Genomic DNA, 576,716 nt, shown 5'->3' on the forward strand with positions numbered 1-576,716 from the left:
TGCGGTCGTATAAAGCTACGCCCTGCGAAGCATCTGGTTAGCCATGTTGTTGTCAGTTTAGTTTCGATTGATGAGTTGAACAAGTACTGTCCCTCTGGTATCTGTCGTCCCTCTTTTACAGATCAGCTGAAATATCTATTGTAAAGTATCCTACAAATAAATGCAAGATAGATCCAAATACAACACAAACAACATTTTCTAAAAGATTAAGGAGTGCAAAAATATATCTTAACAAAACGCATTTGACTAACAGGTCGGACAACTGATGTTCTTAAACCCTGCTGACTGCCATTGACGATTGCCAAATAAATTGATCACAAGGTGTAATAAAATGGATCTCTATATTTAAAATTTAATCCCAAGTAGATAGCAATCAACTTGCGGCAAAGCTGGTAAACCACAACATGAGGTGCTAAATTGTTTACACCATATCTGGATTACTACAATTAATGTCTCTTCAGTGATGTTAGGGATAGAAGTATATGGAAGGCCATTTGATTTACCTAAATCAAGGATAGACTCTTGAATTCTAAAGAGTCGAAATAGGACGAACGGATTATATCAATCGGAGATAAAATATAATACAAGCCCAAACGAAATACATATAAACATTTAACAAGTCTAAATTGAAAACAACGTTCAAACCTATGAATCCGTTGGATAAAAACCGCAATTTTTATACATTTTCATGTAACAAATTTCGTTGTAGAGGGATATAAATACAGCACAAACAACAGTTTCTAAAAGATTAAGGAGTGTAAAAGTATATCTTAACAAAACGCATTTGACTAACAGGTCGGACAACTGATGTTCTTAAACCCTGCTGACTGCCATTGACGATTGCCAAATAAATTGATCACAAGGTGTAATAAATAGATTTTTATATTAATTTATTTCCAAGGAGAAAATAATAAGCTTGCAGCTAAGATGATAAAACCACAATACGAGGTGCCTACTTTTTTATACGACCGCAAAAATTGAAAAAATTTTGGTCGTATATTGGTATCACGTTGGCGGCGTCGTCGTCTGTGTCGTCCGAATACTTTTAGTTTTCGCTTTCTAACTTATGACCACAAAAGGAAGGTTGGGATTGTTTTTAGGAGTTTTGGTCCCAACAGTTTAGGAATTAGGGGCCAAAAAGGGCCCAAATAAGCATTTTCTTGGTTTTCGCACTATAAATCTATGAAATTTTGACATAAGGTTTATGACAACAAAAGGAAGGTTGGGATTGATTTTGAGAGTTTTGGTTCCAACAGTTTAGGAATTAAGGACCAAAAAGGGGCCCAAAAAAGCATTTTTCCTGGTTTTCGGACAATAACTTAAGTATAAGTAAATAGAAATCTATGAAATTTAAACACAAGGTTTATGACCACAAAAGGAAGGTTGGGATTGATTTTGGGAGTTGAGGTCCGAGCAGTTTAGGAATTAAGGACCAAAAAGGGGCCCAAAAAGCATTTTTCTTGGTTTTCGGACAATAACTTTAGTATAAGTGAATAGAAATCTATTAAATTTATAAACACAAGGTTAATGACCATAAAAGGAAGGTTGGGATCGATTTTGGGAGTTTTGGTCCTAACAGTTAAGAAATAAAGGGTCCAAAATTAAACTTTGTTTGATTTCATCAAAAATTAAATGATTGGGGTTCTTTCATGTGCCGAATCTTACTGTGTATGTAGATTCTTAATTTTTGGTCCTGTTTTCAAATTGGTCTACATTAAGGTCCAAATTGTCCAAAATTAAACTTAGTTTGATTTTAACAAAAATTGAATCCTTTGGGTTCTTTGATATGCTGAATCTAAAAATGTACTTAGATTTTTTTTATTATTGGCCTAGTTTTCAAGTTGGCCCAAATCGGGGTCCAAAATAAACTTAGTTCGATTTCATCAAAAATTGAATAATTGTGGTTCTTTGATATGCCGAAGCTTACTGTGTATGTAGATTCTTAATTTTTGGTCCCGTTTTCAAATTGGTCTTCATTAAAGTCCAAAGGGTCCAAAATTAAATTTAAGTTTGATTTTAACAAAAATTGAATTCTTGGGCTTCTTTGATATGCTGAATCTAAACATATTCTTAGATTTTTGTTTATGGGCCCAGTTTTTAAGTTGATCCAAATCAGGATCCAAAATAATCATATTGTGTATTGTGTAATAACAAGAAATTTTCAATTGCATAGTTTTCAGCAATAACAAGAAATCTTCAATTGCACAGTATTGTGCAATAGCAAGAAATTTTCAATTGCACAGTATTGTGCAATGGCAAGTATTTTACAGTATTGCGCAATGGCATGAAATATCTAATTGCACAATATTGCGCAATAGCAAGAGATTTTCAATATTCTTTGAAAATTTGAGTTATCTTTCTTTGTCCAGAATAGTAGTTGAATCAACTTAAATCATTGTTTTATACAATATACAATGTATATTCACTTTTACTTTCAACTGATTAATTAAAACAATCTTTACCATTCAGTGATAACAAGCACTTTTTTAACGTTTTAATATTTTATTTTGTATTTAAATGAGTAGTTATTGTTAGGGGCCATTAGAAATTTGAATTGAGATCAGTTTTGGAATAAGGGAAAGGGGGATGGAAAACAGATTGGGGGGGGGGGGTCAATTTTTCTCATTTCAGATTTCGTAAATAAAAAGAAAATTTCTTCAAACATTTGAGATTTGAGAACATTTTGAGAGGATTAATATTCAACAGCATAGTGAATTGCTCAAAGGCAAAACAAAATATTTTAAGTTAATTAGACCACGTTTATTCTGTGTCAGAAACCTATGCTGTGTCAACTATTTAATCACAATCCAAATTTAGAGCTGAATCCAGCTTGAATGTTGTGTCCATACTTGTCCCAACCGTTCAGGGTTCAACCTCTGAGGTCGTATAAAGATGCGCCCTGCGGAGCATCTGGTTACACCATATCCGGATTCGACAATTTATGTCATTTCAGTGATGTTAGGGATCGAAAGTATTTGGAAGGCCATTTTACTTACCTCAATTAATGATAAACTCTTCAATTCTAAAGAGTCAAAATATGATGAACGGATTATATAAACCGGAGGGAAAATATAATACAAGCCCAAACGAAATAAATATAAACAAGTCTAAATTGAAAACAACGTTTATACCTAAGATTGCGTTGGATATAAACCACAATTTTTATACGAGTGCATGTAACAAATTTCGCTGTAGAGGGTTAAAATACAGCACATTATGTTCTAATTCGTAACCTCAACCGAACATAAAGCATTTATCAATATAATACAAAACTCTCAAGTGGGAGTAGCCACTTGCAAAAGTCAAGTGCATTTTATTCAGATAATAATATACACGTAATTCACTTAATACCAATGAGTATTATGAAAATTTAATTGTCTGTCAATGACTAGCACATCAATGTTTGCAACCCATCCTGGACTATCAACCTGTAAATACATATTTTTTTTATAATTATTTATTTAGAAAAAATCCTCTGGAACACTTGACTGCAATGACTCGAATGACTTGAACGACCTTAAAAACACCCGTGCATGAAATGCTACCCACATTCCTGATATATCCAATCATACAGACCTATCTATAAATAGCATACACATGTATACCTTACCAAACAAAACAAACTTGCATCGATAATTGTACAACTTTGATAAATATAAAAGTTAAACAACATTTTCCAAAAAGAAAGCGAAAGAGTGAAAACATATTTTTAACTGAATGCATTTGACTAACAACTGATGTTCTTAAATCCTGGTGACTGCCATTGACGATTACCAAGTAAATTGATTATATGGTGCAATAAAATGGATCTCTATATTAATTTTATTCCAAGTAGAAAAACAATAAACTTGCGGCAAACTTTTAACCGGGGTAATAGTCTTTGAAACTATTGACTGGCAAATAGTCTTTGGAATGAAATAGCATGTATTTCATTATTTTTTATATAGAAAAAACATACTGAGGTATAATAACAACAACTATATTGCTTCAAAGACTTTAGAAAGTACAAAACACTACATTTATACGTCATATCCACGTGTCCTATCACAAATATTTCCGACGAAAATTTCTATGGTTGCAGAGGAGTTTCGGCTAAAAATTAAATCGGTCTCTCAAGTTTTATACTTGTAAAGATTTCCAGTGCCCCAGAAATTATCTACTGAAGATATGTAGGTCCTGATTTAATGTCATCACAATAAAATGGGAAGTTCACATATAAAAATAGCGTCATCCCTGTTGTCATCAAATCGACCCTCATTAAGTTGTCCCTTTCAATATGGCACGTCAAGATTCCGGTATCGGATGCTAACTATATATCTGTGGTATCCCTTGTTCAGTTGATTTCTTACCTTCTTATGCTCTATGAAGTTTTGGTTTTTAGAAGTAATAAGATTTTAACTGGAACTAATTTTTTTACAAGAATTGCATGTTGTGAAATACTCCTCAAAGAAGAAAATCAACTTGAAATTAATCAAAAGAAATAGAACTCTTGGTTAGAGAAGGTTAAACAAGGCCAAGTTAGCGTATTTGGACTGGTTACATCCTGTTTCTATGGGCTGTAAAAGTTATAGGATTGTGCAGTTCGAATCTTGTATTATGCATCTTACATGTTTGTTTCAATTAATTTTTGCATGACCCCCCCCCCCCTTTTTGAGGGGTTCATGCTTATATATTAGCGAGGTTTGGATGTGTTGTTGTATTATATGTCTCTGATTCTGGTTAAAATATTAATATTAGATCGGAAAACAGAAAGATAATATTCAGTGTATGTAAAGTGCGGATCCTAAAATATCATTTTCACTGTATATGCCAGAAATTTCTGATGTGGAATGATAAATAAACAGACGACTTTTTTTTTTATTTTTGAAGAAAATAAGTTAAAATGTATATGGTAAGAAACACATAATACTAAAAAAACAAAGTAAGAGATGCGAACGGGGTTTTTTTTCGCGCCTAAATATATGCTGTGAAATATATACTAAAATAGGTGAATATTTAGGACATTTCACGAACAGATCGTGCAGGTGTTTTATAACTAACAGGTAAGATGTTGTTGCAGAAAAAATATTCATTTCAACACAATTATTAAAGTTGTATAACGTAGAATAGGTTTTGTCATTCAGTTTCTTCATATTGAACTGAATTCCACTATGATACTATTCTTTCATTTTCACTGTAGAGCGAGTCATTAGTATTGTATATGCGGAGCATTTTCACTGTATGATTTTTTTTTATCTATCACAGCGTATTTTTTTAAGCATGTAAAGCAAGACTTTAGTTACCGTGCTTGCTTTTTTTTTTTATTGTACAATCATTATGATAACACCCAATTTAATTCAAATATAATAATTATATAAATACAGGTTAAACTATGCCGATACATATTGTTTAAAGATGTCAATCTTATTTACAAAGTTACCTTGGAGTTCTTTGCCATGCTGAATTTAACCGTGTATCCAGTTTGGGGATTGTTTGCCAAGTTACCGAAATAACCCACATAGAGGTCCAAAGGGTCTAAGATCATCAAACATGAATTGTAGCATGCATGTCTTGTACAATTACCCAAATGTGCATTGTTTGACCTCTGTGGTAGTATCCACTCGCGAATCTAGAAATTCTCATAAGTAGGGCCCAATAACTGCCTAAGAGGGGGCCCGCTCCAGTGATTCCATATAAAAGTAGCCAAATGTTTTACCAAAAAGGGGGCAACCCCCGGTTCCCCCTAAATCCTCCTCTGGTATCGAGCTGTGTATTACGGATCATTTTTTTTGTATCAAGGGTGGTCTACGTCACGTACCAATGCAAACAAAAAAGTTCGCCCACACACCTTTACATTTCATGTTTTAATGACTGTGGATAATTTATGTCACATACCGTTTCACCTTATACAGTAAAAATCATGCAAGCAACAATCGAGTCAAAAACATTTAGTCTACCAAAACTGTCTTTTTCAGAATATGGAAATTGAAGCAGTTGGGAAAATTAATCTTTTAGAGCTTTTCTATCACCATTGCGTTTCAAGATGCATATTTCTCTGTTCGCAAGTGTATGTATTGCGTGGAAGATAACGTCCTCAAATGTACTCGTTTCTATTTTACACAGACTGCACTTAAACTCCGCCATATTAATCTTTGACTTAAAAAAAAATACAGAAATATCTTTTAATTTTTTTTTTAATCAAGGAAAACGTAATTTGAAGAATACAATATGACATTTTGAGAAGCGTGAAAAGCTATATATTTGATATTGAATGAATGAGGAGTTTGTATTTCAATTTGAAAATACATTTATCATAAATTCTAAATTCTAAAGTCATCAACTAAGTTTTTTCATTTGTTTCAAATGCATTTATCACATAATTCTACAATAAAAATTCCTCGCATCTTCGAAAATTCCACATCAGAAATGACTGCACTAACAGTGATAATTCATCGCATCTATAGTTAAAATGGATTACTTTCAATAATCGATATGCTATATTATGTTGCTTTTATAACACTTATTTGAACTTTAATGCTGTGTTTGTACATAATCACTGGTATTAAATAGATAATAGTAACTGCAATTACGATTATCCCAATATGGCGACGGCAGATATAGGTAAAATATTTACTCAAATGTAGCATGTTTTTGTCACTAGTCATCGCTCATTCCCATATTTTGTGACATTCCTAGTTTCTGTGAGTTTTCTGTATTTTAACATAGTTCGTGTTTTTCCAATATCCAAATTTCTTAAAGCTTGTTCACCCTTCCAATTTTATGATAGTATGTAGCTGTTTTCATTAGAACCATTAATAATATATGCACAAAAAGATATGTCATAAGATGTTGAAACGTGATTAATTCATCACCATAATTTCATCATGTGCTATCAGATATACGTTTTTAGTGTCAATATCAATAAAATACTATCCAGTTACGATAATCTTCGCATTTTTTAATACCATAATTACGATTATCTTTTTTTCCGAGTTACGATTATCATCCCGAATTTTTCAACGGCAATTTTCAAAGCGCTTAGACAATTCCAGTGCACCGTTACGATTCAAATATGATGTAATGGTATAGAAAAACCTTGCAGCTGAGTAACTATTGACAAAAACATGCTACATTTAAGTAAATTGACTGTAAAGATTTTACCTATCTCTGCCGTCGCCATATTGGGATAATCGTAATTGCAGTTACTATTATCTCTTTAATACCAGTGATAATATAGACATATCACAATGAAAATATGTAAAAACTTTCCTTCAAATCAATTAATTTGGTATTTTCAAAACGTAAACAAATACAGTTTTCCCATGATCCTTTATTCTACAATAGACATACCCGCATATAACAGTGAAAATGAACTAGCTGGATTCGCACTTTATATACAATTAAATAAATAAAGCAGAGTATATTGTCATATAAAATACTTATTTCTGTATGTAATAATTGCAACTCTTAAAACATTTTGATTCCAATCATTATTAGTTTCTTTAGAAACACAAATACAGTATTGCTTTGGTATTTTAAATATTTATTTGTACAGGAAACATTAAAATTGAATCTTAATAAATTCTTGCATCCTACAAAAAACTGTTTATACACAATAATCCTACATAAAAATGGCGGCAGGGGTAGGAGTCATGAAATATTGTGTAGAGACTAAAAGTATTGTAAAGAAGTTATAAGTGGTGTTATAACACAATGATCAGTTATTTTGTGAGAAACATTGATCGAACTAATTATCCGACTATATTATGAAGAACTTTATCGGGTATGAATCATAATAAACGAAAAACAACAGATACTCCTTCCCCAAACAAACCAAACAAGATGGCTGACCTGAACGACTCAGGTTCAAAACAGTACTCTTTACCTCCAACACTAATGCAAGCATGTACTAATCAATACTCAACACCGAACTTAAATGATACTCCGCTATCTAGTAATATCATTTCCTCATCTAGACAAATACTTTATGGAGCAGACAATGGATATAAGTGATATGGAGTGAATGTATATCCATTGTCTGCTCCATAAAGTATTTGTCTAGATGAGGAAATGCCAATCCCTATGCACCCTATATCAACTCCACCTCATCCTGATTTAGTAATGTTTATGCATGAAGTTAGAGAAAAATGGCAAAAACTTGACATTTTGGAAGATATACTATCAAGGCTAGTAGATATGGAAGAACATTGTAATAAGCTGGACAGTGAAATTTGTGGTATCAAAACTGATTTAAAAGCCCAAACATCAAATATTGTGTCATTAGACAAGGGTCTTGGTGGTCTACATTCAAAACTACAAGAAATTGAAACACAAAATATAACATTAACTGATGAAAATTATAAACTACAGGAAAAAAAACATTGATCAGCAAAAAAGGTCTATGAGAGACAATCTTATATTTAAAGGCATTTATGATGATTATGATCCAACAGAAAACACAGAAGAAACAGTAAAAGACTTTATTAAAACAGAACTGGGACTTGAAATTAAAGATATAAATTTCCATGTTGTGCACAGGGTTAGGCCCAGACAGGACAGAGGTCCACGCAATATACTTGCAAAATTTGAAAGGAGAAAAGGCAGAAATAGAGTTTTGGAAGCAGCAAAAAAGAACTTAAACAAAAACCCCAATATTATGTACATGAACAATTTCCAGTAGTTCTGAAATAATAGAAAGGAGGCGTGAACTCATACCAATTCTGAAAGATGCTCGTGAAAAGAGACATGAAGCAGTATTAGTAGAGGATAAATTGTTTATCAATAAAAGGCGTTTCGATCCACGTCAATGTGTGCCTCAGATAAATCTACAACATCAACAAGGACCCCGAAAACCACCAACTGATCATGGATCTCAACAGCCACCATCTGACCAACACACTCCGATGTCTGTACCTGGGAACAACAACAGGACCATGCCGAAGAATCCTATAGAGTCTATACCACCACAGAACACCAAAGGACACTAGGACAGGCGTACAAGAGGACAAAGGAAACGAAACAATATTGTACTGAATCAAAATAAACACTTATTATCTTAATGTATGTGGTTTACAGTCTAAACTAAAATTTACTGAATTTTCAAACATCTTTCAAACATATGATGTATTAGTTTTTGTTGAAACTAAATTAGATGATTTAGATATAATTGATCTTCCTGATGGTTTTTCATATGTAACAAAGAATAGAAAGGGTGCAACTAAAAAGTCAGGTGGAATTGTAATTATATACAAAAATATTTTGAAACAGTTCATCAGTATATTGAAAGTGAAAGTCAATATGTACAGTGGTTTAAATTCCAAAAATGTCTACTAAACTGTGAAAAAGATGTTTTATTTGGTGCTGTTTATATACCACCGGAAAATTCTAAATATGCAAATACTGATGCATTTGAAGAAATTGAAATTGAATTATTGACATTTGCTGATAAAGATTCATATGTCTCTCTTATTGGAGATTTTAATGCAAAAACAGGGACACGAGATGATTTCATTGTTCCTGATGAGTCATTGATTGGTATTTTTGAGTTAGAAAGTGATGATGAAATTTTGTCATACATGTTAGATTATGAACAATTGAAGCTTCAAAATATACCGTTATCCCGAATGTCAGAGTGTCATTGCAATATTAATAATTATGGTCATAAACTGTTGGATATGTGGAAAAAAACTCAATGTCTATATAGCTAACTCCAGACTTGATTCTGATAAAGGTATTGGACGTACTACTTGTAAAGATATCAGTGTTATTGATTATTTGCTTTTATCATCCAAATTGTTCTCTTTAGTAGATGAATTTGAGATACTTGATTTTGTACCACTTTTTTTTCTGATGTTCACAATGCAATACACATTGTTTTTAAATCAGTATTACCACATGATGAAAGTACACATAATACATCACAAAATTCAACTTCAATCAAGTGGAACGACAATAACAGAAACAAATTTGTAAATACATTTCACAATTGTCAAGATCAGCTGATCAATATAATGAATGACCTTGAAAATATACACACACGTGATATATGCACTCAACAAGACATAGACAACATCACCGGAGAAATAAATGAGCTTTTCCAAAATACTGCAAAGGCGACACTTTCAAAACCGCACTACAAATCACAAAAGAAACCGAACTCAAAACCCTGGTACACAAATAAATGTCTCACTTCGAGAAAAAAAATTCATAAAGCCAGAAAACGTTATGATTAACATTCATAAAAATGAAGTAACACGCAAACAACTACTAGAGACAAGTAAATCATACAAGATGGTTACAAACCAAGCATACAAAAACTATCAATTTGACTTTGAACACAAATTGAGAAATACGTCAAAAAACCAAGGGAAAGAGTTTTGGAAAATTTGAATAAATTTGTTAAAAATAAAGATGAGAAATCTGAAATATCTGTAGAAACATTACATGATTATTTTAAATCAATGATTGAAAATAATGTACATGATGAAATTGATATAGATATTGATGTTAATAATTTACCACCAGATATAGAAGAATTGATACATTCTCCAATAACAGTAGAAGAAATAAAATGTGCTGTAAAAAAAAAAAGAATAATAAATCTGCTGGATATGATGATATATTAAATGAATATATTAAATGTACATTAGATGATATGATGAATGTGTATGTAATGTTATTTAACATTGTGTTAGATACAGGTATTATACCAGAATGTTGGACCAAAGGAATAATTGTTCCAATTTTCCAGAACAAGGGTTCCAAATCTGACCCGAATTCTTACAGAGGTATTACTCTCAATTCATGTCTTAGTAAAACATTCACTGCTGTGCTCAATAAATTAATAGATTATAAATTGTCAGATGAAATAGGCTTAATTACAGGAGCACAGGCTGGGTTCAGAAAAGGGTTTTCTACTATGGATAATATTTTTATTTTACATTCACTTATTTCTCTATATTTTTCATTTGGTAAAAAAATATTTTGTTCGTTCATTGATTTCAAAAGTGCATTTGATACAGTTTGGAGAGCTGGACTTTGGCAAAAGATGCTACAATATAATATTCAAGGCAAAATATTGAAAGTTATACATAATATGTATCAGAATATTCAGACATGTATTAGAATGGGAAAGGATATTTCTGCATTTTTTAGTTGTAATATAGGAGTGAAACAAGGGGAGAATTTATCCCCCTTTCTGTTTTCTCTCTTTTTGAATGATTTGGAGAAATTTTTACTAGATAATGATGTTAAAGACCTTAAAAATATATCTGATAAATTCAAAGAAACCTTATTATGTTATGTAAAAATATTTATAATATTATATGCAGATGACACAGTTATTTTATCTGAGTCAGAGGAGGATCTGCAACATGCATTGAAAGTTTTTGAGCAATATTGTAATGAGTGGAAACTCACAGTTAATACAAGTAAAACTAAAATTGTAATTTTCATCAAAAAGAAATTCAAGGTTAAAGCAGATTTTGAAATCTATGGTAAAAATATTGATGTACTAGACTCATATACTTATCTGGGTATTGTATTTAATTATAACAGCTCTTTTTGTTCAGCTAGAAAGAAATTATTGGAACAGTCCAATAAAGCATTTTATGCACTATATAGAAAGATAAGAAATATTGCAATACCTGTAGATATACAGCTAAAGCTTTTTGATTGTCTTATTTTACCTATAATGATTTACTCTAGTGAAGTTTGGGGATTTGAAAATAAACAGGGATTGGAACGGATGCACCTGCAGTTTTGTAAAAAATATTCTGCACGTGAGGAAAAGTACGCCAAATTTTATGGTTTACGGGGAACTGGGTCGTTATCCCAATGATATTACTATTAAGCTACGTATGGTTATGTATTGGAATGATATGCTCTCAAGTGAGAATAAATTATCTAACACATTATAAAGACTTAAGGCCGTACTTTAACCTATAATGGTTTACTTTTTAAATTGTTATTTGGATGGAGAGTTGTCTCATTGGCACTCACACCACATCTTCCTATATAAATTTGAAAACGGACCAAAAATTAAAAATCTAACTTATTAGATTTGGCTTATCAAAGAACCCCAATAATTCAAATTTTGAGGAAATCAAACAAAATATAATTTGAACCCTTTGGACATCAATGTGGACCAATTTAAAACGGGGCACAAAACTCAAAAACTTAATACACGGTTAGATTCAGCATATGAAAGAACCCAGTGTATTCATTTTTTGATGAAATCAACAAAGTTTAATTTTGGACCCCGATTTGGACCAACTTGAAAACTGGTCCCAAAATCGAAAATTTTAATGCATGTTTAGATTCAGCATTTCAAAGTACCGCAAGAATTCATTTTTTATAAAAATCAAACTAAGTTTAATTCTGACCTCAATGTGGACCAATTCAAATACTTGGCCTAAAATCCAAAAACTTCATACACGGTTAGATTCATATCATAAAACACCCCATCTTTTCAATTTTTGTTGAAATCAAACAAAGTTTAATTTTGGACCCTTTGGACCTCAATGTGAACCAATTTAAAAACTGGGCCCAAAATCCAAAAACCTTTATTCAAGGTTAGATTCTGCATATCATAAAACCCCATCCATTCATTTTTGTTGAAATCAACCAAAGTTTAATTTTGGACCCCGATTATTTACTTGAAAACTGAGCCCATAATCAAAAATCTTAATGCATGTTTAATTTCAGCATATCAAAGAACCCCATGAGTTCAGTTTTTGATGAAATCATTTAAAGTTTAATTTTGAACCCTTTAGACCTAAAAATGTATTTACCAATTTGAAAACGGTATCAAAAATTAAAAATCTAAATATACTGCTAGATTCGGCATATCGAAGAACCCCAATAATTCAACTTTTGATGAAATTAAACCAAGTTAAAGTTTGGACCATTATGACCTCAATGTGGAATAAATTAAAAACTGGGCCTAAAATCCAAAAACTTCATACATGATTAGATTCAGCATATCATACATGTAGAACCTTATTTACTCATTTTTTGTTGAAATCAAACAAAAGTTTAATTTTGGACCCCGATTTGGACCAACTTGAAAACTATTCAATTTTTGATGAAAACAATCCCAATCTTCTTTTTTAGGTATGGAACCTTGTGGTGCAATTTCAGAAAGATCCATACACTTACACACAAGTTATTATCTGGAAACTAGAAAAATGCTTATTTGGACCCCTTTTAAGGCCATTAATTCTTAAACTGTTGGGACCATAACCTCCTTAATCATTCCCAACTTTCCTTTTGTGGTTTCACTAAAGTTATTGTCCGGAAAATAAGTGTTTTCGGACGACGCCGACGACGACGTGATACCAATATACGATCGCACAATTATTTACGGTCGTATAAAAATAAGAGCGATAGACTCTATAAAAACAGTGATGTATACAGACTAGGAAAATATAGTTTTTATTTATAGATATCATATGTACAAATCAATGTTTCAAATGAATGTCTTAAAACGACAGTTGAATGAATTATAATGACAAAATAATGAATTGGTTATATTAACATTCCCACAATATCTCCAAAGAAACAAATAGCTGTAATCCAATGACGAAAGACATATTTATTTGGTTTTCTTCTGCTTGCATTCACTCTTAAGATGTTGATGTTTCGTTGAAAAACAAATGAAACGCTTATTTCTTTGTCCCCGATTAACTTTGTCCGTTGTTAATCACGTAATTAGGCGGCGTTCGGACATTTTATCTTCGTACAGGTTGCCTGAAAAAAGAAGATGTATAATCTTATGTATATCTTTCGGACAAACATCAACCATGTAATTATTTACTTTCTTTGTCTCGTTGATATTTTCGACACATTTCTCTTTTTCGTCCTTTTAATATTAAGCTATTTGATTTCCGTTCTCTAACTTTAAGTTGCCTCTATAAAATGTTATGAAACTTATAAACAATGCTCAACAAAACACAGATAAAGTGTGTTTTTTTGTGGCTTCACTTTAACAATTCTAGAGTTATGCCCCTTTTCATGTCGACCAGTTGCTGAATTTTTCATTTCTGTTCTCATGCCTGAGTTAAACTCAACAAAATGTTTTTAAACTTATACACAATGCTTATTACCACAAAATAATGATAAATCTTGAATTATGGTGGTGTGACTTTAACTGTTCTAGAGTTATGTCTCTTTACAAATGGAAAAAGTGCCGAAGTCTCTGTTCTATAGCTTGAGTTAGCCTCAACCATTGAAATGTTATACAACTTATACGCAATGCTCATGACCACATAATACAGATCAAGTTTTAATTTTTGGGATGTCACTTTTACTATTCTAGAGTTATTCCCCTTTACAACAGGAATAAAATGCTTCGTCGAGCTCAGTCTGATACGACTACAGAGGTCGAACTCTAAACAATCGACCAGTGCAAGTTTGGACAAAGTATTCAAGCTTGAATTTGGAGTGTGATCAAATTTTTTGACATCGCATAGGTTTTTGACATAAAATAAATGTGGTGTAACAACTGAAATATTTTAAATGGGTTTGTGTTTATATAAATTTTCAATTGAACATTTCTTCCTATTATACAATGCTGTGATATTGTGCAATACTTTGCTATTGCGCAATACTGTGATGTTGTGTAATTATTTCCCATTATATTACATTTTTTTTAACAATTTCATTTTATTTCAAATACACTATTTTTGTTTCATAATATTTTTAAAGGATTGTTTTTTTTTCTAATAACTTACCAATAAGTTAACTACCCAGATAGAATTTCACGGCAAAGGCAAAAATATCCCAGGGAAATATTTTCCTCCGGATAAAAAAAATAACAACAACTACTGTGACATTTTGTCCTCCGGATCAAATTTCACCCGGATATAATTTTGCTTTACATATCTCATGCAATATCATTTTATATATAAATCAGAAATAATCTATGTAAAAATGGATAATTTTAAGAAAAAATACTACCAAAATAGGGGGGAAAAATACCCCAATTCCAATTATTTTAACCCCCTTGCAGTAATTACTCCCAAACTCAAAAACTTTATATGATATGCAAGCGAGAGCGTCATCTGTGTCCCATGGACACATTCACCATTTATGTCTTTTTTATATAATATTTTCCATTGTTTAATAATTTCTCTTTTTGTTACATTAAATTATTTTCCCCTACAACTTTTTTTCCTTTTTCGTTTTTATGTAAACTTTTATTCCATGAATGGAAATCAGTTATTCTAGAAATAGTGCTCTGGTAAGGGAACGACAATTTAACGGTAGGGTGTTATTGTTTTTTCCTTAAAAAAAATCTGTTAGTTTGATAAAAAAAAATTATTGTAGCCAAACAGATGACAAAGTATTGCCCGAGTACATCGGAGTCTACCCGCAAAGGTCGTCATTAGTCCAAAGGGTCATATCTTTTACCAAGAATTTCAAGGAAAATATGGAATATTATAAATTTAGTTGACTCACCACGCCATCATCTCTTTCACAAGCACAGTGATTGCCACACCTGTCAACTGGTATCACAAAATTTTTACGTATGAACCAGTCGTTATACATACATCCTGTAAAAAATATATATGATGTTCTTACGCATTAAAATAGCTTTTGTAGTTTATGTAAAATGAGTCAAAGTATATGGATACGTTGTTGAACTAATGTATCCTAAAGTTTATTAATTTTACTTACTTATTGTTTGATAAATATATGTTCTCCAAGAAAGCATGACTTTCTATGACAAACACAAATTTCCGTTTAACAGTTAACACAGCTATGAAATGACAATAAATAAAATGAACTTTTGATAGGTCTCCTAGTGATTCCTTAGAGGGTTATCAAATAGGGTTCTTTTATACGTGTGTCACACTTTAAAAATAAAGAATCATATTAAACGCCCCTATTTCGACAGGTCACAGCTGAAATTCAATATTGACATATCAATAATTAATGCGTGTTTATTTGCTTTGTTAACGTGCACAATTTGTTTTGCTTAAGGTTTATGTACCCTTCTGTGGCCATTTTTGTACGAACTTTTCAAACTTCAATTGTATCAAAACTACAGATATAATGAATAATAGAGATAGGTCATTTTGTACATATTCCAAGGGAAAACGTGATGCAAAGCATTATTTTTTACTGTTCCATTGCGAAAAGAGGACTTTGTGGCAAATAAATCAAGATTTTTATAGAAAATCCACAGCCTTTATCCTTGTACTCTTATATTTGGCAATTTGATGACTGATAGATATAGGATTATTGCATGCAGTGCTAGCATTGATTTCCTTAAAACAAGTTTATAAATGTAGTTATTGGATAAAACAAATATAAATATGGCCAAAATCAAGTACACCTTTAAGGGTGCGCTCGACTTTAGTGACTCAGCACGAGGTGTTTTGGAATTTACAGGTTTCTTAGAACTTTTTGTAAAAAATAAACACTAGCATATCATAGAAAATCAAGTGAGTAATATATGTTTCAAATTTTATAACAAAAATCTCTGTATTAAAGGCTGTGGATTTTCTATAAAAATCTTGATTTATTTGCCACAAAGTCCTCTTTTTCTATCAAATGCAATGAAACAGTAAAAAATAATGCTTTGCATCAAGAATATGTACAAAATGGCCTATCTCTATTATTCATTATTTCTGTAGTTTTGATACACTTGAGTTTTGAAAAATTCGTACAAAAATGGCTACAGAAGGGTTCATAAACCTTAAGCAAAACAAATTGTGCACGTTAACAAAGCAAATAAACACGCATTAATTATTGATATGTCAATATTGAATTTCAGTGTGCAATATATGCGTAGTAAAACGACATGAAATAATGATAGTTGATCGGAAATGTTATACACAAAGTTAAAGTCATAAGAAACGAGTGACCGGTGAAAAATAATGTTCTTCCAATTCATGAACCAATGCATACAAACATCATAAACTTAGTCTTCTGTGCACGAATTTATAATTTTTTTCGTGTAAATTTCGTATAATCGTCAATTCTTTTTTCAATCGGTCTGTGTTGTTGTGAAAATATGGCAGGTAATTAAAGTTCATGTTTTGAAGCCGAACTTTAACGATTGTCACCTGTTTGTCAACAATCGACAAAAAAATCAACAAAAAGCATGGAAAATGAGCACGTGTTTAACATTTAAATTCAGATAATAGTTTATTTTAAGTACATCCATGCGTATTGTGATCACCGGATTTTTACGAGATGAGTCACACTGAGGTTACTTTGCTCACGGAAAATATGTCGGGGAAATTACTTCCTGGAAGGAAGCAATAAAAATAAAGTAAACTTCTTCTAAATATGAATAAATTAAAGAATTTTCTTCAGAAAAAAGTATATGTTCATAAGTTTTATAACGAAAACTATCCATTGAGTTATAAAAAAACATATGCATTTTTTTTTTATTTGAGGTTTCTTATGTCTTATCCTGAGAATAGAAAAGTCTGTAATTCTTTATCTGATTTAAGCCAATAGTTGTTGCTGTATCTCAGCCGCATCATAAAGCAACCAATCAGAATATGTTTGTAATAAGTAATTATTTCAAGATGGCGTGTATGTCGACTGAAACTGAAAGCTCCGCACCGTGATGCGAAGCAAAAGTTTGAAAGATTATCAGCCTGTAAAACGAATGATTATCAGACGCGTATTAGTTAGATGAAAAAGGCTCTGTTTTACGGAACATCAGTTTACTTAAAAATCTTTTTTTTACAATTGTTAATTATAATTTACTTTTTAATATCGACGGCAACAAATTGGTTATAACTTGAAATAAGGTCAAAAGTACATTTAAGAACTACGAACGAATATAGTCAGTTCATTTAGACCAGTTAGTTTGATTTATATGTTTCGTCAAACTCCTACAAAGATGGGAGTATATGAACTGTCAGGTCAAATGTTATGGCCGGTTGCGACAATTAAACTGTCAGTTAAAGATTCTGATGACCATATTTATTAAGTATATTTAGCTACCATGGTCATTAACTTCACAAATTCCTATAGGTTAATGGCTTCTAACTTCTAACAATGTGGTAATAAGAAAGAAAAAAAAAAAGTCATAAGAGAAACACCTTTTTTTCGCGCGAAGGGATATTTTTTTGGTATAATTATTCTTTGCCTAGTTTTTACGCGGGAACGATGTCAAACAAGCCAGTATTAAAACTAGTAAACATTTTTCTAAATTTTTCGATTTAAACTCATAGCTTTGTGAAGATTTGTAAGTAAAACATAATGTTAATAGACATTTGCGGAAACTGTCACACACCTACGATTAGGATGACAATTACACTTACAGGTAGCATCTAAATCTTGGGCTTTCTCAGAGTGTAAAAATAAACCGTTGATCCAAAACAATGTAACGATAGAGAAGTTTTCCTGTAGTTAAATACTTTTCTTTTAAATATATTTTCATGCAATCTGTTAACATTAATTATTGCATATGGTGTTATCCAAGGTTGAAAATGCTGCCAGTGTACGAAGTATGATAGAATAAACTTACATTATTTTAGAAATAAATTTAACATGACAGACACACAAAATATCGCAATTGTCGTCGCAGTTGATAGATTGTGACAATTGTTGAAAAAAAGTCAGCAATACTTTGTGTAAGCTTGTTTATGCTAAGACATACTTTCTCTCTTTTATTTTGTTTTAAAGAAATGATGAAATACAGCAACGGGTGTTTTTGAGCTATTTATTCCTCATGAAAGTTCACTTGCCGTTCGGTATAATTTTGAAATATTTTATTCTTCCTGAATAGGACAAAAAAAAACCACAACTATTCAAGAGAAAAAACAGTTATCGACGAACTTTTCTGTGTCGGAAGTATATTTTATACTGTTCGCCAGACTCCGTTGAAATGTAAAATAGTTGTATTCAAAAAGCTAAATCTTTGCTATCTATGTTATCAACAGCAACACACAGAAAATGACAAACGAGTTCCAATGCAAATTGTTGTTTTTTTGCATGCAATTATTACAACAAGATCCCTGGAATCATTAAGTATGGAGTTTTTTTTCGCGGTGTCGATAACTATCCTCCATGAACATTGGTTGAACTAGTATGCTCGAAACATGAGATAAACCTAACCCTGTTCCGAGACTGGTACTATTTTTATGGAATTGTAATATAGAGTGCACTGACGACGCAGGGGTCGATCCAGCCATTTCTCGAGGAGGATTCCAACCCAAGGTAAAAGGGTGCGACCAAATGTCTTTAATCAAAAGCATAGATCGGCAAGAAAAGGGGTGTTCCAACCCCCAAAACAGTCCGTGATCTCTCACTGCGACGTTATTTATTTCAACACAAAGTTTATACTCAAATCTATTCAATTGATTGTTAGGAATAAAACAAATGAAAAGAGTAGCAGTCGAGAAGAAATTGTTAACAAAATCACAATCTATTTAAATCGACAACGCAACAGTTGCGAATACAAAGTTGTAATCGTGCAGTAGAGTATCATCTGAACAATATTTTTGCTGGTTTTCGTATTCTAACCATTGCATTAAAAGAACCCATTTTCGCGGGGAAATATAAAAAAGAAGATGTGGTATGATTGCCAATGAGACAACTATCCACAAAAGACCAAAATGACACAAACATAAACAACTACAGGTCACCGTACGGCCTTCATCAATGAACAAAGTCCATACCGCATAGTCAGCTATAAAAGGCCCCGATAAGACAATGTAAAACAATTCAAACGAGAAAACTAACGGCCTTATTTAAGTAAAAAAATGAACGAAAAACAAATACTAGTATGTAACACATAAACAAACAACAACCACTGAATTACAGGCTCCTGACTTTGGACAGGCACATACATAAATAATGTGGCGGGGTTAAACATGTTAGCGGGATCAAAACACTCCCCCTACGTCTATTTCACTTGCTGATCATATCATACATGTCCATCTACACATTCGGTCCTTAAAAATCCTTGTCTTCAAGTATTCGGCCTTGAGTGGTAAATGCAGAAAACCGCTTCGAACATATGATTTTTTTTCATAGAAAATTCAATTTGCTATTTTGTATATGTATTGTTGGTTTGTTTTTGTATTTTGATATGACCCCTTGTTTTTGTTACCTGTAATCGTAAGTCTAAAGTGTAATCCTAGAGTTTCCGCAAATGTCTAATAATGCGTAAAAAGTTAATTTCAGTATAAAACAGGATGATAGCAAACCGTGATATAAGTATTCAGTTTGGTGGTTTGCTTTACCCGGAAGAAAGAGTTATAGTTTGTATCAACAGCTCTTTTAGAATGTTTTCATCATTTAATTTAGTCTTTGGGGAGAGATATAAGGCGGTTTTTTTGAGGTACGAAAGTGGACTCCACGGAATGACACAAAATTTACGAAATGTAATCGATGAAATTGTTTACAACAAATTAATTTTATAACACATTATTAATTTACATGCAAATTCCTCTTATGTCGTATTTTATACGTTCTCAAATTAAGATCGGTCAGACAATTTTTTTCGTTGATTATTGCCTAATGACAGAGTGTTATTATACTGTCGATTCAAGTTTAAAGGTATAATATATAAATTATCTTCCATTATCTCTTTGAAATAGGATTTAATATTTGTTTAGATATGTTTAACAATTAAATGATCTGTTATTACCTGCTAAACATTTACACTGTAATAGAGGAATCCATTTGGGACATCTGTATTTCTCATCATAGACACAAGCCTGTCCTTTGCCACATTTACTGAAAAAAGAAAAAAAATATTCAGTTAAGAGCAATTTTGCTTTACTTCTATATAAGAAAATACCTGTACCAAGTCACGAATGTGACAGTTGTTAATCATGCATTTGTTTGATGTGTTTGAGCTTTTGATTTTGCCATTTGATTAGGGACTTTCCGTTTTAAATTCCCCAGAGTTCGGTATGTTTTTTATTTTACTTTTTTTATTTTTTTTCAATTTAAAGAATCGTTTTCTGTTTTTACCATTTCATATGAATTATTTCGGAAGTCCTTTTTAAAGTTACCACATCATTACACTTTTCTTAAAATGCATATAAGATGAATTTACCAAGTATTCTAATGCTGAGTTCACACGTAATTTCTAATTATGACGTCGCGTACGGTGTTGGTGTTAGTTTTGGTAACGTTTAGTTCAAGACGTTATTTTTCATGCATTGTATAAATAACGTCGTACTTTTTTCATTTCGTGCAGCTCAATCATACAGCATAAGTTATATGAGCGGTTTGCTTGACTTGCTACGTATAGAACCGAAATGCAAAAACGGCACATATGTTTTTAAGTACAGTTAAATTTAAACAGAAAAATAATATTCATTTAAATTAGTATCCCCTTGGGGCAAAGATATGTTCTCTTTCTTTTGATTAAAACAAGATATTTAAAAAAAAAGTTTATACCACTGCCTTTTCTGCTGCTTTTTCTTTCAGTTTAAACATATTTATTTATAGTGGATTAAGAAACAAGTTATTACAACTTATATTAATTCGTTTCGACTTTATGGGTGCGAGTGCTTCCTTGTAGCCTTAGCCTGCTCCTTTCGAAATCTAAAAGGGTGTCTTTTACGTGCAAGAGATATTGCTCTCTCTTAACACTGGTCTTCCGATGCACCACAATCTAGACAAGATAAAATAGAAAAATCAGTTCCTACTCAACTTTATGAACAGTATTGTACAGTGGGTACACCCAGAGCCCATTACGTTCTCTGGAATATAAATTCCAGGCTAGAACGGACTTTTAAAATTTTAGTGTTATATTTTAATGGGCATGATATTTTTTAAATTGTGCTTCTATTAAAACAAATTATTGATCTTTAATCATTTAATGGATTATAACATTCTCTAAAATGGGCATTGATAATTTCCATTTTCGGTCGAATGGGTTAATAAATCTTGGGCTAAAGTGGGCTTTACTTTGGCGCTAAAACATCAGATTTTTTTCTCTCTAAAATGTCCTATCAATGCGCTAAAATGTCCTATCAATGCGATAAAATATCTTCCGCCGAAACAGGTACAGATATCAATTTTAATTAGATTCGATAAAAATCTGTTAAAATATTGTATCAAAAAAAATATATATAAAAAAGTTATGGTTTTGCATAAGATATTTGCTACAAAAGTCTTTGAGGGCCACGCAAATTTACTTTTTTTCAATTTGATATAACAAATAAATAGTAATATAATAGATTATCAATTTGATATAACAAATAAATAGTAATATTTATAGATTATCAATTTGATATAACAAGTAAATAGTGATATATTATAGATTATCAATTTGATATAACAAATTATGACTAGTAATTTGAAATAAAAATTTATAAATTTGATATATCTGATCCCTTTTGCACTGATTGTGCATGGGTTTTCTCTTCTAGATCTCGCGCATGGGTCTTTGATTTTAATAAAAAGTGTCCAAACAAAATAAATATTGAATCAAATATATAAAGAAAAATGCAAGAATGAACTTAAGGATGTTTCATTAATCCTTGCATGTGCCCATCGAAATTAATAAAGAAGCATGTCATAATATATATAACATTATAATCGTTTGTTCTAAGACACCAGATCCCATGTACTGAATAAAGAACGTCCAACATAGTCCCCCAAACTGCCTCATTCATATGATAAAAGAGGAGGGAGAGGGTATCAGAAACATTAAACCTGTTAAGGAAGTTTTTAATAAGCATTCAATGACATAGTTGTCGCTGGACGTCAGATAAACAATCAATCAATAAACAAAAAAATGCGTCAATTTGGGTCACGCAATGTTTCAATCAATATTATCATTATAATAAAATCATACTATTGGTAGAGAAATTCACAATTTATTATATCAAATTGACAATTTGTTATTTGTAACTGATAATTTGTTATATCAAATTGATAATCTGTTATATCAAATTGATAATCTGTTAAATCAAATTGATAATTTGTTATATCAAATTCATAATATGTTATATCTATTATTTGGAAAAAGTTCATTAGCATGGCATGTATTTAGACTTCCGTAATTTGCGACGTTAGGCACTACATGTCAAGTTTAACAGAATGTAACGTCAAAGCAAGTAAATAAGCATGGTGTGACATTATGACTAGACAAAAGAAGTCGCTGACTGTGCCGTTAATACTTTCGACATGTGATCGAAAATAGGTTAAAAAAAATCCCTGAACAATAGATTTTAATGTTATATATTATTTTTTGTGCTATTACAATTTCAAATATTCCCCCTCCAAAATTGTATAATATGACTTATCTTACTTGTAACAAAAATGTAAAACAAGAGTGCACACACTGAAATGTCTCGCCTTCTTTACTAATCATTGATATATCAACGTTACATTAACCAAAATAACTAAAAAAAGACCAATGAACCATGAAAATGGGGTCAAGGTCAGATGAACCATGCCAGACTGATATGTACAGCTAACAATGCTTCCATAAAACAAATATAGTTGACCTAATACTTAGAGTTTAATAAAAATAGACCAAAAACACAAAAACTTAACACTGAGCAATGAACTGTGAAAATGAGGCCAAGGTCAAATAAAACCTGTGCGACTAATATATAGATCATAAAATATTTCCATACACTTAATATAGTTGACCTATGGCGTATAGTATTTGATAAAAAGACCAAAACTGAAAAAAATAACTTTGACCACTGAACCATGAAAATGAGGTAAAGGTCAAATGACATCTGTCCGCTAGACATGTTCACCTTACAATCATTCCATACAACAAATATAGTAGACCTATTGCTTAAAGTATGAGAAAAACAGACCAAAACACAATAACATAACTATAACCACTGAACCATGAAAATGAGGACAAGGTCAGATGACACCTGCCAGTTGGACATGTACACCTTCCAGTCCTTCCATACACCGAATATACTAGCCCTATTGCTTATAGTATCTGAGATATGGACTTGACCACCAAAACTTAACCTTGTTCACTGAGCCATGAAATGAGGTCGAGGTCAAGTGAAAACTGTCTGACGGGCATACCAAATATAGTAATCCTATTACTTATAAAAAGAGAGAATTCAACATTACAAAAAATCTTAACTTTTTTTCAAGTGGTCACTGAACCATGAAAATGAGGTCGACATTGGACATGTGACTGACGGAAACTTCGTAACATGAGGCATCTATATATACAGTAAGAAGCATCCAAGTCTTCCACCTTCTAAAATATAAAGCTTTTAAAAACTGAGCTAACACCACCGCCGCCGCCGCCGCCGGATCACTATCCCTATGTCGAGCTTTCTGCAACAAAAGTTGCAGGCTCGAGAAAAAACGGCGTTTTGTGACATTTTGACTAGACAAAAACAAACAGATCTCGTTTAATTTTTTTTAATATTTTTCTCCTAAAACTTCGACACAATTTTTTTTCATACTCTTAAAGAAAAAAGTTTTCATGTTTGAATAAAATTTCATATCGTAGAAAAGACTGCAACTGCCTTTTGCTTTTCATAAGACCCTTAACAAATACGTCAAAACGTCAGAAAACGGCGAGTGTGACATTTCAACGGATTTAATAAAATGAACAATTTAGGACATAATTTAAAAAATACTTACTAGTAAGTAAAGTAAGTAAGTAAATGTTTATTATTACTCATTGAAGACATAGAAAGTTGTATATTTATTGTATAATTTTGACACAGGAAGGGTGGATATGTAAATTATGGTTTGGATCTGCAGCATTCGTTTCGAAATTTGAAGAGTTTCAAAATATATGCGAGATTTGAATTGGGTTTTGTGACAGAAATACAAATTTTAAAAAAATCATTTAATTCTGCCACGATCTTTTGAAATGTTGTAATAACACTTTTTATTTGTTTTCCTTATTATATACGGAATAAAATGAAATATCATTTTCGGAATAATCAATTTAAATAACCTTTTAAAATCACTCTTAACTTCATATTTTTTCCCCAATTTTCGACTTGACCACAAAACAAAGTTTACTTTTCGTCCTGGTCAGACGCTTCCAGTTAACGATGACGTCATAAATAAAACATACACCATTAACACCAAAGACTACTCTTGCTAGGAGGACAACTTTTTTTTAAATAAGTTTAAAAAATGACATGGATAACTTCAAAGCAACGCTGATCATATGTCGCAGTGTTACTTGTCTATCCGCTCAAAATCAGTGTTATAACTGATCATTCGAGTAACAAAATGAATAAAAGTATTGATTTTAAGGCATATTCCATTTCTATTTTTAATTACGCACATGTTGATCATGTTGATATATACATTTATATGGTTATCAATTCCAAAACTTCTAACAAATGCAATAAAGGCGAGCTGGAAGGAAAAATCCGAATTATCACCAACCCCGTAACCGTTAATTCAATTCGAATTAAAAAAGAAAAGTGTGTGAACGCGATAAGCGAATTCGATTCGCATTCGATTCGATTTCAATTCGAATTAAATGTCCAGGTGAACGAGGCATTATGTTGAGATCACACGTAATTCGAATTAAGTAAGGGCATACGATACAGTTACACAGAAGGTAATGACGTTGCTAACGTAATTTGTTATTTTCGCGACGTCAAACTGTGACATATCGGGAAGAGATGCATTTTCGACTGATTTTTATCATTCAAACTGATTTAAAGGGAAATCACACTATTGTTTATACGCATCGCTCTCGGCGCCGCTATAGTGTCGTAACTGTATTATGACGTCGTCGTTTTCGTGTCCGTCGTAAAGGTTGCTAATTTTTAAAAAAAATAGCGAGCCGCTCGAAGTGACGTTCCTCTAAAGCAGGAGAAATGACAATGAACATATCATATTTTTTTAGAACTGTTATAATTAAATAAAAAATACGTGTCCACAAAAAAAGGTCTGATTGTATTGGGGTAAATTTACGGAATACAGAATAATGGGCAAATACTGCAGAATAAAAGGCAAAAAAAAAAACCCAGATGAATAGAGAATGAAGCTTAAATATAAAGAATAAAAAATATTGGTAACACAAAATAAATATTAATAAGCGAATGACCCTCTATCCAGACCCTTATGATAAAAAGAACATATCAATACAAAACACCTAATAATCATGATTAATCAAACGATGGAAATTCATAGCATATTCAATATAATTTAGTATCCTCTCGGACCATTTTCTCGAAAACGAAGTTGGTGACAAATACTTTTCTTTGTCAGCGTATCGTCGCGATGCGGTATGTCGAGTTCATGGTATATTTTCGAGAGGAGGGGGAGGGGTACCAATAGACCAAGAGTAGCAGCATGTAAGCATACACCTTCCGGAATCTGTAGTTTTCAGTCGAACAGAGAGTTGTAAATAGGAACAATGAGTTTCTACAGTTTTCTCATATCACATGCATGACACGTCATAACTGTAGTTTTTTATACTACATGTATAAATGTTTCATCAAAAATCTCATTTCATATTTATATTTATCCGGCGCAGCCTGTCGGGTCAATACAAAGCAGGGTCTAAATTAATATGTAGTAGTTCTAAATACTTGTATGAACTAAACTTGCCACTGGACGTAAATAGTGTTTGAAGTGCTATTTGATCTGTTTTTTTTATTTCACGTGTGACGACAGAAATTATTCAAGTGTTGTCTATCTTTCCCGAATGTTTCTATGGCATCTAGTGCCTCTCACTTTTTCATTTATTTAAAAAAAAAATTGGGGGGGGGGGGGGCATGAAAACGAGTGATTTGTAGAGTATTCATATTTATTGAAATTTTCAATTAAAAACGTTAACAAAATAACGAAAGTCATCCAAAATTTTACCTCGGTTGCTGGCTGTCGAAATTAAAGAAAATTTAGCACCGTATTGTATGGTACATGATACTCAATCTCTCTTAAATGCTTTGTTCATGCTAACATTTGGGCACACAAAAATCTTCTTCTTCTTCTTTCATTACAGAGTCGGACTCTTCTTTAGTTTATAAATGACTCTTGCTCGTGAAATCATGAGCAAGCATTCATAGTTTGTAGTATTTGTTTGCGAACTGTATAGATCCAGCAAGTTAGAAATAAGGCCGCTAGACGTCAAATAATCTGGGAATATCAAACACTATGCATAGTTATATATTTTGGTACTATTGATGACCTACACCAACACCAATAAAATGCTACGCTGAGCAGGCCTGATACGCCCACAGAGGTTGAACAGTTTTGGCACGTTTGGCCACAATATCCAAGCTTGATATATATATACTGAATTTGGACTGTGATTTTTGACATAATATAGGTTTCTGACACAAAAAAAGATATAGTCGAAGGTCTTAAAAAACTATTGTGCAATTGGAGATTTCTTCTTAATATATTTCAAAAAATTTGAAAATTTCAAAAATTTGCAGAAACAAATTATTACCCCCACCCCCCCACGCCCCATTCCTTTTGTTGTAATTACCCCAAAACTGAATCCCATCTTTCCCTTTTTGGTGTGGAACCTTGTAGTAAAATTTTAGATAGATCCATACACTCAAACACAGGTTAGTGTAAAATAGTAAAACTAGTAAAATGCTTGTTTTTGAAACCTAATTCCTGAACGTTTAGAGCAATTACATGTACCCCCAACTTCAATTTGTGATATGAAACCTTGTGGTACAATTTCAGAGAGATTCAATACTTCTCAATGTCATATAAGAAATTAATGAAAATCAAAACGGAATTTACATCAACAAATTAAAAAAAATAATTAAAGTTGTATGAAAATTGGAAAAAGCATCTTAGAGTTAGGCGTACGAAAATTAGAAAAGCCCCCCTCGTTAATGAATAAAAACCCATATCTCAGAATCGTACATTCGAAAATCTATAAAATTGAGCCTACACCAATCGATATGAACAATGCACTAAAGTTTCATGAGAACTGCTGAAAGCACGTATTGAGTTATTTTCCGAAAACTTAAAAAAAGACCTTTTTTGATAGTAAAACCGTATAACTCTGACACGTAAAATCTAAAATTTATAATAGACGAAAGGAAGCTCACGCCAATAGATACAAAAATTTCACCAAAGTTTTTTGCCAATTGGTTGCAGATGATTGGTTGAAGCGTCCGACATGTTGACAGACAACGGTAAACCATAGTACATGTATGTCCCGTAAACGGGCGTCTAAAATTTTCATAACACGCACTATACATTTGGCTTTAAAAGTCTCCATCTAGAGAAATATTCAACACACACACACATGTATTTATGTAGAGTTACATGTCTCACAGAGTACTGCTTATCGTAACCAACACATTAATCGTCCGTCTGGAGAAGGAATATTCCACTCATACAGATAAAAGTTTTGTGCTGATGATCATGAAATATTCGCCACTGAAGATTTTGCAAAATTCATGAAAACAATAAAAAAAAACAACAACTTGTAATGCTACATGTAGTTCAAATAACTTGCCTGTCGACAGTGGTACAGTCAGATTGTCGGATTTCGACCATGATTGAAAATGACAACCAGTTTTTTTAATACAAAGGTAGCTAATTAACCTCTCATTCTTTGGCTCTTTTTAAAAAAGAAGGCCAATATGATATAGCAGAGAGTGCGTAAATTGACACACCGATTCAATCAGTTATTTTCAAATTAACTATCATTAATCAGTATTGGCAAACAAAACGTACATATACCATCATAAAAGATGTGATAAAAGAATATACAATCAAAGAAAGAGAGTTGCACCAATAGAAATAGAAACTGCAATATTTCTTACTCTTAATTTCATCGGAGTTCAAAATATGTATGTATTCTTTCCAAAATTTTTACTCTATCTTACAGTATAACTCGAAAGTTTCTAAGTGTAACTCTAGCTTTGACTAGAAATCTTACTCGAATAAATGTTCGAAATCAAAATAAAACTCGAACTCAAAATTTACCTGGAAGTCGAACTAAAGCGTGGTGTAATTACGGAAATGCCGGTTAACCAATTTCAAATTTCAAATTTCTTCCGAAAATGGTGTCATTAAGAACTTTTTTTTTCAAATGCCCAGTTTGTGGATTTTTAAACACGGCATATCAGGTTTTATCTTCCCGGTGCAGTGAATTTATTCTGTTTGTAGTCTACTGGAACGTGTTACTTTTCAGTCCGGATACCATCGGTCTTCCGAAGTAGAAGATTCTTTATCTGCAAGCTGTAAATCATTTCTTTAATACGGCATGAGGCAGACAATCGTTTACCTTATACAATGAATGCAATTAAAAAATGCAGATGATTTCAACTTTGACAATAATTACTTTATAATAACTGTTACTGTATTTAATGTTTAACGTTTCGATAGATTGATAAAAATATCAATAAATAATCAAAATACCCTGTAAATTTTTTATTATATATTTTGTAGTGACAAGATTTAGTCCAACCCGATAGTTCCAAGCATTGCCAGAAATGCTCCTATGCTAGCAACGTCGTTCTATAACGTTAGCTATAAATAATTCCCGCCAAAAATCGATATTAAGATTGTTTCCGTTTTAGCGGATTAAAAACATCGGTGACCCCCCATTTTTATTTATGGTTTTAAAATCTTCCCTGAAGCTGCAACTTATGCAGAAGTTTGAAGGAAAAAACAATAGTAGATTTTTTTTATTTCAAGAAAAATCTATAATAAATCGAAATTAAAAACGGCGGGAAATGTTTAAAGGCCTTGAAAAATAAGGAAACTGCGAAAAATAAATGTGTATAAGGTAAAAGTTACAATTGACTGTTATAGTTTTACCAATAAAACATTGTTTTTCAATAATTTTGCCTTCAATTAGCAATTTAGAGCGCTATTTCTATATTTCGGTATAACGCGATTCTTTACTTTTTGATGACGTCATATCTCGAAAATAACATCGGTGACCCTAATTTTTTTTTCGCCTAAAATATTGTAAAAAGTATGATCTGTCTACATGGAAAATTTCAATGAATTATTATTAGTAGTTTAAATAGTGTGATTTCCCTTTAACTTGAAAATGAGTTCATGGACCCCTTTTTTTCAAAACAGCAATTTGTTTCATTTTGCAGGGAGATCATGTGACCCAAAATTTATAAAACTGTAAATAGAGATTTTTTTTTAATTTTGATAAACATGCAGTAAAAAATTACGTTTTTTTCTTAGTTCATGAACATTAGATAGATATAAGTTATTTCTGAATAAAAAAAATGCATATTTTTTTAGAATATGTATAAAATACAGAAATTACTGATTATAAACATAATTAAATATAGTACTGTTTGATGTATGGTTAGTAAATTAGTGTACACTTTCAGATACTTCTTTTACAGTCTCAATTGAGAGTTTAACTGTGATGATTCGTGTTCATACTCAGTTGTACACGTTTAAGAATCAATTAAGTGTAGTTAAATTATCTTTTCTTTTTTTTTTAATCTAAATTCTCTGAAAAAGTTTAGTTAGTTTCTAAGTTAGTTTGAGCACCTTACCTATGTTGACAACTATATTCGGCAACTGTGGTCGTTGAAGGTGGAGCCATTGTTGTAAATCGAGTAGACATAGTTAAACCTGGAGCTAGTGTATTGATAATATCGGGTATTGATGTCGGTTGAGGCTGACCCGGAAAAATGTCTGTAAAACCTTGTTGGCCAAAATCTCTGAAAATTGTGTTAGCTCTTTGAGGAAGAGTATTTAATAAAACATCTGTTAAAAACAATCCAACAGTAGGGTCCATAGGATGTGTCAATGTAACGTTTAAATCATTCGCCTGTAGAATGGCACGCGTATTTGAGCTTCGAATATCATTATCATTAGCAAATTCAGACCTTGGAACATTGTTAAATTGATTGCCGATAAATTGTGGAGGAGGTGAATCAAACCGGCTCAACTGTGAGTTTTGTTCAGGAAACCCGACATTAGCTCCTCTAAATTGATTGTTCATATTTCCTGTAACCTGTCCTTGATTTTGAAACTGATTCTGTTGTGGAAATATACTGTTTTGAGTTGGTAGCTGAAAATTTTGATTGACTTGAAATTGTCCTTGTTGATTCTGCACACCGGGATTAGATACATCCTGAACCGCATTATTAGTAGTTGGGTCTATCAAATTGAAACGCTCGTCAAAAGTATTTGATCCACTTATAGAATTTACTGCATTTACAACTCCGTCTTGTGTGTTTGGTGTTCCTGTTGGAAGTGCTCTCTGAAATTGTTGGTTTCCTTGAATTTGTTGAAACTGATTTCCTTGATTTTGCTGAAACTGATTTCCTTGATTTTGCTGAAACTGGTTTCTTTGAGTTTGCTGAAACTGGTTTCCTTGATTTTGCTGAAAAGTATTACCTTGTAACACCTGATTTCCTTGCATTTGAAACTGATTTGCAGACATGGGTAGATTTCCTTGAATGTTTCCCATAGGTAATCGCTGGCCTATATTGACTTGGTTTCTAGGTATAGCTGTTGGTAAGGGATTTCCAGAAATTCCTGATATGATATCATTCACTAATCGACCTGACGGTGAATTAGGCGGGCCAAGAAATGGATTTGTATTTGGAATTGGAGCCATAAGAGTTGCAACAGGAAGTTGTATACCAGAAAACGGATTCCCGAATCCACCCCCTGTCTGAACAAATCGTACCTCTTGATTTTGGTTATTAAATAATCCACCTGGTCGGGTAATAAATGCTTGTTGTCCAACTCCTTGTAGATTAGGTAGGAAACCCTGCTGTCCACCTCTTTGCAGATTAGGCAAAAATACTTGTTGCCCAAAATTTTGTCTCTGCCCTCCTTGTTCATTTTGCTGTCCTCCTTCTTGAAGTATTATTCTGTTTCCATCTCTAACTGTTGTTTCTAATAACTGCACTCCTGCAGAACCGTCTGGAGAACTTAACGTGAAAGATCCCGTTTGTTCTAAATCTATTGTTTGGTCCACTGGTCGAGGGAAATTTTGAGGGACGAAAATGTTTCCCCCTCCAAATGGCGATGGCGGCTGTGCTCCAAATCCTAACCTTTGACCTAGCACTCCAAATAATTTCAAAAAACATAGAACACATAGAAATATCAATTTAACAGATCTCATTTTAAAGATTTTTGATTCCAAACAATCGAAATGAATACGGAGATCTGAAAAGTGTGTATTGTATCAGAACGGTCGTACGCTCTACTGACCATATCTATCAAAGGTATGGAACGACAAACAAGATGTTTACGATGACAGGGTGTCAGATATGACAACTTTTATTGCTTCATTAATAGTTATCATGTCTATACAACGCGAACACATAAACAAGAGGTGGGAAGAAAACGCTTAATTAAAATAAAGTCGTATTTCATTTTTAACATCAATAGAAGTTGTTTTAATAGCCTAATCAAGTGAGACAATGTTTTGATTGGCTTTATTTTGATAAATTATAACCGTAATATAGGCTACAAAGAAGGTGATAGATCATATAAATGCGAATATTTTTATGTCGTGCTATCTAATAGTAATAATTAAGACGAAGAATTAATATTATTTGGAAAATTATGGATATTTAAAAACCACTCTTTAAAATTGAATACATAACACGAGGATCTATAAAAATTCAACAAAAAACATTAATGATTACAAATACACATTTATATCAAATCTTTGCTAACTTGAAAAAAGATCTGGTTACCTTTTTTCCAGGTATTGGATATACGGTCCTTCCGACGGTTAACCGATTACTGTCGTTTATAACAAATTAGTGTCATGGATACACCAAACATGAAATGATATTGTTTTAGCAGGTTTTGATGTTACGACGGCGTGCACAAAGTTGACGGCAACTGTAAACTACGCTTTTTCAATAGCTTTTAACATAAAATATTTACATGTATTCATAATATCTTTTGAAGAAGAATTGTTTATCATGATAAAATGATGAATGCATGCCATAAGAATCCACATTACTAGTAAGGTAAATTAATATTTAATCCATAAAGCACGAAACGGACATATAGAAAACGTCAAAAAATCGGTGTAACTTGTAACATTAAATTAGCATAAAATAGAGTTTGTGACCTAAAACTTATACAAATTTAACATTGTATCCCACATTTTCGTATTATAGAATTGTTCAGATTCGGACTGTGACATTATATGAAATTTACCGCAAAAAAATTAAAAACGACCATGGTATATATGCTTGGAATGATCTTCGTTATGTGTAAGAAATAGTAATTTGGAAGGTTTGTAATCAAATTGGAAGAATCGGTTAGAAAAAATGTGTAATTGCTATCTTTTTATTTTTAAATAACTTGGTATTCGAAATGTGCAAAACCAGAGGTTTATTAAAATCTGCAACATATGAATGATTCGGTAAAACCTGATTTTTCTAAATGTCCTGCTATTATGTTACATTCTAAAGAAATGGCGTTTTGACGCTGTTTTCTGAAAAGGATTCACGGCATCGTCTCTAATTATTTCCATTTTACTGCTCGTAGCAAATATTTATTTATATTTTCAAAATGTGCATTTGCTGCACTTTTTTGTTCGAAAAAAAAAGAAATATGTTGAACGTGAATGTTTAGAATTATGTGGTAAACTAAGTGTCCAGTATTTTTGTTACGCTTACGTTTTCTGAGGGAAAATACCGACGTCGTAAATGTTTTTTGTAATTTGAAGACGTTACATTTGTAGACTCAGCTTTGTGCACGCCGTCTAGTACATGCTTGCAAGAATTAAATCTGAAGTTTAAGCCTCTGTTTGAAATGTTTCCCTTTTTGCAAATTTCCTAGTTAACAAAGACTTTATTTGCTATTCACAACAACAATGACATAAACTAATTATAACAGAAGTTTTCTTATGTATTTATATAATTGATTTTGATCTCGGGAGGTGATGTCAGATCTTTGATAGTTTAATTTATTTTGTTTTGTCAGACACAGAACGAATTAGAACTAAATTTAGTGTATACTGAACTGTTCATCAAAGAGCTTTCCGTCTTAGAATAAATGACGAAGATATAAACAACGACATGCCTTCAACAGTAAGCAAAACATATACTGTATGATGTCTTCAACAGTAAGCAAAACCTTTACCGTATAATGCCTTCAACAGTTAACAAAACCTATAAAATTATAATTCCTTCAACAGTAAGCAAAACCTATACCGTATAATGCCTTCAACAGTAAGCAAAACCTCTACCGTATAATGTATTCAACAGTTAGCAAAACCTTTACCGTATAATGCCTTGAACAGTAAGCAAAACCTATTTCGTATAATGCCCTTAACAGTAAGCAAAACATTATAATACATATATCGTATAATGCCTTGAACAGTAAGAAAAACCTTTACCGTAAAATGCCTTCAACAGTCAGCAAAACCTATACCGTATAATGCCTTCAACAGTATACCGTACAATGCCTTCAACAGTAAGCAAAACCAATACCGTATAATGCCTTCAACAGTAAGAAAAACCTTTACCGTAAAATGCCTTCAACAGTAAGCAAAACCTATACCGTATAATGCCTTCAACAGTATGCCGTACAATGCCTTCAACAGTAAGCAAAACCCGTACCGTATAATGCCTTCATTAGTAAGCAAAACCTATACCGTATAATACATTCAACAGTAAGCAAAACTTCTACCGTATTATGTCTTCAACAGTAAGCAAAATATATATCGTATAATGCATTGAACAGTAAGGAAAACCTTTACCGTATATTGCCTTCAACAGTAAGCAAAACCTATACCGTATAATGCCTTCAACAGTAAGCAAAACCCATACCGTATAATGCCTTCAACAGTAAGCAAAACCTATACCGTATAATGCCTTTAACAGTTAGCAAAACCTATACCGTATAATGTCTTTAAATGTGAGCAAAACCTATACCGTATAGTAAGCTAAAAAAAAAAACAGATGTTAATAGAGAAAACCAATGACCTGATTTATGCTAAACACAGTTCACGCAAAGAAAAACAATTACGACAAACAGCAAGCAAGCAACGGTAAATATTGAAATACAGGATTTAGACAGGCATGTAATAAACTTTATTAATGTGGAATCAGCACTCGTGTTAGATCAGGTATAATTGACAATAATTACATATGTAAGTCCTTGCTAAATATCATTTATTTGGTAATAAATAAGGTCATATACAGTTCACTTATAAAGATACAGAATTCTTATATACATGTACTCCTTATTTGTCACATATATCTCAGCATGGTGACAATTAATTAACTTATTAATGTGTCTTTAGATATATTTTTGGGACATAAATCATGCAAGCACAATTTTACAAATCGCATTACAAATTAATATATTACATATCTAGGAAAGATGATATAATGAAGGATGGGATGAGATTACTTTAAGATCAAAACAAGTATGAACAATAATTTAAATCTTTAAATGACTAGAGAAATTGAAAAACAAATAAATACTAGTTATTATTTTATTTTGTAGTTAGTATTGCTTAATGTCTAATAATAAAACGTACAAATTAGAAAGAAATTTTAAAGACATTATATTTAGGTATGGTACATCGTGTTCCTATCTGAGTATATTACATATTTTGTATTCTTGAGTATTGAATTTGTCATATAATTTAGCCATCCATTCTGAGTGTTCAAAGACAGATTTAATGTACAAAAAATTAAAACAAAGTGGAATATTATTGTAAGACTTCTGACTGATTTTAAATCTTGATTTGACATTTGATATCGAAAATGAGTTGTTTCGGGCCAATAGAAGTGCCCCGCCAGCCGCCTAATTGTTAAGCGTACTTTAACTGTATGTAAAAAAAAATCCGGATAACCACAATTTTTTAAATAAACTAATTTGATAGTTATTTTGGTGTCAAGGCCATCTGAAACGGAACGCAGGAGTATACATTGCAGGTAAAAACAAATCAAGAAAGTTTTTTTATTGATCTAACTGTCAAAATGTAAAATATAAATGGAAAATCTTGCTTGTATATTCAATAATACAAGTATACCACTATGACACGGAAGGAAACTAACATTTTCCTCTACTTGCAGTTTATTTTCTTGTTCCTTGCGTTGGAGTATTATGACTTATTTATGATTAATCTGTTGAATACTGCTTTGAATGTTTACAAATATGAAATGAGAAGAACCATTTATTAATGATATCAAATGATGGATAATTTCCTAGATGAGAGGAAGTCGCATTGTTTATGATACATGTATGTGGTATATTGCTAGTTCTATAAGAATGAAAGCTTTGTTTATAAGATTAATGTGCAGGGAACATTCTTGTATACTCTAAGTTATGACCTATCAAATAACATTTTAATTTCCGATCTTGAATTTGTCGAGATAACACGATAGTTTATTGATCTTTAAAGTATTGCTAGGAGGAAGGATAGTTCAACTAAAATGGAACATAAGTATATAGAGGAAGACATGGGATATTCATCAATAGAAAAAAGGTGTAAAAATATACAACATGTAAAGCTCTTAACGTTCATTTGTCTCGAAAATACAACAAAAACTATGAAAATCTGCCATCAATTCCGAATTCCCAAAGTAAAATCCATTCGTTCTAAAGACAGGCAAATACATATGCGACAAGTTTCGTGTCAGCATTCATCCTTCTGTATTCTCAATAACAATCAGGGGGTTGAAATTAGCGGTGGTCCGGTGGTCCGGGACCAGTAGAATTTGAGTCGGAACAGTATATTTTGCATCTGGTGATCCGGCGGACCAGTAGAAATTCGTCGCAATTTATGTTGTCAAACGAACGTGTCGGATCACCAGATGCAAAATATACTGTTCCGACTCAAATTCTACTGGTCCCGGACCACCGGACCAGCGCTAATTTCGACCCCCTGATTTTTAATTTTTGTTTTGCAGTCACTTACTGCATAACAGTTTTAATTTCATTTGTTTTATATCCCTTCTTGATAAGGCGTTTAGAAATTAACACATGGCAAATCTACTGGATCGTTCGGACATCTCTCAACGTCGGGAGAAAGTAGAGGTTGGATGGCACGAGGATCTCTCTAAATACTGATAAGTTTGAAACGTGACACTTGAAAGATAAATCATATACCGGTAGGAGAGAAATTGAAATCCAAACGACAATGTGCAACGTAAAACATTTCAAGCAACTACTAGTAACATAAAAGGGAAAGCATTGACAAGGTTCCCAACAAACATTGAAAAATTTGTAAAAAACATCAAAACAAAAAACATCTTGCTTTGAGTTAAAAAAAAAAAGAAGCTCAATATGTTTAGACCATCAGATAGGAACAGAAATGACAGATGTTTTATTATAAATAAAGTGAACATCTGTTGAAGTCTCTTGATTTTCCGGAGTTACTTTACTGCCTCTCTGCATCTCTGTCTTTTATGAATTTTATGTCGTTGTTCTCCTCTTATATTTAATGCGTTTCCCTCGGTTTTAGTTTGTTACCCCGATTTTGTTTTTTGTCCATGGATTTATGAGTTTTGAACAGCGGTATACTACTGTTGCCTTTATTTATTAGTTAAAGACGGCGTTTCATATGTCAATGATGGCAGCGTAGTGACACGTGATACTGCGTAGAACAAACATGTAAAACCGTAGGAAAACGTACTTCAACCGTAGTGAACCGAATAAGAACGTACTGAACCCTTGTAATACGTACCGAAACGTTATAAAACGTAGCTTCTAAATACGTAATGAAACGTTATAAAACGAAGTTTATACGTAATGAAACGTATTAAAATCAAGAAGAACGCGTGACCTGTGTATTTATCGAAAAACCTAACCAAACGTAATAAAATGTAGAAGAACGTACCAAAACGTGGCATAAACCTAGTAAAACGTACAGACCGTTAAAAAATTACAAAAAGTGACATAAAAACGTAGCATTTCTAAACTTACTAAAACCTAGCTGTCGAAACGTGAAAGTGTGACTGGGGCTTAAAGACCGTTAGTTTCTCGTTTGAATTATTTTATATTGGTGATTCCTGGGCCTTTTGAAAGCCGTACGGTGACCTATAATCGTTAATTTCTGTGTTAGTTAGTCTCTTGTGGAGAATTGTCTCATTCGCAACCATACCACATCTTCTATTTTTTTTTATCACTCTCTGTTAATAGTTGAAAAATTCGATAGCCCTACGGTACATATTTGATTTTAAATTAAAATGTCGAGCAATGCTACGAGTATTATAGACTGATATGATCACATGTAGAAATAAAAAGATAATATAAAAAGAAGTATAAAATAATTACCTAAGTTTCGAGATCAAAAGGAAGACATATTTGTTGTTGTATTGTTAGGATTATTAGATTTTTTTTATATATCTAATGCACAGGAAACATGTCAAAATAGAAACTAAGGATAATGTAATAAACATGTCAAGTTGTATGTATACTATACACTTTATTAATAACAAATATAAAGTCCGTCTAATCGTTAAACAAATTGTGGGTTTGATGATGAAAGAATCAAATTTGGCATGGTAATAGTTCTGGGTGTTCCAAAATAAATATTAGCTATGGACCCACCTTGCAATTTTAATATGGCGGCTTTTTCGAAGATGGCCGCCATACGATATCAAAATCAACACATTAACTTTATATTTGGTTAAACAGTGTTTTGTTTTGACGTACCATTGGTAACACTTAGTGCCCTTTTATACTTATAACAAGTTTCTGCAACTTTTTAATAATTAAGCCAAACAACATTAAAAGATTTGTGTAGAAATTATAGAAAATTATAACTGAAACACCATTCTTGCAGAAATGTAGTCAACAACAAGGGATGACATGTAGACAGTGGAGTTATTGCAGTACTTTAAGGTAGACTTAACTAGAAGAAAAACTTCTCGACTCGAGCAGGTCCTTTACAATTAGGTGCAACAGGACATTGTCATTATCTATCAAACAAAATTGCAGTATAAATCTGATACTTGGTATGCCATTACTACTTGTGTTTAATGATTATTTGTTGGTGCAATTAAACAGGCAACTGCAACATATTTGTAAGACAACGATACGCGAAAAAGCTACGCACACGGATAGTTAAAAAAATAAATACGGGTGGTTTAACAACAGTAGCCATGGACAATATTGACAACAACTACGGCTTAAGAATCATCACATAGGAAAAGAGTTCAATATTCAGCATTTTTCAGTCTAACTTGGATAATTCGTCATAACCAAAATGCTTTGAAATATATGCATTCCTCTTACACATGTTATATTCTGTGATATTTCAACCAATATATAAGACTCCAGCACAATTGTTCGAATTATTGCTATAATAGGCTATTTGCCAATTCCCGTAATTGACTCTGTAATTAGAGATCCCTAAAAAAGTTGTCTTCCTTATGAGGGACATTAATTTTTATTTACAACGGAGAGCAAGTAGTTAGTGCAAATCTACTTGTGCGTAATGTGAGAAAGGTTTTCAAATCTTTTAATAACACTCATTTGTTGTTTAAATAAATAATTTTGACATCTGAAATTATTTATCTTGAAAAATTAGTTTAACCGCCGAAACGTCACTTTCAATTCGTTATGGTTTGCATTGGCTAAATTTTGTCCGGTATGGAACCAGTCTACGATTGACAAAGGGAAGTAATTTGTTTAAAACGTGTGTAATAACATAATCAAATTGGTAATTGGCAAATGGACTATTTAGTAACTAATAACGTTTAAGTAAAGACTACGAAATACACTATCACTAACCAAATATAACAATGTGTTTTATACATGCATCTAGTTAAACCGTTTTATGGACATGCACTCTGTCAATTGTCATGCCAGAAATACATGCATGCGAACCTGATAAAACTTTACATGGTAAACACAAGTCAACAAAATAGATGGGTCGAAGCAGATAACAATCAAAATAAATATTATAAAAAAGAAGATGTAGTATAATTTCCAATTAGATAACTCTCCACAAGAGACCAACATGACACAGAAATTAACAACTATAGGTCACCGTACTGCCTTCAACAATGAGAAAAGCCCATACCGCATAGTAAGCTATAAAAAGCCCCGAAATAACAATGTAAATCAAATTCAAACGAAAACAACTAACGGGCTTAATCATGTTAAAAAAATGAACGAAAAACAAATATGTTACACATAAAAAAAAGACAAAACACTGAATAACAGGCTCGTGACTTGAGGCGGTCACATATAGTGAATGTGGTGGGGTTGAACATAATTATGTTAGCGGGATCTCAACCCTCCCCCTTACCTGGGAAAGTGGTGAAACAGTACAACATGAGAACGAACTCTAAAAATCAGTTGAGGAGGACTAAACTCATCAGATGGATTACAAGAATGTGTCCATAGTACACGGATAACCCATTTGCACTTTCATTTTCCATGTTAGTAGATGAGGCATTCAAATACTACATATACAAGTTGACGTGGCCGGGTACTTGTAAGTATGTCTAGACATTCTTCCACGCTTTAAAGCAATGACAAATGGCCATCTGCCTTTATATACCAGTCCGCATTTAGCAATGTTTCAGGAAGGAATCTGTCACTACGATTCGACATACTCTGAATACAATCCAACAATGTGTTAATGTTTGCCTAGACATGGACCAATAATAACTTAATCTTCTCAAAATTCTTGTGCAAAATCGGGACAGTTCAACATGGTTATCATATTTTAGCTCAAGAAAGAGGAGTTTTGCTCTAGATATTCATATTGTTGATCATGAGACCCTTACGTGATTGGTTAAAAAGCTGTAATTGAATTAGTGTTCAATTGAGAAAACATAGTTCTTCGTGTACAGCAGATTATGGCAATAGTCAAAGAATGAAGTAATAAGGATAAATTGAGTCGTGTATTTTTGTGAACCCACCCCCGAACCTTTTTGTGCCAATTACAGTTTGAAAAAGGTATCGATTGCACCAATCTCTATTTTTCTGAGGATATTAATTAACATAGTTTCAAAAACGAGGTTGTGCATTGGTATACTTAAGTTATAGCGGAAATGATTTCTGTTTTAGACGATTCAATCTGAAGTTTTGTGATTTATGTCGACCCATAGAAATTATTTTATGAATTCCAGGTGTAATCAATAGTTGTCCTGTTCAACGTTGAAAATTGACAACTTTAACTTTACACATACACTTATTTCGCCCGTTTTAGTATATGTACAAACACGATAAATATGTTTCTCCAAACTTAATCTCAATAAAGAGGATTATCATTGACTTACAAACTTGGAACAAAAAAAAAATAATCATATAGTTGAATTAAAATTGATTTTTTTATATGTAGAAATAAATTATGTTCTTTGTCTAATTGAAAATATTTCTGATTGTATATTTAACTTTTCAGCAATACTATTGTAAGATGATATTGCAAAAATTGACAGCTGAATAATCAGTAATAACTATTGTATTGACAACACTCACATATTTTCAATCAAACGATCATATTTGTTGGTAGTTTGACATTTAATGATTATTTATAGACAAAGGAAATCATATAGGTAACACTTTATCGAACCTACCACAAAATAAGTTGTTTTACTTAGTTTTTGTCGAGTTTTGGCTCTGAATTTGACATTTCAAAATCCAGTCTTTAAATGGCCTGAAATGCTTACGCCCTACGAGTGTAGTTAACAGTTGTTTCGGTTTACAGTGAAACATTAAGAAAATTGACATAGGCGTAAACATCCGATCAGCACAGGAATACTTTTGAAATTTCAAAAGATATTTTTTATAAATGACTATTTCTTTCTAACACTAGGCATTAATTTAGTACAATCATTCGTTGAATTTCATTGTAAACTTATCATAGATGCCAGGATTAAAAAAAATGTTTGTACGCCAGACGCGCGTTTCGTCTACAAAAGATTCATCAGTGACGCTGATTTTTCTTTCTTCAAATTTAGACGAACTCCGAAGTTGTTTCTTGCAGTCACAGTATGTAGGCCTTTTATAATTATACAGTGACTGAGCGGAGCAATTAGTAGGTCCAATTTAAATAAGATCGTACATTGTTTAGCTTTTTTTCTTTAGTATAACTTTTATATCATATGCACTGAATGTAACTTTTTAATGTAAATATTATTAAGTAAACATGATTAAGTTTGCTTTATTTTCAATATATTAAATGTACTGAGTATGAAGCATTACTAAGAATTGTCTGAGCCTATATTCATAAAACTACTTAAGTTAAGATTTCCATTTCGAGTGCTAGTAGATGTCCATTGCTTTGGAAGAACAACTTTCCCTTTACGAACAAATATAACCGTAAGATGTTTTATGCATACAGTTGAACGGCAAACGATTTAATGGCTTCTAAGGTCAAGACATTGGTCACGTGATAAAAGGTCAGAGTTTACGATTTTTGGTAAACGTGCACGCCTCGTGGTTTTTGGACTCGTATTGTCTTATTTGAACTCGTACATTGATAAAAACCAAAGAGTTCAATTCTAGATTGAATAAGCTTCCTTATTTTATATAATTATCATTAAAAAGTGTTGTAAAAATGTTATAAATTCACGAGTGAAGTGAAACTTTTTTTCTGAAAATTTGCGTAGGTCTACGGAAAATCCTTTATAATTCCTCAAATAGGTTTGGTAACGTGTTGAGGGGTATAAAATATGAAGTAAAACCATTTTTTGCTTCTTATGGTACTTTATCAGATCACAAAAACCCCGGATACGCAATTGTGTCAGATTATTCGTTGCGAAGCGGAGATCAAAGGGAGATAACTCGGTACGCGCATCGTAGGATATTGCAAGTTCACAACAGTAAATTCGAGTAAAATTAATGATTGCAGATATATTTCGACAATTTCTTCAGTAAATTTTCAATATTCCATGTTCCTCTACTGTTGTAACATTAAAATAGTCATGGGAAGGTTGAATATGACATTTTTTTTCAAGTACTTACAGGTTATTGAACACTTCCAAAGAAGAAAATTCTGAACTTGGACTTATTGTATTTTCTCAAACACCCTTTTGGTAGATAGAAGGATACAAGAGGGGTTTATCAGTTGTCAGTAGAACCTGTGTTACAATAGAATTGAACTTTTCATTGCATGAAAGCAAACTGAATATGGAAACAAAGGAAATATAGTCTTTAAAATTGTGAACATTTATACTTTTGAATGAAAATAATATGAATTTGCAGTGGACAGAAGTACATGTACAATGCTTGTTTTATTGTACCTGCTTTAAGATACAGTGGTGGATCCCAGGGGTTCTGGTGACCTCCTCTTTTATGGAAGATTAATGCATTTGAATTCAGGGATCATATAGTTAACTCTCCTTTTTATCCTTGGTTGAGAATACCACCACTTATGTTTAAAATTGTCTGGATTCACCCTGAGATAAGAACCTTTATAAGATGTACAAGTTATGTTGCTTGCCTTAATCAAGAGAAAATATCTGAACCCAAAGAACCAGAAAGGGATTTAGAACATAATAATCAACACAAAGATAACTGAGCAAAAGCTGTATTGCAACCTGATATCATGCAGTTCTCATCATAATTCCTATTATATGTATTATTTCAAATTTTGCTTTATTTTTCTTCTTCTTATATTTGAATTCAATAGTCCTGCAACCAACTGTTGAGTGCATTCAATTAAATTATTGATTGAATAATAAGCTATAAAGCTGACCAGTAAATAAAGTTTGAAAATGCTTTGTTGAAATACAATAGTGGTATTACATCATAAAATATACTGAATCAACTTCAAATTTAATCCAAATTCATACTTACCTGCTCTAAAATGCATAATCAATTGAAAAACAAAAACCTGAGAACACTACAATGTATAACATAGAGATTGCACCGCCACTTCCCATGTTATAGTAGTCATAGACAAAAATAAAACTGACTTAAATTAAGTATGTTAATGTTTTTTTGTAAAAAGGACAACAATAAGATATTTATTATTCTGATATCAGAAATAATCTCATAGTATCAAATAAGAATGTCAGTTCTTTTAATTGAGATAATCAATTTAATCACATTATTTACTTTTATAAAAAAAACTCATGATATTATCTGTATTTACAATCATGGACTATATAAAAGCTTGCCAACATCTCACTTACTTCAAATGCTTTTAAAATTAACCTGTTAGTACTGAAATAAAAGAGATGTGGTATAAGATAAGATAAGATATTTTATTCCAATTAAAAAAGGCCATGAAGAGCAAAGTAATGTGTTACAATGATTTATATAATTGACACAATAATGTTGATATAAATCAGATAAACATGAATATAACCAACTCCATTCTTAGATTTTAAACCACAGCCAGACCAGGGCCACACATATATTAGTAAAAAAGGGTATAACAATTATATCTTCTATTATCATGATTATTAAACAGGCAAATATTCTCAAAGTCTTAATTAAAACAATATCTGTACTGTATTTATAGTTTTCTGAGTGCAAAACATTTATTTTAAATTGCAACATTTTTCAATATCTCTAGATTTTCTTGAATATGCCAATTAAATTTTGCACTTGTGCTAAACATTTCAAATTTTTTACAACTTATTATACTGTCATTTAATTCTTTTCTTTAAAAGTTATAAAGGGGAAACTGACATTTAAATATGGTATAATTGCCAATAAGATAACAGTCTAGAAACTTATCACCAGAGTCCAAGTACCTGTTAGCAGTGACAGTTAAATTACAAGTCACTTTACATACATCAACAATGAATACATTCCATTGTTTTCAGGCAAATGAGGAAAATAAGAGTACCAATAGCTTAAAATTGTCTTACTACATGTACAAGAGAATAATATAAATAAGGAATAATCAGAGACAAAAAAGACAGGACTTAGCCATTGGACTATATGTAAAGTATTCCCTTACTAATCCTTGGAGGAGCTGCTGTATACTTTATAGAAAAAAATATGTTGAGGATTTGGCCCCATCAATCAGGATTTTAGACATTTAATACATAATATTGTCAATTGCAATCTGCTCTATTTGTTCCAATGTATAATGAGTATAAAATTTTATACCTAGGGTGGGAATTAAATGTCTTAAATCCATGCATGTTTATTTACTCTATTGTTCTTTGTGTACATAAAATGTACATGTATATGAAATATATCAAATGCAAAAAAAAATGCTGTAATGTAAATATGGTAATTTGTAAACATCACATTACACCCACCCTCACTATTTAAAGACCTAGTAAAGGAAGTCCCTGCACCTCGCTAGACCAGTTTCTTAGACAAGATGTTTTATATAACTCTTGAAAGTATAACACGATAAAGGTTATTGCTAAGTATATATGTAACATCGACGTGCAATTAAGGTAAAGCAAACTGTCAAACATAAACAATCTACCACGTGTTTGTCGGCTGTACTTGAATTCAAAACGACCCATCAGGCCTTATTTACACGAATTTTTGCTAAAGCAGACAGCTAAATATGTCTGTTTACCTTATGAGGTCTGTAAAGAATGGATTTGGTGGTATGACTTGTGTATGCATGGAAATATAATGAAGAAAACATTGATTTTTACCGTAACTTTTGAATACACAACATTCCCAAGGTATCCCCACAAAACACATGGCTACTTTGTAACGATGGCTGGTAACGTATAGCCACTTTCTAACGGCAAATCTAATTGGATGATCTCCAAAGATCAATAATAAAATTGCTAATAAATGATTGGATATGAAATTGTGTCAGATTATAAATAGAGGAAAAAATGTAAACATTGAAATCCGCCATTTTGACGTAGGAAACAAACTAATTTTCAATCTTCGATTAAAGGACATTGCGCACATTGCCAGCGTATCATGCATAACCAGTCATCTGCAAATATATCTTTCAATATGTTTTTTACACTTACTTTTATATGTTTTAGTTAATTTAATGTTTTAATTTACTACAGAACGGGACATCGTTCTCAAAGATGCCGTAGACAAAATTATAGGTGGCGCTGTTTGTGGGCGTAAACCTTTTACATACGGGTCCTTTTTTTGTCGACAAATTGACCTTTATCTGTCAGATTTAGGCGTTTGCCTTCCAACTGATACGGGCTCATATTTTTCAGCTTTATATGATTTGTCAGTTTTGTTGATAAAAAAAAGATATTGAAGGAGATTTCATGATATTTATTTTTAGCTTAGTATACCTAGCCGAAGACCATTTGCGCTTTTGCTTTCCATCGTGTGTCGCCCGATGTTAACATTCCGAAAAATATTCTTAAAAAACACTGAAGGAATTTACTTTGAACCATGCGTTTTTGCTCATTTCAAAATATCTCAACATTTATGAAACGGTTTACATATAAGTTATTATTAAGATCTGAACCAGTATTGATATTCTGATCACAATTGAACTTAAGTTGTTATAGTTAAAAACATCCCTGTGAACAGCGCACATTCCAAACTGATTGAATTTGGTTGTTTTTTTAGTTTTCAAAAATAAAAAATGTTAAAAAGGCCAAATAAAATACGAGGTTGAAGAGCATTGAAGGCCAAAAATTCCTATAAGTTTTGCCAAATACAGCTACGGTAAATTATTCATCAGGTAAAAAAGCCTTAATATTTTAGAAATTCAATGTTTTGTTAACAGTTAATTTATAATTATTATTATTAATGTAAGCAAGTGTAATGATCAAGAGTGTTTGGAGTAGTAATTGTGATTGAAACTGCTAAATAGTTCTAGTTGATAACGATTGTACATTAATAGAAATTAAAACATCAAACAGATCATTACAGGCAACCACATTCAAAGTGATGTTAGCTGTAACTGACATGTTTTGGTAACCACATTCAAAGTGATGTTAGCTGTAACTGACATGTTTTGGTAACCACATTCAAAGTGATGTTAGCTGTAACTGACATGTTTTGGTAACCACATTCAAAGTGATGTTAGCTGTAACTGACATGTTTTGGTAACCACATTCAAAGTGATGTTAGCTGTAACTGACATGTTTTGGTAACCACATTCAAAGTGATGTTAGCTGTAACTGACATGTTTTGGTAACCACATTCAAAGTGATGTTAGCTCTAACTGACATGTTTTGGTAACCACATTCAAAGTGATGTTAGCTGTAACTGACATGTTTTGGTAACCACATTCAAAGTGGTGTTAGCTGTAACTGACATGTTTTGGTAACCACATTCAAAGTGATGTTAGCTGTAACTGACATGTTTTGGTAACCATACAAATGTTGTGTGGTAATCAAAGAGAATATTTTTATAATCAAATTGAAAAAAAATAACAATGACAAGCCGTATATTACAGTTAATGAATAAGTTTGTCAAATATTAAGTTTCTTTTAGACAATACATAATGATTAATTAAAGATAATAGATTTTTTTGACATTCTTAAAAAAAGAAGACAGACATGTTCAGTTAAAATAAATTTATTTCATATTAAAGGATGCAAGGCTTTGAAATTTACAAATGATTTTTATAGAACGTACTGTTTGTTTGTATCTGAAAAAAAAATGCAGAACCTGTTTCCAACACCAAGCATCCACTCACTTCATTATATAGTTTTGGACAACTGTCTTATTATGTTTATTTAAATTTCATGATGTGATTTTTCAATTATATGGTGTGACAATCTCTATATGAGGTGTAAACGACATTATTTGAGGTGCACTTGTCAATATATGATATGCAACTGTCATTAATTGTCATTATATGATGTGCAACTGTCATTAAACGTCATTATATGATGTGCAACTGTCATTAATTGGTTATCAAAGGTACCAGGATTATAATTTAGTACGCATGACGCGCGTTTCGTCTACATAAGACTCATCAGTGACGCTCATATCGAAATAGTTATAAACCAAACAAATACAAAGTTCATTAAACGTCATTATATGATGTGCAACTGTCATTACATGTCATTATATGATGTGCAATTGTCATTAAATGTCATTATATGATGTGCAATAGTCATTAAATATCACTATATGAAGTGCAACTGTCATTAAATGTCATTTTATGATGTGCAATTATACTTTTTTACACTATTTTTTCTTGAGTGGTTCTTTTTGTTAAGTGGTGCGAGTTTGATACCGGGATGCAAGTTGTAATAATTAATGAGAGTGTTTTAATGGTGCGAATTAGCCGCGGGACGAGTTGTCTTAGATTCAAGACACATTCAATACAAAACTCTTTCCACCTGTTACAAAATGTAGGAGGTATATAACCAGTTACGGATCTTTATTTGTGTTTAATTAATTATTATTTAAAGCAACTACTATATGGAGTTATAAGGTACATTACATACAATTACTATTTATTATAATATAATGTAGACGATTGCCTGCTCAGAGACAAACCATATAAAACATGGTCTTCAGTACAGAATATATAACGCCCGTTTGACAGACATCATGTTACTGCCAAATTACCCAAAATTATGTCTACATTTCAGTATATGATGAGCTTTTATGTTGCACAACAATATTAAATAAACGGATTAATTTTAAAGATTTGAATACCGAACTCTTATAATAGCCAATGATAGTCGTTTGAGGACTAATCTTTACGACAGAAGTGACACTTTCAGTTTTCCAATTGCGAACATTTCATTTGTTTATAATAGCATTCTACCATTCAAGTAACATCTGCATATGAAGTATATATATCTCACAGTTTATATGATATTTTAAGGCTAATGGTTTGCTATGAAAGTATTTAAACACTCAGAAGAATGATAGTCTTTATTTCTATTTGAGAATTTTATGAAATCTCTGTATTTCAGTAAATGCATTTACAAATAAACTCGTGAAAACTGTAAGTTCCTATCGTTGCCATGAATACCAAAAGTGTAAGAGCTTCACACTAGCATGAATTTCATATGAGGTCAACCTGAACATTTAGGCTACGCTTCATCAAAATCAAACAACCTTGCATGGATAAACATCTGCATGCTTTTCTCATAGATATCCATTCAAAAATAGAAACAACTTGATAGTAATTTCCAATGAAAACAGTAGAATGCTACACCAAATGTAATAAAACTAAATATACCACAGTATTTAATTCAAACCAACAACATATAAAATAATGGAATCACGCCTTTTAATAATAGAACCACTGCATATATAATTACATACCATATAATAACAGAACTGTACTATTTAATTGAATATCACATACAAGTGAGAGGTTTAGCTAGCTATAAAACCAGGTTCAATCCACCATTTTCTACATTAGAAAATGCCTGTACCAAGTCAGGAATATGACAGTTGTTATCCATTCGTTTGATGTGTTTGGACTTTTGATTTTGCCTTTTGATTTTTGATTTTCCTTTTTGAATTTTTCTCGGAGTTCAGTATTTTCGTGTTTTTACTTTTTATATAAGTAATCGTATACATACCTATACCAAGTTCCAAGGCATAAGATTTGACCTGAGTAAAATAATTATTTACTCTGAATAAAAATCCAAACTACAGTGTACTAAAACATCTAATTCATTATAAAATATAAAAGCACATTAAACATTGCTAACAAGAAATATCAGCAAACCATTACAGACGATCTTTGGAATCTTTCTAAAAGTGAAAGCAAATCTTTAGCCAAAGTGCTGACATGAATTGTCATTGATATGGTTATAGTTATAAATTAACTGTTTACCAAATTTAGAATTTTTTGAAATACTAAGGCTTTTCTACCTCAGGCATAGATTAACTTAGCTGTATTTAGTAACACTTTTAGGAATTTTGGTCCTCAAAGCTCTCCAACTTCGTACTTTTTTTTACTTTTTTTTTTTTTTTTTACTTTTTTTGATTCGAGCTTAACTGATGAGTCTTTTGTAGACGAAACGCGCGTCTGGCGTAGAAACAAATTTTAGTCCTGGTATCTATGATGATTTTATTTGGAAGATTTTAAATAATGTTTGCAATTCCAAAACAGATAACATAAATGATATTTCAATTGAAAATCTTGGTGATTATGTTTTTGATAATGATACTATACCACAAAACATCAAAACATCAATAATATAATACTAGTACTTAATGGTATTGCTAATGAATCTCGAGGAATATGAAAGGGTTTTCCTTGCTAAATAGATGTGCAAATATTAGATTGCCTATAGAAACTGGAAGATGGCCCGGGATACATGAATTTCAATATTTGTTCAAGTGTGTTTTTCTATCATTTGTAAAACTTAGAAAAAACATGTGTACCTTGTTACTATAGCACAATTCCATGTGAGATAAAAATGAAACATATGTTATTTTTAAGTCTTGTTCGACTATAAAACATCTTGTAATTGTTCCTTTAAAAAATCTAAAGTATTTTTAGAAAAAAACTATGTATCAGATTGTGTAAATAAATGATTAAATTTCAATAGTGTGTTGAAGCATGATACGATGTGTTCAATTTTACTTTATTTTCTGTGTATTTTGTCACTCTCGCATGCCATCATTTATGTATATATTTAGTTTATTGTCATCTGCAAATAGAGAATTTGAATCTAGAATATTGAAACTAAAATTTTAATGTTCATATGATCGGGCCCGTCAATAACCAAACGAGTTTAATACTTATATGGTCGGGATAATTAACTAATGATTGCTAGGTGTCGTATGGAACGTAGTAACTGCCTTATGGTACTTCATTCTTTATCATGATGAGGGTTTTCTCTATTATGATGAGGGTTTTCTTTATTATGATGAGTTTTTCTTTATTATGATGAGCTTTTTTTTTCATGATGAGTTTTTCTTTATTATGATGAGCTTTTTCTCTATTATAATGAGCTTTTGTCTTTATTATAATGAGCTTTTTCTTTATTATGATGAGTTTTTCTTTATTATGATGAGCTTTTTCTTTATTATGATGAGCTTTTTCTCTATTATGAGCTTTTTCTTTATTATGATGAGCTTTTTCTTTATTATTATGAGCTTTTTCTTTATTAGATAAAGAAAACATAACTCCGAATTTTGTCAGCATGCTTTCAAAACATGAACTGAAATATCTAGGAGTTACCATTCTAGCGCATATGATGACACTCGTGTACTGAATGTATCAAGTATGTAAACATGAAACCTAAGAAAACTGATAGTTTGGAAGGCCATCCAAAATACCATGTCGACAAAAATGTACTAGAATTGTTGTTGGATTGTGACTAAAAGATATGGGACATTGGAAATCTCTTACAACTCTCACAGAGAACAATATATTGACGGATTGCTCATTTTGAACTACAGAAAAAAGATTTTTCTGATATTGAAGATGACAACCTAGACATCATAATTACCTCGTTGTGGCGAATGCATGTTGTGTGAAATAATGAAGGGAAAAGGAATTAAAGTACAAAGATTCAGGTTAAGAGATGCCATTCTTAGAATATACTGGTACCCAAGAGAGAAAGACAGTTCGACTGCAGAGACGTGTATACAAAGTTACGGCACCGAATCACTTATGGCACATAGACACTAACCATAAATTAGTAAGATGGAGATTCATTATACTGGGTGGAGTTGATGGGTTCAGCAGGCTTATAATGTTTCTACATTGTCGTGAAAACACTTCCGCCACCGTACTGAGTAGCTTCCTCTCTGGAGTAGATGATTTTGAAAAGGTTGTGTCATCAGTGGTGAATCCAGAAATTTTCATAAGTGGATCTCACTGACTGCCTAAGAGGGGACCAGCTCCGGTCATGCTACAGTTATTCCCTATACAATCAACCAAATGCTTCACAGAAAAAGGGGTTCGGGTCCCCTCAATCCGCCTCTTGTCAGATAAGGGACAAGAAAATGTTTCTGTGCCGGATTTTATATTGACAAAACATGGTGACGGCAGTATGTTTATACAGGCCAAAGCACGTACAATCAGAGAATAGAGAGATTGTAGAGGGACGTTACCGAGGGTGTTTTGTGCTATTTCTACAACTTATTCTATCCTTTGGGAGACCAGGGAATTTCCGATCCACTAAATGCAGCTAATAGCCCTGCACTACATTTACAGGGACGAAATTACCAGAAGACTTGATATTTAAACTCAAGCCTGGGCAAGTCATAGAATGAGAACAACAAAATCATCTCCTGTCAATATTTGGATCGCCGGTCAAATACAGAAACCAGTTGGTACACAACTCAGTGAACGAGATTTAGTTTATAATGGATAAGGGGTAAACATTGATGCGGCTAATCTTATGGACGACGAAAGACCATTTTTTGGGCCAATGAACATTGCAATTAATGACCAACGAATAATGAGAGCAGATTTCAATAGGACAGGTACCAAGTTTGGCATTGATTACTTTGTGAATTGTGTCGAAATTATTTCTGCACAAGCCCTATTGAAATTTCAGTATTTTTTGGCGTGCAATAACAATGTCATAAATTATCATTATCTATTTCTTGACCTATTCCCCCCCCCCCCTTCCCCCAGTTTTAGTCTTGTTTTTTTAATATTCATCATGGTACACCTATATAAAAAGAAAATGTTGTATGACTGCCAATTGGATAACTCTCCACAAGAGACCAAATGACACATATGACTAAGTATAGGTCACCTTACGGTCTTCAACAATAAGTAAATCCTATACCGCATAGTCCGCTATAAAAGGCCCCGAAATGAAAATGTTAAACAATTCAGACAAGAATACTAACGGCATAACTTATGTACAAAAAATGAAAATAAAAAAAAACAAATGTGTAACACATAAAGAAATGACAACAACTGAATTACTGGTCCTGTTTTGGGACAGACACATACATACAGAATGTTGCGCTGTTAAACATGTTAGCGGGATCCCAATCGTCCCCCTAACCTGGAACACTGGTACAACATAATAACGAACTATAAAAAAGCAGTTGAAAAGGTCATTAAAGATTGCATATTTTGGCGTTAATAGTGATTCACTTATAGGGTCTTTGCATCGGAACTAAACAAATTTATTAAAATACCAGTTGTTGGCATGACACGGGTTATGTTCTTCTCATATATGTAATGATGGTATGATACTTAACCCATAACGGGAAGGAGTGTGCCTGATATTCATATGATGAAATCATAATCTTTCAATCAGTTTCATTGAAGTCTGGAGCTGGAGCTGGAGCTGGCATGTCAGTTAACTGCTAGTAGTCTGTTGTTATTTATGTATAATTGTCATTTTGTTTATTTTCTTTGGTTACATCTTCTGACATCAGACTCGGACTTCTCTTGAATTGAATTTTAAATGTACGTATTGTTATGCGTTTACTTTGGCTAGAGGTATAGGGGAGGGTTGAGATCTCATAAACATGTTTAACCCCGCCGCATTTTTGCGCCTGTCCCAAGTCAGGAGCCTCTGGTCTTTGTTAGTCTTGTATTATTTGAATTTTAGTTTCTTGTGTACAATTTGGAAATAAGTGTGGCGTTCATTATCACTGAACTAGTATATATTTGTTTAGGGGCCAGTTGAAGGACGCCTACGGGTGCGGGAATTTCTCGTTACATTGAAGACCTGTTGGTGACCTTCTACTGTTTTTTCTATGGTCGGGTTGTTGTCTCTTAGATACATTCCCCATTTCCATTCTCAATTTTAAATACAACAAATACAAGCAGACATGGTCGGATACTTGTACATCCTAACAACAAAAAGACAAAAAACAAAACTCATGAATAAGTCATGCATTTAGGACTAAATTATCAATCAGTACACATCAAACATCCAATGGATTTAGTACAAAGACGGCAATATAAAGTTGGAGAAAAACCTGACCCTGTACTTTGCTAAGATACAGGATTCGACATATTGCAGATCGATGAATGTGCTATGTATATAAAATTATTTTGCTTTAAATTTGACTGATAACAACATTAATTAAAAACCTATTGTTCAGAGAACAATTGAAGGTCTTTCCACTAGTCAGGATCTATTTTGGTATAAAAATAATAAAATTCATTTGAAAATGTCTGTTCCTATTGCTTTATGATGTATAAATATGGATTTTAAGCAAAGGTTAGAATTTATAACGTTAAATTTACAGATGACCTTGACCTCAATTTCGCCTTTAGAAGCAGTGTCATCAAATGCACTGGAATGGTAACTCCTCCTAGACATTCCAGTTCATGTTTTGAAAGAATGCTGAAAATATTTGGTGTTATTTTTTCTTTATTGAACATTTCCCGCACACAGAGCAAGCCAACATTCCAAAGAACTTTCAACGTTTCTGATTCTGTCATTTTTCTTTGAGTTTGATCTTAAATCTCTTAATTTCCCATGATTCCCTTCTAACAGCTCATCATTATAGAGAAAAAAAAAACTCATCATAAAGAAAAACCTCATCATAATAAAGAAAAAGCTCATCATAATAGAGAAAACCCTCATCATAATAAAGAAAAAGCTTATCATAATAGAGAAAAACCTCATAATAATAGAGAAAAACCTCATAATAATAGAGAAAAACCTCATAATAATAGAGAAAAACCTCATCTTGATAAAGAATGAAGTACCATAAGGCAGTTACGGCGTTCAATAGTGACGCATAATAAAGAGTTCCGTAAGAGTTACCATTATACGGTTATCAATGCTACATGATTGATCAAACCATGGAAGTATTATATTGACATGGTCAATATGTCTACTTATATTTTCTATAGACAAAATAATACTTCCATGATCAAACAAAGGGAAGTTTACCTAAAAGTAAGAATTATTATGCTTTTCAGAATAGAATTTCTTGTATATTTAAAATGGTATTTACATATTTGTTTTTGCTCCTACTGATACGATCTTACATTATAATAGGTGGAAGAAGACATGATCATGTTTTTCTGTTTGTCGTTTTCATTTTGAGCCATGGCGTTGTCAGTTTGTTTTAGATTTACGAGTTTGACTGTCCCTTTTGTATCTTTCGTCCCTCTTTTAAGTGGAAACATAAGTAGAAATAAAAAAATCTTATCTGGAATAATAGATTAAACACACAAAAAAAATTCGATACATGTTTCAAACGACTGTGATTTCACGTATTGACGAGAAAGTCGACAGACAGGAAAAATGAGCTTCAAATTGACACTTGGCAAGTTCAAATATCCAATTCATCAAAATATATCAAAATTCAGACAATATATGTTAAAGTTGAAGAAATTTAATACTGAATAACCTGTGCCGTTTTCGGTTCGAAGAATGAGCTGTGTGCTCCTGTGAAGCTAGAATTGATTCGAATAATTCCTAAATAGTCTCAATACACTCACATGGTCTGGCCCGTCAAACGAGTATACGCCTATGGTTATGACCATACGAGTATGGTCCAAATACTCACATGGTCCGGAACATAGATACAGCAAAAAGTTGTGGTTCATTCTTTGGTTCATGTGTTACTTTCCAATTAATTTTAACCCTACAGATGTTTTCTATATTCAATTTCAATTTGAAGTCCATGATTATCTATGAAACTAAGTTTTCATCATTCATTTAATGTATTTATTTTGCTGAATCTAAAGAGTCTATACATATAACTTATAAAGTTGTACTATTATAATGCTATTCATTACGGTTTGTTACCACGAAAAAACATGGTAATTTTGAATTTTCGAAAAGATATATAACTGCTTAATATTCTGGTTTAAACATATTTTATTTGCAAAAGTAGCAAAAGGGATTGGACACAAGTTATAACAAGATTAGAGACGTCCTCTCCAAATATTCTAAAAAGTAATAAAAGCATATGATTATGAGCGTTTACATCCGGCAACTAAAGAGTCCAATTTTCTAAGTAAAAGATTGACACCAGAAGAATATTCCATTCTTTAATCTGCAAATGTGTTACGGTTAGAAACCGCCATTTAGTAGCCAACACACACCGAACTCTCATCAATATTTGTATACCATCTCATACAACAGTTTGATATAACGAATTAAACAGAACTTTCAATACATTTAAATAATCAAATAGTGCCAAAGTAGTAACTCCACTACTAAGCGTGAATTGAAATAAGCCCCGCCTCTCTACTAACCTAATAACCTCCACGAGGACGCTTTTAACCAATCATATTTAGAGAAATGTATAGGAGGCAAGATAAATAGTTTTACAAGGATTGTTTCTAAAGCTCGGTTAGCAACAACACCGTGAAAATTTGGGTTTCATATGCAATCTCGTTTGTTATATGTTTTCTACAGGTACCTTTAATGAGTTTTTATCTTCAATGTAATACTTAATTTTTTTTCATAGCCAACATTATGCTCAGTGTGTTGTCATTTGAACGGTTTGCATTAAAAATATTGATAGCACCAACATATTCTTCAAATTTAGCATCGTTAAATTTAGATGTGTTAGTTTCAGACATGAATGAAAATTTCAGGGAAAATATGGTTTTGATATTGATGTGTGCAAGGTAAGCACAATTTCTAAAGCAGAATTACCATATTGAATAACGTGCTTTTCTATATCTACCAAACTAGGCAAAAACTAAGATACACTTACATAAAAGTCGTATTAAATAGTAAATAAAATGTGTCATTATTTATATCTATAATAATGATAATTTATTTTATTATAATACATAAGCTTCGGTAATGATACATGGTCATCATTTTGACATAAGCTATATATTTTAATCACTAAACAGAACATGGACGTCAAACATAAAAGTATGGATGCCACAAAAATACATTCTTCATTTCATTTTGTACAACGGTATGTTTGAGCATTTGTCCCTTGATATACTTAAGAATGGTAGAGTTTGTACAACGGTATGTTTGAGCATTTGTCCCTTGATATACTTAAGAATGGTAGAGTTTGTACAACGGTATGTTTGAGCATTTGTCCCTTGATATACTTAAGAATGGTAGAGTTTGTACAACGGTATGTTTGAGCATTTGTCCCTTGATATACTTAAGAATGGTAGAGTTTGTACAACGGTATGTTTGAGCATTTGTCCCTTGATATACTTAAGAATGGTAGAGTTTGTACAACGGTATGTTTGAGCATTTGTCCCTTGATATACTTAAGAATGGTAGAGTTTGTACAACGGTATGTTTGAGCATTTGTCCCTTGATATACTTAAGAATGGTAGAGTTTGTACAACGGTATGTTTGAGCATTTGTCCCTTGATATACTTAAGAATGGTAGAGTTTGTACAACGGTATGTTTGAGCATTTGTCCCTTGATATACTTAAGAATGGTAGAGTTTGTACAACGGTATGTTTGAGCATTTGTCCCTTGATATACTTAAGAATGGTAGAGTTTTTACAACGGTATGTTTGAGCATTTGTCCCTTGATATACTTATGAATGGTAGAGTTTGTACAACGGTATGTTTGAGCATTTGTCCCTTGATATACTTAAGAATGGTAGAGTTTGTACTACGGTATGTGTGAGCATTTGTCCCTTGGTATACTTAAGAATGGTAGAGTTTGTACAACGGTATGTTTGAGCATTTGTCCCTTGATATACTTAAGAATGGTAGAGTTTGTACAACGGTATGTTTGAGCATTTGTCCCTTGGTATACTTAAGAATGGTAGAGTTTGTACAACGATATGTTTGAGCATTTGTCCCTTGATATACTTAAGAATGGTAGAGTTTGTACAAACAATGACTTTACATCTGTTGTTGATTATTGTGTTACAAGCTATGAAAATCTTTTTTCAAGACTTTGAAGTTATTAGAGCTTCGGACTTAATAATACAGTCCACGCTTTACATGACTGGTCAGTGGGTTTGATGCAAGACCTATACCCGACCACTCTTTGTTGCATTGAGAGTTGAACATCAGCGCCCATTTATCGTCGTGTCACACCTCATGAATTCGTAATTCTAAAGGAGTAGAACTTTAGAAGGTCCGGTAAGGTCCGATTTTGGCCACAAATTTCATGTTTATCTAACGAAATATTGTGGACACTTTTTAAACACTTTAGTGTCTGTTTCAATTGATACAGTGAGTTTATGTAAAATATTTTAACGGATTAAGTCGTTAAAAACGCTCCGATTCAAGCTTAGAAATGAAAAATCTATCAAATATGCAAAAAATCGTCACTGATAATCGTCATATATGATATGTATTATCCTCAAATACAACTTACATTGCAATATTATGAATGAACACGAATGAGGCCACTTTCATTTAAGACGGAAACCGTCTAAAATTAAACTAAAATGCTAAAATTGTGAAAATTTCAGTAATTTATCATGACTTAATGATAGTAGTACACGATATATGTGCATTGTGTTGTCAAAAACATTTGTGAAGCAGAAGCATTCTGCTTTCTAATAAATAGCTAGAAGATTACATTTTCACAATTTTGTTATACTGCTATATGTTGGGGCCAAAAAGGGTTCTTACTGAACCTACTTCTTTGTTAAATTTAATGTCAAAAACATTCCTTTTTATTTTTGTCACGGCGATGATATACATTTATGACTTATAGAAACTATCAATGGTCTCGAAACAAATGAAGTATCCCAATGTAATATTGATCAAGTTTATAATGATTTCTGTTATATTGTCAACGAAGAATTGAATCGGAAATTCAGTTCAAAAGTTAGTGTCATTAAACTACATATACTTGCTATAGTAAGAGAAAAAAAATAAAAAACCCTTGGTTGAATGATAATTTAAGTGTATTTCAACGATATGTGTTGTGCAGAAAAGTTATGGAAAAGAGGTAAATTGTCTCGTGTGTCTTGTGATGAGCTAAAATTAAAGTCCAGTTTTGTGTCAAAACGAAGTGTTTTCGATTGTGAGATTCTAAAAGGAAAACGTAAGTACTGGTACACATTGCACCAAGAACTATTAGTGGAATCAGAAACTGATCAACAAACTATTTGGAAGAATATAGGTAATATAGGAATTGTTTTTTAATGAACGCAAAACTCTAATATCAATGGAAGTTACAGACACAAATGGTAATGTATCTTCAAATATTGTTGATATTTTGTTTCAGTGGATATCGGACTATAAAAGTATACTTTAACAGGTAACAAGGTAACTACGGACAAGAATATTCCAGTCGATCATGACCCTGCCGTTTTGACAAAAAGCGACTTTCTGTAAACAGAAGAAATTTCATTTTTAGAGGTTTTTAATACAATAAATAAAAGCAAAAGAGGCAAAGCCTCAGGTGTAGATAATATTCCATCTGATGTTTTATGTAACCAGAATTGTATTATATTTCTACATAGACTGTTTAATTGGCGTTTTAAAACTGGTAAAGTCACAGAGATGTCGAATAATATAATTGTTAATCGGATATCCAAAAATAACATCACAGTTAAAAGATACCCCTTGAAATATATGTGTATTGCGTTAGCCCCAGCTTCATATAAACTAAATTGTAACATATTAAACATAGGGCTGTCACAAAAGGCTGAAGATAATAAGTCCCTAGTTGATGATAAAAATGGGTTCCGGAAGGGATGGAATACCATAGATCAAATATCTTCACTTACTAGTTTAGTAGATGTTCGTAAAAGACTACGACAATCAACCTTTTGTGCATTTATTGATTTTTCGAAGGCGTATGATACGATTAATAGGACAATGTTATGGGGGAAACTCGCATCTCTGTTGACGGATGTAAAACAAATTATGACTAGTAAGTCCCTTTATAATCATGATAATGGCATCAAGTGCTCAACCAGAGTCAATAGTTTCAACACAAATTGGCTCACTGTCAACTGTTGTCCACTTTCTCCTTTATTATTCAACATTTTCATAAATGAATTAGCTATGTACTTAAACTCTTTCAATTTTGGTATTGAAATTGGGGGAGAAAAAGTTTGTATTTTGTTGTATGGTGATGATTTCGTACTGTTAGATGAGTTATATCATAGGTCTAATGACAATAAACTGACTTAATTAATATAAGAGTAATGGTGTCCCCTTCCGATCGACCTCATTTGAACTCCTTTAATGGTTTGCTACTAGCAGTGAATGCGCTTATTTGAATTTCTTGACTTTAGTATTACTGCAAAAGCAGTTGCTAGATCAGCAAACAGAGCTTTAGGTCTGGAAATAGCTAAGTGAAAAGCTATTGGTGGCATTTCATATAACGTCTATAAAACTAACTATTTGATTCACTTGCAAGTCCAATTGTTGAATATGGTGCCGTGACTTGGGGTTGCAACATTTTTTTCATTTATTAATGCGATTTAGTTGAAAGCTTGGTGTTGGTAAATAAACACCAAATATACTTATCATGGGAGACATGGGATAGATTCCAATTTAACATATACAAAAGAAAGTTATTGCAAGACACTGCCATGCATAGATTAGTAAATATGAAGCCAGATCCTATTAACATAACAATATTTATATGGGCAGATGAGGTCAGTCTGTAACATAAAATTAAAAAAAAAAATGGAATTTCATGGTTTAAAAAAACTTGAATTGTTTGACTTTTGTAATACAAACACTTATATCAATAAAATATGTTTGGTGATACAGTCATGTCAAGAATGTTCAATTTATAATAATATTGATGAATGGAAATACATTGTTTAGTATTCCCCTCCAAGACGGGGAAATGGGCGTAACAAGTTGAGAACAGATAATATTTACAAGCAGGATTATGTTGTTGAAAACTACTGCAAACTGTTGATGTCTTGTAGTTAAGGCATCGCCTTTGCAAAATTTAGATGTGGAGTGGCTCCTATTAGGCTTGAAACAGAAAGGTATGAATATTTGCCGCTGGAATGTGGTTTAATTGTTTTAAAACTGTCGATGATGAATATCATGTTATTATACATTGTCACTGTTTTAATGATCTTAACGAAGTTCTTTTTACATTATCTCTTGAAATTGGTGAACATTTTAATAGTTTTATAGATTGTAAGAAAATGGTATTTTTATTTTCGAATCAAGATATTATAAGATTATGTGCCAAAATCTGTAATTTTATTCTGAAATAAACGCCGAGAAGTTTCATATTGTCAATATTAATTAAATAATTATTTTATATAATTTTACCTTTCATGTTTAATTTTTATTATGTACATACCTATGGCACGCCGTTTTTATATTTATTCAAATTTGAAGATATCTTATTTATTTAACAAGATATCTTATTAAGTATTAAGATATCTTTAATTTTTATAAGATATCTTATTTAATTTGAAAGTATATAAGATATCTCTATTAGTTTATAAGATATATCTATAAGTTTATAAGATATCTCTATAAGTTAATAAGAAATCTCTATTAATTAATAAGATATCTTATAAAGTATATAATATATCTAACTTCTTTGTAAAGATATCTTTGAAATACATACTTTATAAGATATCTTATTAATTAATAGAGATATCTTATAAAATAAACTAATAGAGATATCTTATAAACTTATGGAGATATCTTATATATTAAATAAGATATCTTTATAACCAATTAAATAAGATAGTTCTATAAGTCAATAAGATATCCCTTAAAGTTTATAAGATATCTCTATTAGTTTATATAAGATATCTCTAAAAGTTTATAAGATATCTCTATTAGTTTATAAGATATCTCTATAAGTTTATGAGATATCTCTATAAGTTAATAAGATATCTCTATAAGTTAATAAGATATCTCTATTAATTAACAAGATATCTTATTAAGTATTAAGATATCTTTAATTTTTATAAGATATCTTATTTAATTTGAAAGTAAAGAAGATATCTCTATTAGTTTATAAGATATCTCTAATAGTTTATAAGATATCTCTTTTAGTTTATAAGATATCTCTATTATTTTTTAAGACATCTTATTAAGTAAATAAGATATCTCTATTATTAACTATATAAAAGATATCTCATATAGTTAATAAGATATCTTATAAATTAATAGAGATATCTTATATTTTAATTAAGATATCTTATATATTTAATAAGATATCTTTATAAACATTTTAATAAGATATCTTATTTAAAATATAAGATATCTTATTTAATAAATCAGATATCTCAATTAATATATAAGATATCTCATTTTGTTATTAAGATATCTCAATTAGTTTTTAAGATATCTTATTTAACTAAATAAGATATCTCGAAATTGAATAAATATAATAACGGCGTGCCATACATACCTATTGTTTTAGTTGATTATCGTCTCTCATAAATCTGTACAGATTGGCTCATGTATACAAAATGTGTCTTTTATAAATGTATTGTGTATTTTTATGCATAAAGTGACACGTAAACAACATATTGAATTGAATTGAATATATAATTACTATTTTCAGGGATAATGATAATGAATTTTATCTAAAAATAAAACAAAATTGAATAATTTATTCTATAGTATCATAAATTAGCATCATTATACACATAAATTGTTAAATTTTAAGCACAATATATTAAAATGATAACGTTAATATATTTAAATGTTAGGCACAATACATTAAAATGTTCATCACTTGTATTAAAATGATAAGCACAATGTAATAATATGTTAAAATAGACTATAAACTGATTTTAAAATGTTAAACACAATATTTCGAAATAGAACATACTAAATTTGGATGGCATCGACTAATGCACATCTATTTGATTCACATCTGTTTTTACCACAACCTCCACATAAAAAAAAACCTTGTCCTTCGCATATATTATTGAATCAGATTTTACGGCACGTTTAAGGAAAATATTTTTTTCAGTATAAACATCTGAATGTACCAAAAAAGAGAAAATCAGCAATCTCAAACTGGTTTCTAAAATAAGATCCCAGCAGGATACCATGTTGTGTAGTCAAGCGATATTATTTTCAGTCTTTTCATGAACAATTGCCATTATGCTTTTTGGGTCTCCCTTTCCTTTATCAGTATGTGGAATTGGTAAAAGAACATAACAATCATTGTTGGCCTCTTAAATTGTATACGATCTGACGATCATTCGTTCTGCCTGTTTTAGAACATAAAGTTGTATTAGTTATCTCAATATTGTATTTCTTGTTCATTTGAAAACCAAAATACATAAAATATGTTCGAAAGCCTTCTTCGCTATTTGATTTAACACAAATAAAATGTGCATTTGACGCTGGCATTTGACAAACAATACATGTAAAAGCCCAGTCCCACTTAGATCACGACCGCATTACGCTCACCACGATCTAAAATAAATTCAGATCGTGGTGAGCTCGCAGTATGAGCGGCATAAAAATGTAAATTTTCGTTTCAATCACGTGCTATGTCCTCACCTAGCTTATTCTGCGACCTCACTACGATTATCACGATATTTCTACGCTCATCAAGTCATCACTACGACCATACCACGATTTATCCGATTGCAATACGATCTTACCACTCTTCTATTATAGCGCGCTCTTACCACGACCATAAATAGAGACATCAGTAGTATATCGCTGTTCAAAACTCATAAATCCATGGACAAAAAACTAAATCGTGGTAGCAAACTAAAACTGAGGGAAACACATTAAATATAAGAGGAGAACAACGGCACAACATTAAAATATAACACACACAGAAACGGACTAAGCGTTAGACAAAATCCAATGAGAATAACAATTATAACATCAGAACCAAATACATGAATTTGGGAAAGATAAGTACCGTGACACGTCTTATAGTAATGTGAATTAACACTCAAAAATTAGAAAAAAACAAACGATACAACGGAAACACAACGTTAAAATGTAACACACACAGAAACGAACTGTAATATAACAATGGCCATATTCCTGACTTGGTACAGGACATTTTTAAAGGAAAAAATGGCATGTCAAACCTCCCTCATTTATGGCCATGTGAAATATAACATTAAAATGACAACACAACATTACAGGACTACAATATAAATAAATAGGAGAACACAATTGACAAAGAAACACACGAATAACAGCTAACAAAAGGCAACAAGTATAAAATTTTAATACGCCAGAAGTGTATTTTGTCCACACAAGACTTACTTGTGACGCCCAGATACAAAAGTTTGAAAGCCGAAACAAGTACAAAGCTGAACAGCATCAAGGACCAAAAGTTCAAAAAAGTTGTCCCAAAAACGGCCAGGATATTCTGTTAGGTACCATAACATCCCTATACTACACTCATACCATGTTCATACTGCGATCTTAATACGTTCCCAGAAATAACGTCAACATCGTGTTCCATATAAATACTGTATCATTCCTTCTATTTCTCATTGATACGTATAGTTTCTCGGAACATCGCAGTAATACAACCAAAATATACGTAAGGGTAAGGATAGAGGTAACTATATAGAGGCAGATGAAATCTGATAGTAGAGAATCAAGATCCAGAAGATATATTTCGAACCGACCAATCCAATCTGAATCTAAATTTATTGCTGTTTCATTAATATCAAATGACAATGCTTTAGTGAACGATAGTAGTGATGGCACAGATGTGTCGTGAATGATTGAGCCGTTTGAGATAAAGGACAAGAGGTCCAAATTACATACAGACAAACAAGATCTGGATAGCTTTTATAAATTTTATAGGACAATGACAATGAGTATGATGATCGTAGTCGGGTCGTAAGTTCAACGTGATGAGGACGGCATGTGCGTGCAAAAATTGTAGTAAGTATGGTCTTGGAAAGCGTGGTATAAACGTGCTATAGTATTTGTCGTAGTGGAAGCGTGTTTGGGTCTCAGTAAGAAAGTGATGGTCGCAGTAAGGTCGTAGTAAAGTCGCTGTGAGATGGTAGCACAGTCTCCCCGACTGAAATTGCGTGTTTTCGCTAGTACGCTGTTGGTACGATAGTACAACGACCTTTGCGATCTTACCACGACCTTACTGTGCTCTCACTTTGCTTCTACTACGACCTGATTTTTCCACGACCGCACCACAATTGTTTTGAACATCACATAGGAAAGTGTTATGGTTTCCTAAACGCAGCTGACACCAGGGAGCGTTAGCTTATGGACCATAGGCATATAAAATGTGTGTAAATGTCTCTTTCCTACCTGTATCAAAGGCAAACAAGGAAGCATCATAAGTAACTTGAGTGCAGTTGATACCAGGGGCGATGACTCAAGGCTATAAGAGAACATTTGAATAAATTTGAACATTGAATTAATTCTTTTTTTCTTTTAATCGGCTAGAATGTTTGTGATATTCATTTGAATATATTTTCTATGTCCAATCAAATGTATATATAGATTTCCTTTAACTAATCTTCACTATTAAGGAATATGTTTGTATATAAAATTACATATTATTTCAAGTAAATCAACATTATCAACACCAAACAACCAGATAATTTGTTTTAACTGCTCGTATGATTAAAATAAGAATTGTATTTTCCAATACTAGCTAACATACAATTTCTATCATCTTCAAATTTGTTGCAATCAAATAGAAAATGAGCCTCATCTTCGATAGTATTTGAAGAACATTTATTACATATTCTGTTTATTCGGGGAATACCATAATATCTACCTTACAGACAACTTTCGAGTTCGATGATTTCCGTCAAAAACTCTGGTCTTCAGTGAACGTCATTTGTGCGTTTAGGGGGGTCGTCACTTCCATTCCAATGTTTAGCGAGTGGTTGGAAAACTATAATTCTATATTGAACGAATTATTCGGCAAATAGAATTCTCAAAATTGACAATCAGCACTGCTGTCATTAGGGAATTGTCATTCAGGACCTACAGAACAACCATTACTTCTGGTTTATCCTGTACAATGATGATCACTAAGACGCTTGATGAACGTTAGTAATGCAGGGATACAGGCGATTCCCTCTATCTGTTATGACTTCATAGATACCAGGACTAAATTTTGTATATACGCCAGACGCGCGTTTCGTCTACAAATGACTCATCAGTGACGCTCGAATCCAAAACAAGTTAAAAATGCCAAATAAAGTACGAAGTTGAAGAGCATTGAGGACCAAAATTCCTAAAAGTTTTGCCAAATACAGCTAAGGTAACTATAGATATAGGAAGATGTGGTGTGAGTGCCAATGTGACAACTCTCCATCCAAAGAACAATTTAAAAAGAAAACCATTATAGGTTAAAGTACGGCCTTCAACACGGAGCCTTGGCTCACTATGTCTGAGGTAGAAAAGCCTTAGTATTTCAAAAATTCTAAATTTTGTTAAAAGCCTTAGTATTTCAAAAATTCTAAATTTTGTTAAAAGCCTTAGTATTTCAAAAATTCTAAATTTTGTTAACAGTTAATTTATAAATATAACCATATCAATGATAATTCATGTCAGCACAAAAGTGCCGACTACTGGGCTGGTGATACCCTCGGGGAAATAAATCTCCACCAGCAGTGGCATCGACCCAGTAGTAGTAAATAAACTCATCATAGATACCAGGACTAATCTTTGTATATACGCCAGACGCGTGTTTCGTCTACAAAGACTCATCAGTGACGCTCGAATCCAAAAAACATTAAAAATGCCAAATAAAGTACGCTAACCTATTTCTTTTAAAAGTAGGTCTGGGGAACCACATCAAAACAATCAGTACTTTTGAAAGGATATATATACTTACCGTCATTAGATAACTTGTTCGGATTTCGGAATGTTTTAATGACTATTTACGAAAATTCGAATGATCACATTCCATTTAAATATCCGCGCTCTCACGATAAATATGTATAACCCAAGCTATTTGTCTCAAATGAACCTTTTAACTGCACAAACTTTGGAAAAGAAAAACTTATCGCTGGAGTTGTCCCCAATTTTTGGCTAACCGTAATTTTACGTTACGACCATCCGCTTACCACCAGTGATTATGCCAATTTTCCTTATAATTTTTAAATAAAATATCTTCTAACTGCGTAATAAGAGTAATCAAAAGTACCAGGATTATAATTTTATACGCCAGACGCGCGTTTCGTCTACATAAGACTCATCAGTGACGCTCAGATCAAAATAGTTAAAAAGCCAAATAAATACAAAGTTGAAGAGCATTGAGGATTCCAAAAAGTTGTGCCAAATGTGGCTAAGGTAATCTACTCCTGGGGTAAGAAAATCCTTAGTTTTTGTTCTGCAACACATTATAGTCATTATATCTAAATTAGTGTATAAATCTACATTACATTCTCTAAATTTTGTCATAATTCTATAACACCAGATTTTTTTCTTTTTATCAATGGCATTTCCAAACGCCCAGATGGTCCGAGACCACGAATATAGTCCCTAGTGTTAACAGTGGGTTACTTGCCAATAATTTTTATACCCCTTCCAAATTTATTTCTCCATGTTTAATGCCTCAAATTTTAAGTAGGGGGGTGAAATTACACTGTAAAAAAATTTGGGTCCAGAATTTTACAGGAAAGTAGTGATTTGGTCCAGCTGAAAAAGGTTAAAAATTAGCACTTCGGAAGCTGTCAAAAGATTTCAAGACACCCTAAACACAAAATTGTCCATATTTTGAGTTAGAGGCGATGAAGTTTTCTATAATTTTGATATAATTTGTCCCAAAAGTAGTACAACACACTGTAAAAATTTCATTGAGAAAGCGCAGGTGGGATTTTTTTAATTTTCCTTTATGTTCTAAAAGAAATGCACTACGAATTAATTGTGTTCTCGGACCAGATACTTTATAATTCACCCTATCTGTTGACAAAGTATTACATCTAGCCCAATGTCAAAAAGATGGTAAAGAGCTTTTATTATGTATTCTGAAGCCAACAAGTTTGATTATTCTTTCGTCTAAATGGGCCACAGTACGTGAAACACTCTGAATTCCATAATTAGGAACACTTGATAGATTTTAAGGAATCGTTTATATGCAAGTAGGAATTTGAGTAAGCACACGTTTTCATTTAACTGCAAATGATAATTATTATGTTAAATTAACAATTTCTTGTATGTGCTAGGTCATAGCAGATCATAGCATATGTTAATAGTGATGCAAAAAATCTTTGTTTGAAGATTTACATCTGAACAAGTGTAATTTTGTTAAAGAGAAAACATCACTTACATTTCAAATAACTTTGATTTATAAAATACAAGATAAAGTGTTCGTTATGTTTTCTCTGGTAATTCAATAATTGATGATAATTGACAGAACTATTGACTATTTTGACAATGATTCAAATGGGTTTCGCAGTTTTGCATTGAATTCTTTTAAAACAACACAGTGACTATAGAACGTTCACGCCCACCATTATTCGCTGGGAACTTTGTGCTATTATTAAGCCAATGATAGGATTAGACTTAAGTCAAGTATCAATTTGGTACGTGTCAGTAACCAGATATCTCTTTTTTTACGTTTGGTTCTAGGATTTTGTTTGGGATTAAACTAAAATTCTTAATGAAGGTAATACCCTTTTATTATTTAGTTTATATTTAAATTACTAGGTCGGACCTATATAAATTACTAGAAAAAAAGAAAAAAACTTAATAATTACCAATTGTAATTAGAGCATAAGTTAGCTGTATATTCATGTAACATGACACTAAAAGAAGTTCATATTTACTGATTATCAGTCACTGCGATTACTAAGATGGTTTTCAAAATATTTACTTGATTGGTTTTTTTCTTAGAAGGAAATTTTAAGGTATCTAAAGCATAGCATACATGTAGTTTAAATTAATAGTCAGAAGCGTCCGGTGTTTATTAAAATAATATAGTTTATTGAATGAATGCACATGTCAAGTTTACTCATATGAGTTGAAGGCATACATGATAAATCAACATAATAATTTTACAATACATCATACAGAAAAAAAGAAAAAACAAAACATTATATACATAATTTATATGTACATGTATCTATCATGCAGTTGTTGAGTCCACCCTCCTCAGTGACCATGATTTTTAAACAAATGGAGCAGCATGGTTCATGAAATCTAAAATCAATTCTTTGATTTCCAGCTGTAAGCGGAAAACATATTCATCACCTCAACTGCATTGAATTTTAAATAACACAAGTCGCTCTCATCGGCTCGGGGGATTGGGTGGGAGTAGGGTGGTAGCTTCTATAACACATACATCGCTCTCTGGTCTTTTAACCATGATTTATAGGAAAAATACAGTTAATTTCAACCCTTGGTATGTTTCATGACCCTTTAATTACAAAAAATACATATATAGCCACGCCTTAATCATTAACATCTTAAATCCAATCAAAGCTACGCTTTCGGTGAATAAAATACGTCAATTCGTAAAAGTTGGGCTGTATATATATATATTATTTAATTTTGGATGTAACGCGTCTCCTGATTGGCTGACGTTATTTTGTTATGAGCCCATAAACATAATTTAGTCATGTGACCGTGACGTCATCAACGTTTTTTCATGGTTTTCTATGGTGAACAATGAGTAAAGCCCATACCGCATAGTCAGTTACAAAATGTATAAACAGTCCCGACATGACAAATGTAAAACTAACAGCCTAATTTATGTGCAAAAAATTACGAAAAACAAATATGTAACATATCAACAAAGTTAACGACAACCACTGAAATGCAGGTTACTGACTTTGGACAGGCACATACACACGGAATGTGGCGGGGCTAAACATGTAATGGAGATCCCAACCCTCCCCTAACCTGTGACGGTGGTGGAACAGAATAACAGAAGAATGAATTATACAAATCAGTTGAAAAAGGCATCAGATGGATACAAATAGAAAAAGTACACAGAGTGGACGTGGCCGGGTACTTGTATATCCTAACAATAAAAAGACACAAAGTACAGATCTGAGAGAACTTGCAGTTACTGCCAGCTAGTTCAAAGCCACTAACAACTAATAATGAAAATGCAAGCCTCTTTGTCTGTGTGGCCATTTACAGAATATAAACATATGCTACAATTGGATAGTTCGGAAGAACATTTACAGTAGCCATATTACAAAATTCCACTAAACCATCATTGAACATAGAATTACCAATGAAGTGCAATGTTAAGATCGTGAATGGATTTCAGCAACTTCTAGTACTTTCAAATATGAACTTTGATTTCTTTTATTAGTTATTTTTGTGCTTTGTATTTATCTGAGCCCTTTTAACTGATTTTTATAATTTGTTCTTATGTTGTAACAGAACACAACTTTTCCAGGTTCGGTTGAGGGTTAGCGCGCTCTCAAACATGTTTAAACTCGCCACACACTGTACGCGCCTGTCCCAATTAAGAAGCCCGTAATCGAAAGGTTATCGTTTCAGCAACGGTTGCTGTTTATCATATTTAGGTGGGTTTTTTTCGTTTATAGTTTTGCTCATCATTCCAGTGGTTTGCTTTCTTGTTTTTTTTGTTTTAAAGTTGTTAATTCTAGCACTTTTATGCGGTATCGGTTTCGCTTATTCTTAAACGCTGTATGGTGACAAATAATTTTTAATATACTACACAGCTACTTTTGCATAGGTACTATTTCTGTACTAAAAATCTGTAGGACTGGAAATTTACTTTTAATATTCAGTACTATTTTGTTACTTTAAAATTATTGTAATATTTAGGTACCTGTATTTTATAGTACTTTATTTGTACTTGAAATTTAGGTACTACAGATTTTTGGTTACTGCCGATACATTTTCAGCATTTTATAAGTTTTTCTATTTCAAACCTCTTAAAATTATGATTTTTAAACATGGAATATTGTATTATTTCTGTACCAAAATATTTAGTACAAATCAAGTACTAGTACTGTAAAATTCAAGTACCTAAATATTACAATAATTTTAAAGTAAAGAAATAGAATATCTCCTCATTTTTATATTGAATGGGGATATATATTGTACAATATGGAAAGGGGAAATCAAATTTATCGATTTTTTTTATACCCTATTGTTAATTTTTCTTTTTTGAATCGTGGTGTTCCTTTATAACACATATAATATACTTTTACCTTATTTATTGAATTCTTAATGAAACTGCTGTTGAATGTTGTGCATAGTTTTCTTGTTATAGAAATCTACCCAAAAATAATTCTGTCAATCAGTACACATGGTGCTTTTTTAAATGAATTTTAAATAAAAAAATCAGAATTTTGATGTATAACGAAAAAGAATAAAGTAATATGTCAGTTGTTTTCATTCGTTCGAGGGACTTTCCGTCTTGAATTTTTCTTGGAGTTTGTTATTTTTGTTATTATTATTCTTACGGACATTTTAAACAGAATATCAGTTGTACATGTACTACATATTGATAGTTGGTACATTAAGGGTATAAATTAGGTTTTTTATAAGAAAGGGTGGGGGTGAAACTGTTAAACCTTTTCATTGAGTCACTAAAATATATGACACAAAATTATAGATTTTTTTTAATCAAAAATGTCATTTCCAACTTTACCTTATATTCAAGCAAAAAGTCTTTCAATTTTTTGTGGATAATTTAAACTGATACGACTTGGTTACAAAATGCTTTAAACATATGATGTACGCATTCAACTACGTTATATTAACTAGTCATCTGTTATATAAAGATAAAAGACTTGATTAAATTAGAATACAGCAATAAAATAAGAAGGAACCTCGTGGGTAGAAGAATCTTTTTCTTTAGTTAAATTTTATTTGAGGACCTCCCGCTGATCTGCTTAGTGAACTTATATATAAACATCTGTAGGTATATAAAATAGTTTGAAGCAGATTGTACATCATACGTGTTGTTATCAATGAAGATTGATTTGCAGATTCCAATCAATATGATATTTGTCGAAGATGCGTAAATTTATAGAATATGTGAATAAATAAACAATTTATGTACATGTATATGTTGTCGGAATACATTTCATTTCCAAAGCTCTATTTCGTATCTAAGTAATACGTGAACATGCCATCATTGAATATTGAAACTGCAGTAAAACCTCTTTCCTTACATTAACCAATCTCAATCCATCTTATAACAATTTATTACTGTTGCATACAAGTAAAGCTTTATTTAAGAATCAATCTAATTAAAATATTGATCTCTGATTACGTTATACTACATATGAGTATGACATTTAAAGGTCATCTTAGGGAGCTACCATTTGATTTATATTGGGGGGGGGGGGGGGGGGGGGCTAGGATGAAATTTGAAAAAAATAGGCAGGACAGGAGTTTTGAGTTAAAAAAAAAAAAAGGCAGGATGAGACACTTTCCAAAAAAAAAAGTCAGGATGACAATTTATGTAAATAAAGTCAGAATAAACTAAAAAAACAAAACAGGAAGGACCGGATAGAATGAAAATAAAAATGCCGGACAGAGATTACAACTAAAAAAAACAGATGCTCCGCAGGGGCGTAGCTTTATACGACCGCAGAGGTTGAACCCTGAACGGTTGGGGCAAGTATGGACACAACATTCAAGCTAGATTCAGATCTAAATTTGGATTGTGATTAAATAGTTGACACAGCATAGGTTTCTGACACAGAATGAATGTGTTCTAATGAACTTATAATTTTTGTTTTCTCTTAGAGCAATTCACTATGCTGTTGAAAATTAATCCTCTCAAAAAATGTTTGAAGAAATTTCATTTTATTTATGAAATTTCATTTCAAATGAGAAAATTGAACCCATTTTTTTTAATCACACCCCCTTTCCCTTATTCCAAATTTATCTCAATTAAATTTCTAATGGAGTTTGCAACAATAACTACTAATTTAAATACATCATAAGATATTAAGATGTAAAAAAATTGCTTGTTATCACTGAATGGTAAAGATTATTTTAATTTATCAGTTGGTAGTAAAAAGTGAATATACATTGTATATAACAAAGATTTGAGTTGATTCTGGACAAAGAAAGATAACTCCAATTAAAAAAAATATTACTATTTCACAATATTGTGCAATTGTATATTTCTTGCTTACTATTCTGGACAAAGAAAGATAACTCTAATTAAAAAAAAATATTGCTATTTCACAATATTGTGCAATTATATATTTCTTGCCATTGTGCAATACTGTGCAATTGAAAAGACTTGCTATTGCACAATACTTAATATAATATTTTAGATCCTGATTTGGACCAACTTGAAAACTGGGCCCATAATCAAAAATCTAAATACATGTTTGGATTCAGCATATCAAAGAACCCCAAGATTTCAATTTTTGTTAAAATCAAACTAAGTTTAATTTTGGACCCTTTGGACTTTAATGTAGACCAATTTGAAAACAGGACCAAAAATGAAGAATCTACATACACAGTTATATTTGGCATATCAAAGAACCCCATTTATTCAATTTTTAATGAAATCAAACAAAGTTTAATTTTGGACCCCGATTTGGACCAACTTGAAAACTGGGCCAATAATCAAGAATCTAAATACATTTTTAGATTCAGCATATCGAAGAACCCAACCGATTAATTTTTTGAAAAAATCAAACTAAGTTTAATTTTGGACCCTTTGGACCTTAATGTAGGCCAATTTGAAAATAGGACCAAAAATTAAGAATCTACATACACAGTTCCGCATATCAAAGAACCCCAATTATTCAATTCTTGATGAAATCAAACAAAGTTTAATTTTGGACCCTTTGGGCCCCTTTTTCCTAAACTGTTAGGACCAAAACTCCCAAAATCAATACCAACCTTCCTTTTATGGTCATAAACCTTGTGTTTAAATTTCATAGATTTCTATTTACTTATACTAAAGTTATGGTGCGAAAACCAAGAACAATGCTTATTTGGGTCCCTTTTTGGCCCCTAATTCCTAAACTGTTGGGACCTTAACTCCCAAAATCCATACCAACATTTCTTTTATGGTCATAAACATTGTGTTTCAATTTCATTGATTTCTATTAACTTAAACTAAAGTTATTGTGCGAAAACCAAGAATAATTCTTATTTGGGCCCTTTTTTGGCCCCTAATTCCTAAACTGTTGAAACCAAAACTCCCAAAATCAATCCTAACCTTTCTTTTGTGGTCATAAACCTTGTGTCAAAATTTCATAGATTTCCATTAACTTAAACTAAAGTTATAGCGCGAAAACCAAGAAAATGCTTATTTGGGCCCTTGTTGGCCCCTTATTCCTGAAATGTTGGGACCAAAACTTCCAAAATCAATACCAACCTTCCTTTTGTGCTCATAAACCTTGCATTAAAATTTCATAGATTTCTATTCACTTTTACTAAAGTTAGAGTGCGAAAACTAAAAGTATTCGGACGACGACGACGACGACGACAACGACAACGACGACGACGACGCAGACGACGACGCCAACGTGATAGCAATATACGACGAATTTTTTTTGAAAATTTGCGGTCGTATTAAAATGCAAGGCAGGACAAAAAATTTCATCCTCAGACCCCCCCCCCCCCCCCCCCCCCCCCCCCATAAAAATCAAATGGTAGCTCCCTTAATACTGAAACTTGATGACAATTTAATCGTAGGCTCTAGTAAAAATACATTAGATCTTTCGCAATCGGTCCTTGTAAAAGGGAAAGTGTTTTTTTTAAGTCAGATTGAAGATCGTTTTTTTTTTTTTTAGATAGATCTAATGAAAGATCGATCACTTTTACAAGTGTAAATGGGGTACCCTTTTACATGTACAAATTGAACCGATCTTTATTTGAATTGATCAAATAATTGATGAAGTTGGTGCAAAGAGTTCTTATCAAAAGATAAAAAAATAAGATGTTTTCGAGTTACACGAATAGATAAGTTTATGGTACTAAGGGGATGCAAGGAAGTCCCGGAATTCCTTAATAAATTCAAATGTCTTAAGGGCTGTCAATCATTCTACGATTGATACACGATTGCTTCTTGTTAAAATCTTAGCCACAAATACATAAAATAAAGTTTCTACCGAATTGTAACTAAGGTAAATGTAATGGCCTGATCATTAAGTTTAACCGACGATTGGGCTCAAGCAACAAGACTACCAGGTGCTGATAATTTATTATCAAACCAATCAAACAAATGGTAAAAAGCTGAAAAACAAATAAAATACAATTTTACAATGTTTAATGTTTCTAGTGTATGAAATGTCCAAAATAGCACAGTCCGTTGAATCCGAGAAAATGTTGTACTTTCAAGAAAGGTTACATTTCCAGTATTACTCGGAGAAAAAGATTCAATTATACGAAAGGCAATTTGAAGGCTTTAAGGTGGTACCTAACACTACAGGGAGATAACTCTGTAAAGTCAGCTAAATGTTTGAATTACGTTGTGTTGTAAAAGGAATATTAAGCTTCTCAATGATCAAAATTGGTGTTTGTCAAACTGCTATATAACCAGTGTAATTTTTCTGACAAAACGGTTGGTTCAAAATTTTTGACATTTCTATATTTTTGTTAAAGGGTCAGAGTAAATACTTTGTCAAAATTTTATGAAAATTAAACGAGCCAAATTAATTTTAGTGAAAGTGTTGGGTACCACCTTAAATTCGATGTTATATAATTAATTCACTCTGTGGTTAGCCACGAATTGTGTCCAAGATGGCGTCTCGACGAAAAGTTCCTCGTGATCGTAATGACCTTGCAGTTTTCCTGTAACGGATACGTGTGAGAGAGGGAAAGATAGCGATGATACGATGTTTTAACGTTCTTATAAGGTTAAAGATGATAATCCTCCCAGACTGGAACACATAAAGTTATTAAGAATATAATCAAACGAACTATATAAATTGAGGAACGGCGTAACAGAATAGTAAATGATCTAACCTAGAATACAAACTGATCACAGAATTTCATAACAGCGCAAATCCGTAGACATGGATACATTATATTTCATTTCAATTTAATAGTTTGTTTTAGTCTCATTACATCTCTTAATATTATATAATACATTAGCTTAAGTGTAAAAATATATAGATATAAAAAGAGAGCCATTCTGAACAGAATTATAAAAAATAAAACAATGTGAAAAATCCTTTTTTTAAAATACGTATTTATAAGAACATTATTTCAACAGTATAAAACAGTTCTCTGTCTTTTCAAAATAAGATAACAGGCTTCGGCACAGCTAAGAATCATATTAATATCTTTTAAAAAAAACCCACTTATTTCCGTTTATCATCAAAAGGCATAAAATCAATATTAGAACGTGGTTCTACATCGACTTTTTTTTCTAAAATCTTCATATAAAGGATTTAATATTAACATGTGTTGCTTCATCAAATATTTTACTAAGTTCTAAAATCCTCATATGAAGGACATGATCAAATAACATAGGCTTCATCTTCCTAAACATCATTTCAATTATTACAGACCCGATCCTCTAAAAGTAATTTTTCAAATCTCCCGTTGTTACACCACATTAGTTAATCTTTTTATCGTTAAAAACTCCGCAAAAATTCCTCCGTGTTGTACTTTTGCATTAGGGTCTAGTTTGATTACCATTTCAAATTAGCATAATATGTACTGTTTTCACAAAAACGATGAAAAAATACAGAATTTATGCATTTTTCTATCTTTATTACAGTTGTAGAAACATCCTGCGCAGCCACGAAACAACAAAATATTTTAACAGAAGCTTTATTATTACTATTGACATAATTTCACCAAATGCAAAGTTGTTTCTTGGGTGCGTACATACTTCTTCAATCTAAAATATACTTAAAATTTTATGAAAAAACAAGCAAAATCACGAAATTTAACATAATATGCAAATTAAGTCATGATTTGTTGGCATGGTAACTTTTTCGTTGTCAAATTTGTTTTGTTCTTCTTAGTACCTTATAACTAAGTCAAGCTTTCAGTTATTTAAGAATATGTAAAATAACTTTTAAATTTGCAGTAATTTTGGGCCAAATAAGGGCCTTATCGCCCATACTCTTTCAAATAAAAATGCCAAATATACCAAAGAAACAATCAAGCCCCCCCCCCCCCCCCCCCCCCCCCATGTATTATGATTGCCAAGAGACTAAATGACACAAAAATTAACAGCTATATGTTATCATAATGCCAGATGACAGATGTTTAACAATTTAATTTAAACGAGAAAAAAAACGATTTCAATAATGTACCAAAAAAATGAATTTGTTTGCGCTTCAAACTTTACCTTTACTGGCGACCATTTTGAAATTTCTATCGCTTCAAAAAGTGAAAAGTCAAACTATATATATTATCACATATCGGTCGGGAGTCTGTAATGCAGTGGTTGTCATTTTTTGCTGAGTTACATATTCGTTTTACGGTCTTCGTTTGTACATTATTAAAACCGTTATTTTAACTCGTTTGAATTACATTGTTAAAGCTTTCATTTTGAGGACTCTCCCTCTGGTATCTTTCGTCCCTCTTTTATAGCTGACTATTGTCATTAAGTCTCTTGGTAATCATAATACATATTCCTTTATATATATAGCGATGTCGTTAAATTACAATATAGTGATGTCATTATTACGACATGCAATGTCGAAATTACGACATGTTATGTCGAAATTACAACACAGCGATGTCGATATAATGACATGTTATGTCGAAATTACGACTTATAGATGTCGTTTTAACGACATTTGAATAGCGGATGTCGTAGAAAACAGCAGTTCACATAACACAATTCAAACTTTGCAACAACAAAAACAACAAATACACGTTTTTTTAGACTAATTTTGTTAGACCAAATATTGTATAACACACGAGAACAAGATGACATACTTAAACATCTGTAGTTCAAAGTTTTACTATGAAACTACAAGTAGCTAAATATCACCGGCGAACAAAAACATACTCTCTTGCCACTCAACTTAACCTGCTGGATAATTTTAATAGCGCTTAAGATAGTCAAGGGTTGGTAACTTCTAAAATATGGCTTCATGCAGATTCTCAATTGGAATGCATCCTTTTCAATCAGGAGATATGAGTGTTCTTCTTATCGCTTTGCAATTAGTGTTTTCCTCAATCAAAGTCCTCAGTTCAATATTGTTGAAAAGTTGAACGTTGGACGCACTTCTACAAACAGTGACCCAGTAGTGTGATTGAGAAAAATCATTAGTAGTTGAGTGTAACAGAGTCCTTTGGGCAATGCAGGTGCTTGCCATCAATTACTCCACATTCATTAGGAAAGTTCCACTTAGCTTGGAAGTCATAGGCAACTGTTGCCACTGTTCGGATGTCCCGACAGATGTTGTAATCTCTTTGGAGTACTCATGTATTACAGCTTCAAAAACTTTCGGAATTAACAAGATGGTGGTGTTTTAGCTACGACAAATTAATACTTGGTCAGCTCTGCATAAAAGACGCCATTTGTGAAGGGTGACAGCCAATTTCAGTCCAGGCGCTAAGCATCCTCTGATAAATGCAATAGTTGAAAAAATTATAAATGTCATTCCTGCAATATATGATACTATAATTTTACCTCGCTTTCATTCAGATGAATCATTTCAATTTAGCTTGCTTTCATTTAGGTGAAATTATAGTCGTGCGTAAATAGATACACGGTTTGAAAACTTCCATAACAATTATGTATCAGCGTTCATTTCAATGAAGATATTATAACCATTTTGTTTTTATGAGTGTAGATTCTGTAACAGTTTCTCATACTGCTTATAGTGATCGCCGTATCCATCAGTCACTGCCTTATCTATATTTCTCGGCGCATGTTGCTGTCTACGTTTTCTTGGTTGCCTTTTACGTTCAACCTCCGTCACAAATATCTCAGGAGAATTTATCACCTTGCCCACTACGCTATTTCTATGAAGATATCTTGAATGTATGATTTTTCTTACAAACCTTCTGTGAACTACTGAATGGTAACCAAATAAATGGAGAATATGTTCATGGGACACTGATATTAAAAATATACTCGCGACTGCATATTACGTTACTATAATAGTTTAAACAATATTGTGTTCTGAATCAGATAAATCAAGGCATAGTATACAACTCTGATACATAAAATAAATAGGATTCAATAACAAACAAAATTTGCTTATATTAATCCGTCTCATTTGCCGTTTTAAAGGGCCTTCACCCAAGAACGGTAAAAATAACGCCATGCAAGTTCGAATTTTATATATTATTAAGAAGTTTGTATAAGTTTCCTAACATTTGGTTGAGGCAAACCAAAGTAAGAGTTTGGAAACTATCTTTTGGGACTGATTTGCGTACGAATGGACATGGGTAAGACTAAATGCCACCATCCGCTAGCGGTCGGGTAAAAGTCATTTACAGGCTCAATCGAGATTTTAGTTAAGCTTGGACGTGGAAATTTGAGCAATCGGTGTAATCGAGTTGATCTGATCGGCAGTAGGAACATAGCTTTACGGCGTACTGTTTAGATCGATTCAAAGACAGATCGGTTTAATTTTGTGCAAATGTAAACTTGATCTTATTCTTAGCCGTAATTTGACCGTACTATATTTCAAATAGTATTGCTTCCGGTTCAGTATAATTTGTTTTATAGAAATATTGTTTACCACACTGGCTTAAAAATAAATACTATTCATTACTATTATTAACAACAAGTAATATATATATATAATAAAAAGGACAAGATAGTACTCATGTACAACACGTTTAGGATATATGGCTCCTTGAAAACCTTTTAAAGAGTCATTCGAATTTAAAATAAAAATCAATTTTGTTTTAAATCGAATTGAAATGTTGTTTAGTTCATCGACCCAATAGTGAGAATGACATTGAACACAAAAAGGTAATTGTTGTGTCCTTATTATCAACTGGAATCAACAGATAGTTTCTTTTTACGCATAGGTTAGAAAATATGAAGATTTTCGACTATGCATTGGTTTCATATTTAGCTTTTTTTGGCGAAGAAACAATAATAAGAAATCTCTTACTATATTCAATGAACTATTCGGTGATAGGAATACTACGAAAGCCTATAAGGGTCACCAAAAAATATATGTATCTTGTAATTACGAGACAAATATCTCGTAATTACGAGAAAACTATTGCGAAAATGTGAGAAAACTAACGCGTAGTTCCGAAAAAAACTATCTCATAATTACACGATATTTATCATATTTATTATGAGATAAAACAATGATTATCGCATAATTAAAGGTTTTCTGTTAATTACACGATAATTTTCTCGTGTTAACGCGATGATTATTTCGTAATTACGAGATACAAATCTGATCTCGTAATTAATTGATATTTTTTTCGTAATGACTTGATAGTTTTCTCGTAATTACGCGATGGTTATCGCATAACTACGAGATACAAATCTGATCTCGTAGTAACTTGATAGTTTTCTCGTAATTACGCTATCATTTTCTCGTAATTACGCGCTAGGTTTTACGAGAAAGTTAAGTTTTCTTGAAAATATGGGATGATTATCTCGTAATTACGAGATACAAATTTGATCTCGTAATTACTTGATAGTTTCCTCGTAATGAATTCATAGTTTTCTCGTAATTACGCGATGATTATCCCGTAATTACGCGATTGTTTTCTGGCTATTACGCGATAATTACCTCGTTATTACGCGATTATTATCACGTAATTACGCGATAGTTTTATCATAATTACGAGATAGTACGAGATAAATGGATGTTTTGTGTGACCCTAATAGGCTTTCGTACAATACACACTGTTGATACATTTCCCCTAATCATTTTTAATATAATAAAGTTATCTAAATAGATGACATTATACATTAACCGAATAAGAGACAGTAACATAAATCTTCAAAACTGTCTACTGTCTTTTTGAGTGATATGCTGTAGAGTTGAGCATTAGTTTCCTTTTAAAATCCATTGTTAATGAGTAATTAAATTCCAGCAAAACATGATAATTAAATAAAAAGATTGTTTAAAAAAATGACCTAGCGTTTAATGCGAGAATTGCATGTAACAGCTCGTTAAGTGTGTAACGATTAATTTCATTGAAAGTGGAAAACCTGAACAACTATGATCAGTAACATAATTTATCAATATGCCGGAGTCTTGAACACAAATACACAAGTTAAGCTTAACTTTAGTATGAAATGCAAGAAGTAAAAGAATTAGCGTTTATACGATAACATATTCAAATATAGAAATATTACTGCAGACTACAATTTCCATTATAATGTTATAACACAGTCTTTTTAACTTGTAACATACTTGATGCATCCTGCTTTTGATAGCTCTGAGAATTGAATATGTTCACCCCATATGAGTATTTTATGAGTATTAAGACCATATATATTATTTATTTAGAATAATTATTACTTTCTTTGAAGGAACGACCAGCTCATTATCTGAACAAAAATAAAACGGCACGAGTTAAACTATCTGAAGATCTTTATATTTTTCATGTATTTGATGAGTGACTCTTATCCACAAAATACAAAAATAGTTCTGTATAATTTGTTTGAGCATGTTAGTGAGTTATGGCATCGGAAATTTGACAGCACCTTTTGCTATTTACATTAACAGTTATAATGGCAACACACAAACCATCAATTTGCATTTATAGGAAAAAACTTCCTGACCTCCAATTTTCGAAAGATTATAAACTGTTTCATGTAACGAAAATTGAAGCATATACACCGTTGCTTCGAATAAAGCTGTGTCTTTAACAGCTATAACTTTATTTCTCGACTCATATCCTGTAAAAATCCCTACAGGTTTTCCAATGCAATACCTAGTTATGAGCATTATGTTTTCTGGTCTGTGCAGTCGTCTGTCCGTTCGTTCGTTTGTCGGTCTGTCCAGCTTCAGGTTAAAGTTTTTAAAGAAGTTAAAGTTGAAGTCCAATCAATTTAAAACCAAGTACACATGCTTCCACTGAACATAGAAAATGATGGTGCGAATTGGGCATCCGCGTTCTATGGACATAGTTTAGATAAAAAAAATATTTAAACAACTTTAAAGTCCTCATCAAATGATTAACATTCAGAATTATATTGGTTAAAATAAATCTAAAGTAAATATAGTGTAAAATAGATATTTAAAAATTGTTTAAACTAATGCACAACTCTGAAATTTGAAAATTTTAGTATCCTATTCTCCTACAAAGGTGGTACCTAACACTATATGGCGATTTTTTACATCAGCTACACGTTTTAATCACGTTGTATTGTTAAGGAAACATTAAGCTTCTCAATGATATGTGACACACTTAACTGTATCCGTCGTATGCTTTAATTCAAGTTAGATGGGATAGATGCGTTCATCACAGGCACTAAACTTTTAATTATTTAGTACGAAAAAATAATTTATATAGCAAAAAGTGAAGTTAAAGAATTCTACTGGTTGCCTTTAAAGGCGTATACCTGACTTAGTTAAGACAGTTATGTGTCAATTGATGTCTTATGCACACCTTTCAAACAATGCATCTTAAATTTAAAATCTTAAGTTCGTGGATAGGTTTTTGTGTCCTGTTAAATTGTTCCTTTTAAAAGTTTTGGATTCTCATAAATTCTATGTATAACTTTTGGACTAGTTTGATTTCTGTAATTTATTCTTACATACTTTTGATTTTTTAACCCTGTCTGCGCTCATTGCCTATGTAAAATTTAAAATTGTTTATAATCCAGGTACTTTGGATAACTATTGTATGCACATTGAACGACAAATTTATGTGACGTATATAATTTTTCTGACGTCAGACACTCAAATCAATCCATGTGTTCGTAGATAGTAGATGTTGTTGTGTCCTGTTAAATTGTTATACGATGATGACTGATGTTCCCATATTTTGACTATTTTATTGATTGTGACTGTTTATTTAACGCATCATGTAAATGTAACGGAATTTGATGAGACTGTTATTAAAGTGAGAGGGTTAGCGCTATAGAACCAGGTTTAATCCACCATTTTCTACATTTGAAAATGCCTGTACCAAGTCAGGAATATGACAGTTCTTGTCCATTCGTTTTTGATGCGTTTTGTTTTTTGATTTTGCCATGTGATTATGGACTTTCCAAATTGATTTTCCTCTGAGTTCAGTATTTTTGTGATTTTACTTTTTACCATGAATTTTACCGTTGACTTTGACTTAATTTTTTTTTATGTAGACCAACGACCTCAAATCAAAAGACCCTAGGTCTGTATCACCTATGGTTTAAAAGTTAAATATCATTTCACATTTGTCAAAACAGAAGGGGGATAACTGTTATATAGAATCTCAGTATCGGTTCGGATTAAATTTTAGTATATAACGATCTGTATGATCTAGTTTTAATTTCAAAATATATTGTCAATTTCAGATAAAATGAATGTCACTTTAGCAACTATGGAGACGATACCACTGAACGGAACAGTAGTGCATAGTCAGTTTACAAACCAATCAGACGATGGCACGAACATGGTATCAATTATATGTGAAAATTATATTGGTCCAACGCTATGTGTATTTGGCGTCGTTGGAAATATTCTGAACTTAATTATATTATACAAAGGAGCTCTAAATGATTCGCCATATCTGTATCTGAAAGCACTAGCATTAACTGATATGCTTGCATTACTGTTGTCTTTTGTACATCTCACAGTTTCTAGAAAGTCTAACTTGTATGGATGGAAGTTCTTTGATGCATACTTTTTCTTTCCGATTGTCAACTCCCTAACTGCGTCAAGCGTTTGGTTAACTGTTGGAATGTCAATAGATAGATTGCTCTATGTAAAAGCTCCTTTGTGGGCTCGTGCTCAATTTTCCTTGAAGAAAGCTAAAGGGAGAATCATATTAATATTGATCTCAACTTTTCTAATTACAATTCCACGATTTCTATGTTACAGAATCGTATACACAGAGGGACAACACCGTATTTACCCAACCGAATTTCGATCGTCTACAAATTATAGAATTTATGATATAACATGTATTGCTCTTTTTCATGTTTTACCATTAGTTATCTTCACGTTGACTAACACGTATCTGATATGTGCTGTTCAAAGAGCGAGGGTTATTAGAAAGGAATATGATATCCGGAATAACAAAGAGAAGGAATGGCAAATTGATCAGAGACGATTCACAATAACCCTCATTAGTATTGTAATGATGTCTATTATAGCAATCTTACCATCAACGATTGGAGATTTTACTCGTCTTCTGCATATTTCTCAATCACATTATCAAACACTTCGTCAGATCAGCAATATTCTTCTTCTATGTAACTTATCAATGAACTTTATTTTATTCTGTGCATTTAATAAACGATTTGTACGTGGAATGAAATCTGTGTTTGGTGGTAGCTATACTAAGGTAAAGTTTTCAATCAGAAGAACAAAATCATTTAGACTTTCAAAAACTGAAACAAACGTGTTTTGATTATACTTTGTCAATAGTTATTGAACGGAATTCATTCCATTGTATAATAAGTGATACAACTTCATATCTGATTATTATAATACATTCCTTTCGTATAATACACTCATCATGAACCAGATCGAAAACAATGGAAAAGACCTGACATTTCGTTTGACAAACTAGTACTGCAACAAGTTTGTTACGATATTGCCGACCTTTTTAAATCATTTAAATTTAACTGTTGAGAATTGAGAAATATCATAATACACGAGTGGACCCAAATGATGTTTATCTTTCGTTTCCAAAGATTTGCAGAAATTGGTGTTCTTTAAACAATGTATGTGACATTATCAGACATGGTAGTCTGTTTCATGACGTCACAGTAGGACATTCAGAAGAAACCAAGAAAATAACTGAATGTTGACCAATAATTTGCAGAGAATAGTTATTTCACTAGTGAAGAGAACAGTTTTTTTCACAATCGGTTGGGAAATGAAAAGATAATATGAGTTTCTCAGCCTCATACAAAAAAGTTCATATTTTCAGCCTTTGACCTAATATTGTACATGTACACTAAAGGGTTTCTATCAACTAATATATTGTCTTAGCTGTAGTAGGTAAAATAAACTTTTCAGAAATTTCGGTTTTTATATTTTCGTATTTGTTTTGGCCTTCTAACTGACAAGTGTGTTGTTTCGAGTACCACTGGTGTGACTTATATAGACGAAACACGTTCTTGCTTACCAACATATGAGACTGAAATCGTTTAATGAGTTTGTTCATCGACTGGTTTATGATTTGCATTTGCTATAGTCTTCTCCTTTGAATTACCAACCAATCTCAGCCAAATGATCTATAAACCGTTAGTGTAGATAGTATCAGTAGCAAGATATTGAATGATACCGAGATTAATGAAATTTAACTAAAGCTCATTTGAAAAACTAGTCTATGAAAAGTTTAGGTTTCACTTGTTGTTATAAAAAATGTTTTAGATTTTTTGATTGTTTTAATATTCAAATTGACTTATAGTTAATTTTTTAAAAAGTTTCGAAATGAGACGGAGATAAAATTGTTAACCAGTTGGATTCACAGTACCGCAGTTCAAATAAATACTCGTGTACGTGTTATAAATCTCCCCTGAGTGTCATACGCAATCAGAAACAATTACAAAACAAATAACAGATAATTTTACAACACAAAACTTATTTAATTAATAATGATACAATTGACCAGGGATTTCTCACATCAACAGTAGATCTTTTGATCAAATGTTTACAACTACATTTGTAATTGATGTTGGAAGATTAACTTTATTTTTTTTTCCGTTTAATGGTATTTTTCACATTTTTACATAGCGTAAGAACAAACTTTATTGTACAATTAGTTAAACTCCAGCTTTTCCGATTATAAAAACTTTATAACAGTTGTGTTTAAAAAATTACTGTAACAATATGTTTATGCCTAACACTTTTATGTCAAAAATCACTTTCTTTTTAATATTTCTTACGGTGATACCGTCACCTTATTAGCTTTGGACATGAAACGCGCGCCAGACGTTCAAAATATAAGCCTGATATCTTTGATGTTTGTTTTATATTTATCTTTTTTTTATGTTATATTATATTATTATGTTATTAAGAAAAAAGATAACCCTAGCTATAGACAAACCAGCTTCACCCAGCATGCATCTAACCAGCTGAAATCGGATGATTTAAAATTCATTTGTTGGTTCTGTTCCTATGATGTCTATGCTACTTAACTAGAAAAATCGTTTGATGTAATTGTGCATCAGAATTATTATTTACATTCTGTATTACAAGCAATCTGTTAAAAGTCTTGCATTGCAAGTTACATATTTTGGTAAGTCATTGATAAATAGTAAAAATGTATTAAAAAAGTTGAACGCAATATCGTTTTAGTCTACGGATAATCTATATAGTTGTTTTCCATTTTATGAGTGTGTGCGTGTCATAACAGCTTGTGTCAACAAATACTGTTCTCTTACAGGTAACCTGGAGTTCTTTGAAATGTTTTTTTAGCAGTTTTTAAATCTAGTTTTAAATTTTAAGGTCTCAACATACAAAACTTAACACATCATTATATTAACACATCATTGTATTAACACATCATTGTATTCACACATCATTGTATTAACACATCATTGTATTCACACATCATTATATTAACACATCATTGTATTAACACATCATTGTATTAACACATCATTGTATTAACACATCATTGTATTAACACATCATTGTATTAACACATCATTGTATTAACACATCATTGTATTAACACATCATTGTATTAACTTATTATTGTATGTTGAAAATCAATCTAAGATTTTGTAAGATATTACTGTTTAGAAATTGTAAAATTACTGAAAATGCTAGGAAAAAACACCGATCGTTAACCATGTTGACTGTTTTTACCATAATTGTTATTGAGGTTTCAGCTTTTGAAATAACTTTAAATAATCTAATATATAAAAAGAGATACTATATCCATTTCTTACGCAGGATCTAAGAACTCATTCGTGGTAACTCAACTGCACTGTGGGTAGTGCCCAAAACCGCTCGACCAAATTCATTTTATCAATTAGACCTTTTATTTGTCGATTAATGACATTCCTCGTGAACTCAAGTTGAAATCTATTTAGGGTTGTAAAACATCACACGACATATATTGGTATGCATTAGATGAAAACTTGCTAATCAACTGTTTTGTCAGGGCTTATATGCATAAAACACCTAAAGTAAAGATATATATTGTAGTAATATTTATTGTATATGGACATGCGTCTGTTCGGAAAATTTCTCACAAAAAATTCTTCAAAGGATGATTCATGATTATAAGTTCATACACCACAATTCAATTGTACTTCGTATAAAATTAGGTCATTCATAAAATAGTTACAAACAAGATTTGTAAAATTGCTAAGGCTAAATCGGTAAATGTATTTTCCTCTGCGGAATTTTAACCATATATCCAAGACATCGTTGCAAATCCGCCTGCACTGTGTGACAAGTTATAAAAGTCTCCAATGTGCATAAATTTCATGGTATATTAAAAATCATCCGACTATAGCACTCTAATATTTTGTTTTTAGAAATTCAAGCCAAATTCAAATTAAACAGCATTGAAAATTAGAAAAATTGTACAAAATACGACTAAATAAACTTATCATAGATACCAGGATCGAAATTTGGTATTTGCGCAGGATGCGTGTTTCGTTGACAAAACTCATCAGTGAGCCCAAATAAGAAATAAATTGAAAAGGCTAAATAGAATACGAAGTTGAAAACCATTGTGGAAAAAATCCTAAAAGTTTTGCAAAATACAGCTCTCCTCATTATAGATACCAGGATTGAAACTTTGTATTTGCTTCAGATGAGCGTTCGTCTACAAAAGACTCATTATTGACCCTCTGAACATAAAAAGTGAATAAGGCCAAATAACGTAGATAGAGATGGAAAAGATAGCACATTGATTACTATGAACTATCGCACATTAGAGAAAAGATCATCGTTCATCGGAGTAGAAATCGTCACTATCGCACCCAAACTACTACATATATTTCTCGAAGTTATCTCTGCTGTTGACGAATCGTTGTTCTTCAGGACATATACATATAAAAAATATCATGTATATATGTGTTAACTCTAACTCTACTTTTTGAGTAAAATTCTCTGGGTAATTCATCGTATTTTTTTGTATTTTTTTTTATTATCAATTATGTTACTCTGATTATCATAAGATTAAATAGCTCAGAATTTATTTTGTAAACTTTTTATGGACAGCTAAAATGGTTGTCCATGTAGAACTAACAGAATTCTAGGTAAACCGTTTCAATGTTCATAGTGATACATTTTTTGTAACTAATTACGCGGACACTGTATGCATATGGTTTATAATAATACACGTATGCGTAAAATATTCGTATGTTCAAGAAAATAGACAAAACCGGGTTTTATTATTCTTTCCAAAAAGTTCAATTGTGTTCCATATTCTACCACTTTTAATCTTTTATGAAAATTGAAATGTCAAAAGTGGATGATTGACAGGCGCTTCTTGCATTTTGAGAATATTTATCAAACTTATAACGACATTCAAGAGTTTGCTTTACCTATCATGATTTACGTGTACATTAATGTAAGATGCCACATCACCCTAACTCTAACGTAGAATCATTTCATAACATTCTTCTATTGAAATTACCAGCATAATCTGAAGCAAGTTATATGAACATTCATTTAGACATTAATTTCTAGTCGGATGGAGAAAAAAACAGGGCTGATATCAGTTTTGTATTGTTCTAATTGGAAAAATTCTTTGTAATTTCCGTAATAACATATATCTTACTTTTACTTAGGAATTACTGGACGCTTCAATGATTCATTGTTTTTATTACTGCCATAAATAACTATTGACAACTATTTCGCTATCATCATTCTGTTAAATAAGTTGCTAAATTGGGTTTTGCTTGGCGGTAATGCATAGATGAAATGTCTACAACTATGTTATTTCTTCAATGGAAATATCTGATAAAGAATATTAAATGAAAAGACTATTATCAGTTCATTACGTAGTTCCAGCTAACGTTACCTATCATAGTAAAAGACACACCTTAGTAATATCATAATACAACTATATGTAATTGGTCACATTTTGTAATATGGATAAGTTAAATTTCTTCTTTTAAACCACTTGAACAACGAAGAAACATTGATAAACATGATAAAGGTCTATACATTTGTATATTGTGTATTTTGCAATATTTGTTTCTATATACCGTATAGCGGGTTATTTTCGCGGGGTGTAAATTTTCGCTTATTTTCGCGGATAGAACAAAATCGACAAAATAAATTCCGTCAATTTAAAAGTGTACATGCAAAGGTAATGTTAAAAATGTTGAGTCCGCCAAAATAATAACCGCCAAAATTTTTCGTATACCTTATTCAATGAAAAACGCGAAATTTTACACCCGCGAAAATAACCCGCTATACGGTATCATATATGCAGAGATGTGTAATTCGAGAGGTAACACACTGTTGTAATTACAGAACGGTTGTTTACATAATGATGAGTACATTTTGGTTCATCAATTATTTAAGAATGTTCTAACAAATAAAGGTTTCTGGTTAAATAACTTGTTAATAAAAAAAACTTCGATACTGGGCCTCATGTTCAAACAATAAAAAATATGTCGCAGTGAAAAATAGTGTTCGACTTTATTTGTAATTCAATGTACCTGTCCAAATGCGCGATGAAGAAAATATCTTTTAACAATTTTCGAACGCTGTATGCATTTTGTCAATTGTAGAATGTGTTATTCTTCTTCATAAATATATAACAAAAAAACATCACTGTTTCCCAATTTCACAAGCCAACACGTATTTTTTCTCAGATGTAAAAACCACATATCTTTGGTATTTTTAGTGCATAAAAAGGGTAATAAAAATCTGACTAGCAAAAAAAAAAAAAAAAAGTTGAGGTCTACTTATATCCATATACGTCAAAACTGTCAGAAAACTACTTATAGGAGTTATTGCAAAAATTATCAGCAAAACAAAATTTACAATAACTGTAACATATTCCAAATTGTCGCCTGACTCCTCGTCTACAATGATTGAAAGTGTCTTTTGTTAAATATGCACACAGACTAAGCTGAGCAGGCGCTTTAGAATATCTAGTATATTTCTTATCCTGTCTTATAATGTAACTTTGATGTTATTATCGATTTACCCAGAGCTTCAGTGCATGGTTTTATTGACGCGAGTTCAACAAAGTTCCAGATTGATTGGACCGTCGTAATGTGTTCGTTATATCGTTTTTTCGGGGATATTTATTATTTTGTTACGCCTACATGCTGTTCTGCATGTGTCTTGTGTGACCACACTGACTTACGTAAAATATATATTTTTGTAATTTATATCATGCATTCTTAATCATTTAGTTGCTTTATATATAAAGACAACAGTAGTATACCGCTGTTTGAAATTCATAAATCGATTGACGAAAAAACAAATTCGGATTACAAACCAAAACTAAGGGAAACACAGCAAATACAATATTCCTCGATTATGACATCACCAAATATGTCTTATCATAGGTTTCCTGATTTGCTACGTATCAGGTAGGATTGGTACGTATCTCAAGTGTTAATGTTGTATTAGAGAACGCGTATCATTGAATGCATGAGATAGATTTATTAAATTTTAATATCACTTAAGTTCCAATTTTCTAAGGCAAAGATGATCTTTTAATATTTATATTTAGCTATTTATTTTGAGTCTCTTTTTGTCAGTCTTACACCACTGGGTCGATGCCACTGCTGGTGGACGTTTCGTCCCCGAGGGTATCACCAGCCCAGTAGTCAACATTTCGGTGTTGACATGAATATCAATAATGTGGTCATTTTTATAAATATCCTGTTTACAACTTTTTTTTTTTTAATTTTTCGAAACACTAAGGATTTTCTTATCACAGACATAGATTACCTTAACCGTATTTGGCACAACTTTTTGGAATTTTGGATCCTCAATGCTCTTCAACTTTGTACTTGTTAAGCTTTATAAATATTTTGATATGAGCGTCACTGATGAGTCTTATGTAGACGAAACGCGCGTCTGGCGTACTAAATTATAATCCTGGTACCTTTGATAACTATTTACACAACTGGGTCGATGTCACTGCTGGTGAAAGTTTCGTCCCCGAATGATCACCAGCCCAGTAGTCCACATTTCTGTGTTGACATGAAAATCAATAATGTGGTCATTTTTATAAATTTCCTGTTTACAAAACTCTAATTTTTACGAAAAACTAAGGATTGTCTTATCCCAGGCATATATTACCTTAACCGTATTTGGCACAACTTTTTGGAATTTTGGATCCTCAATGCTCTTTAACTTTGTACTTGTTTGTCTTATAAATATTTTGATATGAGCGTCACTGATGAGTCTTATGAAGACGAAACGCGCGTCTGGCGTATAAAATTATAACCCTGGTACTTTTGATAACTATTTACACCACTGGGTCGATGCCACTGCTGGTGGACGTTTCGTCCCCGAGGGTATCACCAGCCCAGTAGTCAGCACTTCGGTGATGACATGAATATCAATTATATGGTCATTTTTATAAATTTTCTGTTTACAAAACTTTGAATTTTTCGAAAAACTAAGGATTTTCTTACCCCAGGAGTAGATTACCTTAGCCATATTTGGCACAACTTTTTGGAATTTTGGGTCCTCAATGCTCTTCAACTTTGTATTTGTTTGGCTTTTTAACTATTTCGATCTGAGCGTCACTGATGAGTCTTATGTAGACGAAACGCGCGTCTGGCGTATAAAATTATAACCCTGGTACTTTTGATAACTATTGTCAGTTATGACATTCGGCTATAATCACTTTACATGATTTACTAGGAATTTAATTGGATTCCTTACTTTTTTCTTTGGTATTAATATATATTTGAATCAATTTGTCAGGATTGAGAAGTAAACAAATCTTTCAACCTGTTATTCAAGGTTGAACTTTGTAAATACAGCTGTTTCTCAAAACACGCCTCTTTTGGGATGATCTTGAATAATCATAGAAAATTAATTTTGTTTTCATACTGGTTCCAAGTTATGCTCTCTGTGTTCCATATCACAGAGACAGAACTTGGGAATGTTACCAGTAAATAAACAGGTGCATATTGTTTACATTGAAATATGTGGTAACCTTTCATTCGAGGTAGGGGTAGAAATAAACTCATCATAGATACCAGGACTTAATTTATTATATACGCCAGACGCGCGTTTCGTCTAAAAATGACTCATCAGTGACGCTCGAATCCAAAAGACTTTAAAATGCCAAATTAAGTACGAAGTTGAAGAGCATTGAGGACCAAAATTCCTAAACGTTTTTCCAAATACAGCTAAGATAATCCATACCTGAGGTAGAAAAGCCTTAGTATTTAAAAGATTCAAAATTTTGTAAACAGTTAATTTATAAATATAACCATATCAATGATAATTCATGTCAGAAAATTAGTGTTAGTCTTAACTATGAGAAATTCAGGGCATATAAACGTTGAAAATATGCCGCACAGCCCTATATTTTGACCTATGAAAAAAAAATGTGGTGCATATGAACTTTCAATTCTAGGATTATATTTTTTTCAAAACTTCATAGTAAAAGTGGTACAGTTTTAGTCGTAAAAGAAGTTCCTATGGGAAGTTCCATTGTCAATATTTACAGAAATGCAACCTAAAGGTGTTAAGTACCAAAGAGGACTATGCATTCACAAAAAGAAAAACTTTTCGGACGCACAACATTTAGATAGCATTACTTTCCTTTTTGTAATCATATTTTATTTTTCAACAACTTATAAAGAAGGAGTCGACCTTGATTATTTAAGTTTTTACAGAACATATTGTTGTAAAGACCATAATATGTTTTAATCCATACCTAACAGATGTTTTGTTTCATCTCTATCAATTATCATGCACGTCTATGAATACAAAACATAGAAGTTTTGATAAGATGATGTTTTTTTTATCAAGTGCTATCTTCTACATCGAAAAGAATTTCTGCATTCATATTTCCAAGTGTAACCAATTCCACTGTTACATGTAGGCATTTTTACGAGAGGTCATTGATAAAACCAGTTATATGAAAGAATATGTACGTTTTTGATTTATTGAACTTGTGATTTTTTTTTTATTAGAAAACAATTAGTAGGAACGTTATTTAACTTACATAGATTATCAGATATGAGCCTAAATGCATGATTCATTTAAATCCCATCAGTTGCAATTCCCATTTTTTATTTAAATAATTGATATGTTCTTGCCTTTTTACAACATTTCATCCAGACCAAATGTCATGTTTTTTGTTTAATATATATTGATATTGATAGCTTTCTTTCTGCATGTTTCGACATAGACAACAGGAATTAAACTGTGAACGCCAAACGCCAAAAAAAAACCCTTAAAAAGTCTATAAAAGAATAATCGGAAACGGTCGATTTAGAAATGAGTAACAAGTTCTTTAATATAAATGAGCATTGGGCACTAGACATACGTTCATCTCCGCATGTAAATTTTCATATATCAAAATGACAATCTAATTAAAAATAATATGTCGACATATCAGAAAACGGGAGCGATGAGAGATCGGTTTTAATTAGATTGTCAAAATGATGGACCGTCATAGCTATTATTGGATATTCATTTTATTATGCTTCGATGATTGGACATAATTTTGGAATTGTTAATGTCTTCTAGGGTAAAGACTATAATAGGTTTGTTTTAAAGATCGAATGTAACATTGGCATTTCTTAATTTATCTGAATGTAAGGATTAGTGTTAACTCTTCTGACAGATAGGGAATTACATAATTTTTGTTCTTTCTTCAAATATGAAAATATAGAAACAATGAGTGCATTGAAATGTGTTTACTTTTCTAGTATTTTATGATTAATTATTCGATATTTAAATTTCGCTGAATATTATAAACTACTAATTTACATTTGGTGTCCAGTCGTTTTTGATGTGTTTTGTCATTTGATTTTGCCATGTGATAAGGGACTTTCCGATTTGATTTTCCTCTGAGTTCAGTATTTTTGTGATTTTACTTTTTACACGCATTTCTAAATACAATGAAGTAAACGTTAATCTATTTTAAAATTCGCTAATAAAGTAATAAAGAAGGTATTGTTTTAATTAGTCAAGTATTTTAAATGAAAATCATAGATCACGCCTCGACAATTTTATCACGTTTCGGAAACGCCATTTCAATTCACTCTGCAGTTCATATTTTAGATTTAAACTACTTTGTTTTTCTTAGAATAAATTCTTTATGAGTGTATATGCGTCTTTAACTATTTACAACACTATTTATAAACATGCAGAATTACTCTCACCATCCAAGAATGTTGAAGAATAGTTTTATGATATGCTTTTTGATTAATATGGCGAATTGATAACAATATGAAATATTAAAATTGAAAATGGAAATGTAGAATGTATCAAAGAGATAACTACCCGACCATAGACAAAACAACAGCAGAAGGGCACCAACAGGTCTTCAATGTAACGAGAAATTCCCGCACCCGGAGGCGTCCTTCAGCTGGCCCCTGAACAAATATATACTAGTCAAGTGATAATGAACGCCATACTAATTTCCAAATTGTACACAAGAAACTAAAATTAAAATAAAACAAGACTAACAAAGACAAGAGGCTCCTGACATGGGACAGGCGCAAAATGCGGCGGGGTTAAACATGTTTATGAAATCTCAACTCTCCCCTACATCTCTAGCCAATGTAGAAAAGCAAACGCATAACAATACGTACATTTAAAATTCAATTCAAGAAAAGTCCGAGTCTGATGTCAGAAGATGTAACCAAAGAAAATAAACAAAATGACAATTATACATAAATAACAACAGACCACTAGCAGTTATAGTAACAAACATGCCAGCTCCAGACTTCAATTAAACTGATTAAAAGATTATGATTTCATTATATGAATATTAGGCACAATCTTTCCGTTAGGGGTTTATTATCATACCATCAGAACATATATGAGAAGAAAAGATATGATACCGTCTTATTCTGGTGGTTTAACTCAGTTGAAAATTATTGATAAATACAGTTTATTCAATTAACTCGTGTCAATTTTAGTGCAATAAACTTTAATTGTCAACCCTGTAAAATCGATAACAACACGTCTCTATTTTAGATATAATGACAATGCGGGAAATTACTAAATTATAGAACGAATACTAAATATTTGAATAATGAAAGCAAACTATGCTGATCTGAATACATTTCGTTTGGAATTTCTACCTCCAGATTTTATTTGCTGGAATGATTGAAGTCACAAAAGCACTAACTTTTGGAATAGCTGCTGATATTATATTTACCAATGAAAGTTACTGGTCAATAAATTATATTGTAATATTATGTTGTCATTTCAATGTTATATTTAAATTTGCCATTAAAGTGCGAGGTTTGGCATGCCACAAAACCAGGTTCAACCCACAACTTGTATTCCCCTTTAAAAGTGTCCTGTACCAAGTCAGGAAGATGGCCATTGTTATATTATTGTTCGTTTCTGTGTGTGTTGCATTTTAACGTTGAGTCGTTTGTGTTTTCTCTTATTTTTGAGATATTGAGATAAGACGTGGCACGGTACTTGTCTATCCCAAATTCATGTATTTGGTTTTGATGTTATATTTGTTATTCTCGTGGTGTTTAGTCTGTTGATTGGTCCGTTTCTGTGTGTGTTGCGTTTCGGTGTTGTGTCGTTGTTCTCCTCTTATATTTAATGCGTTTCCCTAGGTTTTAGTTTGTTACCCCGATTTTGTTTTTTGTCCATAAATTTATGAGTTTTGAACAGCGGTATACTACTGTTGCCTTTATTTGTTGACCAAACACTACGCTTCCCCGGCATCATATTTCTAAATCTGTCGGAAATACACAATACACGCCTGTTATCTTTGGTGTGTTAATGTAATTTGAAATAAACATAAAAGAGTGGAGATTAAAAAAGATGTTTTAATTATTTTGAATATTAATTGCATTTATCAATAGAAAAAAACAACAGCAGAAGGTCACCAACAGGTCTTCAATGTAACGAGAAATTCCCGCACCCGGAGGCGTCCTTCAGCTGGCTCCTGAACAAATATATACTAGTCAAGTGATAATGAACGCCATACTAATTTCCAAAGTGTACACAAGAAACTAAAATTAAAATAAAACAAGACTAACAAAGACCAGAGGCTCCTGACATGGGACAGGTGCAAAAATGCGGCGGGGTTAAACATGTTTATGAAATCTCAACTCTCCCCTACATCTCTAGCCAATGTAGAAAAGCAAACGCATAACAATACGTACATTAAAAATTCAATTCAAGAAAAGTCCGAGTCTGATGTCAGAAGATGTAACCAAAGAAAATAAACAAAATGACAATTATACATAAATAACGAGAGACCACTAGCAGTTAACAGACATGCCAGCTCCAGACTTCAATTAAACTGATTGAAAGATTATGATGTCATTATATGAATATTAGGCACAATCTTTCCGTTAGGGGTTTAGTATCATACCATCAGAACATATATGAGAAGAACATAACCGGTGTCATGCCAACAACTGGTTTTTGAATAAATGTGTTTAGTTCCGGTTGTATTCTCTTAGAATTTATCGGTATTTTTCAATTTGTAAACTTAGTTAAAGACGACAGTGGTGATAGTCGATTGAAAGATCAGCTATACCCGTGAGATATGATACCGTGTTATTCTGATGGTTTAACTCAGTTGAAAATTATTGATAAATAGTTTTATTCAATTAACTCGTGTCAATTTTAGTTCAATAAACTGTAATTGTCAACCCTGTAAAATCTATAACAACACGTCTCTATTTTAGATATAATGACAATGCGGGAAACTTACTAAATTATAGAACGAATACTAAATATTTGAATAATGAAGGCAAACTATACTGATCTGAATACATTTCGTGTGGAATTTCTAACTCTAGATTTTATTTGCTGGAATGATTGAAGTCACAAAAGCACTAACTTTTAGACTAGCTGCTTATATTATATTTACCAATGAAAATTACTGGTCAACAAATTATATTGTTGACCAAACTCTACGCTTCCCCGGCATCATATTTCTAAATCTGTCGGAAATACACAATACACGCCTGTTATCTTTGGTGTGTTTATGTAATTTGAAATAAACATAAAAGAGTGGAGATTAAAAAAGATGTTTTAATTATTTTGAATATTAATTGCATTTATCATTAGAAATAATTCTTCGAATTAATTGACCCTCGCGACCCCTACCAAAGAGGAAATCCTGGATTATCGTATTAGGTCTGTTCTATGTTCCTGTGGAAATTCAACCAAATATGATGAACTGGATCTTCCATCACTATATTGGATACATAAAGTACACAAGTGTTCTCATAAACAGCGGTATATTGGTGGGTCTGCCAAGTGCTCCACGAAACCTCTTTCAGCAATCAAAGACGGGCTTCACATTTATTGTGAAACTGACTAAGCTAGAGGTGGCGTGAATCAGATGTGGATACTTAAAAAATCCAAAGTTCTAGATCTTTTAGAGTACATACAATATAACTCTCTTTCATCTTGTAATAGTATTAAAACATTTGACTTGTCTACACATTATACAAATATTCCACATTCCAAACTAAAAGACAAATTGAAAGAGTTGGTATTGCTTTGTTTAATAAAAAGGAATGGCCAACGAGATACAAGTATCTTGTCTTAGGAAGGGACAAATCCTACTTTGTAAAAGATTACTCTGATTCAAACCAAAAATTTTCTGCAACTGACATTATCAAAATGCTTCATCTTTTGATTGACGACATATTTGGTACGTTCAGGGGACGTGCTTTTCAACAGACTATCGGCATTCCAATTGGAACTACATGTAGTTTTAGTTATTCTATGCTCTTTACTGTAACTTCTATAATTGAGTATTGGGCCTCGGTGGCCAAGTGGTCTAAGAAGTTCTACTACTGTAATCACTAGCCAGTCAACACTGATGTTGTGAGTTCGAACCCCGATCATGCGATTGCACTCGAATCCAATATTTATTGACTAGGATTGTCAGTTTTCCTATCGAAGGTCGGTAGTTTTTAAAAAGAACTCCGGCTTCCTCCAACCATAAAAACTGACCGCCACGAAAAAGCTCTAAAAATGGCGCTCAAAAGTGGCGTTATTAATGAAAACGTATTGCATACACACAAGAACGTTGAAGAGAACAATACTGATGCAACAGAGTGACAAGCTTGTAAAACAATATGTTGATACATTTGATATGCATTAGACGTAAATCTAAATTTTCAACAAGCTTCCCCACAATGTCGGCTAATTTTTTTTTATCAGGATATCTAATCACACATTTCCTTTTGGTTAAAAAAGCTTAAATATTAGAGAGGATTGGCTTTGAAACGGTTAGATCTATTGATGGCATTTTCGATGATGGGAATCATCCCTAGCATGTTATCTATAAATAGGTTATTATTTATAACTTTATGAAAAGAATACATCTGAAATCAGGCTTCCTACGTCAAAACAATGACATTATCGTTCCCTCGTGATTAGCACTTGCTTGTTGACATCATATACTTGTTCACTACATTGTTATTGCAAATACGGCATGACAAAATTTTGCTCACAAGATGCGAAACTCACGATTAGTGCAATCTTGTCAATAGAAAAACGAAAATAAAAGTTTATATAGAAATCTCTGCACTCCAAGGATAAAACATTCTTTTGCATAACTAAGGAATATAAACTGACATATCACCAGCCCAGGAATCAGCACTCAGGCGTTGACATGAATATCAATTATATGGTTATTTGTTTAAAATTTCCTGTGACAAAACTATTAATTTTTCAAAAAACTAAGGATTTTCTTATCCCAGGAATAGATTACCTTAGCCGTATTTGGCATAACATTTTGGAATTTTGGGTCCTCAATGTTCTTCAACTTTGTACTTGTTTGGTTTTATAACTATTTTGAACTGAGCGTCACTAATGAGTCTTATGTAGACAAAACTATATATTTAATTGCACGATAATTGTTAAGCGTATTGAAAAAAGATGGAATAATAATCATCACCATCTAAACAAAATAATGTGTAATGACCTTTCATGTAACAACCGATGTGATATTGTCAGCCTCAGAAAATAAAATGTATATACGGGTTAAACTGATTAACACTAACATTGTAACATGATAAAATAAACTCATTTAACTATAAGTGGTTTTTGTAGCGGTATCAGCTTTTGGTGAACAATTCTAGAGAAATTGTTCTTCTTTCATGGAGAGAAAAGATATAATACATCTTATAGTGTAGAAAATCTTTTTGATTGCTTTGATATATCACCCAAGTTTGGAATAAATGATCTAGATTGTTTATTATGTCTGATTTACAAGAAACAAAACTGTTGAACTGACATTAATTGTCGACGACCTAGAACCATATTCAAATAGATTGGAAGTAATGTCAGCTAACTATAACCTCGGAAGTTATTAAGATAAGAGATAAGCTAGTTAACATAAGTCATAACTGACACTAATTGTCGATTAAACCTTACAGTTGAGACAAAACAAATGTATTCCATAGATAAGTCTATTCTCAAATTTTCAATGGAGAAGTAATTTAGAGCTATTATTTAGTCCCTAAAATTGCAATTAAAGTACATTTTTTTAAGGTAGGGGTGATTTCTAATTCATTTACAAAAGTGTTTTTGTTCGTCAGGGAAGAAGGAAATACCAGTATTTCATTAGGAACTATCATTTGCTTCTTTTTTTCATTTTCCTGTTCCATGTACCTTCCGTTATGTGTTTTACCCCTCTCTACAAATAAATACTTAATTGTCACACAGTCTAACATTTTCGTCAAAGTTTCATATAGAATCATATTCAAAACAGTGTTGTCCTGGCCATTGATTGACGATCTAAATTATCCCATTGACTGGGACAGATTAGGTGAACGTTTGTCTGTAACGACGATTGCTCACTTCTTACTTATTATAGAATTTAAACTGTGGGATCACCAAAGGTTCTTAACGCCTCTAATAATAAAAGAATTCGAAAAATATTATTTATGTTTTGATTTATATTATTGATATAAATCAACACATTGTATTATTCCGGATTTGTTTTTCGAATTGCTTTATTTAGGTGTTGAGAATCTTTGGTGGCCCCACAGATTCAGTGTCTTTAACAAGTACATAGTGAGCAGTGGTTGTTACCGACAAACGTTCACCTAATCTGTCCCAGTCAATGGGATAATTTAGGTCGTCAATCAATGGCCATGACTACACTGTTTTGAATATGATTCTAATTACTCGCCAAAACTTATACTTAAAATAGATTAAGAACTGAAAGTATATATATACATAATATTTATGCTATATGAAATTAAGGCACAATTTCTATTTAAGTAGGCCGCCTTTTAAAACCAATAACAACACTAAGCATTTATTGAAAAAGTCTTTCAAAAATGTTTGAATTTTATTGTTAATTCTATATTAATATTTGAAATTTGTGAGAGGTTGAAAAAATTGATAACAACACGTTTTATAATTCTATACGTCTGAAGCGCTTTTCTGGAGTCACCTTCATCAGAAACGCTCAAAGCCAAACATTTGAAATCCGAAGGTGTATAGTACCGTTGGAGAGCTATATAACAAAAATACCTAAAATACAAAGCCACATTTTAAATAAAGTCAACATTATCTTAAGATTTAGAGTTTGTTTTCATACCACGTCATGTCAAACATGGCATGGTATGAATGCAAGCTCTAAATCATAAAATAATTTCGTAATCAATGTAACGGAATTTTGATGTTACTCATATAACTATCTATTGCATTATATAAAGGCACATTTATAAATTTCAGAAAGTCAATATTGCAACTGACTCCGTCGTAATGACATGTCTATTGTGCACTTGATGGTAAATAGAACCCAATGTATATAAACATGTTGATTGAATATTGCGAAAGTTCTGCAATGATTGATAGGGATTAAACATACTTTTGTTTAAGTAGTGATTGATCTTAAAACTTTATTGTTTACTCACAAACTTTATATAAAAGTCCCAATTTCAACATCAATAAAGACAACAGTAGTATACCACTGTTCAATTACCTCTCTAGAAAAACAGGGCTTGGGACTTTAATGTAAAGTTTGTGAGTTAGCAACACGTACACTTGTTACATTTTACGATATAAAACTTATTCAACTTTATTTTATTTGACTTTAAAGATCATTGAAAATCAAAATTGCAAATATATTTAAATATTATAACTCAGGAAAGCTATGTCTAAAGTGCGACAAAGCTAAGAGTTTTGAAAGATTTAAAGTTTTATGAACAGTAAATTGAATAACTTTACCTTTTCATAGATACTTTATGTCAGATGAAGCAACTTCTGACAAGTAGGATTGTAATCATTTCAACAGTGGCATTGTCCCAATGATTGTAAAATGACATGTTGACATTTAAAAACAACGTATCCAAATTACAATTGTTGAATTCAAAATTTAAAATTTATTTACCTATAGACCGGACACTGCTTATCATTGGGTTTCACTTTAAGTTTTGTTCATACATTTAAGTTTCGTTTTATCTGTATGTCATTATCTTTTGAGAAATGATGTATCCGTTTTTCCTTTGACTCTATCCCTGGTTTATATCGAATTAAATGCGGTTTAGGTAAAACCACAATGAGATATTTTCCATCTATGTTATCAAAGGTGTTTATTATGAATAAATTGGGTGAACATCACCGGTATTACGTCTTGTTCTAATCAAATGCACTTACAATTGTGTTCAGATAACATGGATAAAGCATCTCCAATTATTACAAAGCTTAACTTGTTTATGAATTTTACTCAAGACGTCATGAAAACAAACATCAAATCTTATAACCGAATACGCTAGACGTAAAAAAATTGATATTAAAAAAATCCAAACATTTGCCAAATATTTTTTTTCATTTTATTTTTTTGTGTGTGTGGTTTTTTTTAAATTTATTTTTATATAGTGCCGTTGTATCAATGTACCAGGTTAGGGGAGGGTTGGTGCTTCCAAAAATATTTGTCGTTTGTTGCTGTATATGGTATATGTGTTTAATCTTTGTTTTGTACATACATCAATTCGTTGTTAATGTCTACGTAATTTGGCACGTGTGGAGAGTTGTCTCCTTTGTTATCATACCACAGCTTCATACTTTTATATTATATCATCCTTAGTGAATAGTTATATTCGTTTTGGCATCTTTGACATTGACAAATGAAATATGACTTAACATAGAATGATACAATAATAAAATTAACTGCTGAGATATCGGACAGTCACTTGTTCGTTCATCTCGGGTTCCCGTATGTGGTAGTTACGGTCATTAATTTGGTGATTTTTACAAACGGCAGGAGAAATATTGTGAAACCAATACGTTTTAACGCTTACTATTGAGTATCCCTAAATATTTAAATATGAAGTATGAATAAGTTTTACTGCATTTAAATACTTCACGTTTAGCTGTTTACATTGTCTTTTTCTATGCCCCACTGAAAGGAATTATTGTTTAAGGTATGTGCGTCTGTTTATTCATTTATTCGTTCTTTCATGCTCATCTGTCTGTCCCGATCCAGGTTAAAGTTTTTAGTTAAAGGTTTTGGTTAATGTAGTTTTTGATGAAGTTGAATTCCAACCAACATGAAACTTGTTATACATGTTCATAATGATATGATCTTCGTAATGTTATACTTTTGACCCAAATTTTACAATTTATTGAACATAGATAATGACAGTACGTTTAAATACTTCACGTTTAACTGTTTACATTGTCTCTTTCTATGCCCCACTTAAAGGAACTATTGTTTAAGGTATGTGCGTCTGTTTATTCATTTATTCGTTCTTTCATGCTCATCTGTCTGTCCCGCTTCAGGTTATAGTTTTTAGTTAAAGGTTTTGGTAAATGTAGTTTTTGTTGAAGTTGAATTCCAACCAACATGAAACTTGGTTCACATGTTCATAATGATATGATCTTCGTAATGTTATATTTTTGACCCAAATTTTACAATTTATTGAACATAGATAATGACAGTACGTTTAAATACTTCACGTTCAACTGTTTACATTGTCTCTTTCTATGCCCCACTTAAAGGAACTATTGTTTAAGGTATGTGCGTCTGTTTATTCATTTATTCGTTCTTTCATGCTCATCTGTCTGTCCCGCTTCAGGTTAAAGTTTTTAGTTAAAGGTTTTGGTAAATGTAGTTTTTGTTGAAGTTGAATTCCAACCAACATGAAACTTGGTTCACATGTTCATAATGATATGATCTTCGTAATGTTATATTTTTGACCCTAATTTTACAATTTATATAACATAGATAATGACAGTACGTTTAAATACTTCACGTTTTACTGTTTACATTGTCTTATTCTATGCCCCACTTAAAGGAATTAGTTTTAAGATATGTGCGTCTGTTTATTCATTTATTCGTTCTTTCATGCTCATCTGTCTGTCCCGCTTCAGGTTAAAGTTTTCAGTTAAAGGTTTTGGTCAATGTAGTTTTTGATTAAACTGAAGTCGAATCAACATGAAACTTGGTACACATGTTCATAATGATATGATCTTCGTAATGTTATACTTTTGACCCAAAATTTTCAATTTATTGAACATAGATAATGACAGTGCGTGTAGTGTATCCGTGTACCATAGACACATTCTTGTTTTTTTTTATTCTTTTAAAGGAATCTATTGTGACCCATTTAAAACAAATTTAAAAATAATAAGTATTTGGACAATACTTGGATATATTAAATACTTTTATTTATATAAAATAAAGCAGATTATTTATTAATGAGGAACCTAGACATCTTTCTTGCAGCGTAGGTTTCTGTTTATTTGCACTATGTTGTTTTCCCCTACATGACATCAAATGTTTTTTTGTGTTAAACAATTTATGAAATGCTTCTATAAAAGACGGTTCTACACACATACCCTTTTTTTTTTTTTTTAGATCACAACGCTAATTTTAACAACATTTCAGCATTACGTACTTAGTTTTATTTGTATTCGGTTCTTTATTTCTGAAATCTTAATTCGCTTAAATGTATAAGAGAACATTTTACTACTCTTTGAAAGATCTGTCAACGTATGAATAAATTATGACTTTCTTTAAAATAAAACATAAGTTTAATTAATGTATATAATTATAACGAACATAATTATGGAATCTAGAATATGATGTCAAACAATAATATAACAAAGATAACATAACGAAAATACACGAGCCTGCTCTCCAGCGAACTGTAGAACCAGCATATCAAGTCCTATTGTGCTTTCTGTAGAAATAAAAAAAAGATGTAATTCTAAATACTTCCGACTAAAAGGTTATTAGCAATTAATGCATTTAACGTATTGGTAGGTATGCAAGTCATTATGACACAGCAAATAAAATCACTCCACCATAATTGGTACCTTTATATATAGTGTCCATCAAATGCAGTAGAGGGAATAAACATTTCTAGGTGTAATTACTTTAAGGAAATACAATTTTGTATCAAATTATCTATGTTCTTTTTTATGTTTTATTTCTCTCTTTGATCATTATGCTTCTTTAATAGACTATAACAAACAAGTATAATTAATAAATAAACAGTGCGTAAATTAGAAAACGATTCGAATGTTTGTGGTAAACGAAAATATCAAATACAGAGACCGTCTTGAATGTAACGTGGGGTCGCAACCAACTTTAAGTAAAAATGATTTGCCGATATCTTATACAGTTTTTGAAAAGATATGGAAACAAGCCAATATCAAAATTTAGAACATGAACTTGACCTTTGACCTTGACTATTTTTTTCTTTTTGTTCAAGGACCTAAAATCGAAAATACCTAGGTCTTTATGACGTATGGTATGGTTCCAAATGATATCACTAATTTCAAATGTATTAGGGGTAATTATTCTCAAATATTCTGAAGATTTAACAAGCAATTTGTCGTAATCTGTTATGGTTGCGAAAGAGTAGTATGCAGAAGAAAAACAGTGTTTTGGGAGATAACTCTTAGAATGGAAAGTTTTCGGTCAAGCTGTGTCCGTTTCAAAAGCGTATAAACGGTTCTATTTCATATACAAAATAATAGAAAAAGCAAAACAGCAGATGACTTGTTTTTTGCTAAATATTAGAAAAAGGTAAATTCACAATAGTTATCAAAGGTACCAGGATTATAATTTAGTACGCCAGACTCGCGTTTCGTGTACATAATACTCATCAGTAACGATCATATCAAAATATTTACAAAGCCAAACAAGTACAAAGTTAAAGAGCATTGAGAATCCAAATTCCGAAAAGTTGTGCCAAATACGGCTAGGTTGATCTATGCCTGGGATAATAAAATCCTTAATTTTTCGAAAAAATCAAATTTTTGTAAACAGGAAATGTATAAAAATGAATACATTATTGATATTCATGTCAACAACGAAGTGTTGACTACTGGGTTGGTGTTACCTACGGGGACGAAACGTCCACCAGCAGTGGCATCGACCCAGTGGTGTAAAGGGTTATCAAAGGTACCAGGATTATAATTTAGTACGCCAGACGCGCGTTTCGTCTACGTAAGACTCATCAGTGACGCTCATGTCAAAATATCTATAAAGCCACAAGTACAAAGTTGAAGAGCGTTGAAGATCTCAAATTCCAAAAAGTTGTGCCAAATACGGCTAAGGTAATCTATGCCTGGGATAAGAAAATCCTTAGTTTTTCGAAAAAAATAAAGTTTTGTAAACAGGAAATTTATATAAATTACCACATTATTGATATTCATGTCAAGTGTTGACTACTGGGCTGATGATACCCTTTGGGACGAAATGTCCAACAGCAGTGGCATCGACCTAGTGGTGTAAATAGTTATCAAAGGTACCAGGATTATAATTTGGTACACCAGACGCGCGTTTCGTCTGTATAAGACTCATCAGTGACACTCATATCTATAAAGCCACAAGTACAAAGTTGAAGAGCGTTGAAGATCTAAAATTCCAAAAAGTTGTGCCAAATACAACTAGGGTAATCTATGCCTGGGATAAGAAAATCCTTAGCTTTTCGAAAAAAATCACCACTTTCTATTATAAAATTACTTAATCTGAGTTTACTCCCGTATTATCTAAGTTATCTAAGTCAACTACCTCTATGTTGCAAGAAATAAACCAAACAAATATATTGGGGTTCTTAAAAGAAAATACAGCCGTTAATATAATAAAACATATGTATATTTTTGTAAGACTACTCTCAAAATTTGCACATTTCTTTAAAGGTGTGACCCAATTTTTATCTGCTACTTCAAAATCCAAGATGGAAGAAGACATCCTATCTGCATTAAATGGAGTCTGATATGTGTCAGGAGTAAATTTCTGTAAATGAAGTTCATATGTTGGGAAATTTTCCTATATTTAAAGATGATAAGATGAAGATAAATTACTTCTAACAATGGGAAGATGACATCTGATATCTGATTTCTAGATTCAACATTAGAAGAATACCTCTTATTTTGGCATTAATATGGAACGCAACAACTGTCTTACTATTTAAATATGAAGATGTGATATGAGCGCCAATGAGACAACTATCCATGAAACCATTATAGGTTAATGTACAGCCTTCGAAACGGAGCCTTGGTTCACGCTGAATAGCAAGCTAATAGTTTGTCCATTTTCATCATACAATGAGTATTTACTTTGATAATGGTACTTCACAATATATTAAATTATGTGCAAATATAATTGGGTGAAGTGCATATGTACTATATGCTGTACAAATGGACTTATATGATCTGCACTTATATGATGTGCTTATGTACTTATATGATGTGCAAATATACTTATATGATGTGCAAAGAATCTTAAATGATGTGCAAATATACTCAAATGATGTGCATTTTGTCCAAGGTTATGGTTGTCTTTCTGATATTGTTTTTCATTAACTGCTCCCCCCATTTTTTGTTTTTTTTTAATTCTGTATATACATTTGTTTCATACAAAGAAATATTACTTTATTGTATGTTCATTTTGTTGCCATTTCAACTAAAAAATGTATAGTGTGTCTTTCTATGTTGTGATGTTACACTATTGTTTCAGGTTAGGGTGAATGTTTGTACGAATCAAAACGTTTAATCCCGCTGCATTTGTTTGCAGGATCCTGTTGTTCAGTGGTTGTCGTTTGTTGGTATTGCTGATAAGTGTTCTTATATCTCGTTTTGTTATATAGATTAGACCGTTGGTTTTCCTATTTGATGGTTTAACACGAGTCATTTTTGGGCCCTTTATATCTTGCTGTTCGATGTGAACCAAAGCTCCGTGTTGAAGGCCTTAAGTTGTTTACTTGGATGGAGAATTGTCTCATTGCCATACCACATCTTCTTACATCTATTTATGTACAACATAACGTGAAGTATTCCTGTTATAATTACTGAATGAACATTGGTCATACTTATAATTCAGTAAATTTCACTCAATTTCAAAACATTTTTAATATCAAATTTCTATGATAATATTTATGTAGACGTAAACAGAAATTATCAAGTAATAGTAAATTAGTACCATTTAGGTGTCAGGCCAACAATTAACTCACTCCAATTTTAATTATACGTAGTCCTTCCCTGACAAATAATAGTGCATTTTATTTCATTGTTTACCTAAACTAATAATCAAATTTGCAGAGATGAAACTTTTGGTGAAAAAGAAATATTTTCAGACCATTTTGTCTTTGTCAATCAGTTTGCATTAAATAAAGCTGTTAAATGAGCTCCATAGTATACTTATTTAAGATTTTCTCAATTTATATATATATTTTTGGGTAGCACTTGCTTCCGAACGGTCGTATTTCACTACGAAATTATAAAGATCGGCTGAAAATTATGATGTAGAAAAGCGTATACAATTCAGTTTTACCTGGTTTTTATGAACTTAAACTTGCTAGGATATAAGCTACCATTTAAACAAAACAAAAATTACGATTTTTTATTTTGTTTTAAACAGTTAATAAAACCAAATAATAAAAATACGATTTTTATTTGTTAAATAAAGTTAATAAAACGGATTAATGAAATACAATTTCGCTATAATATGTAAGTTTGGATCAATATGATAAAAATTAGATCGACAACCTCCCATTGTTTTATTGACTTGCAGGTAGAGAATTCAACCTCAATTGAATCCGTACTTAATGAACCCTATCCCTTCAGTTAAAAATGGGTTGAGTATACCCTTAAGCCAGACCTTATTTAAGTGAAAAGAAAGTCAACATTGATAATTGGAACACGGGATCCACCAATTAAAAATCATTCCGTTGGCCCATTCCGACCACGAAAAATTATTCTTATCGAGGTAAAACAATTATTTACAATGTTTCTTAATCTATGACATCATGAGAACCTGGCAAAATCCACGTGCTTCTCATTCTATTTGTATAAGTATGCTTATATCGGGTCTATAAAATCAAGTAAATATAAAACCAATGTATATATGCTAACAATAATTCCTATCAAATCTACATATACAAACAATATATACAAGCCAACAAATATTCTTCAACCAAACACGCTTTCAATCCAATAAAAAAAATCTACATTTTTGTTTAAAAAACACCATTTGTGATAGCAAACTTGCTTGACACTTTTACCTTTTATGGTTTCTTTGTTTACACATTGTAATCAATATAATGTAAAAGTATGCGTCTGTCATGCAAGTGAGATTTGTAGCTAGCTACAAAACCAGGTTCAATCCATCATTTTCTAAAGTTAACAAAGTTTTTAAAGTTTGTAATATGACAGCTGTTATCCTTTAGTTCGATGTGTTTGCGGTTTTTATTTTGCCATTTGCTAAAGGGCTTTTTGTCTAGAATTTTCCTTGGAGGTCGGTATTTGTGTTAATTTCTTATTAAATATATATCTCATATATAATAGGGATGCATACTATTCTGAAATTTTTATTCATATATTTTTTTGTACATAAATGACAGTGCATCTTCAAAATTGTAATTTATTGTATTTCATGCTTATATGGTGCATTTTTATTGACTGCAAATGTTCAAAACTGTAATATATTGTATTTCATGTATATGTACCTAGTTGTTCTTTAAAATAAAAGTATATATCTACCTTCATCCTTTATCCACTAGATATCCAAGGTCATTGAAATAGATAACTATGTTTCCTAAGTAGATGTAAGCAAGCAAACTCAATTACAAAGGCTGATCACAAACAAAGTTTATTATAAAAAAAGTCACGATTAATAAGATATGGTTAAATTAACTGCATTATTCATGAAATTGATCAATGGGTATTTGTTAAAACAATTATTTAACAACAATTAGTCTCTATTGAAAATTGATGAACTAACTGACAAAAAAAATAATCAATGAATTTATTTACATTTGTATCTTTGTATCCTTGTTTCTATATTCTTTTTTTCAAGGTGCTCCAGTGTATTTACTTATCAATAGATATGACCAATGATTATGTCCTACCTAAACATTAAAAATCGAGTTCTTTAGTACTTTTAATAAACCTTATGATTCATTAGTGCAGAAAGCACAGTTAATTCATAAAGCATATCAAGTTATTGTCTCCAGTAGAAAAGTTTTTACTTTTTAAAGTATTTATTGTTGGTAAAGTACATGTTTTACTGACATGACAACCTGAAAAAGGGTTTCACATTGTTAAAAATGATTATTTTTTTTATCAAAGAAGGCAGAAACTGTCAAGGAGTGAGTGACATTCAAAGTTTATTCGTCGAGGAGACAAGTTCATAAAACACTTAAACGAAAAGGCTGAGCAATACGAACCTCGGTAGAAACTAGTAGTCAAAGAGTGACTTTGACTTGACATTTAAAAATCTAGGACCTGCCAAAGTTTTATACTGTCCAACCTTCCTATGTTTTGGATAGTGATATGTATAGATGAAAACAGCTGGCATTTACGATTTGTTAAGTAGGAATAGACCACTTTCGAATAATAGCCTTTACCGGAAAAAATCGTATATTATGCACGCATTGTTGACGTCATTTACCAAATAGAGGGAATTGCCTGTATTTCTACTCACTAAGCGTCTCAGTGATCGTCTTGTGCAGGTTAACTAGAAACAATTTCTGTTCCAAATTAAAAAACCAATTGTTCAGAGAACAATTGAAGGTCTTTCCATCAAAATAAAATTGAGAATGGAAATGGGGAATGTGTCAAGGAGACAACAACCCGACCAAATAAAAAACAACAGCAATATGTCACCAACGGGTCTTCAATGTAGCGAGAAATTTCCGCACCTGGAGGCGTCCTTCAGCTGGCCCCTAAATGTATTTTGATATGAAAGTTGTGAAACTAAGTTTAAAATGTCATTTCAATCGTCAAATGATTGCACACTATTTCCAAAAATATATGGTTTCAATACATTCTTTTTAAATAATGGAGATAATTTCTTACTTCCGGTTTGAAAAATGTTACTTACGATTATATTTGAATATTTACTTGACACTGATTCCAAAAATATCTGGTTCTATATACTTTTATATTAATAAAGTACAAAAATAGCTGCTTCCGGTTTACAAAAGGTCACTTCCGGTTGTTTTTTTAAGGTTAATGGTTTGATACCTTTTTCCAAAAGTTTCATAGCTTTATCATGTAAACATATAAAATAAAAGCAAAAGTCAAAATCTAGAACGTCAAATTAAGCTATGACCTTCAGATCAATTTCAAGGTCATGAACTAAGGACCACAAATCAAAAGACCATAGGTCTTAATTATATTTGGTTAATATGGTTATATCACCAAACGTATATTTTTAAATACAAGAGGAGAGAAAACTCCCTTTTACGTTCAACGTACCCTTGCAATAAAAATGTATATGTTACGACATGTCGCAACTAACAATTTAGTAAAAATAATTTGTTGATATCTTATACGGTCTTCTGATATAAGTGAAAATAAGCCAAATTCAATTATTTGAATATGACCTCAACCTTTGACCTTGACCTAATTTGGATTCTTTTGGACCAAGGACCTTAAATCAAAAGATCCTAGGTCTCTAACACTTATGGTTTATAAGATAGAAATACATATCACTTATATCAGATGCATAAGGGGAAATAACTCTCCTATGGAGCGGTCATATTGCTTCTGTCAAAATAGGACAAATCATGCGAAGGATATAACGAGCAATTTTGTAAAATAAATTTGTTGTTATCTTTTATGGTTGCAAAGGAGTTGTGAACACAGGGAAAACAGTGTTTTGGGAGATAACTCCTACAAAGAAAAGTATTCGGTTACGCAGGGTAAATTTCAAAAACGCATAAACTGTTCGATATCATATACCGAATATCAAAGCGACATATTGCAAAACAAATGTTTATCCCAAAAACAAAATTAGGCGGAAGAAAAAAAATTAATTTAAGACCAATTGTTCAGAGAAAAATTGAAGGTCTTTCCACCAAAAACAATGTTTTTGAATATGAAAGTTGTAAAATTAAGTTTTAAATGTCATTTCATTCGTCAAATGATAGCTAATTGTACGCTGATTCGAAAATATATGGTTTCTTTACAATACTTTTTAAATAAGGGAGATAATTTGTTACTTCCGGTTTGAAAAATGCTATTTCCGATAATATTTGAATAGGAGATAACTCATACAAAGAAAAGTAATCAGTTACGCAGGGTAAATTTCAAAAGCGCATAAACTGTTCGATATCATATACCAAATATCTAAGCGACATATTGCGAAACAAAGGTTTATCGCAAGATCAAAATTAGGCGGAAGAAAAAAAAATCAAAAGAAAAACAATAGGTCTTTCCACAGAAAAAAAGAAAGACCTAATAATCAAAAGAAAAACAATAGGTCTTTCCACAGAAAAGTGGAAAGACCTAATTATCAAAATTCCCTTATGATTACAGTGCTGATTGTCAATCATAAGAATTTAATGCACCGAACACTTCGTGCAATATAGCATCTAGCCACTCGTTCAACATGGGAACAGAAGAGACGATGCCTCTAAACACAGGAATGATGTTCACTAAAACCAAGGTTTTTGACGAAAATGCATGTTTATTGACCATTCAGAATTGTTTTGTTATCAAAATTATTTACAAGTTACTTGTAGACAGGTACACGTTTATTTTCACTTTCGAATCCCTTTTGAAATAGACGCAAATTTGTACTAATTCAAATCAACTTATATATTGACAGCAAATCAAAATGACATGAGGAACCAAATTTAATCAATAAAAAGTTTAGCTATATTTTAAAGATACACTATAATTTACCTACAAAAGATAAATCTGCATTGAAAAAAATGACGATTATACGATATGTTTGCGTAAAAAATATAAAAATCCTATAATTTACCATGTTGTAGGTAAATCATAGTGTATCTTTAAAATTAAGCTAAACTTTTTATTGATTAAATTTGGTTCCTCATGTCATTTTGATTTGCTGTCAATATATAAAATCGAACACAGAAAAACTAGTTTATGATATATACATGCATTGGTTCAAAAATTGGATAAAAAAAAGTTTCTCCAATCACTCGTTTCATATTCATGACTTTCATAAACTATAGGGAAAACATATAAACAAGTGGAGAACCATTCATGCAAGCGATTGAGTTTTAAGTATTATTGATAAAAATGACTTGCAAAATTTGGATTCTCAGTGCTCTTTCAATACGTACTTTATTTATCCTTTAATCTTTTTCTTCGAGTGTGACTGATAACTCTTTTGTAGACCAAACTTCCGTCTGGAGTACTAAATTATAATCTTGGCCTTTGATGAGTTTTTGCAAAGTTATCAACCTAACCTGAGAATGTTAGCTTAAAACAATCGGTTAAAGAAAGTAACTGGTTATTTTCATCACTTACGCAAGTCGCAGTTACAGTTACAACTTAGTTGAAAGGTCGAGCAATAATTTGATGATTTGGTTATTCATAAACGCATGTCGGCCCCAGTTGACAGGAATTTCTTTGAGTAATTGATTTATATATTTTGTCAAAAACCATATGTTCAGGTTCAATTAAATTAAAATTTATCTTGTTGCTATGAGTATTACAGTAGACGACCTATTTAGAATGAAATTCAAAACAGTGTGGCTGTGGCCATTGATTGACACATTAAATTCATCCATTGACTAGGACAATTTAGGTGAACGTTTGTATGTAACGACAACTGCTCACTATGCACTTTTAAAAGACTCTTAAACTATGGGGTCACCAAAGGTTCTCAACACCTAAATATAGTAATTCGAAAAATTAATCAGAAATAACACGATGATTTGATTTATATCAATTATTTAAAATCAAAACATAAAGATTATTCCTGATAAGTCGATTTTTTTTATAATTAAAGGCGTTTAGAAACCTTTGTTCACCCCACAGTTTAAATGTCTATCGTAGGTACGTCGTGAACACTGGTCGTTACAGACAAACGTTCACGTAAATTGTCCCAGTCAATGGATGAATTAAATCAGTCTTTCAATAGCCACAGCCACACTGCTTTGAATTTCATTCTATGTATGTGGGAAAAACAGTTCTTTTATTAAATTATACCTTGGGAAACATTTTTTACAGAACACGGGTATTCAAGCTTTACCAGTAAATATAGTTCATATTGCTTAAAATAACTTATTTTCTTGAATCAATACAATTAGTTCCATTTTTAGCTCACCTGGCCCGAAGGGCCAAGTGAGCTTTTCTCATCACTTGGCGTCCGTCGTCCGTCGTCGTCGTCCGTCGTCCGTCGTCGTCGTCCGTCGTCGTTAACTTTTACAAAAATCTTCTCCTCTGAAACTACTGGGCCAAATCAAACCAAACTTAGCCACAATCATCATTGGGGTATCTAGTTTAAAAAATGTGTGGCGTGACCCGGTCAATCAACCAAGATGGCCGCCACGGCTAAAAATAGAACATAGGGGTAAAATGCAGTTTTTGGCTTATTACTCAAAAACCAAAGCATTTAGAGCAAATCTGACATGGGGTAAAAATGTTTATCAGGTGAAGATCTATCTGCCCTGAAATTTTCAGATGAATCGGTCAATCGGTTGTTGGGTTGCTGCCCCTGAATTGGTAATTTTGAAGAAATTTTGCTGTTTTTGGTTATTATCTTGAATATTATTATAGTTAGAGATAAACTGTAAACAGCAATAATGTTCAGCAAAGTAAGATCTACAAATAAGTCAACATGACCAAAATGGTCAGTTGACCCGTTTAGGAGTTATTGCCCTTTATAGTCAATTTTTAACCATTTTTCGTTAATTAAAGTAATCTTACAAAAATCTTCTCCTCTGAAACTACTTGGCCAAATTAATCCAAACTTGGCCACAATCATCTTTGGGGTATCTAGTTTAAAAAATGTGTGGCGTGACCTGGTCAACCAACCAAGATGGCCGCCTAGGCTAAAAATAGAACAAAGGGGTAAAATGCAGTTTTTGGCTTATAACTCAAAAACCAAAGCATTTTGAGGAAATCTGACATGGGATAAAAATGTTTATCAGGTCAAGATCATTCTGCCCTGAAATTTTCAGATGAATCGGTCAATCGGTTGTTGGGTTGCTGCCCCTGAATTGGTAATTTTGAGGAAATTTTGCTGTTTTTGGTTATTATCTTGAATATTATTATAGATAGAGATAAATTGTAAACAGCAATAATGTTCAGCAAAGTAAGATCTACAAATAAGTCAACATGACCAAAATGGTCAGTTGACCAGTGTAGGAGTTATTGCCCTTTATAGTCAATCTTTAACCATTTTTCATAAAACTAAGTAATCTTTTACAAAATCTCCACTGAAACTACTAGGCCACAATCATCTTTGGGGTATCTAGTTTGAAAAATGTGTCCGATGACCTGGCCATTCAACCAAGATGGCCGCCACGGCTAAAAATAGAACATAGGGGTAAAATGCAGTTTTTTGCTTATAACTATGAAACCAAAGCATCTAGAGCAAATCTGACAAGAAGTTAAATTGTTAATCAAGTCAATATCTATCTGCCCGGAATTTTTCAGATAAATTGGACAACTGGTTGTTGGGTTGCTGCCCTCCAATTGGTAATTTTTAAAGAAATTTTGCCGTTTTTGGTTATCTTGAATACTATTATAGATAGCGATAAACTGTAAACAGCAATAATGTTCAGCAAAGTAAGATCTACAAATAAGTCAACATGACCTAAATGGTCAATTGACCCCTTAAGGAGTTATTGCCCTTTATAGTCAATTTTTAACAATTTTCATTAATTTGGTAAATTTATGTAAATTTTTACCAAATATAGTTCTCTGTTACTAATGGGCAAAGTTCATGATAGATATAATTGTAAGAAGCAAAATCGTTCAGTAAAGTAAGAACTTCAAACACATCACCATCACCAAAATACAATTTTGTCATGAATCCATTTGTGTCCTTTGTTTAATATGCACATAGACCAAGGTGAGCGACACAGGCTCTTTAGAGCCTCTAGTTTATGGTACTAATAATAAGGGCAGCTGCAGAAACAATTACTCAGTTTCACTGGATATGCCTTTAAAGATGCATTTCGGTAAATATCTGCAATGCAATGTCCAATAGGAAATCTTTTGACGGCTAAAACTTTACCATTTTTACCTTGCAGTTTTGAAGAAAAAAAATATATCCTGGAATACAAAGTTCGTATGTACTACTTTTTTTTAAAGGTCAAAATATAGGGCTGTGCGGCAAATGTTCAACATTTATAAGACCCTATTTTCTAAGAGTTTATACTTACACTTAAATTCCTTACTATCCATTCTTTGATTGCAGGGTTTCAACAAATGCATGTAGCGTGTTTCTGTGCTTATGTTCCAGACCGTATGAGTAGTTGGACCGTACTTGTACGGTCTGCACCATATGCGTACTTTTTCAAAATACTCATACGGTCGGACCGTACGCGTACGGTCTGACTAATATTAAAAAGTTGGTCAAGTTTATTAGATACAAATGCATATAGCAGGATCAACATTACTTAACTATCAAATTAATATAAAACAGTTCAATTGTAATTGAAACAAAAACTTTATATTTTGACTTTTTTTAATTCACGCTAATTAGATATGTTAATCTCTTGTATTAAGCAAGTCGATCAGTAAATCATTAATTGTATTATGATCACTGAAATTGAAGATATCGGAAGTAAACATAATGTGGGAGTTCATATGTTTTAGAATATTTAGCAACTTTACCAACAAAATGCAAATGCAAAAGAACATGCATGAACTGCACACATGCATGAAAATGCTAAACATATTACGTTACTTGAATTGTGTCACCTTGGGCGAGAGTACCAAAATAGGATTCGGATATACAATTAAACAAATATCTAATTTCAATTGTTCGTTTGTTCATTTTATCTATCAAATTGTAATAAATTATCAATAACAATTTGTAAAACTAAAAATAAAGATTGTTTCAAATGAACCCATATGATCAAATAACATGTATGGTCAGCTCGTACTGGACCGTACGCGTATACTCGTACGGTCCGACCGTACGCGTATGGTCGGACCGAATGAGTATACGTATACGGTCCTGACCGTACGCGTACGGTCCAAATACTCATATGGTCTGGAACACTTATAGATCCCGTTATTGTGCTATTTTAAAACTTGTTTCTTGCTTGTCTTTCATGTGTTTACTTTGTGCTTTGTCTATATGCCTTTTTATGTTTCTTCGTTACATATATGACGTGGCTCTGTACTTATACATCCCGTCATTGTGTTATTGTCCTATGTCAAATTTGTGTATTCTTGTCTTTAACTTTTGCTAATATGCTTAGTTTTTATGTAGTTTATTGTTACATGTTTGCTTGTAAAATTAGTGATTATGAGTATAACACAATGCTGTATATTTGAAATTTATACCTATTATGTCTGTTTGTTTTGTTCACTCATCGTTCTCAATATAATGGAATCTGATGTGAGTGTCATACAAGTGAGAGGTGCAATTAGCAAAAAAACCAGGTGAAAATGCCTGTACCAAATCAGGACCATGACAATAATTATTCATTCGTCTGGTGTTTTGGGGCTTTTGATTTTGCCATTTGATATAAAGGGACTTTCGTTTTGAATTTTACTCGGAGTTCAGTATATTTGTGATTATAGTATTTTGGCATATTTACTGTAACATTACCAGGTTTTGTCTCTATGAGATAAAATATAGCGATTTCATCTGGGAACCAGTCCGTAAACAGAATTAATTATCTTTGAATATTATATTTCTCCCCAAAAGAGGCGTCGTTTGAGTAACAGCTGTATTTACAAAGTGCAACCTTAAAATTTTGCAGAAAGTATCCAGATGGTAAAGATTAACCAGTTCATGATTTAGCGATGTGTTTATTGTTTGGAGTTTATATATATTTATAATTATTATTATAATTATATATGCTTTTTATTTTTTTTAATTAGGAAAAACTTAAGTATGTATATTTACAGTATAAATTTTGAATCACAATTATTCTTTGGGAATTGTTCAAAAATCTTCCTAATTGTCATAACTTTGATGTTAAACGACAGCGGGTATGAATACCATAAAGAAGCTCGATTCAAAAATGCTAATATCACAACTGTCACAGAAGTTGTGAATGCGTCTAGTGCAGTGTAGGAGTTAATACGCTATGACTGCCGCTGGCTACATCACTTGTTGGTTAAAGAAAATCCAGTGTGAAAATCTTTCCTTCCAGTGCCTCTACACTATCCAAGACTTGTACAGGAACAGAAACAGAAAACAGAAAACAGATTAAGCCAAGGCTCCGTGTTGAAGGCCGTACTTTAACCTATAATGGTTTACTTTTTAAATTGTTATTTGGATGGAGAGTTGTCTCATTGGCACTCACACCACATCTTCCTATATCTAATATAAGCAATTGTTGCTTGTTTCTGGATCCTTATTGTGAATGTGTTTATAATTTATACTAAGTTGTATTTACCATAATAAAATATTGCTTACACCAAGACTTGTACAGTGCCTCCTCGCGACAGCACACGGTTAACCAGATTGTATTATCCCTTGCATCATCTGTAGAGGATCTCTGAACAACAAGGGCCCAGAGATGCATTGTGTATGCCAACCGGCGTCATGACATGCTCTAGCACTCATCATCCTTGCCCCAGCTATGAGTCAAAAAGTTTTACTGCCTTGTGATTGGATTTTTGAATCATAGGCTTTGGAAGTTAATCCAGACAGAAAATCCTGGTAGATGGAACTCGTAATCAACAGCAATCGTGTAAGGTATAGAAATATCTACAGAACAGCTGCCGGTCCTACGCTTCCAGGAGTTAAGCGTAGTGTTAATCAATATGCCATGGAAAAAACATTGATTATATATAGAAACGACTACAAATTAAAGCAACTATTATCTCGTCACAGACTGGAGGAGGAACATGTTTTTTAACCAAAAACAGCAGATGACGCAAAGGCCGATCGATTGTTTTCAAACATTCTCACCACGATATTAACCACATGGAATGAAAGGACACTAAAACAAAGTGCTAAATGTGCACAAGTAGTAAAAAGATGGATAGATACAAGATTGGAATTCTTTGAATAAGCAAAGTTAGATGGAACACACCCGGCATGACAAATTTGAATCCACACAATTATATATTCCGAAAAAACCAAACAAAATATCGCACATCAAAAGAGAGTTGGATTTCTTATAACAAAAAGATATTAAACAGCTCTGCTTGAGTTGAACCCCATCAATTTAAGAATGATCACTGCACGCTTTAACTCATGTTTCCAAAAATAAACACCCTGATACAAGGAAACCGTCCAACCAATGATGCAGAAGACCATGCAAAGAAAGATGTGTACCACTCATAACAATTAACCATAGAAAAGGTCCAAAAATGAACCAATTGGTACTCATGGGTGACCCAAGTGATAAGGTTGGATCATAAGGAAACGGATCGGAGAGAGATATTTGTCCTGATGAGATAGGAAAAATGAACGAAAATGGTGAACTATTTGCAGATATCTGTAGGGTGTCTCCAGCAGGAAGTGCAGAAACCCAAATAAACAATTAGCCCATATAACCATTTCTTATAGATAGAGGTTTTCACTGCAAGACGTAATGCAAAAAGAGGAGCAGATGCATAATCAGATCATTATCTAGTAATAGGGTCAATAAAGTAAAAGTAAATAACATACAGAATATGGCGGGGTTAAACATGTTAGCGGGATTCCAAGCCTCCCCTAACCTAGGACAGTGGTGGACAACATAATAACGAACTATAAAAATATCAGTTGAAAGAGGCTTTACTCGTCAGATGAATACAGTAGAAATACAGAGTGGACGTTGCTATGTACTTGTATATCCAACCAACAAAAAGACACTAAGTACTGTTCTGAGAGTACTCGCAGTTAATGACAGCTTGTTCAATGCCACTACCAACTAATAAAATCCTGCATCTAAGACTAAATTATCAATCAGTTCACAGCCAACATACAATGGATAAAGTGTAAAGACGTCCTACACAGTCAGAGAAAACACAACCTTGTACAATGCCAAGATACAGGTATCGACAGATTGTAGATCCATGAATGTGTATATGTATATAACAATAACTTTTAGTCTGCTTTTAATTATCTGATAATAAAATCAATATTTATTACCATTAAAAACAATATTTCATAATCTAATTACATTGTTGAGTTTGTAACCTTTTAGAACAAGATTATTTAAAGGATCGACAAGTTTAGCAGGATCGCTTTTAAATTTTCGAGCACGGTAAACAACATTTCCGTAAAATGCGGATGTGCTTTCCCGTTTGAAATAAGTTTTCATTAGGAACAACCAAACTTCAAAACCAAATATTTGTATCTTTGGACGAATTAAAGGTTTTAAGTGATTTGTGGTCACGAAATCCCTGCCTTATAATTTACCAGTAATACGTAGATTGCGTTCGTTAAAAACAAACGTCACAAGACACGAGCATGGCAAACTAGTTGTGAAATATAAACATAGTCATAGTCAGCTATAAAAGACCTCGAAATGACGATTGTAAAATAATTCAAACGATAAAATTTACGGCCTAATGAAATGGAAAAAAAAAATGTTACAAATCAACAAACGACATCTACTGAATGACCATGTATATGTCTCATTTATCATAACCATGATCATCTCCTCGTTTAAATCATTACCGATAATTTTATTTGCCAGTCATAAGCAGGTTCTCGATGGGGAGCAAGAACTTCGTGGCCTTTAGCGATTTCATCCTGTTATCATATTCCTTATGTGTATACGATATATGTTTTGGAAACGTGTGTTAAAGCGGGATGTGATAACTCTCAGTGAGATGGGATTCATTCCCAGCAGAGCTGTTTGAGATCTTTTTGTTATAAATAAGAAATCAAACTTCATTTTCATGTGCGTCATTTTGTTTGGTGTTTCCGTAATATATAATTGTGTGTATTCAGGTGTAGTGTTTTGGCTACATGCTGCTGTCTACGCATTTGTCGTCTTTTTCTTTATTAACATTAAGATATGTATCCTCATACTTTATAAACGTACACAGACTCTTCCCTCAATCTCACGAATTCTTAAAACAAACATCCTTACCATTTCTCTCATGTTTTATTTTTTTTCTAAAAGATAGACGTGTATTTTAACGTATGTAATCGTAGCAACAGAATTTTTTAATTAACGTAATAAAGATATTTAAAATAAGAAAAAAATGTTTAGTTCTGTTTAATCCGAAAGTATATCCATCGATAACAACTTCAAACGCATAGTCTACTTGTTGATATTTTTAAATAATATTTAAAAAAAACCAATAAATATGATGTCAAAAATATTAAATATATTGTATTAACCGTCTAACTAAAAACAAATCCAACAAAATTGCTTTACTTGTGATTATTACTTACATTTTTATATCTGTAATATCGGACATGAACGACCATAAAAAGTTTAAAACAATTAATTCAAGGTAGCCGTAAATTGAAAATAAAAGAAGCTGTCTTTATTGGTTGCACAGGATACTAATGAACTCGTCAATTTTTAATCATATGTAATATATAGGTACTTACTCCTTTGTGATCAAGGAGATGAATATTGACATTTTCATAATAGTAATTAACTCGGTTCGAAGAGAACTTATTCATTTCACGCACCTGTTCAACAAATTGTCTAGGTATGCGTGTACATTAAGTGTTTATTGTGCTCTGACTAATTAAAAAACACACAATTAGCAATTATACTTAATGCATAGTTAAATTCCACCATTTAAGAAAAACGGGAATGAAATACGGGATAGGTTAAGACTAATATATATAAAGAGCTAGCTATTTATGGTGTACATGCACGACACAGTCGTTGATAAAATGACGTTGTTCCTTTTTCTTTCAAGATACAGCAGATTATTTGAAGAAAATGGATTCAATAAATCCCTTCCCAACAATACAATTTTGGTATTGATGGATGTGTGTTCTTTATACACCAATATTCCCAAAATGATGAAGAAGTCGCTTCTGAAAAAGTTTGAACAATCGTAGAGATTAAAATCAACCCACCTACCGATTGTCTGGTTCAGTTGCTGAAACTAGTGCTAAAAACAACACAGAATGTTATAGCTATTTTGTCACAATTATGTCGCCATAAATGTAAAACAAACAATTAACAACATGTGTACACAGTTACATAGTGTTTTCTTCTTTTTTTCCTTTTTGGTGTTGTAGCTATAAACTCTTTTTTGTTACATATTACACTTAAAAACAGAGCGTTTAACCCTTTTAAAATTGCTTTTTTTTATATTTGGTCCGGAATCAGTCGTTATATCTATATTATAAGTGATTTTTAAACAATACACTGATAACTTGTTAATTATTCAACTAATTTGATACAGCTGTTATGTTTTTAAAAGAGTATGAAGGTAAGTTGAGAAATTTAAAAAAGTAAGATATTAATATTTTGGTATATTTCTGTGACTGCTTAGGCACCCACATACTTTTTGTTCGAAGTACAAAACAATAATCATTGTAAAACAGGTATAACCAAATATTAAGGATAAGACATTTGCAATATATAATCAGATACAACCTTGCACTGATAGTATCGTGGCAGCAAGCTCACCTTGAATGCAAGTGTGTCTTTAACGTTTGTGAAAACCAGATCTAGTAGACACTTGCCTTTTTGTGGTTGTTAATTGGTGAGCTCGCAAAAATTGAAATAAGACTCAGCACATAACAGCCTTTGTATACGAGTTAACAAAAGAAACGATATGCGACTTTTTTTTCAAAATCAAGATAAAGTTTTTAATACATACGACCAATATTGAAGATTGTCATAACGAATGACCACGGAACTATAAATCCGTTTACAAAAACATGTTTTGCTTCCATAACGTCATTGGTCGAAATTTTATTTTTTTGACAAAATTTACAGAAAATGAAAATTTTAATAACAGTAGTTCCAACTAAATATGCCATCTTCTAATTTAAAGGCAAAGCGATGTTTGCAATCAATATGTTTATAAATATCAATCAGTTTCTTCGTCTATCTATAAAGCGAAATTCGGCCGCATAACAAATCGGTAAAAATGTATACATTAGCCTTTCATATACCATATACAGAACATGTAAAATTCAAATACACAGTATCAAACATAAAACTAATCTAAACGGTTCCAAATTAACAGTGTGGTGTTTTCATATTGAAAGCATTGATTTGAGACGTAAACAAATTTTTTTCAAATTTTTTGGGAGATTTAAAAAAAAAATTACAAAAAAAATTTAAAAAAAAAGCAATATTTCAACCCATGATTTACAACATTTTGTTTTGTACTATGAAAATTGTGTGTCGATTTTAATCCAATTTTCCGCAAAAGTAATTTGAATCCTGTGATAACTTTTTCGGAATTTAGTTTCTTTCCGACATGTTTTGATTTTCACATACATGGAAAATAAAAAGTTTTTAAAATAGTGCATCTCATTTTGTTTTATATTACAGCGGATTCCATTGGGTATGTAGCAAAAGGTTAGCTTGCTTGTTAGCTTGAACGTGAAGTTATTGTTAAGTTAGGTAAAATACCCTCATTTAAGATTAGACTAGTCCGACAGAAAACCAATTGATCTGTCTGTTGGACTATGCTACTTCGAAGGGAGGATTGAATAACTGACCTAATAATGACTTCACGTTTCAGCTAACAAGCAAGCTAACCAAATATATAACCTTTCGCTACACACTCAATGGAATCTGCTGTAAACAATTTTTGATCAATTTGATTCCAAAGTCGCGTATCGTTTCTTTTTTTGACTAGTGAATAATCAGCAAATTAACAATGTTCTTGTCATGGACATCCAAACGATATGATTTGCATAAGAACATTACATATACCATGATATATAAGTACATGGTTATATTGCATAAAATAAATAAGTCCATCAGTTGTCAAATTAAACAGTAAATATCCATCATACCAGTTTGTAATTTAACAACTTATACAAAAAGTTGTAACAACTATTTATGACACAAGCATGAGACTTATAATAGAGTAAATGAAGTAAAAAAATCATTAAGATAAGGAAAGTGTTCGACATCGTATTCGAATACGTAGTCTTGAAAATTATAATATAACTTAAGGATGTACTTAGATCAGGTTAGGTAAAAATTAAGAAATTAAGAAATAAAAATTGATACTATTAGATGGTTGAGCATCAATTAAGGATAACGATAAACTAAAAATATTGATTGGTCATGGACCTCCTTTTCGAGATATTTGAGATTTAAAATATGGCGGGAAAAAGCTGACTCGGACTTTTACCTTATATTTGCATTGGTATTATTTGGGTCCCAAAACAAAAGAAAGAAAATCAAGAATCTTATAAAACATTTGACACAAATTCCAAAACCTAACCTAAGTACATCCTTAAGCAGTTTGCAGGGAGCGAATAAGATATTATATACCAGGTCCGTTAATTCAATTACTTGCTACATAGTAAATTTACTCACCTTTTAATTCAATATCGACAGGAAATACAAATGGTACCATGAAAGAATCAATGCAATGTATGCTTCTTACATAGCTCAAAGAGCGATAACTAAAAGTCTACTGCAATCGGTTAATCTTTATATAATAGTAGCAAAATGCATTCCGATAACAAATTTATCTTTCTCCTTTTGACGGCGTCAATGTGCACGTGTTTGGTGTATATTATATTAATCTTCCTTTGTTACTCACAATAAGAGGAATGTTGTGTGTTACAATGTAATTGTTGTTTCATGTATCCTTAGATTGGTGTAACGTTAATTTGGTTTTCATGAATCAAACCAGACTTTACTGGATACGGGTTTGGTTGTGTCCTCTTTTACTAGTTACCATTAGAAAAATTAAAACTGAATAAGAGGGGAGAAAAAAACGTTTATCGCATATATTATAATTTTAACTAAACAGGGACGAGAATATTATGGTTATGATAACTAATTATTTTGAATTTATAAAAGCTATCATGTAAAATTATCATACAATTTCAGAGTCTAGCCTAAATCGTGTCAAGAACATTACGCCCAGTTAACTGTCGGAAAACAAATATTTAGCAAGCTAATTTGATTTACGAACTTTTGAACTGCCTTTAATAGTAAAACAGTACTCGCTGGAACCTACCAGAAAATTGTTTATTAAGTCACAGTCACCAATACTGACACTTACAAAATTTCGGGGAAAAAATATACATGTACACAAAAAACAGTTTCATATGTTTAAAAGACTCAAACAAAGCTGTGAAAAAAGCAGTTTCTTTGAAATGTATTATACTTTAATTCGACGTCAAAGGTCAAATGTATGACTTTCAACTTATATTGCTTAAACCATTATATGTCAAACGTCAACGTTCAACAGGCTAGCTGGCATTCTCGTGAAATCGTAAGTTCTATTGCAGCAGTTAGGTTAAAAGTAGATGAAAATCATCAAAGATTCCAGGCTTATAATTTTGTACATCCGACAAGTGTTTCGTCTATATTTGCCTCAGTAGTGCCGCTCGAATCGAAACTGCTGGAAAGTCAATAAAATATGTACGTTCAAGAATATTGAAATGTCTCGGAATTTTTTTTTTACAATTCTAAAAAAGATTATTCATTCGGAATGATGTTTTATAATCAGTAAATGTTAACCAAAAAAGCGCGATTTATTTATATTTCATGTTACTTTCTAACTGTTTAGTTAACCAATCGTTGTATCAACCTATTCGTTGCAAGTACTCATAACAAAGCTGATAATAAAGTACAACAGATGCGTTTCGTCACTAGATTTCTAATCAAAATGGAAGTTGCAGAGCATTAAAAACGAAAGGATTTGCCTATCTCGTTTATACTATGTATACGTATCGGTATGACTCTAATTGATCGGGAACTTGTTTGATTTTTCGAGGGATACTCGAGTACTCGCTCGGATTAAAAAAAAAAAACATCTACAAAATCGGGGAAAAAATATATACCCGTTTTACTTATTGTGGGTCTTAAGAACGTCAATCCCTCAACATTATCACCTTGAACAAGATGAAAGTCCCAAGAATTATATACCATAATTAATATCTTCTTAATGGCAATAAACTAGTCAATAAACTAATAAACATCTAAAGAAAAATGTTTACTCAGACAATATATTTTTGAATCGTTCATACCCACATTTAACAATCAACAAACGGGTGCTAATTTTAAAAAATCCTACTGATATCTTAACTCTCTATCGGTGGATAGAGGGTCCAACGAACTTGTTCTTCCATAGAAATTTTATCTTTTCAACTATTTTGGGGACGAATCGATGTCTAAACTTTGTTATGTAACTCACAGAAATTCTGTTGAAAATATTTGTTCTGACGGAACAGAAATGTTGGAAAGACTAAGACACGATTAGCTAAAAGTGTAAGGCTTGGAAAGGTACTCAAATAGCCAACAGCTGTTCTAGGGAATACTAAATGACAATTAAACACAAACATTCGAAGAGTATATTAATTTTGATTAATTTTCTTTATAAAAAAAGAAAAAAAACCTTCAAGAGGCAATAACATTCTAACAAGAACCGATGAACAGAATATCTATTGTTTTTCCATACTCGGTACTACCTAGCGATACTAAAGTACCGCTTCGTATTCACGAGGTTTATGACGTGTTGTTTTCATTTTTCTCTGACGGCGAAATTGGTAAAGGCATTTTGTATAGTTACCCACTCCAGTAATCTTTCTATATAGTTATAAAATCCCGTCACACAAGGCCACGATCGCATTACATGCTAGGTTTTGTTGGGTTCTTCCTTAATTATCAACCGAAAACGGACTACAATTTTGTCATTTTGAGCAGATGATGAACCTTCCTTCTTTAACTTGTTGAGAATGCCATCAGAGATGTTCGATGAATTTGTTAACAGAGTTGGACCTAAATAGTCAGAGGGCTATTCTATTGCACACAAATTACAGAAGGGATGAAACGTTCCACATGTGTGTGGTGCATTAGATGGCAAACATGTTGATATCAGATGTCCACATATCAGATTTCTCACTGGTACTGGTGGCCTTGATTGATGCTGACTACGAGGTTCACTTTATTGTTCTCGGTGGATACAGTTCTAAATATACAATTCATCCGATCTGAAGGAATATTTAGAAAATGGGACAATTATTGGATTTCTAGAGCCGGATCTATTGCCTAGTGATAGTCAGAAAATATCACACTTTCTATAACGGGACAACACATTTGGGTTGAGGACATTTTTGATGAAGCCCAATTCCATACATGAAATGTCAAAAGAACAAGCAATAACAAACTACATAATTTCCAGGGGGAGACGAGTGGAGGAAAATACATTTGTTGTTTTTTGGCACAGAGATGACAAATATTTTTTCCACTTTCACGCAAGTACGTGTTCTCTTAAATTTTGGTGACACGACTTGTTTCTGAGAAATCTACGTATTATGAGAAATAGAACAGTATCTACATATTTAGGAATGGAACAGTATTTATATGGAACACGATATTGACGAGTGCGTAATAAGATCGTGGTATAAATGTGATGTGATCGCAGTATGATCGTGGTAGTTATTTGTTTTTTAATGAATTTTATTTCTCATGTCCCTCAATTTAAAGGAACCTATTTGAACCGAGGAAGTTCTTAATTGTAAAATTGATGACATCTTTTACTAATGGAGTTATTTGGTTTACGAATAGATAGAAACTTTAAAAAGCGAAAATGATCATCAAGATTTACTACATGTAATTAAGTCTCATGGCATAATTCTTCAAGTTACTCTTGTACAAGTTTTCATTCTTTAATGACTTTTTTTACCAATTTTTAGTGTTTTAGTCTATTATCTCGAAAATTATAAAGAATATAAACTTTGCATAGCCAAACTGACAGCACGACAAGATCTACAAATAAACCAACATGGCAAAAATTATCAGTTGACTCCTTATTATTTGTCTTCATCTTTAACGCCAATTTTAACATTTTTTCATGTGTGCCTATTTGTTTTTAAATATAAAAGACAACAAAAAATACACAAAGTGAGCGAAACAGGCTCTTAAGAACCTCTAGTTTTAATATGGTATTTTTTCTATTCTTGGACTGATGGTTTATAATGCGAGCGTTGTGTCTTTTTTCTAAGTTTTTATAGTATTATGTTTGAATATCCTGATTGTTATCTGTACTCAAACAGTATGTGGTATCCTTATTTTGTTTTAACGTCATTTGAATAGATATAAAATGTTTTAAACTTATATATATGTATTTATTCTACATGTTACATATTACACGATCAATCATGTATTTCAGTTTATACTACAATATCCAAATCTACTTTATTTCCACAACTATTTTTCCAAAACTCTTCCCAGTGTATAAATACTGAAATAAAAAAAAATTGTGACTTAGTTCACAGTAAGCAAATACAAACTGCAGTTACCCGAGTTATATAATTGTACTTCTTGTTCCTAATCTGGAATCACAGAAAAACTTTAAGAAAGATACTAACACATTATTAACACCGCCACGTGTGGTAGTTCAAAGTTATTATTTTAAGTTTTATTTATGATTTTGTGAAGATTATAGAATGGTTTGTTTACAGTCTCTGTTTTAATTATTTTAATTTTCACTCGCGCTAAATAGAGATAAACAAATTGTACAGACACGCATCTTTTTTGAAATCCGTTTTAAAATTCATTTCGGTTAAATGTTTCAGCAAGTAGCTGTATTGGTGACATATCTCGGATTTCCATATAATTATGCTAAACTTTTTATACCGAAGATTTTAATTGTTAAGTTGTAAGTCGTTTCTTTTTCTTACTCTCACTGACATATAAATCTGGATATCCTAATTTCTTTTGATATATATTGGAATTCGACTTTGTAATAATTTTAAAAAATATAAATCAGAATTCTACTACTAGATATTAGAATTCTGATTTAGAGGTTTCTATACTAGTATTCTACTCAACTTCCATTTGCACTGTTTCCTATATTTTAAAATTGCTAAATTAGTTGGTTGGTTTACAGTAATTATAAACTATCAATAAACTTCTAATATAACGTTTCTTACCTCAACAGCATCGGCTACTTTATCAATACCAACAAAGGGTCCATTTGGTATTTTTTGACCGGTGTCCACCAAACTTTTTATTTGACCATTGTTGTACATCTCAGCTATTTTTCCCGGGAACGTGAACATTTCAACAGGATAATGGGGAAGGAAAAATCCATGAATACTTATAGACTTTGTCAGCACCTTCAAATTGGATATTTAGAATATAATACTATATTCAAATCGACAATACCAGTTGGCAAAACTATTTAATATTATTGTATACTAATAAAATTGAAAATGGAAATGGGTAATGTGTCAAAGAGACAACAACCCGACCACAGAAAAAACAACAGCAGAAGGTTACCAACAGGTCTTCAATGTAGCGAAAAATTCTCGCACCCGGAGGCGTCCTTCAGCTGGCCCTTAAACGAATATATACTAGTTCAGTGATAATGAACGCCATACTAATTTCCAAATTGTACACAAGAAACTAAAATTAAAATAATACAAGACTAACAGGGGCCAGAGGCTCCTGACTTGGGACAGGCGCAAAAATGCGGCGGTGTTAAACATGTTTATGAGATCTCAACCCTCCCCCTATACCTCTAGCCAATGTAGAAAAGTAAATACTATATTAATCATTTTATTGTATTTATCTCTCAATGTCTTAGATGATGCCTACCTTTTGTGGTAATGATGCCAAGAAAGGCATAACTTGTGACGTGGTGTCTGTTCCATACTTGCTTATGTAACCAATAATCACCAACCGACCTCTTACTTTCAAACTTAAATAAAAATCAATAAATGTATCTACAGTATGTGTATCCAACATATTAACCTCTCTATTATTGTATCATACTAGAATAATAGGTTTCGTATAAGTAAAAAATAAACGTGTTGGTTTCAATTTGGAAGCAGTTGCAATCAGACCAAATAAGTGCATACATTGATTACAATATTACGTCAGATGCATTCTAACGACTAGTTCTAAAATTCATTCTTGGGTATTAGCAATGAACTGGTATAGAAGATTAGTTCATATCAATTAGGTTAATATATAATTTTTCTATTTCGTAAAACTCGTGTACTTTTAAAAGAAGGTTCAGAATACTTTATTTCTTGATTCACAACCTAATTTGAACATTTGATTGATGTGTTTTTTCGATAACACAATCGATATTACCAGGGACACCAACTGTGCTCCTCTTCTTGACGACTTGTTCATTAATTCAGGTTAAAATGACTTTTAAACTCCGACACATTGTGTTTGCATGTGCCGGTCTCAAGTCTGGAGACTGTGATTCAGTAATTGTCTTCTTTTGCTGTGATACATATTTGTTATTTGTTCATGATTTGTTTATACTGGCCGTTAGTTTTCTCGTTTGACTTTTTTTCAGTTGTCATTTCGGGGCCTCTTATAGCGGACTACTAATAAACAGTATGGGCTTAGTTCATTATTGAAGTACGGTGACCTACTGTTATTAATTTCTGTTTCATTTGGTCACTTATGAAAAGTATGTCATTGGCAATCCCACCACATCTGGTTTTTTATATATTTATACCGGGCATTCTTATGAACAATTAAAAGAAACTAGCATTATCCTTCAACTCCACATATAGATAATGTCCTTTCGCTAAATAATTTAAGGTATGGTGACTTTGTTGGACGCATCTCTACATCTAACTTCAAATAAAGGATATTTTAAAATAATCAGTACTTATTAAAGCAGGTTTCAAACATTTCTCCGCCAACTGATTCGTATACAACGTCCAAACCATTCTACAAAATCATAAAATACATTTCATTATGTTGCGTTTTTCTCTTCTTTTCAATAAGAGACCTGCATTTGCAGGTATAATACATTTTCAATAATACGTTTCAAAACAATCTATGTGCAAGGTTTGATTGTTTTAATTCTCTTTGTTGTGTGGTATAACATGTATTCCTAATACTGGTTTACGATCAAACTTACCAAATACTTCTTCGAAAAGACGTTTATAATAAAGGTGCATTTTTGGCCATCTTAGGCATCCATAATTCGATCGCTTGCACAAAATAAAGCTACATGTTGTAATAACCATAAAATCCACATTTTAATGTTCTAACTGAGTAACTGTTTTCTAGAAAACATTGGAGAAATTTGAAGAATAGTTCCGGTGCGAAAAACTTTGTGTGCTGCTCTTACTTTATTATCATTATTATCATCACTAATTTAACTTTAATATTGGGCTCTTTCTCATTTTTTCTGAATGACAAAAAATAATAAAATACATACCGGATACTCAGCTTTCAGAACTTCATTTATATTTTCTGTTTTGTAGTTAATTGTTCTATCACATCCTAGGGTCTAAAAGATGAAACAAATGCGTTTATATCTTACAATTATATTAAGTATGTTCCCTACTCTGTTTTAAAATAACATGATTAATAAAAGACTGTTATAAATTGAAAATTCACAGATAAAGGAACTAAAACAGAGCTTGTGTTTATGTCTGCCTTTACACATTTGGTAGGAAGTGATTCTCTCTAGATATAATAGTTTTTTTAAATAACATTGGCTCATTTTTTCTTTCAAAAACAATGAAAAAAGTACAAGGATTACATAACATTTTCAAATATGGCTTTTAAAGTATCATATGTAATAAATATATTTGAAAAACAAGAGGCGCGAACATTCTTAACAAAATTGAATGTGCTTGAAGTAAAATCATACCGAATATATAAAATATATTTTATATATAAAACACGTGCATAATTGGAATATTACATCTGCCTTATTATCTAACAGTTTGCGTTTCCATTTAGTTTTGTTGGATTTACTTAGTTAAAATAATGCATACGTGAACTTGTTAGCCGATATAAAACAGTTTCGCTCAAGTAAGACTGTATGTTTGGCCTGTATACATTTGTTTAATCGAAATCCAACCGTGCAATAGACAGTCAAGGTCGTGTAAAACTTCCATTTGTTGTTTACCCGAAATAAATGACAGAATAGTGTCATTTAAATTTGCTTTACTGTCTGTTTATACATTTGTATCTATTAATGTTGGTATTGCAATGATTTTTCTATTGAAGATGTAAAGAGGGTTAACTAACTTTTAAAAAATTTGCCTTTTCCGGTGAGGAACAAGTACCTATAACGTGACAACCAGCTTTTTTGGCCCACTGTACCTATAAATAAAACAAAATTATTTTATTTTACTAATAAATGTAACTGTTAAACATAACAATATGCATTTGATGAAGCGTAAAATACTTTTCAGAATTTTACCTTACCTCAAGGAAAAAATTGTCTTCTGTACTACAACTTATGCAATTCATATCAAGTTCTTATATGTCGCTAAGTATCCCAATACTATAGACTTTGATGTTATCAGTGAATGAATCTGTATCAAATGGCACCTGATCAGAATTTTAATAAAGATGTAAGAAAAGAAATTGAAATAAAAATAAAAATTTAAAAACAAAGCATCGGTAAACGAATGTTGATGTTAGATGATAGGTGGAAGTCACAGTAACTCTAATGATCTTCTTGACAATAAACGTTACCACCGCAGTTTTACGTTTATACCACCGTCGTTCTAAAACTAAAAAAATACGTCATACACTAATACCCCGTTCACACTATGCATTTTTAAACCGGGTTCGACCCGAGTTAATTAATCTGGATTAAATTCCTATAGTGTGAACACGTTAAACTGGGGGGAACCCGGATTAAAATTACCCCTCATCTGAGGTGGAGTTAATGTGGGGCGAACCCGGATTAGTTACCCCACATTCTAGTGTGAACGCAAAGTGAAGTTAATGTGGGGTTGTTGCCATAGCGTTACGTGACGTTTTCTGCCGTCTGTCATTGCCAATACAGAATATATACACTGATGCCGAACAAATTCTTAAAAAAAGAGAGGTCTCACCTGGAGTGACCAGGAGACGAAGGCTTTACTTTCAACGTGGGGTGAAGGGAAAACTCAGTCAGAATTGGACAATTCAACAAGGAACACCCATGTATTTTCTTCAATTAAAAGAACAATGGGTGGCTTGGGGTATCTTCGTGCAGCACAACTTCTAGATGTTATCATGATGAACTTCAGGACATTTTAGGAAGGCGCCCGGCAGTAAGCACACCGAAAGTTAAGGTCTCCTCTGAAAACCATCGCTCGAAAAAAATCTCTTCTTTTCGCTTAAAATTTGTAATCTTCCGCTGATTTTTCCGTATCAGTGACAAAAGAAAGAAAACAGTACCGTGGCGGTTTCCATTTCGTTTGTTGGCACAGACGCTGTTTACAAGTTGTAGCGCATGCGTGTTTTTTTTTTTTGTTGAAGGGAAAAACTCAAAGTTGGGTAATTCTTTTTCAAGTGTGAACCGGTGTAATTAATTCGGATTAACTAACCCGGGTTAGACCCGGTTTAGATTTCATAGTGTGAACACGGTATAAGTTTGTAACAAGCGCTACCGTCATCACGTAAAAACGACGAATCACAGAATTCAACTTTATATATAACTAATATAGTACAAAGGTGTAGATTAAAAATTACACCACTCCAGGCCCTTTTGTTTTCCACGTAATTAATATTGCCAATAATTAAGAAGTTCCGGGTCGAGTCCGATACCGATACCAATAGTATATTCACCTGTTACTTATTACCTTATCTGTACGTTCCGCATTTGACAGGCGCACCACCAAACGGTGTATTCAGGATTAATATGCTATATACACGGGTCATAATCACAGGGTTGACACTACTAAATTGTCAAATTGTTACCTATTGTAGTATTTTAATCAGTAAGACTTTCTAAGATAACAATACGAATACTAAAAATCTGGACTAAAAATAAGGCGTATAGGTACAGTTTTCAATTTGTGTGTTGGCATGACGTAAAACAGCGAAACAAAGAATTCAACTTTATTTATAACCAATATAGGACAATGCTGTTGACTCCATTCCAGGACCTATTGTTTTCCAAATAATAAATATTACCAATAATTGATAAGTTCCATTTCGACGGGTTCAAACAGAAAGATTTGAAAGCAGAGAAAACTGTGTATCTTATAATCGGCATGACTTTATCAGATGACAGTACTAATACTTAAATAAGGCTTGCGCATAGTTATATACTTTAACTCAGTCACGGACTCGTGCATGAATATGTATACGATACCACTTCCAGTTAGAATGGGGATGTTGTATATAGGGAGAGTGTAATTTTCTAACTCCATATACCTTCAGGTTGTATCAAACTCTATGAGGGGTCCATTTTTTACCTCTTTACATGGTTACATAATTGTCCATATCCAGCATAGAAGTCCTTAGTTTAAAGTAGCTGTCTAAAATTTCAACCCTTCAACCTTGTAAATAAACTTAACAGAAACTACCTTAATATTCTAACTCTATTTTATATATTTCAACTACTAGTAACTAAAAATGATTTGCAGGCCTTTATAATGCTGTTCAAGACAATATTTAACCACCTTTAATTTGTTGTCGTCCTTCATAATATATGAAACATATTCTACTCGAAATCCGCTCGTGCTACATGTCGAATTGATCTTCTCCTAATTGAAAAGGATTGTCATTTTCCTGCTGGAAGTCGACGTTTTTTCTCCGAATTTTTAAATAAAACACGTGCATAATTTACATCAATATAAGCTGCACGTCATAATATAACCATTGTCCAATAAGTTTGTTTGAAGTGGTGTTAAATACCAACTATCAATCATGCAATCATTTTGTAAGGTGCTAGTTAATTGTTTAATGCATAGCCAACTAAAATTCCAGAAAGTGTACAAAATATTTAGGCAGAGTCGAAAACGTGAGAAGCAATTTTTGCTTGCTTGCACGAAAAGTGCAGAAAAAGTCACACAGGGAAAGAAATAGAAGCATTATGATATATATGTTAGCATAATACATACAGCAAATTGTCCAGTTCCTCCTGCAGCAGCTGTAAGTCGGGCAAATTGTACGATTAAAATTCATCAGCTCTTTATACCGCACAGGAATTTTAAAACATATGTATAGTTCTCCTTGTTCATTTAATTTGAAATAAAAAGTTGTATAAGACTCAAATGTGTTTATATGTAATTTATATGACACGCTTTTTAGTTTAACAGCCTATGACACTTTGCGCTACCAAAGATAGTATGTGTTTGATCTTCACAGAGGCACTGTCCGACATGTTATTCAATTTGCTCATATTAAAGTCAGGTACTGATGATTCGTTAGTTCATAATGCCCGAAGTCTTACAGAACAGACTGTGAAATGGAACCACCCCTTAGAACTGGTTGTTATCCCTTAATGGTGACGTTGATTGTTGCTAAAGCACTCCCTTTTATTGTTGCAGCTCGCTATTTTTTCGAATGACAATTTCTTGGTAATTTAGCAACATATGAATAAAACACGCCGCGTGTTTCGTTTGTTACATGATAGAAATTTTATGATAATTCTTGACTCAACTAATTATAGATATTTAGAAAAATATTCTTACCAGAAACAAACACAGTTTCTCCACTCTTTAAATCAGCCAGCTGTAATATATTGATTAGTTTGTAGGTAAAATGCTTTTATAACAAATTATAAAATATATGGAAAACAAGTTTTACATAACTGTATTTATCCTGCAAATGGGTGTCCTACTATACAGATACAGCCCTACAGATATCGCTATGCTGTATCTGTATACTAAACACATATCGCTTCAAAACTCCGCCAACTGCATGGACTGTGTATTATTTGAACCTGTGTGATCTCAGAATGTGTATTCAAGAACTTTGCATTCCAGAACTTTGCATTCCAATGACGATGACAATTGTCGATTTCAAAACTTGAATGTGTATGATTGTGTTACAAAATTAACCATGTCAATTTCAGCATGCATGTTTAGTGAATGTCAAGTCTCAAGCGTAGGACAACTCGAACACTTCTGTTTCAAATTGGACAATGTTTTGTTATTTGTTTTTACTGTTGAAATTAGTTGTTATGTTAAAATAGATAATTATTCACCTTGAGCGATGTATTAATGTTGACCATTCGAGATTCTTTTTTTTTTGCGAACCCGTCTTTAGCGTAATGTGAGATTCTGATACTACTACACGGGCCTCAAGGGACTACAAATCGAAAATAAATGCTAAATATGTTAGTTTTTGTGTCTTTCAAAACACAAACAATATACAGAATCAATTGCAGGATAAAGACAATAACTGTTTAGTGTCTTTTAATATCAGCTGTATTTGTTCTCGGCTCGAAACAGGTGTAGAAGCTCGCTTAAAGCTCGCATACACCTTGTTGTTTCCTAGCCTCGTACAACTACAGATGATATTTAAAGACACTAAACAGTTATTTTCTATGTAACCATTTCGATAAACTTGTTTGTGTATCAAATTTTGATCAATTTGTTTGTTGAAAAGTAACCTATCCTGTTCATCACAATTAAACAGTGACAGTATACAGCGAAGATTATCAGAACGTAAGGAAGTCTCATATTAGGATTTGAAGCAGTTTTTTCAATAACTTATTACAAATTCAAAATAGTATACTGTGGAGATAGATTACTTATTTGAATATTATGTAGTTCAAGTTATAAATCAAGTCTTTTTAATCAATAAGACCAACAATGATTTCAGAGTTTCTGTTGTTAATCCTTATTTTACATGTGTTTTGAATAATAATGGTTGGACCCAAAGTCCTATAAACATACTAAAAAAATTGAAAAAAAAGTTCCAGGTAATTTATTACAAACCAGCGCCAGGTAGTTTCATATTCCGGAAACGGGTTTCCGATGTGTGTCGGACATTTAACATGAACTCTCTCTCTTCCTGTTTAACGAATATATAACATGCCATGTTTTACTATGTTAGTCAATAAATAGACAATATCTCAAGTCGTACATTTGTGTAGTGATTTTCCTTATTGGCGTGGTGGCAGCGAGATTACGTCCCACGTTCTTCATACAAATGTGTGTAAGTCATTCCGTAATAAAAAACATTACTGTGAACGCAAGTGAACGACAACAAATATTACCCAACTTGAAGCGTGGCTAGTTCCACCCGGGCACCAAAGCAGTGGTGCTTAACAAAGATTGAAACTGTGAACACTTTTGAAAACTGGCTCCAGAACCTTATATACACATTATCTTTAGACAAAAACTTTGCACCTTTTCTTGTGTCTGGTACCAAATGGGAAAAGAAAACAAAAACAACAACTCACAGGGGGTTTGCAAATGATGGGGAAGAAGTCCCAGAAGCCAACAGAAAAACACGAGAGCAAAAAGTTAGCATGCTAGAGCTTATGTTAGGACAGATTGCCAACTACTGCCCAATAATTTCTAGGAACACTATTGTTAAAAATTCCACATCGATCGACAACATTTGGCAAACCATCCGCCTCCACTATGGTTTTCAGATTACAGGTGCGCATTTTGATGACTTTGATGCTATCCACTATGACCCAGGCGAGAGACCTGAAGATTTGTACCAACGGTTAATGGCTTTTATTGAAGACAGTCTATTAAGAAAAGATATGGATATAACTCATCATGATGAAGACATAGAGGACGACGAGGAGCTATCACCTACCTTAGAAAATCTCGTGATATTGACATGGCTTCGTCTCATCCATCCTGAGCTACCTAAGCTTATAAAACAGAGATATGGTACAGAGCTTCGTGCAAGAACACTAGCATCTATAAAACCAGAAATATCACAAGCTCTAGAATCGCTTCTAGAAGAGTTACGTACCACAGAGGATGCCAAATCCATGAGAGCAGCCGTCAAGCGCTTTCCCAAGACAAAACAATCTTCGTTTGTGCCCCGTTCAAACTTCAAATCATGCCCACTGTGCAAATCAGCAGGACGACAAGACCGTCATTTTCTAAGTCAATGCACATACTTACCACAACAAGATCGACAATTTATGGCTAAAGCTCGTGCTGTATCTGGAATTCATGATGTTGACGAATACGATTCTGATAACCATGACAACAATGAGTCAACCATTCAAGACCAGTACCCTGTAGCATCTAACAGAGTTCAGATACAACAATCACCTTATATTGACGTTTATTATGGCCACAATCCTACAAGACTTACCATTGACAGTGGTGCTACTGGAAATATGATACGTGCCTCCGCCGCTACCAAACTTAACGCAAAAATTACTAGCAGCTCACAGTCAGCCAATCAAGCAGATGGATCATCGCCTCTAACTGTTGTGGGAGAAACTAGACTCACATTTACGAGAGATAAACACCAAATGTATTTTGAGGGACTAGTAGTTGAAAACTTAGATTCTGACATATTGGCCGGTATCCCATTTATGGAGAAAAACGATATATCTATTCGTCCCGCACGCAGACAGGTACTTATAGGGAATGATTGTGTTTACAAGTATGGTTCATCCGCTAACGGAACTTCCAATTGCGCTGTGCGCAGAGCACATGTGGCACGAGCACCATCTGACGCCACAACTTTATGGCCAGGAGACTACATTGATGTAAAAATACCTACAGATATGATTTCAAATGACGACATATTTTTCATCGAACCTCACAAAAATGATTCTTTTGAGAATCTCAATTCTTGGCCTGAACCCAGTCTAGTTTCTAGCGTTGCAGGAAACCTAAGAATACCTAACCTCACTGATCAACCTCTCGTATTGAAACGTAATGAGCATTTCTGCAATGTACGCTCTACCTATTCACCAGAGAATACTGAAATTAAAAATCAAAATCATGCAGTTGCTACTAAATCTCAACTCAATAAGGCTCAAGTACTACATTCCGATCTTGTTCGAGTTGATCCTGATGGTCTATTACAACCTTGTCTGAAAGAAAAATTTAAATCTTTACTTCGACAGTATGACAATGTTTTCAGTCCAACGTTTAAAGGCTACAATGGAGCAGTTGGAGCCCTAGAAGCAAAAGTTAACATGGGACCAGTTCAACCACCACAAAGAAAGGGACGGATACCTCAATATTCAAAAACTCAGCTAGTTACTTTACAGGAAAAGTTCAATGAACTTGAAGACATAGGTGTATTTAAAAAACCAGAAGATATAGGTGTTACAGTAGAATATCTTAATCCATCTTTTCTTATCAAAAAGCCAAATGGAGGTTTTCGACTTGTCACAGCATTCGCCGATGTTGGCCGCTACAGTAAACCTCAACCCTCATTAATGCCAGACGTAGATTCTACACTTCGACAAATTGCTCAGTGGAAACATATTGTGATTTCTGATTTGACTAAATCTTTTTATCAAATTCCGTTACATAGGGACTCGATGAAGTACTGTGGTGTCTCAACCCCATTTTGTGGTGTAAGAGTATATGTGAGGTCTGCAATGGGGATGCCTGGATCTGAGACAGCATTAGAGGAACTTACTTGTCGTGTACTAGTACAAGAAGGAGTCGTAGCGAAAATTGCCGACGATCTATATTGCGGCGGCAATTCACCAGAAGAACTTCTTACTAACTGGGAAAGAGTGTTACAAGCCTTACAGAAGTGTAGCCTAAATTTATCAGCTACAAAAACAATCATTGCACCTTAACAAGCTACAATTCTAGGCTGGATTTGGGAACTCGGATCAATCCGTGCAAGCCCTCACCGCATTGCTACACTTTCTAACTGTCAGCCTCCACAGACCGTACGTGCACTTAGATCTTTTGTCGGTGCCTACAAAGTGTTGTCCCGTGTAATTAAGAACTCTTCTGGACTTCTGTCACTACTTGAAAACGCAGTAGCTGGATCTGAGTCACAAGACACAATATTATGGACCGAAGAACTAAACTCAGCCTTTACTAGTGCACAAAACGCACTTTCTATCAATCGTTCGATTGCTCTCCCTCGTCCAAACGACCAACTCTGGATTGTAACAGACGGAGCTTTAAAAACATGCGGACTTGGAGCTACGTTGTACATTAACAGAAACGACAAACTTCTTCTTGCGGGATTCTTCAGTGCTAAACTAAGACAAGCTCAACGCCAGTGGTTACCATGTGAAATTGAGGCCTTATCAATTGCGGCTTCTATCAAACATTTTAGTCCATACATTATTCAATCGTTATCTTCAGCATGTGTTCTAACTGATAGTAAACCGTGTGTTCAAGCCTTTGAAAAGTTATGTCGAGGTGAATTTTCATCAAGCCCTCGAGTTTCTACTTATCTGTCGACTGCAAGTCGCTTCCAAGTATCTATAAGACATGTTTCTGGATTAGCAATACTACCATCTGACTATTCAAGCCGTAACGCACCCAATTGTGACAATCCTGCCTGTCAAATTTGCAATTTTATACATCTTCAGGAGGAATGTGTGGTGCGTCACGTAACAACTGCAGATATTCTTAACGGAACAGTAAAGCTTCCCTTTACAAGCAGGACAGCATGGCTCTCCAACCAGACCGAATGTTCTGACCTCCGGCGAACGGTGGCTCACTTACGACAGGGGACCAGACCCTCCAAGAAACTCACAAACATAAAAGACATAAAGCGCTACCTGAATGTAGCTTCGTTAGCTAACGATGGACTTTTAGTAGTAAAAAGAAACCTTCCGTTTACACCTTGTCGTGAAGTTATAGTTGTACCGCGGCAAGTATTAGATGGATTAATTACTTCAATTCACATTAAACTAGATCATCCGTCGTGTCACCAGATGAAGTCTATATTACAACGATATTTTTACGCGTTAGACATGGACAAGGCTATCGAATCTGTAACTAGTAGCTGTCATCAGTGTGTTTCATTGTTGAAGACCCCAAAGGTCCGCGAAGAACAGAATTCAGCAGACCCCCCTGAAACTATTGGTTCATCATTTGCCGCAGATGTCTTAAAACGAGAGCGTCAGTTAGTTTTTGTTTTACGAGAATGTGTAACTTCTTACACCTTTACCAAACTGGTAGATACCGAGCGCCATCACGATTTACGAGATGCAATTATTCAACTTCTTGCTGAAGTCCACCCACTAGACGGCCCATATGCTGTTATCAGGACCGACCCTGCATCTGGTTTTAAAACTTTAGTAAAAGACGAACTGTTAGCTAGACAACGCATCACTATCGAATTAGGCCGTCCCAAAAATGTTAATAAAAACCCTGTTGCTGAGAAAGCTATTCAGGAACTAGAAGATGAAATACTTCGTTCGAACCCGTCAACCCCAGTATTAACACCATTAACACTTTCACTTGTCACAGCTCGACTGAATACACGTATTCGAAACCGAGGATTATCTGCACGAGAAATGTGGACACAGAGAGATCAGTTTTCAAATAACCAAATACCGTTCGCCGATCAAAACTTAATTATTGCTCAACACGAACAACGATTAAAGAATCATCCACACAGCGAGAAGACAAAGTGTCCATCAGGAAAATTACCCGTGTGTCCGTATCTAGAAATTGGTGACATAGTATATCTACGATGTGACCTCAACAAAACTAAGTCACGTGATAGATACCTAGTGGTAGCCGTTGATACCCCATGGTGCAATATTCGTAAATTCATTGGATCACAATTAAGACAAAATTCCTATCGTGTGAAATGTTCAGATTGCTACAAAGTTTCCTATGAAGTTGCGCAACTTGATAATCGTCAACACCGACTGCCGCATTCCGATGACGACGACGATGAAAGAGTGACCGACAGCTCCTTACCTCCATCTGTGCCGGTAATTCCTAAAGCTATATCCGACCTTCCAACATTGCCGTCAGTAAAACCGCATTAGAAAATGTTGAACATCCTCTTAGTATAAACAGTCCGGACATGAATTTAAGTAACGATAACTTTGAAATGGACTCACCAGAGGAAACATATAGTGATTCTCAAGAAAATGAACAACATTTCTCACCATCCGATTCAATTAGTCGACCGGATCGCCAGCGCTCACTTCCAAAGAAATTCAATGACTATGTTATGTACTGAATGAGTGTAATGGAGAGATTAACAAATGTATATAGAACAGTTCATTTTTATTTTTTGTTTAATTATTGTATTAAAGGGGCAGAATAATCCCCAACACAAGAGGGCAGTATACCCTGTGAAGGTGTTTATAATTGTGTAAAAATAAAGAGAAAAAAAAGCGATAACGCCAGGTAGTTTCATATTCCGGAAACGGGTTTCCGATGTGTGTCGGACATTTAACATGAACTCTCTCTCTTCCTGTTTAACGAATATATAACATGCCATGTTTTACTATGTTAGTCAATAAATAGACAATATCTCAAGTCGTACATTTGTGTAGTGATTTTCCTTATTGGCGCAGCAACTACTGTTCGTTCATGAAATTGTATAAAAATACAAGTGCACAAAAATAATAAGAATCGGTCGCATACAGCAGATATAATATATAATATAAAAGCATGAAGATGTGGTATAATTGCCAATATTAATGAGACAACTGACCATAAGAGACCAAATAATAAGACTAGTACTGACAAGAGATTCTTAACAGTCTCGCCAACCATGATACAACCAGGATCCACGAGATTTTAAATGATGTGGACGTAAACAATTATAATTAATAAATTTCGAAAGGCCTTCATTAATGAATAAAAATCAATATTTAAAGTGAGATATAAAACATGAAAATGTGAATTAATACAAATAGTTCAGTTTGCGAAAATGACAATAGGACAGATATGGAATTTCAAACACGACAACAACTGAATTAAAGGTTCCTGACGAAGGCATGCACAAAAAGTCGGAATGTACCGGGGCCGACATAGTTGTGAGCGCTCAAACCTCACATAACCTGGGACAGTGGTGTAACAGTATGACATCAGAACAAACTGTTAAATCAAATGAAAATGAGTTTACTCAATAGATTGATACGAAAAACACTTATTTAACATTAATACCGATGAAGGAGTAATTGCAACCGAAAGTTCACAGCTAATTAAAACTAATAAAATAATCATGTTCTCCTAGATAAAAGTGTCAATAAAACATCCAACAGATTTCGCGTAAAGACTTCATAAACATTTTTAAACGCATTAGAACCTTTTGCAATTCTTTTACAATATTGAAAGAACTTAGATGACGTTTATATCGATTCAATGGGATCAATGGCTAGATTTTTTTTGGAGAAATTCTTCGTAAAATTCAGTTTAAAACGCATTGGCACTTGATTTTTGTAAAAAAAAAATATACCCATTGTCAATATGTTTTATTGTAAACTATTTGGTATTTTGACAAAGACAAGGCTTAGGGCTAGTGTCATACAGTCGATTATCTCATGTATATCTTGAAAATTGCAATCAATTAACAGACTGATTGATTCACTGACCTTATCCAATGAGATGGCAGCCGTTCCTGCACTAACTTGACATGGAAGATACTCAGGAGCTATTTTCTTTACTTTTGTTAATCTATTAGTCGGCACTACCTGAAAAAAATGTAAAACACTTTCTATTGTTTGGTAATAAAACAAATCACTATGCATAGCTAGAAAAAAAACTAGAAATGATGAATTACATGTATCACTTTACTACTACCTTTATTTTTAGAATCATGCCAGTCTTCCAAGTATTATTTCTTGCAATTTATGGTATCTATTTTCATAATGCAAACAACTTTTATAATCGAAAATATTGTTTTTGACGTTTTGTCAATATGTTTGTCCTTATTTTAGACTTTTGTAAATTATAATAAAACTATTTTTTAATATTTTCGGAATATTAATAACTTGCATAGTCTATTGATATGCATTATATATCGCATTACCGTTTTGATTTATAAATAAAAGCTTTTAATTAGTGTGTACTGGTTCATTTCACGGCATTGACGCATTTTAAATATTTAACGCGAATACGATTTACCCATTCGGCAATCCTCGGTAGAATCCGCTACTCTCCTTCTAGATGAGGGAACGGAATCGGCCGAGTTGAGACGAATGACGATTTACCCTGATACGTCATTTCCGGCGTATTAAAGTCAAAGAATACGTATGAAGGTTTTTTACATTTGTACCTTGTATTCACTGAAAGCTCCATAAACCATATACATAACTGGTGTACCAACAGCAATCGATGTGCCCGCTCCAACGGCAACAACTTCTCCTAGTCCCTAGTAATAAAGATAGATAAACTCAATGCGATAAATAAACAAAAAAATGTATTTCTAAAGGCCAGAATGGAACACATTAAAGGTATAACAGTTTGCCTTGTATATACATGTACAACAGTTTAAATGCACTGATGAAAGCTTCTCATCTGATATAGACTGCCGAATATCAAAATAGGGAGATGAGACACACATCCAGTGAAGATCAAAGGACATGACGTAAACACCGAATATGATAAATATTGCCCGGAACAATCTAAAATAGATGATATACGATTGCTAATTAGATAAATATCCACTGTAGATCAATCTGGGGACAGAATATATAATACCTTATATGTTTTTGGATCAATGATTACTAAATGATGTACAAAAACAACCATTATGAAACATTACTATATATACAATACTATTCCATTTCAAGAACTAACTTAGATATTTCTCTTAAAACCTACGCTAAACATTTTTTAATGCCAGTATACTGAGTACCATTCGAAACGCAACACATCATATTACAAGCCAATGGTTTGTCTCTTATTGAAAACACTAAAATATGCTTTCAGTGCATTCTTCAGCCACTTGAATAGATATGTTATTAGAACAGCTCGTCCCACATCGACCTTTTTGTTTTTTGTTTATACACTTCAGTTGCGATAAGTCTCAAATGAGCAAAATCACAACTATCGATATCAAATTTTTCATCCATATGTGATAATTTTGAACGAAATGTAAAGGAAAATAGTTCATCATTTTGTTCATATAGAATTGTAAATACACACGAAAATCGGAAATTCTCAAAAAATTTGAAATGTTCAGTGTGTAATCAGAAGTCTGCAAAATCGTACATAAGATATAGTCAACTTTCAAAGAAAATTTGTCGTTTTAATTTTTTAATAGAAAAGAGATTAAAAAATATATAGAGAGAATGAATTCATGTGTGAACTCAGTATATCATAATAACTGGACATACTTGTCTACAAATAATCGTACTTAAACTGTATGCAAAGGTAATGCTGATAATGATATTTACATAAGACATTTTTTTGCGTCGAGATGTATACATGTATTTGTATTATGACCCTATTCATCCCTTTAAATTCTGTTTAAATCTATAAAATATGTGTGAATGTTTGTTTTTCTCGCTGAAAAAATCCTGTTATCTGTAATATGGTCTACTTTCATACAAAACTCTGCTTTATAAAATTGTTGAAGTCTCAATTATTTACCTCAAATCCACAATCAAAAGGTAGCTTAGCATTGGGATCATACTTTCCAGCGGTAAAATTAACGTCTGACGCATTTATACCGACAAATCTACAATTAAAATTACTTTGTACAGCATATCTTTATTCTATCACATTCTTTAGAAATAGAAAGACAGAAAGATAGTTGAGGTTAGCAAAAACTTTATTAACATGTACATTTTGTTTTTTGTTCTTTAGGGCCGAATGTAAACTGTATATAATAGAAGTATATTACACGCCAAATAGATTTTTTTACTCTATTCAAATTCGTATTGGAATGTCTTCGCTCTTAGAAATTAGTAACCATGTTCTTGGAATCTATTTTTGAAAAAATACTACATATTTTGTGAAAAAAATATGTAGAATAAATTAAACGACTAACTTAATAACATAAACAAAACTGGCAAACATCACACGTAACAAGTGGTCTATAGACTCCTGACTTTGAAAATGCATTTTATATCCCGCGTAGAATCGGAAAATGATAATGGAAAATGGACAGAAGGTATAAACAAAAATATAAATAAAAAAATCGACACAAATTTAGAAAATAAAACATCACAAAAAGAGTGTTGTATGTTTAACCTCTTCAAAAAGATAGAACTATTCAAACTTAATAATGGCATGACATGTAACAAGATATCTAAAATGTTCGATATTTTGATACATGTTATTAACATTTTATACAGTATGATTTAAATTCTTTATTTGTTAGTGTTGTTGTGCAAGTTCAAAGTTTAAAGTAATAATAGTTTGAGTTAAAGTGTGAGCTTCCATTTGTGTTATTGGTCGTGTTCAGAAAACAGATCCAATCAAACTCAATAGGTAATATATAAAATGTATATGTTTCAATGTCATGAAAATCAGTGCTATTATCGTACACTACTCTGCTGTCGATTTATATGTATACTTTATTATGTTTTGACCTCTTGTACACGTTTTTGTCTGAGGAAATAAAATATTTTGTCTTGTCTTGTTGCAAGTTGACAATTTTTCTAGTGGACGATAGAAAATAATAAGATTTTATATAGAATGAAATTCAAAACAGTGTGGCTGTGGCCATTGATTGACACATTAAATTCATCTATTGACTAGTATAATTTAGGTGAACGTTTGTATGTAACGACCACTGCTCACTATATGCACTTTTAAAAGACTTTTAAACTATGGGGTCACCAAAGGTTCTCAACATCTAAATAAAGTAATTTGAAAAATTAATCAGAAATAACATGAGGTTTTGATTTATATCAATTATGTAAATCAAAACATAAAGATTATTCCTGATTAATTTTTCGAATTATTTTATAATTAAAGGCGTTTAGAAACCTTTGGTGACCCCACAGTTTAAATGTGAATCGTAGGTACGTCGTGAACAGTGGTCGTTACACACAAACGTTCACGTTAATTGTCCCAGTCAATGGATAAATTTAATCTGTCAATCAATAGCCACAGCCACACTGTTTTGAATTTCATTCTAATGATGCAAAAATTTGTACCCATATCCGGATTTCGGCAATAATGTCTCTTCGCTGATGTTAGGGATTGAAACGGTATTTTGAAGGCCATTAAATTTACCTCAATTTAGGATTGACTATTGAATTTTGAAGAGTCGAAACAGGATGAACGCATTATGTTAACCCTAAGGCAAATATAATACGAAGTCCAAACGAGTAGAGGGTCTAAATACAGCCTAAACAACATTTTCCAAAAAGACCAACAAAGGTGAAAAGGTATATTTTAACAAAACGCATTTGACTAGCAGGTCGAACAACAGAATTCTGAAAATGTTCTGAAAACCCTGCGGACTGCCATAGAGCGATTGCCAAATTAACGGATCACAAAGATGTAACACTATCGATCTTTTTTTTTTTTTTATTAATTTGATTTATAAGCATTTATTTAGTAGCGCGAATGAAATGCAACCCTCTGGTGCAAATGAAACACTGTTTTTTTAATAGACATATATACAATACGCCCAATGAGAGTGATTGCTATAATTGCCGATTATTTTAAAGGGACACTAGCTACGAAACATATGAAAAATCTAAAGTTTGATTTTTTTTCTGTTCAATCAATAACAACAGCGAAATAGTGAAATGACGATTCGCTTTCTGCAGCCAAAAAGGTTCAACTTTTTTCAAATTACGCTAAGAAACCTTAATAATAAGTTAATCACTTGCAAGTGAATGAGTCGACCTTTTTAAATCCGTATTCATGTGAACTTCAATGTAACCCATAGCTAGAGATTTAAACGCATGCATTGTAAGTGTAATGGTTATTTAAAGAAAAAGAATGTCAACAATGAAAGTGAAACTACGGTAAAAAATTGGTAAACTAATTCGATGCACATAAAATCATTCTTATACGGTTAATAAAAACAATGAGAAACATATATTTTTAATCTTTAAAATAAAATCAAACAGACCTATAAAAATCCAGTTGCACGTGTTGGTTTAATCTATTCATATCTTTATTTATGTTTAAATCGCTTATATGGTCATCTGAGGTCAAATCGATATTTAATTAGATGGCGTCTGGACTAAAATACACACGAAACGAACCTATATATTATCTACCCCATGCTCTGTAAACTGTTTATTTTAGACTTTTGATAGTTTGGATAAATGTTTTACATTGTTATAAAATATGAGAATATGAGTCAAATCGGTGACCATGAATTTGACAGCTAGTGCCCCTTTAAAGGTCTTTTTGTTTAATTACAAACCAAGTAAATACGCAACTAACATTTATTTGCAAGAATTGTAAATGATATTAAGTCAAATAAGTAATGTTCGAGTTTTTATGCATTATGTAAACTAATTTAATAACCGAAAAATAGCAACGAAAGTGATATTTCAAACTGATGTTCATTTGTATATACATCAGTTGAAAATATCACTTGACAATGCGACAAGTATAGAGCAAATACAGAAATTGAAAATATAATATTTACTCTTCTCGTACATCATATATAAAAATATATCTATACATTAACTAAGGTAAATAATTTAAGCAGAAAAGAGATCAAAATCGTAACTTCACCCACACACCAGAATCTAGAAATAAGATGTAAAATTATAACAGTTTTTATAGATATTGAATACTGTGAATTCATTTATTTTCGTGGGTAACAATTTTCGTGGATTGAGGAAAACTTGCATTTTCGTGGTTTTCCAACCTCTGCATTCAAAGCCTATTATAAATTTGTAATTCGTTGAACATTTAAATTCGTGGTTCATGTGAACCCATTTACCTAAGAAACCCTAGCAAATTGGTATCCAACGAATAATAATGAATCCACAGATAAACAGAGATTCAGTGCAATTTTCTTTTACATTTCTTACCTATTTTTAACCAGGACTTGACCTTCTTCTGGAACTGGCATTGGCGCATCAACTACTTTAGTCACATCTCGGAAATTTGTCCCTAACTTGACAGCAACAATCTTTTTGTAAGTACTTGGTAAGTCTGCCATGCTACCTACAAAATGTGATTTTAAAATGTGGTTAACTATTGAAGTTTTAAAATTTCGATTATAAAAATGATATGAAGGTGTTTTTGTCAATTCATCGACCTTTTAGAAGAAGGTGAATTACTTGGTTGTCTGATTACGTAAGCATGTGTAATATATTTAAACCTGATAGTAAATGATACAAGATAACGAAATGCCGACTCATCCACAAAATATCAATACGTTAAATCAACTATTCAATATAATTCAAGTTAGTTGGCATTAGTTCAAAAGGGCATAAGCTTTAACTTAAAGGTGTTCATACTTTGCCAAAGCGTAGTTCATATTGTGATATGTTCAAAAATATAATAAACAAGAATGTGTTCATAGTTCACGGATGTCCCACTCGCACTCATGATTATTTTCTATGTTTAGTGGACCGTGAACTTGGGGTAACAAAAACTCTAGTTTGCCATTTCAATTAGAAAGATCATATCATAGGGAACATGTATACTATTAAGTTTCAAGTTGATTGGACTCTAACTTCATCAAAAACTTCCTTGACCAGAAACTTTAAACCGTGAAAATGGGTTCCATACTCTAATTTGGCAATCAAATTAAAAAGATTATATCATAGGAAACATGTTTACTAAGTTTCAAGTTGATTGGACTTCAACTTCATAAAAAAAAACGGCCTTGACCAAAAACTTCAACCTGAAGTGGGACAGACGGACGGACGGACACACAGAACAGAAAACATAATGCTCCTCTACTATCGTAGGTGGGGCACAGCAATGATAGGTCACCGAGTATTTCCTCAAGATGTGACAAAATGACCCATTTTGCATGGATTAAACAGTAGAACACATCATTCTGTGATTGGGGGCGAAATTAAAGAATAGAATTATGAAAGATAATATGCGATATGATAGCTTTTAGAAAATGCTTTTCTAGATACACTGATTTGTCTGTACTCATAGTGACTGAGATTTGTAGTGTAAATACGGCCATATTAGCGAAAAAGTGATGATGCACCTTAAGTAAAAACAAATAATTAGTCACAGTACATACTTATATTGTCATGTCTTATAAAGATATAACCCAAAGTCCTTAACATTATTATTAGTAATTTATTTAATGAATATAAAGTCAAAAATGTAAATATTAATTTGACATCAATTTAAGAGATCAAAATATCCACTTAAATAATTTTTAACACACTTCAGCGTCGTCACCACGAAAGAAAACAAAACAAACATAGAACGGTATATAATAATGCGTAACAGTTTCTGAATTTTCAAATTTTTGTACATGTTACTTACCATGAAATGGCCGTTATTTGCCAAACCACTAGGATGATTGTACTATAAATGTTACATACTTTATCGTTTACCGGAAACAAATAAACTTCTTTGTCAAGTACTTTAAATGTCGGTGCGGTATCCTTCCTTGTTCTAAATATTTTAAATAGTATAACCAAGGAGGTAATATTAAAAGGAGAGAGGACGAAAGACGATAATAATACATAAAATGTTACCGCCTTTTCTGTAAAATGGTGTTATTTAGTTGAGATCGACTTGGTCGCAGCAAGGAGGTTATATGAGAAAGAGAGTGAACACTCTGCTCTATATAAAATAGGCATTCATAGGATAGCAATTCGATCTGAGTAAAATTATAAAGGAACCGAAATGTTTATCCCCCACTTGATAGACCCTCTGGTGTACCAGTGAGGATCATTTCTAAATTTCCGGGCACGGTTAATAACATTTCCGTAAAAATGAGGATGTGCTATCCAGTTTATTTCCGACTGTGAGTTAGCTTGAATGTCCCTCTGATATCTTTTGCAACTCTTTATGTTAATATTCCATATCTATAACTGTTACAACAGAATCGGGACATGTGTCTTATCCAAGTCATATTTTTAACGAATTTTCCACCGTTGGGTGGATAAAGAAAGTAAATACCGAACTCTTTTTTTGTAAATACCGAACTCTAGGAAAATTCAAAACGAAAGTCCATAAAACCTCATATAAGCAATATGTTTTATTTGCTGTAAATGATTTGATGTACTTGGTATCATTAATGTTGGAGAAATCGCTAATTTTGCAGACTTTGTATTTCCCGTAACCCTTGTAAGTTTTTGGTAAAATAAGTAAAAAGCAAAGCCTTTTTGAAATAAAAGCTATAATTATTTCAACTCAAATTTAAAGTACGCATGCCTAAGTTTACATCAGTAAAAATATTATTTTAGTATCACAGGGGAGGTAAGCAGCAGATAATGTTTACAACACGATTTTCCTCCTTAAAAGAATTTATGGTATTTCAATCTCCAACCAATCTTTTTTCATAAGGCGTATTGTTTTCCTTCAAATGAATTGTCTGATTTTTTTTAATTTCTTGAACAAATGTCAATTGGGCATGCTTTGATACTATAACTGCCCTTGAAATATTTATTTGACAACATTTTCGTTCGCTTTGGAGATTCCGTATATGGTCAAGTTATCGGAATTTTAATAGGGACTCACTGTGCACCAATTATTGCAAACCTATTTCTGTATTGTTATGAGTTACAACTTATGACTAGAATCAGCAAAGACCCATCGAAATAACATCTGCATACAAAAATTATCAATACTTTAGTATGGAACGCCATGACTGCCTTATGTTAATGACCAGCATTATATTCAGTGCTCACAACATTATATGCAGTGCTCACACCAGTATAATTTATGCAGTGCTCACAACATTATATAAAGTGCCCACAACATTACATTAAGTGCTCACATCATTATATGCAGTGCTCCCACCATTATATGCAGTGCTCGCATCATTATATACAGTGCTCACAACATTATATGCAGTGCTCACAACATTATACTAAGTGCTCACAACATTATATCAAGTTCTCACAATATTATATTAAGTGCTCACAACATTATATGCAGTGCTCACAACATTATATGCAGTGCTCAAAGCATTATATGCAGTGCTCACACCATTATATGCAGTGCTCACAACATTATATTAAGTGCTCACAACATTAAAATTTATATTAAGGGCTCACAACATTATACGCAGTGGTCCAAACATTATATGCAGCGGTCACAACATTATAAGAAGTGGTCAAAACATTATATGAAGTGCTCACAACATTATATGAAGTGGTCACAACATTTATAATTTTCCGCGTTTCGCAGTATAGAGGAAAATTATTGTACTAACGTTCCGTCTGATTAATCATGTGATTATCAAATGTTTACATGTACATGTAATAAATGAGCGGGAAATAATCCCGTGGAGTAATCACTCTCTACCCAACACTGATACAGTCAAGATGGACACCGATATGTTGAGCAGCCCTTTAAGAAATGCCATTTCGAGAGAAGTTTCCAATGCCATATCAACATCTCAACAGGATTTATTGAACAGTATAAACGGTATAATGGACAGTAAACTGACAAGTTTGCAGACCACCTTACAAGAAAGTCAACAAGAAATTTCGCAGACTCAAATGGCCAAGATGGAGGAAACGCTGACCGATAACTATAATTTTCAGAGGAAGGGCAACGAAAACCAATTCAAGTATGGTGTGAAGGTTCTAACAAAGCTGAAAGAGGCGAAGTCAAGCTTAGAAGTTCATGATTTGACCAGAGCGACCGTACAGAATGCTAAATCCAGGATTTCAGAAGGTATTGACATTGTGCAAGAGAGACAAAAGTTAATTAAACTTGCAGATTCTTCTCAACTCGGTTGGAAAGTGGTTAATGAGTATGTTGCCAAACCAATAGCAGAAGACTCCGAAGATGAGAGAAAAATGTTAAGAGCTCAGTCTAGAGCAGAGCGCAAGAGTAAAGCAGAGAAAACCAAGAAAAGCATCAAACCCAGACAAGTTCCTTATGCCAGGAATGCAGATAAAGATGATTCTTTCAAGCCTGGAAAGTGTTTCAATTGTGGAAAAAGGGGGCACTGGGCAGATAATTGTCCTGATAAAAAACAAAAGATAAGTAATTCTTTATATTTATCAAACTTAGATAGTTCAAGCTTATTTTGTAGCTCAGATGATAATTTTTATTGCAATAATTCCAAAATAAGAAACGCCAATGAGAAGGTTTCAATAACAATTGATTGTTTACAAAAAGTTGATCTTGTTACTTATGTGGAAAAACCGGTTAGTCCAGTAGGTAGATTGAAAAATGCTATCAATAATGGAGATTAATCACAGGTAATACACATATAATTGATGTTATACAAAACGGGTATAAGATACCTTTCAAAACAGAACCAGATCATAAAATTATTAGAAATAACAGATCATCTCTTGATAACGCAAGTTTTGTTAAGTCAGAAATTGAAACTTTGCTGTCAAAAGGTTGTATATCAGAAGTGAATGATATACCTTGTGTAGTTAATCCTTTGACCGTTGCTTTTAATAAATCGAGCAAACCCAGGTTGGTATTGGATTGTAGACACATCAATCCTCATTTATTTAAATTTAGATTTAAATATGAAGACACAAAGTTAGCAAGGGAAATTTTTCACCAACATGATTTTCTATATGGCTATGATTTAAAAAGTGCTTATCACCATATTGAGATTGTTGAATTGCACAGAGAATATTTAGGTTTTGCATGGGAGATAGATGGTGCAAACAGATATTTCGTTTTTAATGTCTTGCCATTTGGATTGGCCACTGCTGGTTACATATTTACCAAAGTTCTCAGAGAAGTTGTAAATTATTTCAGATCTAAAGGCGAACAAATTATTATGTTTTTAGATGATGGTTTGGGAGGTGGTAAAGATTTTGAATCTTGTCAAAAAAGTAGTCAGTTTGTAAAATTTCACCTTCAAAAGCTAGGTTTTCTAATTGCACATGAAAAATGTGTTTGGGATCCATGCCAAAAATTGAAATGGTTAGGTTTCATTTGGAATACTGAAACTGGTAGAATATTCGTCAGTCCTGAGAGAATAGATAAAGCAGAGCAAACTGTAAACTATATACTTTCCGAGATTGGGAGGAGTAAAGTTTTGTTAAAGGCTCGAATTTTAGCGGGCATAGTCGGTCAACTCTCATCAATGCAAATAGTATTTGGTGATCTCGTGAGATTGAGAACAAGATTTTTATATGCTTGTGTTAACGGTAGAGCAAGCTGGGAGGCATCTGTAAAAATTACATCAGAAGCTATTGATGAGTTAGAATTTTGGAGAGTTTCTTGCAGAGCAAGGAATAGTAAAGGTGTGAATATAAGCACAGTTAATGTTCACGACAATTTTGATGTCGATTTGTTTTGTGATGCCTCAGATGTAGGCTTTGGTGGTTTTTGTTCCACTTATGATCGTACCGAAGTATTCGGTAACTGGGTAGGTAATGAACCTTTTGAGGGTTCAACTTGGCGTGAACTTGAATGCGTCAAGAGAGTTTTGTATACTCAAGATTCGTTGTTGGAGAACAAATTAGTTCGAGTCAACAGTGACAATCAAAATGTCGCACGTATTTTGACGGTGGGGAGCAGAAATTTGTCACTACAAAAAACTGCGATTAATATTTTAGAATCTTGTGAACAGAAAAACATTAATATTCAGACTCGCTGGGTCCCTCGGGCTCAGAATGTGTATGCAGATCAACTTAGTCGTTATACAGATCACGATGACTGGTCTTTAAACGATGAAACATTCAGTTTCTTAAACTATATTTGGGGTCCGTGTAGCATAGACCGATTTGCCACTCATTACAATACACATTGTTCGCGTTTCAATTCAGTTATATGGTGCCCAGGAACTGAAGCAGTTGACAGTTTTAGTCAATATTGGGGAAATGACAACAATTGGTTGGTACCCCACCTTCTTTGATTGCAAAAACAGTAAACAAAATGTGCAATGAGCGTGCTAATGGTATTTTGGTTATACCAGAATGGAAATCGGCGGCATTTTGGCCTTTACTTTGTGCACAAGAAATTTTTAAGAGTTTTGTTTCAGACGCTATTTATCTTACAAATGACAAAGTTATAGTGAAGGGTGCCGGTAAAAACGGCATTTTCGGGAAATGGCCACTTAAATTTAGGTTGATAGCTTTAAATATTATGTTCTAATGATCCATATTTGCGATTTTCAGGCTTAGGACTGAGGCAACATGTTGTGGAGATTGTAGAGAAGAGTACTGTAGGATGTTCGGTTGAACTTGGAAAATTAGCAGAAAAGATGTCGGTTTATCTTATCCAGTCTAAAAGTGACAATACTACAAAAAAGTACTTTGCTAGTTATAATCGTTGGAGATCTTTTGCTCAAGGATATGGTTTTAAAGAATTACCAGCAGATCCGATTCATGTTTCATTGTTTTTAACTTTATTGATTGACAAGAAGTCATCACCTTGTACTTTAGATTCGATAATTTATGCTTTAAAGTGGGTACATGAGCTTTATGGTTACGTTGATCCTACAAATAACGCTTACATTCATTCGTTATCTCAATCATGTAAAAGATTAAATGGAAAACCAGTCGTAAAGAAGGACCCTGTTACCTCGGATATAATACTTGAGCTCTGTAAAATTAATGAATTTGAAAATGACTTGCTTATTGTTAGAGATTTGACTATGATTTTGATAGGCTATGCTGGATTTTTGCGCTTTGACGAATTAAGTTCTATTACATGTAGGGATGTTAAGATTTTTGATGATCATATTTCTATTTTTCTGCCCCGGTCCAAGTCCGATCAATACAGACAAGGTAACGAGATATTATTTCTAGGGGTAACACTTTGGCATGTCCAGTTGTTATGTATAAGCGATACATTTCACTTGCTAGTTTGGATGTTAATTCGGATTATTTTATATTTCGACCGATTTTTAGGTCTAAGGGGTTAGCTAAGTTGATATATAAGAATAAGAAGTTAAGCTATACAGCCACAAAAGAGAATATTGTACGTAGATTAAAGACTGTAGCTCCTGACTTGAACCTAGGTTTGCATTCTTTACGTTCTGGTGGTGCTTCTGCAGCAGCCAGGTCAGAAGTAAATGAGAGATGTATTAAACGTCATGGAAGGTGGAAATCAGATATTAGCAAAGATGGTTACATTGCTGATTCCTTAGATATGAGATTATCAGTATCTAGAAAACTTGGTTTATAATTTGGGCTCTTTTCATCCCTTTCTTTGTGATCTCTAGATTACGTTGGGCAGTCGGCAAATATATATTTGGTTATTGTATTAATATTATGTATTATAGTGAGATTTATGGTATAAATTGCAATGAGATTACATCAGTAAAGTGTGTACTTATAATTTTCCGCGTTTCGCAGTATAGAGGAAAATTATTGTACTAACGTTCCGTCTGATTAATCATGTGATTATCACATGTTTACATGTACATGTAATAAATGAGCGGGAAATAATCCCGTGGAGTAATCACTCTCTACCCAACACTGATACAGTCAAGTTTCTTAACGATATTTGTATATATCGTTTCTCGTTAATATTTCATATCTAGATCTTAATTGGGTTTTTATTATGTTTGTGCAATGTATTATTGTTTCATGTTTCACTTTATATCATTTTTTGTTTTGTTTTATGTCATATCTTTAAGTATACTGTCCAAGTATGACTCCGGAAACGGTCTTTCGAGCATATTAGCTTTCGACTAATTTAGGGTTTGGACACAGGTTTCCAACGCCGTCTATCGACATAGTTGGTTTTTCCTGGCCGGCGGGATCGTTAAGGATGGAGAAATTTTGATGATTTATAATTATTAATTACAACTCAGTATGTTATGCTGTATGGTTATATCACACATGCTGTTATATTTCACATGTCATGTTTATTTATTTGTAATAAATTCGGTGTCCTCTAGATTACGTTGGGCAGTCGGCAAATATATATTTGGTTATTAAGGTCTTTCCCCTACGTGAGGAAAGACCTTATTGTTTTTCTAATGTTTTTTTTTTTTCTTTTTTTTTTACTTCCAGCATTTTTTTGGCAAGCCCTTCTTCCCCTTCTATTGCAGTTATCAATACCAAAATTTAAACCATCGATAGACCTCATCATGAAGTTTTACCAGATGAACTTTTGTAGGATTTCATCATCCCCTTGAGAAGTTATCTCCCTTTTATTGATTTTTTTCAACATGCCCCCCCTTGTTGTTTTTAAAGATATCATGACTTTATTTGGACAATAGGTAGATCTAATCATGATGTATTACCATATGAGGTTGCAAAGGATTTCATCATCCCCTATGAGAGTTATATCCCCTTGAAACCATTTCTTTCCTTTGCATTTTTCTCAAAGAGTATAAAAGATAGAATCGATTTGACAACGGCAACATGTACAGGAACAGATGGCAATGTTAATAAAAATGTACAATCATTTTGTTATTAACCCTTATAAGGAGTTATTCCCCTTGAAAAATTGTACATTATTTTTGAAAAATTGTATTTCGAGAACCAGAAGTGGTAGAGACTTGGGACCTTCACCAATACTCTTTAATTTATGTGACCTTTAATATGCAGTCAAGGTCAAAAGTCACTGAGTGCAAAAAAAAATTACGCTGCAATTTCAAGCTTACATATTATGAAAACGATAAGACTTTGCTGCATACATACAGCGTGTAGATTGTTCCTCTCGACGAGCTCTACATTTTATGCATTAAGCCCAAACATGTCCGACCGTCTGTTGAAAAGTTACAACGGGATGATTCTTAAAAGTATAGTATTGTGTGTATATCTTTTTAAAGGTAACAGATATCAACCTACTATAAACTGCAAAGATGATCAGTAATTCAAGACCTTCAATTTGAGGTCAATGTAAGGTCATGATGAAATTTCACCTTGACCTTCACATATTACTATGACCTTGACCTTGTGATAGTTGTAAGGTCAGGTAGTCCTGAGTTGAATGGTGCTAGTCCCATGTCTCTACGACTTCCGGTTCTCAAGTTTGATATTGCATCATATATTTGATGATTAATTGTGACCTTGGTGAACTTTGAATTTGTTCCAATTCTTTTTCTATAATGTTGATCTTCAACTGTAGATCATTTATCATTTAACAGATTTGAGATATCTATTATCGTTATAGAGATAATGCAGTTTTAAGTTTTGCGAGCGGAGGCATGTTTTTCTGAATCAACAAGAGCTTACCACTTAAAATGTTTTAGAAATTGGAGAGGTTAACATAGTTATATGTTTGACCAAATACCAAAAACATTCCATGGAAAAAAAACACCAAAAATTCAATTTGAAATTTTCAAGTTTTGCATTGACTTTGTAAGTTTCATAACTTCTATTTATATAGTTGTTATTGCATCATTTTTTGCACTTTGTCAAATGGGGTCATCTGATATATCAAATTGAAGGTCTAAATAAACTCCACTTAAAAAAGAAAATTTTAAACCCTCTTTTCATTCCAGGGGGACGGGTGGGGTCATTAAGTGCAAACATTCAAATTTCTCAGATGGTAAGGTTGTCGCATATCAAATGAAAGAACATAAAGCGTACATTTCAAATTTCAAATTGATGTCCCCAAAAAAATGGTTTGATGAGGTCATTGAGTGCAAAAAATAAAATTTCTTTTAAGATAGGGTTGTTGTATATCAAATGAAATGTCATGATGTGTACATTTGAAATATCAAATTCCCGACCTCCAAAAATTAGTTGGATAGAGTTATTCAGTGCAAAAATCAAACTTTCTAGAACATGGCATTGTCGCATATCAAATGAGAGCTCATCTACTCTGTGTTTCATATATCATACTTCCGATCTCTAAAATGTAGGCGGATGAGGTCATTAAGTGTTAAAAGAGAAAAGTTTGAGAAGGTATGCTTGTCGTATATCAAACGAAAGGTCGTACAAAGTACATTACGAAAACATCACTTTTACAGGAAAGACCTTTCAATTGTTTTACAAACAATTGAGATACTAGTTGTATTAATATTATGTATTATAGTGAGATTTATGGTATAAATTGCAATGAGATTACATCAGTAAAGTGTGTACTATACGTTTTTTGTTGTATGATGAGATTGATGTATGATGAGATCATTCGGTAAACTTCGTTTTTAACGGAAATTACCGAATCCATAATTGGTAAATTACGGTAAATTAATGCCCGGCAAACAAATTTAAACATTTATTATTATATATGTTATCATTAAGGCAGTATACATTATTTAAAACTGATTGAAATAAGTAAATTAAGAAGTATGATCAATTTAACACAAATTTATTCCGCACCAGGGCATTTTAAATTTATTTTGAGGATCATTTTCACCATATTCACAACTTAAAATATGTAAATTTATTTAAGTGTCTATTGAATTGCTTCGCCGAACGCAGTTGGATACGACCGCAAACCATGAACCGTTCGGACAAAAATGAACACACTATTCACGCTTGATTCAGGTCTGAATTTGGAATGTAATTAAATATTTGACACATAATAGGTTTCTGACACAGAATAACTGTAGTCAAAGAACTAAAAATTGGTTATATAATTTAAGTTCATACTTGTTTTTTTGCTTTTGCACTACGCTGTTGCGAATTGCCCCACCCCTCCAAAAATTAAATACCCTCTTTTTTTTTGTTTTGTCCAATATACTATGCTGTTGTTTACTGACCCCAATCTGAAGAAATGAAAAATGTATCCCCCACTTTTTTTCTATTTATTTTCTGAAATCTGATATGGGAAAAAAAAAATCTTTACACATAATTTTAAAGCAGTGTAAGGGAGGTAATCAAACATGTCTGGATTACCTTAACATATTTGGATCACCTTTCTTACACTGGTTTCAAATTGTCTTAATTGGCCATTAACCAAGAAATCCTTGTTTTTCCCACTTTTTTGCCATTAATTCCTCAACTGTTTGAGCCATAACACCTCCTCCACCTACACCTCCGAGCAAATCATAACCATCCCTTTTATAGTTTTGGAACTTGAGGTATTATTGCATTTCAGAGATTCATACACTTAATGACTGGAAACTACAAAAATGTTTATTTCCTTCCCCTTTTTGGCCCCTAATTCCTAAACAGTTAAGACCATAACCCCCAAATCAATCCCAACCTTTCTTTAGTGGTTATAAACCTTGTGTTAAAATCTAATTGATTTCTATTTACTTATACAAAAGTTATTATCCGGAAAACATCTGTCTTCGGCGACGCTGACGACGACGTAGTGATAGCAATATACGACCTTTTTTTTCATTTTTTTTACAGTCGTATTAAAACATATAGATTTATTTTATTGTGCATTTCTGAATAAATATATTCAGACTACTCGGGATTGTAATTAAGATATCATGTAATGACCCAGTATTTTTCATGGAGAACCAAATATCTGTCAGAAGTATACTGTTCATTGTATTTTTTTTTATCAATGTTTGTCAGCAATTGCAAATAGAATTTTACTTATCAGTATTGTATATGCGGATCATTTTCACTGTATGATTTTTTTATTTTTTTATCTATTACAGCGTATTTTTTAAAGCATGTAAAGCAAGACTTTAGTTAGCGTACTTGCTTTTTTTTTTATTGTACAATCATTATGATAACACCCAATTTATTTCAAATCTTATATTTATATTAAATACAGGTTAAACTATGCCGATACATATTGTTTAAAGATGTCAATCTTATTTAAAAAGTTTGTATAAACAATTATACAAACAAAGCAAGCAAGTCAACCAAAGTTTTGCTTTACATGCATTCGGAAATTAGCTGTAAAGCCTTAATTTAGCCGACTTAAATTTTTTATTAGTATCATGTATTTCTTAACATAATTATACATTTTAACAAATTTTCTTCATTTTCTTTAAAACTAAAAAAAAAAGTCGTCTGTTTATTTATCATTCTACATCAGAAGTTTCTGGCATATACATTGAAAATGATATTTTAGGATCCGCACTTTACATACACTGTATATTTCGGGGTCAAGTATGACGTCCATTGTCACTGAACTAGTATACATTTTTGTTTAGGGGCAAGCTCGATTTTACTCCTTTCGTTGTAGCAAAATATAAATAAAAATGGCGAACTTCAAGTTCAATGCAATAGGGAAGTCCGTAAATCCTGAAAAAGACTGGCCTCGTATCATATAATCAAGTGAGAGAGAAATCACAAATTTGGCATCTTTCATTTTTTCCTGTAACTCTTAATAGGTTGAAGGTTAAGTTATATACTAGTACAAACATTTCTAGACAAACGGAAATACGGACAGACAAAACAGAAAATATCCCATTAAAAGGTAAATATAATCTTGAACGATGCTCTTATAAACCAACTTCGAAAGATAACTTGACGTCAGCAGTCTGATAATGAATGTTATTGCTCAATTACTTTCGTATTTGAAAAATACGCCGGTTCCAAAATTGCAGGATATTCTTCCCTAACGCAACACCTGACTTCATCACAGGTTTTTGTTGGGTTATGTGTTGCTAAGTTTTTAGTTTTCTATGTTATCGGCCTGCTGTTTGTCTTTTCGTCGGTTTTCTTGTTTTGCTATGTCGCTTTCTTTTTGACCTTTGAGTTGGATTGTTCCTTTTGTGTCTTTTGACTCTCTTTATGCTCTTATAAACCAACTTCGAAAGATAACTTGACGTCAACAGTCTAATAATTAGATATAGGAAGATGTGGTGTGAGTGCCAATGAGACAACTGAATGTTATTGCTCAATTACTTTCGTATTTAAAAAATACGCCGGTGCCAAAATTAATTGCAGGATATTCTTCCCTGACTTCATCGCAGGTTTTTGTTGGGTTATGTGTTGCTAAGTTTTTAGTTTTCTATGTTATCGACCTGCTGTTTGTCTTTTCGTCGGTTTTCTTGTTTTGCTATGTCGCTTTCTTTTTGACCTTTGAGTTGGATTGTTCCTTTTGTGTCTTTTGACTCTCTTTTAAAATGCTACCTCTACTTGCAAAAGTAAAGACACGTATACTGTACATAGAGGATTTTTTTTACAGTTAAATATAATGTTGCCAATATATTTTTGCGGAGACAAAGTTATGGGAGTTAATTAGATCTGGACACACATTTAGAGAATCGAGTGGCAGACATGTGTTCCCGTGTATAGGACAGTGGAGATCAAAGAGCGGCCGAATGTGGTCTCGGAGGGATTATTAATAATAATAATAATATCTTTGTTTAGAGAGAGTTACTCATTGGATTACACCAATTTTGAATAAGGCTCTCTTAATACAATAATAATTACATTAAAAATAAACAATGCATCAATAATAATGATAAATAAAGATTTATTTATATACAAATTAAAAAACAATAAACAATTATGATATGGCATTACAAATATGATGGTAATGTTAAAAGTACATAGATTTGTATTTAATATGTTTAAATTCGGATACTGTATGATTTGATTTTTTTATTGAATTAGGAAGAGCATTCCACACTTTTGGTCTAGTGTACGAGAAACTAGACTTATACAACTGTGTATTCGGTTTTGGAATAATAAAATTATCTGAGGATGAAAATGTTGTATTATATTTTTGGTTTGCAGAAGCTGATACAATAAGAGTGGACATATATTCTGGAGCTAAGCCAAGTTTTGCCTTATACATTAGTAATGATTTGTGATAAAGTATTCTTTGTGTGATTGGTACAATGTTACATTCGTGAAATAATTTTCTTTGTGTAATCATGTTCGTCTAAAATTATTCTTGCTGCCCTTTTTTACAGTTTTAGTAAACTATCTAATAGAAAGTTATTACAGTTTCCCCATATTGAACAACAATAATCTAAGTGAAGTAAAACGTAAGCGTTATTATAGTACATTTGTCTAGCTTTGTGATTTAATTATTTCTTTGTCCTTTTTAGTAAAGCCAAAGAAGAGTTAACTTCTTTAATTATATAATCGATATGAGAAGACCAAGATAGAGATGCATCAATAAAAACACCTAGAACCTTTTCAAACTTGGCGAAAAAAGTAATAAAGTGGCGAAAATATTTGTTTTGGCGAAACAGGTGGCGAAAAAATAATTGCCCAAGGGAAAACCCAACTTGGGACCATATATGAATACATTAGAAACGATTCAATAATACAACAAACTTATCTATAACAATGACGGTTACATGCAGTTACATGCAATGTATTAATTTTATAGTTCAAAGGCTCCCCAAAACAGCACAAGTTACAAGTTGAAACGCATTGTCTTTCAATTAATTGTCTTAATCTGGATGTGTCTGTTTTCTATCCGTCTCTAGTATAAATTATTAGACTCTTTATCATATCGACTTTATTTTGTCAGTTAGTAAAAAATTAAAGTTGAACTCTAAGACTTGTTTAACAGTTCATTAAGACATGTTTGGGAGTTATCTTTTAAATCAACATTTTGCTGTTCAGTAATAGTTATCCCGTGAGGTACACATACATATATGGTCCGGAACACTCACATTAGATTGTTGACATCGCGGATATATACTGTACATGCAATTTATTATAAGATGTGAGAAAACAAAAATATATACAAATGAACAATACTTGTTTCATGATAAAATGGAAGTGTTGATACACCATGTGCCTTGAAAGTACTTAATTTGAGCCTTCATATTATAGTCTTTAAACGTAAACACAGATTATTTTTAGCGATAAGAATTGTGTTTAATCAGTCGATAAAAAAAGGACACACTCGAAAAAGTCCAAACTGCTCTCGAAAAAACCCGGACATGAAAAACTGAATTTGGTCTCAAAATGTCGCTTTCAATGCAACAACAATAGTTTTTGTAAAGTGTCTGTATATCTCAGGATATATAGATTCCATGTATGCATGCATTGGTATGTGTAAAAAAAATGGCTTTATTCGCTAAATTTAACTTTTTAAATGAAAAGCAATGTCAGAATAATACTATACTTATATCTCAAATACTAACATTTCATGTATAACCTTTTATATCAAACTCAAGCTTCTATATCACGTCTTGTTAGAAACAAAGTCTGTTTGTTTACATTTTTGCTCATATTCACTCGAAAAAAGCCCGATCAAATCACTCGAAATTCCACGATCCTAGCCGGACACTATACCTACCGTGGTTTGTGTTGTTCTATAAAAAGAAAGACAGACGTTTTCAATATGAATTTGCGCTTGTGCTAATTGACTAATTAACATTAAAAAAAAAAGCATACCATCGCGTAAATGCGGACTATATTTCTGTTTCCAACTTTCGTTTGGGTATATTTCCAGAAATGAGCGTGTTTGTAATATGTGTAATAAGATATTTATCGAAGACGAATATCATTTTATATTAGAGTGTGATAAATATGTAAATGTCAGAAGTAAATATATTAAGATATATTATTTATTTTTTATAGAAACCCATCTACCTGCAAATTAGAACAATTACTATATGTAAGAAATGTTAAAGAATTAAATTATCTGGGTAAATTAATACCTGTATAAGGCAGAGAAAATTCGTAACACTTGATTTTTGTTACGTACTTTTATTACCAATACCTGTGTTATAGTAGTCTCAGCCAATACATGTAAATTGTATGCCAAACTCCGCTATATATTAATGCTGTGTATGTTTATGTAAAGTGTATATTTTGTGTATGTATTAAATCCTATGAGCTGTATATTTGCTTACGAAATAAAGAATAATAACATGTAGATGATTAATAATGAATTCATTATTTTGTCATTGAATCATGGACCGGGTGTTAACTTAACAGTCCTTATTTCTCAATAGTTCTTTATGGAATGTTATTTAAACTTTCCAAAATATTTATTACCGTATTGAATATAAATATTTTTTGTCCATACTTTCCATAGATTTTGACAATTCTCTTACATGTTATAAACGTCACTTATCTCTGTCAAACAATCAGCTATACATATGGCAAGCTGAATTTGTGTCACATTCCCAGAGCAGGTTTCCACAAATTGTATTTTCAGTTATCATGAGGAACCACCGAGAAATTATCAAAAGCGTCCAAAGTTTATGATTTTTCAAAATCTCACTTTTGACCTTGACGACAGCTTACAAAAATCTACACCACTTTGGTTCTGTGTGACATGCCTAAATCAAAGAGTATCTCATTTATTTTTCAAGTTTTAAAAGACCAAAATAAGCCGCGAGGTGTTCGTTCATAAAATTTCAAAGTTTACCTCACCTGTCTCCGTACAATTTCTTTGACAAATTGTATACCAACTTTAATGTATTACAACAAGAATAACAATTTTTCTGAAAGAGATCTGTTTGCAATGTAGTAAATTTAATGCACTTGAAATGTGTATTCAAATACGATTTTGGAGATTTTTAAGCACCAATAAAATAGATTAATTTTGTGTTTTACAAACTAGTGCGTTCGATAATAAAGGTCTGGACTGCTTATGGTTTATGTATTCCGGATGATTTGAAATAAAAGAAATTATATGCTAAGATACAAAAATAATAAAGAGTCGTCATCGAAAAGTCTCATTATGCTGACATTCAAAAAGACTCGTTTCGTTTTTATCACAACAAATAGGTTATGATAACATGATATTTAGTGTTTTGTTTCAGTATGTTCTAGATAGTTATGCAAAACGTTAATTTAAAACAAGGTACCCCATATGCCTGGAAATCTCCTGGCTAGTCACGCATCACATTCAATGAATAACTGTCACAAATTTTAGCAAATAGATAAATCACAACCTTCTGTATATGGATTTCCCTGATATGGTATTTATTTCATAAAATTTATCAATGCTTACAAATTACATACGAATGCATGAATAAAATATTTTTTTCTCTTTTGTTTTTACATTATCTCAAATTTTCATAAAATAGTTGACAAAAACCAAAGACAATTCACACATGCAGATGTAATTAATTACTTTCTTCTTCCTTATCGTAATTTTAATTAGATTTTTAACAGTCTTTACCTTTTGTAGACGCATCCTCTGTAACAATATATGCCACAATAGGATCGTATTACTGACCTGATAATATTTCATCAAAAAATGATTTCTTTTAAATGATTATTTCACCTCCTTTGTTTTATCGATTGCAATAAAAAATAAAGTGTGGACATTATATTCTTTATTTTAGCAACAATATACAAAGTAAACAAAGAAAAAGTATTAAAAATAAAAATAACAATGACCTCTGAACTGCACATACTGGTTCGAAAATTTGAATTATAAAGGTATTTCTTTTTTTTTTTATTTGAAAAGTTAATTACATACATATATGTTTGATTATATTTTGTGGTAATACCGTTACCAATTTTGGTATCTCAAACTAAATGTTCATAACTTTCACCATACGTCCTTCAACAACGAGAAAATCCATACCGTTTACTATAGGCTGTAAAAAGCACCGACAGTCAAACAAGAAAACTAGCGGCATTATTTATATAACAAAACAATTTACTTAAAATGAGTCACAGATATGAGCCAACAACATACGCATAAAGAATTTGACAGCGATACACATGTTTGTGAAATAAAGGCAAAAGACACTAAAGGTATATTTTGCTAATAAAGTTTATGTCGATCTTTTATGCTTGTTAAGATAATAGAAAAGATGGAGAAAAATGTAAAAATCGTCACTTAAGGACAGTCAATATCTCCTACAAGGAATCGTCTGTTGATTACACACTGTTACAGCTATTTGAATTACAGTTATTTTTCATTGTTGGCGTTGTCTTACTGATCATTTATGCTATCAGAGTTTTTCTTATCTATAATGATTTTTAAGATAATAGGTAAAAATGGACAAAATTATTAAATTCTTTGACGAACAATAACTCATATACGACGAATTCAGATTTCAAGTCCACAATTTGCATTTAACCCTTTTGTTCTAATTTTAGCATGGTAGCCATTTCGGTGACAGATGGGATCATCGGACATATCTTTTACACTAGATATCATAAAGAAGATTATTGCCAAATTAGTTCGTACTAGTCCAGTAGTTTCAAAGGATAGGATTTCTGTAAGTTAACGGACGACGGACGCCAAATGCTGAGAATACATTAGTACTTAGTTTCAGGTGAGCTAAAAAGCATATTTCACGAATCTCAAAGACAATTATGTTAATGTCGACATGTCATAAAATAAGATATCGATTTAGAATAAATTTCCACACAACGGTAGCTGTATTATCATTAATATTTATCAATAGTACCAGGCTTCTAATTTGATACGCCAGATGCCAGTTTCGTCTACATAAGACTCAACAGTGACGCTCAGAACAAAACAGTAAGACATCCAAACAAGTATAAGTTTGAGGAGCATTGGGGATCCAAAATTCAAAAAAAGTTGTGCCAAATACGCCTAAGGTAATCTATATCTGGGAAAAGAAAATCCTTAGTATTTCGAATAATTCATACTTTCGAAAACGGTAAATTTATATGACTACTGAGCTAGTAATTGAACAGCAGTAGAATCGACCCAGTGGTGTAAATCATTATCTATTATACTATGATAAGCCATACGCGCGTTTTGTCTACATAAGACTCAGTGACGCTCAGACCAAAGAAAGCCAAACAAGTCTAAAGTTGAAGAGCATTGAGGACCCAAAATTCCAAAAAGTTGTGCCAGTTATGTATGGCTAAGGTAATCTATGCCAGGGATATGAAAATCCTTAGTATTTCGAATAAATCATACTTTGCAAACAGTAAATTTAAACATGGCTCTTAAATTACATTATGTCATCCAACATCGATTTTTAAAAGTTTAAATTATTTTATTGTTAAAACTGTTTAAATACAAAAGAAAAAAACACACGCACATTATTTTCTACGTATTCTACAATGTAATAGTTCATTTTCAGTCAAAAAATAAAAGATTATGTTTATTCTTCCATTCTTTTATTGTGACAGCTTTTTAAATTTTTTAATTATTTGGAATGCTTTTCTTTTCATAGGCCTGTGTCTTTTAAAACATAACAACTATACTTCATAAATTGCATGCGTAAATTATGTTTTAATGAAAAGAAATCACTTGAATGTTACATTATTAAATTCATTTACAATAAAACGTGCTGTTGTCAGGTAGTCTTGGTTTTTAATGACAACAGACTCAGTTTACCCTATACTATCATTATGTATGAATCCGACACATGTAATAGCTACAACCATTAGACAGATATGTATCCAAGAAAGTTTTCATCGCTCTTATCGAGTTTTATTTAAAGCAGCATGAAACGAGACGAGATGGCGAGGTCCATTTCATCCTCTTTTATCAAGTGTTGTGATCAATATATTGTAATCAAAAGCAATTTAATTAGCAATGTTTGACATCTAATAAAAAATTATTTGGTGGTTGAATCCAAATTGTCAATTTCCGCACGAAAACCAATAAAATAAAATGTTATATCATTATATGTTTTATTCATATTTCAACCATGTTGTTCCGCGATACTAGCTTGCTTTGAATTGTGTTTTAAAGCAAATTACATTCGGAAGCTACGATATTCGTGGAATCATTAATTTTGGGTAAATCTGAAATACTAACGAAGTTCTATGACATAAGCATTAACTAAAAATCTTTATTTTCAAGAAAATAGTAACAGTATTAGATCAAAGACCTTGAACTAAAGTAATGTCATACGTTGTACTTACACAACAACATGAAATAGTTGGAATCGTATTTTGTATGGACGACCCAAAAAAAATGACTGAAGCGTAGCCACGATAGCACTGATAAGTAATAGTACCACTCGACATTTCACGTTTAATTATTTTTTTAAAGTGATCATTATAAAAAAAAGAGAGGCAAAGGATATCAAAGGGATATTCAAACTCATAAGTCGAAAATAAACTGACAACGCCATGGCTAAAATTAGAAAAAAAAGAGATCAACAAACAAAGAACATTACACAAAACACAACCTGATAGAAAAATAACGACAAAGCAAACCAACCCCACAAAAAAATTGCATTGGGGTGATCACAGGTGCTCCGGAAGGGCTCTTCATGCGGCACCTTTCATGTTGCACATGATAATACAAACCTGGGGCCTGTTTATCGAAAATGTCCTAAGATCGGTCCTAAGAATTTCTTAGGACAGAAGTTAGGATAAAGTTAGGACCGACTTACGACACGTCTCAGCATGCACATCGAAGCTATCTTAGGAATATCTTAGCTAGGACGTCCTAACTGATGTCCTAAGTATTAGAGGAATAGAAAATACAAACCGAATATAAAAAAGAAATAATTATGATATCATATTTTATCAATATTTTTATTTCAAATATGGTTAATTAGAATCTAATAACTAATATGTATTTTTAAATTAAAGGCAATAAATATTTTTTGTGAAATAATTGTACATTTAAACTGTATGAAACAAAACATGACACAAAATTAAAAAAATAACAAACTAACCGTAAACAAGATATATAATACGTAAAAATCACAACATGTTTTAATTTTTAGTGAGTTGAATTCGAAGTGTCACATTTTATATCTTTAACAGTGCAAATGGAAATCTCGTGCATTATTCATATCATAACGGAGAATTCCAACTATTTTTACTACTGCTTTAAAAATAAGACGCGTGAAAATGAACAAAAGACGAACTTCGAATGTATCCTAAAGTTAGGATCATCCTAAGACCATCTTAAGGTTCATGTGGACCCTATGGCTAAAATGGCCGTATTTTCACCTCATTATTTACTCGGAGTACAGACAAACCTGGGCATCTGTAAAACAATTCAGGCATAGCATGCCCTAGATAAATGAATTTTAAGTATGTTTTATGTTTTAGAAAAATAAAAACTTACCAGGATTTTGCCGTGCACTTTTTTTCAGTCCTCCAGAAGGTGCCAAAATAAACTAAGTTGGGAAACAGGTTTGAGAACTTCCCCACAGGTAAAAATTAAAGTGAGCATTTTTAATTGACATGGACATTAGATGGACAATAGATACCTGACAATAATTTGTTATTTAAACTGTGTACCTGAGTGGACCATATCAAGGTAAACTCAACTGTTTGTTAATTTTATCATCTTCTGCAGAGACGAAAAAAAGTGTACGGCAAAATCCAGTTAAGTTACGAATTTTCTAAATCATACAATGCATTTGAATTCTATTTATCTAGGGCATGCTATGCCTTAAAACTTTTCCAGATGCACAGGTTTGCCTGTACTCAGAGAAAAATTTGATGTGAAAATACGGCCATTTTAGCCATAGGGTCCACATGAACCTTAAGACACCTAAATTGGTATCCTAAAGTTAGGACAATTCCTAGGATTTTCCTAAGTTGCGACATGTTTGATAAACCCATTTAGGACTAAGATGTGTCCTAAGTTGGTCTTAAGACACGTCCTAATCCTAAGAGAGCTTCGATAAACAGGCCCCTGGTTATAATCTTATACATAACGTCAAATTTCGGAAAAGTGGACGGATTGAAATTTTGCTTCGTTTTAGTGACAATCATGATTGTTTGTGTACCTCGACATTGGCATTGAGTTTTTATCTTTTTAAATTGTATTTGTGATTTTGTTTTTTATATTTCACCTAGTATAGTGCAGCTTTGGATATTATATATCTTAAACATAATGCAATTTTCATTTCATCTGAAATCTTTGTCATGACTACCATTAGACCTGTCACATTCAAGAACCTACAATGTCTTTGGTCTAATGGTGACATGTTGTATATTGTGCGAGTAATTCAATAATTTTCTGTATTTGATTGTATATAATTGTTTCTTTGTAGCAAAACAGGAAAAATCAAGCTTCATGGCATTACAAACCATGTCCACTGATCTGATAACATCATATAACATTGTGCGGTCATAAGAAAATAATAACACATCCACAAGTCAGTTCAATTAGTTTGTTACGCATGTCAGTAAGTCTAATTCGAAGATTATTATATTTATTTCTGTAAATTCAGGTTAATCTCAAACAATCTTTAAGATACAGATCGTATGAGGGAAAACTGTCATAGTAAAAACTAGGAAAAACAATAACTAAAATGGCAGTGATTCATAAGTTGACTTTTTATATTGCAGTTAAAATATGATTACACGTAGCTAAAGTTCTAAAATTTTAACTTGATTCGAAAGATTTAAAAGTCATCTGTGGTGCAAGTCCTTTGTTGGGTTTTTTTGTCACTGAATTCATCAATTTAAAAAAAAGAGTATTTCTGTGTGGTTATTCATACAGACTATAATTATTTAATAATATTCTTAAAGTGCACAGAGGAATACTGTATATATATTCGTTATTTTTGTGTTTATCATGAATCGTCATTTAAGGACTAACATAAAGGATAAAATAAACACAACTTGACATATATCAATATCAAAAATGAATTTCTGATGATATTTTGAAGTCATGTATAATTCTATAAGATAATCATGCTGATACAGCCTTTTCAAAGAAATATGTTGGTATATAAACTGTAAATCTCAAACATAATTAGTATTCGGACAAACCATTGTATAAACTGGACCAAGTAACTCACAAACATAATTAGTATTCGGACAAACCATTGTATAAACTGGACCAAGTAACTCACAAAGATAATTAGTATTCTGACAAACCATTGTATAAACTGGACCAAGTAACTCACAAAGATAATTAGTATTGGGACAAACCATTGTATAAACTGGACCAAGTCACTCACAAACATAATTAGTATTCGGACAAACCATTGTATAAACTGGACCAAGTCACTCACAAACATAATTAGTATTTGGACAAACCATTGTATAAACTGGACCAAGTCACTCACAAACATAATTAGTATTCGGACAAACTATTGTATAAACTGGACCAAGTAACTCACAAACATAATTAGTATTCGGACAAACCATTGTATATACTGGACCAAGTCACTTACAAACATAATTAGTATTCGGACAAACCATTGTATAAACTGGACCAAGTCACTCACGAACATAATTAGTATTCGGACTAACCATTGTATAAACTGGACCAAGCCACTCACAAGCATAATTAGTATTGGGACAAACCATTGTATAAACTGGACCAAATAACTCACAAACATAATTAGTATTCGGACAAACCATTGTATAAACTGGACCAAGTCACTCATAAACATAATTAGTATTCGGACAAACCATTGTATAAACTGGACCAAGTCACTCACAAACATGATTAGTATTCGGACTAACCATTGTATAAACTGGACCAAGTCACTCACAAAGATAATTAGTATTCGGACAAACCATTGTATAAACTGGACCAAGTCACTCACATTCATATCATAAAAGTCCTTCAGACATTCACTTGTTTGCGATTGAATTAGTTCAATTTATACACTAATAAATCCCATAAAAATGCGTTTAATCCTAATTATTCTTTAAAATTTGAGATAATCAATTAAATTTTCATATTCGTAACCTCTGTCAAGCGACAATTGTATATTTGCGTCATTGAGTTGGCCTTGCGTATGGAGATATTTTTTGGTTGATACAAAAAAAAATGTACTCCATGGAATTAGCTTTCTGACAGAAATACATAATAATACGTTATCAAAGTTACCAGGATTATAATTTAAACGCCAGACGCGCGTTTCGTCTACATAAGACTCATCAGTGACGCTCAAATCTAAATAGAAATAAAACCAAACAAGTATAAAGTTGAAAAGCATTGAGGACACAAAATTTCACAAATGTGCCAAATACGGCTAAGGTAATTTATTCCTGTGATAAGAAAATACATAACCTTTTTGTTTTAAAAGATAAACACAAGCTGTTAAATTATTTGTAATTTCTGTTTTTTTAATATAAATATCATATTTTATGAATTTATATTTTTACAAATAACTCATATATATCTAATGTCCATGAAAGTATAAAAAAAAACCGTCCTTTTGTGCTGTATATCTATCATGACATTTGGTACAATTATTCTTCATATTTAATTAAACCAAATGTCATTCTAAACGGTCCATGAATTCGTTTTCAAGTTAAATTAGTTTGAATAATAAAATTCAGTCGAACAATGCATCTTTTCTCGATACGTCACCGTTTGTCGTTGCGAAAAATTTTTTTTTACATTAGCAACGTCATTACCTCCCCTGTAACTGTATCGTATGCCATTATAAGTTATGATAAATGAAGAAATAAATGATAGTTTCAATCTTAAATTCTCTATTGTTGAAAATAAAACAAAGATTAGAAAATGACCGCAACACAAAACAGCTTGCGCCAAAATAAAGACACAATAAAAGATTTTTTTTAAGTTCTTGGAAAAACTTTTTTCTCTTCTTTTTGACTTGAAAAAATTTCGCCCAGAGTTATAAAATTTAAGTAAATTTTGAAATTTACTTAATTAATTTAAAAAGGTTTGTACTACGGACAACAAACAGAAACTTACGAGCAAGCAAATTCAAACTTTAGTTTTTCTTTCTAAAGACGATTTCGATTTTTCGCATTAATTTATCTAGCAGTACTTAAACCCCATATCCATTATTCTTGAAATCGAAAGAAATTATGCATGTTTAATTAGCTTATTAATCAAAAACGTATGGCACAAACTTCTACCATAGCAGATGATTTTTTCAATGTAAAACAAAATGAACGATCTTAAATTCACAAAAGTATCATATACTGCTCAAATCTTAATAAGAAAAAATATGATGTATAAATAATTAATCTACAACATGCAATTAAATTTTCAGCATCAGTGCATGTTTGTGATATTATTAGATCGTCTATAAGTGTTATCCCATTCAGAAATCACAGTTAAAAAGTCAGTAGCACTGACCTACATGTTTGCTTCCATTTCAGACGACTGGAGCCCGCAGAATGATAATGCAGCGGGACAGGCATTTTTCATTACGTCATTAGTTACTTTTGACGTCATATGAACTTTGACACATGTCCTTTACCAAATAAAAAATGGATTGGGTATGTAAAGATACACCATTGGATGGACTAAATTATGTTCCTCCTTATCTTTCTCGTGAAATTGAGTCCCTCCTATGGTGTATCTACTATCACATACCAACACTTTTAATTTGGTAACTTTATCTTATTGTCGGAGTTTTTGATGTCTGAGTCAAATTATTGTTGATTTCGACAACGAGCTTTGTAACCACTGTGTAAGACCTCTGAAAATAATTGCAAACCCTGTGTTTGATAAGATTTTAAAAAAAAGAAAGAAAAGATGTGGTAAAATTTATAATGAGAAAACTCTCCACAATAGACCAAATGACACATACATTAACAATTATAGTTCACCGTACGGACTTCAACAATGATCAATTCCCATACCGCATAGTAAGCTATAAAAGGTCCCGAAATGACAAATGTAAAAAACATTTCAAACGAGAAAACTAACGGCCTAATTTATGTACAAAAATTAAAGAAAAACAATTATGAAACACATCAACAAACGACAACCACTTAATTACAGGCTCCTGACTTTGGACAGACACGTACATACATAATGATTGAGAGGGGGTTAAATTGTTAGCGAGATCCCAATTATCCCCCTAAATTGGGACATTGGTGTAACAGTGCAACATAAAAACAAACTATAAAAATCAGTTGTGAAGGCTTATTTCATCAGATGGATACAAATTCATCTAACAAAAACACAGAGTGGACGTGGACGGTTACTTGTATATTGCAACAACAAAAAGACACAAAAGACAGATCTGAGAGTATTCACAGTTACTGACAGCCAAAGCCACTAGCAACTAATAAAAAAAACCATGTATCTGCGACTTAATCATCAATCAGTTTATATCTAACATCCAATGGATTTAGTGTTTTAGACGTCATAAACAGTCAGAGAAAAATATGACCTTGTGCCATACCAAGATACAGTTATCGAAAGATTGAGGATGAAAAACATGTTTTGTTAAACCGACCTGTATATTCAGATATTCTTAATGTTATTTTTAACCATGCTAGTATTGTTGATGAGATGTGTGATAATGAAAAATTTATATTTTTTACAAATGAAAATATGGTATTTTATACTGCCAAAATCTGCTAGGAAATTTTGATAAAGCGAAAATGTATTTTATACTCATGATAGTTGACTTGTATTTGTATTATAATTGAAGAAAAATTGTTTTATTGTCTCTCATAACTCTTAATAGAGTGGCTCTTGTTGTTTACTTGTGTATTAAAAAGCTGTATATTTTATATATAGCAAGTGGTGAGACTTTGATAAAGTATTTGTCTTGTCTTTAAAGGATCGATAAGTTTATCAGGATCGATTCTAAATGTCCGGGCACAGTGAACAAACAACTCCGTAAAAATAAAGATGTGATATCCCGTTTGAAAAAAGTTTTCTACAGGAACAACTAAACGTTAACTATGCGTAATGCGCTTTGTTCATTGTTTCAGGTGTATACATGTAGTTGTGACCTATATATGTAGTTGTGACCAATACATGTAGTTGTGACAAATACATGGAGTTGTAATTTTCTATAGCATTTTGGTCTCTTGTGGAGAGTTGTTTCATTGGAATTCATACCACCTTTTTTTTTTTATATTGACCTATAGTTGTTAGTTTCTGTGTCATTTTGGTCTCTTGTGGAGAGTTGTTTCATTGAAATTCATAACAAGTCTTCTTTTTTTATATTCGAAACCAAATCTCTATAACTGAAGAATTAAGAAAAGGTTTTCAGTAATTTGTGGTAAAGAAATCCCTGGCTAAATAGTTTACCAGTAATACATTATAGATAACGTTCGCTAAAATAAAAAAAAAATCACATCCATGGCATAGCGAACAAGCTATGAAATATAAACACTGTAAGATGGTGTCAAAGGTCCATCACCATCCTAAAATGAAAAATTTATAGCGAACGAAAGATCTTCCCTTTTGCCATAAATGTTAGTGTGGTGTTTCCTGTATAAAACCGAAATATCTAAATCTAGGAAAGGACAGTTATTGTATTTTTGGCCATCTGATGAGTTAAGCCTTTTTCAACTGATTTTTATAGTTCGTTCTTATGTTGTACTGTTATACCACTGTCCCAGGTAAGGGGGAGGATTGGGATCCCGCTAACATGTTTAACCCCGCCACATTATTTATGTATGTGCCTGTCCCAAGTCAGGAGCCTGTAATTCAGTGGTTTTCGTTTGTTTATGTGCTACATATTTGTTTTTCGTTCATTTTTTTCTCATAAATAAGGCCGTTAGTTTTCTCGTTTAAATTGTGTCGCATTGTCATATCGGGACCTTTTATAGCTGACTATGCGGTATGTGCTCATTGTTGAGGGCCGAAAGGTGACCTAATGTTGTTAATTTCTGTGTCATTTTGGTCTCTAGTGGACAGTTGTCTCATTGGCAATCATACCACATCTTCTTTTTTATAATTACCGTTTAAATTTGATTTAATTAAAGTAAAACCTTTTGGGTAAATTTCGGCAGTATATTTACAAAATTCTTGATTAGTTAACGAACAAAATATCATCAAGCTAAAGGTAGGTGTTGTTCAATTTATTTGGTTTATTTGCATAAATGGTGTTGTATTATTGATGGTGGAGTTTTCATTTATCGAGGACACCACCAGCCCAGTATTTAACACTTATGTGTTGAGATGAATTTTCATTTATATAGTCATAATTATAAATTAGTTGTTCACACAACTTTGAATTTTTGAAATACTAAGGTTTTTCTACCTCAGGATAAGATTACCCTAGCTATATTTGGCAAATCTTTTATGATGTTTTGGTCCTCAATGCTCTTCAACTTCGTTTTTTTCATTTTTTTTTTCACCTTTTGTTTTATTCGAGCGTCACTGAGAAGAAACGCGGCTGGAGAAAATACAACATTACATCCTGGTATCTATGATGAATTTATCTATATAACCATCCATGATAACCAAATATTATATTTGTTTAAAGTGCTTTTATTTCTTTTTATTTGTTACTTGTGAAATCGAACATCAATGAAGAAACATTAATGGAATGACCTGTCAAACTGAGGTACAATTAAAAGTTAATTTGATATGTGTTTTTTTGTGCGCAATTAATACAAGTCGTTTTTATTAAACGAAAAAAACAAAGCAAAAATACTAAAATGTCAATTGACAGTTTTCATATTTTAGATACTACGAAATGTATATATATATATATATTGTCAACTACAATTGTGAAAATAGAAGTCAGTGAATGAATGACGCGCTATCAATTTAGCTCTTGAAAACTGATAAATTCATCTATATGGAATCATTTGATCTTCACATGAGAGTTGTATTTAGTCTTATAGATAAATTAAATTTTAGCTATTAATAATCATTTATTTATATAGTATACGTCTAGGCCATTTGTCAACATACAAATATTGTCTGATCAAGGGGAATTTTCGAAATAAAAATAAATTAAAAAAAACAATGAAAAGAATCTACTAGTATTTACATATTGATTTATAAAGTTATACACATGTCAAACAGATCATTGCCCAATATTACTTGTGACAGCGATAAAAATGAATACTTTAATATTTGTTGAAACTTTTATCTTTATGTAGATTTTTTTGGCGGAATTTATGTCTCTGTACAAAAAACGATCCCCATGTATTTGCACGTCCTATCATCGCAAAGCATGGCTTAAATGCGTCACAATCGCTTTTCTGGTTTCGATTTGGTACTTAGACAGTTACTCATCATAATCAGCCATATTTATTATTGGTTACTCGGAAACTACTGTTGGTTGTCATATAATTGTACATATTTTGGTTTGCCTTAGCATGTATATGTTTCTTACAAATAAAATATTCTATTCTATAACTACAACTTATTAAGACAATTTCTATAATTTCCTACCAAATATCTTAGTACCATGTGCATGCAGCTAATTGCAATAGATATTACGGAGTGGATATACTTAGTATATGATTTGTGTTAATAAACATAAGTCAAAGAAACAGTTATTGCCTAGAAATTTTCAATTAGGGCTCTAGTTTTTGAACTTGCAGAATCTTGTAAGGGACATTATGGCTGTTATTATTATCTGTCATAGTATAGTGAATTTTGTTTTAATTAGTTCGATATCTGATTACAGAATCCTAAGGTCAAATCTATAAAACTCTAAAAGATTAAAAATCAAATACGAAACGAGAGATTACCAGAAAGAAAATAGTCACAGCGATTGAAAAATGAAACACAGGAAGTTCTCTGGAAATATCAGCGTTAAATCAGGTGCTGGTTGATCTAAGTTCCTTTTACTTTTATTGATGACGAACGTTAAACTTTATCTCAGCATTATCTTATTTTTGTATGGCTTCCTTCGTAACAAGGATTCGCAGCATGTAATGATATAACATCGGATCAGTTTATGAAAGAAAAACATATTTCTTAGAAAGCTAAAGTATTTATTCCCGCGTTGTTTGAACAATAAAATAACCTTATTAGACAACGAATTGATTGATATAGACAGAAAAGAACATGGTACTTTTTATACACACACAAAAACACAACAATTTCCTTGTTTTGATAATAAGACCAGATAGTTAACACAGTTTTCTCGGTTGTGACGTTTTCCGTTGTAAAGAAGCCTTTACAATTGATTAGCATAACCGGTAGTATTTACAGTCTAAATGACAGACAGTTCAAGTTAAAATGATAAGGCTTTCACTTATTAAGTTATCATTACAGACAGGTTACGTATTTTATTGTCTATTTCCGTCAATATTATATAGGAATCTTAGTTGGGTCATGGAAGTATTAAATTGACAATATAATACTTCCATAGTTGTGTTAACCCGCTGATAAATGATCATACCAATTTACTAGTTTACTAATACATAGAAACGCATGGCTCTTTATAATTATATACATCATTACGGTTTTTTTTTTATTTCAGATACCTGAATTTTTTCAACATTTTTTTGTTTTTGTTTAATAATTTCAATTTTATAATTGGATTATTTTGACCTGCTGTCAAGATATAAAGGTAAAGGATACACATTGCGCTATGTTACCCATTAGACTTCTATAGTCTAAGCTTACACATAGAATACATTCATTAGACTGTTTTTTCTTCAAAGTGCCTTCTTTATTTTTTATGATATGTTGTAAACTTATTTTGTTGATTTATGTATGACTTCAATTCAATCGGGGTATAACTGTGCATCATTTAATAAACATTTGGCTATTATTGTTGTTTTTAATATCATAGTGTTTTATCATATATTTAGTAGTAAATACAGTAGGTTTGCTATTTAATCCATATTTAGTTTAAACATATTTATCTATAGTGGATTGGGAAACAAGTTTTGCAACTTATACTAATCCCTTTCCACTTTGCGGGTGCGAGTGCTGCCTTGTAGCGGCATTAACCCACTCTTTTTCGAAATCTACAAGGGTGTCTTTAATGTGCAAGAGATATGGCTCTCTTTATTTCAACACGGGTTAGCCATTTATCGTCCCCAAACTGCGCAACTTTGATGCGAACCCTTTATCATACCCTTTATCACACCCCTACATATTTTTTTCCTCAAAATAGATCCAACATGAACGGTCATCGGGCGTAACGCAATTTATTGAATGACGTCATTGTTTGTCATGTGACGTCACGAACGTCAAGTTTTCATATTTTTGGCACACTAAATTCAACTATAAAAATTAAAAAATACAATAAACAAAATATTTTTAAAACAACAGCACGCAAATTGTAAGGTAACCCAAGTGTTTCGGATAAGTAATTGAGCATTTCTTTTAACGCTTTTAAAACAAGACAAAAGTAGAACTGAAGGTGACCCAGTACTATGGATCAGAAAACAGTTCATATAATATAATACTCTCCTGTTGAAATACATGATAAAAAGTATAAAACCTGGCAAAATCCGTATCACCCTCGACCAATATCATCCCTCGGACCTAAAAGCCTTTGGGCTGATATTGGTGTCTCGGGATGATACGACATATGATACGGATTTTCCATGTATTATTCTCTATGTACCATGCATGTGTACTGATAATTTTATGTGTTTTGTGTATTTCGTAGCTGGCTGTTTGCTTGTGAAATAAACTAACACCACCGTTTTATATATATAAATTATTGCGTCTATGTCGTCTTACTCAATTGGCATTCATTAGAAACCCTGATATTTGAAAGCCAAAAAATGTATAAGAACTTGAAAAGCAAAGAAAGAGCTAACGACTAATAGGAACATGAATGTTAAAATGTCATGAACTCAACTTGATTAAGCTGCCATACGTTAAATGGTCACTGTTGTAGTTTATACTTGTTAGTATGTTTATACATATATGTTTTTACTTTATTTTTGAAGCAGAAGTAATGAAATCAATTTTTAACCTATATTTTGACCAACCCGTTGATTTGTTTGCAAGCATTGATATGTGCTATAATTACCGATAATTATCGATTCAAGACTGAAATACAAATATATAGATATGTTAATAAGTACAGGCCACTGGTTGTTTTAACAATGAGCAAAATCTGCAATACAACAATATACGCTAACAAAAGGCCCGACTTGCCAAATGCGAAAATACAGCGGCCAGATGTATATAATAACAATGACAATAGTAAGCTAAAGACAACCAATGGATAACAGGACAGACAAAGGGAAAAGACAACCAATGGATTACAGGATAGACAGAAGCTAAAGACAACCAATGGATTACAGGACAGACAGAAGCTACAGACAACCAATGGATTACAGGACAGACAAAGGGAAAAGACAACCAATGGATTACAAGACAGACAGGAGCTAACGACAACCAATGGATTACAGGACAGACAGAAGCTAACGACAACCAATAGATTACAGGACAGACAAAGTGAAAAGACAACCAACGGATAACAGGACAGACAAAGGGAAAAGACAACCAATGGATTACAGGACAGACAAAGGGAAAAGACAACCAATGGATTATAGGACAGACAGCAGTTATAGGCAACCAAGGGATTACATGATAGACAGAAGCTAAAGACAACCAATGGATTACAGGACAGACAGAGGGAATAGACCACCAAAGGATTACAGGACAGACAGAAGCTAACGACAACCAATGGATTACAGGACAGACAGAAGTTAAAGACAACCAATGGATTACAGGACAGACAGAAGCTAAAGACAATCAATGGATTACAGGACAGACAGAGGGAGAAGACAACCAATGGATTACAGGACAGACAGAAGAAAAGGACAACCAATGGATGACAGGACAGACAGAAGCTAACGACAACCAATGGATTACAGGACATACAATGGGAAAAGACAACCAATGGATTACAGGACAGACAGAAGTTAAAGACAACCAATGGATTACAGGACAGACAGTGGGAAAAGACAACCAATGGATGACAGGACAGACAGAAGTTAAAGACAACCAATGGATTACAGGACAGACAGAAGAAAAGGACAACCAATGGATGACAGGACAGACAGAAGCTAACGACAACCAATGGATTACAGGACAGACAGTGGGAAAAGACAACCAATGGATTACAGGACAAACAGCAGTTAAAGACAAACAATGGATTACAGGACAGACAGAAGCTAAAGACAACCAATGGATTACAAGACAGACAGAAGCTAAAAAAATCCAATGGATTACGGGACAGACAGAAGCTAAAGACAACCAATGGATTACAGGACAGACAGAAGCTAACGAAAACCAATGGATTACATGATAGACAGAAGCTAAAGACAACCAATGGATTACAAAACAGACAGTAGCTAAAGACAACCAATGGATTACAGGACAGACAGTGGGAAAAGACAACCAATGGATTACAGGACAGACAGAAGCTAACGACAACCAATGGATTATAGGACAGACAGAGGGAGAAGACAACCAATGGATTACAGGATAGACAGAAGCTAACGACAACCAATGGATTACAGGACAGACAGAGGGAGAAGACAACCAATGGATTACAGGACAGACAAAAGCTAACGATAACCAATGGATTATAGGACAGACAGAGGGAGAAGACAACCAATGGATTACATGACAGACAGAAGCTAAAGACAACCAAAGGATTACAGGACAGACAGTGGGAAAAGACAACCAATGGATTACAGGACAGACAGTGGGAATAGACAACCAATGGATAACAGAATAGACAGAAGCTAAAGACAACCAATGGATTACAGGACAGGCAGAAGCTAAAGACAACCAATGGATTACAGGACAGACAGTGGGAGAAGTCAACCAATGGATTACAGGACAGACAGAGGGAAAAGACAACCAAAGGATTACAGGACAGACAGTAGCTAAAGACAACCAATGGATTACAGGACAGACAGAAGCTAAAGACAACCAATGGATTACAGGACAGACAGAAGCTAAAGACAACCAATGGATTACTGGACAGACAGAAGCTAACGACAACCAATGGATTACAGGACAGACAGAGGGAGAAGACAACCTATGGATTACAGGACAGACAGAAGCTACAGACAACCAATGGATTACATGACAGACAGTAGCTAAAGACAACCAATGGATTACAAGACAGACAGTAGCTAAAGACAACCAATGGATTACAGGACAGACAGTAGCTAAAGACAACCAATGGATTACAGGACAGACAGTAGCTAAAGACAACCAATGGATTACAAGACAGACATAAGCTAAAGACAACCAATGGATTACAGGACAGACAGAAGCTAAAGACAACCAATGGATTACAGGACAGACAGAGGGAGAAGACAACCAATGGATTACAGGATAGACAGAAGCTACAGACAACCAATGGATTATAGGACAGACAGAGGGAGAAGACAACCAATGGATTACAAGACAGACAGAAGCTAACGACAACCAATAGATTACAGGACAGACAGAGGGAGAAGACAACCAATGAATTACAGGACAGACAGAGGGAGAAGACAACCAATGGATTACAGGATAGACAGAAGCTAACGACAACCAATGGATTACAGGACAGACAGAGGGAGAAGACAAGCAATGGATTACAAGACAGACAGAAGCTAACGACAACCAATGGATTACAGGACAGACAGAGGGAGAAGACAACCAATGGATTACAGGACAGACAGAGGGAGAAGACAATCAATAGATTACAGGACAGACAGAGAGAGAAGACAACCAATGGAGTACAGGATAGACAAAGGAAAAAGACAACCAATGGATTACAGGACAGACAGAGGGAGAAGACAACCAATAGATTACAGGATATACAGAGGGAGAAGACAACCAATGGATTACAGGACAGACAGAGGGAGAAGACAGCCAATAGATTACAGGACAGACAGAGGGAGAAGACAACCAATGGATTACAGGATAGACAAAGGGAAAAGACAACCAATGGATTACAGGACAGACAGAGGGAGAAGACAACTAATAGATTACAGGATAGACAGAAGCTACATGTAACGACAACCAATGGATTACAGGCTCTCCAAAAGCAATTTTAAAACAATATGACGGAGTTTAGCAAATTTGTGGGCACTCAATCCTTCCTAACCTTGGACATTGGTTAAACAAAATCAAATTCAAAAAAAAGCTGTACAATTTAATGGAAAAAATCTTGACTCATTAGATCTAAACTGAGCAGAAAAACAAATAAAAAGACAAAAGACAAAAGCTTTACATTTTTAATTGGATAAATTACAATCACTAACAAAATGCAACATAAATTTATTTTAAAAATAAGACAGTTATGACAGGAATATCGTATTTTAGGAGTTGGAAAAATGTCCAAAAGGCCACAGTTAGATTTTTACAACATTTGTACACGTTGCAATTTCTATCCTGTCAATGTATAATAAATACCTTTCCGTATGCTGTCCTCTCATTGTATTATGGAGTTATGAATGTGATGTCATTTAAACAAACTCCACATCTTTTTATCATCATAATTTTCAACAGTTTATTATTTTGAACTTTCGTCAAAACTAAATATCATTTGCACAATTTATTTTCCTAGACAAACAAGTGATTTTCAGATTTGTCCACAGGCCACATTCTCTTATAAATAATAAAATCCTTTAAGAAATCATAGAAATGTCATCAGTTAAAAATCGAGTTATCGATCTCATCATTAATTATTTTATTTAAGCCAATCAAGAAAATCCTAGAAACAGTGGGATGGCACTTACCATCACACACAAAATTTCAATTCTTCAATAAAAAGAAAATCTATCTGGTATTTCTCTCATTAATATTTTGCGATGTAATATGGTCATTGTATTTCAGAATAACGTTCACCAAACATGGTAATATACTTTTTAAAGAACTTACGGAATAAATTTTGTAATTTATTTACTCTACTTTGGATTATTTCAGAATCTGACTTGATTTACACTTCTGGTAAGTAAAAATTAGAAAAATAATTGAAAAAAAAGATTGAAAAAAAAGATAAGAAATTAATGAATTCATAAAATAAACTTATATTGTAAATACTTTCACAAATTAAAAGTTGGATGGAGAGTTGTCTCATTAGTACTTATACCACATCTTCTTATCTATAATACTAGAAGACACCCGCGAAATCGCGGGCATTCAGAGCGTGGTTTAAAGTATGTAAAGTGTTGTTGGAAGAATTTTGTAAAATACTGAATGACTGGCGAATTTCAGCAAAAGTATGATAAGTCATAGGTTATTGGGGACAGGAAAATGTTTTTTTTATCCCTCCACCTTTATGTCCAAAGTTCCCAATTTTTTGTTTTCTATCAATTTCAATTGAGTATGTTATGAACATTTAAGTAAGGAGCCTGTAATTTAGTGGTTGTCGTTTCTTTATGTGTTACATATTTGTTTTTCGTTCATTTTTTGTACATACATAAGGCCGCTAATTTTCTCGTTTGAATTGTTTTACATTGTCATTTCGGGGCCTTTTAATGCTCAATTCCATTTTCAATTTAATGAGTATGCAGTATGGGCTTTGCTCGTTTTTGAAGGCCGTACGGTGACCTTTAGGTGTTAATCTCTGTGTCATTTTAGTCTCTTGTGGAGAGTTGTCTCAACATGGCAATCATACCACATCTTCATTTTTTTTGTAATCAATGAATTTTTTAAAAGATTTAATGACTGAAGAATTTCAGAAAAGGTATCATGAATAAATTTAGCGCTTATCTGTATATTATAAACATTCATTACTACATAAATAAAGTGTATTTACTTTCAATTCTAAGTTTACTAATCGATCCATGTTGGTCATTGATATAGTATACATACATGTATCCTCTCTATTTTTAATAAACTCTTTGACCGCCGTGGATAGTAAACTTGAAAATGATAGCAGTTCGTAAGTCAGCAACCATTTGATTTTCGGGGGGCTATGTTTTTTTTGTTGGAAAAATAAGTTTGTTTCCAGTTTTTGGAGAAAGAAAAATAAATTTTTTTTTACCCTCAGAAAAATAAATTGTTTGTTTCACCCTCAACTGCCACTATGTGTAATGCTAATATTGAAAGAACAAAATTGTTTTCGACTTGTCTTGAAAAAAATGTCTTGAAAAAAAACGTAGACATCGTGAATCTGCAATTCTTATATGAACAATTGCTGTTTCCATTGAACATTTTGTCACATTTTGTCACATTTGTTAGAACTGCAAATCTTTGAAAGGGAAGGATAAAAACCTTTAAAAAAAAGATTCCACCTATATACATTGTAACTTGTAACTTTGGCATGAAAATACGGATTTTTTGTGTTATTAAAATTTGCTGTTACAAAATGTTACAAATTATTATAAATTAAAGAATTTATCTCCCTCAGGCAAAGCTTTGATTCCTTTCACAGATTTGGCTATACTTTTTGGACCTTTTGGATTTATAGCTCTTCACCTTTTATATAAGCTTTGGAATTCAAATATTTTGGACACGAGCATCATTGTCGAAATGCGCATTTGGTGCAGGAAAATTGGTACCGTTAATGTTTTTAAATCCTAATTATATAAAAAGCTCAAAATACTAAAACTTAATAACTTTTTCGTGAGGAGAAATATATTACCACCTGTATCAGTGATTAAATCTATAGTTTATATGCCGTCCGTCGTCGTCCGTTTACATTAAACAAAATCGCCATTAAAACTAATGGCAAAATCAAACCAAACTTGGTCACACTCATCGAGTTTAAACAATGATACAAATTGATAAAAAGTAGTAATGTCTACCTCCTGACAAGGCTGACAAAGCTGCCAGACGACTTCTTATAGAAATATTTTTTGCCATTTTTGCCTTTTGACTTAAAAAAATACTAGATATATAGAAAATCTATATTCTATCACAAAATAAATTTAGGAAAACAAATATCTATTATAGTTGAAACATAGATGAATTCTATTGATAAGTTAACATGGCCATTTCATCAGTCAACTCCTTAGATATTGCATTTCTGTGAATATAGAAAATGCAATTTCCCATACTATGAAATATCGAAAAACAATTATATATCCTAGAATGGAACGCTCATAAGTACCATATTTTCAAATGTATATGTCCAACATTTCTATGAGTTTGAACATATACTAAAACTATGCATTACCCCTACCTTCACTTTCGGTCTACCTCAGAATGAAAGGCGGCCGCTAATTATGTTCATGTATACTGGTAACATTCCAAAGTTATGTCTCTATGATAAGGTACATAGAGATCATATCTAGGAACCAGTCCGGAAACAAATCAAACTTTTTATCTCCATGAAAGAGATGTGGTTTGTGAAACTGCTGTATTCACAAAGTGCAACACAATGGTGTAATTGCACATCAGTTAAGATATTTACACATTTGTCTTTTTTTGGCAAAATCTGTAGCAGCAGACGAGAAACTTATAACAGCAAAATTGAATTATTTCAACAGCTGAAGTCTCAGTCCACTCCTTATAGACGTCATTGTTCGTAAATGATGATGTTCGCCCATTTCTTACATTTTGACAAAACGTTAAGTGGAGTATGTTTCGTGAACTGAATCGACGCATTACATATTGTAAATCATTTGTATTTGTTTGAAGGCAATTGTTAACCCCTATTCAACAGCTTGATTTGATACGATTTGCTGTTATCTCAACAACTCCATATTTTTATTGTTAAGATCATTATGGCACCCTCAACGGAGTCGGGGTGACGTATTGTTATTCTACGATTTTTTCCCTTAATCTTCTTCCACACATTTTGTCCACGCACGGTCTTGTAATTAAATGTGCCAATGTTCATGGAACTATACCATAATGTTGATCAGCATGTGAAGTTGTGCACCTGACTTTGGAATGCATGGCTTCGCAAGATACATGTATATGCTATTGCTTAGAGTTATTTTTCATTGCTGCTTTTATTATTTATTTTGCATGCTGCATGCCTTGTTTTATTTTTTATTGCATATGTTTTTATATTTGGTGAAAATCTATTAGAGGCTATGTTTGTAGTGTTTGTCAATATGCCGAATCCAAATTAAGTTTTTCTTACTTACTTTGCCGTTTCCATGGAAAAAGCAAAAATCCGAAAATATTTCAAGTGTTCCAAACAGGACTAAACTTGACAAAAACAGTAACTGACACGGCCTTTGCTGCATTTTGAACTTTGATTTTTCAAAATGGCTGCCGTTACCATGGAAGCAGCTAACATATCAAAATTTCTAACTCTTTCGTTATAAAACAACACTAGATGAAACTTTATGAAAATGTTACCCAATATGCCAAGATGCCAAGACGATATTTGCATACTTCAAAATGGCCGCCGTTGTCATGAAGACTGGGGGTAAGTTTAACATGGACCCTAAGGGAAAATACATAAAATCAGCATTTTCTTAAAGAGTATTTCACCAAAGTCAATGAATCAGTACTGATATATAACATGATATGTGGCAATGAGATGTCTGCTTTTAGAATTTTGGAATGATCCACTGTAATCATGGATGCAGCAAAAATGTCCAAAATTTTAAAAGTAATCAAAATGCTGCAAACTAGATGACACTTTACAGAAATGGTAACTGGCATGGGCAGAGTTTCATTTTGAAGTTGGAATTTTCAAAATGGCTACCGTAACCATGGAAACAGCAAACAAGTCAAAAACTTAAAAACTTTACAAAAATGATACTTTCCATGTGAAGATGCGCTTTTTGAATTTTGAATTTTCAAAATGGCTGCCGCTCACCTGGAAATGGGGGATGGGTGCCATCCGTTTTTGCTAGCAATTACAAATCTAGTTATTATTGTTGTTGTTGTGGTTGCAATCATTGTTTTTAAATAGAATGTATGCCATTAAATTCCACATGTAGTAAATCAAATCACGAGTACCCAACTGTGCATGAATTGAATGATTTAGATATTTTTCTTTGGTGGATTGTAGAAATTTCATTATTATAATTTATACTTTAAAAAGTAAGAAAATCACGAAAAAAAATGTTTTTTTATTTGCAGAAGTACGTGAAATGATATGGACTCAAGATGAAACTTACAATAATTTAACATTGTCGACAGGCTTTGTATGGCAAAAGACTGTTCGTAGTCGTTTAAAATGTTCGGTCACGTGCACAGACGATGAACGATGTGGCGCCTTTTTCTTTTCTGATGCAGACAAGTCATGTTTAGCAACTCCGTTCCTACTTAAAACCACTGAAGAAGGTATTACCGTCATTGGAACAGAGTATTACTTTTTTCGACCAGGTATGAATATGAATATTATGAACATGAAATATAGGAAATGTTTTTAAAATAAAATCTTATCGCACGTACGCTCATAGCTAATAGTTAATGATACTATATATAAATGATTTCCTCTTAACATACTTTAAAGTTAGGCTTCTCAGATGTTTAAATGTCAAATCCTATTTTGCAACCATTTGTCATTTTTGTTTGTTGAAATATATTGATATTGATAAGTGAAAGTTTCTTGTTAACTAAATGTTTGTGATGAGTTAACAATCGTTTGCAACCAACTCCTACCCTTCCGATTCATTGTTTAAATAGAAACAGTTTTGTTAAACTTTAGATTTTTTAATTACCATTTTCTACTTATGTATTTGTATTATTACACTTGCATGTGTGCACTTTAACAAGTATTTGAATCATTTATTTGAACGATTATTTACACATTTGTTTTCCAATGAAGATATTTACAAAACGTGAAGAGAAGATGACATATTGTATTGTCAATATATTGATGGAAACCGCGGCTTTTTCTATTTAATGGTAAAATCATAGGTGTTTGTGTAATTTGTCAAAGATGGTTTTGTACAGGAAAAAAACTCTATATACCTTAATATAGCACAAGGAACTTAACACACCTACTTTTGTTGTCGGAACCATCCGTAGCAATCCTACCCAAGTATGGCAATCGTAATTATTTGGATTACCGACGCCAATTTGGAAACAAACGTCTGACCTTATTTCATTTCATACGTTTTAAGTCAAGAGAGAGAGTCTGAATGATATCAATAGAATTGGAAAATCTGAGTTTTAAAAATAGAAACTCCTGACACATTAGACCATAAGACAGAGCTCACACAGGGTTTATGTCACATAATACTTAAAGAATTTACAATAAAGATGATAATTACCATGCAGAGAAAAGCTGACAGTTTTTAAAGAATTAGTTTTTACAATAAATCAATCAGTGCGGACTTAGTATTTCCAATTTGGCGTCGGTATACAAAAAAAAAATCATGTCGACATGCTTCTGATGCCTGCTTCGAATTATCCCGACAACAATAGTAGTCGTGTCATACACCATTGAGTAGATAAATCAATTTACATTAATGGCATAATAAGTTGAAGTAGGTTTGGCAACCGAGAAATCGAAATGTGGTTGTGTACTTTTATTTATTAACGTATCTAATACAGACATACTACTAACGAGCTTTCATTCCATCATTCGTCAAACAGTTTAACTAATATAACAAAAACATGAAAAAACAGAGTATAGGTAGCCTCATAAAAGTGTGGACAACAAGTAATGATTATGTTTTCATTTTTACCGAATGATTCACCTTTAACTTGCGAGGTAGTCTCATAACCGTGTGTGCAACCGTAATGATTATGTTTTAATCTTACCGTATCATTTAAATTATAGAAAAGTAGTTACAAGTTAAATTTGTCGATTCTTATTTTGAGCCATATATGTAAACACAAATGAAGAAAATGAATAAAGATGCATTCTGTATCCGCTGCATAAAATTTATGTTGTATGTCATGCAGTTATAAACTGTTGTAAACACATACATTGTGACTCGCATATCATTCAGTGGGATAGTGGGTCAAATGCCCAGTTTGCCCATTTTAATCTTAACATACAAACTTTATTAAACGTAGATACAATGTAAGGAACAATAACTGAGTTGTAGGTCACTGAAAAACAGAGTTTGGAACCTTAGTATGGCAATGAATGATACATGTACCCGTCTTAGGTATGTTTTTATGTTTTGGAGGGATACATACATGTACTTCTTAATCGGTCCTCAATTATAACAGAAAAAAGGTTAACAAAATTAATTAATCTCAATAAGAATTAAATGAATTACAGCAAAAAGATTGAAAAATATTGTTCATAATTGTTCATAAGAAACGAACTAAATACCCCTCCCCCCCCCCCCCACACACACAAAAGTAAATAAATTATATCAGTAGAACGTTGGACCAACTAATTTGAATTCTAGCTTTCCAGTAAATAAATTTATTCAACAATTAATTTTATTTAGATATTTATTTCAAAGATAACTATCTCATAAAATAAAATCAAGTTGTAGCTAGGTTCAAATACATGTAGCTTTTAACAGTCCTATATAAGTACAAAAAAGACAGTACGCAAATATCTTTTTTTTTTCTGCACCATGATTTAAAGTTATCGTGTATTCGTTAAAATATGAATACTATCAGACAAGATAAAAATTTAAAGATACGAATAACCAGTACAAATTTTAGAAAGCGAAAATTTATCTTTGATTACTATTTACACCACTGGGTTGATGCCACTGCTGGTGGACGTTTCGTCCATGAGGGTATCACCAGCCCAGTAGTCAACACTTCAGTGTTGACATGCATATCAATAATGTGGTCATTTTGATAAATTTTCTGTTTTCAAAACTTTGAATTTTTCGAAAAACTAAGGATTTTCCAAGGCATAGATTACCTTAGTCGTTTTTGGTACCACTTTTTGGAATTTTGGATCCTCATGGCTCTTCAACTTTGTAATTGTTTAGCTGTTAAATATTTTGTATGAGCGTCACTGATGAGTCTTATGTAGACGAAACGCGCGTCTGGCGTGCTAAATTATAATCCTGGTACCTCTGATAACTATTTACACTACTGGGTCGATGCCACTGCTGGTGGACGTTTCGTCCCCGAAGGTATCACCAGCCCAGTAGTCAACACTTCAGTGTTGACTTGAATATCAATAATATGGTCATTTTCATAAATTTTCTGTTTACGAAACTTTGAATTTTTCGAAAAACTAAGGATTTTCTTATCCCAGGCATAGATAACCTCAGCCGTTTTTGGTACAACTTTTTGGTATTTCGGATCCTCAATGCTCGTCAACTTTGTAATTGTTTGGCTTTTTAAATATTTTGATATAAGCGTCACTGATGAGTCTTATGTAGACGAAACGCGCGTTTGGCGTCCTAAATTATAATCCTGGTACCTTTGATAACTATTTACACCATTGGGTCGGCGCCACTGCTGGTGGACGTTTCGTCCCCGAGAGTATCACCAGCCCAGTAGTCAACACTAATGTGTTAACACTAATGTGTTGACATGAATATCAATAATGTGGTCATTTTGATAAACTTTCTGTTTACAAAACTTTGATCTTTTTCGAAAAACTAAGGATTTTCTTATCCCAGGCATAGATTACCTTAGCTTTTGTTTTGGTACAACTTTATGGAATTTTGGATCCTCAATGCTCTTCAACTTTGTAATTGTTTGGCTTTTTAAATATTTTGATATGAGCGTCAGTGATGATTCTTATGTAGACGAAACGCGCGTCTGACGTACTAAATTATAATCCTGGTACCTTTGATAACCGATTAAAATAGCTTTTTAGTCCGAAAAAGATTATTGATTACACATTCATTACTACTATTGAATCTAGTGAAATTCTAATCTAATGTTAAAAGAACGTGCGGTATGTTAAATCATTTGACTGTCTTTTGTCGGTGAAGAATGTCAAAATATCTTCAATAATCAATACGCCACTGAGATACACCTGCAGTAATTTTGTCATCGAGTTACTTGCAATTTGTATTCGGACGTTCAGAAACCTTTGGTGACCCCGTTATTTTCAATGTTCCTTGTAAAAACAACGAATTAATTAGGCGTATCAGACCTAATCTAACCCATTCAACGAATGGTCTCGTCCACACTTTTATGAATTTGATTCTATATATAAATAGAAAAAAAGAGGTGGTATGATTTCCAATGAGCCAACTATCAACTACAGACCAAATGATGTAGAAGTTAGAAACAGAAACTCTTGGATATCGTAAGGCCTTAAACGACAAGCAACAATTTTATACTGCATAGAAAGGTATAACAGTCCTCAAACTGACAAATGTATAACAATTAATTCGAACATGAACACTGACGAACTAAATACACGTTTCTCCTCCCTGTGAAAAAAGATACTGACTGTAAAAAAGAAAGAACAGACATCATAATGCTAACGGTCTGTTAATTTACTGTTTAAAGTTAAAATCAAATCGTGGTAAGTAAAAGAACATTCAATAACTTTTATAAATTCCTGTGACTCTTGCTTTATATATTAAAATTTTGTTTCTCTGTAAATATTTCAGTTAGATTAAATTAAGCCCTGATTTTCAATAAATATTGGGCAAAACTATTATACTGTGCTCTTGACTTTGATAACTACTTTCAAATTCATTTTATTTTCGCCCCGTGTTAGTCTATTCATCAAAAGATACAGGAAATTATAACTGTCCTCCCCCGTGTAAGTCTATTCATCAAAAGATACAGGAAATTATAACTGGCCCGGCATCATTTCTCTTTCGAGATTTTTATCGTGTATTTACAACATGGACCTAAATTACCATTTAATGCCAAGTGTCTTTCTCTAACTATAGAGTAGAAAATGTCTATTAAAGTGTAATAAAAACAAAGTAAACGTGTACTTTATGGACAATCATTCTGTTAAAAGTAAACGATATTAAATTAATGGATGGGGCATAGTATATATTTAACCAGAACACAAAATACATACACACGCTGTACTGTTTTTGTTTTTCATCCTTATAATTCAAAGTGAGACATACAACACGGAGAAAGATCAAACCTCACTGCAAGTTCAAGTGTTTGTATAACTGCAGTGAAGTGAAAACTATGGCAAGCCGTTTTACTATTTATTCTAACTTCAAGATATCTAATAAACTTTATAAGATATCTCATATAATTTTATTTATACGATATATTATGTGAGATATCTCATATGTTTTAAAAGATATCTTATATAAAAATTATTTATAAGATATCTTGTATAGTTTATAAGATATCTCATATAATTTCATTTATAAAATATCCTATAAACTATATGAGATATGTTATAAAGTATAAAAAATATTTATAAGATATCTTATATACTTTACAAGATATCTTATATACTTTATAATATATCTTATATACTTAATAAGATATCTTATAACTTTTAGAAGATATCTAATGAAGTATATAAGATATATTATATGATTTATAAGATATCTCATATAATTTTCTTTATAAGATATCTTATATTATTTTCTTTATAAGATATCTTATATACTTAATAATATATCTTCTTAACTTTATAAGATATCTTGTATACCATATAAGATATTACTTATAATTTATAAGATATCTCATATAATATATAAGATATCTAATATATTCCAGTTTTTATAAGATATCTTATAAACTTAAAAAGCTGTCTTATTAATAATTTGTATATAAGATATCTCATATAATATATAAGATATCGTTTAAAGAAAATTATATGAGATATCTTATAAATTATATGAGATATCTTATAAACTATATAAGATATCTTATAAGTATATAAGATATCTTATAAGTATATAAGATATCTTATAAGTATACAAGATATCTTATTAAAGTGTATAAGATATTTTATAAAGTTTATAAGATATCTTATAAAGTTAATAAGATATCTTATATAATTTATAAGATAGGTCATATAATTTTCTTTATAAGATATCTTATATACTTATAAAGATATCTTTTAAAGTATAAAAGATATCTTATAAAGTTTGTAAGATATCTTATAAAGTTTATAAGATATCTTATAAAGTTTATAAGATATCTTATATATTATATGAGACATCTTATATATTATATGAGATATCTTAAAATTAGAATAAATAGTAAAACGGCTTGCCATACTGTCATAAAAGACACGTTCATTAAATCCAGAAAAGCACACTTAAATTGTCTTTATTCTACTGAGAAACGATTCTTCTTAAGTATAATGTTATCTGATTATCTTAAAATCAAACAACATAACAAAGTAACGTAAAGAAAGCAGTTTAAAGTAAGAAACTTCTAGGTAATCAGTTTCAGAAAAGATTATTTAAGTTTAAGTATTTTAAACCCGTCTGAATACTCACCAAAAAGTTTATACAAGAACTTAACAATTCTCATTAAATCATAATTCTATTCTGTTTGGTTCCTCACATGTTAGTAGAAATTTAAGTCTAAAACAAATCCTTAAGTACCAGTGTCTTCAGTGCATGTTATATTATTTAATGGAGAATAATTACGGATAAAGCTAAAGTGGCATGATTCTGTATTATATGATTTCAGATAAAAGTATTGTGTTGTTGCATCAATGTAAATTTAACTGCAGTTTTTGTTTATTTGATTCGATCAATGTATTGAATTGATGCTGCTGTGATTAAGATAATAGTGATGGGTTGTCGGGTGATTAAAGTCTAACAAAAGATTTATATTTTTTTTATAATATCTCACCAAGTGTTTTACAGAAATTCAATGAAATAAATGCTAAGCTGTCGATTTCTATCTTTCTGTGACGTGAATGGATGCAAAAGTCAAGAAAACTGACATGTGTTGATAACTGTCAAAGTGGTTGTGAGAAATTGCGGTAGTTTTCTAAACACAATAGGTTTATAATAGTATTATACAATAGTTATATTATGTCTTGTTATAGTTTAATTTTGGATGCACTGCCTATCAGCTCATAGACATTATTTTGTCATGTGACATTGACGTGATCAACGTTTTTTTTATCATGATTTACTTCGGCTTAAAATTGAATTTAGAATTAAACTATAGAGAATGACTGTAAAAGTTTTGCTGTCTTTTCGAGATAACATATAAAAAAATGTGGTGCATAATTTAAAATGACGAAAGTCAGTTACTAATATGTATGGTATATCGCAAATTTGTATTAAGTAAGATCTAAAATCATCTTAGTACAAATTAGAATTCAAATATCTAATAGGAACAATTGACATTTTGTTCTTTACTAAGTGTTATAAATTCCAGTATATGGTACAAGTCAGAATATCTACTATAAGATCATTTCCCACCAAGCACAAAAGCATATTAAGGTCAGAATGAAATAAAAATCATATTAAAAACTTAGATTCGAAGAGTAAATAAAAATGAAAATTTTATCTCATTGATTTGTATATTTTGACAAATTTGATTCGTAGTCAGCTTACATAGTCTTGCATAGTCTGTAACTGAGCGCTGAATCACTCCATTATGCTCAGATCTTCAGTTATTTGCTGACTTGTTTCGGTTCCGGTTCCTGTGTCAGCTTTTGCTCTATTGTTATATTTCATGTCACCACTTGTCCAAAATTTATCTAGGCGGCTTTCAAATGTCTGTATAGTTGGTGCATTTACAACATTGCTGGGTAAGCTGTTCCATATTGGTGCAATTCGTTATGTAAAGAGGTTAGATCTTATATTTTTATTGCATCTTTGGATAGTCAGTTTTTTTGTTGTGTCCTCTAGTTGCAGAAGTGGTGTTGTATGTGAGTAAGTTAGGTAACGCTTCGTCGTATATTCCAGATGTTAATTTGTAAGCTTCTATCATATCACCTCTCATGCTTCTTCAACCGTTCTTCATACTCTAGATCTTGCAATGTTGGTATCAGTTTCGTTGCTCGCCTTTGAACATTTTCAATTGCTGTTATATCTTTAACTTTGAATGGGCTCTATATAGCATTTGGTATAATTCAAGGTTTGGTCTTGCTACTGCTTTATACAGCAATAAGAAAAATTACTAATTGAGACAGGTAAATGTTCGTCTTATTAGTCCCATACAACTATTGGCTTTATTTATCTTTTCATTCATATGTTGTTCGAAATTTACTTTGTTATCAATGGTTACTCCTATGTCATTTTCTTTGTCAACATGTTCTGGTGTGGTGTTGTATTTGTGGTTGTTATCATGTTGTTTCCCTGTTGTTAGAACTTTACATTTATCTGGGTGGAATCTTAACAACCAAGTATTTGACCAAGTTTCTAGATGAGATTAGTATGTTTGAAGTGCATCACTATCATCTGTTGTTTATATTTGTCGAAAGACTTTGGTATCACCAGCAAACATGTAGCAATCTGAGTCGAGCATTTCTGGTAGATCATTTATGTATATGACAAACAATATTGGACCCAGTATGTCTTGATGTATGCTGCGTGTTACTTGTTTGAATTCTGAGTAGTTGCCGTAGAACACGTACTTGTTGTTTTCTACCACTAAGGAATGATGTTAACCATGATATTATCTCTTCTGCTAGTCCGTAACTCTTTAATTTTCCAATCAGTCGTTTGTGGGGGACAGTATCAAATGCCTTCATGAAATCAAGGTATTTAGTATCTATGGAACCTTCATTATCGAGAATCTTAGTCCATTTTTCGAGAACATGTAGTAGCTGTAATGTAGTCGACCTTCCTGGTAAAAATCCTAACTGGTAATCACTAAATAGTTTATTTAGCCTCATGTGTGACACCATATGGTCTCTTACGAATGTTTCTAACAGTTTACAAAGTATGCACGTTAAGCTTACTGGCCTGTAATTTGATGCCTGTTTTCGATTGCCCTTCTTGAATATGGCTGTAATACATCCTTTTTTCCAGTCTTGAGGTATAGTTTTTTCTTTCAGCGACGTATTGAAAATTATAGTTATTGTGGCATCACACATGTCATGTTATAGTCTAGGATGAATATTATCGGGTCCTTATGATTTATTTATGTTCATGTTTTTCATGCGTTTTTGAGCATTCTCCTGTTTAATTACGAGATAATTCATGGCTTCCTTGACAGTTTGTCTCTAAGTTTTGGAATGTCTCCATAATCCTCCTTCGTAAAGACGCTGGCAAAGAAACTCGAAAGTGTTTCTGCCTTTTCTTTGTCGTTGGTTGTTAATACATTATTACCATCTTGTGTGTTCATGACGAGATCGGATACTCCAGTTCTAGTTTTAGTTTTTCATTTGACATAATGCCAGAACTTTTTCAGGTTATTTTTTACTTGCTTGGCAATTTCTTTTTCTCTTTCATCTTTACTGCTTTTCTGGTCATTTTTTTTACCTTATTTCAGGTTTTACAGAATTCTCTATCTTTTTCTTTGGATTTTTAGTCGTTGTAAACTATATTTTAAAAGGTCGATCACAAACGTCTGATAGTCAAGTGATACTGCACGCCGTTATTTTTATGATATCTCAAAAAAATTATACTGAGTGACATTATCTAATGAATTTCCGAATATTATAAAAACCGATATTTGTGATCTATTATAAATTTAAAAAAAAATCTTCAAATGAATAAAATATACACAAAAACATAATATATATAATATATATATATAAGTACGTCTGACCCAGTGACAACTCCATAACAGATTTATTCATCGGATTACCAGCAGTGAAGGTGATGCATGGCTGCTGTGTACATAATGTATATACAACTCATCTAAACATCAACCCAACAATGTTTGATCTGTAAATTTGCTTTCGCAAATTTTTTGTTCTTCCCTCGCCGGGATTCGAACCCATGCTACTGTGATATCGTGACATCAACTCGCCTACACTGTAGCTGTCCCGCTAGACCCCACGACCACCTTGGCCTCACAATAATAAAGCCTTCAGTGGCCCCGTGTTACCTTTCCTCGTCAGTTTTAATCTAGCGGCGGACTACAGTATATGATATGTAAGGCATGGAGATGTTTTTGTTACAGATCAGCTCATTTATCTAACTTAAAGGATCCTACAAATTAATGTAAAAAGTAAAATCACAAAAATACTGAACTTAGAGGAAAATCAATTCGGAAAGTCCATAATCACATGGCTAATTCAAATAAAAAAAAACGCATCAAAAACGAATGGACAAGAACTGTCATATAAGATACAATCACAGAAAATAATTATATTTATAAGTACGTCTGAGTCAATAACAACTCTACAACAGATTTATCCATCGGATCACCAGCAACGATGGTGATACATGGCTGTGTACATTATGTATATACAACTCGTCTAATTATCAACCCAACAATGTTAGATCTGTAGTTCTCCTGGTATAAACCACCCATCAATGTAGACATAAAACTAATACTTGCACCAAATAAACAAGTATAATCAATACTTGTACAAAATATCCAAGTATAATCAATACTTGTACCAAATATCCAAGTATAACCAATACTTGTACCAAATATCCAAGTATATATATGTACACACTCTGCATATAAACGCAATAAAAGGCTATAATAAATACCAAAGACTTTGTAAAGTGGATAGTCGCACGACAACGCCGATGCTCTATATTTAATGATAAATAATCTCAATACATACATATATATCTACACATTTAATATATAACTCAAACATCAGTATCGACACAAACAACTCTCCAAATAAAAAGCTTAATAAACTTTAACCAGAATTAAAATTTACCAAGAAAATTCGACTGCTCAGATTGACGATGTCGTGCTGAATGATAACATAGGCAATAAAATACCGCGAAAATAATTTTGAAGCGGGAAAACATTACGCCCTCTATGCTACATATGATGAAACACCCAGGAGAAATTAATTTCACTCTAATGCACTGCCCGTTTAAACGAATGAAATTATAATTCTCCTGGTATAAACCACCCATCAATGTAGACATAAAACTAATACTTGCACCAAATAAACAAGTATAATCAATACTTGTACAAAATATCCAAGTATAATCAATACTTGTACCAAATATCCAAGTATAACCAATACTTGTACCAAATATCCAAGTATATATATGTACACACTCTGCATATAAACGCAATAAAAGGCTATAATAAATACCAAAGACTTTGTAAAGTGGATAGTCGCACGACAACGCCGATGCTGAACCCAAAGAACGGGAAGCTATTTAGTACTATGTATGCAAAATTATATAGTCCAAATGTAAATAAAACAAAAAAGATATTCATTTCCCAAATTCTGAGAAACAATCCTACGTTTTGATAAATCTTCTTTCACATAGCCATCCTTTGAAGTTTCCGACTTCCAACGTCCATGACGTTTAAAAAGTCTATCTGAAAAACCAAACCTTGCAGCGGTAATAGCACCACAAGATCGTAAACTATATAATCCGTATGCTTTTATATCGGTAACAAATGGAGAAAATTGCATCAAAGTAAATTCCCTCATCCTTGTATAGTTTAAAGGCTAATTTGTTGAACGAAAAACAAAAAGTTCTTTCACTTGTGACAATTCCTCAATGAATACAAATTTTAATCAGTTTAAATGCTACTCTATGCATATATAATTCCAAATTAGGACTGGACGCAAATTTGTGCGTTTTTCACAATAATAAACCAATGGTACGTTGTGTAAAACGATTATATACACAAAATAAATTATTATACGCATCCTGTAATAACTCATCGGCTCTTCCTTCCAGATTTGTGGGCCTAATTTCTTTTCAACATCCTCAAAAACATATTTCACTAATTGAGAATCTGTTGTAGAATCTACACCAGTAATCGAGTGCACCCCTCTATACTATAGTATGCAGATACATACAGGACTAGACAAAGCAATATCGTTTCTGAACACCTGGAAAAAACATATGAAATAACATAAATTTAAATTGATATGTGGTTCCTTCCAAGTTTTCAAATAGTTCATCAATACAATACATTATACACCAATAAAATGAAAAATTACAATAAAGCATATGCAATAAAAATTACCCCAATACATGAAAACTATCACCAAGTTAATACTAGTTAATTTAATGTCACCCTAAACTCCATTCTAATAGCCAACACCGTAAATGGTAAATCCATATACCAAAAGCCGATTTATTCCCTCTACCAAATAAAAAATTAGCTTTGTTAGTAGGTAATGTAAACCCAACACCTGATCAATAAATATATCTCCTTTGGGACATAAAAACGGCCAGTAAAACGCCGATCTCCACAAAGGTAAAATAAAAGTTCTATATGCCTTGTACATGTATACATAAGGACTTTCAATAATAGGCAAACTGGGGGAACATACCACCCATTTATACCTTCTGATCAATTAATCTATCTTCTTTGGGACATAAAAACGGCCAGTAAAACGCCGATCTCCACAAAGGTAAAATAATAGTTCTATATGCCTTGTACATGTATACATAAGGACTTTCAATAATAGGCAAACTGGGGGAGCATACCACCCATTTATACCTTCTGATAAATTATTCTATCTCCTTTGATATATAAAAACGGCTAATAATACGCCGATCTCCTCAAATGGTAAAATAATAGTAAAATATGCCTTACACTGCTGCATGTATACATAAGGACTTTCAATAATAGGCAAACTGTGGGAACATACCACCCATTTAAAACCTTGCCAATAGATAGTAAACGCATCAATAAACATGAATGTACATTCCAATACCTGTAGTAAAATACAGGTAATCGATGGTTATGATCACTAACAAACCAATTAATTTCATGAGGACCCAAACAGGGAATCCAAATATTCAAAATTATGTACTGAAAAACGGCAGTCATCAGTATATATGATACGACTTATATAGTCTGCAATTTTATCTATGCCCTAGGTATCCATTCAACCTCTAAGAACAAGACTTAATTGTGCTTCTAACAAGTCACAAAAATGACATACGCAATATCTGCAAGTAAGGCTTCATACTGCCCTTATATAAACAATAACAAAAAGTTTTGGTTATCTGTAAACCATCAATGCGTTTATCTCTCATAAAATCCGTCCAAGAAGCCATATATATTTAACAGCCGTAAGTTCTTCCAAATAGAACTATGGTATACATCGTATTCATGACACATACCTTGAGCAATAATCTTACTGAACTGAAAGTCCAATACTAGATTCATATAGGCTGATATAACATCAAAACTAATGATTCAATCATAGTATAGCCACATTCCTATAACATAAATACGAAATGGATATAATTTGACCAACGGAAGCTACAGTTCTCCCATAAAATTAACCTCAATATTCTGAAGATAGTTTAACTTGTTTTATGGTATCAAACAGTTATGAGTCTCTCAACCGGTTATGCTTATGATAGCTTTGTCTGTATCAATGAAATACTTAAGTAACCAAATATGTCAATGTATAACTGGGAGACCATGTGGTTACAACCACTTTGATCAATAAGGTCTTGTCTAACTCAGGTGGCAAAATCTGTACACACGTTAATATCAGAATCGGTGACAAATCCATAAATCTATATACATAAAATTTAAATTTCTTATCATGCACATCAATCTAATTAGTGGTCACGTAACTTCAGTAAATATATATTAAGCAAAACTTCATCCCAAAAAGGAGAACGAGAATACAAATATATATGAACTTCCATCCAAGGATTACTAGTAGTAGTCTTAACTATTATACCTCGTCATATGTTCAGTAAAAACCAAGATGATCAGAATGCAGATCGTATATATGCCTATCTGGCGATAAGCTGAATGTTAAACGTAAAACAATAAAAATATGTTTAATTAGATTGCATATCTACCAAGATATCTTCAAATTTCACAAAGGTGTTTTCCATAGATGTAAATGACATGACCTACAATATATATCTAAAATTAAAACTTTGATTACCATTGCTTAGAACAGAGGTAGCAAGTGGTGGCAAGTGAATAAGCAAACCAATGGTTTACATCAGTACATTCAATAATAAGTCCTCTAAACAAAAAGATCTTCAATAGTTTATAAAACAAGGTCACTGTATGTAATAGCAGAATAATGTTTTGTAAACAAACGGACAGCCGTGTAGTAAAATTTTTTATAAAAGAGTATTTATAAGCGTGTAAAATGGTATCGGTATTTAAATTGTCGGTAATGAAATCATGACAACCAATGTTATACCAAAAATCAATATATCTCTATAATCTATCTCTGACGATAATTTTAGACTGACCTTGTTCATATTCAATGTAGTCGTGTGTGAGAAAAATGTGCACTCGATTGACTACTAATATAAATATTTAAATACTCATCTTATATAAATAATTCCTGATTTGGACCATAGACTGCTTTCGAGTTGAATAGGCATCTATTCCTCAAATATTGGTTATCCACAACCATAGCAGGCTCCTTCCTGAAACTTTAAGACTGACTTCCGCTCATGCTGGACATGTTGCAATATAACGGGAAAAAGGCATATACAACCGGGATGAGGTTCTCGAAAGAGCTGCTGTTGAAACTTTAATTGTTGTTTACTAGTGTTGAAAATGTCCTGTTGTGAAACACCATGCAGGAGATTCCTCAAGTAATGGAGAATCTGGGTTCATTGTCAAATTCAAGATAGGCAGCGTACCAAGAAAATTCGACTGCTCAGATTGACGATGTCGTGCTGAATGATAACATAGGCAATAAAATACCGCGAAAATAATTTTGAAGCGGGAAAACATTACGTTCTCTATGCTACATATGATGAAACACCCAGGAGAAATTAATTTCACTCTAATGCACTGCCCGTTTAAACGAATGAAATTATAAATATATATATATTTATATATATATAGTTATTTATATTAATTTTTTTTCTGTTTAGTATAAAATTTATATTAGGATCCATTTTGTTACATCTTGTGATTAATTTTATTTGGCAATCGCCAATGGCAGTCAGCAGGGTTAAAGAACATCAGTTGTTCGACCTGTTAGTCAAATGCGTTTTGTTTAAATAAACTTTTTCACTTTTTTGGTCTTTTAGAAAATGTTGTTTGTGCTGTATTTAGACCCTTCTACAACGAAATTTGTTTTACATGCACACGTATAAAAATTGCGGTTTTTATCCAACGCAATCATAGGTTTACACGTAGTTTTCAATTTAGACTCGTATATATATATCTTACAGATCTAACATTGTTGGGTTGATGTTTAGACGAGTTGTATATACATTATGTACACAGCCATGTATCACCATCATTGATGACGATCCGATGGATAAATCTGTTGTAGAGTTGTCATTGACTCAGACGTACTTATGAATATAATTATTTTCTGTGACTGTATCTTACATTAATTTGTAGGATCCTTTACTATAGATAATTGAGCTGATCTGTAACAATAACATCTCCATGCCTTATATATCATGTACTGTAGTACGCCGCTAGATTAAAACTGACGAGGAAAGGTAACACACGGCCAGCAAAAACTCTATTATTGTAGAGCCCAGGTGGTCGTGCGGTCTAGCGGGATGGCTTCAGTGCAGGCGATTTGGTGTCACGATGTCACAGTAGCATGGGTTCGAATCCCGGCGAGGGAAGAACAAAAAATTTGCGAAAGCAAATTTACAGATCTAACATTGTTGGGTTGATGTTTAGACGAGTTGTATATATATATATATATATAAGTCTATAAAAAGGATCAACCAGCAAATTTACTATGAACCGGATCGTATAGGATAGACGATACTATGCAGATAAGGAAAAAATTATATCAGTCTAAAATTTTGCACAACGGTACTGATATACATGTAAGATGTTATTATACGAAAATGTTGTTTTTTAATCGTGTTGACAAATATTTCGGCTCAACAAATGGCCTTCTTCAGTGTCAAAAGTTTTAACAATACTGATATTAGGTGTAAAAATAGATCACTAATACAGATAAGTTTTGGTCTATTGATTTTAATCCAAAATCCTGAATCTTATAATATAAACAAAACGCTATACTACAATATACGTGACTGTGTATATTAACATTAAAAAAATGAGTGAAAAACAAAACTGTTAGTATTTCTTATTGATGCCGTTTGGATGATTAATTTATTGCTCCTTTGTGTCCAGTGGCAAATATGTCATGCATATTCACGACTAGATTTAAAGTGGATCAATCTGAAGCAAATGCTAACAAATTTAGAGTGGCACTTTTTACAATAAGGCAGAGCGTTCGCTAGAGGTAAAACTGTTTACCGTAATAGCATAGATTTGAACCATAATGATCGAACTCGTAAGTTAAGCTATTTCTCCACGATAGACGAATGCCATAAACAAAACGTCATGAATTTACAATCAATAACGGCCACTATAAGTAAATGAGATATGGACTTTTTTTTATAAATAAATTCCCATTGCAGCCAACATCTCTCAGTTCGGGACAGGTTATTATTTCAACAAAATACCGCCTGATTACTGATAGGGGAAATTTAAGCAACCAAACGCACTTTGAATCAAATAATTTTTTAAATTGCAAATTATGGTATTTTGATGGGTGTTTTCCCCAATCGTATGTTGGACCCCCTGATTTTACGCGTGCGTATCTAATTAGTCATGGCCGATTAACTTTAAGTAAATTGAACCTCAACTTAAAGACCTACACTGGGTAAATAAGTTCGAGGTACAATAAGTAGACAATAAAAATCCTTTGTGAAATGAGATCGTCCCAGGTTTCTTAGATAACTATTTTGCATTGAATAACAAATTGTAAATAAAAAATGCACGAGCAGGTTTGTAAATTGTATTATAAATTTGCTTGACACATAACTTGTAGAAATACAATCATTAGATAAAATTATAATAACCCGTTCTTGAAAATTATTGTCCCAATCAATTGAAATTGCTTGCTTTTAAAATGTACTAATCTTCTCCTGAATCGTCCGTATAATATGCATTAATTCAATGAAAATGTTGTTGTCGCTGTTTCCGATAAGTTTTTCAGTTACCTTCGTTTCATGCACAACATGCACCGTGGGGTGTTTTTTTCGACAACAAGCAATTTTTATGCCCCACCTACGATAGTAGAGGGGCATTATGTTTTCTGGTCTGTGGCTCCGTTCGTTCGTCCGTCCGTCTGTGCGTCCGTCTGTGCGTCCGTTCGTCCGTTCAGGTTAAATTTTTTGGTCAAGGTAGTTTTTGATGAGGCTGAAGTCCAATCAAGTTGAAACTTAGTACACTTGTTGCTTATGATATGATCTTTCTAATTTTAAAGCCAAATTATACTTTTGACTCCAATTTCATGGTCCACTGAACATAGAAAATGAAAGTGGGAGTTTCAGGTTAAAGTTTTTGGTCAAGGTAGTTTTTGATGAAGCTGAAGTCCAATCAACTTGAAACTTAGTACATATGTTCCCTATAGTATGATCTTACTAATTTTGAATGAATGAATGAATTTTATTTCTCATAAACTACAAGTTACATAGTTACAGAGAATATATAAACAATTACATAAAATATTGAAGCACATGTGAACAATACAAACATAAACATTAAATTACAATTTTAATGCCAAATTAGATTATTACCCAATTTCATGGTCCATGGAACATGGAAAAGGATAGTGCAAGTGGGGCATCCGTGTACTTTGGACACATTTTTTTTTTATATATTTCACCACGCGATTCGTTTTAAATATACAATGGAACAAATTTTGCACATGTAACGTCGAATCAAAGCGTTTGTTTAGATTTTTCGACGTTTGAACAAAATGGCTACCGTTTTGTAATGTTTTGTAGCATTTTACTTGTAAGACATGCAGTCAATAAATAAAGAATCTAGACTTTATGTTCTTTTCGTGTATCTAACTTTTGTTTTGGTAAATTTTAAATTACTTATTGAAATATCAGGTAAAAAACCTGCATTAATTGCTTGGAAAATGAAATATCAACTTGAACAAAATGGCTACCGCTTGAAAAACAACTGTTTAGAGATGGTTTCATAGAATCTACAATTATTGAACTCACGAACAATGAGGCAAATGTTTGTCTTTCGGGAGATGTTATAATTGTCTCACATTTTTCAGACATGTTTAGCTATGTTTACTTATAAAAATACCTTTTAGCCGTTAAGTCAACGAAAAACGTCATTGGACATTTTTCTTATCCCAGCTTAATATGCAGCCAACGAATCAAACAAAATTCGACAAAAGAACGGCTTTAATGTTCCAAGAATTGACACACTTCGTTGCTTCTACCAAGTTTCGGGAAGATCAGAGAATAAGAAATAGGATCACTAAAATTAAGAGATAAAACAGTTGTTAAAAAATGTAACGTTGGACATCCGTGTTTTTCACATAGCTTTGTTGTTTTAATCCTCAAATATTCTAGATATTACTAAGCATATGACCAAGAGCTTTAAGAACATATTGGAAAACATATACTAACTTAGTTTTTATAGTGTTTAGTGTTTGTTAATATTTTATTTTGTTTTGCGGAGGAAATTATGAAGATTTTGTTTTAAATCATTGGGATTGTAGGAACAGCGTGCGTGACGTTTATGCGTTCGTGCCAAAGTTATAAATATCAGAAAGGTCTTAAATGCTGCAATTTCGGCCAAAAATCTACATTATTATTATTTATAATATTTTTATGGAGATGGTTTACAAAGGCCTTGACAGTTGTTCACTAAAATTGTTCACTAACTTCAATTTATTTGTATAATACTGTTTTAACTTTACGATCGTAAACTATAATTGCATATAATGTTGTCTTGATAGTTTCAGTCGTAAAGATGAGGTTTGTTAATGGAACTATACAAAGTTAATCAGGTAACGGGTGTATTGTTCTTATCCATTGCAGACACCGTTATCAGTCTATGGCATAGCTATCTATTGAGAAACAAGTTCCAACGTTCATTCTGTATGTAATATAAATTCAATATCACACAAAAGTATAACACGTTTTACGTAAAACATTCTCTTTCCTGACAAATCGCACTGTGCTGACTTTCTGTTTCTCACATTTAATGCTTTATGAATAATCAGACCAACATTTGAAGGTCATAATGTATCTAATTTAAATCACGTGATCATGACTATTGACTTGGTTGTATATATAGGGTTGCACTTATATGTATGATCATGTATGATGAAATTGCATCATCATCTTGTTATATTTTAAGAAGTAGAAATAAATACAGAAAATAATAATATTGCGGCCTAAACCAAAATAAATAAATTTATGAAAAAAATAACATTCAAAATTTTCGAACACTACATAAAAATAAATGATCAACACATAATTTGGTAGCACGCTGGTTTTCATAATGACAGTATCTTACTTATAGTACAGTACATTTACTTAGCTAACGTAAAATGTTATTTTCGCGACGTCAAACTATGACATATCTGGAAAAGATGCATTTTTCGACTGATTTTTTATCATTCAAACTGATTTAATTTGAAAACGAGTGCATGGACCGCTATGTTTTTTAAAACAGCAATTATAGCGCATTTTTTTTTAAATTTTGATAAACTTGCATAACAAAATTACGTTTTTTTCCTCTCATCATGAACATTTGATAAATATATAGTTATTTCTGAAAAAAATTGTATAACTTTTAATGATACTTATAAAATACAGAAATTACCGATTATTTAACAAAAAACAATTTGTGTTAATCGTTTAAAACTAAAAAAGTTATGTCTTTCTTTCAAAAAAGAAAATACGGACACAAATCTGAATTTTGAGCAAATATACAAAATTTCGATCTCATTTTACTAAAAAAAAATAGCCTATATGCAAATTTTCAATAACTTGTAAATATAGGTTCAAAACTGTATCGTATGCCCTTAAAAAGATGTCTTATTTTTTTTCAGCAAATTGTCCAGATGACCATACTTACAACAGAAAAACCAATTTATGTGTAAAAATGTATAACGATATCTTAAATTTCGATGCTGCTAAATCTAAATGTGAGTCTATTGCAAATGGTGGACTAGTCACAATTCGGAATCAAAATCAGCATGCTTTCATCGTACAGGAGCTAAACAAACAGAACCGTAAGTATAAGATATGTTTGTTTCATAGTTAGACAATATGATTTATACATTATTGTTTCATTCAAGAGTTGTATATTGTATACATTCGAGCTAGACAGTATGAGTTATATATTGTAAAAATTGAAAATTGAAAAGGGGAATGTGTCAAAGCCACAACAACCCGACCGTAGAGCAGACAGCAGCCAAAGGCCACAAATGTGTCTTTAATGTAGCGAGAAACTCTCCCACCCAGAGACGTCCTTCAGCAGGCACCAAAACAAATATGTATACCAGTTCAGTGATAATGGATGTCATAGTACTAAACTCCGAATTATACACAAAAAACTAAACGTAAAAATCATACAAGAGAGGCTCCTCAGTTAGGACAGGCGCAAAATTCCGGCGGGGTTGAACATGTTTTTTTGGGATATACCAACCCTCTCCCTATACCTCTGGTTAATGTAGAAAAACAAAGGCACAACATTACGCACAGTAAAACTCAGTTTTAGAGAAGTCCGAGTCCGATGTCAGAAAATGAAAATTAAAAGAAAATAAACAAGAGTGCACACGCTGAAATGTCTCGCCTTCTTTACTAATCATTGATATTATGTAGATAGTCCTAAATATAAAGCTTTATTACACTGTCACATAAACTTAACATTCACCAAGAAAACTAAGCACTGACCAATGAACCATATAAAATAAGGTCAAGGTCAGATGGACAATGCCAGGCAGACATGTACAGCTAACAATTCTTCCATAAAACAAATATAGTTGACCTATTGCATGTATTGCTTATAGATTAAGAAAAACAGACCAAAACACAAAAACTTAACACTGAGCAATGAACCATGAAAAGGAGGTCATGATTAAATAAAACGTGCTCAACTGACAATTAGATCATAAAATATTTCCATATACCAAATATAGTTGACCAATTCCATATAGAATTAGAACCATGAAAATGAGGTCAAGGTTAGATGACACATGCCAGCTAGACATGTACACCTTACAATCATTCCATACACCAAATAGAGTAGACCTATTGCATACAGTATAGGAAAAACAGACCAAAACACAAAAACATAACTATAACCACTGAACCATGAAAATGAGGTCACGGTCAGATGACAACTTACAGTCCTTCCATACACCAAATATACAAGACCTATTGCTTATAGTATCTGAATTATGGCCTTGACCACCAAAACTTAACTTTGTTCACCTATCCATGAAATGAGGTCGAGTTCAAGTGAAAACTGTCTGACGGGCAGATGGACCTTGCAAGGTAAAAAAAAATGTACGCACATACCAAATATAGTTATCCTAATATTTATATAAGAGAGAATTAAACATTACAAAAAATCTTAACGTTTTTCAAGTAGTCATTGAACCATGAAAATGAGGTCATGGACATTGGACATATGACTGACGGAAACTTAGTAACATGAGGCATCTATATACAAAGTATGAAGCATCCAGCTTTTAAGAAGTGAGCTAACACCGCCGCCGCCGGATCACTATGCCTATGTCAAGCTTTCTGCAACTAAAGTCGCAGGCTAGACAACAAAATGACAATAATACATAAATAACAACAGACTACTAGTAGTTACTGACATGCCAGCTCCAAACCTCAATTAAACTGATTGAACGATTATGTCTTCATCATATGAATATCAGACACAATCCCTCCTGTTAGGTATTTAGTATTATACCATCATGAAATATATCAGAAAAACATAACCGTGTCATGCCAACAACAGTAACTGGTTTTAGAATAAATGTGTTTAATTCCGATGCAAAGACCCTATAAATAAATCAATATTAAAGCCAAAATATGCAATCTTTAATGACCTGACAACAGTATCGTAACTATTTCCTTTCTTAATAAGTCTGTTTAAAGATTTTGTTAGCTTTTGAGGTGAATACTGACATTTTTGTGCTTTGTAAAGAATATTACCATAAAAGATAGGATGTGAAATACCTGAACGTATAAGATGTCTAAATGTTGAGTTATATTTACCAATTATTTCATTATACCGATGATAAAATTTAGTTAATGTTTTGACTAGTTTGTGATATAGAAAACCCTGGTGTAATAATTTTTCAATAATATATAAATTTCTCTCGCTAAAATCTAATACGTTGTTACATACACGAGTGAATCGTACAAGTTGAGATATATAAAAACCATGAGATGGTGACAAGGGAACGTCACCATCTAAAAATGGATAATTAGTGATAGGAAATGAAAATTCATCTCTTTTATTATTATTTTTCTGTATTAAGCTTCCCGTTAATGACATACAATGATATCAAGATGGAGGAAAGGGCAGTGGTCATTGCTAGTATTAGTTTTATTTAAAGTAATTGCAACAGGATAAATTGCTATAGTATACATACTGAAGTCGTCATTATTGAGAGCCAATATATCATCCAATGCTGATATTGCAAAATACACAAGGATTTTAGCAATCATTATGTATTTCTAAAAAGTTAAAAAGGTAAACAAAAGTGTGTTACCTGTGCAAAAGGATACTGAAGTCATTTCGGTTTAATGTGTTGTTTAGTTCGTTATCACGATTGTATAGTTTGTTTCACCGACTATGCTAACTCATTATCAAGACTAAGTTAATCGTTATCACAATTAGGCTAAATCGTTTTAACGATCCACAATTGACCAATTGAGTACCCTAGTCGTTCGAATTACTAAGTCGTCATTAAGAGCTAGCTTAGTCTTAATATGCAACACGGGTACGGAATTGCAATTGTCGGTTATTCTTTATAGCTTTTATTTTTATTTTATTTTATTTTTTTTTGGGGGGGGGGGGGGAGAGGGGTCGATTGATTGGTGCCTTATTTTGACTAAACCTTATTTGCCCTGTCAGTAATTAATTTACGAAATAAAAGGAGAATTTATTGTTATCAATTCAATAATATCCGAGATTTTTTATATAATTTCTTTGGATCATGCAATATAATTTTTCTCAGAAGAATAACTGTATTGACATGATGAAAAATTCATATTTAACATTGCATGTTATCTGAACTGATTGATTATAAAATTAGCTCATTACACACATCAAATGTTGAAAAAGCTTTTGTGAAATCAAAATTATAAGGTTCAATGTTAACCTGAATATTTGATTAACCTAAGATCATAGGGTTCATTTTTTTAAGTTTTGGTGCAAAATATTGCATTCACTTGAATAAGGTGTTATGCAGTGAACCTCAGAAATAAAAATGTCTTGTTTTTAGCGAAATTTGTTTAATTATTACATATAAAACCTGAATATCTTGTGATAATTGTAGAACACCTTTTACTTGTAATTTTGAAAAAATGAAAAATGCAAGAAATTACAAAAAGAGGCTACATTTTGTCTGTTTGTCAGATATGAAGTTCTGTCTTATATGCAAGGTATGTCTGGTTTTTAATTCAGTACAAGACGTTATTGAATATTGCTTTGGCATGCGATGATTGTCACTATTTTTGAACGTATCAAAACAAATGAGCTGTGCCTGCTTACAAATTAGGAATTTAATATAGAAAGCAATGCAGCTTTGAATTGGAAGTGAACTTCCTCAATGTAACTAAAATAGAATAAAGTGTTTTCCTTTTTCTTGGTTGCTGTGTAATTTTTTTATTTTTTTTATATTTTATATTTTTTAGCACTCAGACTGTCGTTAATTTTTATATATAATAATTCATTAAGACCAAAAAACATTGCATACACAAGCCTGATACATTGTACTACCTGTTCCTGCACAGGTCCATCTGATGAAAGATTTTTGCCACTTTTTGAACTCTTAAAGTGTCTTCTTCAGTTGATTAAATTAGTTTATGGGAAATAATTGAACTGATTTTGTCAATAAAGACGCCCTTAGTCAAGCTTAACTATGTAAATTATATCAGGTTGCTTTTATATGAAAGGAAAGCAGAATGAATCTGACTCGTTTATCGACCAATACATATTTAACAATTCAAGTTTATTGATAAAAGGCACAATTATATAACAGTAAAGATAAATGACAAAACCAGAACATGATCTTCTGAAAAGGGTAAGGTTAATCACTATATTTGACTGACGAACATGTGCATGCATGATTGTGTAGTACGAAAATAAAATATATAAATTGAATCTTAAAAAAAATAAAATTACAACACAATATGAAACTGCATCCACACACATAAAAACAAATTCCGATTCTATATTCACAAAATGCGTGTATTCTAATAACTATTTGCCATATTAGACCCCAACTTATGAATGTATGTGAAGTTAGCAGCCGGTTCGTAATTCGTTATTCGATATTCAATATCCAACCGGCTGGTAGCAGTCGGTTGGATATTCAAAATTTTGTTGAAAATCGTAAAAAAAAAAGAAATACTTGATACACTAAAAACATGATTTTCATAGTAATGAGCACCGATAAGATACGTAGGAAATCGTAAAATGACCCCTTCAAGCTGTTGTAAATTCGAATATAAACCCTTTTCTAAGTTCTTATGAGGGTAATTTGATAGTAAATGATGTTCTGTCTAAAAAAGGTAACTTCAATCAGACGAGTAGTACACCAAGTGGTTGCGAAAGTCATCATGTGTCCATCGAAAAATATAAAGAATAAAGAACTATTATAAACATCAGTTCAATCTTAGTATCATCTTAATTCGAAGAATTGTTTTTATTTCCTTCCATTCTGTATTTTGCAGTTAGTGAACATTTTTATATTGACGGTACAGATAAAGCTGAAGAAGGTAAATTTATTGGAAAGGATGGAAAGGAAATAACGTATTTGGACTGGGGTTTTGTCTCTCAATTGGATGGTTTGGAGGCCTTTGAAGATTGCTTATCCTTAAATCCGGCTGAAGATTATAAATACGAGGATACAGACTGTGGCAAGGAACAACGTTATATTTGTGAGGTTGTTTCAAATTGATTTCTTACATTACTTACAAATTGTGCTAATATTGTGCAAGTTTTCTGTAAAAGTCGTAACTGTCATATAAACAAACGAATCATCATGAAACTGTGGAATTTTCCACGAAAACAAAATTGTTTCTGTATTGAAAAAGTATTATGAGATGATATGTATAGTATACAGAATAAAGTGCTACAGTGTGTTTCTCTTTCATTGTTGATCATTTTATATCTACAATATGTTTTGAGGGAAATCATGATGCAGATAGAACTATTTCGGAAGCAAGACTAGCATTCAAATTATTACCTCCATAGAAGGTGAAATAAAACATCTATCAAACATCTATACGTGATTTACTCTGTATTACCGTATATAGTCAAAAAAAACATGACAAAATAGGATTCTATCATCAAACTTTTAAATTGGTACCAAACTTTCCCAAACTACAATCAAGATCTTTAGAAATTATTTGCTCATGTTATGCTTGTAGAATAAATGTAGATAGACACCAAGAATATATTCTTTGACAACATATTTGATAAAGTAAAGGATTTTTTTTAATTAATTGTACCAATGGTCCAAAGATTTCCAAATAATTAATTTGTCATGAAATAAGTAATTCCTTAAAAGTATACAGGATTGCATTGATGCATAAGCCATTATGACTAACTAATGGGCAGAACAACGTTATTTTTGAGTTGACCAAGTCACAAATTATACATAATCTAAGTTATGCAAAATACGGGAATGTAAAATGATTGCCAATGAGACAACTATCAACCTGAGTCTAAATGGAGTGGACTGACTTAAGCAAATATAGGTCACAATACGGACTAACAAAATAAATGAGCCAAAACCCATACCGTATAGTCAGCAATAAATATTCCTGACATGTTAATGCGAAAAGAGAAAACCAACGATCTGATTTATACCTCGTGTTAATTATAACTGTCATTGTAGGGGCGTAGCTGTAGTAAGGCACATATTTTTTCACAAATATTTTCTTTATTAAAACAAAATGACAACGTTGTTTTTAGATGCACATAAGGTCATCAAAACACTTTAATTATCAAATTATTGCTTCAGATAATTTTCACTATCAACAAATACCTTAATCAACCTCAACATGTTCATAGATACATGTACTCTGAATAGCAGACTACGCCAATTTAACGCTACAATTAAGTCTCGTCTAGACATATTGAAGATAAACAAAAAGCAGCATAAATTCACTATCCATCAACTGAATATGACACTTCACCTAGAATTAACAGAACAGAAGGCAAATATGGGTTGTATGTCACAACATATAACCAGTACAGTGTCATCTGTATAGCAAAAATTCAATACAACAGAACCATTAGTGTATTACCAGCCATAAACAGCAGTACGGCTTGTTTTTAATCGGCCCATAATAACGGCATCACCTTTTATTCATCGGTCAATAACAACAGCACAGCCTGTTTTTCATCGGCCAATAACAACAGCATCACCTGTTACTGATAGGTCAATAACAACAGCTCCAAACAATGGCTCCTGTATATAGCCATCAGCATGCGAATGTTTAATACAAACCACAGAAAATTTGAAACTAATATTTATATAGTCAACAAAATAGTCATCAACAAGAAAATCATGCCGTTATTTACCAAAATCAACAATTGTTTAGTCAGCAACCTCACACAACAAGCAAACCTTTTCGACAAAGGCAACATATAAACTGAGCAGTCAAAAACTGTACCACTTGTATTCTAATAGATGAAAACAGAGAGTTTGATAAAAACAATACCACTACAGAAAACTCTGTCGATGTAACGGTCGATGCCACGGTGGACGTTTCGTCCCCGAGAGTATCACCAGCCAAGTAGTCAACACTTCTCTGTTGACATGAATATCAATAATATGGTCATTTTTATAAATCTCCTGTTTACAAATCTTTGAATTTTCGAAAAACTAAGGATTTTTTTATTCCAGGTATAGATTACCTAAGCCGTATTTGGCACAACTTTTTAGAATTTTGGATCCTCAATGCTCTTCAACTTTATACTTGTTTTGCTTTATAAATATTTTGATTTGAGCGTCACTGATGAGTCTTATGTAGACGAACGCGCGTCTGGCGTACTAAATTATAATCCTGGTACCTTTGATAAGTATTTACACCACTGGGTCTATGCCACTGCTGGTGGACGTTTCGTCCCCGAGGATATCAACAGCCAAGTAGGCAACACTTATGTGTTGACATGAATATCCATAATATGGTCATTTTTATAAATTTCCTGTTTACAAATCTTTGAATTTTCGAAAAACTAAGGATTTTCTTATTCCAGGTATAGATTACCTTAGCCGTATTTGGCACAACTTTTTAAAATTTTGAATCCTCAATGCTCTTCAACTTTATACTTGTTTGGCTTTATAAATATTTTGATTCGAGCGTCGCTGATGAGTCTTATGTAGACGAAACGCGCGTCTGGCGTACTAAATTATATTCCTGGTACCTTTGATAATTATTAACAAACTTAGCCTGATTGTAGAAAAAAAAATCTGATAAACAAATGTGCGATTCAGTCAAAGAACCAATTATGGCTACTAGGGATAAAGTTCAACGTCATATTTTGTGACACAGTAAGGCTTGACACGTTAGTTCATAATCTGAACGCTTAATGTGCAGAATGTTCTATCAAATCAACTATATCTTGTAAATGGTTGAAAAAGAATTTCTGACGTACTATTAATACAAGAACATTTGTTCTATTGGTGTGATAAGTATAAGGTATGATTTAAATAGAGATACTTGTAAAGAATAGAGGATACGATTGCAGTGCTGTCTTTTGGAGAAAAGACATTGACAGAATTGTAAGATTTTCATCTGATGTCAATAATCGTATTTGTTTTAACTTTTGAAATTTCAAAATACCGATAATGTCTTATTGATGATAATTATATAACATGTCGTCTCATAATGAACATGGTGATGAACTTTATTTTGACATTATCTCGCAAAAAGAAGAGATAACAGAAACGTACAATCACACAGGGTACCAATTCATATTGTGTTGGGGACATGCATGCCCCATTCTGGTTGTTGTCTACTTGACACATTCCCCATTTCTATTCTTATTCTATTTTTACAGTTTGTCTTTAATGCCGTGTGGAGATAATAAAATTTCTCCCCGTGCTTCCGGTTTATACTCTAATATTCCCGATAATGGAGTGTGTGTACAAGAGAAAACTTCTCTATGTCCATTACTTAAGGATTTTATTTATCTAAAACTCATATTTCACTATTCAGCCCCATTCTACTATTTACTCAGACGTCAGGCGCTATCCTGTCTTTTGGTTTTCTCCTCTGGTTTTGAAATTACCAGTAACTTATTTTGTCTGGTACTTGAGGACGGGTAGCGTTTTGCGACTTTCGCCGAACAGTATTGTCATTTTTACATAAGTCAAATGTGTTGGTTCATATATTCTGGACGCCAGTCATTGCTCATTAAATTCATGCAATTTAAAATTCGAATACAAAGGAAACAGATGGATTCATGACAAAATTGTGTTTTGGTGATGGTGATGTGTTTGTAGATCGTACTTTACTGAACATTCTTGCTGCTTACAAATATCGCCATATATAATTAATTTACCTTGACCCAGTAGGTTACAGTTGATAATATTTTGTAAAAAATTACCAAAATTTATGAAAATTGTTTAAAATTGACTATAAAGGGCAATAACTCCTTAAAGGCGTTAATTGACCATGTTGCTCATGTTAACTTATTTGTAGGTCTTACATTATTGCTGTTTACAGTTTATCTCTATCTAAAATAATATTCAAGATAATAACCATATCGACCCTTTGGGCCGATTTTTTTTTCATTTGCGCGATTTTTTTACAGGTAAATAATAGGTAAATTACAGGTGAAATGATATAAGAAGATGTGGTATGAGTGCCAATGAGACACCTCTCCATCCCAGTAATGTTATTTTCATTTATGATACTGTCATGTCAGTAACTGCTAGTAGTCATTTGTTCATTTATGTATCATTGTCATCTTGCTTAGTTTCTTTTGTTACCTATTATGACATCGGACTTCCTTTAAACTGAGTTTTACTGTCCGTAATGATGGGTTTTTTCTACACTGGCTAGAGGTATAGGGGTTGAAATCTAATCTCTTGTTTTTGTTAGTCTTGTACGCTTTTTAATTTTAGTTTCTTTTATATATTTAGAATTTTAGTATGACGTCCATTATCACTGAACTAGTGCATAGTTTTGTTTAGAGCCAGCTGAAGCACGCTTTCGGTTGCGGGATTTTCTCGCTGTATTGCAGAACCTATTTTTTTGGGCTCGTTGGTCGGGTTGTTGCCTCTTCGATACACTCTCCATTTCCATTCTCAATTTAAATCCCTGCTGTTGGACAATAGACCAGGAGATAAACGTTTTATGTGCTTCATTGGCTTATGTTTTACAGATAATAATCCAAAAGTTCCAACATTTTATCATCATAATAGAGTGGTGTCCTCATCGGTTGATTATAGCCTTGTGATGTCAACTTTACACCGTAAAACAGTTAAGATAGAAGATCGAAATCCTCTGAATATTTCCGATCATATACTTTTGATAGCCGTTAAAACTGGGTAAATAAAAAGCTCGCAGAGTAGTCTTGGTCTTTGAAATTATAAAAAGGCCAGATATGATAAGGAGAAAAATCCGGAAGCAATCAGAGAATATGTGGCTAATATAGATACTGTTAACCTAGAAAATGCGTCTAGAGAAAACTGGAAACTAGTAGATTTTCTTCATAGTGCTGATAAGCAATATATACCTTACTAGAGTGAAACGATCAAAGTAAAATCAGTGTAAAAATTAGCTCTTTTAGAATGGAAGAATGATAAGTTGGACAATAACAAATACAGAAGAATGAAGAAGACACGTAAAGTAAACTGATAAAATATTGAAGACATCTCAAAATAACTCTACAAACTTTGAAAGGTCTAAAGAAAATGTAAAAACGTTTCACCTGAAACTATGGTATTTTTTGGCTTCTGAAGAATTAATCCAGAGCTAATGATGAGTGGATGAAAGTTTTATTTTGAAAACCTATATATAAAACTGGACATATTTAACCTTCAACAAAACTTTAGTACGGACAAAAATTAAGGTGATAGAGATAAAAAAAATACAAGAACTGGAAATGGGATGAAATATAGAAATTGACGATACTAATGTCCTAGAAGTGCAGAAAGTACAAGAAGTTAATGCACTGACAACTGGCCATGATGAACTATCAGCAGTGCATTTCAAACCAAAACTAAATCAACTTTTAGCGTACATAGTACAAAAAGTGAACCATATACTAAGGATGAAAATCTGCCATAAGAAACCAAAGAAGGAATAGTTAGAACTGTACACAAGAGTTGAAGACATAGATTACATCCCCAGAATCATGGAGGGATTACAGTAACTAATACCTGTTCTACCCTGATAGAAGATATCTTAAAAGATAGGTTAGAACCTAAATTACTCAAATTCAAAGTAAGCTAAAAAGAGGCTGAAAACACATCGTCATTAAAAAATGCCTTTATTGTGTATGCTGCTGCAAAGTTTAACACTGGCATCCTAAAAAACTCATTTTATTAAATTTAGACTTTAAGAAAACTTTTGACAAACTACATCACAAAATCCTTTTAACAAAAATATCAAGATGCATCATGATGAAATTGTTGAATATATTTCTACGAAATATGTACAGGAACGTAATCGTGAAAGTTAAATGAAACAATGGCATGTCAGACAAATTTACACAAGAAAAGGGTGTTCACTAAGGTGCAAAGTTATCAACTGTTCTATATGTAGCCTTATCACCAAAATAACACCGAAAACGACCGAAATACAAATGTCGATAAAACATATCCGGAAATGAGAGCAAAAGTTTCCAAATCTCAATTTTTGACTTGGTAACTATATCTCATGTTTGATACATTACAATTATCACATTAACATAATGTTGCCGATGACCGATAGTTGCAAGGTCAAAGTCAGATGAGCCCTGGCAGACAGACAAATGAAATTTGTCAGACAAACATGTACACTTCACAATCATTCCATGAACCAAACGTAGTTGACCTTTTGTTTATGATATGTAAAAGACTGACTTAACCAGGAAATACAAATATTAACCAGTGAACCATTAAAGTGACGTCAAGATCAAATGAACCATGCCAAGACAAACATGTAATCATTTACCATCATCCATATACTATACACTGACTAATGAACCATGAAAATGAGGTCAATGATAATTGATACTACCAGACAGACACTCAAACCTCACAATCATTCCATACATCAAATGTAGTTGACCAGTTGCATACAGTATTTTATAATAAAACAAGAGGCTCTCAAGAGGCTGAATCGCTCACCTTCACTTTTTTTGGAATTCATCATTCGTTTAAGAGTTTAAGTGTCCAATTTCATCGTAGTTAAATTTTTTTGGTTTAATGTATATTAATAACTGTTTGAAAATGCAGTTTTGAAGACCCCTTTAAAGGTTTTGTAGGATTATGACAGCCATCTTGCACGTTGAACCCCCATTGGCATTTTGAAATGTTGGCAGGTATGCATTTCGTTAATCAATTCAAGATTACAAAAACATAGCAAAAATCATTTCAATTCAAATTAAGTTTGGTTGGAATTGGTTCAGTAGTTTCAAAGGAGAAGATTTTTTAAAGTTTGAAAATATGATAAAAAATTTGTTTAAAATTGTCTATAAAGGGCAATAACTCTTTCAGTTGTCAATTGACAATTTTGGTCATATAAAACTTATTTATAGATCAAGATAATAACCAAAAAAAAATGCAAAATTTCCTTAAAATTACCAATTTAGTGATAGCAACCCAACAATGGGTTATTAGATTCATCTGAAAAATTTTCAGGGCTTATAGAACATTACCTTGTAAACGCTTTTACCTCTTGTCAGATTCGCTCTAACTGCCTTCGTTTTTGAGATGTAAGCCCAAAACTGCATTTTATCCCTATGTTCTATTTTTAGCCATGGCGGCTATGTTTTTTGAAGAAACAGAAAATAAAACACAAACTTTATTCTATATACCATAAGGATCATTCAGCTTAAGTTTGGTTTGAATTGGTTCAGTAGTTTCAGAGGAGAAGATGTTTGAAATAGTTGACACTAGACGGAAGACGAAGACGGAAGCCAAGAGATGGCTAAAGCTCACAGTTCCTTAAGAATGGTGATTTAAAAAGACTAAAACAAAAACCTTAAGATTGACTTGTGGTCATGAAAATGCGGACAATGACAACTGATACCCACCCATCAGACAGACATAATGAACACCTTACAATTATTCCATACAACAAAATATAGTTGCCCTACTGCTTACTGCTACTGAGAAATGAACCTTATCACAAAGCTTTCATCTTAATAATGTTCCAGGAAATAAGGTTGAGGTCAAATTGCAAATGCTTCACCTACGCATACTGAGGATGGGTTTAGAATTTGGTTACAGTAGTTGCTTGGCCAACTTCAATTAGTCATTAAATAATATTTTTAAAATTTGCAATCTATTCTTTAAAATGCAGAGGAAAAAAACCTCTGCTAATGAATTATTTTACTACTCCCTCAAATTTATATTTTTCGGCAAGATATTTTCTATGCAAACCTTTGATATAAGAGTAATAAGATTCAGGAGAAAAATATTTGAGGAAAAATGGTCACATATTGATTTCCAATATCATTTCTTGCAGACATTACTTTCCAAACAAGCATTTAAGCATCACATATTTTAAACTTTTGAAAGTTGAGAAATGCAGTCTCAACAGTGCTTTATATTTTGCTTTTCAATATTATTTTCTAACAGTAATACTCAATCAGTATTACTCTAATTAAAACATTCAATCAGCACTTATTTTTTTAATTTGGTTGAGATTTTGCTGATTTGAATCTTTGAAGTTTACATTTATATTTCAAAGGACTTTTGGCATCAATTACTTAAAAATTGAAAGTGTGTTTAGATGAAACAAGAGTGCCCATGCTGAAACGCTCGCCTTCTTTACTAATCATTGATATCATGTTGATAGTCCTAAGTATAAAGCTTTATTTCAACTGTCACATAAACTTAACATTAACTAAGATAACTAAACAAAGAACAATGAACCATGGAAATGAGGTCAAAGTCAGATGAACCATGCCAGGCAGACATGTACAGCTAACAATGCTTCCATAAAAAAAATATAGTTTACCTATTACTTATAGTTTAAGAAAAATAGACCAAAACACAAAAACTTAACTCTGAGCAATGAACCGTGAAAACGAGGTCGAGGCAAAATAAAACCTGTGCGACTGACATATAGAGCATAAAATATTTCCATACACCAAATATAGTTGACCTATGGCATATAGTATTAGATAAAAAGACCAAAACTCAAAACTTAACTTTGACCACTCAACCATGAAAATGAGGTCAAGGTCTATGACATCTGCCAGCTAGACATGCACCGGGTGCCACATGTGGAGCAGGATCTGCTTACCCTTCTGGAGCACCTGAGATCACCCCTAGTTTTTGGTGTGGTTTGTGTTGTTTATTCTTTAGTTTTCTATGTTATATCATGTGTACTATTGTTTTTCTGTTTGTCTTTTTCATTTTTAGCCATGGTGTTATCAGTTTCTTTTAGATTTATGAGTTTGACTTTCCCTTTGGTATCTTTCGTCCCTCTTCTTTTACAATCATTCCATACAACAAATATAGTAGATCTATTGCATAAAGTATGAGAAAAACAGACCAATACACAAACAAGAGTGCACACACTGAAATTTCTCACCTTCTTTTCTAATCATTGATATTATGTTGATAGTCCTAAGTATAAAGCTTTATTACAACTGTCACATAAACTTAACATTAACCAAGATAGCTCAACAAAGACCAATAACCATGAAAATGAGTTCAAGGTCAGATGAACCATGCCAGGCAGACATGTACAGCTAACAATGCTTCCATACAACAAATATAGTTGACCAATTACTTATAGTTTAAGAAAAATAGACCAAAACAAAAAAACTGAATACTGTGCAATGCACCTTGAAATTGATGTAATGGTCAAATAAAACCTGCGGGACTGACATATAGATCATAATATATTTCCATACACCAAATATAGTTGACCTTTGGCATATAATATAAGATAAAATGACCAAAACTTAAAAACTTAACTTTGACTACTGAACCATGAAAATGAGGTCAAGGTCAGATGACGCCTGCCAGTTGGACATGTACACCTTACAATCCTTCCATACACCAAATATACTAGAAATATTGCTTATAGTATCTGAGATATGGACTTGAACACCAAAACTTAACCTTTTTCACTGATCCTCTTAATTCTAAAATATAAAGCTTTTAAAAAGTTGGCTAACGCCACCGCCGCCGCAGTTCTACTGAACGACATGAGGCAAAAGTAATACATCATACATATTATTCAATATGATCATTAGTCCTCTTAAAATCAGTACAATTCCGAAAATGACATATAAAACAAATCCATGTAATATTTATTGTACAGATCTAAGAAAGTCAACAAAATTCTCTTTCAGAAAATAAAGATATAAACATTGTGAAATGATGTTAACAAAATCTATACAAAACAATAAGAATATACAACAGATCTGCTATTTCATACTGAATTAACATTAGATATGTGATAATGGAGAGACTCTTATACAAAATAACAATACAAGGATGTTTTAATATTAAAAAAAAATCATATTATGCTTCTACACCTTTACTATAGATATAGGAAGATGTGGTGTGAGTGCCAATGAGACAACTCTCCATTCAAATAACAATTTATTAAGGTAAACCATTATAGGTAAATGTACGGCCTTCAACACAGAGCCTTGGCTCACATCGAACAAACAGCTATAAATAGCCCCAAAATTACTAGTTCAAAACCATTCAAACGGGAAAACCAACATTCTCAATGATTCCACATTTACAAACCAAAACCTAAATATCAATGAAAAAAATCAATGTTTCTTCATGATTACTTGAAACAAAATTTTCCTCATTCCAAAGAAAGTCACTTTTTTAATTATTTAAGGAATGACAGTAAGATTTTTTCTGTCTATGAAGAAATAACATAATTTTTTTTGTGCACACTGAATAATGCACGTAGCGGGTTTTTAACAGTATGCACCACATTTTTTATGTTATTTAGATTTATATTTTGATAAACTATTTGTTTTAAAATCTTCAAAAAGAAAGGAGTGTGTGTGCTTGTTTAACATTTTCAAGTAATTAACATCAGTGCCTAACAAATATTTTCTTTGTAACAAATTTCAAGGCTAATTTATTGTGGGATTGTTAGAGGTTTATATCAGCAAAGCCCGAGATTATTTCAACAAGAGTGCACACACTGAAATGTCTCGCCTTCTTTACTTATCCTTGATACTATCTTGATAGACCTAAATATAAAGCTTTATTACAACTGTCACATAAACTCAAAATTAACCAAAAAAATGAAACATTTATCAAAGAACCATAAAAATGAGGTCAAGGTCAGATGAACCATGCCAGGCAGACATGTACAGCTAACAATTCTCTAATACAACAAATATAGTTGACTTATTGCTTATAAATAAAGAAAAACAGACCAAAACACAAACACTTTTAAAACTTAGCAATGGACCCTGAAAATGAGGTCAAGGTCAAATAAAACCTGTGTAACCGTCATATAGATCATAAAATATGTCCATACCCCAAATATAGTTGACCTAATGCATAAAGTATAAGAAAAATAGACCAAAACTAAACTAGAGGCTCTAAAGAGCCTGTGTCGCTCACCTTGGTCTATGTGCATATTAAACAAAGGACACAAATGGATTCATGACAAAATTGTATTTTGGTGATGGTGATGTGTTTGAAGTTCTTACTTTACTGAACGATTTTGCTTCTTACAATTATATCTATCATGAACTTTGCCCATTAGTAACAGAGAACGATATTTGGTAAAAATTTACATAAATTTACCAAATTAATGAAAATTGTTAAAAATTGACTATAAAGGGCAATAACTCCTTAAGGGGTCAATTGATCATTTAGGTCAAGTTGACTTATTTGTAGATCTTACTTTGCTGAACATTATTGCTGTTTACAGTTTATCGCTATCTATAAAAGTATTCAAGATAACCAAAAACGGCAAAATTTCTTTAAAAATTACCAATTGGAGGGCAGCAACCCAACAACCAGTTGTCCAATTCATCTGAAAAATTCAGGGCAGATAGATATTGACTTGATTAACAATTTAACTTCTTGTCAGATTTGCTCTAGATGCTTTGGTTTCATAGTTATAAGCAAAAAACTGCATTTTACCCCTATGTTCTATTTTTAGCCGTGGCGGCCATCTTGGTTGAATGGCCAGGTCATCGGACACATTTTTCAAACTAGATACCCCAAAGATGATTGTGGCTAGTAGTTTCAGTGGAGATTTTGTAAAAGATTACTTAGATTTATGAAAAATGGTTAAAGATTGACTATAAAGGGCAATAACTCCTAAAGGGGTCAACTGACCATTTTGGTCATGTTGACTTATTTGTAGATCTTACTTTGCTGAACATTATTGCTGTTTACAATTTATCTCTATCTATAATAATATTCAAGATAATAACCAAAAACAGCAAAATTTCCTCAAAATTACCAATTCAGGGGCAGCAACCCAACAACCGATTGACCGATTCATCTGAAAATTTCAGGGCAGATAGTTCTTGACCTGATAAACATTTTTATCCCATGTCAGATTTCCTCAAAATGCTTTGGTTTTTGAGTTATAAGCCAAAAACTGCATTTTACCCCTTTGTTCTATTTTTAGCCGTGGCGGCCATCTTGGTTGGTTGACCAGGTCACGCCACACATTTTTTAAACTAGATACCCCAAAGATGATTGTGGCCAAGTTTGGATTAATTTGGCCAAGTAGTTTCAGAGGAGAAGATTTTTGTAAAAGATTACTTTAATTAACGAAAAATGGTTAAAAATTGACTATAAAGGGCAATAACTCCTAAACGGGTCAACTGACCATTTTGGTCATGTTGACTTATTTGTAGATCTTACTTTGCTGAACATTATTGCTGTTTACAGTTTATCTCAAACTATAATAATATTCAAGATAATAACCAAAAACAGTAAAATTTCTTCAAAATTACCAATTCAGGGGCAGCAACCCAACAACCGATTGACCGATTCATCTGAAAATTTCAGGGCAGATAGATCTTGACCTGATAAACATTTTTACCCCATGTCAGATTTGCTCTAAATGCTTTGGTTTGTGAGTTATAAGCCAAAAACTGCATTTTACCCCTATGTTCTATTTTTAGCCGTGGCGGCCATCTTGGTTGGTTGACCGGGTCACGCCACACATTTTTTAAACTAGATACCCCAATGATGATTGTGGCCAAGTTTGGTTTGATTTGGCCCAGTAGTTTCAGAGGAGAAGATTTTTGTAAAAGTTAACGACGACGGACGACGACGGACGACGGACGACGACGCCGGACGCCGGACGCCAAGTGATGAGAAAAGCTCACTTGGCCCTTCGGGCCAGGTGAGCTAAAAACTTAACTTTGACCACTGAACCATGAAAATGAGGTGAAGGTCAGATGACACCTGTCAGATAGACATGTACACCTTACAAATCATTTCATACACCAATTAAAGTAGACCAATTGCATATAGTACAAGAAAAACAGACCAAAACACAAAAACTTAACTATAACCACTGAACCATGAAAATGAGGTCAAGGTCAGATGACACCTGCCAGTTGGACATGTACACCTTACAGTCCTTTCATACACCCAATATACTAGACCTATTGCTTATAGTATCTGAGATATGGACTTGACCATGAAAACTAATCTTGTTCACTGATCCATGAAATGAGGTCGAGGTCAAGTGAAAACGACCTGACAGGCATGAGGACCTTGCAAGGTACACACATACCAAATATAGTTATCCAATTACTTATAATAAGAGAGAATTTAACATTACAAAAAATCTGAACTTTTTTTTCAAGTAGTCACTGAACCATGAAAATGAGGTCAAGGACATTGGACATGTGACTGACGGAAAGTTAGTAACATGAGGCATCTATATATAAAGTATGAAGCGTCCAGGTCTTCTACCTTATAAACTATAAAGCTTTTAAGAAGTGAGCTAACACTGCCGCTGGATCACTATCCCTATGGCCAGCTTTCTGCAACAAAAGTTGCAGGCTCGACAAAAATTAAACATCAGTGCCAATCAAATACTATTACAGGAGTTATGTCACTTACAAATGTTAATTCTATGGAAAACTGCATAGTCAGCACATTTACAACAACATTTCTTGAAGGATTGTTATAAAAGGAAATTAACAATGTAAATGCATAGGCCCAGCAATGAGTAATATGTCAAAGTTTATTGGGGTTAAATTTGAATAGTACATGATTAATTTTTACAAAGGATATCACATGGATGTTAATCATTGAATATGTTTATATGAAATAACTTAAGCTTGTACACTAGATATATCTTTTGAAAAATGATAATTAAAGAGAAACAGTATGCACCACATTTTTTTATGTTATTTAGAATAGACAGCAAAAATATACACTCATTTCTTATAATTTAATTCTAAATTTCGTTTTAAACCATAGAAAACTATGATACAACATTGATGATGTCACGGTCACATGACTAAATTATGTCTATGGGCTGATAAAAAAATAACGTCAGCCAATCAGAAGACGCATTACATCCAAAATTAAATTATTTGAATTTGTTTTAATGTTATTTTTCACTCTGATTTTTTTCCCCGTTGTATGAATATTATACATCCTTTTTTTTCAAATAATAGGAAAGAAATCAGTTTTAAACAATGTGTCATGCAATACTACTTAAAATGTAAAAAAGAATCTTTATTTCTCCATGATGAAGAAAATGTTAAGTGTTTATCAATGATACAGCAACCCAACAAAACATAAACAGTTGACACTGAGATATGTCTTACCTGTATGTATTTTTTTTTATATCATGATGCAAATAATGAAAGTAAAATGACAAACCTACAATATGATTTTAACTATTCAGAAGTTAAACAAGAAATCATGACTGAGGGTCAGGGCCATATAGTTTAAATGGAAATAAGATATGCAAATGCTAATACACCTGAATACCAGACAATAATATAGGGTTATTGCATGAATATTGGGTAATATTGTCCCGAGTAGAAGTTTATATTGCACGAGCATGCCAGTGCAATATATGTTCTAAGAGGGACAATATTCCCCAATATTCATGCAATAACTTTTATATTGTATAGCAATATAATGTTTTAAAGTAAAATTTGTTTTAAACTAAGATTTTGTTGTTGATGACGTCGTGAATTTTGAAGATTTATTGCACTAGTGCAATATTGGAATTTATTGCATGCTAAGTTTTGGTTACCTTCTGTGGGAAATATTATATTGCTATACAATAATATCATATACCATTAGTTGTTCATCTTAAATTGACCTTATCACAAATTTTTGCAAAAGACCAAGCCTGAGAGTGTGTGGTTGAATAATCTCTCTATCTATGTGATGTGCAAATTCTTTTGAAACTGCATACCAATTATCGTCGACAACTAAAGGACCCCTTAAACTAACTTATAATAAACTTATACATTGTTGGAACAAAAAAACAGTTTTTCTAAGTCCTTTTGGATGAGAGATGAAAAAATAAAAGTCATATAGGCTTGAGAAAAAATCCCTTTCACTTTACAGTTACTGTTAATATCAAATGGCAAAAATAACACAACCAGAATATATTAACCAACCCGTCTAGAAATTGACATTATAAATAAAAATATGTCTATAAAATGAGGTATGTTTAGAAAAAAGACTGCAAAAGTAAAAGTGTTACATCTATTGCATATATTTTATACATAGCAAACATTTTCTGCTCTCAAACATAATCAGATGCTGTGGATTCATTATAATTCATTGGATACCAATCGTCATGGATATAATGGGTATGTGTTGAACCTGAATTTATCGTTTAAGGAAGTACAAATTTTCTTTTTGTGTAATACAAAACCTGAAAATCTAATTTTTTGTTTCACTCAATTAAGAAAAATAAATAAATCCACAGTATTCAAATGCAGTTTACTAGGAAGCAAAGCAATGTAAGAAGAAATTGATGAATAATGAGCAAGTATAATATGTTGAAAGACAACTTTTGATTTTATTAAATATTTGTTAAAGCTTTTTGCATTGCATGTATTTTTGATAATAAAAATGTAGTCTTTTATGATATTTTGATAAGATATTTGTTATAACGTCTTCAAAAAGAAAGGAGTGTGTATGCTTGTTTAACATTTTCAAGTTATTAACATCAGTCCCTAACAAATATTTTCTTTGTAACAAATCTCAAGGCTAATTTGTTGTGGGATTGTTATGAAATTTAGAGGTTTATATCAATGCCCGAGATTATTTCAAAAATCAAAAATCAAACATCAGTGCAAATCAAATACTATTACAGGAGTTATGTCACTTACAAATGTTAATTCTATGGAAAACTGCATAGTCAGCACATTTACAACAATATTTCTTGAAGGATTGTTATAAAAGGAAATTAACAATGTAAATGCATAGGCCCAGCAATGAGTAATATGTCAAAGTTTATTTGGGTTAAATTTGAATAGTACATGATTCAATTTTACAATATTCATCAGGAAAATTTAAGAATCGCGAAATTAAATCGCCCCTAAACGGGTAAGAAAGTGCTAAACACGAAATAAAGTATCCGCGAAAATAAGTTGGTTTACAGTAATTAAAGATTGGATGTTGTCTACCAACTTCTAAAAATAAAGTTCATAACAAGTCTGACATATATTATTTGATCTCTGTGTACTTCATACATGATACAACTATTTTCCTCAATTATTAATGTTGATAAAACTATTTAATTTAAATCCACTTCAATCATGGGTGAAAAATAAACTTTAATCACATAATATGGTCCCAAAATGTTAACAATGGATGGAATGTTTCTCACTTTCAACAAATCTAAAAAAAAATAAAAAATAATGTGACGCAAATCTAGAACCTGTTTTTAATAGAAAAACTAACATTTCTGAGTAAACTGAACTTCAATTTCTTTTGCAGATTTTGAAAGGTGTTCAGATAAAGGGGTCAAAGTTACAACAACATAAAAAGAGACTTAAGGTGGTACCCAACACCTTGACTAAAATTTATTTGGCTCGTTTAATTTTCATAAATTTTTTACAAAATACTTACTTTGACCCTTTGACAAAAATATAAACATTTCAAAAAATTTAAACCAACCGTTTTATCAGAAAAATTACACTGGTTATATAGCAGTTTGACAAACACTAATTTTGATCATTGAGAAGCTTAATATTCTATTAACAACATAACGTAATTAAAACGTTTAGCTGATTTTATAGAGTTATCTCCCTGTAGTATTAGGTACCACCTTAATGTTAATTTCTTAGTTTTAAAATTAAAAAATATATAAATGAAAAATGCTCAATTTTGTGTGAAGCAACGTCATGCTTGCTTATTTTCTGATTTTCAATGGCACAATTACATAAGATGACATGAAAATTGTCAAAATTAAAATCTATTAAACAGTCTCTCACAAAAGCTCTAACTTCCAAATAACTTGTCAAAAACTTTTGATACATACAGAAGTATAAATGTTTGGAAAGTACACATTAATTTAAATGTTATTGATGCCTCTCTACAGGTATGGCTTCACTAATTTGTGACAAAGAACATACAAAAAGGTAGGATAGATTTTAAACTAAATAAGTAAAATATTTGGGTAATTTGAGTATCAAATAAAAGCAGACTTGGAATCACTAAAAAACCCTAATGAAATTATAATAAGAGGGCACATTTGTCCTATTGTTCTGATCAGAAATACTTGTTTCTAGCACTACAAATCTTTGGTCATGGTCTGAAAAGTAGCAGATTAAAACATTGGTTTCCATGACAATATCATTTGAATACCATTTTCCCTCCAGTTTATGCTGTTTATACACATTGTATAAAGCTTTGAGCAAAAGGTTATCATATTTACTTAGCACTTGAGATTCAAATTAATATAAAACTGATATAATTAAGTTACAAAAAACAACAATATTACTTTAAACTAATAATTGCACTATATGTAAAAGAAAACCTAAAAACTAGAATGCCCACAACCATGACTTAACAAAGAACAGTATCAATAGAACTTGAAATGATGTACAAAAATAATAATAAACCTAGTTCCTATATTAAGAATGTCAGTATAAAAATAAGATGTGGTATGATTGCCAATAGACAACTATTTCAGGAGCCTAAAATTTGATAATCATATTTAATAAAGAAAATGTTTTTTTTAAATTTAATGAGTTAAATAATCTCCTTGTCAATATTAAAATATTTTAAAAGTGAATGGTATGCTTCAATAAACAGCATTTTGAAACTAATTTCTATTTTTTTTTATTACTTATAATAGAATTAAATTGGGATACTTCAAGACAAGAATTCAGGAATGTTATTTTTTTTAATAATACAAAATACTTTTAGCATGTTCACATCAATTAACCTTTTCCTCCATAATGATGCTTTTTGACACCACCCCATTACTCCATAACGACCCCTTTTGACGCCTGTGTAGTGCCTCAGTTGAAACATCTGATCTACAAAATCAGTATCAGACTTATTAAAATTTGTCTCTAATATAAAAAGGATATTCAAGAGAATATCTGACCGGAATTCCATTGATGAAATATTCCTTTTTGCAATGCATTAATACTTTAAACCTGATGATTTTTTTTTATTGAAAAAATCCTATGCCAATCAAGTAAATGTCAATGGAGGAAAGGGCTATAGAAATCTGTCTCATATTTGTTATCCAATTTTTATAGAAACATGCTAAAGTTATGTTAGAAAAATATATAATCAAAAACAAAATTTGATTGTATGTTGGTGAGATGTAACAATTTACAAATGATGTGATATGATGTTTGGTGGGAATTATGTGACACGTTATCATGTTGTACAAACACATTGTGGGAATTATGTGACATGTTATCATGTCGTACAAACACATGATGGGAATTTTGTGACACTTTATAATGTCGTACAAACGCAATGAGTTAACTGTTGTATAGGATCACAGAACCTTTCAAATGAAACAGATCTTCTGGAATAACTATTTTCTTGGTTTAAACTCAACATGATCCACATCTAACATAGGAGAATTGAATTCTCTTTCTTCCTGAAGAGTAGAATATCCAAACGGATTGTCTTCAGTCGAATCTGTTGGTAGTCCCGATATCTGAAATACACATTCAATAAATTACTTTAAAACTACTTAAGGATGTACTTAGGTGAGGTAAGTCGAAAATTAATAAATTAAGAAGTTAAAATTGATACTTAAATCTGGTAGAGCATCAATTAAGGATAAAAATAAGCTAAAAATATTGATAGGCCATGGACCTCCTTTTTCGAGATATTTGAGTTTTAAAATATGGCGGGAAATGGCTGACTCAGACTTTTACCTTATATTTACATTGGTATTATTAGGTCTCAAAACAAAAGAAAAAAAATTAAGAATCTTTTAAAATTTTGGTAAATGACCTTTCATGAGCTATTAAGTCTTATATGAAAAAATAATTGGGTGTTATGGGGCAAAATATTTTACATTGTATTGTATGGAAAAACACCAAGGAGTCCGAACATTTGACACAAATTCCAAAACCTCACCCAAGTACATCCTTAATGTATATGACATTTCAAGAAAAGTAAAATGCTATGCTGGGTAGTGATTAGATGATAAAGGTCAAACCCTGAACATTTGGGGCATGTATGGACATAACATTCAAGCTTGGTAAATTTAGAATGTGATTAAATATTTGACACAGCATAGTGTTTTGACACAGAACAATATTGGACTTTTACCTATTATGGTCCAATATCCAAAGTCTAAATATGTAGTTAGATTTGTCATATCCAAGTACAATAAGAATTTAATTTATTCATTCATGGTAAATATTACCTTACCATAGGAATGTCAACTATTTTGATCAAATATATAACAACTTGGAAATGGCTGATAATTTCCATTCAATATTTTTACATAATTTGTTGTGATAAAATAAAGTGTACAGAATGAGATTGTGTTACTTGCTACCTGCATATGTTTATATACATTGTCTATACCTGACAACATTTCAAAATGCCTATGAGGTTTTTATGTGCAAGATGTCTCTCATAGTCCTACAAAACCTTTAAAGGGGCCCTCAAATTTTTTTTCATTTAAATATACTTACTTCTTCATGTTTATATTATTCTCTGCAAATAGTAACAGTTAGCTGGCATGAGTGTCGAGTTGTCTAGGAGTGGGTAGTTAGCAGGCATGAGTGTCGAGTGGTCTAGGAGTGGGTAGTTAGCAGGCATGAGTGTTGAGTGGTCTAGGGGTGGGCAGTTAGCAGGCATGAGTGTCGAGTTGTCTAGGAGTGGGTAGTTAGCAGGCATGAGTGTCGAGTGGTCTAGGAGTGGGTAGTTAGCAGGCATGAGTGTTGAGTGGTCTAGGGGTGGGCAGTTAGCAGGCATGAGTGTCGAGTTGTCTAGGAGTGGGTAGTTAGCAGGCATGAGTGTCGAGTGGTCTAGGAGTGGGTAGTTAGCAGGCATGAGTGTTGAGTGGTCTAGGGGTGGGCAGTTAGCAGGCATGAGTGTCGAGTGGTCTAGGGGTGGGTAGTTAGCAGGCATGAGTGTCGAGTGGTCTAGGGGTGGGTAGTTAGCAGGCATGAGTGTCGAGTGGTCTAGGAGTGGGTAGTTAGCAGGCATGAGTGTCGAGTGGTCTAGGGGTGGGCAGTTAGCAGGCATGAGTGTCGAGTGGTCTAGGAGTGGGTAGTTAGCAGGCATGAGTGTCGAGTGGTCTAGGAGTGGGTAGTTAGCAGGCATGAGTGTCGAGTGGTCTAGGGTGGGTAGTTAGCAGGCATGAGTGTCGAGTGGTCTAGGGGTGGTCAGTTAGCAGGCATGAGTGTCGAGTGGTCTAGGGGTGGTCAGTTAGCAGGCATGAGTGTCGAGTGGTCTAGGAGTGGGCAGTTAGCAGGCATGAGTGTCAAGTGGTCTAGGGGTGGGTAGTTAGCAGGCATGAGTGTCAAGTGGTCTAGGAGTGGGTAGTTAGCTGGCATGAGTGTCGAGTGGTCTAGAGTGGGTAGTTAGCAGGCATGAGTGTTGAGTGGTCTAGGAGTGGGTAGTTAGCAGGCATGAGTGTCGAGTGGTCTAGGAGTGGGTAGTTAGCAGGCATGAGTGTCGAGTGGTCTAGGAGTGGGTAGTTAGCAGGCATGAGTGTCGAGTGGTCTAGGAGTGGGTAGTTAGCAGGCATGAGTGTCGAGTGGTCTAGGGTGGGTAGTTAACAGGCATGAGTGTCGAGTGGTCTAGGAGTGGGTAGTTAGCAGGCATGAGTGTCGAGTGGTCTAGGGTGGGTAGTTAGCAGGCATGAGTGTCAAGAATAGGAGTGGGTAGTTAGCAGGCATGAGTGTCGAGTGGTCTAGGAGTGGGTAGTTAGCAGGCATGAGTGTCAAGTGGTCTAGGGGTGGGTAGTTAGCAGGCATGAGTGTCAAGTGGTCTAGGAGTGGGTAGTTAGCTGGCATGAGTGTCAAGTGGTCTAGGAGTGGGTAGTTAGCAGGCATGAGTGTTGAGTGGTCTAGGAGTGGGTAGTTAGCAGGCATGAGTGTCGAGTGGTCTAGGAGTGGGTAGTTAGCAGGCATGAGTGTCAAGTGGTCTAGGGGTGGGTAGTTAGCAGGCATGAGTGTCGAGTGGTCTAGGAGTGGGTAGTTAGCAGGCATGAGTGTCGAGTGGTCTAGGGTGGGTAGTTAGCAGGCATGAGTGTCAAGAATAGGAGTGGGTAGTTAGCAGGCATGAGTGTCGAGTGGTCTAGGAGTGGGTAGTTAGCAGGCATGAGTGTCAAGTGGTCTAGGGGTGGGTAGTTAGCAGGCATGAGTGTCAAGTGGTCTAGGAGTGGGTAGTTAGCTGGCATGAGTGTCAAGTGGTCTAGGAGTGGGTAGTTAGCAGGCATGAGTGTTGAGTGGTCTAGGAGTGGGTAGTTAGCAGGCATGAGTGTTGAGTGGTCTAGGAGTGGGTAGTTAGCAGGCATGAGTGTCAAGTGGTCTAGGGGTGGGTAGTTAGCAGGCATGAGTGTCGAGTGGTCTAGGAGTGGGTAGTTAGCAGGCATGAGTGTCGAGTGGTCTAGGAGTGGGTAGTTAGCAGGCATGAGTGTCAAGTGGTCTAGGAGTGGGTAGTTAGCAGGCATGAGTGTCGAGTGGTGTAGGGGTGGGCAGTTAGCAGGCATGAGTGTCGAGTGGTCTAGGGGTGGGCAGTTAGCAGGCATGAGTGTCGAGTTGTCTAGGAGTGGGTAGTTAGCAGGCATGAGTGTCGAGTGGTCTAGGAGTGGGTAGTTAGCAGGCATGAGTGTTGAGTGGTCTAGGAGTGGGTAGTTAGCAGGCATGAGTGTCAAGTGGTCTAGGGGTGGGTAGTTAGCAGGCATGAGTGTTGAGTGGTCTAGGAGTGGGTAGTTAGCAGGCATGAGTGTCAAGTGGTCTAGGGGTGGGTAGTTAGCAGGCATGAGTGTCAAGGGGTCTAGGAGTGGGTAGTTAGCTGGCATGAGTGTCAAGTGGTCTAGGAGTGGGTAGTTAGCAGGCATGAGTGTCGAGTGGTCTAGGAGTGGGTAGTTAGCAGGCATGAGTGTCGAGTGGTCTAGGAGTGGGTAGTTAGCAGGCATGAGTGTCGAGTGGTCTAGGGGTGGGTAGTTAGCAGGCATGAGTGTTGAGTGGTCTAGGGGTGGGTAGTTAGCAGGCATGAGTGTCGAGTGGTCTAGGGGTGGGTAGTTAGCAGGCATGAGTGTCAAGTGGTCCAGGGCCAGACTAGGGGTGGGTAGTTGTATAATATCATATCTCATATCCAATATAATTATTCTTAACTTTTAATTCTATAATTGAATATCTAACAGAATAGCCTTATAAAAGTATTATGTTTAAAATATTGACCTTTATTTGCGAGTCATGAGCTGAACCGTATTGTGGATTCTCAAAAGTAACAGCTTCAGAAAATCTATGACGATTCCTTCTCCTGAAAGTAAAACAGAGAAAAATAAATGACTTAAAATGACAGCATTTATTTTTATACTTGATGATACATGTTTCAAAATCAGTCATGCTTGGAAAGACTTATCCCTAATCTGCATAATGTCATGTTGCAAGAAAAACATTTACTTTAGGTATATTGTAAGTTATTCATGATATTGTGTTTCTGATACCACACATTGTATTAACCCTCATGTCTGACATTTGTTTTAGTTAATTTTTACTGTTATTGCCTTAACTGCCTACACTCTTAATGATAATAATCAAAATATAAAATATAAATAACATTCAAACATGGACTTATTTGAAAGGTTCTCTGGAATACCAAAATATTGTTTCCTATTAATATATAAATTCTACACCAACATCAGTGGATCAATAACCAGCTGTAAAATATTTATAGTACATGTCCTGTTACCTGTAATATAGAACACCAGCAACTGCAGCTCCCACCAAGACCAGTATGATGATAATTACTGCAGCTAACACACCACCACTACTTCCAGAATCTACTGAAAACAAAGAAATATTTTACTGGAGACTTATTTAAAATTTTATCAATGATATATCCTTTCATTTGACACTATAAAGCAGCATGTTATCCAAACATAAAGGAGTCGGTTCGGTTCGAACCGATTTTGGCCTCAAATGTCAGGTTCATCTGACAAAAGATTTTGACCTCTTTTTAAACACTTAAGTGTCTATTTCATTTGAATCAATCAGTTTATGTGAAAGATTTTAACTGATTTAGTCATTAAAAACGAACCGATTCAAGCTCAAATATGAAAATCTACCAAAAATGATGAAAAAAGTCACTTTTCAGACTGTTTTGTCAATGATGAAAGTGGCCGCATCCTTGTTCATCCTCAATCTTTATATATGGTATGTATTATCATAAAATACAACTTACATTTTAATATTAAGGATGAACATGAATGCGGCCACTTTCGTTTCACACGAAAACCATCTAAAATTTAACTAAAATGCTATAATTGTGAAGATTTCAGTAATTTGGCATGACTTAATGGTGGTAGTACCTGATATATGTGCATAGTATTGTCAATAAACAGCTGCGCCATGAGCGCATGATACGCCCGACGTCTTGTGTGGAAGTTTTATGCAATAATCATAAATAGTTTCTGAGAAAGTTTTAAGCAATAACCATATATTGTTTTTGAGACACGGCGGGACATGTAAAACCCCCAACCCTGTTTTTTTTTTTACAAAAAACTAAATATCACTAAAATAAAATTTTGAATCAAAACCAAAAAGTATACAGATCTTTAGATTAATAGAAACAAAGAAGTGTGTAAAGTTTTAAGCAATAATCATAAATTATTTTTGAGATAAGGCGCGACATTTAAAAAAACAACTCCCCTGTTTAACAAAATACTCAATAACTCCAAAATAAAGTTTTAAATCATCACCAAAAAGTATACAGATCTTTAGATTAATATAACAAAGAAGTGTGTAAAGTTTTAAGCAATAATCATAAATTGTTTTTGAGATACGGCACAACATGTAAAAAAAAACCTCCCCCTTTTTTACAAAATACTCAATAACTCAAAAATGAAATTTTGAATCATCACCAAAAAGTTTTCAGATCTTTAGATTAATATAACAAAGACATGTGTAAAGTTTTAAGCAATAATCAAAAATCGTTTTTGAGATATGGTGCGACATGTAAAAAAACCCTCCCCCTTTTTTACAAAATACTCAATAACTCAAAAATAAAATTTTGAATCATCACCAAAAAGTATACAGATATTAAGATTAATATAACTAAGAAGTGTTTAAAGTTTTAAGCCATAATCAAGAATCGTTTTTGAGATACAGCGCGACATGTGAAAAAAACACACCCCTGTTTTAGTTACAAAGTGAGGTAACTCAAAAAGTTTTAATCTTATTTTCACCAAAAAATATACAGATCATTTGACCATCATAAGAAACAACTATGTTAAGTTTCATGAAATTTGGATAAGTCGTTCTCAAGTTACGGTGCGACATGTTTACGCCGGACAGACACCGGAAATTTGTATACCATAATACGTCCCGTCAAAATTTTGACGAGCGTATAAAAACAGCCCATATTTTTGTAGCAGAAGCATTCTACTGTGCAATAAATAACTAAAAGTTAACATTTTAACAATTTTGTAAAACTGCTTTAATTAGGGCCAACAAAGGGTCTTACTGGACCTACTCCTTTCATTTATTAGAAATTTTTAATAGAATAAAATTACCCTTATATATGCTTTATATATATCTTTTAGCATGTTATAATGAGGAACTAAAAAACACAATCAAAATGTATTTCTAATGTTTTAGCATTTATGAGATACAAAACATAAACTGATGTATCACCATATATATAAAGCCTTTAACAAGAAACTAGATATGGACAATGACCCATTTTGCTCTGCCATATGCATGAACATACATGTATATAGTTCCACATATTTTAGATTTGACAAACCTGATCTGATTCTGGTTTTTAAACATTTTTAAAGGTTATTGACAATAGTGGATCCACAAACATACCTTGCTCACCCTCGTCCCTCCTATCTGTGACATGAACTTTACTATCTGAAAAAAAGAAGATTTTGTATGACATTCAGTATAGCAGAAAGTGAGGTTACCATAAGATGATTAAGATTTCATTTTAATGTCAAATATTCCCTCCATTAATTTCAAACTTGTTAATTCATGCATAAAAAAATATAAAAACATGGAATAAAATTTGTAAGAACATTTAAGGCACATAGGAAATTTCTGTATACTGTACCAAAAAGTTTTTGTAGATAGTATTTGTGCTGAAATGTATGGTAATACGGTTTTAAAGTTTTTATTATAATCATTAAACATGTGAAAATTTCAGTTCTATGTCTTTATGTACTGTTTTTAAGCTGGACTTTGTCCTAAATAAAACCTTTTATTATTAAAATTCAAATGAATAGGAATACTTAAGAACTTAACATTAAAAATACCAGGGTAATAAAGGGTAGAATGAAAAAGGCAACATTTAACATTTTCACATGCATGACAATAGCCTCAGATAGTTGGAGCTATAATTTCAAGTCACAACAACTTACATATATCTAAGTATGACTATATACAACTTACAGTACTTTGCCATGTGTGATCATGAGCTAGCAAAATGGCGATGACATGACCCTCCATGAAACTGGTCTATAGTTGTTAATGTCTGTGTCATTTTGGTCTTTTGTGGATAGTTGTCTCATTGGCAATCATACCACATCTTCTTTTTTACATAAATTAATTTGTCTTTTGTTACTTTCTGTCTATCTTTTAAGAAATGAAGTTTGCTCCTATTTTGTTTTTGATATTACATTCTCCCTACATGTGCATGTAAGTTTGGATTTACTGTTATTCCCCTCAGCTAAACAACAAGTGCTTTACTAGGCAACATGGCACCTCATGATAGGAAACTCACCAAGGAGCAAAAAAAAATCATAGAAGATATGGTAAATTGTTAATTTTTAAGACACAAATAGAAAATGCCACTGGAATTATAGAAGAAAAATCTATGGAGTAGGCACTCTTGCCCCTTTGGAAGGAAATATGAAAAGTGATAAATAATTTCTGTGCTGGCCCATTTTCTTCTTTTTCTTATTGTCTGTTACTTTTTATTTCACTAAAGAGAACAATTCATCTTGTTACATATTTTTTTGAAAGCACACTTTAATTTTTTGATTAATAAGTTTGTAAAATATGGGTAGCAGTTCCAAATTTATTCATTAACCCTTTTACTTTTTGCCTTGTGGAAACTCATTCATAGCAGAATAAAGTATATTAATATAAAAGATGTAAGTAAGTATCTTCTACCTACCTGTCTTAACCCTGATAACATAGGTAGGTATCTTCTACCTACCTGTCTTAACCCTGATAACATAGGTAATTATCTTCTACCTACCTGTCTTAACTCTGATAACATAAGTATCTTCTACCTACCTGTCTTAACCCTGATAACATAAGTATCTTCTACCTACTTATGTTAACCCTGATAACATAAGTAAGTATCTTCTACCTACCTGTCTTAACCCTGATAACATTGGACTTGTCTCCTATACAAGATGTTAGTAAGTATCTTCTACCTACCTGTCTTAACCCTGATAACATAGGTAAGTATCTTCTACCTACCTGTCTTAACCCTGATAACATAGGTAAGTATCTTCTAACTACCTGTCTTAACCCTGATAACATTGGACTTGCCTCCTATACAAGATGTAAGTAAGTATCTTCTACCTACCTGTCTTAACCCTGATAACATAAGTATCTTCTACCTACCTGTCTTAACTCTGATAACATAAGTATCTTCTATCTACTTATGTTAACCCTGATAACATAAGTAAGTATCTTCTACCTACCTGTCTTAACCCTGATAACATAAGTATCTTTTACCTACCTGTCTGAACTCTGATAACATTGGTAAGTATCTTCTACCTACCTGTCTTAACCCTAATAGCATAAGTATCTTCTACCTACCTGTCTTAACCCTGATAACATAAGTATCTTCTACCTACCTGTCTTAACCCTAATAACATAAGTATCTTCTACCTACCTGTCTTAACCCTGATAACATTGGACTTGTCTCCTATACCATTTATCTTTGTTCTTCCAGCAACATATATTTCATATTCAGTACTAAGAGACAGTAATCGCAATGTGGTTTTAGTTGATTTAACTGGCACTACTAACTGTAAATAATATCATCAATATTTATATTTTATTGCCTTTTACAGCAGATTTCAGTGAGTATGAAGCTATAGGTAATATCTTTGGTTAGCTTGCTTGTTAGCTGAACCGTGAAATCAATGTAAGGTAAGGTAAACTACCCTCCTTTAATAGTAGACTAGCCCAACAGATAACCAATCTATCTCTCTGTAGGACTAAGCTACTTTAAAAGAAGGGTATTATACCTTACCTAACAATGACTTCACGGTTCAGCTAACAAGCAAGCTAACCAAAGATATTTCCATTAGCTACATACTGACTGAAAGCTGCTGTAAACTGTAAATAATAATAGAGTTGTTGTTTTATTGAAGGGGTTATGAAATAACAAACTTTTGTTCAATTCTGTTCAATTATTAAGATTTGACAAATTTGATCAGAAAAGTAAAACAGAAGACATTTCAAAAGTAAATAGTTAACAATTATGATATCAACAGCAAATACAAATTGGCCATTTAAGAATCTGAATTGTATTTCAATAGCATACATACACTTAATATTTTGACTAGCTTTCTATCTTCTAAACAACTAAAATGACACAATTTTCATAATGTGATATGAATAAGATTACCTGTAATCTATATATACCGGTACACAATCGGCACAAATGAAAGATATAATAAGGGCAAGTGAAAAAAATAAATCAACGCAAATTAAATGGGGATCGGCGCGAATGCAAAGTTCCAGAACAAAATTCACCAGGTATAAAAACAAACAAATCTTAATTACCCAAGTTGAGATAAATTGAGTACTTAAAATAAAAATTCATTAATTACTCAAAATAAAAGGATGATGGCAATTATGATAAATTTACAATATTTGAATGCAAAGCAGATGACCCTCATCACAGATATCTCTTAGAACTTTTTATTCAGCTGGCAATTCCATAATTTATAGTGACTGATCTTTGTAACTATTAGTGTATTCATTTTTATTTAATGTTTTGTACTTTTAAATAAATATGGAAATTAAAAACACAGTTATTAATTGTCATATTGAGAAAAAAAGTCACACTGTTCAAAATATCTAGTTTACACAAATCTCTTTCCCTATTGTAGGCATTCAAACCTCAGATAATTCTAATAAATTATCATGTCCCTTTGTCTTAGACTTAACAAGGTGCAACTGTATTTGAAGAGCCTTCTGACATTGTTCATCAATTGAAGAGACAATATCGTTTAATTTAACCATTACAGTTCAATCCTACAAAAAACACTAATTTTTGAAGGCTGTACGGTGACCTATAGTTGTTAATGTTTGTGTCATTTTGGTCTTTTTTTGATAGTTGTCTCATTGGCAATCATACCACATCTTCTTTTTTATAATAACCATAGCATGAAGTAATTTTGTCAAGTTTGTTTTTATACCAATGTAAACTAAGATATTTCATTACATGTAACACCTCCATCAGCAGATAAGGCCAATGTTTTGATAGAGGAAATTGTTGGAAAATCCAAGTTGACAGATGGGAAAAGCAAATGTTTAAGAAAACTAGACACGTTAATATACATTCTACCACTATATTGAGTGTGATACAATAACTATTCACTCCAGACACTCAACTTTTCAAATCTATAACTCAAGGATAGGCAAGGTTTTTAAATATTTAAAGGTAAATTGTCCAAAGTGAATACATAAGGTATTGCACAATTACATGGATGGTGGATTTAATCCTCCTATTTCTAATTATGTGCTAAATGATGTTGTCTTTCTATAGGAAGTTAATATAAGAGATGAATAAGGCAACTATTAAAAAAGAATCAACAGAAAAAAAAACAAGAGTGAAATAGACACAAATTGTTTCCACATTTGTTGTTAGAGACATTATTAAATATGGTAAATCTCTTGGAATCGATCTGTATTTTGACATACTGCGACTCGACTTTATTCAAAATATACTATATTCTTACTTCTTTTGGGATTTTATTTTCTATTCCAATTTTATAAAAGATAACATAATCAGCTATGTTAGAAATATACTCTGGAGCAGTCCATGTCAGTTCTATTGTATTCCCAGTTATAGCTCCAGCCTGCAGATCTTTTGGTGCTAGCGGTAGAAAATCTATATAAAACAAAATTGGTTATATTAATTAATGATTCTAGATAAAAATATACTGTGGTATGTCTGCACTCATATATATGTGTTGACTGTATGTAATTTTAATAGGATAATAAAATAAAATTAAGAATGGAAATGGGGAATATGTCAAAGTGACAACAACCCCACCTCTGGATCATTAGGTCTCATGTGAAGAGTTGTCTCATTGGCAATCATACCACATCTTCTTTTTTATATATACTCCAAAAAATTTAATACAAAGTCATATGATATATGTAAAACATTCTCCCTGAATGTTCTCCTCATTGTATCAAATCAAGTTACTTCAACAATTACACAAATGGTACATGCAGTTGGTATTTGGTGGTATAAACTAACCTGATATGGTAAGTGGAGCACCAGGTCCTGCTGGTAAACTGTTTCCATGAGAGTTACCTGCAGTTACCCAGATGTAATATGAAATACCATTGCTTTCTTTTGGTATCTTTATTGATTTGATATTCGTTATTGTTTTATCCTGTAAGTATAATAAATGACTTTACATGGTTCTGTTTAAAGATATCTGCATTTTTGTATCTTACATTATGAAGACTGTAGCTGCTATAACATTGACACATTAAAATGTCCATTCATTATCAATAGTGCGTTGTAAAGCAATAATCAATCAATCAATCAATACTGAGGCAATCATTTTGTTAGAAAACACAGAGAAGTTTTTTTTTTTTTCATTTTTCTAAATACAGCATTTGCTATTTTCACATTAATCCATTCCAACTGGTATTCACAAAATATAAATAAAAACACAGGATTAAATTCTATATAAATGAATTTGATTTCACTTAATTTTGAACAAGTTTAACTTTACTTAATATAATATAAAACTAACACTTATCAATTCTTATTGGGTATATGAAGCTAACACATAACAACAACGCAAATGTAACTAAACAGGCATTAGATTGGAATCTGTAGGACCATCGTAAAAGAGGATGTCCAAAATCCACCCAATGCAGAGATCTAACATCTGTTCTACAGATAATTGGGAAAACATGGGGAGAAGCAAAGAACATAGCTAAGGACATGAAAAGATGAAAAGCTACTGTGGTCACCCTATGTACCCCATGGGACGAAGTCAAGTAAGTCAAGCTAACACTCAGGGTAAAATAATCAAATATAAATGCCAAACCCATGGTTCAATGAAAACAAATCTACAGCTGCCATCAATTGTTTCTTAAACAATGCATAGATTTAATAAAATATATCAGCATTTCAACCTCGTGCAATTTGTTTTTTCTAGATTTGTTTGATTCGTTATTAAGATGAAGATTTAAGGTTAAAAAAATATGGAATGTGTCCATGGAACACAAATGATGCCCCCGCTTACTTATCATGTAATAGTCCAGTCAAACTAAGATTTAACCTCAAACTAATTGCAACAGAAAATGTTTAAGTGATAATTTATAGCATTTTAAGCCCTTTATATACACAGAAAAAAGTCCCATCAAATCTAACTTGAGGAAAACTCAAAATCAGCATTTTTAATTTCCTATGGAAATTAACATTGGAGATAACTCTTGCAAAAATGAGCCTTTTTTGGTCAGTTTTTGGTTGTTTTTCTTGAAATTTATGTAAAGTATGATACTTTGATGGGTTTATAAGTTTGTATTTTACTAAATTATATAATCTTCTGCCCATGAAATGTACAAAACCGAAGTGATATGGGTAGTTTTATTTTTTTAATGCATTTTTCATTTAAGAAATTGCAATTTTGAAGCTTTGTCACCATTTCGAAAAAATAATGTGAAAATTTGGTATTGTTTATATCTGTATGTATATATTATATTTTTTCAGCAACTTACTTATCTAAAGAAACTTTAAACAATAAAAAGAAGAATACCTGCTTAATTATTTTTATTAAATTTGAGATTCTTTACCTGGACATGTTGAAAAATTAAATAAATTGTCAACTATTAAATGAACCACAAAATCTAGATTATAGCTTGATAAAAGATATGAGAACAACTTTAAATTTGCTTGTTATACTACATTTTGTATAAAGACCCCTAAAAAAATCAAAAATCAATACATTCTGATGAATAAAAGCTGTGAAGTTATAATTTTGTATCAATTTTAATTGATATTTCTGCCTTTTTTGCAAGAGTTTCAATACAAATCTGCATAGGAATTTTAAATGGTATTTTTTGTTGTCTTCCTCAAGTTAGATTTTATGGGACTTTTTTCTGTGTATATTTGGATTAAAACTAAAAAATCTTCTGTTGCAATCACTTTTGGGTAAGGGTCAAATTTATGCTTGATTGACTGGACTATAAAGTTATGAAGGGACATAACTGAAAAAAGGTAAAAGTGACAATTTGTACTTGATTTGAGTTTTGTGGTTATAAGTATTTTGCATTACATTCATAACATTTGATAAAGTTAACGACTTGAAACAAAAACATGCAGCAATTTTACCATTTGAATAAAGGGGCATATCTTTAGAATGTTAAAGATAAACCATCAATATTCAAACTTGATCTGTATTTTGTGGTACACATTGTGTATACAATTGTATGTTAACCTAAACCATTCTGTTACTAAGGCATCACATACTGTTGTAATAGACAGGCTTTAATACAGATGATTGCTAACCAACTGTACCATTCTATTCCATGGCAATAAACTTACAACAGTGATGTGTTGCACGGTGGCGTCCCTGGAACTGTTGTAGTAGATATCATATTCAGTCACTTCTGCAGTACCATATTTTGGTGCGTCCCAGTAAACATGGATCCTATCACTATCTTGAACAGCTCGAACATTCCCAGGTGCATATGGAATAAGAACTGAAATATAAAATAACTTCTTTTATTAAATATACAATGCTGAATAAAATAATAAGAGGACATGGTATGATTGCCCATGAAACAACTATAAACCAAAAGATGAAATGTCATAGAATAAGGTCTTCTTTCTTGTGGCCAAGTTTTTCTTGTAAAGTTCTACTTGTACATTGTATATAGATTTTAATTTAACTTATATTAAGAAAATTGAGAATGGAAATGGGGAATATGTCTAAGAGACAACAATTAGACCAAAGAGCAGAAAACAGTTGAAGGCTATTCAATGCAGCGTGAAAATCACACACCCTGAGGTTGGTCTCAGCTGGCCCTAAAGTAAATGTGTACTTGTTCAGTGAAAATGGATGTCATACTAAACTCAAAAACATATAAATGAACTAAAATAAAAAAACATACAAGAATTACAAAGGCCAGACAGGTGCAAAAATGCAGGGGATTAAACATTTAAACATATTTTGTGAGATCTCAACCATCCCCCTATACCTCTAGCCAATGTAGAATAAAAAATCACACAGTAAGGCCAACTAAAATTAATTAGTAAATTTTTGACAAAATGGGGCGGGTGGGAGGATTTTAATTTTTAAATTTTAATTCTTATGAAACCCTGTTGTCACAAGCTCTTCATACAGTGGGGATATAAGCAAGTGTAAAATAAGCTTATATCATGTATATACATGCCCTATAAGGAGTCATACATCATTTCCCAAACTATTAAATGACAATCTATGTTATACATGTAATTGCCACTTTAGAAATCTATTTATAGTAAACATCAAAAAGTTGGAGAAATGCTATCTTCAGTTGAACTTTACCTACACCAGATTTATTTTGCTTTCTAAGCGATGGTTTGCAGTCCCCATAAAATTGAGAAAATGTATTGGTACAATTGTATGCAACACAAATATTATGACTGAGTACAGAATAAAATGAAAACTTTTTTTTGTGTTGAAAGTAATTATGATGTGAAAGATGAATTAAACCAAAAAGAAGTCGTTGTTAATGACTAAGTTGAGGGTATTGGGACAGAAAGTGTTTGCTATTTGTCACATAAAAACCACAGCCATCGGTAAATCTAAAAAGGTGCCTGTTAAAATAAAATGCGTATATTTGTCCACTTTTGTTGGCTCAATATACAGTTATAAATCTTAAAAATTCGTGCTTGGAGTGAATTTCTTTAATTTAGTCATGTTTTTTATACCAATTTAATCCACAATTCTTGCGCTTTGGATATCATTCATGGGTTTCTAATCATTTGTGACATAACCCCATTTGCATTCTTGGACAGAGCCATTTTCTCGTAACTTGAATATTTCATGCCCTTCTCGTAATCAACCTCTATTCTCTGTAGATGATGTTGTCATCATAGAGCAGCAGAATATGTCGACTCAATCATTTTTCGTTTTAGAAGAAAATAGAAAAAAATTACTTGAAGAAATACAAAAACGAAATTGAAACAGGGAGTTTTGAATGAAAAGAAATTATCGATAGTTACCAGTAACACACATGAATAAAATCAGGAAATCGTATTTTTTAAAAATAAAACTAGATGTGTCAAAGCAACACGAATTGCCCTGTTCCAAAAAGTTGAAAAATCTGCAATTTCAATATAAACACATGTGGACACAAGCATGATGGTAGTCTCACATATCAAAAAGCAGCTCAAAATCTGGAGGTGTATAGGAAAAAATCTGTATAACTGTGATTTTCAATAACTAATCAAAGTCCAAAGCCCGTAATTTCAGGGAAAATTAGCACAGCGGAATGAAACTTAAACTTGACCTGTAACTCATCATGGTTAACTCACATAACAAAAATCAGCCCAACATCCGGAGGTGTTTAGAAAAAAGTCTGTATACATGTAACTGTGATTTTCAACAATTTCTCAAAGTCCAAAGCCTGTAATTTCAGCAAAAACTAGCGGAGCAGACCGAAACTTAAACTCGATCTGTAACTCATCATGGTTAACTCACATACCAAAAATCAGCCCAATATCTGAAGGCGTTTAGAAAAAAAAAAAATGGTTTGTTGCGGTATGACGGAATGAAAGAATTACGGAATTTCAGATTTTCCGTCAAGGGTAAAACTATATGGCACCGACAACTTCCTTGCGAGGCCATAAAAAATAAGGGCGGGACGATTTTAGGGGGGCGGGCGGTGATGAAAATCTATCAATTTATTTTAATTGGCCTAATATGCACATGTTTAAAAGAAGTCTGATTCTGATGTCAGAATAGGTAATAATTAAGCAAAATGACAATGATACATAAATTAACAAAGGACTACTATCAGTTTCTGACATGCCAGCTCCAGACCTCAATTAAACTGATCAAAAGATTATGTCTTCATCATATGAAAATCAAGCACAATCCCTCCCTTTAGGGTTTTAGAATCATTACTTCATAAAATATATGAGGAGAACATAACTGGTTTTCAATAAATGTGTTTATTTCTGATGCAAAGACCCAATAAGTGAATCTATATCGATACCAAAATATGCCATCCTTAGTGACCTGACAACAGAATAGTAACTATATCCCTTCTGAATAAGTCTGTTGCTTTTGAGGTGAATGCTGACATTTTTGTGCTTTGTAAAGAATATTACCAAAAAAGATTGGATGTAAAATACCTGAATGTTTAAGATGTCTCCATATTGATTTCTATTTACCAAATTAGTGTTTATTAATGTGTAAATTAATGGGTTTCTATTTTTCATAATAGTATAAACCATACTGCATAGTAAGATAAAGAATACATGACAAAATATAAATGCCAAACAGAGGACGATTTTCAAGCAGGACAAAACTATTGGAAATAGAATTTGTTTTCTTACTTCTTCCTTGTTCTATACATTCCATAATATCTGTAGCCTCATCAACACAGGTTAATAGTGATACTATATCTGACAAATCTGGTGTGGAACCGCTACAAAAAGTCTTACAGTAGGGCTTTATACCTCGTTTACCACAACACTCACTATGGTCTTTTCCATCTACAATAAAGTAAAACAATAATTATTATACACCAACAACATTGCTGTAATGTAGCCAAATGTCAACAACATACTGCACTTCTGCTGTTAACAATGATAGTGTTAAAGTAAGTCATTAAACAATGAAAAATGCTTTGGTTTTTCGATATTCTATATCATCAATATCATACACATCCTCAACACTATAGAAGAAATTATTACATTGAAAAAACAACAAGTTTCTTGGAAGTGTTGAAGTAAACTGGATTTACTGTAAGAAAAAATTGATTGAACATGATTTGATGAAAGCTATACATGTGATGGACAACTGTGAAGGATTAGGAACCCCTGAAGATGAGATTATTGGGCTCCTACTGAGAGATTCACATGTTAGCCAAGCAAATGCTTCACTTTAAAACTTAGGTATCAAAATCTTTACTTAATTAATCATCTTATTTACCTGCAGCACAGCTAGCAAAAACTGGTAGAAGTTGTAAACATTCAGCATATTTATCTTCAGAAATGACAGCAAAGTCTAATGTAAAATCACAGAACTCCATACAAACACCTCTAACACCACCTCTTCTACAACAATCTGGAACAAATATTCTCACTTAGTTTACGTATTTATGAAACCACAGACAGATAAATACACTTGCATATTTATAAAACAATAAACTATAGGTATAATGTGGATTCATTTATTTTTGTGGGCACCAGTTTTTGTGGATGAAGAAACTTTGCATGTTCATGGACATTAAATTTCATGGTTTTTTCTTTATACAAGCATGTAGACAATTTGTTATTGTTGAATATTTAATTTCGTGGTTCACCTATACCCAAGAATTCCATGAAAATTTGTATCCAATGAATAATGATGAATCCACAGTATATGTATAATGTGGAATAATTCATTTCATGGCTAAGTTTTTTTGTGATTTGAGAAAAAAGTAACTTCTTCATTCTTAATAAGTTAACACTAAACTTTAGTAACCCATTTCTCTGACATTCGTGAGTTATTCTAACAGTAGATTATTATCAAGAATCCATTGTCTAACTTCAAATGTTGATATTGTTTACACTCCATCTTTACATTCTCTTATACTTCAACTACTTTTCTCTTTTCATTAGAATCATTTACTTTAACTGGCATTTGAAAACCAATAATACCAAGGAAAGTTTAGTGAATAAAACTTTTGGATTACATTTCTCACTTAAAGTCATCTACGTAAATGCTTTTGTTTGAATAATGGTAAAAGTAATTCAGTACAAATAAGACAAAACAAGAGTGCACACGCTAAAATGTATCATCTACTTTACTGACAATTGATATTATGTTGATAGTCCAAAATATAAAGCTTTACTACAACTATCACATAAATTCAACATGATCCAAGAGAATGAGGTCAAGGTCAGATAAACCAAAGTGGAAATACATGTACACCTTACTATCATTCCATAAACCACATATGCTTTTAATCTACTGTGGATTCATTAATATTCGTTGGATACCAATTTTCGTGGATTTCGTGGGTGCAGGAGAACCACGAATTCAAATGTTCAACGAATAACAAATTTTCTAAAGGAATAAGTGTAGACTTTGCCAAAACCAAGAAATTAATTACCCAAGAATATGTCAATTTTCCCCAAACCACGAAAATTGATACCCACGAAAATAAATGAATCCACAGTAGTTGGCCAATTGCACATAAATGATTGTCTCACCTGTTACATTTCCAGCCACTGGAGTAGGAGGACTTGGAGGAGTAGGAGGAATATAGTCACCTGAAAAACAAAACATGGAATCAATTACTGGTAGGTTTAACAAAGGTAAATAACTATTGTGAATACTGAATATGACAAATCAACATAAATAATATAAAATAAGGAAATCTGGTATGTTTGCAAATGAGACAACTAACTATCTGAAGATTGGTATTAGTATGAGTTGGTAAAAGTATCGATTGTAAAAAATAGAGTTCGAGTTTGTTGAGTACAAGTCAGCAAAGTTACGAATTGAAATAGTCAAAATGAAACAATAATGAAATTTTTGATGCTGTTCCAAATCCCTCATTTTTTATCAATGTCTGGAATTCTATAACAAGAGGATCCTACTCCAATGAGTGTGTATCCCTCAAATGGCATTTCTGCCAAAATTTTATTGATGCAATGTAATAAGATTATTAAGTAAATAGAAAGGTTGATGAATCTCAATGTTGAGCTTGTTTTTCCCTGTCAGATTGTCTCTGTCTAATATGAATTCAAGATAAGATAATTTCTATAGTAATGTGTTTTACCCCTAGTTTTTGGTGGAGTTTGTGTTGCTTATTCTTTAGTTTTCTTTGTTGTGTCATGTGTACTATTGGTTATCTGTTTGTCTTTTTCATTTTTTGCTATGGCGTTGTCAGTTTATTTTCCATTTATGAGTTTGACTGTCGTCCCTCTTTTACCACAATTTATTTTTGATCGATTCATATGCCATTCACAACTTATGTAGTTTTCAACAAAATGGCTTTCTTGGCAAATCCAGTTATTCAAATATTTATAATTTTGCTGTTTATAAAACTTTGAGTTTTTGAAATACTAAGGCTTTTCTATCTTTTAGCTTTATTTGTCAAAACTTATATAAATTTTTATGGGATTTATTATTTTTTTATTAGAGCATCACTGATAGACTTAAGCAGCCGAAACGCACGTTTGGCGCAAATATAAAATTATAATTCTGGTATCTATGATGAGTTTATTTGCAACTTGAGAACCTGCTTACAACATGTCATTAATAAATTGCATAAATTGTCTTGATAGAATCTAAAGAATGATAAGCTCAATGCCCTCTGTTGTTCTTACTAACAAATGTAGAGATAGATCCTGGAAGTTATTTATAATAGTATAGGAGTTTATATACATACTCTGTAGTTTCAATTGTCCAACAGCATATCCAAACTTGTTTGTACCATTACATTGGTATATACCAAACATCTCTGAACGTACATTGTGGATCTGTAGTGTGTCTGACATGGTTCCATCAGCATTGAATACAACATGTGTTGTAGTGGGATACCTTACTGGGACAGGTTTCTCATCCTTTTTCCATGTCACTTGCAGTGGTAGACCATTAAATATACATTTCAGATAAGCCGTCTTTGCTGCATCTGGTTCTACATGGGCACCAAATACATGCAAAACTTCAGGTTTGTCTACAAAACAAAACAAACAATAATTAGGTTACTGCCACCATAGTAGCATCAATGTGCTCCCAAGAAGAGACAAAACTGATTTTGATTATGTTGAAGCATAATCACTCATACAAATATATCTAATTCATAACCAAAACAAAATGGCACAAATAGTTGACCTTTGCATCTGTCCTTATTTTTTTGGTGATACATGTACTGTGAATTCATTCATTTTCGTGGGTACCAATATTCGTGGATTAAGGAAAACTTGCATAATCATGGGTATTTAATTTTGTGGTTTTGACAAGGTCTGCATACAAGCCTATAGAAAATTTGTTATTCGTTCACCTGTACCCACGAAAGCCACAATAAAAATGAATCCTCAGTAAATCCAGAGCTATAGCACTAGGTGTATATTTTGAATGAAATCAAATGCCATATGTAAGAGTTTATGTTTTGGAATTTTTCTTGATCACAAATGCCCAATGAAATAAATACAAGCGGTATATATTTATTCCTTATTATATTGCTAAATGTGTTGAATTCACTATCAAAAAATTATATACTATTTTTGCCCAATATTATTGAAATGTACATTCAAACAAAAATCTCAATTAGTACAGTGATAAATAAACCAAACATTCCTTAGCATTATGTATACATATCTTTATAAGACTAACATTTCAGAAGAACATTTTTGACCATTTTTTACAAGATTCTTTTATACAACTACATGTAGTGGCTTGCTTTTCAGTAAATCTTGAAATGACTGCAATACATATCTTGCATAAAGTAGCAGCAATTGCAATAAGCCATTATAGTAAAAATCACTTTTTCTTAGAAACAGAAAGCAATAACCTAACATGGCAAATGTACATGTTAGTCCGGCGGCTTTGTGAAAAATTGTGCACAACCTGTTACAAGCATGAAATTTGGCATAGACCTTCCTCAACTATTATTCTTTTATTTCAGATAGGGAGGCATTTTAAAAAAATGTCTCACTTCCGGTAAAATCCAAAATGGCGGACGTCATACTTAAATCAGCCCAATATCGAAGGCTAGCGTGTAAAAATGTCCTATTATCATGCTACTATCATAATATTTGGTACAGACCTTTGTGTTTTACTACTTTTGGATAAATTGAATAGATGAGATGTCTTTAGAAACCCCACTTCCGGTTAAAATCCAATATGGATGACATTGTACTTAAATAAGCTTATTTTTTAGGGAGGGTAATTAAAATGTGTTTCAATGTATTGCTACTATAATTACATTGTGTATGAACCTTTCTTTGGTGCTTCTGATGGAGACAAGTATAAGACTTATGTCTTAAAAACCCTTACTTCCGGAAGTATCCAAAATGGCGGATAGAGAAATATCATTTTTTTATTCAAATTTTCAACTTTTTCCAAAATGTAAAGAAAATGAATTTATTTTGTGCTGGTCATTAAACTTTTGGCTTGCAGTTATACCCAAAACCACTTATTCTAGGATGTTGTAAATGCTAAGATATAAAATTGACACTTCCGGTAAAAATATGACGTAAATTTCAAAGATGAGTCCTCAATCTATTTCTTCGATGTAGAGTTTTGGATAGATTGATTTAAACAAAATAAAATCACTATAGTACTAAAAGATATTTAAAATTACTACTATTTGGCCAAGAATACATGCTTATTCACAGTCACCACCACATGCACACAAGGCAGTGTACGGGGTACCCGATTTTCCACATTAAAAATAACCGCGGCATCCTTTCTTACATCCATAATGTACAAGCTTCTGAAAAAATGATGAGGTCTCAGAAAGAGTTTTTTTTAAAAGGAACCCTCTTTGTTCCTTCGCAATCCATTAGTTACAAGACTAGTAGGTAGCATAAGAGTCAATCCAAAGATCGTCTCACTAAACACCTGCATTAGTATATTACACGTTTTACATGCTTGAAAAGACTAGAACAAGTCGTGGGAAAAGCCTCACTTAAAATGAGTTTTCCCTTTTGTGCAAAAATTGACTTTCTTGCTTCGTTAATCATGTTAGATCTGATAAGTTTGTACAGTACAACCCCGGTGATTTAGGCTGATTAATCATCATTCTTTATGTTAAAATCACATCTTCAAATACCATCAATGTCCTCAACGCAGTCTTTTTTTTCCTTTTTCAAGCAAAGAGAGAACAGTATCACAACCCATTATAAGGTATGGGTCAGAAATAAAAGTGTGTGATCACTCATTGCCTAGTGCATTTGAAAGGCCATTGATAGATATTAATCCAATGATTTTTGCCTCCCCAAATACAATCCATAGTTCGTCTGCCCCTATGTCACGGAATAGCGAAATAGTATTGACAGCATCATCAGTGGCTGTTAATCATGACTCGTTTAAGTGCGTGTTTCACTGCATCAGACACATGCACCATGATTTAAGTGTCAGTCTCAATGTATTTTATTAAGGTAAGGACATAATATCCAATCATCATACTCGGTAGGAAACACCTTGAAACTGTAACAACAGTGGATGTAGTGTTTGATGTGAACATAGACAATACTGGTAGATTGAAAGCTGCTAAAAGAAGCAAGGGCAACATTTAGGAGAAAGGGAATACACAGACGAACCCAGGATTAAAAACATCCTCAAAATTGGGAAAGTTTCCTGGAAATGACGACAGTAAAAAAGAACTTTTAAGTTTTCATTCATAGGAGCTTGCTCAATACAATTTTGAGTACAAGGTAGTTGAAGCAACAAATGCTCAGGATGTTCAGTGTTATCCACCACTTGATGATGTTTCAAGTTTAGCCCCATGTTTACACGGAGAGACTAACACTAGAATCAAGATAGATGTGTCTGATGCAGTGAAACATAGATTTAACTGAGTCATGACTCAAACAGTCGATACTGATGTCATTGCTGTTTCGCTATTTCGTGACATAGGGGCAGACAAACTTTGGTTTGCATTTGGAAGGGGAAAAGTATAAGATATATATCAATCAATGACCTTTCAAATGCACTAGGCATTAAAAGATAACACGTTTGCTGGAGAAGGCACTGCATTGGTGACATTAATGGAGTTTGAAGATGTGACTATAGCATTTAGAATGATGATTGACCAATTTATGGATGTGAGAAACAATACCACAGTCTTTGTAAATGTTGGAAATCAGCTCTCCGATTGTGAATTGCGGCCTACTGAGTATGCTGATTGGGTATTATGTCCTTACCTAAATAAAATACCTTGAAACTGAAATACGAGTGGATGAAGTCTTGGATGCGTATGGTAGTTATAGCAACAAATGGTCAGGATATTCTATCTTATCCACCAGTAATGTATTTCAAGTTCAGCACCAAGTTCACATTTAGAGGCAGACACTAAAATCATGGTGCATGTGTCTGATGCAGTGTTTGGCAGGGCAACCGACTTTGGATTAATATATATCAATGGCCTTTCAAATGCACTAGGCAATGAGTGATCTGAGTGATCTGAAACACTTATTGTTATCCATGTCTTTACCTGTTGTGATATGATTCTCATTTTGCTTGAAAGGGGGAAAAAGACTATGTGGGAGACATTGATTGCATTTGAAGATGTGACTTTAACAAAAAGAATGATGATTAATCAGACTAAATCACCGGGTTTTTACTGTAAGATCGCACAAACTTAACAGATGGGTATAACATGGTTAACGAAGCAAGAAAATAACTATTTGCGCAACAGGGACGGCTTTTTGAGGCTATTCCCTCAACTTGGTCTAGTCTTTTCTAGCATGTAAATCATGCAATATACTTAGGTAGGTGTTTAGGGAGACGAGCTTGGGATTGGCTCTTATGCTACCCACTCCAGGCGGGGACAAAGAGGATAACTTTTGAAAAACTCTTTTTGAGGCCTCATCATTTTGTCAAAAGCTTATACATTGTGGATGTAAGAAAGGATACCGCGGTTATTTTTAATGTGGGAAATCGGGTACCCCGTGCACTGCGATGTGTGCATGTCATGGTGACTGTGAATAAATAGGTATTCTTGGCCAAATAGTAATAATTTTAAATAATTTTTAGTACTATAGTGATTTTATTTTGTTTTAATCAATCTATCCAAAACTCTACATCGAAGAAATAGATTGAGGACTCATCTTTGAAATTTACGTCATATTTATAACCGGAAGTGTCAACTTTATATCTAAATATTTACAACATGCTAGAATAAGTGGTTTTGAGGATTATTTGAAGCCAAAAGTTTAATGACCAGCTCAAAATAAAATCATCTTTACATTTTGAAAAAAAATTAAAATTTGAATAAAAAATTGATATTTCTCTGTCCGCCATTTTGGATATTACCGGAAGAAAGGGTTTTTAAGACATATGTCTTATGCATTGTATCCATCAGAAACACCAAAGAAAGGTTCATACACAATGTAATGATAGTAGCAATAGGTTAAAACACATTTCAGTTACCCTCCCTAAAAAATAAGCTTATTTAAGTACAATGTCAGCCATATTGGATTTTAACCGGAAGTGGGGTTTCTGAAGACATCTAATCTATTTAATTTATCCAAAAGTAGTAAAAAACAAAGGTCTGTACCAAATATTATGATAGAAGCATGATAATAACACATGTTTACACGCTAGCCTTCGATATTGGGCTGATTTTAGTATGACGTCCACCATTTTGGATTTTACCGGAAGTGAGACATTTTTTTCAAATGCCTCCCTATCTGAAATAAAAGAGTAATAGTTGAGGAAGGTCTATGCCAAATTTCATGCTTGTAACAGGATGTGCACAATTCGTGTGAAGTATGCTTGTAGCCGCCGGACTATGTTATTTTATCAGTCTCTTATGGTCATGAAATGATAGAAAAATTCCAAAAAAAATCCTACAATAATCATAAACTACATTTCTCAGCTGGATATAACTATCTTACATTTCAATCGATATTTGACTTTACTTGAAAAGCAGGGCCTGAGACTGGCACTAAGCCAGAGATTTGCAAAAAATAAGAAAAAAACCTACTTTCTTTTATTGTATTTGGATAATTTTCCATGGCCAGTAATACTTGCAAATTTATTAAAATTGTTATACACACATTTTAATTTTGACAAAACATAAAATATCTAAAATGACTTACATCTGACCATAAGTTGTAATGTTTTGACCACCGTATCGACAGCATTAGGTGTCTGTTTGACAGTACATGTATACTCTCCTGCATCGTCTTTACTGACTGAATCAATGTCAAACTCTCTGTCAGTAGTTTTGACTTTAGTTTTGAAGGATATTGACACAGTAGCTTCTGGTGCACCAAACACTTCACATAATAGTCTTACTGCACTTCCCGAATCTATAACCTTATGAGGTCGGATATAGAAGTTCACTTCAAATTTATCTGTAAAATTAAAAAAATTATGTTCACATGTTAAACATAACTCTCATTTGTTTTGTTAAGCTACTAATTTTTCTATATAAATTGATTTCTTTTGACTTACATTACAAATCTATTCAATATCAACAAGTTGAGCTGAGCTCACTAATGATTCTGTGTTATCACATAGTATATCATTCTCACATTGAGTTTGATACAAAATACTGATTTGTAGTTTCTGAACAAAAGTTATGAAACAGAAGAAACATGGAATGGATGTCTATTATTTTATTCATTTCTATGCTGAGAATATCTTTACTAGAAGACACTATATGGTTATTGTAAATTTTCTAAATATTATTATTTTGTAACCAAGAATAGCTAAAAGGTTTCATGTGGTAGATGATAATGAAATCAGAGGTTTGTTGCAACAAAATCCCATTGAACAGATATGGACAGAGGAATTGAAAAAAGGCTACCATTACTAACTACTTGAAACCCTAACAGTGGAAGATATTGACATAAAGTCATTAGTTTCTGTTGATACTTACAAATAGGTCTGGTTCTGACATTTAACATAGGTGATGGTAAACTACTACCAAACTGATTGGTTGCAGAAACAGTTATGTGGTAGTCACTTTCTGGCTGGAGATTGGTTATATTTGCTGTAGTTGTATCCAATGCCTAAACGATATATAGATTTATAGGATTACTAGACATTCTCCTCCACGTGCATTGTAGCATTACTATACATTTTCTAGCTGTATTGAAGACCCATTGGGGGCCTTCAGCTGTTTTCTGCTCTTTGGTAGGGTTGTTGTCTCTTTGACACATTCCCCATTTCCATTCTCAATTTCATCTGTCAGTATTTTAAGCTACCAGTTGAAAATCATGCATATATTTTTCTTGAACCGTAAAGCATTCAATTTAATTATTTTTTCCCTTGACATCACTTTAAAAAAAATCAACCTAAAATCAGGTTTAGTAATATGGCAACATGAAGCTGCACCTTGTCAATAATTATCGTAATGACAGTAAAATGCAATAACTATCATTAGTTTCCGTTAACTATAATTAATGAAACAAAAATACAGTCGACTCTCGTTATCTCGAAGTCAGCCGGACCAGTGAAATATTTCAAGATACACGTAGTTCGACTCAAACGAAAAATTGGAAGTTTGACAGAACAAGGGACCCAACTCTTGCTTAGCTTGGTAAAGCTAAAATAAATCCGGGTGAATATGGGAAGGGGTCAGTATTCTGGTATCAGATCGATGTATTTGTATGTCATGGTCTTTCATTATTATAATAACATTATTTTTACTTATTCAATTGTTTCGGTTACAATTTTTTCCTATGGCTTTTATCTGACAGAGTTATTTCCAATCGATAGTTTCGTTATTCAGGTTGTTTATAGTTGACAAAATTGTTTATTCTCGGATACAAGAGATTTTAGAAAATTTAGATTTTTCTTTATTTGGTTTTATCTCAATCTTTCTTTTCAAAAGAAAATACAACAAGAATAAAGACGCTGATGTGTATTTTTGAGGTGATCATCAACGGAAGTCATAATCCCTACTTTATACACACCTAAGCTCATTAGTGTAAATCACACTTAATTGTTTTGCAAACATTTTAAATACTTTTTCATGAACATAAACCATGTATCACTAATTATTTATTAAAATTCTATAAAAGATAATCTTAGGTAAACACTCGTGGAAATAGCATGTCATAAATCAATACAGTGGTCATTGACTTGAAATCCATTTAAATGCCGGAGGTCATGTTTTGACATATGTGTATTAGTTAGAGATAAATAATGAATTTTGAATGCTTTTGTTAACCTTAGGATCGTAAATTGAGTGCGACTCAACCGAAATTTCGACTCATCCAATTTCGACTCATTAGGAGTCGAATTACATACATTTATATGGAACAAAGTTGGGGACCACGTGAAAACTTCGACTCATCCGAAATTTCAAGGTCAACCCAGTTCGAGACAACAAGAGTTAATTGTAGTATTTTTTATTTTGTTCTACTGAAAAAATACTGCCTTCAAGTGCCTGACCAAAGTCTGGAACATCTTCAGTGGTTATCTTTTGTTTTTAGTTATTTAGAAATTTGGTGTTGATGGTCAACTTTTGTTAAGTCTCAAAGGTCAAAGGGATCTCAATAGAAAGGAATTTTAACTGTTGAGGAACACTAAACCAAAATTGTTTAATTCCTCCATTTCATTGTAAGGAAGAGTTAATTGTTTATTATATTAATTCATATAGAACAACCAGTACTTTTATCAACTATTATTAGTAACACATCCAGTATCAAGTGCCTACTTTAATGATGACCATTATTCAGCTGATTCTTCAAATCATTTTCCTATTAGACGGTCCCAGGGTTGATATTATCAAGAGATTGTTCAACACCTGCAACAATCCGTTCCTAACATAAGTTCTTACTCTGTTTAGCATGTTGAGTACTCTCTAAAATTTAAACACATTGGAAAAAATAAATTGTGAATAGATTCTCACTATTTTGGACATATTGTAAAGACTTACAAAATCAGGATGTTTTTTTCCTTTTCCTCACTTATCAGAATTAGCATTATAAATGAGCAAGTTTTGACAGTTTGCAGCATTTGACTACAATTTGTTTTTGTAAAATGTTCAATAAAGATTTGAGGAGGTCAATAGTACAAAATATAAAACATTTGAAGACCTAAAATAACAAATGCCAAAAATATAGACAATGCATTTCAGATTTTGATTCAGAGTATAAATTAACTCATCATAGTTACCAGGATTTAAATTTTATATGCCAGAATAGATATAGGAAGATGTGGTGTGAATGGTTTTACACTAGTAATTTTAGGGCGCTTTATAGCTTGTTGTTCGGTGTGAGCCAAGGCTCCGTGTTGAAGGCTGTACTTTAACCTATAATGGTTTACTTTTTAAATTGTTATTTGGATGGAGAGTTGTCTCATTGGCACCCACACCACATCTTCCTATATCTATGTAGGTGAAATGACAACAAATTTTGACTTTACCTGTCTGAGTTTGGTCTCATTGACCTATAACCCAGATCTGCTTTTGTTTATACTTACATACTTGGTATTTGATTGACTGTTCGATAGCCATTGAACATCATATCTACAGTCTGACACCATTACAGTTCTGGTCTGGTTTATACTTACATACTTGGTATTTGATTGGCCTTTTGATAGCCATTGAACATCATATCTACAGTCTGACCCATTACAGTTCTGGTCTGGTTTATACTTACATACTTGGTATTTGATTGGCCGTTCGATAGCCATTGAACATCATATCTACAGTCTGACCCATTACAGTTCTGGTCTGGTTTATACTTACATACTTGGTATTTGATTGGCCGTTTGATAGCCATTGAACATCATATCTACAGTCTGACCCATTACAGTTCTGGTCTGGTTTATACTTACATACTTGGTATTTGATGAGCCATTTGATAGCCATTGAACATCATATCTACAGTCTGACCCATTACAGTTCTGGTCTGGTTTATACTTACATACTTGGTATTTGATTGGCCATTTGATAGCCATTGAACATCATATCTACAGTCTGACCCATTACAGTTCTGGTCTGGTTTATACTTACATACTTGGTATTTGATGAGCCATTTGATAGCCATTGAACATCATATCTACAGTCTGACCCATTACAGTTCTGGTCTGGTTTATACTTACATACTTGGTATTTGATTGGCCGTTTGATAGCCATTGAACATCATATCTACAGTCTGACCCATTACAGTTCTGGTCTGGTTTATACTTACATACTTGGTATTTGATTGGCCGTTCGATAGCCATTGAACATCATATCTACAGTCTGACCCATTACAGTTCTGGTCTGGTTTATACTTACATACTTGGTATTTGATTGGCCATTTGATAGCCATTGAACATCATATCTACAGTCTGACCCATTACAGTTCTGGTCTGGTTTATACTTACATACTTGGTATTTGATTGGCTGTTTGATAGCCATTGAACATCATATCTACAGTCTGACCCATTACAGTTCTGGTCTGGTTTATACTTACATACTTGGTATTTGATTGGTCATTTGATAGCCATTGAACATCATATCTACAGTCTGACCCATTACAGTTCTGGTCTGGTTTATACTTACATACTTGGTATTTGATTGGCCATTTGATAGCCATTGAACATCATATCTACAGTCTGACCCATTACAGTTCTGGTCTGGTTTATACTTACATACTTGGTATTTGATTGGCCATTTGATAGCCATTGAACATCATATCTACAGTCTGACCCATTACAGTTCTGGTCTGGTTTATACTTACATACTTGGTATTTGATTGGTCATTTGATAGCCATTGAACATCATATCTACAGTCTGACCCATTACAGTTCTGGTCTGGTTGATACTTACATACTTGGTATTTGATTGGCCATTTGATAGCCATTGAACATCATATCTACAGTCTGACCCATTACAGTTCTGGTCTGGTTTATACTTACATACTTGGTATTTGATTGGTCATTTGATAGCCATTGAACATCATATCTACAGTCTGACCCATTACAGTTCTGGTCTGGTTTATACTTACATACTTGGTATTTGATTGGCCGTTTGATAGCCATTGAACATCATATCTACAGTCTGACCCATTACAGTTCTGGTCTAGTTTATACTTACATACTTGGTATTTGATTGGCTGTTTGATAGCCATTGAACATCATATCTACAGTCTGACCCATTACAGTTCTGGTCTGGTTTATACTTACATACTTGGTATTTGATTGGCCGTTTGATAGCCATTGAACATCATATCTACAGTCTGACCCATTACAGTTCTGGTCTGGTTTATACTTACATACTTGGTATTTGATTGGCCGTTTGATAGCCATTGAACATCATATCTACAGTCTGACCCATTACAGTTCTGGTCTGGTTTATACTTACATACTTGGTATTTGATTGGCCGTTTGATAGCCATTGAACATCATATCTACAGTCTGACCCATTACAGTTCTGGTCTGGTTTATACTTACATACTTGGTATTTGATTGGCCATTTGATAGCCATTGAACATCATATCTACAGTCTGACCCATTACAGTTCTGGTCTGGTTTATACTTACATACTTGGTATTTGATTGGTCATTTGATAGCCATTGAACATCATATCTACAGTCTGACCCATTACAGTTCTGGTCTGGTTTATACTTACATACTTGGTATTTGATTGGCCGTTTGATAGCCATTGAACATCATATCTACAGTCTGACCCATTACAGTTCTGGTCTAGTTTATACTTACATACTTGGTATTTGATTGGCTGTTTGATAGCCATTGAACATCATATCTACAGTCTGACCCATTACAGTTCTGGTCTAGTTTATACTTACATACTTGGTATTTGATTGGCCGTTTGATAGCCATTGAACATCATATCTACAGTCTGACCCATTACAGTTCTGGTCTGGTTTATACTTACATACTTGGTATTTGATTGGCCGTTTGATAGCCATTGAACATCATATCTACAGTCTGACCCATTACAGTTCTGGTCTGGTTTATACTTACATACTTGGTATTTGATTGGCCGTTTGATAGCCATTGAACATCATATCTACAGTCTGACCCATTACAGTTCTGGTCTGGTTTATACTTACATACTTGGTATTTGATTGGCCGTTTGATAGCCATTGAACATCATATCTACAGTCTGACCCATTACAGTTCTGGTCTGGTTTATACTTACATACTTGGTATTTGATTGGCCGTTTGATAGCCATTGAACATCATATCTACAGTCTGACCCATTACAGTTCTGGTCTGGTTTATACTTACATACTTGGTATTTGATTGGCCGTTTGATAGCCATTGAACATCATATCTACAGTCTGACCCATTACAGTTCTGGTCTGGTTTATACTTACATACTTGGTATTTGATTGGCCGTTTGATAGCCATTGAACATCATATCTACAGTCTGACCCATTACAGTTCTGGTCTGGTTTATACTTACATACTTGGTATTTGATTGGTCATTTGATAGCCATTGAACATCATATCTACAGTCTGACCCATTACAGTTCTGGTCTGGTTTATACTTACATACTTGGTATTTGATTGGCCGTTTGATAGCCATTGAACATCATATCTACAGTCTGACCCATTACAGTTCTGGTCTAGTTTATACTTACATACTTGGTATTTGATTGGCTGTTTGATAGCCATTGAACATCATATCTACAGTCTGACCCATTACAGTTCTGGTCTAGTTTATACTTACATACTTGGTATTTGATTGGCCGTTTGATAGCCATTGAACATCATATCTACAGTCTGACCCATTACAGTTCTGGTCTGGTTTATACTTACATACTTGGTATTTGATTGGCCGTTTGATAGCCATTGAACATCATATCTACAGTCTGACCCATTACAGTTCTGGTCTGGTTTATACTTACATACTTGGTATTTGATTGGCTGTTTGATAGCCATTGAACATCATATCTACAGTCTGACCCATTACAGTTCTGGTCTGGTTTATACTTACAAACTTGGTATTTGATTGGCCATTTGATAGCCATTGAACATCATATCTACAGTCTGACCCATTACAGTTCTGGTCTGGTTTATACTTACATACTTGGTATTTGATTGGCCGTTCGATAGCCATTGAACATCATATCTACAGTCTGACACCATTACAGTTCTGGTCTGGTTTATACTTACATACTTGGTATTTGATTGGCTGTTTGATAGCCATTGAACATCATATCTACAGTCTGACCCATTACAGTTCTGGTCTGGTTTATACTTACATACTTGGTATTTGATTGGTCATTTGATAGCCATTGAACATCATATCTACAGTCTGACCCATTACAGTTCTGGTCTAGTTTATACTTACATACTTGGTATTTGATTGGCTGTTTGATAGCCATTGAACATCATATCTACAGTCTGACCCATTACAGTTCTGGTCTGGTTTATACTTACATACTTGGTATTTGATTGGTCATTTGATAGCCATTGAACATCATATCTACAGTCTGACCCATTACAGTTCTGGTCTGGTTTATACTTACATACTTGGTATTTGATTGGCTGTTTGATAGCCATTGAACATCATATCTACAGTCTGACCCATTACAGTTCTGGTCTGGTTTATACTTACATACTTGGTATTTGATTGGTCATTTGATAGCCATTGAACATCATATCTACAGTCTGACCCATTACAGTTCTGGTCTGGTTTATACTTACATACTTGGTATTTGATTGGCTGTTTGATAGCCATTGAACATCATATCTACAGTCTGACCCATTACAGTTCTGGTCTGGTTTATACTTACATACTTGGTATTTGATTGGTCATTTGATAGCCATTGAACATCATATCTACAGTCTGACCCATTACAGTTCTGGTCTGGTTTATACTTACATACTTGGTATTTGATTGGCTGTTTGATAGCCATTGAACATCATATCTACAGTCTGACCCATTACAGTTCTGGTCTGGTTTATACTTACATACTTGGTATTTGATTGGCTGTTTGATAGCCATTGAACATCATATCTACAGTCTGACCCATTACAGTTCTGGTCTGGTTTATACTTACATACTTGGTATTTGATTGGTCATTTGATAGCCATTGAACATCATATCTACAGTCTGACCCATTACAGTTCTGGTCTGGTTTATACTTACATACTTGGTATTTGATTGGTCATTTGATAGCCATTGAACATCATATCTACAGTCTGACCCATTACAGTTCTGGTCTAGTTTATACTTACATACTTGGTATTTGATTGACCGTTTGATAGCCATTGAACATCATATCTACAGTCTGACCCATTACAGTTCTGGTCTGGTTTATACTTACATACTTGGTATTTGATGAGCCATTTGATAGCCATTGAACATCATATCTACAGTCTGACACCATTACAGTTCTGGTCTGGTTTATACTTACATACTTGGTATTTGATTGGCCGTTTGATAGCCATTGAACATCATATCTACAGTCTGACCCATTACAGTTCTGGTCTGGTTTATACTTACATACTTGGTATTTGATTGGCTGTTTGATAGCCATTGAACATCATATCTACAGTCTGACCCATTACAGTTCTGGTCTGGTTTATACTTACATACTTGGTATTTGATTGACCGTTTGATAGCCATTGAACATCATATCTACAGTCTGACCCATTACAGTTCTGGTCTAGTTTATACTTACATACTTGGTATTTGATTGGCCATTTGATAGCCATTGAACATCATATCTACAGTCTGACCCATTACAGTTCTGGTCTGGTTTATACTTACATACTTGGTATTTGATTGGTCATTTGATAGCCATTGAACATCATATCTACAGTCTGACCCATTACAGTTCTGGTCTAGTTTATACTTACATACTTGGTCTTTGATTGGCTGTTTGATAGCCATTGAACATCATATCTACAGTCTGACCTGTTACAGTTCTGGTCTAGTTTATACTTACATACTTGGTATTTGATTGGCTGTTTGATAGCCATTGAACATCATATCTACAGTCTGACCCATTACAGTTCTGGTCTGGTTTATACTTACAAACTTGGTATTTGATTGGCTGTTTGATAGCCATTGAACATCATATCTACAGTCTGACCCATTACAGTTCTGGTCTGGTTTATACTTACATACTTGGTATTTGATTGGCCATTTGATAGCCATTGAACATCATATCTACAGTCTGACCCATTACAGTTCTGGTCTGGTTTATACTTACATACTTGGTATTTGATTGGCCATTTGATAGCCATTGAACATCATATCTACAGTCTGACCCATTACAGTTCTGGTCTGGTTTATACTTACATACTTGGTATTTGATTGGCCGTTTGATAGCCATTGAACATCATTTCTACAGTCTGACCCATTACAGTTCTGGTCTGGTTTATACTTACATACTTGGTATTTGATTGGCCGTTTGATAGCCATTGAACATCATATCTACAGTCTGACCCATTACAGTTCTGGTCTGGTTTATACTTACATACTTGGTATTTGATTGGCTGTTTGATAGCCATTGAACATCATATCTACAGTCTGACCCATTACAGTTCTGGTCTAGTTAATACTTACATACTTGGTATTTGATTGGCTGTTTGATAGCCATTGAACATCATATCTACAGTCTGACCCATTACAGTTCTGGTCTGGTTTATACTTACATACTTGGTATTTGATTGGCCGTTTGATAGCCATTGAACATCATATCTACAGTCTGACCCATTACAGTTCTGGTCTGGTTTATACTTACATACTTGGTATTTGATTGGCTGTTTGATAGCCATTGAACATCATTTCTACAGTCTGACACCATTACAGTTCTGGTCTGGTTTATACTTACATACTTGGTATTTGATTGGCCGTTTGATAGCCATTGAACATCATATCTACAGTCTGACCCATTACAGTTCTGGTCTGGTTTATACTTACATACTTGGTATTTGATTGGCCGTTTGATAGCCATTGAACATCATATCTACCAGTCAGAGATATAACTCTATAGAGTTATTACAGAAAATAACTTACGTGTGTTATAACAGATACTTTTCTTTAAATTGTCTAAATCTGTAATAACATATGTTTGTTATTTGTAAAATTATTTAATCTAAAGTGGACTCTAGGGAACTCTTGAGACTTTGCGCAGAAACTAAATGCATAGCCTTGATAATTAATTTTTGAATTGAATTAATACATTTTTGATTAACCATGGTTAATCAATGAGACAAGGCTATTAAGGAATTAACTTAGCTGTGATAACAAGGCTTAGTTATTAAAGGAATGTAACTTATTATATAAGACACTTGGGAATTACTGAGAAACTTGCGCAGAACCTCATTACATGCTCTGGTCATTATTTCTTACAATAAATTTAAATACATTGTAATTAAGCATGATTTATTTCTGAGCAAATGCTTTGAAGTGATATAGAGAAGCTGTGATAACACCCTTTAGTTATTACAGGCATATTTTTTCTGTAATAACATATAGGTGTACTATTCAAAATTGGAATACTATGAACTGTTACATCTTTAAATAGTTATGTATACATAAAAACAATAGTAATATCAATAGAACTTGTATACATTTTAACTAAACTAATGATGTATATTGTCCCTTTGAAGCATGTAACATACGTATGTTATCACATTTCTTTGATTTTTTAGTCCACAATAACAAATGTATGTTATTTTCCTATAATAACCCTATAGAGTTATATCCCTGACTGTCTACAGTCTGACCCATTACAGTTCTGGTCTGGTTTATACTTACATACTTGGTATTTGATTGGCTGTTTGATAGCCATTGAACATCATTTCTACAGTCTGACCCATTACAGTTCTGGTCTAGTTTATACTTACATACTTGGTATTTGATTGGTCATTTGATAGCCATTGAACATCATATCTACAGTCTGACCCATTACAGTTCTGGTCTAGTTTATACTTACATACTTGGTATTTGATTGGTCATTTGATAGCCATTGAACATCATATCTACAGTCTGACCCATTACAGTTCTGGTCTAGTTTATACTTACATACTTGGTATTTGATTGGTCATTTGATAGCCATTGAACATCATATCTACAGTCTGACCTGTTACAGTTCTGGTCTGGTTTATACTTACATACTTGGTATTTGATTGGTCATTTGATAGCCATTGAACATCATATCTACAGTCTGACCCATTACAGTTCTGGTCTAGTTTATACTTACATACTTGGTATTTGATTGGTCATTTGATAGCCATTGAACATCATATCTACAGTCTGACCTGTTACAGTTCTGGTCTGGTTTATACTTACATACTTGGTATTTGATTGGTCATTTGATAGCCATTGAACATCATATCTACAGTCTGACCCATTACAGTTCTGGTCTGGTTTATACTTACATACTTGGTATTTGATTGGCTGTTTGATAGCCATTGAACATCATATCTACAGTCTGACCCATTACAGTTCTGGTCTGGTTTATACTTACATACTTGGTATTTGATTGGCCATTTGATAGCCATTGAACATCATATCTACAGTCTGACCCATTACAGTTCTGGTCTAGTTTATACTTACATACTTGGTATTTGATTGGCCATTTGATAGCCATTGAACATCATATCTACAGTCTGACACCATTACAGTTCTGGTCTGGTTTATACTTACATACTTGGTATTTGATTGGCCTTTTGATAGCCATTGAACATCATATCTACAGTCTGACCTGTTACAGTTCTGGTCTGGTTTATACTTACATACTTGGTATTTGATTGGCTGTTTGATAGCCATTGAACATCATATCTACAGTCTGACCCATTACAGTTCTGGTCTGGTTTATACTTACATACTTGGTATTTGATTGGCCGTTTGATAGCCATTGAACATCATATCTACAGTCTGACCCATTACAGTTCTGGTCTGGTTTATACTTACATACTTGGTATTTGATTGGCTGTTTGATAGCCATTGAACATCATATCTACAGTCTGACCTGTTACAGTTCTGGTCTGGTTTATACTTACATACTTGGTATTTGATTGGCCGTTTGATAGCCATTGAACATCATATCTACAGTCTGACCCATTACAGTTCTGGTCTGGTTTATACTTACATACTTGGTATTTGATTGGCTGTTTGATAGCCATTGAACATCATATCTACAGTCTGACCCATTACAGTTCTGGTCTGGTTTATACTTACATACTTGGTATTTGATTGGCCTTTTGATAGCCATTGAACATCATATCTACAGTCTGACCCATTACAGTTCTGGTCTGGTTTATACTTACATACTTGGTATTTGATTGGCTGTTTGATAGCCATTGAACATCATATCTACAGTCTGACCCATTACAGTTCTGGTCTGGTTTATACTTACATACTTGGTATTTGATTGGCCATTTGATAGCCATTGAACATCATATCTACAGTCTGACCCATTACAGTTCTGGTCTGGTTTATACTTACATACTTGGTATTTGATTGGCTGTTTGATAGCCATTGAACATCATATCTACAGTCTGACCCATTACAGTTCTGGTCTGGTTTATACTTACATACTTGGTATTTGATTGGCCATTTGATAGCCATTGAACATCATATCTACAGTCTGACCCATTACAGTTCTGGTCTAGTTTATACTTACATACTTGGTATTTGATTGGCCATTTGATAGCCATTGAACATCATATCTACAGTCTGACCCATTACAGTTCTGGTCTGGTTTATACTTACATACTTGGTATTTGATTGGCTGTTTGATAGCCATTGAACATCATATCTACAGTCTGACCCATTACAGTTCTGGTCTGGTTTATACTTACATACTTGGTATTTGATTGGCCATTTGATAGCCATTGAACATCATATCTACAGTCTGACCCATTACAGTTCTGGTCTGGTTTATACTTACATACTTGGTATTTGATTGGCCGTTTGATAGCCATTGAACATCATATCTACAGTCTGACCCATTACAGTTCTGGTCTAGTTTATACTTACATACTTGGTATTTGATTGGCCATTTGATAGCCATTGAACATCATATCTACAGTCTGACCCATTACAGTTCTGGTCTAGTTTATACTTACATACTTGGTATTTGATTGGCCATTTGATAGCCATTGAACATCATATCTACAGTCTGACCCATTACAGTTCTGGTCTGGTTTATACTTACATACTTGGTATTTGATGAGCCATTTGATAGCCATTGAACATCATATCTACAGTCTGACCCATTACAGTTCTGGTCTGGTTTATACTTACATACTTGGTATTTGATTGGCCGTTTGATAGCCATTGAACATCATATCTACAGTCTGACCCATTACAGTTCTGGTCTGGTTTATACTTACATACTTGGTATTTGATTGGCTGTTTGATAGCCATTGAACATCATATCTACAGTCTGACCCATTACAGTTCTGGTCTGGTTTATACTTACAAACTTGGTATTTGATTGGCCGTTTGATAGCCATTGAACATCATATCTACAGTCTGACCCATTACAGTTCTGGTCTGGTTTATACTTACATACTTGGTATTTGATTGGCTGTTTGATAGCCATTGAACATCATATCTACAGTCTGACCCATTACAGTTCTGGTCTGGTTTCATCCATGACAGTACTACATAGGTTGCTTGAATGTCTATTGCACTAAATCCTTTTACCATTGATGGAATAGTTCCTAAGAAACAAAATAAATCAAAATTGAGTAAATAAAATAATACAGGAGTTGTAACAACCCCATCCTACAATCTAAGACACTTATCTGACAACCCCAGCAGTCAAGTTATTGAATTTAATTTGTTTACCTCCCTTGAATTAAAATCAGACTGTGTAGGACACTTATGAATAAATCCAGACCTTGCAACTTCTGATGATGAAAATGCATGTTATGACCTGCATTGAAGAATGAAATCTCAGGTCATAACGCGTACACACTTTTTTAGCTGAATTTCAGTATTTAGGGGACATTTTTCTTATGATTTAAAGTTTCCAAAACAGGTTCACTTGGTTGAGTAATTTAAAATTTATTAAGTATTATTCCATTGCACTTTATAAAGCTTTTGATTCATTTGTGTTACACTATCTTGTGTACTTTTGATATATTTACAGCCTCACTTATCAACTCAAACAAACATTCTACAAATGTAGTATGAGAAAGAAGCAGGCTATTTAGCCTTTAAACATCATATATGGAAGTGTTTAACGACCTTGACTGGCTTTTAAGCCCTCGCACGGTCTGCTCGGTACCAGAAGGCGATTGGTGAGCGTTTGAATATTTTGATGCCGTGGGTCAGGAACAAGTAGTGGAGGTTGCAATATGGAGGCCGCCATCTTGGTTTTGGTGAGTAGATTTTGGTTTGTTTACTATTTTGGTCTTTCTTAAACATCATAAGTTCGATTAGGGTTGAACTTAGAGAATAGTAAAATAAGTTAAGTAGGTATAAATGAAAAAAATAATTTTCAACTTTTTTATCTATAATTGTATAAAGGTACGAAAATAATTAAAAGTTATATTTCAATACTTATTTGAATTCTATTCATTATAGATTTAATCTTTTTTAGCAAAAAAACGCAAATATAAAATATAATTTTGAATATTGACAAAAAAGGGGAAGTAACTCAAGTTGAAAAATGTTTGTAAACAACACTGAAGTTTATTTACGACCGACCTAAAGCTAAGGTAATTGATGTTAATTAAAAGTGTGTTTGGCACCAAAGCTGTCAATTGAAGCCATGCACTTAATGGGGCACTTAGTTTGACAGTTTACACAGCTAGCTGAACTTAATGGAAGAATTACGAATTTGCCGGTATTTCAAAGAAAAATCCCTTTTAAAATCAATGTCAAGGCTAAGATATCCAGGTGAAAACGGGCCATTTTTGGAATTCCCGGGTTATTCAATGACCTGGCGAGTGTCCTGGATGATCCCTCAGAATCTTGAAAATCTCAGGTCACACCCGCAGAATACGGGTCAGTTGACAGGTAAGATAAATCTACTAATAAGACTAATCCATAACCATTGGACCATGGACAATAAGGGTAATGTTTTACATGTATGACCTATGATCAATGGCCATACACTTCTCTATTGTAGGACAGAAAGTCACAGGACAAAAAGTCAAAGAAAAAATACACGGACAAAAAGTCACAATTCATTTTTTCTGATAATTTTTTTTTTGTTTGAACATTATTTTGTTATTGAGTAATAAGCCCTAGTTAACACATAAGTTTTCTAGAACAAATGTATTGTATAATAACTGATCCATGGAATCTTATTCTGATTTAAGGAGGCTCGCGGGTATAAGATTTTCAGAAAAAAAATCAAACTTTTATTTTTCATTACAAACTTTATTAACTACCTTTAGTAGTTGTTACTTTATCATAAAGTACAAAAATCATTCAAAAAATCAATTTGTGTTGGCCCCAGGTGACTTTCAAAATGTAGATATCATTGAAAAAGCTCCAAATTATCTCCCTGTGGTGCAAAAATGCCATTTTTTGGCATTAAAATTTAAATATCTTTTTTAAATCATCGGTGACCCATATTTTTTATTGATGTTTTCGAATAAGCTGTACATAAACTAAATAATTGTAAAATTTAAGCGATTTCTGTAATTTAGTTCTTTTTTTATTTCGATATTACCGCTTTTTCTCCTATTAGTTCAACAGAAAAAAAGGACATTAACAAAAATGTATGCCTCTTTCGAAGGCAGATTTTGAGCGTAAATGAACAGTGACCCCATTTTTTTATTTCATTTTTCTAATAAGTATAAGATAAAGTTCATTTATAGAAAAATATAGCGAAATCCTATATAAAATAAAAAAAAATGATTTAGACCCACGAGCCTCCTTAAGACAACCATGTTAATTTGATGTCACAATGTTTCTAGAACTTTTAATTTGCTCCTAATTAAATAGCATGTTATTGGTACTAACTTGCTCCTTTGGTAAAACAAGTGACAAACATTCTGGTATAACTAAGACATAGCTGTGCAACAGGATGGTCCTTATCCATCACAGCTCCCCAGCAATATGGCAGACAACTTCTAGGTACACCAGCTTGTTGGCAACATGATGAATGATTTTTTCCATCTAAAATAAAACTTCAATGATCATCAGGATTAATCTTAAAAAATATTATTTCTTATTGCTCATTGTCAATGAGGACATGGACAATGGACATATGACAAATATCACTTTGTTTATACTCATCATGATAACATTGTGACAAAATTTACATTACTTTCCAAGATTTTGACTTGTATTGTTTTTTTGTTTTTTTATTCCGATGGTTATGCCCCCAAAAATGTGTATTTCTTTCTTACTGCACAAAACCCTAAAGTGTAGTTGTTATAACTGCTTTCTTATTTTATGTAACAAAATAGTATCATGATTTGTACAATGAAAATTGGAGCAAAATATGCAGCTGCAAGAAACAGAAATACTCATACCTGATGCACAAGCAACAACAGTAGAGAACTCATTGCCACATGTAGCTGGATTAGAGAATGCATTTCCTGTCTGACAGAAGGGCATACAACTGTCACTGATGTTATGATTGGTACAGCACTCTAAAATATACAATAGAACTTACATGTTTATTAATTAAACATCCTTTGTGCAGGGTAAAAGGCATAGAAGTATTGATAACAAAAGTGTATAAGTCTTCCCTTAACTGTTATAGATATTTTGTTGAGACATCAAAGTGGTTAAATATTCCATGCATACTAAATTGGGAATATTGAAGCAAAATAATAAATCTACCTCTTAACTCTATCAATTGCTATTATAATTCCCATCAATGCTCAAAAGCTTTTAATTTTGTAAGCTGAACAATCAATTACCGGTAGGTTAAATATCAGAATCAAAATGATATTGTGATAGAATTTGCATATTTACACATGTACTTATATATAAAGATCTTGGAGAAAACTTGGTCTAAATAATAAACTACCTTGTTGATTTGTCCAGGACTGATTTCTAGTTATATTTGGCTTTGGTATCTGAATCAGTGCTGAAATTAAAAATCAAGTTATCATGAACTTCATGGTATTTGATTCAATATGTGATTTCATCATAGTTCCATACCAAAATTCCATGCAATAAGTTTTGAATTTCGGTTCAAACAGCACTTCAAAGAAACTTTTGATTCAATTCTCTTAGGTTAATGAATAATTTCAAATGAATGTATTATTATTTTTTTTTCTAATTTTGACTTTGTGTCAACTAAAATTCTTACGAAACCAAACCAAAATTGTTCTGAAAAGTAATTTAGCTTTAGCTTTATGTTTATATTTCTGTTTGAGATTTTAAGGAAAAAACATTAATTAGGAAACTTAAAGTGACATAGCAAAAATTTATTAAAAACCACAAGTTAAAGTACTGTTTATGAATATATCTAAATTAAATGGTGTGTATAATATATTTACTTTTGAATTATACATGCAGTGTTGTCATAGAAGTGTAAAGCAAAGGTTCCAGCCCCAGCCAGAGGGGAAGTAAAAATCTACTCTAACATTGTCAGGTTGATTTTCTAGGCACTTTATATAATGTCATTGGCTGTCTGTCTTATTGGTGTATTCCAAGTATTGGTGTATTTACCGTATTTATATGTATGTAATTAAATCAATATTCAATAATAAGCAAAGACCAGTAAGCAAATTCTTAGAACATACTCTTGAAATCACAGTTCCTGGAATAGAAATCTGTCCAGTCCTCTTGTCCAATGTTTCCATGCTTTCCTATGACCAGTAAACATGTAGAAGTATTAAAGCTAAACCCTGTACACTGATCTCCTTGGGATGCTGCTAGACACTTCTCCTTACAAATGGCCACTGTTGTTTGAGTGAACTTCTTTACTGATAAAACTGATTTAAGGTCAATGCTGTGGTTTGAATGCTTCGTAAAGTCATCACTGCAATTGAATGAATGATCTGTAAAATAAACATAGGCCATTAGTTTTCTCGTTTGAATTGTTTTACATTGTCTTATCGGGGCCTTTCATAGCTGACTATGCAGTTTGGGCTTTGCTCATTGTTGAAGGGCGTACGGTGACCTATAGTTGTTAATGTTTGTGTCATTTTGGTCTTTTGTGGATAGTTGTCTCATTGGCAATCATACCACATCTTCTTTTTTATATATACTTCTAAATGGCTTGATGAAAATAAAAAAAATGAAAAGATTCTAATGATTGGTTCGTAAATTTTATATCTATATATATATATATAACTAAGAAATAATTCCTTAATGGCATGCTCTATGCTGGAGGTGTAAAATATGGTCAAATATAATGCCTACGTAGGTTAAAATGAGCAAAGAGCAATGAAATGAAGGAATTATTTCGATTCTAATAGGACATAAAAAAATATTTTTATAGGTGGAGGTGTACCAAAATACCTCAATTTTGTTTTTGGCTGTTTTAGTTTCCTCCTGGTGGAGTCTGTACATTACATTTTTATATTTAATAGGTTTAAAAACTAACCAGATGCTTTGCAGGGCGTAGCTTTATACGACCGCAGAGGTTGAACCCTGAATGGTTGGGGCAAGTATGGACACAACATTCAAGCTGGATTCAGCTCTAAATTTGGATTGTGATTAAATAGTTGACACAGCATAGGTTTCTGACACAGAATGAATGTGTTCTAATGAACTTAAAATTTTTGTTTTTTCTTAGAGCAATTCATTATGCTGTTCAATATTAATCCTCTCAAAAAAATGTTTGAAGAAATTTTCTTTTTATTTATGAAATTTCAAATGAGAAAAATTGAACCCAATTTTTTAATCACATCCCCCTTTCCCTTATTCCAAAACTAATCTCAATTAAAATATTCTAATGGAGTTTGCAACAATAACTACTCATTTAAATACATCATAAAATATTAAGATGTAAAAAAAACTGCTTGTTATCACTGAATGGTAAAGATTATTTAAATTTATCAGTTGGTGGTAAAAAGTGAATATACATTGTATATTGTATATAACAAAGATTTAAGTTGATTCTTTACAAAGAAAGATAACTCCAATTAAAAAAAATTCTTGCAATAAGATATTTCTTGCTTACTATTTTGGACAAAGAAAGATAACTCTAATTAAAAAAAAAATTGCTATTTCACAATATTGTGAAATTAGATATTTCTTGCCATTGCACAATACTGTGCAATTGAAAAGACTTGCTATTGCACAATACTTAATATAATAATTTAAGATCCTGATTTGGACCAACTTGAAAACTGGGCCCATAATCAAAAATCTAAGTACATGTTTAGATTCAGCATATCAAAGAGGCCCAAGAATTAAATTTTTGTTAAAATCAAACTTAGTTTAATTTTGGACCCTTTGGACCTTAATGTAGGCCAATTTGAAAACAGGACCAAAAATGAAGAATCTACATACACAGTTAGATTTGGCATATCAAAGAACCCCATTTATTCAATTTTTGATGAAATCAAAAAAGTTTAATTTTGGACCCAGATTTGGACCAACTTGAAAACTGGGCCAATAATCAAGAATCTAAGTACATTTTTAGATTCAACATATCAAAGAACCCAACCGATTCATTTTTTGTCAAAATCAAACTAAGTTTAATTTTGGACCCTTTGGACCTTAATGTGGACCAATTTGAAAACATGACCAAAAGTTAAGAATCTACATACACAGTTAGATTCGGCATATCAAAGAACCCCAATTATTCAATTTTGATGAAATCAAACAAAGTTTAATTTTGGACCCTTTTGGCCCCTTTTTCCTTAACTGTTGGGACCAAAACTCCCAAAATCAATACCAACCTTCCTTTTATTGTCATTAACCTTGCGTTTAAATTTCATAGATTTCTATTTACTTAAACTAACGTTATGGTGCAAAAAGCAAGAAAAATGCTTATTTGGGTCCCTTTTTGGCCCCTAATTCCTAAACTGTTGGGACCTAAACTCCTTAAATCAATACCAATCTTCCTTTTGTGGTCATAAACATTGTGTTTAAATTTCATTGATTTCTATTTACTTTAACTAAAGTTATTGTGCGAAAACCAAGAATAATGCTTATTTGGGCCCTTTTTTGGCCCCTTATTCCTAAACTGTTGAAACCAAAACTCCCAAAATCAATCCCAACCTTTCTTTTGCGGTCATCAACCTTGTGTCAAAATTTCATAGATTTCTATTAACTTACACTAAAGTTATAGTGCGAAAACCAAGAAAATGCTTATTTGGGCCCTTTTTGGCCCCTTATTCCTAAAATGTTGGGACCAAAACTCCCAAATCAATACCAACCTTCCTTGTATGGTCATAAACCTTGTGTTAAAATTTCATAGATTTCTATTCACTTTTACTAAAGTTAGAGTGCTAAAACTAAAAGTATTCGGACGACGACGACGCCGCCAACGTGATAGCAATATACGACGAAATTTTTTTCAAAATTTGCGGTCGTATAAAAAGCAGGAAAATATATGTTGTTTGATAATCAATCTATAATTTAAGTTTATGTAAGCTGCTATAAGAATAACAATGAAAATAATGAGAATGTAAACAGTGAATGTGTGCACATGTGTCAAACATATTTTGTGCTAATTTGTAAATGACGAAACTATGCCAAACGAATATATTGATGCTTTTGACATTCTTTTAGTGTGAGCATTAAATTAGATACAAATATCCTTTTCAATGTATCTAGAATATTGTAACCAGATTTGACAGGTCAACTTACCATCAGGTGCTATAAATGCAGATAAAGAAGGACTTGGTATACTGAATCCTTCAGAGTTAGCAGACACTATATAAATATCATAGGTATATCCACGGTCTAAGTTCTGTAGAATATATGTGGTCTTGTTTGTCATTATTTTGTTATCCTGAAATAGGAAACAATGTTTGCTTATTAAACTATATAAGACATGAGAAAGCTCTGTGTAATTACACTAAAAGGGGTGGACATTTGTTGTCAAAGTACAATGTACAAGGATTCAATACTGACATGTAATGTTTTAGGCTTAAGATATCTAAACTTTTTATTTAAAAAAATAAAAAAAATAAATATCTTTAAAAAAAGGTTTCAACAAATATCTAATACAAGATTTTATTGTAAATGAGACTATAAACATATAACATAAAAACATTTTTGATTACTAAAACAAAATATGTTTTATATTACTTTCTTATAAAAATAGTTATTATCTACAGTAGCTAAACAATATCCAATGATATATTTTAAGATAAAATGTATCACTCCTTCAATCTTTTGTGACAATTTGTTACATGGTTTATAGTATGATAACTGTGTCCAGGCAATACTATAATAAAGTACTACAATCTTTGGATTACCTGTTGTAACTCTGTCTTCATAGGAATGTTATAATAGACATAATAAGATTCAGCCTTTGGTCCACCTGTAGGAGGAGACCATGACACAGTGACAGTGTGTCCTGTTATCTGAGCTATCCTTACATTAGATGGAGGTCTTGGCTGATCAACTGAAAAAAGTAATGTTATCCTCTATAATTGGTTCTTTATTTATTTCATTATAAAATTTAAAATCAAATAGATATATTCCTGCTACTATTTTAATATTGTATAAAATGTATATCTTTCAAATAACAATAAAACATAGTAAAGCCTGTTGACAACAAAACAAAATAAATGGAGAATGTGTCAATGGGCCACATGAAAATACTTACGCATACAGATGCCGGATTCACATAGTTTAGACCATTTTGTAATTATAAGTGTTGTGGTTAAGCTTCCTAACATTTAGTTGGAGAACAAAAAAAGACAGATTTAGCAAATTTTGCATTTATAAAGGAGCATAACTAAAGAACAGTTTAAGTGATGCCACCCAATTTTAAACTTGATCTGTGTTTTATGGAAATATATTTTTTAAGCCTTTTGTATAAAGGAGTAGGTCCGGTCCGGTAAGGACCGATTTTGGCCTCAAATTTAAGTTTCATCTGACGAAAGATTTTCACCACTTTTTAAACACTTAAGTGTCTATTTCATATGGTTCAATTAATTTATGTGCAGATTTTAACTTATTTAGTCATTAAAAACGATCTGACTCAAGCTCAAATATGAAAAATCTACCAAATATGCGAAAAAACGTCACTTTTCCGATGGTTTTTGTCAAAAACTTAAGTGGCCGCATCCGTGTTCATCCTCAATCTTTACATATGTTATGTATTATCATCAATTACAATTTCTATTTCAATATTTTGGATGAACACGAATGTGGCCACTTTCGTTTTACCCGGAAACCGTCTAAAATTTAACTAAAATGCTGAAATTGTGAAGATTTCAGTAATTTAGCACGACTTCATGGTGCTAGTACCCAATTTATGTGCATTGTATTGTCAAAAACAGCCCATATTTATGTAGCACAACCATTCTACTATCCAATAACTAAAACAAAGTTTAAATTTTAACAATTTTGTAAAACTGCTATATTTTGGGGCCAAAAAGAGGTCTTACTGAACCTACTCCTTTATAACATTTAGATGAGGCAAACTAAAGCATGTAAAGCTAGAGTATGGGAACCAATTTTGGGGACATATGCAAAGGATGTGACATTCAGGAAATGCAGGACCAGTGGACATACTGATGGATGGTCAAGGTATACACACCTCTACAGTGGGGGCATAAAAATAATTAAATTTGCATAACACTATTTTTGTCAGCCTCAAGAAAAATAATGTTTAATTATTTGTATTTATACGTATTAAAATGTTAAATCTGCTTCAATGTTTTACCTTTCACAATGGTTTTTAAAAATCCTTATGTTCGCACACCTTTTCTTGCTCATTAATAAAGTTTCATAATTCTTACAACTTACCTATGCCTTCTACAAAGCACTGAGTAATTTGTGGTGCCTGGAATGCACACAAAATATCTGCATTATTCATATCTCCTTTACACACATTGAGACAGTTCTTTGGAATCTGTCTCTCTCTACAACACTGGGTGTGGTCTCTACCATCTAAAACATTATCCTTAGATTATAACATACAGAAAAACATAAATTTGAGCAAGTGCTAAATATTTGATGTACTCAATCAATGATATTATAGTATTAGCAAAAACATTAAGATTCATATAAATGATAAAAGTTTCCACAGTATCTTGACAGATCACCATACCTATCAACTGACTTGTATTTTGCAGATGTGACCATGAATTTACCAGGTCACTCAAGATTTTTCAATACTAGACTAATGTATCTTATTGAATATTGAAAAAATCCTCTAAATACTTAATTTCAGTTGAAAAAGTCTGTGTTAAGACCTGACTTTTTCTCCTCAACACAGGTCATAGGCTACAAAAATGAATAGGCAATCTTTGGATATGTAATAGACGTCCTGATTTTTGAACTTTTGATAATCAATTATCTAAACTCAGTCGATAACAGTTAAACAATATAGGGAATCTTTTGTGGGGGCTTGAAAACTTAACAGCAGATTGTTGTTCAAAACAGGTTTTTGATAAAGCAGGTTTGACTGTATATAGTGATCAATAAGGTTCAGTTTAATGAGGGGAGATAGGACCTTTATCGGGACTCCGGGATCGGGTGTTTTTTAGCTTGGGATTTCGGGATTGACACTTTCGGGATCCGGGAATCGTTTTTTTTTGGATTTAGGGTGTCACGATTTACTATATTTAAATTCGGGACCTCGGGATTTCGTTTTTTTTAGTCCGGGATTTCGGGATCAGGACCCCTCCTATCCCCCCTCTTTAATTAGCTGCCAAACTTATGGTAGTTTAATGAAGGTTTTCTCACAACAGATATTATTCACCTGTGTTGGTGATGATTTGTCCTACATACCTGCACCACATGATATCACTTTATCAAAATCATTACTGCATGCCAGTGCTATAGTATACAAGTCTGTAGTAGAAGCACTAATTATAAAATCATAGTTGCATAATTTCAAACAATCTTTTCTAAGGCTTTTCTGTATACAGCATTCTGTAAAATATAAAGGCAAAACAATCAATTTTATAACATAGTACTATATTTAACCTGAAGTGAAAAACACAATGGAAATAGGACATCCTTCATATGGAAACTAGCTTGATCAAAATCTTTGACCTGAAACATGATAAATCCAATATTTGTTTGCACATGCGTATATTGATTATTGCAGAATTATTAAAGTTTATTTATGTTTTTTTAAACGAGATGCATTTTCTCATTCTCATCTCATTGAAGGGCAACAGCGTTAAGAATGAAAATTTACACACATCTTGTTTAAAAAAACATAAATAATCTATTTATCGCTATTATGTGTAGTTTCAAATATCAATTAATACAAATTCCAGCAAAAAATACTTCTTCTAAGATGATAATACATTTTCTTTTTTTGGTACTATTTTTTGGCGCAGGCTTATTTGAAATAATATGTAATCGCACAGCTTGTTCATTCATTTAAAAAAACATTTTTTTTAACTGATCATCCAGCATGTTCAATTATGGCAAACACTATTTTCACCGTTTTAAAGTCAATGTTAGGTGGTCAATAGGATGTTTAATTAATATTTTGAGTTGTGTGACTTCTTGTTTTTAGTTTCAGTAGTTTGATTTAATTTACTAAATGTCCAGTAATTGATATTTAGAATGTCAAGTGAAAATTTTTCAAATTGTGTGCATAAATTTTTCTGATATCCAAAGTTTTCTATGGTTTGAAGCGTTTGTATTTAGGTCGAAACCTGAGTCCTATTCTGATGCGTCAATGACTGAGCATAGGGAATGTATTTTCAAAGCACTCAAAGAAATATACATGTAGGCAGAAAAAAAATGCAGACTGACAATCATTTGTAGTAGATTTATGTAGAATAGACATTTTTTATTGGTTAAAAACATGATTTGATTACATTTATTAACTATAAATTAATGAATTATTAAATTTACAGTAAAATATTAAAACGTCTTATGAGAAATCATCTTTTATACAGCAACTATAGCTGTGTTTATTTCCTAAACAAGAAACATAGCTATTTTTCATATAATGTTAATTTTATCATGAAAAACTTTCTCCACAAACAGGGTCCATTAAGGGATGAAGATAAGTTTGACATGTGTGTTACAATTTAAAAATGTGTAAGGGTTCCAAAGAACCCAGTGTCTCGCCTACTTTTGCTGTAACTCCCAGGCTCAACAAAAATGAGGAAAACAATCAATAAAAATATTCCTCTTGATACTATCTATTGATTGTAAGAAGCTTCTGTCCAAGTTTGGTAAAAATGTAATGTTAACTGGAAGAAAAACTAAGTCCATTTATAAGTAAAATACAGATACACAGGTACCAAATATAAACAAAATTTCCTTTCTAGATACTAGCTTTTGATCATAAACAAGCTTTTGTCTAAGCTTGGTACAAATTTAAAATAGTATAAGAAAGTCATTCAATTTTCAAAAAATTTAACCAGAGAGTGAATGTGTTGTTTCCTGGCAGAAAACCTTGAGTCCATTTACAAGTTTAATACAGAAAAAATGGAATTTGATTTTTACAAAATTTACTTCTGGATACTATCTTATGATCATAAACAAGCTTCTGTCCAAGTTTGGTACAAACCCAGGATAGTTAAAGAAAGTTATTAAAATTTTAAAAACTTTAACCACAGAGTGAATGTTATGTTTCCCTGCATAAATACTAAGTCCATTTATAAGTAAAAAACAGAAAAAATGGAATTTTATTTTTGCAAACTTTACTTCTGGATACTATCTTATGATCATAAACAAGCTTCTGTTCAAATTTGGTAGAAATTCAGTATAGTTTAAGAAAGAAATTCAAATTTTAAAAATTTTAACCACAGAGTGAATGCAAGTTTTCCCCGCAGAAAAACTCAGCCCATATATAATGAAAATACAGAAAAAACAGATTTTTTTTTTACAAAATTAACTTCTGTATTCTATCTTATGATCATATACAAGCTTCTGTCCAAGTTTGGTAGAAATCAAGTATAGTTTAAGAAAGATATTCAAATTTTAAAAACTTTAACCACAGAGTGAATGTAATGTTTCCCCGCATAAAAACTAAGTCCATTTATAAGTAAAAAACAGAAAAAATGGAATTTGATTTTTACAAAATTTACTTCTGGATACTATCTTATGATCATAAACAAGCTTCTGTCCAAGTTTGGTAGAAATCCAGTATAGTTTAAGAAAGTTATTAAATTTTCAAAAACTTTAACCACAGAGTGTATATTTGTGGATGCAGCAGACGATGACGACGGAATGTAGGATTGCTAAGTCTCGCTTTTTCGACTAAAGTCGAAGGCTCGACAAAAAGCTATCAGTAATGTATTAATAAGTTACAGTATAAAAACAATATTAGGTCAATGTCAATAAAATATAAACTTTTTTGTACAGGATGCAAAACGGGAGAAATGCTTAGTAGAACCTCGTCCAGTTTCTCAGCCTCATAGGAAAAAAGTTTATATTTTCCCAACATTGACCTAATATTGTAAATATCTGTTGACTTTTCAGCGAATCCATCCAATAACTTTTTTTTAAATAGTTCCGGCTAAACTTTTCTGAGTGGCCAACACTCTAGCATGTGGATATGGATTAATAATCTGATGCTAAGGACCTTAGAAACTAGCGATAGTTTTCATTCTCACTCGACTCAAGTGTATGAAAATTATAACAAAAGAAGATCAAAGGAAAAATACAGATAAAAGTGATAATGATTTTTATCAAATTAGCATGCATTTAATATATTTTATTAATTCAAAACACTGTCAAACTCTTAAATGATGCACAAGTTGTTACTAATTCATTTATTATGACAGTAATGTTTTTCAGTTCAAAATTGACAAATTTGACCTAGATATGACAGCCATTCATGCTGGCTGTATAAACACCTCCCTCTGAAAAATCACATTGCCAGTTGTTTGCTTGACAAAAATAATCAGGAATATAATGCCTACCTATGTTAAAAAAACAATAAAGTATAGCTTGCATCAATTATTTCCTAAACAATAGTTCAAATAATCATTATTTATAGTCAAGCTAAATACAATTTTTAGATCAGATGGGTCCACGTACTTGTTTCAAGCTAATGATTTAAATCATTTTGACAAAGTCCATAATGTCATTATCTCCCCTGTAACTGTACAAATATCATTATCTCCCCTGTAACTGTACAAATGTGATTATCTCCCCTGTAACTGTATTCAGTGTTTCAGCTGTCAGCTCTCCATTCAATAAAATGTCAAACAGTTTATGATGCCAAATTAAAGCCAAATACCATCTTAGTTGTTCAAGATGAACATCAACAAATGTGACATATTAACTTAACATCAAGGTTATTGTTCATTTTGCAGTTACTCCATAATTTACATACCAGTCAGGTTATAAGGCAAAATAGGTCCTGGTGAAGGTGTTATAGGAAGTGCTGAAGGTAATATATCTGAAATATACAAACATTTGGCAAGGATGTTATAAAAATTTATTATTTATTTAAGACATATTGCATAAGGTTCATAATCATATATGAGAAACATCTAGATTAATGACAATAATGTTCATTTTCTAGTCTCTGTTGGTGTGTTGTATCAATGTTTACTTTTAAATGTTTAATTTGATGTCACTTGTTTAGCCTGTATTATTAATTATTCCTCTGTTTCTGTTGCTGGAATATGCTGACAGGGGGAAGTTTGGTTGTCTAATTTCTGGTATCATTGCTTATGTTTGTTGTGTTGCTATTGTATCAGTTATGATATGGTAATGTGTTTTTGTTCACTTTATCAGGGTTAAATTAGATGTTGTTGCTTGTTATGAGGTGTTCCACTGTGAACTCAGAATGACATTGCTAAATGTGTAGTGTGATGCTGTTCACTAAATCAATATCTCATTAAAAACAATTATTTGTTCCATGGTAAGGTGCTGACTTTTTTGTCATTTCTTTTTTATTCTATAAATTTTCCAATACTGATCTGGGAAGACTTTCTGACTGGTATCCAATCTATTGTGTTATGCCTTACCAAAAGTGAGAAATGCAATGTCTGGTGACATCAAACTCTGTCCTGCATCATTAGCTGATATAATTGTAAGGTCATATTCTGTGTTTGGGGTCAGCCCAGTCAGCTGGATTGTAGTATTGTCTGTAGTATTCTGTAGTTATATAAATGTTTGATACTATTATTTTATGCTAAAGGTCTATATATATTCATGTGAAGTTACATGATATTCCCTAAAAGAAGATAACACAAGACAACATAGTCCAGTATAGCTTGATGACAGGGATGTCGACAGTAATTAACTGTATGTGGCACTGGTTTAGAAAGAGTTGCAGATGTAAAAACCCGGATTTAGTAAGTGAAAAAAAAGACAGAAAGTGTGGTTTATTTAATAGAATGCAAACAATGCAAAAACAATAAATAGGTCAAACCAGAAATAGTTTAAAAGAAAGAGTTACAAGGCATCAACACTGAGAATAATACAGAAGAGTGCACACACTAAAATGTCTCGCCTTCTTTACTAATCATTGATATTATGTTGATAGTCCTAAGAATAAAGCTTTATTACAACTGTCACATAAACTTAACATTAACCAAGATAACTAAAAAAAGACCAATGAACCATGAGAATGAGGTCAATGTCAGATGAACCATGCCTGGCAGACATATACAGCTAACAATGCTTCCATACAACAATTATAGTTGACCTATTACTTAGAGTTTAAGCAAAATAGACCAAATCACAAAAACTTAACACTGCATAATCAATGAACCGTGAAAATGAGATCAAGGTCAGATGACACCTGCCAGTTGGAAATGTACACCTTACAGTCCTTTCATATCTGAGATATGGACTTGACCACCAAAACTTGACCTTGTTCACTGATCCATAAAAAAGAGGTAGATGTCAAGTGACAACTGTCTGACGGACATGAGGACCTTGCAAGGTACGCACATACCAAATATAGTTATCCTATTATTAATAATAAGAGGGAATTTAATATTACAAAAAATCTGAACTTTTTTTTCAAGTAGTCACTGAACCATGAAAATGAGGTCAAGGACATTGGATATGTGACTGACAGAAACTTCATCACATGAGGCATCCATATCCAAAGTATGAAGCATCCAGGTCTTCCACCTTCTGAAATATAAAGCTTTTAAGAATTATATAATGCCGCTTATAATGATCACTATTCCTACGTCAAGCTTTCTGCAACAAAAGTTGCAGTCTCGAAAAAATATATCAGAATTAAAGGAAATACTAATTAAAACAGCAATACTTCTTTATTCTCCTATTTTCTATACAATTTTTACAAGTCATTATTAATGTTTTATCAGGGGAGATTTTTTATAGTAATTTTCATCAGCTTCTATTGAATTTTATTGCCAAGTTCTATTGTAAAGTTTGTATACCTGATTTGGTGTTTTCACTCTATCCCTCAGACTATGTTCAAGGTAAGAAACAATGTACTGAGTTACATTGGCGCTAGTACTTGGTGGATCCCAGCTTAGTGTTGCAGTGGTTGTAGTTACCTCAGTCAACTTAATATTCCCAGGAGGACCTGGAATGGTTGCTACACAACCAAAAAAAAAACCAACAAATCTTTCAATTCTATGCAAATTACCAACAACAAACTAGAGGCTCAACAGAATCTGTGTCGCTCACCTTGGTCTATGTGAATATAATACAAAGGACTCAGATGGATTCATGACAACATTGTGTTTTGGTGATGGTGATGTGTTTGTACATCTTAATTTACTGAACATTCTTGCTGCTTACAATTATCTCTATCTATAATTAACTTGACCTTGTAGTTTCAGAGGAGAAGATTTTTGTTAAAGATTACTAAGTTTTACGGAAAAATGGTTAAAAATTGACTATAAAGGGCAATAACTCCTAAAGGGGTCAACTGACCTTTTCCGTCATATTGACTTATTTGTTAATCTTACTTTGCTGAACATTATTGCTATTTACAGTTTATCTCTATCTATAATAATATTCAAGATAATAACCAAAAACAGCAAAATTTCCTTAAAATTACCAATTCAGGGGCAGCAACCCAACAACGGGTTGTCCGATTCATCTGAAAATTTCAGGGCAGATAGATCTTGACCTGATGAACAATTTTACCCCGTCAGATTTACTCTAAATGCTTTAGTTTTTGAGTTATAAGCCAAAAACTGCATTTTCCCCCTATGTTCTACTTTTACCCTTGGTGGCCATCTTGGTTGGTTGACTGGGTCATCTGACACATTTTTTAAACTAGATACCCAAATGATGATTGTGGCCAAGTTTGGTTAAATTTTGCCCAGTAGTTTCAGAGGAGAAGATTTTTGTAAAAGTTAACAACGACGGACGCAAAGTGATGGGAAAAGCTCACTTGGCCCTTTGGCCCAGGTGAGCTAAAAAACACGATTAGCATATGAGAAGCAAACAAAATCATTTTATACATTTTTCTAATATTACGAAAGAAACAATAGAGTTTTATATACAAACTTTAATATCAATTTATTGATCATATTTGTGACATTCATTAATATAATGCCACTGATAGGCTTGACATGATATCTATAATACTAATACATAACGCAGCAAGACATGTCTTACCAAATGGACAAATGACTAGTCAAGAGCTGGTAAACTTCTTTAAAAAATGTGTAAGGGTTCAGTGAAACCCTATGTCTTGCCTACTTTTGCTTTTAATTACTGGCTCAACAAAAATTATTAAAAACATAAGCTTGACCAAGTTTGGTAAAAATCCACTTTAAAAAAAAATACTCCACCACCCATAATTTTAATTTACTTACACCAAGTTACCAAAAGAGATAGATTTGATATTGTATCTAACCCTCCCATACTTTTCCCCCTGAAATAGCACTTAGTAAACTTTACCTTTTATCAATTGTTACTTGGAGGAGAGTTGTCTCATTGGCACTCAACATACCACATCTTCCTATATCTATTTGAAAGTTATATCTTAAGTTTAATTGTACAAATACATACCAAGTCCTTCTCTGACACATGCTTCTATTAATGGTAACTTAATCATACACTTGGATAAGTTATTGTCTAATGAAGGCATATTTCCTGAGCAAAATCCAAGACATTCATCAGAAATACCATTTCTTTGACAACAGCCTGTGTGGTTTCTCTCCCCTGAAAATTACATAATTTTTCACTGTCACTAGAAAAATTATTGTTGAAATAATAATATTACTGTATAAAGATATATATTTGTATATTGATGTCGTACTTGACTTGTATCTTATAATATAGTATGGAGATAATGCTAGAATAACCAAGCTACAATGTATTTGAACCTTAAAGGGGCACTAGCTGTCAAATTCGTGGTCACCAATATGACTAAAACTCTCATATTTGATATATGATAATGTAAAACATTTATCAAAACTACAAAAAGTCTAAAATAAACACTTTACAGAGAATGGGGTAGATAATGTGTAGGTTCGTTTCATGTGTATTTTAGTTCAGACGCCATCTGATTAACTATCGGTTTGACCTCAGATGACAATAACTCCTTAGGCGGAGTTGACCTTATTGACCATTTAAGACAGATAGATTATGACCTGATAAACAATTTTATCCTGTGTCAGATTTGCTCTAAATGCTTTGGTTTTTGAGTTATAAGCCAAAAACTGCATTTTACCACTATGTTCTATTTTTAGCTGTGGCAGCCATCTTTGTTGAATGGCCAGGTCACCTGACACATTTTCTAAACTGGATACCCCAAAGATAATTTGGACTAAGTTTGGATTAATTTGGCCCAGTAGTATATCAGAGGAAAAGGTTTTTCTAAAAGATAACTAAGATTTACCAAAAATTGTTAAAAATTGACTATAAAGGGTAATTACTCCTAAAGGGGTCAACTGATTGCTGAACATTATTGCTGTTCACAGTTTATCTCTATCTATAATAATATTCAAGATAATAACTAAAAACAGCAAAGTTTTCTTAAAATTACCAATTCATAGGCAGCAACCCAACAACAGGTTGTCCGATTCAACTGAAATTGTCATGGCAGATGGATCTTGACCTGATAAACAACTTAAACCCATGTCAGATTTGCTCTTAATGCTTTGGTTTTTGAGTTATAAGCCAAAATTGCATTTTACCCCTATGTTCTATTTTTAGCAATGGCAGCCATCTTGGTTGGTTGGTTGGCCCGGTCACCAGACGCATTTTTTAAACTAGATACCCCAAAGATGGATGACAGACGCCAATGACGCAAAGTGATGAGAAAATCTCACTTGGCCCTTTGGACCAGATGAGCTAAAAATATAATAGCTAGCATGGTTTACCAGGTAACATACCTGTAACACATTTCATCATCTCATCCAGGTATCCATAGCAACTGAAGATTACTGCAGGGTCAAGGTCTTCAAACACATTACTTTTACACAGACTCTGTTTACAATTCGTTGGTATCTTTGCCTTGTCACAACAAACTGAAATGCACAAAGAAATTATAAAAATAAACCGCTGTGATGTTTTTATTTTATGAAATAAATGGGGAATGCGTATATGGGACACGGATAATGTCCCCGCTTGCATATCATATAAAGGTATTAGTATCACAACATTTAGTTGAGGCTAACTTAAGAAAGTTTGTTACTCAGTTTCAAAATAACAACCTTTCATAACACTTGTATATTGATTGGGGATTAAATAAAGGAACCAAAAGAGCAAAAATAAAAAATATGTCAATGTGCTTTTTTCGAGATATTAGCCATTGAAATTTTTTGGGGAAAATATTCTCTCTGGATTTTTCATAGATTTATCGTTTACAAGTTTAAGTCCCCAAAAACTAAAATATTTTATAAGACTTTAACAGATGGCTTATAATCATACATGTACAGTAAAAGATTTATGATGTTTAATATGTTAATGAATTTTCCATTGTGTATATTGTATTGTATTGTTTGTATATATATGCTTTCAACCCCTACGGGTATAAATGTGCATTTCATAAATAAATATTTAAAAAAATTAGGGGTCAAGTGAGCAAATTTTTAAGGCATTAAAATGCATAAAACCAGAAAATTCCAAAAATCAGACAAAATTCCAAAACAGACAAGCAAACATCCTTAAATTAGTGGACGGAAACTGTAAAGGGGCATAACTCTAGAACGGTCTGAGTGACAATACCAATATTCATACTTGATCTATTTTTTATGGTATTAAGCCATTGTATTTGGTAAAACTTTTAGGAATTTGTTGTCCCCATACTCTTCAACTTCGTACTTTATTTGGCCTTTTAAACATTTTTTGATTCGAGCATCACTGATGAGTTTATGCAGACAAAAAGCGCATCTGGCGTAGATATAAAATTTTAATCCTGGTATCTATGATGAGTTTATTTGTGTAAAAGTTTCATGGCATTTGGTTTAAGCAAACTAAAGTTAGAGGACTGTTAGAAAAAAATGTAAAGGTCCTAACTCAAGAACGATTAAAGTGATTCCACCAAAATTTAAACTTGACCTGTATCTTGTAGAAATATGCATTGTGGTCTTCAATCACATAATCAAGAAACAGCTGTTTTTATAATTTGAATTACATATTTTTCAATTAAAGATCTTTATCTTTATGAGATTTTTTGATAAATGCTGTTTCTGTAAACATAAGACAAATTACATTAATAAACAGTTTTTTTGGTGTGACTACACTTATGATAAGCTGCTAGTATTTCAATAATAATTTGGAAATTGAACAGATTTAGTTCAAATATGGTTACATTCAAACATGAACATATCCCAAGACACTGCTAGTAAGAAGCATGATAGAGATCTAATTTTATATTTATTATACAGGTTATACAATATGGATTTTGCTTATTCTTGAAGTAGTTGTATACATTCTGATTCTTCTGTATGTAGTAAAAGTGATTTATATAATTGCTGATTCACCACAATGTACTGATCTGGGCCGGTCTTAATATCAAAAAGTAGTCCCCCTTAAATAATGGATATGTAAATTACTGTAAACCAACTTATTTTCGCGGATACTTTATTTCGCGTTTTACCCTTTCTTGACCTCTTTGCGGCTATTTAATTTCGCGATTATCTGATTTACTTTATGAAGTTTATTAAGGAAAGATAAAAAACTGACATATTCGCGACGATTTATATTCGCGTTATTTTTCTACTCGCGAAAGTCACGAAAATAAATCGCTCGCGAAAATAAGTTTGTTTGCAGTATATAGAATTGAAAATCTTCCATATTTTATATCCCATAGCTTGTGTTAGCTTAGGTGTGAAACTCACATTAGTATGAGTACACCGTATATATAGTTCCAGAAAATGTAGTGGGGTTGCATGCATTATTAATTTGAGCAAAGTGATATATAAAACTAAAATCTTTTTTCTAAATGTTCAAACAAGATACTTTTCTAAATGTTCAAAACAAGATACTTTTCTAAATGTTCAAAACAAGACACTTTTCTAAATGTTCAAAACAAGATACTTTTCTAAATGTTCAAAACAAGATACTTTTCTAAATATTCAAAACAAGATATTATGTTTTGCCAATTTGCAGGTACAGTACAATAGAAATGTTTTAATATATGTTGTATCCATACAAGAGATATGCTTATAAAAGGGAATAGCTTGTACCAAACAATATTCGAGAGTCAAAATTAGGCTTTGGAAATTATTTTCTTGAAAGGGCTATTTTATGTTATTACCTTGTATATTATAGTTCTGTTCTATAGGTGTTTGGCCTAAAATATAAATAAATCAATTATTTGTATTACATTTTGACTTTAAATTGTATTATAATTTAAAAATTACCATAAACAATAAATAAATTCAATCACTGAAATCATGTTAATATTACTTTTGAATTAATACTTCAGCTTTAAAAATGGCCTTTTCACACAAGATTCAATCTCTGCATACTGCATTCAAATCTTTTAAGGAAAGACTGAAGCTCAACTCTAAAATATTAATGACAAGATCAGCCAAGGCAATAAATAATGATATCAGACTTGACTGTTGTGGACATCTGAAGGATTTTATTTTCTAATAAAAACAAGATTTCAATTTTTATTTTTAAGAACATTTGATTTTTGACCTCTGCTAGTATCAATCATCCTTACTGTTTTAAACTTTTAATGTTTGATATTTTTCCTCAATGCCATACAAATATTAAGTCTCTAATTTTACATTACTTTGAATCAACAGATGATTTTCTACCACTGTAATAATTAGGTTACTCTGACTTCCTTGTATAGTTTCATACTTGTATTGTTTCATACTTGTATAGTTTCATACTTGTAGTGTTTCATACTTGTACTGTTTCATACTTGTACGGTTTCATTCTTGTATTGTTTCATACTTGTATTGTTTCATACTTGTATTGTTTCATACTTGTATTGTTTCATACTTGTACTGTTCCATACTTGTACTGTTTTATACTTGTACTGTTTCATACTTGTACTGTTTCATACTTGTACTGTTTCATACTTGTTTAGTTTCATATACTTGTACGTTTTCATACTTGTATTGTTTCATACTTGTACTGTTTCATACTTGTATTGTTTCATACTTGTATTGTTTCATACTTGTATTGTTTCATACTTGTATTGTTTCATACTTGTACTGTTCAATACTTGTACTGTTTCATACTTGTACTGTTTCATACTTGTACTGTTTCATACTTGTACTGTTTCATACTTGTTTAGTTTCATATACTTGTACGTTTTCATACTTGTATTGTTTCATACTTGTACTGTTTCATACTTGTATTGTTTCATACTTGTACTGTTTCATACTTGTACTGTTTTATACTTGTACTGTTCCATACTTGTATTGTTTTATACTTGTACTGTTTCATACTTGTATTGTTTCATACTTGTACTGTTTCTTACTTGTATTGTTCCATACTTGTATTGTTTCATACTTGTACTGTTTCATACTTGTATTGTTTCATACTTGTATAGTTTCATACTTGTATAGTTTCATACTTGTATTGTTTCATACTTGTATTGTTTCATACTTGTATTGTTTCATACTTGTATTGTTTCATTGATTTATCTATTATTGGTTGTAAGCAGAGCATTTTTGTGTTGTGTATATATTTACCTCCTAAGGTTGCCTAAGTAATAAATTCTGATTGTGATTTGTAAATATTTACCTCCTAAGGTTGCCTAAGTAATAAATTCTGATTGTGATTTGTACATATTCTCCTCCTAAGGTTGCCTAAGTAATACATTCTGAATGTGATTTGTACATATTTACCTCCTAAGGTTGCCTTAGTAATAAATTCTGATTGTGATTTGTACATATTCTCCTCCTAAGGTTGCCTAAGTAATACATTCTGATTGTGATTTGTATATATGTACCTCCTAAGGTTGCTTAAGTAATAAATTCTGATTGTGATTTGTAAATATTTACCTCCTAAGGTTGCCTAAGTAATAAATTCTGATTGTGATTTGTAAATATTTACCTCCTAAGGTTGCCTAAGTAATAAATTCTGATTGTGATTTGTATATATTTACTTCCTAAGGTTGCCTAAGTAATAAATTCTGATTGTGATTTGTACATATTCTCCTCCTAAGGTTGCCTAAGTAATAAATTCTGATTGTGATTTGTAAATATTTACCTCCTAAGGTTGCCTAAGTAATAACTTCTGATTGTGATTTGTAAATATTTACCTCCTAAGGTTGCCTAAGTAATAAATTCTGATTGTGATTTGTACATATTTACCTCCTAAGGTTGCCTAAGTAATAACTTTTGATTGTGATTTGTAAATATTTACCTCCTAAGGTTGCCTAAGTTATAAATTCTGATTGTGATTTGTACATATTTACCTCCTAATGTTGTCTAAGTAATAAATTCTGAATGTGATTTGTACATATTTACCTCCTAAGGTTGCCTAAGTAATAACTTCTGATTGTGATTTGTAAATATTTACCTCCTAAGGTTGCCTAAGTAATAACTTCTGATTGTGATTTGTAAATATTTACCTCCTAAGGTTGCCTAAGTAATAAATTCTGATTGTGATTTGTACATATTTACCTCCTAAAGTTGTCTAAGTAATAAATTCTGATTGTGATTTGTACATTTTTACCTCCTAAGGTTGTCTAAGTAATAAATTCTGATTGTGATTTGTACATATTTACCTCCTAAGGTTGCCTAAGTAATAAATTCTGATTGTGATTTGTACATTTTTACCTCCTAAGGTTGCCTAAGTAATAACTTCTGATTGTGATTTGTATATATTTACCTCCTAAGGTTGCCTAAGTAATAACTTCTGATTGTGATTTGTAAATATTTACCTCCTAAGGTTGTCTAAGTAATAAATTCTGATTGTGATTTGTACATATTTACCTCCTAAGGTTGTCTTAGTAATAAATTCTGAATGTGATTTGTACATTTTTACCTCCTAAGGTTGCCTAAGTAATAAATTCTGATTGCGATTTGTAAATATTTACCTCCTAAGGTTGCCTAAGTAATAAATTCTGATTACGATTTGTAAATATTTACCTCCTAAGGTTGTCTAAGTAATAAATTCTGATTGTGATTTGTACACATTTACCTCCTAAGGTTACTTAAGTAATAAATTCTGATTGCGATTTGTACATTTTTACCTCCTAAGGTTGTCTAAGTAATAAATTCTGATTGTGATTTGTACATATTTACCTCCTAAGGTTGTCTAAGTAATAAATTCTGAATGTGATTTGTACATTTTTACCTCCTAAGGTTGTCTAAGTAATAAATTCTGATTGCGATTTGTATATATTTTACCTCCTAAGGTTGCTTAAGTGTTGCCTAAGTAATAAATTCTGATTGCGATTTGTATATATTTTACCTCCTAAGGTTGCCTGGGTAATGACTTATGAAATGTTCGGTATATATTTACCTCCTAAGGTTGCCTGGGTAATTAATTCTGACGGTTGACTAGATCCATACTCTGAGAATGATGACATATAGATAACGTAGATCTTGTTAGACAATAATCCACCTATTGAAGATGATGTCATTTCTCTTTTAATTTTCTGGCTCTATAAAATTGAAAGGCATTATTGAAACATTTAATAATACATCTTTAAAAACAAATGTGTATGTATATTTTAACAAGGAAGAGGAGATAAAGGAACTTTTAAAGGATGTCCGGAATAAGCCTTTATTTTTTTGAAAATTCAGGATTTACACTAATTGATTAATTTTTTCAGAATCAAGAATGATGTTTTATTTTAATAAAGGAATTTGTATCCACCCCTTTCTAACCTCTTCTACAAGATAACTGATGAATAGCTACTTTACAATCAATGAGTTCAAAACAAAGCCATGTTAGGGTACTTGAGTGAATGTTTATTTAGTCCAAGCACCATAACTCTAAATAAAATCATCAGACTGGAACAAAATTCAAACTTGACCATTAACTTGTCACGATAAAACTATATATACCAATTATCAAATCAATATCATCAGGCAAATAATAAAATATTCCATTTTAAACTTTTGATGTCATCTCAGTAGATAATCCTATATTTCCAAATCTGTCTGATACTGTAAACCTAGTAGGCTTACCCTTTAAATTTATATAAACCAAGTGTTTCTTTATAAAGCAGTCTTGAGCCAAGGACAGGGACTCTTTAATTTCTTTCTTCTTTTATATCTATATATGTACCCTTTAATCAATTTATTTTTTGTTATAAGTATTATTAGTATTTGTGACAATTATCATGTTTTACTTAGATGACAACAAAGAATTATTATCATGGGTAATGGTAAATTTCTTACAGTTTTGTAAGTAGAATCTGCTGACAATCTGTAATGGATGTAAAAGCCTTTAATCAAATCTTTATTCTTTATTGGTGGCTGCCAGTTCACAACAAATCCATTAGCATTTGCTACAGTTGATATTGATGTTGGTGGTAAAGGCAACACATCTGTAATTAATCAGTGACAACATTTTAGAATTTGGAAAAAATACTTCGTCGAAATACATTAATTTGACAAATATTTGAAGTCAGATGTTTATCAGAACAATGAGGATTGTTATTCTATTATTGATTTCATTGCTTGTAAAGACGATAACTCTACTAATTGAAAACACTTAAACTATTTGCCCACATCCTGGGCAGAGCGATATTTGAATCAGGATTTTGGAGCCTCATTTTACAGGTCACATCTCTTGAGTGGTAACTCTTGATACTTACTAAGAATGACTGCTTAACACATGTTACACAGGGTTGACTGTATTTCTAAGTGTCTTAAGATTCAAATTTTATTGATTGTTAGGAAATTTGCTGTATATTTCTACCTAAATAGAATTGTAAATTCATTTCACTGTGTTTACAACAGGAGTAAACAAAACTAGAGGCTCTAAAGAGCCTGTGTCGCTCACCTTGGTCTATGTGAATATTAAACAAAGGAAGCAGATGGATTCATGACAAAATTGTGTTTTGGTGATGGTGATGTGTTTGTAAATCTTACTTTACTAAACAGTCTTGCTGCTTACAATTATCTCTATCTATAATGAACTTGGCCCAGTAGTTTCAGTGGAAAATGTTAATAAAAATTTACAAATTTTATGAAAATTGTTAAAAATTGACTATAAAGGACAATTACTCCTTAGTGGGTCAATTGACCATTTTCAGATTTGCTCTAATTGCTTTGGTTTTTGAGTTAAGCCAAAAACTGCATTTTACCCCCATATTCTATTTTTAGCCGTGGCGGCCATCTTGGTTGGTTGACCGGGTCACGCCACACATTTTTTAAACTAGATACCCCAAAGATGATTGTGGCCAAGTTTGGATTAATTTGGCCAAGAAGTTTCAGAGGAGAAGATTTTTGTAAAAGATAACTAAGATTTACGAAAAATGGTTAAAAATTGACTATAAAGGGCAATAACTCCTAAAGGGGTCAACTGACCATTTCGGTCATGTTGACTTATTTGTAAATCTTACTTTGCTGAACATATTTGCTGTTACAGTTTATCTCTATCTATAATAATATTCAAGATAATAACCCAAAACAGCAAAATTTCCTCAAAATTACAAATTCAGGGGCAGCAACCAAACAACGGATTGTCTGATTCGTCTGAAAATTTCAGGGCAGATAGATCTTGACCTGATAAACATTTTTACCCCATGTCAGATTTCCTCTAAATGCTTTGGTTTTTGAGTTATAAGCCAAAAACTGCATTTTACCCCTATGTTCTATTTTTAGCCGTGGCGGCCATCTTGGTTGGTTGACCGGGTCAGGCCACACATTTTTTAAACTAGATACCCCAATGATGATTGTGGCCAAGTTTGGTTCAATTTGGCCCAGTAGTTTCAGAGGAGAAGATTTTTGTAAAAGATAACTAAGATTTACGAAAAATGGTTAAAAATTGACTATAAAGGGCAATAACTCCTAAAGGGGTCAACTGACCATTTCGGTCATGTTGACTTATTTGTAAATCTTACTTTGCTGAACATATTTGCTGTTACAGTTTATCTCTATCTATAATAATATTCAAGATAATAACCCAAAACAGCAAAATTTCCTCAAAATTACAAATTCAGGGGCAGCAACCCAACAACGGATTGTCTGATTCGTCTGAAAATTTCAGGGCAGATAGATCTTGACCTGATAAACATTTTTACCCCACATCAGATTTCCTCTAAATGCTTTGGTTTTTGAGTTATAAGCCAAAAACTGCATTTTACCCCTATGTTCTATTTTTAGCCGTGGCGGCCATCTTGGTTGGTTGACCGGGTCAGGCCACACATTTTTAAACTAGATACCCCAATGATGATTGTGGCCAAGTTTGGTTCAATTTGGCCCAGTAGTTTCAGAGGAGAAGATTTTTGTAAAAGTTAACAACGACGACGGACGCCGGACGCCGACGGACGCCGGACGCAAAGTGATGGGAAAAGCTCACTTGGCCCTTCGGGCCAGGTGAGCTAAAAACTCTATAAGACATCTATAATTCCCAAACGCAAAAGCTTTACAAATTTTTCTTGCACTGTATATATATATATGTTATTACAGTCAAAGTTTTGACTACAAATCTAGATTTTATTTATATTAATTACTTTGGCCTTCCTCGTAACATTCTATAATATCCATTGTTTTGTTTATACATTCCAGATGAGGATCTTCTAAGTTAGATGGAACTTTCCCCAAACAAAAATCCTGGCATATGTCTGGAAGAAGTCTCCTCTTACAACAAGGAGCATGGTTTTTGCCATCTAAAAAAAACACCAAATAAGCAGATATTAAAAAGGTCAACTAGAAAGAGGATGAGCAAAATATAAAAGAAATTAAAAACAAGAAAAAATAACATTCACAATGAGCAACCTTTTGAACAGGAAGATTATTGGTGAATGGGGCAACATTATAAAAATAAAATGTGGTATGATTACTTATTCCTTTTCTTGAAAGTTGTTGGAGCAGTGTAGTCATTACTAAGAAATATCTGAATATTATAAGAACAACACACTTTTGTATCGTATATCATAAAATGAAAAAAAGGCCAGAATTAAAGAAAATAGGAATTTGTTCTTTAGGGCTATGTCCCCCCCAGGGAAGGCAATTTTTTTTAAATATTATGTGGGTGGTTGTATTTGAAATACCAAAATGCAAAGGGAGTGCTGTTCTAATTAAATTTTATTTCTGTGGGTGGTGGGGGTTAAAAAAAAGTGCAGTCCCTGGGGGGGACATAGTATTTTCTGGAACAGCCCTTATATTCTCCTTCATAGAATTTTTGAAGTATACTTGAGTCAGAGTTGTATTCAAATTGGTTGGATGGATAAAATAATTGCTTTTATAATGTTCCTTAACCATTTTAAAACAGGTTTTCAAAGCCCTCTTATAATCATTTTAACTATATCATGTATATCAAGGAAATGCATATATAATCTTAATGTTTTTCTATGTGATAGATAAGTTTGATACAGGCAAGTTGCGATTGAATGTTTTATTCAAAATCATATTCTAATATTCTAAATTACAAATATGTGAACAAATTTCAAGGTACTGTGGATTTATTTATTTTCATGGGTATCAATTTTTGTGTATTAACTGAACCCAGGAAAACCATGAAAATTGGTATTCAACGAATAATAATGAATCCCCAGTAGTAAAGATCATTTCACAGTTCATAAATCTACCAGAGAACCAATTGATTAGACATTGAAATTACCAGATCCACATTTCAGAAGTTTAGGAAGATCCAATGCACATGCAATCAATGGGTCAAAGTTGGCTGGTAATAGCTGATTAAAGGGATCACATACAGGCTGGCAGGCAGATGACACTCCCTCTTTGACACAGCAATCTAAAATAAATGTTTAAAGTTATATTGTGACATTCTAATAACACCTAGCATTTTCTCCTACATTTAAGAATTGAATACTTCTTTTTGTAAATTTATTGGGTGGTAAAAGCGTTGACCGAAGTACATTTTGTATGAAGCGCGGAAGCACTTCATTCTAAAAATGTACGCACGGTCAACGCTTTTACAACCCTATAAAGTTTCAAAAAGAAGTATTCAATACTTATAATTACATTTTTTTAGCTAAAATCATGAAAACACGATTTTTATCCAGTTTTATTTTATTCACCTGTGCACTTTTTTGTGGGACCTCGTGTCATCATGCATGATAAATGTTATTGTCTGATGCAATTGTTTACGGAATAACATGTTAGCCAATCAGAATAACGTATTATAATGAAACTTACATCTAATGTAATTATTATCATATAAATTATTAATCATATCATATAGAAGTGAATGAATGGTTTTGACATCTTTAAAACAAATATTGCAAAGTTACTTAAGAAATAATTCATGGGGGCTTGAATATATCGTGATTTTACCACGGGTCGGCCCTTTATGACAAATATTGCCATAAAGGGACAACCCGTGGTAAAATCTAGATATATTCAAGCCCCCATGAATTATTTCGATTCTAATAGGACAAATACGGTAATTATTTTGGATCGAAGCGCTCTAGGTGATGGCATTATTTGCCGTTCCAATATATAAACGCACTATTAAATTGACGTAAAATAACGGAGCAAACTGAATAAATGATGATGCTTAAACTATTTATAATAACATATTTAGATAATTTTAGATGAATCTAATTATTATTGTACTTATATGTCTCATATGAATACAAAAACGGCTAATATAACTCATTTTAGCATCATTTGTTAACGTTTCCTTGTTGTGATGATTTTTTGTTTCACAAGCGTGTATTTTCCCGTAAATTGCTTCTATTCTGACGTCATTGTTCAATGACGTCAAGTCCCTCATTCATTAAAAAAACATATGAAGTGGGGGTACAATTGGAACAGCCCATGAAATATATTCATATTTTACCACGGGTGTGTACTCAAAGCGTTTGAAGGACGTTATGTTAGAATTCTGATTTTTTTTGTAACAATATTGTATGCTAAAACTTGCTCTCTCTCAATATAAGTAAAAGGTTTGCCCCCCCCCCCCCCCCCCTTTTTGCCTCCTTTGATTATGACTTATCACTAAGTGTAACTTTTCCCCAGATATGTTTGTAAGCATCACTACATGTGCCAGTAGTGGAGCAGCAGGAACTGCCTACTATTCCTGAGCACCTGAATCTACCAATTTATTTTTTATTTGTTACATGTATTGCCATCATATTATCTATAATACCTGTAAAGTTATAACTATGTACAGCAGGTGGGGGTGGCAATGTTGGAGCTTCTGCAATGAAAAAAAATATGTTTATTATATACCTTTTTCTTAAAGACAGATGTTATGTAAATCTAATAATAAAGTTAGTGTTAAGACACATGAATTATTTGAATTCCTTATAAGGTAACATGTTTATCAGAGCATAACTGATCAGTCCCAAACCAAATCATCCAATCATCATCTTCAAAAGGAGCCAAGTTAAGTTTGAAGGAGGTTTTCTTGATTGTCATGGGAAACAGGAAGTTGTTTCACAGCAGATGTAGCTTACAAACCAAAACTTGAATATTAAATCATTTCCTTTCACAGAAACCAAGAAATTTTGATTAAATTTTTCCTTTCTGCAAAATGGAAGTGGCTACACAGTAGAATAGATCAGATGCTCCTCAAGGCGCATGTTGAGGCAAGTATGGACACATCATTTAAGCTTGATACACCTCTGAATTTGGATTGTAATTAAATAGTTGACACAACATAGGTTTCTGACACAGAATAAATGTGGTCTAAGAACTTAAACTTAAAAAAATATTATTTTTTTTAACCTATTATGGTCAAATATCCAAAATCTAAATACATTTGTGTCATTTTGGTCTTTTGTGGATAGTTGTCTCATTGGCAATCATACCATATCTTCTTTTTTATATTAGATTCAGCATATCAAAGAACCCCAAGAATTCAATTTTTGATGAAATCAAATAATGTTCAATTTTAGACCCTTTAGGCCACAATGTGGGCCAATTTGATAACTGGTCCCAAATATTATTTGGGCCCCTTTTTGGTCCCTCAACTCCCAAAAACAATCCCAACCTTTCTTTTGTGGTCATAAACCTTGTGTTTAAATTTAATTGATTTCTCTTTACTTATACTTAAATTATTGTGCGAAAACCAAGAATAATGCTTATTTGGGCCCTTTTTTGGCCCCTAATTCCTAAACTGTTAGAACCAAAACTCCCAAAATCAATTACAACCTTTTTTTGTGGTCATAAACCTTGTGTAAAATTTCATAGATTTCTATACACTTTTACGAAAGCTAGAGTGACGCTAACGTGATACCAATATACGACCAAAAAATTTTCAATTTTAGCGGTGGTATAAAAATTGCTTACTCACTACAGCTTAACATTATTAAGCTTCAGATTAAATCGTTCCCTTTCACCCAAGCAATCCAAAGATTATGAAACATTTCTAGGAACTCAAGTTTTCTTGATTATTTGGATAATTAGATTGTTTTCGAATTACAATAATCACATTAATTAGTAATCTCCATATATACAAACCTATGTTTTAGGTTTCAATATCATTCTGTCAAAAATAATCTTAATTCATTCATGAGGTCGAGGTGAATGAGTGGTCTTAGGTAGTTCCTTTACCATAATCACTAGTCTGTAAACACAGAGGTTGTGAGTTTGAATCTGGCTCAAGGCAGGTGTATTTGACAAAAAATTGCAATGTAATGTCAGTGGTTCTCTCCAGTACTATGGCTTCCTTCACCAATAAAATCTGGTTACTATGCTATCATTAATTCTTCATTAATTAAAACAATTTGCAATTAAATTTTTTATTATGTAATTTACTCTACCTGTTATCTGAAGCTGGTATGTTAAAGTCTGGTTTGTTTTATCAACAGAACACTCATAAAATCCTTGATCAGCTGTTTTTAAATTAAATATATGGAGAATATAGGAAGCACGTGGATCTGAAAAAATGAAAAAATAAAAACCTTTGAAGTTCATCATAATAGATCATTGCAATTAGATTCAAATTATAAATAAGTCTTTATAAAATAAGTCTACATAAAATAAGTCTACATAAAATAAGTCTACATAAAATAAGAAATTATAAGGATTAAGCATTATGTCAAATGTATCATATGTTTGATATGTGTTAAGGAAAATTTGAATCAAATTCAATTTGATAATGGTTAAACACTTGGTTCTACCAAGTAACAAACTGTACATGCACACGTATGTTGCTGTCAGCCAGAAAACTATGACTGAGGTCAAAATGCTAAATAACATGTATGATCTAGGTTGAAATAAAACATGCCATTGCTAATATCTGTGAGATATACCATTTGTGGTTCCTCTTATAAACCTAAAAAAAAACTTTTCTTTCATTTCTGTGTACCTTAATTAGGCTGTTAGTTTTCTTATTTGAATTGTGATTTCAGGGCGCTTTATACCTAAATATGCTGTATGAGCTTTGCTCATTGTTGAAGTCTGAACAGTGACCTAAAGCTGTTTTTTTTGTGTCATTCGGTCTCTTGTGGAGAGTTGTCTCATGGGCAATAATTCCACATTTTTTTTTATATTTAACATGTAAATTATGCAATACACCAGGACTTTTTTTGTCAAGGCAAATAAAAATGAACCATTTTTTTTAGATGCCTGTAAACAGACAATACAATACACAATCATGATCTTTCTCCCTTTTATTACATACCTGGAGTCTCTCCTTGTAGAACCTCTATTTTATAATGATTTACGTCGCTGACTTGTAACTTGTCTCCCCTTGCAATGAACTTATTGTGGTCAACAAATTTCCATAGCACCTGTAACAATCTCATTACCATCAATTCATAATTGTATATATACAATATTTCTGAGATCTACATCAGAACTTACAAGAGTGCACACGCTAAAATGTCTTGCCTTCTCTACTAATCATTGATGTTATGTTGATAAACCTAAATATAAAGCTTTATTACAACTGTCACATAAACTTAACCAAGAAAACTAAACATTGACTACTGAACCCTTAAAATGATGTCAAGGTCAGATGAACCATGCTAGGCAGGCATGTACAGCTAATAATTCTTTCATACAACAAATATAGTTGACCTATTGCATTGTATTGCATATAGTTTACAACTTACATAGCGTACAGACCAAAACACTGAGCAATGATCCCTAAAAATTAGGTCAAGGTCAAATAAAACCTGCGTGACTGACAAATAGATCATGAAATATTTCCATACACCAAATATGGTTGACCTATTGCAATTAGTATTAGAAAAAAAGACCAAAACTCAAAAATTTGACTTTGACCACTGAACCATGAAAATGAGGTCAAGGTCAGATGAAACCTGCCAGCTAGATATGTACACCTTTCAATCATTCCATACACCAAATATAGTAGACCTATTGCATACAATATAAGAAAAACAGACCAAAACACAAAAACGTAACTATAATCACTGAACCATAAAAATGAGGTTAAGGTCAGATGGCAGATTCCATGTAAAAAATGGAAATGTCTGTCAAAATGAATAAATAAATAAAAATAATAATTACTGTTATGTGAAAGATAATCTGTGAATGTTTTGATGAATAATGATGATAGATGAAATTATAAAAATAATTTTTGGATATGATAGTTTCTGTTTAAAGTAGAAATTATCAAAACAAGTTGAAAAAATGCAAAAGTTTTGACAGAATTAACTCCCATTTTTTTACACAATGTTTATGTGTTGCAATGCTTTATGTTGACACTTGTATACTGGTATTTACTAGTGTAGTCATGTTATTCAAACATCCCTGTTTCCAAATCTGTTACTTTATTTAGTCAAAAACATCTGTGATATATATTTTTTTCACTTTCAAATATCTTGCTTTAAAGCTCAGTGTCTGTCAATAAATCTTATGTCAGGAACATCGCTGTAAAAACTTTAAAAATCATTGTTGGTTCCAATATATGCCATTTAAAACTTTAAATCATGAAGTGCATAAGAAAAAACACATGTTGATTCTTTCATTTAACTTTATTCAAGCACTATTTTTAACTTATATGTTTCATACATAAGATCTGTCAAACTTGTTTTCTTATGTCTGAAACATTTGAATGTGCTAACAGTTAAAGTTATTTGACCTGAGGTGAAATCTTGTGAAATGTTAGGCTGCAGTATTTTCCAGGGGTTTTAAAAATGACTTTCAACTAGGATTTGATTTCCAATGTCAGTAAAAAAAAACAAATATATATTGTCTGTCAAAATATCTTATGTATGAAAAATCTTATGTCAGAATCAAGTCTGTCAAAATCTTATGTCAGAAACTCAATTTGTCTGTCAAATCTTATGTTAGAAAAATTAAAGTCTGTCAAATCTTATGTATGAAAAATTAAAGTCTGTCAAATCTTATGTATGAAAAAATAAAGTCTGTCAAATCTTATGTATGAAAAAATAAAGTCTGTCAAATCTTATGTCAGAAAAAATAAAGTCTGTCAAATCTTATGTATGAAAAAATAAAGTCTGTCAAATCTTATGTATGAAAAAATAAAGTCTGTCAAATCTTATGTCAGAAATAATAAAGTCGGTCAAATCTTATGTCAGAAATAATAAAGTCTGTCAAATCTTATGTCAGAAACATAACATTTAAGGCTTCGTTTATTTAAAAAGGATGATGCTGATAAACTTTTTTTTTGTCAAATTGTCTTTATCTTTATAAGTAAAGCATTTAATCAAAAACAGAAGTTCACTGCTTATGATTTTTGCCTAACATGCTTATGGGAGTTGTTTCACTTTCTTACATGGAATCTGCCAGATGACACCTGCCAGTTGGAGATGTACACCTTTATACAGTCCTTACTTACACCAAATATACTGGACCTATTGCTTATAGTATCAGAGATATTGACTTAACCATCAAAACTTAACCTTGTTCACTGATCCATGAAATGAGGTCGAGGTCAAGTGAAAATTGTCTGACGGCCATGAGGACCTTGCAAGGTATGCACATACCAAATATAGTTATCCTATTACTTATAATAAAAGAGAATTTAACATAACAAAAAATCTGAACTTTTTTTTCAAGTAGTCACTGAACCATGAAAATGAGGTCAAGTACATTGGACACGTGACTGACGGAAAGTTAGTAACATGAGGCATCCATATACAAAGTATGAAGCATCCAGGTTTTCTACCTTCTTAAATATAAAGCCTAACACTGCCGCCGTATCACTATCCCTATGTCGAGTTTTCTGCAACAAAAGTTGCAGGCTAGACAAAAATTAACATCATTTTTATTCATTACTAAAGGAAAACAGAGATACCGATAACTTTGAAAGATGTGATTAATTTTTGTTCTTCTCACAAATTTTGTACTTAAGATAGTGTTTCCTAATATATAGCTTACATATTTCTTAACATTGTATTATGATCAGATATATCATGTTAAGGAGGGGTATTTGCAAAAAATACCAGTCTAGAGCATGTTAAATTTCACAAGCCGCAAGGCGAAGGAAATTCATTCTCAAGAGTGGTATTTTTCGCAAATACCCCTCCTTAACATGCTATATCTGTTTAATTACACCGAATGTTAATGTTCAAAAACACATTGATGATCGTGACCTCACAAGCGTCCAGTCGGATAGAGTATTTTTTGGCAAATACCACGGCAGAGAGGGTAAATAGGCATATCCTTTTCGCATATACCCCGGCAGCATTAAAAAAATAACAATATTCATTTAATAACAGTAAATTGGTGAAAAATACACTGGCTATCAACCAATGACAACCCAGGATTCTTACATAGGTGTAATTACATAGTAAATGCACTTCAATGTGACCAAGATATGGTACATTTGGTATGAAACAATACTTAATGACATCGTATAGAAATTATTTCACCAGAAATATTTTAATATATATATATATATATACAGACTTGGACTTTTACCTTGTGTGCGCATTGATATTATTTGGGTCTCAAATCAAATGAGGAGAAATCTAGAATCTTCTTAAATTTTGGTAAATGACCAATTATGAGCTATAAATATCTTATATGGGAAGAAAAATGGGTGTTATGGGGCAAAATATTTAACCCTATATCGTAGGAAAAAAACCAAGACGTCCAAAATATCTGACAAAAATTACTTATCCTGACCTAAATACATCCTTCAAACTATCGTGAGCAAAGAAATGTTGTAACTTATACATTGTACTTATAACTGGTAACTGAAGGAGAACTAATATTTTCCACCTATTTTGATTTTGTCAGCTAAGTTACTTACAACTTGATTATTAAGATCTTTGATCTGACATTTTGTCAGCTAAGATACTTACAACTTGATTATTAAGATCTTTGATCTGACATTTTTTCAGCTAAGATACTTACAACTTGATTATTAAGATCTTTGATCTGACATTTTGTCAGCTAAGATACTTACAACTAGATTATTAAGATCTTTGATCTGACATTTTGTCAGCTAAGTTACTTACAACTTGATTATTAAGATCTTTGATCTGACATTTTGTCAGCTAAGTTACTTACAACTTGATTATTAAGATCTTTGATCTGACATTTTGTCAGCTAAGTTACTTACAACTTGATTATTAAGATCTTTGATCTGACATTTTGTCAGCTAAGTTACTTACAACTTGATTATTAAGATCTTTGATCTGACATTTTGTCAGCTAAGTTACTTACAACTTGATTATTAAGATCTTTGATCTGACATTTTGTCAGCTAAGTTACTTACAACTTGATTATTAAGATCTTTGATCTGACATTTTGTCAGCTAAGTTACTTACAACTTGATTATTAAGATCTTTGATCTGACATTTTGTCAGCTAAGTTACTTACAACTTGATTATTAAGATCTTTGATCTGACATTTTGTCAGCTAAGATAGTGACACAACTTGATTATTAAGATCCTTGATCTGACATTTTGTCAGCTAAGTTACTTACAACTTTATTATTAAGATCTTTGATCTGACATTTTGTCAGCTAAGTTACTTAGAACTTGATTATTAAGATCTTTGATCTGACATTTTGTCAGCTAAGTTACTTACAACTTGATTATTAAGATCTTTGATCTGACATTTTGTCAGCTAAGTTACTTACAACTTGATTATTAAGATCTTTGATCTGACATTTTGTCAGCTAAGTTACTTACAACTTGATTATTAAGATCTTTGATCTGACATTTTGTCAGCTAAGTTACTTACAACTTGATTATTAAGATCTTTGATCTGACATTTTGTCAGCTAAGTTACTTACAACTTGATTATTAAGATCTTTGATCTGACATTTTGTCAGCTAAGTTACTTACAACTTGATTATTAAGATCTTTGATCTGGCATTTTGTCAGCTAAGTTACTAAATTATATATAGCTAAGTTACTTACAACTTGATTATTAAGATTTTTGATCTGACATTTTGTCAGCTAAGATACTTACAACTTGATTATTAAGATCTTTGACCTGACATTTTGTCAGCTAAGGTACTTACAACTTGATTATTAAGATCTTTGATCTGACATTTTGTCAGCTAAGGTGCTTACAACTTGATTATTAAGATCTTTGATCTGACATTTTGTCAGCTAAGTTACTTACAACTTGATTATTAAGATCTTTGATCTGACATTTTGTCAGCTAAGGTGCTTACAACTTGATTATTGAGATCTTTGATCTGACATTTTGTCAGCTAAGTTACTTACAACTTGATTATTAAGATCTTTGATCTGACATTTTGTCAGCTAAGTTACTAAATTATATATAGCTAAGTTACTTACAACTTGATTATTAAGATTTTTGATCTGACATTTTGTCAGCTAAGATACTTACAACTTGATTATTAAGATCTTTGACCTGACATTTTGTCAGCTAAGGTACTTACAACTTGATTATTAAGATCTTTGATCTGACATTTTGTCAGCTAAGGTGCTTACAACTTGATTATTAAGATCTTTGATCTGACATTTTGTCAGCTAAGTTACTTACAACTTGATTATTAAGATCTTTGATCTGACATTTTGTCAGCTAAGGTGCTTACAACTTGATTATTAAGATCTTTGATCTGACATTTTGTCAGCTAAGATACTTACAACTTGATTATTAAGATCTTTGATCTGACATTTTGTCAGCTAAGTTACTTACAACTTGATTATTAAGATCTTTGATCTGACATTTTGTCAGCTAAGTTACTTACAACTTGATTATTAAGATCTTTGATTTGACATTTTGTCAGCTAAGATACTTACAACTTGATTATTAAGATCTTTGATCTGACATTTTGTCAGCTAAGATACTTACAACTTGATTATTAAGATCTTTAATCTGACATTTTGTCAGCTAAGATACTTACAACTTGATTATTAAGATCTTTGATTTGACATTTTGTCAGCTAAGATACTTACAACTTGATTATTAAGATCTTTGATCTGACATTTTGTCAGCTAAGATACTTAAAACTTGATTATTAAGATCTTTGATCTGACATTTTGTCAGCTAAGATACTTACAACTTGATTATTAAGATCTTTGATCTGACATTTTGTCAGCTAAGATACTTACAACTTGATTATTAAGATCTTTGATCTGACATTTTGTCAGCTAAGGTGCTTACAACTTGAATATTAAGATCTTTGATCTGACATTTTGTCAGCTAAGTTACTTACAACTTGATTATTAAGATCTTTGATCTGACATTTTGTCAGCTAAGTTACTTACAACTTGATTATTAAGATCTTTGATCTGACATTTTGTCAGCTAAGGTGCTTACAACTTGAATATTAAGATCTTTGATCTGACATTTTGTCAGCTAAGGTGCTTACAACTTGATTATTGAGATCTTTGATCTGACATTTTGTCAGCTAAGTTACTTACAACTTGATTATTAAGATCTTTGATCTGACATTTTGTCAGCTAAGGTGCTTACAACTTGAATATTAAGATCTTTGATCTGACATTTTGTCAGCTAAGATACTTAAAACTTGATTATTAAGATCTTTGATCTGACATTTTGTCAGCTAAGATACTTAAAACTTGATTATTAAGATCTTTGATCTGACATTTTGTCAGCTAAGTTACTTACAACTTGATTATTAAGATCTTTGATCTGACATTTTGTCAGCTAAGATACTTAAAACTTGATTATTAAGATCTTTGATCTGACATTTTGTCAGCTAAGATACTTAAAACTTGATTATTAAGATCTTTGATCTGACATTTTGTCAGCTAAGTTACTTACAACTTGATTATTAAGATCTTTGATCTGACATAACATCCATACTGTATCACCAACTGATTTCTGTTTCTGTATTGGAGATGTTTGGGTGGTTATAATGGTGGGACTACAGTGCACTGAAAAAAAAAAGATTTATTATCAGCTATCATGTCTATACAAGAATTTTTCAAAGGTTTGAAAATATATTGATTTCCAAGCCTTTGACAGGACCATAATATTAACCCTAACATGCTTAAAGTCTTGGCAGATAAATTGTTACAGACATAGGTATATGCATTTGGACAATAATGCAAAGCAAGTTCTGCTCAGTGACGGGACAACCATTAATCAATAAATTCACAATTTACAATATGAATCAGAGGAGGACTACAACAAGGAACTGTGTGCAAAAGTTTTTTTTATGTCACATGGTACCATTTCAGTATCTGTTTGGCAATTTAAAATATTGAAAAAGAATGATTTGTTTATATTTTGATATTGAATGACAACTCTTTTTTTGCATTTAGAAAACATATAGCAAGATTTTCATAGAAAGATTCAATGATGATCAAAACTGAATTTTACATAAAATTTTTAAACTGTTGTTTTCTTCTTCTGACACATTTTTCTAACGGTGCTTTGTGGTTTTGCAAGGTTGCTTAGATTTATTGCATATGATATCAAACAGTTATTGTCATTATGAAACAGACCCTGTTTAGACAAACACTTTTTATTGTTAGAGTTGTCTCCCTAAACACTGTTTTTCATGTTTGCGCATCTGCTTTGCAATAAAAGATTACAAAAAATTTATATCACCAATTTTCTCGTCTTATCCTCATGATTTTTTTAATAATTTTGACCCAAGCAGTCGGGAGCCTCCAGATGAAGACTTATTTCTCCTTTTGTATTTTTAATAAGAAAAATGTAATTGTTACAGGTAAACCATAAATGATACAGACCTAGGTTCTTTTGGTTTGAGGTCCTTGGTCCAAAACAAAGAAAATAAGGTCAAGGTCATGTTCTAAATTTATTTCCACTTCTTTTCAAAAACCTTATGAGACATCGACAAATAATAATAACTAATTAGTTAGTTGAGACATGTTGTAACACATACATTTTTTGTTGAAAGGCTGCATAGACATTACATGGGAATTTCAGCCCCTCATACATTTAGAATTATGCACATAGTAATACAACTAATTAACCATATATGATACAGCCCTTAAGGTCTTTTGATTTTATGTCCTTAGTGTATGACCTTGAAATTTAGCTCAAGGTCAAATGCAAAACTGGGATTCTAGATTTTGACCTTTACTATAGATCCATATTGATACATAATAAAGCCATGGGATATTTTGCATTAGGTTAGTAAACATATAACCTTGAAAATGTCAACCAGCAGTGACCTTTTTATAACCGGAAATAGCAAATTATTTCCCTTATTTTAAGCAAAATAATATACAAACTATATATTTTTAGAATCAGAGTAAAGTAAGGTATTATTTGACACCATAATTAACTAAATGATCATGTTGATTTTACAGGAAGTGGCTTATTATCTCCCTTAATTGATGAAAAAAGTTCCTCAAACAGTGTGTGATAAGCTATCATTTAAGCCTGGACATATTGTAATGTTATAAAATGTTATCTTATCAAGTTAATTTGAGTGGAAAGACCTTCAATTGTTCTTTGAACAAATAGTTTTAATTAGGTCTTTCCACTTTTCCGTGGAAAGACCTTTTGCTTTTGTTCTGATTAATTATTTTTTTCCAGCAACTAATTTTTTTCATGTGCTGTATTGTTATTTTAAAAGGCAACGCTAAGATATTTTGCATATATGATATTGAAAAGTTTATACGCTTTTGAAACTGACATCAATTAACCGAACACTTTCATGTAAGAGTTATCTTCCTGAACACTGTTTTTCTTGTGCGTACTACTCTTCATTAACAGTAAAAGATTACGACAAATTTATTAAAACCAAATTACTCGTTACATATTCAGGTTGCCAAGAATCATTTGGATGGAAGGAATCTGGACATTTCGCATGAGAGTTATTTCCCCTTATGCATGTTATGTATTTGACATAAGAGAAATGTAATAGAAACTCATTTATCTTAAGTGAATGTGATCGATAGAGACCTAGGAATCAGGATCTTCTGATTTGAGGTCATGTTTATTTTTTTTTGCCTTTGCTTGTGCATGCTTTTCCTTAGAAACTTTTTTAAAAAATGGACAAAGATTTTCACTTAATATAATTGTTGTTGTAATCTGTTGAAAAAGGAATTTTTTATTTGAAGCAAAGCGTTAAAATTGACTAGGAGTGTTCTCCCCTTAAATGTATTGTAATATAACTTATTAACAATACACAGTAGAGCCCTTAAGTCTTTTGATATGAAGTCCTTGCTTGATGACCCTGAAAATAAGGTCAAGGCCATAGGTAAACTGGACTTTCTAGATTTTGACCTTTGCTTAAACTTTATATTTATACATGATAAAGCCACGAGGCTTTTTGCATTAGGTTGCAAGCCATATGACCTTGAAAATTGCAATTGGAAATAACCTTGTGTAAACCAGAAGTAGCTTTTTCAGCACTTATTTACTGTAAAAGATATAAAACTCTATATTTTTGGAATCCGTGAAAAGCAAACTAATAAATAGTACCAGAAGTGACATTTTTCAGACAGGAAGTAACTAATTATATCCCTTTTTTCAAACCACGATACAATAAGTCAAGCAAAAACAAAAATAAATGATCAGATGGTGTACAAAGAAATAATTAAGAAATACACACCATAATGGTCATGAGGAATTTTTAACACAAAAGAGTGGTTAAACTAAACATAACAAATGTTCTTAAATTAGATAAAACAAATTAAACTGGTCAATAAACCTAAAAACATATATATAAGTTCATCAATGATCAACAGAACAAAATAAAAAAGTTCATAGAAAATTCCATTCACTAATTATTTACAGACATAAAAAACTAGAGGCTCTAAAGAGCCTGTGTCACTCACCTTGGTCTATGTGAATATTAAACAAAGGACGCAGATGACAAAATTGTGTTTTGGTGATGGTGATGTGTTTGTACATCTTAATTTACTGAACATTCTAGCTGCTTACAATTATCTCTATCTATAATTTACTTGGCCCAGTAGTTTCAGAGGAGAAGATTTTTGTAAAAGATTACCAAGATTTACGAAAAAATGGTTAAAACATGACTATAAAGTGCAATAACTCCTAAAGGAGTCAACTGACAATTTTGGTCATGTTGACCTATTTGTAGATCTTACTTTGCCAACATGTATTGTTTTTAACAGTTTATCTCTATCTATAATAATATTCAAGTTAATAACCAAAAACAGCAAAATTTCCTTAAAATTACCAATTCAGGGGCAACTCCAAACAACAGGTTGTCCGATTCATCTGAAAATTTCAGAGCAGATAGATTTTGACCTGATAAATAATTTTACTTCTTGTCAGATTTGCTTTAAATGCTTTGGTTTTTGAGTTATAAGCCAAAAACTGAATTTTACCCCCAATGTTCTATTTTTAACAGTGGGAGCCATTTTGGTTGGTTGACTTGGTCATGCCACACATTTTTTAAACTAGATACCCAAATGATGATTGTGGCCAAGTTTGGTTTAATTTGGCCCTGAAGTATCAGAGAAGAAGATTTTTGTAAAAGATTACTAAGATTTACGAAAAATTGTTAAAAATTGACTATCAAGGGCAATAACTCCTAAAGGGGGCAACTGACCATTTCGGTCATTTGACTTATTTGTAAATCTTACTTTGCTGAACATTATTGCAGTTTACAGTTTATCTCTATCTATAATAATATTCAAGATAATAACCAAAAACAGCAAAATTTCCTTAAAATTACCAATTCAGGGGCAGCAACCCAACAACGGGTTGTCAGATAGATCTTGACCTGATGAACAACTTAACCTCCTGTCAGATTTGCTCTAAATGATTTGGTTTTTGAGTTATATGCCAAAAACTGCATTTTACCCCCATGTTCTATTTTTAGCTGTGGCGGCCATCTTGGTTGGTTGACCGGGTCACCGGACACATTTTAAAAACTAGATATCCCAATGATGATTGTGGCCAAGTTTGGTTAAATTTGGCCAAGTAGTTTCAGAGGAGAAGATTTTTGTAAAAGTTAACGCCGGACGACGGACGACAGACGATGGACGCCAAGTGATGGGAAAAGCTCACTTGGCCCTTTGGGCCAGGTGAGCTAAAAATTAGGAGGCTATTACAATGCTTACATAATGATAAATTATTGGATAATACAATACTGTAAATTCAGAAATTATTGCAATGTTTGTATTATTGTGAAAAATGCCACTAGTTTAGAATCGCAATAATTTAAACTCACATTTTAAATTTTTTTTATATGAATTAAACAGGATTTTTCTCAATATTTCAAAAGTTAAAATCGCATTTAAGTTTAAAATGAAAAACATTGCAGATACATGTATATAACTTTGTTAGTGTTTAACCATTTTCAGTCTATGATGTGATATATATGTATAGCTATAAGCATTGTTCTTTTATGTTCTTATTTCTATTGGTTTCCATCTTCATCAGTACAACAGCTACTGGCTCTGTGTCTCATAATACTTGAACATTGTATATGATATATACCAATGATTCCAAAGTTATGTAAATGCTTGATCTCAAATCTGTGATAAAACTGATTCTCATATATCAGATTCAAGAAATTTTTAGTTAAATAATACATTTGATAATTTACATCTTGAAAGATCCAAACTCAACCTAACTGAGGTCCCAAAATTGGGCCCTGTCAGTCAATGTGAGAAATAAGTGTTAGAACTTCATAAGAAACTACTATTTTTATAAGAAAGATATAAAGGTCAGAAAACAAACCATTTGCGGTAATTTACAACTAAACATTTAAAGAATCTCTCTGTTATTAAAGATACTTTATATAAATCTTTCAGGTTTTATATATATATACAGTAGTTTAAATGTACCACATTCGCCTGAAGGATAGTATATTCTTAACAACTATTTAAATGGTACACAACAATATATATAATATATATATTGCATAAAGTTGAAGGTCATTTCATGTTTAAATGCCTTTAAAAGGATTGTTATATATAATGTATATAAATTGAAGTCTACTTATTGTGAACCTCATTTATGTTGACCATGATTTTAATTCTTTTTAATATGAATATTTTGTCTTACCTGCTGAGGCAAGGAATGATGAAAATAAAGTAAATATCACAGTTAGGCTCATTTTTGCCATCTTATTTCTCCACACTGGCAAAAAGTTCTATCACATTTCTGTCTCTGAGAATCTAAAATAAAAAAAACAAATCTACCCTATATTTTGTCATGGTCTGATGGTAACCTAAATATATACTGCAAACTAGAAACTATATACCATGAATACTGTCATAGTTTTATATAACCCTACATTATAATAAAGACTTAACTTTGACATAAAAAAGCCATAATCATTCCAGTATGCATTGCAACTTAAAAATCAAATTAAGCAACTTAAAATCTTTCATTGCATTACTTTGCAATTATAATTGCAAATCTAAAACAAACAATTTCAATGTGAAAAAATAAAAATGAGATAAATGTGTGACATGTCATGGTAATAGGCATTGTGTAAAAGTTTCATATATCATTTGGTTAAGGCAAATTTAAGTTATAATTGAAAACAGAAACTAAATGTTTTGTAATCAGGTAATTTTTCCATTTATAAAGGGGCATAACTCTAGAACTGTTAGAGTGACACTACCAAAATTCAGACTTGATCTGTATTTTGTGGTAATAAGCATTGTGTATGAGTTTCATAACATTTAGTTAGGGCAAACTTAAGTTGGAGTACAAAAACTAAATTTTTTGGGTGTATATATATAATTTTTCCATTTTTAAAGGGCATAACTCTAGAATGGTTCGATTGACATTACCAAAATTCAGACTTGATCTGTATTTTGTGGTACAAATGTAATAAGCCATGTGTATAAGTTTCATAATATTCTTTATCAATTTCTTTGTCTGTTGAAACGTTTCAGATTTCTTTTTAATTTGAAAGCGGAAGTAGCTCCTTACTAACCCCATATGGTAACTAAACAAAAACAAATGCCAACAATGACAACTTGTTAGCTTTAAATTTGTTTTATGAATTATGAATTTCTTCCTCTAAATTCATGGGTATATGAAGTTGTCTATCCTAATACATCTTCTTTGTTTAGAAAGGGAAGTTACTCCTCTCAAACCCCATAATGGTAACTAACCCTGTATGGTAACTAACCCTGTATGGTAACTAACCCCATATGGTAACTAACCCTGTATGGTAACTTAAACCCTGTATGGTAACTAACCCTGTAAGGTAACTAACCCTGCATGGTAACTAACCATGTATGGTAACTAACCCTGTATGGTAACTAACCCTGTATGGTAACTAACCCTGTATGGTAACTAACCCTGTATGGTAACTTAAACCCTGTATGGTAACTAACCCTGTATGGCAACTAACCCTGTATGGTAACTAACCCTGTATGGTAACTAACCCTGTATGGTAACTAACCCCATATGGTAACTAACCCCATATGTTTACTAACCCTGTATGGTAACTCACCCTGTATGGAAACTAACCCTGTATGGTAACTAACCCTGTATGGTAACTAACCCCATATGGTAACTAACCCTGTATGGTAACTAACCCCATATTTTTAGGACATCCTATATTGAATATATATAGGCATCACATATAGTCCTTTCACCAATCTTATCCTCATAAATCTGTAAAAGGTAAGATAAGATATAATATTGTATGTGAAGATCATAATTAAAGCACATAATCTGATATTCAGGTGTTTTGATAGAATCCCAACAAACAAAGCCAAATTGTAGAATTTTTGCCCAACTTTCCTAATTTGGTATTTTAATGCACTATTATAGCATTATAAGTATTATTATACATTTTCAACCAGCAAAACTGATTTGTATTCCTATATTTAATTCATTTACATAATTAATCTACAAGGATGATAAATTCTTCAATGATGAACAATTCTTCAATTAAATTATTTGTACTTGAGTATTAATAAATGTACATATTGTCAAATAAATCTACTTTCAAGACACCTGTCTGATTCTGTATTCATAAAATGTTCTACACTTTGCAAATATCTAGATGATCTTTAAATCTATAAAAATATGAAAATTTGTTTCTATTTACAATAAAGCTTTTTCAATTTTGCTTCTGATATTTTTCTATTGAAACATTCCTTTTGAAAAACTGGCTTAAAGCATTATTATTAACATTTTATTTGATCTAGGGGTTAAGTTTTCTGATCCTAATAGATTTTCTATTCACATGCTAAAAAGAAATATTAGTTTCCAGTTGGTAAGGTCATTCTTAATTATATTAGGGCTCACACATTACTCGAGATTTTCCTCAACAAAACTGAAAGGTAGAAGTAATGACAGAGACATGCAGCCTTTGTTTGTGGCACTATCATGACTATACTATAATAATCTTATGATCATGATGATATTATTATATATCTGTTGTTTGTGGCACTATACTTTAATAATCTTTTGATCATGATGATATTATTATATATCTGTTGTTTGTGGCACTACATGTATACTTTAATAATCTTATGATCATGATGATATTATTATATATCTTGCCATCTGTATCCTATTCAAGTATAGTTACATACTTTGTCAAAATATGGGCTTATTTAATTATGAAATAAAAAAGCATGAGGAACATGAGGAAGGCAGAAAAAAAATTCAACTGGAAGTATAGCTGTTAATAGCAAGCTTTAAGGAGATCAATATACATTTCTCTCTGCATTACCTTTTTGAACTGTCACAACTGGATAAAACACATGTGCAAAATACTATATGCAAATGTAGATAAAAATAAACATACTTAAGTCTAAATATATATATAGTATATAATGACTGATCTAGATTAAAGAAAATTAAATATTGTTCAAATAGGCAATTTAAAAAAAACCATATCTAGATGTCACAGTCTATCAATTACTACTTGTATTGTGTGTATGTCATGTTACAATAAATACTATGAAATTTAAGGGCTTACAGGTACATTTGTACTTACATAAGTAGTTATTAACCCCTTGCAATCATTTGAATAACATTGACGAGACCTCAAAATAAAATTAACATAAACCATTGGTATGAGAAAACCATGTGTCATTGCATTTGTATCACAAACAAGTGAATTATGTTTTGGAAGCGTACAAAGTATCCCTTTATCCCCATGTTTACAGTTGTTATAAGATGAACATTGACTGTTGAGGCCTAGTTCAGGAGAAAACTATAAACAACAACTCTCAAAAATGACTCATGTTAGTTAGTTATCTAAAGATAATTAAAATTTCATTACTGAACTGTTAAATAGTTATTTACACATTCTATTTGATTTGAAAAATCAAACATTAAGTTTGATCATACTACTAAACAATCAAACCTTTGGTGTTATACATATTGATTAAATTAAAGAGTAATATTGCATTTTTATTATCTTTCTAGATCTTTCTATAATCATGATAATTGAATGTTTATTCAGATTATTGTTAAATTCCCTTTCATGGATCTTAGAGGACTGACTAAACTTAAAGCATGTAAAGTGAAGGATACCAGAGGATTTTTTGTTGCCGCCATATATATTATGTATCTAATTTTCAAGAAGCTCTGATTTGTATAAATTTCCATAGAAAAGTGTAATGAAAATTTCATATATACATGGCTAATAAGTCAGTGGTTGAAATATTTTTTTAATTTGTAACAGAATTTCGGAACAACTGGAAATGACTGGATAAAATGGAAAAAATACAATGTAGTTCATTAATGAGTTAACGTTAATCTAGACACATTGACAAATTGTCACAATGACAATTCGACAAGTCAACACACCGACACAGGCATTACATTTCATGGCTTATTTGAACACATCAACACCTAGACACCAGGCCCGTAGACAGGAATTTCCAAGGGGGGGGGGGGGGGGGGTTCGTTGGACTCACAAACTCAACTTTAACAGTCACAAATAGAACAGAACATTGACTTTAACAGTGCTTATTTGTTTTCAAGGGGGTTCGTCCGAACCCCCCCTAACCCCCCTGGCTACGGGTATGGACACATCAACATATCTACACATCAACACACTGACACAGGCATTACATTTCATGGCTTATCTGAACACATATCCACATCAACACACTGACACAGGCATTACATTCTGCTGCTCTATGATGTTGTCATCATAGAGCAGCAAAATATGTCGACTTAATCATTTTCGTTAGATTACTCGAAGAAATACAAAAACAAAATTTGAAACAGGAAGTTTTAAATGAAAAGAAGTCATCGATGGTTCCTGGTAACAGACATGAACAGAATCTTGCCATCGTATTTTTGATAAATAAACAAAATCGGGGCGGGGCGATTTCAGAGGGGCGGGCGGGGATGAAAATCTAGCAATTAATTTTAATTGGCCTAAAACATATACATGTATCCATAAAAAGTCTTTTTGTGGTCTAATAATGTTTTTGTATTAATTTTCACTATTAGATTGTATCATATAATTGTGAAAATATGACAGAAATATGTGAAACAAAAGCTGGTGTTACATCGTGTTTTCACTATGTACTTGATTAAAGTTATTAATTAATTAAAAAGAAAATTTATCAAAACATCAGTCACATAATGTTGAGAAAACTTTAATTGATTTACTTTTGTATTTTTACTTCTTGATGCTTTTTAACTTGTATTTATTTAATAATGCATGATAAAATCCAACCCCCAAAATAGATCATGATCAAATTTATACATTTTTAGAATTATTTATATATCTTGGACTATTATGCTAGAATACTTATATTACTAACTTAGCATCCCAGATAATGGTCCCAGTAACATATATATTATATCAAATATTATTGGATGCCGAATTGACTTTAAATAGGTGCCGATTTGACTATATATATATATAGATGCCGATTTGACTTTTTCTATGGGTGCCGATTTGACCAGGTGAAGATTTGACTTGTATGGATAAAAACAAGCATTTTCGTTAAATACTAGAACACACCCGTGATATCGCGGGTCCGTGACTGAATTAAAGTATATAACTATGCGCAAGCCTTATTTTAGTATTAGTATTGCCATCTGATAAAGTCATGCTAATTATAAGATACACAGTTTTCTCTGCTTTCAAATTTGTCTGTTTGAACCCGTCAAATTGGAACTTATCAATTACTGGTAATATTAATTAATTGGAAAACAAAAGGTCCAGGAATGGAGTATTTTTTAATCAACAGCATTGTCCTATATTAGTTATAAATAAAGTTGAATTCTTTGATTCGCTGTTTTACGTCATGCCCGTTAACAAATGGTAAACTGTACCTATACGCCTTATTTTTAGTCCAGATTTTTAGTACATGTATTCGTATTGTTATCTTAGAAAGTCTTACTGATTAAAATACAACAATAAGTAACAATTTGACAATTTAGTAGTGTCAATCCTGTGATTATGACCCGTGTATATCCTGAATACACCGTTTGATGGTGTGCCTGTCAGATGCAGAACGTACAGATAAGGTGTCAGATGCCGAACGTACAGATATTAAGGTAATAGGTAACAGGTGAATATACTATTGGTATCGGTATCAGACTCAACTCGGAACTTCTTAATTATTGGCAATATTAATTACATGGAAAACAAAAGGGCCTTGAGTGATGTAATTTTTAATCTACACCTTTGTACTATATTAGTTATATATAAAGTTGAATTCTTTAATTCGTCGTTTTTACGTGATGACGGCTGACAAATTGGACCTCGTAATTTTAGTATTACAGATATGTTGATTGGGGTTTTCCCTAGTCCTATAACATATGACTTCGCATTCTTATTCAATTTTTAACGTTTTTATACTGATATTTTCATTTTTTTTTTTTTTTGAATGCGAAGTCATATCGAGATACGTCAATTTCCTTTAGCACTTTCCGACATGATTTCAGGTCGGAACAAAATTGCTTCAATATTCTCTCTATGTCAAAAATTTAACGGACCAAATATCATTTTGAATAACTTAAGCACGAAAACTATTAAAAAAATTACTTACTTGTGCTAAAGAAATAGTTAATCCATCACTTTAAGAAAATTTTATTCTCGAGTCGGAGCTCAATAACTCGGGTGGCACATTGATAGTAAAAAGAAAATATCAGAACAGCAAATAGAAATAGTGAATAATGCCCCCGAGGTCATATGTTATAGGACTAGGGTTTTCCCATGGATAGAAACAAGCATTTACTGCTAATATACGTTGATAGTGGGTCTTCGGACTTCCCATGAATAAAAACAAGTGCCTGTAAATAATAACTATCATGGTGAAATGATGATGCGTATAAATTATTTTTCATGTTTCTTCTGCATAAGCAAAAGTTATCATTTGTAATGCACCTATTTTAAACTAATGAGATAAACAGTCATCTAAACTTCTTAATGAATATTTTCTGCTTTACCTGAAATTGTTTTATTCTACGTCGTCGTCAATTTTTTCGCGCACCTGCAAAAAAAGGTTTTAAAAAACCAATGGTTGATTATAAATAAGGGAGATAATGACAAGGGAGATAATTGCAACTTTAACGAAAATGAAAGTAAAAACGTTTAGAAATGGTTTTGCTAGCACCTTTATCTTATTTCTTACAGTAGATTATATCTCATCAAAGAACGTTCTCATTATTATAGGTAAATAATTGTAAAGTTCTGTTGTATAATATCATGAAGTTTGGCTTGATTAATTTAAATTATTTGATACTATATGTGTAGCAGGAACAATTCTGCTGGAGATTCTAGAAATTGTAAACTGATGAAATGGTCCTTTGGTCCAGGTGAGCTAAAAACGGCAAAATTTCCTTAAAATTATATTCAGGGGGAGCAACCTAACAAACGGATGTCCGATTCATCCGAAAATTCCAGGTCAGATAGATCTTGACCGGATTAACATTTTAACCCCTTGTCAGATTTACTCTAAATACTTTGGTTTTTGAGTTATAAGCCAAAAACTGCATTTTACCCAAATGTTCTTTTTTTATCCATTGCGGCCATCTTGGTTGGTTGGCCAGGTCACCAGACACAAATTTTTTTAAACTAAATATCCCAAAGATGATTGTGGCCAAGTTTGGATTAATTTGGCCCAGTAGTTTCAGAGGAGAAGATTTTTGTATTTTATAAGTTATTGCTTAGGCAGCAACCATTTGATTTTCTGGGGGGGGGGGGGGGGGGGCTATGGTTTTTTTTGGAAAAAAAAGTTTGTTTCCAGGTTTTGGTGAAAAAAATAATTTGTTTTGGACCCTGAGAAAAAAAAATTGTTTGTTTCACCCTCAGCTGCCACTATATGTAAAGCTAAAATTGAAAGAAAAAAATTGTTTTCGATTTGTCGCTAAAAAAATAATTAGTTCTTCGCCGAAGGCGAAAAAAAAAGTTTGCACAGAAAAAAAAACCAAAGCCCCCCCCAGAAAATCAAATGGTTGCTGCCTTAGATTTACGAAAAATGGTTAAAAATTTACTATAAAGGGCAACTCCTAAAGGGGTTAACTGACCATTTCGGTCATGTTGACTTATTTGTAAATCTTACTTTGCTGGACAGTATTGCTGTTTACTTACCATTTATGCTTACAGTTTATCTCTATCTATATAATATTCAAGAAAATAACCAAAAACAGAAAAAAATCCTTAAAATTACCAATTCAGGGACAGCAACCTCACAACAGGTTGCCCAATTCATCTGACAATTTCCGGGCAGGTAGATCTTGACCTGATAAACAATTTTACCCTTGTCAGATTTGCTCCAGGAGAGCTAAAAAAGGACCATTAAGAAGCATTTTCCTAGTTTACAGACAATAACCTGTGTTTAAGTGTATGGATCTCTATATTTTTTTACAAAAAAGGTTCAATACCACTAAAGGAAGGTCAGGGTTTATTTTGGGGGTAATGGTCCCAATAGTTTAGCAATTAGGAACCATGTTTTCATTTATTTTTAATTTCTGAAATTCAAAATTGTTGAAAAGTTAAAAGAAGAAATCTTTAATTGCACAATATTGCGCAATATATTTGTAAGATCTTGACATTTGTTTTGTGTCAGAAACTCATAAATTGTCAAAAATTTGATCGCAATCCAAATTCAGAGCTGTATCAAGCATGAATGTTGTGTCCATACTTGCCCCATCTGTTCAGGGTTCGACATCTGTTCAGGGTTCGACATCTGTGGTCGTATAATGCTGCGCCCTGCGGAGCACCTAGTTGCCTATTATCTTGAAATGTAAAAGATAAAATGTTTTCTTACCAACAATGTTAACAAGGCAAGATATATACAAATAAGTCAACATGATTTAAATTGTTTTTTGATTTCTTATTGAAGTTCAAATGCCCTTTAAATATGATTTTCCCCTATTTTTTTACCTGTTATTGGAGTTATTGCCCTTTAACCATGTTAATGATAATTTTTGTCATTTTTTTATTTATTGAATGATAGGTTTTTACACCATTGGCTGTTTTGTGGCATTCAGTTTTTATTGATGGATGCCCAAAGAAAAACACAACCTTCAGTAGGAAAACTGACAATCACAGTCAATTAAGCATTTTAAGATTCTAGTCAAATTCACCTGCCATTTTCAGATTTCGAACTCACAACCCGAGTTATGACAGGCTCAAGTGATACAACAGAACTTTGTGTTTTTAGTTTTTAGATAAAGGAAGATGTGGTGTGAGTGCCAGTGAGACAACTCTCCATCCAAATAACAATTTATAAAAGTGAACCATTATAGGTCAATGTACGGCCTTCAACACTGAGCCTTGGCTCACACCGAACAATTAGCTATAAAGGGCCCCAGAATTACTAGTGTAAAACCAATCAAACGTGAAAACCAACGGTCTAATCTATATAAAAAACGAAAAAAACAGAAATACATATAAATTACACAAACAAACGACAACTACTGTACATCAGATTCCTGACTTAGGAGTTAGGACAGGTGCAAACATTTGCAGTGGGATTACACGTTTTAATGGTACCAAAATTTCTCCCTTTTTCTGAAACAATAGTATTTGTTTGTTTTCTTGAAAGAAGATAAAGAAAGATTTTAAAAGGGAAAACTCTTTAAAGAGTTATTCCCTTTTAATGATGATTTTATTAACATGGCCATAGTAGAAGATGCAGGTGGGTATTGGTTTTATTTTTTTTATTTTTTTTTCTATGAAGTTTTTCCTCTTTTTGTAGCTGATGATGCTGGATTTGAAACATCAGTTTACAACAATACAGTGTGTAAAACTCCAAATTTAAACAAACTAGCAGAAAGAAGTTCTATCTTCACAAATGCTTTCACGTCTGTTAGTAGCTGTTCTCCCAGCAGGTAGGTGTTCATTGACAAATAAGAGTAACAAGCCAGTGTTAAATCATCTTAATAAATTGAGGGGCCTCGGTGGTCGAGTGGTCTAAGTAGTTACTACTGTAATCACTAGCCAGTCAACACTGGGGTTGTGAGTTCGAACCGCGCTCATGCTTTTTGGTAGTTTTGACAACATTATAATGCCTTTTCAGAAACCATATGATAAAAATGAGTCCGAAAACATTACCAGGCCTGACTATTTTATATGCAATTTATTATCAGCTCTTTAACCATGATCTTCTGAAGGTCTGTCTTCATTTAACATTGAATTATAGGAGCACTGATTAATCAAAAGTAGGGGATATCTTGGTACTCACTAGTGTTGGTAGGTCATTTCTCTTTTTTCAGAACAAAAGACCATTCAAAGAACATTGAACAGCTGTAAGAGCAGTTCCCTTGAAATTTCGGTCATTTCCGATATTTATGTGTTTTTTGTCACATGTGTCAATGTAGGCACATTCACCTCATAATTTATTTTTCACAATGGTTTTGCTTACAGGTCTGTGATATTATCAGGTTTACCACAGCACCAGAATGGGATGTATGGCCTTCATCAAGATGTCCATCATTTTATGTCATTTGATGGTGTTCAGAGTCTTCCAAAGATAATACATAAAGCTGGCATAAGAACAGGTATTTATAGGTGAAACAATAATAAATTTATATTATACAATGTAGTGTCATTTTTTCACAAATTATGGTTTGTATTAAAAAACAAATGTACCAATTATTATTTGTATGAAAAAATTGTACAAATTATAATTTGTATTTTGTATTGGAGTTAGTACAAAGTGCTTGTACAAATTACAATTTGAACAAAATTTTACGAAAAAAATCACTTGTACAATTTTTGGCAGCCAATTGTTTATACTAGTAGTATAAATTTTGTTATAATAAAAACAGCATTGATACACACTATTTAATTTTTAATCAAGGGACTCTTATTCCAAAAAATACCAAAATTTAGACTAAGTTCTGTATTATTTGTTTGAGCATACGAGTGAATTATAATAACATATATGGCATCAGGAATTGCACAACATCTTTTAAGTTTTTCATTTACATTTAGAAGTGCTGCGCCCCTCATTTGTGAAAGCTCTCTACACTTGTTGTGTGCACAATTGTGTCTTCTAGGTATATTATAAGGTGGTTCCAGATGAATATTTTACACAAAGAATGAATTTGAATGTTGCTGTGTTTACATTGACAGTGTCAAAACACTTTAGTATTGTTTCTCAATTATTTTTCAATTATGTTAGTTGCTTGTTAATTGTCAAACATTTTTGCTGTGATGAAGCATCTTGGTCTTCATGCAGCCATTTTTCTCTTGTTTGTAGTTGCCTGTTATGAATCATGCTGATTGCCTCTGTATTCTTTCCAGCTTGTTTAATCCCATGCCTATTCTTCTAGGTTTGCTAGGCCTTCTTGCAGTAGTTTGTGGTCTTTCTGTTTTGATGATTCTATACAGTAAGTAAGCAAACAGCCATAATGATGCTTTTTGTATTATATAAATAAGGTTTTTTTGTCTGGTCATTAAAGATAACTACAGTGTTATCAATGCTTTTTTATAACAAAATCCATACTAAAAATTTATTGTACAAGTTATAAGTGAATTTTTGTCAAGCCTTTTTTGTACAAATTACAATGTGTACAAAGTCCAAAAAAACATTTGTACAAAAGGATAACTTGTACACAACAATACATATTGATTTGTAACAGAAAACATTTTTACATTGAAATGAAATAGCAAAATTTCAGATTATATAGATGTTATCATGATAGCTAGCTAAAATGTTTCTTCATGTACATTTAATTCCAGGCAGGACCAGAATCATTAAAACAGTTTTGATACATGGTTGAGGACTAACTTTATTCATATACACTCAAATTGTTCTAGACCTTAAGCTTTTGAAAAGTTTATCTAATTTAAATATTCCTTATACATGTAGTGGCATATCTGTGAGGACATAAGGAACAGACTAGGACAGTAATATAAGTTCTGACATCACTATTGTATTAATTATAATAACTGTTTTCAGGAATAATTGGGAAGAAACATGTTGGTCCTGAGACAGTCTATCCCTTTGACTTTGAAGAAACAGAAGAAAATAATAGCATTTTACAAGTGGGGAGAAACATTACCAACATCAAACTTCTTGTAAGAAAGTTCTTAAGTAAAGATAAATCCAGGTAAGTTTGATTAGGTGATGTACAATAAACCATTTTTCTTTTAAGATTACATGTCCATGAAAATTAGATAAAAACAACTTCACAGCTTGATCTTTTACAAGTTTGTTGTTTAATGTAACAGGAGGGTCTGGGGTTGGTGAAGACACCTCCCGGGACATGTAGTGGCCTGTACTTAGTCATAGAATGCAGAAACCTTATAAAAAGGTTTCCATCTAGCATATGTCCATTGCTATTGACCTCATTTCCATGGTTCAGCAACTGCTGTAGAAAAAATACATGTATAATTTTTGGGTTATTGAGACTTATGAATACATGAGAACATAATAGTAATAAGATAACTATTATTGGTACAGAGGATCAATGCAATGTCTACATATCAGTTAAACATGGTTCAGTGGATCAGTATTACTCATGATTTAGTTTTTGGGGTCAAGTTTAGATATAATAAGCAACGGTCAACTATTTGGTGTTTGGAATGATTGTCAGGTTTCACCTGATAATTTAATTAATCTCACTTTCATTGTTTATTTGTAAATGTTAAGTTTATGTGGTTTAAACCTTTTCAGATTCTAGAAGCAATAGGGCAGCTGTATGGCATGATTGTTTATATGTATAAAAGGTGCACATTTATATATGGCAGGTTTCATATTAAGATTGACCACATTATCATAAATATTCTGACAGGTGCCTCTGACCTTAACCTTATTTATATAGATCAATGATAATGTTAAGGTTGTGTGATACATGTTATAGATTTTCAAGTAATAGACTCTATATAAGTTAATTCTTCTTAGTAAAGCAGGTGAGACATTTCAGAGTCCTGTTTTAATAATGAACCAATCTGTTTGTTGTCTTTTTAAAAATCATCATAAACTTTTTCAGCCCATTTCTGTTGTATATTGGGTTCCATGATCCTCATAGATGTGGTCATACCCATCCACAATATGGACAGTTTTGTGAAAAATTTGGTGATGGTAGTCCTGGGATGGGATCTATACCTGATTGGACACCGCTGGCCTATAACCCTGATGATGTCATTGTACCATATTTTGTCCAGGACACACCAGCAGCAAGAAGAGATATAGCAGCTCAGTACACAACTATTAGCAGGCTAGATCAAGGTCACATATAATGTCTTTGTTTTCTTATTTGATATCCGATTACTGCACATTCAGTTTAATTTACCGTTTGAATATAAAACTATTAGTTCTGAGGTAACATTCATGTCATAAATATGTCATAATTTGTTTTTGTACCAGTAACAAAAACTAGTAAATTAATATTCCTTCCATTGATTGATTAATTGTTGGTGTTTTAAGACATTCTCAGCACACTTGCTATATCAATGCAACCATTGTTCATTGGTGGAGGAAGCCTAAGTACCTAGTGAGAACCTAAAACAAAACCATATATTTAGTATATCATATACACATGTAAGTGTAAAATACTATAAATTGTCTCCCCTTAATCAGTTTCGACCTATATTCATGAAATTATTTATTGATGGTAGTACATCGTCAACATTAAGTCATCAATCCGCATTAATATCAATAATCTGTATCCATCAACCAAAGATCAACATGCATGGATTATTTTATAACTGATTGATGAATTTCTGCATAATTTCTAAGGAATTACCTAAAACGATTGGGTTTTAATTCTTCAAAATTCAATATTTGAAACAACATCAACAAATTTTTGCAACAGTAAATAATATATTATTATCCATTGCGGTGTACATTATATTATAGGTATTGGGTTAGTGCTGAGAGAACTAGAAATAGCTGGATATTTAGATGATACGTTGATACTCTATACATCAGATAATGGTATACCCTTCCCTAATGGCAGAACCAATTTGTATGACTCTGGAATAACAGAACCATTCTTACTATCATCACCTCTACACAGAGGCACATGGGGCATGGTAAGATGAGTTGTAAAACAACATGAAACACTCACATAGTCCAGTACCAAATATGTCATGCATATTCAGGATTGCCAATCTCTGGTACAAGTGTTTATTGCTCTAAATTCTTGGAAATTTAAACACACTCATTTTAAAAAATATTCCATTTGAATGTTCTATATTTTTTCTATGGCTTTAGGGGTGCAAATGCCCAAAAATGATAAAAGTCTTCCAAACAGCAGAAATTTAAATTGCATATCATATAATGATAATATAAAGGGCATTAACCGAAATAAAGTAATTTGACAATAGAGTTAATGCTCTTGATTATAAATTCTACCATGCATTAAAGCTGTTGGGAAGACGATCTCTTCGAGTTTTTATGCCCACACATGTTAAGGTAACACGATACCGAATGACGTTACGCCACGAGTTATCGTTCCTGACGTTATCGGATAACGTTCACACATTCAAGCCAATGCATCAGGTTTTGCAATCACAAAGTGATAAAATTATAAAAAAAATATTGGGTATTTATGTGACATATTAATGGTAACTTTTTCTGGATACTTGATGGAGTAAAGGAAAATAGTTCCGGAACGGAAACGATTACTGTACGGAGTTTGACTAATGAGGGCCCTCATGGGGTTTTTGATTATGTGATTACTTGGCCGTTTTTTTAATGATTATTTGATTATTAAGCCAAATATTTCATGATTATTTGATTACCTAGGACTGTATTTTTAGTTTATGATTATTTGATTACTAAAGATAAGCAAATATTTAATGATTATGTGATTATATTGGCAAAAAAATGGTGAATATGTGATTACTAGGACCCCCCCCCATGAGGGGCCTCACTAATGTCCTGACAACCTGACAATGTCCTGACAGAAATGAAAATGCAAATTACTTTTTTTATTATTGGAAGGATTAACCTGAAATTTGCAACCAAGCAAGATGAGAATTTATATTTAATAAATAAAAGGAAAAAAAAATGAAAAACATATTTATAAGAGTTAGAAAACTTGCCCTGATCAATTTGACTTTGCAACTTCTTATGTCCTGACAGCTATGAACCAGCGATTTTTTTTAGTTATTAACAGGATAGACAAACTCTATACCATGGCAGATTAAAACATTTAAAACAATAATACAAGAAGAAAAAAATGAAAACTTGATCTGACCATCTATATCTTTACCGTGACTAATGTCCTGACCGATGTAAATTGTTTATAACTTTTTTTTCTTTGAAGGATCGACTTCAAATTTGATATCAAGGAAGATTCTGACACAAAATGTAGAGATATAAGAAACGGGTCATTTAAAAATTAATAATTTAAGAGTTAGAAAACTTGACCTTAGCAATATCGACTCACGGGTAATTGTTGGTACTACATCTATTAATTCGTGTTAAAATGGTCGTCAAAAACACCGCTTGGGCAAAATGGAAAAAGGAAATTTATCTGAATGAGAATACGGATAAAATTAGGCGATAATGCACAATACAAGCAGACTTTGCAACTCATACAAAAATAGTGTGTTTGTATGATATGTTAAGAAAGTGGTTTACTTGGTTATTTTGCCGAATATCTTACTCTATGTTCCAGTAAAAAAAGTCTCTGAAATTAATTGTTCTGTACAGAGTAAATCCGATATAGTTTCGGAAATATTTTGAAAATAAAGTGCTAGATTTGTAATCCGATAGACCAAGTCTACATGGGATAGACAGCAGCATCGGAGTGAAGCCTGAAAAAGTTAACGTAGGCTGATAAATTCATGGGAACTTGATTCGGCAAAAATAAAATGAAAAAAGCAGGTCCCTTTACAGTCTGATTAAAGCCATCCCCAAGTTGCCACTTGCGTCTATAAACGCAAGTTGATAGTCGGGACTGGCTATAGTCAGACTGGTTTCGTCTCAAATTTGTTGTCTCCAAATTTACAATCAAACGACTGACTAATTATTATTCAAACGGAAAAAAACAGACTAGATCTTGAAATCCTTTAGATTTTTTTTCGTATTAATTACGCTTGCATGGGTATTTGGTGGTAGTGTGTTTTTTGTTGTTGTGTGATTTGAGGTAGAAACAATGTACATGTGCAAGTTCGTAGACAACTAGACTGAAAGAGAATTAACATAGTTGCCATTTTAGGCCCTGAGGGACATATTGCTCACATACTTAGGCAACAACCACTTGATTTTCGGGGGAGGGGGGGGGGGGCTATGGATTTTTTTTCTGGACAAACTTTTTTTTCGCATTCGGCGAAAGACAATTTTTTTTTTGGCAACAAGTCGAAAACATTTTTTTTCTCTCAAATTTAGCATTAAATATAGTTGCAGCTGAGGATGAAACAATCATTTTTTTCTCAGGGTCGAAAACAAATTATGTTTTTCTCCAAACACTGGATACAAACTTTTTTTTTCAAAAAAAATCCATAGCCCCCCAGAAAATCAAATGGTTGCTGCCGTCGGGAAAGCCTGAGGAGTTTCAGTATTTAAAGGAGTTTTTAGATCAAGCATGCAACTTCCATGTAGATCTATATACATGTAAAAAAAGAACTGTATGCATTTCTTTCTGTGGATAAATATTATTATATAAAAAAATTCATATACATGTATGTATATTGTTATACTAGTATAAAATGTATTAGCATGAGCTTTAGAAACACGATGGAAAGCGAGACTAACCGAGCTGTCCAATTGTTTCGTAGCAAGTGCAAAAACCTTTTATAATTCTGACAATGTATATTGCACATAATTTTATATTTTATTTATATCTTACAATTTACACCCCAAGGCCTATGGTGAATAGGGATAACAGTACGGTCATTTGGTCTTCTTCCGACCGACAGTAGAATGCTTCCAAAGTGAGGCGTCCATTTGGCTGTGCGGGATGTATTTTTTATTGTTAACTGCGTCTTGAACATGCATAAAATATTTGCCACTGGACGTAAAGTTACCAGCAATCAATCCTACATTTCAAAATCGCCACTTGAAACTAATAGAGCACGCACCATCATATTTTTTCATCCGTGTAAATTCGACCGTCAATCCCACACTTGCTTCAGGTTTAAATTGTGTACCTGTTTTTTAAAGGTGCGAATGATGTCTGAATTTTCTTATTTTTTTTTTGTTCATGACAGGTTGCTTGATTATCATAAAGGCCCGCAGAGTACAGACTCCGGGTAACATCTCCTACATGTGGAATTTCAAGCTTGAACTTTTATGTTTCGCAGTTTGTGTTACTTATAAAGAATGCATACTAGGATATGATCTCAAGATTGTTTTATAAAATAATTTTCCACGAATGACAGACTGTTGAACTAATAGTGAAATTTTGCATACAGTTTGCAATGTTTGTCCGACTTGCTGAGCAAGCAACTCACACATTTACACCACGCAAAGTACACTATACTAATGTACAAATGTACCTAGCAAGTCAAGAATATAAGTTTTGATTTTTTTTTTAGTTTTGTTATTTTATTTATCATGCATGAACTATTTGCCACTGAACGTTGAAAACCCCATCAAAAACAGAGCAATTATATCACTGTTAACTGAATCAAATTTTTAAAGTCCTATTTTTCTGCATGGATGAAGCAATGACACCACCATTGTCACAAAGGATGGAGTTAAAAACTCAGTAATTCAAATGAATCACACGTAAAAAAATCATGTTATTTTCACTCGAATTTTTCAAAAATATGAAGGTATTATGCTCGTTAAGTGTAAAAATCAGACGAGATTAATGTTAAATTCACGTTAGTGAAATTTCTCTGTGCAGGACGAAATAAATTATATTAGTAGAATCTCATATCACTAGGAAATTAACAGAAACCTGACATGGGAAACGAAATAAAATAAACACCCTTCAGATCCCGACACATTTTGTGTTTTCTATTTCTCTTATCTCTGAGGAGAATAACGTTACATTCTGTATTCAATAACGTCACACGTTTTCGGTCAAATTCTAAGGGTATCAATCAATTTTGAAGCCATTTATCTCAAAAACAAGGATGGTGACATATAATTTTCTATACATGTATGAATTCAGTTTGTAATTCTGAATATTATGTTAGTTTTTTGTTGTTCTCCGTATATAAGAACATAGCCATCCATTGGAAAATCTAAAAATGTTAGCCGAAAAACAGGCATTTCCCCTATATACCTATGTAAATTTGTCGCCCAGATCGACGTTTTCCAATGAAAATACCAAGAAAACAAAAATGGTGGCCCCCATTTTTTATTACATATTTCGATGTAACTCGGTGCAAAGAACGCGTTTGCAAAAAAGTTTGGAAATCGGGAGATATGCCATTCGGTATCGTGTTACCGTAAGGAGGGAGCATTAAGTTTTAACCTTGTCTGTATGTCCGTATGTCAAAAAGTTGGTTTCCATTCTTTAACTTTAGTTTGCTTCCACCTTATGTTACAAAACTTATACACAATGCTTAGTACACAAATCACAGATCAAGTTTGAATTGAGGTGAGTCACTTATACCTGTCTTCAGTTATGTTTCTTTATAAACATAAAAATTGCTGAATTTTTCATTTCTGTTCTCAAACTTTAGTTTGCCTCAACCAAATGTTATGAGACTTATACACAATACCTATTCATTGGCGGATCCAGAGGCTTCCGGGGGTTGAACACCCCCTGTTTTGGACAATCAATGCATTTGAATGGGGACATGTGGTTGGAACTTGGACCAACTACAAATTTGAGAAGCTTCATTTTAACTTTATTTCAGTTAATGTCCTTTATATTAACATTATATGATATGCAAGGGGGGACATCATTTGTGTTCAATGAACACATTCCCAATTTATTTTTAACTTGTTTGATAGACAGAAAGACCAGTATGAAGAGACCATACGGCAGTGGAGTGCATAAACAAACTATTGTGCTTATTTTTTTATTGAGAACAACATGTCAATTGTGGTTCTCCATTTCCTTATGAAAGTTCAATATCAAATGTTCATAACAGTAATCTAGTAGGAACAACGCCACTTCAATAAAAATAGGTTCATTCAGGAACCACTCTTGCATTTTAACAAAAAGAGGATTTCCTATTTTGACATGATACTATGTATAAAACCTTAAATACAGATACTGCTTTATACTGGTTTTCCCTGTTATAAAATAAACACAAATACAAAAGGGAGATATTGAAACATGAGAATTATTAAAGATCTAGAAAAGAAAATGAACAGAAAGTTGTTTATTTAGTTGATGATTTACATTATGATACTATTTTGAGTTGTACCTTATTTTAAACCTCCATTACTGTTAAGTAATATTCGGGTTGCTTGGTATCAAACCACTTCTAAAAATTCATGTATCTAAGACTAGATTATTTATTAAGAAATGGAATTTTTACCTGTTACTTTGTTTTTAGATTTTTCAAAAAGGTCAAGATATCTGAAATCGGTATCAAAAATATTTTGTATAAATGCATTAAATATCTGGATAATAAAATAACATTTTAAAACAATGTTGCATACAATTTAAATGTTAATTTTTTTTTTCTTTAATAAAAAATATTAATTTAGGAGTATAATTTTTTTTAAATAAGGCAAAAATGGGAAATAACTCTATACATCATTTGTTGACTTATGCAAGTGTATTCCCTCAGGATGTCTGAGTGAGGCTCAGGGTGTGAGATAGAAAACGATATTGTGTTTTAGGCTGTAAAAATTAAATTAATTTCAATCTAAATTAAATCAGATATCTTTAATTAGCTTGGAAATAAATGGTTTTTGATTATACTAATATGAAAGCTTTATTTAGATTCAGACTCATTCAGTACAGTAACATACTACTTCAGAACATAGCCTTAACAGAATACATACACATAAATGCAACAACATAGAAACATAATATAAACAAGAATGAGTTCTGGTTCTTGAAAGATTGAAAAATGGTGTTTCCACTCGTGTCCGTGCATTTTCTCATGAACCATTCAACCAAAGCTTTTCAAATTTTAATATGTTGTTACTAATGACAAAATAGAGGTCAAGTTCAATAATGACGATTTTGACTTTTACCGTTCAGGAGTTATGGTTCTTGAAAGATCGTAAAATGGTGTTTCCATTCACGTTGTTGCATTTACTCACAAACCATTCAAACTAAAGCTTTTCAAATTTTAATATGTTGATACTGATGACAAAATAGAGGTCAAATTTGATATTGACAATTTTCACTTTCACCAATCATCAGTAATGGTTCTTGTGATATTGCCAGGACACAAATAAATGCTAATAAATCCGGTTTGCTGTCGTTGTGACAGCCTCTAGTCTATGTTTAGTGGACCGTGAAATTATGGTAAAAACTCTAATTTGGAATTTAGATTAGAATCATATTATAAGGAACATGAATTCTAATTTTCAAGTTGATTCGACTTCAACCTCATCAAAAACTACCTTGACCAAAAACTTTAACCTGAAGCAGGACAGACAGATGAACAGGTCCGAGACCACAATTATTTCGTAGTGCATTTCTTTTAGAACATAAATGAAAATAAAAAAAAATCCCACCTGTGTTTTCTCAAAGAAACTTTTACAGTGTGTTGTTCTACTTTTGGGACAAAAAAATTTATAAAAATTATAGAAAACTTCATCGGCTCTAACTCAAAATATGGACAATTTTATGTTTAGGGTGTCTTGAAATCTTTTGACAACATCCCAAGTACTATTTTTTTCCCTGTTTCAGCTGGACCAAATCACTACTTTCCTTGAAAATTCTGGGGTACGCACTGAAACCCGGACCGGACCGGACTCCGGACCCGGACTTGGGTATGAAACCCGGACCCGGACCCGGACTGAACGCCGGACCCGGACTGAATGCCGGACCCGGACTGGGTAGAAATTATGAATTTTCTTATAATTACCTTTTCTTTTTTTATTAAGTGGAAGGAAGATAATTTTTCGAGAACTGTAACACATTATATTAATTATGAGTTCATCAAATTTTGCTCTTACTCTTGTATAGTCTAGCATGTAAGTTAGACTTGCAATGATTCTGAATCTTCAATTTACAGTTGTGCAACTACTTTAAAAATATATATATGTATCAATGTTTACGAATGACTTTAAAAATATATATATATATGTATCAATGTTTACAAATGACTTTAAAAAAAAGCCATAGAAATATTTTTTTTATAAATTATATGGAGAAAGTGGATTTTCTTAAAATTATTTTTTCTTTTTTTGTTCATCTATCAGAGACATAGATTAAATTATTATGTTTCTGAAACTATCCAGAAGGAAGTTTATTTTGGCAGAAATATACAAGATGCATTACATCTATAATAATTATGAAAATGAATCAGACCTGTATAACCAGACCTGATACATACCGTGACAGTAGTTTATATGGTCATTAGTGACGCGATGCATGAACCTGCATTACGTAAATGTGTAATAAGTGTATAAAAGTCCGATAAGAAATGGCAAGAATACCTAGTCATGTCACCTCACAATAACTCTGGCAATAATACCATTAGTCATGCTGGTAAATTAGGGAAGGACCGAATTATAAACAAATGTAAAAAGTGTTATGACCAAATTGATATTTTGAAAACTGTTTTTACACGGAACACCGCTAGTTTGACTTTGAACTATGAAATGATTTAAGCAATAATCTTATTTATATTCTCAGACATTTATTTGTTTCATAAACGTAGGAAAAATATTTTAAAAACGACTATAGTTGGCAGGAGTCCTTTTGTGCCAGTTAATGTTTTTCAAGGGTATCCTTACCGCAAGATGTACAACTATAAATGGAGTAGAGGCATTTTCAATAAAAACGTTGAACTGTTTATGTATCCCATCCTTCAATATTTGTAGGTTCCGTTTACAAAATAGGCAAGCGACAAACTACTACATATATTAAATTGTGAAACTCAGCAGCAGTATGAAGATAACATGTTTCAGAGTAAATGGGGAATGTGTCCATGAGACACAGACGATGTACCCGCTTGCATATCATATATCATTTTATTTTTATTTTTTACGTAGTATAACAACTCCAGAAAGGTTTCATTGACATTACCAACATTCGAACTTGATCTCTTTGTTGTGTATAAGTTTCCTAACATTTGGTAAAGTCAAACCTTCGTGTATGTAAGAGAACGGAAACGAAAATTTCAGCATTTTTTTCCATTTGTAAAGGAATCTTATTTTAGAGTGGTTTAAATGACACTTAAAAAAATTAAACTTGATCTGTGTTTTGTGGTAATATTATTAAGAATTGTGTATACACAGTGTGGGAACAGAACTGTACGGTTTTCTAATATTTTTGTCATTCTGGAGACTGTCAAGCATGGATCCGACATTTAGAAAATTACAAGTTGCTTGATGGAAACTTTGATGAACTCTAATATAACTTTATGACGTTTCTGCTTCAAATTTTGATAGCTTAATAATTTTCTACGTAACTATGAACTAATTAAATAATAAAAAAAAACGTGTTTCTTAGAATGGTGGAGATCCGAGTAGAACGATTAAAGCTGTCTCACATCAGCGATCAAAACTGTCAAATAAACATCGAAAAACCAATCGTTTCTACCAGCATTTTCACGTGTACCTTTTCTGATATATAGTTTCACCTGTCTGAAAGTTTCAAAGCCATTGTTCAAGGAGAATTCCAAATTTATTCATTTTCTCTATGTCAGCTATTTTTATTGACAGTACAATCGCTTGCAAATCTACTGTACAATCACTTGGAGCATTCATACACAATTGATCGACCGAGTTTTATCAAAAACATCGCATATACATTTCATTGGTTGTTCCTTGTCTGTCCTAAAATATTCATCTATGGTATTTGAAATGAAAATGAACTCAAAATCACTCAATTTGCCAATTACGATTATATCAAGGAACCTGTTTCAGGTGTCTATATCAGAGACAAAACTCGTACAATAAGTATACAAGACAAAATATAGGTACAGTGCAAATGTAAAGAAATTACTAAAATGTAAATAATCCTCGTACAAAATAAAAAAAATATTTATATATACCGAAAGGTGGCTGTATGCTCTTGAAGGATAAGCATAGTGAAGTTTACTTAATTTATTATTTTCCATCAATTCAAAAAAAATATATATTTACGTATTTGAACAATACAACAAAATATGTGTTATCACATGCAGCTTGATCGGGATATTTTAACTTGATTAAGGAATTTGCAGGGGCGGATTTAGGCGGGGGCGTGGCGGGCGTGCGCCCCCCCTAAAATTTGCAAAGCATGGGTTGACTTCAACATATTAAAGTATCAGAAGAGACCACTCAATCTTTTTTAACATTCAAATTATATAAAACAGTCAGTTTAACAAAATCAACATGATTACTAGTCAACTGACCTACGCTTTATTAAAGTTCAATAAATAATTTCAAAGGAAGGTGTCAAACGCGGAGCTGCGTTTGATGACAAATCGATAAACGGTTTTTAGCAGTTAAAGTAAAAAAAAAATGTTACATTGAATTTTCGGTTTTTATAATCAATTTTATTGATAATCCAAGTTCCAAAACATCCCTTAGTCACTTCAATTTCACAATTTCATCATGACACGGTCAAGAAAACAGTCGGCAGGTGAAATTCTTTTATTGAAAGATATATATAGAAATACTGTTTCAAGCGAAAGGTTAGTTTTATTAATTTGTATCTCGGTGTCTATATGTATTTCTCACTTGCAATCTAAATATTCAGCCGAATGCTGTACCGTATTATTGTATGCTTGGGATCCCAAGAAAATAAATATAACTGCGTAAATGCATCTCATTCTGATTTTAGTTGTTGGTGGCGAACACAGTAAAGTCTGGCACGACCTCCGAAAATCAAAAAAAATATTTTAAAAAGCAGATAGTATGAAAGGACAATACAAAATCGCTGGTAGAAGTAGAACATTTTTAGTTTGAAAAATATATTGGTCAGGTGCACATGAGCAATTGTGATATAGTCTCACTTTGCGTCCGTCTATCCGCCCGTCTATCTGTAGATTGTTGTCAGGTGTGGATTAAGGCGGTTTCAGCTTGAAACTTTAATTCCTCGCTAATTTTAACACACAATAGTTCGAGATATCTACATTTCACCCCTTAAGAAGAATATTTCAATAATTTTAGCTAAAAAAACCTCCAAAATTTTTTCGCCTCGCTCAGCTCGGCGAAAATAAAAATTTGCGCCCCCCCCTAACTGAAAATCCTGGATCCGCCCCTGATTTGAATGTTGAATGGTGGAAGCTATTCACAAAACAACAAAAAAACGTCTAGGCCAATAAACACTAACCAAAAAAGAAAGATGTGGTATAATTTCAAATGGTATATCTATGTATTATAAGCTATAACTTCTAAAGGAATTTCCGATGTATTACATGTGTAATCAAATGTTCAGTCAACTAGTACATGTATTGTTTCGTTAAATGTCGGATAAATATCTTATAATTGTTTTCTGTATTACATGCTTGATCAAAGGTCCCGTCAATGTACTTTACGACAATAAACAGTGTACATACAGTTAGTCGTCGTAATGCAATACACGCAGGTATAGTAAAATTCAAACTAGTCCGGGGTTATGTCAGGTCACAGTCCGGACTCACCTGTTCAACATTGTGTATTACATGGGTGATCGCTGCTTAAATGTCGTTTATTGTTTTTTCCGATGACTATCGAATAATTTAAGAAATAGAAAAATGAATAAAGGAAAAGCCAAAAGCAAAACTGGAAAAAAAATCTTTCAATTTAAGAAATAATTCGGTATATAATATTTATATACAATCCGTATACTCCCAGTCCGGGGTTATTTAAGGTCACGGTCCGGACTCGCCTAGTATTATTTTGTTGATTCTCGGGTAAACGTCTTTTATTAATGTTTCAGACGATAATCCAGTAAGCAAAAAAATGAATGAATAAAAATGATAATAAAGTTCGTTTCATCAAATAATTTGTGAAGTTTTATATCTCTATCGATGTCTATAGTTTGCGAATACACCTAGTCCGGGGTTACTTCAGGTCACCATCCGGACTCGGCTAGTACATGTAATTGTTTCGTTAAATGTCGGATAAATATCTTATAATTGTTTTCTGTATTACATGCTTGATCAAAGGTCCCGTCAATGTACTTTACGACAATAAACAGTGTACATACAGTTAGTCGTCGTAATGCAATACACGCAGGTATAGTAAAATTCAAACTAGTCCGGGGTTATGTCAGGTCACAGTCCGGACTCACCTGTTCAACATTGTGTATTACATGGGTGATCGCTGCTTAAATGTCGTTTATTGTTTTTTCCGATGACTATCGAATAATTTAAGAAATAGAAAAATGAATAAAGGAAAAGCCAAAAGCAAAACTGGAAAAAAAATCTTTCAATTTAACAAATAATTCGGTATATAATATTTATATACAATCCGTATACTCCCAGTCCGGGGTTATTTAAGGTCACGGTCCGGACTCGCCTAGTATTATTTTGTTGATTCTCGGGTAAACGTCTTTTATTAATGTTTCAGACGATAATCCAGTAAGCAAAAAAATGAATGAATAAAAATGATAATAAAGTTCGTTTCATCAAATAATTTGTGAAGTTTTATATCTCTATCGATGTCTATAGTTTGCGAATACACCTAGTCCGGGGTTACTTCAGGTCACCATCCGGACTCGGCTAGTACATGTAATTGTTTCGTTAAATGTCGGATAAATATCTTATAATTGTTTTCTGTATTACATGCTTGATCAAAGGTCCCGTCAATGTACTTTACGACAATAAACAGTGTACATACAGTTAGTCGTCGTAATGCAATACACGCAGGTATAGTAAAATTCAAACTAGTCCGGGGTTATGTCAGGTCACAGTCCGGACTCACCTGTTCAACATTGTGTATTACATGGGTGATCGCTGCTTAAATGTCGTTTATTGTTTTTTCCGATGACTATCGAATAATTTAAGAAATAGAAAAATGAATAAAGGAAAAGCCAAAAGCAAAACTGGAAAAAAAATCTTTCAATTTAACAAATAATTCGGTATATAATATTTATATACAATCCGTATACTCCCAGTCCGGGGTTATTTAAGGTCACGGTCCGGACTCGCCTAGTATTATTTTGTTGATTCTCGGGTAAACGTCTTTTATTAATGTTTCAGACGATAATCCAGTAAGCAAAAAAATGAATGAATAAAAATGATAATAAAGTTCGTTTCATCAAATAATTTGTGAAGTTTTATATCTCTATCGATGTCTATAGTTTGCGAATACACCTAGTCCGGGGTTACTTCAGGTCACCATCCGGACTCGGCTAGTACATGTAATTGTTTCGTTAAATGTCGGATAAATATCTTATAATTGTTTTCTGTATTACATGCTTGATCAAAGGTCCCGTCAATGTACTTTACGACAATAAACAGTGTACATACAGTTAGTCGTCGTAATGCAATACACGCAGGTATAGTAAAATTCAAACTAGTCCGGGGTTATGTCAGGTCACAGTCCGGACTCACCTGTTCAACATTGTGTATTACATGGGTGATCGCTGCTTAAATGTCGTTTATTGTTTTTTCCGATGACTATCGAATAATTTAAGAAATAGAAAAATGAATAAAGGAAAAGCCAAAAGCAAAACTGGAAAAAAAATCTTTCAATTTAACAAATAATTCGGTATATAATATTTATATACAATCCGTATACTCCCAGTCCGGGGTTATTTAAGGTCACGGTCCGGACTCGCCTAGTATTATTTTGTTGATTCTCGGGTAAACGTCTTTTATTAATGTTTCAGACGATAATCCAGTAAGCAAAAAAATGAATGAATAAAAATGATAATAAAGTTCGTTTCATCAAATAATTTGTGAAGTTTTATATCTCTATCGATGTCTATAGTTTGCGAATACACCTAGTCCGGGGTTACTTCAGGTCACCATCCGGACTCGGCTAGTACATGTAATTGTTTCGTTAAATGTCGGATAAATATCTTATAATTGTTTTCTGTATTACATGCTTGATCAAAGGTCCCGTCAATGTACTTTACGACAATAAACAGTGTACATACAGTTAGTCGTCGTAATGCAATACACGCAGGTATAGTAAAATTCAAACTAGTCCGGGGTTATGTCAGGTCACAGTCCGGACTCACCTGTTCAACATTGTGTATTACATGGGTGATCGCTGCTTAAATGTCGTTTATTGTTTTTTCCGATGACTATCGAATAATTTAAGAAATAGAAAAATGAATAAAGGAAAAGCCAAAAGCAAAACTGGAAAAAAAATCTTTCAATTTAACAAATAATTCGGTATATAATATTTATATACAATCCGTATACTCCCAGTCCGGGGTTATTTAAGGTCACGGTCCGGACTCGCCTAGTATTATTTTGTTGATTCTCGGGTAAACGTCTTTTATTAATGTTTCAGACGATAATCCAGTAAGCAAAAAAATGAATGAATAAAAATGATAATAAAGTTCGTTTCATCAAATAATTTGTGAAGTTTTATATCTCTATCGATGTCTATAGTTTGCGAATACACCTAGTCCGGGGTTACTTCAGGTCACCATCCGGACTCGGCTAGTACATGTAATTGTTTCGTTAAATGTCGGATAAATATCTTATAATTGTTTTCTGTATTACATGCTTGATCAAAGGTCCCGTCAATGTACTTTACGACAATAAACAGTGTACATACAGTTAGTCGTCGTAATGCAATACACGCAGGTATAGTAAAATTCAAACTAGTCCGGGGTTATGTCAGGTCACAGTCCGGACTCACCTGTTCAACATTGTGTATTACATGGGTGATCGCTGCTTAAATGTCGTTTATTGTTTTTTCCGATGACTATCGAATAATTTAAGAAATAGAAAAATGAATAAAGGAAAAGCCAAAAGCAAAACTGGAAAAAAAATCTTTCAATTTAACAAATAATTCGGTATATAATATTTATATACAATCCGTATACTCCCAGTCCGGGGTTATTTAAGGTCACGGTCCGGACTCGCCTAGTATTATTTTGTTGATTCTCGGGTAAACGTCTTTTATTAATGTTTCAGACGATAATCCAGTAAGCAAAAAAATGAATGAATAAAAATGATAATAAAGTTCGTTTCATCAAATAATTTGTGAAGTTTTATATCTCTATCGATGTCTATAGTTTGCGAATACACCTAGTCCGGGGTTACTTCAGGTCACCATCCGGACTCGGCTAGTACATGTAATTGTTTCGTTAAATGTCGGATAAATATCTTATAATTGTTTTCTGTATTACATGCTTGATCAAAGGTCCCGTCAATGTACTTTACGACAATAAACAGTGTACATACAGTTAGTCGTCGTAATGCAATACACGCAGGTATAGTAAAATTCAAACTAGTCCGGGGTTATGTCAGGTCACAGTCCGGACTCACCTGTTCAACATTGTGTATTACATGGGTGATCGCTGCTTAAATGTCGTTTATTGTTTTTTCCGATGACTATCGAATAATTTAAGAAATAGAAAAATGAATAAAGGAAAAGCCAAAAGCAAAACTGGAAAAAAAATCTTTCAATTTAACAAATAATTCGGTATATAATATTTATATACAATCCGTATACTCCCAGTCCGGGGTTATTTAAGGTCACGGTCCGGACTCGCCTAGTATTATTTTGTTGATTCTCGGGTAAACGTCTTTTATTAATGTTTCAGACGATAATCCAGTAAGCAAAAAAATGAATGAATAAAAATGATAATAAAGTTCGTTTCATCAAATAATTTGTGAAGTTTTATATCTCTATCGATGTCTATAGTTTGCGAATACACCTAGTCCGGGGTTACTTCAGGTCACCATCCGGACTCGGCTAGTACATGTAATTGTTTCGTTAAATGTCGGATAAATATCTTATAATTGTTTTCTGTATTACATGCTTGATCAAAGGTCCCGTCAATGTACTTTACGACAATAAACAGTGTACATACAGTTAGTCGTCGTAATGCAATACACGCAGGTATAGTAAAATTCAAACTAGTCCGGGGTTATGTCAGGTCACAGTCCGGACTCACCTGTTCAACATTGTGTATTACATGGGTGATCGCTGCTTAAATGTCGTTTATTGTTTTTTCCGATGACTATCGAATAATTTAAGAAATAGAAAAATGAATAAAGGAAAAGCCAAAAGCAAAACTGGAAAAAAAATCTTTCAATTTAACAAATAATTCGGTATATAATATTTATATACAATCCGTATACTCCCAGTCCGGGGTTATTTAAGGTCACGGTCCGGACTCGCCTAGTATTATTTTGTTGATTCTCGGGTAAACGTCTTTTATTAATGTTTCAGACGATAATCCAGTAAGCAAAAAAATGAATGAATAAAAATGATAATAAAGTTCGTTTCATCAAATAATTTGTGAAGTTTTATATCTCTATCGATGTCTATAGTTTGCGAATACACCTAGTCCGGGGTTACTTCAGGTCACCATCCGGACTCGGCTAGTACATGTAATTGTTTCGTTAAATGTCGGATAAATATCTTATAATTGTTTTCTGTATTACATGCTTGATCAAAGGTCCCGTCAATGTACTTTACGACAATAAACAGTGTACATACAGTTAGTCGTCGTAATGCAATACACGCAGGTATAGTAAAATTCAAACTAGTCCGGGGTTATGTCAGGTCACAGTCCGGACTCACCTGTTCAACATTGTGTATTACATGGGTGATCGCTGCTTAAATGTCGTTTATTGTTTTTTCCGATGACTATCGAATAATTTAAGAAATAGAAAAATGAATAAAGGAAAAGCCAAAAGCAAAACTGGAAAAAAAATCTTTCAATTTAACAAATAATTCGGTATATAATATTTATATACAATCCGTATACTCCCAGTCCGGGGTTATTTAAGGTCACGGTCCGGACTCGCCTAGTATTATTTTGTTGATTCTCGGGTAAACGTCTTTTATTAATGTTTCAGACGATAATCCAGTAAGCAAAAAAATGAATGAATAAAAATGATAATAAAGTTCGTTTCATCAAATAATTTGTGAAGTTTTATATCTCTATCGATGTCTATAGTTTGCGAATACACCTAGTCCGGGGTTACTTCAGGTCACCATCCGGACTCGGCTAGTACATGTAATTGTTTCGTTAAATGTCGGATAAATATCTTATAATTGTTTTCTGTATTACATGCTTGATCAAAGGTCCCGTCAATGTACTTTACGACAATAAACAGTGTACATACAGTTAGTCGTCGTAATGCAATACACGCAGGTATAGTAAAATTCAAACTAGTCCGGGGTTATGTCAGGTCACAGTCCGGACTCACCTGTTCAACATTGTGTATTACATGGGTGATCGCTGCTTAAATGTCGTTTATTGTTTTTTCCGATGACTATCGAATAATTTAAGAAATAGAAAAATGAATAAAGGAAAAGCCAAAAGCAAAACTGGAAAAAAAATCTTTCAATTTAACAAATAATTCGGTATATAATATTTATATACAATCCGTATACTCCCAGTCCGGGGTTATTTAAGGTCACGGTCCGGACTCGCCTAGTATTATTTTGTTGATTCTCGGGTAAACGTCTTTTATTAATGTTTCAGACGATAATCCAGTAAGCAAAAAAATGAATGAATAAAAATGATAATAAAGTTCGTTTCATCAAATAATTTGTGAAGTTTTATATCTCTATCGATGTCTATAGTTTGCGAATACACCTAGTCCGGGGTTACTTCAGGTCACCATCCGGACTCGGCTAGTACATGTAATTGTTTCGTTAAATGTCGGATAAATATCTTATAATTGTTTTCTGTATTACATGCTTGATCAAAGGTCCCGTCAATGTACTTTACGACAATAAACAGTGTACATACAGTTAGTCGTCGTAATGCAATACACGCAGGTATAGTAAAATTCAAACTAGTCCGGGGTTATGTCAGGTCACAGTCCGGACTCACCTGTTCAACATTGTGTATTACATGGATGATCGATCGTTGCTTAAATTTTATTGGAGCAATTTCAACTTTGTATCATCCAATCAGGAGCTGTATAATATTTTATTCAGAGTACCATCTTGGGGTAAAAAATATCCCGGTTAATGGATACGGCCTTTGTAATATGCCACTCATTGTATGTAACACAAGATTATTTCTGTATTTCTTACCAAAGGAATACTACTGATACGGAGATTACGAGTGAATAATTCTTAAGCGAGGTATCTTAGTTCATTTTGACAATGGATGCTCAAATAAAATTATTTCACTGTATTGAACATTATTTATTATTTCATTATATCTCGTAGCTAATGCCCCTTTAAATCTAACTTCTATACATGCTTGATTATGATTGATAGTGTAGTCTTTGACACCTTTTCACATCTGATTGTTAAATTATTTTTATAGACTTTGTGATGACAATCCGAAATAAGCAAGTATATCTTTTTTTTATTATTTTACTGTAGAAAAAAAATGGAGAAATTAAAATACTATGTTATTGACCAGTGAAGCGTTATTTGATATGTTGATATAAGAATAAGAATGCTGTGATGTGATGTGATTGCAAATGAGAGCTGACAAAGAAGACCAAATGACACAGACATATACAACTATAGGTCACAGTACGACCTTCAAAACTGAGCAAATTACATACCAGAAAGTCAGCTATAGAAGGCCCTAATAATGACAAAAGGAAAAGAAATCGCTATAATGAAAGATATACAAATGTATTACAAATCAACAAACGACAACCTCTAAATTGCAGGCTCCTGACTTGGGACAGGCACATACTTAATGTTGCCAGATTTAAGTCGTTTGAAGGCGACACCCCCCCCCCCCTTAACTTGGGGCAGTGCTGTAAAATAAGAACAAACTATTAAAATCAGTTGAAAAAAAAATATTAACTCATCAGATGGATACAAATAGATTTACAAAAACAGAGTATACTTGGGTTGGTACTAATACTTGGATGGGTACTTATACAACTTATACAACCACACAACATAACGACACCAACTACAAATATGAGAATGCTCGCAGTTACTGATCACAGCTAGTACATGGCCAACAACTAAAGGTAAAAAGCAATCCATCATGGTTTATATTTTGGTTATTTAAACACTGAATTACCAACAGCCTTAACGTATCTTGTAAGTAATTCCTGGTTGTGTCTTCTTTTTTCGTTTTCTTTCAATTAACCCAATATCCTAAAGCGAGTCTGTGTAAAACTTTGTCAATAATACAATATGAGGAACAGTTAAAGATCATAAGAATTAAGAGGAACAATTAAAAGACATACAAATTCGTAGGAACGATAAGTCTTAGAGATTATAATAACTCGGATGAACAATAAAAAGTCACACGGCTTCTGAGGAACAGCAAGAGGTCATAAGAATTCGGAGGAAAAATCAAGTCATAAGAATTCGGAGGAACAATAAAAAGTCATAAGAATTATGAGGAACAATAAGATATTATCAGAATTTGGAAGAACAATAAGATATCATAAACATTCGGAGGAACAATAAGAGATCATAGGAATTCTTATGATACTAGTTGACAATTATGATATGTACAACTCGCTAACGAAAGAGGTTTATATTGATGAATAGAAAGTGATATTCACCTGCAATTTACCTGTGCACAATCGGCGCAAATGAAAGATCGAAACTTTTAAAAATCGGCGTAAATGTCAAACACCCAATAAAACACGAGACTTTCATTACACAGTGACATAATAACTCAAAATTTATTTATACAGTTTCTTAGAGAAATATAAACACACGCCTGACGGGCGCATTAATTAGAAAAGCAGGAATTCTATTTTTCCCTTTATGATCCTTTATGTCTAGAAGAAGAAAACAAACAAAGAAATATAATCCTCGAATGTTTCAAACTGTTGCGCTTCACTCTTCCTTTGAATCAAAATTTAATTTGCTTTCATTGATAATAAAAAGATTTTATTAATTTCCATAAAACAATAACGACAAAGGAATTATTTTATCTCTTCCTTACGTTACTTTAATCTTTTTGGTCAATTTTGCGCTCGGAATGTGGATTTTTTAAAACTATACTATTACTTATTATATGACAGTATAAATCTTAAAAAAATATTTCTGAAAGTGGTAAACATTGATACATATATATATTTTTTAAAGTAGTTGCAAAACTGTAAATTGAAGATTCAGAATCATTGCAAGTCTAACTTACATGCTAGACTATACAAGAGTAAGAGCAAAATTTGATGATCTCATAATTAATATAATGTGTTACAGTTCTCGAAAAATTATCTTCCTTCCACTTAATAAAAAAAGAAAAGGTATTTATAAGAAAATTCATAATTTTTACCCAGTCCGGGTCCGGCATTCAGTCCGGGTCCGGGTCCGGGTTTCATACCCAAGTCCGGGTCCGGAGTCCGGTCCGGTCCGGGTTTCAGTGCGTACCCAAATTTTTTAACAGTGTAATTTCCCCCCCCCCCCCCCCCCTACTTGCAATTTGAGGCATTAAACATGGAGAAATAAATTTTGAAGGGGTATAAAGATTAATGGCAAGTAACCCACTGTCAACACTAGGGACTATATTTGTGAAAATCAAGGGACGACAATTGTGGTCTCGGACCAACGGACTGAAGGACATTTTCTTCTTTGCAACACTAGTTACATCTGTGTTGGACTAGGCAGACAGTTAATACTATTTATTTGTATCTAAAATAATTTGGATGTTTAAAAAAAATTATATGAATAAAGCAATGAATTTGAAACTCAATGATGATCCAAACATACAAAATAACAATTGTGATTTTATTTCCTCAGGAAATTCAGAAATTAGTGAGTCATGTTGATATTGTTCCTACAGTGCTTGATTGGTTCAACATTCAGTATCCTCAGTACAAGCTTCTCCATAACCCAGTTATTCTGACAGGAAAATCATTATTACCGTTGCTATGCAACAGTGACAGAGAATCAGAAGAAGTCATATTTACCAGTCATAATTTGCATGAAGTGACCATGTATTATCCAATGAGATCTATTCGTACAAAACATTTCAAACTTTTACATAATTTGAATTACCTGATGCCTTTTCAAATTGACCAGGACTTTTTCATTTCAAATACCTTTCAAGATTTGCTAAATAGGACTCGAGCTGGCATATCAACTCATTGGTATAAAAATTTAAAACAGTATTACTACCGAAGTCAGTGGGAATTCTTTGATTTGTCAACAGATCCACAAGAACGTATTAATCAGATTAAAAATGAGAAATACACAGGAATAATAAAATATTTAAAGGAACAGTTACATCAGTGGCAAAATATAACATCCGATGCATGGATTTGTGAACCACAGGGAATTCTAGAAAATAAAGGATTTTATAAACATAGTCCTCACTGTTTTTCTGCAGATTATGGTGTATGAATTATAACTGCAAAAAATACTGATCCACAAATATATAATGCTGAATGAATATAAACCATCAGCATTAAACAGATCTAAAATTGGCCAGATTCATAATGACATGAACATAAATGTGAATGCAAAACAGCACAGATTTTTAAGTACCAGTTTAGTCTTATAATGTGACATTGTTTAATGAGTCTTCATATATGACTTCTCTTTGCAACACTAGTTTCATCTCTGTTGGTCTTGGCAGACAGTAATTGAGAAGTTAAGCCACCTGCAGAAATACAATCTATATGAGTAAAAGAAAAAGACAGTATTTTTTTTTCTAAATGAAGGCTGAATGGACTTCGAATGTATGGATAATCATGATAATACATCACTTTTTACAATGTGAACAAGTAATGATGTTTTCTTGAGATTGTCACAAAACTTTCAATAAGTGATTTTACACTAATATTGTAATTACAAAACAACAAAAGATATTTTTCAATAAAATAATTTATTATATAACATTGTGTATTTTGCCACCCCTGAGAGAAACTGTTACAAATACTTGTGCATATAAAGAAGAAGATGTGGTATGATAGCCAATGAGACAACTCTCCACAAGAGATCAAAATGACACAGAAATTTACAACTATAGGTCACCGTATGGCCTTCAACAATGAGCAAAGCCCATACCGCAAAGTCAGGTTAACAGGCCATGAAATGACATTGTAAAACAATTTAAATAAGAAAACTAAACGCCTTATTTATGTACAAAAATTTGTAAGGGTTCCGCGGAACCCAGTGTCTCGCCTACTTTTGCTGTAAATCGCAGGCTCAACAAAAGTGAGGAAAAAAATCAATAAAAATATTCCTCTTGATACTATCTTATGATTGTAAGAAGCTTCTGTCCAAGTTTGGTAAAAATCTAGGATAGTTAATGAATCTAATAAATGTTTTGAAAACTTTAACTGCTGACTGTATGTAATGTAAACTGGAAGAAAATCTAAGTCCATTTAAAAGTAAAATTCAGAAAAATGGAGTTATCTTTTTACAAAATTTACTTCTGGATACTATCTTATGATCATAAACAGGTTTCTGTCCAAGTTGGGTACAAACCCAGGGTATTTTAAGAAAGTTATTAAAATTCTAAAAACTTTAACCACAGAGTAAATGTTATGTTTCCCTGCAGAAAAAAACTAAGTCCATTTAAAAGTAAAAAAAAAAAATGGATTTATTTTTTTACAAAATTTACTTCTGGATACTATCTTATGATCATAAACAAGCTTCTTTCCAAGCTTGGTACAAACCCAGGACAGTTTAAGAAAGTTATTAACATTCTAAAAACTTTAACCACAGAGTGAATGTTATGTTTCCCCGCAGAAAAACTAAGTCCATTTAAAAGTAAAATACGGAAAAAAATGGAATTTCAATTTTACAAAATTTACTTCTGGATACTATCTTATAATTATAAACAAGCTTCTGTCCAAGTTTGGTACAAACCCAGGATAGTTTAAGAAAGTTATTAAAATTCTAAAAACTTTAACCACAGAGTGAATGTTATGTTCCCCCGCAGAAAAAAACTAATTCCATTTATAGGTAAAATACGGAAAAAATGGAATTTTATTTTTACAAAATTTACTTCTGGATACTATCTAATGATCATTAACAAGCTTCTGTCCAAGTTTGGTAGAAATCCAGTAAAGTTTAAGAAAGTTATTAAAATTTCAAAAACTTTAACCACAGGGTGAATATTTGTGGACGCCGCCGCCGCCGCCGACGACGGAATGTAGGATCGCTTAGTCTCGCTTTTTCGACTAAAGTCGAAGGCTCGACAAAAATGAACAAAAAAACAAATATGTAGCTCACAAACAAACGACAACCACTGAATTACAGGCTCCTATTTTGGGACAGACACATACATACATAATGTGGTGGGGCTTTACATGTTAGTGGGATCCCAACCCTCCCCCTAACCTGGAACAGACACATACATACATAATGTGGTGGGGCTTTACATGTGAGTGGGATCCCAACCCTCCCCCTAACCTGGGACAGGCACATACATACATAATGTGGTGGGGCTTTACATGTTAGTGGGATCCCAACCCTCCCCCTAACCTGGGACAGGCACATACATACATAATGTGGTGGGGCTTTACATGTTAGTGATATCCCAACCCTCCCCCTAACCTGGGACAGGCACATACATACATAATGTGGTGGGGCTTTACATGTTAGTGGGATCCCAACCCTCCCCCTAACCTGGGACAGGCACATACATACATAATGTGGTGGGGCTTTACATGTTAGTGGGATCCCAACCCTCGCCTAACCTGGGACAGGCACATACATACATAATGTGGTGGGGCTTTACATGTTAGCGGGATCCCAACCCTCGCCTAACCTGGGACAGGCACATACATACATAATGTGGTGGGGCTTTACATGTTAGTGGGATCCCAACCCTCGCCTAACCTGGGACAGGCACATACATACAGAATGTGGTGGGGCTTTACATGTTAGCGTGATCCCAACCCTCGCCTAACCCGGGACAGGCACATACATACATAAAGTATTTGGCCCAGTAGTTTCAGAGGAGAAGAGTTTTGAAATAGTTTACGATGACAGACGACGGACGACGACGGACGCCAAGTGATGGCATAAGCGAAGGGCCAAGTGAGCTAAAAAGGCCAAAACTCAAAAACTACTTTGACCATTGGACCATGAAAATCAGGTCAAGGTCATATGACACCTGCCAGGTAATTCTGTACACCTTACAACCATTCCATACACAAAATAAAGAAACCTATTGCATACAGTATAAGAAAAACGGACCAAAAAACAAAAACTTAACTATAACCACTGAACCATGAAAATGAGGTCAAGGTCAGATGCCACCTGCCAGTTGAACATGTACACCTTACAGTGCTTCCATACACCGAATATACTAGACCTATTGTTTATAGTATCTCAGATATGGACTTGACCATCAAAACTAAACATTGTTCACTGATCTATGAAATAAGGTGGAGGTCAAGTGAGAACTATCTGACCGGCAAGAGGACATTGCAAGGTACACACATACCAAATATAGTTATCCAACTACTTATAATAAGAGAGAATTTAGCATTACAAAAAATCTTAGCTTTTTTTTCAAGTAGTCACTGAACCATGAAAATGGGGTCAAGGACATTGGACATGCGACTGACGGAAAATTTGTAACATGAGGCATCTATATACAAAGTATGAAGCATCCAGGTCATCCAACTTCTAAAATATAAAGCTTTTAAGAATTGAGCTAACACTGCCGCCAGATCACTATCCCTATGTCGAGCTTTCTACAACTAAAGTTGCAGGCTCGACAAAAACTAAACTTGTGTAATTTTCTTCAGGGAGACAACTAGTCAAAAAAGTGGCTGTGACAACTCTTGACAAGATGACAAATAAAAGGTAAATGACTTTTAAAATTATTTGATCTGATTTTTTTGTTTTGTGAAATTACTTTTTAATCTTTTTAAATAACATATAACACAAAATGAAAATTATTCTTCTTGTTTTCAGCTTGGTTTGGAAATCAAAATTTTTTAAAAAATTTTTCAGCCAATGTTTATTAGTACGTAATTAGTTGTTCATTTTGTGTTTATCATTACAAACATCCCATAACTATCAGGTCTCCTCTATACTTAATGCTATTCAACAGTCAATTGTATAACCAGTAGTACTGTGGATCATTTTTCATAGTCCATTACAGAACAGTTCAGTAAAAGCATTTAGTAATCCAAAACTAGTATATAATTGTTCTTCATTGATGATTGTTGATTGTATTAAATATCTTCCATTGAATACTGAATCTTTCTGGTATCTATCATCAGCTGAAGATGTGAAAAGATGGATCATCAAATACTAAAGGCCTTCTCTGTAACTGTGCATCCTTTTCTACTGTAATACTTGTTAAGGAAAATTCTGTTATGACTTCAATAGGTATAGGTATAAGAACATGTGGTATAATTATCATCAAGTTTAAATGACAGTATGAACATTTGACACTTATTCCAAAACATAACCTAAGTTCATCCCTAAGAACAAACTAAAATTCAGTTACAAATAGTTTTTTTATAGTTAAATTTTCAATAATGCAAATAAAGATGCAATGTTAGGGAATTTCAACATCAAAGTCTTACTGTTTTCAGATCGATCCAAACAATCAATTTCTATGAAAATAGCCAAATAATAAAAAAAAAGTCTCAAATTGTATAATTGAAATATTGCATGTGTACGTAGTTACGAAGTGTAATTTCAAGGGAAGGTCTCTTCCTATAAGATCTATGAAAGGGTTATAATTTTGCCATGAAATATATTTATTAGTCATGAAATTCACTATATGAATGGGAGATGTTTTTAAAATTTCAGCTACAAGTACCCAAAATATCATGTGGAGACAATTTAGATATTTTACTCAGCATTCTTATACGACATCAGTATCACGCTTTGTAAACAAAGCCATGTTCTAATTAGCACAAAATATGTTTGACACATGTGCACAAATTAACGGTTGATATTCTCGTTATTTTCATCAATATTCTAATAAAATGTAAACATTTTAGCAGCTTACATAAAGGAGTAGGTTCAGTAAGACCTCTTTTTGGCCCCAAAATATGGCAGTTTTACAAAATTGTTAAAATTTAAACTTTTTCTTAGTTATTGGATAGTAGAATGGTTCTGCTACATAAATATGGGCTGTTTTTGCCAATACAATGCACATATATTGGGTACTAGCACCATGAAGTGCTAAATTACTGAAATCTTCACAATTCCAGCATTTTAGTTAAATTTTAGACAGTTTCCGGGTTAAACAATAGTGGCCGCATTCGTGTTCATCCAAAATATTGAAATGGAAGTTGTATTTGATGATAATACATAACATATGTAACGATTGAGGATGAACACGGATGCGGCCACTTTCGTTTTTGACAAAAACCATCTGAAAAGTGACATTTTTCGCATATTTGGTAGATTTTTCATATTTGAGCTTGAATCGGACCGTTTTAAATGACTAAATAAGTTAAAATTTTGCACATAAATTAATTGAATTATATGAAATGGACACTTAAGTGTTTAAAAGTGGTCAAAATCTTTCGTCAGATGAAACTTAAATTTGAGGCCAAAATCGGTCCTTACCGGACTTTCGTATTGACAAAAACCATCTGAAAAGTGACATTTTTTCGCATATTTGGTAGATTTTTCATATTTGAGCTTGAATCGGACCGTTTTACTCCTTTATTATATATTGTTTATCAAACATTATATATTTAGCCTGCTATTAGTTTTTAAACTTATCAAATATGAAATTGTAATGCAGATTCCAAGGGGAGGAAACAAAACAGCATTATTTTTTTTTAGGAAATTTTCTTACGCTTTGACATGTAAAAATACTGTAATTTGCCTATTTGAAAAAAATTCCTTGGTGTCATATCTATGCTAATTTTAACATGGATAGGCATTATATTTGACCATATTTTACTTTTTATATGTTAAAATAAGTATAGAGTATAACATGAAGGAATAATGTCTTAACCGTAGAACAAGGTTTATTATCATAGAATAACTTCATGAAAGGATATTTATGAAGTAGCTTGAATAGTCCAGTTCCGATGCCCATTGGTATTCCCATGATTATGCACTCACTTACACCTGAAATAAGAAAACATAACAATTAAGTATTAGATTAAACAAATTTCTTGAGACATCCTGAATTATTTTCCTGAAAAGAGTTATATTCTAGGAAGATTGGTTTTTTTTGTTTCTTTTTATTTGACAAATTTGGTAAATTCTCAGAGTAACAGTTTCTATCCAGCATTTACAGTTTAGAAAATTTATATAATGTTTTCCCATTTTCTTAACTGATTTATCCAAGCTTCTAATGACCTGTGTTTTTTAAATGTTTTTCAATGGGCTATTGGTACTTTACGGAACGGAACGGAACGGAACAGAATTTCATTTAAGGTATCCAGAGGGGGCATTTATCAAAATTTCGAAAAATCTTTAAAACAAAACAAACTTTAAAATTTCTGTGTTTTACGGTTTTCCATATACAAATAACACAAATGTACTATAATCTCATCTTCACAGGTGAAATGTGCAATAATGTATAACATCGGGAACTATTCTGTAAATGAATATGTCGGATTGTCCTGATAAATTATCATGAAATTAACGCATTTGCAAGTCATGCATTATGATATCTAGACTGACCTCACGTCGTCCTTTCCGACGATGATTAGAAACATTGGTTCTGATTTTAACTTTTTAAATTTATTATTCCGTTCCGTTCCGTTCCGCAAAGTACCAATTGCTCTGAGGAATTGGTATTTAACGGAATCGAACGGAACCAGACATTTATAATGTAATAAAAGCAGTATGATATAAAAAAAAAATGGGTCTGACACCCCTTTTTGCACGAGAAATAAGTGTTTTAGATAGCATTCCCGACCAGATAAATAATTAAGAATTTAAAACAAAGGCAGCTTAGACAAAAAGTCTTACTCCTTCCATTGGTAATTATATTTTTTAAAAGAGGCCTTCCACCTCTCGTGCCGACGAGGATTAGAAACAGTAATCAAGTTGAATCTGATTTAAACTTTTTAATTTATTATTCCGTTCCGTTCCGTTCCGCAAAGTACCAATTGCTCTGAGGAATTGGTATTTAACGGAATCGAACGGAACCAGACATTTATAATGAAATAAAAGTAGTATGATAAGAAAAAATGTGTCTGACACCCCTTTTTGCAGAAGAAATAAGTGTTTTAGATAGCATTCCCGACCAGATAAATAATTAAGAATTTAAAACAAACTTTTAAGGCAGCTTAGACAAAAACAAAAAATCTTACTCCTTCCATTGGTAATTATATTTTTTAAAAGAGGCCTTCCACCTCTCGTGCCGACGAAGATTAGAAACAGTAATCAAGTTGAATCTGATTTAAACTTTTTAATTTATTATTCCGTTCCGTTCCGTTCCGCAAAGTACCAATTGCTCTGAGGAATTGGTATTTAACGGAATCGAACGGAACCAGACATTTATAATGTAATAAAAGCAGTATGATAAAAAAAAATGTGTCTGACACCCCTTTCTGCAGAAGAAATAAGTGTTTTAGATAGCATTCCCGACCAGATAAATAATTAAGAATTTAACACAAAGACCGGATAGACAAAAAGTCTTACTTCTTCCATTGGTAATTATATTTTTTAAAAGAGGCCTTCCACCTTTCGTTCCGACGAGGATTAGAAACAGTGATCAAGTTGAATCTGATTTAAACTTTTTAATTTATTATTCCGTTCCGTTCCGTTCCGCAAAGTACCAATTGCTCTGAGGAATTGGTATTTAACGGAATCGAACGGAACCAGACATTTATAATGTAATAAAAGCAGTATGATAAAAAAAAAATGTGTCTGACACCCCTTTTTGCAGAAGAAATAAGTGTTTTAGATAGCATTCCCGACCAGATAAATAATTAAGAATTTAAAACAAAGGCAGCTTAGACAAAAACAAAAAATCTTACTCCTTCCATTGGTAATTATATTTTTTAAAAGAGGCCTTCCACCTCTCGTGCCGACGAGAATTAGAAACAGTAATCAAGTTGAATCTGATTTAAACTTTTTAATTTATTATTCCGTTCCGTTCCGTTCCGTTCCGTTCCGCAAAGTACCAATTGCTCTGAGGAATTGGTATTTAACGGAATCGAACGGAAACAGACATCTATAATGTAATAAAAACCTGTTCTTTATATTCCATTTAAATTTTCTATTTGTAGACTGCCTACGGATTTATATTGCTCTTATGGGACCCGAGATAAAGGGGGCCATTTGGGGGGGGGGGGCCTGAAAAAATATATTTGTTTTTTATTTCAAGTCCGATTTTGATGAGTTTTTTTACATTAAATTCCTGATAAAAAGCCATGCCTGCCGGGCATTTTTCACATTGCACGTTCCGCAAAGTACCAATTGGTCTGAGGAATTGATATTTAACGGAATCGAACGGAAACAGACATCTACAAATGTAATAAAATCAGTATGATAAAAAAAGGCTGACACTTCTTTTTTTGAATGAGTGCACTGGTAATTGTTTTATATAGCATTCTCGACCTGATCATTAATAAATAATTTAACACAAATGCAGGTTACCCAAAATCCATCCATTCCTTATTATATTTTTAAATTTTCGGGAAAAAAAATGATGAAATGGGCCAAAAAATGTTGTCGTTAATTATTAAAGTTCGGAATGAGTTGCTACATTTGTATGTCTAAAGTAATGTTGATCCTCTTGGAATTCATTTGAATGTAAGTTTTAAATTGTGCTAATGAATATCATGCATGTGTATTTAAGTTAAAAAAAAGTGAAAAAAAATGTCTTGAATAAAAACAAAGCTCTCGTCAATTATACCCGGCGTCATTACAGTGGTTACAAATGAAAATATCAAAATCAACCTTTTATTAAATTAGAAGTCCGCAACTTTGACAATATACAGTGCGAATGACATAAGCTTTTGATGTAGAAATACAAGTGTACTTAAACTATGACAGTGTCAATTTTTTAATTACTGTAACGGTTATTGGGTTCGGGATTGTGTACTTGTTTTTATGTTGTTCGTTCTATAAATAAAGTTTGAGTACTGCAGACGTCTTTTTGTCACAGCCAAGCTTTTTGTAGATCTCTGCTATTTGTGGTGCCAAATAGGACCCACGTTGCTTGAGAAATGTTTCAGGCATCACACTGGTGTCAGAAGTGTCGACTATTGTGAATTTATTCGACTGAGAAGTTTGGAAATTCATCGGAAAGTTGCCAGTTTGGAAAACCACGTGAGTCGACGATTGGGCGATCCAGAAGCGGATCCCCGTCAATCACAACCCAAACATAATTATTCCGGTGAGATCGTATGATTTTTATACTTTAAATACTGAAAATTGTTTTAATTTTACAAAAAATTTAGCTGACGAAAATTTGCATTTGAAAAAAAATAATTCCGGTGGCTCCGACCTCGTCACCAAATTACCGGACATACAAAAACATTTTTATTTTTTATTTTTTATTTTATTTTAGTCAAGATTTGCATTTTGTATCATAATAATTTGCATATTTTTTGACTGTTTCATGTAATACGTGTTTTTTAAGTATTACAGATCGAATTTAGAAAATAAAGGACTTATGAGTGAAACTGTTCTACACAACTATCTCAGGTCTATTCCACTCGTCATCACACAACAGACAAAATATTAATTTTCACCTGCTAAGAGACGGGCTTCATCCTAAAAGAATATGGGCACAAAAGTGGTTTAGAAGATTACCACTTGACATATGCCAAGAGTATTGGTTAGATAGGGAATCATTTTCAGTACACGTCGATCCACAGGATTGAAAATTACAATCTTTTATAAATTGCAATTTAATAATAAACATGAATGACGATACAGTAGTAGAGACGGGTTCTGATCGAAAAGTCAGCGAAGATTCCCCGCCAAATGGTGATCAGTTGGGCATAAAAATGCTTAACGTGTTAGAAAGAATGGGGAACGACATGGGAACCTTGGTTGACACCATGACATATGTTTAGAAAACAGGATGAGGTTTCTGCCAATACAATGCAGCTACTCTACCAACAAAGTAGAAGTATAGAAGAATTGAACAATAAGTTTTTGCAGAACCGGGAGACATCGAAATCCGACATTAAGAGCACAGGAACTAATACTTCCGGTTACACAGTTGACGATTTTTCTGGGTCTTCTATTTGTCCAAAGTATGGATTATATGATGGAAATAATGAACACCTAGACCCTAAGTTAGGTGAAAACAAACCAGTTGACAGTTTTCAGGTTGACCAAGAGAACAGTCACAGACAATCTCTGTTCGGTCAAGATAGCAAGCCGAAATCGGTTTTACAGTTCGGTCGTGGGAACAGTCCCAGACCACCTTCATTTAGTTTAGATAATCAACCAATAGGATATTTGCAGTTCGGTCGAGGGAACAGTCCCAGGCCATCGTCCCAGAATAAAGATGATGACATACAGACCGGATGTTTGCAGTTTGGTCGCGGGAACAGTCCCAGACCAAATGCAAATTCACACACACCATTGTCATCAACACAAAGGGATACAACAACACAGAATTTAGATGATGACAGACAGAACGGGAGTTTGCAGTTTGGTCGCGGGAACAGTCCCAGACTAAATGCTAATTCACACACACCATTGTCATCAACACCAAGGGATACCACAACACTCCCCCCTTTTAAACCGTTGTTAAGCACTATAGAAAGATGGGAGTCTAGGTCGAGTTCTATGAACACAAATAATAGACAAGATTTGATAAGAAACATACAACCTTCGTTTTCTAGTGATATTGAAGCTATGCACAGTAGTAACAATACACAGCAGACAAGACAAAAAGTACCAAATAGTGACGTTCCGCACCAAAAACTTCCAACATTCGACGGGAAGGATGATTATGAGGGGTTTATTATCCCATTCAACAGGGAAGCTAGGAGAAACGAATGGACAGAGGAGGAAAAGTTAGATAGGTACATTGAATGCCTGCGAGGACAGGCGAGTAAATTTATGACCGCAATTCCTCGACAGGAAAGAGATACTTTTGAATCCAATTCGCGTCACATGGAAAACAGGTTCAACCGAAAAGAGTCCCCCTCCACTGCACGAAAAAAACTATCTGATTTAAGACAACACAATGAAAAGAATGAAGAGTTTGCTGAAGAAGTAAGACGATTAGTCTCAAGAGCATACCCAACAAGTAGTATCGAGTTACAAGAGGAACTTGCAGCGGAACACTTTTTGAAGGGCCACAAGAACGCCAAAATAGCATATGAAGCTTTAAACCACCAACCTTAGACTGTATCTTCAGCACTAGATATTGTTGTACAACTACAACACAATTATCATGCTACGTTGGGCAGGGATGTTGATTATTATACAAAACAAAGGACCAGACGCGTTACGTGGAAAGATGAAGAGGAAAAGAGTACTGACCAATATGGAGGGATGGACAGCGTTAGGCAGTTGGTAAATTCATTTCGGAAACCAGATAATCAAACATTACAGAATGAAATCAAAGCACTAAGAGATCTTTTAGAAAGGGCCATGCTGCATGATTCAAAACCAGCTACCTTGACAGCACAGTCAACGGGATGTTATTTTTGTGGCGATAAAAGCCATTTCAAACGTGATTGTCCAAAAAGATCACGATCCCCCAGCCCTATGAGAAGACAAGATACTGGTGCTGATTGTGAAAGGAGATATATTATCAAATTGGCAGAGGTCAAGATTTACTCATTCCAATTCAAGTCAATGGCAATAAGGTCGATGCTATTGTTGATACAGGAGCAGATGTAACGGTACTTTCAAGATCCTTTGCAAATTGTATTGGTTTGAGCGGTACTACCGGTATAAAAGCTTGCTTATTGAATGCAGAAAATGGGAAAGAAATGGAGGCTGACATGAATATTGTTGCAAAGCTTCAACTGGGTAAAAAGGAGATAATTTGGAAAGTATGCATTGCCCCCATAAGAGATGGTATTTTGATTGGAATAGACTTACTGAAAGAAGTAGATGGTATCATAATGGCCAAATAAGGTGATCTGCTGATAAATAATGAGCTGATACCAGGACGGTATCGAACAGAAAATGATTGCCAAATATCAAGAGTGACGGCTGAAATGGAACCCACTTTAGATACTTTAAAGCCCATGGACGAGACAGATGTATATGGAGGAGTTGAAAGTCTAAAAGAAAGTATTGTTGATGTTTTAGACCCAGCTTCCTTACAAGGCAATAACAACACTGGGTCGGTTTTAGTGGAAACTCGCCTACAGGATAATCTTGAAAAAGATAATGTTTCAGACATGGACGAGGTAAGTGCGATTGGTTCAAATGTGCCACATGAGCCGAGGACACAGGCTCCAGACTCAGGTGGGTTTGAGAACAAGAATATTAAGCTATCGCAAGAATTTGTTGTCGAAATTTCAGATGCTTATGATGCGGCTAACGACGATAAATCTGATAGTTCAAAGAAAGAGAATTCACTATTTGAAGACTATATCATATGTTCATTAGAACAGACGATACAAAGTTTAGATTCGGGCAAGAATTCAACCAAACAAGATGATGAATCAGAACAGAAGGAGATTATATCACGTGATTCGGGGACACTGAGTCCAGTCTCAAGTGGTAGTAAGACCCATGCAAACGTAACCAAGAAGATAGGGTCTCTCAATGATGCCTTAAATCCAAAGATTTCACCCAAGATGGATAACAGTTCAGATTCCAGTGAGTCGAGGACACAGGCTCCAGACTTACCTGGGAATCATCAGATGACAAAAGAAAAGCACCCACCTAAAATCAGTCGATATGGACGCAAAATAAACCAACCCTTACGTTTCAAAGATTGACAAAAACATTTGTGCAAAAAAATAAGAGATATTCTTATTGAGAACTGTCTGTTTATAAAGAAAAGGGGGGATAGTGTAACGGTTATTAGGTTCGGGATTGTGTACTTGTTTTTATGTTGTTCGTTCTATAAATAAAGTTTGAGTACTGCAGACGTCTCTTTGTCACAGCCAAGCTTTTTGTAGATCTCTGCTATTTGTGGTGCCAAATAGGACCCACGTTGCTTGAGAAGTGTTTCAGGCATCACATTACATTGTGTTAAACTCGCACGTCAATCTTTTGTCTGTCAAGTTTTGATCACTGTTTCTAATCATCTTCGGAAGGCCCCTTTTTTAATTTATAATTACCAATGGAAGTAGAAAGACCTTTTGTCTAACCTGTCTTTGTGTTATTTTTTATACGTCCGTCAATTTTGACGGGACGTATTATGGTATACAAATGTCCAGTGTCCGTCCGTCCGTCCGCCCGTCTGTCCGTCTGTCCGGTGTAAACATGTCGCACCGTAACTTGAGAACGACTTATCCAAATTTCATGAAACTTAACATAGTTGTTTCTTATGATGGTCAAATGATCTGTATACTCTTTTGTGAAAATAAGAATACAACTTTTTGAGTAACGGCACTTTGTAACTAAAACAGGGGTGTGTTTTTTTCACATGTCGCACCGTATCTCAAAAACGATTCTTGATTATGGCTTTAAACTTTAAATACTTCTTAGTTATATTAATCTTAATATCTGTATACTTTTTGGTGATGATTCAAAATTTAATTTTTGAGTTATTGAGTATTTTGTAAAAAAGGGGGAGGTTTTTTTTTGTGAAAATAAGATTACAACTTTTTGAGTTACGGCACTTTGTAACTAAAACAGGGGTGTGTTTTTTTCACATGTCGCACCATATCTCAAAAACGATTTATGATTATTACTTAAAACTTTACACATGTCTTTGTTATATTAATTTTAAGATCTGTATACGTTTTGGTGATGATTCAAAATTTCATTTTTGAGTTATTGAGTATTTTGTAAAAAAAAAAAAGGGGGGGGTTACATGTCGCACCATATCTCAAAAACGATTTATGATTATTGCTTAAAACTTTACACATGTCTTTGTTATATTAATCTTAAGATCTGTATACGTTTTGGTGATGATTCAAAATGTCATTTTTGAGTTATTGAGTATTTTGTAAAAAAAAAAAAGGGGGGGGGGTTTACATGTCGCACCATATCTCAAAAACGATTTATGATTATTGCTTAAAACTTTACACACTTCTTTATATTAATCTAAAGATCTGTATACTTTTTGGTGATGATTCATTTTTATATTTTCGAGTTTTTTGTAAAAAAAGAGGGTTTTTTTCACATGTTGCGCTGTATCTCTATTGCTTAAAACTTAACAGGCTAATGTTGCGTCGGGTTTCCAAATACATCTTGTACAATGATGAATCTTCCTATTGAGCGGGAATAAGGAAGGAGTCAGGATATACTAAGCATGACATCCTATACAACCCTGTGTTATTAAAAAAAGATTTATGTTTTTTCACAAGACGACGGGCGTATCATGCGCTCATGACGCAGCTGTTTATTTAAATATTGATCAAGTCGAAATGCTATCTAAAACACTTACCACTCATTCAAAAAAGAAGGGTCTGACTTGTTTTTATCATACTGCTTTTATTAAATTATAGATGTCGGTTTCCGTTCGATTTCGTTAAATACCAATTCCTCAGAGCAATTGGTACTTTGCGGAACGGAACGGAACGGAAAAATAAATTAAAAAGTTTAAATCAGATCCAACTTGATTACTGTTTCTAATCCTCGTCGGAACGAGAGGTGGAAGGCCTCTTTAAAAAAATATAATTACCAATGGAAGGAGTAAGACTTTTTGTCTAAGCTGCCTTTGTTTTAAATTCTTAATTATTTATCTGGTCGGGAATGCTATCTAAAACACTTATTTCTTCTGCAAAAAGGGGTGTCAGACACATTTTTTTTATCCTACTGCTTTTATTACATTATAGATGTCTGTTTCCGTTCGATTCCGTTAAATACCAATTCCTCAGAGCAATTGGTACTTTGCGGAACGGAACGGAACGGAATAATAAATTAAAAAGTTTAAATCAGATTCAACTTGATTACTGTTTCTAATCCTCGTCGGCACGAGAGGTGGAAGGCCTCTTTTAAAAAATATAATTACCAATGGAAGGAGTAAGATTTTTTTGTTTTTGTCTAAGCTGCCTTTGTTTTAAATTCTTAATTATTTATCAGGTCGGGAATGCTATCTAAAACACTTATTTCTTCTGCAAAAAGGGGTGTCAGACACATTTTTTTTATCATACTGCTTTTATTACATTATAAATGTCTGGTTCCGTTCGATTCCGTTAAATACCAATTCCTCAGAGCAATTGGTACTTTGCGGAACGGAACGGAACGGAATAATAAATTAAAAAGTTTAAATCAGATTCAACTTGATCACTGTTTCTAATCCTCGTCGGAACGAAAGGTGCAAGGCCTCTTTTAAAAAATATAATTACCAATGGAAGAAGTAAGACTTTTTGTCTATCCGGCCTTTGTGTTAAATTCTTTATTATTTATCTGGTCGGGAATGCTATCTAAAACACTTATTTCTTCTGCAAAAAGGGGTGTCAGACACATTTTTTTTTATCATACCGCTTTTATTACATTATAAATGTCTGGTTCCGTTCTATTCTGTTAAATACCAATTCCTCAGAGCAATTGGTACTTTGCGGAACGGAACGGAACGGAATAATAAATTAAAAAGTTTAAATCAGATTCAACTTGATTACTATTTCTAATCCTCGTCGGCACGAGAGGTGGAAGGCCTCTTTTAAAAAATATAATTACCAATGGAAGGAGTAAGACTTTTTGTCTAAGCTGCCTTTGTTTTAAATTCTTAATTATTTATCTGGTCGGGAATGCTATCTAAAACACTTATTTCTTCTGCAAAAAGGGGTGTCAGACACATTTTTTATTATCATACTGCTTTTATTACATTATAAATGTCTGGTTCCGTTCGATTCCGTTAAATACCAATTCCTCAGAGCAATTGGTACTTTGCGGAACGGAACGGAACGGAATAATAAATTAAAAAGTTTAAATCAGATTCAACTTGATTACTGTTTCTAATCCTCGTCGGCACGAGAGGTGGAAGGCCTCTTTTAAAAAATATAATTACCAATGGAAGGAGTAAGATTTTTTGTTTTTGTCTAAGCTGCCTTTGTTTTAAATTCTTAATTATTTATCTGGTCGGGAATGCTATATAAAACACTTATTTCTTCTGCAAAAAGGGGTGTCAGACACATTTTTTTTTATCATACTACTTTTATTTCATTATAAATGTCTGGTTCCGTTCGATTCCGTTAAATACCAATTCCTCAGAGCAATTGGTACTTTGCGGAACGGAACGGAATAATAAATTAAAAAGTTTAAATCAGATTCAACTTGATCACTGTTTCTAATCCTCGTCGGAACGAAAGGTGGAAGGCCTCTTTTAAAAAATATAATTACCAATGGAAGAAGTAAGACTTTTTGTCTATCCGGCCTTTGTGTTAAATTCTTTATTATTTATCTGGTCGGGAATGCTATCTTAAACACTTATTTCTTCTGCAAAAAGGGGTGTCAGACACATTTTTTTTATCATACTGCTTTTATTACATTATAAATGTCTGGTTCCGTTCGATTCCGTTAAATACCAATTCCTCAGAGCAATTGGTACTTTGCGGAACGGAACGGAACGGAATAATAAATTAAAAAGTTTAAATCAGATTCAACTTGATTACTATTTCTAATCCTCGTCGGCACGAGAGGTGGAAGGCCTCTTTTAAAAAATATAATTACCAATGGAAGGAGTAAGACTTTTTGTCTAAGCTGCCTTTGTTTTAAATTCTTAATTATTTATCTGGTCGGGAATGCTATCTAAAACACTTATTTCTTCTGCAAAAAGGGGTGTCAGACACATTTTTTTTTATCATACTGCTTTTATTACATTATAAATGTCTGGTTCCGTTCGATTCCGTTAAATACCAATTCCTCAGAGCAATTGGTACTTTGCGGAACGGAACGGAACGGAATAATAAATTAAAAAGTTTAAATCAGATTCAACTTGATTACTGTTTCTAATCCTCGTCGGCACGAGAGGTGGAAGGCCTCTTTTAAAAAATATAATTACCAATGGAAGGAGTAAGACTTTTTGTCTAAGCTGCCTTTGTTTTAAATTCTTAATTATTTATCTGGTCGGGAATGCTATCTAAAACACTTATTTCTTCTGCAAAAAGGGGTGTCAGACACATTTTTTTTTATCATACTGCTTTTATTACATTATAAATGTCTGGTTCCGTTCGATTCCGTTAAATACCAATTCCTCAGAGCAATTGGTACTTTGCGGAACGGAACGGAACGGAATAATAAATTAAAAAGTTTAAATCAGATTCAACTTGATTACTGTTTCTAATCCTCGTCGGCACGAGAGGTGGAAGGCCTCTTTTAAAAAATATAATTACCAATGGAAGGAGTAAGACTTTTTGTCTAAGCTGCCTTTGTTTTAAATTCTTTATTATTTATCTGGTCGGGAATGCTATCTAAAACACTTATTTCTTCTGCAAAAAGGGGTGTCAGACACATTTTTTTTTTATCATACTGCTTTTATTACATTATAAATGTCTGGTTCCGTTCGATTCCGTTAAATACCAATTCCTCAGAGCAATTGGTACTTTGCGGAACGGAACGGAACGGAATAATAAATTAAAAAGTTTAAATCAGATTCAACTTGATTACTGTTTCTAATTCTCGTCGGCACGAGAGGTGGAAGGCCTCTTTTAAAAAATATAATTACCAATGGAAGGAGTAAGACTTTTTGTCTAAGCTGCCTTTGTTTTAAATTCTTAATTATTTATCAGGTCGGGAATGCTATCTAAAACACTTATTTCTCGTGCAAAAAGGGGTGTCAGACACATTTTTTTTTTATCATACTGCTTTTATTACATTATAAATGTCTGTTTCCGTTCGATTCCGTTAAATACCAATTCCTCAGAGCAATTGGTACTTTGCGGAACGAAACGGAACGGAATAATAAATTAAAAAGTTTAAATCAGATTCAACTTGATCACTGTCTCTAATCATCGTCGGAACGGGCTGTTGCAGGCCTCTTTTTTAAAATATAATTACCGATGGAAGGAGAAAGACTTTTCGTGTAACCTGCCTTTGTGTTAATTTTTTTATTATTGATCAAGTCGAAAATGCTATCTAAAACACATACCACTTATGCAAAAAGAGGTGTCAGACAATTTTTTTTTATCATACTGCTTGTATTACATTAAAGATGTCTGTTTCCGTTCGATTCCGTTAAATACCAATTCCTCAGAGCAATTGGTACTTTGCGGAACGGAACGGAACGGAACGGAACGGAATAATAAATTTAAAAAGTTAAAATCAGAACCAATGTTTCTAATCATCGTCGGAAAGGACGACGTGAGGTCAGTCTAGATATCATAATGCATGACTTGCAAATGCGTTAATTTCATGATAATTTATCAGGACAATCCGACATATTCATTTACAGAATAGTTCCCGATGTTATACATTATTGCACATTTCACCTGTGAAGATGAGATTAAGTATACATTTGTGTTATTTGTATATGGAAAACCGTAAAACACAGAAATTTTAAAGTTTGTTTTGTTTTAAAGATTTTTCGAAATTTTGATAAATGCCCCCTTTGGATACCTTAAATGAAATTCTGTTCCGTTCCGTTCCGTTCCGTTCCGTAAAGTAAAGTACCAATAGCCTTTCAATGATGGCTAAAAAAAATTGTGTTCCTCTAAATTTCCTATTGTGACATCATGAAAAAGCTTTTGAAAAGCCTGATGACGTTACATAGAAAGAACACATCTTTTTACATACCATTAGAAAAGAAAAATTAAATTTATCTCCTATTATCTGAAAATCATCAGAGAATCAGATTCTACATCAAACATTGTATTCCATTTGATACAGTGGTAGAATCGATATTTATCATAAGAGAGGGAGAGGACAGGGGTAAGGGAGACAGGGAGAAAGGGGGTAGGAGAAAGGAGAAAGGGGGTGGAAGAAAGGAGAAAGGAGAGGAAGGCTGGGAGAAAGGAGAAAAAGTTGGAGAAAAAAATAAAATATGAAAAAATTAAATATCTCTCTTTTTTCCCGTAAATTCAAAAAATAAAATAAGGAGAAGAGGGGTAGGAGAAAGGAGAAGAGGTGTAGGAGAAAGGAGAAGAGGGTGGGAGAAGGGAGAAGGGTACCCCCCTGTCCTCCCCCTGATAAGACCTATAACATAAAATGGAAATCAGAACACAAGTATCAATATGTCTTACCATTTATTGTGTCTTTCTGGCCATGATAAGCAGCTTCAAATAAATGATCAGCTGTCTTCTCAAACTGAAAGATGTAAATAACATTTAACATTTAGTGGTGAAGTCAAATTAAACAAGCATTCTGTGAGTATTGCATGGCAATTCATAGTCCCATACCAGTTAAAAATGTATTGTATTAGAACAAAATTCTAAATTGATCTAAAACTTGTCATGGTGTTAACTATATAATAAATATCAAGTCAATATCTTAAAGCATGATGAAAAAAAAATGTTGAAAACTGTCCAAAATCCATAACTCTTTTCAAAATCATCAAACTAGAACAAAATTCAACCTTGATCTGTAACTTGCCATTAGAAAACTACATACCAATTTTCAAATCAATATTTTCAAACATGACAAAAAAAAATTGCAGAACATTGATTATTTGAGTGAATTTGACCAAAACTGTGCACAAAATCATCATAAGACCATAACAAACTTCAAACTGTAGCTTGTCATGATAAAACTATATACCAATTATGAAATCAATATCTTCAAGAATGACAAAATAAAAGTGTGGAAAACTGATTATTTTAGTGTAATTTCTAAGTCAAAGGACCATTACTCTGCACAAAATCATCAGAATGGATCAAAATTCGAAATTGAACTGTTACTTTTCATGATAAATCAATAAACCAAACATCAAATCAATATCTTCAAGAATGAAGATAAAAAAGTGTGGAAAACTTATTTCCCACAACAGACAGACAGACAGACAGCCATTATCTTCGTAAAAAATAGTGTTCTACATCTTCTATCCAATTATTCATTTCTGTTGTGTTTATACATTTTCCCTAGCTTCTTCAAATTTCATCTTTTTCCATATAGAATACCTTATAAGGTTATGTAATTTAAAGATTACAATGCCAAATTTTAAAAAGCTGCTTTCATTGATTGTTTTGTCAATTTATTCACATATATTGTTTAAAAAATAACAAGAATGTGTCCTAAGTACACGGATGCCCCACTCGCACTTCCATGGACTGTAAAATTGGAAAAAAATCTAATTTGGCATTAAAATTAGAAAGATTATACTAGAGGAAACATGTGTACTAAGTTTAAAGTTGATTGGACTTCAATTTCATCAAAAACTACCTTGACTAAAAACTTTATACTGTAACTCCCACTTTCATTTTCTATGTTAAGTGGACCCTGAAATTGGGGTCAAAAGTCTAATTTGGCTTTAAAATTAGAAAGATCATATCATAAGCAACAAGTGTACTAAGTTTCAAGTTGATTGGACTTCATCAAAAACTAACTTGATCAAAAACTTTAACCTGAAGCAGGACGGACGGACGCACAGACGGACGAACGGATGAACAGAGCAACGGACCAGAAAACATAATGCCCCTCTACTATCGTAGGTGGGACATAAAAAATAATTTGAACTTGGTTCACTGATCATCAGCATAAAATGAAAAAAAATATACCATCTACAACATGACAAAATTGAATACAGCCCTTCTCAAATGAATACATATAATATACACTCTAATCTGCTTTACCCTTTTGATGTAAAATCACCTAAATAAAGCTTTATCTATTGATACTTACTGATGCTAACATAAGTACACTCTCTTTCATCTTGGCCAGTCCAAACCTGGTAATTCCTAAAACTTCACCCTAAAAGATGAATTCCACAATGAGTTAAAAATTAGTTTAATGTATTTTTTTCTTCTAAAGGTTTTTCTGTTTACCAAAATAACTTTAAAAGCAGAAACAAGCAATCAAAAAAGGAAAAAAAAAAGATTATGAGAGGTTGGTGTTGTCAAAATCAATTCTATAATATAATTTTGCATAAAATCCTCACGACATGCTAAATATTTTTTTTTATTAAATTTATGAAATTCAGTTAAACTAATTCTATGTATAATTTTTGGACTAGTTTGAATCTCGGTCTATTTCTGTAATTTATTCTTACATACTTTTGATTTTTTAACCCTGTATGCGTACATTGCCTATGTAAATTTTAAAATTGTTTGTATGCACATTGAACGACAAATTTATGTGACGTATATAATTTTTCTGACGTCGGACACTCAAGTAGATCCATGTGTTCGTGGATAGGTTTTTGTGTCCTGTTAAATTGTTCCTTTTAAAAGTTTTGGATTCTCATAAATTCTATGTATAACTTTTGGACTAGTTTGATTTCTGTAATTTATTCTTACATACTTTTGATTTTTTAACCCTGTCTGCGCTCATTGCCTATGTAAAATTTAAAATTGTTTATAATCCAGGTACTTTTGATAACTATTGTATGCACATTGAATGACAAATTTATGTGACATATATAATTTTTCTGACGTCAGACACTCAAATCAATCCATGTGTTCGTAGATAGTAGATGTTGTTGTGTCCTGTTTAATTGTTATACGATGATGACTGATGTTCCCATATTTTGACTATTTTATTGATTGTGACTGTTTATTTTAACGCATCATGTAAATGTAACGGAATTTGATGAGACTGTTATTAAAGTGAGAGGGTTAGCGCTATAGAACCAGGTTTAATCCACCATTTTCTACATTTGAAAATTCCTGTACCAAGTCAGGAATATGACAGTTCTTGTCCATTCGTTTTTGATGCGTTTTGTTTTTTGATTTTGCCATGTGATTATGGATTTTCCAAATTGATTTTCCTCTGAGTTCAGTATTTTTGTGATTTTACTTTTTGCTTAAAAAAAGTTCCATATGATTCCTCAGACCTTTTCTTATATATTAAAATAACAAATTTGAACTTTGACTTGAGCTTGCTGGGTATAATCCATGGCATCACATACACACCAATGTCATATGACAAACTTTACCTTAAAGGTCATCAGGTCTGCCAGTAACATGCCATGTTGTATGTCAATACTCATGCCATGGTTAACATACACACCGATGTCATATGACAAACTTTACCTTAAAGGTCATCAGATCTGCCAGTAACATGACATGTCGTATGTCAATACTCATGCCATGGTTAACATACACACCAATGTCATATGACAAACTTTAACTTAAAGGTCATCAGGTCTGCCAGTAACATGACATGTCGTATGTCAATACTCATGCCATGGTTAACATACACACCAATGTCATATGACAAACTTTACCTTAAAGGTCATCAGGTCTGCCAGTAACATAACATGTCGTATGTCAATACTCATGCCATGGTTAACATACACACCAATGTCATATGACAAACTTTACCTTAAAGGTCATCAGGTCTGCCAGTAACATAACATGTCGTATGTCAATACTCATGCCATGGTTAACATACACACCAATGTCATATGACAAACTTTACCTTAAAGGTCATCAGGTCTGCCAGTAACATGACATGTCGTATGTCAATACTCATGCCATGGTTAACATACACACCAATGTCATATGACAAACTTTACCTTAAAGGTCATCAGGTCTGCCAGTAACATGACATGTCGTATGTCAATACTCATGCCATGGTTAACATACACACCAATGTCATATGACAAACTTTACCTTAAAGGTCATCAGGTCTGCCAGCAACATGACATGTAGTATGTCAATACTCATGCCATGGTTAACATACACACCAATGTCATATGACAAACTTTACCTTAAAGGTCATCAGGTCTGCCAGTAACATAACATGTCGTATGTCAATACTCATGCCATGGTTAACATACACACCAATGTCATATGACAAACTTTACCTTAAAGGTCATCAGGTCTGCCAGTAACATGACATGTCGTATGTCAATACTCATGCCATGGTTAACATACACACCAATGTCATATGACAAACTTTACCTTAAAGGTCATCAGGTCTGCCAGTAACATGACATGTCGTATGTCAATACTCATGCCATGGTTAACATACACACCGATGTCATATGACAAACTTTACCTTAAAGGTCATCAGGTCTGCCAGTAACATGACATGTCGTATGTCAATACTCATGCCATGGTTAACATACACACCAATGTCATATGACAAACTTTACCTTAAAGGTCATCAGGTCTGCCAGCAACATGACATGTCGTATGTCAATACTCATGCCATGGTTAACATACACCAATGTCATATGACAAACTTTACCTTAAAGGTCATCAGGTCTGCCAGTAACATAACATGTCGTATGTCAATACTCATGCCATGGTTAACATACACACCAATGTCATATGACAAACTTTACCTTAAAGGTCATCAGGTCTGCCAGTAACATGACATGTCGTATGTCAATACTCATGCCATGGTTAACATACACACCAATGTCATATGACAAACTTTACCTTAAAGGTCATCAGGTCTGCCAGTAACATAACATGTCGTATGTCAATACTCATGCCATGGTTAACATACACACCAATGTCATATGACAAACTTTACCTTAAAGGTCATCAGGTCTGCCAGTAACATGCCATGTTGTATGTCAATACTCATGCCATGGTTAACATACACACCGATGTCATATGACAAACTTTACCTTAAAGGTCATCAGGTCTGCCAGTAACATGCCATGTTGTATGTTAATACTCATGCCATGGTTAACATACACACCAATGTCATATGACAAACTTTACCTTAAAGGTCATCAGGTCTGCCAGTAACATGACATGTTGTATGTCAATACTCATGCCATGGTTAACATACACACCAATGTCATATGACAAACTTTACCTTAAAGGTCATCAGGTCTGCCAGTAACATGACATGTCGTATGTCAATACTCATGCCATGGTTAACATACACACCAATGTCATATGACAAACTTTACCTTAAAGGTCATCAGGTCTGCCAGTAACATGACATGTCGTATGTCAATACTCATGCCATGGTTAACATACACACCGATGTCATATGACAAACTTTAACTTAAAGGTCATCAGGTCTGCCAGTAACATGACATGTCGTATGTCAATACTCATGCCATGGTTAACATACACACCAATGTCATATGACAAACTTTACCTTAAAGGTCATCAGGTCTGCCAGTAACATGACATGTCGTATGTCAATACTCATGCCATGGTTAACATACACACCGATGTCATATGACAAACTTTACCTTAAAGGTCATCAGGTCTGCCAGTAACATGACATGTCGTATGTCAATACTCATGCCATGGTTAACATACACACCAATGTCATATGACAAACTTTACCTTAAAGGTCATCAGGTCTGCCAGTAACATGACATGTCGTATGTCAATACTCATGCCATGGTTAACATACACACCGATGTCATATGACAAACTTTACCTTAAAGGTCATCAGGTCTGCCAGTAACATGACATGTCGTATGTCAATACTCATGCCATGGTTAACATACACACCAATGTCATATGACAAACTTTACCTTAAAGGTCATCAGGTCTGCCAGTAACATGACATGTCGTATGTCAATACTCATGCCATGGTTAACATACACACCGATGTCATATGACAAACTTTACCTTAAAGGTCATCAGGTCTGCCAGTAACATGACATGTTGTATGTCAATACTCATGCCATGGTTAACATACACACCAATGTCATATGACAAACTTTACCTTAAAGGTCATCAGGTCTGCCAGTAACATGACATGTCGTATGTCAATACTCATGCCATGGTTAACATACACACCAATGTCATATGACAAACTTTACCTTAAAGGTCATCAGGTCTGCCAGCAACATGACATGTCGTATGTCAATACTCATGCCATGGTTAACATACACACCAATGTCATATGACAAACTTTACCTTAAAGGTCATCAGGTCTGCCAGTAACATGACATGTCGTATGTCAATACTCATGCCATGGTTAACATACACACCAATGTCATATGACAAACTTTACCTTAAAGGTCATCAGGTCTGCCAGTAACATAACATGTCGTATGTCAATACTCATGCCATGGTTAACATACACACCAATGTCATATGACAAACTTTACCTTAAAGGTCATCAGGTCTGCCAGTAACATAACATGTCGTATGTCAATACTCATGCCATGGTTAACATACACACCAATGTCATATGACAAACTTTACCTTAAAGGTCATCAGGTCTGCCAGTAACATGACATGGTGTATGTCAATACTCATGCCATGGTTAACATACACACCAATGTCATATGACAAACTTTACCTTAAAGGTCATCAGGTCTGCCAGTAACATAACATGTCGTATGTCAATACTCATGCCATGGTTAACATACACACCAATGTCATATGACAAACTTTACCTTAAAGGTCATCAGGTCTGCCAGTAACATGACATGTCGTATGTCAATACTCATGCCATGGTTAACATACACACCGATGTCATATGACAAACTTTACCTTAAAGGTCATCAGGTCTGCCAGTAACATGACATGTCGTATGTCAATACTCATGCCATGGTTAACATACACACCAATGTCATATGACAAACTTTACCTTAAAGGTCATCAGGTCTGCCAGTAACATGACATGTCGTATGTCAATACTCATGCCATGGTTAACATACACACCGATGTCATATGAAAAACTTTACCTTAAAGGTCATCAGGTCTGCCAGTAACATGACATGTTGTATGTCAATACTCATGCCATGGTTAACATACACACCAATGTCATATGACAAACTTTACCTTAAAGGTCATCAGGTCTGCCAGTAACATGACATGTCGTATGTCAATACTCATGCCATGGTTAACATACACACCAATGTCATATGACAAACTTTACCTTAAAGGTCATCAGGTCTGCCAGTAACATGACATGTCGTATGTCAATACTCATGCCATGGTTAACCATAGTGTAATTGATCTCTTCAATGATAGTACTCCTAGCTGCCTCTATACCCAGACATTTCTCTACTTCAAATGTATTGTTTGATGACACGTGTGTTCCTTTGATTCCTGTAATGTATACATTTATCACATTAATTGATGGAATGTTTATTGTGGTGTCAGCATATATTAGTTGATGTTACAGATGTCAGATTTCCTTATACTTTCAAAGTTGAAATAAAATTTGTACTATGATGCCTATATACAATTCACTGCAGCAACAATAAAATTGAGAAAGGAAATGGTGAATATGTCAAAGCGACATCCACCCGAATGATTACTTTAATCTTCTTTCACTGAAATTATTTTTTGTATTGTGATGATTACATATATCAATTTTTACAAAAGACATAGTTTAATATATATTTGTTAACTTTTCACCAGATTTGAAGAAAAGGTTTCTAAAATGTGTCAATATTTTCAATATAATGATGTTACAGGCTTTTTATTTAAACTTTTCTTAAATTTACCAACCTATATCAATTACAAAATATGGAATCTGACCTGTTACCATACACATTGACTGTCAATATGATATACTAGCAATAACCAGGAGTAGCAATGACTGCCTGTTTATTTTCCCAATCCCAGACCTGCCAACTTTTGAAAATCTCCATGGGGGATTTAGCGCGGGACAAGATTTTTAAGGGTTACAATTTTAGTGACTTCTCTGTGAGCATTGTTTTTTACTCCTAAAATAGTTTAAGTTCTCTTCGTTTTTCTTTTGGTTTATTAATTATGAGCTTATAGGCCTTGATTTTTTTTTTATTTGCATGATTCTTACTATTTAATTTTAAAATTGACAAAATAACTGAAAAATAGAGAAAATGGCATTAAAAATAAAGGATTCAAAGTAGAGACCACCCCCCCTTTCCCCCCTCCAAAGACCTTCTCATCTATGAACCTTGACTCAAAACACCTAAAACTACATGTCATAAAGTAAGAAGGATGAAGACAAATTTCGATTTAGTCTTACTCATGGTCTAATCAGTATCAATAAAAAAATGGATAAAAATTTGAGTTATCTTTCTTTGTATTCAGAGGTGCTCTTACCGGCAGAGGCTTATACAGTAACACAGTAAAAGTGTATACAAAATGGCGTCGATTTTAAATCAACAGATTTCAAGATGTTTTCTTGAGAGTTCATCACAGCTCTCATCTTTCAATTAATTATGATTTTGCTGTGGAACTACGGAAAATGTTGCAAATTGCGTTTGTATGATAAATTGATTAAAATTGAAAGGCTGTTTGACCAAATTTGTGTAAACAAATTAATTTTGAAGACTGTAATCTGATTACATACAACCACTAATTATGACAGCTGTTGTGACTGTTGATTAGCGTAGGGTCATTAACTTGTCATAATATGTCCCCAGGTGAAATGATTGATTTTTAAAAATTGATCAGAAAAACTTTCAAAATCGGTAAACAATAATTTTTTCGGGTGTATTTGTTGAAAATCGGGATTTTGACTAATTTTACGATCCTGATATCGGGATTCGGGTTAAGGGGTAAAAATCGGGATGATACCGCGAAAATCGGGATAGTTGGCAGGTCTGCTATCCACTAATAATTTATACAGTACTAACACTTACCAGGAGTAGCAATGACTGCCTGTAAGTTATTTCCCTCCACTAATAATTTATACAATTCTTCATTCTTCTCATCTATATGTATTACAGCTCTGGTCACTGATGGTATACCCTACATTAAATAAATCTTTTTATTAAAAAGTAGTAAATACAAATAAATTAACTGTGTAATCCGATCAATAGTGATGATATCAATATCAGTCACGAATGCAAAGGTTTTATCTCACCTTTAATTTGTATGACATCACGTCATCCATGTCAGTCACTTTTGCATTGTTGATATGTTATATTTTCTTCGTTTAAAGTTTATGTCAAACTGTAAAACTATGTTTGTCATTTTGTTTATTTTCTTTGGTTACATCTTCTGACATCAGACTCGATCTTCTCTTGAACTGAATTTTAATGTGCGTATTGTTGTGTTTACTTTTCCACATTAGCTGGAGGTATAGGGGAAGGGTTGAGATCTCATAAACATGTTTAATCCTGCCGCATTTTTGCGCCTGTCCCAAGTCAGGAGCCTCTGGCCTTTTTTAATCTTGTATTATTTTTTAATTTTTGTGTACAATTTGGAGTTTAGTAAATTAGTATGGCGTTCATTATCACTGAACTAGTATAAATATTTGTTCAGGGGCCAGCTGAAGGACGCCTCCAGGTGTGGGAATTTCTCGCTGCCTTGAAGACCTGTTGGATACCTTCTGCTGTTGTCTGTTATAACTCTCTTTGACACATTCACCATTTCCATTCTCAATTTCATTAAGGTCATTTTACAGTAAATTGGCTTTATCACAGATTCTGGTGAAATTTGGCATACTTCTTTAGCTTGTTGAACTTTAATTGATTTTTTTTTTTAATCCAGTTATCCCTATTACAGACAAAAGTCTCACGAAAAAGGTGAATATTTGAAAAGAAAGCACATAAAATCATAAAAATCATTCTTAAATTTGTCCTAATACATGTATCAACAAATCTTCTTTTTTTGTTATAAATATATATAGTTCAAAAAGCTAGAATTGTATCTGTGACATGACATATTTACTTTTTTTTTACCTTAACCTGGGATCAATATATAAAAGGGACTTGCAACTTAGACTATTTTTTCAATGTCATCTGGAAAGGCTAAAAAAATAAGACACAATAAGTTATATAATTAGGAGTGACATTTTTTTGTAAAACAAGACATTTATTAAGTGTGGCCATACTGTCAAAGAAGACAATCTATTGGGTAATTACAGCATAGAAAAGTTTTATTACTTAGATAGATTTGTTATTTTATGCCTCATTCACACGGTTAATTCAAATTGAATTGGAATCGAATGCGAATCAAATTCGCTTATTGCGTTCACACACTTTTCTTTTTTAATTCGAATTGATTCGAATTGGCTTATTAGAATTAACTAATTCGCATTAGAAATATGTTTTCGTTAATCCAAATTAAAAGTTAACGTCATAAGACAGTAAAGCAAATTTGCTGCGCATTCCAATTCTAATTAGAATTGACGTTAGGACTTTAAACGTTTCGAACTAAATTCGGATTAGTTAATGCGAATTGAATTCGAATTACGTTTGAACTCAGCATAAAACTTAAACCACTTAAATAGTCTCACCTTGATCATGACTTTGGGTAATTCTTTTTTAAGGAATTGTAGAATATAATACATTGAACTTTTAGAGGACTCTTGTGGATGCACTGTGATTACTGCCTCACTTTGGATCTTTACATGCTGAAAAAAAGTTTTGTTTAAATAAATGTATTTACCTTTCTTATTTGACAATGAATGCAGCAGGAAATTCTAAAACAACATTACTCCCAAGCAAACATTTCAATTCATTTGGCAGTTTTGCACTAAATTTAAGGATTTGAAGCATTAATGCAGTTATCAAGATAAGTTTCAGACCTTTAAAATTAGTGACACCTGTCAGACAAGGGTTTATAAGCGCTTAAAAGATGTCATTTGGTAGACAACTTGGGTTTCATTATTATTCATTGTATATCAATTTTCATGAGTTTCATGGATGCAGGCTGGCGAGCTAGGTATACAACTAATTCAAATGTTCAACAAATTTTCTATTTGCTTGTATGGAGGGATTGTTTAAACAATGAAATTAAATATCCACAAAAATGCAAGCTTTCCTCAATTTGTCTGAAGATTGATACCCACGAAAATAAAGAATCAGTGGTAAAACAAATGTTATTTTCAAATATCAAGGGCAAAAAAAGTGCTTTATCATACCTTCTCCTACTAGAAGATACATAAAAATCATCATTGAAAAAATATTACCAACTTCATATTATTCATTTTCCCTGTAATGTATATAAACAAGCAACATAAATAGAATACACTGTTCACTTTGGTGACGTTTGTATTTTCAGAAAGTAATTTTCATACCTGTGCTTTCACTTTTAACTTGGAAACACATATTGATTCTTTAATACTACCAGCATTAACCTCCAACTGTGAAAAAAATTAGACACATACATCAGCTAAAATTAATGAGTAGATAAGTCTTATGAATTAAGAAGTTTGGCAAAAAAGTGTTAACAAGTGAAAGTGTGAGCTACTTCTTACTGATGATACCCTTGCCCAAATATTTCACTAAACAGGAGTTGTTGAGTGATGAATCTGAAAACACATCACATTGTGTAGCTACAAATATTATCCCTGAAACCAAATTTCAGCAACTCTTGTATTGTAGTTCCTGAGAAAACTATTTTCAACTTTGCTATCATGTTTAAACTGATACAAGTGTTCGGCAAACAGGAAGATGTTACATGATGAATCTGAAAACACATCACACTGTATAGCCGACTTAAAATATATAAACCATGAAACCAAATTTCAGAAATCCTTATGATGCAGAAAGATGTGAATAAAAATATTTATGGGACGGATGGATGGACAGACAGTCAGACAGAGGTAAAACAGTATATCCCCATTTTTTATTATAATAGTAAAGTTAATGTTGTTGTATGTCACCCTTAACCTCAAAATAAAGTATAATTTGTAGGAACTGCTACATAGGCATCCCAGCATAACCAGCAGATGTTGTTCAGAACTGAAAAAAGTTTTTCAATTCTTCATTGTTCGTATTGAATTTTTATTTTTTATTCATTTTCTTTTTTTTTCTTTCTTTCTTTAATAATTTTTTGGTTTATTTGTTTAGTTGTCTTTTTTCTCATTTTTTTCTTACTATTTGTTTTTATATACTTTTCTCCTTAAATGTTTGGAATTAGATTGTATAACTGATATCTTCATCAGATTATATTGAAATATATGAAAACTTACCTTGTGTAAAGATATCCTTGCCATGTCAAGCTTTATCAGAATGAAGCAATCATCAGGTAAAAATACTTCCTCAAAATATTCAGTAACCTGGTAAAAAATACCAACTTTCATAAAAATTCACTATAACAAACCATATTAATTATCATTTATGGGAAATGACTTTGTTCATTAAACAGATCTTATTCTGCAATTACCTTCACTAATTTAGTTTTTATTAAATTTAACGTTTAAAAATGTTGATAGAGTACATCTTTGGGACTTATCACTTTATTTGCTTTATTGTCCTTATAAACTTTATACTATTAAATAAGAGTTCACATTTCATCCTTTATAAACAAGATTATCTCCCCTTCACCATGTGAGACCAGGATAATATTCTTTTATCCATATCATTAGGTAGTGTTATATATCAGTCTACATGCTAATCAATATTTGCTCATACAATGCACATGAACAGACATACAGATGGACAGGGTGATTCTTGGAAACCCCCAAAATCCTTATTCGCTGAGGTCTAAACTTGATTTTTGAATATAAGTTAATAAGAACATTTTTTGACAGAATTACCTCCCCTAAGCATGTCTTTTCAATTCTTCCTTTAACCATCCTACCATACTCAGGATCATTATCTACTTCTAACTGAGCTGTAATGATAGGGGTACTAATGGCCTTGGCTGCATTGATTATTTCTTTGATCCTAGGCACACCCTGTGTTATATCTATATAGGTTAAGGATCAGTATAAACAAAGGGAGATTCCAGCTGGAACTCAAAGGAATCTTTCATGTCGTTGTTAATTTGATCACTAAAGACAAGGATATAAGTTCAAAATTTACAAGAGATGTTGGAAAACTTCTGCTTTTCTTTGTACACTATCATAGGCAATCATACCACATCTTCTTTTTTTTATATGTAAACAAGAATGTGTCTCAAGTACACGGATGCCCAATCCACACTATTATTTTTTTATGTCCAGTGGACCAAGAAAATGGAATAAAATCTCTAATTTGGCATTAAAATTAGAAAGATCATATCATAGGGAACATGTTTACTAAGTTTCAAGTTGATTGGAATTCAACTTCATCAAAAACTACTTCAACTAAAAACTTTAACCTGAAGCGGGACGGACGGACGGATGGACGAACGAACAAACAAACAAAGGATGCACAGACCAGAAAACATTACACCCATAAATGGGGAATAAAAAATTAAAACAAAAATCACTTCTGTGAAAACTAATTAACCTAAAAAAGGATACTCATAGAGGCAACTCCTGCAAAATGGAAGGTTTTGAGTGTCATCTGTGTTCCTGGTTCACCAATACTCTGAGCTGCTATAGCTCCTACAGCTGTTCCTGAAAAGGAAATAGGTATCTGATTGTACAGATAGTTCTGCGACACATAGATTATTGGCAATTCTGAATCCATTTGTGAATAAGTGTAGCAATTCTATGTATAATTTCTTAAACTTATAGCACAATACTTTCCAAACTAAGTTTAAGAATTAAAATGTTGAAAAATTGTGAGCATCAAAGTATTTTTTAAATAAACAAAAAATAGGATATAAGAACAAGAGGCTGTCACAATGACAGCAAACTGGATTTATTAACATTTGTTTGTGTCCTGGCAATATCACAAGAACCATTACTGATGAAAATCGTCAATATCAAATTTGACCTCCATTTTGTCATCTGTATCAACATATCAAAATTTGAAAAGCTTAGATTGAATGGTTCATGAGTAAATGCAACAAAGTGAATGGAAACGCCATTTTACGATCTTTCAAGAACCATAACTCCTGAACGGTAAAAGTCAAAATCGTCATTATTGAACTTGACCTCTATTTTGTCATCAGTAACAACATATTAAAATTTGAAAAGCTTTGGTTGAATGGTTCATGAGAAAATGCACGGACACGACTGGAAACACCATTTTTCAATCTTTCAAGAACCATAACTCCTGAACGGTAAAAGTCAAAATCGTCATTATTGAACTTGACCTCCATTTTGTCATCAGTAACAACATATTAAAATTTGGGAAGCTTTGGTAGAACAGTTCATGTGTAAATGCACGGACACGACTGGAAACGCCATTTTACAATCTTTCAAGAACCATAACTCCTGAACAATAAAAGTCAAAATGGCCATTATTAAACTTGACCTCTATTTTGTCATCAGTAACAACATATTAAAATTTGAAAAGCTTTGGTTGAATGGTTCATGAGAAAATGCACGGACACGACTGGAAACACCATTTTTCAATCAATCAAGAACCAAAACTCCTGAACGGTAAAAGTCAAAATCGCCATTATTGAACTTGACCTTCATTTAGTTGTCAGTAACAACATATTAAAATTTTAAAAGCTTTGGTTGAACGGTTCATGAGTTAATGCACGGACAACATTTGATTGCCGCCCGCCCACCCCGCTGCCCGCCGTACATCCCCAAATCAATAACCATCATTTTTGTCACAAAAATCCGGTTAACGCAGTACATGCCCAAATCAATAACCGACATTTTTGTCACAAAAATCCGGTTAAAAATCCAACCTGGTTCAATTTGTGATCTCATTCTTTTGTCTTTACAGCAATATAAGAATTTGTCCATCTGACTATTGGTGATTCTTTCTAGTTGATTCAAAACTAAAACTAAAGACAAATGGTTGATTATGATATCAGTTTGATTATAGTTACAAGCTTAAATGGAACGTTGTGTCAATATTGCACTGAAACACTTCAAACTTAACAAAATCCTCGTACTTATGCTTTTGAAAATTTATTATCATGGGGCTGCCACTTATATATGGAAGAAAAATGCCAGTAGATAAATAAAATCTAACATCTGTGACAATGATATGTTTATCATAGGTATGAATTACGATTATCATTTGGCAGGAAATAAAAATTCTTTTGTTTATTTTCTGATGTATATTTCAAACATTTTTCTCATCATGCATATTTCAACATATTTTGCATGTCAATCAACTTTTGACTATTCAATTTAAGAAATGCACACATTCATAGTAATTTCTGATTAACATAGTCCGGCGGCTTTGTGAAAAATTGTGCACATCCTGTTACAAGCATGAAATTTGGCATAGACTATCCTCAACTATTACTCTTTTATTTCAGATAGGGAGGCATTTGAAAAAAATGTCTCACTTCCGGTAAAATCCAAAATGGCGGACGTCATACTTAAATCAGCCCAATATCGAAGGCTAGCGTGTAAAAATGTCCTATTATCATGCTACTATCATAATATTTGGTACAGACCTTTGTGTTTTACTACTTTTGGATAAATTAAATAGATTAGATGTCTTCAGAAACCCCACTTCCGGTTAAAATCCAATATGGAGGACATTGTACTTAAATAAGCTTATTTTTTAGGGAGGGTAATTGAAATGTGTGTTAACGTATTGCTACTATAATTACATTGTGTATGAACTTTTCTTTGGTGCCTCTGATGGAGACAATGTATAAGACATATGTCTTAAAAACCCTTACTTCCGGAAGTATCCAAAATGGCGGACAGAGAAATATCAATTTTTTATTCAAATTTTCAACTTTTTTCAAAATGTAAAGAAAATGATTTCATTTTGTGCTGGTCATTACACCTTTGGCTTTAAGTTATCCCAAAACCAGTTATTCTAGCATGTTGTAAATGCTAAGATATAAAGTTGACACTTCCGGTAAAAATATGACGTAAATTTCAAAGATGAGTCCTCAATGTAGAGTTTTGGATAGATTGATTTAAACAAAATAAAATCACTATAATACTAAAAAATATTTAAAATTACTACTATTTGGCCAAGAATACATGTTTATTCACAGTAACCACCACATGCACACAAGGCAGTGCACGGGAGACCTGATTTTACACATTAAAAATAACCGTGGCATCCTTTCTTACATCCATAATGTACAAGCTTCTGAAAAAAGATGAGGTCTCAGAAAGAGTTTTTTTTAAAAAGGGACCCTCTTTGTCCCTTCGCAATCCATTAGTGACAAGACTAGGTAGCATAAGAGTCAATCCAAAGCTCGTCTCACTAAACACCTGCATTAGTATATTACACGTTTTACATGCTTGAAAAGACTAGAACAAGTCGTGGGAATAGCCTCACCTAAAACGAGTTTTCCCTTTTGTGCAAAAATTGACTTTCTTGCTTCGTTAATCATGTTAGATCTGATAAGTTTGTGCGATCTTACAGTAAAACCCCGGTGGTTTAGGCTGATCAATCATCATTCTTTATGTTAAAGTCACATCTTCAAATACCATCAATGTCTCCCACGCAGTCATTTTTTTCCCTTTTCAAGCAAAGAGAGAACAGTATCACAACCCGTCATAAGGTATGGGTCAGAAATAAAAGTGTGTGATCACTCATTGCCTAGTGCATTTGAAAGGCCATTGATAGATATTAATCCAAAGATTTTTGCCTCCCCAGATACAATCTATAGTTCGTCTGCCCCTATGTCACGGAATAGCGAAACAGTATTGACAGCATCATCAGTGACTGTTAATCATGACTCGTTTAAGTGCGTGTGTCACTGCATCAGACACATGCACCATGATTTAAGTGTCAGTCTCTTTATGTGAACATGGTGCTACACTTAAAATACATCACGTGGTGAATAAGATAGAATATCCTGAGCATTTGTTTCTACAACTACCATACTCATCAAAGACTTCATCCACTCTTGTTACAGTCTCAAGGTATTTTATTAAGGTAAGGACACAATACCCAATCATCATACTCGTTAGGAAACACCTTGAAACTATAACAACAGTGGATGTAGTGTTGGATGTGAACATAGACAAAACTGGTAGTTTGAAAGCTGCTAAAAGAAGCAAGGGCAACATTAAGGGAAAAGGGAATGCACAGACAAACCCAGGATTAAAAACATCCTCAAAATTGGGAAAGTTTTCTGAGAGATGACGACAGTAAGAAAGAACTTTTAAGTTTTCATTCACAGGAGCTTGCTCAATACAATTTTGAGTACAAGATAGTTGAAGCAACAAATGCTCAGGATGTTCAGTGTTATCCACCACTTTCAAGTTTAGCACCATGTTTACACGAAGAGACTGACACAAGAATCAAGATAGATGTGTCTGATGCAGTGACACCTAGACTTAACTGAGTCATGACTCAAACGGTCGATACTGTTGTCATTGCTGTTTCGCTATTCCGTGACATAGGGGCAGACAAACTTTGGTTTGCATTTGGTAGGGGAAAAGTATAAGATATATATCAATCAATGACCTTTCAAATGCACTAGGCATTAACAGATAACACGTTTGCTGGAAAAGGAACTGCGTGACATTAATGGAGTTTGAAGATGTGACTATAGCATTTAGAATGATGATTGACCAGCCAACATCACCATATGGATTTGATGTTTAATGTCATTGAAAACGATACGTGGTTGTGTTGGAAGATCGAAAAAAAAAAGAAACAGATTAGGTTAACAAGGCAAGAACTTGTGTGTTTTTGCAGAATTTATGGATGTGAGAAACAATACCACAGTCTTTGTAAATGTTAGATATCAGCTCTCCGATTGTGAATTGCAGCCTACTGAGTATGCTGATTGGGTATTATGTCCTTACCTAAATAAAATACCTTGAAACTGAAATACGAGTGGATAAAGTCTTGGATGCATATGGTAGTTATAGCAACAAATGGTCAGGATATTCTATCTTATCCACCACGTAATGTATTTCAAGTTCAGCACCAAGTTCACATTTAGAGGCAAACACTAAAATCATGGTGCATGTGTCTGATGCAGTGAAACACGCACTTAAACGAGTCATGAGTCGTTAATGATGATGCTGTCACTACTGTTTCGCTATTCTGTGACATAGGGGTAGACAAACTATGGATTATGTTTGGGAGGGCAAAAAACTTTATGAGGTAGGTTATTGCATGAACTTAAAACCTATCATGCTCATCATTTATCTATCAATGGCCTTTCAAATGCACTAGGCAATGAGTGATCTGAGTGATCTGAAACACTTATTGTTATCCATGTCTTTACCTGTTGTGATATGGTTCTCTCTTTGCTTGAAAGGGTGAAAAAGACTATTTGGGAGACATTGATTGCATTTGAAGATGTGACTTTAACAAAAAGAATGATGATTAATCAGACTAAATCACCGGGGTTTTACTGTAAGAGCGCACAAACTTAACAGATGGGTATAACATGGTTAATGAAGCAAGAAAATAACTATTTGCGCAACAGGGACGGTTTTTTGAGGCTATTCCCTCAATTTGGTCTAGTCTTTTCCAGCATGTAAATCATGCAATATACTTAGGTAGGTGTTTAGGAAGACGAGCTTGGGATTGGCTCTTATGCTACCCACTCCAGGCGGGGGCAAAGAGGATAACTTTTGAAAAACTCTTTTTGAGGCCTCATCATTTTGTCAAAAGCTTATACATTGTGGATGTAAGAAAGGATACCGCGGTCATTTTTAATGTGGAAAATCGGGTATCCCGTGCACTGCGATGTGTGCATGACATGGTGACTGTGAATAAACATGTATTCTTGGATAAATAGTAATAATTTTAAATGATTTTTAGTACTATAGTGATTTTCATTTTGTTTTAATCAATCTATCCAAAACTCTACATCGAAGAAATAGATTGAGGACACATCTTTGAAATTTACGTCATATTTTTAACCGGAAGTATCAACTTTATATCTAAAGAATAACTACATGATAGAATGAGTGGTTTTGAGGATAACATAAAGCCAAAAGTTTACCAGCACATAATAAAACCATTTTCTTTACATTTTGAAAAAAAAATGAAAATTTGAATAAAAAATTGATATTTCTATGTCCGCCATTTTGGGTATTACCGGAAGAAAGGGTTTTTAAGACATATGTCTTATGCATTGTATCCATCAGAAACACCAAAGAAAGGTTCATACACAATGTAATGATAGTGGCAATACGTTAAAACACATTTCAGTTACCCTCCCTAAAAAAATAAGCTTATTTAAGTACAATGTCAGCCATATTGGATTTAAACCGGAAGTGGAGTTTCTGAAGACATCTAATCTTTTTAATTTATCAAAGAGTAGTAAAAAACAAAGGTCTGTACCAAATATTATGATAGTAGCATGATAATAACACATTTTTACACGCTAGCCTTCGATATCTGGCTGATTTAAGTATGACGTCCGCCATTTTGGATTTTACCGGAAGTGAGACATTTTTTTCAAATGCCTCCCTATCTGAAATAAAAGAGTAATAGTTGAGGAAGGTCTATGCCAAATTTCATGCTTGTAACAGGATGTGCACAATTCGTCTGAAATATGCTCGTAGCCGCCGGACTAACAGTATTAAATGTAACAACACTCACTTTGCAATGCATTTAGTATTAGTTAATTCATATTCAATGATTTCTTTTTTAATTTTCTGTATCGCAGCAAAATAAACAGGGATGTACTGTAAATAAACGTAACTTTTTTTTTCATTTGAAAATTTAAAATCATAGTATTCAGTGAATAAATAAATCTGAACTTGCTATAGTCACTTTTTAATGGGACTTCCAACTAGTTCTGTGGAATATTTCTTCCATAGCTCAGACAATTTAAGTAATAAATCAATAAGACTATAAAATATGAGCCTACCTTTTCCAGCTTTCATTCGTTTATCAGAACCTTTATATTTCTGTCTTAATTTGGTGATTTTTTCAGCAACTGTCTCTGTGAATTTTCTAAAATAATAAATTCTCAACTAGAGGCTCTAAAGAGCCTGTGTCGCTCACCTTGGTCTATGTGCATATTAAACAAAGGACACAAATGGATTCATGACAAAATTGTATTTTGGTGATGGTGATGTGTTTGAAGTTCTTACTTTACTGAACGATTTTGCTTCTTACAATTATATCTATAATGAACTTTGCCCATTAGTAACAGAAGACTATATTTGGTAAAAATTTACATAAATTTACCAAATTAATGAAAATTGTTAAAAATTGACTATAAAGGGCAATAACTCCTTAAGGGGTCAATTGACCATTTAGGTCATGTTGACTTATTTGTAGATCTTACTTTGCTGAACATTATTGCTGTTTACAGTTTATCGCTATCTGTAATAGTATTCAAGATAACCAAAAACGGCAAAACTTCTTTAAAAATTACCAATTGGAGGGCAGCAACCCAACAACCAGTTGTCCAATTCATCTGAAAAATTCAGGGCAGATAGATATTGACTTGATTAACAATTTAACTTCTTGTCAGATTTGCTCTAGATGCTTTGGTTTCATAGTTATAAGCCAAAAACTGCATTTTACCCCTATGTTCTATTTTTAGCCGTGGCGGCCATCTTGGTTGAATGGCCAGGTCATCGGACACATTTTTCAAACTAGATACCCCAAAGATGATTGTGGCCTAGTAGTTTCAGTGGAGATTTTGTAAAAGATTACTTAGATTTATGAAAAATGGTTAAAGATTGACTATAAAGGGCAATAACTCCTAAAGGGGTCAACTGACCATTTTGGTCATGTTGACTTATTTGTAGATCTTACTTTGCTGAACATTATTGCTGTTTACAATTTATCTCTATCTATAATAATATTCAAGATAATAACCAAAAACAGCAAAATTTCCTCAAAATTACCAATTCAGGGGCAGCAACCCAACAACCGATTGACCGATTCATCTGAAAATTTCAGGGCAGATAGATCTTGACCTGATAAACATTTTTATCCCATGTCAGATTTCCTCAAAATGCTTTGGTTTTTGAGTTATAAGCCAAAAACTGCATTTTACCCCTATGTTCTATTTTTAGCGGTGGCGGCCATCTTGGTTGGTTGACCAGGTCACGCCACACATTTTTTAAACTAGATACCCCAAAGATGATTGTGGCCAAGTTTGAATTAATTTGGCCCAGTAGTTTCAGAGGAGAAGATTTTTGTAAAAGATTACTTTAATTTACGAAAAATGGTTAAAAATTGACTATAAAGGGCAATAACTCCTAAACGGGTCAACTGACCATTTTGGTCATGTTGACTTATTTGTAGATCTTACTTTGCTGAACATTATTGCTGTTTACAGTTTATCTCTATCTATAATAATATTCAAGATAATAACCAAAAACAGCAAAATTTCCTCAAAATTACCAATTCAGGGGCAGCAACCCAACAACCGATTGACTGATTCATCTGAAAATTTCAGGGCAGATAGATCTTGACCTGATAAACATTTTTACCCCATGTCAGATTTGCTCTAAATGCTTTGGTTTCTGAGTTATAAGCCAAAAACTGCATTTTACCCCTATGTTCTATTTTTAGCCGTGGCGGCCATCTTGGTTGGTTGACCGGGTCACGCCACACATTTTTTAAACTAGATACCCCAATGATGATTGTGGCCAAGTTTGGTTTGATTTGGCCCAGTAGTTTCAGAGGAGAAGATTTTTGTAAAAGTTAACGACGACGGACGACGACGGACGACGACGGACGACGGACGACGACGACGACGACGGACGCCGGACGCAAAGTGATGGGAATAGCTCACTTGGCCCTTCGGGCCAGGTGAGCTAAAAAGTTAACAATTTTAATTACACCTGAGTACATGTATAAAGTCATACATTTGCTGTAGGAAAATTTGATGAAATTGGTTAAATCTATTCACCATTTATAAATGCAAAATAAAACTGTTCTATGCATTTTGGAATAGAGTTATCCTTTCCCTGTATATTGTTTTGTTTAGTAAGTACCTGATATTTGATTTATTTATTTGTTTAGGTAAGGACCTGAGACCTAATCTGCTAAGTTATCTTTCTCAGAGTTATATCATAGTATATCTTAGGTACCTCATCTCTGACTAATATCATTGTTTACATTGGTAGCTCAGATCCAACTTATAACCTTTTTTACATAGGTACTGAAGATCTGATTTATATCTCTGTTTACATGTAGCTCATACATGTTTCATATCATTATTTATATAGGTACCTAAGATGCCATTTATATCTTTACATATGTGGCTCAGATCTGATTTTTATCTTTGGTTACATATTTGGTTTAGATCTGATTTATATCTTTGTTGACATATGATGATGGAAGTGTTTAACGACCTTGACTGGCTTTACAGCCCTCGCACAGTCTACATGTGTGGCTCAGATCTGATTTTTATATTTGTTTACATATGTGGTTCAGATCTGTTTTATTTCTCTGTGTACAAACATGACTCAGATCTATTTATATCTGTTTACATAGGAACATGAGAACTGAAACAGATTTGTTCATTTATACCTTAGGTCTGCTTTAAAGTCATCAGTACAATCCTGAAATCTTTCTTCATTTAAAACTTCTTCAACAAAGTGGATCAGCTGTGGACCACTCAATGATGGCTCTTGTTGAACTTCACTGTGTGTATTGGCCTGCAATAGGGAAGCAATGATTTATAAGATGCAGAACACTGAGATATGTTGAAATTGCAGAGCATATAATTATTCAAGATCTTCAAACTTATAGTGTATTAAGGTGGTACCCAAGACTTTCACTAAAATTAATTTGGCTTGTTTAATTTTCATAAAATTTTGTCATAGTATTTACTTTGACCCTTTAACAAAAATATAAAAATTTCAAAAACTTTGAACCAACCGTTTTGTCAGAAAAATTACACTGGTTATATAGCAGTTTGACAAACACCAATTTTGATCATTGAGAAGCTCAGTATTCCTTTTACAACACAACGTAATGAAAACGTTCTGCTGATTTTACAGAGTTATCTCCCTGTAGTGTTAAGAACCACCTTAAACTTTTTTATTTGTAAATGGTAGGTTGATAATATTTTTACTTTGAATTAGTTTGCCTAGGAACTGCATACACAAGAATTTGTAAATGTGGAAATGAAAATAATTATCAAAGGAAATGTATACTAAGGATATATATATTCATATAAAATAGCACACAGACATAAACAAGCAATCACATAAGGCCATAATAAATAATAGGTTTGTTTGCCCAAAGGCTACCTACCCAGAAAAAAAGCTGCCTACTCAAATTCTTTTAACGCCTGATTTGAAGAAGGTTTTTTTTAATCAAATAGACATGAAGACTAATAAACATCTGATACGTAAATTTCTTTTTTTGAAAAAAAAAAAGAAAAAGCCTACCCACTGTCTCAACCTTTGGGTAGGGTTTGGGCAAATCAAAATATTTTTAAGTATGGCCTAAATCAATCATCTCTGTTATGTATATCTTTACATGTACTATTCACACAATTAACATGATTAAAGGTGTCATTTAAAATAAATAGGTTTAATATATAGATTAGATAGACTAGTAATTTTGGGGCCATTTATAGCTTGTTGTTTGGTGTGAGCCAAGGCTCCCTGTTGAAGGCCGTACATTGACCTATGATGGTTTACTTTTATAAATTGTTATTTGGATGGAGAGTTGTCTCATTGGCATTCACACCACATCTTCCTATATCTATTAATATACAGATATTGTAACAGTTATAAATGCATGAATTTTCAACTGAATACATATGACAAACAGGTATTTTTAATATTAATATTGGAACTACAGTGGTGTAATTTCTTTAACCATTTCTTTAATACAATGATTTTGTCAATCAATACAGTTATTTTCTCAAACCAGCCAAAAGAAGTATTTAAAAGATTCTGAATCCATCATCACACCATTTAAACAGGCAAGAAGATGTAAAACTGTACATAAATACTTTATTCTACAGTAATTGAATCAAATTGTTTTAAGTTTTTCTCTACTGTAATCAGTCATTATTCCATAAAGTTTTTAGGAGGCAACTGCTTTGTTTCAAATGTAAGATATGCTTTTTAAAAGTTTAGTTTGAAAATGACAATTTCAAAACAGTTAATCTGTGAAAATATTTAGAATGAGTATTTATCACACAGTGATATCAAAGCAATAAACAGTGCTGGATTTTCACTATTAGACATTCTTACTTCAGTGCTATCACATGCCTGAAAATCAAATATCACATCAAGTAACGAAATGAAAAACAAATATCATTTACTTAAAACACCAAATGCAATCTTTCAACCTACAATATTTTAATGTTCAGTAAGTAAACATTCTTTAGTTGATATTTTTTCTTTGTATGCATTATTTAAAATAATTATTTTACATGTTCAACTAGTCCTAGCAACAAACTTATCACCATATTTGTGTACTTGTCATGAGCAGACAAAACGGTTGCCACTAGTGAAACAGGAATAGTTTACACTTCCAGGATCAATTGAGTTTCCCCCCGTTATTGTAGGGTGGGTTGCTATACCTTAAGCAGTCTCTGCATTTTTTTCTTCTATTTGTTATGTTATTTTCTATTCAATTGCCACTTAGATTTTTCACCACTCCCCCCTTTTATTTGTAACAAGTAACTATCAGGAGTTTCTCTCTGTATTGGTTGTTGGTGGCCTTCTGCTGTTGTTTGCTCTTTGATCAGGTTGTTGTCTCTTTGGTGCATTAAAAAGGATATTTAAATTACAAAAGAGGGTTGCTAGATTAATACTACAAACAGACTCATTCGCTCCTTCTGCACCCTTATTCAAACACTTAAACTGGATGACAGTTGAACAGAGAATAAATATCATAAATTAGTGATGACATTTAAGATCATTAAAAATGAGCTCCCATCATATCTTACTAACAAGTTTCATTATGTTTCAGACAGAAATCCATACCCCTTGAGAAATGCTGTTCAAGGAAACCTTATACTCCCTAAACCAAAAACAGAATTATTCAAAAAATCTTTTATGTTTTCTGGACCATTCTTGTGGAATAATTTGCCAATACTGTTAAGAAACATTATAAATATTAAAATTCTTTCAAATACAAAATAACAGATCATTTATTGAAATCAACCTAGCTGTATAAATAATATTAAAAACTGATCATGTCATCATGTTTATTTTTTTTCATCACATTTTATCAAGTTGTATTGAACATTATTATCATACTTGACATTTTATACTAATTAAGCAATATATATGTTTGCATTTTGTTTGATTTTTCATGATGAGGGCCTCAGGGAAGATTAGTTATATAGCTGACTTTGTAACCCTTTTAAAATAAAGTATTGTTGTTGTTGTTGTTACCCATTTCCATTCTCAATTTTATTCATGCTAGTATGAAAAAACACACTTACAAATCTGCATTGTATAGTTTAAATTATTCATATTTGGATGGAATAAATCATACACAGTTATCAAAGAGCTGATTGCTCTGAGGTGGAAGAAGGTGAATAAAAGGTAACTTGAATTACCATAAAAGCAGCCCCACTAACCAATAGATATAGGAAGATGTGGTGTGAGTGCCAATGAGACAACTCTCCATCCAAATAACAATTTAAAAAGTAAACCATTATAGGTTAAAGTACGGCCTTCAACACGGAGCTTTGGCTCACACTGAACAACAAGCTATAAAGGGCCCTAAAATTACTAGTGTAAAACCATTCAAACGGGAAAACCAACGGTCTAATCTACATAAACAAAATGAGACACGAGAAACATGTATATATTACATAAACAAACGACAACTACTGTACATCAGATTCCTGACTTAGGACAGGTGCAAACATTTGCAGCGGGATTAAACGTTTTTTCTTTGATCCATTATCGTTATGACATACTTTTTTTTCTTAAAATAAGAATGTGTCATAAGAACATGGATTTCCCATCCGTACGATCATTTTCTATATTCAGTGGACCGTGAAAATTAGGTAAAATCTTCAATTTGGCATTAAAATTAGAAAGATCATAAGGAATACATACATGTGTACTAAGTTTCAAATTGATAGGATTTCAACTTTATCAAAAAATACCTAGACCATAAACTTTAACCTGAAACAGGACAAACGGACAGACCAGAAAACACAATGCCCATAAATGGGCCATAAAAATATAAGACAATGGTAGTTAGCCAGAGGTAAACATCGTTGATTACCAGAATGTTTGACACCCAAGCTGTCAAGTGAAGCCATATAATTACGCATCTTCTTTGATTTGCAGGTAAAATTTAACACAGGTGTCAATTACACCTGTACGGTAGTAAGAGGTGATACAGAGGTGATAACGGTTCAATGATTTTAAAGTTGGCACCATAGGCCTTCAGAAGACTTGAAGTCTTCTTCCACCAAAAAAAAATACTTCAATTGTATGTATTTTTTTAATTAATGAATTTGTCATGTTCATCTTTGGTTTTCTAACAAAAAAGTAAAAAAATAGTACCCTGATATGATCTAAAACTCTTCTGAAATCCATAGGTTGGTCCTTTCCTTCCATGTGAACAGGGTCAAGGCCATCTCCACCATATATAAATTGGACTATGTCATTGGTTGAGGTCCTCACTGTTAGATCATAATGACTACAGAGATCTTCCAGTGACTGAAAAATATAAAGACATTCTATAACATTGTTAAATTGGCATCCATCATTAAAGGTTTAATCTATACAGAATTTCATTTTGATTTTAAAATATGAGAAGGTTCTGCAAGTAAACAACAAAAGAAAATATTTAAGGAAAATAACTATTCCATAATATTTATACTAGTCTTTAGGTTCACATGCTACTAAAACAAATTCCCTGGTTGCAAAGATTTAAAGATTTAATCATTATTTACATAAAAAAATGAATTCTATCATAATCCCCCATGAAAAATCTACTTACTTTAACCAATCTCCTCTGCATGTAACCTGTTTCTGCTGTTTTGACTTACTTTCACCAATCTCCTCTGCATGTAACCTGTTTCTGCTGTTTTGACTTACTTTAACCAATCTCCTCTGCATGTAACCTGTTTCTGCTGTTTTGACTTACTTTCACCAATCTCCTCTGCATGTAACCTGTTTCTGCTGTTTTGACTTACTTTAACTAATCTCCTCTGCATGTAACCTGTTTCTGCTGTTTTGACTTACTTTAACCAATCTCCTCTGCATGTAACCTGTTTCTGCTGTTTTGACTTACTTTAACCAATCTCCTCTGCATGTAACCTGTTTCTGCTGTTTTGACTTACTTTAACCAATCTCCTCTGCATGTAACCTGTTTCTGCTGTTTTGACCTACTTTAACCAATCTCCTCTGCATGTAACCTGTTTCTGCTGTTTTGACTTACTTTCACCAATCTTTTCTGCATGTAACCTGTTTCTGCTGTTTTGACTTACTTTAACCAATCTCCTCTGCATGTAACCTGTTTCTGCTGTTTTGACTTACTTTCACCAATCTCCTCTGTATGTAACCTGTTTCTGCTGTTTTGACTTACTTTCACTAATCTCCTCTGCATGTAACCTGTTTCTGCTGTTTTGACTTACTTTCACTAATCTCCTCTGCATGTCACCTGTTTCTGCTGTTTTGACTTACTTTCACCAATCTCCTCTGCATGTAACCTGTTTCTGCTGTTTTGACTTACTTTCACCAATCTTTTCTGCATGTAACCTGTTTCTGCTGTTTTGACTTACTTTCACCAATCTTTTCTGCATGTAACCTGTTTCTGCTGTTTTGACTTACTTTCACCAATCTTTTCTGCATGTAACCTGTTTCTGCTGTTTTGACTTACTTTAACCAATCTCCTCTGCATGTAACCTGTTTCTGCTGTTTTGACTTACTTTAACCAATCTCCTCTGAATGTAACCTGTTTCTGCTGTTTTGACTTACTTTAACCAATCTCCTCTGAATGTAACCTGTTTCTGCTGTTTTGACTTACTTTAACCAATCTCCTCTGCATGTAACCTGTTTCTGCTGTTTTGACTTACTTTAACCAATCTCCTCTGCATGTAACCTGTTTCTGCTGTTTTGACTTACTTTAACTAATCTCCTCTGCATGTAACCTGTTTCTGCTGTTTTGACTTACTTTAACCAATCTTCTCTGCATGTCACCTGTTTCTGCTGTTTTGACTTACTTTAACCAATCTCCTCTGCATGTCACCTGTTTCTGCTGTTTTGACTTACTTTCACCAATCTCCTCTGCATGTAACCTGTTTCTGCTGTTTTGACTTACTTTAACCAATCTCCTCTGCATGTAACCTGTTTCTGCTGTTTTGACTTACTTTAACCAATCTCCTCTGAATGTAACCTGTTTCTGCTGTTTTGACTTACTTTAACCAATCTCCTCTGCATGTAACCTGTTTCTGCTGTTTTGACTTACTTTAACCAATCTCCTCTGCATGTAACCTGTTTCTGCTGTTTTGACTTACTTTAACCAATCTCCTCTGCATGTAACCTGTTTCTGCTGTTTTGACTTACTTTAACCAATCTTCTCTGCATGTCACCTGTTTCTGCTGTTTTGACTTACTTTAACCAATCTCCTCTGCATGTAACCTGTTTCTGCTGTTTTGACTTACTTTCACCAATCTCCTCTGCATGTAACCTGTTTCTGCTGTTTTGACTTACTTTAACCAATCTCCTCTGCATGTAACCTGTTTCTGCTGTTTTGACTTACTTTAACCAATCTCCTCTGCATGTAACCTGTTTCTGCTGTTTTGCCTACTTTCACCAATCTTCTCTGCATGTAACCTGTTTCTGCTGTTTTGACTTACTTTCACCAATCTCCTCTGCATGTAACCTGTTTCTGCTGTTTTGCCTACTTTCACCAATCTTCTCTGCATGTAACCTGTTTCTGCTGTTTTGACTTACTTTCACCAATCTCCTCTGCATGTAACCTGTTTCTGCTGTTTTGACTTACTTTCACCAATCTCCTCTGCATGTAACCTGTTTCTGCTGTTTTGACTTACTTTAACCAATCTCCTCTGCATGTAACCTGTTTCTGCTGTTTTGCCTACTTTCACCAATCTTCTCTGCATGTAACCTGTTTCTGCTGTTTTGACTTACTTTCACCAATCTCCTCTGCATGTAACCTGTTTCTGCTGTTTTGCCTACTTTCACCAATCTTCTCTGCATGTAACCTGTTTCTGCTGTTTTGACTTACTTTCACCAATCTCCTCTGCATGTAACCTGTTTCTGCTGTTTTGACTTACTTTAACCAATCTCCTCTGCATGTAACCTGTTTCTGCTGTTTTGACTTACTTTAACCAATCTCCTCTGCATGTAACCTGTTTCTGCTGTTTTGACTTACTTTAACCAATCTTCTCTGCATGTCACCTGTTTCTGCTGTTTTGACTTACTTTAACCAATCTCCTCTGCATGTAACCTGTTTCTGCTGTTTTGACTTACTTTAACCAATCTCCTCTGCATGTAACCTGTTTCTGCTGTTTTGACTTACTTTAACCAATCTCCTCTGCATGTAACCTGTTTCTGCTGTTTTGACTTACTTTAACCAATCTCCTCTGCATGTAACCTGTTTCTGCTGTTTTGACTTACTTTAACCAATCTCCTCTGCATGTAACCTGTTTCTGCTGTTTTGACTTACTTTAACCAATCTCCTCTGCATGTAACCTGTTTCTGCTGTTTTGACTTACTTTAACCAATCTCCTCTGCATGTAACCTGTTTCTGCTGTTTTGACTTACTTTAACCAATCTCCTCTGCATGTAACCTGTTTCTGCTGTTTTGACCTACTTTAACCAATCTCCTCTGCATGTAACCTGTTTCTGCTGTTTTGACTTACTTTCACCAATCTTTTCTGCATGTAACCTGTTTCTGCTGTTTTGACTTACTTTCACCAATCTCCTCTGCATGTAACCTGTTTCTGCTGTTTTGACTTACTTTAACCAATCTCCTCTGCATGTAACCTGTTTCTGCTGTTTTGCCTACTTTCACCAATCTCCTCTGCATGTAACCTGTTTCTGCTGTTTTGACTTACTTTAACCAATCTCCTCTGCATGTAACCTGTTTCTGCTGTTTTGACTTACTTTCACCAATCTCCTCTGCATGTAACCTGTTTCTGCTGTTTTGACTTACTTTCACCAATCTTTTCTGCATGTAACCTGTTTCTGCTGTTTTGACTTACTTTAACCAATCTCCTCTGCATGTAACCTGTTTCTGCTGTTTTGACTTACTTTAACCAATCTTTTCTGCATGTAACCTGTTTCTGCTGTTTTGACTTACTTTCACCAATCTTTTCTGCATGTAACCTGTTTCTGCTGTTTTGACTTACTTTAACCAATCTCCTCTGAATGTAACCTGTTTCTGCTGTTTTGACTTACTTTAACCAATCTCCTCTGAATGTAACCTGTTTCTGCTGTTTTGACTTACTTTAACCAATCTCCTCTGCATGTAACCTGTTTCTGCTGTTTTGACTTACTTTAACCAATCTCCTCTGCATGTAACCTGTTTCTGCTGTTTTGACTTACTTTAACCAATCTCCTCTGCATGTAACCTGTTTCTGCTGTTTTGACTTACTTTAACTAATCTCCTCTGCATGTAACCTGTTTCTGCTGTTTTGACTTACTTTAACCAATCTTCTCTGCATGTCACCTGTTTCTGCTGTTTTGACTTACTTTAACCAATCTCCTCTGCATGTCACCTGTTTCTGCTGTTTTGACTTACTTTCACCAATCTCCTCTGCATGTAACCTGTTTCTGCTGTTTTGACTTACTTTAACCAATCTCCTCTGCATGTAACCTGTTTCTGCTGTTTTGACTTACTTTAACCAATCTCCTCTGAATGTAACCTGTTTCTGCTGTTTTGACTTACTTTAACCAATCTCCTCTGCATGTAACCTGTTTCTGCTGTTTTGACTTACTTTAACCAATCTCCTCTGCATGTAACCTGTTTCTGCTGTTTTGACTTACTTTAACCAATCTCCTCTGCATGTAACCTGTTTCTGCTGTTTTGACTTACTTTAACCAATCTTCTCTGCATGTCACCTGTTTCTGCTGTTTTGACTTACTTTAACCAATCTCCTCTGCATGTAACCTGTTTCTGCTGTTTTGACTTACTTTCACCAATCTCCTCTGCATGTAACCTGTTTCTGCTGTTTTGACTTACTTTAACCAATCTCCTCTGCATGTAACCTGTTTCTGCTGTTTTGACTTACTTTAACCAATCTCCTCTGCATGTAACCTGTTTCTGCTGTTTTGCCTACTTTCACCAATCTTCTCTGCATGTAACCTGTTTCTGCTGTTTTGACTTACTTTCACCAATCTCCTCTGCATGTAACCTGTTTCTGCTGTTTTGCCTACTTTCACCAATCTTCTCTGCATGTAACCTGTTTCTGCTGTTTTGACTTACTTTCACCAATCTCCTCTGCATGTAACCTGTTTCTGCTGTTTTGACTTACTTTAACCAATCTCCTCTGCATGTAACCTGTTTCTGCTGTTTTGACTTACTTTAACCAATCTCCTCTGCATGTAACCTGTTTCTGCTGTTTTGACTTACTTTAACCAATCTTCTCTGCATGTCACCTGTTTCTGCTGTTTTGACTTACTTTAACCAATCTCCTCTGCATGTAACCTGTTTCTGCTGTTTTGACTTACTTTCACCAATCTCCTCTGCATGTAACCTGTTTCTGCTGTTTTGACTTACTTTCACCAATCTCCTCTGCATGTAACCTGTTTCTGCTGTTTTGACTTACTTTAACCAATCTCCTCTGCATGTAACCTGTTTCTGCTGTTTTGCCTACTTTCACCAATCTTCTCTGCATGTAACCTGTTTCTGCTGTTTTGACTTACTTTCACCAATCTCCTCTGCATGTAACCTGTTTCTGCTGTTTTGCCTACTTTCACCAATCTTCTCTGCATGTAACCTGTTTCTGCTGTTTTGACTTACTTTCACCAATCTCCTCTGCATGTAACCTGTTTCTGCTGTTTTGACTTACTTTAACCAATCTCCTCTGCATGTAACCTGTTTCTGCTGTTTTGACTTACTTTAACCAATCTCCTCTGCATGTAACCTGTTTCTGCTGTTTTGACTTACTTTAACCAATCTCCTCTGCATGTCACCTGTTTCTGCTGTTTTGACTTACTTTAACCAATCTCCTCTGCATGTCACCTGTTTCTGCTGTTTTGACTTACTTTAACCAATCTCCTCTGCATGTAACCTGTTTCTGCTGTTTTGACTTACTTTAACCAATCTCCTCTGCATGTAACCTGTTTCTGCTGTTTTGACTTACTTTAACCAATCTCCTCTGCATGTAACCTGTTTCTGCTGTTTTGACTTACTTTAACCAATCTCCTCTGCATGTAACCTGTTTCTGCTGTTTTGACTTACTTTAACCAATCTCCTCTGCATGTAACCTGTTTCTGCTGTTTTGACTTACTTTAACCAATCTCCTCTGCATGTAACCTGTTTCTGCTGTTTTGACTTACTTTAACCAATCTCCTCTGCATGTAACCTGTTTCTGCTGTTTTGACTTACTTTAACCAATCTCCTCTGCATGTAACCTGTTTCTGCTGTTTTGACTTACTTTAACTAATCTCCTCTGCATGTAACCTGTTTCTGCTGTTTTGCCTACTTTCACCAATCTTCTCTGCATGTAACCTGTTTCTGCTGTTTTGACTTACTTTAACTAATCTCCTCTGCATGTAACCTGTTTCTGCTGTTTTGACTTACTTTAACCAATCTCCTCTGCATGTAACCTGTTTCTGCTGTTTTGACTTACTTTAACCAATCTCCTCTGCATGTAACCTGTTTCTGCTGTTTTGACTTACTTTAACCAATCTCCTCTGCATGTAACCTGTTTCTGCTGTTTTGACTTACTTTAACTAATCTCCTCTGCATGTCACCTGTTTCTGCTGTTTTGACTTACTTTCACCAATCTCTTCTGCATGTAACCTGTTTCTGCTGTTTTGACTTACTTTAACCAATCTCCTCTGCATGTAACCTGTTTCTGCTGTTTTGACTTACTTTAACCAATCTCCTCTGCATGTAACCTGTTTCTGCTGTTTTGACTTACTTTAACCAATCTCCTCTGCATGTAACCTGTTTCTGCTGTTTTGACTTACTTTAACCAATCTCCTCTGCATGTAACCTGTTTCTGCTGTTTTGACTTACTTTCACCAATCTCCTCTGCATGTAACCTGTTTCTGCTGTTTTGACTTACTTTCACCAATCTCTTCTGCATGTAACCTGTTTCTGCTGTTTTGACTTACTTTAACCAATCTCCTCTGCATGTAACCTGTTTCTGCTGTTTTGACTTACTTTAACCAATCTCCTCTGCATGTAACCTGTTTCTGCTGTTTTGACCTACTTTAACCAATCTCCTCTGCATGTAACCTGTTTCTGCTGTTTTGACTTACTTTCACCAATCTCCTCTGCATGTAACCTGTTTCTGCTGTTTTGACTTACTTTCACCAATCTCCTCTGCATGTAACCTGTTTCTGCTGTTTTGACTTACTTTAACCAATCTCCTCTGCATGTAACCTGTTTCTGCTGTTTTGACTTACTTTAACCAATCTCCTCTGCATGTAACCTGTTTCTGCTGTTTTGACTTACTTTAACCAATCTCCTCTGCATGTAACCTGTTTCTGCTGTTTTGACTTACTTTAACCAATCTCCTCTGCATGTAACCTGTTTCTGCTGTTTTGCCTACTTTCACCAATCTTCTCTGCATGTCACCTGTTTCTGCTGTTTTGACTTACTTTAACTAATCTCCTCTGCATGTAACCTGTTTCTGCTGTTTTGCCTACTTTCATCAATCTTCTCTGCATGTAACCTGTTTCTGCTGTTTTGACTTACTTTAACTAATCTCCTCTGCATGTAACCTGTTTCTGCTGTTTTGACTTACTTTAACCAATCTCCTCTGCATGTAACCTGTTTCTGCTGTTTTGACTTACTTTAACCAATCTCCTCTGCATGTAACCTGTTTCTGCTGTTTTGACTGCTGTATCCACCAAACCTTCTCTACCAGCCATGGTGTGGAAGAAAAACTCAGTTGGAGTTAGTCCTGAATAGAAACTGTTCTCCACAAAACCTCTAGCTGCTGGATCTTTGGCTGAAGAATAATATTAGAAGATAAAAACATGTTATATCATGCATTTAAATTTTTATAAAACATTTAATCCTTTTTCCCCATAATATTATGTGTTATGAATGTCAAGGCAATGATATAGATTGAAGAGACAGAAAACCTAATCACACAAAACTTTATCAATTATTTCTGAGGTTTTGATATTGACTTGAAAAACTACAAACACATCCTGACCCATTTGTATAAATATGATAAACTGCAATTTTTTCTATTGAAAACATATAAAAAAGAAGATGTGGTATGATTGCCAATAAGACAACTATCCACAAGAGATCAAAATGACACAGACATTAACAACTATAGGTAAATTCATTGGGGTGAATAATTTTTAAACGTCACAATGTTTACGAATTAAATATTCTATCATTTAATTTCTTTCTTAAAGGACTGTCAGTGCTTTTTTGAAAAGGTAAGGTTGCAAGATGTGTATACCTTTCTGTTAATATGTAAAAGAACATGTTTTGGTTCAGAAGAAGTTGAGGATGATAATACATTCCCTTTTATAAAAGTTTGGCAGAGATCATGTTTTGTAACAGGAAACCTTTAAAATAATTTTTGGCTAACAATGAAAAAGAAATTACAATACTGCATAGAGATTTTTTTTTTTTAAATCTGTAAGTTTAGTAGGCCTCAATGCATAAAAGATTAACATATTAATGTTAATAATAATATTATGCACAAATATTATATTTTTTAATAATTGTAAGAATAATTTCAAGGTCATACAATGCTTTTCAAAATGAGGCAATGCTCTGTCTTCAAATCCATTTGGCACTCTCTTTCCACTAATGGCCTGTTGTCCTACACAGGAAATCATCTGTGAAATATTGATAAATGAACCTGCAATACAAGAAAAAATGTTACATTTAAAAAAATAAATAACATTGAAACATAAATAATATACCTCATTTAAGAATTGAATGCTTCTTTTTGGTAAATTCATTGGGGTGTAAAAGTGTTGACCGAAGAACATTTTGTATGAGGAAGCACTTTATTCTAAAAATGTGGTGCACAGGCAACGCTTATACAACCCTATGAAATTACTGAAAGAAGCATTCAAAACTCAAAACTACATTTTTCACTATGATACTATCAAGTTTTCTTTTATTTACCTGTGCACTTTATTGTTGAAACATGTGTCATCATGTACGTTTCAATTCATGCAATTCATTATGAAATGAGGAATGATGTAAGATTGCTGTAAGCCAATCAAAATAACATATAATAATGAAACATAAATCTTATGTAACAAGTGAAACTGCGAGCTACTGCTCACTGATGATACCCCCGCCGCAAGTGGATAATATAAATAGTGTAAAAATATGCAAGTGTTCGGTTAACAGGAAATTGTCGAGTGATGAATCTGAAAACGCATCACACGGTATAGCTGACTTATATAAATCCTGAAACCTAATTTCAGAAATCCTTGTATTGTAGTTCCTGAGAAAAGTGTGACGAAAATTTTCAACTTGGCTATCATGTGTAAAATCATACAAGTGTTCGGTAAACAGGAAGTTGTCAAGTGATCAATCTGAAAACGCATCACACGCTATAGCTGACTTAAATAAACCCTGAAAATTTCAGAAATCCTTGTATTGTAGTTCCTGAGAAAAATGCGACGAAAAATATTCATGGTACGGACAGACTGACCGACTGACGGACGGACGGACAGAGGTAAAACAGTATACCCCCCTTTTTTAAAGCATGGGGATAATTATACAAAATTAAGGTTTCGTCTTCATTTGTAAAATATAAATCAGACTAAATTTTTGAAGAATATTTGGTTATTTTTTTTCCAACTTACAGTTGAAAATATTCACATGTAAAAGGAGTATAGCATATATTGCTGTTCTGTACATCCACAGCTATGGAAAATGTTCAAATTTACTAAAGAAAACTCATTAAAGATACCAGGCTTATAATTTTGTATGCCAGATTTCAATGAAACATTTACATTATATTCATTAAGAATTAAGTTGTGTGAGTGTGTGTCAAAATTATTTGGCAAATGAACTAATATTAAATAAATATACCTTTTGATCCACAAATAGCCATATTCAATGGACTATTACTTTTATCAAGTTCTCTCAGACATGCTTTTCCTGTGTGGTCTCTAATAACTGACAACTCTTTCAAAATCATTGCCTGAAAAATTGACAAGTATTTTAAATTACTTATCTCTGACAAAATTATCATGGATATTCTACAATAAAAGAATAAATTTGATATGTAGAAAATTATTTTTCCATTGTTTATATATGTGTGTGAAGTATATTATAAAGGATATCATATCTATTTGGTTGTTCGCCAGGATAAATGTTTTTTTCTTTGATGTGGCTAAAAGCAAACATCAATCATTTAATCTATTTGGCTGTTTCATAATACAATCTTTATAACTTGTATCCCAATTATGTAAACAATCAATTTTGAAGATTTCTATTCAAAATTTGATTTTTTATGTCAAAATTAGAAAGAACAGTCATTAGTCCCTTTCTTGGAGAGACCTCATATTTCATATATATATCAAACAAGTAATTTTAGGGGCCAGCCGATGCAAGATTTTCGCTATGTGGAAGACTCATTAGTGGCCTTACGCTGTTTTCTGATCTTTGTTCAGGTTGTTGTCTGTTTCACACATTACCTGTTTCCATTTACTATTCTATCTTAAGTTGCCATGTACTACTCTACTACAAAAACTATCACTGTGTCAAAATAATGGGGTAACTATTCATTAGCAAGATAAGAAATTAAATTTGGTTGGTACAACAATGAACTATAATACAACCACAGACTTTTCCTGTTCCATAAATAATACTACATTTTAGGTCAAGTTTCCATGAAGTTAATAATAAATACAAAGATTAACCTCTAAAGTTTCTTCTTCAGTGCATCCTGGTTGAGTTCGTAATTTTCCTTCCTGTAAATCCTGGATATAACCATCACATTTTCTGTACCTGTAAATATATTTATAATGTAATAAGATCTATCCACCTCTCCTTGAAAACGCCTTACGATTTTGTACTAATTATAATTTTCTTTTCAACGGCTTTTGTTTCAAAACAAGTGGATAGAATATTTCGTATATGATATCGAACAGTTTTTGCATTTTTGAAACTCACTCTTTTACATGAACACTTTTCCATATGGGCGTTATCTCCCCATGTACTGTTTTTCCTATTATCACTTCTCCTCAGAAACTGAAAAAGAGATTCCCTTATAATTTTTGACCAAAATATTCCTTCCTTCCTAAGGATGATCTGTTTAGTCTGGAACAAAGCCATCTGATTACTTGTTACTCGCATTAAAAGTTATTTCATTCTAATGTTTAACATACAATACAAATGGTATGTCTGTGTAACTGATAAACCTTTTCTCATTAAGACATATAGTCCCTGTCTAATAAGCTGGAAATTGAAATCAAGGTCAAAAGTCAAGGTCATGAATTAAATTTCGTACTTTGCATGTTATCACAACTCCTCAGGAACTATAAAACTTATCGACATAATATTTTTTGCCAAATTTTAAGTTACAACTTTTTAAAAATACAGTAGACTCCACCTAATCGGATATCGGCTAAACGAATATATCGGCTATTGTAATATTATTTCAAAACACCGAACCATTCCCTATACATTTCAGTCAAAATACATCGGATAATCGAATATCGGTTATTAGAATATATCGGCTAATTGGATAGGAATATTCATGAAAAATGTGTGAAACCATGTACAATCGAATATTTTGAAATAATTTCTTATTTTTCTTGACAGGAAATGAAGCCGGAAGTTGCGCCATTACGAAGTTAAAGAAAATTTCAGTACAGAAATGTTTCATTTTATTAATAAAACGATCTTTTATAGTCAAATAAAACATGTTTCTTCTTGTTGTCTTGTTTATTTTATGAATCTGATATTATATTTTGCCTAAGATGTGTTTGTTATGTGTTTATCAAAATGTGATCGTTATCATTTACTTCACAAACAGTGATGTTCATCAATAATTATTAAATATGAATGAAAAGTACCTCTTTCTCAACAATTTATTAAAATATATATAAAAGTCCCGTGTAAAAATAAGGAATCGTGTGTCAATAGCATATCCCAGGTGAAATAGAATTATGTAACTTGTACACATGTAAGCCATTTTCCTAATTTACATAATATTCAGCCTTTTATTTTGAACCACGGCAGATAAGATAGAAAAGTAAATTAATTTTCCTCATCTTGATGTCCAATTTTATAATCATAAAAGTAGTTGTATTACTTGAAATGGAAATGTGTTTCAAAAATAAAAAACTGTAGAAAATTAGATCCGAGTTCGATCACCTTCTTAAGCTATTAATAGATTTACCTGTGGCCTACTTCTGAGAATTCATAGTTATTTTTAGCTTTTACCTGTTTTAACACACAAATGAAACAAATCACACAAAAACAACAAGTCTCATTATTTAAGAGGTACATATTTTATTCAGATAATCAACACATAATTAAACTAGAGGCTCTCAAGAGCCTGTGTCGCTCACCTGTTACTGTATTTACTGATGTCGGTCATCTTGGTTGGTAGGTGGGGTCATTAGACACTTTAGTGATGATTGTGGCCACGTTTAGTTTAATATGGCCCATAGTTTTAGAAAATAAGATTTTTGTACAAGTTACAAAAATGACGAAAATTTGTTCAAAATTGACTATAAAGGGCAATAACTCCTTAAGGGGTACTCTTACAATTTTTATCATGTTGACTTATTTGTAGATCCTACTTTGCTGAACAAAATTGCTGTTTACAGTTTATCTCTATCTATAATAGTATTCAAGATAATAACCAAAAACTGCAAAATTTCCTTAAAATTACCAATTTTAGGGCAGCAACCCAATAACAAGTTGTCAGATTCATCTGAAAATTTGCGAGGGGATAGATCTTATTCTGATGGACATTTAAATCTTGAAAGATTTGCCCTAAATGTCTTAGTTTTAAAGATATAAATCAAAAACTGCATTTTACCACTATGTTCTAATTTTAGCCATGTCGGCCATTTTGTTTGGTAGGCGGTGTCATCGGACACATTTTTCAAACTATATACCACAATGATAATTATCGCCAAGTTTGGTTTAATTTGGCCATGTAGTTTCAGAGAAGAAAATTTTTGTACAAGTTACAAAAACTGACGAAAATTTGTTAAAAATTGACTATAAAGGGCAATAACTCCTTAAGGGGTTGACTGACAATTTTGGTCATGTTGACTTATTTGTAGGTTTTACTTTGCTGAACATTATTGCTGTTTACAGTTTATCTCTATCTATAATAGTATTCAAGATAATAACCAAAAACTGCAAAATTTCCTTAAAATAACCAATTCAGGGGCAGCAACCTAACAACAGGTTGTCCAATTCATCTGAAAATTCTAAGGCAGATAGATCTTGACCTGATTAACAATTTTACCCCATGTCAGATTTGCTCTAAATGTTTTGGTTTCAAAGATATAAGCCAAAATATACATTTTACCCCTGTGTTCTATTTTTAGCCATGGCGGCCATCTTGGTTGGATGGCCAGGTCATCGGACACATTTTTTAAACTAGATACCCCAAGAATGATTGTGGCCAAGTTTGGTAACATTTGGCCCAGTAGTTTCAGAGGAGAAGATTTTTGTAAAAGTTTACGGACGACGGACGCCAAGTGATGAGAAAAGCTCACTTGACCTTTCAGGTCAGGTGAGCTAAAAATCAACAGACTGACAGATAAACAAAATACATTGTAATCAACTGATCGATCTATTACTCAATCAACCGATTTATCCGAACTTGTACCTGAAAAAAACATTGAGATTAGTTACAAATTTCCATTAATAAAGCAGCTATAATAGCTATTGGTATCTTAGGGTTGTGTCTGTCAATTTAAAAAAACAAACTTGGAGGAATATACGTTCATCGGCTAATTGAATATATCGGACAATCGGATATTTTTAGCTGACATTTTGGGTATCCGATTGGCCGGAGTCTACTGTAATACACATTGATACATTAGGTTTAATAGAAATGCTAAGGTGTCTTTTTAGTTTTATCCACTTCAATATTCAAAATAAGTTTGTTGGTATAACTTCTTATTTATACATATTTGAGACATGAAGACTTTTGATTTGACATCCTAGCTATATGAAATCAAGGTCAAAGGTAAATTTGTAGTTCTAGACTCTGACCCTTGCTATATATATTAACTTCCAACTTGTACAAGGTAAAGTCATAAGATCTACTGTAGTCAGTTGGAAACATATGACTTTGAAAAAATTAACTGAAAGTGTCATTGAGTAAACTGGAAGTAGCCGTTATTTGCGCTATATTCATGTTGAAGTACCTAACACCAAAAAGTTTTAGAAACAGTACCCGGTCAAATTAAATTAGAAGTGCTTTTTTTGTAAACTGGAAGTAGCAAATTATTGCTCTTTTTTCTTTTTCAAACAAAAACCCAATACAATATAGACAAATGGACAGAAAACAGACAGACCAACAGATGGACAAAAGTAGACCAGAAAACATAACACCTCCTTACTATTGTAGGCATGGTAGGTGGGGTGTAACAAAATATTTCAAACACATTATAAATTAAAATTAGTTTTAAACTGTTTGTTACAATTCAAATGATAATGCTTATTTTACTGCTAAATTCACACAAGATTTGATTTAATTCTGCCTTACTTCTGCAACAGTGCTACAAGTGTCCTTTAACTAGGATAATATGGAAAATAATACAAGTAAATGGAATGAAAAAGTTCTAGCTTACATAAACTGTACCTAACCATCACCCAGAAGAAACATAAACTGTACCTACCCATCATCCAGAAGAAACATAAACTGTACCTACCCATCATCCAGAAGAAACATAAACTGTACCTACCCATCATCCAGAAGAAACATAAACTGTACCTACCCATCATCCAGAAGAAACATAAACTGTACCTACCCATCGTCCAGAAGAAACATAAACTGTACCTACCCATCATCCAGAAGAAACATAAACTGTACCTACCCATCGTCCAGAAGAAACATAAACTGTACCTACCCATCGTCCAGAAGACAACATAAACTGTACCTACCCATCGTCCAGAAGAAACATAAACTTAAACTGTACCTACCCATCATCCAGAAGAAACATAAACTGTACCTACCCATCATCCAGAAGAAACATAAACTGTACCTACCCATCGTCCAGAAGAAACATAAACTGTACCTACCCATCATCCAGAAGAAACATAAACTGTACCTACCCATCGTCCAGAAGAAACATAAACTGTACCTACCCATCATCCAGAAGAAACATAAACTGTACCTACCCATCATCCAGAAGAAACATAAACTGTACCTACCCATCATCCAGAAGAAACATAAACTGTACCTACCCATCGTCCAGAAGACAACATAAACTGTACCTACCCATCGTCCAGAAGAAACCTAAACTGTACCTACCCATCGTCCAGAAGAAACCTAAACTGTACCTACCCATCGTCCAGAAGAAACCTAAACTGTACCTACCCATCGTCCAGAAGAAACCTAAACTGTACCTACCCATCGTCCAGAAGAAACCTAAACTGTACCTACCCATCGTCCAGAAGAAACCTAAACTGTACCTACCCATCGTCCAGAAGAAACCTAAACTGTACCTACCCATCGTCCAGAAGAAACCTAAACTGTACCTACCCATCGTCCAGAAGAAACCTAAACTGTACCTACCCATCGTCCAGAAGAAACATAAACTGTACCTACCCATCGTCCAGAAGAAACCTAAACTGTACCTACCCATCGTCCAGAAGTAACATAAACTGTACCTACCCATCGTCCAGAAGACAACATAAACTGTACCTACCCATCGTCCAGAAGACAACATAAACTGTACCTACCCATCGTCCAGAAGACAACATAAACTGTACCTACCCCTCGTCCAGAAGAAACATAAACTGTACCTACCCCTCGTCCAGAAGAAACATAAACTGTACCTACCCCTCGTCCAGAAGAAACATAAACTGTACCTACCCCTCGTCCAGAAGAAACATAAACTGTACCTACCCCTCGTCCAGAAGAAACATAAACTGTACCTACCCCTCGTCCAGAAGAAACATAAACTGTACCTACCCCTCGTCCAGAAGAAACATAAACTGTACCTACCCCTCGTCCAGAAGAAACATAAACTGTACCTACCCCTCGTCCAGAAGAAACATAAACTGTACCTACCCCTCGTCCAGAAGAAACATAAACTGTACCTACCCCTCGTCCAGAAGAAACATAAACTGTACCTACCCCTCGTCCAGAAGAAACATAAACTGTACATACCCCTCGTCCAGAAGAAACATAAACTGTACCTACCCCTCGTCCAGAAGAAACATAAACTGTACCTACCCCTCGTCCAGAAGAAACATAAACTGTACCTACCCCTCGTCCAGAAGAAACCTAAACTGTACCTACCCCTCGTCCAGAAGAAACCTAAACTGTACCTACCCCTCGTCCAGAAGAAACCTAAACTGTACCTACCCATCGTCCAGAAGAAACATAAACTGTACCTACCCCTCGTCCAGAAGAAACATAAACTGTACCTACCCCTCGTCCAGAAGAAACATAAACTGTACCTACCCCTCGTCCAGAAGAAACATAAACTGTACCTACCCCTCATCCAGAAGAAACATAATCTGTACCTACCCCTCATCCAGAAGAAACATAAACTGTACCTACCCCTCATCCAGAAGAAACATAAACTGTACCTACCCCTCATCCAGAAGAAACATAAACTGTACCTACCCCTCGTCCAGAAGAAACCTAAACTGTACCTACCCCTCATCCAGAAGAAACATAAACTGTACCTACCCCTCATCCAGAAGAAACATAAACTGTACCTACCCCTCATCCAGAAGAAACATAAACTGTACCTACCCCTCATCCAGAAGAAACATAAACTGTACCTACCCCTCATCCAGAAGAAACATAAACTGTACCTACCCCTCGTCCAGAAGAAACATAAACTGTACCTACCCCTCGTCCAGAAGAAACCTAAACTGTACCTACCCATCATCCAGAAGAAACCTAAACTGTACCTACCCATCATCCAGAAGAAACCTAAACTGTACCTACCCATCATCCAGAAGAAACATAAACTGTACCTACCCATCATCCAGAAGAAACATAAACTGTACCTACCCATCATCCAGAAGAAACATAAACTGTACCTACCCATCATCCAGAAGAAACCTAAACTGTACCTACCCATCATCCAGAAGTAACCTAAACTGTACCTACCCATCATCCAGAAGAAACATAAACTATACCTACCCATCATCCAGAAGAAACATAAACTGTACCTACCAATTATCCAGAAGAAACATAAACTATACCTACCCATCATCCAGAAGACAACATAAACTGTACCTACCCATCATCCAGAAGAAACATAAACTGTACCTACCCATCATCCAGAAGAAACATAAACTGTACCTACCCATCATCCAGAAGTAACATAAACTGTACCTACCCATCATCCAGAAGAAACATAAACTGTACCTACCCATCATCCAGAAGTAACATAAACTGTACCTACCCATCATCCAGAAGAAACATAAACTGTACCTACCCATCATCCAGAAGCCCATCGTCCAGAAGACAACATAAACTGTACCTACCCATCATCCAGAAGAAACATAAACTGTACCTACCCATCGTCCAGAAGAAACATAAACTGTACCTACCCATCGTCCAGAAGAAACCTAAACTGTACCTACCCATCATCCAGAAGACAACATAAACTGTACCTACCCATCATCCAGAAGAAACATAAACTGTACCTACCCATCATCCAGAAGACAACATAAACTGTACCTACCCATCATCCAGAAGAAACATAAACTGTACCTACCCATCGTCCAGAAGAAATATAAACTGTACCTACCCATCATCCAGAAGACAACATAAACTGTACCTACCCATCGTCCAGAAGACAACATAAACTGTACCTACCCATCATCCAGAAGAAACATAAACTGTACCTACCCATCGTCCAGAAGAAACATAAACTGTACCTACCCATCGTCCAGAAGAAAGCTAAACTGTACCTACCCATCGTCCAGAAGAAACATAAACTGTACCTACCCATCGTCCAGAAGACAACATAAACTGTACCTACCCATCATCCAGAAGAAACATAAACTGTACCTACCCATCATCCAGAAGAAACATAAACTGTACCTACCCATCGTCCAGAAGAAACCTAAACTGTACCTACCCATCATCCAGAAGACAACATAAACTGTACCTACCCATCATCCAGAAGAAACATAAACTGTACCTACCCATCATCCAGAAGACAACATAAACTGTACCTACCCATCATCCAGAAGAAACATAAACTGTACCTACCCATCGTCCAGAAGAAATATAAACTGTACCTACCCATCATCCAGAAGACAACATAAACTGTACCTACCCATCGTCCAGAAGAAACATAAACTGTACCTACCCATCATCCAGAAGAAACATAAACTGTACCTACCCATCATCCAGAAGAAACATAAACTGTACCTACCCATCATCCAGAAGAAACATAAACTGTACCTACCCATCATCCAGAAGAAACCTAAACTGTACCTACCCATCATCCAGAAGTAACATAAACTGTACCTACCCATCATCCAGAAGAAACATAAACTATACCTACCCATCATCCAGAAGAAACATAAACTGTACCTACCAATCATCCAGAAGAAACATAAACTATACCTACCCATCATCCAGAAGACAACATAAACTGTACCTACCCATCATCCAGAAGAAACATAAACTGTACCTACCCATCATCCAGAAGACAACATAAACTGTACCTACCCATCATCCAGAAGAAACATAAACTGTACCTACCCATCGTCCAGAAGAAATATAAACTGTACCTACCCATCATCCAGAAGACAACATAAACTGTACCTACCCATCGTCCAGAAGAAACATAAACTGTACCTACCCATCATCCAGAAGAAACATAAACTGTACCTACCCATCATCCAGAAGAAACATAAACTGTACCTACCCATCATCCAGAAGAAACATAAACTGTACCTACCCATCATCCAGAAGTAACATAAACTGTACCTACCCATCATCCAGAAGAAACATAAACTGTACCTACCCATCATCCAGAAGTAACATAAACTGTACCTACCCATCATCCAGAAGAAACATAAACTGTACCTACCCATCATCCAGAAGCCCATCGTCCAGAAGACAACATAAACTGTACCTACCCATCATCCAGAAGAAACATAAACTGTACCTACCCATCGTCCAGAAGAAACATAAACTGTACCTACCCATCGTCCAGAAGAAACCTAAACTGTACCTACCCATCATCCAGAAGACAACATAAACTGTACCTACCCATCATCCAGAAGAAACATAAACTGTACCTACCCATCATCCAGAAGACAACATAAACTGTACCTACCCATCATCCAGAAGAAACATAAACTGTACCTACCCATCGTCCAGAAGAAATATAAACTGTACCTACCCATCATCCAGAAGACAACATAAACTGTACCTACCCATCGTCCAGAAGACAACATAAACTGTACCTACCCATCATCCAGAAGAAACATAAACTGTACCTACCCATCGTCCAGAAGAAACATAAACTGTACCTACCCATCGTCCAGAAGAAACCTAAACTGTACCTACCCATCGTCCAGAAGAAACATAAACTGTACCTACCCATCGTCCAGAAGACAACATAAACTGTACCTACCCATCATCCAGAAGAAACATAAACTGTACCTACCCATCATCCAGAAGAAACATAAACTGTACCTACCCATCGTCCAGAAGAAACCTAAACTGTACCTACCCATCATCCAGAAGACAACATAAACTGTACCTACCCATCATCCAGAAGAAACATAAACTGTACCTACCCATCATCCAGAAGACAACATAAACTGTACCTACCCATCATCCAGAAGAAACATAAACTGTACCTACCCATCGTCCAGAAGAAATATAAACTGTACCTACCCATCATCCAGAAGACAACATAAACTGTACCTACCCATCGTCCAGAAGAAACATAAACTGTACCTACCCATCATCCAGAAGAAACATAAACTGTACCTACCCATCATCCAGAAGAAACATTAACTGTACCTACCCATCATCCAGAAGAAACCTAAACTGTACCTACCCATCATCCAGAAGAAACATAAACTGTACCTACCCATCATCCAGAAGAAACCTAAACTGTACCTACCCATCATCCAGAAGAAACCTAAACTGTACCTACCCATCATCCAGAAGAAACCTAAACTGTACCTACCCATCGTCCAGAAGAAACATAAACTGTACCTACCCATCGTCCAGAAGAAACATAAACTGTACCTACCCATCATCCAGAAGAAACATAAACTGTACCTACCCATCATCCAGAAGAAACCTAAACTGTACCTACCCATCATCCAGAAGAAACCTAAACTGTACCTACCCATCATCCAGAAGAAACCTAAACTGTACCTACCCATCATCCAGAAGAAACATAAACTGTACCTACCCATCATCCAGAAGAAACATAAACTGTACCTACCCCTCGTCCAGAAGAAACATAAACTGTACCTACCCCTCGTCCAGAAGAAACATAAACTGTACCTACCCCTCATCCAGAAGAAACATAATCTGTACCTACCCCTCATCCAGAAGAAACATAAACTGTACCTACCCCTCATCCAGAAGAAACATAAACTGTACCTACCCCTCATCCAGAAGAAACATAAACTGTACCTACCCCTCGTCCAGAAGAAACCTAAACTGTACCTACCCATCATCCAGAAGAAACATAAACTGTACCTACCCCTCATCCAGAAGAAACATAAACTGTACCTACCCCTCATCCAGAAGAAACATAAACTGTACCTACCCCTCATCCAGAAGAAACATAAACTGTACCTACCCCTCGTCCAGAAGAAACCTAAACTGTACCTACCCATCATCCAGAAGAAACATAAACTGTACCTACCCATCATCCAGAAGAAACATAAACTGTACCTACCCATCATCCAGAAGAAACATAAACTGTACCTACCCATCATCCAGAAGAAACATAAACTGTACCTACCCATCATCCAGAAGAAACATAAACTGTACCTACCCATCATCCAGAAGAAACCTAAACTGTACCTACCCATCATCCAGAAGTAACATAAACTGTACCTACCCATCATCCAGAAGAAACATAAACTATACCTACCCATCATCCAGAAGAAACATAAACTGTACCTACCAATCATCCAGAAGAAACATAAACTATACCTACCCATCATCCAGAAGACAACATAAACTGTACCTACCCATCATCCAGAAGAAACATAAACTGTACCTACCCATCATCCAGAAGAAACATAAACTGTACCTACCCATCATCCAGAAGTAACATAAACTGTACCTACCCATCATCCAGAAGAAACATAAACTGTACCTACCCATCATCCAGAAGTAACATAAACTGTACCTACCCATCATCCAGAAGAAACATAAACTGTACCTACCCATCATCCAGAAGCCCATCGTCCAGAAGACAACATAAACTGTACCTACCCATCATCCAGAAGAAACATAAACTGTACCTACCCATCGTCCAGAAGAAACATAAACTGTACCTACCCATCGTCCAGAAGAAACCTAAACTGTACCTACCCATCATCCAGAAGACAACATAAACTGTACCTACCCATCATCCAGAAGAAACATAAACTGTACCTACCCATCATCCAGAAGACAACATAAACTGTACCTACCCATCATCCAGAAGAAACATAAACTGTACCTACCCATCGTCCAGAAGAAATATAAACTGTACCTACCCATCATCCAGAAGACAACATAAACTGTACCTACCCATCGTCCAGAAGACAACATAAACTGTACCTACCCATCATCCAGAAGAAACATAAACTGTACCTACCCATCGTCCAGAAGAAACATAAACTGTACCTACCCATCGTCCAGAAGAAACCTAAACTGTACCTACCCATCGTCCAGAAGAAACATAAACTGTACCTACCCATCGTCCAGAAGACAACATAAACTGTACCTACCCATCATCCAGAAGAAACATAAACTGTACCTACCCATCATCCAGAAGAAACATAAACTGTACCTACCCATCGTCCAGAAGAAACCTAAACTGTACCTACCCATCATCCAGAAGACAACATAAACTGTACCTACCCATCATCCAGAAGAAACATAAACTGTACCTACCCATCATCCAGAAGACAACATAAACTGTACCTACCCATCATCCAGAAGAAACATAAACTGTACCTACCCATCATCCAGAAGAAACATAAACTGTACCTACCCATCGTCCAGAAGAAACCTAAACTGTACCTACCCATCATCCAGAAGAAACATAAACTGTACCTACCCATCATCCAGAAGAAACATAAACTGTACCTACCCATCGTCCAGAAGAAATATAAACTGTACCTACCCATCATCCAGAAGACAACATAAACTGTACCTACCCATCGTCCAGAAGAAACATAAACTGTACCTACCCATCATCCAGAAGAAACATAAACTGTACCTACCCATCATCCAGAAGAAACATTAACTGTACCTACCCATCATCCAGAAGAAACATAAACTGTACCTACCCATCGTCCAGAAGAAACATAAACTGTACCTACCCATCATCCAGAAGAAACCTAAACTGTACCTACCCATCATCCAGAAGAAACCTAAACTGTACCTACCCATCATCCAGAAGAAACCTAAACTGTACCTACCCATCATCCAGAAGAAACATAAACTGTACCTACCCATCATCCAGAAGAAACATAAACTGTACCTACCCATCGTCCAGAAGAAACATAAACTATACCTACCCATCATCCAGAAGAAACCTAAACTGTACCTACCCATCATCCAGAAGAAACATAAACTGTACCTACCCATCATCCAGAAGAAACATAAACTGTACCTACCCATCGTCCAGAAGACAACATAAACTGTACCTACCCATCATCCAGAAGAAACATAAACTGTACCTACCCATCGTCCAGAAGACAACATAAACTGTACCTACCCATCGTCCAGAAGAAACATAAACTGTACCTACCCATCATCCAGAAGAAACATAAACTGTACCTACCCATCATCCAGAAGAAACATAAACTGTACCTACCCATCATCCAGAAGAAACCTAAACTGTACCTACCCATCATCCAGAAGAAACCTAAACTGTACCTACCCATCATCCAGAAGAAACATAAACTGTACCTACCCATCGTCCAGAAGAAACCTAAACTGTACCTACCCATCGTCCAGAAGAAACCTAAACTGTACCTACCCATCGTCCAGAAGAAACCTAAACTGTACCTACCCATCGTCCAGAAGAAACCTAAACTGTACCTACCCATCATCCAGAAGAAACATAAACTGTACCTACCCATCATCCAGAAGAAACATAAACTGTACCTACCCATCATCCAGAAGAAGGTTTTTAGCATTTATCAATCCTTGGCCTGGAGTCACATCACCAATACCAATAGAAAAACCCCGATTTGCTGTAAAAAAAATCAACAACAGTTACAAAATCTATTAATGTACTTTAATTAAAATTCTCATTTAGTTCTGATTCTTTTAAAAACTATAATAAAAAAATATTGACTTTCATAAACAAAATCTATTTTCCAATAAAACATCCCTTATTTTTATTACATAATCAGGTCATATAATTTTCATTTCATAATCAAGTCAATTCTAATATTAACTGTTTGCTCAGCAAATACAAAACAATAAAAGACTTATATTCTTTAATCATAATCTACCAAAATTAGAGTCATTAGATGTAAAACAAAACAAGTATAAATATTCCTGATCTTTGTTGTAGAAAACATTGCTTTATCTGTGTTCCAGTGAATTGTTTATCTTTACTAGTATTGACACTGGTCTACTGAACAATCTTGTATATTGCCCTCTACATGTGTTTTGATTATTTTTTGTCTCATTGACATCTACACGACATGTCCTTTAAATCCTACTTACATAGGAATGCAGGACACAGCCTTGCAAGTCTCGATAATGTATCTGCAGCATAAACTTCACCGTAGTCTCGTAGAATGATATAAAATACATTGGTCTTAGAACCTGATCCTAGTGTGGCTTTATCCATAGATCCAGTCAATAGTTGGCTGTTCCTAATAACTATAACTGTAATCAAAAACAAGTAATTGCAAAACAAAATATATGAAATTCATGATTTTGTACGTAATTGTGAAACATAAAAATAGTATACAATCTCTTTACCATAAATCTGGTTTGTTTAAAGCAGAACTTCATAAATTGTGAACTTGCTGATAATGTAGTCTAGAACAGAGTATGTATAATTGCTTTTAATGGACTGAAAAATAGTTTATGGTGACTTGAAAAACACCGGTATCACTCAGATTACATTTCTACCTTGAACCCCTAAAATTCAACATTAACAGATTTTTAACAATTAAATCAAGATGCACAAAGTTTTAAGTAATGGTCAGAATACAGGGTTCTTTTGTACTTTAACAATATCACAATAACAATCAAGTGACCTTAATTTTGGACAAGGTAAATGGCATGAAGCCAAATTTATCAACTACTATTGTATGAATTGGAAACTGACCTTTCTATTCTCAAGGCTAAATAAGTATTTTATAGGCTAAATACAAACTTACCTGTCAAGGTAGAATTGCAATCTGAGTGATACCGGAGTTATTCAAGTCACCATAAATGCTTTATTCACATACTGTAGATTTATTATTTATCAAGGTACCGATTTCCTTTTGATATAGGTTAACACTAATTTAAATGTTTTACAAAGTGCAAACTTTCTAAAGGCTTGTATGCTGACTTTGGCAAAACCATGAAATAAAAAATCCAGCAAAATAAATGTTTTCCTCAATCTAAGAAGTTGGTACCCACTGAATTACATGAATATAGAGTATTATGTGTCTGACAGGGCATAATGTCTTTCTGCCTCTCAGTCGTACATTAAGATGTAGGTTTGTATCTGACATCACATAGTTGTGTTTCATTTCTATCTATAACAAAATACAAATACCTGTTAGCTCATAGTTAGTATAGTAGTTTAAACAAAACAAAAAGAAACAATCATAAACTCACATGAATCATTGAAACAGAGGTCCTCATTATTAGAATAGTTCTTTCCTTTAGTTCTAAGATTTACTCGTACAGGACAGTCAATGTTTGGCCTCAATAAAACACTGAAAATCTGCTTCCCAGTCCACAACTTACACGGCTAAAATATAAAATACTTTTATCACTGGTATGATATATGCATACATGTACATGAGAGATTTGGATAAGTCTACCAGTTTTGGCCAGTACCTTTGAGTTCAAAATACTGAGCATCAACTAATTTATTGCATTAAATGTTATATGGCTTTACACGATATTGGATGTAATTCTAAACACGTTACGGCATATACATATTCATTAATACCCTGTGAACATCAATGAATGTATATATCTTGATACTAAGGACCAGCATGCTAAAAGCTTTTGATTCAGTTTGTCCTAACATTGCTAAGAACCATTTAGCTAATGATAAGCAAGCACCTGACAAAATAATAAGACAAAAGATGAAACAATTTTTAAATCTATAATGTGTTACAGATATTTTTTAAATATAACTACAGAACCAATGAATTTACAAAACTCCCTGTTCTACAGATACAGATAGCCTCTTGAAAAAAGTCAAAATTTCAGAGTTTTATATATCTTTACCTTAAAAACTGCTGGAGGAGGAAGATCTATTCTGACAGTACTGTCAATACCAGTTAACATGGATGATATCAGCTGGCATGCCTTTGCTCGATCAAAAAATACATCTTTCTGTGTCAGCAAATAGGCCCCTAAACAAATTAATTCTATTTATAAAGCATAAAATATAATTAAGGATATACCCCTTAAGGGTACAAAAAAATCAGCAAAAATTGAAACATTTTGTTTTTTATTGCAAAATTTATCTATTACACTATTAGTTGTTACTTTATGATATGATACAATAATCAACCAAAAAAATCAATTCGTTTTGGCCCCAGATGACTTTTAAAATGTTTATAGCATGTTTCTTTCAAAGGCAGATTGTGAGCTTAAATGAACAGTGACCCCATAATTTTATTTTCTTTTTCTAATAAGTATAGGATAAAGTATATTTATAGAAAAAAATCACAAAATCCTATCTTTAAAAAAAAAAAGATTGATAAGGGGGCTCCCCTAAAATAACAGATTATGCCATTTAATTGTGAAAACATGAATGTCTTATGAAAAACAGAAATATGTGGTATCAATTACCTGGATTCCATGTGTTATTCAAAGAATCTTCTTTACAAGAATAGATTAACTTGCTTCAAGGAGCAAAATGGTAGAACAATTTGGATGATACCACTAACAAAATGAAAGACCTTTATCAACATGCCATTCAATCAAACCCTATCCAGTTTTTTGGTTCCTCAAAACTTTATAAAGGAGCAAAGAATTCCCCTGCAATTTGTATCTGAGGAGCATATGGTTTGCCACAAATATGTAAATCTGATTACCAAAATGAACCTTCCTGTAGCACCTGCCTCATGTTATATAATACATGTAAGGTGCCAATATTTTACGGAGGAGGGTTTTGCTCTGTATTATTATTCAGCATGAATTAGTAAACAGTCAATATTTTGAGTAATTTTGCCATTTTCATGAATTTATTGTCATTTCTGAGATGTAACGAATATTAAAGGGTAGCGAAATACTTATCTTTTATATTCAGTTAAAACAATTCTAGTCATATGAAACTTCAAAATAAATGTTTTATATACGTGAATGGTTAGGTTCAACTTCAAAACAAGTGTATGTGAATGTTCATGTAAAAGAAAATCCTTTGTGGTTTCCATGTACTCTAATTCACGGTATACAGTGACTATGAGACCTCTTGTTAGAACTTTGGCCACTGCACAGGGCAAATCTGTGGGGAAAGCTGTGACATAACAACGAAAACATGCACTGGAAGGTAATAGTAAGGTGTCAGACCACCAATTACTCCCTCCAATTTAGAACATATGTAAAGTAGCCTTACTCTGTCACGAATAGTGCTTTTGATGTCATTGTTTACTTAAACTAACCAACAAATTTGCAGAAATGAAACTTTTGGTGCAAGAGAAATTTATTTAGACCATTTTGAGTCAAAATTCTCTTAGCTATGAGTTTGCATTAAAAATTCAGGATTACTGCTCTACATTGTATACTAATTTAAGATTTCAAGAAAACCAGGAGCTATTTTTGGAGTAGTTATTTTCCCAAAGGCAATTCTTTCTTTTTAAACATGGGTTGAAAATTGGCATGTTGAAAGGTGACACATGTACAATTCAGGATATACCTGGCTTCTATGAAGTTAAACTTAAGGTAAAATATTTAGAAAGCTGTGAAAATTGAAAAATTTGGTTGAACAGATAGGGATTTTTAATTGGTGGTCTGACACCGTAATAACTGATTCTTAAATAACAAAGTTAATACACCAAAATCATTAAACAACTGTTAGGAAAACTTTAATAAACAAATGGAAACACTTTTTGTTCACCTGTTCCATATACTCTTTGTTTATCAATGACATGATCTGTTAAACTTGGGAGATAAACTCGAGTTATTCAGCATAACAATCACAGAATGGCATTTTTTTTTTTGATAATGCATTATAAATTTGCAAAAAATGTAAAACAAGAATGTGTCCAAAGTACATGGATGCCCCCCTTGCACTATAATTTTCCATGTTCAATAGACCGTGAAATTGGGTAAATAATCTAATTTGGTATTAAAATTAGAAAGATCATGTCATAAGCAACATGTGTACTAAGTTTCAAGTTGATTGGACTTCAGCTTCATCAAAAACTACCTTGACCAAAAACTTTAACCAGAAACTTCCACTTTCATTTTCTATGTTCAGTGGACCTTGAAATTGGGGTCAAAAGTCAAATTTGGTCTTAAAATCAGAAAGATCATATCATAAGCAACAAGTGTAGTAAGTTTCAAGTTGATTGGACTTCAGCTTCATCAAAAACTACCTTGACCAAAAACTTTAACCTGAAGCGGGACAGACGGACGAACAAACAGACGGACGGACGGACGAACGAACAAACGAACAGACGAACGGACGCACAGACCAGAAAACATAATGCCCCTCTACTATCATAGGTGGGGCATAAAAAACCCATGCATACAGATCTTAGTTTAGTATATAGACATGTATCGTTTCAAATATTTCAATAACATTATAATTACAAGAAACTCAGGTCATTGACTTTAGCATCTTCTCCTTAATAGTTATCAAAGGTACCAGGATTCTAATTTAATACGCCAGACGCGCGTTTCGTCTACATAAGACTCATCAATGACGCTCAGATCAAAACAGTTAAAAAGCCAAAATGCTAAATACTAATCCTTACCTGTGATGAAATCCTGTATAGCAGCTATCAGAGGTTCACCATTTCTTGGTGTAATCATATTAGACTTTGACTAGAAATATAGAAAGCCAAATAATCTTATTAAAATACATGTTAATTACTAGCATGATAAATGAACAGCTGTCATGAAGGAATTTCAGCAAAAAATAACATAAAAAAAAGTATTCTGAATAAACACTTTACCATCTATGAACTGTCAAATGTATATTTTTTACATGTTAACCTATACACACATTGACAGCAATGCTAAACTAAAAGACCTTCTTAACCATGCTGGCCAGGCTACTCATAAAAATACATTAAGCTTAAATAGATGACTTAAAATTTAAGGCTGATCTATTGAAGAAAAGATATGTGATTGTATTAATTTTATTTGTAGGTTGTAAAACTGACCTCTAAATACTTGATTGAAATTTAGTCATATGTCTATAAACATACAAAAACGTAGGAAATCCTTTTCCTTTTTTAATAATACAGCAAAATAGGCAATGATTTATAATGTAAAATCAGTTAGTTATAATGATAATAGCTTTTTATCTAAACACCATACTCTGAATAATCAGCATAACACAAATAAGCTTGAAAAAGGCTTAACTCATCATAAGCCTTTTTCAACTGATTTTTATAGTTCGTTCTTATGTTGTACTGTTATACCACTGTCCCAGGTCAGGGGGGGTTGGGATCCCGCTAACATGTTTAACTCCGCCACATTCTGTATTTATGTACCTGTCCCAAGTCAGGAGCCTGTAATTCACGTAGTCAGACAGAAATAGATAACACTCACACACTGTAAACAAACAGGTAAAAGTGTGGGGAAATAAATGACCAGGACTTTGCGAAAACAACACGTTCTTGTAATTATTTAAACGACAGATGCAGAAACAAATGTATCGTTGACACGTCTCAACGATAAACGATCAACGACTACGTGACTATTTTGCGCGTACATCGTTTATGTGAACGATGTCAACGTTGACCAAAAAATGTAAGAAACAAATGGATTAAACTACTACGTGCGTAATCGTTTACATCGTTGAGGTTAGAAACAAATGCGCTCTAAGGTTGTTAGTTTTCTCGTTTGAATTGTTTTACATTATCATTTCAGGCCTTTTATAGCTGACTATGCGGTATGGGCTTTGCTTATTGTTGAAGGCTGTACTGTGACCTATAGTTGTTAATTTCAGTGTCATTTTGGTCTAGAGTTGCCTCATTGGCAATTATACCACATCTTCTTTTTTTATATTTGTTCTTTTAACGTTACGAAGTCTTTCTATATAAATACTTCACTTTACGAACAGCTACCTTCAAAGTAACGTATGGCTTTTTTCTTTCTTCTAAAGTTGTATTAAACCATTATATCTTTATTTTATCTCCAGAACACTTGATATTCGTGTTGTTCTATATATCACACAGACAATAACTAATTCTCTCTATTGACAATGCTTTCGATCAAAAGTATTTGGGAAATATAAAATCTTACCGATACTGCTATCTGCCATATTGGGCGGTCCGTAAAGGAAATTACGGAGAGCCACTTTCTCCAAGTGTAAAAATTCCAGTAGGGCAAAGAATAGTTACATTTAATACTTTTTCCAAATACCAGGTCAAAATAATTTGTTGTGTCTAATCAATTTTGCTATATTAAATCGAAATTTCCATTACTTTGACCCAATTCTTAATAATAACAAAATGTACAACTGCCCATTCCCTCCTACAAAAAATTTAACTTAAAAATATTTATTGTTTGTGGTTAAAAAAAAAATTTGGGTCTCTTATTGCATTTCTTTGACAATAACAAAATTTAGCTTTTTTTAAATGTAGAAAGATACCTGGAGTTCCAGCATTCCAAAATATTTACACCCTAAATGTAGGATACACAAGAGTGCACACACTGAAATGTCTCGCCTTCTTTACTAATAATTGATATTATGTCGATAGTCCTAAATATAAAGCTTTAGTACAACTGTCACATAAACTTAACATTAACCAAGATAATTAAACAAAGACCAATGAACCATGAAAATGAGGTCAAGGTCAGATGAACCATGCCAGGCAGACATGTACAACTAACATTGCTTCCATGCATACAACAAATATAGTTGACCTATTGCATATAGTTTAAGAAAAATAGACCTAAACACAAAAACTTAACACTGAGCAATGAACCGTGAAAATGAGGTCAAGGTCAAATAAAACCTGCATGACTGACATATAGATCATAAAATATTTCCATACACCAAATAAAGTTGACCTATGGCATATAGTATTAGATAAAAAGACCAAAACTAAAAAAAATTATTTTGACCACTTAACAATGAAAATGAGATCAAGGTCAGATGACATCTGACCGCTAGACATGTACACCTTTCAATCATTCCATACAACAAATATAGTAGACCTATTGCATAAAGTATGAGAAAAACAGACCAAAACACAAAAACTTAACTATAACCACTGAACCATGAAAATGAGGTCAAGGTCAGATGACACCTGCCAGTTGGACATGTACACCTTTCGGTCCTTCCATACACCGAATATACTTGACATATTGCTTATAGTATCTGAGATATGGACTTGACCACCAAAACTTAACCTTGTTCACTGATCCATAAAATGAGGTTGAGGTCAAGTGAAAACTGTCTGACGAGCATGAGGACCTTGCAAGGTACGCACATACCAAATATAGTTATCCTATTACTTATAATATGAGATAATTCAACATTACAAAAAATCTGAACTTTTTTTTCAAGTGGTCACTGAACCATGAAAATGAGGTCAAGGACATTAAGCATGTGACTGACGGAAACTTCGTAACATAAGGCATCTATATACAAGAAATGAAGCATCCAGGTCTTCCACCTTTTAAAATATAAAGCTTTTAAGAAGTTAGCTGACGCCTCCGCTGCCACCAGATCACTATCCCTATGCCAAAAGTTGCAGGCTCGACAAAAACTAACCCCCATGAGTATAAGAGCCTCTGCCTTGGCTTCTTCTGTCTGTGGAAGGTGAAGATTCATCTCATCTCCATCAAAATCTGCATTGAATGGATTACAGCAACACTCATTAAACCTAAAGGTTCTATGTGGCATCACTTTTGCCTACAATAAACATTTGGAACTTACATTCAACTATACAACTCTTGTCTAAGTTTTCACATTTTTTATTTTGTTCAATAACTGTTTGAACCAGAACCACAGAATTCAAAAAAAGCCTTTATTCTTGTTTTAATTATTTAAAATTATTTTAATTATTTTGTGTACACTTTTCATGAATGTAACCTACCGAATTAGACTATTTACCAGTTTGTAATAACATGAGCAACACAACCGGTGCCACATGTGGAGCAGGATCTGCTTACCCTTCTGGAGCACCTGAGATCACCCCCAGTCTTTGATGGGGTTCATGTTGCTTAGTCTTAAGTTTTCTATGTTGTGTCATGTGTACTATTATTTGTCTGTTGGTCTTTTTCATTGTTAGCCATGGCGTTGTCAGTATAATTTCGATCTATGAGTTTGACTGTCCCTCTCGTATCTTTCACCCCGCTTTTAATTGGATCTTACTCTATATAATGAATATAAATACTAAATTTAATTTGTCTAGAGATCCATGCAATTCACTTAGACTTTATTTGTACAGAATTTTATTACAAATTATTATCTCTATTATTGAATTTCTATGATGTTAATCAATAATTCTTTTTATTCAACACTCAAAACATATATTCCTGAATGCCTTAAATATATCTTACAAAGAATGCCTGGATACTAAGTTTATGTAGAGATGGCTGTCTGTTAAACAGTACAACATCTCCATCAATAAGATGTCTTTCAACAATGTCTCCATATTTCAAATCTTTAGCTATTCGCTCTCTGTTGCCATATCTTAAAAATCTAAAATAATAAACTTTTAGAATCAGATATGAAAACAAACACTACAGAATAATATGATAATAATAATATTATAGTTTGCTGATGTTGTTTTCCAACTCATTTGTGATTTTCTGTAAGATAAAACTGTACACATCTTATATAAATGCTAAAATGTTGATGAAAGATTATGGAGTTCAGAGAATGGGACCTTATTATAATTAATCTGCATGGCTAAACAGATTAACAGATATGAAGAAAACTTACTATATAACTTATATTTGTATACTTGTCCTGCATGAACAAATATGCCATTTCTATTACGATGATAATTTGCAAACTACAGATTTCTTATTCTTCCTTTACAACACTATCACATAATTTCAAATATATTTTATTTGGCCTTACTTTTTCAAGTGTGTTTCTTTCTGTTGTACAAAGTTAGCACCAGGATGATGGTCACAGCCATTCAGAACAAGTTCTCTTAGAAACTGTATGTTAGATTTAGTAACTCTTTCTGGATATGTCAGTATCCTAGCAACATGTTCTGGAACTGCCACCTAAATATGAAAATTTCTCATTTAAACTGTAACTTCTAAAAAGGTTTGTCTTCTTGCAAAGAGTCAAATAATTCCTTTTTTTTAAAAACAATATCACAAATCTTTAATTATTTTAAATTAAGATTGAAGTCGTTTGAACATGCCACTCAGAAAAGGGGAAATCTTTGATAGAAATAAACATCGGTGTGAGCCAAGGCTCCGTGTTGAAGGCCGTACTTTAACCTATAATGGTTTACTTTTTAAATTGTTATTTGGATGGAGAGCTGTCTCATTGGCACTCACACCACATCTTCCTATATCTATGAAATTAAATATTTTAATAATTCATATGAACATTTCCATAATGTAAATGCCTCTGTACATATTTTAGGTGTGATACCCCCAAGAAAATATGTATTATCATTAGGGTTTTGATTGCATTTCTATTTTCACTTTGACATTATAAATATCTCAGAATTATAACATATTACTGATACCTGATCTATTCTCATGTTTGGGTCTGGAGAGATAACAGTTCTTCCAGAGTAATCTACACGCTTTCCTGACAGGTTACCTCTGAAACGACCCTGTTTCCCCTTTAACCTTTGAACAAATCCTCTTGTTGATTTTTTTGGCTGAAATAGAAAAAAAACTTATTTGAATTTTCTACATGGTTACAAAAGTATTTTAGATTTCCAGTTTACTTGAGTCACAGAAATGTTTGTCATGTTTTTATTTCTGCATGAATTGCAATTAGATAGGGGTGGCAAAATTGAAAACAGCTTTTCTTCAAATCGCAATAATTAAACTCACAAAAATAAAAACAATCAATGATTTCTGAATTTACAGTTCATATATATTAAAAGAATTTAAAACTTGTAACAATGTTGAGCAAAGAAAGCTGATTTAGGTTGTTACGAAATTTTTTCAACACAATGTCAAATGTATTAATTTCTTGACATTAAATGTGGATAGCATAATAAATAAAGTCTAGCCATAGAAAAAAATAATGATGCCATGAAGATGTCTGAATAATAACGTTTTCCCAGTTACGAAACAATCTGACATGCTAAAACAGTGAAAAAGTAACACTTATATTAGGATCTGTCAGACTTATTCTTGTTATATTTACCATCATATGTAGTGGAATTCCTGAAGTTTCACTGTTATATAATAGAGCTACTTGTAATTGTAAGAAATCCCAGTCTTCCTGAAAATCGATAGAAAGCTGAACATGTATAATGTATAATGGTTCAAACTTTCAATGAAATAAGTACATGTGTTATAGTAAATTAATTTTATTTTTTAGTTTGTTTTTCATGGTGTTGGTATTTAAAAGAAAAAGTTTTTTTTCAAAATGCAATGAGTTATAATACATGGACTTGATATAGAAAGACAAATGTTTCTTTAAATAAAAGAATTCCTTTGTCATGTATAAAATCAAATTTTCTTTTTTGAAAAATGTCTGAATTTAAATAGTTATTTGTTTTTATGTTCTTAAATAATATCATAACCTTAATGTCTAATACCAATTCAACTAGATGGACATGATGACAAATGATGTCCTTTACAGTGATGCTTGAGGCCAATTATATAGTTGTTCATTGTACTTGTATATATGCCATTGCCTTTCATTTTGCATCACATTTTGCAGCAGTTCACATATGAAAACTATTTTCTGTAACATCTGAATAAACTTTTCATAAGACTTATGCAAACAGTCATGGTATCTAGGTAAAGACTAGATTTACTGAATAATTACCATTATCATGGACATTTTAGCACCAGTTGCTTTATGTTTCTGTATCACATCATTTAGGAATAAAATCTCTGTCAGTTTCATGGTGATGTCATCTTCATTTCTAAACACACAAAAAAAAGTTAGATAAATTTTCAGAACAAAAATATACCTGACATTTTTTTCTCTCCCTTGAGTTCAAGTCTTACACAGTTCTGGGATGGCTTGGAATGTCGCTGATCTGCATATTGTGCTTACTTTTATGGGTGCAAGTGTGGTAATTTGTGTATATTTTTATATTTAGTTTATTGTGTTATATTTTGTATATTATATGACTTATATTGGGTAATTAAGGGTTTAGTATAATAATTACAGATTTTAATTAGTTGATTAGTCTATATATATGCTTTGTTCATTTTATTTACGTATTTGACAGTTGGACTGATTGACATACGACATTTTCTACTGGTTTGGGTAACTTTGGTTTGACTGTAGTTTACTAGCTTCAAAGGTTTTCTTTCTATGCTTCGGTGGACTGCACACTTTCTTTATTTCTATTGGTCATTATATTTTGGCGCTTTATTTCTTTTGTTCTTTTATGCTGGTCATCACTTTTCTATATTCTGGTGGACATATTGATACGTGCTTGAAGTAATTCTAAGTTTGAACCTATATTCGTTCTTAGTTTTCTCTATATTCTATATTTAGGTCAGTTATATTTCTCTACTACTAATTACACATTAATAGTCCAGATATTTATTATTTTACCTAGAATGACAGTTTAGAATGAAAAGGCCAATGTGTAAATGTTGAATGCGAGATTAATGCTTTAAAACGATATAAAATAGATTAAGTACAGTAAAGTATTATCTGTTTGATTAAATTGTTTAAGAGACGTTATTTTCATATTTTCATAAATAAAGTACTTTTAACTAATTTGGTAAATTATTAATCTAATACACATTGTATGAGGATTCGAGTGTTCCGGAATGAATGTGTTAAATACTTTTAAAGGTAAAGATATAAACATAATAATAGTTACGTGTATTGATTGATTATTTCAGCTTAGAGTACAAATCGTAAACAGGTGCCTTATTACAGTAAAACATGGATTACAATTTGTTTATTTGTTATACAGGTATATTTTATGTAATCCTCGGATGATGTAAATCAATTTCCATAGATATAAATCAGGAGGCCTTTGCACCTCATGTGAGGTAAGCTAAGTGTTATTTTTGTAATGTTCGTATTTTTGTTTGTTGCTATTTTATGCTTACGGAATTCATACAGCATGCAGCTATTGCTTTTAGTTTTCTTAATTTGCTTTGTTAAAGTTTGTGTTAATCCGCTTCAGTTAATTTTCGTATATTAGACTTGTTTATTTAATACTATTCGTTATGTGCATATGTTCTAGACTTTGTCAGTTACGCTCAACAATATAAGCATATTGTTGTAAATACATGCAGAACAGTTTTATTTATATTTCTGATAGTAAAACATTTGTTTATCATATTACATGGTTAGAAACCTATGTACCAGATTATTACTTGATGAACGGTCAGAGTCTTACTATTGTATTTATTTTTTAGGGTATTTTTATGTATATTTGTTATTATCCTGAAACTAGTCCAGAAATAAAAGGAACCATCTTAAAGAAAGTATTGTGTTTATTAAGCCCTAGAAAGTGCTACTACACAAGTAAGTTTGCAAGATTGTGTTTTTTATGTTGATGTATGTTTGTTTGTATTCAGCTTACAGCTCTAAGAGCTTATGTTTTGTAGTTTTTAACTATATCTGATCTAAATATACTGTATTTGTATTCATATCAGTTGATTCACATTCATATATTTATCACATAATGAAAAAATTGAAAACATTAGAGCTGAAATATTGGCCTACGGTATCTATAATATTGAAATAAAGAGGTCTAATTTGTCAACCATCATGACATAAACACGATGATTCAAAGAATTCATTTTTTTTTTATAAAACTAATGATAGACACTTGTTGATTAAAAATCACTTATGTTTAACAAGGGCATTGGGATACAAAGTAATACATTGATGGTCAAAATGGCTTGGTTAAATATATGTTCTAGCTAGGTGTCCAAGAGATTTTCTTAAACTAATACTTACGTTCCAGACTTTAAATCTGACACAACAGAGGGACGGATGCAAATTGGTGGGACTAGAATTCTGGTCTGTATTAAATCTGATGGTTTTCCTACTTCATTATTCATCAAAATTAATGGAACTTCCTAAAATATACAATGAACTAATGTGTGACACAACATTCAAATTGAAACTTATGTCAAAAACAGTTGAATCTAATAATTACATTAAATGTATATAGTTCTATGATTCCATATTTTTAAACAGTAATAGATGATAAAATTACACAAATTATACATATCACATGACTGGTGTATTAATAGATTGCAGACGTTATGAATTGTTGATACTTTATAAAATAAATTTATTGTTCACTAACAAGTATCCTAAAAGTTTATCTTCTAAATTGTATGGAATGTCTTTTAAAGTTTTAAATTGAGAATGAACAAGAATGTGTCCATAGTACTTGGATGCCCCACTCGCACTATCATTTTCTGTGTTCAGTGGACCGTGAAAATTGGGCTCAGAACTTTAATTTGGAATTAAAATTAGAAATATCATGTCATAGGGAACATGTGTATTAAGTTTCAAGTTGATGTAACTTTAACTTCATCAAAAACTACCTTGACCAAAAACTTTAACCTGAACTTCGCACTATCATTTTCTATGTTCAGTGGACCATGTAATTGGGGTCAAAACTATAATTTGGCATTAAAATTAGAAAGATTATATCATGGGGAAGATGTGTACTAAGTTTCAAATTGATTGGACTTCAACTTCATCAAAAACTACCTCGACCAAAAATTTTAACCTGAAGCGGGACGAACGGACGCACAGACGGACGAACGGAGGCACAGACCAGAAAACATAATGCCCCTCTACTATCGTAGGTGGGGCATAAAAAAAGGGGAATATGTCAGCAAGAAAACAACCTGACCAAAGAGCAGACAACAGCTGAACGACACCAAAGGGTCTTCAATGCAAATAGAAAATCCCACACCCAATTGTGTGCCTCACCTGGCCCCTGAATAAAAATGTGTACTAGTTCAGTGTAAATGGACGTCATACTAAACTCCAAAACATAATTGAGCTAAAAATTTTAAAAAAACATACAAGACTAACAAAGGACAGAGGCTCCGACTAGGGACAGGCAAAAAAATGTGACAGGGTTAAACATGTTTTTTTTAGATGCTAACCCCCTCCCCTAAACCTCTAGCCACGGTTGAATAAAGAAACACACAGCAATACCCAAAGTAAATCTCAGATTAAAGGAGTTTGAAACAGATGTCAGACTTGGTAACAAAAGAAACTAAAGAAAATGATACATACTAGGTATACTAGCAGTTTCTAACTTGCCAGCTCCAGACCTTAACTAAACTAAATGAAAGATTATGCCTTCATCCTTGTTAGAAACTTGTTTGTATGAACACTGTTCACAGGAAATTAAACTTAGATTAAACATCTGTAAAAATTGAAAATTTTGTTGCTAATATCATTTTTTTAATTAAAAGTAAGGCCCTTTACTTAAGTAAATACCGACCTACCTCATCTGGGATTCTTTGAAGTAATTGTAAAACATCAAGAGGATTTAAAACTTCCTGAAAATAGAGAACAAATTATGACTGTTAAGGTTTGTTGTACATAAATCAGGCTGTTATTTTTCTTGTTTAATTGTTTTACATTTGTTATTTAGACGCCATTTATTGGTATATATATATATGACCTTTGCAGGCTCCTGATAATCATTTTTTATTACAATTTTAAATAAATTGGTTGTAATAAATGGCAAATTTCTAAACAAAATATAATTCTTCTTGGTAATTATAACATCAAAATTTAAGAACATCTCATAACAAAAATGTGACAAAATAAACCAATGAAAACTCTGCTTCTGACAAAATAAACCAATGAAAACTCTGCTTCTTTTGGTGCCAAGTTCATGTAAATTCACCAAGATATATTATCTTACAATATTGTATTAAATATTCAAGATTGAAGAATTAATTACCCAATCATGGACCCTCAAGTGGAATACACACAAAAATATAACAACTTATTAAAGGTACATTAAAACCAGAACTAGTACATTATTTTTACTGAAGAAAAGCACTAAAAGAGGCAAACAATATATTGCATTATTCTATGATGGTAAGTGACATAGTTAATATTAACATACACTTGAAATATAGATGCAGCAAGACATTGTAGGTGACAAATATATATATTATTAATTCGTATATTTTAACAAATTTGATTCGTTTAGAGATAGTTACATGTTAAACTATATTTTCGAAGGTAGAGAGAAAACGGCGGATAGCAAAAAGCATATCGCACGGTTATTTTTAGAATATCTAAAAACTGATATACTTTGTGACGTCATGTAATGAATTTCAAGATATTGTTTAACGTTTTATAACACATGATATCTGTCATCGATTATTTGACAAAAACAAAAAAAAAAGTAAATGAAATAACAACTAATATGTTGTTACTGTCAAGGAGACAATGTAATATCTATAAAATTCCAATAATCCTAAATGACGATTTTGATACAAATATGGTCGGAAATTAATAATATAACAAATATAGCCTTTGTATGAGGTCAATACAGGATATATCGACCCAAAGAAGTATATCAATCTCGGACTTCGTCCTCAGTCAATATACTTCTTTCAGGTCAATATATCCTTGTATCGACCTCATACAAAGGCTATATTTGTTATATTATTAATTTCCGACCATATTTGTATCAAAATCGTCTTTGTATTTGTATAATATTGAAATATAATCTTACCAAATTTTTAGGAATCAGTGCCTCAATTTCTTTGTTGTGATCTAAAGCATTAAGATAGGGTTCTATAAGGACAGGTGATTCCGTTTTAGATTTATTCTTATCATGGACGATCTTTAACAATCCACATTTTTTTACCATCCCTGGAAAACAAGAGTAGTAATTTTGTTATCATAATAAATAGACAGTACCTTCAATCATCTAATGACATTTTTTTAACTCAGTTGTTGATGTTATAGATTAAAAAATATATATACTCATCTGTTTACCTGTTAAAGAATTTTTTTTTTTTTTGGTCAGATCAGTCAACAAAGTGGTATTTTCAGATTGATTCTTTTTTCACTTTTAAATGTTGGTATTCTTTTATTTTTAAAGTATGAGCATGCCAACCATATGTGCAATCCATCTCTACTTTTGCACCTATATGGATTTAAATAAAGTTGAATTTTTAAATTGCAAGCCAATTATACTTTAATAATGTTTTTGGGGATATTTGACGAAATAAGACCAAACATTTTTTATTTAAATTAGGCCGTTAGTTTTCTCATTTTAATTGTTTTACATTGTCATATCAGGGCCTTTTATAGCTGACTATGCGTTTTGGGCTTTGCTCATTGTTGAAGGCTGTACAGTGACCTATAGTTGTTATTGTCTGTGTCATTTTGGTCTCTTGTGGACAGTTTTCTCATTGCAATCATACCAATCTTCTTTTCAATATTGACTACTATTAGAAAAATCATGTTTCTGTATTTAAGCTTTTACAAATGTTTGATATAAAACAAAAACAAATCTTATTTGAAAATAATGCCACTTTGAGGCAGTACTTTGAAGTAATATTGTTTTACCATTGTATGCAGCACAGTATGGACATATTGACACTTTTCTACTCCTTTCATAAATTTTCTTTCTCAAAGCTTTTCTCTGAAGATAAGACATCGGTCTTTTTAACTTCTCCATAAAGGTTTGTTTAACTTCAGGAGGAAGTATAACTCTACTGCAAGTCTGAAACCAAAATATATTTATGTTATGCTAATAAATAGAAACTAACAAATTGTATATTAACAGACATATATACATTTTCCCTGTCTCATAGCAGAGCTTTATTGTTTACCGTATTCGGCCGTGTATAGTCCGCATTTATGTATAGTCCGCACCCCCTTTACATCCCCTTAAAATTGGAAAAAAAAGGTTTGTAAAAAAAAAAAAAAAAAAAAAAAAATATTGTTTAAGTCTAGTTCACTGTGAAAATCCATTGAAAGAGACCTATTCTCCATGTATTTTATTAAAAAAATAATTATCTTTTATTTATTTCTTAAAAAAATGAAATGGTAAAACTTTTCATCAGGTAATTAAGTCTTTCAACCTTGATTTTTTTTAGTGAAAAGTTAAGAGAAGTTCTGTGCATCACATTAAAAAAAAAGGTACATGCGCATTGAGTTGTTTAATAATTGTAATTTTAATCCATTACGTTGAATGATTACCTTACATATAGTCTGAAGCGCCATAATGGTAGCTCTGAAATAGCCAATATGAAAACATGGCAGTTCAAGGTCAATGTAACCATAGTGACCAACACAATCAGCTAATCCTTTTCCACATGTTTCACAACTATTGTCCTTCTCACTGGTTCCCTGTAAGATTTAGATATATGTGGTAAACAACTAAGGTCTCTTATAGAATACACAAATACACAAATGCATATGAACAACATAATGAACATGCGTATATTCAAAATTTAAAGATACTACAAATTTTTAAAATTATGCAACCAGAAATAATATATTTAAAAAATGTATATCTTTGTTTGACTTCAACTGAACCCTTTTGGAAATAATATACTGTGGATTCATGGATACTAATTTTGCGTGGTTAAAGGGGAACCATGAATTGAAATGTTTAACGAATTACAAGTTGTCCAAAGGAATGTATCCAGACTTTGCCAAAACCATGAAATCAAATATGCAAGTTTTCCTCAATCCACAAGAATTAGTACCAATGAAAATGAGTCTACAGTAAATAGTTATCAAAGGTACCAGGATTAATATAGATTTAACACTCAGAACTAAGGTTAGATTACAGTTTCCTATTTACCTTACCAAAAATATCATATATCATCTTCCTCGATTATAAATGATTATTTGGTGATCTTAATCAAATGAATGGTTGGTTTTTTAAAGGTCATATCTTGTGAATGTTGTGTTTTTGTAAAGACCATATCTTTGTGTTAAAGAAATGTATAAAAGACTTAAAACTTAGACCTGCATGTTGAACATTACATACCACAACATGGTCTAGACCTCCATGCCGTGGTACAAGACATACCATTCCATGATCTAGACTATATGTTGAACATTACATACCACAACATGGTTTAGACCTCCATGCCGTGGTACAAGACATACCATTCCATGATCTAGACTATATGTTGAACATTACATACCACAACATGGTTTAGACCTCCATGCCGTGGTACAAGACATACCATTCCATGATCTAGACTATATGTTGAACATTACATACCACAACATGGTTTAGACCTCCATGCAGTGGTACAAGACATACCATTCCATGATCTAGACTATATGTTGAACATTACATACCACAACATGATCTATACCTCCATGCCGTGGTACAAGACATACCATTCCATGATCTAGACTATATGTTGAACATTACATACCACAACATGATCTATACCTCCATGCCGTGGTACAAGACATACCATTCCATGATCTAGACTATATGTCGAACATTACATACCACAACATGGTCTAGACCTCCATGCCGTGGTACAAGACATACCATTCCATGATCTAGACTATATGTTGAACATTACATACCACAACATGGTTTAGACCTCCATGCCGTGGTACAAGACATACCATTCCATGATCTAGACTATATGTTGAACATTACATACCACAACATGGTCTAGACCTCCATGCCGTGGTACAAGACATACCATTCCATGATCTAGACTATATGTTGAACATTACATACCACAACATGGTTTAGACCTCCATGCCGTGGTACAAGACATACCATTCCATGATCTAGACTATATGTTGAACATTACATACCACAACATGGTTTAGACCTCCATGCCGTGGTACAAGACATACCATTCCATGATCTAGACTATATGTTGAACATTACATACCACAACATGGTCTAGACCTCCATGCCGTGGTACAAGACATACCATTCCATGATCTAGACTATATGTTGAACATTACATACCACAACATGGTCTAGACCTCCATGCAGTGGTACAAGACATACCATTCCATGATCTAGACTATATGTTGAACATTACATACCACAACATGGTTTAGACCTCCATGCCGTGGTACAAGACATACCATTCCATGATCTAGACTATATGTTGAACATTACATACCACAACATGGTCTAGACCTCCATGCCGTGGTACAAGACATACCATTCCATGATCTAGACTATATGTTGAACATTACATACCACAACATGGTCTAGACCTCCATGCCGTGGTACAAGACATACCATTCCATGATCTAGACTATATGTTGAACATTACATACCACAACATGGTCTAGACCTCCATGCCGTGGTACAAGACATACCATTCCATGATCTAGACTATATGTTGAACATTACATACCACAACATGGTCTAGACCTTCCACTTGAACAAGACTTACAATTATATGATCTAGATTTCCAAGTTGAACGAGACTAACCATTACATGCATGATCTTAACCTTATTGCTGAACAAGAATTGCCATTACATAATCTTGGCCTCATATTTGAACAAGATTTACACTTACATGAATTACATGATCCTGCTATTATTGTTAAAGAAGATTGACATGATTAACAAGATAACAGGATACAGACCTTCAAGTTGAACATTTAGTGGTCCAAGTGTAAATATTAACAGGACTTACCATTCTGTGGTCCAGAACTCCATGTTGAACAGGTTTATGGTGCCCATCTTGATTGTACAAATTCTTACTAACTACATGTAGATGAGACAGCTGTTGTATTTCATTTGCATTCAATAATCCAAAAGTGACATGGCTTCTGTAATGGTAAATTAAATAAAGTTAGCATATATATATAGGGCTTATTACAATACTGGTAGTGACTTATTTTTATGGATGTCTTAATCTGTCTAGTCGGATTTTAGTAATCCAACATTTTTATGGTAGGTAGTATAGTCATTAATCAACAGATCCAGGTGTGAATGGTAATATATTTGTCCTTTCATCTTAATCTGTGCTACTAGACAATTATGCTTCACTGCTTTCAGACTCAGGTTACCTGTAATTTTAACCTCTCAGTCACTTTATTGAATATATTAGTTCTAAATCCTATTTGACATAAAACATTTTTACAGATGAAGTACCATGAGTACAGGAGAAAACTTTGTTTTAATAAAAAATATCCTAATTTTTTTTTTGATGGATTTTATATTTCAACTGCTAATTATTTTCTTTGTATACTTTTTCTTATTAGTTTGCATGACATTTTTCAACATATTTTTATTCTTTTTCTGGGAGGTTATTTTTATTTTACTGATTTATTTCCCACGTAAATCCATTGACTAACAGGATGCTGTGCAAAGTGCTGCTGCATACGTTTTAGTTTGACACAGTCACATGCAAAATATTTCTTTTTAATCCATAGATGTAATAACCATTGTCTTGTAATTACAATAGATAACGAATGAGATAGTAAGCTGTTCTACTTTTGTATTTCTATAGACTGGAGAAGTTCTGTGTCTCTTAGGTTGCAATTCGCAGAGTGCTAACATCTATGATTAATCACACTACATTTGTATTTAATATTTAGTCTGTTTTGGGTCAGTTCCGATATAAAAATAATTACAAGGAGCAATACTTTTTTTTTTGTATGATTCTTTATAGTTGTGAATTTTCTCTTTAATGTAAACAAATATTGTCTGAAATATGGGGATGTATAACTGAAATAGACAATCACTGATAGAAGGCAAATAAAAACACTAGAAGAAGATATTTTGATTCTTCTCGGGCATTAGATTTATTTTAATATTTCCGTATTAGTTCAATATGCTAAATTAAGTGCCGTTGACATGACTTGACTGTTTACATTAAAACTTGAACATTAAATCGTTTGATGACCAGTTAATTAAATATTTTCTACATTTGTATGTTTTTGTTCTGAAGTAATGCAATTACTCCCATTTAAATATTGTAATGGTGCTGCATTGACCCTTAATTGCAAAATAATATTAATTTAGGCACAATCCATGTACACTTTACATTTATGACAGCAGTCTAAAAAAAATATTTGTTGTGAAAAGACAATTCCATGATACACATATTAGTGATCAACAGTGTGTGCATTTGGCTGAACTTTAACTTGACTTCACTCACAATATTGAATGCTAAAAATAGATATTAAAGATCGATTTTGTCTACTGCACAAGATTTTTATATGGCGGGAAATATTGTAAGAGTAAACACAGATGACCTTACTGAACGACTGTGGGAAAATCCATTCATTATTAAATTTGATGTGGAATGATTGACAGTATTGTGCGTTAGTTCTGAAGCTCTTGATCGAGATCCATTTACAATTGATTTATCAGAATAGAAAATACATGTAGAATCATGATAATCAACACAAGCTTTAGTCTTCTTTAACTATTTTATGTATTCTATTTATCAGTCATTTCACAGATTCCCATTTGAATAATTCTTTTACAATAGTGTTTATATTTTCAAAAACATGATATACATGTACATGTAACAGTTCTTTGATCTCACAGATTTCTTAGATGTCATGAAAAAATATTGTGAAACAAAAAAGATTTTTACACATTATGTTGATCAGTTCAATGTATGTAAAGTATACGTCAGCAAATGTGAAATCTGTCCAATCAAACTTGTGTTGAATCAGTTCAATATATTCAAAACCTATATCATGAATGTGAAATCATCTGGTTGAATGTGAAATTTGACCCATCAACTTCTTTTGTAGAAAATTAAAACATGCCATTTTCTTTTTCTACAAAATTTATATATTTTCATATAATATATTTATTGATCTCATAGATTTCTTAGTTATGCTAGCTGCATAAACCAAAATTGTAAAATAAAAGACATATCAACACTCGTGTTGATCAGTTCAATATAATCAAAATGTATATTGTGAATGTGAAAAATGTGTCTTCAATTATAAAGTTTAAATTTTGTGTTTATATTTCATGTATTTATTTATCTCACAGATTTTGTAGTTTTATTAAAAAACATTGTAAAACAAAAGAGAAATTAACACTTTTTGTCGATCAATTCAATGTATGTAATTAGCTGACATCGCCATCAGTGGGTGTGAAATCATGTGATACTGATACAGACCTGTCAACAAGTGAATTTATTAGGAAAACAACTCTTCTTCATTAGTTTCAGAAAACCATTGATATACTGATGTTTACTCACTGCAGAGGGGTATATAATAATTTTATATGCCTCTGCTAATATGTCATGTATGTAGTCCCCAATAACAGTAGAAAAATCAATAAAAATATTTTTTTTAAACATGTTAAAAATCGGGAAAATTTTCCTGAAAATTTCATTGTACTTATGAACTCAAAATCATACAATACTTTTGATGTCATGTTTTGAATTCCAGCATCTGTGCAGATATCTTCAATGTACTTCCTTTAATTTCTCGTTTCTACATTGTTGTATGAAACTTTGAGTAAAATATATATTTATCAGTCTAGTATAAAATAGGAAGGAACGCAATACCAATTTCATTTTTAATAATTCCTTGATATGAAAAAACGTTACCTGATGATAGCGTTTCTTTGTATACATTGCATATGTCTTCATAACTTAAATGACAGTGTCTGCGCGTACCCGCATGCGGGTACGAATAGTCAAATTGCCGTTTAGGCTGCGCATACCCACATCCGGTTTCTAATAAAATGCCATCGAATCGGGAATGAAACGTGAAATATATACGAAAATTATCAATAATATGGGGATTTCGTGTAGAACGAGTGAAGAATATGAAAAAATAATATTTTCGAATTGTATTTATTAAATAATGATACATAATAAACATGATAAACATTGCAAAATTAAATGCACAATGATGGAAACTGTACAGTCCCTGAAAAGAAAAAAAGTAAAAGAAAACTACTAAAATTAAAGCTTAAGTTTATATAAAAATTAAAGAAGCAAGTAATAATATCAATTTTTACCAATTATAAAAGATTCATGTAACTAATTAAGATTTGGAACACATTTTTCATATCAAATATGATTGTTTTGGCACAGATTTCAACCCAGCTGCACATTTCATATGTTGCCAGCTAACGTTCACGTTTCATTATTCATGATTACTTGCTTCATTAAATTTTAATTTTTATAAACTCAAGCTTTAATTTTAGTAGTTTTATATATTTTAAAATTTTAGTTTCTGTTTTACATATTACTTAAAGGATTATTTTAAAATATCATATGGGTATATTTTTAATTTATAAAAATTTCATTCTTTAAATTTGCATTAAAATATTATAATAGTATTAATTTCTATCATGTTTTTCTTTTACAGGGACTGTACATACAGTTTCATTTTCCATCATTGTGCATTTAATTTTGCAATGTTTATTATGTATCATTATCTAATAAATACAATTTGAAAATATTATTTTTCATACTTTTAACTCGTTCTACCCGATATCTCAATATTATCGACAATTTTCGTAGATATTTCACGTTTTATACCGGATCCGATGGCATTTTATTAGAAAACCGGCTGTGGGTACGCGCAGCCTAGAACGGCAATTTGACTATTGGTACCCTACGAGCAGACACTGCCAACTTAACCCTCTTGCTGCCGACCGTTTTTCAAGGTTGCATTTCATATGCCGTAAAATACAACAGCTCGACGTCTGTGAAGTAACATGCCAAACAACAACGTCAATCGGTATATGACGTCACGATATAATGACCGTTACATTTGGGACCCATTGGAGAAAAACATAATGATGTTTAATCTTCGGTCTTTTAATTGAAAGAATTACAGCACTGATGAGAAGCTTGCATAAATTTAACCATGGACATATGTGTCCCTCCGGCACTGCCAGTGTGGACATATGTGTCCCTCCGGCAGCAAGAGGGTTAAATAACGTCACGACTAAATTCCCCAAAACAGAACCAAAATCAGAAACGTTACGGTATTTCCGTTTCTTTTTTTTAACAAATATTTAACTAAGTTACAAAAAAATAATTCATACAAACTTCGTCCCCATTTACAGGTAATGCCTGCCTCATATTACTGATTTGATATGATTTTCAACTTATTTTTGTTTCTAAAAAAATAGTTTCTATGTTTTGCTGTCACAGACTTTGCAGTTTACACTTCTGTAGTCAGAACCAGGTAAGGGAGGATTGGGATTTAATTAATCTAATTATTCATATAAGGAACTGACATCTTCTTTGCTACATCTGTTTCTCTGAATTGTTCTTTCACCATGCTTGTGAAGCTGTGATTGCAAATTCTAAACCAAAAAGTACAAGGTAAACTCCAGAGAAAAGAAAACTGATGGAAAAGTCTAGAGAAAAAGGGAGGCTCTAAAATAAGTCAATCAGTCCGGATAAACTATTTTGTTTAGCAATTTTAATATTAAATGTGATATTAATTTTGGTTTTGAATCTAAAATGTATTAAAGTGAGCTTAAATATTTTGTTATACATATTTTTTATAAGGGTTAATTTATTTGTTTTTATTTATTTTAACATCAACAAACGCTTTGGGAATGAATAAAACCTGGAAATCCCATCTTGAGCCAGTTGTTTACCTGCTTTACATTATTATGTTTACAGTTGAGGTACAAGTGTTTATTATGGTAAATGTTCCAAAGCTCAGACCCCCTTAGCTATGTGATAACTGACTTAGTCTTATGCTGCAAATAAAACTAAAACAAGTAATTACAAACAGTCAAATATCTGTAAGCTTTTTTTAAAGGTTTCATAAGTTTATTTTAAAGGCAGTGTCTGCGCGTACCCGCATGCGGGTACGAATAGTCAAATTGCCCTTCTAGGCTGCGCGTACCCACATCCGGTTTTCTAATGAAATGCCATCGGATCGGGTATAAAACGTGAAATATCTACGGAAATTATCGATTATATGGGAATATCGTGTAGAACGAGTGAAGAGTATGAAAAATAATATTTTCAAATTGTATTTATTAAACTAATGATACATAATAAACATTGCACAATGATGGAAAATGACCCTGTAAGAGAAAAAACATGATAAAAATTAATACAAAAAAATAAGGATTATAAAATTTTAATGCAAATTTAAAGAATAAAATTTTCATAAATTAAAAATATACCCATATGATATTTTAAAATAATCTTTTAGTAAAATGTAAAACAGAAACTAAAATTTTAAAATATATAAAACAAACTACTAAAATTAAAGCTTGAGTTTATAAAAATTTTAATTTAAAGAAGCAAGTAATAATGAATAATGAAACGTGTACGTAGGCTTGCAACATTTGAAATGTGCAGCCGGGTTGACATCTGTGCCAAAATAATCATAATTGATATGTAAATTTTGTTCCAAATCTTAATTAGTTACATGAATCTTTTATAATTGGTTTAAATTGATATTATTACTTGCTTCTATAATTTTTATAAACTCAAGCTTTAATTTTAGTAGTTTTATTTTACTTTTTTTTTTCTTTTCAGGGACTGTACAGTTTCATTTTCCATCATTGTGCATTTAATTTTGCAATATTTATTATGATGCATCATTGTTTAATAAATACAATTTGAAAATATTATTTTTTCATATTCTTCACTCGTTCTACACGAAATCCCCATATTATCGATAATTTTCGTATATATTTCACGTTTCATTCTCGATTCGATGGCATTTTATTAGAAAACCGGATGTGGGTACGCGCAGCCTGGAACGGCAATTTGACTATTCGTACCCGCATGCGGGTACGCGCAGACACTGCCTATTTTAAATATGAATTAATACAGTCTAACACAGGTTTTCATTGCATGATTGTACAGGTTGGGAACAAACCCCCTATATGGTGATTATACCTGTATAGAGGGAAAATCCTTCTTTAGAGGGTAACAATTATCCCTCTATAGAGGTGTAATTTTGTTTGCAATGGATTTAAAGCAAATTTGGGGTCAAATACGGTCTCACAAATAAGCGACAATAAGAATTTTAGCTACAACAAGCCTCAACAAGCGACAAGAAGCAACAACAAGAATTATTTTAGCGACAACAAGCGACAAGAAAACATATGTTTTTTAATTAAAATTAATTATTGCAATAAATATTAAAAGAATATGCAAAAGAAAATAATTTTAGCGACAAGAAAGTTAAAATTGATAGAAAAAAATGTGTGTGTACTGTTCTTACCTTAGGGTGAAGCCACATCTAATGTTGTTCCTATCAAGAACAATGAATTATACTGTTAGAAAGGAAAAAATATTTCATGTTTTTGTTTCAATAATTATCCTTCAAAGGAAAGTTGACCTTTTTTTGTTTTTGTTTTTGGGCAAGGGAAAAAAAGTTACGACTCGAATAAAAACGTTAAATATCATGTTAATAATGAAAAAAATCCTTTCAATAAACAAAATATTGCTGATGATATGCAAACTGTTATTAACATGAATTCTGCCAAGCATCCTTTTTTGAAAGAAATTGTTCAGACCACAGGCAACCACCAAGTGTTATCTGCTACACAGATTTCCAAATGAAGCATTTTGACAGTGCTTGTAAATCATCCATTATTGGTGTTGACAGAACATTCAATTTGGGCGCCTGCTTTGTCACAACAACTGTTTTCCAGGAAAACAAACTTAAACGCAAAGGGAAAACACAAACCCAATAATAATGGGACCAATTTATTTGCATTGGGATGGTGCTTGCATTGCCACACCTACTAATGTTTTTTTACTCATATTGCCTCAGTGCTTGATACAACAATAAGTGATACCTTCATATTTTAATCTCTTTCTTCTTCACAAATGTTTAATTTCTTCATCTACCAATTTACTCATATAAACTTCACAATCTCTTTCTTCCCGTCACAAATGTTTCATTTCTTCGTCTATCTATATAATAAAACATTTTAATTAGACATATATCTGCTCGTAAATTTAAAAAAAAACCTGTCATACAAATTTCTTTATATCCAATAAAAAAAAAATGTTTTCTTGTTGCTAAATAGTCTTCTTGTTGCTTGTTGTCGCTAAAATAATTCTTGTTGTCGCTTCTTGTCGCTTAAATAATTTGTGTTGACGCTTGTTGTCGCTTCTTGACGCTTGTTGTCGCTTATTAGTGAGACCCGTCAAATAGCTGGTTTAATTTTTTTATTTATCACTTATATAAAAGTTTAGTTGATAGTCCAGTCAATCTAGCATAAATTTGACCCCAACCTGAAAGTAATTGCAACAGAAGATTTGTAAGTTTTAATCTTTAGCATTATACCCTAAATATATTCAGAAAAAAGTCCCATAAAATATAACTTGAGGAAGACTTAAAAAATCACCATTTAAATTTCCTATGGAAATTTGCATTGAAAAGGGAGACAACTCTTGCAAAAAAGGCAGAAATATCAATAAAAATTGATACAAAATTAAAAGTTTACCGCTTCTATTCATCAGAATGTATTGATTTTTGATTTTTTAGCGGTCTTTAGAGTATAACAAACAACTTTAAATGTGTTTTCATATCTTTTATCAAGCTATAATCTAGATTTTGTAATTCATTAGTTGACCATTTTTGAAACTTTCAACATGTCGAGGTAAAGAATCTCATATTTTAATAAAAATAATTAAGCATGTATTCTTCTTTTTGTGGTTTAAAGTTTCTTTAGATATGTTAGTTGCTGAAAAAATATAATATACAAATATAAACAATATCAAATTTTCACATTATTTTTTCAAAATGGTTTCAAAGCTGCAAATTTGCAATTTCTTTAATGAAGAAGGCAAGAAAAAAATAAAACTAGCCATAGCACTTCGGTGTTGTACATTTCATGAGAAGAAGATTATATAATTTAGTCAAATACAAACTTATAACCCCATCAAAGTATTATACCTTCCAGAAATTTCAAGAAAAACAACCAAAAACTGACCAAAAAAGACTCATTTTTGTAAGAGTTATCTCCCCTTCCAATGTTAATTTCCATAGGAAATTAAAATTACTGATTTTGAGTTTTCCTCAAGTTAGATTTTATGGGACTTTTTACTGTGAATATATAGGGCATAATGCTATAGATTAGAACTAAAATACTTTCTGTTGCAATTAGTTTGAGGTTAAATCTTAGTTTGACTGGACTATGATAGTGATTTTAATTTTATAGGTAAACCTTCCAATATAAATTGGTTTCTTTTTATATTAACAATACTTTTTGCAGAGTTTTCCAATTTAAAATTGCTGCCCTGAATCTTTTGGTATTGATTTATTTATTAAATCGATTTCGGCTGTCCATTTTGATTATTTTTTAGTTTATTCAAAATGATGTTTTGAGAAATGCAGCCTTTTTATACGACTGCAAAATTTGAAAAAAATTTCGTCATATATTGCTATCATGTTGGCGTCGTTGTCTGCATCGTCGTTGGCGGCATCCTTCCGAATACTTTTAGTTTAAATTCACACTCTGACTTTAGTAAAAGTGAATAGAAATCTATGAAATTTTAACACAAGGTTTATGACCACAAAAGGAAGGATTGGATTGATTTTGGGAGTTTTGATCTCAACATTTTAGGAATAAGGGGCCAAAATAGGCCCAAATAAGCATTTTCTTGTTTTTCGCACAGAAACTTTAGTTTAAGTTAATAGAAATCTAAGAAATTTTGACAAAAGGTTTATGACCACAAAAGGAAGGTTGGGATTGATTTTCGGAGTTTTGGTTCTAACAGTTTAGGAATTAGGGGCCAAAAAGGGGTCCAAATAAGCATATTTCTTGGTTTTCGCACCACAACTTTAGTATATATATAACTCATTCTTTAATCTTGTGTCTTGAAGTGTGACCTGATACTTCAAAAACAAATTCTGTTTTTCATTGTTATTCATGTTGTATTTTCAAAGCTTCAATATCAATATTTTCAAAAGATAGAAATCTATGAAATTTAAACACAAGGTTTCTGACCATAAAAGGAAGGTTGGTATTGATTTGGGGAGTTTTGGTTTAGGAATAAGGGGCCCAAAGGGTCCAAAATTAAACTTTGTTTGATTTCATCAAAAATTGAATAATTGGGGTTCTTAATGATACATGTATGCCTTTCCCTTTTTCAAATTGGTCTACATTAAGGTCCAAAAGGGTCCAAAATTAAACTTAGTTTGATTTTGACAAAAATTGAATCTTTGGGTTCTTTGATATGCTTAATTTAAAAATGTACTTAGATTTTTGATTATTGGCCCTGTTTTCAAGTTGGTCCAAATTGGGGTCCAAAATCAAACTTTGTTTGATTTCATCAAAAATTGAATAAATGGGGTTCTTTGATATGCCAAATCTAACTGTGTATGTAGATTCTTAATATTTGGTCCTGTTTTCAAATTGTTCTACATTAAAGTCCAAAGGGTCCAAAATTAAACTTAGTTTGATTTTAACAAAAATTAAATTCTTGGGGTTCTTTGATATGCTGAATCCAAACATGTACTTAGATTTTTGATTATGGGCCCAGTTTTCAAGTTGGTCCAAACCAGTATCTAAAATTATTATATTAAGTATTGTGCAATAGCAAGAAATTTTCAATTGCACAGTACTCAGCAATAACAAGAAATCTTCAATTGCACAGTATTGTGCAATAGCAAGTATTTTCAATTGCACAGTATTGTGCAATAGCAAGAAATATCTAATTGCACAATATTGTGCAATAGCAAGAATTTCAACTGGAGTTATCCTTCTTTGTCCAGAATAGGTAGTTGAATCAACTTAAATCATTGTTTTATACAATAAACAATGTATATTCACTTTTACTACCAACTGATAAATTAAAACAATCTTTACCATTCAGTGATAACAAGCTCTTTTTTACATTTTAATATTTTATGATGTATTTAAATGAGAAATTATTGTTGCAAACTCCATTAGAAATTTGAATTGAGATCAGTTTTGGAATAAAGGATAGGGGGATGAGAAGAAAAAAAAATTGGGGGGGGGGTCAATTTTTCTCATTTGAAATTTCATAAATAAAAAGAAAATTCTTCAAACATTTTTTGAGAGTTTTAATATTCAACAGCATAGTGAATTGCTCAAAGGCAAAACAGAAATTTTTAATTTCATTAGACCACATTCATTCTGTGTCTGAAACCTATGCTGTGTCAACTATTTAATCACAATCCAAAGCTGAATCCAGCTTGAATGTTGTGTCCATACTTGCCCCAACCGTTCAGGGTTCAACCTCTGTGGTCATGTAAAGCTGTGCCCTGCGGAGCATCTGGTTCATCTATGATATCATTTACATAAATAAGATCGCTTTTAATCCAATTTTTTTAAAATATAGCTTTATTTTCAAATTAAATGAATTTATTGTTCCATAATATTTTTTTTCTTATATCTGTAAATGTGTCTGTTGTTTTTGTTAGACCTCCAACAGTTAATTTCCAACATTTAATGATATCTTTATAAAAATCTGGGATGTGTTCAATGATTTCGTCTGGCTTATCCCCACTGTTTGTCTGAAACACTAACCAAAATGACCCAAAATTATAAAAATAGTGCTTACTCAGGTATAATTTTCCAACCTCCTTCACAATCATTTACTAATCTTTTTACCCACATAGCTTTTAAAGCAGTGAAATAACTCCTTATATCTATCATATCCAACCCCCCCCCCCCCCCCCCCTCTTTCATTATAATTGAATTTCTTTTTACTTTATCTGGTTTATTATCCCAAACAAATTTAAAACAACTTTTTTCTTTTTCTTTTAAATATTTCTCTGGAACTATGCAGGTGTAATACCACCATCGATTTTCCCCTAGATAAGTCTTTGTTTAATTTGCACTTTTCAAAAAAATGTGTAGAATTTATCTTTGTTTCAAATAAAGAAATACTTGGCATGAGTTAAGTTTTATCCTGTCCAGTACTATAGAGAAAATATCACATAACAAAATGGGCACAATTAGTTATTTTTTTGGCCATAAACAAAATAATTTTAATATTCATCTTTTCAATTTTATTTTTCCAATTTAATTTTTCACATAACATTTCATTGCATATAAGAAAATAACCATCACTGGAAGTTAACCAATCAAATTTTCCCCCTTATTTTACCTGTGTACACTGTTAAGTCACTATGTAACCTCAAGATGACAAAATATTCTATAGAAATCCCAAATAAAAAAATAAGGGTGCTTTGAAAATCCCAAGACATATTTTTATGACACAGAAATCTTTTACTGCAATAAAATGCAGGATTAATCACCTACAACTGTCAAATTCAAAGGAATATTTTTCATATATAACCCGATGTGACGTACCATGATTTGGTGGTATTACACCTGCAGGCAGATTTCGTTCATAGCTACCAATGAACGTAATATTTAGAACAACAAAATAAAGTAGTATCATCTGCAAGTTGTGAAATTTTTATACTATGACTTTTGCAATCTAATTTGATTCTTACACCTTTAAAATCAGTATTGCTTCTTAATCTTGAAGCCATAATTTCCACAGTTAAAACAAATAATAATGCAGATAAAGTACATCCTTGGCGTATACCCTTGGTGTGTTTAAAGACATCAGATATCCAACCATTATTCATAATACATGTTTGAATATCGCTATCAGTGGCTATATAAAGTCTTAACCCATCTTATAAAAGAATCATTAAATCCAAAATGTTTTAAAACTGAAAACATAAAATTCCATTCTAAAGAGTCAAACGCTTTAAAAAAAATCAACAAAGACTATAGCCCCCTCAATTTTATATAAATCAGTGGAATCAATGATATCTTGTATCTGTCTAAGATTATTAAAACCAATAAATCTATTCATTACATATCCAGTCTGGTCTTCTTTAACAAGTTTTGGCGAAGTGATTTATCATTTTTAGCTCACCTGGCCTAAAAGGCCAAGTGAGCTTTTCTCATCACTTGGCGTCCATCGTCCGTCGTCTGTCGTCGTCCGTCGTCTGTCATCGTCCGTCGTCCGTCGTCATTAACTTTTACAAAAATCTTCTTCTCTGAAACTACTGGGCCAAATTAAAACCAAATTGACCAGTTCAACCAACCAAGATGGCCGCCATGGCTAAAAATAGAATGTAGGGGTAAAATGCAGTTTTTGGCTTATAACTCAAAAACCAAAGCATTAAGAGCAAATCTGACATGGGGTGAAATTGTTAATCAGGTCAAGATCTTTCAGATGAATCAGACATCCCATTGCTGGGTTGCTGCCCCTAAATTGGTAATTTTAAGGAAATTTTACTGTTTTTGGTTATTATCTTGAATATTATAATAGATGGAGATAAACTGTAAACAGCAATAATGTTCAGCAAAGTAAGATTTACAAATAAGTCAACATGATCAAAATGGTCAGTTGACCCTTTAGGAGTTATTGCCCTTTATATATAAAGTCAATTTTTAACCATTTTTCGTAAATCTCCATGATCTTTTACAAAAATCTTCTCCTCTGAAACTACTGGGCCAAATTAAACCAACCTTGGCCACAATCATTATTTATGTATCTAGTTTAAAATTTGTGTTTTTTTACCCGGCCAACCAACCAAGACGGCCGCCATGGCTAAAAAAAGATCCATCTGCCCTGAAATTTTAAGATGAATGGGACAACCCGTTGTTGGGTTGCTGCCCCTGAATTGGTAATTTTAAGGAAAATCAAAACACAAAGTAAGCTATAAGTACTGTAAGCCTGAAATGATATGTAAATCAATTCAAAGAGAATACCAACACTACAACACCCTGATTATATACAAAATAAAAAACACAAAAACATTAAGCTACAATGGATATATAACTTCTGAAATAAAGTCAGAAGAAACCTCAAATTAAAAAAAAATATGCATAGGAATCTGATGTACAGTAGTTGTCGTTTATTTATTGTTTTGTTGAAAATAAAATTTGTTATATTTTTTTTGTATTGCCTTGACTCATATTTAATTTCTCCGTAAAGATGTGTGAGATAGACATTTTTGGTTAAACATTTAAATTTCAGCATGTTTATGACAGCAACACAAACCTGATATTAATATAAGGTCAATATGAAATTAAAAAAAATTATGTTATGGTTAAATCAGAAATATTTTTGACCATTCAATATTATGTTGAAAAAATAAATCTATAAAATAGTAGATATTTATGCCCCTAGAAATTACAGTATATTATGAATGCCATCGTGTCCTGTTATTTGTTATTTAGTATAAAGCAAACATAAGAATCTAAAGTATCAACAATTTACTATCAAATGAAAGTCATTGAAAATGAATGCTTAAACAAGAACACATCTATCATGTTTTTCTATCTGATAATACTATCTAACATATTTTTGTCTAAAACCTAGGCACAAAACTTCAAAAGCAATAGGGACATCTGTGTTCAATAGGATAGTCCTCTAAAAAAAATGAATATAGAATAAGGAAGATGTGCATGGTCATTGTCAATTTGAGAAAGGCTATATAAGCAATAGGTTTTATATTTAACCAATATAGGACAATATTTTCACTGACCAAATAAAAATTTGCTGACACAGTGTACAATGGTGTAGGATCAAGTTATGAATTATATTGTAAAAGGATTCGTTGATGTGATATTTACAACTATCTTGTTTATGTTCATGTACATGTATCATGATGTATAAAAAAAATTATCAGGTTTAAAAAATGTTTGCTTTCTTTAATTGGACTAGCATACATGGCATATGCATATTCACTTCTGACTGGTTAATAACTCCAGAAGGAAAAGGTACTTGAACTAAATTAAATAAAAAAGTAATTTATGTTTCTATATATACATGCTATATGGAATGCGTCTTGAGTATATGTCAGAATTATATATTTTAAGTCCTTCCTACAACAGACATAGTTCACCTCATCCTTTTCCTCTTATCACTCTTAACTGGATTATTTTCATGTGTGTTAAGTTACATTAATGTAAATATTACTAAATATTAACTTGAAATAAGTATTTTTTATGGTTTTATACATGTCATTTTTGGGGCCCTTTATAGCTTGCTGTTCAGCATAAGCCAAGGCTCCGTGGATGAGAGAGTTGTTTCATTAGCACTCATACCACATCTTCTTATATCTATAAAAAAAGGGGAAGTAAATTTATCATATGTGGTATTTTGTTGCCAGAAAACAATCTTTTGATAATATGTATAAGTGACATTTAATTGAACACAGAGAATATTGTCCAGAATCTCATGCCAAATTGCTATAATTATTTGATAAAATCATAAAAATCTGACCATAATTCATAGAACCCTTACAATCATGACAATTATGACTATATTAAGAAATGTAATCATACTTTTATTGATTTTCAGTTTTGGTTAGATGAAATGATCAAATGTTAATACCAGTAAATCTCCAAGTTCAGACCGATTAAAGAAGCCAAATAAAGCTAGCTTAAACGACTCTCAACTCCATATTTGATTCCATGTTGGGAATATAATGCTGATCAATGTGTAAGTTATATTCTTATAAACACATTTATTTCAATATCTTTTTTATTTGCATCAATTGAAGCAAACATTTGGTTAAATCTGAATGGTGAAACCTGTGTGTGTATACATGGTATAGTACCCAAACTATGTACAACATTTCCAGTATAATTTATATTCAATCTAAATCATTTTTTTTTTTAATAAATACAATTTGTAGTTTGTTAATGTAATTTAAGTGTTTTTCGTTTCTCTTTTTTTAAATAGATTAGACCGTTGGTTTTCCTGTTTTATTAGCTTGTGGTTTCGGTGTGAGCCAAGGCTACCTGTTGAAGGCTATATAATACATTGACTTATAATGGTTTACTTTTAGAAATTGTTATTTGGATGGAGAGTTGTCTCATTGGCACTCACACCTCATCTTCCTATATCTAACTGTATAAGTTATTGCTTGTTAAATAAGCATTTCCATTCTCAATTTTTTTTTATCTTTTAATATATCTTTATTTGCAAAACATACAAAAACCAATTTTTGGTTGTGGCAAATACATTGACAAACAAACATAATGAAACCCTTTAATTTAACAAATGTGATTTTATTGTAGAAAAATGCTGTATGGGGCTTTATTGCTATCATTAGATAATTTCAAACTGCATATGAATAAACCAGAAACATCTGTTCAATATAACAAAATAAACTAAGAAATTCTGAAAATATTTTTTATAGAGTTTACTTTTAAAAATGATGGTAGGACCGGACCTTTCATGATTTGCAAGACTTAAAAAAAACCTGGCATGCACATTTTGTTGTAACAGTTTAAAATTTCTTATATTATTTTAGTTACTTGAATTAATATTTTATAGATTAGATAACTGAATGAAAAAACAATCAGCTCAATATACTACTGACAACAATACATAATGAAGGAAAAGAAGGAAATGATAGTTAAAACAACAAACAAGACAACTTTTGAAAGTTTGTTTGGTTTTTCTCTTGATGAATGTAAGAGATGGAGATCACTTGTGACATTGTTATGTCGTCCAATGGATCCAGCATCCCTTGGAATCATGAGGATAGTATTTGGTAAGTTAGAATATTGTTATGTGGTCCAATGGATCCAGCATCCCTTGGGATCATGAGGATAGTATTTGGTAAGTAAGGATATTGTTGTGTCGTCCAATGGATCCAGCACCCCTTGGGATCATGAGGATAGTATTTGGTAAGTTAGAATATTGTTGTGTGGTCCAATGGATCCAGCATCCCTTGGGATCATGAGGATAGTATTTGGTAAGTTAGAATATTGTTATGTGGTCCAATGGATCCAGCATCCCTTGGGATCATGAGGATAGTATTTGGTAAGTTAGAATATTGTTGTGTCGTCCAATGGATCCAGCATCCCTTGGGATCATGAGGATAGTATTTGGTAAGTTAGAATATTGTTGTGTCGTCCAATGGATCCAGCATCCCTTGGGATCATGAGGATAGTATTTGGTAAGTTAGAATATTGTTGTGTCGTCCAATGGACTTGCACCCTTTGGGATCATGAGGATAGTATTTGGTAAGTTAGAATATTGTTATGTCGTCTAATGCATCCAGTATCCTTTGTTAGAATTGTTATATTTTCTGTCTGCAGTATACAATTAACTATCTTGTTGTTTGTACATGTTATATATCTAGCATACGTTTGTTGCTGTAATTTATTTTTATATTTTGGGTGGTGGTGTAAGACCCAAACCTAAAAACAAAATAGAAATAGAAATATTGAAATATTAATCAACTTTTGTAAAATATTTTAATATATCTATCATTTTTACAGTTTTATCTGTCTAGAGTGTTAATAAAGTTTTATTGAAAGGCTTGATTTTCATCGATTTATGTCAATCAAATATTATATTTAATAATATAAAAAGCATTTTTATTGCAAGACAAATAAACTCTTGATGTTTTTAACACCATGTACACCTGTACTGTAGAGTTCAAAGACCCAGAAATTAACATATTTGCCATGCATGACTAATTTCAGTCTATTTGGACTTTTAAATGTTAATTAACAAAGATCAGATATTTTTAAGTATCTTTTTCTTCAGTAAATTTCAATTTTAAGTAATTAAAATTGTTTTAGTTTTAAATGTTGCATGCCACAAGTTATTATTTCACAATTCATTTGTTAACTTACATAAAAGAAAACATTCAAAGAGTGTAGAAAGTGTTTTCATACTAAAAATAATGTATCATATTAATTTTTCAACATATTTGATGATCTGTTTTCTTTATATTCAGAACATTAATTCCTTTCTATATCTTTTATATGAAAAATGTGTTATTAAATGTAGAAGTACATGTACAGGAGGCAGGCTAATAAAAGTGGCTGCAACATTTTCTGTGCAATACCCTATGAACCATTCAACTAATACTTGTTAAGTTTTGATATGGTTTACTTTAAGCATATTTATTTATAGTGGATTGGGAAACAAGTTTTGCAACTTATATTAATCCCTTTCCACTTTGCGGGTGCGATTGCTGCCTTGTAGCAGCATTAGCCTACTCTTTTTTCGAAATCTACAAGGGTGTCTTTAACGTGCAAGAGATATGACTCTCTCTTAACACAGGTCAGCCATTTATTGTCCCCTTCCGACGGACTATCATCATTTCCTCAAGACCATACTCGCGAATGGTGTCAAGGGAGAGCCAAAAATTGAGTTCCTGAAATTTTCATCCTGAACGGGAATTGAAACAGGAACCTTTGCGTTAGTGTTCGATGCACTAACCACTACACCACGGCTCTCAATATGGTTTCACCTATGGCTATGACTAAATGGAGGTCAAGTTCAATATTGATGATTTTCTCAATGCCAGTTGAGGATCGAGATATTGTCGTTGATATATTAAAATGACACTTAACTAAAGGACAGGTCATTCCAAATGTGTTATATTTTCAAAGCTGCTTTCTTCAAATTCAGCAATGGTTACCTTCAATATAAATAAAACCTGGTTTGCTGTCAAATTTTCAACTCTATTTCAGTGCTTGTTTTGGAAGATTTTATTTACCCTAGATGAACCCTGGTATATTGGTGGTAGGAGGGGTCCTGACATGAAATCCTAAGTACCGAATTTAAAAAAAAATAAAAACCCTGCCATCCCGAAATTTGAAAAAGAATTCCCAGATAGTGAAATCCTGTGCGTAAAAACACCTGATACCAGAGTCCAGATAAAGGTCCCCCCTCTATATTGTGTTACTTTATCCAGGATATGAATTGCATTGCAAATATTCTTAAATCAGGTTTATTTTGAAAGGTTACACATATCTGTTCAAGTAATATGACTTTATTTCAGGGTTGTTGATGGTAATAGACATACCACAAGAGAGAGGATTAGGACATGCTGACGTGAGATTTCAACAAAATGTGTGTTACTTCCCTTTCTTTAACTTCCTGCAACCACTTCCAATTCAGTGGATGTTTATAGTTTATGGATTTATGTGGTTAGGTAAGAGTACAAATATACTAAAACGACTGTTCATAGAAAAATCAGTTTCAAAAATCAATAACATAATTGATCATTCAAGAATATTTTGCATCTTGAATATTAAGCTGAATTGTGTCTGAATTGCCCTTAGATCTCTCTGAATAATCTTCTGACATCATGCAACAATTATTAGTTTAATTTTTATATGACTGCAAAAATAAAAATAAAAATTGGTATCACAGTGTCATCAGTGTCGTTGTCAGCGTTGTCCAAAGATAGATGGTTCCCAGATAATAACCACAAAAGAAAGGTTGGGATTGATGTTGGGGGTTATGGTTCTAAAGGGTTAGGAATTAGGGGCCCAAAAGAAGCATTTATCTAGTTTCAGGACAATAAATTGTGTGTAACTGTATAAATCTCTCTGAAATTCTACCACAAGTTTCCATACTACAAAGGGATGCTTACAGGGGGTTGTGGCTCAAATCATTCAGCAAATAAGGGCAAAAAAGGGGGGAAAACAAGTTTTTTTCTGGTTAAAGGACAATTTTAGACAAGTTAAAGCAGTGTAAGGGAGGTAATCCAATATTAATTCCATTTAAAGAATACTGATATATATATATATAGCCCAGGTGGTCGTGTGGTCTAGCGGGACGGCTGCAGTGCAGGCGATTTGGTGTCACGATATCACAGTAGCATGGGTTCGAATCCCGGCGAGGGAAGAACCAAAAATTTGCGAAAGCAAATTTACAGATCTAACATTGTTGGGTTGATGTTTAGACGAGTTATATATATATATATATATATATGAGTTTAATTCAGTGATACAGCTTGTGTGTTGACTCAATAACAAAAATAGTTAAGATGTGATGTAGATGTTTGTTTGGTTTTGTTTGTGTTTTTTTTATGATTTGTCTTTATATGGCTGATGTATTCTGTATCAGTTAAACAAACAACCATTGGGGGAGTCTCACGCACAGGTCAAGATACAATTCAAGGAGGTTACAGACCTATAATATAAATCTCTGAACTATGACCATGAGTGAAAGTTAACCTTGTATATAAAATTATTTTTTTTTTATTCCTAGGTGCCTTTGGGATAATGTTAGGATTTTTATATCGTCTGAGCTGTATTTTATTTATGGTGCCTTACTGGTACATATTCTTACTTGACAAGACATCGTGGAACAATCATTCCTATCTTTATGGTTTGATATCGGTCATGTTTTTCCTCTGTGATGCTAACCGTTACTGGTCTGTTGATGGATTGCTATGGAAGAGCTGCAGAAACAGTCATGTTCCTCTGTGGAACTATACTGTATTTAGATTTCAGGTAATAGATTAGTTCTGAGCTATATTTATAAATGTGTTATATCTATTCTTTACATTCCAATGTCCGCCAAAGGTCAAAGAAGTGGTAGTAAGCAATTAAAAATGACCTTCAATAATGAGAAAAATATGAAACATTTTAATTGAGAAATCTATCAGGCAAATTAGTGACAAACAATTTTCATGACTATACAAAAAAATACAATTATGACTACCATGAAACAACAACAACCACAGAACTACAGGTGGAGTTTGCATTTATATAAATATCTACATAGCAATTTTCCATAGAAACTCCATTTTACCGCTAAAACTGTACCACTTTTACTATGAAGTTTTGAAAAAAATATATAGTCTAGAATGGAAAGTTCATATGCACTCGTGACTACTATTTTTTTCAAAGGTCAAAATATAGGGCTGTGCAGTATATTTTCAACTTTAATATGCCCTTAACTTCTAAGAGTTTAAACTTACACTAAAATACTTTACTATCCATACCTTGACTTTAGGGTTCCCACAGATTTCAATTTGACCAGTATGCATATGCACATTTACAGGTAACTTTCCCAAGTTATGTCTTTACGAAATGAAACAGAGATGATATCTGGGAACCAGTACGTAAACTTAATTAATTATCTATGACTATTATATAATCTCCCCAAAAGAGATGTTGGTTTAAGAAACAGTTGTATTTACAAAGTGCAACTTAAAGTCTCCTGGCCTGGGACAGCCTACATATACAGAATGTGATAGGGTTAGATATGTTTAAAGGCACCAACCTTTCCCTAACCTTGGACAGCGGTGTGACAATACAAAATAAGATTAAAATGTAAAAATTATTTGAAAAGGGCTTAACTCATCATTAAGCTCAATACTAATCAGAAAAAAAGGTATAAACCTGTACATGTTTAAAAATTATGATCATTTAATCTAATCATCTGTTTTCAAATATATTAGAATTAAAATATGATTTTATTTTACCACTTTGTTTAAGAGTTTTATATATCAGAAATTTACAACAATCTAGTTTAGCAAATTTCTATTTATATAATTTTTCATCATAATGAAGGAATATAATTTTATTTCAGTTTTAAGTGTTTTTATTTGGTTTGTATTTCTACATTTAAGAATTGAATGCTTTTTGTAACTTTATTGGGGTGTAAAAGCGTTAACCGAAGTACATTTTGTACGAAGCTCGGAAGTGCTTCATTCTTAAAATGTATGCACAGTCAACACTTTTACAACCCTATGAAATTACAAAAAGAAGCATTCAATACGTATAAATACATTTGTTAGCTATGATCATGAAAACATAAGTTTTATGATTTTTTTTTTTAATTCACCTGTGCACTTTATTGTGGTACCACGTGTTATCATAAATTATAAGTTTTATTGAGTAATGCAATTGTTTAAGGGATAACATGTGATGTGCAGGTAGCAAATCAGAGTAAATTATTATAATGAAACATACATCTAATATTATTATTACTTCGTGTTATAAAAATCACCATGTGCATCCTTTGCAATAATTTTTACATAAGTCTGAAAATTACACCAAACAGTGTTAGAGTTAGATTTTCTACTGACAAATTTTTTGTCTGTTCCTCAGCGGGATTCAAACTCACACCTTTGATACACTACAGCACCAATCGCTTAGCCTCATGTCCAGCGCTCTAGACCACTTGAGCACATCCGCTATATATATATATATATAGATTCTTACATTGATACCCGTGGATTATCGGATTTATCCAATCGAGATAGTTAAATTATCAATTTTAAAGTTCGAGTCGCCTCGGCGAGTACTTTAAAATTTATAATTTAACTATCGAGATTGGATAAATCCGATAATCCACGAGTAACTATGTAAGAATCTGTTTCTCTAATGATAAAAAAGACATTTTCTTTTTTTGTTTACCGAAAATCCCCTTCTAGTGCCTTTCACATTGCACGAAGTTGTTAATTTCATTAACACCTGTATCATTTTTTGGTTCATCCAGTCAGCCAAAAAGGTTGTGACCCTTAAAATCATCCAATGATCTTCTGAGATCACCAGCAACCACACGTTGATTAAATTTTTTTATACAATGGGTTCGAAAAGGGATAAATTTCCATAGAATTAGAGAAATATATATATACAACTCCTCTAAACATCAACCCAACAATGTTAGATCTGTAAATTTGCTTTTGCAAATTTATGGTTCTTCCCTCGCTTATATATATATATATATATATATATATATAAGTAAACCATGCCTAACATCCTGATGAGTCAAGATTAAATTTACAGTTTGATGCCATTTTAGTTTCCTTATTGTTTTTTTTGTTTGTCCAAATTATATTCGGGTTTTCATTAACAATGAAATTATGGACTTAAATTGAACGCAGCAAACACTTCATATTGTGAGCTTATTTGGCACTTCATCTTATTGAATTAAATGGGTATGTATACGGGCGGGCATGCATGATTAACAATGAATCCACAGTAATTATTATAAAGAGATTTGCTGTAATTGCTACATTATATATGTCATGTTATTTCTTGAAGGATATTACAGTGACACAAAAAGATGTTATTATTTAGGAAGGATTTTGATGATATTTATCTTATTTAAAAATAAATGTCATTCCTTCTATTCTTATGATTGAATGACAATTGAAACTTCCTAAATTTCACACTAAACATGCTAGAATTTAAAACTTAAAATTATAAATGTGATATTTGGGCATTTAGCTATTTTATGCTTTGAAGTTCAACAGCAATGAAGTGTCGTGTAAAGTTGGTCTTGCAACTTAATACAGTGGTCAAGCATAGTATATGGGTGTCTTACAAAAATTTGGTGATGGGCTACGTTCAGTTAAAAATACATATGCAGATAATGTTATTGTTAGCCTTTACAAAGTATAGTTTCTTTTATTTAAAAAGAGGGTTCTCAATACTATGTGTTTTACAAAAGTCAAAACTTAATTGGAAATAGCTTGGTTATGGTAACACAATAAGATAGTTTTTACAAACAATCCACTAGTTTACAATATCAGCTCAATCATAATTCATTTATATTATGCTGACCAATTACTCCTTGAATTCTGAACACACTATAATGGCCTTGTAGTGGCATCTTTGACTTAAGTCATGACTAAGAGTGAAAGAAGTCTTTGGTTTGAAATTAAATAGTGTTATTTGCTAATTGGCAAAGCAGGAAGCCTTTTAAAGAATACATGTAGTTTGGAAGACTGGTCTGCTTAGAATAATTTGTTCAAGCAGTAAGATGTCATCACAGGGACCTTTATCTCATAAACTCTCAGGTTAAAACTTTATCTCTACATGTTGATGTATTGTAGAGCAGGCTAAATTTACATCTTATAAACATTTTAATTATTTTCCTAAATTTGCTTGTAATGCTTGCCACCTGACATTAGCAATCATTCACTCTTTTTTATTCTGATTGTAGGTATTTCTTGTATATTTTTATGCTTGCCACCTGACATTAGCAGTCATTCACTCTTTTTTATTCTGATTGTAGGTATTTCTTGTATATTTTTATTCTGATTGTAGGTATTTCTTGTATATTTTTATTCTGATTGTAGGTATTTCTTGTATATTTTTATGCTGGAATTAAGAAGTTGGATCTTGACTGGATGTTTGGGTATTCCATGACAAATTTGTCCAAGAAATGGGTATTTGACCCATTCAGGTACATTATATTCCTTATTCACAATGTACAGTAAAATTGGAATTTTAAAAAAATGAAAGGATATTTACAAGTATTTTAGCACCAGCAGTATGACCCATTTATTACAAGGCTAATTAACTAACTGCTAGTTAAAACTTTATTTTGATTCTAAATTATTGAAATTTTCTTATTCTGTTTCTGGTTATAAAAAAGAAGTTGTGGTATGATTGCCAATGAGACAACTCTCCGACTCCATATATAAAATACCTAATGACACAGAAATAAATAGCTATAGGTCACTGTATGGCCTCAATCATCAATGAGCAAAGAACATACTGCACAGTCAGCTATAAAAGGTCCCAAAATCACAAAAGTGAAACAATCCAAACGAGAAAATTAATGGTTTAATTAATGTACAAGTTTTTTTAACAAAAACAATTATGTATAATAATACAGCAACAAACAACAACCGCCAAATTACAGGCTCCTGACTTGGGACAAGCACATGCATACAGAATCTGGTTAGATTAAACATGTTAGCAGGATCCTAAAACTCCTGTAACCCAGGGCAGTGGTGAAATGGTGAAAAATGTTTGTTGGTTGGAAATGGGTAAATTTAATATATTATATTTTTCTCGTCTGGAGACTTACGATAAAAAAAGTGTATATAGATGTATATGTTATTTAAATCTATCACAGACTCAGGCAAAAGTAAATTATTGAAATTATGTAACTTAAACTTAAGTTTTCATTAGATTTACATTTAAATCCTTTTCTGTAAATCATATTTTTTTTTATTTCAGATTACTAATGACAGATGATCAGATAGATCTATACATTGTACACCTTGGAGGATTAACATTAGACATGTTTGCAGGATTTTTGTTATTTTTTGACAAGACTAGACCATTAGCATTTTTCTTTGTTGGATCATTCCATTTCATGAACTCTCAAATGTTCAGTATAGGTATGTTTATATAGATAGTTCTATTTCCCTAAACAACCATTAATGAAATACCAAATTAATGATTTATTAGGGAGGGGATGCATTTAATGTTGTAAAGTGAGTTCTATTCCAAAGAATTAAAAGAAGATTTTGAAAGATTGGTATACACTTATGTTAAAGAAGAAGGCATGCTTAAGTGCTCATTTGACCAGGCAATTTGTCAAAAAATGAAAGAAATGTATACATTTGTCATCATTGTTGAAGGTCATACAGTGACCTACACAGTTGATAATTTCTTTCTAATTTGATCTCTTGTGTAGAGTTGTCTCATTGCCAAACATACCACATCATCTTTTTTATAGATGAACATATCATTAAATACTTTTTTTTTTTTTCTAATTCTGATCAAAAGAGTTTAGAAAACATAAACGTTGTTTTTTATGTAATGGAGTAATCTGACTGATCAAGTGACCTAATTATATTTAGATAATAGCCAAATTAACATAGAGCTCATACTTCAAAACATTTTACAGCTAATTGATGGACATCAATGAAGAAAAATCTCTGTTTATTTTTTTATTTTTTTAGGGGAAGTGTTCGAAACTATTTCTCATTTGTTATGTTTTTATCCAAATGAAGAAAAAATATGTGTTTAAATCTTTGTTTTTAAGGACTGTTTTTACAACTAGGGAATTTTTTTGGTTAATTATTTTGTTCTCAACTTTTAAGCATATAAGGGTAGATAACTTAACTTTTAAACAAGAATGTTTGTTACCTAGTTTGTGATGCAGCTTGAAAATAAGTCGCACTAATTTTATTTTATTTCCTGAATGCACATTTTACTAGCTATCTTCTCATATTTATTTTTATTTTTTAGTTTTCTTTCTATCACACGAAATAGGTTTTTCATGTATAATCGGAACAAAATTGTCATAATCTGTCACTTGAAAAAATCTTCTGACCAATACTATTTATAATATATTTGACAAAAGTATGATATAACCTACATTTTGGTGCATCATTCAATTTGTATGCTCCACCTACATAGTAGGGCGACATTGTGTTTTTTGGTCTGTGTGTCAGTTTTTTGGTCTGTCTGTCCATTTTACTGTATGTCCTGCTTCAGGTTAAAATTTTTGGTCAAGGTAGTTTTTGATGCAGTTGTAGTTCAGTCAACTTGAAACTTAGTACACTTGTTCCCTATGATATGATCTTTTTAATTTTAATTACAGTTTTTACTCCTATTTCACAGTCCACTGAACAAAAAAAATGATAGTCCAAGTCGAGCATCTGTGTACTATGGACATTTTTTTGTTTTATCAATTTTAATTTAAAACCCCCAGCTATTCTAAATCTTTTATTTGTGTCCATTAAGCATTGATTTTATAAATAAAACAGGAACACTCATTATTTTTCAGTAAAAAATGTAAACTAAACTTTAACAATTAACATTTGATAATATTCCTCAATGAACAAATGATGAACCCAAAAATAATATATGGAATTAAACACTACCTTTACAACTTGAACGTTGTTTTTTTATTTATTTAAAAAAAAAGAAGATATTATTTAATAAAAAATAGATAGACTTATAAAGTTCACAACAACAACAACATTACAAACACACGTAGTTATATACTCTATTTTTCTAGTGAGAATGGTTATGGAGACTTGTTTAATTTAATGACAAGTTGAATAACAGACCCCAGGTAGAGTTTTCTAGTTTTAATGTATATAATTCTTTTACAGGCATGTTTTCCTATACCATGTTAGCGACCATGTTGATATATTGTTATGCTGATTGGCCAAGGTTGCTGTTCCGTAAATGTCCTCAGTGGATAAATATTGTCTTACCTTCAGATGATGCAATACAGACAAGTAGTTATTGTATCTATAGTAAAGAAGATATCAAACCAGAAAATAGAAAAAAGGTAAAAATAAAATCTTTCAATGGATAAATGAAATCTAAAAAGTTTTTCAATAATTTTATTGATTTGAAAAGGAGTAGGTCCAGTAAGGACAGATTTTGGCCTCAAATTTCAGGTTCATTTGTCAAAAGATTTTGACTTTTAAACACTTAAGTGTCTATTTCATTTGAATCAATTAGTTTATGTGAAAGATTTTAACTGATTTAGTTATTAAAAATGATTCGATTTGAGCTCAAATATGAAAAATCTACCAAATATGCCGTAAAATGTCACTTTTCAAATGTTTTTTGTCAAAAATGAAAGTGGCTGCATCGGTGTTCATCCTAAACCTTTATATATGTTATGTAATTTATGATAAAATACAACTTACATTTCAATATTAAGGATGAACACAAATGCGGCCACTTTCGTTTTACACAAAACCCATCTAAAATTTAACTGAAATGATAGAATTGTGAAGATTTCAGTAATTTAGCATGACTAATTTAGTTTAAACATTTTTATTTATAGTGGATTGGGAAACAAGTTTTGCAACTTATATAAATCCCTTTCCACTTTGCGGGTGGGAGAGCATGACTAAATGGTGCTAGTACCCGATATATGTGCATTGCATTGTCAAAAACAGCTCATATTTAATTAGCAGAAGCATTCTACTGTCCAATAAATAACTAAAAGTGTAAATTTTAACAATTTTGTAAAACTGCTGTATTTTTGGGCCAAAAAGGGGTCTTACTGGACCTACTCCTTTCAACAAGATAAATATACATTTTTTTATTATTTTTTTTGTCATATATATTTCTCACTTATTATACATATTAATAGGATATATTTGGTAAATGGCTTCTCAAAAATTCAACATGGCCTTCGGACAGGATTAACTTGACCTTGACCTCATTTTTTGGATCGATGATCAAGGCTAAATATTTGAGGTCAAGTCTGTATCTTAAAAACTGGAACCAATTGGTCAGCTATATTCTGTGTACAGCATGATTGTAAGCTTAAGGTATACATGACTGGCAGGTTATATATGACCTTGATGAATGTATGGGTTTAACTAATTATTGAAGACCGTACTGTGACTATAGTTGCTAATTTAGAAACTTTATATTAAAGTCCATGCTATATAGCAGACATAATATAAAAAATATATTTGTTGTTGATGCATGCGCTTATATGTTTTCCAATCCCACTAATAATGATGTCATAAAAAAAAAAAAAAAATATATGTATTTCCTATCTTGTCATTGTCAAAGCTAACATATCATTTTTATATTGGCCATTTAGTCTTAATTTGAAAATTTCAGCTATAATTGAGGCTATATTGGGACCAATGATAATACTACCTTATGTAATTTTGGGATTAACATTTTTTGTATACAAAACATTAATGTCATCTGACAGAAGGTTTTCCTCAAGTAAAAATAAAAAGTGGTTTTATATTTCAAGTAAATTTGTTATTTATGATCATTCCTTTTGCTTAACTGACCTGTGAGAATGACTTGGCAGATGCATAGATAAATTATAAGAAATAAAATTTTTAACAACTTGAAATGGACATTATTTCAGCACATTTTGTCAGCATGGTGCTGTATGTCAACACCATTATTCAATTAAAGAACAATATCATGTACAGGTTTTGAATATCAATTATATAATACAGTTGGGAAAACTCATTTTGAAGTTTTCACAATGTAAGTTAGACATTTGATTTGACAAGTTATGATTTATTCCTTGAATGCCTACATCCTTTGATCTACCAATAGTTTAACTGAAAATAATGTGTGCATCCAAGTTTTATATACATTTTTGAAATTTATTACAGAAAACAAATGAGTCAAAATCAAAAGACCCCCCATCAAATAAGCCTCCCCCTACAGCTCCAGGTTACACCCATCAGATATGGACATTCATTGTTCTAACTTACATAGCAACACAGCTTGTCCTGCCATTCTCACATGGACTTACTAAGGTGAGTAACATATGACATAGAATCAACAATCACTGTGCCATGTTACATAGCCATTCAGCAAATCTTATTATACTGAAATGGTTTTCCAAGGATAGAAACTTAAAAAATAAATCATAGTCAGTTCTCTTTGCCATAAATTTTACATAATCCTAATTAAACCAGTAACATGCAGAGTAATCGAACTTATTATGACTGGAGTAGTTGCATATGTTCAAAACTAGTTGTCTCAAGAACTAGGTGCTTCAGAGACAGGTTGTCTCAGAACTAGGTGCTTCAGAGACAGGGTGTCTCAAGAACTAGGTGCTTCAGAGACAGGTTGTCTCAGGAACTAGGTACTTCAGAGACAGGGTGTCTCAGGAACTAGGTGCTTCAGAGACAGGTTGTCTCAAGAACTAGGTGCTTCAGAGACAGGTTGTCTCAAGAACTAGGTACTTCAGAGACAGGGTGTCTCAGGAACTAGGTGCTTCAGAGACAGGTTGTCTCAGGAACTAGGTACTTCAGAGACAGGTTGTCTCAGAACTAGGTGCTTCAGAGACAGGGTGTCTCAAGAACTAGGTGCTTCAGAGACAGGGTGTCTCAGGAACTAGGTGCTTCAGAGACAGGTTGTCTCAGAACTAGGTGCTTCAGAGACAGGATGTCTCAAGAACTAGGTGCTTCAGAGACAGGGTGTCTCAGAACAAGGTGCTTCAGAGACAGGGTGTCTCAGAACTAGGTGCTGCAGAGACAGGGTGTCTCAGAACTAGGTGCTGCAGAGACAGGGTGTCTCAAAACTAGGTGCTGCAGAGACAGGGTGTCTCAGAACTAGGTGCTGCAGAGACAGGGTGTCTCAGAACTAGGTGCTTCAGAGACAGGTTATCTCAGAACTAGGTGCTTCAGAGACAGGGTGTCTCAGGAACTAGGTGCTTCAGAGACAGGGTGTCTCAGAACTAGGTGCTGCTGAGACAGGGTGTCTCAGGAACTAGGTGCTTCAGAGACTGGGTGTCTCAGAACTAGGTGTTTCAGGAACCTAGGATTGTCGAAGCCGTTCTTATCTAATAGTGGTTGAATGGTTATGATATAATTGTTTATCAAATCAGTTGGAACCTGGGAGTCGGTGAAAGGATCATGGATAAATTAAGGTTATATTTTTCAGACTACTTTTTGATACAAAGTTATTTGTGTAAATATCGTTGTTCCTTTGTTAAGTTTCAAAGTTTAAAGGTAGGTTTCGTTGTTTTTAAGTAAAGTCTTGACGTTGTAGTTTTAGGTTTTTGAGTTAATTAAAATATTGATATAAGAGTATCTCAGATTCTGTGAAAACAGATACGAACATATAGTTCATAAGCCAACAACTATACAGTTTCAATACATTTATATAAAAAAGAAGATGTGGTATGATTGCCAAGGAGACAACTATCCACAAAAGACCAAAATGACACAAACATTAACAACTGTAGGTCACTGTACGGCCTTCAACAATGAGCAAAGCCCATAACACATAGTCCACTATAAAAGGCCCGATAAGACAATGTAAAACAATTCATACGAGGAAACTAACAGCCTCATTTATGTAAAAAAATGAACGAAAAACAAATATGTAACACATAAACAAAGGACAACCACTGAATTACAGGCTCCTGACTTGAGACAGGCACATACATAAATAATGTGGCGGGGTTAAACATGTTAAACCCTTTTTTAGTACAATAAAATTATTTGAATTTGAATTTGAATTTGTATTTACATGACTATTAAAGAGACATTTTTGCTATGTAATAATTCTTAGATGTTTGATTTGTTATTTATTTAGGGTTACAATAATTGGACAAATGGCTTGTATGGGTATTCTTGGGATATGATGGTTCATAGATGGAGCACACAACACATAAGAATCACATATGTTGATAAAAAGACGGGAGATGTTGGTTATTTGGCTCCTGATGTAAGTTACATTACTTTTGATAGACTGTGCATTTGTAAAACTTGTTTATATAAAGACTTGACATGATTAGCTCTAGTAAGTAACTGTATTAGTCTTCTCTAATTTGTACAACGTCAGACATGACATGTATATATAACTGATGCTTATTGCATGATGTTCATAATGTTTATATATCAGGTAAATTTCATGCATGACTAAATCTGGTTATTTTCTCTGTAGACAATTTACTGTTGAACCTATCCTATACAAATATATTCCTGCAAAGACAGTAGACTTTTGATATACATGTACTAATACAAGGAAGAGTTATCTTCCTTAGTGTAAGCAAAACTAAACAACTATGTTATGCTATTGTTTCAGAAAAAGGGAGAAGGTTTGGATCCATTAAAACGTTTAATCCCGCTGCAAATGTTTGCACCTGTCCTAAGTCAGGAATCTGATGTACAGTAGTTGTCGTTTGTTTATGTAATATATACGTGTTTCTCGTTTCTGGTTTTGTTTATATAGATTAGACCGTTGGTTTCCCCGTTTGAATGGTTTTACACTAGTAATTTTGGGGCCCTTTATAGCTTGTTGTTCGGTGTGAGGCAAGGCTCCGTGTTGAAGGCCGTACTTTAACCTATAATGGTTTAATTTTTAAATTGTTATTTGGATGGAGAGTTGTCTCATTGGCACTCACACCACATCTTCCTATATCTATGTAAATAAAAAGAATGAAAAAAAGCAGGCAGTAAACATAATCTCTTCTTTCTTAGATTTAATAGTTTTGTAAATTATAATTATGGTTCCTACCATTGTGCTTTATAGGTTAATAAAAAGCCAAAACTCTAAAAATGCCTAGCTCATGATAAGCCTGCAGGAAATATTAGTAATGAGGAGTGAAAATTTTATACTACCTGTATCTGTGAATGTTTTAATGTTGATTGAAAAGAGGAAATTTTGAATGGAAAATATTGTTATGTTTTATTTCTAGGCATTCAATAATGAAAGGCATTCAAGATGGAGTGCTCATGCTGATATGGTCAAACAATATGGAACCTGTTTAGCTGATAGATTAAAACAGTATGATCTTGAGGACATTGAACTCTACTTTGATATCTGGAAATCACTGAACCAAAGATTTCAACAAAGGTAAAAAATATTAATTTTGGTTTTTCTGTATCAACATTACATAACATAAAACTAAACAAAAATATATACTGTAGATAACATTTTTTTTTTTGGGGGGGGGGGGTACTTTCTATTAAGAATTTAGGAAAATTATACTCTGTGGATTGTGGAATATGTATCATTTTCAACAAATTAATTTGTATGCCATATATTATTTTATGAAGAAAAACAGTAAGAAAAATTGTTTAAAAAATTATCTTCCATTAGTGTAATTAGAACTTTTGACATGGAAATTCTTCTACCAAAATTATATCTGACAAATTAACATGGTTAACATTACTTTAGATTGAAAATATGTATTTAGCATTAACATTAATTATTCTAATGCAATAGCGTTTGTAATGTTCATTTTGATTGGATAATGCCAACTATTTCAGGACATCTATTCCACATTTGATGGTATGAAAATATACATTCATGTTTTCTTTCAGTGCAATAGAATGGAGATAACAAAAATTGAAGTTTTGAAGGCATCAATTAAATAACTCAATTTGCAATCACCAAAATTGTTGTTTTGATTTTTAATTCCCATTTTGATGAAGTTGGTCAATTTACAGTGTACCATCGTTTGAGGTATGTTTTCAATTTTTCATAATGTCTAACAATATTTTTTGCATTTAGAAGTCAATTACAACATGTACAGTGTAGGCACGACATTTTGTGAATAGTACTTCATTCATTTTTCAGAATGTTTGATCCTAGAGTGAATATTTTAGAAGCAGAATGGCATCCATTTAAAAAAACATCCTATGTTGAACCACTATTAGTTGATCTATCAGGTTGGAGACAAAAGTTAGACCAGATTAAAGATCAGTTAGATAACCATACAGATGTTGTCTTTGTAGCTGATTTCCCAGGTAATGATATTCATCAGTTAATCATAGAAAAGTTGTCTTTGTAGCTGATTTCCCAGGTAATGATATTCATCAGTTAATCATAGAAAAGTTGTCTTTGTAGTTGATTTCCCAGGTAATGATATTCATAAGTTAATCATAGAAAAGTTGTCTTTGTTGCTGATTTCCCAGGTAATGATATTCATCAGTTAATCATAGAAAAGTTTGTCTTTGTATCTGATTTCCCAGGTAATGATATCCATCAGTTAATCATAGAAAAGTTGTCTTTGTAGCTGATTTCCCAGGTAATGATATTCATCAGTTAATCATAGAAAAGTTGTCTTTGTTGCTGATTTCCCAGGTAATGATATTCCATCAGTTAATCATAGAAAAGTTGTCTGTGTAGCTGATTTCCCAGGTAATGATATTCATCAGTTAATCATAGAAAAGTTGTATTTGTTGCTGATTTCCCAGGTAATGATATTCATCAGTTAATCATAGAAAAGTTGTCTATGTTGCTGATTTCCCAGGTAATGAAGTTCATCAGTTAATCATAGAAAAGTTGTATTTGTAGCTGATTTCCCAGGTAATGACATTCATCAGTTAATCATAGAAAAGTTGTCTATGTTGCTGATTTCCCAGGTAATGAAGTTCATCAGTTAATCATAGAAAAGTTGTCTGTGTAGCTGATTTCCCAGGTAATGATATTCATCAGTTAATCATAGAAAAGTTGTATTTGTAGCTGATTTCCCAGGTAATGACATTCATCAGTTAATCATAGAAAAGTTGTCTGTGTAGCTGATTTCCCAGGTAATGATATTCATCAGTTAATCATAGAAAAGTTGTCTATGTTGCTGATTTCCCAGGTAATGATATTCATCAGTTAATCATAGAAAAGTTGTCTGTGTAGCTGATTTCCCAGGTAATGAAGTTCATCAGTTAATCATAGAAAAGTTGTATTTGTTGCTGATTTCCCAGGTAATGACATTCATCAGTTAATCATAGAAAAGTTGTCTGTGTAGCTGATTTCCCAGGTAATGATATTCATCAGTTAATCATAGAAAAGTTGTCTATGTTGCTGATTTCCCAGGTAATGATTTTCATCAGTTAATCATAGAAAAGTTGTCTATGTTGCTGATTTCCCAGGTAATGACATTCATCAGTTAATCTTAGAAAAGTTGTATTTGTAGCTGATTTCCCAAGTAATGATATTCATCAGTTAATCTTAGAAAAGTTGTCTGTGTAGCTGATTTCCCAGGTAATGATATTCATCAGTTAATCATAGAAAAGTTGTCTGTGTAGCTGATTTCCCAGGTAATGATATTCATCAGTTAATCATAGAAAAGTTGTCTGTGTTGCTGATTTCCCAGGTAATGACATTCATCAGTTAATCTTAGAAAAGTTGTCTGTGTAGCTGATTTCCCAGGTAATGATATTCATCAGTTAATCATAGAAAAGTTGTCTATGTTGCTGATTTCCCAGGTAATGACATTCATCAGTTAATCATAGAAAAGTTGTCTGTGTAGCTGATTTCCCAAGTAATGATATTCATCAGTTAATCTTAGAAAAGTTGTCTGTGTAGCTGATTTCCCAGGTAATGATATTCATCAGTTAATCATAGAAAAGTTGTCTGTGTAGCTGATTTCCCAGGTAATGATATTCATCAGTTAATCATAGAAAAGTTGTCTATGTTGCTGATTTCCCAGGTAATGACATTCATCAGTTAATCATAGAAAAGTTGTCTGTGTAGCTGATTTCCCAAGTAATGATATTCATCAGTTAATCTTAGAAAAGTTGTCTGTGTAGCTGATTTCCCAGGTAATGACATTCATCAGTTAATCATAGAAAAGTTGTCTGTGTAGCTGATTTCCCAGGTAATGAAGTTCATCAGTTAATCATAGAAAAGTTGTATTTGTAGCTGATTTCCCAGGTAATGACATTCATCAGTTAATCATAGAAAAGTTGTCTGTGTAGCTGATTTCCCAAGTAATGATATTCATCAGTTAATCTTAGAAAAGTTGTCTGTGTAGCTGATTTCCCAGGTAATGACATTCATCAGTTAATCATAGAAAAGTTGTCTGTGTAGCTGATTTCCCAGGTAATGAAGTTCATCAGTTAATCATAGAAAAGTTGTATTTGTAGCTGATTTCCCAGGTAATGATATTCATCAGTTAATCATAGAAAAGTTGTATTTGTAGCTGATTTCCCAGGTAATGACATTCATCAGTTAATCATAGAAAAGTTGTCTGTGTAGCTGATTTCCCAAGTAATGATATTCATCAGTTAATCTTAGAAAAGTTGTCTGTGTAGCTGATTTCCCAGGTAATGACATTCATCAGTTAATCATAGAAAAGTTGTCTGTGTAGCTGATTTCCCAGGTAATGAAGTTCATCAGTTAATCATAGAAAAGTTGTATTTGTAGCTGATTTCCCAGGTAATGAAGTTCATCAGTTAATCATAGAAAAGTTGTCTGTGTAGCTGATTTCCCAGGTAATGATATTCATCAGTTAATCTTAGAAAAGTTGTATTTGTAGCTGATTTCCCAGGTAATGAAGTTCATCAGTTAATTATAGAAAAGTTTTCTGTGTAGCTGATTTCCCAGGTAAGGATATTCATCAGTTAATCTTAGAAAAGTTGTCTGTGTAGCTGATTTCCCAGGTAATGACATTCATCAGTTAATCATAGAAAAGTTGTCTGTGTAGCTGATTTCCCAGGTAATGATATTCATCAGTTAATCATAGAAAAGTTGTCTGTGTAGCTGATTTCCCAGGTAATGATATTCATCAGTTAATCATAGAAAAGTTGTCTATGTTGCTGATTTCCCAAGTAATGACATTCATCAGTTAATCATAGAAAAGTTGTCTGTGTAGCTGATTTCCCAGGTAATGATATTCATCAGTTAATCATAGAAAAGTTGTATTTGTAGCTGATTTCCCAGGTAATGATATTCATCAGTTAATCATAGAAAAGTTGTCTGTGTAGCTGATTTCCCAGGTAATGATATTCATCAGTTAATCATAGAAAAGTTGTCTATGTTGCTGATTTCCCAGGTAATGATATTCATCAGTTAATCTTAGAAAAGTTGTATTTGTAGCTGATTTCCCAGGTAATGAAGTTCATCAGTTAATCATAGAAAAGTTGTCTTTGTAGCTGATTTCCCAGGTAATGATATTCATCAGTTAATCTTAGAAAAGTTGTCTTTGTAGCTGATTTCCCAGGTAATGAAGTTCATCAGTTAATCATAGAAAAGTTGTATTTGTAGCTGATTTCCCAGGTAATGACATTCATCAGTTAATCATAGAAAAGTTGTCTGTGTAGCTGATTTCCCAGGTAATGACATTCATCAGTTAATCATAGAAAAGTTGTATTTGTAGCTGATTTCCCAGGTAATGATATTCATCAGTTAATCATAGAAAAGTTGTCTGTGTAGCTGATTTCCCAGGTAATGATATTCATCAGTTAATCATAGAAAAGTTGTCTGTGTAGCTGATTTCCCAGGTAATGATATTCATCAGTTAATCATAGAAAAGTTGTCTGTGTAGCTGATTTCCCAGGTAATGATATTCATCAGTTAATCATAGAAAAGTTGTCTGTGTAGCTGATTTCCCAGGTAATGAAGTTCATCAGTTAATCATAGAAAAGTTGTCTGTGTGGCTGATTTCCCAGGTAATGATATTCATCAGTTAATCATAGAAAAGTTGTCTGTGTAGCTGATTTCCCAGGTAATGATATTCATCAGTTAATCATAGAAAAGTTGTCTGTGTAGCTGATTTCCCAGGTAATGATATTCATCAGTTAATCTTAGAAAAGTTGTCTGTGTAGCTGATTTCCCAGGTAATGATATTCATCAGTTAATCATAGAAAAGTTGTCTGTGTAGCTGATTTCCCAGGTAATGATATTCATCAGTTAATCATAGAAAAGTTGTCTGTGTAGCTGATTTCCCAGGTAATGAAGTTCATCAGTTAATCATAGAAAAGTTGTATTTGTAGCTGATTTCCCAGGTAATGATATTCCATCAGTTAATCATAGAAAAGTTGTCTGTGTAGCTGATTTCCCAGGTAATGATATTCATCAGTTAATCATAGAAAAGTTGTCTTTGTAGCTGATTTCCCAGGTAATGATATTCATCAGTTAATCATAGAACAGTTGTCTTTGTAGCTGATTTCCCAGGTAATGACATTCATCAGTTAATCTTAGAAAAGTTGTCTGTGTAGCTGATTTCCCAGGTAATGATATTCATCAGTTAATCATAGAAAAGTTGTCTGTGTAGCTGATTTCCCAGGTAATGATATTCATCAGTTAATCATAGAAAAGTTGTCTGTGTAGCTGATTTCCCAGGTAATGATATTCATCAGTTAATCATAGAAAAGTTGTCTGTGTAGCTGATTTCCCAGGTAATGAAGTTCATCAGTTAATCATAGAAAAGTTGTATTTGTAGCTGATTTCCCAGGTAATGATATTCCATCAGTTAATCATAGAAAAGTTGTCTGTGTAGCTGATTTCCCAGGTAATGATATTCATCAGTTAATCATAGAAAAGTTGTCTTTGTAGCTGATTTCCCAGGTAATGATATTCATCAGTTAATCATAGAACAGTTGTCTTTGTTGCTGATTTCCCAGGTAATGATATTCATCAGTTAATCATAGAACAGTTGTCTTTGTAGTTGTTATTTTTTCTGTTATTCTTATCTTTTGTAAAGAACATTAACCCAAACCACCTTTATTTGGCTCTAATGGTGTTTCTAACTTTTAGAAGTCCACTTTATGATACTTATTTTGAAAGTTATGCATGTTCCCTCAACCTGAGGCTATCTATTGTCAGGTTTCTCATGCATAAATTGCATTTTGAGCTCAAATACGGACTTGGAAAATTGACATTGGATGAAACTCGTTTTTTCTGGAGGGTTGGGCTTCACTTTGGTGTCTTACACAGGAAGTTCAGAGGACTAAAACTTGCAAAAAAAGTGCAAACGCCCAGGCATATAAATACTGATCATAATTAGTATTGAAACTTGCATAGGAAACGACTACTTCCAGTTTCAGTTCCAGTTGAAGTCAAAAGTTGGAAAAAAATCATGAAATACTGTATTTTTGGTGCAAATGACCTTCTTTAGACTGTTGAACCAAGATTAGATTCACTCCCACCTAACAACTATTGGGGGTCAAGAAAAATGTTAAATAATTTCAACATGAAAACTAACAGCCTTATTTAACAACAAAACAGTTTACGAAAAACAAATACAACATATGAATGATGACAATATATGACTGTGAGGTTTTTAAAATGGCATCATAAACAAATACTGTATTTTGAACAAACTGTTTTCATTTTGATAGGCTTATATCTAGAGAATTTTGTGCAGGAAGATTTAAGTAATACCAGTATAACCGTCCTTGCTGGAGAAATCCTTGTTGAACTGGTAGACAGAAAAAAGAATTATACCCTCAGTGTTAACCAATCAATGCAGGTATATTTACGTTGTATTTCTCTGTTAACATCTAGTATAAGTTTGTCAATAGTGTGTTACATAGTGGTTAGGTCAATTAAAAGGAATCCACTAGTGGTAAGATAAGGATATTTGGTATACAGTTGTATTAGCATTCATATATCACATTTCCATGGAGATTATTTGTTCCTGCTCCCTCAATCAATGTTCTATTGACTTTGAAAATTTAAATAGTTTACACTCTACACTTTAAGGGGAACCATTAATGATGCATTACTGATATACAGTGTGCAATTGTATAAGCATTGGCATATTTTATTTCTGCAGAGATTATTAAGCCTGCTCCTTTAGTCTTGGTTCATTTACTTTAAATATTTTTTATAGCTTACATTTAGTGTAAAGCAAGTCATCAAAGCATGTTTTCACCATCAATTTTATATTAGATATTTGTAAAATTGTTGGTATATTTCCAAGCTAGGTCTGTTTTATAAAGAATGGTAAGTTGTTGTGGTGATTTATAATGTTTTTGCAATGCATACTTATAATATTGTCAAACATATTTTACATTCTTCTTAAAGTCATATGAAATGAGTGACTGGTGAAAAATAATGTTAATCCAATTTTTGAACCAATGCATACATATATCATAAACTAAGTCTTCTGTGCACAATTTTATCATTTTTTTCGCATAAATTTCATCTAATTGTCAATTTTTTTGGCAATCAGTCAGTGCTGTTGTGAAAATATGGCAGGTAATTAAAGTTCGTGTTTTGAAGCCGAAGTTTAACGATTGTCACCCGTTTGTCAACAATCAACAAAGAAGCATGGATATTGAGCACATGTTTAACATGTACAATCAGATAATAGTTATTTCAGAAACAGTTCCATGCGTATTGTGATCACCGGATTTTCACAAGGAGGGTCACGCTAAGGTCACTTTAGATAAAGAAAATATGTCGGCCAATTGATTCTTGGAAGCAAGCAATTAAAAGAAAGTAAACTTCTTCTGAATGTGGACAAATTGAAGAAAAAGTATATGTACATAAATTTTATAATGAAAACCATCCATTTTGTTATAAAAAAACATATGCCTCATTTTTTTTAATTTGAGGTTTCATATGACTTTAAAAGACTATAAAGTATATCCTACCATTGTCACTTACTTTTGTATGTTTAATGTATTCATTCTGCCCAGCCCCTTTACCTTTCCTCCCCAGAAAAGTCATTCCATCGGAATTTTTTTTTTTTAACTGATATTTTTAATTAAAATACGGAATTTATTGATACATGTTTTCATTGATGTAACTGGTATAAAATTACATTTATTGTTAACAGCTTCCACCAGATGAGTTCCACAATGTACATACCATATCAGAAGTACCTTCATGTTATATGTACATGTTTGTCAACACAACTGATATTGACTATGAGAAAAAGTTTAGAGAGTATGAAGAGTATTTCAACATGACAAAGAACTGTACAGGTAGGTACAAATTATTGTCTGATGAAAGATAATTCAAGAACTGTACAGGAAGGTACAAATTATTGTCTGATGAAAGATAATTCAAAGAACTGTACACATGGTACAGGAAGGTACAAATTGTTGTCTGATGAAAGATAATTCAAGAACTGTACAGGAAGGTACAAATTATTGTCTGATGAAAGATAATTCAAAGAACTGTACAGGAAGGTACAAATTGTTGTCTGATGAAAGATAATTCAAGAACTGTACAGGTAGGTACAAATTGTTGTCTGATGAAAGATAATTCAAAGAACTGTACAGGAAGGTACAAATTGTTGTCTGATGAAAGATAATTCAAGAACTGTACAGGTAGGTACAAATTATTGTCTGATGAAAGATAATTCAAAGAACTGTACAGGTAGGTACAAATTATTGTCTGATGAAAGATAATTCAAAGAACTGTACAGGAAGGTACAAATTGTTGTCTGATGAAAGATAATTCAAGAACTGTACAGGTAGGTACAAATTGTTGTCTGATGAAAGATAATTCAAGAACTGTACAGGAAGGTACAAATTATTGTCTGATGAAAGATAATTCAAAGAACTGTACAGGAAGGTACAAATTGTTGTCTGATGAAAGATAATTCAAAGAACTGTACAGGAAGGTACAAATTGTTGTCTGATGAAAGATAATTCAAGAACTGTACAGGTAGGTACAAATTGTTGTCTGATGAAAGATAATTCAAGAACTGTACAGGTAGGTACAAATTATTGTCTGATGAAAGATAATTCAAAGAACTGTACAGGTAGGTATAAATTGTTGTCTGATGAGAGATAATTCAAAGAACTGCACAGGTAGATACACATTATTGTATGTTGAGAGATGATTAAAAAAACTGCACAGGTAGGTACAAATTGTTGTCTGATGAACTATTATTCAAAGAACTGTACAGGTAGGTTCAAATTATTGCCTGATGAAAGATAATTCAAGAACTGTACAGGTAGGTACAAATTGTTGTCTGATGAACGATTATTCAAAGATCTGCACAAGTAGGTACAAATTGTTGTCTGATGAACGATTATTCAAAGATCTGCACAAGTAGGTACAAATTATTGTCTGATGAAAGATAACTCAAAGATCTGCACAGGTAGGTACAAATTATTGTATGATGAGAGATTATTAAAAAAAATGCACAGGTAGGTACAAATTGTTGTCTGATGAAAGATTATTGACTTGGCAGTAATAAGAGAACATCTGTGTCTCACTGATGTTCGTGTGTTTAGGCAATGATTTATTTGTAGTGCTTATACCTTTATTGGCTGCAAGATTGATACCCACAAAAGGGACTCAGACTCTCAAATTTTATTAAAAATATCATATGAAAAGGTGTTTATCAGAATGAAGAAAAGATTCCAAATTTTACTGTACAAGGATATCGATGTGATTTAGTGAAATCAGAACAATCTCAAGCTGAAGTATTTTGTTTAACTTTATTAGCCAAGATTTGTGGTCACATTACCTTGAAAATATTTTAACATGTTCATCATTATGTATGATTTTAACTACTGGTATATACCTAATAAAAGTGTTGACCTGGTTGTGATTGTAAACTAAACATGGAACTGTGATACTGAGAGCTAGCTATATAGGCATGATGTCCTATGAAAACATCATCTTGTCCAGTTTGTCATCCACTAAAAGAATATTTTACCTCTAAAATCAAAAGTGCTAATTAAGTTGTCAGATTAACTTGCACATGTGTATTTAACCCCCCCCCCCCCCCCCCCCCCCCAAAATAATAAATAAATAATAACATATGTTTTATTTTATATGATAGCTTGAGCTTGTTCCATTCAGACAGTGCTATTCCTACATGGTTACTAATGCTCTTCTCCAGAATATTGATTTTGATATCTTGTTAAAGAAGGAAAAAATAAAATTTCCTTTGTTTACTATTTTCAGACAATTGTGCAGAAGCCAGTTCAAATTTGACAAAAAAGTTTGCAAATGATCCTAAAAGAGATCATTATGATCAGAGAATTGCCAAGAGAGAAGAAAGACAACAGAAGATACAACTACCTGCTTGGAGCAAATTCTTCAAATTCATCAGCTTTAAATTGGATATTTTTAGAAGAAGGTAACTGTCACATAAAATTGTTAAAATACTACAAAATGGCTTTGAAAGAGGGGGACTTACGACCTGAGGGAGGACATTTACCAGGCGTCTTTTGTACTACTCTGTCACATTCAAAATGAAAAACATTTAATGTTTATATCATTTTTAGGGGAAGGGATTATATTTTTCTAATAATGGAAATGTTTTCGTTTTTTTTATTTAGATGATAGCTGCATTGAAAATACATGAAAGACAATTGTGAGAACAAATTTTTGAACTATGTACTGTACACGTGGAAGTTTTCAAATGCGATTATTTACACGTTTATCACAATCACATTTAATGCATATTAAAATCCACCAAACAAATAGTCTGGTAATAAAATCAATGTTAATTTGAAGGATTTACCCATCATTCAAAGAGTGAATTTACCCTAGCACAGAGAGTTGTATGCATTGAATTCACACACACATTTCCTTACAAAATTTAAAAAAAAACAACAAAAAAACACAACCAATAAAAATATCCATTTTTACAATAATACACTGTTAATCTCATATACTCGTCTAAACATCAACCCAACAATGTTAGATCTGTAAATTTTCTTTCGCAAATTTTTGGTTCTTCCCTCGCCGGGATTCGAACCCATGCTACTGTGATATCGTGACACCAAATCACCTGCACTGCAGCCATCCCGCTAGACCACACGACCACCTGGGCTCTCAAAAAAAGAGCTTTTGCTGGCCATGTGTTACCTTTCCACGTCAGTTTTAATCTAGCGGCGTACTACAGTACATGATATATAAGGCATGAAGATGTTATTGTTACAGATCTGCTTAATTATCTATAGTAAAGGATCCTACAAATTAATGTAAGATACAGTCACAGAAAATAATTATATTCATAAGTACGTCTGAGTCAGTGACAACCCTACAACAAATGTATCCATCGGATATATTGATTTAGAGAAAGACAAGCATTATAGTTCAAAGTGTCTCCATTGTTTATTTTCATTGTTTTATGTATGTAAACTGTATATTATGTATAATGTTTTAAGCCAGTGGCCCAAATGGGCGTAAAGTGCTTTTCAATAATGTAAAGTTAATTGTTTAACAACTTGACTATTCATATTATTCTAGCTTTACACTGATAGGAGGAGCTGTGAAATGTATGGTTTTACAGCAGAACTTTGAGAAGTTCCTGACCAGTGTTTATGAATCAGAATCGTCTGCTGGAAACAATTCTCCTGAACCGGGGACCAGTCATGTAGAACTTAGTGTTGATATATAGGAATGTTCAACTACCACCATTTTCAGATGATAAAGTTTGCAATATTGTGATCGGTTGGAATTATTATAGTTGCAATAATCAAGTAATTTTTGTATATTGATACTGTTTAGAGAAAAGACTGCTTGCTATGAATAGCAACTGATATAGGAGAACTTTATACATAGATTTAACCTAATATAATATATTCGTTATCTGAGGAGTAAAAGAATATTTTTCATGAGAAGAAAGACATTGAAAATGTTTACAATCTATTTTCCTGTCAAATAGTTTGTTATTTCTTTTATTTTTCATATGTTTAATATATGACTCTATACAGAATCATGTTATGCCCTGTCTGGGTTGTTAGGCATTTAGAATAAGATTGATCCTTGTCTGTTATACATCTATACATTCCTGTGTGTTTTTTTAGGTCCAGGTCCATTTCTTTAAATCCTGTGATATTTTCAATTGTTGTTTAAAACTTTAAACCTGAATTAGATATAAATAAATGGATTTGGGTCTACTTAAAAAAATAACTATGTTGATGTACTTATGGAATTACAACTAAAGTATTCTTCGTAGAACAGTGATATTCGTCCACATTTTGAACCATTTGGCTAAACTAACATAGAGCACAAGTATTGTCAAAATTTACATTTTTTTGCCAGTGAATTGCGTTTTATTAAAGTTCTTAGATTCAATTTTTTTTATGAAAATCGGAGATAGTTTGAGATATATTTTATTTTATGGCTTCATCCCACAATTGTACCTTTTCTTATCTTTAAAGTCTATGATAATACATTAATATTTCATGTAAGGTCTAGTTGTTGAATACTATTTTTCTCAAGTATTTTACTATTTCTCATTGTGCCATTCATGTCTTGATTAAGGTTGACTTGTAAATGTTAATTGTAATATAACTTGTAGTGAAATCATTATATAACTTGTAGTGAAATCATTATATAACTTGTAGTGAAATCATTATATAACTTGTAGTGAAATCATTATATAACTTGTAGTGAAATCATTATATAACTTGTAGTGAAATCATTATATAACTTACTGTGTCTGTTACCATTGAGGTATGGACTGAGTTTACATTGAAGGTGATATTGTAGGACATGAAGCTAATATTGTCTGTTACCATTGAGGTATGGACTGAGTTTACATTGAAGGTGATATTGTAGGACATCATAGGAAGTCATTTGGTGAAAGTTATTAGTTGACGTAATGGAATTCTTTACTTGTTAAAGGGCGATATATATATAGTAACTATTATGAATTTGGTTTTATGTTTTTATTATCAATTGGTGTAGAGAGAAATGATAATTTACATTTTTTGCAATATCAGACTTTCTCAATTCCCATTTGCTGCTTCATATTTTATAAGTCTGGATATTTTATTATTTATTAAAGCTTAGCTTTGTGTTTCCTGTTTAAAGCTTGTATATAATTAAAGACTGTCCATGCACGGTTTTTAAATGTCTCAGGCAACCATTTTTAGCATTTATGGTGGTACCTAACACTTGAACTAAAATTAATTTTGCTCGTTTAATTTTCTTAAAATTTTGATAAAGTATTAACTTTGACCCTTTGACAAAAATATAAAAAATTCAAAATATTTGAACCAACCGTTTTATCAGAAAAAATACACTGGTTACATAGCAGTTTGACAAACACTTATTTTGACCATTGAGAAGCTAAATATTCCCTTATGAACACAACGTCATTAAAACGTTCTGCTGATTTTATAGAGTTATCTCCCTGTAGTGTTAGGTACCACCTTAAATAACAAGATCTGTTTTGTCTATAGAGACTTTCTTGGCTTATGTTCCAATCTTTTTTTTGTATTTATGTTTTTATTTGTCATCATGTTGTTTTGATGTGTACAGTTATCTTAAGATCTTTCTGATATGTGTTGTTGAAATCCTTTTTGAGATGACAATATTTTTTGTACTTTCTTCAATTTCTGTACCGTAGCTTCAAATGTTTTATATGATATATATAATAAAGGCATTGTTTAATAAAAAAAAAAAAAAAATCTTTTAAGTTGCAAGAAGATAATGAGAACGATCTGATTAACTCTTTATAAAAAATATTTCGCAAGCACATATTGTAATTAGTTTATCAATTTTTTAATCATTTTATTTTATTTTGAAATTCTTATATTAACTAGAAATCCATTTTTATATGTGGTAATATGAGCACTGTACAATATTTACTTATTTTTAGTGCATATAGTGTAACACCGTATAAGAAGTATATTCTTAAAAAATAACTTAGCACATACTTCAAAAAATATAAAGAACCTATTATTGCATTGTTGTTATGCACTTGTTATGTAATTTAGTTGTTGATCAGCGTGTAGTGACCTACAATTGAACTAAGTTTTCATTTCTAACTAAATATATTTAGAAAAAGACAATGTGCATTGCATTCAATTTAATTTGTTCAATAAAATGACTTATTGCTTTGTAGTTGGCTTTAATTCAAACATGGTTTGCTGTTGCTAAGCAACACTGTGTTGCTATGCTCAATATGGAATTTGTAAAGAATAAAAAAAAAGATGTATATGAAAAAATATTGGATGAAACACCAAATGGAAAAAAAAATCTTCAAACAACAGCTTAATTCATACTTAAGAGGGGCAAGCACCAGTTTTTTAACCGTTGCTAGGCAAAATTTCTGTTGCCAAGGTTGTTTTTAAGCATATAATAAACAAAATCAAAGGGTATTTTCATTTGTGACTTCAAGTTCTTCTTGGACAAACAATAATATTTGCAAATATTAAAATTTTTACTGATAAAGCAATTAATATGTGATAATTTTCATCCTTCATAAAAACCGTTGCTAGGCAACCTTCCTTTCACTGGAACAAAATAAAATCATTATTTTTTCAAGTGTCTACACTAAGACCATCATTGATATCAATTTAAACTTATTTGGAGAGGGGGCCAAAAATAGCCCTTATCATACCTTGTCCTTTGTTATGAAGAGTTTAATCTATATATATGTTACAGTGAATTTGTATAATCAGTGATTATGTAGAATCCCTGAAATTAAACAGTCTCGAGTGGAGAAATATCAAGTTTCAGACAATATCCTAAAAGTGCTTTGAGCAATTTTCATAAAAAATTTGGTGACTGATTTATATCTATTAAGATTTTAAACCTTCCTTTCTTTTTTTTGGTAAATTTCTGATATGACATTAAGAAGTTTTTGAACTTAATTTTGAAAACTTGACGGGCCTATCTTGCTCTCATGGTGCAGCTGTTTATTCTCCATGTTGTACAACATATGACAATTTTTATACAAATGATTGCTAAAGACAATGAATGAATCAAAAAGAATGCTACTGTACTCGTCAACAATTGCACATTGTTTTCATATAACTGTAAGACACAAATTTAACTAATATTTAAAATCAAGCAAGCATGAAAAACTGGAATTGAACATTCTTTGTTTAGTTACACTATTGTATTATCATAATCATTTATTTGAGACTTGCTCACTTTCAGTATTACTGTGGATTCATTTATTTGAGACTTGCTCATTTTCAGTATTAAGTAAAACATATTATTTCATTTTACATTTCTAATATGGGTTTACTTTCTTATTGTGGTGGTAATATGAAGACATATACTTTACACAGGTACTTCCTTTCATTTATTATTTTCATCAGATTTTTAATGTTAAATGATCTTATTAGATTTTTTACTAGTAAGATCTAATGTATTTTTTATTTGTATATTTATTTTCAATTTTAGTATTAGAACATAGAACTTTAATTTTGCAGCTCAGAGTAACTAATAAAATATTATTGCTCTTATTGTTTGTTTATTTTTTAGGTAAAGATTGCATGAAATGCAATCAAAACCTTATGGGACTGACTTGATATCTGAATCTTCCAAGCCTTATCACTACCTTTTTGATACACAAAATATAGTGCATTGATCATAACATTCTATACATCCTATCGATGATCATTTCCAGAAATTCATCAATGTAATAATTATGCTCAGATATTCAAGGCACAAAATTATGTTACACCTGTCAAGAAAATTCCATAACTTTTGCCAGGTGCAGGAATCTAATATCTGTTCTAAAAATTTAAATGTTTGCATTGTTAAAGTCAAATTGGAGTTATCTTCCTTTGTCTAGAATTGCTGTTAAATCAACTACAACCAATGCAATATTTAATTATACTTCTAACTGATAAATTGAAGCAATCTTTACTGTTCAGTGCTTTCAAGCACTTTGATTTGCTCACCTGAACCAAAGCTAGTGCCATCAGTTTTCTTTGATCATCTGTTGTCTGTGTTAAAGTTTTAAAAAATCTCCTTGAAACTTTTGAGCAGTTCTGAACCAAACTTTGTGGGAATGTTTCTTGGTATGCTCAATTTATAAAGTGTGTCTGAGATTATGATTTGTAAAAAAACTTGCCTGGTGTATGTAAAATAAAACTGCAGTTTTTGGCTTATATTTCAAAAGCTAAACCGTTTTGAACAATCAGAAAATCAGACAAACCAATATTGTGTTATTAAACCTGAACTGTCCAATTTTAAAGAATATTTTGGCTAAACACACGTTTCTCTATGATGAGTTTTTGTGTTGTATTTCTGTCATGTAGTGTAGTCGTATAAACAGGAGGTTTATCTAGCCATGAACCCAGGTTCAACCCACCATTTTTTTCTGAAAATGTCCTGTACCATGTCCAGATGGCAGTTGTTATCAAATATAAAAAAATAATATGTGGTAAAAAATAATTTTGTTTTAAGCTCACATGGCCCAAAGGACCAATTGAGTTTTTTTCATCACATGGCGTCCGTAGGCGTCCATCGTTGCCATCGATAACTTTTACAAAAATCTTCTCATTTTTTTTTTTTATGTGACAGTTGTATTAAATAAAGCTTTATATTTAGGTCTATCAACATAATATCAATGATTAGTAAAGAAGGCGAGACATTTCAGCGTGTGCACTCTTGATCATAAATCTTAGTAATCTTTTACAAAAATCTTCTCCTCTGAAACTACTAAGACAAATTTAACTAAATTTGTCCACAATCATCATTAGGGTATCTAGTTAAAAAAAAATGTGTGCGATGACCCTACCTATGAATCAAGATGGCCGACATGGCTAAAATAGTACATAGGGTAAAACGCAGTTTTTGGCTCATATCTCTGAAACCAAAGCATTTAGAGCAAATCTGATGTGGGATTAAATTGTTCATGAGGTCAAGATCTATCTGCCCTGAAATTTTTAGACCAAACAGGCAACCCGTTGTTGGATTGCTAATTTTATATTAAAAGTAGTTTGTTTTTATTTCATTGTCAACTAGAAAAAATTGTAAGGCCAGTGATATTTCGTTTTATGCAAGTATCTTTATAAACCATTCCACCACTAAGGGTCACTTATGCATGGTCCCTCAAAATATGATGCAGTAGAAAAAAAACTGTTGATTGCACCCTTTAAAAATGTGTCGGATGATCCCAGCAGCCAACCAAGATGGACTACATAGCTAAAAATAGAACATAGAGGTAAAATGCAGTTTTAGGCTTAAATCTCTGCAACTAAAGCCTTTAGGGGAAATCTGATGGTGTACAATGTTTATCAGGCTGAGATCTATCTGCCCTGAAATTTTCAGACGAATCAGACAACTTTTTGTTGGATTGTTGGGTTGATGCCACTGAATTGGTAATTTTAAGAAATTTTGCAGGGTATGTTATTGTAAATAGAAAAACTGTAAAACAGCAATAATGTTCTGCAAAGTAAGATCTACAAAAAAGTCAACATGACCAAAATGGCAATTGAGCTTTAACGGAGTTATTGCCCTTTATAGTAAATTTTCCGTAAATGTTATAGCCTTTAGAAACTTGTTTTGCATGCACTCGTGATCACTCGTATAAAAATTGCGGTTATTATCTAACGCAATCATAGGTTTTAACGTTGTTTTCAATTTAGACGTAATGTATACAAGTGTGGACAAAATTCAGACAGCTAATAAAAATTAAAATCAAACTCTGTTTCAAGGCTTAAAACTTCACATATTGTAAAACTATTCAATAAACTTATCAATGACAGTATATGCAGTTTAAAAGCGGCTATAGTTCAAGTTTAGAATTTATTTTCACTGACAGATAAAACATAGATAGTTATATGACTTGAATTTATGTTCTTGCCTATCACCAATAAATGTTGGACCTCTATAGCTAATGTGGAATTAATAAACACTCTGATACGTTAAGGAAGTCTATTAAAACGATATATCCGTCTGTGCACAATTCAAATTTCAATAATTTTAGTGGTTGTCATTTGTTGCTGTGTTATTTATTGGCTTTTCGTTTATTTTTATTTTTTGTTATCTCATCTTTCCAATTTGCCCTGCAATACTTTCAGAATGCTGGATACTATCCTCACTGGTTGTGTCCACACTTATTAATAAAACATTAAACAACTTATTATATAATAAAAGCAAAGAAAAACTTTGAAGACAAGTTTGAATAAAAAACTACAGGTGAGCGATTCTGGCTCTTGGGAGCCTCTTGTTTTGTGTTAAGTGAAAGATCTGAATGAATGTCAAACATAGTATTCAGTAAACAATAAATGAAGCAGGCAATGCATTTAAGCGTGTTTTTTATATTTTTCTTTTATTATTTGTTAATTGTTGATTTTTATTTTTATTATATCAGTTTTTATTCTGTTTTTTTTTGTTGGCCAATGTCCTTATTGTGTTTGGTTTTTGTTTTTTTTTTGTGTTTTGTGCTGTTTTTATTTTTATTATGTTTATGTTTTTGTTTGTTTTTGTTTTTGTTTTAGGTTTTTTTAAGGGGGTATGATAGGAATGTAGAACAATAATGTTGACCTGGTTATATATAAGACATTATTATTATTGGATAATGTGCTTAATGGATTTACTATTTATATCAGTTATTTAAAATTGACATTAGTCAGCGTATTTACATTATACATGTATTTATATTTTTGACCACAACTGGTGTTTCAGTTTGCCAATACAAAGTATTAATTTGTTAGTTCATAAGTCCGTAATAACTATAAATAATAATTGAAAATGCAAACTACGCCCATATGGGTCAAGCAAAACACAAATTACAACATGTTATTTACACAAGTCAAGAATTACAAGAATGCGCACGGAACCCAAAAATAGAAATTTTTGGTGGACCTCATTTTTGCATCTCTAAAGATTGCTTCATGATGCACCAGCTTTTAACAGAAGTTTGAATACATAATTTGATTTTTTTTTAAGCTTGTAAAGTTGTCGCTGATTAGTATAACCAGGTTTAGAATTAATTTAAACTTTGAGTAACAAATCCTCTACTGATGAGAACTTGACATTCTCCGAATCTGGAATCAGTAAACGAAATTCTGAAACTTATTTCGAAAGGTATCAGACACATTATAAATAGCAGAATAACACTATACATGAAGAAATTGGTGCTAAAAATCGGTTACTCGAATTAAAGAAGGAACGAATAAACTAAATAAAAAGGTGGACATTCAAATCGATAAGGTTAGACACCAACGAAGGTGATTTATAACAGAAACGACGTCGAGAAGCAGAATTAGATAGGAATACATACATTCATTTTTTTTACATAGATAAGGCCGTTAGTTTTCTCGTTTGGATTGTTTTACATTTTCGTATCGGGGCCTTTTATAGCTGACTATGCGGTATGGGCTTTGCTCATTGTGGAAGGCCGTACGGTGACCTATAGTTGTTAATGTCTATGTCATTTTGGTCTTTTGTGGATAGTTGTCTCATTGGCAATCATACCGCATCTTTTTTTTTATATAATAAAGCTCGAGTGATAGTTTAAATACATGGATAACTAGATGAAACTCACGAAGATCTTATAAAACAAAATGCATCTCTATTGATCGAGTGAGACTGTTTGAGTGAGTAAATACAATAAATGTAGTTTAATACATATATATAGAAAACCGGTCAAATTCAAATAATTAGCTAACATCAATCTTGTGTCTTCTAACTTGCTCTGACTGTTAATGACGTCCCTATACAAAGGAATTGTACTGATTGATATTTTTGTCTTAGGCGATTTTTTTAATAGTTGTTATTGGCTTTGAACTAGCTGTCAGTAACTGCGAGTCCTCTCAGATCTGCACTTTATGTCTTTTTGTTGTTGGAATATACCATTACCTATCCATGCCAGCTCTGTTTTTGTTAGATGTTTTTTTATTTGTATCGGCATTTTTGGTAGTTTTGGTCCCAACAGATTAGGGATTAGGGACCAAAAAAAAGGTCCCAAATAAGCATTTTTCGTGGTTTTTGCACAATAATTTTTTAGTATATAAGTAAATATAAATCTGCGAAATTTTAACATAAGGTTTATGACCACAAAAGGAAGGTTGGGATTGATTTTGGGAGTTTTTGTCCCAACGGTTTAGGAAAAAGGGACCAAAAGGGTCCAAAATTAAACTTTGATAGATTTCATCAAAAAATGAATTATTGGGGTTCTTTGATATGCCAAATCTAACTGTAAATTTAGATTCTTAATTTTTGGTCCTGTTTTCAAATAAGTCTACATTAAGGTCCAAAGGATCCAAAATTAAACTTAGTTTGATTTTAACAAAACATGAGTTCGTACGGTTGTTTGATATGCTGAATCTAAATTCATGTACTTAGATTTTTGATTATGGGCCCAGTTTTCAAGTTGGTTTAAATCGGGGTCAAACATAAAACTTTGTTTGATTTCAACAAAAATTGATTGTTCAATTTGCTGAATCTAACCATGTATTTAGATTTTTAATGTTTGGGCCCGGTTATCAAATTGGTCCACATTAAGGTATAAAGGGTCTAAAATTGAACAGTATTTGATGTCATCAAAAATTTAATTCTTGGGGTTCTATGATATGCTGAATCTAACCATGTATTTAGATTTTGGATATTGGACCATAATAGGTAAATGTCCAATTTAAAAATTTTAAGTTTTAAGTTTAAGTTTTTAGACCACATTCATTCTCTGTCAGAAACATATTTGTGTCAACTATTTAATCAAAATTCAAATTCAGAGACCACGACCACCTGTGTATCAAGCTTTATAAATGTCCCGCATGCAATAATTGCCCCAACTGTTCAGGGTTCGACATCTGCGGTCGTATAAAGCTGCGCCTGCATCTGGTTATAGTTTGTTCTTATGTTGAATTGAATTTAATGAAATATAAGTCATCGTATGGCCTTTAATAATGAGCAAAATCCATGCCGTATAGTCAAATAAAAAAAAATCCTCATATCACAAAATGCCGTGAATCCTTATCAGATACACAATTTTTTATGAATATGAGTATTTTGAATGTTTTTCTATGCACAACATCTTTTACAGATAAGTAGCAAATGAACAGATTTAAATTCATAAGTAATAGATTATAATGTAATTTAAAAGTATTATTGATTAAAATTATATAATAAATCAATACTGTGAATATTGTCATTAACATAAGCTAGAGGACTAAAACAGATTTTTTTCTATATCTCCCTTCTAAACATGTAAGAAAGCTTTAGCAGAAACAAATTGTATTTTCTGTGTGACATATATTACATATTTATATTTTGAAATGAAGTCAAATGTCTGTTCACACACATGCTTCTATGTCGGTATTCTTGAATTCAAAACAAACCTACTTTTAGTATAGTGGACATCACATGTACAAATAAATACACTAGGAGTGTTTATAATGCCTCAGTTTGTTTACTACATGCACCCAAAATTTAAAATTTAACAAACAAAAATATTTGTCTTAGCTTCAACAGGATTTGTTTCCCGAAATCACAATTTTAACCGATTATTCTATCATTTTCCATTTTTTTTATTACCATGATGGCATGAAGACAAAAAGACTTGTCCCGCATACAAAAAGGCCCCCTGAAACCTTTTTTTGGATGTACTGTATAATTGTCTGTAGCGTATACTTGTCCCGCATACCAGAAAGCCCTCTGAAAACTTTTCTGACTGTACTGTATAATTGACTGTAGCGTATACTTGTCCCGCATACCAGAAGGCATCCTGAAAACTTTTCTGGATGTACTGTAAAATTGACTGTAGCGTATACTTGTACCGCATACCAGAACACCCCCTGAAAAATTTTCTGGGTGTACTGTATATTTGTCTGTTGCGTATACTTGTCCTGCATACCAAAAGGCCCGCTGAAAACGTTTCTGGATGTACTGTATAATTGTCTGTAGAGTATACTTGTAACGCATACCAGAAGGCCCCCTGAAAACTTTTCTGGATGTACTGTATAATTGTCTGTGGCGTATACTTATCCCGCATACCAGAAGGCTCCCTGAAAACTTTTCTGGATGTACTGTATAATTGTCTGTAGAGAATACCTGTCCCGCATACCGGAAGGCCCCCTAAAATCATTTCTGGATGTACTGTATAATTGTCTGTAGAGTATACCTGTCCCGCATACCAGAAGGCCCCCTAAAAACTTTTCTGGATGTACTACATATAATTGACTGTAGCGTATACTTACCCGTATACAGAAGGCACCCTAAAAACTTTTCTGGATGTGCTGTATAATTGTCTGTAGCGTATACCTGTCCCGCATACTTGAAGGCCACTGAAAACTTTTCTGGATGTACTGTATAATTGTCTGTAGAGTATACCTGTCCCGCATACCAGAAGGCCCCCTAAAACTTTTCTGGATGTACTGTATAATTGTCTGTAGCATATAGCTGTCCCGCATTCCAAAAGACACCCTGAAAACTTTGTTATTGATAATGCCATTAAATGTGTTCCTAGTGGAACAAATATGCTTTAGTCGAATAAATACTGTAATATTTGGTCCAGTTGGAATAATATTTCGGAATAGCTTTTAAATGGAACTTAAATGAAGGAATTTCTAAATGACAGTCTCATCTGATTTCTTTTACTTAAATCGAAAGAGGGGTAATCAGGATGATGTTCAAAAAATAAACTTGCGTAAAAAAATAAACTTAAAGTTAAAGTACATGGCACTGTACACAAATTTAGAAGTTAAAACGAGTAATGGATTAGTTTTGTATAGGAAAAAGGTAAACCAGGATTATTTATATTTTGATTTAACAAACTGGTTAAATGCAGTTCGAACACACAGAATTCAGAAGTTCAAATTCTGGATTTTGAACAACATTTCGGGCTATTTATGGCAAGGACACGTGTTCAAAATTTTTGTCAACCACATACCAAAATAATTAATCCGAATGTCTTTCTGATTTCTTTGTGTGTATCTTTTCAGTATGTTGCTGTCTTCCCTCCTGAACTTTCCACACTAAAAACATATTTTTGGCCGATATTCTTTAATTTCCAAAAAGATGTGGTTGCCACGAAATAGAAGTTCCTTCATAATATAAGTTCAAAATTAAACAAAATTATTCTGGATTATTATTTCCACTGGAATAAATAATTTGAATTTACATGATATGTTCCCAATGAATAAATACTAAATTTACATGAAATGTTCCCAATTAAATAAATATTAAATTTACATGATATGTTCTCAATGGAATAAATATTAAATTTACATGATACGTTCCCAGTGGAATAAATATCAAATTAACAAGATATGTCCACAAAGGAATAAAAAGTATAGAATAGAATTGAGAATAGAAATGGGGAATGTGTCAAAGAGACAACAACCCGACCATAGAGCAGACGAAAATAGTTGTTCTAATAGAAAAAAATATAATGTCAGGAATAAATCACCTCAACTGTATGTGGCAAAACATTTAGTAATTATGGACCTCAATGCTCTTAAACTTCGTACTTTGTTTGGCCTTTTTAACTTGTTCGAGCGTCACTATTGAGTCTTTTGTAGACGAAAAGCGCGTCTGGTATCTATGTTGAATTTATTTATGACATTGTTTATAACAAAGTTTCCAGTGGAACTTCTGTTAGACGGGACAAATATACGTTGACAGAGTAACGGCGTGTAAAAGGACAAAACAAAGAGTTGATTGATTGATTGATTGAATTATTTACAGAAATAATTAATAGTGATTATAAATGACGACAGCAAAGTTATGTAAAGTAGAATAAAATATTCATTGTCAGTAAAAAAAATACATATATGACATAGAGTACATATTTGATACCACCATACTGCATTTAAAACTGGAAGCTATAAGAAAATGTGGTATGACTGCCAAAGAGACAACTCTCCATCCAAGTCACAATTTGTAAAAGTAAATTATAGTTCACAACACGGTCTTTAACACGCAGCCTTGGATCACACCAAACTGCAAGCTATAAAGGCTTCCAAAAATGAGTTGACAATTGTAAAACCATTCAAACGGGAAAACCAACGGTCTAATATAAACAAAAAATGAGAAACGAGAAACAATAATGAACCACATCAACAAACAACAAGCAACAACCGAACATCAAGTCCTGACTGAGGGCAGGTGCAAACAATTGCAGTGTTTTAAACGTTTAAAAATATTAATATAAATATGAAGTATATTAAAAGAGGATTAACAGGATTATTAATATTAATCTTATTTTCGACAACTGGTTTTAGAAGTTCGTATACAATGTAGGTCACACTATTTTAATCATCATTTCGTGCGTGTGTTCCAACCCTAAAAAGTTTGTCAACAACAAGTGCATGTAACCCTACGGATGTATGTCGGACTTTGTGTGTACCGTTTTGGTTTGTTGCTTTCGCATTGTATTCAACTTTTCAGACCACAGATAAAACAAAATTATCCCATGTTTGTCTGTTTGAAACTTGTTTTATTGCATTTTATAAAGTATTATAAACAGTATTATAACAAGCTGCATTTTTTTTTAATAAGAATTGTATATGTATGCATTGCAACCCATGCTGACTGTTCCAACTTATAGTATAGATGTTGTTTTGAATGTGTACAACGAATAAATTCAACAATATATCATAAACAAAATTATGTTCCATTACAAATAATGTTACCGCCATGTATAGACGTTGGCTCGGTTATCCCAGTAAAAAAATGTATCTTTATAAGTTCACGAGTACATTTGGTCCTGTAATAGTTATCAGAGGTACCCGGATTATAATTAAGTACGCTAGACGCGCGTTTCGTCTTCATAAGACTTATCAGTGACGCTCAGATCTAAATAGTTATAAAGCCAAACAAGTACAAAGTTGAGGAGCATTGAGGATCCCTATAAACGCCACTCTTTTTTTTATATATAAATCTGACCTACAAACAATTTTAATGTATTATCAAATGTTCCCAAGAAGAAGCCATATTGTTGTAGGTTGGATGTAAACATGTGTTTTATAAAAAAACACAAAAGTGAAAACACTTTAGATCAGACTCTTATGAAACATAAGAGATTGATATAACCCACTTATATAAATAATCTAGTAATAAAACTTAGAATTTGCTGTTAAAATCAAGTAAGTACCTTATAGTAACCATTACTTGGAAAGTTATACCCGAGTAGCAATGCGATTTTTGCAAAACACGTGTTATTTTGAAGACCAAACTCAAGCTAGCAGCCACTCGCTAGTAGCCACTTTATATGCTAGCAACCAGTATTTATCTATGAACCCAAAAGTTGCATAAAATTCAAACGTACTCAAAATGTTTTTTTTTTATATATATATATATATATATATAACCACTATATCAGTTTTTAATATCTAATTAAGCAGTCGAATACACATTAATAACTATATAAAATTTGAAATGCTTGAGTCTGGTATTTTGAAGTATTCTTTGATGGAAATCTGGGAAATATTCAATAATAAGTGTGGTGCAACTAGACTGTGTTCACATATTATGAAAAGTCATTAATCCAATGCTGACCCGGTTTGGAAGGTATTTCACATCCATTGTTATTATTGAAGTTTTTAATCGTGCCAAAACTTTAGGGTAGAAATTAGAATTTATTTTATGAGAAACAAAGTAGGCCTTTTAATTTCAACACAATGCATAAAGACGATTAATTAAAGTATGGCATCAAATTTTAATCTGACATAATTACAGTTAATCTTTGTATAAAAATGTGCTAAACTTCTTTTTATCTCCAAACAAGAAAATTTTATCGTCTGTAACACCACCATGCTCATTATGGGTACAGGTAATTCATTCTATTAGTGTTAAGAAAAGTAAAGAAATAAAAAAATAAAAAAAGGCAAATTGATTTTATGTAACCTGAATTTGTTTTTTCTCTATCGATTTATGAATTTTGAACAGCGGTATACTACTGTTGCCTTTATCTGTAGTAACAAATTCTATTTCAATGGATAGTCTAGCAAACACTTATAATGAAGGTAAATTCAGAAAAGCGCGTCGTCGGACGCACGAAATTAATAAACGTGTTGTTTTCAATTTTTTATAATGATATCCACAACTGAAATTAATAAACTTTTGTAATATCTTAATTTTAATATATAAACTGATCAGTTTTATGTCATGTAGGTATAATTAGTTCCTGGTAAATCAAAAGGAGCACTCGAAATAACACAAATTCCAAAAAACATTTATACCAGCTGAGTAGTTCCTGTCAGATGGACATAAGATTCAAACGCTATGCAATTTGGGTAACATTTTTCATTTTAATCATGAGTTAAATTAAATTATAGAAAACACATTTTTGGGAGATAGTGCTTTATTTATTTTAAATCGGTTTTAATATTTACAGAGTTTATTATTTACCCTCCAGCATATGTTTATTTAAACGCTATTTAAATCACCAGACATGATCGACTTTATAAAACAATGTACTAAGAATCGGAAATGATAATATATTTGTACTAGAAATATCTAAATATTACCGAAGTTTCTCTTTTCTCATCTTTTTAATGATTCACTTAAACCAAAGTTTAAATCCAACGGAAGCTAATTTTGTGGATAAAACTTTGTGTATAATATTTAGTACATAATCAAAACTTTTTAAGGTTATATATGCAAGAACACATATGTGTACTTGTGAATAACAAAAAAATGTCTCTTTATCAACTAATACATTATATGTACTGTAGTTTCCGTTTCAATACACGTACTGTTAAATTATATTAATTTTCACAGGTGTTGGGTCTGCAGCGACTCTGCTTCTTGTGTGTATAGCCATGATGATGGATGTCTCTCAATCAGGAGGTTAGTTAATAGTAGCAGTAGTTTAAAAACTCAGTTTGTAAATTATATTTTTATAAGAAAACATCATCTATCAAAAGTCATCAGCACTCTTCAACTTCATACTTTACAATGCTTTTGTTTTGGACATTTCCATTATTTTTTAATTCGAGGGTCAACGAATATTCTTTGATAGACACACACACATGACTTTAAAGCCTTGTGTCTATGCTGAGTTTATTTACCGACTGTCATGACTTTAAAGCCTTGTGTCTATGATGAGTTTGTTTACCGGCTATCATGACTTTAAAGCCTTGAGTATACAATGAGTTTATTAACCGACTGTCATGACTTTAAAGCCTTGTGTCTATGATGAGTTTGTTTACCGGCTATCATGACTTTAAAGCCTTGAGTATACAATGAGTTTATTAACCGACTGTAATGACTTTAAAAAGCCTTGAGTCTATGATGAGTTTATTTACCGGCTATCATGACTTTAAAGCCTTGAGTCTACGATGAGTTTATTTACCGGCTATCATGAATTTAAAGCCGTGAATCTATAATGAGTTTACTTACAGACTGCCATGACTTTAAAGCCTTGAGTCTATGCTGAGTTTATTTACCGGCTATCATGACTTTAAAGCCGTGAATCTATAATGAGTTTATTTACAGACTGTCATGACTTTAAAGCCTTGAGTCTATGATGAGTTTATTTACCGGCTATTATGACTTTAAAGCCTTGAGTCTATGCTGAGTTTATTTACCGGCTATCATGACTTTCAAGCCTTGCGTCTATGATGAGTGTATCAACCGGCTATCATGACTTTAAAGCCTTCAGTCTATGATGAGTTTATTTACCGACTGTCATGACTTTAAAGCATTGTGTTTATGATGTGTTATTTACCGGTTATCATGTAGAGAGACTATAAGGTGACAATCGGTAAACTACGGCTTCAAAACACGATAATTATTGAGCTGCCATATTTTCACATCAAAACAGACAGAGAGAAAAAAAAACACCAGATTTTACAATATGCTTACATAAAAAAGGATAAAATCGTGCACAAACATTTGACAAAAGACTAAGTTTATGATAAATACATGCATTGGTTCAATAATTGGATAAACATTATTTTTCACCCATCCATCGTGTCATATGACTTTAATTAACACAATTCCGTAAAAGCATTTGATCAAATCCAAATAAGAAAGGAAAACTACTGTTATTGCTGCTCTATGTGTATACTGAAAAAAAATACTGTCAAAAACATTCTTCTAAATAAAAAAAAGTACACAATAAATGCCTGCATATATTATCCATATCCACCCTATGTTAAAGATAAAAATCTGTATCCTTATCGGTCGTCCCACTCTCTTAATTAACCTGAGCTCTTGTGAAGACTTTATGCTCGTTTCCAATGCTCACTATCCTTAAAGTTTCACATTGAGGCTTTTAGTTGATATTTTACGATATCAATGTGTAGAAACATCGATAATCTATGCACTATTGGATATGAGAGTTTGCATTGACCAAATGGGGCCTTCGACTGTTGTGTGCTCTTTGGTCGGGTTGTTCTCTTTGACACATTCACCGTTTCCATTCTCAATTTTATATGAAACTTGAACGTTATCAACTATGGAAATACCTCACTCCTCTAACAATAAGCAATCCTTGCTTAGTCTATCAATGAGGCAACATAACTGATGATGCATCTCAATCTAGTAATATCTGATACTAGGTATACGTCACTCATGAAGTCAGAAAATTATCCACATATATTCGTGCTTTCCCCCGAAAACTTCGATATAACGTTGATATAACAAACCTTTTTTTCACTCGGAAATCATGTTATAATGTTTAGGTTAAGATCATTATATACGAAGGGATAAAGAATGAAAGTTTGAATTCGGCAGCGTCAATGCTGAAAGATCATGAAACTTATGTTGAAATACCAAAATTAGAAAATCAATTGTGCCATTCGAAACAGTCTTTTCCGCTGTCTTTTTAAATGTATAATTATATGTAGTAGTGATTTCAGATTATACAATGTATGGTGTGAAAACTACTAGTGAAATCTGTGTGTTACAGTATGCGTGTCATGAATGTACTATATTGTTAAATAATTTATAATTTGTGTCGTGCTTTCAGCTCCTGACAACAGAGGAACGTTGTTTATTGTTGCATTTGGAGAAAACAGTGGCAAATCATTGGATACAGAACTTTTTGTGACCACTTCTCGTACCACAACGGTAAATGTAAAAGTGACAGCACCGCTCTATACCGCACAATCCATTAATGAGCAATTTACGGTCACTTCTGGATACGTTAAACAGCTGGCTTTGGATAATGATTTGAGAATGATTGGAACATCAAAAAGTTTTAAAGGTAATTAACATCAATAATCATTCTTTTCAGTAATACCTACATGTACATGTAGAAGATGAATTATAATATGAAGTATTATTTCAAATAAGTTATTATTAATAATATTAATAATAATAATAATAATAAAATGAAAAATAATTATGATTGAACCATATCATGTTCATTACCAGAAAACTCTTACTATAATCCTCTCATACTGATGGTTAAATTAGAATCCAATTAAACACAGCAAAGTGGTAGGAAAATGTATATCCGCTGTGTATCCTTGTTGTTTGAATGAAATGGAGGTCATATGATGATATCATTGCTTTAGTCATAATTTTGTTCTAGGTGTTCAAATATCAGCGGATGATGATGTTATTGTTTACGGAGTAAACAAGGAATACTATTCTTGCGATGCTTATCTGGCACTCCCGATTGACGTACTTGGTGACGATTACTACACGGTTTCTTGGTACCCATCATCATATCATTGCCAGATTGACATCATTGGTGTTGAAGATAGTACCACAGTTAAAGTGAAGATCTCATCCCACATTGCTAACGACAAAGTAACATTCAATGGTCAGTCGTATTACAGCGGTGATACACTCACAACAAGTCTGCAGAAATATGAAGTTCTTCAGTTACAATCATACGGCGATTTGTCTGGAAGTAGAATTCAGTCTAACAAACCGGTTGGAGTGCTTGGTGGAAATCAGAGAACAAGTATTGGTTCTGGAGGGTCCTCTGATCACATTGTAGAAATGTTACCACATGTAGGTACATGGGGCAAAACATTTGTCACTTGTCCAATTCCTTTAAGAACAACTGGAGACTATTTCAAATTCATTGCTAGTGAAGATAATACACAAGTGACAATTTCCGGAGGTTACAGTTCTTCATTTACCATCGCAAATAGTGGAAAATTTGTACAAAGGACAATCCCATCTGGAGTATACACCAAGGTCGTTGCAAATAAACCAATCACTGTATATCAATTCTGCTTGAGTGAACAATCGAGCAACGAAGAATCTGACCCAATGTTGATGTTGATACCTCCAATGGAACAATATGGAGCAGATTACACCTTCAGCACACCCAAATATTCATACGGGTCATACAGCAGCAAATTTATGTTTATCGTCAAAGAGAGTGAAAAAGCTGGTTTACTGCACAATGGTGTTGCATTTCCCGGCTCAACTATATATCACAGTATAGCAGGAACAGATTATGTAGCCGGCTACATCGCCATCCCAGAAGGTTCTCATGTTGTAAGACATAGTTCACCTATTTCTATTTTTGGTGGCTACCTTTATGGGCAGGCCAAGTATGAAACATACGGCTTTCCAACTGGTATGAGGATGGCACCAATCAACGAAGTAAGTCAACTATTAATCTGCATACCACGCTCGAAGGAATAATTTATCTTAGTAAGATCATCTTCAATGTAAGTGTTATCACGATAAAGGGTATAATCTTATCTTATAAGAATTGTATAACCGCAGCGGCTTACTGGCTATCAGATGAAGATTCGAGTCTGTATACAGGTTAACAATTTGATGAACGACTCAACAAGAATATAAACTATGTTACGGGGGTAATTTGGGACCTTGGGACCAAGCTAGTCTTTGAAATGCAGTCATTTCAAACTAGAAAGTCTCGACTCGGAATTTTTTAAAAACTTCATGTTATAAACCATGATAATTGTGACTAAGTAGTCGGATCAATTTTAGATGTTCAAATTGTTTGCTTAACTGGTCTTTTATGCTAAGAGAGTTGTCATTTTTTACTTTTTTCAATCCAAAAAAAAAAGCGAGAAAAAAAAGATTAAAAAGTTTCAACCGTACACTGAAGTGGCATTATGAGAGATATGTTTAAATTATAAGATCAGCATTTGAAATACTGACTGTATATATCCTTGTACTAGAGTTTTTACATACATAATCTTATGTTCATGATTAAAACACTAACCAAGAAACAGATGATGTATATGAATATTAAATACTTTCATAGATTTGTGTACCAAGTGCAACAGTTGTTGGGGATGGTATAGATAACGATTGTGACGGATTGATTGATGAAGAGTTGTGTACAACTGAGAATCAAGGTCGAGGTAAATATATCTTTATCAGTGTTGGAAATTTTCAAAGTAAAACATCCTGAATAGTAGCTTCACGTTTATTTCAATCTCAGCATGCAACAATTTCCAAAAGAGACTTTAATATTTTATTGTGTTCCTACCTATGTTCAGACATTGCTCCGTATTCATCCTCTATTTTGAATTATTATGTTAAAACAATCTATTAATGTTTAAAGGGAAGGGAAACCTTAACACTAGACATGAATAGTTAACTATGCAAGTTTTGGAGAAGACGTTACTAAGTTGAAAAACTTGTGTCTAATCCATTTGTCTCTTTTTGGAACAATAACATATGTTTGTTTAGGGGCCAGCTGAAGGACGCTTCCGGGTGCGGGAATTTCTCGCTACATTGAAGACCTGTTGGTAACCTTCTGCTGTTGTTTTTTTATTTGGTCGGGTTGTTGTCCCTTTGACACATTCCCCATTTCCATTCTCAATTTTATTAAATTAACTATGCAAGTTGATTTTTTCTCGCTTTTTTTATAATATATAATCTGATCGTTTCCTGTTGTTTTTTTTTTATTTCTTTAAAATCATTTGGTTCACTTGTTATTTTAAATACAATTCTTTATCACCTAGAAGTGTAGGGAGGCGAATAAATCAGGTACACGGAAGTGAAAATCAACTGCTGTTTTCTTCACTATAGACCGCCTTTTTTATTTTGGTATAACAATTTTGTGATCAGTGTGGCATGAGCAATGTGTAAAAGAACACTGGCTTTTATTTACTCTGTAAGAATATGGTACTGTTCTGGCATAAAGATGAAATCATAGGCAGAATCTCGGTAGAATACACGAATTAACCATTTGTTCATGTAACTTTGTTCTTGTAAAAAAACCTTAAATTGTTCGGATATAGAAAGTGTATATTGCATTGGTCTATATTTAGACGAGATATTCAATTGTAAAACTGAATATGATGTCGATTTCCTTCTAATCATAAAATGCATTAGACTGCACTTACAGATTGTAAAATTTCTTTCAATTATAGAATACATAACACAATACTTACCGACTGTAAACTTTCTGTCAATTATAGAATGCATAAGACAGCACTTACCGATTGTAAACTTTCTTTCCAGATGATGACGGGGACGGAGTAGCTGAGGAAGATTGTGCAACACCATCACCAAGTAAGTTTTTTTTTCCATCACCAAGTAAGATATTTCACCATTATCAAGTAAGATATTTCACCATTATCAAGTAAGATATTTCACCATCATTAAGTAAGATATTCCACCACATTCATAGTAAACAAAAAAATCAGCTAGTCCTTTGTTTTATCTTACAGTACTAACCACTCATACTATGGTATATTTCATTTCAAATTTTTCTGCTTCTTTTCAAATTTGTTTAAAACTGAAATCAAAGGGGCAATGATAATGAATTCAAACACCCTTCACTATGTTGACCACATGCAGGGGGTAACATTAAGGTCAATAATATAAAGCTATGCATCACATTTAAAAGTAACAACTATGATACAATATCGGACAAGAATCAATAAAAAATAAGTATGTCTTGATCATAATATTTTCATTTTGAACAAAGGTTAATTAGTTGTGACACACATTATTGGAAAGTATTAATTGTAGAGCTAATAATATCGAATTATTTTATATATGTATGCTCTTCTAGTATCCCCGCACGTCTTGTCGTTTTTATGTCTATAATCAGGTCTTCCAATAGTCGTCCAATAAAAGGAAGTAATGCCGAAAAGAAATTCGCAAAATACAGGTCAAGTCGCGTAAAAGGAATGATTGTGTTTGATTAAAAATATATGACATGTACTTTTACTTAAATCATAGTTTCATAACTTCAATAAGAACATCCAGCTAACTGGACATCGATAAGCAAGTAAGTTACCTTATATAAATTTCCAGTTTTAAAATATCGGTTATAAATCCTGCGATTTTTCAAACATTCTTTGCTATACTGATGATAAATCTTGAAGGGTCACAAATTCTAAATGTTTCCATACAACTTAAAACAAAGGTTAAACTGGTTGTTTTAGCATAAATGCCGCAAAGATTTTGATATAGATTTGAAGAGGATATCAAATATTTAGATTACGAGCTGCTAATCTTGTATTTTAGTTAATGGAAACTGGGCAACCTGGGCTTCATATGGAAGCTGCTCAATCTCGTGTACTGCGTCTGGTTCGTCTGCATCAGGAACGAAAACCAGAGTAAGAACATGTTCAGATCCAACTCCAAAATATGATGGAACTCAATGCACTGGTGATAGTAGTCAGAGTGCTTCTTGTACCAGCTCAAGCTACTGTCCAAGTAAGTTATCATTAATAATCATCCTAAATACATGTTTCCATAAACATTTATCACTAGTTATTCACTGTAAAAACTTTTTAATGCTTATCTGAGATACAAGTATTTAAGTGATTAATACAAACTTCTGCATCGGTTTACAAAAAAAATCATATCAGGCACAACGGAGTTTAAGTTGTAACTGTCTGAACGTGAACTGGTTGATCAATAAAGACAAGCTTTATATGCGTTGGTAAAGAACAATTTGTATAATATGCATTTTTTTTTTTATAGTATCGAACAATCATTAAAGTCATGTGAAACTTCCAATTAAAACAAATTAATGCATATGTTATTTTTTATAACTAAATGGCTAGTTTTATTATAAAACTTATGTGCATATACTGCTTTCTAATGAACATTCTTTAATTTGTCCGAATTCAAAAGAAATTTTGTTTATTTGAATTATTGGCTTCCCAGACAATAATTTACCGCCATGTTTTCCGTATGCAATGACCTCAGCGTGACCTTTCTCGTAAATTTCATTTGATCTCAATACGCATTTCTCCGTTTTCGGAAAAAACTACATGTTATTTTACATGTTATACACTTGCTTACCTCAATTTCCATGCATCTTTGTTGGTTTTTTACTCAGGTGACAATCAGTCAACCTCGACTTCAAAACACGACAATTAATTAGCTTCCATATTTCAACATTAAAATGGATCGGGTGAAACAAAAGAAGGCTTGAAAAATGGTAAAGTCGTGCACAGATGAATAATTCTAAGATATATACATGCATTGGTTCTAGAATTGGATTAACATTATTTTCCACCATTCACTTGTTTCATATAACTTTTATAACAGAGCTATAGTACAGCTGATGTGGGTGTCCCTTTATTTGGTAATAAATTTTTTAATTATGTTAATAAATCAGAGTCATCAGTGATTATACCACGGTTTGATAGTTATATAATACTAGTATATAGAGTATGTACCATGGTTTTGTAAATCTATATTATGTTGACAGTAAATGGAGGATGGAACAACTGGGGATCATGGGGATCTTGTTCTGTCACCTGTGCAAGTGGAACACAAACAAAGACGAGGGCATGTAATAACCCATCTGCAGCTCACGGTGGTGCTGATTGTAGTGGTGGTACAACGACGACTAAAGCCTGCACACTGAGCGCTTGTCCAAGTAAGTATAAGGCTCCATGTTGAAGACCATACTTTGACCTGTAATATATTTCTTTACAAATCACGAATTGAATGAAGAGTTTTCTGGTTGGCACTCATATACACTACTTACGTATTAGCATAATATTATTATATTGAAATAAAAACTTTCGTAGGAGTATGACAATTTGAATCAAATGTGCCTAGTTGAAAATAAAAGAAGCATGAGACGAAATCGAAGATACAAAGTGGACAATCTAAGGTCCGAACCCAATTAAAAAAACGAATGTAATTTTTATGAAAATAAGTTCATAAACGTTGCCACCCCAACCCCAATATAAACATGACCCTTTGCTTTTTAAAACTAACCCTTTGAGCTACTATATACATATTTGCTTCTTCATACAATTTAATTTTATTCCCATATATTCTGATAGTACTTGATGATACCAAATATGCATTATTGCAAAAGAACCAAACGAGAGTGTGGAATCGACATTAAATTTATACTCCTGTTTTTACATTTATACTATTTTTTAAGTTGTTTCTTAGATGCTTTAAATTGTATATGCCTATGTGTTTATGTGTGTATTCAAAATAAAAACTTGTATCCAATCCTTTTTAGCTCACCTGGCCCGAAGGGCCAAGTGAGCTTTCCCATCACTTTGCGTCCGTCGTCCGTCGTCCGTCGTCCGTCGTCGTTGTTAACTTTTACAAAAATCTTCTCCTCTGAAACTACTGGGCCAAATTGAACCAAACTTGGCCACAATCATCATTGGGGTATCTAGTTTAAAAAATGTGTGGCGTGACCCGGTCAACCAACCAAGATGGCCGCCACGGCTAAAAATAGAACATAGGGGTAAAATGCAGTTTTTGGCTTATAACTCAAAAACCAAAGCATTTAGAGGAAATCTGACAAGGGGTAAAAATGTTTATCAGGTCAAGATCTATTTGCTCAAAAATTTTCAGATGAATCGGTCAACCCGTTGTTGGGTTGCTGCCCCTGAATTGGTAATTTTGTGGAAATTTTGCAGTTTTTGGTTATTATCTTGAATATTATTATAGATAGAGATAAACTGTAAACAGCAATAATGTTTAGTAAAGTAGGATTTACAAATAAGTCAACATGACCGAAATGGTCAGTTGACCCGTTTAGGAGTTATTGCCCTTTATAGTCAATTTTTAACCATTTTTCGTAAATCTTAGTTATCTTTTACAAAAATCTTCTCCTCTGAAACTACTGGGCCAAATTGAACCAAACTTGGCCACAATCATCATTGGGGTATCTAGTTTAAAAAATGTGTGGCGTGACCCCGTCATCCAACCAAGATGGCCGCCACGGCAAAAAATAGAACATAGGGGTAAACTGCAGTTTTTGGCTTATAACTCAAAAACCAAAGCATTTAGAGGAAATCTGACAAGGGGTAAAAATGTTTATCAGGTCAAGATCTATCTGCCCTGAAATTTTCAGATGAATCGGTCAACCCGTTGTTGGGTTGCTGCCCCTGAATTGGTAATTTTGTGGAAATTTTGCAGTTTTTGGTTATTATCTTGAATATTATTATAGATAGAGATAAACTGTTTACAGCAATAATGTTTAGTAAAGTAGGATTTACAAATAAGTCAACATGACCGAAATGGTCAGTTGACCCGTTTAGGAGTTATTGCCCTTTATAGTCAATTTTTAACCATTTTTCGTAAATCTTAGTTATCTTTTACAAAAATCTTCTCCTCTGAAACTACTTGGCCAAATTGAACCAAACTTGGCCACAATCATCATTGGGGTATCTAGTTTAAAAAATGTGTGGCGTGACCCCGTCATCCAACCAAGATGGCCGCCACGGCAAAAAATAGAACATAGGGGTAAAATGTAGTTTTTGGCTTATAACTCAAAACCCAAAGCATTTAGAGGAAATCTGACATGGGGTATAAATGTTTATCAGGTCAAGATCTATCTGCCCTGAAATTTTCAGATGAATCGGTCAACCCGTTGTTGGGTTGCTGCCCCTGAATTGGTAATTTTGTGGAAATTTTGCAGTTTTTTGTTATTATCTTGAATATTATTATAGATAGAGATAAACTGTAAACAGCAATAATGTTTAGTAAAGTAGGATTTACAAATAAGTCAACATGACCGAAATGGTCAGTTGACCCGTTTAGGAGTTATTGCCCTTTATAGTCAATTTTTAACAATTTTCATAAAATTTGTAAATTTTTATTAACATTTTCCACTGAAACTACTGGGCCAAGTTCATTCATCATAATGTAAGCAGCAAGACTAGTTAAGTAAGATTTACAAACACATCACCATCACCAAAACACAATTTTGTCATGAATCCATCTGCTTCCTTTGTTTAATATTCACATAGACCAAGGTGAGCGACACAGGCTCTTTGGAGCCTCTAGTTTCCTATTCTTGTTATTACAATTCGTTCAAACTAAACTTACCTATTTCCCAAATAAAAGTGCGCGATTCTAGCGTTAACAGTCAGCTTTCACTTACCGTGTGGTCCTTTGAGTTATCTTACAGAAAAATATATATTGGTAATATTTTACTATCAGTTAATGGAGGATATACTTCATGGACATCATGGGGCACGTGCAGTAATACATGCGGTGGCGGAACTCAGGGTAGAACTAGAAGTTGTTCGAATCCTTCTCCTCAACATGGTGGTGCAACATGTTCAGGATCAGCATCAGACTCACAAAGCTGCAACACGCATAATTGTCCAAGTATGTTGAAAATAATCTACTAGAAGATCTTTTCATAATCCATAACCAAGTGATTTTTACTCATTACAATATGTAGGGATACGATGATTTCTTTATTGTACATTTAAAAGTATCCATAAGGAATTATCTATAAAAAAAAAACCAATATATTCCACTATTTGTTTTATTTTTCGATTTTATTTTGAAATGATAACATAAGTTGAATCAATTCAGATAAGAAAAAAAAACATGTTTTTTTTTTACATTGAAAAAGGTCAAAGCTAAAATGTCTATTATAACACAACATGCGTTATTTTTCTTATAAACATCGTTCAATTACTGGTTAAAAAGTTTAAAGGTTTAAATGATACATTATACTTTAATGTGAGAATTGTGTTATTATTTTATCAGTTAATGGTGGGTATACATCCTGGACATCATGGGGTACGTGTAGTGTAACATGTGCAGGAGGAACTCAAGGAAGAACCAGAAGTTGTACAAATCCTGCTCCACAATACAATGGCCTATCATGTTCTGGAGCATCCTCAGACACACAAAGCTGCAACACTCTTAACTGTCCAAGTATGGATTAATAAATTTTGTAGTTACCAATCAGACGCAAAACATCGAATCAAGTTTGAGTTTTGTATTCTACGTGTGCTTCGTTTGATTTCGAATCTCATAATTAACCATATTTCTCTTCTAAAATTTTCATGTTCAAAACGCAAGGCTTTTTAAAATATAAAATATAACTCTAATCAATGTAGTGATTGAATCCGCTTATAAGTCTCTATTAAACTTTAGGATTTTTGTCAGATATAATTTTCTGTTCAATTTACTTAAGAGCGTTACGAAAAAAACATCCTGGATATTGCACATGCCATTTTTAACAAATGGCTGAACTTTATTATTTCTGCTGATTTGTAGAGAAGAGAATCATAGAAAAAAGGTGTAAAAACTATAGAGTTATCAAGTGTATACTAATAACTTACTTTTCAAGAAGTTATTTTGTGAAAAAAGAATTTTGACCTTGAGGATCCGCATCCCCAAAGGATTTTCTGGGTCGGCTAAATGACGGAAAAATGAATCTCACTTTGTATCCCCTATATCTAACTGCATATGTGAAAATGTCTCAGCTTCGAAACAAATCGTCATACACATCTAAGTGTACGATATGGGCAGAGAATTTGAGGAAAAGGCTACCATTACCGCCTACCTTAAATGAATTGCGCATCTTTACCCATATCAGACATTAGCAAGTTGTTCATATTATCTACTTAATTTTCTGGAATATTCTACAAATTAAGTCATATTATATATTTGATTAAAAGGTTTAATGAAAACATGAAGCATTAACGTGTCGAAATAACTTTTTAAATATTTGTGTGTGAAATATTTTAAGTAAATGGTGGATATACCTCCTGGACATCATGGGCTACGTGTAGTGTAACATGTGCAGGAGGAAGTCAAGGAAGAACCAGAAGTTGTACAAATCCTGCACCACAATATAATGGTCTATCATGTTCTGGAGCAGCATCAGACTCACAAAGCTGCAACACGCATAATTGTCCAAGTATGTTGAAAATAATCTACTAGAAAATCTTTTCATAATCCATAACCAAGTGATTTTTACTCATTACAATATGTAGGGATACGATGATTTCTTTATTGTACATTTAAAAGTATCCATAAGGAATTATCTATAAAAAAAACAACATATTCCACTATTTGTTTTATTTTTCGATTTTATTTTGAAATGATAACATAAGTTGAATCAATTCAGATAAGAAAAACAAAACCATTGTTTTTTTTTACATTGAAAAAGGTCAAAGCTAAAATGTCTAATATAACACAACATGTGTTATTTTTCTTATAAACAACGTTTAATTACTGTACAAAAAGTTTAAAGGTTTAAATGATACATTATACTTTAATGTGAGAATTGTGTTATTATTTTATCAGTTAATGGTGGGTATACATCCTGGACATCATGGGGTACGTGTAGTGTAACATGTGCAGGAGGAAGTCAAGGAAGAACCAGAAGTTGTACAAATCCTGCTCCACAATACAATGGCCTATCATGTTCTGGAGCATCCTCAGACACACAAAGCTGCAACACTCTTAACTGTCCAAGTATGGATTAATAAATTTTGTAGTTACCAATCAGACGCACAACATCGAATCAAGTTTGAGTTTTGTATTCTACGTGTGCTTCGTTTGATTTCGAATCTCATAATTTACCATATTTCTCTTCTAAAATTTTCATGTTCAAAACGCAAGGCTTTTTAAAATATAAAATCTAACTCTAATCAATGTAGTGATTGAATCCGCTTATAAGTCTCTATTAAACGTTAGGATTTTTGTCAAGTATAATTTTCTGTTCAATTTACTTAAAAGCAACATAAAATATATTCTCATTTTATATTTTATTTGAGAAAAGTATTGAATTAAAGATTTTTTTCAAACTATACCACAATATTTTAGTTATTCTCCTAGTTTTCTTTGGCAATTTGTTTTACCCATAACACTCCCGTCAACTATTGTATTATACAACATGTAGCTTGACTACAACTGTAGGGACATTCCCGTTTATTATTCAATTTTTTAACAAAACGATTGATGCTATATTTTGGAATTTTAAATTGAAATTCTCCTGTTTTTTTCATTTTTTTGTATTCGTTCTAACTGTTCATATGGCTCAATATCCAAAAAGTAACTCAAAAGTAGTGCGTTAATAAAACATCATGGATATTGCACATGCCATTTTAAAAAAAATGGCTGAACTTTATTATTTCTGCTGATTTGTAGAGAAGAGAATCATAGAAAAAAGGTGTAAAAACTATAGAGTTATCAAGTGTATACTAATAACTTACTTTTCAAGAAGTTATTTTGTGAAAAAAGAATTTTGACCTTGAGGATCCGCATCCCCAAAGGATTTTCTGGGTCGGCTAAATGACGGAAAAATGAATCTCACTTTGTATCCCCTATACCAAACTGCATATGTGAAAATGTCTCAGTTTCGAAACAAATCGTCATACACATCTAAGTGTACGATATGGGCAGATAATTTGAGGAAAAGGCTACCATTACCGCCTACCTTAAATGAATTGCGCATCTTTACCCATATCAGACATTAGCAAGTTGTTCATATTATCTACTTAATTTTCTGGAATATTCTACAAATTAAGTCATATTATATATTTGATTAAAAGGTTTAATGAAAACATGAAGCATTAACGTGTCGAAATAACTTTTTAATATTTGTGTGTGAAATATTTTAAGTAAATGGTGGATATACCTCCTGGACATCATGGGCTACGTGTAGTGTAACGTGTGGTGGTGGAACCCAAGGAAGAACCAGAAGTTGTACAAATCCTGCACCACAATATAATGGTCTATCATGTTCTGGAGCAGCCTCAGACTCACAAAGCTGTAACACTCATAATTGCCCAAGTATGTTTAAACAATTATTGTATGAATGAATCTAGAAGAAAATGAAATGTAATCATGAGCAGTGTCTATCACATGATATAATAAATATATAATCAAATATACATAAATGATTTCGAATGATAAAGCGAGAATTCCTTAGCCCGTTATTGTAGATTTCAGATCAATACCTTTTCACTTTTAAATGACTATTTTGCTTAAGGGTGATATTTTCAATTCGCATAGTTAATGGTGGATACACATCATGGTCCAGCTGGGACACTTGTACTGTTACATGTGGTGGTGGCACTCAGGACCGAACCAGATCCTGTACCAATCCTGCACCACAATATGGTGGACTACAATGTTCAGGAGCTGCATCAAGTCAACAGTCCTGCAACACACATCATTGTCCAAGTACGTGTGATTCAAAACTCTTTTTGTTGTCATTTTAATTTTAAGATGTTATGGTTGCCTTTCAGATGTCTAAATTGTGTACAGTTGTTTGGTTTGATTGCTGCCTTATTGATGGTTATTTATATCACATATATCTTCATATTCATGCATGTATAGAAAACGTCATGTATTATGACGTACACATATGTGTATATATGTGCTTGTGTAAAACCAATTTTAGTGAGGGTAAAAGGCAACAACGGATCTCTTTACGATCCACTGTTATACGCATTGAGAAAATCTTATTGAAATAACAAATGTATTTTTATACACATAGTATGATCAGTAATGTTAGAACTTTTTCGAAATGGTTTGAATTGTTGTATATTTGTTTTTAAATTGTGTGTTTTCATCAATTGGTGTCTTAACTGCGAACGTGTCAAATCGCATGCATTCAGGTATACATTTTAAGGAAAATCAATTAAAAAAACAAATGACTTGTAAACATTCTTAAGATGAGATTGATGCTTTTTCTGATACTAGATTAATATTTGTACTGATTATCAAACCTCAGTAACAGTTTCATTTTTTACATCCTTTACAGTTATTCTTTCATCAAATCTGAAATAAACACATCGATTAATTTTTAATTAGTTTTTGACAATACCTCAGAGTCCCGTTGCAGTGAACTCAATTTTTTTATTTTTTCGTAAAACTCGAAAATTTGTTGATTTTAAAAAGTGAAGAAACATGTTTTACCTTCAAAATAACAAGGGCTATTTTTCAGTTGACGGTGTGTGGACCAGTTGGAGTGGTTGGGGAACATGTACCGTAACATGTGGTGGTGGGAGTCAAGACAGGACTAGGTCTTGCACAAACCCAGCTCCCCAGTATGGCGGTGCTAACTGTGTTGGTGTCACGTCAGAAACACAGGGCTGTAATTCACAATTATGCATAAGTAAGTTATTCTTTCATGGTAATGTTTAAAGTAATGCTTCCTTCTTATTACATTTATACGCATCTAACTTGCAGTGTAAGAGAAGAAAATTGAAAAGCACTTTACGCTAACTTTCACTGGGAACCCATTGTTTAATAGCATCCTTGTCAGTTGTTCCTCTAAAAAAAGGAAATTATTATAAGAAACGCAAGCTCTGGGATATCATATAAACTAGGAAATATATACTAGTACAATATAAGTAGACGTATCTGTATTGTTCAAACACTTTTTACATTTGTTTAAATTCTACATCTTTTCTCGTAGTTGATGGAGCTTGGTCAACTTGGGGTTCCTGGGGAGGCTGTTCAACAACCTGTGGTGGTGGTAAATACTCGAGAGCAAGGACCTGCTCTGACCCTAGACCACAGAATGGCGGATTAGCTTGCAGTGGTGATTCAAGTGAATTTGGTGATTGTAATACTAATGCGTGTCCAGTTGCGTCTTCTGGACAATACGTTCAGGTAATCAGAAATATTAAAAAGTAGTGTCAATTAAACATTTGGTCAGAAAGTAGACTGAAAAGCACAACACGGCGTTATCATATACATTTTATGCGCAAAATGTGAAAACAACTTTTTACTATTTAATTCTGAATAAACTGTTTATATATGCATGAAAATTATCAAATTGCATAAATTACCTTCTTAACGTTCTCTGATATTACAATAAAGTTTATATAAAATATAAATATCAGTTGATTTAGACACAAAAGTAGTATTTTATTGTCTGATTAAGACACACGTTGACGATGCATAAATTGTCTCAGCAATGAAAACACATTACTTAAGAAAAGTATATTCAAGATATAATCGACTCAGCATAACAAATAAAAAACTACAATGTGTAATATCACTTTTGCCTATATTCAGCTATGTCCAAGTGGTTGGTTTACCTGCCAAGGAGGTAGTGTATCGTGTATTGACGAAGCGTTTGTTTGTGATTGTGAAAAAGATTGTGACGATGGAAGTGATGAGACTACATCATATGCTACCTGTGATGCTAATGTGTTAGCAACGTGTCCAAGTTCTGCGCATAGTAAGTGTAGTATGATGATATTATCGAAGTTTTGTTACGTATCATTTGCAAAATGGTGATCAATACATGGTGCTACAGCTTTCAACTTCCACGAAATGATTAGAAGAAGAATTCAATGTTATGTTTTTTTTTATTTTCACTCACTTAAATCTTATACAGTCTTCCAACAATTTGTATGCTCTACAAATAAGTTTTTTGTTTTTTTTTCAATTGAGTGTTTGAGTTTTAAAAGAAATATGTTATATTTTGTTCACTGTCCTCATTTATGTTATTATAAGTTGTACTTTAGTGTTCAAGCTCTTGCCACAGTAGAATTGAGACTTCGTCAAAGTTCCAATCAGTAAGGTCTTTCTATGATGAGCGCTGGTTCTAACACACTGTATTCCGTTTTTAATTGTTAATAACTTTAATAGCATTTTGAAAGGCCCACATTTGAAAAACTCAATTGTTTTAGTTGAGTGACTTCAATTTGAATAAGAGGTGAACAACCATGAACTAAACATTTTCAATCACTGGAAAAATAGTGTCAACGTTTTTGGCATCAGTAAGATTTTGACAGTCTCACCTGTGACCATGTTTTGACAAAAATAAGTTGTCAAAGTGTTATTTCAAGAACAAAAACTAAACCAACAGTAAATAGTTCTCCTAGAACATTTCGGAAAAAAAAGACTTCATGGAATTCAATAGTCGAATTGTGTATAACATCAAAAATAAGTTAGAATACAGAACAAGTTGCTAATCAAAACATCCGAGTATAAATAATAGTGTACATGTACAAGAAAAAAATATCCTTTGTTCATTAGAAAATATAGTCTTTCATAAAATTGAATATTGAAAGGACAAATATGCGGATTTAATATAGATCTAGAAATATAATAATTAATTTTGACTTTTATTTCAGTGACCGCATCTTTCCCGTTGACGACTCTACTGCTAACTGTTGTTTCAATTGTTACGGCATGGTGTGTGTTGAAGATTTAAATAGACAGTTAGTCAACTGACCATTCATACACAGCGCAAATGCAAGCAATCATTGTTGTATATAAACTTTATCAATTTCATTATAATTCCATAGCAAAAACATCATTTCGTTTATCATTTAATTCTTGCTGTTCATGTTGTTATATTCGTTTCATCAGTATTAATTTTTAAGCGTTTATAAGTGTGGTTGGCAATTTATTTTCATAGTGTCTTTGTATATTTTGAATAAACAAAGTCTATAGTGAATTTGTTTGAATTGATTTAGTGTATGGTGAACGGATGATAATCATATTGATTTATAGGGAGTGTGGTCTTAATTGTTTTGTCTATTTATACTTAATATGTTCATCTTTTTTGGTGTATTTTGTCTATTCTTCTAAACTCTCCAAACCAAAAGACTATTATAAGACATGAAGTGAAAATCAGTGATCAATGTCAAATACAGAATGAACTTTTGACAGATATTTTCACTTTAAAAAAAACGAATCAATTTTGCACAATTTCACGATACTACAAACATAAATTGAAGAAGGATAAAATCTTGAATTGATCTTATTGTCATTCCTAAAACACAAACGAAAGGTTTAAAGAAATAGGATAAAAGACTAATAAGAGATGATTAGCCATGAAAACGGATTTACTGTTCATTAGGCTATTTAAGTTTTATTAAATACTATTTGTACATTTTAACGTTCTTTATTCGAGATTCGTTTCCATGCATAATCGAGTAATCACAGGTTTGCCAGTTATAACAACAAATCAGTTAGTTAAGGGGTTGCATTGATTTTAAAATGTTGTACACTTACATTATGTTTGGACTACAAAGAAATCGTAGAAATATATCATTTAGATAAACGCAATGGCGGATCCAGAAATTTTCAATAAGTGGGGGCCCACTGACTGCTTAAGAGGGGACCAGGGGCTTCAGTCATGCTTCAGTGATTCCCTTTATAAGCAATCAATTTTTCCCCAGATAGGTGGGGGCTGTTTCCCCTAAATCCGCCTCTGAAACAAGTTCTTTTGTATTTTGGTTATGGTATATTATCCTAGGTAGCATCTCCGTTTAAGAACTTCTGACCCTTTTTCGCTAGTCTTTAGACAGCCTTATGGTTTAACTTTCATCTTCCTGATTAGTGAAGCTTCTCAAATTTTAGGTCTAATGCATACATAATTGTAATTTCGGACAAATTAACACACGCACACGCACAAAATCAACCAACTACTTTTATATGTGCATAGATATATATTATGCAATACTAATATACACCATCTATGATAAATACATAAACATTTTTACTATATTTTCATGAAATGTTCGTTGTCTAAAGCATTATATGGAGGGATTCGATATTTGTTTCACTGTTATTTTATTAAAAGCTGGCAGGTGTTAAGCAATATTCAAATACTAGTTGAAAAGATAATATTTATTCCGATATTATTAATTAAACATGCATGAAAAGTACTTATATATTATAAACTGTATTACAAACAACATAATTGGTTTTATGCATTTAAGGTCAAGTATTCGTAACCCGTATCATAATTATTAACTTAATAGGATTAATCTTTAGATCTTTGACAAAGAAAACCTTAAATAATGATTGATTCTATTATTTAGGATTTTTCTTTTTAGAAATGGACTTAAATAATTATAATTTGAACCATGCATTTCGTCATTTTGTTACACTTCCCATTATATTACTTATTCGGTCAAATAATTCACAATTGTTATTACTTAATTACTAAATATTATTAAAAGGTTTAAGGCTAAAAGGTGTTACAGGGAAAGTAAATCCCCACTTGTTCTATAATATAAATAATCCAGATTAGTTAATATTAGTATAAAACGTAAGGGAGTTGATCTTTGCAATACAACAGAAATAATATAATCTGACCATATAATCTCTGCTAATGCTCTTAGTTATAACGAAGCTAATATATACATGGACTAATAATCCATTATTTTGTGGATTTGTAAAAAAAAAGTATGAACAAAAATGTGAAACTTCACGATAAATTAACGAAGGGGAAGTCCATAAGAACTGACAATGTCAAACATATTAGGACGAAATTAACGAAACGAAAACAACATCATATTCCTGATGTGATACAGGTATTTCCTGTTTTTGGGTTATACCTTTATCAATCTCCCACATGTTTGGTAGTTGTTTATAGTATCGTTATTAGTGATGTGATACATGTATTTCCTGTTTTTGGGTTATACCTTTATCAATCTCCCACATGTTTGGTAGTTGTTTATAGTATCGTTATTAGTGATGTGATACAGGTATTTCCTGTTTTTGGGTTATACCTTTATCAATCTCCCACATGTTTGGCAGTTGTTTATAGTGTCGTTATTAGTGATGTGATACAGGTATTTCCTGTTTTTGGGTTATACCTTTATCAATCTCCCACATGTTTGATAGTTGTTTATAGTGTCGTTATTAGTGATGTGATACAGGTATTTCCTGTTTTTGGGGTTATACCTTTATCAATCTCCCACATGTTTGATAGTTGTTTATAGTGTCGTTATTAGTGATGTGATACAGGTATTTCCTGTTTTAGGGTTATACCTTTATCAATCTCCCACATGTTTGATAGTTGTTTATAGTGTCGTTATTAGTGATGTGATACAGGTATTTCCTGTTTTTGGGTTATACCTTTATCAATCTCCCACATGTTTGGTAGTTGTTTATAGTGTCGTTATTAGTGATGTGATACAGGTATTTCCTGTTTTTGGGTTATACCTTTATCAATCTCCCACATGTTTGATAGTTGTTTATAGTGTCGTTATTAGTGATGTGATACAGGTATTTCCTGTTTTTGGGGTTATACCTTTATCAATCTCCCACATGTTTGATAGTTGTTTATAGTGTCGTTATTAGTGATGTGATACAGGTATTTCCTGTTTTTGGGTTATACCTTTATCAATCTCCCACATGTTTGATAGTTGTTTATAGTGTCGTTATTAGTGATGTGATACAGGTATTTCCTGTTTTTGGGTTATACCTTTATCAATCTCCCACATGTTTGGTAGTTGTTTATAGTGTCGTTATAAGGACAGAATTGGTACTGCAACAGAAACCAGACATGATAGGTTAATGTGACAATGTATGGAACCAGTAGCTAAAACTTAAAAAACATACATCAGAGAAATTCAACACAATGGGATAAACCATCAAAAAAAGTAAAAATGTAAATTTCATTTAAATTGATGAATTCGACAACACTAACCGTTGTTTTCGTTAACTGATGATGAATGTTTTTGATATACTATTGAAATTTTTACCAAAGGAAGTTACTTTGAATAAATTGAATCTTAACGTAAATTACCTAGATAACAATAAGTTTCTATTGACAACCTATTTTGTTGAAATTGGAAGTAGACTTTTTCAACAAATTGTCGGCATGCCTATCGAACGAACTGTGCGTCTCTCCTTGTCGACCTCTTTTTATTTTCATATGAGTCGGAGTTCGTTCAGACATTTATAAAAATCAAGACTATCAAAGAAGCCAGGTTATTTGATTTTACGTTCGGATAAATCTAGGATTAAATTTTCTGATAGGGTTCTACTAAGATATACCACAGACCAAGAAATTAAAGAAACAATAGACATGGATTCCTTCGCATCATTTAAGACTCAAACCTCGAATTTAACACACACAGTCGTCTCAGTACCAGAATCTATGACAAAAGAATTTTGAAATTATCAATTTTCATCACCTTAGTAGCAATATACCAACTTCACCTGCATATAAGATATACATTTCCCCACTTATGCAGTATTCAAGAGCTTGCAGCTGGTAATCAGACTTTCTAAAACGTTACCAGTGTGTAAGCAGAAAGTTGATGTACCAGGGGTATGTCAAAGAACGTCCCTTTTCTGAACAATTCATCGGAAGACCTTGTTAAAATATACCGTAGACCTTGTTGAGAAGTATACCGTATCAACTTCACAAATAATATACACTTGTCTTGAAGTATATAGATTATGGGTATTTATACTATTTATCATCTTACTAACGTCTTATAAAGGCAACAGTAGTATACCGCTGTTCAAAACTCATAAATCCATGGACAAAAAGCAAAATCGGGGTAACAAACTAAAACCGAGGGAAACGCATTAAATATAAGAGGAGAACAACGACATAACACCGAAACGTAACACACACAGAAACGGACCAAGCATCAGACAAAACACCACGAGAATAACAAATATAACATGAAAACCAAATACATGAATTTTGGATAGACAAGTTGTACCATATAATGGCTGGTTGTTTTCTTCACACTTCGTTGTCAATGTAATGGAACTTAATGCTTTATGCGACTGTCATACAAGTGAGGGTTACACTAGCTATAAAACCAGGTTTATTCCACCATTTTATACATAAAAAAAATGCACGTACCAAATCAGTAATATGACAGTTGTTGTCCATTTGTTTGATGAGTTTGAGCTTTTGATTTTGCCATTTGATAAGGGACTTTCCGTTACGAATTTCCCTCAGAGTTCGGTATTTTTGTGATTATACTTTCTGTAATTAATTAGGCCGTTAGGTTTAATCACTAAATTGTTTCATATCTTCATTTTAATGCCTTTTATTGCCGACTTAACGGGATGGATTTCTCATTGTCGAAGGCCGTAAGCCTACTAATAATTGTTTCCACCGCTACATTTGAAATTTGGTAGATAATTGCCTCACTTACAATCGTATCACATCTCCCTGTTTTTTTCTTTCATTTCTATACCAAAGACGCCGTTGTGGTTTTTTTTAGAGAATTTTACAGAGACGTTAACAAGAGGCTTCTTCTGTGTTTAAATTAGTACACAATTGAGAATAGCAAATTTCTTAAATGCATGTCTGTTGGTGTTGTGGATAACTGCAAGGAACTAGTACTATCACGCGAAACCCGGCAATCGGTATCGTGAAATTTTGCTAGTACCGGAATTTAAGAAGCAAATGAAATGCTCAATCGATACAATGCTCCTAATATTTCTAAATAAGGTCAGCAAATGAATTACTTCTGGAATCTAATTAGATATCACATATAAAAATCAAAATAAAGCCCTTGGTAATTTGTATGCATTTTTACTTTTTTGGTCCTTCAATCCAAAAACGATCATATAAGTGTATGTAGATCTTTTCATCAATACGTATCTGTTGGAATTGCACACGGCCAAGCTGTTCTTACAGTTTATAAGGTCTTACACGCAATCCACTGCGTGTGTTCTGATAGATGTTCAATCTGAGACAACATTATGGATTTATTATTTGAAGTAGATGTAATATATCAAGCTACATTTTTTTCATCTTCTTAATCCTGTATTAGGATTAGATAATTGTTTATATAAGTTTATATATCTGGGTATTTTCAATTTGTAGCAGATTACCCTATTTCATACATATATCAGGAGATGAGATTAACGAACAAATTATCCAAAATTTTGTCGTTTTATACAAGTTTGTTTGTAAATTATGAACAACATAAATACGAAAATCAAAAGAAGTAAAATCAATTTCCTTTCAATCTTTTTCAAATTTCTTCCATTTTCTTAATGTCCTTCAAGCTTCACTAAAATTTGCAGTACCATGAATTCAGATGTGTACCTTGAGGTTTAAATAAAGCACATAATTATACTCTTGCAGGTTAATTCTGACAAAATTACTATTCCAAATATTTTTTTACATCTTGATAGGCATTACATTTTTTTGTTTTGCCGCCTTACAGCGACGTCAAAACGCTGAAGTCATTTCTTTGGTTGGAATTTTAGAAGGAATTTGGTTTCAACTTTGAGGCCCAATTAAGCCAGTAAATTGCCATTGAAGGCTAGACATATATTCAAATGCTTACCTTTCATGTGATTGTTTGTGCAAAATATAAGCACATCTTATTTTCATGGGGAATGTTTGGCCCTGCCACCTCGTCACGGTCTATCAATTTTGAAACTTCTGCTTAGTGTACATGTTTTAGTTGTGATTTAGTCATTTTAAGATGAACTGATAATTGTCAAGTCAGTAATATTGAGAATGGAAATGGATTGGCTTTGCAAGTCATATGGTAATTAAATAATGCACACCAAGGAAAAAGACGTGTTGTATCTTAGAAAAGTCTAACAAAGTATTTATAGTTCTGCCAAAACGCTGCATAACATAGCAACCTAACAAGTCAATGTTAACATGTTTTAGAAATATCATAAGCACATTCTATTCTATTCATATCAGATGATATCTCACTTGGTAAATTTGTTAATATAATCAAAATTGTTGAACGGACAGAATATTTTTTCTATTTTTTGCAATTTTAGTGGTCCAAATAACGACTCCCATCACACAATATTTTGATTTTCCCAAAGACAAAGATTTTTTTTTATTTAAATCAGCAACAGAAAAAAAGTGTTTAAACAAATGATAAATAACAAAAGTTCCAAATTCCGAGAATAATTCTAAATGAAAAATTCGTAATCAAAAGACAAAATAAAAGCTCAAACACATCAAACTAATGAATAACAACTGTCATATTCCTAACTTGGAACAGACAGATCTTACGTAGAAAATGATGAAATGAACTGGGTTTTATAGCCAGCTACACCTCTCAGGTCCCACAATTGAAACATGATCTGCTTACCCTTCCGGAGCACATGAGACCACCCCTTGTTTTTTGATGGGATTCGTGTTGCTTATTCTTTAGTTTTCTATGTTGTGTGTGCTATTGTTGTCTGTTTGTCTTTTTCATTTTTGGCCATGGCGTTGTCATTTTATTTTCGATTTATGAGTTTGACTGTCCCTTTTGTATCTTTCGTCCCTCTTTTGTATGCCAATCGCATAAAATTCCATTATATTGACAACGATATGTGAACAAACCAAACAGGTAAAAATAGGTAAAAAAGTACAGAGCGACGTCAAGTAGATATCACTAAAAAAAACAGTGAAACTGTTATTCATAAAGACATATTATAAACAGCAAAAATATTATTCAAAAAGACAAATAAAAGAATAGAACAAGTTATTAAGATGATAAACAACATTTGTAACCAGAATCTATTGTTTAAGACCATCATGCATTGTTTATAAAGTTGATACAGAATAGTCATCAATAAGGTCATGGTACCTTCCGGTAAACTTTTTAAGAAAAAGGACGAGAAATACCCCTGGTTCATCAACTTTCTACTCAGATACTGATGACGTTCTACAAAGTCTAAGTAGCAGCTGCAAGCTCCCGAATACCGAAAAAGTTGGGATATATAAAACCCATTTGCAGATGAAGTTGGTATATTGCTACTGAGGTTGGGGAAATATATAATTTCAAAATTAAAATCGTATCTTTTGTCATATATTCTGAGATGAGTTCGTATGTCAAACTAATCACGAGGAGGAGGAAGGCGTGTCTGTTGTTTCTTCTATCCTTCTATGGTTACATTAATGGAATCCAATCAGAAAACTTTGGATAGTTGATGGAAATGAATATTATCAATATATATCTGAATGTGAAATTAAATAACCTGGCTTGTTTTAGCTTTTTGTTTTTGACAAGTGCATGAAGGAGCTTCGACTCCTATGACAATAAAAAGATGTCGACAAGCAGAGGCGTAAAGTTGATTTCCATCGGAATGCCGACAATTTGTTGAAAACGTCTTCCTCTAAATCCAACAAATAAGAAACTACAGCATACTGATTACTTGTTCCTCTGATAAGCATGTTTTATTTTTTGGTTAAACTGTTAACAAAATATGCCGTATGGTATTTTAAAGTAATAAATTCATGGCGTATGCTACCATATTTATGTTGAAAGCATTGTGAATTATTTCTTTTAGACGATTTTTCAATTAAAACCGGGATATGGTAGTATTATTTGATTTATTACACTTGACTGAGCGGGGTTTAACTGGTTCGCTTAATTAAGACCAGTCCATCTATAGACAGGTGTTTCGGGATAAACTCATCAATGAAGTGTCCAGTTATTTACTCAATACCATACACTCAGTTCAAATTTATATCCGTTTGAAGACAATGATAGGTGATTAGAAATCTAAAGTTTATAAAAAATTATTTCAGAAAAAGATCGAGTTTTCAAATTACCTACAAAAGAAAAAAATCTACGAAAATATTGAAAGTTCCATGTCTCATTTTTACAGCTATGGTTACGCCTATGCTATCAAATGCTTAACCAAATAAACGAATCCGATTAAATTTGAACAAAAAGGTACACAATGGCATTTTGTGATAAAAGTTACTTTCAATATTACATTGAAATTTACTTAACCACTTTACCAGCATAATAGGAGCTGCAGAATCGAAATACAAATCACCTCAATGTCATGCTGATCGTAATAATCCTTATTTTTCCGTTGGTACCCCTACCCACGAATAAGAAACTTGGTACTGAACGATTTTTTATTACAAGAAAATTCCAGTCAGTGTTAGGCGGAGCTTCTGATATCTGCTGCTGACGACTGGACGGATAGATATATGAAAGAACGTAAAGAATATCACTATGCTAGCTGGGAATTTGTAAAAGAATTAGAACAGAACCGAGTCTGAATTAAAGTACCTACTATCAGCCTGGATTTAAAGTAATGTCATTTGATAAAGTCGTGCAGATAATAAGGTGCAAAATTTTCTTAGCTTTCAAAATATTTCTGTCTGAATCCGGCTTGGTTTTAATATCTTACTACAACTGGGACCTACTTGAAGATGTATTTTTTTGGGGTCAATGATTGATTGTAATATCATCATTCCCTATACAATGGCGAGGTTCAGATGTGTTTATGACCCGTTACACCATCTACATATCCCTCCTAATTTCTTTCTGTTTTTTTTAACCCTTTAACTATTTTACTGCTTAAGTCAGAGATATCATTTAACTGACAGTGAAACCAGTACAAATAACACAAATAGTATTTCGGTACATTTTCCAAGATCATGAAACAATGGTTACCATGGGAACAATTCGCCAGTGAATTTTCTATTAACCCTTTATAATGACTGTTGATAAAGAAAAACTTAATTCAATGTGTTGGAATTGTAGAGGTTTTTTTTTCGTGTATACCGTTCCTAGCTGAAAGTCTTCGGATGTATAATGTAAATGTATGCGCCTTATTAGAACATTGGCTACGTACTTACATGTTCTTGATTCGATTGATAAGAATTATATCTCAATTACAAAAGGATCTGATGAACTTAATCCTTAATTACTCACCTGCAAAGGACGTTCCGGGGTTACATTACTCATATCAAAAGACATTTTACGTTTACATCTTTAATTGCGGTTAACAGCGACAGAATTATCGATATTGAAATGAATATACCAAACAGTAAAAAGTATTCTGTGTTCTCTTTATACTAACCTGCAGTAATTCAACCGTACGAGTATTTCCGAGACGAAGTAGATAAGCTGTTAAAACTGTCTTCTGTCTACGAAGAGTTTGGTTCTGTGATTTTAATGGGGGACTTCAAATCGAAAATAGGCAGCCCGAAGTGTAAAATAAAATACGACGAAAGAAGTAAACTTTGTAGAACTTTGACGTCAACTCACAATCTTTGTTCATTTAATATGGAATTAATGAGTAAAGGACCTGTTAATACATCCCAATCTTACGAAGGTGGTCCTTCGACTTGTATGGAATTAATGAGTAAAGGACCTGTTAATACGTCCCAATCTTACGAAGGTGGTCATTCGACTTGTATGGAATTAATGAGTAAAGGACCTGTTAATACGTCCCAATCTTACGAAGGTGGTCCTTCGACTTGTATGGAATTAATGAGTAAAGGACCTGTTAATACGTCCCAATCTTACGAAGGTGGTCCTTCGACTTGTATGGAATTAATGAGTAAAGGACCTGTTAATACGTCCCAATCTTACGAAGGTGGTCATTCGACTTGTATTGATCACATTTTAATTAACCGTACAAAATTGCAACACGTTAAACAAAACCCAACTGTATGTTGGCAACGCGCACGAAATACAAACTCTATAGAGGATTACACTTTTGCAGTATCAGCAAATATATGGACGGTAAATTTTCCAAATACAGCCAAACCTGATGTGATTGAATCATACTATTCTTGCATAGTCAGTGCTATTAAGAAAGCCGAAAAAGACACTTTACCGTTGAAAAATTCAATCGCCACTCGAAACTGTATTGGAATCAGTCTGAGAACCTTAAAGTTTTACGAGACTCGATGCGTAATATTTGGAATGAATGGATAGACAATTGTCATTGACATGATACAAACTGTGTTTTTTTTTCAAAAATATAAGTCTGCAAAAAGAGAAATTCGTACAGCTTTAAGAAACGCATTCTATGAATATGCAAAAACTATCGAAAATAACCTTGATATTGATCAAAGAACGGTTTGGACAATAATAAATAATCTAACAAAGAAATCAAGCGCTTTTAGTGCGTTATTGAAAGATGGTGTGACTTATACTGACCCTAAAAAGACCAACGATATCTGGCTATCTCATTTCCAAAATGTATTTTCTTCGTCGAAATATACCGACCCGAAGCGTGAAACAGAAATTGCCGAGAAAGTGTCATCTATTCGCAAATAAAATTGTCAACCGTGATCAGAACAACATTACATTTAAATTATCAGATGTAAATGAAATGTGTCTAAAACTAAAGAACAACAAAGCGTGTGGCCACGACGGCTTGTTTTATGAGCACAAACTGTATGACGGTAAATTACTTATAAAACACTTACATCACCTCTTCAACTTGTGTCTCAAATGTGCGTACATTACGAACGACTGGAGAAAGCGTATGATAATACTCCTTTATAAAAGTGGAAACAAGCCAAAAACAGATACAAACTCATACAGAGGCATCTCGTTTGTGCCTAGTATCAGAGAGATCTTGGAGAAGATGGTCGACTTGCTACTTACCTTATTTCGTACTGACTTCCCGAATGTCCAACAGGGAACTTACCAAAAGCTCCTGTCTAGTTTAAATGCTTCCTTCAACCTTAATGACATTCAATTTTAATGACGAAGTTCAGATGTGTTTTTGACCCGTTACACCATCTACATATCCCTCCTAATTTTTTTTTTTTTAAACCTGTAACTATTTTACTGTTTAAGTCAGAGATATCATTTAACTGACAGGGAAACCACTTTATTTATAAAGTTTAATTATTCGGTTCGTCGTTTTTGCGTCAAATCTGCTAACGAATTAGACTTCGTTATTTGAGTAGTATAGATATGTCTTACAAAAGAGGTAAGAATCATGATCAGTGATGGTAGATTCGTGATGTGTTTCTAATTTGAATAATCGTTTTGAATTTTCCTCGGAGTTCAGTATTTTTGTGATTTTACATTTTTTTTTAGAAAACCAAGAACCTATTTAAAACGTTACACTTTCAAAGAGGAAATAAAAGTCATTATCCGTCACACTTGATATGAAATGTAGGAAAATGTTGTTTCTAAATTCAATTTACGCCTTTACTGAATAGGACGAAAAAAACTGTAGTTTTATCGTATAAATCAACAGATGATAAAATTCAATATTTAAGTTTAATGTGACAGTATATAAAGATTAGTCAACACTTATATATTTCAGCGTCTTTGTTTCTAATTGGGTTGCGATGTTTTGGTACGTATCAATTCAGTATGTGTCTTGTATGCTAATTTTATTTTAAATTGAAAAGAAGTTTCAAGACTTGATACAATTAAATCAAACAAAAGAAATGTGACGAGAAGAAACTTTCGCTGATACTATTAAAACTAGGTTCCGAAGTTTTGCAATAGATAACTTATTTACAGAATAATATATTTTGTTTTTCGTAATTTTATTAACCGCGCTGAAGTACGTCCATTATTCATAGTTCATTATTCATTATTCAATAATGAATAATGAAATAGTTCACTATTCATTATTCAATATTAAAAAATGAATAATGAACAATGAAATAGTTTATGTTTTTATTATGGCTTATATTTGGGACATTTACACGAATTATTCTTACGGGTCCAAACGATTTGCACATATTCACGAATTCCTTGCAAATTGAGTATTTTACGACCGCTTTATGAGTTGTTGTGAGTAATTAGAAAATCGAACGTTTCTATTCATTGAGCCTTTAACGTGTTAGTAAAGACATTTTTACGTGTTGTTATTAAAATGCTTTTTTTAAAGCTTTTATAACTTTCCAAAATCCTAAACAATTATACTGTATACGTAAAAATAAGGTAACCTATATTTATAGGTTATCGTTGATAATCTCAACGAAATTTTTTTTTCTTGCTTGAGCTGGAACAGCGAAAGTGAGAAAAGCAATCGAGTTGAGATGACCAATGATAATCTGTTTATCGCTATTTTACCTATGACGACGTTGTCAATTTCAATGTCAATTTCCTTAGCAACCCCACGTGGCCCCCTTAGCTTCTAGCGATAATTTTTCCATATCAAGCGAGAAGCATGATATGAAAATTATCACAAAAAAGATCAAACGAAAAATGCACAAAATAGCGATAATTAGAATTAAAACATGTTAAAGGCCGTGTCAACTCAGTTCATTTAAGATCTCTAATTGAGTAACGTACCAACCGTACCTGAAACATAGCAACGCATGAAACATCTAGCAGGAAGACGGATTGACAGACAAACGAATCAAAGTAGTTATGTTTTTCTTACTGATAGTTTCAAAAGCTATAGATCTGAGAAAAGATGCACTGCTATAAGGTTATCAAACGAACTTTTTGAATGTCATAAAATATTGAAAACAACACGTTATTAATTTCTTGCGTCCGAAGCGCTTTTCTGGATTTATCTTCATCAGAAACGCTTAAAGCCAAATATTTGAAATCCGAAGATGTATAAGTACCAAAACCGTTAAAGAGCTGTATGTAAAAAAAACTAAAATAAATAGCCAAATTCATCTAAAGCCAACTTTGCCTGAGGGAGTTGAAACCTTAGTTTCTTAATAATTTATAAATTCATAAACTGTTCCATTTTTTTGAAAATGTCAAACATTCGAATATTTGTCTCACAGAAACTGAATTATAGGGATCACTTCATAAGAAATGTACGAATGTTTCTAAAATTCAATTTACTCTTAAAGTTATAAAGGGAAACACAAGTTATATCCTTCACATCAATGGATAACACAATTTAAGCTTAATTCTACAGTATGTAAAGCCAAATATTTCAACTACTTCGTTCTTAATTGTGTTATGGTGTGCACTTGTCAACTCAAACCCTATCATCTATGCAAATTGTATTTCATCGAGAAGACATTTTCAAGACTACTTTGTATTTGATAAAGAAACAAAAAAGTGACGGAACGAGACATTTCCTAATGCTAATGTGTTCCTGTGTAATTTTCAAAAGATATAGATATAGTTTAAAGAATGAATCATTTGTTATTATTTTACATCTAATATAGATAGACTTATGTTACTGCTATCCGAAGTCGATTAACTTGTGATATTATCTATTACTATGAGAAGCTTTTGTTAACATATAATACATATAGTTATAGGCGATTCAATTTCAATAGTTTAAGGAACTGGATGAGACAATATATAATGTAAGAGTAAAAATATCGATTTTTGAATATCAAAATGTATTTGTTTTCTGAGGCTCTTGGAAATTTAAAGGACAAGCTTCGAAATTATAGTACTTTGGTACGTGTATTATATAGCGATGTAGGGATAGACGTCCTCTTCAAATTTTCCATAAAGCACAAATAGCAATATCTTTATTCGTTATAAAAGCACAAACCTATAACACGATTGCGCTCAGCTATGATAGAAGAAGTATGGATATTCTACTTTCAGCACCAAATAATTACATTACGAGAACACGATAATGTGAAATGAATACAAACCCTGCTTTGTAACTGACTCACACGCTGATCCGATTGCTGAAATGCTGGTTCACAGGGTAACAGTTCGCATGAAGACATATGAGCAGTTGCGTCTTTTCTCTTAATCTTTAAAACCGCGTGCTCAGCGTAGAAGCAGATAATGCGTATATTTTCAAGTCCTTGGTGCAACCAGGTTATGTGTTCTTTGAGAACAAAAAAACCCCCACAACAGTGTAAATGAGAATGTTGACTTTTACTTTTATTTTATGGCAAATCACAGGATTTTTCTATCTATTGTGATACTATTGTATCATATATATCTATCAGCATACTCTCACTTACAGATTTGAAATTGCTATCAAATAGTAGATTAGATGTGTGGCATCATTAGAATATCGAAATAAAATTAGAACATAAACGAAGCTAACTCGTCGATTTTATTTCAGACTACAAGACAATCTGTACAAACAAAGTTACACAAACGTTATCAAACCACAGTGTTTTCTCTATGAAACCATCATTTTATCATTGTTATGTCTTTATTTCCTTCTTTATCTTAAAAATGTGCTAATAGGGTTACGTTTCTAGTACTTTATGTTCGATTGATTCCTAAAATTATGCATATATATTCTGAGAATATGGAAATTGCAATAATAATCGAATAGCCCTAGATGTTCGTTTACGGCAGTGATGGAAATTTTTAGACAAACGGCTCGTTTTTATAAGACAAACAGTCGTTTATGTTCTTGTACTGTACTAAATGTCAAAATAGTATTCTTTATCGAACATTTGATTGCACGTTTACAAACGCCAATTATATATGATTATAATCACTTATTTGTTATTCTGAATACATAGTATTGATAACACAACATATAAATTTTGTATTTACGTAAGACATCTTGATAATATAAATCATTAGAAATACAGAAAATCCTATGCGCTTTGAAACAAATTTTAAAATTCCAAGAACGTATAGCTAGTAAACATGACATTAAAATCGCAGCAGCATTTCGTATCTTTATATTATACATGATTCACAAACAATATTTGTATTTCATTTATTTGCGCCTTTTTGGACGATATTAACTGTGATAGCATGGTCACCTTTTAATGATTTCAAAAAATTGTGTTGACCATGCACTTGTTTACTATTTATGATATACAACCTTTAATAATGCCACTGCTGGTGGACGTTTCGTCCCCGAGGGTACCACTAGCCCAATAGTCAGCACTTCTGTGTTGACATGAATATCAATTATATGGTAGTTTGTATAAATTTCCTGTTTTCAAAACTTTTTTCCAAAAACTAAGGATTATCTTACCCTAGGATTAGATAACCGTAGCCGTATTTGACACAACTTTTGGGAATTTTGGATCTTTACTGCTCTTCAACTTTGTACTTGTCTGCCGTATAAAATTATAATCCAGGAGTCGATTTCACAAAAAACTTACGACTAAGATTGGTCTTAAGTCATGAACAAATCAGTATACTTACGATAGTCGTAAGTTTTTTTTTTGTGAAATCGACTCCTGGTACCTTTGATAACTTTTTTACATTGTAAATGAACTTTTAAAGAGCTTAGACATTTTCTTTTTAAAAGTAATTACTACATTGGTTGCAATGAATTACATGGGGTTCTCAGTTAAATAAAAACCGATAATTTCACATGTGAAATAAACGTGATTATTTTTCACTCTCTGACTTCATACAACAATAGGCGTTGTCAAGACGTCGATAACAGCGGATCAAAACAAATTGTGAATGCGTAGAAAAAGATATAGTTCCTTACATGTTTTACAATTATTTCTTTTTAAAAATCCATTTACCAATGTAATAAAAAGAATAACTAATTAAAAAATTCAAATTTTGAAAGATATTCAACTCGTGACCAAACAACACTGTTAATTAACTCATGTGATACGCGTGAATTAGTGCGTTTCTCGGTCACTCGTTGAATATTTTTCTCTATTTGAATTCTTCGATTAGTTATTCTATAATTATTTCCCTTTGTTCTGTTTTTATCGTCGAATTGGTAGGATTCCGATAAGGACTAATTGTCCCGTCGTCAAAAATATTGATTCATTACTCTTAGTTATAACATATAAACGTTAATCTGATTCAGAATTTAATTTAAATACACTGCTCTGATAAAGAATTTTATGAAAAACAGCGAACAAGATTATAATTTAAACGCAATAAAAGGTAAACAAGAGAATACCATGTACTATTTGCTTTAAGGTTCTTTAATGCAATTATTCGTTGGTGCAGCGTCACTTAGTATTGTTTGAATTAAAGCTGTGTTTATCACTTTATGTTCCATGTTTTTACTGATTAAACTAAATAACTATTCAAGATGTCTTTGTAATTCTTCTGATCTCATATAAGAGGGGCTAATCGACGTCTAACAAAAATTGAATATCTGGACCGTTGGTGCTTCGTGCAGTTTCCTATGTACTTTATGACTTTTTTGTCTTTGTTAATTTCTTGAACTTGGGAATCCCCGGGATTCTTTAGAGCTTGACATATGGTTTGAAAACTAGTTAATCATTGTTGCCTGTGTGTTTTCTCTTTCACACAATGTCTTTTTTTTTAATTATATTTCTGGACGTTTACCTTTGCATATTTGTTTTTCATTTCATTTCTTTTTGACAACAGATTTTGAAACGAGTTCATTACATATATACTTTTTATGACGATGGTGATTCATTTTAAATAACTGTTTTATAATTTGTTTATTGATGGTATGCAGCCTGTAACGGAAAGATAAAAAATATGAAAGCATTTAATTGTAGTTAATCGTAAGAAGTTATTCATTATCATACATATTGATAAATTTGTCTTAAAAAGTACGAAAGCTTTTAAACCTTGACCAAATTAATCAATCAGAATAAGTAACATTTAAAGTAACAGTATACATCTCGGATTAGTATTCTTAATGTCTTCTTTTAAAATATTGTTTATAGATGCAGTAGTGAATGAATAATTGATTAACTTGTTCACTATCATAAAGTTTAGGCGTTTGTTTAATCACCATCCCAAACGTAGACATTGTTTGTATATATTAATTTGTTTCTGTCAATCTTACAGGTTTTGTGATTTTATCGTTGTAACTCTTGTGAGTATATGTCCAATCAGAAGCTTACAGTATCCCCATAAGGTTAACAAGCGTCTGTAACTGTCACTTTTTTAAAAAAATAGGAAAAGTACACATTTCCAATGCATTACATTTTTTCATACATACTGAAATTCTTTTTATTTTAAATCTGAACAACACCGGACAATGTGAATGCTTTTCAAAACCATTTCCATGCTGTATTATTCATGCACAGTTTTCCGGCAAGTTATTGCATAAGTGGTGAAAACGTTTTTGGGAATCACTGGAATTTACAAAAAACAGGAAAGTGAAATATTTAATAAAGAGTCATAAAAGACCATGATAAAATAAAATCGACAAACAGACAAACACAATTAAGATTGCTGAAATATGAATTATACGTCTTCATTTTATTTTCTATATATATCATTAGGCTTAATGAAATTATGTGATTTATGCTTCACACACATGCTATATGTGTTATTAAAGTATTAAAAAGTAAAATCACAAAAATACTGAAATGCGAGGAAAATTCAAAACGGAAAGTCCAAAATCAAATGCTAAAATCAAATGCTAAAATCAAATGCTAAAATCAAATGCCAAAACACATCAAACGAATGGACAACAACTGTCATATTCCTAACTTGGTACAATCATTTTCAAATGTAGAAAATGGTGGATTGAACCTGGTTTTATAGCTCTAAAACTCTCACTTGTACAACGGTACGCAGCAATTTCCATTATACTTTTATAGTCTTTGTGGAAAGACAATAGGTTGTGCCTAGTATTGAATATCAATGTGATACTCGAATATATGACAACCGACACTATAGTATAGTCTTTATATCTATTTGAGAATGGCGACCGACATAAGGGGATTACTAGAAGTCTTTATTTTCCATTTTAAAAAGGCATAGTATAGTCTGTATGCTCATTAAAAAAAAACACATGTACAAATTTGGTAGTGGTGATATTAAATCAAGCAAAAGAGGATGGAATTGTGGCAAAGACAATAGGTTGTGCCATGTATTGAATATAATAGTGATACTCGAATAAATGGCAACCGACATTTTAGTATAGTCTTTATTTCTATTTTATAATTCAATAAAATAGCTCATTTACGTCATGTACTAGTTATTTAAGTAAATATTAATTTTATCAATAATTTATTGAATACCTATTTGATTCTTCTTCTAGTGGACACCCCTACTTGTATTCAATGAAGGTAAGGAACTATTAGTTATTGTAATAATTCCTATGAATCTTTTTTTACTCGTGTAATAGAATTCCAATTGATAAATATTTATCAAGTATTGCTTGGCAAAACTCCAATTTGGTTCTTCTTCGATGGGATACCCCTACAAGTGCATGTATAAATAAAACCTTCAGTTTACTTTTTTTCTGATTCTTAGCTGCCGATTAAACATTTTACGAAACGGTTGATATTTTTTTTCATACAGCAGTTTGAACAGTGTAATTCACCAAATACCATATCTTGCAATTTCGATTTCATGTCATGTTCCTTTTCATCACATTGTTTGAGTTTTGTTTTTGTGTGATAATACTTTTACTTTTAGTATTTATACCTACATCAATATTTTTAGCATTTTCAGATGCATTAAAAAAAATATTAAACCACTGAAAATGTAGAATTTGCAAGCTTTTTTTTTTAGAACATATTTTTTTTTTGCATTGTCTTATCGGGGCCTTTTATAGCTGACTGTATGCGGTATGGGCTTTGCTCATTGTTGAAGGCCGTACGGTGACATATAATTGTTAATGTTTGTGTTATTTTGGTCTTTTGTTGATAATTGTCTCATTGGCAAACATACCACATCTTCTTTTTTATATAACTAGTTTGTTGACCATATTTTTTTTTAATATTTACGGTAAATTAATAAACCCGTCAAGCCTCAGGACAATTTTCATTCGAAGGACGTTTTTTCTGCGATTCTCAAGTACTACTCGTATTAAAAGTAATTAATATACGAAGATAATGTTGTCTTGTAGATAAACAATTTATATCCAATTATGCAATTCATTACATGGGGAAAATCTTACATCCTGACGACGTCTTTATTTCCGCATGAGACATTACATTGCGAGTTATATAATCAGATTATAAATGTCGTCAAAATGTACTGCAGACAAACTTTACAACGTAATGCTTATTTATGAATGACATCTAAAAAGCTAATTCATCTAAAAATGAATTTGAGTTTTTTTTATAATAGAATGTCGGATTGAAAACTGATGAAAATGAAATTAGATTTCCAGACGTCACTCAATATGTCATACATATCACACACGGAATGAACTGATCCTGGATGTCCATTGATGTGGACAGTCGCTTTTGTTTTAGCTCTTTTAAAAATACGAATGGTGTTTAATGTTCAAGTTGGAAACAGAAAATTGTCCAAAAGGATTCTTATTGAGTAAATATGCACATTTCTTAAATAGTTTAATCGAACAGTATATTCATACTGCAAATTAGAGACATTTTGAAAAGCTGAGTATCGTTACTGAAAGTAATTGCCTTGACAAAAATGACATAAAGTGCAACCTGCATTGTTGGAAGCAAATATTGAAACAAAATATGGGTGGAAGGTTTTGAATAATATTCTAAATACTTAACTTTCACAAATCACAGGAAAGCAAAAATCGAAACAGAGATCGTAAAAAAATGTTGATGTAAATATCAGTTATTTGCGGTTTTCCAATGTACGAAACAAGCCTTAGACAAATGTCTGAAATACATTAAGATACTTTAATGAAATGATATTGTTTGAAGGAATTACGTAGTTTTTTTCTGTGATAGAAAAATACAACTCAAATAAACTTGATATCGAAAAGATGGAGGATGACTAAACATAGGAAATTAAAATCGTAAAATACTTACTGGAAACAATACCGTAACAAGAAAAAATAAATTAGATAAAACTATGTATCCATTGTCAATTGTACAAGCCCAAAAAGACCAAATAAATGACGATAACCATGGTAGAGTAATTACCAATTAATGATATCATAATGCGCGTCTGGTGCAAATACAACATTTCGATCCTTGTTGCTCTGATGACTTTATTTGCAACGCATTGGAATTTTTTACTTGGTGCATTCATAAACTGAAAAAAATTCATCTTGATGTTTGTGGTCAAAATTGCTAACTCTGATTTCAACACCGTGAAATGTTGGTGTTTTCAGAAAGAAAAAAGAAAAATATGATTATTTTGCAAAAAAACACAACAGAATTTAGAAGCAAATCAAATTGTATCCTTTTAACTTAACAAGTAATATAGAATGGTCACTGGCAATGTCAAAGGGCAAACTGTGTTAAACAAAGCTTATGTTCAATCTTGCACAATGCCAATTTTGAGTTTTCCTTCATATGTAAAAAAGCAAGATTATCATCAACCTAGAACACATGCATACATACATGTAGATCACTATTTAAAAGACAAAAGAAATTAACTAAAAAATCATCTTGTGGTGGCACAACCTATACACAAACTCCGGTGAAAACACTGTCAAACATATCAACAATTACTATGCACACTGAATGTGTGCAGACTTGTTACTTTAAGCAAAGTTAAAACAAAAGAACCTTTCGATTTATGACGCTATTTTACCAGCTAAAGGGAATCGCTGTTTTCCAGCCATATTAAAGTTCATCAATCGTCTTCGTGATCGTCATTATACCGGATAAAATAGAAATAGTGTTTGTTCCGTAGGTACCTAATCACTAAGTGTTATCCAATAATGACAGAAGTGCCTATTATCAATTATAAGAATTGAATTTGCCTAACTATTCGTTCAATTCAACATAATATTTTGCAACTCCCGACATGGGATGGACGTAACGATGTCTCTTAATGTACGAATGGTGTCCAATAAAACCTTTTTTTTTTTTTTACAGAAATGCAGATAACTTGTAGGTGGTTGATTTCATTGGTTGACTTTGAAAATTGAACACAATCATTAGCAAAAGGTCATTTCGAATATAGCAAATAAGCATGTACGTTGGAAGTCTGATATGTTAAAGGAATGTATTCAGGTAATAAACTATGATCCTCATAACTCACTGATTGCATGCTGAATAAAACTAGTGTTTATTAATAACATTTGTGCATTTATAGCGCAACAACCATATTTAGCGAATATTTATTGCAACCTAAGTGTATATTAAATGACATACTACAATTTAATGTTTTGAGCGTCACTGATAACACTTTTGAAGAAAAAAAGTGCGTTTTGAGTACGCCATTTTAATCCTGGTATCTATGATGAGTTTATGAATTCACCTTTCAAAGAAGAACTAAATACATTTCAGAAGGTGAAAAATACATATCAAAGTAAAACATCTCCTGAGATCTGAAAGTTTTAAACTGCACGACAAAAAAATAAAGCAACACTGACAAACATATATGAAAATGATAATCCTGAAATGTCTTACCTTTTAAAAATTTCTCAGGAGTTGACATTGACCTGCATATCATTTTTACAAGAATCAGATCTGCTCTATCGGCTTTGTTTTATATTTTAGATATACTATTACATTATATCAGCTAAAACAGTATTTTACTCCTTTCTTCTAAATTTAACAACAGCGGACATGTTTGTGTATGGGTCAAAAACATGGATACATTTTTCAAACTAAATACCCCAATGAAGATTTTGTTTCACTAAAGAAGAAGCGAAGTGATTGTAAATAAAACTCGAATGGCCTTTAAGGCAAGGTGACCTAAAAATTTTTACTGTATTAGGTGTTAAGAATCCGCTGGTAAAATAATACTCGCTCTTGCAACTCTTTTGAATTATATGCTATAATTTGAAAACAATACTATATTCTTGATCTTTAATACATATGTGATTTTTACAACACAAAAGGTACCACAAACTCTATAGGATAGGTTTGTGCAAAACAAGACTACTTTTTTTTTATTGAATTTCATGCTTTAATTTGCTCGAAAATCAGACTCTATTCTCGATCATTAATACATATGTGATTTTACAATACAAAAAGGTACCACAAACTCTATAGGTTTGTACAAAACATAACATTACTATCATTCGATAAACTTATATTTTTGTCTATGTTTGACGTTTAGTTCGTCGTCCGTTGCAATTATTCAATACTATTATAAATATAGGCTTAAAAATTAATCTATCACTACACGGTATCTAATAAATATATCAGTTTAGACCTTGATATAATACAACTGCTGGCAGGTGTTATCTTAGACTCTTGAGTTGTACACAATTCTATGACCAAGTGGTCTAGGACTAGTACTGCCAGGTCTAGGAGAGGCACTTCGTTTTGAAATAGGAGATGATGATATATCATCAATGTGAGATTTCACGCACATATATGTTCGTGTTGAACTGTCGTGGAGTACATGTCTATGCTTAAAACATGTTAGAAGATCGCGGAAACCATATCGAAATTTTTTGCTGAAGAAACAGTATATAATAGGGTTCATTCCACTGTTGGATGATCCGAGCCATTGAGCTATTGGAATAATAATATTTTCTAGATAGTCCGGGTAACTTGATGCTTTTGAGCTGTCCTGAGGTGAAATTATTTTCACAAAATTTACTACATACAAAGGCATCCACGAAAATGCAAACATAATAACAACAACCGCGAGCATTTTAACGACTTTCACTTTTGATTTATAAATTACACAAGCGCTTGCATTTTTTGCCCCAGGTTGGTCACGACGCCAAACTTTTACACCAATAAACAGATAACAAACGATTATCAAAATAAGAGGTATAATGTAGCAAGACAAAAGCGTCGCTCCTATAAAATAAGCTTTCATAGCTTTCGGACTAGGCCACATCGGATAACACATTGGAATAATTTGTCCACTTGAATCCTTGTAGTCCAATGTTGTGTAGAACACTGCCCACGGTGTCATTATACTCATTGAAAGTATCCAGATGATAATTATTATGTGTTTTATCTTCCGGGCTGTCAGTTTGAACTCAAATGAACGACAAATTGCAAGGTATCTAAAATAAATGAATTAAAGAGGTTACCCAAACAATTTGTGATTTACTAAACACCAAACTATCAAACACAACTACATGCATATTGTGAAACTGATAAATTATCCTACACTCTGTATCAGAGCAACCCTGTATGGAAAAAAGTTTGCAATAAAATTTTATAAGGATAAAGCCGTAAACACTTCGTATTCGAGTATAAATACATAAATTTAACTTATAAACATATTGTTAAACTTCAGTATATACTGGTATACTTGTTTGACTCCTTGCAAAACAACACAAATTATGAACACAACAAAAATTCAATGATATGAAAGATAAGGGATTTTTCTTTTTATCTTCGAATGACTATGAATAATCATAAATAGCCTTGGAGCAGTTGAGACTGAGACAATAATATGACGTTTCATTCATAGTTCACTAAAATACTTAATAATTCTTATCCTATAGTCCTTTGGCCAAACACGAAAAAAAAATAATAATATCTTTCCAGTTAGATATCGACTATTTTTAAATAATCAGTAAGCTTACACATTATTCACGCTGTTAAATTTTAGAGATTGATATTTTGTATAAAATAATTATATTTATTTTTATTGCAAGTTTTCGTACCTGTCAACAGCTATTGCTGCCAAAGTATTCACAGAGGCACACACTGAAACACCTTGTAAATACGGTGTCACTTTACACAGCACAGGTCCGAAAGGCCAACCTGCAATCAAATTACAAAAACATATATCAATTTGTTCCGAGAATTACAAATGAAAAAATATAGATTTTATAGAGCATAGTTACAAGGTTAATTGAAACATTATCGTTCCGATCACAAATATTAATGCGTGTAACGCATTGTTTGCTCTGATACTCTTTTGATGTGTTGAGGTCGACATTAAGCTGTTCATTTTATCCTTTCTGATATTTCATTGTTAGGTTTCAGTATATTGCAATAACATTTTCAAAGAGCTTGTAAACTGCCATATATTATTAAACTAAAGTTAAACACGTCTATATGATTACTATAAATGGATTTGTGCATTGGCGTTATATGTTGAGTGGCAAGTAATTACGTATATCAAAGAACTAGAACATGTATAGGCTGTATGAAAGTAAATACTGCTTTGTACTTGACCGCCATACTCACTGTGAATGTTTAACGCGCTAGTTCAGAAAGTAGTCTTTACAAAGACTAACGTCTGCCTGTATGCACACATTTCCCCCACCAGTCTTAAAGTTTGCTCTTACACTTTGTCGCTAGAAGTTTAACTGAGAGGCAACATATACTAATTTTAATGTTTGACCTGGTCAGGATCGAGCCCGTGACATCCTGCTTTAGACATTGGTATTTTGTAATAATTATGATAATTATTGTATTTATAGCTATTTTTGTATCTGTCAACTACTATATCACTGTAAAAGACAGTACTGAGAATCAGATGTTTACTTCGCTTTTTTACCGATGTTAACAAGGTCAGTACTCAATCTTTCATTTTGTATTAATCAATTCTTTTTCTTCTTTTGACGTATTGATTATCGTCATGCAATATTATTAAAAGACTACATACTTCACAATACGCATTGTTTTACAGGAAATAACGAAAACTTAGATATTGAAAACAAAAAAACAAATAGCTTTATACGACAAGTACCCATACTGTGAAAACAACATTACACATGTTCACGACAAGATTAAATTGAAAGAATTGGTTTATATGATCTAATTGTGTTTCATTGGTTTTATAAAAAATAAGCTAGGATGTAATGGTGATAAATATCGTTTTTAAGGTTAAAAGTGTAGAAATTTTGTTTGAAAAGTATTCGATGTGATATCAAACTGTACACTGTGATACTTAGAATAACATGATCTATTTTTCGTAATGTAAAAGATAAGGTGTCTTTGTGTGAACTCGTCGTTCATCTTTTAAAGGCATTTGTGAATCGGTTCAATGGTTCATTTGTTTAATAAAACACGGAACTGCAACATGTTTAGCGTACAGGCTTCTGTACTTCTATTTAATAGAGGCTGTTTTTTCATTGATTATGTACACACACAGAATATTTTTCAAAACATAAACAACGAACAAACGAGAAGATTTTTAAATCAGAAACTTTATTCTAATGCAATTTGGATATAACAATTGTTTTCATTGGCTAAAAGTTGCCGTCAAATCCACAGTTGACCAGGCGTAACTAAGGAGGGACCCGACATTTTGAATTGATGAATCAACAAATGTTCAATTACTACTATATAATAGAAAATAAAACAACACCTTCCTCGAATTCGCCGTTTTAGTGTAATTTTATCCGAATTTGAAGCGTACAGGTAACGTAATAATCTCCAGTTTGTAAGTTTTCATTTGTATGACGTCACGTTTAGCCTTCACGTCTTTGCGCCAAAATCATTCATGAAGTTTCGCGGATTTTTTTTATTTGTCAAAATTAAGACCTTTTTTTTCAAGTTATATCGTATTATTTCTTTTTGAAATGCATTAGAATCGGAATAACAGTACTGTAGTTGAAGAGTTGCCACCGTCAATTTTGATTTGACGGTCGCAAATCTCCGTTTTACTGTCTCCGCTACGCGTCGCCAGTAAAACTGCATTTGCGACCGTCAAATCTACAATTGACGGTGGCAACTCTTCAAGTACAGTACTGTTATTCCTTTATTCGTCTACAACAAATATTCTTCCTTTGTTTATCTCAGTATCAAATAAATTGATATTTAAGAATTTTATCAGTCACTGTTACAGATTTATATAAAGGCAACAGTTAGTATACAACATTAAAATGAAGAACACATAGACGCGAACTATAATGTAACAATGGCCATTTTCCTGACTTGGTACAGGACATTTAAAGAAAAAAAATGGTGGTTTGAACCTGGTTTTTAGGCATGCAAAACCTCCCGCTTTCATGGCAATGTGAAATATAACATTAAAATGACAACATTACATTACAGGACTACAATACACATAAATATGAGAACATATAGGATAGAGAAACACACGAATAATAGCTAACAAAAGGTTTCAGGTTTAAAAATACGCCAGACGCGCGTTTCGTCCACACAAGGCTTACCAGTAACGCTCAGATAATTGTTTTCATAACTGATCGAATAATTGGTATTATAAAAAAAAATATATAAACGGCCTCGACTGTTTTACCTGCAGTAACAATTTTAGTCTTATTTCGTACTGTTATGCAATATGAAAATCAGAAATTTTTGTTCCACGTACGTATGTTTCGAAGTCCGAATGTAACACATTCGCATGTAAAAATTATCACTTCATTAAGTGCAGAGTTATTTCAAAGTAAACCCTACCTTCAGCTTCAATGATGCTGTTGGGCAGAATGTATTCAATATGTTTCGTAGTACAACTTAACTATAACCGACTTGCTATTAAAAAAAAATACTACCTCTACATCTGGCTGGTATTTGACGTAGTGGAGATATTCTTATTTATTGACGGTACCAGTCAAGATAGTGGTGCATTACGCGTCTTGAAAGAGAAAGAATTTAGGCCTGTGTCATTTTGGTCTCTTGTTAATAGGTGTTAATTTGCAATCAATTCACATGATTTCGAATTTCATTTTAAACATTTCTATTGAAAAACATCAGACTCGCCTTAGCCCTTTTTAGAATAAGGTGTTTCTGCAAAACCTTTTTGTATTCCTAGATTAATTCAAAAATCCCAACGGTTCTACCTAGTGCTAAAGCCTTAAAATAAACAAAAAATGGTTGTTGTCTAAATTGCATTCAACTTACATAGATATAGGAAGATGTGGTGTGAGTGCCAATGAGACAACTCTCCATCCAAGTAACAATTTAAAAAGTAAACCATTATAGGTTAAAGTACGGTCTTCAACACGGAGCCTTGGCTCACACCGAACAACAAGCTATAACGAAATATGCCGTATTTGCGAACCATAAATACACTCAAGTTTTTTTTTATTAACACAAAGTTCAGTTTGCCAGTTTTAGATATTTCTAAAAATATCATATACATAAGATTGAGTTTACTATACTAAATGACTTTCCAATACGGTTACTGGACAGGAAACGTAAATAAGAATGACTGTACGTCAATAATCGACTTCCGCCGGAAGCAATAAAATACGAAAAAAGCAAATCAGCTGCTGCAATTAGGTAAATCAAGCGGAAAACGGAAAGGGAGTGATATCGTGGTTCTGAAATTACATTTTATTAAATTATTCCATCTCTAGAAATCGTAAAACTAGCAGCATAACGCTATAATCAGATTTGAAGAGTAGACTCAGACAATCGTCAATACTGAAAGAAACAATGTACTTTTATCGTGTCTTCTCTGTTGTAGGATTATGCTGGTAAATCGTTCTAAAGAATCATTATTTCATAAACAACTGGTATTTTTAGCACAAATTTGACATCCAGTAATTTCTTAAGCGGAAATGATGAGATCTGGCTTTTTTATTTATGTAATAACATTTTGACAGAACTAGACGCTTGAAATTATTTGAAAACATTCATAAAGGGCAAATCGAATAACACTTTAAAAGTATTTTACAATTTTTTTTGTTTTAATTAAAGAAAAACAAGTGATGATAAGTTCTCTTTATTTATAGGCATCACAATTGTTTACCGGGTTATAGAAATACAATAATCACAATGGTTTACCGGGTTATAGAAATACAATAATCACAATGGTTTACCGGGTTATAGAAATACAATAATCACTATATAACTTTCCTATCCAGCAGTTATATTCTAGCTACGATCGTGTGTCTGTTTTACTATGAGGTGTGACGAGTGTATACAAAAAAGCAACTACGTCCGGTCGGAAGTTTTACATCTAATTTTAACTCTCTGAAGATTAAAAAACCATAGCAACGAATTTAAAAGGGTTTGCACGTTGCTTTTGAGAGGTAAACTTCTGTTCCTATATCCAACAAACCCTCATTTTTCTATTAGCAGTCTATTTTTCCAATCCTCAATCCCGGACGAACAATATTGATATCCTGAATGTTTTATTTATTTAATGAATTACGCATACGGTCTGGTCCAGAATATATGCACGAATAATTTGCAACTGGACAATTAGCAAGTAACAACTTGGTAGCTATTTAAAAATTAAAATAACAAAACTACTTAATATATAATTTAAATTGAAAAGGTGCAAGTCCATAACAACTGACAAAATTAAACATTAGACTTCTTCGAACACCGAAATGTATAGTAAACATTTAGACTTATTCGAACAGCGAAATGTATAGTAAACATTAGACTTCTTCAAACACCGAAATGTATAGTAAACATTAGACTTCTTCAAACACCGAAATGTATAGTAAACATTAGACCTCTTCGAACACCGAAATGTATAGTAAACATATGCAATAGTCAGTTGCCTTGGTACAGACAAAAATATAAAACAATTACTTTTCCCTAGAAATTGCAGAACTGTCAAAATCTATAATTCCTATTAATGTTTTGTTGAATTTTATCAACTAAAGTACAGAAAGAGCATGTGTAATGTCATAAAAATGACCAAATTGACATATTTTACATTATCACATGGCAATTAAAGAATTTATATAATTTTCGGACAAACTAGTCATGTCAGAGCCAAGACCTAAAACTAAAAGTTACAAACACTTACATTTTCGCAAAATACATCCTATAGCAAAACATCTTTTTGAGATAAAACAGTAAATAAATGCAAATAGTGGAGGGAGAGTTGTCTCATTGGCACTCACACCACATCTTCCTATATCTAGTTATTAATCCCTACGTAAATCATATTATGTAATTATAAGTAACTAAATGAATATTTGATATACATGATTATGTCTCGCAGCATAATTAATGTCTTATGACCATGTGAAGCATGTTAATCGTTTTTTTATAAACCATACCCTCCCATTTCAATTAAAACATAGTTTTGTTGTTGTTGTAGTTATCTATTCACTTTACAAATAAAAAAAAACACGCATTAGTTGTTAACATAAATGCATGAGCACGTACATTTTTTGTATTTCAAGTTCATATCATACAATAATAATAAGTGCAATGTTACAGTAATTAACGATCTATAAAACATTATTTTATGATTTTGTTACTGTTTACAGAAACAGCTGGAGCTTAAATAGTCTTTTAAAAATTGTGTGATGTGTTATTTTTTTCCATGTAATTGTAATTAATTTTATGCTTTTCTTAGTGATATTGAAATCAATGTGTTGGTACATTTTTCTGTCGGCATTTTTCCACTCATTTTATTTTTGCTGATATCTTATTTAAAGCTTACACTTTTAGAAATTTTACTTCTATGGGATGGTTGGTATCCCGCTAACAAGTTTAACCTCGCCACATTCTGTATGTATGGGATTGTCTCGAGTCAGGAGCCTAAAATTAAGTGGTTGTCGTTTGTAGATCTGTTACATATTTGTTTTTCGTTAATTTTTGTACATAAATTATGCCGTTAGTTTTCTCGTTTGAATTGTTTTACGTTTGTCAGTTCGTGGCCTTTTATAGCTGATGAATGGACTTCAAATTTGCTCATTGTTGAAGGCCGTACGATGACCTATAGTCTTTGATTTTAGTGTCATTTTGGAATCTTGTGAAGAGTTGTCTTATTTGCAATCATACCACATCTTCTTTTTTATATGTAGATAAAAAACAGAATTGATTAGTCCTTTAAGCATGGAGAAAACGGTAAATCATCAGAATAAATATAAGCTGTCATCCCCTGTGACAGCAGTGTTGAAACTCCATCGGTGACTTAATAATAATAAATAAACAAAGTAAGCTATATTTAGAGTCGGCAAGGTATACACACAGAGACAAACATAAGCTCTACTGTTGTCTGCTCTTTGGTCGGGTTGTTGTCTTTTTTGACACATTCTCCATTTCCATTTTTAATTTTTATGTAAATTAACCAAATGATCACCAGCAATTTAGATCTTTTACAATAAGCTATGATATATGTACTGATAACTGTCAAATGTACACCCCTGTAAAACGGTGTGTTTGCACGGTCCAGTGGGGGATCTAGTGGAGAAGGGGCATTGACTGAACTATAGATGACCACTCGAATCATATATAATCAACAAAATTTTCCCTTTGCACCAGCATATGACACTAGGACTCGTCTTATAGTTAAAGGTACACAGTGTATTGTCAATGTGTGTACGTTCAATTTATGTACAAATATAACTCTATCTTATCAAGGTTATTATTGCAATATTTAGAAGGCTTTGTTGCCTCCTTTCACAGTTGGTTTATACTCTTGCGATTTACAGTTTCCTGCATGCTTAAAGGGTTATTAATGCATGTAATGCGTTGTTCTTATGAGTCGGCCGTAACTACCATTGAGGCAAGTGAGGCAGTTGCTTCACTAAAATTTCGACACTCATTTTTTTTTATGGTAATGATATACGAAATATAATAGTCATTTGTTGTTCCGTGTGAACCTTAATTTCTATAACTTGGAATTATTCCTTTTAATTTATTTATCTTGATATAACTCAGCATCTCAACGGGTGTGGTGTCTCGATTACATTAACTGAGTAACGATAATCAACATGGATCGCTGGTAAAACAGGCTCTTGCAGAAAAAGGAAAAGCGATGATGAAAACCTTCAAGGAAAAGAACGAATAGTTCAAGTAAACTAATGGATGTTTGTGAATACAACAGGGGTTTAGAGTTTTAGTACTGAATATAAGTTTACTAGAATCAATCTGAAATTGACTGACAAATCAAGTTCTGGGAATCGCAAGGGAGCATCTTCTCTGTTTCACCAACTTTACTCGTTCTCTTTACAGATAAACAAAATATACATAATATGAAACATGCATGGATTAGTTATATTCCATGTTTCTTTAACCTTAAAATTTGATTATTAAGGAACGGTGCAACCTTTAAAACGGGATTTTTTGGGGTTTTATTCTGAAACGGGGCCACGGAATTTTGTGTCATTATATTCGGGATTTCGGGATCGAACACACAAAACGCCTAACCCCTAAATCCATCGATTCCGTAATGGAACTGAAAATATCTTACCACTTACTATTTCCAGAAATAATTTGAAATCACGGACCTACATGTAAACGGCTAAAAAAAATCCAGTTTTATTCCCGTAGCCGTACCCATATCATACAAGTAAACTAACACTAGATAGAATCATATATACGTGTATTTTATGTCATTCTATCCATAGTTTGTTAACTCTTTGTCAGCATAAAAGCTATTGATATTTTGTAAAAGCGACTTTATGATGGTGGTTACATGAAAGCTTAATTCCCTTTTGCAAACAAAACTGTTACTACCGATGCTGCTACCGAATTTCTGACTGAGAAGGAATCGTAGGAAGATATCGATCATTGTGTTGATGATAATGAGCTACCGCTAGAAACACAGACTGGAAACTTAGAAAAGGGCATGAGTGGCGAAAGATTGTGCGGTCTTGCCATGATCCATGTTCATCGCGATAAGGATGTCAACAGACCAAATAATCTGAAACGATTTGAAGAAAACGGCCATAAAAAAATTGACAAACTCTACTGAATCGATGTTTGTTCTATGTTCTGGTGAGACTCAAATTGATATTTGGATATTTATCTGACATATAAATTTAATTAAAGTAATAATAAAAAAAAAATCGGTGTTAGTAAAATTTAAAGTTTGTAAAAATGAAAAATTTATATAAAAAGTGTCCAAATATAAAACATTGTCAAACTCTCTGGAAATGCCTAGAATGTCGGATTGTGCACCATTCAATCCATACACTCCCAAAAAATGTTTACCTCGCTTCGCTCGGATCAACTATTTTGCCTCACTAAAATATTATGTCTAGTTACGGCCTTGGTACAAAAATGTATTTAGTCATGTCATACTTGTGTTGTTGGCTTCCGATTTTATCTATTTTTCTCACTCACTAAAGTGTACAAACAATCTTTTGTGTAAAGATTTTGTTTCAAATTCTATTATGAGCATGCTATAATTTAACCTACAATACTTTGTTCGATGTACTACTTCTACTTCTACTATGTAATGACCGCCTTCAACACGTTGAAGTTTACGTCACTTGTACTGCGCATTGCTTTGTGAAGACATATATACAGTGAAATATAACAAATTTGTGATAATAAACAAAACAATTTTTTTTACATAGTTGTAGTTTTTTAGTTTTTTTTAATTTATTATTTTTAGAATATTAAGATAAAACTAATTACACATGATGAATTTATGGGCTGTAGGTGTAGTTTGAGACGGCTTTTTTGAACGACTCTATAGATTCGCTCATAACAATACTCAGGGGAAGGCTGTTCCAGATTTTAATTGTGCGTGGGAAAAATGATTGTTGTCTTATTTGTGTTCTGCAGGATGGAATTTGGTATGAGAGTGTGTGCATGTTCCTGGACTGTCTGAGCGGTTGAATTAATCTGTCTGTTTTTGTGATAGCATTGAGATGATATGTAATTTTATAGAACATGACCAGGCGTGCATCTGTTCTTCTGTTAGCAGGGTCTCTCCATTTTAAATGATCAAGCATGTCACTAACGCTGGAGGTGTTTCTGTGTCGGTTAGTGACATATCTAGCAGCCCTTCTTTGTACCTTTTCTATTTTGTTAATATCCCCAGTAAAGAAAGGGTCCCAAACTGAACAGGCATATTCTAGTGATGGTCTGACTAAAGATTTATATGCCTGTTCCTTTACTGAGGTGGAACTGATGTTAAGATTCCTTCGAAGAAAACCTAGTGTGCTGTTGGCTTTATTGCAGATGTTGTTTATGTGACTGGGCCATTTTAAGTCGGATTGAATTGTCACACCTAGGTATTTCGCCTTATCGACATGTTCAAGAATGTGGCCATGTAAAGTGTAATTATAAACGAATGGATTTTTATTTCGGCTGATGGACATGACATTACACTTGTCAGGATGAAAAGCCATTTTCCATTTATTTTCCCAAATGCCTAGTGTGATGAGGTCTTTTTGAAGGGTTTCGCAATCACTGTTTGATTTTATCACCAGATATGCAATGATCTCATCTGCAAATAGGCGTATGGTGGAATTTAGCCCAACTGGTATGTCGTTAATATAAAATAAAAACAGACTTGGGCCCAGAACAGATCATTGAGGCACTCCAGACTTTACAGGGACATAGCCTGAAGTCTCACCCTCTAGAATGACTGCTTGGGTACGACATGATAAGAAGCCCTGTATCCATGCAATTGTTTTCCCCTGTATCCCATAGTAATTTAATTTGTGTGTTAACAAGTTATTACTGACTTTATCAAAAGCTTTGGAGAAATCCATTATAAGTACATCTGTTTGTTTTGAGTTTTCCATATTTTTAGTGACATCATCTACAAATTCCAAAAGTTGACTTTCACAAGATCTGTTTTTTTCGAAAGCCGTGTTGTAGGGGATACAGGATGTTATGTTTGTCTGCGTGTGTCATGATTGCGCTAACTACAACATGTTCCATAAGTTTACAACATATACATGTCAAAGAAATAGGTCTATAATTCTCTGGATTATATTTGGAACCTTTCTTGTAAATGGATGAAACATGCGCAGTACGCCAGTCAGTGGGGACTTCGCCAGTGTCTAATGATTTTCGGTATATAAGGCATAGTATTGGTGAAGTTTCATGTGCTAACTCCCTAAGGAGACGTGGCTTAAGTTCGTCTGGTCCACTTGCCTTGGATGGATTTAAATTTAGAAGTAGTATACCCTAGAGAAATCATGAGCTTCCTGAATATATTTATGCCGCAGCGGGGATTGTAAATTACAGAAAATCCTGTTCAAAAAAGGTATTTCGATGAATTTCCAAGATCTATTCAAATTTCCGTAAGATGTAATTTGCCATAGTTCTACCGAACAATTTTAATCCGGTTTTAGGGTAAATATATCAAATTCTGTAAAGCAATCTATGGTCGTGCTGTATAAAATAATGCATGGTATTAGTTATATTTATACTCTTGGATTTAACTAGGTTATCGAAGTTGTTATATTGTAGAGGAGATGTTTTCCTGTTTGAGGACAACCCTAGTTGTTAAAATGGGCACACTTCAAAATATTTTGATTTGACCAAACCCTACCCTACCTAATAAGGTAGAGACAGTGGATAAGTAGGTTTTTAGGCAAAGTGAAATTGAAGTGTCCGCTGCTTTTGAAACTTTGTGTCCATCTGATTAAAAAAAAACTTTTATCATATCAGGAAAATAAAAGATTTTTTTTTTTAGATAGTTAGGTGGTTATTTGGAAAAGTGTTGGCAATGTTTGTTGTTGGTTTTACGCATATTGCTTTTGCTCTGTAGTAGAAGATAACGGGGTTTGAAACTTTCGAACAATTTCATACTGAATACATAATAATTATTAACAAATAAACAAAAATCTTGGGTATCTTTTGGGTGTTTTGTGGCATTCTGTGGTAAAAAGAAGCTCTAGGTTTGGTGTGGTGTATTGCTTACATTTCGGTGATAATTGTATCCCTTTGTGTGTATTGCTACTGTAAAACCGTACTGAACGAAGCTATCAGACACAGCCATTATTGTTGTAGATGCTGAATAATCAAGTTTTGGTTTTAAAAAAAAACCCGATATATGAAAGCCATATAAAGAACTTAATACAGTTTTGTTATAAGTTTCGCATTGTTAATAAGTTGATATGTAGATTAAAGTTTGAAGCATTTGTTTGAATCATTGTTTATCTATTTTTAATTCCATACCTATAAAAAGACTATGATAGTAGAAGAATTTTGAATAACGAAAAAACAGGTATTATATCTAACAAAAAAAAAGGTTTCGATTTACACTATAAATGCCGTAGATAGTATTTTTCTTAGATTTTCGTCCTCAACTTTGTATCGCCACTTATCCTTCAAATTCGTGAACCAATACTGACATCTTGACATTTGAAAACAAGCATCCGTCAAAATCTAAATCTATAATCCGTTGTTAATTCTGGTGCGCTCCATAGAGACTTGAGTTCAACTGCTGAGTCAAACACTTGTCTTTAATGATTGAAATTAAAATATGAAGACGTAAATCTGCCTGTAATTAATTAACGTACTATCTTGCTAGAAAGAAGAAGTATGAGGTATGTATGAATGGCTGACATTTAAATCATCCATTCACAAATAAATTGTTTATTCCAATGTGACCTGGTTTTGAAGTATTTCTCTTTTGTTTGCATCGATGCTATTGTGAAACTGAATTGCATTTATATGAAAGACGTATACTTTCGGCATAAATTATATATAAAAGTAAGGAAATATGGTGGACTATCTACCAGAGTTCAAATAAATGATCAAAAGCAACTAGTATAGGTCACCGTACGGCTTTCAACAATAAAAAAAAACATACCGTATAGTCGGCTATAACAGGCCCCAGCATGAAAAAAGGTATTTAGCAATTCGAACGAGAAAAACTTACGTCCTAGATTTACTGATAATATATAACAATTTGATTATGAGTACTTTAACTATAGAGCAAGATATATTAAGTTATTATTAAACTTTTAAAAATCAATGTTAGTACCGAAATTGTTGTTTTGTGGTACATTTTATATGTACTCACAAATGTAATTGCAGCGGCGACAATTGATGCCTTTAAGAATGTGACAGCAAAGTCGTTACAAACACACTCTAACTAATAATTTTACTTGTTGATCTTTTTCTTATTTAGAAAATAAAATGTTTGTAGTGTATCTACGGGGCGCCGAATGGGACTCTTGTGGTTTTGTACTCAAAATTCAATTTTGTACGGACAAAAGTGACTTTTGTTCAACAAAAATGAGTTCAGTTTAACAAAATTTGTATCATACTACAAATTTGAAATTTTGTCATACAAAATTATCTATCAGCGGACAAAAGTCACTTTTGTCATGACAAAATTCATTTTTGTTACACAGACTTGACTTTTGTTAACTAATTTGAAAATTGAGCGACAAAAGTCAATTTTGTATTTAAATTAGTTTAGTTTGGTTTCTGTGAACTAATTTGCATACAAAATCGACTTTTGTTACACAAAATTGACTTTTGTTACACAAAATTGACTTTTGTTACACAAAATTGACTTTTGTTACACAAAATTGACTTTTGTAACACAAAATTGACTTTTGTGAGACAAAATTGACAAAATTGACTTTTGTCTCAACAAAATTGACAAAATTGAATTTTGTCTCAACAAAATTGACAAAATTGAATTTTGTCTCAACAAAATTGACAAAATTGAATTTTGTCTCAACAAAATTAACAAAATTGAATTTTGTCTCAACAAAATTGATTTTTGTCTCAACAAAATTGATTTTTGTCTCAACAAAATTGATTTTTGTCTCACGAAACTCAATATTGTCTCACGAACGTCAATTTTGTCTCATAAAAGTCAATTTTGTTGTTACAAAATTGAATTTTGTCATCACAAAAATGAATTTTGTCGTCACAAAATTGACTTTTGTCTCAACAAAATTGACAAAATTGACTTTTGTCTCAACAAAATTTACAAAATTGACTTTTGTCTCAACAAAATTAACAAAATTGACTTTTGTCTCAACAAAAATGACAAAATTGAATTTTGTCTCAACAAAAATGACAAAATTGAATTTTGTCTCAACAAAAATGACAAAATTGAATTTTGTCTCACAAAAGTCAATTTTGTCTCACAAAAGTCAATTTTGTCTCACAAAAAGTCAATTTTGTCTCACAAAAGTCAATTTTGTCTCACAAAAGTTAATTTTGTTTCACAAAAGTCAATTTTGTCTCACAAAATTGAATCTTACCGTACACAATTGACTTTTTGTGATTTAATTTCCATATCAGGTAACAAAAGTCAATTTTGTATGCAAATATGTTTATATTTGCATACCTTTAAGACAAAATTTACTTTTGTCATGACAAATATGAATTTTGTCTACAAAAATGAATTTTGTCATGACAAAAATGAATTTTGTCTACACAAATGAATTTTGTCATCACAAAATTGAAGTTCTCACAAAACAAGTCTGTAGCACATAGTTTTGTAAGACAAAAATGATTTTGTTATGACAGAATTGAATTTTGTACAAAACCACAAGAGTCCCATTCGGCGCCCCGTAGTATCATCTTTTTAAAACTACATAATTTAAGAAATAATTATGTGTCACGTATACATGTAATACTTGTTTCTTTGTTTGATAATCCACCATAACATCTGCCGCCAAAGGTATTTTTTATGTTCATACATTTATGTACTCTATGGATATTTTTGTATTAGTCTGATAATATATTTTGCTTCTTTTTTAAGTTCTAACAATAAGGACATAAGTTTAATGCTGGAAAATAAAATTGAGAAAAGGGACGGAAAGTTCTGATCATTTGAGATTGGAATATGCATCTACGTATGACAGTTTTTGAAGAGAGGGGTATGCATTTATAATTTAATCCTTAATCGGAGTAGAGGAAAGGGAGATTGAAGTTTATTGTACTCTATATTTTGAAAGTACAAAAATCTTAAGTCACAAACTCTTGACATTGAGGACCCGATTAATTATAGTAAGTCACACATTCTTAAATTCAAAGAGACTGAAAGTAATTTGATATTATAAAAGCAATTATAAAATTCTGAATAAGAACCGGTAAAACATTTGAATGGTGGTCGACGTTAGACTGTGGAAAGGAACTTTACCATATCAATCAAAGTCTTCACCTGGGACCACAGTATTTGTTTTTCCTAATTTTCAATGACACTAATACTGATATAGGCTTAGATGTTATCGGAAATGCCGTCATAAACAAAGAAAACAGCATTGTTCACCAATCGAATCTAATGAAATAGCAGTCCCTGTGGTAACCTTACAGCGAGACGAGAAAGTCAAGACATTCAACCTACGCTAATTTAGCTTATTTCGAATTGTGATTAAAGTATCATTACGTATAAGGATTAGGGAAGAAAAAGAGAAAAAACGTATTACATAACATGTTATTATATGTGAAATATGAGAAAAGGCTAGGCAAAAAAATTACACCAAAATATTATTGGAAAGCACACTCACAGCATGTCACATCTACCTAAGATGCTGTAACGCATGTTACAGTAGTCTCAGCATCTACGAACAACGCATGTTGTATAATCAGACATGGTACAGACACACCATTTTTGGTAAGATTAAACAAGTTTTACGTGCGCACAACTATCACCTTTTATCTACTAGTATCTAGAAAATAAGTTGTAAAGGTAAAACCACAAAAAAACTTACTAAATTAACATCATATGACCACTACAATGAACAAAGAAATAAAAAAGACTGCATATGATTTGGAAACCCATCTCAGATCATATCAAGACCGAGAATTAGTAGGTAGTATCTGCAGTTGTTTTTCAAAATAATATTACATCATTTTATAATTCATGTTTGAAATATCTTTTTTATAAATTATTTACATTTATATATTTTTTTATAAAGATTTATAATTTTAAGCCACATTCAGCATGTTCAGGAATTCATTATTTGGTAAAATGTTGGAAAACACGACATAACGAAATTCAAGAAAATTATTTAACACTCCTTATGTTGTAATTTTTAAAGATTTGTATACGGTATTTAAAATCATTGGCGGATTCGGGAAGGGGGCCGGGTGTCCTGGGTTTGAACCCCCTTATTTTAGACGATCAATGCATTTGAATGGGGTTATTTTAAAAACGGCTGGATGAGCCCCTGAAAATAGCCAAGATGTAAGCTAAATTTCTAACCAGGGGGCTGGTTTTCGAAAGTATCATAAGATATTTCATAAGATATATATAAGGACATATTTTATGATCATCTTATGACTATCATATGATATCTCATAGGATGTAAATCAAAGCTGTCTTAAGAGAGTCATAGCTATGATGCTCTTATGAGTGTCATAAGTGAACATTATTTTCTATTAATTTAAATAACGAATAAAAAGTGATAAATATAAATATAAAAATGAAAAGTATGAGCATATAAAATATTAGTTACATAGTGTGCTAGTGACCTTATACGGTATATATGGGGTCAGTAAATTCCATATGGAGATTCAAGCCGAATTTATGGGGTCAGTTAATTTCATATGGGATGAGAGCGAAGCTCGAATCCCCATATGGAATTTACTGACCCAATATATACCGTATTAGGTCACTAACACACTATGTAACGAATTTATCTTACCAACTATCTCAACGTGTGAAATTTAGACTAGTGACCTATTAAAATGAGCATGTCGTCAATACTGCTAGCATTAAGAAACTACTACTTCCATTGATCCAACAAAAACAGATACCAACACTAAAAACTTATTAGGTTTAAATGTGTTCTATGAAATTATTTCAATCTTAATCATCAATTTCTTCGTCATTTGAAATCTTTACGATTTTTTCTCAGTGATGTTTTGTTTTTATTAAGGGACGTAACACCACTACTAACCGTGTATGAAATAAGCCCAGCCTCTCTACTACCTTATATGGTATATAAAGGGACGTAACACCGCTACTAACCGTGTATGCGATAAGCCCCGTCTCCCTACTAACCTAATATCAAATATACAAGGTCTCCACGAGGGCGCATTTAACCAATCACACTCCTAGAAATGTATAGGAGGTAAGATAAAAATTATTACCATTCTTGATATTTACGAATATTTTTTTTTCTCTATAATGAACATGAAATGTTATACAAAAAGGGAATTGAAATATGAGTTGATAATTTGTTTAAATTTAGTTTGTAATATTTTATAAATCTTGAACTTCGCTTTCGTGTATAATTATCCTATCCATACATGCATTGTTATTTAACGGTAGTAATACTTTTTAGATTCTGTACATCCAGTACCCGCTTCACGAAATGCCCGTGCACATACGTTAATATAGATACTATTAACTATACTAGGAACGAAATAATATGTATATTTATTATTCAAAACCATGAGTTAGAAAAGAATTCCAAATTGTATGTCGCAGGAGATTCAAATTTTAATTCACGTAGTTGAGAATGATAAAATCTTTACTATTTAGCTAACTGAGAAACACAACAAATATTTTCATTGCAATTAACATGGAATTAGACATGAAAAGTAATTAAAATTTTAGTTGACAATCATAAGACCATCATAAGTCATGTCGCGAGAGGTCTTAAGTTTACGACAAAAGTTATGACAAATCGTAACTTGGGACACTTTCGAAAACATATCTTACGACTATGAAATGTTCTCATACCATCATAAAACACGTCTTAATCATAAGATACTTTCGAAAACCTGGCCCCAGATGAATATCTCTTTTATTTATACGCATTTCACATTGAAATAAAGCAACTTATAGAACAAATTAGACAATTGGATTTTCACACTTTTTTTTCAAATTAAAGATATAAGTACCTTTTATATTTCTATGCTGCTATAGCACTTGAATTCATCTTACCGAATATGTTATCAGAATAAGTATTTGAAGAACAAATGCACTTGATAGACATTTATGGTAAATTTGCATGTACCAAGACCTTTAGTGACGGCATTGTAAGTTATTCAAACGCAATGTACAAAAATGTTAGGACAAATAACAAGCCTGTCATATACCAAAGCTAATAAATGCATACATTGATCACAACCAATAATGAATTCTATAAGATCTATTGGGATCTAAGAGCATTGTATGATAAATTGTGACTCTGTCAGTCAACCTACGCCAGTGTCAATACGTTGGCCAACTTTTGATAATTGACGTTAGTTGTCCTGTGTAATTGATGTTTTATGTGGTCAATTATTTGGAGTCTGGAACAGGTCATGCTATACCGTATATTTTCCTAAACAGCAAATATCGTGTCTCGGTCACTAAATATTATTGTCTCGAATGTCATTGAAGTTTCCATATAAGGAAGTTTTGTGTCCCGTCACTTAGCATACGATACATAACGCATGCCAAAGGGAATACTTCAGATACTATATGCACGTGTTGTATTATAAAACGGAATCGATCTGTTAACACGTCATTATTATCATGAAAATGAATAACTAATCTAGTATAATAGCTCTATAAGCCTTTTAAACAGAACCTACTTCTGATTACAATTGAAACAGAACCTACTTCTGATTACAATTGAAACAGAACCTACTTCTGATTACAATTGAAACACTTAGTTCATAAACCGTTTCACTCAAGCTTCCATCCAAAACATCGAATTGATATAACAAGAATGTGTCCCAATAGTCCGAGATTACTCTGACGTCCAACGGCTGTTTTGTCAGACAATCTTGGGCCGTGGGACGTCAGAGCTCGTCCCATACCAAAAAGTGGATATTTGACCGTCCAAAATTGATGCGTTGCTTCGTCGCTTCTGGTGCAAACGGACGACCTTTGAAATATATAAATCGGGTATCAATTTGTTCATTTTATATTTATCTCTTCGTTTATGTAAGTGTCGCCTACCTGCCACCCTTTATTTTCTCATATTTAGACCAGTTTTCACAGTGACCCACTGATTCAGACATTTTTACTTTTATTTTTTAAATGGACGTCAAGTTATGAGACATCGAGACTCAAGTATGCAAATATTTATAATTTTTTCATCTCCTTAAAAGGAGATCGATATTTAACATATATATAGTAGCCAACCACGATTTTTCACCTCCTTTACAGGAGATCGGTATTAAGCATTTAGTGCCAACCACGATAACATTCTGAAGCTCTCGGATATTTACATTGCTTGCATCGTAAATGAGCGAGGTGTTAGATTATATATTCATATTGACCTAGAGTCATATGCATACATCATTTCCCATAGTCCATTGTGTCAAGTACTTTTTTCTTGTGATCACATGACAATCTTTCAAAATGAAAGTCCAAATGTCTGAATCAGTGGGCATGGGTCACTGTGAAAACTTGTCTAAATATGGAAAATAAAGGGTGACAGGTAGATAAAACTTACATAAATCGGAAGAGATAATAAAATTTAAAAATGAACAAATTGAAACCTGATTTATAAAATTCAAAGGCCGTCCGTTGGCACAAGAAGCAACGAAGCAGCGCATCTATTTTGTAATGGGAAAATATCCACTTTTTGATATGGAATTAACTCTAACGTCCCACGGACCCAGCTGGTCTGGCAAAACAGCATTTGGACGTCAGAGTAATCTCGGAATTGTGTCCCAAGTAGACGGACGGCCTACTCGCACTATCATCATCTATGTTCAGTGAGCCGTGAAATTGGGATAAGAACTCTAATTTGGCATTAAAATTAGAAAGATCATATCATAGGGAACATGTGTACTAAGTTTCAAGTTGATTGGAGTTCAACTTCATCAAAAACTACCTTGACTAAAAACTTTAACCTGCAGCGGGACGAACGAACGGACAGACGAACGTAATAACGAACGGAACTACATACCAGAAAAACAAACAAACAAACAATAATATTATTACCATGACATACGGTAACCAAAGAAACAAACATAAAATACTATGACTAACCTTGACATACGATAACCAAAGAAACAAACATACAATACTATTACTAACCATTACATACGATAACCAAAAGAAACAAACATACAATACTATTACTAACCATGACACAAACATACAATACTATGACTAACCTTGACATACGGTAACCAAAGAAACAAACATACAATACTATTACTAACCATGTCACAAACATACAATACTATTACTAACCATTACATACGATAACCAAAAGAAACAAACATACAATACTATTACTAACCATGACACAAACATACAATACTATTACTAACCATGACACAAACATACAATACTATTACTAACCATGACACAAATATACAATACTATCATTAACCATGACACAAACATACAAATAATACTATTACTAACCATGACATAAGATAATCAAAGAAACAAACATACAATACTATTACTAACCATGACACTAACATACAATACTTTTACTAACCATTACATACGATAACCAAAAAAACAACAACATACAATACTATTACTAACCATGATATCAGATAACCAAAGCAAAGCTAAGCAAAGCAAAGACCTCAACACTTCACATACACAGAACTTTAAGTAACATAAAACACATCACCAAACTCAGGTATTCCGAAAAGGAACACTTGTGGCCCCAGTCGTAAAAGTTGGTGATAAATCTCATTAACCTATGTCACAATGGAGGAAAAAAGACCGGATTGTGGCATAACTATGATCTCCATGGAAAATTCAAAACGGAAAGTCTCTTATTGGAAGGTAAAATGGAAAGGTCCAAAACTTAAAACTAACGGGAAACAACTTTCACATTATGCATTTTCTTATGTAGAAAATGGTTGATTAAGTTTGTATTGATGTTAATTAAAGGTCAATCTCAATTAGGACCAAAATAAGTCACTGCGATGTATTATCATGTGAATCAGCATTTAACAAATAAAGGAACTCGGTTAATGACTAATGATTTTACATAACATGCACGCTTTGTGTTTGTAGATAGAGTTCTACGTACATGTATAATAATGTTTCTGAAATCGAAAAATTGAAGATAGAGTTTCCATTTTGTTATGATAATTTGTGGCATAACCAACTTTTATCGATTTAATCACAATTTCACATTACTTCATACATGATTTTTTTTCTAATGATAATCTTATTTTAAACTCGATGTGTCAAAGCGACGCGAATGGTCCCGTCCCAAAAAGTGGATAAATCTGGAATTTAAATATAAACACATGTGGACACACACATGATGGTAGTCTCACATATCAAAAATCAGCCCAAAATCTGCAGGCGTATAGAAAAAAAATCTACATAACTGCGATTTTCAAAAATTTTCAAAGTCAAAAGCCTGTAATTTCAGCAAAAATTAGCGACTCGGAACGAAAATTAAACTTGATCTGTAACTCATCACGATTAACTCACATCCCAAAAATCAGCCCAATATCTGAAGGCGTTAAGAAAAAAAGGCTGTATAACTGTGATTTTCAATAATTACTCAAAGTCCAAAACCCGTAATTTCGGGAAAATTAGTGGAGCGGAACGAAACTTGAACTTGATCTGTAACTTATCATTGTTAACTCACATACCAAAAATCAGCCCAATATCTGAAGGAGTTAAGAAAAAAAAGTCCGTATAACTGTTCATTTTCAACAATTTCTCAAAGTCCAAAAAGCCTGTAATTTCGGCAAAAATTGGTGTAGTGGAACGAAACTTAAACTTGATCTGTAACTCATCATGGTTTACTCACATACCAAAAATCAGCCAAATATCTGAATGCGTTTAGAAAAAACTCCGTATAAGGTTTGTTGCGGAATGACGAAATGACGGAATTACGGAATTTCGGACAAGGGTAAAACTATATGGCACCGACAACTTCGTTGCGGGGCCATTAAAATCTCAAAGATCAGCTATTTTGCATATACGACTATAGGGTAGTTACATTTTAATTTCCAGACTGCAACCTAAACTCTTCGTGTTTTACATCTTCATTATATAAGACGAAAATACTGACCGCAAATATATCTTTTTTACTAGCTTTAGACCAAGTTTGGTTTAAATCCAGGATAGTTGAAGACAGACTAGTTACAATTTTTTTGAAAATTTAACCACAAGTAAAATACGGATAACATGATTTTTGTTTACAAAAGTTACTTCAGGATACTATCTTACAATTATAAACAAGTTTTTGTCCAAGTTTGGTAGAAATCCAGAACAGTGTAAGAAAATTATCAAAATTTCAAAATCTTCAACCAGAGTGAATATTTGTGGACGTCGCAGCCGGCGCCGACAACGACGGAATGTACATTGTAGGACCGCTGTGTCGCTTTTGCGACAAAATTCACAGGCTCGACGAAAAGAAGATGTGGTATGAATGCCAATGAGACAATTCGTCACATTAAGATATCACTTGCATCAAACTCAAACTCTACCACACGGATTTTTTTTAATAATATCAGTATGTCAAATCCCGTACTAAACTTTACTTCATAACGACAATTAATTACATTAATAATCACAGAAAATCACAAATAGAAGGAATTCCACTTTTGGGAATTTCAGTGGTGAAATATTTACCCCACGTAGAAATAGAAATGACCATTGTCATCTTCCATTAAAAAGTCTTTAAAACTGCAATTGTCTCGTCCAGTCATAGTTTTAGGGTGGATAGGGGTGTATCGAAATTCTTATCTATAGACTAAAGACTGAATTTGTGCATCCTAAATAAAAGTTGAAAAAATATCTAGGTATGCTAATTTTTTTCATTTATATCAATAAAAAGAAGATACAATATAAACACCAATGAGACAGCAACTCAACTACACGAAAAAACGAATAGACACCTTTTGAAGATTCAATTGGTCTTTAACAATAAACAGAGCATCTATTTATATACAATATGTCAAGATCGAATACAAAAAAAAGCTAAAGATCGAATAACATATTAACAGACTAGACTGTAATATAAAAGGTCAAGTGTTTTTTTCTTTGCCATATACTCATAATAATACATTTCAAATTTTACTTCGTGTGAAAATTTCAATCTCTACAGCATTCAAATTGTGATCTTCGTAGTGTTCTGTCATGGTATATCATGCTTTACATTTGAGTAATATGTTCAAAACTTAAATTTAAGTCGTAAATTAATCGCAAGAGATATAAATGACTTCGTCAATTTTAAATACACTGATTTCTAAATGAAGTATACGCATAAATATCAATAAGATTATTTAGGCACAGTACACTTGATAATAGATCAGGTGGAAAGCATATACATGTTAGAATAGAAGGATGACGATAATGTATACACACAAAAAAAAAATGGTTAAAATACATATTAGCACTTTCAGCTCTGTGAGTTTGCTTTTATAAACTTTAAATCGTCATTGATACCGCATTTCTTAGGGTTTTGTATATTTATGTATGTTTGTTTCACTTTATGTTAATGCTAGCTAGATAAGTTGTCGAATGATCTTTACCTTCCTTCATTCACAAGACTTGGGCAAATAATGAGTTTTTTCTTATTTAATTTGGTTTTTTTTTAAATCTACAGTCACTGATGAGTCTTTTGTTGTCTGGTGTACTAAATGTATGCCTGGTATCTATGATAATATTATCTATTTCATCACACGTGTCTTATTTGCCACGGTTATCTAATGCTGTTGAGACTTATTTCACTTCACTCTGAACTTTATATTCATTATGGTGTAAATTTGTGGCTATGAAGTATTTAGTTTGGAATCATACCAGCACAAATTTACATCCAGCTAGAACTTTTAAAATAACATATTAATTCACATTCCGTTGAATATACAGTTCTTTCATTCTGCAAGTACGCATTGTAAGTTTAACTTTATATTTAAGTAGAAGAAAGAAAGATTATAGTCAGAAAGATCATAAAGATACATAGACATGTGTATATGTCACTTTTTAAGTAAACTTATATATATAGTAACAGTAAGGTCTTGAATAACTGTGAGTACTCGTAGATCGGCACTTCGTGTCTTTTCTCTTTTCAAATGTGTTTATGTTTATGTTTATATCTCACTGATTTATATGCTTATTCAACATTTTCTTTCCCCGTCTTTTTAAATAGCCTACAATGCTAAATATTTTGCGATGTATGTCGTGGTTTAATTCCTCGACCTTTAGTCTCCGGGCCTATATGCATACAGCTACTTGCGTAAAAATTTGTACAGAACGAATCAACGGATTCTCTACATGAAGTTCGATAAATCAGTATTACGATTGGATATCTTAACTTTCGTGGCTTTAAGCATACGGACACTGGTGAATTGTGATCTCTTTGGCAATCATATCACGTCTCCTTTTTTTTATAAAGTTTTATATAGATAGACATTTATTTCTATATAATTTATATACAGTAGATAGGTGATGAAAGGTACACAACAAAATACATTAAAGAACTATATGGTGGAAGTCAACCCGTATCCCGCGAACACAAGTTTTTTTTTCTACCTTTTGTTCTTTTGAATATTATTAGAGTATTATTTGGTATTGTCTGATACTTCTTGATATGTAATTTAAAAGGTTTTTGTGTTCTAAAATTTGGGAATTTTATCATGTAATAGAATTCGTTTTCAACATAGTCAGAGAGACAAAACGTTGACCATTTTGCCACTATCCTTATTCTTTGTTTTTTTTAATGAAGAATTTTACTGTAATTTCAGAATTCAAACTTTTTAGCGGTTTCAAAATTCTCGACACATCTTTTTTTTTTTTTTTTAATAATATCAGTTGGTTGATAGAGTCTAATGTTTGGTATTGTTAGTATTAGTCCCCCCCCCCCTTTTTTTGAATTTACAATTGTAGTTGGGTATTTTTGTTATTCTGTTTTTTAATTGTTTTAAAAGTAGTATCGAGATGCTACCTTTGCTGGTTTTCGATCATTTATTTGTTTTTCTCGCCCATATCTAAATCAAAAGAACTTAAATAACACTATTCGGACGAAAATCCCTAATTGCATTGTCTTAATTAGGGGTTGTGTTGACCCGATAATCAAAATTCACATGAAATATTAGATAATGTTATATGTTATATATACAAATGAAACAGTCGTCTACAAAAGGTTACTAACAAACTATACGGATAGTCTTTATATCGTCTTGAACACGCATGAACTATTATCCACTGGACGTTAAGCAACCACTAATCAATCAATCAATTCTTTTTATCTGTATTTACATCAAGATGTAGATAAATGAAGTTGAATACTCTGCATTTATAAATCACGCTTTCCAGTAACACATGGTTAAATCGACGCAGGACCCCATCCTAAATTATAGAAAACAATCATTCTGCATTTACTATAATTATCCTGGTGTACTTTTGGGCTAACACATATAAGGTGTATCTAATTAAAACTATGGTTTATATAATGAAATAGTTCTTACCTGGATATAAGTTGTCCAGAAGAGTTAAAGGAACACAAAACAATGCCACCAGAATGTCCGCTATAGCCAGGTTAACTATGAAGTAGTTTGTAGCATTGTGCATTGAAGCATTTCTATAAACTACCAAAACTACCATTAAGTTTCCAAATAGTGCACAGAGAAATACCAAAGAGTAGGCAAATGTCAATGAGTATATAACGGTCCTATAAACGGGATGAGAGAGGACATCAAAATATGTCTCGTTATTTGTGGTATTTCGTGTTGTTAAATCTAAACTCAAACTGCTTTCCGTCGTCATTTTCCAATATTCTACACAATTGTTAGAAATGTTATTTAACTTTATTTTCTACTTTATAGCGGGGTTCAGCGAAGAATAAAATTCCGTTTTCTTCTTAGAACTGTCTCCTATCAATAAAGAAAAGCAATTAAAGGTAGAAATAAAATAAGTTTCCTACAGTTATAGCTATTAGTCTTCCAAATTAAATTAATGACGTCATGTCATTCTCCTACGTATTTAATTACTTCCAACTGCCTTCAAACAATTTAAGAAAACTATGAAAATAATAAAAAGTTACGATACTGCCATGTGATAGTAAGATATCAAAATGTGTTGAGCTACAGTGTAACACCTGGTATATATACAAAACGTTTACCAGACTGGGATCAATACACCTCCTGCAGTAGAGACAAACGGATATGTGACGATGTGATCAGGCCCATCAAGATGTGCCGTACTGTGAACAGACAATGAACATTTCAATTAGATTGGAGATACGAGGAAATTAATGACTTTTTTTGTTTATGCTGCAGAAATATTTTAAATCGTACATCATTTTCAAGATGATACAATGACAGTTTGTATAACTCTATTTTAATTATCGTAAAATATAACGTCCATCGAATATTGGCTGTTAATTAATAAAATAGAATATTACAGCATATAAGTTTAGAATATTGCAAAAACTAAAGAATTTCGCTAGTGTTATTATGATCATGGAAGTATTATATTGACACTAAGATACTTCCATGCTATGATGATAGTTTACAAAGCATAAGGCCTGATTTGAACAGCAACAATTCTTGACGCGCAGTTGTAATTATAATCATTAATCAAGTAGAATGCACTTGTGGACTTGTTGATTTTTTATGAACGTTCACATTTTTTCTTGATATTCACATGTTTGTATATCGCTCAAAATTATTATTTAATTATAATTTTTCAAATTAGATACTATTTTTTTTAACCGTTGTACAGTAAATGATCGTGTTCTGGGTTGGATATCTAAAGTCACCTAGAGCCAAGACGCTGAATAATTTTTTTTCATCACATGCTTACTTTCTGACACAATTTTAGGAAAAGATTACCTTAGCTGTATTTGTCAAAACTTTTAGGATGTTTTGTAGTCCAATTTTGTTCAACTTCGTACTTTATCCGGCCTTTTTAACTTTTTTTATTCGTGCGTCACTGATGAGTCTTTTGTAGACGAAACCGCGTCTGTCGTATATACAACATTTCAATCCTGGTATCTATGATGAGTTTATTAACAAAGCACTTCTGTTGTGACATATATTATAATTTATATGGTCATGCAATGTTATTATAAATTAACTGTTTACAAAACTTTGAAATTTGAATACTAAAAAGTAAAATTTCAAAAATACTGAACTCCGAGAAAAATTCAAAACGGAAAGTCCCTTTTCACATCAAAAGATTGGACAACAACTGTCAAATTCCTGGCTTGGTACAGGAATTTTCAAATGTAGAAAATGGTGGATTGAACCTTGTTTATAGCGCTTTACCTTTCACTTGTACGACAGTCGCATCAAATTATTATACTTACAATGATGCGTGAACAAAACAGGTATAATAGGTAAAACTGTCAAAATAGGGATACAGCAGTCATCACTGTGTCACAATCTCAATTAGAACAAAAACAAAACCCAAATATTTAACAAAGAAGCACAAAAAGCATCAAACACATTCATTGCTTACTTTTATATGTATTTTAAATCAACCCATAAAGGATTGAAATATTTGAACTCCTGTGACTGAAATCACATCAACTAAGAATCGTGTGTTTGACGTCAGAATGTAGGGGCTTTTCTACCGCAGTAAATATATACCGTAGATGTATTTGGCAAAAGTTTTAGGAATTTTCGGTACTTAACTTTAACTTCTTACCTTATTTGACCTTCTTAACATGTTTTGATTCGAGAGTCACTGATGAGTCTTTTTGTCTAGCGTAAATACATAATTTCAAGTCTGATAGCTGTGATGAGTTTATTTACTCTTTGTCTGAAGCGCATTCTTTTGTCCACAATTATTTAAATATGATCACAGTGAGTTCTGATGAGGAAAGTTCCTGTGCGTAAATGATATATGCCTACACTGTGCATGTATATATAATAGGAAAATTGATTTAGATACTGTAAGTATAGCTGGCCATTATTTTGTTTCAGTCTATTAGTTACCAGTCCATAGAGCCTTAGATTAACCCGAATTTGACTTGGGTTCCTATTGCCTAGTTTTTGATTTCTATGATTTGAATTGTTGTCTGTTTTTTCCCTTTTTCGACGAATTAGAATTTTGTATCAACCCTTTGAATCATCGTCCTCTTCTATTTGATAACATTTGAGGTAGAAACTGTCACTGTAATTATGGCTCTTCAAGAAAAAATGTTCTTACTTGTATAAAACTTTACTGATGTATAAAATGAAATATTGTGTTGGACCGGAATAACGTTATACTTGAAATACATTTTTAAAAATGAGTTCAACGTTCCTATTTCATAATTCTAAATTAATTTATTGTGCAGGAAAAGTGTCGCTTTCTCTGCACTTTAGACGATTCCTTGGGGGTCTGTATGGAGTCTGTTTTATGGAAAAAGTTCTACCCCTATCCGACATTTACTATTAGTTCTCAAAAACTTTTCCGCTCTACATTCCGGTAGATCCATTTTGAAGGATTAGTCGATTACATGTAATGTAATTTTTTTCTCTTCCTAAATATGCCAACTATAGACATATTATGACACAGCTACAGTACCTGGCCAAAGGTATTCGTCACCTTTATTTTTTTGCTATTATTTCATAAAAAACATATTTTTTCGAAAAAAATATTTTGAGGGCATTTATGGTTAGATTTTTATCAACAAAGCCTTAAAAGACGTAGAATTATCCAAAGAATGTTTGTTTATTTGGTAATAGTTTGGTCTTTAGGTGTTTTTGTTTTCTTTTGATTTAAACACATACAATATTTTTTTATAATTTAGTTTGGTTGAATGTATAGCGAATTTCTGAACAAAAAATAATATTTGTGTTTATCTTGTGAACAAATGAAAATGATCCACCAACAAAAATATAACCAAATAAACAAATAAATCTGTGACAATTCTGCTTCTTTTGGTACCAAGTTGCTTAAAATCAAACCAAAAGTGACCCCCAAATTTTTTTTTTTAAATGTTTATTTATAAAATATAGTGAAAAAAAATCATGTGACGAATACTTATGACCACACTCTGTAGTACTTGCCCATGTACACAACATCGTTAGGTGTAATGTTCATATGTTCTTTTTTTAACTTTAGGTGTGGGGGTGGGGCTTGGATAATATAAGCTTGAATGATATTTTGAGCACTCCTTGTCAAATTATTAAGTACAGCTCTTGTCATTAATTGACCTATTTCCGATTCTTATTTATTATCAGTTATCTTCCGAAAGTACTCGGATACACTTTTAATATATAATGGTTCTCAAATATTTACCTTTCTGGGTTTTTTGTCTTCAAAATTATGTTTGTTTGATCCTTCACAACGTTACTTTGATCGTGGTTATTGTATTCTTTTGATATTTAACTATACTCGTTGTTATTTTATATTCTAGTAAATCTAGCATAAATTTGACCCTAACCTTGAAGCTATTGTAACAGAAGATTTTCAAGTTTTCATCTTTAGCAGTATATCCCTTATTTACGCAGAAAAAAAGTCCCCTAAAATATAACTTGAGAAAACTAAAAATTCACGATTTTGAAATGCCTATGGAGATTTGCATTGATATGGGAGATAACTCTGCATAAAAGGCAGAAATATCAATAAAAATTGATACAAAATTATCACTTAACCGCTTCTCCTCAACAGAATGTATTGATTCTTGATATATTAGCCGTATTTAAAGTACAACACACAACTCTAAAGGTACCGTTTCATTTCTTTTATAAAGCTACAACCTAGATTTCATAATTCATAAGTTAACCATTTATTAGATTTTTCATCATATCAAGTTGAATAAAGTTAATTAAACGTATATTCTTCTTTCTTGTGGTTTAAAGTTTTTTAAAACAAGGTGAATGCTGAACAAATATTATTTACAGATATAAACAATACTTTATCTTTATATTATTTATTCAAAATGGTCACAAAGCCATGTAATTTCTTTAATGAAAGAGGGACGAAAGACACCAAAGGGACAGTCAAACTCGTAAATCTAAAACAAACTGACAACGCCAAGGCTAAAAATGAAAAAGACAAACAGAAAAACAATAGTACACATGACACAACATAGAAAACTAAAGAATAAACAACACGAACCCCACCAAAAACTAGGGATGATCTCAGGTGCTCCGGAAGGGTAAGCAGATCCTGCTCCACATGCGGCACCCGTCGTGTTGCTTATGTGATTACAAATCCGGTAAATAGTCTAATTCGGTAGGTCAAATTCATGAAAGGGAAGGGGATTGTAGTTACGACGTAAGGAACATATCCGATATCATTTGTGAAACGGTTATTCCATAACGGTCAACCAACTCGTGATGGCGTCCGTAAAATTTACGAAGGGATGAATTCAACTTCACCATTTGGAACTCTTGGTTTAATAGCTTCCTTGTGAGCAGTAACCCTCTATCAAGAAAATCATGATAGGAAATGCAAGCACGGGAATATCGTATCAATTGGGAGATATATACCCCGTATGCAGGTGCTGTTGGAATGTTGCTACTTAGAAATGGAAAGTTCACAATTGGAAAGTTGAAATCATCTCTTTTGTCGTAAAGTTTTGTCTTCAACCGACCCTCATTGTCAATTTCTAGATGTAAGTCAAGATATGAAGCCGACTTAACTGTATCTGTAGTATCCTTTATCTCCAATTCGATGGGATAGATGCGATCCACATAGTCACCAAATTTTGAATTGTTTAGTGAAAGAACGTCATCTATATAGCGGAAAGTCGGTTAAAGGATATTGCTAACTTCTTATCTTTCTTCCTAAGAAGTTCCTGCATGAAGTCAGCCTCATAATAATAAAGAAACAAGTCAGCAAGTAGAGGGGCATAGTTTGTTCCCATTGGGATGCCGACAGTCTGTTGAAAAACACGTCCTCCGAACGTAACAAATATGTTGTCAATCAAGAAATCAAGCATCTTGATAATATCGGTTTCAGAGAATTTTTTGTTTGAATCAGAATGGTTCTTTACAAAGTATGAAAAAAAATGTGCAAAAAAAATACAATACCCATAATACTCCGGCTCTGTACATTTCATGAGCAGACTATTACATAATATAGTCAAATACGATCTTATAACGCCATCAAGGTATCACACTTTACATGAATTTTAAGAAACTCAACCTAAAACTGACAAAAAAGACTATTTTTTTGTGGAGTTATCTCCCTTTCCAATGTTAATTTCCATAAGAAATTAAAAATGCTGATTTTGAGTATCCCTCAAGTTAGAGTTAATGGGACTTTTTTTCTGTGTATGTTTTGGGCTTAATGCTATAGATTACAACTATAAAACATTTTCTGTTGTAATTAACCTGAAACTAAGTTTGACTGGACTAATACTCAATATTTCGATTTTACTCCCATTTTACATGTAATTCGTCAGTCAAATGCTTTTTTTGTATATTTATGTTTACTGTAGTTATATTACTGATTATAGATTAAGCAACCAACAATCAATCAATCACTGATTATATTTCTTTACAAATTACGCAATCGTCTAAAAAATGGAAGAACTATCAAAAGATAGGTTTTGTACAATGCGGATCATCATTGGATTTTCTAGGAAAAAAATAACCTGATTCCTTCTACAATAAGTCTTGTTTGTTTTTTTCTGGAACTCGTCGCTCAAGATATGTTTTGATGTCAATTCAATATTTCCTCCGTCATATTATGATTTTATTTACGCTGGTTTGACTCTCCACAAAATCAAGTGCGAGCAAAGCTCTAGTACTACTAGTATATGGAATTAACAGACCCCCATATTTACCGTATTATGTAACATCACAGATCGTTATGAATTAATCTTACCAACTATCCACGAGGTTTGTTTTTATATGTGTGTTGCTATAGCTAATATTTTTTTTTCTTTGAAATATGTCATTACCTTGTAAAACTAACAACCCCGTTTTATTTCTGACTGGGGAATTCACATGTTATGTAGTGTTTTCATTTGATTCTCAGAGATCGTTCTAAATTACATTTAGCGGGAGAAGTTATATGCACTAGATTCACTGCCCTTTGTCGTCTTGTTGAGACGATAAAGTTAACATTCGAAGTTTGCTAATATGATTTGATTTTGTGCATTACTACTTCCTGACATAACATCATCATATATATATAAAGTAAGATTAAATATCATGGTAAATAGATTAAAGGCGAGGAAGAGGCTCTCAAAATCTTTCAAACGATTATGTACAGAAAATAGAATAACTAAAAAATGAGGACTGCACTTATCGGTAAGATAAATAGAAGTACGACGGTCATTAAGACGAAGCAATGTGTAAGCAAAGAGAAATATTGTCACATTAATCAACAAATAATCAAACTCAAATAGAATAAGTATGCCTAAAATTGAAGCGGAAATCACCTTCCATTATTCGCTTATTGAGGAGTAAAAAAATAAAAATATCAATGAATTTAATGCATCAAATGTTCATTTATATTGCATTATCGACTACTATATATCAAATGGTGTGAGAGACAGAATATAAGGAATCCGAACGTAGACTTTCAAAGAGCAATGACATTTTTCATACCAATTTTTATGAAGAAATCACCGATTTTTATTTTTTTTTGAAAATCAGTTGAATATACAGCAAAAATGCCGTTATTGTTCTATTGATATCTTGAAAATCTAAAAAAAACCCAGTTATTTGCAAAGTTTTATCTGTCTATCCAAACGATTGAAATGTCAGAGAAACTTTTAAATGTATAAAATTTCGATACAATTTTCATGTTTTTTTCTCGGTTTAGCAGATGAAGGTATATTTTGGATCTCCATGCTCTTTAGCTTCGTACTTTATTTGGCATTTTTTACCTTTTTGGATTCGAGCGTCACTTATGTGTCTTTTGTAGACGAAACACTTTCTGGCGTAATTTCAAAATTTAATCCATGTATCTATGATTAGTTAATTTTATTACATATTTGAGAAGGCCAGGTGAAAATTTATAGCTCTATATGCAAATTTTTGAAGAAATCGTCAGATTTTTATAAAAAAAAAGGTCACGCTGAGGTTTCTGTATACGGAAACATGTCTGGAAATTGTGTTCTAGAAGCCATCAATCATTAAAAAAGAAAATTTCTTCTTAATTTTGACAAATTAAATATTTTTTATGAACATAAGTTTTATATCAAAATTCTTGCCATTTAGTTACAAAAACATATGCATATATTTTTTTTAATTTGAAGTTTCACATGACTTCAATTTTATGTATAATTCATAAATAAGTGTTAATATTCTACTAAATATTCTTATATGACATATTTTTGTGATTTCTCTGTTTTCTTAGAGACCAGATTATTTGATCTCATTAATTTGACAATTTATAAATTAACTTTTATTTGTTAAAATAGTCATTTGACCTTTTTTTACTGTTTGGAGCAAAATAATGGTAATAAACTTGATCCTATTAAATATTGTTTTCTTCTTAGAACACATTTGTACCATATATATCTTCATAGATGCCTTTTCTATTGATTACATTTGTTTATCACTACAATAACTTTTACAAATAATAGGTTTTTCTCTATCTTTCATTGACAATTTTGGTCTATTCAATATATTAGTAAGACTCTATTCCTCCTATTTGATTTCCTTTTCATCTCTTTTCATTAACACGAACAACCTTGAATAAACATAAATGACTGGATATGCAAACAAATAATTCTTTATTTTTGCCACTTACATCAATGTAGTAGATTAGGCATGCTTGCTATCTTTGATTATTGCTGAAAATTGACCTTGGGAAATGACATATTATGCCGAACCTCATTTTAGTGTGGTTAAAAGATGAAGAAAAAATGTTAACGGTAAAATTTACGACAAATTTATTTCCACAGATATCTTTACTTTATGAATATCAGTTCTAACAATCAAAAAAGTACTTCATGAATTTCGTGTGCCTTTCAAGAAAACCCTCATTATGAACGCTCAAATCTAAACGGTATAAATAAGTAGTAACCTTAGGAGCTGTATGACACATATTATTTGAAAAGGGTCGCTGAAAGAAAAACCCATAAAAAAAACTTTTGATAATTAATCTTAGAAGAGACACTATTTAAATGGTGAAAAAGATGAAGCCTCTGTGGCGGATGGAAAGAGGTCATTGAAATTGTTTTTTTTCATTTTCGTTATTTTTTTTTATATTTTTTTATTACATCCAGATATATATTAAATTTTAAAAATTTTGCTTTAAAATAAATGTGTATCTTTTCCCCTAGGTTATGCTGAATAACCTGAATAATAGATTCAAAGCTAAAAATGTGTACACCAGGCGCCGGGCGCCAGTTTCGAATACACATGACTCAGTCACGGTCAAATAATAAAAATAATAAAAATGTTAAAAAAAGTACGCGTTTGAAAGTAAATCATGATAAACACGTCGGACGTATGACATTTAATTTCATTTCTGGCGCTGGGTTGTTACCACTGGTGGGCTGTTAGTATCCAAGGTTGAACATCATCAGTTCGGTAAATACACACATCATGAATACCAGTATTACTTTAAATCAGGAAGTCAGTAAGTAGTTATTTTTTTTATAATACACTGATATAGTTATTTAAAATTACCTGATCAAAAATCAAAAACTGAGGTCCTAACTTTTCATGCAAAGTTTGCAAAATGTATTAAACTCTGATTTTTTCGAAAAACTAAGTATTTTCTTATCCCAGGAATAGACGTACAATGTATTTAGCACATTTTTTTTGAATTTTAGGTCCTCAATGCTCTCCAAGCCTTTCATAATACTAGAGTAAAGTATAATCGAAAAAACGACGTCTTCGTCTCTGGTTAACATCTAGTGGCAAAGTTTTCATCGGTGCAAATGGTTAGAACTCATTAATAATATCTTACCATTGGGGGTAATCCAGAATGTTTTAAGGGAAATTTATAACTCCATTGAAAAATGGGGATATATTGGATAGGGACAATGGTCCTAGGTAAGGGACCGAACATGTTACTTTTAGGGAAATAAAACTTTTCAAAATGAATAAACATGAGTAGAAAATATAAAAAATAAAAAAATAATTTATCAACCCGCAAAAATGATGCACAAAAAAATATTTGATAGTTAGTTATAAACAGGTAAAGTGATACTGAAGAAACTCTTTGAATAGATAGTTTGTAATATCAAGGACGTATAACTATCATATACGTCCTTGGTAATATGTAATATGCAGTTAAGGGTGCTTTGGTTGTTCAATTCATGTTCACTGATTTGACTCATATTCTTATATTTGATTTGTAACATAATAGGGAATATGTGTACTAAGTTTGAAATTGATAGGAATTCAACTTGATTAAAATCTATCTTGAACAAAACAATAAACCTGAAGCTGGACAGACGGGCGAACGAACAGACAGACGGATGGGCAAAACGAATGAGTTGTACATAATTTAAATATTCTGAAATATACGGCTTTATTTTTTAAAATAAAAAAGGGATATGCATCTTAAATTAAAATTTAGTCATGCTTTACATCATCTAGGTGTTATCTTATTTCGATGCAATTTCCTGCTTCCTTTCTATAAAAAGGTAGTATAATGAATACACACATTAAGTCATCACGAGTTACAATTATGTTGGATATCAAATATTCTTTATCAGTATAAATAGTAGTTTCCTTGTTAGAAATAACAAGTTTCATACAATTAGAACAACGGACGGCAAAACTATAGATATTTCTTTCTGTAATCTTGAATATTGTATAACTTTTGGTATCATGATTGATTCAGTGATTGCAGTTGATTTTATAAACCAGCTGTAACTTTTATTAGACTTAACCATCGGCAACATTTCATACATATTCAGATAAGAGCAAGTAAACAATGAAAGGCAGAACATTAAAACGGTCATTTATAAAGAAGGGTACTTTGGATTGGGGGGGGGGGGGGTGGGGGGGGAGGGGGTAGAAATGGGGTAGAAATGTTGCAATAAACCAGTCAAATTATTGTTGCAAGCATGTTTTATTACTTGCAGAGGGTTTGACACTCAAACTTAGCAAATTGTAGAATTTTGACATCGGTTTAGAAGTGTTGTATTAGTTTGACGTCTTTTTTTTCGACCAGACCTGTCTTCTTGTTTAAACTACTGTACATCTCCACGTTGATGTAACTTCTGAGCAGGTTATTTCAGATGACTTAAAGTTGTAAAAGATGAGAAAATATTAATCAATTAAAATCGACCATAAAATATCACAATCAATGAAATGAAAGATCTGACAGCGAAAAATATCAAACCTGAAGGTATGTATAAACTGTGTGAATTATAGATTATGGTTGATTATCTCAACGAGATTGATTTTCTCGTTTGAGCTGGTACAGCGAAAGTGAGAAAAGCAATCGAGTTGAGATGACCAATGATAATCTGTTTATCGCTATTTTACCTATGACGACGTTGTCAATTTCAATGTCAATTTCGTTAGCAACGCCACGTGGCCTCCTTAGTTTCTAGCGATATTTTTTCCATCTCAAGCGAGAAGCATGATATGAAAATTATCACAAAAAAAGATCAAAGGAAAAATGCACAAAATAGCGATAATCTAAGTTATTACACGAAGGCTCAGTTTGGATAGATTCAATTTGTTCTAAACGTTCTCCGTGCTAGCAAAAATAAAATTGATTGTCATATCATTGACTTTGTTTTTCTATGTTTTAATGGTGACATCTGTCATATTTGTTTTTCGTTTATTGTTTTTATTATAAATCAAGTCAATGGTTATCTCGTTTAATTTGTTTTACAGGCTTTCATGTCTCTGTCGGGTCGTTTGGAGGTTACCGTATCGTATAGGTTTTGCCCAATATTGGAAGGCCGTACGCTGAAATGTAGTTGCTTATATACTTGTCATTTGGATTTTGGTAAATAGTTGCCTCATTAGCAATCATATCACATATTTTTAATTTATCCTTTACCTCCATTCTTGTTGGAATTTTGTTGTTGTTTAAGTTTCAAAAACAAGGGCCAATCAAGCGTTGCTGTATATGTATACATCTAACCTATGATATCACTATTTCAATTTACCTCGAAAGATATAGCTACTAGTTAAACTGGGTTATTAAATCAGGTCAATATCAATGTCGCATTTCAAACCCTTTTTTTAAGAAAGTCGCTGGACAAAATATTTTTTTATTTTTTTTAATGTCTTATTTTTTTTTTTATTTTTATATATTTTTATCCATAAACACAGATAAGATTATTTTAGAAAAAATAATAGCTAAAATAAAGGCATCACAAACGAGTCTCACTCCTTATAAATCAGATAAATCATTGTATTTTCTAAATGCCAACAATAAAACGTCTTGAAAGAAGAATTACATTTTTTTTAAAATACACAGAATTTGAAATATTACCGAACTCCAAGGTAAATTCAAAACGGAAAGTCGCAAAGGCTTATACAAATGCAAAATCAAAATATCGCACACATCAAACTATTGATAACATTGAAATACAACTGTCATTTTCCCGGCTTGGTACAGGCATTTCCTCGTGGTGTATAAAAAGAATACAACCATTTCCTTTCAGGTAAATAAGGTATAAGTTGCAGTTTCAAAAAGTTAACATATCTAGTTAGTTTGTTTGTTGCATTGTGCCAAGAACAAAAACATCATATGTTAGATAACAATTGATAGATCCTAATTTAAAAATACTTAGTAAAGAAATCTGAAACTGTACATCAATTTCCGTCCCCGAGGGTATCAAAAGTTCAGTAGCCAGCACTTTGGTGTTAACATGAATATCAATTATATGGTCATTTTTATAAATTTCCTGTTTACAAACTATGACTTTTTCGAAAACTAAGAATTTTCTTATCCCAGGCATAGATTACCTTCGCCGTATTTGGCACAATTTTTTGGAATTTGGGGTTCTCAATGCTCTTCAAATTTATACTTATTTGGCTTCATAACTATTTTAATCAGAGCGTCACTGATGAGTTCTATGTAGACGAAACGCTCGTCTAGCGTATTAAATTAAAATCCTGGTACCTTTGGTTTGAAGAGGGTTACTGCTCACAAGGAAGCTATTAAAACAAGAGTTCCAAATGGTGAAGTTGAAATCATCCCTTCGTAAATTTTACGGACGCCATCACGAGTTGGTTGACCGTTATGGAATAACCATTTCACAAATGATATCGGATATGTTCCTTACGTCGTAACTACAATCCCCTTCCCTTTCATGAATTTGACCTACCGAATTAGACTATTTACCGGATTTGTAATCACATAGGCAACACGACGGGTGCCGCATGTGGAGCAGGATCTGCTTACCCTTCCGGAGCACCTGAGATCACCCCTAGTTTTTAGTGGGGTTCGTGTTGTTTATTCTTTAGTTTTCTATGTTGTGTCATGTGTACTTTTGTTTTTCTGTTTGTCTTTTTCATTTTTAGCCATGGCGTTGTCAGTTTGTTTGAGATTTATGAGTTTTACTGTCCCTTTTGTATCTTTCGTCCCTCTTTTGATAACTATTTGCATTAAAGAAACATCTTTATGTGAGAGGTTTAGCGCTATATAACCAGGTTCAATCAACCATTTCTACATTGAAAATACCTGTATCAAGTCAGGAATATGACAGCGTTTGTCCATTGGTTTAATGTGTTTTATCATTTGATTTTTGCCATTTAATTAGGGACTTTCTGTTTTAAATTTTCCTTCGAGTTCAGTATTTTTGTGATTTTCCCTTTTCAATGTATTAAAAATAATTTAAACCAACTTATTTATGACTTTCTGTCCTTTTCAAACATGTCCTCATGGATTTTGTAAAACTGTATTCACCAGCCTCACAACATAACTTCTTCATGTGAAGAAAGTGTTCTTTCAAACGGCAATGCAGAGAAAATTCCTTTTCAGTTTCAGGTAATGCGCGGAGTCATGATTATAATATAAATTTTATGTTGTTATTTTCGCTGATGAGATAATGCGTTGGAACTGTTGTCAAGTACGGAAATTCCTAGGTGAATTCAGAGCCATGATTGATTTATTTATTCGTGATCAATTAAGTGTATTTAATTGACAGGAAATTAACAACTCTACTAATTATTCAAGTTACACATTTAAAACAATTCACATTTAAACTTACGTTAATACTTAGCGAAGTAAAAGTACAATGATTCAATATTATCAGAAAAACAAAATGTTAAAAACTAGGAAAAAATAAATCTTCTATACAGGTATAAATACAATTTAATATAATGATAGAGAAACTACGGTTTAATACTCTCTCGTTTTATAAAAAAAAATCTTTTCTTTTTTGCTCATTAACAAGCTTTTATTTTACCAATGTCTGATCTCTCTTAACAGAAACTATTCGCCTGCACCAGATGCACAGAATAAATGTCTCTTCTATGATTTTCGAGACCAAAACATTTGAAAATCCAAATCTTAAAAAAAAAATGAAAAGCATAATACAAAAAGGACAAAATAGTTAGAGCCAAAGAGTCAGATATTTGCAGGAGGGGGTACCATTGAGAAATGGTATCATAAAGAATTCACAGGTATGATCATTTTTGTTTATCATGGTTTAAAAAATGCACACAATGGAAATGTTACCAATATAGGGAGCCCATCAGCAGCATGTTCCCCTATTAAAAAGCCCAGTTGAACAGTCATACAATTATACAAGAAATAAAAGGTCAGAATTACCTCTACGTATCATAGTGGTAAATTGTCAGTCCATTAGGAATAACAAATGTGACATGGATTATAATCTCATTGAGACAACTAAACCCGTCATTATGATTGTTAACGAATCATGGTTGCACAAATATAAACTTCAGTTCTACTGAGGTTTTCTCACAAGGGTACATTGAACACAGAAAAGACCATAAACTGACGCTCACGCAGACGTATTCAAAATCTGATGACAATAGTGAGCAACTGTGGGTAAAGGTTCAAATTTTTTATGTTATATTTAACATTTCCATTAAAACGGGAGGTTTGTCATGCTACAAAACCAGGTTCAACCAACCATTGTTTTTCTTAAAATGTCTTGTACCAAGTCAGGAAAATTACCATTGTTATATCAAAGTTCGTTTCTATGTGTGTTATATTTTACTGCTGTGTTTCTGTTGTGCCGTAGTTCTCCTCTTATATTTGATGCGTTTCCCTCAGTTTTAGTTTGTTACCCGGATTTGTTTTGTTTTTTTCTTAATCGATTGATGAATTTCGAACAGCGGTATACTACTGTTGCCTTTATTTATAAATATCCAAATAAAACTGAGGGGGACTATTTTTAAAACACACTTAGGAAAATTTATTTTCAGAATAAGGCGTAGTGAAAATTGTCACCTTTGCCTAGGTGTAATTTTAACCTTGATGGAATTGATTGGAATTAATTACTCTATAAAACAAAAGCAAACAACTAAAAAAAAAAGTCAAAAACTTATAGACATATACCAAGACAACTATTTAGAACAAGTCGTAAGAAAACCAACATACTTGACCTCTTTTCTTTTTTTTTTTAAATAATAACGCTTCCTAGTAAATAAAACTAATGTCATTCCTGTAATTTCGTATCATGAAATTGTTTATACTGCATGCAACTTAAAACCTAAAAGAGCACAAAAAGATACCTATAAGACCTTTCCTTTACAACAATCAAATACTGAACAATTTAAAAAAAAAGCTAAATAACATAAACCGTAACGATATTACAAACCTAGAAAAACTTACAACGGATGAACTGTGGGATCATTTCAAAACAAAAGTATTTAAAACCATGGAAGATTCAATGCCCACTAAAATGATAAAAAGTATGAATAGTACAGACTACGGAATAAAAAGGAAATGTTATGTTTCAGCCAACCAAGGTCTTATCAGTATTAAAAGGTGATAAGATTATTTTTTTCGGAAGGATTTGCTAAGGATGAAGTTTCTCTAAAAAACAAATACAAAAAAAAATGGTTAGTCTTTTATATGCACGGAAACCTAATGGCTTGATATATTAAAATTTGAAATTCAAATACAAATTCAAATCTTTATTGCCATAACACTACATTTTTATTGTATGTGACACAGCATAACAAAGGGAAAATAAAAAAGAACAATATCATTAATATACACAATAAAAGGAAATACTTCAAGAGTCCCCTGTCCTCAGTTCAATAGACTATTTTAAAAAGAATCCTAACTTATTTACCTGAATGTGTGAAATTGGGTTGAGTGTATATGCTATTTTATCTATGTCCTTTAAATTTATATAAAGTGGATATTCTCATTTATCAAAAAAACCAAATAAACTTTTCTATTATTATGGTTTCTATTACAATATATTAAAAAAAGCTTTCAACAACTTCGTGAAATAATGATTTCTTATATCTTCTTCATCAATAATAGTTGACATTTCTTCCACTTCTCCAGAGGGAAAAAATAACTTTTCATAAAACTCAAAACCAATGAAATAAAAAGTATGAATAGCACAGGCAACGGAATAAAAAGGAAATGGAAGTCATTATCTAGAAACCTCCCTAGATATATCAAGCTTGCAGTTATTAACACTGATTACACCGAGACCAAACATGATGTCACTTTCCTATCAAAGACGACAGGCATTGCTTCAGATAAGATGAAACCAATAATTTTGCAAACCTCTTTGACAGTCATGTATTTCGTCAACGTATGTTTGTGGCCTGAATGACAATCCAATATTTGGATTTGTCATTTCCAAGTCAGGCGTGAAATGCAAATGATGTCTAGGTATTAAAACAATAAAGTTATATCTGTATTATGTCATGCAAATCAATTATTGTATACGCTGAATTGTTGGATCTTAGAAACTGTATTCTCGTTTAAGATGTAAATCGGTTTTTTTTCTAATAATTAAGCAGATTAGTCTCAGACAATTTTATCAAAATGGCACACACCAGTTGAAATAGCTTGCAAGCAGACATCAATCAATAAGAACAATTGAAAAAGGCATGTTATTCCAAATAAAAACTTACAATCCAAGATAAAAAAAAGAAAATTAACGTTTTAAATTGATTCCATAGATAGAGAGAAAAGTAATATTTCAATATACTGGCATTATACGTGCCTTTTGTGTACTCAAGGCTGATGAAGAAAGTAAACTTTGGAGCTTTTAATACATAACAAATTGTCAACACGTCAGTATTGTCTCCAATCTAGGAAAACATCCTTTTTCCCCTATACTCCAAAGGACATTTTATGTGTTGTTTTTTTTTCTAATTCTAAGTTTTTACAATGTTCAACAAGGGTTAGCACTATAATAACTCGTCATGTTTAATGATTGAGAGAGCTCATATGCAGTTTTACTTTATACATTGAATAATAAAAAAATGTCATGATTTTACATTTAGCTAACTATTCGCCAAAGTTAAAATAAACAAAAAGTTCAGGTACAAAAAAGTATATTGTGTATCCGATAGAAAAAATGAATTTGTATCCCAAATTCCGTTTTGAATTTTCATTTGAATAGAGTTCTTATATAAAAATTCTTTGAAGCACGAGCATCGACTGAAATTTTCACGTATTAGTTACTTAAATATGAAATAGAATAAATACATATTGCTACCTTTATTTGAAAGATACAACATATGTATAGCGTTTGTCAACGATAAAAAGGGATGTACAGATGATCCCAAAGTAAGTTTGTCAGTCTCAATTAAAAGATCTGCATAACAGTAACTCCTGACATCTCAAATATCTGTTAGCTTAAATTACAAAAGTCAGTGTGATAAACTTTGAGATAGATACAAATAAGATACCACCTAATAATTATAATTTTAACCTTTCGAACGCCTACAAACATGTGCTGTTTTACGTGACAATACGTGATTTCATTCTAAGTATGTAAGGAATAATCTAGACAAAGACATTTGCTGGAATTGAATTAAGACGAATGTTTATTTAGAAAGAGTGCTGTGCACAATATGAAAGACGTATGCAATATAGAAATATTTTTTTCCGAGTGGTAATCAGATGACACATGCAAACACGTGAATTAATGTCCATTTCTAGTAACATTAGGATTAAACTTTATGTTTTTGCATTCCATAACACTTCAACTGATTAATATTTTTTCTTTAAATCATTAATTGCGGTTGTTCTTTTATTGGACAACAGCATGCACTTAAATATGCTGTCTATGAGTTTTAGTTGATACCCTCTTCATAAAATCCACAAGAAACAGATATAAAGCATTTGAATTTATTTACAAAAGCAATTCACGCTTATGGTAAAAAACCGACTTTTACACGTAGTAAATATCTTACAATAATGTCCACTGTCGAATTTCGTCTTTTCACATGGAAATATTTCAAAATTTCCTAATGCTCTTCAATTTGTACTTGTTTGGCTTTATAAATATTTTGATATGAGCGTCACTATTTAGTCTTATGTGTACACGAAACGCGCGTCTGGCGTACTAATTTATAATCCTGGTACCTTTGATAACTATCAAGTATATAGCAAAGTGCTTGTCCGTTGTGGTATAAATGTTTTTTTTGTTAAAAATGAGGATCCTTTGGAAATCCTCGTTGAAAAAGATATGGTGGTTATAGTATTGGCAGCGGGTTCAAATTATGAATAATAACTTTTAAAAGAAACAGGTAGATCATAACCAACCAAACAAAGTTTGTTTGTAACTGGAACTGTTATTTCTACAGATAAGATCATAAAGACATTCGAAAGTTGTCATAGGCATCTATTATAATTGGCTTCAAAATGTAATCATTTTCATAACAGCATTGACAACCGCAATTCTTTTGTTAGTAATAATACTTTAAATCATTTACCTTGATTGTCGTCGGGTATCGATAAAAGTGAGTTTACGCTCACCCAGTCTGTAAGAGGACTTCCGGTGGGAATTTTAAGAGAGAATGAAAGAGTAAAATATATGCAGTGCACAAGAAGAGACAACGAAATGTTAAGTATTCAACATTGAATCAACACACAAGGTTCAGTTCTCTGCAAGTTATTCATGCTATTTGATTAAGGCGTATAAATCCAACAGTTTAAGTTACTATTAAATGTACGATATGACAAGTGGCCGTTAAAAAGGAAATAAGCTTTTGCAAAAATAACGTTTGATAAGTAGTATTGTGCGTAAAATCAATATGTATACACTCATCATATTCAAATTCAAATTTTAACTACAAAATTTAATGTATATGTCGAGACGGAAAACATCCTAACCAACGGGGTAAAGTGGATGCAGAATATCTATCTATGCCTGGTTACCTGTTCCAATAAGCAATGAGTAAAAAGTAACCAAAACTTATGTACTCTGTTGACTAGAGCAAACATGTAAGGCATTCAATATATGTTTTACAAAAAAATGTCAATGTATACAGGCTTTGCCCTTTGACTCTGCGTATTAGCCCTATATCGTAATTTGTGAGGTAATAGCTGATCTGACACTATCAGGTTTAAATAAAGACGTTTAACGCTTTACAAAACAATATTATTGTTGTACAATACTAGATGAATTCAGCTATACTACTTCGACTCAGAGTAAATGTAAGATGTTTTGAATATTATATTTTATTACTTTCTGAAATCAAGCAAAAATCTTTGCTGTTAAATTCTATCAGCGTACAACAGACTTCTCTCAATCCTTCTAAACGTTAAATCTTCTTTTAAAACGTGAAATAAAATTTATGTCTGCTTAATCGACCACTTAATTCTAATTTACAATGTACTTTCTTAATGTAAGAGTTCTCAGGGGGCATATAAGTTACTATTTAAGAAATTTACAGACTCATTATTATTTTCTTATTGAGCATTTAACTTCATCGGTGATTTTTTCCGAATAAAGAGTAAACAAATTTGTTTTCAATTTTAACCGCTAAATTTCACGCAAAGGGTTATTTTATCTTCCATTAATTTTTCTATCACATTCTTGTTCATTTATTTTTTGTAATAAAAACAAACATCGTAGGACGGAGATACACTCTAAATCGATCTATATATGGTAAAAGAGAACACAGTGAATTTTAGATGTGTTAACGTGAACTAACATAACTGATAGAGTATACTCACTAAGGCTAAATGTGAAGAGGTAGAATACATGGTTTTTACTAGTCTAAAACTGTTCTACACGAAGACATTGGTAATGGATAAAATTATTGCCATCAACTTTCGTCTTGCCTTTCAACTTTGTTCCAGCATTTTGTGCTGCTTAATATCTATTTATCATCGCGTATTTATACTTTTATTTTTTTTCTAACATCATGGGACTCTGAAAAAAATTGACATGGTACAGTACTTTGCTCCTACATTGTAATTTTTCTATGAAAAAATTCTGATACGGTATTTACACCAAATTACAAAAAAAATAATTATTGTTGATTTCTTTAGCAGATGGTTCCAACATAAAACGCGTTTGGGGAGTATTTACTTTTTTCTTTAAGTCTTGGTGGCAATTACTGAGAACGATTTTCCGATAAAAATGTCAGATATGATAATCAAAGACAATCATATATTTTCAATTGAATGAATCCAAAGATATTTTTTATCTACTTTCACTTTTCTGTATCTCGAATTCCAGTGAGTCAAGATAGCGAGAGACGATGATAACTTAACCACTCTCTTCAAAGTTAATTGACATAAAGATGCTGTTCAAAAGGAATTAATAACCTAACAGTCGTATATAATAATAATTCTTTTACAACGTGGTTGTATTTATCATTTATTACCCTCACAATTTTATTATCAAAATCTATAAAAAGTAAACTCAATAAAACCAGTGGTGTGTCCTGATCGGGTCATGCTTAAACTTAAATACTGATAATTTTGTACATACAGTTACCAATATATTATTATTGAACCCTCCTTAGTAGCGATGCACACATTGATTTATTGGTTGTTGTTTGATGTGCATCAAGTTGGAATTATTTCATGCATAGTCAGGACGTCAATATGTAAGTTCTGTTAAGTGAATGAACCAGGACATAT

General features: G+C 32.5%; 10 protein-coding genes across 20 annotated transcripts; 5 read left to right on the forward strand and 5 right to left on the reverse strand.

Moving 5' to 3' along the window:
- Positions 1-13,397: 13,397 nt before the first annotated feature.
- Positions 13,398-32,085, reverse strand: LOC134724600 (uncharacterized). The gene is made up of 4 exons (XM_063587719.1): positions 30,378-32,085; positions 20,600-20,688; positions 15,439-15,533; positions 13,398-13,728 (listed from the first exon to the last, which is right to left on the reverse strand). Exons 1-4 carry the CDS (start codon positions 31,961-31,963, stop codon positions 13,690-13,692), a joined length of 1,809 nt encoding a protein of 602 aa, XP_063443789.1. The 5' UTR covers positions 31,964-32,085; the 3' UTR covers positions 13,398-13,689.
- Positions 32,086-127,001: 94,916 nt separating this feature from the next.
- LOC134724603 (prostaglandin reductase-3-like) lies at positions 127,002-346,609 on the reverse strand. Of its 2 annotated transcripts, none has more exons than XM_063587724.1 (13): positions 346,604-346,609; positions 147,450-147,585; positions 144,088-144,175; positions 142,769-142,864; positions 142,086-142,184; positions 134,302-134,341; positions 133,729-133,757; positions 130,913-130,987; positions 130,092-130,163; positions 129,534-129,595; positions 128,498-128,600; positions 127,831-128,016; positions 127,002-127,139 (listed from the first exon to the last, which is right to left on the reverse strand). In XM_063587724.1, exons 2-13 carry the CDS (start codon positions 147,578-147,580, stop codon positions 127,089-127,091), a joined length of 1,032 nt encoding a protein of 343 aa, XP_063443794.1. In that variant the 5' UTR covers positions 147,581-147,585; positions 346,604-346,609; the 3' UTR covers positions 127,002-127,088. The 2 variants fall into 2 exon arrangements, with proteins under 2 accessions (XP_063443794.1, XP_063443793.1); XM_063587723.1 differs by lacking the exon at positions 346,604-346,609 and adding an exon at positions 148,879-149,023.
- On the forward strand, positions 180,100-181,829 carry LOC134726141 (nipped-B-like protein B). Its single transcript, XM_063590540.1, has 3 exons — positions 180,100-180,118; positions 180,543-180,841; positions 181,155-181,829. Exons 1-3 carry the CDS (start codon positions 180,100-180,102, stop codon positions 181,827-181,829), a joined length of 993 nt encoding a protein of 330 aa, XP_063446610.1.
- On the forward strand, positions 182,600-211,670 carry LOC134726811 (alpha-N-acetylgalactosamine-specific lectin-like). The gene is made up of 4 exons (XM_063591222.1): positions 182,600-182,724; positions 186,766-187,011; positions 206,387-206,569; positions 211,260-211,670. The coding sequence occupies exons 1-4, from the start codon at positions 182,628-182,630 to the stop codon at positions 211,484-211,486; spliced, it is 753 nt and encodes a 250-aa protein (XP_063447292.1). The 5' UTR covers positions 182,600-182,627; the 3' UTR covers positions 211,487-211,670.
- Positions 228,918-318,620, reverse strand: LOC134724601 (Ig-like and fibronectin type-III domain-containing protein 2). Of its 2 annotated transcripts, none has more exons than XM_063587721.1 (39): positions 318,525-318,620; positions 312,192-312,304; positions 306,990-307,102; positions 300,466-300,574; positions 299,603-299,719; positions 297,985-298,035; positions 296,491-296,625; positions 295,382-295,537; positions 293,100-293,248; positions 292,216-292,357; positions 289,037-289,072; positions 286,668-286,802; positions 285,340-285,492; positions 283,749-283,909; positions 282,357-282,486; positions 281,717-281,782; positions 278,194-278,337; positions 277,207-277,350; positions 275,706-275,854; positions 275,092-275,236; positions 272,070-272,327; positions 271,349-271,408; positions 270,846-270,965; positions 270,331-270,486; positions 267,919-268,073; positions 255,355-255,487; positions 254,570-254,827; positions 249,190-249,477; positions 248,006-248,065; positions 246,741-246,875; positions 246,143-246,301; positions 243,140-243,297; positions 240,833-240,971; positions 240,306-240,457; positions 238,226-238,361; positions 236,185-236,229; positions 234,065-234,155; positions 233,551-233,632; positions 228,918-229,835 (listed from the first exon to the last, which is right to left on the reverse strand). In XM_063587721.1, exons 2-39 carry the CDS (start codon positions 312,250-312,252, stop codon positions 229,710-229,712), a joined length of 5,007 nt encoding a protein of 1,668 aa, XP_063443791.1. In that variant the 5' UTR covers positions 312,253-312,304; positions 318,525-318,620; the 3' UTR covers positions 228,918-229,709. The 2 variants fall into 2 exon arrangements, with proteins under 2 accessions (XP_063443791.1, XP_063443790.1); XM_063587720.1 differs by having other exon boundaries at positions 234,065-234,158.
- LOC134724602 (N-sulphoglucosamine sulphohydrolase-like) lies at positions 318,609-346,396 on the forward strand. The gene is made up of 7 exons (XM_063587722.1): positions 318,609-318,750; positions 321,281-321,413; positions 321,949-322,082; positions 323,489-323,639; positions 324,522-324,760; positions 325,391-325,566; positions 345,314-346,396. The coding sequence occupies exons 1-7, from the start codon at positions 318,621-318,623 to the stop codon at positions 345,914-345,916; spliced, it is 1,566 nt and encodes a 521-aa protein (XP_063443792.1). The 5' UTR covers positions 318,609-318,620; the 3' UTR covers positions 345,917-346,396.
- A 2,864-nt stretch (positions 346,610-349,473) lies between the features above and the next one.
- On the reverse strand, positions 349,474-438,377 carry LOC134724604 (DNA-directed RNA polymerase III subunit RPC1-like). The gene is made up of 37 exons (XM_063587726.1): positions 438,262-438,377; positions 433,724-433,859; positions 431,279-431,428; positions 430,643-430,799; positions 429,801-429,940; positions 428,551-428,604; positions 427,031-427,152; positions 424,919-425,018; positions 424,289-424,366; positions 423,654-423,791; positions 423,026-423,177; positions 422,500-422,641; positions 421,709-421,849; positions 418,734-418,803; positions 416,035-416,162; positions 415,411-415,546; positions 414,298-414,462; positions 413,732-413,816; positions 401,108-401,195; positions 400,275-400,386; positions 398,968-399,081; positions 398,048-398,205; positions 390,614-390,769; positions 386,649-386,776; positions 384,022-384,107; positions 378,943-379,041; positions 377,654-377,749; positions 376,964-377,115; positions 376,397-376,483; positions 375,500-375,565; positions 374,717-374,833; positions 373,116-373,224; positions 371,417-371,589; positions 366,287-366,355; positions 364,693-364,756; positions 351,510-351,580; positions 349,474-349,829 (listed from the first exon to the last, which is right to left on the reverse strand). The coding sequence occupies exons 1-37, from the start codon at positions 438,303-438,305 to the stop codon at positions 349,758-349,760; spliced, it is 4,155 nt and encodes a 1,384-aa protein (XP_063443796.1). The 5' UTR covers positions 438,306-438,377; the 3' UTR covers positions 349,474-349,757.
- Positions 438,378-438,607: 230 nt separating this feature from the next.
- On the forward strand, positions 438,608-477,510 carry LOC134724605 (vitamin K-dependent gamma-carboxylase-like). Of its 8 annotated transcripts, none has more exons than XR_010108453.1 (17): positions 438,608-438,678; positions 448,316-448,456; positions 449,297-449,516; positions 451,767-451,919; positions 452,984-453,228; positions 456,813-456,919; positions 457,702-457,865; positions 459,594-459,775; positions 461,595-461,741; positions 463,531-463,662; positions 464,636-464,793; positions 465,520-465,689; positions 471,003-471,133; positions 472,448-472,595; positions 474,538-474,712; positions 475,831-477,042; positions 477,112-477,510. XR_010108453.1 is itself a non-coding variant. In XM_063587727.1 (16 exons), exons 3-16 carry the CDS (start codon positions 449,354-449,356, stop codon positions 475,979-475,981), a joined length of 2,226 nt encoding a protein of 741 aa, XP_063443797.1. In that variant the 5' UTR covers positions 438,655-438,780; positions 448,316-448,456; positions 449,297-449,353; the 3' UTR covers positions 475,982-477,510. The 8 variants fall into 8 exon arrangements, 1 of the variants encoding a protein (XP_063443797.1); XR_010108454.1 differs by having other exon boundaries at positions 438,649-438,756; XR_010108452.1 differs by having other exon boundaries at positions 438,655-438,780.
- Positions 477,511-490,005: 12,495 nt separating this feature from the next.
- Positions 490,006-508,757, forward strand: LOC134724606 (SCO-spondin-like). 2 transcript variants are annotated; one of them, XM_063587728.1, is made up of 18 exons: positions 490,006-490,051; positions 491,002-491,070; positions 493,196-493,432; positions 493,763-494,793; positions 495,428-495,527; positions 496,636-496,686; positions 497,650-497,841; positions 498,848-499,018; positions 501,559-501,729; positions 502,120-502,290; positions 503,111-503,281; positions 503,671-503,841; positions 504,991-505,161; positions 505,384-505,554; positions 506,321-506,491; positions 506,795-506,991; positions 507,400-507,565; positions 508,467-508,757. In XM_063587728.1, exons 1-18 carry the CDS (start codon positions 490,033-490,035, stop codon positions 508,544-508,546), a joined length of 3,510 nt encoding a protein of 1,169 aa, XP_063443798.1. In that variant the 5' UTR covers positions 490,006-490,032; the 3' UTR covers positions 508,547-508,757. The 2 variants fall into 2 exon arrangements, with proteins under 2 accessions (XP_063443798.1, XP_063443799.1); XM_063587729.1 differs by lacking the exons at positions 501,559-501,729; positions 502,120-502,290 and having other exon boundaries at positions 490,016-490,051.
- A 21,661-nt stretch (positions 508,758-530,418) lies between these two features.
- On the reverse strand, positions 530,419-556,778 carry LOC134726813 (neuropeptide SIFamide receptor-like). Its single transcript, XM_063591223.1, has 3 exons — positions 556,319-556,778; positions 532,078-532,177; positions 530,419-531,468 (listed from the first exon to the last, which is right to left on the reverse strand). Exons 1-3 carry the CDS (start codon positions 556,614-556,616, stop codon positions 530,691-530,693), a joined length of 1,176 nt encoding a protein of 391 aa, XP_063447293.1. The 5' UTR covers positions 556,617-556,778; the 3' UTR covers positions 530,419-530,690.
- Positions 556,779-576,716: the final 19,938 nt, after the last annotated feature.

This window comes from Mytilus trossulus, chromosome 7 (genome assembly GCF_036588685.1).
Source record: "Mytilus trossulus isolate FHL-02 chromosome 7, PNRI_Mtr1.1.1.hap1, whole genome shotgun sequence".
Lineage (NCBI taxonomy): Eukaryota > Metazoa > Mollusca > Bivalvia > Mytilida > Mytilidae > Mytilus > Mytilus trossulus.

Coding starts and splice junctions, on each gene's coding strand:
- LOC134724606 (XM_063587728.1), top strand. Junction 493,433..493,762: donor AACATCAAAAAGTTTTAAAG/GTAATTAACATC, acceptor ATTTTGTTCTAG/GTGTTCAAATATCAGCGGAT. Junction 494,794..495,427: donor GGATGGCACCAATCAACGAA/GTAAGTCAACTA, acceptor ATACTTTCATAG/ATTTGTGTACCAAGTGCAAC.
- LOC134726141 (XM_063590540.1), top strand. Junction 180,842..181,154: donor GGATTACAGGACAGACAGAA/GCTACAGACAAC, acceptor AATGGATTATAG/GACAGACAGAGGGAGAAGAC.
- LOC134724600 (XM_063587719.1), bottom strand. CDS start 31,963: ATGAGATCTGTTAAATTGATATTTCTATGTGTTCTATGTTTTTTGAAA. Junction 15,534..20,599: donor ACAGTGTAAATGTTTAGCAG/GTAATAACAGAT, acceptor TATTTTTTACAG/GATGTATGTATAACGACTGG. Junction 13,729..15,438: donor GTGAAAGAGATGATGGCGTG/GTGAGTCAACTA, acceptor TTCTTTTTTCAG/GCAACCTGTACGAAGATAAA.
- LOC134724604 (XM_063587726.1), bottom strand. CDS start 438,305: ATGGTGAAAGAACAATTCAGAGAAACAGATGTAGCAAAGAAGAT. Junction 430,800..431,278: donor CGCTTCAGACTATATGTAAG/GTAATCATTCAA, acceptor TTTTGGTTTCAG/ACTTGCAGTAGAGTTATACT. Junction 413,817..414,297: donor GCTGTGTCCTGCATTCCTAT/GTAAGTAGGATT, acceptor TTTTTTTTACAG/CAAATCGGGGTTTTTCTATT.
- LOC134724602 (XM_063587722.1), top strand. CDS start 318,621: ATGACAAGGGAGATAATTGCAACTTTAACGAAAATGAAAGTAAAAACG. Junction 323,640..324,521: donor TTAAGTAAAGATAAATCCAG/GTAAGTTTGATT, acceptor AAACTTTTTCAG/CCCATTTCTGTTGTATATTG. Junction 324,761..325,390: donor TATTAGCAGGCTAGATCAAG/GTCACATATAAT, acceptor ATTATATTATAG/GTATTGGGTTAGTGCTGAGA.
- LOC134726813 (XM_063591223.1), bottom strand. CDS start 556,616: ATGACGACGGAAAGCAGTTTGAGTTTAGATTTAACAACACGAAATACC. Junction 532,178..556,318: donor TCTGGACAACTTATATCCAG/GTAAGAACTATT, acceptor ATTTGATTGCAG/GTTGGCCTTTCGGACCTGTG. Junction 531,469..532,077: donor GCAGCAATAGCTGTTGACAG/GTACGAAAACTT, acceptor CATTTATTTTAG/ATACCTTGCAATTTGTCGTT.
- LOC134726811 (XM_063591222.1), top strand. CDS start 182,628: ATGGTAATATACTTTTTAAAGAACTTACGGAATAAATTTTGTAATTTA. Junction 182,725..186,765: donor TGACTTGATTTACACTTCTG/GTAAGTAAAAAT, acceptor TTTTATTTGCAG/AAGTACGTGAAATGATATGG. Junction 206,570..211,259: donor GGAGCTAAACAAACAGAACC/GTAAGTATAAGA, acceptor TGTATTTTGCAG/TTAGTGAACATTTTTATATT.
- LOC134724601 (XM_063587720.1), bottom strand. CDS start 312,252: ATGGCAAAAATGAGCCTAACTGTGATATTTACTTTATTTTCATCATTC. Junction 295,538..296,490: donor ACTTCTGAAATGTGGATCTG/GTAATTTCAATG, acceptor TGTTTTTTTTAG/ATGGCAAAAACCATGCTCCT. Junction 255,488..267,918: donor GCCAATCAAATACCAAGTAT/GTAAGTATAAAC, acceptor TATATCGTTTAG/GCATTGGATACAACTACAGC.
- LOC134724603 (XM_063587724.1), bottom strand. CDS start 147,580: ATGGCAGACTTACCAAGTACTTACAAAAAGATTGTTGCTGTCAAGTTA. Junction 130,164..130,912: donor AAAAGGCAAATTTTTTAAAA/GTTAGTTAACCC, acceptor TTCATCTTTTAG/ACCCTAGGATGTGATAGAAC. Junction 128,017..128,497: donor TGGCATCATTACCACAAAAG/GTAGGCATCATC, acceptor TCCAATTTGAAG/GTGCTGACAAAGTCTATAAG.
- LOC134724605 (XM_063587727.1), top strand. CDS start 449,354: ATGAAGGAAAAGAAGGAAATGATAGTTAAAACAACAAACAAGACAACT. Junction 456,920..457,701: donor TGGGTATTTGACCCATTCAG/GTACATTATATT, acceptor TTTTTATTTCAG/ATTACTAATGACAGATGATC. Junction 463,663..464,635: donor TTGGTTATTTGGCTCCTGAT/GTAAGTTACATT, acceptor TTTTATTTCTAG/GCATTCAATAATGAAAGGCA.